The sequence below is a fragment of the Prionailurus bengalensis genome, chromosome D3 (genome assembly GCF_016509475.1).
Source record: "Prionailurus bengalensis isolate Pbe53 chromosome D3, Fcat_Pben_1.1_paternal_pri, whole genome shotgun sequence".
NCBI lineage: Eukaryota > Metazoa > Chordata > Mammalia > Carnivora > Felidae > Prionailurus > Prionailurus bengalensis.
This window is the reverse complement of record NC_057356.1, coordinates 49,072,812-49,649,527: the sequence shown is the minus strand read 5'-3', so window position 1 is coordinate 49,649,527 and position 576,716 is coordinate 49,072,812. Positions and strand designations below refer to the sequence as shown.

Here is a 576,716-nt window from a genome sequence, read left to right as displayed (position 1 = left end):
TTATGCCCCAGTAGCTCAGTCTAATTTGGTCCCTTCATCCTCTGAACAAATATTCTCATCCTGAGATTCCAGGACAAAAGAAATAATCCTTTTTGTTGCAGTCAAGCTATAAAAGTGATTATGATCAGCAGCCATTCACAGAGGAATAAATAAAGGACCCATCCATCATGCTAGTAAAGTTTTCTGTCCATCTGTCATGTTGCATTTCAAAGACGATTTCACCACATTTTAGTTGTTTTAAAAGGTGTACTTAAAAAATGCATTTTATACTTCGAAACTCCCCAGTACACAGAGAGTTTAAATGTATGGATGTAATTTCCCTTTTGCTAAGTAGGTTTTAGAGTGCCAAAGGCATGGCAGGGGGTAGTTAATAGAGTGTAATAAAGTGAATCTGTATGTCTCTGTAGCAAACAACTGAAAATATGAATTTAGAAGATTCTGTTATAGACTGCGTTCTCTAGCAAAGCAGTTGCTCAGTGTCATTATTCAATTGTGTATCAACAAATGTGCCTCTAAAGACCAAAGTCTAAAGACTATAGCAGGGAGGTTTAAAATGCTACACAAAATGCAGAGGCACCAAAATCCCTTAACTGAGCTTTGGCAGGTGCATACTTGGAGGAGTGGCTTTGTGAGGACACGTGATTGGCGGAGACAGATAACATATCTGAAATCAGAAGGATATAAACTAAGAAGAACCATTTATGGGAAAGAAAAATTTTTAATCAGTGGATATCAATGAGACTGGAACAGCACAATTATATTTAGAAGCTTTTTCCCTCTTATATTTATACCTGGAGGCTATCAGTCTTTATAATTGTTCTACAGCTGATAAATTGTACCCTTTTATTTTTTATGAAGCCCCGGTCTACACAGATTTCATTATCTGAAAAATTCAAGAGCAAGACCAATAAATTTAATGGTTTTTTTCTTTTGGTGTGAATTGAATGATCTAGATTTTCTGGCAAATCAACCATACATGTACATAATTTTCTTTTGCTCTAAGCCTATGTGTACACATAACTAAAATTAGTTCCTTAAATGTGGCAAAAAAATGTTGTTAGTTTATAACGAAATACAGTAGTGTCTTAAATTCTGCAAAGTCTCTGCTCTAAAACGTTTCTTTAAAATATTTAGTTCAAACTAGGGGTGGATGATGGAGATCCTACTCTGTTAAACAAATAGTCCTTTCTCTCCCATTGTTGTTGTTGTTGTTGTTGTTGTTCACCATATAGTTTAAGGGACTCACCACTCAGGTTATGGGTAGAAATGTGTCATGCTAGAATTTCTGACATCCATTAGCTCCAATGAATCTTAGCTCTTAATTAAGAATAAAAGATGACACTGTTGGCTCAGCTGGAATCCCTCAGAATCTTCTAAAGAGGTCCTTCTTACAGGGAACCTGGGTGGTGCAGTTGGTTAACCATTCAACTCTTGATTTCGGCTCAGGTCAGGATCTCACAGTTTGTGGGATCGAGTTCCATGTCAGCCTCTGCACTGTTAACACAGAACCTGCTTGGGTTTCTCTCTCCCCCTCTCTCTCTGCCCCTCTCCTGCTTGTGTCCCTGCACTTTCTCTCCCTCTCTTTCTCAAAATAAATAAATAAACTTGAAAAAAATTATTTGAAGAGTTCCTTCCCAGGATTGAGTAAGTGTGACATTGCCATAAATCTACTTTCTTGGAGTTTTTAATATATTTTTTGTAAGGGTCTATAAACTTACACCCAAAGATCCAAAAGTAAGAACCTGTTTTTGAATAAAATATCCCTGAAAGTTGAATACATACTTGAAACACAGTTTATATTTGGCATAGAGCTTCAAGGGCACAACCCACAAGTGAATGCCAATGTTTGCATTACCCACTAGTTGTTCTATTTCTCTGGTGGCATCAGATGAAGAAAAGGACCTTTGTATAATACTGATCTATAGGAACATTTAGTTCAACACTTCCATAATCCAGTAGCATAGTGGAATTGGAAGATCTAGCAAGTGGGTAATTAAAATACTCTGCCTATGATGTGCATGGTACTGTGGTAGGTATAAGAAAAGAAAGAAGATATGAGGTAGGATTCTTAACCGGCTAGAATGCACACATGTGGCATCATGAGCTAAGTGCTATAGGGTAGTAAGGTAGGGAAGGAACTAACAATTTTATGAAGGTTTGTAGCCTTAACCCAATGGTCTTTTGTTTTGGTGGGGGAGGTAGGGGCAAAGGGAGGGTAGGTGATTAGTATGTTTTAGGTGCTGTATGGGAACTTTATTGATTTTAGGTAATTTAATTAATGGTACAAATAATAGACGTTATAAAAGTTAGGGCTGAAAAGGTAGGGAATTACTGTAGATTGGATTATCTGGAAAAGGCTTCATGGGATAGCTGTAGGACGAGGTAAAGTGAATGGAAGTTAAAAAAAAAAATGGGTTTGGTGGTTGTGGAGAAAGAAGGCCCTTGAGTTAGAGAGCGGTCTAAGTCTGGTAAGGTGGGAGGGATTTGTGAAAAGTATTTGGGGAATAGGAATATGACAGTTTCACTGCTCTTATCATTTGTCATTCCAATGGTGCCTCGCTGATGCCAAGGCTATCAATAATTCATCTGACCTGTTTACTTTGACAGCCACAGAAACAACTGAACGGAGATCCTTTCCTTTTTTGAGATTCACGGCATGTAGCAAATGATCATTCAGTGGAGCCATGCCAACTCCTTGTTCTGCAAATTGCAAATGTTTCAGCCAAGCTGTTCCTCTGCTGTCTTGGTCAGTGTTAAAAGGTCAATGTTCTCTTTGTATACTTAGGGCAGTCAGAGCTGCTTTAATCCCAGAAAGGGTGTCTCACTTATATTGTATGCTGATTTGTTGACTCAGCAAGGAATTATCTTCTAATATAATTCTAAGATCGCTGACTATGAAGCCTATCCAACCTAAATGAAACCCCTGCTCCTTCAGCCAGAGAAAACTCTGTGCCATGAAATCACCTTTTTGAGAAAGTTGCTAATGTCTGAGAATTATCTCCAAGGTAATTCAACAAAAATAGAAATCAGAAAATTCAGACAAAGGGATCTGCAGCTTGGATTCACCTCTTTATTTTCTACTGTGTTTGGAAATGAGACTAACACATCATAGTGTGCCCTGGTTAAAATGATCTAGAAGACCCAAGCTTTCCAAGAGAAATTCAGAATTTACAAACACAATCGAAGTTTTCCCAGACATTTTTTTTGTCTTCTTAATTTTTCTCTTAAATATTTTTCTCTTAAATATTCCCAAATAACTCTAGTCACCATTTGTCAGGACTGAACAAATCCCATGCCTTCTCCAGGAATTTGTAAGAATGCTTAGGAAGTGCTTAGTGCAAACTGGATATCGCCTGTCACCTACCTCTCCACTCTGCTACCCAGGTATTTCCTTTCATCTCCTCCCGGTATTTCTCACGAATTACTCTCTCTGGTCTTGCAGATCCCTACATTTTATTCCCCTAAGCCCTATTGATCTAGGCTTTTGTGCTTAAAAAGCTTCAGGAAAGACTTGAGGCTCTCGTAACGGAATTAACAAAATAGCAAAACTAAGAACTCAGCTGCCCATATCTTTGTTCCTAAAGGTCTCTTGGTCATCCTCTGTCAAAGATCGAAAGATGACTTTCTGTCTTCTCTCTCTGAGGGTCTTCGCCCACTGCACATTGTGGAGCCCCTCTCATCCCTGAGAACAGTTTTTCTCTTTGCTTCTTTCCTCCTTGTTCTTGGATCCACCAGAGAAAACACCACATCTTCGCGTATACCTCTTAAATCTCTCTACGGAAGTTCAACACCTATTCTTACCATGGAAAAAAACTTCTACATTATCTCTACATACATTCCTTTTAGTTATTTCTATCTGTCCTTCCATACCAAAATCTAGAACCAAAATGGCCCTGAAAGTACATTACTTCTTCCAAAATGTTGTTTTCATGAACTGAAATGCAGTAATAATAGCTAGTGGCATCTTTTGGAACAGCAATAATTTTTTCACTTTGGGTTTCAAGGTAGAACCAGGGAAAAGGCTAAAAGTGAGTAGGAGGGATATAAAGAGAGACTGAACACTGCATCATTTAGATGGAAACCACTCTCAGATTTTAGGACCTTGTAAAGTGGAACCTAAAAGTCAAACATGACTGAGGCTTCTAATGTTAGCCCAGAGCTCCCTCTGAGCTCAGATGTGATAATCTGAAGACATTTTGTCTGTTATAAAAGACATCTGCCAGGGAGGACAAGATCTGGTATGCTCTCAGAGAAACTACCAAACCCTTCCTACAAATCCATTGTCAGTGTTTTTCATCTGCAAATTTGTGCCCGTTCTATTAAAATAAGAATATCTTCCTACCTATTTCCTCAATTGATACCCAAGTAATTTACAAATATAGTCTGCAAAAATAAAGGACCTTTTAAAATAGATTTCATTATATTCTATTTTTAAAAGTCCATATGTGAGGAGGGCAATTAGGTATATAGAATGAGAAACATTCATCAAAGACATTCCTGCAAGTTTCACAAGAATAGTGGACCATTTGTTTTCTGGAAAAATTATATTTTAAACACCTCTGTTATACGTATTCAATGAAGTACACTTTTTAAAAGCCATTTTACCTTCTATCCTAAAGTGACTGACCTGAAAATAAAGTAAAATATGTATTTGGAAAAGGGCAAACATTTTTTCAATTTTCTGTCTTATTATTACCCATATCATTGTTACTGATTTTTTTCGAAGTTTATTGTCTTCTAACTACATTTGTTACATTTAGTGGTGAACACCATAAAACTTCACACATGGGCATCGAGACCAGTAAATGATGTTATTTTGGTAATCTGGGGAGTAAGAAATCTTTTTTTCCTCCCTTTTTTATAGCTGACCTTTTCAGAAAGGAATCCCTCTTGAGAAGTCCCACTTTAATTTGTTATATTTTTCAAACTGGACTGTCACACATGCTTTAATGATACAGTATTTCTTAACACCTAGAAATAAAACCAGCACTACTTTTGTGGTTTTAATACTTGTGTGGTCTAATCCACTGAATTCAATCTTCATTAGTAATATACTATTTTATACATGTTTTCCTTTTAAGGGGTTTATAGGCACCAAGATGGATCCCTGGCTGAATAGAATTCAATAACAAGCACCTTGGGAAATGCTGTTAGATATTACTTGGGTGGAAAAGATCTCCTTTGTCAGGAAGGTTTAATGAGCTTCGTAAAGGCGCTCTTTGTGATTCCTAATGTAGAAGTCAGTGGAGTTAGACCTATTACTTCATGGGTCATGAGAGAATTTAGGTTAGTGCTGAGCTGATGTATAGAAATAAAAATGTTGGAAGATACATTGTTTCATTTCTTTGCTCTTGCTTTTTTAAAATGGCAGCATCATTCCATACCTGGTAGTAAGGAGATCTTGACCCTTCTGCTTCTGCCCCAAATCAGTTGGCCATCATTGAATAGATCGCTCAATTGTTCTAGCCTTCAGTTTCCACACTTATAAAAGATGTAGATTATGTTCAATGATGCTTAAAATCCTAACTGCAAATCATATATCCGATAAGAGACTTGTATCCAGAATATGTACAGAAACCCTTATAACTCAGTAATAAATAAATAAATAACCCAATTAAAAAATGGGCAAAGGATTCGAATAGACTTTTCTTTAAGTGAACATATATGAATGATAAATAGGCATCACTAATGATGCTCAGCATTATTATTAGTTTTTAGGGAAATGCAAATCGAAATTACAGTGAGATACCACTTCACGTCTACTAGGAAGACTATAACAAAAAAGACAATAACAAATATGAGGATGGAGACAAATTGGAACCCTCATACATTGTTGCTAAGAATGTAAAATGGTGCAGCCAGTTTGGAAATAGTTTTGCAATTTCTCAAAGTGTTAAAAATGGAGTTATCACGTGACCTAGTAATTCAACTTCTAACGATATACTCAAGAGATGTGAAAACATACATCCATACAAACACATGTACAACACAATGTTCAGAGCAGCATTACTCTTAATAGCCAAAAGTGGAAACAATCCAATTATCCATAAATTGATCAATAAACAAATTTTGCATATCCATAAAATGGGATATTATTCATAAAAAGAGATGTCCATATCCATAATAAAGTGATGAAGTGCTGATATATGCTACAATGTGAATGAACCTTGAAAATATTTGCTAAATGAAGAAAACCAGTTACAACAGACCACGTATTATATGATTCCATTTACATGGAAGTTCAGAAAAAACAAGTCTACTGGGCCAGAAATTATAAATTTTTTAATGTTTATTTATTTTTGAGAGATAGAGAGACAGAATGCCAGCAAGAGAGGGGCAGAGAGAGAGGGAGACACAGAATTTGACGGAGGCTCCAGGCGCCAAGCTCTCAGCACAGAGCCTGACGTGGTGCTTGAATTCATGAACTATGAGATTCTGACCTGAGCCGAAGTCAGACGCTTAACCAACTGAGCCACACAGATGCCCCAGTTGGGCCAGAAATTATAGCTGTTGCTTGGGTCCAGGGAGAAGAGTAGAAGAATGAGAAAAGGGATTCATGTTAATGGGTATAGAATTTCTTTCTTGAGTGATGAATATGTTTTAAAATTGATTGTGGTGATAGTTGGACCACTTTACACTAAAAACCATTGAGTTCTATACTTTAAATTGGTGAATTATATGATGTGTGAATTGTATTACAGGAAAGCTATTATGAAAAAAGTCCCATCTATCTCTAAAATATGATTTAATCAATTATTATTTTTAGATATGTATGTGCTTGTCCTTATGAGCTATTTTTATACCATTTGCTTCCAATAAAGCTGACTGTCCAGGTAAATTGGATATATATGCTCATTTTGAAGGTAAGTGACTCTTTTTTTAAATAAAGATTTTCAATTACTATACTGGTACCTCACGACCATTCTTGGTGTCCATATAGCACCACTAAAATCCTTCCTAGAGCAGTTGATTTCTATATGCTACGATGCCTCAGAGAGTCTTAGCAATGACAAATCTTTAAAACATTAATTTTAAGTCCTTGTCACAATTCCCATAAGAAGGAACATATCAAAAATGACGAGTGCAGAAAGCATTCTAAATTTTGTTTTAGTGAAAGAGTAATTAAGAAACAAGTTTCCATGGATACATGGAGGATGGATGAAAATGAGGAGGACAGTATGGGATGAGTATCAGATATTAGTCACCATGGAGACTACACTAAGTTGTAGGTCTCAGCTAAGTCCCTTAGATCCAATATTGATCATTAAGTTCCAAAGAGGGACTCTGTGCAAAGGCTCAAGGAACTATCTAGAGGCAGCATCACAGCAAATTTGCTCTGCTGTCCAGGTGATAAATGTGGCAGAATCAGAAAGAAGGCCATTATTTCATTGTAGTAAAATATATACTATGTCCCTTTTGCACTCAGTTTTGTGAATTTGTAGCACTGAACATAGCATATTTGTCAGAGATGTCAACAGTCTAAAGGAAGAGATTAGCAATCATGAGATGCTCTCAACCAGGGCTTTTAAGAGTAGAAGATTTCAATCAGGAGTGCTGGAGAGAAGGAGAAAATAAAACAACTGTTAATGGACACACATGAGATATCCTCTGGGAATTCTCCAGAACACTTGATGGATGGGATGGGAGGCTGACCATAACTCAGGTCCTGCTTAAATAGGGGAAATTTGGGAATACTCTTAACATGGAATAAAGAACTATGAAGAGTCTACAATTTTACTAACCTATTACGTTGCTCATATCCCTATTTTATCTAAATTCCAAACTACTAGAAATGGAAGCACCTTCAGGAAAGGGGTGAGTGTCTCAAATAGAGAGGTGTGTTTTGCAATAGATGCAAGTTTCGCAATAAATGAGTCAACCTACTGGGTCTTTTGTGTTAATGTGTCTGTTCGTTGATGCTGTTCTGTAGACAGTGTGGTAACAGCTGTTACTGACAAGAATAATGTCTTGGAATGGTCTTGTCTGAAATTCAATGTTTTGTTTGTTTTTACAGTCTGCTGACCTTACTAAGATTTCACCAACTTTCCATGCATTTATATGTGCATGTATGTATGTGTGTATGTATGTATTTAGTTCTATGCAATTTCATCAATGTCTAGATCTGGGTGCCCACCACCACAGCCAAGGTACAAAACATTACCTTGTTATGGAACATCACACGATTCCTCATCCTATCTTTCATAACCAGTCACTTCCCTTCCTATCCCTTCCAAATCCCTGGCAACTACTAATCTGTTATTCCTTTCTATCCTTTGTCATTTCAAGAATACAATATAATTGAATTATACAGTGTGTAACATTTTGAGATTGGCTTTTTTTCCCCACTCATTCAAATTTCCTTGAGATCTATCCAAGTTATGTTTGGATAGCTTGCACCTTTCTATTGCTGAATAGTGTTCCACGGTACCGATGTCCCACACTTTGTTTGACATTCACCCTTGAAGGACATCTGGATGGTTTCCAGTTTGGGGCTAGTACACATAAAGCTGCCATGAATATTCAAGAGTATGCTTTTGTGTGAACATAAGTTTCAAGTTTTCTGGAATTAATGCCCAAGAATGTAATTGCTAGACTGTGGTGAACGTTTTGAGCATATGTATAGCTTTGTAAAAAAACTGCCAATTTTTCCCCCAGAGTGGCTATGCCATTTTACATTCTCATGAGCAATGTTTGAGTGATCTAGCTTCTCTGCATCCTCACCAGTATTTGGTGTTATTACTATTTTCTTTTTTAACTTTAGCCATTCTGATAGATGGTGACCAGATCTCACTTGGTTTTAATTTTTATTTCTCTGATAGTGAATTATATTGAACATATTTTCATGTATTTATTTGCCACCTATGTATCCTCTTTAGTGAAATGTCTATATATGTCTTTTGCCCAGTTTCTAACTATATTTTTAAACTATTGAGCTTTAACAGTTCTTTGAATATTCTAGATACAATTCTTTGGTCAGATATGTTGTTTACAAAACTTCTTACCCAGTCTGTAGTGTGTCTTTTTATCTGCTTTGCAGGGACTTTTGTAGAGCAAAAGCTTTTAATTTTAATGAGATCCACTTTATCATCTTGTCCTTTTATGAATCATTCTTTTGGTGTCAAGCCCTAAGAACTCTTTGGCTAGCCCTAATTAATGAAGAATGGCTCCTAAAAGTTGTGTGGTTTTATGTTCTACACTTAAGTATGTGATCCAGTTTGAGTTCATTTTTGTATAAGGTGTGAGGCTCACATCCAAGTTTATTTTTGCTGCCTATGCATATCTGACTGCTCTAGCACCGTTGGTTGAAAATGCTGTCCTTTTTCCCTGAATTGCTTTTGCATCTGTGTCAAAAGCCAGTTGGGCATATCTGTTAGGGTCTATTTCTGAGTTCTATATACTAATCCACCGATCCATGTGTCTATGGTTAATATTTGTTACTGTAGCTTTACAATAAATCTTTTCACTGGGTAAATAATGTTTACCACTTTATTCTTTTCTCAAAATTGTTTTAGCTATTTTTCACCTCCAGCATCTTTACAAATAAAGTTTAGAGTAAGTTTGTCAATGTTTAAAAAAAGAAAACTTGTTGGGATTTTGAGAGGAATTTTATTCAACCTATGGATCAGTTTGGAAAAAATCAACATCATACCTATGTTGCATTCTTTCAATCCATGTACATTGTATTTGTCTTCATTTATTTATGTCTCCTTTGATTTCTTTCATCAGTATTTTATAATTTTTGGAAGTCAGATTTAGTAAGTTTGCCTTTGGATTTATGCTGAAATATTTTATGTTTTGGAGTAATTATAAATCATATGGTATTTTAAACTTCAGTTTCCAAATGTTCATTGTTAGTTTATAGAAATACTGGGGTGCCTGGGTTGCGCAGTCGGTTAAGCGTCCGACTTCAGCCAGGTCACGATCTCGCGGTCCGTGGGTTCGAGCCCCGCGTGGGGCTCTGGGCTGATGGCTCAGAGCCTGGAGCCTGTTTCCGATTCTGTGTCTCCCTCTCTCTCTGCCCCTCCCCCGTTCATGCTCTGTCTCTCTCTGTCCCAAAAATAAATAAAAAACAAGCCACCCATTGGGCTCTCTGCTGACAGCTCTTAGCCTAGAGCCTTCTTCAGAATCTGTGTCTCCCTCTCTCTCCGCCCCTCCCGCACCACACTATGTCTCTCTCTTAAAAAATGAATAAACATTAGGGGCGCCTGGGTGGCGCAGTCGGTTAAGCGTCCGACTTCAGCCAGGTCACGATCTCGCGGTCCGTGAGTTCGAGCCCCGCGTCGGGCTCTGGGCTGATGGCTCAGAGCCTGGAGCCTGTTTCGGATTCTGTGTCTCCCTCTCTCTCTGCCCCTCGCCCGTTCATGCTCTGTCTCTCTCTGTCTCAAAAATAAATAAACGTTAAAAAAAAAAATTAAAAAAAAAATGAATAAACATTAAAAAAAAACTTAAAAAAAAAAAAGAAATACTATTGATACTTTTGTATGTTAATATAATGTTCTTCACTCTTACTGAGCTCACTTATTAGTTCCAAAATGTGTTCTGTAGAGTCTTTGGGATTTTCTACATAGACAATCATGTAGTCTGTAAATAGCAATGGTTTTGTTTCGTCCTTTCCCAGTGAGACTGGACGCTCTTGCTTTTTTCCCAGTCTCAGGTGGAAACCACACATTTTTCCACCATTAAGTGTGATGTTAACTGTAGGGTTTTTTTGTATGCTCTTTTTCCATTTGGGGGCATTCCCCTCTGTTCCTAGTTTTTTTAAAGTTTTTATCATGAATGATTATCGGATTTTGTCAACTGCATTTTCTGTATCAATTGATATGGTTTTATGATTTTTTTTCATCCTGTTGATAGGGTGGATTACAGTAATTGATTATTGAATGTTGGATCAGCCTTGCATACCTGAAATGAATTCCACTTGATGTTTGAGTCTAATTCCCTTTATATATTGTTAGATTTGATTTACTAATATTTAACTGAGAATTTTTGCCTCTAAATTCATGAAGGATATTTATCTGTACCTTTCTTTCTTTTCTTGTCTTTCCTTTTTTAAAAAAACTATCTTTGTCTGGTTTTAGTATCAGCATAATACTAAAATAAGTTAGGAAGTGTTCCTCTCCTACTACTGGAAAAGATAGTGTGAAATTGGTGTTAATTCTTTAAATGTTTGGTAGAATTATCAAGTGACACCATCTGGGCCTGCAAATTTTTTTTGTAGAAGCATTTTAATTTAAAGTTTAATTTCTTTAATGGTTATAGGACCATTTATGGTATTGATTTCATGTTTTTGTGTGTGTGTTTTGTAAGAAATCAATGATCATTTTCACAGTAATCATGGCGTGCATGCTTCAGTACTGTTTCTACTTACTTCTTCTACAGAGGCCTTCTTACCTCTGGATCTAATACAGGACCCAAGATTTCTTGTTCAGGATGCCCTTGGTTCAGGAACCCCTGGGTTTAAAGAACACTTACACCTGTTTTTTTTCCTGCTGTTGTAGTCCACTGCTGAGTTTGGCTGCTGGAGTTCTGAAGCATCCATATCAGTAGGCAGAGGTGGCCTTCAGAGCCTTCATATTTTCAAAACCCCTGATGCCTCAGAAATCTTTTTATGTAACTTTAATCTGTTAATAACTTCAAGAGAGGAACATATAGTAAACTGGAATATAAGTAATGGAGGATATCCTGGCTGCAATTTTCACTCGTCTTTTTAAGAAGCTGTTTTCCTTAAATTGAGGGGAGCCTAGGTAAAACTTCAGCAGATTAAGCATGAAAATGTGGACAATTGCTCTGGCTCGTGTAATATGTGTGTTTTCAAAGATGTTTAAAATGAATTTGGAGAGTATTTTATACTCATGCTCAATTACTGGCATAAATCATATTTTTTCAATTAATATGTTAAAAGTTTGTTCTCTCCTATATCATGAATAATCCAACTTCAGCTGGTTTAGTAATCAGATCTTGACTGCACTTGATCCATTAAAAACAGCAACTTTTTCTGACATAAATTAGTGTCAACATAAATCTCAAAAAAATTTTTTAATGCATTTCTAGACCATGAAATAAAAATGCACTTTGCTAGTTCTCTTGCACGTAATACATGCAAATGTCCAATGTAGTAACTCCACCACAAAAAGAGACTTTCAGGAAAGGATATTACATGTTAACCACATTAAATTGCAAATGAGTGATCAAATAAAAAACTCTCATTTTAAGAGATGTTTACCTTTAAAAGAGCAAAATGTCTATTTGGTAAAAACCAAAGAAATTGGGATATAATTTTGACACTTTAAACACCAGAGAGCAGAATAAGTAGGTCACTGTTTCTTCCACACATTTTGAAATTATGTGTATGGGTTCCTTCACACAAGATCAGCTCTAACTCTTTACCACTTTGGGTGGGTTCTGTTGAGTTTTGCACCTAGGATCCTGGCAAAGAAATCAACCTTGCTAACATCAAACACCAAACTAGATGGAATTTAATCCACCACGAAAGTGAAGAGTCAGAGTTAGAATTTTAGTAAACAAATAGACTTGTTATCTTGCTGCAATGTTTTAAAAGTGTTCATGGTGAGGATAGTTCAGTTTTGTCCATTTCCTTGGTATATTACTAAATACAAAGGCTTAAGAAAATGGCTTTTGTTTCTACTCCTCAGACTATGTCCTCTCTCTATGGTTTGAAGAAAGATTTCCTTCTTTGACATTGCTCAAAATTACATTCAGAGTAAAGGAACAAACCGCGTGGGTTCTCTTTGTGTGTTAGAGGTTTAGATCTGAAACAACAGCATCTAAATGAGCGTGTGATGTGCACATCACGCCCAGGTAACTCGCTAGATCCATATGGAACATTTTTAATGGACTTCTTATTTTTCCTGACAATCAGCTTTCTTCAAAGTCAAGATTTACTCCCTCCGTGGGTGTTTGCATGGCCGGTGGCCATGGATCCAGTTCCTGGGCACATTTCTAACACCATTCATGGTGTTTAGTTGTGCAGCTCTCCACTGGGTGAGTCCCTTCTCTAAGGGCACATAGAATTCCCATTAGCGTCAGTGGGGTTGAAGCTCACATTTCAAGAGGCTCTAGAACTTGCCAACAGTAAGAGGACATTTTAGTTTCTCATGCTTGGATGTAAGCTTCCTGTGTTGATTTTGATACCTCTGATAGGATTTCTTTTCTTTCCATTTGTTAATATGTTTACAGAAAATTAGCTTTCTGAAGAACACAAGGCCAACTGGAGTTTCTCTCTGTGTCTCTGTCTTTCTCTGTCAGATCATTGCATTTTTATTTGAGATAATATCCTTCTTGTTTCCTTCTCACTGCTCTTTAGGCCACCATTTCTTAGCTCTGTTACTCATTCCAGACTCTTACTCCTAGAGGAAATATCTCTCCAATCTACATTTTATTCTTTTTTAATTTATTTTGAAATGACTCAATTCTTTTTTTTAATATAACACAGAATTCTTGACTCCAATACTTGAGGGAGGCCATATATTTTAATTATTTAGTCTACATAAGACTCAAAACTATCAGTTAAATGTTCAGGAAAAGCTTATCTCAATGTTATAAAAAACTTAATTTTTTTTCCTGGACTCATAAGTTAAACTGTAATTTTGACAACATTAAATTCTCATATCTTAGGAAGTCACAACTTTAAATTTAAAACATAGCCAAAAATACCAGTTCTCTTCTTTCTCAAGTCCCTTAGATTTTTCTCAAGACATAAAAGTCACTAGAACAAGGCTTCTTAACCCACATTCTATGGAATCCACATGTGTCCATGGATGCGCTTTAAAGGATTTGCAGAATCCCACTAAACTGTTTGTTAGTTTATGTTTATGTGCATTTTTCTAAGGAGAGAGTTCAAATCTTACAGAGGATTTATTACTTTAAAAAAGTATTAACCATCCTATTAGAAATGCATTCTAAGATTCTTCTGGGGATAGCCTTGATTCTGATTCTCATGAAAAGTGGGTAACATCTAAGGAGTCTGATGAGTCTGTAAAACTGCTCACCATCCTGCCTCATTCTTTTGCTTCCTGATAACCTGCTTCTACAGTCCTTAGCAGAGATCTACCCATTTCTACTCCCCCAAACCACTAATTCCTGACTAATAAGATTCATTGAAGAACTACCTCATTTCAAATTGTCAAGGATATAACTCCTTGTTCCTCTCTGTCAGATAACTAGAGAGTCAGGTAAACGCAGGGAAACATGACCCTAGTTCATCCCTTCTGGGTAACAGCATGGTCGCTGGGTCCATTCATTCAGTTCACCCTGACGTGCCTGATTAGAGTTCCAATATTACACATATAAGCAAAGTGAGGTTAGCTGAGTCTAACTCACACTGTGGATGAACATAAACATTTATATAGTTAAAGGCATTATTACTAATTATAGTTTTACTTATTTTTCAAAAACATACTGCACCCATGCTCTCCGGCACCTACAGTTTGGAAATCAGTTAAATTTGGGTTCCTCGTTGGTAGTCTGTTTATTGGAAAGGGTTGACTAGTTCAGTGTCTCAATATTGATTTTCTACATTTGTATTCATTGCTTTCTTTTGTTACTTTTATTCATTACAATAGTTTTGCAAACTCTCTTTGCAATTCACTCAGGGAATCCCCTGTGAATTCTGTTTCTCTTGTACAGTGTGTCTTTCACATACTTTTTGTAAGCTTTCTGTTTCTTGCACCCTCCACACTCCAGCCGTTGTTTCCTTTAGTATTTTCTCTCTGCTTCTGGGCTACAAGTCTTCAGAGGAATCTTCTGATGCTGGTTCTGTCTGTTGGTGTCATCAGATAACTGACTTCATACTCTTAAGGCTGCCATTATTCACACTAGGTGATGCTCCCTTGAGTTCACTATTTTCTATTCTATTTGTAACTGTTGATTGGTTTTCTCTGATAGGAATAGTTTAACTTCTGATCATTGTCATCAAGAATAACATCCTCAAGTAGGAAAGAAAGTCTACCTATTTTCTGCTTCTTTTAAGTACTCTGAGATCAAAAGACCTCTCATATCAGAGATATCTACTATCTCCCTGGTTCCTGTTTGTATGTGTGTTTGTATATGTTTACTCTTTTATTCAACAGACGCTAATGTGTTAGGCATTGTGCAAAATCCTGGAGATTGTTGTACGTGGTAGGGTCTCTGCCCCTAAAAGGCTTCCAATCCAACACCAGAATAATCTTTGCTTTAGCCTCTATTGTTCATTGTGCTTGGATTACATTTACACCTTCCTGTACTACTGCACCTTATTTTTGCTTTTTTTCCCCTTCAGAGTTTGTGACACCTTATATGCCAAGAATTACCCTCCATAATAAGCATATTATACATGCTATAGAAGAACTTTCTTTTTTCTTCTATGTTACATTTTTATAGCTACAACCTTTGACACCCATTTCTATTCCTGCTTTCCCCTCAGAACCTTCTCCTTCCGAGCTTTCTTATTTTATGAGTGTACTGAAAGGCATTCCTCAGTCCTTTTCACCTTTTCACCTTCTCTTCAGTCAGAGACACCAGCTTGCATTTATAGCATGTAAAATTGATGAGTGCCTTGGAGAGAAAGGGAAACATCAAGCTCAGACTGCATGTTACCTCCATCATTCTGTTCCCTTGCATTCACATCTCCTGGGAAGAAAGGACAGCCACAGTTCTTTGTAAGTCCCTCAGAAAGTTTTCCTATCAATGCCCAAAGCAAACTGCCTTTTGGTGATGCCTGTTTGTCTCTAGGCTCCTGGGACCACTGTCTCAAAATCAGCCTGGATGCTAGTCTCTGTTTCTTTTCATTGCGACTCTATTATTCTCTTAAGATGAGAGCTTGACTTACTAATTTGCATTTCAGGTGTCTGTCTTTTCCTGATACCAAATAAACAAAAACACTTCACTCATATATTGGAAAATTCTCCAAATTGGAAAATTCGCCAAATGCACTCAGTCGTGAAACGTGTTACTCAACAGCCATGTGCTGGTAATGTATCAGACACCGGAATGCAGGGATGGATAAGGCATGGCCTTGCCTTCCAGAGACACACAAGAAAAATGAGGGGACAAGTGCACAGAGGAAGTTATGGTAAAAATGTCAAATGTCATTACACAACATAATTACGCAGGAGAACAAGAGAAGTTACCTTCCCTTAACACTATCCAAGTGTGGGAAGAAACATGATACACATATCTCAGATTGAGAAAATCCCTCCAGATTTTCGAAACTGTGCTTAATGCCACCTTGCTTTTACGAAAGACCTACACTAGTACCTATTTTTGCCACCAGAAAGAAATCCGAAGAGGATTTCCAACTTTCGAGAAAGGTGAAAAGCAAAAGTAGCATCCAGCCTTAGTTTTACAGCGAGTCATTACAGAGACAGTGCACACCCAGAGCCGCGAGAACCACCCCGCCGAGCTCTTTCCCCAGGAACTGAACTCAGCGTCTCAGCATCAAGCCGCCACGGCTTTGAACTGTGTCTGTGAATGTCTGTGCTTTGACTCCATTTATTTTGTGCATCCCTTAGCAAGATGTGTCCTAAGGCATCAGAAAAGCCTAAGAGACGTGAGTTTTGGGGTCCGGGAACACTCAAAAAATTTTTCCATGTAGATTATTGGCAACTGTTTCTTCATTTGATGCCATTTTGGCTTACGACAAGTTTCAAGGAACACTTCACTTTGGGATAGCAGAAGAAACCTGTATCATGAAAAGCTTTGATGCAATGATAACGTGTGAGGTGAAACAGATGTGGGGTTGAAACCAGGCTATGCTGTTTACTAGCCATAAGACCCCTATAAGTCATACCCTGTTTTAGCCAATTGCTTATCGGGACAGTGGGGATAGAAAAGAACTTCTAGTTGTCAAGATGGTTAAATGAGCTATAGGATAGAATGCAAAGCACCCACTCAATATATATATAGGAGATATTCAATTAAGTATTTGTTGAGTGGACAAATGAATGTATGCCATCAACAACAGTCTCTGGTGGACATGTAAATATGACATATGGCATAGTGGATTTTTTTAATGTTTATTTATTTATTTTGAGGAGGTACAGAGAGAGAGGGAGAGAGAATCCCAAGCAGGCTCCATGCTGTCAGTGCTGAGCCCAACACGTGGCTCAAACCCACAAACCTTGAGATCATGACCTGAACCAAAATCGAGAGTCAGACCCTTAACCAACTGAGCCACCCAGGCGCCCTGGCATAGTGTTTTAATGTCACAATAATCTGGGTTTGAATCACAGCTCTCCCATTTCCCAACCTTGGGATTGTGGGTAAACATTCTTCCAACTCTCAGTTCCCCTGTGTCTAAAGTGATGGCAATAATACTCCACAGAGGAGTCAGAAGGACAGAAAAAAGTGATGTGCATAAGTCAATTATAGTGCCTAGACTACAGTGAGCACTCAACACGTATTAATAATTTTGATACCCTATACATTTTCCTAAGATTTAAAAAATGTTTTAAAAGTAGTGAAACACTTTCAACTGAAAAAATAATAACCCACTTATTCATCATCTGTTTTGCATTGCAACAGTTATCCACAACACACAGGCTGTGTAAGTCACACAAGGAGAATTTCTAATATTTTCAAAGGAAGCAGACTATTCCCAGGATTCACTTTTCCCACCAGTCCCAACATTTAGTACATGCAATTCTGCCTTAATTTTTACTTGCCCCACGGAATTTGTTTACATTATTTTGATGAATTATTCAAAGATGAAAATAATTTTGGGGCGTTTAGTCTCACTTTTTTCAAACCTACATTCCAAAATTATATATGAACCTCTCCTGTGTGTTACATATTTTCCCTTCACTTTGGTTTTTCTGGATTGGTATTTGTATGACTTTTCCATTTAACTGATTTTTGTAAGCAGTAGGACTCAGTAATGTGAATCCCTTATATGCTTTACCAACCATCTCTAATCCCCTGCCTAGTATGTGAGATCCGTGGGCCGGGGTGGGGCGGGGGGGGGGGGGGGGGGAGGGGAAGATGGTGCTGTGGTTTACTGATAAAATCCCTTGACAGCTCAGAACAATGCCAGACATATCATAGATGGCTAAAAACACAATGTTGAATAAAAAAAAATGAATGTGTTTACAGAAAAACTACATGCAATGCATAATCTCTTGGTTTTCTTTTTTAGCCATTCGAAATTACTTAATACATACTGGTGAACTATAGAAGTTTTGCGATACTTTTACTAAGCATTTCTAACACATTCTTTACTGAATGAATCACTGGTGTGTAGTTAAATTATTTAAGTAATGGCAACCCAGAGCACCGCTCTTCTTGAGCTACCTCTTCCTGCCATTATACCACTTTCCAGTACATGTTTTCCTGTCTCCTGTTACCTCCTGGTCTAGGATATCTAGGGTTTTACCATAGCCTTTTGGCTAAAATATAAACTATAAAGACATTCATTTTAAAATAAATAATTAGGATATGACCTGTTTTTTTGAATTGTGTTTTGAATTGTATCACTAGGGACGTAATAAAGTCATTGGGTGTTTTAGTAGAAAAGGAACTCTATTTCTATTGGTGTGCCTGCAGTCAGAAGACATCAATGTTATGAGAAAATCCCTAGGTGGGGTCCTTGGTAATAAGTAAAGCAGTGACTCCCAACTTTTTTTATTTAATTTGTTTAATGTTTATTTACTTTTGAGAAAGAGAGAGACAGAGTGAGAGTGGGGGAGGGGCAGGGAGAGAAGGAGATAGAGCTTCTGAAGCAGGCTCCAGGCTCAGAGCTGTTAGCACAGAGCCTAATGTGGGGCTCAAACCCACAGACCATGAAATCATGACCTGAGCCAAAGTTGAGTGCTTAACTGACTGAGCCACCCAGGTGTCCCGTGAATCCCATCTTTTTAAGGTGCAAGCATTCTCTTTGATCATAAGGCAATGTGCTTTTAGACTTCACCCACGCATAATGGTGAAATGTATAATGGCATTTAAAACTATTAATTTAGTAATGTTAAAAATGTATTTTATCGATTACAATAGTATCTTAATTTTTGAAATAATAGTCAATCTGTATACCAACCAAGCACATAATTGTTGGAATTTGTGCTGATTTGCAGGTCACTCCAAGTGAATCCGCAGGTAAGTGTGCTGCGAATGGATCTCAACCCAGTTTGCTCATGAGAATTGTTAAAGAGCTTTTTAAAAAGTATGATTTCTGTGACCAGGGCTGGCTTCATGGGCATGCCTCCTGTGCTGTCACAAAGGGCCACGTTTGGAAAAGCTCCTCTCTTGATTCATCCGTTCTGATGGTGTTGTGTCGACATTTTTAATAATTCTGAACAAGGGTACCACGCATGTTCACTTTGTACCGGTCCTCACAAATTATGTAATCAATTCTCTCTGTGGCCCTACCGGCAACTATCAGATCATGATCCAAGGGAAGGGAGTGGATAAAGGAAGCTGTGAATTCAAGGCCATAATTTATTTTTTTTTTAATTATGATTTGTTCATTTTGATTTGTTCATTTTGGCCACTCTGTGTAGTCAATGTTTTTAATTTTAGCTAAATTTTTATCCTAGTCTGTGGATTGTCTTTTATACTTTTCTTTATGGTTTCTTTTTTTAAAACTTTTTTTTTTAACGTTTATTTATTTTTGGGACAGAGAGAGACAGAGCATGAACGGGGGAGGGGCAGAGAGAGAGGGAGACACAGAATCGGAAACAGGCTCCAGGCTCCGAGCCATCAGCCCAGAGCCTGACGTGGCGCTCGAACTCACGGACTGCGAGATCGTGACCTGGCTGAAGTCGGACGCTTAACCAACTGCGCCACCCAGGCGCCCCTATGGTTTCTTTTGATAAGCAGATTTTTTTTTAATTTTGAAGAAATCCAATTTATTTATTTTTTCTTTCATGGTTAGTGTTTTTGTGTCCTATCTCAGAAACTTCATTTCCCTCAAGGTTGCAAGAATAGTCTACATTTCCCTTTGGAAACTTTATAGTTCTAACTTTTTGGTGTAAATGTGTGATCCATTTAATTTCTTTTCAATGGCAAGATTTCGTAAACTGTAGCTTGCAGACCAAGACTGTCTCACCAGCTTTTTTTTTTTTTTCAATTTTTTTTAATGTTTTTTTTTGAGAGAGACAGAGTACGAGCTGGGGAGGGGCAGAGATAGGGAGACACAGAATGTGAAGCAGGCTCCAGGCTCTGAGCTGTCAGCACAGAGCCTGACGTGAGGCTCGAACTCACAAACCGCGAGATCATGACCTGAGCCAAAATCGGAGCTTAACCAATTTAGCCACACAGGTGCCCCATCCCACCAGATCATTTTTAAATAAAATTTTACCATAACATTGTTTCATTTGTGTAGTTGCACATTATCTATGGCTACTTTTTCACCATAGTGACAGAGTCCAGTAGTTGTAACAAAGATTGTATGGCCCAACAAGTTAAAAATACCTATTTTACTATCATACCTTTTACACAAAAGTTTGCCAAACTCTGGTATGTGTTATGAGAAAGGGATCAAGTTTACTTTTCCGTGCCCTTACCCAGTTTTTTTATCACTATTTACTGAAAAGAATTTCTTCCCTTCATTAAATTGCCTTGGAACCTTTGCTGAAAGTCAATTGGATCTGTTTCTGGACTCTCTATTTTATTCTATTCATCTCTCTGTCTGCTCTTAACACACTGTCCTGGCTATTTCATTTTTGTAAGTCACAAATCTTGATATCAGTCAGTAATAAACACTGAAGCATAATTTTCCTTTTTATGGGATTGTATTGACTGACTCTTTGCTATTCCCTATAAAATTTAGAATCAGATTCAGAATTCCTTTGAATGATTGGAATTACATGAATTTATAGATTGATTTGGAGGAAATTTTTATCTTAACACTATAGTGTCTCTCCATCCATGAATATGATGTCTCTCTTCATGTATTTAAGCCTTTATACTTCTCAGCAATATTTTTTTAATGTTTTATTTTATTTTTGAGAGAAAGAGTGCGCGAGAGGGGGAGGGACAGAGAGAGAGGGAGACACAGAATCCAAAGCAGGCTCCAGGCTCTGAGCTGTCAGCACAGAGCCCAACACGGGCCTCGAACTCAGGAACCGCGAGATCATGACCTGAGCCAGTCAGATGCCTAACTGACTGAGCCACCCAAGGTTCCCCTCTCAGCACTATTTTTACTTTTCACTTATAGAAGTCCTACACCTCTTTTGTTAAATTATTCAGAATTATGTTATTTTTTGAAACTGTGGTGAATATTTTTATGTTTATTTATCTGTATTTTCCAATAGTTATTTTCTTATAATGTAGAAATATGTTGATTTTTCACCGCTCGTATACTGCAACTTTGCTCAGATTACTTATTAATTCTAGCAAATTCTTCAGATTCCTTAGGACTTCCAATATAAACAACCTCACCTGCAAATCTTTAAAAAACAGAATTTATTTTTTCCTCATAATATTTATGCCCTTTACTTCATTATCTTACCTTACTTCACTGGCTGGAATAAAATTGTAATAATTTTATGTTGAATAAAGTTTTATTGAGTAAAAGTGGTAAGAATGAATTTACTTACCCTGTTTCTTACTTAATAGAAGAAATGTTACACATTTCGCAACTTGATGTATTATTGGCCGCATGTTTTTCATAAATGATCTTTATCAGATTAACAAATTCACCTTCAGTCTTAGCTTGCTGTCCTTTTAGGAGTATATTTTTAATTTTTTCGAGTGCTTTCCCTGTATCTATAAAAGTAATTATAAGATCTTTCTTCTTTTCCCGATAACATGATGAAATATAATGAAAAAATTTTGAGTAACAAACCAGTTTTACATTCTTGTGACAAGCCTTGATTAAACAAAATGAATTATCCTTTTTTAGGTATTTTAAGATTCAACTTACAGTATTTTGTTAATAAGTGTTGCATCTATGCTTCCTAGTAATATTGATCTATAGTTATGATGACTCATAAAACGAGTCAGGAACTACTCCCTTCACCTCTATTTTCTGAAAGATGTTGTTATTCCTGCCTTAAATACCTGAAAGAACTCACCCGTGAAGCCATTAAGGCCTGAAGTTTTTTTTCCAATGGGTGTTTTCTTTATTACATTTTAATTATAAATTAAATTAATTATAAATTAAAATTTTTTACACATAAAGAGCTTTTCTGTTTTTCATTTCTGTGTCAGATTTGTTAAGTTGTGTTTTTCAGTGAATGTTTCCATTTCACCTAGATTCTTGAACGTATTGGCATAAGGTTTGAAATAATATCCCCCTTATTATTTTTAATGTCTATATGATCTGAATTGACAGTAACATTTTTACTTAGTATCTCCCCTTTTGTCTTCTCAATCTTGCAAATAGTTTATCAATTTTATTAAGCTGTTCTAAGAATGACATTTTGACTCATAAAAATTGTTTTTTTTCCTTTTTTATTTCTGCTCTTGTCATTATTTTTAATTTCCTTCAACTTACTTAAGGTTCAGTTTATTCTTTTTTTATATTTTTCCTAGATTCTCCATGTACAAACTTTAATTTTTTTAATTTCAAATAATTCTTTTATCATACATTTAAAATAAATTTCCCAGGGCACCTGAGTGGCTCAGTTGGTTAAGCATCCAACTCTCGATTTTGGTTCAGGTCATGATCCCAGGATCATGAGATGGACCCCCACATTGGGCTCCATGCTGGGTGTGAAGCCTGCTTAAGAATCTCTCTCACACTTTCCCTCTACCCCTCCCCTACTCACATGTGCTTGCACTCTCTTTCTCAAAAAAATAAATAAATAAAGCAAATTTCCCTCTAAATTTCCAACTCTTTTAGTTGGATCCCCCCCAATGTAGATATGTCAGATTTTCACTATCACTCAGTCAAAATATGTTCTAATTTACTTTTTATTTCTTTTTTTGTTCATGAGTTATGTAGAGGTTACTTGTTTCATCTGCAAAAATGCAGAGACTTTGAAAATAATTTATTATCATTGGTTTCCAAGATTATTCTGCTTTTGTCAGAGACAATATTCTGTAGTGTTTCAATCACGTGGACTTATTGAGACTTATTTATGGCTCATCAAAATTCTATTTTGGAAACTTCAAAAGAATGTGTGCTCTGTGGTTGTTGGGTGTAACTCTAAACATAGCCATTAGGTCCAATTGGTTTAGTGTGATGTTCAAATGTTCTATGTCCTTACATTTTGAAGGGAGGGTCTGATTTTTCTATTAATCATCATAAAAAAGATTATAAAATTTCCAAATATGATTATGGATTTGTCTATCTCTCCTTTTAGTTCTACCAGGGTTGGTTTGGTTTTGTTTTGTTTTTTGCTGTTCTGTTTTGGCTTCCTTTTAGAGCTTCACGTTAGCTCTATATGTTATTAGGTAACCTAATTTTTTTATATTTAAAAAAATTTTTTTAATTATTATTATTTTTTGGAGAAAGACAGAGAAAGAGACAGAGCATGAGCAGGGGAGGAGCAGAGAGAGAGAGACACACGCAGAATCCGAAGCAGGCTCCAGGCTCTGAGCTGTCAGCACAGAGACCAAAGCGGGACTCAAAGTTACAAACCATGAGATCATGACCTGAGCCAAAGTCAGCCACCCGGGTGCCCCAACCTGTGCCCTATCTTTTGTGCTTTTATTGTCATATACTTTATTTCTATATGCACACAGTAAGTATTATTTTTACTTGAAATAATTGTTTTACTTTTAAAGACATATAGTACTTTTTCATTTGCCCACATATGGATCGCTTCTCTTAGTTCCTCACTTAGTTATAGTTTAATTAATTTAATTCCTAACTTAGTTATAAGTTTCTATCTGATAACATTAGTCTTCAGCCTGAAGAATTTTTCTTAGCATTTCCTATAGTGCAGGTATGCAGGCAACTTTTCTTTTTTCTTTTCTTTTTTCAAATTTTTATTTAAATTCTGGTTAGTTAACATATAGGGTAGTGTTGGTTTCAGGAGTAGAATTTAATGATTCATCACTTACATATAACACTTAGTGCTTGTCATACCAAGTGCCTTCCTTAATACCCATCACCCATTTAGCCCATCCCCTACCCACCTCCCTCTATCAACCTTCAGTTTGTTCTCTATCATTAAGAGTCTTATTGTTTGGGGGTACCTGGGTGGCTCAGTTGGTTAAGCATCCAACTTTTGACCTCAGCTTAGGTCAGAATCTCAAGGACATGAGTTCAAGCCCTGTCCTGGGCTCTACACTGGGTGTGAAGCCTACTTAAAAAAAAAAAAAGTCTCGGGGCGCCTGGGTGGCTCAGTCGGTTAAGCCTCCGACTTCAACTCAGGTCGTGATCTCACATCTGTGAGTTTGTGCCCCGCGTCCGGCTCTGTGCTGACAGCTAAGAGCCTGAAGCCTGTTTCAGATTCTGTGTCTCCCTCTCTCTGACCCTCTCCCGTTCATGCTCTGTCTCTCTCTCTCTCTCAAAAATAAATAAACGTTAAAAAAAATAAATTAAAAAAAAGTCTCATGGCTTTCTTCCCCCTTGCTCTCCCTTTTTAATTCCCATATTTTCATTTGTTTTGTTTTTTAAATTCCAATTATGAGTGAAATCATGTGGTATTTGTCTTTCTCTGACTGACTTATTTTGCTTAGCTCAATACACTCTAACTCTATCTACATCATTGCAAATGGCAAGATTTCATTCTTTTTGGTGGTTGAGTAATATTCCATATATATGTGTGTGTGTATATACACACACATATATATATCTCACATCCTTTTTATCCATTCATTGGTTCATCACTCAGTGAACCTTAGGACTCTCTCCACAGTATCACTATTGTTGACAGTGTTGCTACAAACATCAGGGTGCATGTACCCCTTCAAATCTGTATTTTTGTATCCTTTGTATAAATACCTAATAGTGCAATAGGGTATAACGTTTTTAAGGAACTTCCATACTGTTTTTCAGAGTGGCTGCACCAGTTTGCATTCATACCAACAGTATAGGAGGGCTCCCACTTCTCTGGATCCTCACCAACATCTGTTGTTTCCTGTGTTGTTCATTTTAGCCATTCTGACAATCATGATGTGGTATCTCATCGTGGTTTTTATTTATACTTTCCTAATGATGAGTGATGTTGAGCATCTTTTTATGTGTCTCTTGGCCATCTGGATATCTTCTTTGGAAAAAATGTTTATTCATATCATCTACCCATTTCTTAACTGGATTATTTATTTGGGGGTGTTGAGTTTGGTAAGTTCTTTACAGATTTTGGATACTAACCCTGTATCCAATATGTCATTTGCAAATATCTTCTCCCATTCTGTAGGCTGCCTTTTAGTTTTGTTGATTGTTTCCTTCACTGTGCAGAAGCTTTTTGTCTTGATGAAATCCCAATAGTTCATTTTTGCTTTTGTTTCCCATGCCTCTGGCAACATGCCTAGTAAGAAGTTATTCCAGCCAAGTTCAAAGAGGTTGCTACCTGTGTTCTCCTCTAGGATTTTGATGGTTTCCTGTCTCACATTTAGGTATTTCATCCATTTTGAATTAATTTTTGTGTATGGTGTAAGAAAGGGGTCCAGTTTCATTCTTCTGCATGTTGCTGTCCAGTTTTCCCAACACCATTTGTTGAAGAGACTCTTTTTTCCATTGGATATTCTTTCCTGCTTTGTTGAAGATTAGTTGACCATATGGTTGTAAGCTGTTATTTAACTGAATATCTTTTTTTTTTTAATTTTTAACATTTATGTTTATTTTTGAGACAGAGAGAGACAGAGCAGGAGCGGGAGAGGAGCAGACAGAGGGGGAGACACAGAATCTGAAGTAGGCTCCAGGCTGTCAGCACAGAGCCTGACGTGGGGCTTGAACCCACAAACCATTAGATCATGACCTGAGCTGAAGTCAGATGCTAAACCGACTGAGCCACCCAGACACTCCTTAACTGAATATCTTTTAATTCCACCTCATTATTGAAGGAGAAAATTCAATTTTTCCCCCCAGCACTTCACATATGCTGTTACACAGGCTTCTGGCTGCCATTATGTCTGATGGAAGGGAGCCATCATTTGTGTCATTGTTCACTTGAATATGATGTGTGTTTTTTTCTCTGGCTACTGTTAATATTTTTTTCTCATCTTTTGTTTTTCAGCAGTTGACTCTGATGTGCCTAGGTGTGGTTTTCTTTGTATGGAGGGCATTCAGTTGAACCCCATAGAGGCCATGTAATGAGAGTGAGGACTGTGCCTTAGCATGAGAACCATAATTTAGGATAAAAAAAATAAAACACTATAGACCTAGTGTAGCCAAATATAAAACCAAGCTTGATAAGCCTGATAAGATACAGTGGCAATCTCACCACCTTCCAGGACACAATTCAGCCCTTTTGTAGCCAGGCCAGACCAGTAACTTCTCCCAAGGGTGCATGGCCTCTGGGGTTCCGTGCAGCTCTGGGTCTCTAAAGCAGCTCTGCCAGGCTGACAGCACCCCACCTCCTCCCTGCATACACAGAGCAGCTTTCCACTAGGCCCTTACAGGGAAACCCTATGCTATCTTTTGGTACCGCCATCTACAGGATCACCTCCTCTCATGTCCTGCTGCACAAACACCAGCGGCTTTACCAGACTCAACCTAGACTCCCCATCTCCTCTCCTCAATTCAGCAAGATAGCCACTCTCTGCTTGGACCCCACCTGCCTGTTCTTAGGCTAGGAAAGTAGCCCCAGGGCAAAATCTGGGGCAAAATGGGTCACATCTCTTATCTTTTCACTCTGTCAAATATCACAGTCCTCTGACTCTGACTGTCCAACACATAAAAATAGTCACCTCATGTATTCTTTCTGGTTTTCCACTTATTTACAACAACAGAGTAAGTTCAAGCCAGTTATTCCATTATGGCCAGAAATGGAAGCTCCATTTCTTTCTGTTTTGAAAACTCCTCAGGTAATTTTTAATGGGTAGCCTGGAGAGAGAACTACTATCTTAGATCTCCTTGATCGTGTCAGGTGGGCACTCCTTGGTGCTAAGAACAGGGGCAGGAGGAAAGGTGACCAGAGAGGAGATTCCAAGGGAAGAGTATCCAGTTTTTTGTTTTGTTTTGTTTTGTCCTGCAAGTCCTTTTCCGGGGGATAAACCTCTGAGACAGCATGGTATAGTGGATAATATTCTCAGAGTAAGAGAGCCTGAAATTTTAGTTACAGCTCAGCCAATAGCTACTGGATGCCCATCATTTAGCTTGCCTTTCCTTATCCACAGAAAGATAGAATTGGATACAGAATACTTACATTTTTTGTACCATCTAGAGTCTGAGGACCACAAAATATTGAGTTATCTAATGATTTCCATAACCAAGTGACCCAAAAGAAGGCATAAAAAAATCAGGCTCCTATTACGAAAAGCAAAAACAAAAACTTCATGAAATAAACTCATGTGCTTCCAAGAAAATTTTAAGATATAAGTTAAACTTGCCTGTAAGAGGCTCTAGGGATTTTAATATATTGTCAAGAACTCTTTGCGGAGTTTCAAGATTTTCCAAAGCAGAACAACAACTGAATCCCAAGTAATTGAGATGATCAGATGTTTTAAGTTTTATTTTCTACTCTCAAGTGTGCCCTATTGTTAAGGGGGCAAGTGCATCAATTCTTACCTGCTGACAGCCAAATGAAACCATAAAAAGGACATGTGCAAAATGATTTTGATATCTTAAATAAATGAATTATTTTGAAAGTGTAGTACAGGAGAAGACTTACCACTTAGCTTGAACTTATTACATCCACATGCTTTTTACCCAATGTATATGTTGAAATAATAAATTTCCCCCACTCCCCCGTTCACATTCCTATTTCTCAAGTTACTTAAGGGCCGATCATTGAATCCCTTCTGTTGTTCTGAGCATTAGGCTCAGCTCTCTGAGAGTTATAATCTGTTACCAAGGATAAAATAGCCTGGAAAACTCCGGGTAGGTAAAAGTTTGGGCATATGTTGAGTTTGAAAAACAAGACACATCTGCCTTTAAGGCACCTTTTGATGACAAGGCACCTTTTGATGACCAGGATTCTAACAGAAAGTTGAAGTTTGGGGTTCTGTGCATTCTTGTCTCTTAAAAGTCCTGGTTCCAAGGCTTGCTTCTGACATAATTACACACTTTGCCCTGTCTTCTGACCTTCTGAAACTATGATTTGCCTTTGCTCAGATTGTATTTCTGCCTTCAGTAAGAAACACATTCAAAATGTTTGGAACAAATTCAGATGGGTTTTCATTTTTTTCAAGAATAAAAACAAGACAACACAAAAAGAAATATTTATGGAAGTTATTTTTGAGACTCATTTCAGCCTGTCTTTAGAAAGAGCATTTTGTGTATAAGTAGGGTGAAGGGGGCCTAATTGTGACATAACCTTGGTAAACTCACCCACATTTTAAGAAAGGCATAGGTGTTAGGGTTAATGACAATTTCAAATCAATATCTGCAAGCATACTATTTACAATAATAATATATCATGAGAACTTGTAGTTTCATTATAAGAAATGGAAATTGATGTCAGTAGCATATAGAAGCAAATTATGCTCTAATGATTTTCTAATAAAGTAATTTGCTCGTAGATCACAGGGGATACAGCAAAAACCTGCTAATACTGAGGCCAAAGTTATTATTTTTCAGCCTTTAAATATTAAGCAACTTGCCGAAGGCTTCTCATGGCATGCTAAATAATGTTTCCTTGTCCCACCAAGTTTCTTGGGGAGTCTGATAGGTCAAAGGCAGAACCTTAGAGATAATTGAGTCCACTTAAGATGCAAATGTTTACCAAGAAAGAACAGGTTAAGTTTGTTTTTCCCCTGTGACTAAGTCAGTTTTCCACCTGTGGCCTGTGTGACAGATTTAGAGATTTTTGTAGATTCCTGTAATTGTAATGTTTAACCAAGGGGAAGGGATCAGCTGGCAGAATCTGTAGAAATTTTACCAAATACAATCCACCAACCACATCCTCAACTGCAACCTAATTTAATCCCTGGGTAGGTAAATAGGAAAGTTAAGTCGAATGACGCATGTAAAAATGCTTTGACTATTACAACATGGTATATAAATAAAAGTTATTAAGACATACTTGACTGGAAAAGACCAACTGTTTTCAATACCTAATTACATTTCCCTCAGGATTTCTAAAAAGTGAATTATCTTACACTTTAATATTAAGAGGTAGTGAATAATTGTATTTGTGTACAGGCAGTAGCATAGAAATTATGTTCCTATTTGGTGGACTTTCAATCAAGCAAAACAAAGAGACAAATTAAAAACACCAGGAATGGACAATTGTGGCGGCAAAGCCCTTTGCACATGTTTTTCTTCATTATTTCTCTTTGCCTTACCTTGGGCTGCTTCTAGAGCTTATTTTAAAAGGTTAAAACAAAATTGAGAAAGGAAGCAAAACTAACAAGGCAGATGGCTTGTCAAATCAGAAACAGGAAGCCTTTCCAAAAACAGAATAAAGAACATGGAGAATTATGAGAGCGAAATGTTCATCGTGGGTCTACTGCATTTCCTTTGGATGTAAAAATAAAACATGGCTATAGTTCAGTCTTTAATAATTCTTCATGTCCCTTGATTTGTTGATCCTGCATTTTTAACAGGATCGGTCTTCACAGAGGTGTATCTCTGAATCGTGAAGCCTATCAGATGTTTGTAAGAAGCTCCCCCAAAAGACTCTAATTTTTGCCCTTTTGGAATCTGAAATTGCAGACACTGGTTTTTCTAGAGAAACTTTTGGATTCGGGATGAAAAGGATCCACCACGTGAGGAATAACCAGAGATGAAAGACGTGGTGTTACGTGGGTGTCTGTTCTCCTCAGCACCACTGGCCCTTCTTCCACCTCCTTATTCTCAGCACCCGGGGGTGGGCGGGGTGGGGGGTGAAGGATAAGCAGGAAGTTGGCAGCACCACCAAGTTTGGGAACACAGTAAGAGTCAGATTTTCTTTCCATCACGTTTACCATCTGATCCTCTTTTTTAGTGTCTGACTCTACCTCCTTTTTGGGAGCCTCTGGCTTTTCCTTCTTCCTATCTTTCTCCTCTCTTTGATACTCTGTTTCTCCATAAGCCCATTTCATATTATCTTCTTTTGTCTATTTCCCTTTATCAGCCATCCCTTAATTTGTTCTTTCCTTATAGGCATTTTTTTTTTACACTGCAACGCAATAAACTTTTTCAGCCTTAAACTCTACACTTATTAGCTTGAGTCTTTTGAGAATCGGGTATAGAAAACAAGATATCAAGAATTAAACATGCAAATTACTTAGTAAGAGAAATGCCAGGGAGAGAAAATGGAGAGGATGCTTGGGTAGACTGGTAAAGCCATCAGACCACGTTGGAGGCTGGATCCTGCGAAGAGAAAGGGAAAGCAACGGAGGTCAGACGGTAGGGTGGAACATCCAGCCTGTGCTGCAGTTCTGAGAAATGTTCAGCAGGAGGAGCTCCTGAGCCAAGATCATTCATCAAAGGAGCCCTCCTTTTATCAGGGATGGTCCTGCTTCAGTACCCAGGCTGTGGCGGTCAGTGGCTGGGAGCAACAGGTGGGAAGCAGGGCCTCAGTCAGAATGTGGAGACGGATTTCAGACTCCAGAAGCTTGAGGCCATCAGTAAATTATTCTCTCTGCGTTTGGAGATCTGTGAGGTGCATTCTCATGGCCGCCAAACTATTTTAGAGCTATGGCTTGTGTGTGTGTGTGTGTGTGTGTGTGTGTGTGTGTATACACTAATGTAGACCTTACTCTTTCACAAAAGGATTTGGAATATGTAAGTAAAATAGCTCTGTGGGCTGTTTGACACGTTAGAAATCTGCTTCAAGAAATTACCTTTAGATCCACATTTGCTGAGCTGGTGAAAATGAGATCTATTTCTTTCAGCAGGAAAATAGACTATTCAACCAACCAATGATAGGAAGTTTTGTGTATATTCCAATAAATGTCAGCAGCCATCATGGCTACTCGTATATCTTCATCTAAAGATTCATTTCTCTATTGTTAAATTTCTCTTAAAATGGGTATTAGCACAATCACCATAGGAGCCAGAAAACACAACAGTTGGTAAAAGTTGTCTTTTACGTGAATGGTGGTTGTTGTAAAGCTGTATAAAAATCACTAAAGGAAAAACATAAACACTAAGGAATATGTTTAGTCTTATGGATTTTGAAACAGACCAAGTAGGATTAAATGTAAAATATAATAGGTATTGCTAAATACAATAATTTAAAATAAATGTATTCTGTACTTCATACCTTCTAAAGACATTAGGCCAGTGCTTATAAAAGGGTCATGATAGTCAAAAAGCCAGAATTATATTTCCAGTCAATAGCCACTGCTGAATTATTCTATATCTTGTCATATGGTCAGTGGAGATAGCATATTTAGCAAGAGGGGAAAAAAAAGAATTCAACACAATACAGAAGGAAGAGGGGAATGATAAGAAGCAGACTGATTTAAAGGGACTATAAAATATTAATTTCTTAACAAATGTTCAGTCGGTTTGATGACATCCCAGATTTTGACCCTTCTCAGTCCCCACTCACATGATAGCCTTAGCACATTCATCTCATGATTTTATGTGAGCACGCCTACTATTTAAGTAAAAAGAAAACATACGTAGAAATAATAAATCACAAGAAAAAAAGACTTTAGCTATGTTAAAGTAAGGATTGAGAGACGTTTTTCTGCCATATTTGGGGAGCATAATGACAGTTCAGGCAGAGCCAAGGAATCAGAGGTAGTGATGGTGGTCTAAACCTTTGGGGGTTGACAAGCTGTATGAGTCAGAGTTTTCCAGAGAAGCAGAACCAGTAGATGGTTAGATAGATAGATAGACAGATAGATAGATAGATTATAGATAGATATAGATATATAGATATGGATATAGATATAGATAGATAATATAGACAGAGAAGGAAGGAAGGAAGGAAGGAAGGAAGGAAGGAAGGAAGGAAGGAAGGAAGGGAAATTTACTGTAAGGAGTTGGCATACACAGCTATGAAGGCTGGCAAGTCTAAAATCTGCAGGGTGGACTGGCAGGCTGGAGACCCAGATAGCTGATGTTCTAGTTCAAGTCTGAAGGCTGTCTGCTATATAACCAGGCAAAGACTATTTTGCAGATAAAATCCAAATAAAGACTTCTGTATAATTTTATCTTCTTTAGAGGAGATGGTGTTTTTATTCTAGTCAGGCCTTCAACTGATTGGATGAGGCCCACTATCCAATGGGTCCACTGATTTAAGTGGCTGTTTTGTAGTCCACTGATTTAAGTATTAATCTCATCCCAAAACACCCTCACAGAAACATCCAAAATAAAGTTTGACCAAATATCTGGGCATCTTGCGGCCCAGATCAAGTTAACATAAAATTAACCATCATACAAACCTTCCAGATTTTCTAGCTTTTGTAGCAGGCATAGTTAACTAGGTGATGCCCTATCCACCCTGATTCTATGCAACAATGAGAATAGGCCCTAAAAGTTGGGTCATCTACCCCCTGAAAAGGTTTTAGAAATGTATGCCATCTTCTTAAACTTGACTTCCTAAGTTGTTAAAATTCGCAATGCATTTTTCTATTGGTCTCTCTTTTATGCAACATTTTATCGAGATATAGCATACATGCAATAAATCACATAAATCTGAGTGGACAACTAAATATCTGAATCTCCATGTAACCACCATCCAAAACAATACATAGGTCATTTTCAACATTCCAGAAGACTCTCTCGTTTTCCTTTTCAGTTAATAAACCCCAGAGAAAAATGCAACTCCAATTTTTATCACTGAAGACCTGTTTTGCCTTTTTCTGAATGTCATATAGGTGAAATCACACAAACCTTCCTGTCTTAATCCTGGCTTCCTTCATGTTCAGCCTGCAGGTGTAAAAGGACTGTAATACTCCCCTTGTGAGGTAACAACTTAGCTTGCCATCATCTTACATACATATACTGACAAACGAAAACAAGATCCTGGGTCAGAGACACACATGTTTTATTACTCACAGTGAAGAGCTACCAGTCGACCATCTCAGCATCTGTTCCCCGTGCCCCAGTCTCCACAAGGTGACAGAATGAGGGCCAGATGTTTCCCCACACACGTATTGGGTTTGCATCACAAGAGAGGAATCCTAAACAATGAAACTTGGAACTTATATAGGGCAGCCAGCACATTTGCCATTCTCTGCGTGGGAGAGACCTCTACTCTGCACAGTAAGCAGTCCTTTTCAGGGGAAGGGTAGGTTAAAAGTACCACGTTGGACTGCAAGCAAATGTCCCTGGAAGAGTGGAAGGAAACCTTACTAACTTGCATGTCTCTGGAGGTTTCTATCTTTGCAGAGATACCGTCTCTAACTTCTGAGGCACGTTTGCAAAGGATCCCCTTTACTGGGAACGCCTAAACCATGTGGAAACACTGACAAATCCAGAGGAAATTGTCTGCCAACAGCATCAATCTTTTCTCGAAATTAATACACAGTTTTGCATAAATCAGTGGTTCTTTCCTTGCTGATATATATGCTATTACCGTAGTTTATTTAGAAATTAGTTAAGTACGTACCACATGCCCAGGCATGATACCAGCGCTACCTGAATAAAAGGACTGATATGCTTATGAGTAGGGATTGTGGAATCCAGCGCAAGAGTTTTCAATGTGAGTTCCACAGATTGCTTAGCAGTTTATATTTGGTACTCAGGTGGCTCACGATCCTTTCAGATTCCGCTTAAAACTTTGTGTCATGTTACACGCATTTTTCTGGGGGAAATGGAGCCACTGGTTTTATGAGGTATCTAGATGTGTGTAGAACTCAAAAGATTAAGAAGTGTTGATGTGGTGATTCCATCACAGCTAGATCCCAACACACTTTATTTGGTCTTGCTTCCTCCAGCCTAATCCAGACTCTGAGGCTCTAATTTCCTTAAACTTCTCCCTGTCACCCTACTCCTCCACCAGAGCAGTAGAACTGCCGAGAAAAATATAAAAAGAATGAGTGGAAGAGGTGATGGAGCAGGGTGGTCAGCCAAAGTAGAAAAAAAAGCAACTTAGATGAATAATTTCCCAATTTTTTGTGTGTCCTTGGTCAAGGAAACGGTAATACAAATACTCAAGACCAAGGCCTGAGACCCACATGAATGCTGCCTTCTTCCCAGGACTTAATCTAGAAAAACCCTACCACCCTACAATGCTCAGGTCTGCCCCACTCGTCTGACACATTTAGAACAAATCTCCCCAAACTTAATATTCACCTGCATGCCTTCAATTTCTTCTCACCTGGCACTGAAAGTAAATTTAACAAATGGACTCTCTTCCTCATTTGAATTTTTGCCTTTTTGGAATATTTGCATATTAACATAGATATGCCTGAAAAATAAGTCTTTGCTCGAGGGAATGTATTACTAATGTTAAAATGTTAGGCGTTTGTTAGAGTCTAGCTGAAGAGGGATTTAAAGATGAGTAAGCTTTTCTGTCACACTGTCGCACAACAGTGCTCATATCACATGCTACCATCATCTTCTTATATAGTTTTCATAAAACTCTATACTTTCCTTATTGAACAAGTTGCTCTTTGGAACAAAATGGCTGCACAGATCACCTAACTAGGCTTCCAAGAACATAGTCCAAATCATGGACCTGCCACCCAGTCTAGCATAACCTTGGGCACATTCATAAATCTCCCAGAGACTCCATCTGATTATTGGTAATACATAACAATGGCTGTGGTAGTACTTCATGAACTGGAGGGTTGTTTTGCAAACTTATGTAATACCACAACACGTTTATGCCGTAACCAACCCACTCATATGACCTTCTCTGGACCATATCTGCCGGTTATGAAATCATTTCTTATTCAAAACTGCAACACTATCGAGACCAAAATTTTGAAATGTAACCCTTTGGGTAATAGTTGGGGGGTGGGAGAAAAGAGGGGAGAAAAGAGGATAATGCTTATTGTAAATGTACCATTGTTACTATCCTTGGAGGAATCATAACAGTTAGCCAGGTGCCTTTGCAATATAGAACTCATAGACATAAAGGCTTGGTGTTCAGTGATAAATCAATAGTGTGTTGCATACCTTTGTTACATAAAGACTCAAGTGTGTCTTCATTAGTCACAAGTGGGAAAGATCAACGATGCACCCACCAAGATGTATGAAGCCTACGTCTTAATACCATTAGCCTTGTAGGTTGGTTGGTGATAGCAACTTTGTTAACTGACAGGTATGTTTCATGTGATAATCTATAACCTAATACATTTAAGAATGTTAATAAAAAGCAGCCACATCCATTGCTTATGGAAAGCAGAAGACAGTATCTCCCAGACATCATTAGCATTGAACAGTGCCTGAGCTAATGGAGCCCTGCTGGTTCCAAATTAATAATGTCAGTGGAAAGGCACAGAACAATTTAAAAAGTAAATAATTGTATTCTTTGGCTTAGGATAATGCCAGGTAGGTCAATTGTTATAGTCACGTCTTTGTCTAGAGGAACTGCCAGTTTAACTGACTTCTTCGTAGCTGTTCACCTAAGAATTTCTCCCAGTGAAGAAGTTTTCTATGTTTCTGGATGAGGATGAGAACAATAGCATACAGTCAACTACTTTTTAGAAAGGCAGAACAAATCCAGAGTCTAAAAGTATAGTACGTGGGGGAAGGGATGAGAAAGACAACATTGGGTCAGAAAAAGAAGTAAACTTAGGCAATGGAGGGAACCTAACAAACTTTCTTTTCTTTTTCCCCTCATTCCTACCAAATTCTATGCAATTTTGAAAAAGAAAAGAAAAGAAAATTAAATACGCCATTTTTTTATTGTTGATACCCCATCATAAATGAAGAACAAACAATTAGAGAATGTAGGAATGTATTTTGGTTGAAGACCACAAATGGAAGTCTAGAGGTCAGGGTTCTCAGAGAGAGTGGACTCTAGAACTCCAAGTTTCTCTTCTTGACTTACCACGATCACATCATGTTTTTGCCCTAAAGTTGGTGCAGTTTATTTTTTTCAAAACCTTAACATTCTTATGGTTAGACTTGAAGTTCTGACATGTCACCATCATGAGGAAAGATTGGGAACGTTAGTATCAAGTCATGACGTCTGTTAGAAAAAAAAGGTCAACAGAAGACCATTACTCAGTGATTTACTACTCCGAAAGGTAGTGTGTCAGTTTGCTCTTAGATATGTCTGCTTGAGGAATTTGAAGAATTCTAGCTGGTGGACTTTAGAACCATCCTTTCATATCTGCAAACCCTGAAGTTGATTTATAGAGTTTAAAGTAACGATGATACACACATTTTTCCTTGGCTTCTAAGAGATAATTGTTCTAAGGGAAGAAGTAAAAAGTGCCATGGCTCATATGATGTTTTACTACGACTTCCAAAGAATGTAATGGTACCATTCTATTCTATACATGTTAACTTCATTTTATTTGTGAGGCACTTGGGGAAAGATTAGCCTGAAATTCAAACTGAGCTTACTCTACCACTGGAGAGTCAGAGAACATGTCCGCCACCCAGCCCCGTGAATGGTTATACATTTATGATTCTTGGGGCGCCTGCGTGGCGCAGTCGGTTAAGCGTCCGACTTCAGCCAGGTCACGATCTCGCGGTCCGTGAGTTAGAGCCCCGCGTCAGGCTCTGGGCTGATGGCTCAGAGCCTGGAGCCTGTTTCTGATTCTGTGTCTCCCTCTCTCTCTGCCCCTCCCCCGTTCATGCTCTGTCTCTCTCTGTCCCAAAAATAAATAAACGTTGAAAAAAAAATTTACATTTATGATTCTTGAATCACCCCATAGAAAAGGTCCAGTTTCTGAGACATCTTGGTTGGCAGAATCTAATGTAAAATTTGTAAAACATACATAATAAGTCTTTACTTCCTGTTTTTAGCGTGTTAGGAAGTTTTAGTTGACCCCATGATTTCATGGGTTGTCATTTCAAAAAAAAAATTTTTTTTTATTTAATATAGGTATATGGATTTTTTAAAACTATTTCTCTTACAGTATCATTTAGATAAACAGCTTCTAGAGTATTTGTTTGCAATCTCTGAATTCTCTCTTCAATAAATCATGTATATAGAAATGTAGAAATTTCATGAGCCCTCTGAAGCTTATTCATAGACCAGTAGATCCCTGGTCTCAAAATTAAAAAAACACTGTTATAGAGGAATTGCAATTGTATCGGCTTAAATAGATTAATATCACACTTTAGATAGTTCCAGGGACTCAGTAAGCACTTCATAAAACCTTTTGGAAGAAAGAGAAGATAGAACATTTTTTCATTCTCTGCTCTGAAATTACATTTCCTGGACCACTCAGAGACCCATTAAGGTCATCAGTGGCCATCGCCGACATTCCTGCTGATCATTACTCAACTATAAGGAATGGGGGGAGGAAGAGTCAAGTCCCTATTTTAGCATTTCATGAATCTGATCATTACATAATCTCAGAAAGTTACATTAGGCTCTTCTCTCTTGTCTTTTATTTGTTGCTGAATTTGCTAATGAACGGGCCTAAATGAGCTTTGTGAGGTTTTATAAAAGGGAGACAATACTTCATTTCTTCTTTTAATTTTTATTCTATTGCCTTTCTCTGTCTTTTTCTGTCTGTCTGTCTGTCTGTCTGTCTCTCTCAGCCACAAGCAGTTGTTGGGTGTTACTAAAATTCTTTAATACAGTGGTGAAATGCTTTGCTCATGAGAAGCAAAGGCTTAGTAATTCAACAGGACAAATGGGATCATCTGAGTTTTATAGCATAGTTTCAGCTTCAGATACTACATCAAAATCCACCTGTCTATTTAAACTCAGCCATTTTAATTTTAATTCCCTTGTTACTTTGTCATTGAACTATTTTGGCTTTAAACCAAGTGAAAAATAAATTTTTAAAAGGAGAATGATAGGGGCACCTGGGTGGCTCAGTTCATCTAACTCTTGATTTTGGCTCAGGTCATGATCTCATAGTTTGCTGACAACACAGAGCCTGCTTGGGATTCTCTCTCTCTCTCTCTCTCTCTCTCTCTCTCTGCTCCTCCCCCACTCTCTCTCTCTCTTTGTCTCTCTCTCCCTCAAAACATATAAATAACCCCCCAAAATAGAATTAGAATGATAAGGTTTTCTCTAATTAAATATATATATATATATATATATATATACACATATATATAAATTCAGTTCTGTAGTTGAAAAGCTATAATAATTTTCATTTTTGATTGACTTAATATTTTTGTCATTAATATAGGAAACAGTAGGGGCACCTGGGTGGCTCAGTTGGTTGGGCATTCGACTTCAGCTCAGGTCATGATCTTGTGGTTTGTGAGTTCGAGACCCACGTCAGGCTCGGAGCCTGGAGCCTGCTTGGGATTCTGTGTCTCCTTCTCTCTCTGCCCCTCCCCCACTTGTGGTCTGTCTCTCTCTATCAAAAGTAAATAAATGTAAAAAAAAAATTTTTTTTAAATATATAGGAAACAGTAGTCAATCTAGACAGAAGTGAAGAACATTTTATTTTCATGGTGAAACGTCAACACAATATTAAGAGGTTCTTAGATTATAGGCATGCCAAAATTTCGACCTTGCATTAAATAACTTACAAACTGATTTTGTAACAAATTTTTAAATTGATTTTCAAGTCCGTGATTAAATTATGGTTTTCTAGAACAAGTGTAAAGAATTGTTACCCTATTCCCTTCTCTTTCTGACTTCCTTTCCCATCTTAAAAGAATTGAAGCTAAGAAAACGCATTTTTATACAAAGTTAATAGATGCTTGTTAACAAAAGTCCAGGAGTTCGGAAAAGTACAACAGAAAATTTTGCCCCATCCCCATCCCCACCACCTTCAAATCACTCTAGTTACTCTTCTACGAATATCACTTTGTACATCTCCTAATAGAGAGATCAATAGGTAATAGAGTAAAAAGTATGGTCATACTGGGGCACCTGGGTGGCTCAGTTGTTTAAGCATCCAACTTTGGCTCAGGTCATGATCTCACGTTCCTGAGTTCGAGCCCCGCATCGGGCTCTGTGCTGATGGCTCAGAGCCTGGAGCCTGCTTCAAATTCTGTGCCTCCCTCTCTCTCTGCCCCTCCCCCACTCATGCTCTGTCTCTCTCTTTCAAAAATAATTAAACATTAAAAAAAAACCCTCGGGGCGCCTGGGTGGCACAGTCGGTTAAGCGTCTGACTTCAGCCAGGTCACGATCTCGCGGTCCGTGAGTTCGAGCCCCGCGTCGGGCTCTGGGCTAATGGCTCAGAGCCTGGAGCCTGTTTCCGATTCTGTGTCTCCCTCTCTCTGCCCCTCCCCCGTTCATGCTCTGTCTCTCTCTGTCCCAAAAATAAATAAACGTTGAAAAAAAAATTAAAAAAAAAAACCCTCAAGGAGGAAAGTAGTCATTTGAAGAAAGAAAAGTATGATCATGCTATATATACTATTTAAAATGAAATGAATTCTAGAATTTAAATAAAGAAAAATAAATTGAAGTAAAACTGAAATAACAGTTTCCCCAAGAGATACTCAATATTTTAAAATTTATTACATTTTAGGGGCACCTCGGTGGCTCAGTCGGTTTGGTGTCTGACTCTTGATTTCAGCTCACCTCGTGATCTCATGGTTTATGGAGTTGGGCCCCACGGGGGGGTCTCTGTGATGACAGTGCAGAGCGTGTTCTTTCTATCCCTTTTTCTCTGCCCCTCCCCTGCTCATGCATACGTGCACACGTGATCTATCAAAATAAATAAATTTTTAAAAATGAAGAATAATTTATTACATTTTAATATTTAAAGGATTTATAGAAAGTTACATTTCTACTTTAAATAGTATCTATTTTCATTTCGGTTGGAAACCATAATTCCCATAATTCTGGGAATTCTGGTTCACTATTTACTGAAGTTTTTTTTTTAATGTTTATTTATTTATTTATTTTTGAGAGAGAGAGAGACAAAGAGACAAAGAGCATGAGTGGGGGAGGGACGGAAAGAGAGACACACAGAATACAAAGCAGGCTTGAACCCATGAACTGTGAGATCATGACCTGAGCTGAAGTCCGATGCTTAACTGACTGAGCCACCCAGGCGCCCCTTTACTGCCGTGTTTTTTTACCATGTTTTCTCCATATCTGAGTTTTTATTATGTTTCATCTCATGTCTGCCTGGTATTCATTCTCCTCAGGAATGGTTTGGTCTTTAAGTTGTTAACAAACTTGCCAACTAGATGGATATGTCTGTTGCCTTTCGTTTGAGAACACTATTGGATCACTCTCTTGAAACTTTGTAGATATTGTTCACTGTCTTCAGGAATTGAATGTTGCTTTGGGGACACCTGTAGCCAATACCATTTTTACGTCTTGTACACGATTTGCCTTTCTTGTCACGTGCTCATATTTATTTTCCGGATTGTCAAAGTACAGCAACTTTGACAAGATGTGTCAGAGGATTCTGTCTGCATTTTTAAAAGAATGCGCCCTTTTGATTTGTACTACTACTATTCCTTATGTGACTTTCGTCTTTATAATGGGTAAATTTTCTCTTATATTTTCTCTGTTGTGTCAGCTCATTTTTTTTCTCCAACCACTATCATACAGTTTTTTCTTTGAATCCTATATCTACCCTTTGAGATGGATCTTTTCAGGAGTTATCAGAATGTTCCCAATTTCTTTGAGACCTAACAAGGTAAATGCTCTTGTGATATGAGCATAGCTGCCGCGGTAGTTGGTAGGTTTGAGATGGTAAACTTCCCTGTTTTACCGGAGATGAAGAGTTTTTCTCTTCTATTTTTTCTTTTTCATTGTTCACGGTGGGTTTTAGGAAAGGGGAATGGAATTTTAACAGTGCCGTTGCTCATCCATCTTTGGCCTAAAAGCTTACAACAGAAGTTTAAATTCAAAATTTTATGCCACTTCATTGCTATGAAGCCCTTCCATCGTTGGAGGGCTTCCTTTTCCCAGGAATAAGCAAATTCTTAGAACAATCTAGATTGCAGGAACTAAAACACAGGATTATTTTTCCAGTTCTTCTAAACACCTTCACTCCAGACAAGTGGAGGGTAGAGTCGCTTGCTCCCTAATACCGAAAGTATGACTGCAGGATAAGACTCCATAGCTATTGTTAGACAGGTGGGTGTTTTGTTTTGTTTTGTTTTGGGGTTTTTTTGCCCACAAAGAATTGAAACATGGAGTGTTAGAGTCAGTAGCTTGACTGTATTTGAAAGACTGGGCTGGTTTGGGCCACTTTGCCCCTTGGATAACTTTGTACTGTACAGAGGGTCGAGATAGAAGTATATCACTTTGGATGTTCTCTTCCTGTTTGAAGGGAAAACAGTAGCCAAACACCTTGCCAGAGCTTTTACCAGCCATAGAATAAAGTCTAGCTGGAAATACTGACCAGCTTACAAGGAAAGCTCTCCTTTTATTTTTCCAATTGGTCAGGGTCTTCCTCAAGGATTGAATTCTTTATATTTCTCCATTCTGTGTTTCTTCTTCTTTTTCATGCAGTATCACGAAACGAAGTTGCCACACATCTTCTCTCTGCCGTCAGTCAGAAATAGTTTTTTGACCAAATGTACCAATGGTATGAATCCCACCCCTCCATTTTTGGCAAGCATCTATATTTGTACTGAACTTATATAAGATAGATTTTGTTTGACAATCAAAGTCCAAGAGGCATATTCATCAGGTGATTTATCAGTATAAGACATGCTACTAATCATTATGTCTTAGTAGCAGTGCCAATGGCTTACAGTTTTACTCTCCTTCACCATATTTCCTTCCGTCTCCTACACTATCAACAACAGTACATAACTCTTAATTTATCCCCGCATGCAGTCAGCTCTGAGATAAAAAAATAAAAGAAATAGTAGTCCCCTAGATAAATAAGCACTTTAGATTTAAAGACAAAAGCAAAGTATGACTTATTTAAAGTGCAAGAAGATGAGAAAGTTTGGAAAATAGTTATTCCAGAAGACATTGAAATAAAAATCCACAAAACTTTTGATGTGTCAAATCTCTCTCTAGCAATAAATACTATAGAAACTTGCACAAGCAAGTATATATAAATAAAGGCATTAATTGCAATTTATTTTGGTGGCAAGTGGAAATAACAAATACCTATCCATTTGGGAATGATTATAAACTATGATATATTCTAAAGAAAGGGCATAGCTATTAAATAGTATGAAGTAGATCTCCATGTAGGAAAGTGAAAAATATCCATGAGGCAGTGTTGATTTTTTTTAAAGCAAGTTGCAAACAGTAAGTAGAAACATAATCTCATTTTTTATAATTCATGCTTCATACTCAGGAAGGTGTCTATGGTTTTAAATTATTCAAGAAGGATGAAGATGTTTTATAAATGTAAAAGATTCTTAAAATTCATTGTGGGTTTAATGGTTTGAGCATTTCTTCAACTGCCAATGTACATGCACAGATTCTGAAGGTTACTCTAATGGTGGTTATCCTAGGGAAGTGGGAGATTGGGGAAGAGAGATAGGAGACGTGATTTTTACTTTTAAAACTCTAGTCATCAAATGCATGTAATTAATAAGGAATACTATGTAAAAAGCAATCATCTCCGAGCAGAGCTACGCTACTTCCTCCATTGATGACCCATTCATCAATCTCTTCCAACATCACATCTAACTTACAAAAACATGTAAGGCAAATACATAGTATGATGTAGGATAGATGTTAGTAAAGCAGTTCAACTTCCCAAATTAGATGTATGAGTTTGGCGAATTATAGAAGAAACATTGTATTTGAATTCTTTGTAGTTACCTTCCACATGGTCGATAGAGATAAGTCGGACATGTGAGATAACTACATTAATGGTAGAAATGACTTAGACCCAAGCTTTGTTTGATCCCAGAAGAGGTGATGTTATCCATATCAGTTAGAGTCTATCAACATGGTTTAATGACCCTGCATTAAACCATTTCCATAAAGAGCAGCTGTTTCTTCCAATCTGTCTCTCCCTTGTTGTCCCTAAATATGTGTTCATACACTCATTGGTCTTTGTGTTTTGATATCATACAAGGTGGACAAAGGTGTTGTATAAATATGAAAGATTATTTTCAAAGGTAGTTTTTAAGGCTTACTATTTTAAACATGATTTAAACTGTAGATGCTTAGAGTTTTCAGTGGCTTAATGCAATAAAACCCACCTGTTATTTTTGGCTGCTTTATTTAGACCATCTGCTTCACAAAGAATGAAAAGCTCAACTGTGGATGGAGAATTGTCTACTCCTCATGTGTCAATAATTTATTTATTCTCTCTATCCAAGCCTTCAGGTCATTGCAATAGTGTTTATTCATTTTCTAACACAAGGGAAACCAATATTTGGTGTTTGGCTCTATTAAAAATCATCACAGGAAATTGTATTTTTTGTTAATTCATAGTTTCATATTTTCCCCATGTTAAAATCGCTTGCTGGTGTCCTTTATTTTAAAGACCCTGAGTCTCTATTCCTTCTGTGGCAGGTAGAATATCTGCTGAAGAGATATTTTTGGTGATGGTGAATGAATAATATATCATTCACAGTTCAGGTAGCTATGTGAGCATAGTCTTCCTCCTAAATCATGAAGTCATGTCAACTACAGACAAGAATTATAAAAGTCAGGCATTTGGTCACCAACTGCTTCCATTTGAATGGAATGGTTTTATAGTCCTCATCCTCAGTTTATTGCAACATAGACCACTGGAGGTTACTTCGACTTTTCTCCTTCATTTGATTATTATGCCTTTATTCTCTCTAAAGTTCACCGCCACATCTTTGACCATCTCTAATAATAATAATAATAATAATAATAATAGGAATAGCAACAACAATAACAGCTTGTATTTATTGAGAGTTTGTGAGTTTTTTTTTAAGTTTATGTATTTATTTTGAGAGAGAGCGAGAGAGCAGGGTAGGGACAGAGAGAGAGGAAGAGAAAGAATACAAACAGGCTTTGCGCTGTCAGCACAGAGCTCAAGGCAAGGCTCAGTCTCACAAACCATGAGATCATGACCTGAGACAAAATCAAGAGTTTGGACACTTATCTGACTGGGCCACCCACATACCTCCAGTGGTTACTAGGTTCTAAATGCTATACTAAGCACACTTCAAATCTACTACTCATCTTTATTCAGCTCCTCTTTTTTCTCACTTTAGGCTTTCTCCAAAACTTACTCAAGGTTTTTTTTTCCTTCTACTTACTCAGTTATTTCCTCAATGAGAACACTTCCCATATGGTTCAAAATACCACCTCTTTGTGGGCGGTGTCTAACTGCATCTCCAGCCTGTCTTAGTTCATTCTGGCAGCGATAATAAAATAGCATAAACTAGATGGCTTATAAATAACAAATTTATTTCTCATAGTTCTGGAGCTGGAAAGTCCAAGATCATGGTGCAGGAGAGTACCTGCCTTCTCCTTGATGGCCATCTAACCTCATATGGCAAAATGGGTGAGGGAGGTCTCATTTGGACTTTTTATGAGGTCACTAACTCCATTTGTGAGGATTCGGCTCTCATGAGCTTATCCTCTATCAAAGGCCTCAACTCAAAAGTACCATCACATTAGGGATTAGAATTTCAACATTTGAGTTTGGGGAGAATACAAACATTCAGACCTTATTATAGCCACAAAACTTAAATCTACCTTCCAGTTTCCAGCTGCCCCTAGGATATTTTAGGGTTAATTAAGTGGAACGAGGAGCAAATTATCTCTTGAATGCCTACTAATTGCCTGGTACTTAGTCAATGTTTTACATGTTATTTTGTTTAAGCCTCCACATAAACAATTTTCATCTCATTTTAGATTTGGGGAAAGTTAGGAACAAGTAGTTTAATAATTTTCCTGAGATGACACTGTTGATAAGAAGCAAAATGGAATAAAAACTCAAGTGCAATTCTAAAACCTATAACTTTATAGTAATTTATGTGGTAAGTTTAGGCTGTAATACTTTCTCCATATCATTGACTGGCATTTGAGATTATCACCCACGTATCACCAAAGTTTCCTTTCAGTGTTTCTCTGTTTATCTCCTACTCACCTCCCTGCCATGACTCTCACTCAAGTCCTCAGTACCTCAACTTGAGATCACTCTGGTTATCTTCCTCCCCACTTTTCATTTCCAACTCATGCTGCACATAACTACCCAATTTATTTTCCTGTGGCCCTGCTCTCCTACTGTCATTTCTTGGCAAAAGAATCTATCACCTCACCCATGATCTATCCGTCAAGGTCAAATGATAGATTCCGAGTTTTCCTTCAACTTCCTCTAAACTACCTTCCAAGATGATCCTTATTTATTAATTCATTTCACTCACAACAGTCAGTTCACTGGGCTCTTCACTAGCGTTGCTCTTTGTCATTCCTTTTCTACTTCCAGAAATCTTTCCTCCTCTTCTTAGCCAATGTGATCTTACCCTGGGTCAAAGTTCCCAACAAAGTTCTTTTTTTTCCAGGGAAGCCATCTTGTCTGCCTACAGCCCACTAACATCTTTTCTTCTCACAGTTCCTGCAGTCTTTCAGTGTGCTTCCCACCTTTATCTAGTGCCTCTTATTTGAGCCTCCAATATTAGACAGTAAACTGATGAGGATGGGGGCCCTCTGTTCTACATTTTGGAACTTGGCATATGAAGTTGGCACATTGTATGTGTGCAATTCCTTCTTTTAGGTTAGTTGACTGCCATAAACTGTGTAGTTTGAAGTGACAATCATTCTGTCACATAAAGCTTGTACCTTCCTGATAACCTTTATCACAGTCTGTTTTTCCTACAGATGTTTGGAATTTCCCACCTTTGATATTACATATGTCTAATAGGAAACAACAAACAATATTTGTTCAGCTCTTACATATGTTTCCTATCTGATACCATCTCTCATGCAAAAAAGATAATGATACTTACATGCTGCCATCCTTTAGAACCTATCTATGGTAACTTTTACAATGCAATGTCTATCATTTAAAGGGAGATAATAAGATGATATAAACCATACTATGTCACCAGGTTTCTTATCAATAGTCATGATTCTCTCTTCTTTCCAAAGGCATGCTTACGAAGTATTAGATGAAAAATTTGAAAAGTCCCGTCTGTCCTTGGAATGTAATCTCTTATGAAGCAGCCTGGAAAAATGCTGAAGAGCAAAAGAGTACGTTTTATTCTGAGTTCTTTTGAGGCTGAAGCTAACATTTGAACTATCTCCAAGATTGTGATCTCTGCAGAGATATTTATTGCACCTTGATGAAGATGAATGGTGTGACAATAAATAAGGTAAGTGGCTGGGAATTCAAAGCTCAGATATCCTGGTGACTCTTGAGATACAAGCCAGGTACCTCAACTTTCTGTAATATGAGAACAAAGGACAGTACCTCTGATGAGAGTTAGCTTCTTAGCAAGGGAATACATTGTGTTCAGAAAGCACTGGTTTACCTTTTCAGTATTTTAAAATACATTGGCATCATTAGTGCAGGGCCATTTAAAGGTCTATAGAATTCCAATAGAAAAACCAGTGATCAGTATAGTGTAACACTAAGGTCACACATGCACGCGCACACACACACACACACACACACACACACACACAATGGTCAGCTAATTCCTAGTGATTTACTATGTGATTTCCAATGGGGCATCTACTGAAGGAGTGATTAAGTAGAATTCAAAACTGTCAACAACTCCTCTGCTTTGTTTGTACATTAAAAATAAATCTATATTTTTGGTATGGATATAATCTAAATTGCATGATTATGTGGAAATGATAATACAAATTACATCCCTGAATAGGAAATGTTACCAATTTTGGTATTTTATCCTGTTTAATCCACTGACCAATTCTGTGATGTTAGTATTTGTATCCTAACTTCACAGATGAGTATATTAAACCTTAGATTAAATAACTCGCCAAAGGTCAAAGTTAGTAAGAAGTAGAGGTAGGATTCAAGTAAGTCTGAAAGTGAATTCACTTTCCTCACTCTCTTATTCAGGATTTTGAGAAATCCTGGAGTAAATAAATACATTTCACATTGTTTAGAACAAGCTCCGCCATAGTTATTTGACCAGTAAACGTGTTTTCAATGGGAAACTTTCTAAAACCCAAGACACTAATGTTCTACAGCATATACTTTGGGGAATCCTGCACTAGGAAGATGAGGAGTTTGGCAGGGAGATCAGATCTCACACAAGTGAAAAGAGCTGCCCAGGTAGCTGGTTATAATCCAATGTATGGCCAGAGTGCATGCATTGGTGCTATGGATTCAAAAGAGGGGCAAATCCCTCTTGGCTTCGAAAATCAGAGATGCACATGGCCATCTGTCTCAAAACCCTGAAGGAATGATCAACAAAGCTGACAAATCAGTTGTTTGTCTCACTCAGGATTCTGATCAAATCAAGCAAGAGAAGGGGCGCCTGGGTGGCGCAGTCGGTTAAGCGTCCGACTTCAGCCAGGTCACCATCTCGTGGTCCGTGAGTTCGAGCCCCGTGTCGGGCTCTGGGCTGATGGCTCAGAGCCTGGAGCCTGTTTCCGATTCTGTGTCTCCCTCTCTCTCTGCCCCTCCCCCGTTCATGCTCTGTCTCTCTCTGTCCCAAAAATAAATAAAAAACGTTGAAAAAAAATTTTTAAAAAAATCAAGCAAGAGAAATCATGGAGGACCCCTTGCTTCTCCAAGGTTGTTCTAGATCTAAAGAAGATTCTCCCATTAATTCTCTCAACACTAAGTATTTGCAAAAGTAGGCAATGGCACTGTACCTCCACTAGCTTGAAACCACTGCTCTGAATAATCTCTCCTGAATAAACCACACCACCCAGTTGGAATCTGCTTATTTCTACTGAAGCCTGTGAATCTGAAGAGGCCAAGAAGTTTCCATGCAGACAATTTGATGCAGTCATTTAGATGAAACAGTTGTTTTTGTTTGGCCTTAAAAATTAGCTCTTGGACTTTAAGCTTTTTAGGATGAAAAATGAGAGTTTCTCCTCCCCTTTTTGACCCCATCCTTCTTCTTACCTATGTGTATGTGGAGTAAGAAGTGGGAAGAAGGTTGGAGATTAGATAAGGTTTGATTTCAAATATTATTGCTGCTTTAAAATAATTACTTTGTATTTTGATGCAGCTACATGACAGATATCCTTCAAGTCAAAATTCTCTTGAGGAAAAAAGTGAGCCAAAAAAATACGACCTCTCTTGAGACGATGACTATGTCTTATTTATTTTGTGTTCCAAGGATCTAGTACAGTATTTCACATTAAATAAGAGCAATGAGGAAAATCACCACCACACTCAGTCCAATCAAACCCTAGCTATGAAACCTAACCATGGCTAAAGACTATGAAAAGGGGAAAGAGAAGCTTCCAGTCCCCGCTGTATCCCTCTGACTGTACTGTCCCCTTCGCGCACTCCTCACTCTTTGTACTGTCAACAATCTCCTGGCCTCTGGGGGCGCCATTTCTTCCAGTGCATCTTTTTTTGTAGCAAAATTGAAAAGAGGTTGGATAGTTAAAGAAGACTTTTACTTAAAGTCTTATTGATAAGAATGTGGGAAGAAACCCAAAGATAAATATATAACTAGGTAGAAAATATTCATTTTTATCTTGGGAACACCTGCAGAGATTCTTTTTGCCTATGTTCTTAACCTGCATTCATCTTCCCTTACCATGACAAGTTAAAAACCTCAATTCTAGATTCCTTATGACCCCCCCAAAAAAAGAAATTAAAGTTTTTCTTCTCAACAAGAGCTGCTTGAACACATTTTTTTACAGCAGTGGGTAATACCATTTCATTGCTCAAAGACCCTAAAGAGTATGCTGTAAATATGCTCAATACAGGGAGTTGGCTGAGTCATAAATACCCTTCGGTTAGACCACAAAAACTTAGCTGAAGACAATGCATTTGACCTGGAGTTCAGTTTCTCAGGAATGTTGGCTCCTGGCCTGCCTGTAGCAAATGTGTCCACCTGAGCATTTCTACCTCACTGCAATATTCTGTCACCACTCCTCAAAGTAGCTCACTACTGTGGGGTTAGCAGATTCTGAATTTGAGGATGTTTCAACAACACGTATGATTCTCTAGGGGTTGTTTGTAAAGCTGATTTAGCAGGAGGTGTCAATCAACAATTTATGGGAAGATTTTTCTGTCTCCTATACCTGATCATTCAAAAGAAATACTTTGCTTTGGGGTTATAGTTCCCATAAATCTAGTGTACAAGAATATTGTACTTTTACAAGGGGCCATGTAATAAATAATAGCTAGGAATATTTCAGTTAACTCTTCTATACTATTCATTCTTTCTCATGTTAAAAAGAATGTTTTTAAATAATTCTAGCCCTTCAATCTATGACTTCGATTTTTTATAAAAAATAACTTTGTAAAAATGTATACATACAATGAGGATTTTTTTCTGTAATATATTTTACATATATACAATTATATAAAGAGCTAAAATACACCATAACTTCCTTTTTGGAATACTGATAGGTGTGCTATATTTAATTACAAATAGATCTTTAATGTTCAAAAATATCTTTTTGTAAGCTTTGAGAAGGATTTGAAGGAACAAAGGGATTCAGCTTCTTGGGTGAAGAAGTGAGACTCTTTCATGGAGGAGGCTCATTGACGGAGGGTAGAAAATTGTTCAGTAATTCTGCCAAGGTCAGTGTCAGCTTCAGTTACTGGCTACATATTTTACAGTAAACACTGCTGAAATCACAGTTGCTCGTGATGGTTAAATTATCCCCTCTCCTGGTTCACTTGGTAGAGATAACATGAGAGAAGGTTATGTGTATCCTCTGGTTCATTTTCATTTGCTCTCTCTCATGCACTTTATTTATTTCCTCTTCGGGTTTTATTGGAAAACTGAGTCTGTTGAAAGTGTATTTGTGAGCTACAATGAAGTCCCAAACTCCATCTAGCTCCCGCCTCATTCAGGTTTCTCTCACTCACCCAACTTTTGGGTAGGGATGTTCCTTCCTGGGATATACCTCTGGGCCAATTCTCTCACCATTTGTTTTATATTTTTTCATTTAGCCTGCATGTAACACAAACAGCTTTTTGGTGGGTGCAGATGTTCTCAGGCTTTCATAGGTCTGCTATCTGATCCTGAGCAGTCCTGGAGGACTCGATGAGCCTTGCCGGGCCATTTCTCTTTCCAGGATCCAGTTCCCTGAGGCTTGAGAGGCGAGGAAGTCTTCCCTGTTTATATAAGCATCCCACACTGAAGAGTTATAAATAAAGTGTTTCTTTACAGGTTACTTTTGATTCCCTGGTGAAAGTCAAGGGTCACAGTGCTCCTGGTGGGTCAGGGAAGAGGGGGGCTGATTGCTGAACGGTAGGTTGATTCATGTGATGGGACAAGTAATTGCTAGAGAAAGGGAGTGGATATTGGCTATGCCTCTCTCCTCCTTGGTAATTCCTAAGAAATATGTGTGTCCCAAGCTACTTAGTATCTGGCCAGGTCGTATTTCAGTGATGGCTAATCACCAACCTATTTTGAAGACTTCTGTATTCTTTAATCACTGGCTTAGCAGGCAGCTCTTTTATCACTGGCTTTCTCTGGTTTTCTAATCTCTCCTCTGAGTCAGGTATCTGGGCATATTTTTGCAGAGACTACAGGTCCCTGAAGTAACAGAGTCTGGCCCTTCACACTCATCTCCTTTCTTTTTTGCTCCTTTGTTTAGTTGAAAAATCTTCATTTCTCTCTATGGATTCTTGATCTCCAAGACATTGCTTTCAGTGGCGATCTAGGGTAATAATGAGGTCCCTCTACTACCATGTCAGTAGTTCTAGGACACTGTAGCTCACCACTAGGGATTCTGTTTGTAGGCTGATCCCTACCAGGTAAGATCATTGTGGTCTCTCTATATATGGTTAACACTCCACCCTGACCACTGATGCTTTTTTGTGTTAGCCTATGGAAGGGCATTTTCTCAGCTTGAAAATGTCACAACGGCCACTAGAGTGGTGGTTGATAAAAATGTGGCTCCAATAACTATGGGTACAAGTTCAAGTGAAATGCCTGATTAGAATATAGGAAGCTTGGCTTGTCTATGAACAGCTTAACATTCATTTTGCAGCTGCATTACTATTGCACTCTCTTAGTTTTCCATCACCCATTAAATATTACTTTGCCTATGTGGATCACAGAAGGATCAATATCTTATGAAAAGATTAACAAAGGGAAAAATACAAATTCTTTGTATATATAGATCACAGAAAGATTGACATTTTGTGTGGAGAATACCAAAGAAAACACATACAGCAGGGAGTTTTTCATCACATACGTATAGAAAAAGAGAAAGTGATCAATAAGGCTATGTAGTTACTGACCTGTGAACACTTGGCTAAAGAGAATGCTCCTCTTATAAATCCAGAAAAAGAGCCAAATGCCACAAATAAGAGAACGAACAAAATAACCTATCTAGTTTTATCTGTGTATCTGAGGAGCTCAGAGGTGAGTGGGGACCGTAGATGTCCTAGCAACCTGCCCTCCCTGTGATGTCTGCCTACCTGTTCATGCTTTAAGTCAGTCCTCCTGGCAATAGAGAATCAGTCTGCAGCTCCAGGATCCCCAGCTATTTTACAAACAGCTGAGAAGTGCTGCCACCATCAGGAATAGTGAAAATTCAGCCGTGGGTTGGGGGGATGGGGAATTCCAAGTAGTGGCCATGACCTCGATCGAGCTCATTATAGTGGGCAGTTCTTCTGGCCAACCTCACGAGTTCTCTTTCCCTCTCAGAGAGGGTTACAAAAGCTTTGTTCCCTGGTAACCAGAGTATTTCTCCTCCGCCACGTCCCCACTAAAACCTATTTTCATCATACAGCTCAGGATTGCCTTGAACTTGGTGGAGTACATGAGAAGTGTATAAAATGTTACCTGCTTACGTTCTATAATGGACTCAATATAAATGAAAAGATATTTTTACCTAGAAGGAACTTACAATCTATTCAGTTGTCATATGTTTATTTTAGCTATTGTCCCTTGGAGTTATTAGTGATTGACTCTTCTGTGTGTTTGCATTTTTGTCATAGTGGGAGGGGTTGGTTTCAGACGCTTGATGAGTCTTGCCGGTGCTGCTGGGTGCTGCTGACTAGGAGGTGGGATTTGGAAATGCACAAAATGACTATGTTCTGAGGTGGCCCTGAGCAGAACAAAAAACTTGTAGCCCAAAATCAATCCTTGAAGGTTTTCTAAAGGCAGTAAGTTCTGAATAAGGTTTTAGAAAAAGATAATTTATGCTCTTGCTTTAAGGCACAGCCCACTACAATGTGCAGGAGACCAATTCAGACACTATTAGGCAAAAATTGAATAGAAATAGGTAAACAAGAGTTTTCAATCTTAGTCTTAAAGATGATTTTCAAATGCTTTTAAATTATTAGTTATATTAGAATAAAACAGAATGAGCTCTTGGTAGGAATGTATAAGCTGCAAATTAAAAGACAGGAAAGATCTGAAATTGGCAATGTCTTCCTTTTGATTAAATACCTGCTTTACGTTTTTGAAAGAGGAAGAATAATGTAATATTTGATTTAATGCAAATGATTTCTTTCTTTGAAATGTAACTAGCACTTGATATGGAATACACATTTGCAATGAGAGAGAAAATAGCATGATGTGGTGGTTCAGAACAAGTAAAAGTAGATTTCTATCAAACTGTATTATAATGTAATCTGACATATCCAAGCAAAGTCTTTTACACAGGAGAAAATGGGTGGGTGTTGGGACGGTATAAAATTCTTATCCTAGATAATAATGCTGTGTAAGCTATAAAAAAGATACCCAGTCTACCAGAAACACTAAGTATGCAAGAGAACCATCATTGAATAACTGATAAAAGATGAAGTTTGTCTTTAAACCAAGAAGCTCTATATACCAAGGACGGACTCAAACTATAGCACAATTCTAATCTCAACTTTTAATTTTCCTATTCAGTGTGATCTAGAATTTGTTATGAAATGTTGCAGTAACCGTTCACTGCATTCAGAATAAAATCCAAAGTCCTTCAAAAATCTTTCCAATACATTCCTTATATAAACATTCAGCTTAATCTTCCATTAAAACCAGTAAGACCCCAAAGCTTCCATTAGACAGGCTGGCTTCACATCCTATGAACTGAACTCTATGTCCCACATCCAGGCCTTGGTTTGTTGGATTGGTCGGCTCGGCCAGCTTCACCCCTGTCTTCCATGTCTTCTTCTTAAAAGTTTCCCCTTCATTTCTGGCCAAATTCAAACACCCACTGGTCTAAATAGCCTTTGCACGACTTCTCATTTAGAAGAAAGTTCACTTTTTCTCGTATTCCCCTAAGTGGATTGTTAGCTACTCTGGCACCAAACGCATCCAGTCAAACTCTAAGTGCTGTGGATTTTGAAGCAGAGAATGAGTGTTGGCACACAGTAGGCATTCACTCAATATTTGTTGGCTGACTGGCTCAGTACTTTGCAAGTTATGCCTTCTTCCCCAAAACTGCCACCACTGACCCAGTCACATCCCGATCTTCTTTGAGCTAATCCCAAAACTAGAGTCCCCTAACAGGTTATTCTCCCTTTAGTCGTGCCCTCCTCCATTCAGCTGTCATAAAGATCTCTCTAAAAGTGCCATGCTATTTATTTTATTTTTTTTATGTTTATTTATTTTTGACAGAGAGAGAGAGAGAGAGAGAGAGAGCATGTGCAGAAGAGAGAGAGGGAGACACAGAATCCAAAAGAGGCTCCAGGCTCTGAGCTGTCAGCACAGAGCCAGACATGGGGCTCGAACTCACAGACCACGAGATCATGACCTGAGCCGAAGTCGGCCACTCAACCGACTGAGCCACCCAGGTGCCCCTAAAATTGCCATGCTACTTTAAAAAGTACAACGCTCTCTCCCTCACTCAGAGGCTTTATATGACACACGAAGCCCCATGGTGGGTCCTCCTCCTCAGCAAATTGTCTAAAAAGCTTCCTATCAGATACTTTTTGTCCCAGCAACACTGGAGAGTTGCATCACAAGGGCTGAATCCCTGAAGTCCTCTGAAATTTAAAATTTAAGTTTTTATGTAATAAAAAATCTCTCACGTGAATAAATGTAAACTTGAGGGAGCGTATAGGAGCACGTAAGGTTTGACAGTTGTGGTACATTTTCCCATTCATATTTTTCTACTCAGCAATGCCTCCACAATTGTTTCACAACAGACTTCCTGTTAAATTTACAGATAGTGGATTCGGGGACTTCTTTGTCACATTTTATTGCATTTAAGTCTTGTTTCAAAGTTTCAGATGTTCAAGCATTATTTCAGAACCGACCTGTAGCCTTAGTCCTAGCAGTGCTGTTTAATGAGGATTTCAATTCTATCATTGTATTCTTTCAATTCTATTATTCTTTCAATAGAATAGAATTTCAAGAAATTCTATTTCTTTCAATGCGATTATTCTATTATTATAGGAGATTATTTAAATTATAAAGTAGTGACTGCTAAGATTGGAGGGCAAAGGTCGCCGAAAGCCTTCACAGAAGTCTGAATGCAGGTAGACAACAGTGGTCACACATAGGAGAGGACACATGGCTGTTCACTAGCTGACGAGGCCCATGGCAGTAACAGAAGCTGCTCCCTTCATATGCTGGCTTTTTCATATTATTTTCTTTGTATGCCACTCAAGGCTACCCCCCCTAAAGTTTGCTCAAGCAATATTCTGAAGTTGTGTGGAATTCAGCGATAAGGGCACATCGCAAGCCACTGCCATTCTTTACAAGTTTGATCAAACCACCCTCTTTCCTGAACTGTGAGCACCCGCCTCTAAATCATTGATTTCATTTTCCTTTCCGGGAATCAAGTGTCAGTCCATGAACTTGCTCTTTGCTCTTTCTCTTTTCTCTTTCTTTAAAGAAGTTCATATAAACCTTTTCAATTATACACTATAATTCCTCATTCCGTCCCAGCCCATACAGCTTCTTTATATTCTCTATAGCTGTCACCTCTGAACCTCTCTTTATGTTTTATAAAATCTAAGATGCTCTCTCTCAAACTTAAGGGTACATACAAATCATCCAGGGACTTGGGGGAGGGAACTCGATGAAACCTACAGATCACCAATATTCTGATTCAGTAGGTTTAGGGTAGGGTTCAGAAATTTTCATTTTAACAAACGTGGCAGAGATTCTGATGCTGGCCTCTGTGGTCCACAGAACTCCATCTGAGATGTGCTGCCTGACAGTGTTCTTGAACCGAGTCCACATTATCTCCTCTCCTTCCTCCTTGATCTACGCTCCATAAAACTGCCTCCTCTGCCTGGTGCTATACGCTATTTACCTTTCATTGTTTTTCCCACTTACTCTCAATTCAGTCTGAAGTTGGAAATGTCTCTCAAAATATTTAATTTTGTTCGTCCCCTTCAGAATTTTCTCCATACTATCATCTGAAGGCCAACCGCTGGTATTCTGAAAGTGACTTGATTAATATTTGTATTATGCTTTGCATGCCATCCCATTCTATAAACAAGTTGCTCATACCACACTCTAATTTTTCAGCTTTCCGGAAATGAATCTGAGGCAACCTCATGATCAGAAAAGATGGTAACTTCCAATTTACATGTCACAAATTTCAAGTTTTCCCGTGTGTAGATTGCCTGGTTTTTTTTCAGGGCCATTTCTCTTCATTAAATGCATTCAGAACTATTAGTATGCACATACAAATCAGTGCCCTTCAATCCCAATAATTTTGCAGGCTGGTTGTAAATATTTGTCCTCAGAGAGTACACTGTCCCTGCTTATGCTCCTGCAATTGAAAATCCTGTCTATTCAACATCTTTATTGTTATACTAAGAAAAGTGGTCAAGTCTTTAAGGTTTTTGTTGTTGTTGTTGTTTATTGGAGGGAATGGAGCAGAGAAAACACAGGATGTGAGATTATGTTCTGAATCAATATCCTTGATCGTACATCATTTAACACAGATCTCAATCTTGCCTTCCTTTTCTTTTATAGATGACACTGGAATTTCAGCATATTTGGGGGCAGTCGTCACGATTTCCATATTAATTCTTCATTCTATTGGTTCTTCTGTCCCAAGGTTTTTTTATTTTTACTGTTTATTTATTTTTGAGAGAGAGAGAGAAGCAGAGAGAGAGGGAAACACAGAATCTGAGTCAGGCTTCTGGCTCTGAGCTATCAGCGGATAGCCCAATGCGGGTCTTGAACTCCCTAACCATGAGATCATGACTTGAGCCAAAAGCAGATGCTTAATGGTCTGAGCCACCCAGGCATCCCGTGTCCCAAGTTTTGTGACATATTCCCCAAGTTTTTACTCCTTTTCATGACATAATTCCAAAGGAACAGAAAGCAGTCTTGCACCCTTACCCTCTGAACTATAAACCCTGTTTCTGAATCCATTTTATCACTACCTAATAAAACTTCCTGGGGCGCCTGGGTGGCGCAGTCGGTTAAGCATCCGACTTCAGCCAGGTCACGATCTCGTGGTCCGTGAGTTCGAGCCCTGCGTCGGGCTCTGGGCTGATGGCTCAGAGCCTGGAGCCTGTTTCCGACTCTGTGTCTCCCTCTCTCTCTGCCCCTCCCCCATTCATGCTCTGTCTCTCTCTGTCCCAAAAATAAATAAACGTTGAAAAAAAAAATTAAAAAAAAAAAAAAAAAAAAAAAACAACTTCCTGACTCAGAGCATAGCTGAAGAGGGGAACTTTGAGAGACAGATACATTAGGAAATGTACAAGGCCCACATCACATGCATTGTTCAGTTTTTATATACATATGCTCTATGTGCCTAAGAACCATGTTGTTTAAATCAGTGACATTTAAACCACCATTTGTGTTGCCTCCAGTAGTATCCACATCTGGAAAAGAATCCATCAAGTCTGAAAAAAATGTTTTACTGCTTTAGATAAAATACATATGTCTACACATTTGTATATTTCTCTACCATTATTGATCCATTTGACCTTCATACCAGCCTTGCTTGAATACCTGAATAAGTTTGCTACCAGAATTGTTTTTTTAATGTAAGACTCTAGGGTTAAGTATTATGTAGTAGGTTTCAAAATCAAAATATAAAATAAAAAAAGCTACAGAGCTTTTTATTAAAGTTGACAAATACTAAGTAATCTTAATCCAGATTCAAGGAAGCATTGTTGTTATCAAAGTAATCAAGGTGGGAATCTAGAGGGTGACAGTTTACATAAGTATGTGAATGGTTTGTGCATGTTCTGACTCTCATTTAAAAGTTGCCAGATATATCTAGCCCTCAGTTTGCTCTTCTGTAAAAGAAGAGAATTGAACTGATTGTCCGGCAGGTCTCAAATATGGCCATGACCAAATCACCTGAATGATTCTCAATCCCATTCCAATATTTTTGCTATGGGTTGAATCGTGTCCTTCACAAAAGGTATGTTAAAGTGACTGACGATGTGGCCTGATTTGAAAATAGGTTCATTGGTCATGTAATTAGGTAAGATGATGTCATACTGGCATATGGCGGGGCCCAATCCAATATAACTGGTGTCCCTATCAAAAGAGCCACAGAGGCACACACATACAGGAAAATAGGCCATGTGGTACCTGAGGCAAAGTGGAGTGATACCCCTGCAAGCTAAGGACTACAAGAGATGGCTGGTGACCACCAGATGTAGGGAAAGTCATGGAAAGATTTTTTTTCAATATATGAAGTTTATTGTCAAATTGGTTTCCATACAACACCCAGTGCTCAACCCAAAAGGTGCCCTCCTCAATACCCATCACCCACCCTCCCCTCCCTCCCACCCCCGATCAACCGTCAGTTTGTTCTCAGTTTTTAAGAGTCTCTTATGCTTTGGTTGTCTTCCACTCTAACCTCTTTTTTTTTTTTACGTCCCCTTCCCCATGGGTTTCTGTTAAGTTTCTCAGGATCCACATAAGAGTGAAACCATGTGGTATCTGTCTTTCTCTGTATGGCTTATTTCACTTAGCATCACACTCTCCAGTTCCATCCATGTTGCTACAAAGGGCCATATTTCATTCTTTCTCATTGCCACGTAGTACTCCATTGTGTATATAAACCACAATTTCTTTATCATGGAAAGATTTCTTTATAAGATTCAGATCCAGCCTCCACAACTGTGAGACAGTAAACTTTCACTCTTTTAAACTACTCTGTTTGTGGCACTTTGTTTTGGCAGCCCAAGGAAACTAGTATCATTACCAAAGATCTTTAAGAATAAACCAAGGGAATCTGTATTTTGAAAACCCCACCCTCCCTGGTGGTGATTCTCCTATGAGCAAGGTTTGGGGCACCGGATGGATGATCTCTGAGGTTCTGTTAACATCCCAGATTCTACAATGTGTGGATGCATATGTGTTGCAAACAGTAAAAAGAAAAGAACAAAAAGATATATATACATGTCAATGATGAAATAAGGTTGAGGACTACTAGCACTTCATAACAATACCAAAAGTTTCCCTCCTATTTATGATAATGAAGCCCTAAATGATGCTATTCTATTGCTGCTACCCCAAAAGTACAAGGCACTTGAAGGTCAATCCAATTTCATCTTGACAAACACATCTATTTGAACTTATTTGCTCTTGGAGATATGATGCTTATTCAGTTTTCAGTCAGTAAGTGTTGGGGTACTGTTTGTGATAGATTTGCCTCCTAATGGGTAATATATCTTCTGTGTGTGAACATCCAGTTCTTTTGCAATTGTCTGTAATGATTGATATTAAACTATCATTCCTCGGTCTGTGTCATCAAGTACAAACTTATCTTTCATATTGCCAACTCCAGACGCTTCTCTCTCCTGCCTGGGTCTGCCCTTGAGACACAAGAACGTGTGGCACACAGCACCGTGGGAGCATCAGGAATCCACATCATGCCCGGAGCTGACAGAGTGCCCTGAGTAATGGCGGCAACCTTCCAAAACACACTAGTGGGGCCTCCATCTATAGCCGTACCAGACAACAATGACCCCTAACTCCACAATACATCTTGTTCATCATTCCTGTAAGCTGTTCTTCTACATTTTTCTCTTTCTTTTGTGTCTTCACCGTGGACTACCAATGGAATCCTGTAGGAAATGCAATTCTCTGAGAAAAAAATTCAGAAGGAAGAAAAGAAAAGAAATACTCTTTAACATTTTTCTCTCCCATAGTATATTACCAAACAGAATGGGATTGGAAATGCTGGTCAAAAGTAATGAGGCACCTGGGAAACAGAAAGAAAGCTTGTCCTTCACAGCCCTGTCCACTGAAGTGGTTTCAGTACACAGGGTGGGTACCACCTGACTTCTGTCTTCATTGTCATTGCGTGTGTGTGTGAGCATGTGTGTATTCACTTGTGATTGGCTTATTATCCCCAATTTGGCATGATCTCTTTATCCACTCCAATAGGAATGTCCATATGAGAGTTAATCATCATGGTTGTATAACTGTCCTTTCTCAATCTTTTGTCTCACAAATGAAGAAGATTGCTTACTTTTAGATGATTGCAGCAAATATATTATCTTCTATCTCTTCTATTGGAATTGACAAGATTAGTGTATTGGAGGCATCCGTTACAATATTAAAATGATTAGTTTATGTGTATATGACCACCAGAATATTGTAAGGTCTCTAAGATTAGGACTCATGTCTAAACCTATATTGGGTATCCCATTCCTTAGCTTTGTACCTGGCACATACTAGGTACTACGTATATATACATATATATATGTGTATACATGTATGTACACGTATATATTTCCCCCCCCCCCCGAATTGTTTCCTGATAGGTGAGGCACTTCTGTCTTCTAGAGTGAAGGAGGAGCATACAGAATTCTGTATCATGGTGGTATTCACTCCAAAGTAGTTGGGAATCAAGTTTCAGATGAGAAGCAAGACACCAGTTCATAGAACTGGTAGATTATAAATATAGTATGAAAACTGTGGAGAGCCAAGGCTAAGAAGAATGGAGAAGGTCTAAACTGTTGTTGCGAGCATAGTTAGACGTATAGAACCATTTGGGAAAAGTGTAAAAAGTGAAAGGGAAGTTTCAAGACTCTAGAGTCTGAGGATCAGTGAGCTGGAATTTGAGTCAATAGGCAAGATGAAGACATTACAGTCACTCTCAAAGACCAATATAGATCCAACACATGGGTTGAGCAATAGGAGGTGAGGAATCCATTCCTTTTTCTTCTCCCAAACAAGGAAACTGAAAATCAAGAAAGAGATATGCCATTTTGGGCGACAAGATGTAAATGGTTTGGTTAAAAAGAACAAAGTAAAGCATAGAATGATTGAGTATATCGTGTGTTGTTGTTGTTGTTTTAAGCACGTAAAGAATTTCCTTGAAAGAATTTTATCCAGACTTTCAATTCTAGTTTCAAATATTTAATAAAATGGTTAATTACCCACTTTATTTTAAAAGTCCAAAAGGTAAGGCTCATATAATTACGCTGATAAACTATGTTGAGGCAAAAGTATTCGGCAGATTGCCTTTATACCTGAGCTTTAAGAGAACTTCACATACATAATTTAATTTAAACAATACTTTTGGAGCATGCTGATATTTCTGCTTTAAGACAAAGTAATGGACACAATTTAAAACAACTGTTACTGAAGCAATAGTATACCTGTTCACATCCATTAAATCTCTTCACACTGAAAGGGTCAATTATGCAACCAACAAAATGGTTCCATACCAATGTGAAAATCACCAATGTGGTGACTTAAATATTAAAAATTCAGTCCTTCTTGAGTAAGGAGCAGTTCCAAGATGTGGGAATTAGCCCTGAGGTATATCTTAAGACATTCAAAGACCAGGTGCATTCAGCATTCATTTGACTAAGTACTTGCAAATGTTATGTAGAATAATTACTTAAGCACAGAATATCTGCTTACAAAAGTGAAAAGCTATTGGAAGCAACATTAAGATGAATAATTATGATTTTTACTAGTGTTTTATGGGAGTATAATTTTTATACAGTAAAATGTCAAGTCCTAAGTGTTCAGCTCAATAAATTTTTTCATGTGTATACTTCTGTGGAATCACCACCTACTTAAAAATATAGAACATTTCCGCCAGCTCCAAAATAATTTCTATTTTAAAATGAAGCTGCACTGTGAACATTGGGAAGATGAGGGGGGATTACACATCCAAATTTTTAAAAAATAATCAGTAGGAAATCATAATTCACTTTATAAATATTTGATTCACACACAATTTTTTCAGGCGTGTTTCTGGTGTATATAATGATGGTCTCCCACATATCTCAAAGTCACTTACCTACTTTTTTTTTTTACCATAATCCATTAAAATATTTTTAAAGACACTTGTCTGGTTATAAACAAATAAATAGTATTTGTTAAAGGTATGACTTCCCACTGTTTCCCAGCATGCCTATATTTCTTCATCAGCCTGCCTCACTCAGCTTTGATTCCTCTGAAGATACAGATAATTGTGGTTGAGAGTATACTAGTGACACCTAGTGCTTATCCACTAAAAATGTCTGTGCTTAAGAGAACATTTATTTTCTCATGGTTAGCTACTGTTAATCAAGTTCCTGTTTATGTGCGGAAAGTGACAGTGATAATATAAGTGCTATTTCGTGCTGTTAAAGACAAAATGGATAACCTTCCAACGTAACCTCTTAACATAATTAAAGCAAACAGATTTGACATTAACACTGTGCATTAAGAGCACGAGCAGAGAATGAGAGGATCACAGAATGAGAAGGCATATGCTTGAATTGCATTTTTATTATTCATAAGCAGATATGAATGCCAAAAAGTTGTGGCATATTGGCTTAGTCCACTCATTAGGAACTAGTAGGTGACATGGGAGACAGAGGTGAGGTCTCTTCACACAATGAAAAAAGACATAAATAAGGCTCCTTGTTATTAATACTTTGGTTCTAAGATTTTCCATAACTTAGGTCAGATCCTGAAACACAGTGATCCCCTCAGGCAAATGTAGCAAGGCTTGTCACTTCAGTTAGATGGACAAGTCTTAGTCTCTCCTCTCTTGCTGTAGTACAGAAAGAAAATCTCAGCTCTCAGTCCCGTTACCTTTGTGGAATAATAGTGATAGTGCCAGGAAGCCTCTCCATGCCCAACCAAAGTATTTTCCATCTACCTATCATTCCTATTATACCACTGTTATAAGAACTTCTGTCCCTTGAACCACCAAAATCTTGGTATGGTATTATAAGCTAAACAATACTGGGGATGAGTCAGCAGTTGATCTCTGGTTGACAGTGGTGAAGCAAAAGTGACTCTGGGAGAGGAAAGAGTCGTGATGAAGGTGAAGACAGAGAATGCTAGATTAAATTTAAATTCAAAAACATACTGCACAATTTTGCCAAAGATAAGTCATGAAACCATGTAGCTACTTTCACTTTTGTTCAGCAAACATTTTTTTTTAATTTCTTTAATGCTAATTTATTTTTGAGAGAGACAGAGCACGAACGGGGGAGGGGCAGAGAGAGAGGGAGACACAGAATCCGAAGCAGGCTCCAGGCTCCGAGCTGTCAGCACAGAATCCGATGTGGGGTTCAAACTCACAGACTGTGAAATCATGACCTGAGCCGAAGATGGCCATTTAACCGACTGAGCCACCCATGTGCCCCTTTCTGCAAACATTGTTAAACATCAACTGATGTACTGAAACATTTTATATATATTTGATATATATATGTTAATGCATAAGATATATGTATATGCATGTATATTTATATATCATATGCTAGGTTCTAGAATCTGGAGCTAAAGTAATAAACAGTATAGGTAAGAGGTCTTTCCTTATGCAGGTCATATACTACTACAATACACAGATAGTAACTATAATAACAACAATAACAAAGATAATTTTGGATATTCATAAGTACCAAGAAGGAAAAACAAGGTGAGATAATGTGCTAGAGTGATGTTAGAGGGATAAGGAAACAAACTTCTGCTAAGGTATCCAGGGACAACCTCTGTGAGGAGATGACACTTGAACTGAGAGCTGAACGAGAAAGCACATGAAGACATGGCAAAAAGTGAGGTCCTGGTAAGCACAAGGTCCTAGAGGTAAGAATAATTTTGGTGTATTTAAGGAACAGAAAAAGGACCCATGTGGCAGGAGAGGAGAAGAAGACCAGGTCTGAGGGAAAGACTGGAATGAGATCTTACAGGTTGTTATGGGCTCAATGTTTGTGTCTCCCCCAAAATTCGTATGTTGAAAACTTAGCCCCAATTTGATGGTAGTTAGAGGTATCTGGGGAGGTAATTAAGTTTAGACCAGATCTTGAGCATGGGCCCCCATGATGGGATTAGTGCCCATATCAGAAGAGGAAGAGCAAGAGATCTCTCACCAGGATGTACCAAGGAAAACCCATGTGAGGACACAGCAAGAAGTCAGCGGTGTACAAGCCTGGAAACAGGCTCTTACCAGACACTGAATCTTCCAGCACCTTGACCTTGGACTTCTCAGCATCTGACACTGTCAGAAATAGCTATCTGTTGTTTAAGCCACCAGTCCATGATATTTTGTAAGACACAAATGATGGCATGAAATTTGGAATATGGTTGCATAGATGTAGATAGATAGATAGATAGATAGATGATAGATAGATGATAAAGATTTCATTTTATTGCAGAACACTGTGATTACCACATAGATAATAGATATAAGGGGTAAATATTCGGATCAAGATGACCTCATGTAATTTACCATCTATCTAGGAAGGCAGGACCCCTACATGACAAAAGCTAACATTCATAAAGAATATGGCCTACATTATGAACATACCCTATTCTGCAACATTGATACTAATGATTTCTTCCCGTGGGTACATCAGTTGCATGTGAAGAATGCCCTTAAGAAATGAACCCTTAAGAATGACAAGTTAGTGGACTTGGAAAAGCTACATCATGAAATTCTACTCTCTTTTGGGACTTTACACTATTATAGTTCTAGTCTCATACATCAAGTCACTTGAGGTGTCACCTTACATGATTTAAGACTGAAAAAGATAAACCCTCTCTGTCTCTGGGCACCATGTATTGGGTATTTGAAGGGCAGGCCAATGATTGTTTATCTTCCTGAAAATGTCCACGGCTGGAAACATAATGAGAAATACCTCCAACAACTTTGCCGAAGAGCTAACAAAAACTCCCATACAACATCAAAACTGTGTTTTGAATTCCTATGTTTTTTTTCTGTGGGGCTCAAGTTGAACTTTATTTAAGGAAACAAAGTCTAGTTTTTGGTTTTGCTCTTTCTTTTGATTTTACATCATACATTATTTTGTAATGTTTAGGAACACAACCATACCTTCTGCTCATAGTTCAGTTTAGATGTAGCATTCCAATAATTGCTGCTGCTTTCTAAACACACATACACACACACACACACACACACACACACACATGTGCACACAAACACAGTCACAGTTATGCAGATTCTAATAGCACATTACCATCTGGTCATTTATTAGCTTATTTTTCTTATTCTGCTAATTAAATGTGATCCCACTAGAGGCTCTATGTTAAATTGTATATTCCTATTTGGTATTCTAGATGACAAGAATTCTTTCCATCCAAGACCAGGGTTCTTTATTTATTTACTCAGTATTGAGTGTAAACATGTAAGGGATATTTCACCTTGCATGGATGGCAAAACTTGATATGACATAGCTCTTGCCCTCAACAGTGGCACACTGTCATGGAGAGGCTTACCAGGGCTGAGACAAAGTGCAACTCCTATTTACACACAGAAGGTGGGGAAAGGTGTTGTGATAGTGGTGACTGAGCTGGTGGGTGGTCTACAGATATTATTTCAGGCTTGGTTGCATCATTTATTATACATCCCAAAAATGCCCATTCAGCCATCTGATTCTTTGTTCACATGCCCATTCCCTCTAAAAAATGTTTGTTCCAAGACTGTGCTAGGCACAAGATAGGCACACAGAATAGTGATGACACTAGAGCTTACAGTCATACTGTTCCACCCTCACTCCACATCTCAAAAACAAAGAGTGTTGGGGTGCCTGGGTGGCTCTGTCGGTTGAGCATCCTATTTTGGCTCAGATCATGATCTCACAGCTTATAGGTTTGAACCCCACATCGGGCTCTGTGCTGACAGCTCAGAGCCTGGGGCATGCTTCAGATTCTGTGTCTCCCTCTCTGCCCCACCCCCCCCCCCGCCCACTCATGCTCTGTCTCTCTTGCTCTGTCAAAAATAAATAAACATTAAAAATAATTTAAAAAAACAAAGATTGCTTATGGTGCATACTCAGTACATATAATGTTTATTAAGTGAAATACAAGCCTTTTGATACAGTCAGTATCTAGACATATTTGAATGATGCCTCTCAATTACCCTATTTGTTTTTTATTTTAAAAAAGGGTTTAATGTTTATTTATTTTGAGGGAGAGAGAGAGAGAGAGTGCAAGCAGGGGAGGGGCAGAGAGAGAGAGAGAGAGAGAGAGAGAGACAGAATCCAAAGCAGGCTCCAGGCAGGCTCTGGGCTGTCAGCCAGAGGACGACGCGGAGCTCGAACTCACGAACTGTGAGATCATGACCTGTGCTGAAGTCAGACACTTAACAGACTGAGCCACCTAGCCACCCTATCCAATTTGTTAATAAAAGGTATGGAAGTGATTTACCCAGAATGACTTGATATTTTTTCTTGAATTATTTAACAAATGTTTATATAAAGCTTATGTCATGCTATGCACTATTCCACACAGTGCAGAGTGTAAGCTCATTTAAGACTCACAAAAACCCAGTGCTGCTGGTAGGATCCTGCATCTTGCAGACGATGATACTAGGCAAGGGAAGATCAGAGGCAGAACCCACTTTTGAATCTAGGCAGTCTGGATCCAGAGTCTACACTCTTGACCACTACCCTATGCTGGTTCACTTACCATGCTGGTCTTCCTCACGTTGTTGGCTCTTGAATCCTACATCCATTCGTGTATTCAGCAAGCATATTCTTTTCCAAGTGCACTGCCACCACTCTTGCCAAGCCCTCACCTTCACATGCTCATGTTTGAAAAATAGCTTTCTATCACCTCCTCCTGGACTTTCATCGCTAAAATCACCCCAGACTGGGTTCCTGGTTTTGTGTTTTTATCTCTTTACATTCTCTGCCTTGGAGAGCTTCCCATTCAAAGTGTTCTATCTTCTGGTTCCAAACTTATGCCTCAGTTTCCCTTGTCAAATATTCTGCTCCAAATATACCTTGCCAACACAGCATGGAACTTGCTAACCGGGACTCTGTTCTTGCTTCTGTTTTGTCTGGTCTCCACCAGCTCCACCTCTCCACTTAGGAAAATTCTATATCTTTAGGGAGATGAACCAGTCTCCAAGAAGCTTTTGCTCCTTCCCTGCTCCCTTCCTGTGATCCTTCCATCCCTCCTGTGGGTGTTCCTGTATGCTTGCTCCCAACACCTCTTATTTGGTATCTAGGCAGTACCTTTTAGTGGTTGGTAACAGAGGATCTGCAATCAAGTTGCAGTACTCATAGCCCTGTTCTGAAAACTCTGGGAAGTTCTGTCTCATCCATGAAATAGGGATAAGAATAGTGAATTCATGGAATAGATACCGGACTGATTAAATTAACTAATGCCTTGATAGCTTAAGATTAAAATATAGGTTGGAAACTGCCTGGCACATTGAATACATGTTAGCTACTATTATTCAGCTATATATAGACCCTTGTAACATCTCTGATGATAATATTTAACTCCTAAGATGTTTCCTATCCATTATCAGTCCTTATCTCATTTTCCATGCTGTTGTTCCCTGCAATCTGCTGTCATTGTGTTCTTTATTTTTAATTTGTAATATATTTTTTAATTTAATTTTACTTTCAATAGGCTCTGCACCCAATGTGGGGCTTGAGCTCACAACTCTGAGACCAAGAGTCACATGCTCTACTGACTGAACCAGCCAGGCACCCCTGTCATCTCATTCTTACTAGCTTTGTCCACTGTTCTGAACTTTCTGATTGTAATACCTGAACCAGATCTAAAATTGGATCCAATGGGTTAGACTTCCTATCTGTCTTTGCTGAGGCTTTCACTTGTCCTGCATTCAGCCAAGTTCTCACCTTGTTCTCTTTCTCTGTACTTGCCCATTGACACAACAGGTTCTTTCCCCCATCATTCTCCAGCATCTAGACCCCTGCAAGCTGCATTCCATAATCTCCTGGATTTATTCAACTAGAATTTAAAAAACATTTTTAAAATAGCTGTATATGGAGCATACTAGATGCTCCAAAAACAGGTATCAAATGAATGAATGATACAAAAATAAAGATGTTCATAGCTTATCATTTTTTTAGTTTTCAAGAGAAGACAATTTAGATCAATGAAATTTGACAAGCACCTGTGAAGTCATATTTTGAGTAGGTTCAAAGAGATAGTCAGAATATTTCATTTGATTTGACAAATAACCATTCCCTCCTACCAGCAATAACACTTAAAAGAGACTTTATTTCATTAGTGGGGAGAGGTTTATTTGCTTATGGCTCCTGGAAGACAAGAATTTGATATATATTCTGAGGCAATTGGAAAATTGATTCGACCCATTTAGGAGTTTAACAATGGATTCATAATAACTCTCCTCAAAGAGTACAAAAGAACAAGAACATCAATTGATCAATGGTGCATTTAAGAAGAAAAAGAACTCAAGATCAAGGGAATTTAAAGAGATTGCTAAAGAAAACTCTCTATTCAGAGAATTAAATCATAAAGTGTTGCAGAGGGGCAGAGGGTACAAAACAAATTCCAAAGTGTTTCTTTAACTTTGGCACATGGATTTCAGGGAGGGGCCTCAAAACTCTTTCCTGTCAGTGCAAAATCGAAATGACAATCCCACACAAAACTGGCGTCATTGAAAACCTATTTAATTTAACCCTGTGGTCAGCCTCTGATGTCTGTTTAGAGCAATTCTGGGTTCCCACAAAGTACAACGCTTTCTCTCAAGGCCAATTAGATCCACAGATTGGAGAGTAATCCCCAGGAAGGTCCTGATGAAAGGGCTAGTGGACAGAAAAGTCTGAGTGGATGTTTTACAGTGAGTGTCCCGCATGGAAAAACAAGATTGCCTCCTTTCTGATTTCTCCTAGAAGAAACACCAGCAGTCTGAATGCCAATCTTTCCCATCAGTCATTATCAGGACTTAGCTCTGATCAATATCCAGAAAATTCCAACTCTAACAGGACCTAATTTTATCCAGCTCCATCCCCCTTCTCCTGGTAGATGAGTAGTCTTTCAGTAGGGTAGTTTACCTGAATAAGACCCCAGGTAATTAATGGGTGTTGTTGGGTTTTTTTTTTTAAATAAGTGAACAAATTAGTTTCCTCAGGCATTCATCCAATTATTTTCTTGGAGTATCAGTAAAGTTGGGGCAGAATGAGAGAAAATGAAAATAAATATGTCAAAACTAAAGAAATTGGCCAATATTAAAAGGCAAATTACCTTCTAATGCTCACTTCACAACAGAAACATAAGGAAAATATACAATTAAAGAGAGCTATTTGTAAATGCTCAAATTCTGTACTAGAGTTGTAGGTGCATATTCTGAAGGAATTTATGTTACAGTAAAATAGCTGAAATAGCTATTTTAGAAGTTCATGCAAATGTAATGATAATTGTCAAGTTTTAAAAATACACTATAGGAAGAAAAACCTTCTCTCTTTTAAAAGAAATGATTTAGATATAAATCCAGTAAAGCTATACTTGATTAAAAACTGATTTGGGAATTTTTTTTTTCTCAAGTTAATAAGACTATAATCACTAACCCAGAAAACAGAATATTATATTAAGGATAATAGGATTATTAAGCATGAAGTTCACTAAGTAAAAAAAAAAAAAACTTCTAAATATAGCTCCCTTGGAAAATTATTTCAACCTTCACCTGCTATCTTTCACCTGCTATTGTCATTCATTCATTATTCCATAATACTTGTTTCAATCTATTCTGGAGAAATAGAGCTGAGACTCCTATTTATGTCTTAAGTTTTTTGAATAGACATTATTTTTTAGAGTAGTTTTAGATTCACAGAAAAACTAAGCAGAGAGTATAGAAGGTTCCCATGCCCACCTTGTCCCTACACATAGCCAACCTACCCCACTGTAGGCATCCCATATCACAGTGGTACATTTGTTACAATTGATGAACTTCCATTGACACATCATCATCACCCAAATTATACCTTTATTTTCATCTTCGTTTTTCCTACAGTAATAAATTTTTGGACTATAATTAGCCATCAGTTATTATATATTATGTTATAGTATGTTATACTATACTATATGATATGATATGATATATGATATGATATGATATATGATATTCTACATCACATTTTTCAGCCTCTCCTGTAGGTGTGGCCATGTGACTCAAATATGGCCAAAAAAAAATAGAAAAGAATGTGACTTGTAGCAGCTTCCAGGAGCCTTCTTTAAAAGGCATAACGAGTGTACCCTTCACTCTTTTATTCTTCAGCCCATCTTTGTGTTTCCTCTGGAGTGCAGAAACCATCATGGTCCCCAGGATCAAAGCCATGCATGGCAGAGCAACAACATAGAAGGAACCTGGATCTTTGAAGACTTTGTGCAACATAGCTATATTACCAGGCCTAAATTTGCTTAAGCAAAAGAAAAGTAAATTTTATCTTATTTAAAGCACTATTACTGAGGGTATTCTAAAACACATAGCCATATCTAGTACAAGCTAATGCAATAAAACAAAGTACTATAGATGTAGTACCTATGGATGATAAAATATAGATAAGGTCCAGCCCTTGCTCCCACGATTCCTTCAATCTACTAGGGAAAATAACATATACAAATGAATAAATGGGCTATAAATGTCATACAAACTGAGTCTTATAGGATATAGAAGAGAAAAATAATAATTTTAGGGTGTGAAAAAGGGTAACTTTACGGGCAAAATAATGTGAAATTTGGGTCAATAGCTGATATTAGAAAGGGAAAAAATGGAATGTTTTGGGAATAGGCTGAACTAACAGAAGCTCAAAGAAGGGCATTTGAGAGAACCAAAGTGATCTAGTTTGGCTAGAGAGACATGAAAGACAAAGGAAATCAAGACAAGTAGATTAAGGCTGTTTACAAAAAATAATGCCAGGCAAACAATTGTGCTTTTAGGGAATAGAATTCATTTAAATCTTGGGGCACCTGGATGGCTCAGTTGGTTGAGCTCCCAAATTTGATTTTGGCTCAGGTCATGATCTCATGGTTCATGGGATTGAGCCCTGCATCAGGGTCTGGGCTGGCAGCATGGACAATGCTTGGGGTTCTCTCTCTCCTCTCTTTCTGCCCCTCCCCCCACTTGTGTGTGTGCACACATGCTCTGCCTCTCTCAAAAATAAATAGGTAAACATTTTTAAAAACTTAAAAAATAAGAAAAAGATTTATTTAAATCTTACATTAGGAAAATTCATTTGGTTATAATGTCAGAGGAGGTCAGGACAGGAGCAGTGAAGAGAAGACAACACTCCTCTTCCTGCAATTAGTATGATGGCATCAAAATGGAAAGACAATGATGGGTGGGCAAAATGTTGGAAAGGAACCATCTTTCAGACTTGGCAACTGGTTATGAAATGTGAAGAGAAGTAAATTAAAAAGCCCAGATTTTAAGCCAGGTGACAACTCAAGATGTAGTCCATTAACTGAAGAAAGGCAGTTAGAAGCAGGAAGCTGTTTGACGGAGCGGATATGGAAAGTACTGTTGGAGTCATTATGTATTTGAGGTGCTGGAAGGAGGGCATATCCGTTAACCATTGGAAATATGGACTTTAAAACAGGAGAAAATTTCAGGCTAAAGATACTGACTTACTAGTTTTAATCTGAAAGAATCTTTGTTATGAAAAGCACAGTGAAAAAGGTTGATGTTGATGGGTCCTAGCTGGCAGAGACTTGGACAGACTGTCAGTGTCTGGGGACACTACTCTCTCTTCTACCTTTGGTGAACAGCTGTAGTAGGTCACCACGCAGCCCTGAGGAAGGGAAGAGAAGGGGCGGGGCGAGGCGGGGCGAGGCGGGGCGAGGCGGGGCGAGGCGGGGCGAGGCGGGGCGAGGCGGGGCGAGGCGGGGCGAGGCGGGGCGAGGCGGGGCGAGGCGGGGCGAGGCGAGAGAATTTAGCACTAATGTGCTGACAGAGAGGTAAAAAGAAGGACCCCAAACAATTTGCTTTCTTCAGTCAGCCTTTCAGTTTCCACAGAATGAGCAAGTTGCAATTCAAAAAGACTCATAAGTATGTAGTTAATAAAATTAGTCCCGCAGGTGATAGCAAATAAAGAGGAGGTGGAGAATTTGTCTACTGTCTACATTTACTGCAAAATCCTGGAATTGAAATTCGTTTGTTAAGATTGAAGTTAGCAAAACACTGACGGTCTGTCCAGGCCACCATGAGCAACCTTGAAGGTAAGATTAAACATGCCTTTCATCTCTGCTAAGACATTTCTGCAACATCTTTTCAGTCTGGGAACTAAAGCCAAGTTAGGAAAAAGAGCAATGTGAGTGTGCCATTCCAGTGGTTCAGAATGAGAGACATGTGTTCATGTGCTCGGGTACTTAAATGCACATAAGGTCTAGCTGGGTGTCTGAAATGGTTCATGTTGCCCAATATAAAACCCTTCCTCTTGAACCTGCCCCTTCCCAATACTAAAATTGAACGGTAGTTCTGAGCTCCTGTTTAGTTCCTAATGGAACTAAAATATCTTGTTGAACTCATTTATTGTTTCTCCTCCTTGTAGTCTACTCTCTGAGGTCAGAAATTTTCTTATTCTTTGGAATTTACTCCTAGGCCCTCTTCTTGCTCTATTCTCTCTCCTTGGACAATCCCATCTACCCCCCCCCCCCCCAGGCCTTCAATTATCATTCAGGGACCAACAACCTCATGTTTCTGTATCTAGTCCTGATTGCTAGGAAAAGGTAGATAGAAATGCCTACTCAGCACCTGCACTTATATGTCTCAAAGACCCACAAATTCAACATATCCAAAACAATGGAATTCATGGATTTCCTGGTGCCAAACCTACTCTCTGTCCACTTTTCCCCATTTCAGGAGGTAACCCCAGATTAGGAGTAATTCTTGATTCCTCTTTCCACTTGACTCCCCAAATCCCATTGGTTCTTCCTCCTAAATCTCTCTCTCTCTTTCTCTCTCTCTCTCTCTCTCTCTCTCTCTCTCTTTCTATCTATCTACAGCAGCCCATGGTTCCAGCTACCATCTTTTCTCACCAAGAATATTTAAAAAGCCTCTTAAATGGTTTACCTGCATCCATTATCACCCTTTTCCAGTTCATTCTCTATCATATAGCCAGATAATTCATTTTAGAATAAGAGATTTGTTCCTCTTCCTTGCTAAATACCTTTCAGTGGTTTTCTATTCCTCCTTGGATAGAAAAGATACAGTCCATAATCCTTAATATGTCCTTTGAGGTTCTGCATGATCAGGCTGCCTCCTATCTTTTCTGCCTTGGTTTGCTCTTCTCTCTACACTCCAACATTATTGGTCTCTAAAAAAAAAATTTCTCTGATGGGCCATTCTCTTTTTTGCCCCAGGACCAATATATATGCTGTCATATAATTTTTCTCTTTTTCCCACTTGCTCTGCCTTTACTTATCTAGTGCCTTCTTTATGGTCAACACAAATTTCATTTCCTTAGGGAAGTATTTCTGGACTCTACAATACAATTTCCTCTCATGTGCTTGCACAGAACATTTCTCCTACATAGAACTCAATAAAATTGTTTGATGACTCTCTTCCCTACTAGGCTGCAATCTGTCTTGTTCAGCGCTGTGTATCTAGCAACCAGCACATTTTCAGCAAAGAAAAGTGGCTAAACAAATAAATGGTTTTAGGAAACTATTGCAGGCTTGAGTTAACATTTCAAATCCAGTATTTTTCTTCTGGCAGAGTAACAATTGTCATCAAATAATGGCTCAGTTCAAATTTGTTTATCAGATTAGGATAAAGCAAGGTGTCAAAGAAAAGTAACACAACAGAAAAGTAGGATTTGTGTGTGTGTGTGTGTGTGTGTGTGTGTGGCAGAGCAGAAGGTAAATGTTGCAAATATAAGACACTTGTGCTAAAAGGAGGCCTGTGGATGGTGGACCCTGCAAAATAGGGCGCTAAGGGGAAGGAAGGCATAGAGAAAACAGCTTTATATCATCTTGGCAATAACTTGGGCTTTAGAGTCAGAAAGACCTGGAGCTCAATCCCAGCTCTGCCATTTACAAACCAATTAACTAATCTGTCTGGGTCTCCATTTCTTTACTGTGATTTGGAATAATAATACTGCAAAGAAAGAGTGTGAGGACAACTTCTTTTTAAAGAGCATGCAAATTTTTGACACATAACAAGAGTCTGAATTGTTACTTTCCTCCTTCTTCTCTAGCTCCAGGAGGACACGTGCTCCACTTACAGTTTATTTTACACTCAGTTTATCAAGCAGTAAAATTTGTGGCCCATAAACTTAATGTAAATTGTGTATCAGTCAGGGTCCCATGGGAATACATGAATCGTGCCACATAATTCAGGAGGGTATTTTATCCAAGATACTAGTTACAATAGTGCTAAGAGAGAGAGCTGAAAATGTCACACAGAAGGTGAGATGATCAACACGTTGACGGGGACAGGAAGCTGCTGGCATCCTTCAACCCAGGGAACCAGAGAATGGAACCCCTGGAACCTTGTCAGAGGGGAACTAGCTGCTGCCCACTGAAGGTGCCACTCAAAGTAGAGAGAAGTGGAGGAGTATTCTGACATCCCTCGTCCTCCCTCCTTCCAGCTTCCTGCCAACATCTCCTGCTGGAGACTGCACGGCGCCTCCAGGGAAATATCACTTGCCCAGGCGGACCTCTGCGACTGAAAGCAGAGAAGGGAAATGCAGAAGACGGATCTGAGTGAAAACAGGCAAATGACTGGCATGAAGGGAAACCAAAAGTGAGTTCGTTTAACTTGACCTAAACAGAACTGCCGTGCTCTGGTGGAATTCCATGAGACCAGCTCAGGACACATTACAAATAATAGTACTTTTACTCTTTGAGATACACAAAGCACCTGCAGAGGGTAATCTGGTGTAATGGAAAGAAAGCAGGCTTGGAAGGAGACAGCTGTGGTGTGCAAACCTAAACACGAAGGGACGTCGAAGGAGAGAGCAAGTTTCTCATGCTCTTCTTTCTACTCTTCTCCCCAAATCTGTACCCCTGTTACCAAACTGGTGAAAGACTTGCAGAAGTTGTTGAAATATATACAAGCAGATATGTATACAGAGACATACACCCTATTGAAAAATACAGAGACATACACCTTATTTAAAAAAAAAAAAACAACAGAATGCTAAATATATTGTTCTGAAACTTTTTCCTACTTCACAGTAGATCTTTGACCTCTTTCCATATCACATATATAATTTTGCCATTACATTTAATGAGTACATATATCCTACTGTATGCTCAGATGATAATTCACTTAACCAATCCCATATGGGGAGTTATTTTTACTGTTTCTAATTTTTTTTAACTGAAAATAGGTTTGGAAAGAACATATTTGTACAAATATCTCCAGGGTAAAGTTCTAAAAGTGAGATTGCTGGGTCAAAGGGTAAGATGTCATAAATTTTAATAGATAGCATTACCACAAGGCATTCCTAAATTTGTTTCAATTTACATTCTCATCAAGACGGGGGGAGGGACCTTTCTCATGCACTCCAGACAATGCAGTGTTTTTTCCTTTTGAACCACATAAAATACACACAAAAACAAATTTCATTACTGATTAATAATGAAATTGGATTTTGCTATTTTTTTCACATCTTTAATTATGGGTTAAGTTTAACATTTACAGGTACTTTGGCCGTTTTTATTTTTCTGTCAACAGCTAACTCATATTCCATGACAATTTTTCTGTTAGATGGCTTTTTAAAGTCTTGCTTACTGACTTGTAAAATATGACAAACTTTTTCCTAAGTTGTCAGGTATTGCCACTTTTCCCTCATTTGTCCTAGGCTGTTGAATTTTTCCGTTGTTGTTTGCCATGCAGGAATTCTCCCCTTACAAACTGTAGAGTCTTGAGCAAGTAAATGAAATTTGATTAGCCTCTAATTAATTTATGCATCTGAAAATGGGGGATCACAATATGCTCCTCACGCTATGTTTTGAGGCTGAGGACGTACGTTTACATTTTCTTTGCCTAGAACATAAACCGCCATGTTTATTTTTAAACGTTCTTTCATGTTACGTCACCTACATCCTTCTGAAGGGGGTATGGTGGATCTTAATATTTTCATTTTACAGATTAAGAAGCTGAGGCTCAGCAAATTTTCTCAAATTCATTACAGTCAGACAACGAGAAAGATTTAAAGAATCAATTCTTGGTCCAGAATATCAAAAATAAACACACTTATCCCCTTACCCGTCTGCTTTCTAGTGGCTGCATGTTGAGACCAAAAGGAGAGACCTTCTACGGTTTATGAAAAAAATGCCCTAGCAGGACTGATTGATTTGGAAGCAAATTCGACTGGGGCAGGGGGCTTTTCAAATGTGTTCCAAATTGCCATGTTAACTAACGGACAAAGACCTGTAATCTTTCTGGCCATGAGGGTAGTGAAAAGAAGAGACAATTGTTGTAAGCTCTCTTAAAAGGCATTTTGTAGCATTATGTTCCATTCAGCTCCTGGATACTGCCTAAAACAAGAGCCCAGTGTTCATACAAAGAAAAAGACAATTGTTTACTATGCACAAATCTATTCAGCCAAACTTCATGCAGACTAATAACTCCAAGAAACAGGATATTTGAATACAAAGGGAAAAAGATATTTTCCAAAAATATCATGTTGGAATATGCAACAGTATTTTCATAGCTTTTCATCTGCTATTCAGGGAAAGTTACCTGTGACATGAAAGAAAATTTAACAATGAAACTTGATCATGTAGAAAGAGCTAACGTATAAATAAAAATGGAAATGCCTCGCATATAGGCCATTATCAGCAAGCCAGATGAAAGTTTAAGCATTTCAAATATCCTAGGGACTTCAGTTGCTCTAAGAAAATGGAAATGCTTCCAGACACACATGCTTAGAGAGATTACTTCAAGGTTTACAGATGCAAAGCATTTTAGTTTCAGAGGCAAGATTGGAAGCCTAAATCAGATGAGACTAATAGCAAGTTCATCACTTCTGAAACCGCACACAGACACTAAAGATTTTTTCCACAATAATTTTAGGAGGACAGCCCTGTGGCTCTGCACTGGAGAGAGACACAGCTATTTAAGTATTTGGAAGGTGAGACAATATATGGCATAAGCCATTAAAACGAGGAACCACCACCAGTAGGTGCCATATGGTTCTCAGAATATCTTTGTAGACAGGAGCACACCTACATTATGGGCCATTACCATACATCACCCTGGAAGAGTGTCCTGCCTTGTGGATTTTACAACTACAGCTAGAGATTTTAAAAATTCAAAATGTTATTGGAAGTACATTTTAAACAATAAAAAACTTGAGGTCCTTCAGCCAAGGAATGTAAAATATATTTTAGAAATACATTTCTTTGGCCAAACATCAGCCTGAGTTTGCCCAGAGGCAGGAATACCTGTAAGATAGCACGAAATGAGGAGTCTCAATGTTGACCTGGCCTAGGGAGATCTTGAACTAGTTCTGTTCTGTGTATACAAGCACACGAGTACGTCAGATGCTTTCCCCTCTACATCATGTATACTCCTTTAGGTGATCAGGGACCTTCTGTCTCTGAGGGGATCATTGGTGTTTGGGACTGCTGAAAGAAATGTGGTTCACAGAAGTTGGTCTGGGGGCAAGGTCTGAGAACAGATGGAAATCACTCTTATTGGATGATAAGCTGTCAACGACTGGTGGAAGGTATTCCCTTGATACCAATGGAACAATGCTTAACGGCCAGCTTGATACAAGCAATGCACGAAGCTCCCTGGAATGGAAATATGATGGTTTGTGGGTTCTTGGCTTCAACATGGCTTTCACAAATGGTTGACAGAGTATAATCATTCATCCTGAGCTGAGGCAGGTCCTGGATGATGATCCCCTCCCATCAGTGTGATCATTCAGGTTTGATTCTCTAGTTCTGGTACCACTAACCCTTGGTCACAGTATAGCTTTTGTCTTCTTCCTTTCTCATGCAGACTTCTCATTTGGACTATTGTCATGATAGCTAGCATTTCAGCTATTCCTCAAGACCTGTTCTTTATGTCCTGACTTAAGTACTAGATCTAAAGGGCAAGAATTTGATTGTTTAAATTTTTATTTCTCCCATTTTTTCCCTAAGGCAGTAGTTACAAGATATGAAATTTATGGGATAGAATGGGGCCAGGAATGTCACAAGAAACAAAACTACCAGGATTGGAAAACACAATGGCTAATATCCTGCTCTACACCATCTTAAGCATTTGAGAGAATATTTGCAACTAAAACTCAGAGAAAATAGTAGACGATGGGCCCGTCCAGTTTAATTATGATCTTCTAACAGACTCTAGTTCAAAAGTAGCATGTGTTAACATATTGCTTCAAACGTATATGCATCCTCATGTGGACATTATGTCAGAGCGAGTTGGATGGAACTAGTTCTGTCACGTGGTTCTTGTTACAATAAAGCAGTAAGACAGGAGAGAGTTCCATAGTCTGGGTGCATTGTGCTTTTGAAATGAAAAAGGGAAGGTTGCCTCTAATAGGCATTTCCACCAGAGAGCAGTCACAATGCCCAGTTGGTTCTCATGCTTTTGATAGTTCCTGACTGTGTCTAACTCTCCTGCTGAGTTCCTGTCTCAGGCTCACGTATTAATATTAACTCAGGCTGCAATGAGGCCGATTTCTCTTGTAGAGAGGGAGCATTTTGATCTGTGCACTTTATCATTAAAACGTTCCCTGAAAGCCTATCTTGCAGCATTTCCCAAATCATGTTCCATAGAATCCTGGTATCTAGTGAGACGTAAAAAGGTGTTGCACAGATAAAAGGAATCCGTACTCAAACTACTCAGCAATATTCTGCAAACTTTACCTCTTATCATAAAGATTCAGAATTCAATTAACATATAAAAGGTTCAGAGGAAACCTACATGAAAGAAACCTGTCTAACTTTGATAAACCCACTATTTCTCAAACTTTGCAAACACAATCTTGGCTTTATTCATCTAATATCAATGACTATCACATGGCGCACATCTGAAAAGGCTGCTGTATTCACATGACATAATTTATTCAGATATTTGATTCCACACATCTCTTCCTATAGAGATAAAATCTATTTCCATTTAGGACAAAATCATACAATATTCAGAAGCATAAAAATATTTTTAATTGAGAAAAAGGTTTTACATTCTAAATTCAGAACTTCTAGTGGTCCTTGTGCAACCTGAGAAACTAAAGTTTGAAAATTGTGGCACCATTAAAATTAATTTGTATGGACATCACTGTCATTATATAAGCCATCAACCTTCTGTAAGGTAAGAGATCCAAGTAATAGATAGATCCAGGTAAGTCAGGAGCAGGTGAACCACATAGAATTGAGTTGCACAGACCTCTGTGCTCAGAGGAAGATAGTGAGGTGTTGACCCATGAAACCCAAGGGTAATGCAAGGCAATGGATGGATTGAAAGGGAGTCAGGACCCAGAAGAATGCAGTCACTAGAAAGCAGTTAAGGCAATAGAGCAAATTCCAGGATCCTGGAAAAGCACAAATACCGAAAGATTAGACAAAGTGGGAGAAAAGACATACAGGAGCAAGGGTGCAGAAACATAAGCAAACAGACTGGAGAGGAGGTATGAACACTGACGAAAAAGACCTTACTGTGAATGTCTGCTATAATAAATAACTTACCAAAAAACCCAAAACTCTGCCTCTTAGGACAGATGACATTGTTGGGTGGGGGCTATTCCAAAGTCTTACGCTGTAGCTGTTTAGTAGTTCATCTGGATAGAGGAGGAAAAACAAGATGAAGGTAAGGGCAGGAATCATCCTCATATTCACCTGAGTTTGGAGGAAGAAGGATTTGACCAATTATTACAATCAAATCATCAATTTTGTAGAAATCTTCTTTACTACTTTATGATCATAATTCTGTTTTCACCTTTTCTCATTTACAAAACAATAATGAGTTATGTGATAGAAATACCCATATCAATGAACTGGCCAATATGCCTGTCATTTATGTGTCTTTTATCAGAGATGACAAGTATTAACATATTCATAAAAGCCAATGCGAGCAAAGACAACTTTCAATAAGTATGAAGAACCAAAATTTGAGCTTACATTATCATACAAAAGAATTAAATGTAAAATGTCAAGAATTTATCATATACTGATAAATGTACTATAATTGATTGCAATGAATTGAGTGATGCTTTATGTTTTTATATTTTTATTTAATTTTCATTTTATTTTTATTTTAGTATATTTATTTTAGTAAAGCCTTGATCCTAACCCACAGATCCCTATTAACACAAATTAAGAAAGTGTAACACTGGCCCTGTTACCTTTTCTGGGGATTAAAAGCTGCGCTTAATTGGTCATTGCAATGGCTTTGTGTTAGCCTGAGGAGATATACTGGGTAGCTTTTGGCATGGATTGATCCTAGGGTCTCTCCTAATCACTAATTTATTGATGACCTAATCTAAAAGTTTATAGTATACTATCCATATTACTGGAGAGCTTGTGTTATGAGGGTTACTAAGATTTTGGAACTAGGAAATAAGGCCCAAAATGATTTTCATAAAGAATATACTGCATTTGCAAAACCACAATGAAATTCAATAAAAACATACACAGACAGATTCGGGTAAGGAAAAGAATCTGAGAAGGAATATATGGTGTTGAAATAATAATCATATGTATGGAAAAATTATCCATGTCAACATAATGCCAAGATGTATTCATATGACTAACTTATAAAAATAATCTCAAGATCTCTCATAAGAGGCCTCTGAGAATTTATTATGAGCAGACTTTGAAGAGAAAGTGGTCAAACATATAATCCATATAAAAGAGACTACCTTAAAGGGGTGAGAAGACCTATCTGACAGTGTCCTCATTGGCACATAGTATATTTTCCATTGGTGTCTACTGATGTATCATCTGTCAGGATTTGGTCAGGAAGACAGAGGCCACTCCATATACCCCTGGCGTAAAGGATTTTAATATAGGAAATGTGGGCTTAAACAACTTTTGGAATAGTTGGGAAGGGCAAGACCAGGGAAGCCACCACTGGTGATCTTGGCCTGAAGCACTGAAGAGAATGGTTCTCCACACTAGCTAGACAGATGCACTGAACCTCTCATGTGCCCATCCATTTGCCTACAACTGTCTTCAGAGATTGATGGCTAATTCCTTCTCTTCCACCTTCCAAATCTTATTGGAATACTTCTCGTTGTCAAGCTCTGCCAGAGCCATATGAAAAAAAGGGATTCTGGGGAAGATAATTCTCACTCTAGAGGAAGGTGATGACATGATACAGAGCTGACAGCAACCCAGCACAATTATATAAATGAAGATCCTTTGAGCAAAGAATAAACCATTTGTATGTTTAGCCTAGAGGAGACAGAATATGACAGATTTTCACAAAATTTTTGACCTCTTGGGAAGCCAGGTTAAAATTCTTAGCCAAATCAGTTTGTAGGTGATTAGGTCAACAATTGCCACAATAGTAGCAAACAATCGCAATTGTTTCCAGGCTACAATAACCAGCCATATGTCTTGCTTATGTGTCAGCATGTCAGCTTGGGCAACCATGCTGATCTCATCTGGGGCTTGGGAATTATTTCCAGATCAAGGTTCAGAATCGAGTCTGCTCCACAAGTCACTCTTTTTTTAATGTTTTTATTTATTTTTGAGAGAGAGAGAGAGAGAGAGAGAGAGAAAGAGAGAGCCCAAGCAGGGGAGGGTCAGAGAGAGAAGGAGACACAGAATTCGAAGCAGGCTCCCGCTCCAGGCTCTGGGCTATCAGCACACAGCCCAACACAGGGCTCCAGCTTGTGAACCATGAGATCATAACCTGAGCCAAAGTCAGATGCTTAACTGACTGAGCCCCCCAGGTGCCTCACATATCATTCATTTATTTTATTTAATTTTTTAATTTTTTAAAATTTACATCCAAATTAGTTAGCATATAGTGCAACAGTGATTTCAGGAGTAGATTCCTTAGTGCCCCTTACCCATTTAGCCCATCCCCCCTTCCACCACCCCTCCAGTAACCCTCAGTTTGTTCTCCGTATTTATGAGTCTCTTCTGTTTTGTCCCCCTCCCTGTTTTTATATTATTTTTATTTCCCTTCCCTTATGTTCATCTGTTTTGTCTCTTAAAGTCCTCATATGAGTGAAGTCCTATGATTTTTGTCTTTCTCTGACTAATTTCGTTTAGCATGATACCCTCTAGTTCCATCCACATAGTTGCAAATGGCAAGATTTCATTCATTTCGATTGCTGAGTAATACTCCATTGTATATATATACCACCTCTTCTTTATCCATTCATCCATCGATGGACATTCAGGCTCTTTCCATACTTTGGTTATTGTTGATAATGCTGCTATAAACATGGGGGTGCATGTGTCCCCTTGAAACAGCACACCCGTATCCCTTGTATAAATGCCTAGTAGTGCAATTGCTGGGTCGTAGGGTAGTTCTATTTTTAGTTTTTTGGGAAACCTCCATACTGTTTTCCAGAGTGGCTGGACCAGTTTGCATTCCCACCAACAATGCAAAAGAGCTCCTCTTTCTCCACATCCTCTCCAACATCTGTTGTTGCCTGAGTTGTTAATGTTAGCCATTCTGACAGGTGTAAGGTGGTATCTCATTGTGGTTTTGATTTGTATTTCCCTGATGATGAGTGATGTTGAGCATTTTTTCATGTGTCGGTTGGCCATCTGGATGTCTTCTTTGGAGAAGTGTCTATTCATGCCTTTTGCCAATTTCTTCACTGGATTATTTGTTTTTTGGGTGTTGAGTTTGATAAGTTCTTTACAGATTTTGAATACTAACCCTTTATCTGATTTGTCATTTGTAAATATATTCTCCCATTCTGTCGGTTGCCTTTTAGTTTTGCTGATTGTTTCCTTCACTGTGCAGAAGCTTTTTATTTTGATGAGGTCCCAGTAGTTCATTTTTGCTTTTGTTTCCCTTGCCTCCGGAGACGTGTTGAGTAAGAAGTTTCTGTGGCCAAGATCAAAGAGGTTTTTTCCTGCTTTCTCCTCAAGGATTTTGATGGCTTCCTGTCTTACATTGAAGTCTTTCATCCATTTGGAGTTTATTTTTGTGTATGGTGTAAGAAAGTGGTTCAGTTCATTCTTCTGCATGTCACTGTCCAGGTTTCCCAGCAACACTTGCTGAAGAGACTGTCTTTATTCCATTGGATACTCTTTCCTGCTTTGTCAAAGATTAGTTGTCCATACATTTGTGGGTCCATTTCCGGGTTCTCTATTGTGTTCCATTGATCTGTCTGTTTTTGTGCCAATACCACACTGTCTTGATGATTAGAGCTTTGTAGTATAGCTTGAAGTTTGGGATTGTGATGCCTCCTGCTTTGGTTTTCCTTTTCAAGATTGCTTTGGCTATTTGGGGTCTTTTCTGGTTCCATACAAATTTTAGGATTATTTGTTCTGGCTCTGTGAAGAATGCTGGTGTTACTTTGATAGGGATTGCATTGAGTATGTAGATTGCTTTGGGCAGTATCGACATTTTAACAATATTTGTTCTTCCTATCCAGGAGCATGGAATCTTTTTCCATTTTTTGGTGTCTTCTTCAATTTCTTTCATAACCTTTCTATAGTTTTCAGTGTATAGATTTTTCACCCCTTTGATTAGATTTATTCCTAGGTATTTTATGTTTTTTTGTGCAACTGTAAATGGGATTGATTCCTTGATTTCTCTTTCTGTCGCTTTGTTGTTGGTGTATAGGAATGCAACCGATTTCTGTGCATTGATTTTATATCCTGCAACTTTGCTGAATTCACGAATCAATTCTAGCAGTTTTTTGGTGGAATCTTTTGGGTTTTCCATATAGAGTATCATGTCATCTGCAAAGAGTGAAAGTTTGACCTCCTCCTGGCCAATTTGGATGCCTTTTATTTCTTTGTGTTGTCTGATTGCAGGGGCTAACACTTCCAATACTATGTTGAATAACAGTGGCAAGAGTGGACATCCCTGTCTTGTTCCTGACCTTAGGGGGAAAACTCTCAGTTTTTCCCCATTGAGGATGATATTAGCATTGGGTCGTTCATATATGGCTTTTATGATCTCGAGGTATGCTCCTTCTATCCCTACTTTCTTGAGGGTTTTTATCAAAACAGGATGCTGTATTTTGTCAAATGCTTTCTCTGCATCTATTGAGAGGATCATATGGTTCTTGTCCTTTCTTTTATTGATGTGATGGATCACATTAATTGTTTTGTGGATAATGAACCAGCCCTGCATCCCAGGTATAAATCCCACTTGGTCGTGGTGAATAATTTTTTTAATGTATTGTTGGATCCGGTTGGCTAATATCTTGTTGAGGATTTTTGCATCCATGTTCATCAGGGAAATTTGTCTATAGTTCTTTTTAGTGGGGTCTCTGTCTGGTTTTGGAATCAAGGTAATGCTGGCTTCATAGAAAGAGTTTGGAAGTTTTCCTTCCATTTCTATTTTTTGGAACACCTTCAAGAGAATAGGTGTTAACTCTTCCTTAAATGTTTGGTAGAATTCCCCTCAAAAGCCATCTGGCCCTGGACTCTTGGTTTTTGGCAGATTTTTGATTACTAATTCTATTTCCTTACTAGTTATGGGTCTGCTCAAATTTTCTATTTCTTCCTGTTTCAGTTTTGGTAATGTATATGTTTCTAGGAATTTGTCCGTTTCTTCCAGATGGCCCATTTTATTGGCATATAATTGCTCATAATATTCTCTTATTGTTTTTATTTCTGTTGTGTTGGTTGTGATCTCTCCTCTTTCATTCTTGATTTTATTTATTTGGGTCCTTTCCTTTTTCTTCTTGATCAAACTGGCTAGTGGTTTATCAAATTTATTAATTCTTTCAAAGAACCAGCTTCTGGTTTCATTGATCTGATCTACCATTTATTTTTGGTTTCGATAGCATTAATTTCTGCTCTAATCTTTATTATTTCCTGTCTTCTTCTGGTTTTGGGTTTTATTTGCTGTTCTTTTTCCAGATCTTTAAGGCATAAGGTTAGGTTGTGTATCTGAGATCTTTCTTCCTTCTTTAGGAAGGCCTGGATTGCTATATACTTTCCTTTTATGACTACCTTTGCTGCATCCCAGAGGTTTTGGGTTGTGGTGTTATCATTTTCAATGATTTCCATATACTTTTTAATTTCCTCTTTAACTGTTTGGTTATCCCATTCATTCTTTAGTAGGATGTTCTTCAGTCTCCAAGTGTTTGTTACCTTTCCAAATTTTTTCTTGCGGTTGATTTCGAGTTTCATAGCCTTGTGGTCTGAAAATATGCATGGTATGATTTCTATCTTTTTGTACTTACTTAGGGCTGATTTGTGTCCCAGTATATGGTTTATTCTGGAGAACGTTCCATGTGCACTGGAGAAGAATGTATATTCTTCTGCTTTAGGATGCAATGTTCTGAATATATCTGTTAAGTCCATCTGGTCCAGTGTGTCATTCAAAGTCATTGTTTCCTTGTTGATTTTTTGATTAGGTGATCTGTCCATTGCTGTGAGTGGGGTGTTGAAGTGTCCTACTATTATGGTATTGCTATCGATGAGTTTCTTTATGTTTGTGATTAATTGATTTGTATATTTGGGTTCTCCCACATTTGGCACATAAATGTTCACAATTGTTAGGTCTTCTTGGTGGATAGACCCCTTGGTTATGATATAATGCCCTTCTGCATCTCTTAATACAGTCTTTATTTTAAAGTCTAGATTGTCTGATATAAGTATGGTTACTCTGGCTTTCTTTTGTTGACCATTAGCATGACAGATGGTTCTCCATCCCCTTATTTTCAATCAGAAGGTGTCTTTAGGTCTAAAGTGGGTCTCTTGTAAACAGCATATAGATGGATCTTGTTTCCTTATCCAATCTATTACCTTATGTCTTTTGATTGGAGCATTGAGTCCATTGACGTTTAGAGTGAGTACTGAAAGATATGAATTTATTGCCATTATGATGCTTGTAGAGTTGGAGTTTATGGTGGTATTCTCTGGTTGTTTCTAATCTTTTCTTGCTTTTGATATATATATATATATATATATATATATATATATACACATATATATGTATATTTTTCCATCTTTTCTCCCCTCAGAGAGTCCCTCTTAAAATTTCTTGCAGGGCTGGTTTAGTGGTCACAAACTCCTTTAATTTTTGTGTGTCTGGGAAACTTTTTCTCTCTCCTTCTATTTTGAATGACAGCCTTGCTGGATAAAGAATTCTTTTTTTAAAATGTTGTTATTTATTTTTGAAGGAGAGAGAGACAGAGCATGAGCAGGGGAGGAGCAGAGAGACAGGGAGACATAGAATTTGAAGCAGGCTCCAGGCTCCAAGTTGTCAGCACAGAGCCCAATGTGGGGCTCGAACTCACGAACCGTAAGATCATTACCTGAGGCGAAGTCGGACACTTAACCAACTGAGCCACCCAGGTGCTCCACTGGATAAAGAAATCTTGGCTGCATATTTTTCTGATTCAGCACACTGAAAATATCCTGCCACTTCTTTCTGGCTTGCCAAGTTCTGTGGATAGGTCTGCTGTAAACCTGATCTGTCTTCCCTTGTAGGTTAGGGACTTTTTTCCCCTTGCTGCTTTCATGATTCTCTCCTTGTCTGAGTATTTTGTGAATTTGACTATGATATGGCTTGTTGATGGTCGGTTTTTGTTGACTCTAATGGGAGTGTTCTGTGCTTCCTGGATTTTGATGTCTGTGTCTTTCCCCAGGTTAGGAAAGTTTTCTGCTATGATTTGCTCACATAACCCTTCCACCCCTATTCCCTACCCTCTTCCTCTTCTGGGACCCCTATGATTCTGATGTTGTTCCTTTTTAATGAATCACTGATTTCTCTAATTCTTAAATTGTGCTCTTTTGCCTTAATCTCCCTTTTTCTGCTTGTTATTCTCTATAAGTTTGTCCTCTGTATTGCTGATTCTCTGTTCTGCCTCATCCATCCTTGCCGCTCCTGCATCCATCCGTGATTGCAGCTGTTATAGCATTTTTTTATTTCATTCTGGCTGTTTTTTACTTCTTTTATCTCTTCAGAAAGGGATTGTAATCTATTTTTGACGCCAGCTAGTATTCTTATTATTGTGATTCTAAATTCTGGACATCTTTCTTATATCTGTGTTGGTTAAATCCCTGGCTGTCGTTTCTTTGCGCTCTTTCTTTTGGGGTGAATTCCTTCGTTTTGTCATTTTGAAGGAGAAAAGGAATTGATGAGGTAGAAAAGTTGAAATAAAAAAATTAAAATTAAAAAAATATTAAAATTAAAAATTAAACACACACACAGACAAATATCGAATAGATGATGCTAGATCCTAGGTGTGTTTTGGTCTGGGTGTTGAAAGTGTTTTGACACATTAGAGAAAAAAAAAAGGTGGGGAGAGGAAAAAAAAGGAAATCATTTGAGAATTTGAAAAAATGAATACACTGAGGTAGACTAAAATGAGATGAAAGGGGTAAAATAGAATTTGAAAAAATATACACAAAAGTAAAGAATATAGTAGAAAAAATTAAAGAAAAATATTTTTAATAAAAATTAAAAATAAATATGAATTTTTTCACTTTCTGTAATTAAGAAAAAAGAAAATAAATGAAAGAGAAAAAAGATTTTAAAAAGGAAAAAAGAAAAGAAAAGAAAAAAAATTCATTTGAAAATTTGAAAAAGGAATGCACTGTGTATACTAAAATAAAATGATGGAAGTAAAATAGAATTGGAAAAATTTACATAAAAACAAAAAATATAGTAATACAAATTAAACAAAAATATTTTTAATAGAAATTGAAAGTAAAAATGAAGTTTTTCTCTTTCTGCATTTACAAAAAAGAAAAGAAATGAAAAAAAAGAAAAAAAAAGGAAATTGTTTGAAAACTTGAAAAGGTGAGTACACTGAAGTAGACTAAAATAAAATGGTGGAAGTAAAGTAGAATTTTTAAAAATTTACACAAAAGTAAAAAATATAGTAATAAAAATTAAAGAAAGATATTTTTAATCAAAATTGAAAATAGAAATGAATTTTTTTCTCTTTCTGTATTCAAGAAAAAGAAAAGAATTGTAAAAGATAAAAATGAAAAGAAAAAAAGAAAGAAAATTGAATAGATGAAGCTGCTAACAGATTGAAGTAGGACTGAAATTGCTTCGTTTTCCCCTAGAAGTCAGACTACGTAGCTCTTTATAGTCCATAAATTAAGATGGCGGTAAGACTTGTGGTCTTGAAGAGCGAAGTTGGCCCAGTTGGGCGGGGTTTAGTGTAACAGCTCCGCTCTCCACTAGATGGCGCTGCTAGCCTACTGCGGTGCTTGCAGGTGTGTATGCGCATGCGCGGGAGTGGTGAAAATGGCGTCAGCCCTCTACCCAGTCTGTTCTCCCGGATCAGCAATCGTGCACCCGTCCTCTGTCTTCGGCTCTCGTCCACTCACAGCTTTTTCACTCTCCGTGACCAGGCCCCAGGCAGTACCTCTCTCCCGAGTTTTGTCTCAGATGCGGCTGTTTTCCCCAGCCCCTCACTTCCGAAGGACTGCGGCTTTGACCCTTTCCGCTCCGCTGCGGGAGGGTCTCACCGAGCAACGGCCGAATGAGCAATGGCTGAATGTTGGCTGCACCCAGGAACGCCCTCTGGACCCTGCTGCTGCTGGTGCCCTGAGACTGCGGCCAGGTGCAAGCCTGCTCCAGAAAGAGTTTGCGAGACAGTGTAGCAGCAGCGCCTCAGGGATTATGGAAAATCACAACACACGTCTGACACCAGGCTTCACCCTCAACGACCTTGTTCCAGCACCAGTGATTGTGGCCATTTTCTGGGGTCTGCTGGGACCAGGTGGCTTCAACAGTCTCTACCAAATGTCCTTCCAGCAGTGGGACTGCTTTTCCCCGTGTGGCCCGAGAACCTCCCGACTCCCACTCTGTTCCTGGGGATTTGCCCTTCCCACCAGAGCACCGCCAGGTATGGAGCTGCAGAGCTGCAGCCTTTGAGCTCCCCTTGTTTACGGTCTTAATGGATTTTAAACCCTCTCCTTTCTCCTTTCTCCCTTTTTAGTTTAGTCCCTGCAGCTGTTTTCAATTTTCCACTTTCTCTCCAGCTGCTTTTGGGGAGGGGTGCTTTTCCCGTATGCTCCCCCTCTCTCTGCCTGCGAAAAGGGTTCCCTACCTTTCACAGCTTCTTGATCCCCAAGTTCAGCTCTCCGTGCCGCATACCTGCTGAATCTGTGGATTGTTGTGTAGGTTATTGTGTAGATTCTTGTGTTAATCCTCCAATCAGTTTTCTAGGTGTGTAGGATGGTTTAGTGTTGGTCTGGCTGTATTTCATGTACACAAGACACACAAAAAGCTTCCATGCTGTTCCTCCATCTTGGCTCCTTGGTCAAAATTGGAACTTAAATATGAATAGTCTAAAATGTGGAATTTTTAGAAGGAAAGAAACTGGGATTTCTGGTATTTTCCTGGGTTGTTGTGGAAGGGACCACGAGCTGTCTGGGTGATGCCTGAGGGTAACGAAGAAGGGGACATGCCATCGGGTTGGTGGAATGAATCACATATCATTCATTGTTAAGAACTACCTATGGTAGGTAGACTAATGGTCCCCCAAAGATGTCAACATCTTACTCCCCAAAACCTATGAATATGTTACGTTGTATGGCACAGGGTAATTAAGGTTGCAGAAGATATCAAGTTGCTAATCAACCGACTCAATGATGGGGAGATTATGTAGAATTCTCCTATGTTACCTGGGAAAGTCCACCAGCATCACGGGATCTTGGAAAGTGGAAGATAGAGCAGGAGAGACAGAGAACAAGAAGGAGAACCAGAGAGAAAGCAGCATGAGGAGAACTTGGCCCAATGTTACTGGTTTTGCAGGCAGAAAAGAGAGCTACAAACCAAGGGATGTGTGCACCCTCCAGAAGCAGGGAAGGGCATGGAAACAAATTCTCCCTAGAGCTTCCAGAAGGAAGGAAGCCTGCCAACACCTTGACTTTAGCCCAGTATGACCAGTTTGGAATTCTGATGTACAAAACTGTCAACAGTCAATTGATATCATGTTAAGCCATTACCTTTGTGATAATTGATAAGGCAATTATAGTGTAATAGAAACATAATATACTACCCAAGGCTTATCACCTTTGTGGTAAGGACCGAAGTACTAGAGAGTGAGCAGAAATGCTCAATGTTCTTAAGGCCTCAGCCTTGCACTGCACCCTGTTCCTTCTGCACATTAGGTCTTGTGGAGGGAGCTTCACAGTCATAAAGGAAAAGGTGTGGATTCAGGGAGGGGTGAAGTCTTGGGCACAGTAACGCAATTTCCTATAGAGGACATCTTACTGCAGTAACACGAATCCATAAGTAACTCTTATAAAAGGAGATCAACCATTGAGTGCTCCACATATTGAATTAGAATTCAGGCATTCCTTATTATTCAGCCATAAAAAGAAGGAAATCCTGTCATTTGCAACAACATGGATTGACTTTCAGAGCATTATGCTAAGAGAAGTAAATCAGACAGAGAAAGTCAAGTACTATATGATCTCACTTATAAGTGGAATCTCAAGGAGTTAAGCTTGCAGAAACAGAGTAGGCTGATGGTTGCCAGGTACAGAGGGGTTGGGGAAATGAGGAGATGCTGGTCAAGGGTATAGACGTCCAGCTGTAACATGAATAAGCTCTGGGCATCTACTATACAGCATGGTGACTATAGTTGTGAATATTATATACTTGAAAGTTGCTAAGAGAGTAAATCTTAAATGTACACACATACACAAAAAATGATAACTGTGTAAGGTGATGGATGTGTTAACTAACCTTATAGTAATTGCCTCACTATATATGTGGATCAAATCATCATGTTAGTATGTATTATATTAAAAATGCTGTATGTTACTATATTATATTATTACATATTTTATAACATTATATATACACATATAATGCCTGAATTTTTTTACTTATGTTTCCGCTTGATTGAGATATAATTGCATATATTTAATGTATATAAATATATGCTATCATATATAATATATACATTAATATAATATATACATATAATATATAATTGTGATGTATATAATATATGTATGTGCAGTTTATACAATGTATTATATATAATATCTATTGCATATATGTAATGTAATGCAATTATATCTCAATCAAGTGGAAACATAAGTAAAAATAAAAGCATTCAGGCATTCCATTCTTTACAATGAGGTACAATTTTAAACACATCATATTGGCCAATCATGAAAGTTGGATAATTTTACATGCTACGTGGGAAGTATGCAAATGAATAGCCTAGGGCCATATAAACTGGTACTGCCATTGTTAGGAGAATGAAACATAAAATGTGACAGGTGTATTATGGAATACTGGGCAGCATCAAAAGCAGTGAGTTAAATCTGCATACAGAAACATGGATAGATTACAGAAACATATGTTGGGTGGGGAAGAGAGGGAAGGAATAGGAGATCCCATAGCTCAATACCAGCTATGCAAAATTAAATGCCCACCCAGGACTGTGTAGTTTTGAAGCATCTGTAATTATCTAAATAAGTATGTAGCAGATGGATTTGAAGAGATATGTAGTAGATACACTAAGAGGTGCTTATAGGCAGTAGGAAATGGGATTGAGAAAATTAGACAATAGGGAAAATCATCAGTTTTTTTAAATGTTTATTTTTGAGAGAGAGAGAGAGAGAGAGAGAGAGAGAGAGCATGAGCAGGGGAGGGGCAGAGAGACAGAGAGGGGGACAGAGGATCTGAAGCAGGCTTCAGCAGATAGCCCAATATGGAGCTTGAACTCATGAGCCGTGAGATCATGACCTGAGCTGAAGTCAGAAGCTTAACCTACTGAGCCACCCGGGTGCCCCAAAATCATCAGATTTTTTTTTTAAAAGACACTCTGATAGATGATGACAATAGTGATTCATGAACTAAGGAGTATTGGATAAATAAAATTTTGCACACCTGATCCTTAGGGAGCGAGGAAGGGAGAGAACATAAGGAGGAATAGAGACTTCTGGGAGAGGTAGAGGAGGTGATTGGTGGCCATTAGGTAAAAATTTCATAAAGCAGCAGAATTTCTCTATCTTTAACATTGTTTTATGTTTAGCAGGAGAAATGAGTTTTTTAGCCTCTCAACATGATGCTAGTTTTATAGCTTAGGTCAATAGATAGGTATAGATATGTGTATACAATTATATATAGCCATTTTATTTAAAATATAATGTATTTTATTGTATATTATTATAAGTATACATTATATATGTATGAGAGAGAAAGTCATCTCAATGAAATTTCTCTATAGCTATTTCATTTCTCTCCTTAACTGTTCTTAATAAGCAAGTTTTCTAAGAGCTATTTGGCCTTCAGGGTTAATTTTTAAAGATGCATTTCAAGGTTTCCCTTTTAAAAATACATCTCCCTTGGGGTGCCTGGGTGGCTCAGTTGGTTAAGCATCCGATGTCAGCTCAGATCATGATCTCATGGCTTGTGAGTTTGAGCCTGCATCGGGCTCTGTGCTGACAGCTCAGAGCCTGGATCCTCTTTGGATTCTGTGTCTCCCTGTTTCTCTGTCCCTCCCCGGCTTGTGCTCTGTCTCTCTGTCTCTCTGTCTCTCTCAAAAATAAATAAGCCTTTTTAAAAAATGCATCTTCCTTGTGAATAAATACTGCAAAATGTGGCAGCTGAAGTGACAGTTACCTTGGGTGTGTCTTCAGTCATGGAAAATTTTCTCTGCAAGATGGAAATTGCTTCCATCTTTCAAAGTGAAGCAATGGAGAGAAGGCTGAACCAGCCTGTTAAGACATGGGCCGGGGAGGGGAGGGTGGGGAGATCTAGTCTGTCAATGAGGGAGACACGATGTGAGCTGCAGGCTGCAGCCACCAGGACAGATGCCCCCGTGTCAGCCACAGAAGGGAGCCATGCCTCCTGCTGCTGCTTGCTGACCACCCCCTTGTTTTCCGGTCCCATTGTCATGTGTACGTTTCGGCTCTACTGCATTAGAACTCATTTCTTCTGGCACTGTAGCTCTCCATACATGACTGCTTTTGCCAGAGATAGAGGATTTGATGAGACTGAGGGTGATGCTGGACACATAGTAATTTTGTGATTATCACATGCATTAGTAATGAATGAACAAGCGAATGAATGTCCACTCCATCCCTCTCTCCCTCTCTGTATGTACACACACACACACACACACACACACACACACCCTACCCCTACATTTCTCCCTAGAGACCTATTCAGCCATCTCTCTCACTGCCATCAACTCTGTTTCTGCTAGAGTCCTTGCTCATTCTGCTGCTTCCTCATTCTTGCACAGCTATCACTCCTGTGGGTCTCAACCAGGCTCTCTGCAGCTTGCCCGAGACCAAGACTCAGAAGCCTCACTGTTTAGGGAAATTGTAGGGAAGGATAGAATCTGATAGGAAACAAAACCATAGGTTCTGTTCTCATCTAACACCCTCCTCCCCCCACCTTCCGGCTCATGGACAGCCTCTGGCTCAGTTGGCAGGGCAGGACCAGGAGTGAGTGAGGTGCCTGCCTGCCTGGCCCTCGCCTCCCTATCCACCTTGTGTTTTCCTGTGGCCAGTCTGCTCAGCAGTGCTCAGGGGAAACACAAATCCATTCCGACTGAAAGTGCAGAGGACTCCCTCTGATTGTCTTTCATTGTAAAAGGAAAAAGGATTGCTGAAAGAGGTAACCATGCTGATGATAGGATTTCCGGCTTTAGTGGAGAAGGCATTTTAAGAAGTCAAGACCATCCCCGAGGGTGAGAAAACAGAGGTACCCACGTACCACCTCTGCTTTAGCCCATTTCAAATGTGAAGCAGGGTTAGCACTTTGTCTTAGTCCACTCAGGCTGCTGTAGAAGAAATACCATAGACTGTGTGGCTTATAAACAACAGAAATGTACTTCTCACAGTTCAGGGGGCTGGAAAGTCCAAAATTGGGGCGCTGACAGATTTGGTGTCCAGTGAAGGCCCACTTCCTGGTTCAAAGGCAGCCATCTTTGTGCTGTGTCTTCATGTGGTAGAAGGGATAAGCTCTCTGGGTCTCATTTATAAGGGCAATAATCCCATTCATGAGGGGTCCATCGTCACCATCTGATCACCCCTAAAAGCCTCATCTTTCAATACTATCACGTTACTTTTCAATGTAAGATCTTGAGGGGTCACACATTTTCAGTTGATAGCACACTTCTTCTCATTTACCATAAATAATCCCTTCACTAGGTGCTCCTAAACAATGTGCAAAATGTGGAGGCAGGTTTTCACATTACCCAGTGGGCAATGTTTACTTCAAAAGTCCACATCTGACATCTGTTCTCAATCCTCCACAAATATACCTCGGTCCCTTCTGTAAATCTCCAGACTTGCACACCTTCACCCCTCTGCCCTGACAACAAAAATTTCCAAATACCCCGGATTCATGCAGAAGACAATGAGGGCTTTCTGTTACACATAAAATAGGCCAAACTGTGAGCTAAGAACTAGAAATTTGGGCTTCTTTGTGTATGTAAAACTCTTGATTGTATATGTGTTTGTGTGTACATGTCACATCAAGAGAGACTCTTCATGGATATTTACCAGTTCCAATGGTTTGCCCAGATTGTTTCCCAGAATGGAAAAAAAAAAAAAAAGAAAAAAAAAAGCAATTGCAACCAGCCTTATTTTTTTTTAATTAAAAAAAAATTGTTTTTGGTTTTTTTTTAAATTTTTTTTTCAACGTTTATTTATTTTTGGGACAGAGAGAGACAGAGCATGAACGGGGGAGGTGCAGAGAGAGAGGGAGACACAGAATCGGAAACAGCCTCCAGGCTCCGAGCCATCAGCCCAGAGCCCAACGCGGGGCTCGAACTCATGGACCACGAGATCGTGACCTGGCTGAAGTCGGACGCTTAACCGACTGCGCCACCCAGGCGCCCCCCAAAAAATTGTTTTTAACCATATGTAAAAAAGCTCTAGGTGGCTCTGATTCTTTAATCATGACAATATTAAAATATGCAATCTGTACAGCAATAAGGTTCTTGCCAGTGAAAAGGTTAAATTGTAAGCAGCTGAATTGTAAGGCTGACTTCAAGCTTAGCTCAGAGTGGAGAATTTATTACATAGTCATGATCTCATTTAGTATGCAGGGTAAATAGCCTCATTAAGAATATAATGTGAAGGAGAACCACAACTTTTCCAACAGGGTCAGAGAGATCAACTAAGGAAGAAGGGGAGCCCAGGCAATGGAAATAAGCTTCTGACGTGCTATATTCTTGTCCTGTTTGCTGCCTATAAACTTAGTCAATTTAAGAAGAATGGCATCAGTCACAGAAGGAGAAAAGGCCCTATTAGAAGGTTGAAACCCAAAAAGCCCTCTGGAGTTTTTTCCAGAGGTCATGTGTACAAAATCCAGTAATAGACAGGCAGTTGAGCAAGTCAGAGAGCAAAAAGTGAGAAAGTGTAGCAAAAGGGAACAGTCTCTTCAATTAACAGCAACATTTCTTTAACCTTGAGCTGGCCCTCAGCACAGCTGGGAAACAAGGGAAGGTTGTTTTCATAATCCACACTTTTATTTCTCTCTCTGGCAGGAAATGTCTTCTTTACTCATGGCAAAACTAACTTCTCTTCTAAACGCCCTAAATCCAAACTTTCAGTACAGAAATCTCTATGAAACTCTTCTGATGCTCTCGAGGCCCACTGGAGCATGATCTTGACATTTCCATCCTACCAGAAGGTTGTCTGCTGCCTCTAGACAGTCATGCCCTATCTTTTCTGGCTCCCTTTCTAGCTCCTCCTACAATTCACTTGGCCCTTCTCTCCCCACAGCTTTGCACATTTTGTTTGATCAGGTAACATTACACAGCCAGACAGGCTGACTTCTTTGTTTTTAAAAAAATTATTTTAATGTTTATTTATTTTTGAGAGAGAGAGAAAGAGTGAGTGGGAGAGGGGCAGAGAGAGAGGGAGAAAGAGAATCTGAAACAGGCTCCAGGCTCTGAGCTGTCAGCACAGAGCCCGACGGGGGGCTAGAACTCAGAACTGTGAGATAATGACCTAGGCCAAACTTAGACGCTTAACCAACTGAGCCACCCAGCCCAGAGAGGCTGACTTCTGCACATGGACTGAAGGGAGAAGCCCAAGGGACCACAGCCCACAGGCCATCAGTCCTTCCCTTCCAAGTCAAAAATGAATTCGAGCAGTGGTCTTCTGAAGGCAGCTCTCCCTGTGGCTTTCTCTCACAAAAGAATGACTTTAATAGATATTTCAAAGCAAGTAGGTTCCATTTTGGTAAGACAGCAAAAAGACAATTATTTTTGGCATCAAATGAAAACGAGAGACAGAAAAACAGTCCTTCCAGGCTGGGAACTATCTTTCTAATGCATGGAGGAGACACAGCTTTAAAGTTCCTAAGATAACAGTAAACATTAAAGATACCAATGCCTTCCCCACACTCATACATTGGGGAAATGATCTCATTTTCTCTCAGAAAAGAAGCATCTAATGATTTAGGAGGTAAATCTCTAATGTGCCAATACTGTGAAATGATATTATTAACTTACTGGACAATCATATAATACTGGTATTTAAAGATGCTGGGGAAACTTTTGGGGACTAATTTTGATCAACTATACAACTCTGCCAATTTTAAAAAGAAGAAGGTAAAAATGATCTCCCATTTACGTACCATTAGCCACTGTAATCGGGAAAGAATGAACTTAGGGAGCTCACGGATTGTAGAGTTACTGCTTTGCGGGTAGACAGGGGAAACATAAAAATGTCGCCGCTGAGTAAAAACGAGCAAGGCTTTCATTCCAACTCCTCTGTGGCGCTTATCTTCATAATTGTAGTGTCCTGATTTTTAAAAGAGAGTAAACTACAGGGTCTTAAGATATAATTCAATTTGCCACTTTGGGGCATTTAGATATTTTATACTATGGCATTTGGCCATGCATTCCTGGCTTATGATAAGCAAGATGTGTAATATTCACAGAAATAAAAATGAAGCAAGTAGATCTTTGTTCTTTTTTTCTTAATGTTTACTTATTTTGAGAGACAGAGTGCGAGGGGAAGGAGGAGCAGAGAGAGAGGGAGACACATAATCCAAAGCAGGCTCCAGGCTCCAAGCTGCCAGCACAGAGCCCCATGCTGGGCTCGAACTCACCAACCCGTAAGATCATGGTCTGAGCCAAAGTCGAACACTTAACCAACTGAGCCAGGCGCCCTGAAGCATGTAGACCTTTAAGGGGCAACTGTTAGTCATTTTGGAGTCTACCAGTGAAGAAAACCATTATCTGGCTTTCATTGTAAGCTTGTGGCTGGCAGATAATCCCTGCCTTACTCTGTAGGGAGGAAAAAAGAAAACAATCAGAAGAGGAGGAATATGGTAACAATAAGGAAAAATAGAAAGGCTACTTTCTGAATAGGGAACTAAACAATTTGAACTACGAAGATCATGTCAGTGGTTAATGTATCTTTTTCTACTGTAGCAAATTTAACAGTCTGGAGGAAGGTAGACAGAACCTCTATGCCACATCTTCCTTCCCCAGCCACCACCCTATCAGTATTTGGACCAGGTAGAAACATGGCCGACTATAGTGTCCTGTTACATACAGGTGATGTATTTTGAAGGAACCCAAAAGGTGCCCATTCCTTTGCCAAACACATGATGACTTCATTCTGTTTCTCCTCATGCATCAAAAGGCACAGAAACTAAAAGGCAGAAAGTAGAAGAAAACAGGAAGTCACCCATTTATTCCTGAGAAGTGTATTTTGAATGTGTAAAATCCCACAGTCAGTGCTAGAAATGATAGGATTTTTGGTAGCAGTGAATGTCAGAGGTTGTAAATGTTTGTGGGCTTCATTAGCTCAGATTACCAGAAAAATCATCCCCAGGAGATTTAGGAAAACCCACCTCAATTCAGGTGGAGCTCTGCTATGTGAAAACCTTTCAGGCACTCATGAAAATCCCTCTTGACCAGCCTCTCTTCCCTGATCTCATTTCATCTCCATTTCTGACATGAAGCCCCTAAATATTTTCAGATCATTTTCTCCTGTCCAATTACAGTTAACACTCCAGGCAGGAACAAGAGCCTTTGGCTCACTGGATTTACTACAACTAGTAGAATATCATGCTCTTCTTTTAACACATTTTTGCTAGACTCTCAAAATCCTGAGTATGATTACTATAATTTTTCCACCTGGCTTAAAGTGAACTGGATGCTTGGGACAAGCATAAAAGCAAAATTTTAATTATAAACTGTGTTAATTTGGGTACCAACCTTTCTAAATTCCCTGTTCTATAAAATGGAGAGAATAGTAAGACTTTTATGCAGCATTATGGTAAAAATTAAATGAGATGAAACAGTACACCACTTGATAAAGAGTAAAATCTTAATAAAGTAGCAATTACTAAAATAAAATAGACTATGAAACAATAATTTGAAACCATACACAAATATTTTGAACTATTATTTATATTATTATACACATATATTAGTCAAAGGAATATTCAAAGGACAATATATAGCCTTGTACATATTTCAGTATTAATAGTAAGCAATATAGAATGAAAATAAATGAAGTAAGCATTAAACTATATAAAAGGTCACATAAGTAGAATCTGACGAAATTAAAGCAATTATGAGAGACTAGAATATTTAGCATTAAATTATAACATATCATTGATACAAATGATTCTCTAGAAAGATGTAGAATCCCAAAGCTGATACAAGAAGCGGAAAATGTGACTAATCCAAAAACTATCTCAAATCTATATAGTTCTCTCAATATTTATGATGGCAATTTTTTTCTGCAAAGGGTCAAATAAAAAATATATTTGCTTTGTTGTCTATATTGCATAGACATATAGTCTGTGTTGCAACTACTTACAAAAACATGTTGGGGGCCAAAGTTGGCCTGCTGGCCACAGTTTGCAAACTCTCAATCTAGTGCAAATGACTAGCATCTCTCTCCTGGATTATGTCAGTAGCCTTCCAACTAATTCACTTGCATTTACTCTGCAAACCAGCCACCCCACCCTATCTGTCCTTCACACTTCAGAAAGGCAAATCTAATTAAGTAACAAAGCCCCTGATTTGCCTTTAATATTTTAAAATATACTTGCACATAAGATAAAAGCAGAAGTTCATAAGGCAGTCCACAAGGCCCTGAATTGTCTGTCCCTACCTGCTCCAGACATAGGCTTCCATTCAGTCCCTTCTATCACCCTGTTTCCTTCCACTACAGGACTTTTTTTTTTTTTTTTAATGTTTTGTTTGTTTGTTTGTTTGTTTTTTGAGAGAGAGAGAGAGAGAGAGAATGTGAATGGGGGAGGGGCAAAGAAAGAGGGGGACACAGAATCTGAAGCAGGCTCTAGGCTGTGAGCTGTTAGCACAGAGCCCGACATGGGGCTCGAACCCACAGACCATGAGATCATGACCTGAGCCGATGTCGGACGCTCAACTGACTGAGCAACCCAGACACCTACCACTACAGGACTTTTGAATGTGCTTGTGTCTTGGCCTGGATGCCCCTACTCCTCTTTTCCCTAATTAAGATCTCATCACTCATATCCCAGCTCACATTTCACTTTCTCAGCTAATCATTCTCTGATTTACCTGCCTATTACAAAACCCCTGGCTATTCCTACCTAGCACTACATTGTGTGAGCTGCAATTTTATCCCCATTTGTTGTAACTGGATCATTGTGCATCTCTCCCCTAGGCTATACACCCTTGGAGGCAGAAGACATTGCTGGTCTGTTTAAAATTTTGTCCTGAGTGCCTAGCATCTTGTCTGGTATATAAGAGGTGCTCAATAATTATTTCCTGAATGAGCTAACAAACTAAAGAATGAATAAACAAATAAATGAATCAGGGAACAAATTTCAGCTCCTCAAATAAATACATTCATAAAAGAGTCCTAGGCCAATGATTAAGTGATTTTTCTCAACTTTTTTAGTTCTCAGCCTTTTACAAAAGTTCCAGAGCATAGGAAGTCTACCCAATGTGTTATAAAACTAACATCAACTTTTATTTAAACACAACAAGAAAAAGAAGAGTAGAGGATTGACTTTTCATAATATACTTTCTTGACTTGCTTGGCTCATTCATGAGGACATTCCATGATTCCAGGTAATTCCATGAAACTCCAGGTAATTTCAATGTGCACCCAGGGCTGAGACCCAATCATCCAGCCAGCCTAACCTAGGGCAGGACGGGAGGAAGTGAACAGTTTAGGAGACCTGTGGTCACTGATAATCAGATTTAGATATTTCCAATTAAGCCAACCTCTAGCCATGTATATTTTTATTATTAAACACTGCATTTATAAGCGACACTGAGATTACAAGATTAGGATGTATTTTTACCTCTCCAATTACTTTGAGAACCAGGACATGCTGATCCGAGAATAGCTAGACAGAACAATAGAACAAAAGAGCCCTGAACTCTATGCTGGCCTATATAAGAGTGTATTTTAAGATAAAAGTGAGTTAACAAATCAGTGGTAAAATAAATGATTATTCAGTAAGCAGTGCTGGAAAATTGTTTAGTCATTCAAAAAAGGTAAAGATTTCTATCCCATATAGTAATCCAAGTAAATTCTAGTTAAATGTAAAAGATGAAACTAAAAAACAACTTGAAGTTGGTAAATATTTAATTTATATCATGTACACACTTCCTAAAACATTAAAGTACCGACAGACATAGCAAATAAAAATATCAGTAGCTTGTCTGCATTAAAAACATCCATGTTTATATATATAAACATCTATATGTATATATGTCTATGTGTGCACATGCACATTTTAAATTAAAAGACAAAAAGGGAGACAAGTATTTTTTGTAAATATAGCCAGGTTAATTTCTTTAATATTTAAAGAGATCTTAAAATCTGCTTTTAAAATGATTAAAACTTAGGGAAAATAGGAGAAGAGCACCATTATATATGAATGAAAGAAGAAATTTAAATGTTGCTGGCCCACATTAACAGCATATGTCCAATCTCACTAATGTAATAAAAATTGGCGATTTAACGAATAATGAGAGATCATTTTTCAGGTCTAAAACTGGCCTATTTTTGCTTTCCTTAATGATAACTCTCAGTGCTAATGAGGGCAAAGTGCAGTGTTTACTTTCGTTTATGGTTGATGCTAGCCCAAATTGATAAACCTTAAAGAAAGCAAATTAGGACCAAAAGCCTTTAGAAATTACAATTTTGGCCCACTAATTCCCCTTCTAGGAATTTATTCTGTATAATTGCCAAGTTATTTGTGATAGTGAAACACTGGAACGACCTAAATGATAATAATGTGAGAATGGTTAAGTAAAATAATGTGTTCCTTATGACTATAGTATTCATGTAGTAATATTATTTATTATATTATTTAATATGTTATATTTAATACATTATTAATTTAGCTCCATGCTAGTGAAGTGTACTTCAAGGTCATGAGAAAATGTCCATGACTGAACCAGGGTATACAATGCATGAACTAATAGGGATACACAAACTCTGTGTGCATGCGTGTGTGTGTGTGTGTGTGTGTGTGAGAAAGAGAGAGAGAGAGAGAGAGAAAGACTAACATGTCAACAGCAGATCTCTCTAGATCAAAAAAATAAAATTTATTTTCACTTTATTCTTCACTGTTGTCTTCTTTTTCCAAATTTCATTACGAAGTCATGCTTTTCAATCAGAAGAAAAAAATGAATTCTAAGTTAAAGCAATATATAACTTTCTAAATACGTTCTCAGATAACAGTTGCCTTTCTTCTTTTTACTTCTTTCTCTACTGGTGTGAATCAGTCCATAAAAGAAAGGAAGTAACCAAACTGCCGAATTCAGATAATGATCTATTTTTGATGTTTGTATCACAGCCCTTTTTCTTTCTTTAACATTGAGTTTATGCTTTGCAGTCATGTTTGGAAAAGTGATTCTATCATGAATCATGCATGTGGGATACTAATCTGTAGCAGACAATAATATTTAATCATTATCATTTCAGATTTAATTGACAAAATGTCACAGCTCCACAAAATACACATTTTGCTTAAGATAGAAAAGCAAGCCAGGGCTACCGGGAAGAAGCAGCACATTGAGTAGGTAAATGTTCCAGTGCCACTTAGGATCCCTTCTGACAGACGAAAGCTAACTCAGTCTTAGGTTTCTTCCACACTCATTCCAGTGTACAGTCCAAATACTCAGCTTACTTCAAAATAAAGCCAACATCCTGGGAATCCTAAAATCTCATGTTTTGTGAAAAACTAAGTTCTTTTTTTCTTTGAAAGTTTATTTATTTTAAGAGAGAGAGAGAGAGAGAGAGAGAGAGAGAGAGTGAGTAGGTGAGCAGAGGAGGAGCAGACAGAGAGGAGACAGAGACAATCCCAAGCAGGCTCCACACTGTCAGGGCACAGCCCTCTGTGGGGCTCGAATTCAAGACCCGTAAGATGCTGACCTGAGCCGAAACCAAGAGTCAATGCTCAACCAACGGAGCCACCCAGGTGCCCCTTGTGAAAAACTATAAATTCTCATATGGGCTTTAAAATGTCTTCAGAGGTGAGGATGAAGTTGTGTCACTTACCTGAAGTCTTTATATATTTGGAAATCTCTAATATACACTCTCTCTGTAGCATTGTATTGGCTTTCAAATTTGTTCACTGTGTGCGGATTTGATTTTGTCTTAAATGTCAAATGAGGAGCAGGACCTCTTCTTAGCTCCTATCTCCATAGTTAGAAGACATGTAAAATCACAGATGCCTTATAGACATCTGGCAATGCTCTGATCTTGCTTGGCAGAGCAGATTCATTTCTTGATGTCTATTAGCCCTTTACAGAATAATTCAGCTTTTGAGGACAAAGCTATGCTAAGGGGAAAGGAACACTCTAACTTTGGAGCTGTCCTTTCATTCCAGACCAGGCAGAGACACAGGGACCCCATTCTGAAAAAGGATATGACACTGTAACTACCTTTAGTCTGCAAGAGGCTCTTACCTCAGTAAAGATCATTTTCCTCCAGAAAGAGACCCAACTGAAGACCACAGTTGATGTGAGTCCTTGATAATGAGAATGTTTCCCTGAAAGCACTTATTCTGGAAGATGAATAAAAGCAACAATGATCAACATTTGTTGGACATTTACTCTACGTGAGACAATGTTTGAGCAATAATTTATAGATAATAACTCATTCAATCATTGCAAGAACCCTAAGGTTTTGTGATGCTCTTAGTAAAATAATGGCAGAGAATCTCAGGCATGGACAAAGATAGCAATGATAAAGCTGGAATTTACTTAATCCTGAAAATTAATTGTATTTCTGTATAGCAGGAAAAAACAATTGAAAATAATACCATTTTAGGGGCACATGCAGTCGGTTAAGCGTCTGACTTCGGATCAGGTCATGATCTCACGGCTTGTGGGTTTGAGCCCCACGTCAGGCTCTGTGCTCACAGCTCAGAGAAAAATTAAAGACCTGAGTAAATAGAGGTTCATGGATTGAAATGCTCCATATTTTTAAGATGTCCACTTAAAATATTGATCTATGGATGGAAATTTATTATTGTATCAGCAAGCCGTTACATAGAAATTAAAATTATGATCCTAAAATTTACATCAAAATACAAAAGACTTAGGATAGCCAAAACAAAAGACCCAAATTGGAGAACAAACACTTGTGGATTTCAAGGGTTAGTACAAACCTACAGTAATTATGACAGTGTTGTACTGGTTTAAGGATAGACAAATAGATCAATTAAACCAAATAGAGATTTCAGATATACATTCAATTAATGTATTGTATTACATGTACACATATGTATTACACATATACATTCAATTAATTTCCTACAAGGCACTAAGGTAAGTCAGTGGACAAAGATGGAATCTGGAGGTGAGGCCTGGTCTTCCAGCTGCACCTCTGATTAGGGCGGGACTCACTATGTCAGCATTTCAAGTGGAGGAGCTGGTGCCTGGGTTTAGCTTGAGTTAGAACCCAGGTCTTCTCGAAGCCACAGCTTATGTTTTTTACCTCTATGGTCTATCGCATCCTAAGGTTGTCTTGCAGTGTTGGGATATTATTGAATTAAAATAACCTGGACTAGAAACAAGTAATTTTTGTTTTAGATTTTACTTACTACAAATAGTTAATAACTGCTATAATTACTTATCACAAAACCAAAACCATCATAGAATCATGAAACAATCCCTGAAACACTGGGATGTGACACTGATCAATACCCTCTACAAGTGATCAAATATATGCACAGATAAGTGTGCCTGCATTCTTGGTATTTAATTTCACACCACATACACTTCATGCTGTGGACAGGGTCTCAAATGTACAATTTTGCACTAAGAGACATGCACAAACTAGAGTTTTGATATTTGTTCTTTGTTGGTTTAATTTTACAGTGTTTATTGGAAGAATAATAAATAATTATAACATGTGTAAACAATTACATATTTATAAAAATCAAAATATGTACACAGATGCCAATTTTGTCCTTTGTATGAAACTAACTTCCCCATCAATACTAGGTAGCTCGTTAGCAATCTGGAGCATTATGATCTTTGGTAGGTGACATATTGAGTATGAGTGTTGTTTGCTATCACTCCTTTTGTTTGTATGTTGGTTTTAAATTAAAATCTTTATTTTGAGATATTTGTAGATTGTTACACAGTTGTAAGAAATAATACAAAGAGATCCCACGTACCCTTTATTTAATTCCTTACAATAAGATCATCTTGCTACAGTGTAATACAATATCACAACCAGGATATCAATATTAATATAGTCACGATACAACATTTTTCCATCACCACAAGGATCCGTTTTATACACATCCCCTTACCCTGTCTGTCCTACCTCAGTCTTCTCCCAAACTCTAGGCAAACACTGAGCAGTTCTCCATTTTTATAATTTTGTCATTTCGAGAATGTTATATACATGGAATCATACACTATCTAAACTTTTGAGGTTTCCCTTTTTTTCACTTCACATAATTTTCTGGAGATTTATCCAGGTTGTCAAGGTGTCCATTTTATTGATGAGTCATATTCTACGGTATGGAGGTACCACAGTTGGTTTAACCATAAGCAGCCATTAAAGGACCCCTAGGTTTTTCAGTTTTGATGATTGTGAATAATTCTGCTGTGAACATTAGTGTTGAGGTTTTGTGAAAACATAGCCTTTATTTCTCTGTGATAAAGTCCCAAGTGTGCAATTGCTGGGTTGTATAATAAGCACGTTATTTTTGTAAGAAACCTTCATGCTCTTTTTCAGAATATCCATACCGTTTCACATTCCCACTAGTAATGTATGAGTGATCCAGTTTTTCTCATCCTTAGCAGTTTCTGGTGTTATCACAGTCAGTTGTTCTGATAGGTATGTAATGAAACCTCATATCCTCCCAAAGACTTGTAGTCAAAGTAGCTTGCAGTTCCCTAATGGATGATAGTGTTGAACATCTTTTCAAGTATACCTAAAGTATATCCTCTTCAGGGTAATGTCCCTTCATGTCTTTTGCCCATTTTCTCATTGGATGGTCAGGGGTTTCACTGCTCAATTTTGAGAGTTCTTTATATATTCTAGATCTTATTCCTTTCTCAGATATATGGGTTTCAAATATTTTTCTTTCAACCTATAACTCATATTCTCATTCACTTCACGGAGTCTTTTGCACAAGCAAAATTTCAATTCTGATGAGGTCTAATTCATCATTTTTTCTTTTAAGGATTGTGCTTTTGGCATCAAGTGTGAGAACTCGTTGCCTTGTCCTAGCTCCTGAAGTTTTCTCCCATTTTTTCCCACAATACTTTTCTAGTTTTGCATTTTACACTTAATTCAGTAATCTGTGATTCAGTCCAAGTTAATTTTTGCCTATGACTGTCCAAGTGCTCCAGCATCATTAGTTGAAAAAGCTGTCTTTACTCCATTGAGTTGCTTTTGCATCTCGGTCAAAAACCAATTAGGGAAATTTTTGTGGGGTCTATTTCTTGGTTCTCTATGCTGTTCCATTGATCTATGTACCTATTCACTAATATCACACTGTCTTGATTATATAGTCTTGAAATCAATTAGATTGAGTCCTCCTACTTTATTTGTGTTACTCAAATTTGTTTCCATTCTTCTAAACTCTCTGCTTTCCCTATAGATTTTAGAATAAACCTGTCTATGCCTAAACAAAATGTTCCTAGGATTTTTGTAGGAATTGCATTCAACCTACAGATCAATTGGGGTTAACTGACATCTTTATAATACTGAGTCTTCCAATCCATGAACACAGTATATCTTTCCATTTATTTAGATCTTTGATTTTTTCCATCAGCATCTTGTTTCTAGGGCACAGAAACTGTACATGTTTTGTTAGATGTATGCTTATGTGTTTCATTTTCTTTGGAGCAATTATAAATGGTATTGTGTGTTGAATTCCAGGTTCTACGTGTTCCTGTTAGTATATAGAAATGTGATTGCTTTATTTTCATGTGTTTGTCTCCTGTGACCTTTTTTGAGCTAGTTTATTAGTTCTAAGAGGTTTTTTTTTTTTTTAATAGATTATTTGGGGTTTTTTTCATGACAATCATGACATTTTCAAATAGGGACAGTTGTATTTCTTTCCTTCCAATCTAGATGGTTTTATATCTTTTTTTTTTTTTTGGCCTATTATTCTAAGATTCCTAGTACTTTCATGAATAATGTGATGAGAGTGAACACCTTTGCTTTGTTCCCAACTTCAGAAGGAAATTATTCAGCCTTTTGCCATTGACTATAATGTTAGCTGTAGGTTTTTCGTAATGTTTTTATCAAGTTGAGGACTGTCTCCTCTATTCTTAGTTTCCAGAGAATTTTTTTTATACCATGAAAGCCTGTTGAATTTTGTCCAATGCTTTTCTATGTCAATTGATATGACTTTTCTCCTTTAACCTGTTAATATGATGGATTATATTAACTGATTTTCACATATCAAACCAGCTCTGCGATGACCCCCACTTCATCATCTATACGATGACTTTTTTTTATATCACTGAATTCTGTGTTTGAAGCCTTTAGTTTTCTTTTTTCTTTGTTTATTTGCTTATAATACTGCTTTATCTGGTTTTGATATCAGGTTAATACTAGCTTAATACAAGTAGTTCTCTTCTTCTACTTCCTGGAAAAGATATTGTCAAATTTGTGTTAATTCTTTAAATGTTTGATAGAATCCTTTAGTGAAACAATCTGAGCCTAAAGATTTCTATTTTGGGAGTTTTAAAATAACAAATTCAATTTCCTTAATAGTAGAGGTCTATTTATATGATCAGTTTATTACTGGATGAATTGTGGTGCTTTGTGGTTTTGAAGAATTGGTCCATTTCATCTACATTGTAAAATTTATGCATATACAGTTGTACGTAGTATTCTCTTATTATTCCTTTGATGTCTGAATGGTGTCTAGTGATACCTTCTTTTTACTCTTCTTGACATTAATAGTTTGTGCCTTCTTTCTTTTCCCTTGGTCAGTCTGGAGATTTGTCAGTTTTATGAATCTTTTCAAAGAACCAGCTTTTAGCTTCATTGTTTTCTCCATTTTAATTTTTTTTTCAGTTTCATTGATTTCTACTGTTATCTTTATTATTCCCTTACTTCTAGAGGAGGCCACTTAGGAGATGTAACCTCTGCTTGACTTGCCAGTTGGACCCTGGCAATCAGAGACTCCTTCCTCCCTCCCTTTGGGATGTGGGTTCCCCCTGCTTTTTCCCTTCTCAGAGGCTGCTCCAAGGACATACCCTTGAGATAATTAATGATGCAATATTGAGAACATCTGAATGGTATACATGACTGAACCCATGGAAAAGCCTTTATATAAACTTTTAAGATGTGGCCAGTGGGTAAAGAAATCTACTCACTCTGTGGCTACCCAAGCCTTGTATGTAAGTTCTCTTACTTATTAAACTGCCACCTACCAATCTGGAATGACCTGCCTCTTTCTTAGGTCTCTCCCTTCCCTCTGCATATGGGGACCAGTTTCAGATTACATAGGAAGCTCCTAGGGAACTTTTGAGCCAACATTTCCCTCTGCTTGTTTTGAGCTTATTTTGATCTTTTTCTAGGTTCTTGAGATAGGAGCTTGGATTATTTATTAGAGACTCTTCTTCTTTCCTAGTGTATCCATTTAGTGCTATAAATTTCCTTCTCAGGACTGCTTTTGCTGTGTCCCACAAATTTTGGTATAGTATATTTTCATTTTCATTCAATCTAATGCCTTTTTTACCTTCCCTTGAGATTTCCTCTTTGACTCATGGATCATTTACATGTGCTGTTTAGTTTCCAAGTGCTTGGAGATATTCCTGTTATCTTTCTGTTACCAATTTCTAGTCTGATTCCATGTGATTACAGAACACAGTGTATAATTTCAATTATTTGAATTTTCAGTTTGTTTATTGCTCAGGATGTGATCTACATTGATACATGTTCTCTGGACAGTTGAAAAGAATGTGTAGTCTGCTGTCATTGGGTGGAAAGTTCTATAAATGCCAATGAAATCCCATAGGTTGATGAGTTATTTTATATCCTTGTTGGTTTTTGATATAATGCTATCAAAACTGAAAGAGAGAGAGAGAGAGATTGAAGTCTCCAACTATAATTGTGGATTTGTCTATTGATCTTTCCAGTTCTATCAGTTTTTGCTTCACATATTTTGTGAGTCTGTTGTTTGGTGCAGACACATTCAGGATTGCTTGTCTTCTTGATGGATTGATCCTGTATTACTACATAATGTCCTTTTATTTCTCTGGTAATTCTCTTTCCTCTGAAGTCCACTTTATTATTATTAATATCATAATAATAGTAGTAAGAGTGATAATATAAAAGTAGAAAGCCACTTTCTACTTTCTTTCGATAAATTTTCCTATGATGTGCCTTTCTTCATCTTCTTACTTTCACTCTGCTTAAATGGTTTATTATTAAATAAAGTTTATTTATTTATTTTGAGAGAGAGAGAGAGAGAAGGGAAAGGGCAGAGAGAGAGAGAGCGAGCAGGAATGGGTGAAAGAGAGAGGGAGAGAGAGAATCCCAAGTAGGCTCTGCACTGCCAGAGAGGAGCCCAATGCAGGGCTCAAACTCACCAACTGCCAGATCATGACCTGAGCCAAAATGAAGAGACAGAGGCTTAACTAGTTGAGTCAACCAGATGCCCCTGATTTGCAAATATTTTCCCACATTACACAGATTTTCTTTTGTTGATGGTTTACTTTGTTGTGTAAAAGCTTTTCAGTTTGATATAGTCCCTCTTGTTTCTTTTTGGTTTGGTTGCCTTTGCTTTTGGTGTCAAATCCAAAATAATAATTGCCAAGCACAATGTCAAAGACTTTACCTTCAATGTTTTATTTTAGGAGTTTCATGGTTTGGGGTCTTAATTCAAGTCTTTAATAACCCAGATTATTTTATCTGCTGGTGTACAATTAGTGTCTCTTGTTTTCTTTCTTGCCTTCTTGTGGGTTGCTTGTACCATTTTGAGAATTCTATTTTGATTTGTCTATAATGTTTATCTATATTCTATAATGAATGTGTCTCCTTTTTTTACTAGTTGCTCTAGATAATATATGTATGTAAGACATATACATAGAAAATACATATGGTTTTATCATTTTACAGTTCAAATTAAGAAAGGAAAGCATATCTTCCTTTATATTCCCTTAACTCCCTTGTTTGTAATATAGTTGCCTTAGAACTCAAGAGAAGGAAGAAGAAAATGAGAGAGTATTATATTTACCCTTATTTTTGTTGATCATTTTCTTTCATCTTTATTTATGGTCCAAAATTCCTTTGTTGTCTTGTTTCCTTTTTTGGAATTTCCTTTACCTATTCCTTTAGGGAAAGTTTATTGGTGGCAAATCCTCTTAGATTTTCTTCGCTTGAAAATGTCTTGAGTACTACCTCATTCCTAAATGACATTTTTGCTGGATATAGGAATCTGGATTGAAAGTTCCTTTCTTGAAGCACTTGATAAATGTCTGTCACTTCCTTCTGGCTTTCATGGCTCCAAGACAAATCCACAACTAATGAAATTGTTTCTCCCCTGTAGGTGAGATGCTTTTTTTTCTCTTGCTGCTTTCAAGAATTGTTTTTTATCTCTTTAGTTTTCAGAAGTTTCACTATAATGTTTCTTAGTATAGATTTTTGGGCTTATCCTGTTTTGCATTTGCTTAGATTCAAGAATCTGTAGGTTATGTATTTTGCCAAATTTGTGGAATTCTTACCATTATTTCTATGAGTGCTTTTGGGGCCCCACCTTCTTTCTTTTAGTCTTTTTTCATACCTTGATTACACACATGTTACATCTTTTGTTGTAGTCTCATGAGCCCTGGAGCTCTCTTCTTTTGTTATTTTGGGATTTTTTTTTTTCTCAGCCTATTTTCTCTCTTTCATTAAGACTGTGTACTTTCCATTGTTTTATCTTCAAGCTTATTATTTTTTTCTTTTGTCCAGTACACTCTGTTATTAAGACCATCCATTGAGTGTTTTATTTTTCTTATTGTATTTTCAGTTCTAAAATCTCCATTTGGTTCCTTATATTTTCTATTTCTTTGCTGAAACCTTTTATTTTTTTCACCTTTCAAGAATGCTTGGAATTGCTTATGGAGGTATTTTTATGATGGCTGCTTCATCAGAAATTCTAATTTCTCTGTCATTTCTATGTTATCTATATTGGCTTTTTTTTTTTCATTCATTTTTGATGTCTTCCTGGTTCGCAGTATAAAAAGTGGCTTTCAACTGAAACCTGAACTTTTTGGTTATTACATAATGATTTCTGGTTCTTATTTAAACTAATGTTTGAACTTACCTCCTTTGACACTGCCTTGGCATGGAAATGGTTGGGGGTGGCTCTGCCTCATTACTGCCAGGTGAAAGCAGAAGTCCAGATTCCCTGCTCTGTACCCATTGGCACCCGAGGTGAGGATTCCTTTGGGACTGCCTGGTGGAAGTGGGAATTCCACTGATAGTTTCCGGACTGGGAGACGTCAGAATGCTTTGGTGCTGCTGCCCACATTGCCCACGCTGACTCCTGGAGAAAGGGCATTAGCTTCATTACAGCTGCGTGGTGCTGAAAGCTCTAACTCTCCAGTAGGTGTTAACCCCCCAGTGGTGACTAGGAGAGTTGCATCCTTACTACCAAATGGAGAAAAAATTCCAGGCTCCCCATGTGGACTCCACTGACGTCTTGGAGGAAGTCATTGTTGCCCAGTGGATATGAAAGTCCCGGCATCCTACTTTGCCCTCTGACATCACCCATCACAGTCTTTGGTATTTGGGGTGCTTCATTACAGGCTTATGAGGATTGACATTTGAGCTCCCATTTGGCCTTTGCTGGCATGGATTGGAGAGGGACCATGTTTTTCTCTGTGACATCTTGCTAAAGCAGATATATTATTTTCCAAAAGTTTTGTTTGTTTGTTTGTTTTATCTTGTCTATCTAGGTTTTCCCTTTCCTGGTCCTATGGCTAGACAGAGCAGGCTTTGTTTGAGAATTTTTTTGCCTGTGCATTTTGGCATTTCCAGGTTGCCAACTTCTTTAGCCCCAAGTGTGAGATATACAAGGCAAAAGGGAAGCCCAGGGAACTCACCACAATGCTAATTTGAGTGTCTTAAGGCTTCTAGTCTGTCCTACTTCTTTTCTTTCTCTTCTGAGTCTTCTTATGTTTGTTTTAGATATATGTATAGGGTTTTTAGTTGTTCTTAGAATAAATATCTTCCCAGAGTGGGTAATTCCAGCATCACTTTAAAAAATACCACATATGTTTAAAATGATTAAATCTGAATCAAATATGGAAGGCTGAAATCATTACTATGAAGTACTAGTGTTCTGAAAAACAAAATGAAACCAAACAAAAAACAGGTTTGAAATTAGTGTCTGGACCGTGCAGAAATTTTGGAAGGTTTTTAAGACCAGAGGTAAGAAGGTCGGGTTTCCATTAGAGCGAGATAACAGGGCAGGACACCCTCAAATGAGAAGATGCCAAGAAGCTGGGTAGGAGACTGTCACTGTAGCACAGGCACAAAACATTGAGGGTCTCCACCAGAGAGAGCATTTGGGAAAAGAAAAGATCAACTAGGAAAAAGACTGTGGGCTTACTAAGGTAAGTAATGATTGGATAAAGGAAAGGAAGGATCCAATGTTGAGGGAAAGAACTTTAACTTATTCATTTATTCCATAAGCATTTATTAAGAGTCTCTTCTGTACTGTGACTGGATTCAGGGGACACAACTGTAAATTCAACACAGTCTTGCCCTTTAGAATATGATTGTGCCACAGACATAAGCAAATAATTATAGTGTGAATATGCCCTAGTTTAAGTTGTTGCTGTTGGTGGTGGTGGTGGTGATGTTGGTGGCATAAGTTGTTGATGTTGTTGTTGTTGTTGCTGCTGTTTTAACCTCCATAGCTAAGAGTTTAAAAGGTACAATAGCTCTTATTTCAGATTGGAGTCATCAATTCATTTCTAAGACAAACTGCTCTATTGTTTGAGGGAAAAGATCAGACCAAGATTTATAATCCTATATATAAAAGCCTGAGTCCTCTTCTGAAACACAGATGTTTAGAGCACTGTGATTCATGAGAGCTGCTTGATATGACAAATGACATACAACTTGGTCCCTATTTTAGGCAAAGTTATATTCCTTTAAACTTTCCATGAGGAACAAAAAATGTGTTTTTATCTAAGTATAGATTTAGATTATGAGGAAACTATAAGTTATTTTCTGTTAATGTGGAGACAGGTGTGATCTCATTAAAGCACCTGTGCATGGAGATCAGTTAACAAGACCTGGAAGGTGACAGGAAATTTGACTTTCAGTCATTGCTACCGGAAGCACCATAAAGTGGAACTCTGTAGGATTTTGTCAAACTCAACCCAGAGTGTTTTGCTGGTGTTCCACATGTGTACTGAAAAGTGAATATCCCAAGACGCACTGAATGATGTTCTTCGGTTGTTGTCCTAGTGAGGGCCATAAGGGAAAACTGCATGTCCACAGCACAAGCTTCTCATTTCCCTGAATGGACTCGATGTTGGGGTTGTCAGACACCCTGGGAAGATGCTACACCTGGACATGAAGCAAGGACCTCAGACTGGAGACATGGAGAATTCCCAGGAGTTGGACATGAAATCTGAGCCAAGGGCATACACAGAAGTTGCTCATTTATGGAAGTGGCTTGGCCTCAACTCTAGAAGCACGGAAGGACCCAGGCATTGAAATGCACTACAGAGGAGCCTGAACATGTGTATGGCTGAGTGTCTGACTATAGCCACATCTAACAGCACGTCAAAGTTCTACTCTCCTGTTATTCCCAATGTATGCATTGGAAAACCTCAACTGTGGCTTTGATTATAAGGATTGTAGATAATCAGCATATGTGTCTGATTGATGTTTTGGCAGCATGAAAAAGTAAGGTGCAAACCCTGGTTACCCAAGGCCAGGATGTCACTTCACTTCCAGGTTGATTTCCTAAATGAAATGGTCTAAGCATGAGCTAGATGCTACATACCTCTGTGGTGGGGAGGGAGGCAGTTACTGAAAAGTTAACCTGGAAGGTGTTGCTGGAAAACAAGGTAAGTCAATAAACTGGGCCAAAGGAGACAGAAGAGTTACCACTCTCTTTGGCTAACACAGGTCCTGTAAGAAAAAAAAAAAATCATCAAGTATCTTTCAATTTTCATGTAATGGTAGAGAATTTACTCACCTCCTTAAGATGAAAGCCACATTATTAACTTACTTATCTCATATTTTAAATAGATCATGAGAATCTGCAGAAAAATTTTTAAGGGTCACAAGAGATTCAAAATAAAAGGTTAACAAGCCATGAGAAGAAATCAAAGTAGAAATATCTCAAAAGCTATTGAACAGAAGAAACAGCAACTGTCAAGCTCTCCAAGTGATGAGCAGTCTGTCTTTTTACTATAAATAATTCTTCTAACCAGCAGCCTTCATAACTATTCCTCATTATGGAGAATGGCCCATAATCCAGTATCAAATTTTGCCTTTGATAATATACAATAGAACTGATTATTGTCTGCCTAATTCTATGAAGTAAAGCCACAGAGAACCTGATGACCATTTGATAGCTCTTTTAGAACTTGACAGTTGAGCTAGCTTTTGTGTGGACTAAACAACTCCTGTGTGGGAGAGGAGCAGGGACCTTCATAAATTCAAATGACTGACAGTATTGTTCGAATAGAAAAGTATCATCCATGTGTGGAGGGGATTAAAAGTAGAATTTAGAAGTCCCTAGCAGCAATCTCAATCTCAAAATAAGAAAATACAAAGGAAAATGTAAAAAAATGAGTGCTTTATACTGATAAAATATTTAATTGGTTAAATTTTTATAATATATATGCTGTGTAACACTGCACCATTTATATGGTGTGAAGAACTTATAATCAATCCTTCAAGACATAAAACAGGATTCTCTTTTTGCATATGCGGTACCTTACGCCTAGAATATTCTTTCCTTTTGTGTTTAGCTGGCTGAGGACTACTCATATGTACAGAGAATTTCCATTGTCTTTTCCTCAGAATGCCATCTTGGAGACGAATATAAAAATAGACAGTGGCCAGAACATACATGACAACAAAACTCTAACCCACCAGCCCAGGAAGCCAAACCTTAATCTCTCAACAATGGGCGCCAAACAATCAGGACTTGGGCATGACTGCCAGCTTCCTTATCTTTTTGTCCTTGCTTCTAACTCATGGCCAGTAAGAAAAAGCCAAAGATGTTCCCAAAATCAATCACATAAGATGCTCTGTTTCCAGCTAATTCACCTCCAGCTTCCCCATGCCAATAGCCTCCTGTCAGAGCATACATGAAACCTTCCACTTGTTTGTATGACTTCCCCACACCACACCCCTTTCTGCTTTTGAGTTTCTGCCAAGCACAAATGATGGCTGAACCCCTTTTTAACAAGTTCAGAGTACATAGCTTTTGTTTGTTCTCATTTGTGTAGTTCATTTATTTCCATACATCCCTGACTTTCCTCTTCTTAGCATCAGTACCAAAGGACTCAATTATAAGTCACCTTCACAAATAAGGTTGGCTTTTGTCATAGAACGACAATGTTTCTCACTTTAATAAGGATTCAGTATAAATTCAACAGATCTGGTCTATATCTTCATTGGAGTATTTTAGTTTTCCACAATAGATTGTCAGATATATACCTAATTATTTCAATTTTTGGTGCTATTGCATACTATAGTCTTAAGTTTCAATTCCCAACTGTTCATTATTAGTATATAGAAATATGATTGGTTGTGTCCTATGACTTTTCTAAACTCGTTAATTAGTTCAAGGAGTTTTTTATAGATTTCTTAGATTTTTGTATGTACTACCATAACATACTAGAGTGATTCAGATTTTTTTTATGGTATCCTTACTGATTTTCAAATCAGATGTAGGAGAAAGTATTTTAGCCAATCAATTTCAAATACATGTAGAGCAATAAATGTTTAATGAAAAGTTCCTTTCTCTATGTTCTTTTCATTTCTCTAAGGTGTTCTTAACTTATAATTTCAAGATGTGTACTGTGTTTATGGAATGGGAGATTAAATATCAATATTAATATCACTACCAATTCTCTCTAAATGATCTATAGAATTAACTCAATCCCCAAAATATCCTTGAAGATTATTTTGTAGATATCAGCAAGCTTATTCTAAAACATAAGTGGAATGACAAATGAATTAGAATAGCCAAAACAATTTTTTTTAAGAGGCAAAATGTTGTAGGACTCATACACTGCTGCTGGTAATGAAAAATGGTACAACTTTGGGAGGTAGTTTGTCAGTTTCTACAAAGTTAAATATATAATTTAACATATGACCCAGCACCCTGCGCCACAAGTATTCACTCAAGGGAAATGAAAACTTGTATTCACACAAAAACCTGTATGTGAATGTGTCAGCAGCTTTGTTCATCATTACCAAAAACTGAAAACAATAGAATTGCCCTCCAACTGCTAAAAGGATAAAAAAGCATGATACATCCATTAATGGAATACTACTCAGCAATAAAACATAACAAATATTCAACAATATAGATGAATCTCCATGTATTATGTTAAGTGAAAGAAACCAGACTCAAAAGCTACAAATCAAACTCAAAATGATTTCATTTATATGACACTCTAGAAAAGAAAAAACTATAGGTAGGGGGAACAGATCAATGACTGTCATCGATTAGTGGTTAGGAAGGAATTGGCTACAGGCAGTCAGATTTTGATATTGATGAAATCTTCTATATCTTGATATCATGATAGTTGTGTAACTGTACGCAATTGTCAATGCTCATAGAATTTTACAACAAAAAAGTAAGTTTTACAGCATTAAATTTAAAACTTAAACTAATTTTATTTATAAATAAACTAAGTTTATTTATGGACAAAGAAAGAGGAAGATGATTTTACTACACTGGATTCTGGTCTTGGTCCACTTAAAATAAATAATCTAGTCTGAATGCCATGTTTAAGAGTCATAGACAAAATGGTAAGTTTTGGGCTTAGAGACTCCAAGGTGTAAAAATGGTCTCCATTCTATACTTCTTATGGGACATGTTTTTAAAAAACAACTTTAGTCAAATGGAAGAATCTGTCCTGAGCGATACGGTTCTCTATCACTGAATGATCAAATAACTTAATCTGAGCAACTACTCTGTGGGAAGCTGGAGAGAGGAGACCTGATGGCCTTTAAATTCCTCCAAAACCTGAGATTCCAGTATTCTATCAACATGGGATCAGTGGGGCTGAGGGGTTAAGGTGGAGGAGTAGCAGGAGGACCTATGCTTGCTTTGTCTCTCAAGCACAGCTAGATAATTATCAAATCATTCTAAACACCCAGGAAATTGATATGAGGACTGAGAAAACAAACTGCATAACTAGAAGGAGAAAGGGGCCCACATCTTGGAAGATAGGAGGTGCGGTGATGTGATTTAGGGAAGAAACAAATCGTGAGTGCTGCAGAGGGGAGGGAGCCCTGATCACAGGGAGGAGAGAGAGAATAAGAGAAAGAGAGACAAAGCAGCATGTGGAGATCTGCACAAGAAAAACACTTCCCAAAAAACCACTGACTGGGAAAACAAAAGGAGCTAATTATCACAAGTTTTTACAAGAAGCCGTGCTGAAAGTCTGAAGTTTTAGAAGTCTGTGCCATTACCAGGATTGAGTCTGGTGGGCATAGTGGTGCTCCTCTGGAGAAGGAGGGCAGAGAACTAGGTGTGGACAGCATGTTCTGAGGACCCCTTCTGTCACGCTGAGAGAGACAGTTCCCCTTCCTGGAGTGCATTTGGGAGAGGGGGCCTCTCAGGGGACAATAGAGTCAGCAGGTGCCATTGAGCTGCCCTGTTCATTAGCATACAAGTAGAGACACCTGCTGAGGGAAGCTAACTTAGATGCCAGCTTTTTACTACACTTTATCATACAATCCAAGCTCCTGTGTAGTCATGCGACTGCTTTTCTGGGACAAACCAGTACCAGCCACTGCACAGCGAGACCCTCCCCCAGAGGATCAGCCCAGGTGCACACTGTACCAGGTCTCTAAAATTTGGAGTTTTGAAACCCAGCCCCAAGCCTGGGATAAAACACAGGAGCATTGTACCATCACTGGGTGGGAAGATGGCATGGATACAGACAGGGTGAAGGTAGGGATCTAATGGAAGCCTGGGACACAAGAGGGTAGGTTGTTCATTCTTCTGTGAAGGCTTCCTGAATAGCAGCAAGCTCAAATTCCCCTCTCCAGAGAAGAGAGCGGACAACAACATTCTTCATTCTTCCCATCAACACAGAGAGACTTCAATGAGTGGCACAGCACACAGAGTAGAGGCTTGAGCTACTTACACCAAGCCCTGCCCCCTGGGTTCTGCAGGTATCTTTTGTACTAGGGCAAGTGTGATTGACAGCCAGAGTAGCAGCAGGCCCCTCCCCCAGAAGACCAGCACAACCCCTTCCCCCCACCCCCTGCATGCATCAGGTTTATTGATCATAGAGTGCTGCAAAGCTTCAGCTTCAGTGGAAATAGAACCAGGCACAGGCTTTCCTAACACAAAAGACAGAGACCTAGACAAAATGCCAAGATGGAGGAATTCATTCCAAAAGAAAGAACAAGAAGAGGTCATGGCCCAGGTGCTAATCAAAATAAATGTAAGTAATATGACTGAAGCAGAATTTAAGGCAACAATCATAAGAATATTAGCTGGGCTTGAGAAAAAACAGGAGAAAACAGAGAGACCCTTACCTTAGTGATAAAAGACCTAAAAACTAGTCAGGCCAAAATAAGAAAATGCTATAGCTGAGATGCAAAACTGACTGAATGTAACAACCACCAAGATGGGAGAAGCAGAAGAATGAAAAAGTGATATAGAAGATAAAATTATGGAAAATGATAAAGCTGAAAAGAAGATGGAAAGAAAAAATATTGAATCATGAATGTAGACTTAGAGAACTCAGAGATTCCATAAAGTGTAATAACATTCATATCATAAAAGTTCCAGAAGAAGAAGAGAGGGAAAAGAGGAAGAAAGTTTATTTGAGCAAATTATAGCTAAAAACTTCCCTAATACAGAGAAAAACATCCAAATCTAGGAGACATAGAGAACTCCCATCAAAATCAACAAAAGCTGGCCAACACCAAGATGTATCATAGTAAAATTTGCAAAATATAGAGATAAAGAAAGAATCCTGACAGCAACAAAGGAAAAGAAATCCCTAGTCTACTACGGAAGATGAATTAGGTTAGCAGCAGATCTCTCCACAGAAACCTGGCTGGTCAGAAGGGAGTGGCATGATATATTCAACATGCCAAATGGGAAAAATGCAACCAAGTGTATTTTATTTAACAAGGCTATCATTCAGATTAGAAAGAGAGATAAAGAGTTTCCCAAACAAACAAAAATTGAAGGACTTTGTGACCACTAAACCCAACCCTGCAAGAAATATTAAAGGAGACTCTCTGAATGAAACAAAGACCAAAAGCAACAAAGATTAAAAAGCAACAGAGAAAATCTCCAGAAACAATGACTTAACAGGTAATACAATGGCACTAAATTCATATCTACCAATAATCATCACTATGGATATAAATGGACTAAATATTCCAGTCAAAAGACATAAGGTATCAGAATGTATAAAAAAAACAAGATCATCTATGGCTGCCTACAGGAGACTCATTTTTGACCTGAAGACACCTACAGACCGAAAGTAAGGGGAGAACTATCTACCATGCTAATGGACGTCAAAAGAAAGCCAAAGTAGCCATACATGTATCAGACAAACTAGATTTTAAACCAAAGACTGTCACAAGAGATGAAGAAGGACATTATATCATAATAAAGGGGTCTATCCAACAAGAAGAGCTAATACTGTAAATATTTATGACCTTAACATGAAGGAAACCAAATATATAAATCAATTAATAAAAAAAAAATAAAGAAACTCATTGGTAATAGTACAATAATAGAAGGGGACTTTAATGCCCCATTATAGCAATGGACAGGTCATCTAAGCAGAATATCAATAAAGAAACAAAGGCTTTGAATGACATACTGGACCAGATGGTCTTAACAGATATATTCAGAGAAACTCATTCTACAACAGAAGAATACATATTTTTTTGAGTGCACAAGGAACATTCTCCAGACTAGATCACATACTGGGTCACAAATCAGGCCCCAACAAGTACAAAAAGATTGAGAGCACACCATGCATATTTTCAGACCATAAAATATGGTCTTTTCTTGTGGTTGACTATCACAAGAAAAAATTTGGAAAGACCACAAATACATGGAGGTTAAAGAACATCCTACTAAAGAATAAATGAGTTAACCATGAAATTAAAGAAGAAATAAAAAAATACATGGAAGCAAATGGAAATGAAAACACAACATTCTAGAAACTTTGAGATGCAGCAAAGGTGATCCTAAGAGGGAGGTATATAGCAATACAGGACTTTCTCAAGAAGCAACAAAAGTCTCAAATACACACCTAACCCTACACCTAAAGGAGCTAAAAAAAGAATAGGAAATAAAGCTAGAGCCATGAGTAGAGGGGAAAAAATAAAGATCAAAGGCAGAAATAAATGATATATAAACAACAACAAAAAAAAAAAAAACCCCACAGCAAGACAGATCAATAAAATAAGACCTGGTTCACTGAAAGAATTAATAAAAATTAATAACCCCCTAGCCAGACTTATCAAAAAGAAAAGAGACTGATGAATGAATAAAGAAGTGGTATAGTTTCACCATTATTTCCATCCCTGTTTTACTGTATGGCTATTTTAGATAACTTGAATTTCTCTCAACAAATTACTTTCATTTTTGACAGGCCAAAATGACCCAGCCTAGTTCTAAGGTAGAATAATCAAAATAAGTGGAGGAACCAATATTTTAGGAATAAGAAAAATACTCCCCATAAGCAAGGTTACTCTTTTTGTACTTTCCATTCTCAGACTGCGTTAAAACATTTAATTTATTTAGCATAAAATATATAAACATAAACAATGTTATTCTCTGTCTTCCCTTTCACATTTAGCTTTTCTTTAACATGCTAAGGGTTGCCATCTGTTTGATTCAGTAAATTATCATGTTACACATGATTGATTAATTAAATCTTGACTCAGCAATTTGGCTATCATTTTTTTTTTTCAAAGATAATTTTACTATCTTTTACTAGAGATAGTTTTCTATCTCTCTTAAGAATAGAAAAGCTTCTGGGGCACCTGGGTGGCTTAGTCGGTTGAGTGTCCGACTTCGGCTCACGTCATTATCTCACGGTTTGTGAGGTCTAGCCCCACCTTGGGCTCTGTGCTGACAGCTCAGAGCCTGAAGCCTGCTTCAGATTCTGTGCCTCTCTCTCTCTCTCTCTGCCCCTCCCCCACTCACACTCTGTCTCTCTCTCCTTCAAAAATAAATAAACATTAAAAATAATAATAAAAAAAAAGAATAGAAAAGCTTCCAATGTGAGAAAACTCTCCGAGGACTTAAGCAGCATAGAAATCTCAGAAAATAGACAATAATTATAATCTCCTCAGGTTTTACATAGAGAACCAAGATTGGTCTCAAGACTGGTCTTTATAGTTCTAGACCCACTCAGCAAAAAAAATTCACCAACATTTTAAAAGCCATTCATGGGGTTCACAGACACCTTGAAGCTTCTTTTAAAAGGATGTAGAGAGGGATGCCTGGGTAGCCTCTGACTTCGACTAAGGTCATGATCTCACAGTTTGTGGGAGTCTAGAGCCTGCTTCAGATTCTGTGTCTCCCTCTCTCTCTGTCCTTCCCCCACTTGTTTTCTCTCTCTCTCTCTCTCTCTCTCTCTCTCTCAAAAATATATAAATAAACATTTAAAAAAATATAAAGGATGTAGTGAAACGGAAACAGGCCCTTTCATTTGGCTTTTGTAGCTCTACACATAAGAATTTGAAAATGAGTAGTCCAGAATAATTTCTCCGGCACCCAAGCTGAAAGTCGGTAAGGATACTGACAAAGAAGACTGAGTCACTCTGGTATTTTTCTGGAAATAAATAGTAGAATGACAGCTGGTTATAAAAAGACTTTCAATGCAGAAACTCTGAGGACAGTCGTTTCAAACAAAGTTTCTTTCTGTCAGGGTGAGACGTAATGGTCATGTTTTATGGGCCTACCACGGCCAGTCATTTAGAATTCTTTCTACTTAATCACATCTCTGATTGCTTGATTGTTGTTACTGTTTGCACTGCAGTTTCTTTACTCCAACAAGTAAGATGTCATTTCCCTTCTTTATTCATGTTGGCATGGACCTTCTGGAGTGGAATGTTGTCCTGGCACGCAATCACTGCTGCACAACAGAGATGCGTGGCATTTATAAAACATTTCTCATATGCAGGGTTATATATCCAAATTGTGCACCATCTGGGTTAATACAAATAAAGTTGCAATAAATCATTCGACGCATTGTGGAATTTTATATAAATCCATATGAATTTTTTTTTTACTTACCACATGGATGTTTTCCAATAGATCTATGGCACTATAAATTCAAGTAAGTTTATTTGTTAATAATCCCATGATTATAGCTTCGTTTGTTAGTTGTTTTATGCCTCATGTAAAAATGTCATTTTTTTATTGCTAGCAAGGGAGTCTTGATTCAAACCATTTAATACATTGCCTTTTGTGCAGATGGGTTTTGTCCATCCACTGTGCGTCATCATGTCTAAATTCCAGGGTAATAGCAATTTTAACAATATGCCTAATAATAAAAAACTATGTTATATGTTAACTGAGTTTCACCTTTATGCAATTATGACATATACATGTTCCTTTCTTCCTCTTACAACAAAAGAAGTATCCTCCAGGTTCAGAAAACTTGAAAGGAATGGATTTATTTTTAACTTTCCCAATTATCTTCCAAGGGAAATCCAAGGGCAATACTTCATATACAAAGGAAGTACACAAGAAAAGACATTGGGGTTTGAGGGGGTGGGAGCAGACAAGTCACTTGCAACTCTGCTCAACTGTAAATGAATTAAAATGGACCTTCTTATTTAATGTCCTTCTCTTCCAACCACTTTGACTTCACAGGAAGCCCCTCCTCAGACAGTTTAGAATCTTGCTGAATACTGATTATGAATGGATCTGAAAGTAAATTATGCTAAAAGGACAAATGAGGGATAGCATCATCACATAATACTTTCCTTGGGTGTTCCTCTATTCTTAAAGTTTGGTGAAATTACTGGTGTATGTCTGTCTTCCGTACTAGACTATAAACTTGGTGTCTTTGGAATGGCATATATTGATCACATAAAACAACAAAAGCTATTTAACCAAAATGAAAAAGGGGGAGTTATTATTACAGGCAACAAGGACATGTAGGGAAACGTAATTGCGAGCCATGCCTTACAGGAACCTCTGTAGGTGTTATCATTCCTACACACAACTGTCTTCTCTTCCCACCCACAGAACATGTGGTCTTTGTTTCATATTTTTGTTCTGCTTCATATTTTTGTTCTGCCTCATTCTTTCAGTCCTCCAGAGGAGTAGAACAAATATTATCACACCAGTTTACAAATGTCTAAGGTCAGACAGCTGCTGAAATTAGAAACTAGATTTTTTGAATTTCAGCTGTGTGCCCTTGTTTTGACCCTGTAGCTGTGTTCAAAATGTGAGGGACAGTGCTTCAGGAATCGCTATTAGCCAAGAGTTAACTGTGGTAAAGGAAGGAATAGTGGAGTGAATACTAATGCTCTTGATTGGAATTTCAATTCTGCTATGTACTATCTGGCTGGTGGAGGGGTGAATCTCTTAACCCCAAGCTTCAGTGTCCTCCTCTGTTAAATTAGGGGAAATAATACCTGCCTTTTGCACCCAGAATTTTGGCCTTATCGCATAAAGTAATGTATGGAAGGATTCTAAATCAAAATATGTAGACACATGTAAACTGTTAACTACCTATACTGCTTTTTAAAAGAAGTCATATTTATAATTCTTTGCTATTACATTGTTCATTCACTTTCTGAAATCCTTGTACCTTTCTCTATCCACCTTTCCATGTCTTGATCTCCAATCTGGAGGAAAAAAAAGTAAAGCTTTTCCACATTTAATTTCTGACTAATATGTTGTTTTTAATTAGCCACTGTTCTTAACTACAATATTCATCAAGAATAGATGATAAGATGTGAACTGCACTTCTGTGAATCCCTGTCCATTTAAAGTAAGTTGAAAATTTAACTGCAATTTTCCTAAGTCCGAAGTCTTTATCATTAATCCTTAAACAGCGATTCATACCTTGGATGTCAACAGATATAATTTATAATGGCTTGCTGATTATCTCCAGAATTTCAAAATGTCTACCTAAAATCATGCTTATATCCATGTATGTTTGTCTACATAGGTTAAGTATCAAATTTCCTTCCTTGTAAGGAATTATATTAAATGATCACTGATTCATTCCATGAGAAATTGAATTAGTTAGCTAGTAAATACAATTTATTTGATAAATTTCTTTAAAAAACAAGCGACCCATGAATGAAAAAAATGAAAGCATCTCTTGATAGTACAAAGTTGGAGAAACTCTGCATTCTAGTTTTTTTTTTTTATTTAAAAAAAATTTTTTTTTCAACGTTTTTTATTTATTTTTGGGACAGAGAGAGACAGAGCATGAACGGGGGAGGGGCAGAGAGAGGGAGACACAGAATCGGAAACAGGCTCCAGGCTCCGAGCCATCAGCCCAGAGCCCGACGCAGGGCTCGAACTCACGGACCGCGAGATCGTGACCTGGCTGAAGTCGGAAGCTTAACCGACTGCGCCACCCAGGTGTCCCTGCATTCTAGTTTTTAAAACAAATTGACTCTTAGCCAAACTGAGAGTGTTCTAAAAGGAGGGAAATTATACTCGGAACCATGTCACTGCAAAGGTTCATACTGCAAAAGGCAACTTCAAAATGAAGTTATCCACAAACTGCTTCACCAGTAAAATGTTCATTGTATAGGAGAAAGAAGCAGGAATGTGAATGTGCCACAAAAACAGGATAGGAACACGTGTTGGTTGAATAGTGAACCCCCCCAAATTTATGTCTACCCAGAGCCTCAGAATGTGACCTTATTTGGAAATAGAGTCTTCACAGATGCAATTAAGATGAGGTCATACTAGAGCACGGTGGGCCTGAATCTAGTACTGATGTCAATAAGAGAGAGATTTAGACACACAGACACACAAGGAAGAAGGCCATGTCACAAAGGAAGCTGAGATTGGAATGTGAAACATCCATAACCCAAGGAATGCCAAGACTTGCTGACAGCCAGCAGAAGCTAGAAAATGGCAATGAAGGATCCTTTCCTAGAGCCTTCCCAGAGGGCATGGCCCTGCCCACACCATCATTTTACACTTCTAGCCTTCAACCTATGAGAGAATAAACTTCTGTGGTTTTAAACTACCCGGTTGTGGTATTCATTATGGAAATGCTAAGAAATTAATGCAGAAGGTTGAAGTAGTTTTGAAAATTATGTTTACCAATTAACAAACTCTACTTCTCCATTTGGACCCACAAGTGCGGGGCAGGTGTATTTCCCTGATTTTGGGCTTCCTGTCAGTTTTCAATTTTCCAAAGTCATGCATGAATCCCTAATTCGGCACACAAATTAAAGTTAGTTGCCCAAACATGATACGCAATTTTCCAAAGTATTTAATTTACTTAGTTCCTTGATTTGTTTATACTCTGAGCATCTGAGTCATTTACTTATGTAAGTAAAATGACGTATTTATACACAATTCTCTGTGCTTATGCATATAGTTATGCATATTGTACACAGGAACATGACGTGACTTACTTTTTTCCAGATTCAACACTTTTCTAGAGTCTCCAACAAGACAACAGCCATCAGTTAAAAAGCCACTAAAGAAGGATCAACTTATGCAAAATTTACTAGTGTGCAGTGTTGAAAAACATTAAGTGTTGTACTTGTGATAAAATTGCACACAACTAAAGATACATGTACACATGCACAAATAAATGAGTAGATTAAAGCCAGTGAACAGGCTACCTTAAAAAAATGAAAACAAAAACATCACTTTCCCAACCAGGTATTATACTGGCTTTGATCATCTATATGCAACAGAAACCCAGGTAGAATCTGCAGATTCCTTGGCCTCACCTCCACAAACTCTTATTCAGTAGGTCTGCAGTGAAGTACAAAAAACTTTAACTTTGGGGCGCCTGGATGGCGCAGTCGTTTAAGCGTCCGACTTCAGCCAGGTCACGATCTCGCGGTCCGTGAGTTTGAGCCCCGTGTCGGGCTCTGGGCTGATGGCTCAGAGCCTGGAGCCTGCTTCCGTTTCTGTGTCTCCCTCTCTCTCTGACCCTCCCCCGTTCATGCTCTGTCTCTCTCTCTGTCCCAAAAATAAATAAACATTGAAAAAAAAATTAAAAAAAAAAAAAACAACTTTAACTTTTCAGCAACCACCTTCTACCTAGATATGAGAATTAGGACTCCAGTTATCCTGACACAGGTTTTCAACACGTGAGTCTTCCAGAACACCGCGGAGAATTTAGATGTAATTGATGAAAACCTTAGAGCCTCAGGAATACTTGTGACAAGACTAAAGCACATGGCTCACTGCGTCAGAGAAGGACTCAGGCTAATATTTAATGTTGATTGACTTGTCGTTAAAACAGTATTCTCAAGTTTTTGATGCATTAATTGCTAAGTTCACAAATATTGAAAAGAGAAATAAACATACCATCTAAACACTTGCATGCGATAACTCCAGACCCCAAATCATAAGAGAAATGTACTATTATTGGATCACCACTTGTGCCCTTATGAAGATAAAATGTATGGCTGGTACTTAATAAATGATCTCTACTCTAAGAAAAAGAAAAGGGTTAAGGAGAAAACTTTCTTTGTACTATACTTGAAACTTTTCTGTAAATTTTTGATTAAAAAAACACACAACTACTGCATTATTTCTGAGACCATAAATAATGATAAGGTAAGGATTCTGCTTAGATACCAAAAATACCTTGGTCTAGGATCTGGTCCTGAATTCTGTAAATCAAAAAAAAAATTTTTGTAAATATTTTCAGAAGTGATGCCTATATTGAAGAGGCCAACTCACATTAATTAAATTCACAACAGGAGGAAGTACAAATTACAATGCAATTGTTCAATTATAATTTTTTAAATGCACAATGTTTGCGGGCATCACCCATTCAAAATCACTGGTGGCATATTCTCTTCCTGTAAGGAAAATATTTAATGGAAGTTCTAAGTAAATCAGAAGAGGATGTTGGCTAAACTTGGAACAAGAGTTGAAGAATGGTTAATGGCTAACATCATCAAGCTATCATAATGTATATATATTTTTCCATTATGTATGGGAGTTACAGGCTTTGAAGACAAAAAGGACTATATTCACATTCTGGTTCCAAACTTTATTTACCTAATCTTGAACAAATTAACTAAACTTTTAAGCCTCGGTTTCTTCACTCAAAAAGCAAGGATGGTAACTTTGCAAGACTCATTGGACGATTAAATATACTAATGCACATAAAACATTTAACACACAGCTTATACTAAATGTTAACTTGTGGTTGCTATCATTATTTTGACAGCTAAGTGAGTTGAATAATTGCTCTGAAAGGCAGAGGCTCGTTCTCTTGTAGACAGGCTTGGGAATATACTAGTAAATTCTTACTCATTGTCATACTATTTCCAGTATGCTTGGTAAATTTCCACTTTGTGTTAACTCAGTATTTCTGCAGATTGGGTTAAAATTGCTGTTGATACACTAGAGCTTTAGAAAAGATAATACAAGAATTTTTTATAAGATGTCTAACCACATGCATCAAACATACTAGGGGCTTTATGTATGTTTGATAAATGAATAATTACATGAATAAATGATTGCCATAGATAGAACTGGGATGTCTTCAAAAGCCCTCAGTACTCACTTATAGATTATCAGTTAAAATAGATTATTTATATAGTTGTCTACTCTTCATTGTTATGTATAGAATTTTTAAAACTTCATTCACAAATTATAACCTTCAAGCTTTATGGTTACCTTGAAGGTATGAGATGCTTTTTGGAAATACAATGGTAAAACTTAGCCCAAAAATTCTATTCTGGGCAAACCCTTCCCTTATTATTCCAATGCATGAGTTGTTACCCTACTAAGTTGCAGACCCAGTGTATAAAATAGCATCACAGATGCCTAAGAATTTAATGCCATTTCCAATAATACCCAAATTATTCCCTAGGTTGTCTGTCATGTATACACTATACTTTAAATTCCATTTGGGGTAGAGTATCATGTTTAATTGAAGATTAAGACTCTGTTGTGACTTACATTGACCCATAATTACAAAGGAGGAAAAAAGTATTATGATTAAGAAATAGTTCATATACAAATTCTTAGGTATTTAGGACAAGTCAAATATTCCACATTTAAATGCTTTAAAGTATCATTGATATCTACTGCAAATATGGTTTTAAACTACAATCTTTTTTCCTGTTAAAAAATACCTCTTTTTTTCTTTTGAGAAATTGGCGTCAGATCCCTGAACTTCTCTTCCTTTGCCTCAATCCCATTTTACTTTCTGAGCTACAAGGAAAGCTGGAAGGATGGCTAATGTCAACAGAGCCTGATGATGATGATAAGCTTTCCTGAGATTGGACACAGCTAATTTGTACCTCATTGTTCTTGGGGCCACACATGAACAATGCGGCCTTTTACAGCTCCCCCTGAAATCACCTCATCAGCAAGGTGATCAGGCTGGCTAGCACCAAAACTCCACACCAGGTAGCCTTAGCTCGTCTCAGGTCAAACCGATTTTCATTTCCTCAAAAATCTTAATGAGGCTCCTGGATTTGAAAGTAATCCGTCTTTTGCTTTCCGAGGGTCTAAAGCTCTCAGGGTCTCCTGTCAAACAGGTTTTGTTGGTGAGGGGGAAAAAATCCCACTTTTTTCCCCTCCTACAACTAAGAACATCTGGGAATAGATGCCATGTATCTGACCAGAGAAATGATATCATGGAAGTGTTGGTCTTCTGACCCATTTTTGGCCACGTTGTGCCATGGAAATAGTGCTTGTTTATCATCTGATGGACACTCTTAGACACAGCTTTATGACATTATTTAATATCACTAGCAGTAACCCCTAAGCTCTGTGCTTTACAATTGCTATTGGCTAGGGACACAAAAGCAACATCTGCCAGGAAATATTTATTTATTCAATAGCTTTTCTAGAACCCATCACCATAATCCCTACCCACAGAAGGGAAAACCTCCAATAATATAAATAAATCACTTGCAGGTTGTGACACTTAATTGAGCACAGTAAATTGAACGATTGCTCTGACTCCCAAAATCACAGCTGCCTTATTATTGGAATGGTCTTAAAATAAAAAAGCAAAACATGACTCTCACTTCTCCTACTCCTGGTGCCTACCTCCTGGCAGAATGCACCCAAACCATTGAATCCCTTTTGTTCCAGACCACGCATCAAATACAGTCCAATTATGCTGCAATCTAGCACACCCACCATTTGTCATTGGCTCCAAAGGAATAGGGTTGTTTGTTTTTTTTTTAACTAATTATATACGTAAAGGAAATGCCATAAGCTTAATGATTAATTTTTCTTCAGTTTTTAGATATTTTCTCTCCTTTTGCAATCTAATAATTTCCCACTATGAATATTACATGTCCTTTTCCAGTTAATTATTTATGTTGATGAAACATGGCACCTACTGTGCCTTCTAGGATTCCAAGTTGAGCATGATTTCTATGCACAGAGAGGGATTGCAGCTCTAGAGGACTTTGGTTTGTGGAAAATAGATTAGGTTGTTTTGGTTTTTTTTTAATTCAACATTCACCAATCCATTTTATCCCTACAAAATAATTCAATCTGTCACTACTATTCTTGTTCTCTGAATGTCATTTCATATATTTAAAAAAATCTCTTGCAATCTGTCATCATAGAGACCACCAGGCAAATTTCGAAAGTCCACCCTAAACTGTAGCTACTTACCAAGTTATAGTAAATGACTGGGGACTACAAACACTAAAGGTCTAAGAATCTTTTTCTTTTTAGCATAGAACACTTTTCAATCAGAATCTCTGACTATCAGAAATACTTTAGTCCTACTAGAAGTGGTCTTTCTAAAATCCCAGACCAACTTTAGAGGAAAGGAATCCTGGTCCTTTGCTTATTGAGAGGGAAAATTTGGGGGGAACGTATTTGGAAGACTAGAATCCCTGTGACTTCTCTTCTTAACATATTTATTAACAAAGATCTAGACCGATTTCTGGGGAGTTGAAAGTCTAGTTTTCTGATAGAATGCAGTAAAGGGTAAAATGCTAAAAATGAGGGTCATTAACAAAGGAGAAAATAAGCTAGAAACACAGATAGTCCACTCATTGCAAACTGAATTTCTAGATAGTATAAGAATTATTGACAGTACTTGTAGAAGATTTGGATGCCTTCTTTAAGAAAAAGAATACAGGGGCGCCTGGGTGGCGCAGTCGGTTAAGCGTCCGACTTCAGCCAGGTCACGATCTCACGGTCCGTGAGTTCGAGCCCTGCGTCGGGCTCTGGGCTGATGGCTCAGAGCCTGGAGCCTGTTTCCGATTCTGTGTCTCCCTCTCTCTCTGCCCCTCGCCCGTTCATGCTCTGTTTCTCTCTGTCCCAAAAATAAATAAACGTTGAAAAACAAAATTTAAAAAAAAAAAAAAGAAAAAGAATACAAGGGCAGAAGACCCCTGTATGAATGTGTTTTTACATGCTTACAAGACCACAAAGAGCAATATTTTTAAACAGCTTTATAAAAATAAAAGGTGAGCTGAGTATCGAGGAGATAAGCAAAAAAAGGAAAATTTCATTGCTCTTGAACTATTGAAGCAAGTCTTAATTTTTTAATTTTGCTTTTCAATGTGTAGATTTGTTTTCTTAATTAAAAAGTTAACATTCATGACAAAAGAAAAAGGATACACAATTAGATATAAGGTAAACAATATTTAAAGTAAGAAAAAATCGCACAAAAGATAAATTTTTAAAATATTTGGACATTATCAAAAAAAATAGCACATTGTATTAGTAAATGACCTGATACACCTCGTTAGAGTTTTTATTTCTTAATTTTGGGGGCTGTGTGCTCTTTGATCATCTCTTCATATAACAATGACTTTTAAAAAATAGATCATTTAGTTTTTCCTCTAACTTGAGGAATGGGCATTTATTTTTTATTATTGAATTTAGAAATTTTTTTAGCTTCCTATTTGTTTTTGGTAATGTCAATGTAAATTCTTATTATTAAACTTGGGGCAAAACTCCTAATAAATGTCATATATATGAGCTATATGATGTGGAATAAATTTCCAGACAAGCTTCTTATTTTGCTTCTTCATTATTATCCAAATACTTCTACTTCAGGGTATCAGCATATTAAGGGGTAAAAACATTACCACTATTTATTCCCAGCACTAGCTTAATTACAAACAGATGAGACTTAGAGCCATCTAAATATATCCCACTGAAGCCAATCAAAATGTATTCTCAACTCAACTTTTATCTAACAAGACTCTCTAAATGCCCATGGCTGCTCCACTGACACTCCATGTGAGAAACTTGATTTCTTTAGCTGTGTGATAAATGATAAATCTCTGATTATTGTCCTGGGAAAGAAGGAAAAATGAGTATCAGTATCAACAAAATACAAACACTCTATTGAGCATAGCTGTTGGGAGGACAAATGTGGAAAACGCTACAACATTCAGTATTTGAAATCTGGCCAATGTTACATTAATAATGGCAGATAAAGAATATTTTATATATATTGTGCTAAACAATAATTAAGAAACTTATGCATGTCTACTATTTCAACATTTTTCGGGTGACATTTAAAATTTCTTTAATGTATGTATGGAATTGGCTGACTGATCTCAGTGTCACATATGATTAGGTTGATAAATCTGAGAAACAAGGTTCCAAGCAATTCTAAGAATTTCTTAAGAAGCAAGCAATTCTAAAAATTCTAATTAATTCTCATTCTAGAGTTCTATTTGAATTCTAATTCAATTAACAAGAAGCAATTTCTAAGTTTGCAACAATAAAAATAGTGTTTTATCTTCATCCATTTCTCATTGGGAGGGTATTACTGAGAAAGCCTTTTTCTAAAGAATCCCTCCCAATTTTCCAAACTGGGTTGCTTTGTACCCTATATGGAGCACTTAGCCTTCCACTTTCATTTTTTTTGTTTCATCAAGACTGAATTACAGTCATGGAGGATCTGGGAAAGGCTTTCTCTAGAAGGCTTAATTGGTGGCCTTCAAAAATAATTAACGAATTTCGACTTTTCCATACAGAATGACTCATCCTATCCAAACAACCATGTTTGTGTGTTTCAGTGATTACTCTCCTGATTTGGTCTCCTGACTTCTGGTTCATAACCAAGGAATGGGTGTGTTGCTTAGTTCCTTATTTTTTGTAACTGGTCCAAGAGTGGTTCTTAAAAAAGAGTTAAAAAAAAGGGGGGGGGGGGTGCCTGGGTGGCTCAGTAGGTTAAGTGTCTGACTTCGGCTTAGGTCATGATCTCACAGTTGATGGGCTGACCCCCCGCATCGGGCTCTGTGCTGACAGCTCAGAGCCTGGAGCCTGCTTTGGATTCTGTGTCTCCCCCTCTCTCTGCCCCTCCCCTGCTTGTGTTCTCTTTCTGTCTCAAAAAATGAATAAATGTTAAAAAAAAATTAAAAAAAAAAAAAAGACAACCAATGACCAAGAGTGAAGTTGGCAAGTTGGTTGTTTGCGTATGCAGCTGGCATGTGCCTGTGCCTGTGGCAACATCTGTGTCAGTCCTAAATTTAATTTCATAGCTAAATGTCCCAGGAGCAATGATATTCAAGGGTTTTGTACTGTGTTCATTCTTTCTTTCTTTTACATTGAATTTGATACCGATTCACTGATATATTGAGTATCCTGTAAAATCCCAGTGATAAGATAATTATGATTTCTTGTTTCCGAGGACATTGATTGAAAGAAAAATCAGAGCATAGGTATCTTAATATTTTGTATTAGCAAGCAAACTAACATTATAGAAACATAAAGCTTTCTAAATTCAAAACTATGAAGACTCTATATAATTAATGACCCATTTTACTAGATAAGAATAAAAGACCTTTAAAAAAGATTTGTATGGCTACACTATAAAGTAACCTAGGATTTACAGGACTTAAAATAATTATTAATGCTTAGACTAAATTTTACAGCTGTGTATGTGTTTTGTACAGAAAAAAGTGATTTATTTCTGAGATATAAAAGTGGGATGGAAGCTTTCCCTAGTGCATTTCTATTGTGATCTAGGGGACAAGCCAGCTCCACATGCAGTAAATTACGGTGGTAAGTACTGGGATTTATTCAACTCAGCTATATAAAATACGCCAACACCCTTTTCCAAACAGGACTGAGAGGCAGCAAAATAGCCATAATCTGTGTGTTCTGCTCCCTAAAGTAAAATAGCCATGAGATTGAAAAAGAAGTTTTTCTCTTCCAACTTTGAAAGAAGCCTGGTTTGCCCTAAGTGTTTTCTATAAGGCTATGAATGCATTTATCTAAGGTAATTTGGGGCTGCGGTTAACTAAAAAAAAACAATGCCTTTTAAGTAAATTGATCATTACTAGAAAAACTGAATGCCTTCTCTGACCTTCAAGGCACTGAAACATCCTGCATGCCCCCTTTACATTATCCCAAGCACAATCATCTCATGGTACTTAACACTCAGTATTATAATTGCCTATTTACCTGTCTGTTTCTCCCATCAGAGAATGGAAGATCATTAAAGGCAGATCATGTACTTTGTTTATCTTTATTTCACCAGTGCAAGACCTGTGGAAAGCACTTGTCAAATATTGGATGGATGGATGGATGGATGGATGGATGGATGGATGGATGGATAAGGACAAATGGAAGAATGAAAGTAAAATCACCCAGAGATATTCTAGGTTTGGGAACCAAATAATATTCATATTTTTTAGTCATAGCTTAACATGTATTTAAATAGTAATAAATAACGCCCAAAGTGCTTACAACACTACATCTAAAACAAACAAGAAATTTCTCATATTTCTACTGCTAGGAAAAGATAACCTTTAGGCAAGGTGGTATAAAACAATAGTTGTAGGGCTCCTGGGTGGCTCAGTGGTTAAGCCTCTGACTTCAGCTCAGGTCATGATCTCCCAGTTTATGAGTTTGAGTCCCTCATCGGGTGAGCCCTTCTCTCTCTCTCTCTCTCTCTCTCTCTCTCTCTCTCTCTCTCTCTCCACCCCCCCTCCTTCTGCCTGCTTCTCTCTCAAAAACAAAAAAACAATGGTTGTAAATTCTACTAATAACAATAATAATCCATAATTGTTGGTGGCCTTCCATCTACTGGTAGAGTATTAACTGTTTCTCATGCATTTACATCTCACAACTCTTATATACCTATTTACTATTGGGGAAACTGAGACAACAAAGAGGTTCTGTAACCTTCCTACAGTCACAGAGTAAGTAGAAGAGCTAGGGCTTGGATTCAAACCCTCAGAATACAGGGTTTGTGTACTTCATCACTAGGCTATATTCTTCTCTTTAGGTAGAGGGACTAAAAGGGAAATATTACCAAATATTACAAAATTTGACCTACAACACATTTTCTGGGTATGAACCTAAATTACTGGTAATGAAAAGAGAATTACTTTTGGAACAAAAAAAAGCCCATCAAGTTCAAGTATTTTTGTTAATTAGAAAACGAACTTTTTAAAATACCATGAAATTACTTGATATATCTTTGTAGCAACATAGAAAATATATCTGCCCAAGAGTCCTTATAGATTATAATCACAGTGCAAATGCAGAGAACATTTTAGACCAGGAATGGCATATAGGTTCCAACTTTTGTGCCAAAGTGGTAACCTCCTAGAGATGAATGCCAAGGTTAATCTGGAGAACCCCATGGTCAATTAGTCACACCTGCATGTACCTCCACGTTTGTTGGGTATATTGTTGGGATACATTTCTAATGCAGTGATTCTTTATTCAGGTTCTACATCACAATACCCTGTGGAGTCTTTACAAATTATACATACTAGGGAAAGACAATCCTTGACTCTGTAAGTTTACAGTAGGGGCAGAAAAAGCCATATGAGCAGATTGTAATGCACAGTTGAAAACACAAAGTATCTTCCCATGTATTCACAAATTAGGTAACCACCTCAAGAGTACGGATGTGAAAATATTTCTGGTTAAATTCATACATCCCTATGTATTTAAGTATTTTATCTACCTCAGGTAACAATCCAATGTATAATTTGATGGGAGTATTGGGAGTATGCATATGTTGCATATAAGATTTTAATTCTTTAAATGTATAAGTTATTAGCAAATAAAAAAATAAAAGCAAGACAGGAAAAAGGTGAGCCAGGAAATAGGACTCCTATATGGTTGTTGTGACCAACCAGTAACGTCCTCAAAACTTTCTGGAATCCAGTTTGTCGGCCGCAGTTCCAGGGATGGAAAACAATGTCATTGAAGGAGTAACTCTTCCTTTTGCACTTCCATTTCAAATAGCAAAAGCTCAATATTTTCTGTAGTGAAACATTATAAATGAAATCTCTTCGAATAACTCCAGAAGCACCAAAAGAATTTTAGTTACACGAAAGACGCTTTTGAGAATAAAGAAAGGGAAAACTACAGAAGAATCTTGAAAGTTACTTTTTTTCACCACTGCACCAAAATAATAAAGTTCTGAAATATTAACATGTGAAGGGTAATCTTTGAGACCTTTTGCCACCTCCTAAAATGAAGAAAGGTTGCACACATTTTTGTCTTGCTGCTATGAATAATAAGAAGCCATGGGATTCCTTGTAGCAATCCTGGAATAATTATGAAATAGCTGATTAAGTTCAAAGTTAGTATGGAAATCTGTTCCTTTAAAAGTCTTTCATAATCTATCTCTGAAGAGAGATAATTCTATCAAATTTGAATTAATCCATGGATAATGGCAAGACTACAGCCCACTATTATGTATCTACATATAAGATATGAATATTGCATGTCTTCTCAGATTTTATATAAAAATTACTCAGGGCCAGATTATAGAAGGGATTAATTGTAAACAGTACGAGTTATGACAGTCACCCCCAGAAAAAGATTAATCAATTTCAAATACATAACTTGACCTAACAATAATAACCTAACTACAGATAATTCTTTGGAGAGTGGATTTTCTAAATGCAGGTCACACAATGATCCCTTCATAGATCCAATAAAACATTTGAAAAATTACCCTATCTGGTATCATTATAAAGTATAATCAGGTCCCAGTATTATCATCACTACTGAAGCCTATAGTAGAATTAATTGTTCTTCAAGTCAAAAATAGACTCTTTATCAGGAAACCTAAATTAAAGCATTCCAAAAGTTCCCCTTTCGAATAGTTAAGCACATTGTTAGTAGTTACGATATAAGCACTTCTTCATTTTATCTTTTGTTCATGCTGGTTTTCTATTCTCTCAGTTTTGAATTCACGTGTGTATGATACATACAGCCACAGTTGCTCAACATAAATGGGGCTTTCTGTATATTAGGATACATTATCCAAAAGGTGTATGAAATAATGATAACAGAATAGATTTATACTTTGTATAAGAATACCTGAATTAAGGATTTAAAGTTTTTTTCTGAAGTGTGGTAACCACTTTTAAGTGTATACTTCAATAGTGTCGAGTATATTCACATTGTTATGCAGCCAATCTCCAGAACTCTTTGATCTTGCAAAACTAAAACTCTGTATCTGTGAAACAACAACTCCCCATCCCCCCATTTCTTCGCAACGAGTCCCTGGCAACCACTTTCTATTTTCTGTCTATGAATTTGACTTCTCCACCTTACATAAGTGGAATATGGCAGTATTTGTGTTTTTGTGACTGGCTTATTTCACTTAGACTGATGTCCTCAAGGTTTACCCATGTTGTAGTATGTGTCAGCATTCCTTTTCTTTTTAAGGCTGAATGTTATTCCACGGTATGTGTTTACCACATTTTGTTTATCTGTTTAATCACTGATGGACACTTGGGTTATTTCTTCCTTTGGGCTATTGTGAATAATACTGCTCTGCACATGGGTGTACAAATATTTCCTCGGGACCCTTGTCTCAATTATTGTAGGCATATACCCAGAAGTGTAATTGCTGAATCATAGAATAGTTCCACCTTTAATTTTTTGAGGAACCACTGTGCTGTTTTTCACAGGGGCTGCACCATTTTACATTCCCACTAATAGTGCACAAGATTCCAATGCCTACATCCTCACCAACACTTGTTTTTTTTTCTTTTTTTTATGAATTAGGCCTTAACTAGAAACCTTAAATCTAATGTTTCTATATTAGAAAAAGCCCAGTGATGATTTTTCAAGTAATCTATCTATTATACCTGCTGGAAATGAAATCTGAGCTTTTTTCTTTCTATAGGAGAAAACTGTTAATGTTAAAGGTGAGGAAAATAAAAGTTTTCTCATTTTTTTCTTTTTTTTTTTTTTTAAATAAAACTTTCGTAGGGGTGCCTGTGTGGCTCAGTCAGTTAAGCTTCTGACTCAGTTTCAGCTCTGGTCATGATCTCACAGGCTCAAGACCCGAGTTGGGGTCCATGCTGGTACTGCAAAGCCTACTTGGGATTCTCTGTCTCTGCACCTCTCCGCCCCAAATAAATAAATAAGCTTTAAAAAATAAAACTTTTCTAACAACTGTGGGTAACAGGCAAGCCCTACCCCCCTCCCCTCCAAAGAGCCAACATGATGCTTTGTACAAATATGTGCTTGAGAAATAATCTCTTTTTATAAATGAGACATGTTTTTACTTCCTACAGAGTTTTAAAATTCAAAGTGAGTTTCAAGATTCCTCAGGGTAAAGGACATACACTTTTCGGTGATTACTCTACCCTCATCTACCTAACAAATGTTACCTCACTTAGTAACTACCTTATTTGGTTGTTGTGACAATTAAATGGATAATCCACGTAAAGCACTCAGAACTGCCCATTATAAATTTAATAAGTGATTATAAATGATCACTATGATCATTTTTATAATTATTTGAATATTGTAAAAAGCAATAGATAAGCAAGAATTATTAAATGCCTAACCATATCCTTAACAGTATATCAGGTACGGTATTGAACATTGTCAAAATAAAAATATAATCTCTGCCCTAAAAATAAATGTAACTTAATTTGAAAAGAAAGATAAGCACAGAAAACATATTAAGTATAATGCAAGGCAGGATTAAAATACCTCCTTTTGAAACTCCCTTTGGCATCATGACTGTAGTATTCTTGTTTTCATAATACTTCTTCCTAATTTTTTTTCCTCCACCCTATATAATTCTGACCTCAGTCCCCTTGTCTTGTTTCCACCTGCTCTCTCCATTGGTGATTTTATCTGCTCTGATTTCACCACCCTGAAGATGATCACAGCCTGGAATTCTCTCAATATTTCTTATTCAACTACTTGATGAGCAGTGAGACACCAGTGCCATTTTGAAAGTAGATCAAAACTCAAGTGCTTGTTTCAATTGTTGTTTTTGCTACTACTTGATAGCTGTCAAAATCCTTTATTTCTTCTCCTTTATCTACAGAACAAAACCTAGAAATCTTAGTCTGCAATTTAAAAACATTCACAATATGGCTTAAAATTAGTTTTTCAGCTTTATCTTCCCTATATATACTCTGAACTAATAAAACCAAGCGACATACAATTGTCCTCAAAGAACTTGGAATTTTCTTCTTTATACCTTATCAATGTAGTTTTCTTCTCTCTGAATTGCCCTTTTATTCATCTCCACTTATTGAAATCTTATTTAGACACCAACGTCTAGCTCAAAGGTGTATTCCTGCAGCCTAACCACAAGGAATGTCTCACCTCCCTGGACCTCACAGTTCTCTGCACATAGTCTACACCTACTCTGAGGTATCTTATTTCTAGATATATGTGACTATGCACTAGATTGCCAGTCTCTGACAATGACTTCATTGCCTTTGTATCTTAAAATGAATGAATAAATGAATATGTAAACAGATGGATGGCTCAGTAAATGGATGAATAAAAGTAAATGTATTTTTTATATATATTTGAGAGAGAGAGAGAGAGAGAGCAAACAGGGGAGAGGGGAAGAGAGAGAGAGAGAGAGAGAGAGAGAGAGAGAGAGAGAGACTCTTAAGCAAGCTCCATGCTCAGTGTGAACCCCAATTCAGGGCTCAATCCCATGCCCCTGGGATCATGACCTGAGTCAAAATCAAGAGTTGGATGCTCAACCAACTGAGCCACCCAGGTGCCCCTCATATGTATATTTTTAAAGGAAAATTGACTTTGTAACTACCTAGACTGTAAGAGAGGCCAGAATTAGGGAGACACCCTGAAGACTGTTGCATCATTATAAGTATATAATCCACACTGGAACTTCCTTAGCAGACTGTGTAATTGATTTAAACTACTAAAAGATTTTTTTTTTTTTTTTTTGGTAAAATGTTTGTCTCACATGTTACTTTTATTTTACTCAGCTGCCTTTGCACATTTCATTTCAGGATCTAACTACACAGAGAGTATCTTAGTCTCCTCAGGCTGCCATAACAAAATGCCATAGACTGAGTGGCTTAAACAACAAAATCTGTGTGTGTGTGCGTGTTTTAAGTTTATTTATTTTTGACAGAGAGAGCATGTGTGTACTCACACAAGTGGGGGAGGGACAGAGAGAGAAAGGGAGAGAATCCCAAACAGGGTCTGTGCTATCAGCAGGGAGCCCGACACTGGGCTGGATCCCACAAACTGAGATCATGGACCTGAGCTGAAATCCCAAAATCGAGAGTCGGACGCTTAACCTACCCAAGTGTCCCACAAAATTTGTTTTTCTCACAGTTCTGGAGGCTAGAAAATGCTAGACCACAAAGTCCTGCAGAGATCAGTTCTTGGTGAAAGATCTCTTCCTAGCTTGTAGGTGGCCATCTTCTTGCTATGTTCACACAATGTGGAGAGTAAGTGCCCCAGTCTCTTTTTGTAAGGATAGGAATCCCATCATAAGGGCCCCACCCTCATGGTCTCATTGAATTCTAATTACCTCCCAAAGGCTGCATCTCCAAATATCATCACACTGGAAGTCAGGGCTTCAGCTTGTGAATTTGGGGAGACACAATTCAGTCCATAGCAGTGAGGGAGGTAAGGAAATGTTTTGCCTTTCAAACATACCTGTTCAATATTATGTTAGTCATAGCGGCATTTGGCAAATTACCAACTCTCCCTGAGAATTACTAAACAAGTCACACTATACACTTCTATGATTTTACTCACACAGCAGTAGGGAGAAATATATATATTATATAGTACAAAGTATATATTATATGTTATATAATTCATATATAATGTTCTGACCGATGTATAAGATCCCTACTCTATCAGTCAATACTTTAGCTACTACATCTTGTAACTTCCCATTAAACTTCACTTACCCAAAGTCAGAAGCAGTGTCATCATGAAGCTAAAGACACTTTCACTAAATGGCCCCTCACTTGCATAGGTTCCCCAGAGGGGCCAGAGCAATGTGTTATGATGTTCAGATATTTTCGTGAAATTTACAAAAATGAAAATTTTTTTATGCTTTTACTTAAAGGTGCCCTATGAAAGTATATAAGCTTCAAGCCTCATAACACTTGGGTGAACCTCTGGGAAGGAGATGTAAAACAACCACAGGAGACTAGATCAGATTAACTAGTCGTCAAAAGGTGTTCTGAGATGGCAAACCCGACTTCGAGGCTGGCAGGATAGGATACTCAGAAGGACTGGTACACACACGCCCGCGGTGCCACGGTCTGTCTCATCTAACTCAAGCACTATGGGTGATTCTCTGTAACATTTTACTTAGGTTTTCAAGGTGTCTTTTCTTCCTGACACTTACTTGCATCTGGTCTCCTGATCGGTGTCTTGCTTTGAGACCCCAGTACTACGTTTCTTCATTCATAAAAATGAAGATAGAGATAAAACAAATTTTGCAGTGCTCATTATAAACATGAAATGAGATAACATACATAGGAATTTTTTGTAAGCTATTTTATGCCTACTCAAGGTCCTCTGTGATCTGGCCCCATATGAATTTTCTGGTGCTATGTTCCACTAGAGCCCTTTTTGTATAATGTATTCTGACCAAACTAGGATGTTCTTCCATCTCTGGACTCAATTAGCATTTTTTGTGGGATCTGTGACCATAGCAGAAACAGAAAAACAAGCTCCCTAAGAATTACTTCAAACAAATAATACCTCAGGGTCAGATTATTTTACCTATTAAATTCTCTTAAACTCTGAAGTAACAGAAAATTCTCGTGTTTTATAAACAGTTAACATCATTTAAAAAATCTTTTTAAAAACCCAATCTATTTAATGAAGCTAGCAAAACCAGAGAACAAAATATGTTAAAGTCTTCTTAAAATAAAAGCAAACAAATAAAAGAAAAATTACTTAGGTTAATTTCCCCTTTTCCATTACTGCAACAATAGCAAAAATACTAATAAATCTCAATCAGTGGTTCATTTAAACTGTGTTTCTCAAAATATGGTTTGTGTATGTTTTTGTGTGGTTTTATAACCATATGATTAGTGGTGGAGGAGGGACTTCTAAAAATTCAAATTCTCAGCCTCCCCCCCTACACCTGCTAAATCAAAACCTTCAAGACTGTTACCATAGAATCTGCATTTTAACATTTGTTCCAGGTGATTTTTATGCAAACCAAAGTAAGAAATACTACGTTGACATTATCTACCATAACCATATAGCATTTGTATCAAGTAGGAATGCAAGGAATTACTAACATCAAGACATTTAGTGACATAAAGATTTACTTCAATAAAACCAAACAGGAAAAAAGAAAACCCCACAGGATAGTTTCTGAAAAGATATCAATAAAATTAGATACCATTTATATTTTTAAAAAATCATGAAACCAATAATAGAAGAATGTGTCCTCAAAATGATAGAGAATAACCATTTTAATGCAGCATTTTTAACAGAAAAAAATGAACCTAAAAACATTAGCAGCATCCTTATTAATGAGCTAAACAAAAATAACAGAAATCTCCCATATCACTTATAGCTTAGAAGTTCTGATGTAGACATTAAAACATGGGATATAAAAGAACTTTGTTACTGGAATGGGGGAAACAGAATTACCACTATTTTAAGAAACTATTAATTCATCCATTGAAAATCCAAAAGAATATACTTAAAAATTTATAATTAAAGTAAGAATGTAATGTTGCTTTGGACTACACACACACAAAAAGTCTATATGCCAAAAATAACCAGTCTGAATATTCATTTACTTATTCAATAAACATTAACAGAACACCAAGAAAATCATTGAAGAATCACTGAAGAATACAATGAATATAAAAAATGAAACAAAATTTATAGAAATAATAAAGGAAACAACAAGGTTTAAAAGAGAATGGATATGTATCCCAGGAAAGAAGAATGAGAAATGATGGCTGAAAGCATGTGCTCTGGGGCAGAGAGATGTCAGCTCACATCTCGGCTGAGTGACCTTGGACTGATGTTTAACCTCCCTTAGCCAAAGAGGGCCCTGGCTCAGCAGATTCCCACCTACACAGCAAATGCAGTTAGATTGTTTCAACCTGTCCTCTATCTTAGAACATTTGGGTTGTTTATGATGTTTTTGACAAATAAAGCTTTTAAATTTTTAATTAGCCAGATCACTAAATCTTTTTTATGTGTTTGCCTCTTGGCATTACTTTCCATCTCTCTCCTTAGAATCTTCTTTTTTTTTTTTTTGGCTCCCTTCCTTGAATATTTTCTTTTGTCTGAGATGAGAAATCTTTATTTGTCCATTCACTCTTTCTCAAGAGAGGCTTTTCACCACCTATTTTTCTAGTACAGATGTAAGTTTATGTTTCGTCAAATTAAAAGACATACTTTTCTTTATTGTGATACCCTATGGAAGGTTTAGGTTGAATTAGAAACTAAAAGATATATCACTTCTGCTTTTAAAAATATTTATCGGGGCGCCTGGGTGGCGCAGTCGGTTAAACGTCTGACTTCAGCCAGGTCACGATCTCGTGGTCCGTGAGTTCGAGCCCCGCGTCAGGCTCTGGGCTGATGGCTCAGAGCCTGGAGCCTGTTTCAGATTCTGTGTCTCCCTCTCTCTCTGCCCCTCCCCCGTTCATGCTCTGTCTCTCTCTGTCCCAAAAATAAATAAATGTTGAAAAAAAAAATTAAAAAAAAAAATAATAAATAAAAATATTTATCAATGTCAAAATCTCTCTGTCTCTGTCTCTCTCTCTCACATACACGCGCACACACACACACACACACACACACACACACTTTACCCCTAGGTTTTGTTTTCCTTGGTTTATTTTCTCATATATTTATGTTGTACTAGTATAGACTATGAATTTTGTAAGATAACTCAAATCATTTTCAGAACAAGACACCAAAATAAATAATAATATCAGAATATTCTGCCTGGAGAGCAGTGAGAGGCAATTCTAACTATACTCTCAAAGGAATAACCTTGAAGAGTTTCATTACCACATAACTGTTTATCAAGAGATACAAAAGAGCTTACTGGAAATCAGAATGAGGCTGATAGTGTGGATGCTGCCTGCATGGGTCCTTTTCTGACCTTTCGCCACCCTGCTATTATCGCTCAGTCTTCAAAGGACTTGGGTTGAAATCCTTTTTGAGACCAACTTTTACAGTGTTGTAAACATTTTACGGGCTTTTTAACATTCATATTCTTTTGTTTCTTATGCAAAGCTAGCATTTATTCACAATTATCTAATTATGCTTCCTTATGGTTGACTCTTTGGTAGAAGAATATTAATCCCTCAGTCTGTTGCTATGATCGTTGGTATCATCCTTAGCTGCGGTGTCTGTGTGTTCTTGCTGTAGTAGGAATTCACATGGGGGGAAACCTGGACCACTACCAGCCCCATTAGGGCAGTACTCCAGACGTATGAATAAATTGGAAATAGCCATTGCAAGTGTATGTTGTTAGTTTCAGTGTGCATTCTGTTATCCGGAAGGGTCTTGTTATTATAGCCCCTGAGCCCCTGAGCTTCCTGCATACCAGGAAGGCATATGTGACAGCATTTGGTAATGGGGAATAGTCAGAGCTTTCGGCCTGTTCAGACCTGCTCAGACTCCTCAGATTAGCCGTGGCAACCAGTTTGTCTCCATGCAACTGAGGGAGGCCAGGAGAGCTCAGCCAACAATACCCGTCTGTTCTGGCCCAGTTTATTATCCCTGAGCTAAGTAAGCTCTTAAATTAAGCTCAATAGGACACTGAGATCTAAGTAAATTGCAAATGCATGGCCCTAGGGCAAGTGCACACAATCCAGTGAACCAGGGTAATTCCTGTGACCTTGGGCAATTCCTTTGTCCATCCCCACACCTCATACTCCAAATTCTCACCCCTTGCTCAAGGCTGTTACTCCCCAGTATCACAGCCAATGACTTCTAGAGAGACCAATGAGGCTTTTAGATAAGACTCTTAACTTCTCACGCCTCTGACAGGAATCAGCTCTGGTTTCAAGTTCCAACTCAGCCACATACTAGCTATGTGGCCTTAGGCAAGTCACTTAACCTCTCTGGGCTGGCTTCCTCCCCCATGGGGTGTAGTGACACTTAGAACTGATCCCACAGGAACACAGTTCAGCATGAGGCCTGACACCTGAGCACTTAATAGCTGCAGGCTAATATATTCATCACAAGCAGTAGCATCTGTCCTTACACTCAGCCCCTCCTGACTCAGATAATGAGATGCCTCTGGTGAAGGATTCTTCCCTCACCTTGTGCCCAGAACCCATCCTTCTCCATCTCCTCTCTGACCTTCAGCAGTCAGTGAGGCCCGAGGTCTCAGGTCCTTCTCTCCATGACCCTCCCTTTCAGGCATATAAACTTGTACTCAATTTCTGATCAGAACGCATGTATGCAAAACAAAGCAACAAAAAACTTGCTGGCTCTTTTTCTGGTCACTGTCACCTTTCTCCCTTCACAGCCAAGCCGTTGCAAAACAGTCATGCAAGTATGCTTCACAGTCTCCGTTTTCTTAACTTTTATTTCCCTTCAACCCAATCTGGCTTCCGATGCTACCACTCCACTGAAATTGTCCTTTCCAAGGTCACTATTAACTGACAAGTTACCAAAATCAGTCTTCGTTTGACCTGACTTTTGTCTCTGAAATGATCTCTTCCTCCACATTCTTTTCAGGCTGGTTTCCTTCCTTTCTCTTGGACCCTTTTATTTGGGTGATTGTTAGGTGATTCCTTCTTGACACAGCTCTTAAATGTAATGCTGGTTTAGCCCTTCCTTACCACTCCTCTTTTCTCCCATTTCACATACTCCCGGGGCAGTCTCACCTCCACACATATCATCAAACTGTGCCACCCCTGCCTGCCTCCCACCCCAAAATGTAAATGTCCTCAGATGTCGTCCTCGTGGCTTTTCTCAACAACAAAGTCATGTCCACTATTGTCCAATAGACACTTGCACCATGGATATCCTTATCATCCCTCCTGAATGTGTTTCTCCTCTTCAAGTTTCTCTTGCTGCGTGGTGCACCATTACTTAGGAGGATCCTTGCTCTAATTAACTCCTACCCATCAATCCCTCAGATCTCAGCTCCAACATCATTTCCTTAATGAAGTCTTCTCTGTCTCTAGCCTCACTCAAAGTTCTATAGTCTCATTAACACACACACACACACACACACACACACACACACACACACAAATGTGTTCTTTCTCTTCCATAGCAATTTACGTTGAATAGGGTGATTATTTAATTAATAAAAATCTCTCCAACTAGAGTTATAAAATTGAAGGCAAAAATCATTTCTGTTTTCACTGAAGATTATGGTCTAGTCTCTTAACGTTATTTGGAACAAATCTGCTCAGATATATAAAGGACAAGTAATTCAATGCAGGAATCAAAGAATCATCCCACATTCATGTATCACACTCACTCATGATATCCTATTAGCTACTAAGTCCTGCTCATTTTATTCCCTAAATATTTCTCAAAATCTCTCTTATCTTCCCTGGTCCCTTTTCAAACACTCTTACTTAATGTTCAAATTACATCTCATCAATTTGGTAACAGCCTCTTCATAATGGAAGTGTAGGATGTCATTACACAGATTCTGCATCCCAACTGCCCATGTTTATATCCCGGTTCTGTCATTTTCAAGCCATGTGACCTGGGACAAGTCCCTTCACCTCCATGTCTATGAAATAAAACCAATAATGAAATTAGTCTTGCATGATTATTGTGAAGATTAAATAAGTATTACATGGTAAACTCTTCAAAGAGGGCCTTGCCCATAGTAAACAGTAAGTTCCAGCTCTTATTTTTATTACTGTTTCTTCTTGTGGTATTGTCATTTCCAGAATAACCTCAACCAGCTACTAGAAACTGTAACATGCAAATCCTAGAATATGTCAATACCTGAACATCCTCTAAAGGCTCCCCATTGACTAAGGATGAGTTTGTGTGTAGAAGGCAATACAGAATCTAATATTTAGATGGTTTTGCTCACATATTACCTCTCTCTCTCTCTCTCTATGTGTATAATAATAGGTCACCACTTTAGGATGATGTACAGAGTACTCACTCTAAGCAGAGAGCTAGGTACATCCAGGCCTTGGGGAATTTCTAAAGTTTGCTTTTTTTTCTTTCTCTTTGTATTGTTCTTTTTCTTTTATTAAAGAAAAACCTACAAGCTCCATATCTCTTTCTCACTGTACACCTCTATTTTAAATTCTCACTCTAATCTATTCACCTCCATGGTCAAGAGACTAGTCATGGGTAACAAAGAATGTCTTTTTAGATTATCTCCAGGTGAGTGCTTAGTGTTGGAATCTGAGAAGAAAAGAAGCAGCTTAGAAGTGCTGAGCTCTTGTATCAAATATTTTCATAAAGCTTTATCACATTCCACAAGTTCATTTGTTCCTTGGGTATCATATTCAATATTTATGAAATTTCCTTCAATTAGTATCATGCAGTGGAGTGTGATATTGCTTAAGGTTTTTGGATAGTGATAACATTTTTATTTGTATTTATAGTAAGTTTATAACTTTCTCTAACAAATGTGTAACATTTTTAAGTATCAACTATGTCAACAACCTCTCTGTAGGACCACCATCATCAAATCAGCTAAATGGCAAAAAAAGCTGAGGTGAGGTAACTTTAACTCCCTGCTTTAAATCTTCAGGAAATTGTTTTTAAGCATTGTTTTATAGGTTAGTCTGTAGTAAGGATGATAGGCTCCAACTTTTGCAGTGTTGCTAAAATAATTTTAATTGAAAAGATAACTAGTTTTGCAACAACAACACAAAGATACCCAGAGTTCAGGGGATATTAAACTTATCTAAGGAAAAAAAAATAAGTGGGGAGAAGTAAGTAGTCAGTCACATGGAGTACTTGCTCTGATTCTGAAAGATCATCACAAGTTTCTTCTTGCTGCTTCAAAGGAAATGGTTTTCATGCTTACTTAGAGAGATATTAGTGAATGACAGTGAGAGTAATATTAAATTACGCTGTATTTCTTTTCTTTCTTCTTTTTTTATTTGAAGCTACTTATTTCATTGACGTCTGTGCACTTAAATAGAGGCCTGATATAAAAAATAATTTAATGAAAAAGCAATATTCAGATTTAACCAGCGGGAGAAAACACAAGCTTTCCATTTGGTCATATTGACAATAGATGATATAACAAAAACACCATCTCCCCATCTGGATAAGAGCTTACCTGAGTGAAAACAAAGTAATAACAAGAAAATAAGAAGCCCCTTGAGTGTGAACTTAGAATCCTAACCTATAAAGTGATAACACTAGAATTATTTATGTCCCTGACTTTCAACAATTTTTCCTGTTCTTTCTTGCTTGCCTTTCAACGATACTTTGCAGATTGAAGCAGTACATTAACGATTTCATTTGTCAGCCCCTATTGTTGCTAATCTTTTTGATCCATTTTCTTCTATTCTGAGTTCTCAGTGCATTATTTTTGTACTTTGATATTTTTATATTTTATTGATGTGCTGCTTTAGAATTCCCACTAAACGTTGCTGCTTTTTTTTTTTTTTTAACTTTTATTCACTTGATTTCTTTCTCATGGAATTGGAGTTTTTACATTTAGGTTATATATACAGATTTTGAGGCTTTCATACAGTCTACAAATGGGAACTCCTTTAAGGAAATCTGGTGAAACACACAAATGGCAGGGACTATTACTGTTAGCATGTCTACTATTTCACTGCTGTTCTGGTGACAGGATTCTATGTGGATCTAAATGTAAAAAGTAAAATCTTAAGGCTTCTAGAGGAAAACAAAGAACATCTTCATGACATGAGGTAGGAAAAGACACTAACTTAAGGAAAAGACTGATGTATTAGGTTTGAGTAAAATTAAAATGAAATGCTTCTATTCATAAAAAAAATTAAGAGACTGAAAAAGTAAGGGTCATACCCATAACATACTACAAATTTTAAATCTATTGAAGAAACGGACATACAAGCTAATGGAAAAATTGGCAAAAAAACTCACATAAAAGGATCACAAACGGTCAACAAGCCTGTGATAAAGTGACCAACCTTGTTTGTCACTAGGCAAATGCAAATTCAAGCCACAGTAAGATACTACTACACAACCACCAGAATGACCCCAATTAAAGACTGACAGAGGGGCACCTGGGTAGCTCAGGCAGTTAAACGTCCAAATTCGGCTCAGGTCATGATCTCACAGTTCCTGGGTTTGAGCCCCATGTCGGGATCTGTGCTGACAGCTCGGAGCCTGGAGCCTGCTTCGGATTCTGTCTCCCTCTCTCTCTGCCTCTCTCTCTCTCTCTCTCTCTCTCTCTCTCTCAAAAATAAAATAAAACATTAAAAAAATTAAAAAAAAAAGACTGACAGAACCAGCGTTAAGGATAATGAACAACTGGAATCCTCATACACTGCAGATAGGAGTATAAATTAATCCTGACTGGGAAACCGGAAGTATCTATCAAAATTAAACATCTACATCTCCAGTGATCCAGCAATCTCCTACAAGGGCACTGAAAGACTTGTCCAAGAATGCCCAGTGTGTTATTTATAACAGCCCCAAACTAGAAAACCCCACATGTTCGTTAGTACTTAAATTGTGATAATGGTGTGGTATATTTCTACAATGAAATGTTATCCAGAAATAAAAATTGATGAATCACTGCTACACACCACAACATGAACTTGGGTATGAGAATCACAAATATAACATTGGGCAAAAGAAGCCAGATGCAAAAAGAATATAAAATGTATGACTCCTTTTATAAAAAGTTGAAAAGTAGGCAAAGCTAAGTTATGGTACTTAAAGTCAGGATGGTGGTTATCTTTGGGTAAGGAGAGAATGAGGACTAAAAAGGACAACCAGGGTGGGGGGATTGGGGATAGTGAGGATGTTCTATTGTTTGACTGGGTCATGGTTTCTTCAGGATTTCTTTCTTTGTCAAATGGATTGATCCATCAAGACTTCTTCCCAAAGATAAGTTGTGTTTTGAAAGGAATGAGAACAAATTTAATTTTGGAAGTGAAAATTAAAGGAATCTCAATCACGTTTAAAAAAAAAACAACTCTGTTTGTTGTTTTTACCAAATCCCTCAAGTCTCTGGGGAGAGAAGTAAACACCTGGATGACAAAGCCCCAGCCATGGGCAAGACATAAATTTGTATCCACTAATCACCTTTAGAAGTAGCATCTCATTTCTTTAAAAACATCGGTAAACAGTTTGATAAATCCTGTGGACACTGAATCAGTAGTATTGGGTCTTTTAACGATGTCTTTAACCGAGTTGCATGTTAGTGTTATAAAGTCTGGTTAATTAAGGGATGTATAAGGAACACATAAGAAAAACCATTTTAAAACCTCAACTGGGTGTGATGAGATCCGTTGTTGAGGATATTGGTCATTAATTTACTCTGTTCTCACAATTTACTCTGTTCTAGAATTTCTGTGATAGAAATTTATTTTAAAGATTAGTGCCAGGAAATTATTTGTTCCCCATAAAAAGCTAATGTGTTTTTGCCAATGTAAATTAAATGAATGTCTTTCCCTTTCCTTTGACCATCAGGATAAGTAGAGCCAAAGAGATGTATTTTTTTTACATCAACTTTCTTAACTGTTCACTACTTTGTATTCTGATTTCTATTGTTCTGTTCCAGATTTTATTTTTTTATTTACATTTTGTGTAAGTTGCCTCCTAGATGAAAATAAGAAAATTTAAAAAAACATATTTTCAGACAAATATGTAAACACTTTTGTTACTCACATTTGGGACAAAAGAAAAAAATCTGTTGTCTTTAATAGAAAATTCTCTGTAATGAACACCCATATAGAAGACAGTAATACAGTAAATCTCGAATAAATGAAGCAGGCTATAAAAGCTATCAGTTCTGAAAATGAACTCCTCAGAGGCACACCGAATTCAGTGAAGAAAAAGAAACATTTGACCTGGGATCTCAGCTTTCTATGAAGCTGATAAACAAGAAAGATTTAATGTGACACTGAATTGATTGATTATTTTTGCAAGAGATACTTGCACTTTAAACTTTGTCCCTAATTAGTGAATGAAAACTATGAAGTGCTGCCCCATGTTAGAAAAATACATGTTTCAAAATATAAACATTCAGGAAATAGTTTAGCATATGGTAAAATTTAAATAAATGTTAGCTACTACCAAACTATGGAAATTATAGCTGTTGTCATAATCAATAATCCATTGGGAGAAGTATTTTTTGTTAGGATAAGCATCCAAATACAACTAACTAAAATCAGTCTGCGTGCGTGGATGGTTGCCTGTGGGTAAACATCGGATGTAAATGTGTTTTGTCTTTGTTTTTCAAACCTGCAGTAAATCAGAGTAGGTAGTTGAAATATTGGTCAAAACAATGGAGCTAAAGAAGAAAAACCAACAAAGAAGCCTAAGTCAAATCTGTGCCACTTCATCTAATGATGTTGAATAGGTAAATCATCTAAAATGAAGCTGTTAATTTCTATATATAGGGTTTCTAGGATAACTATATATAAGCATGTGAATATGTGATTATTTACATATATTTAAGGTGCCAGTAAGAGGATAGAAATTTCATTGGCCATGTATCAGTTAGACACTGGCGTTTTACAAATAAATAATACTGCTGCACATATGGAGAGACAAATAAAACAGTTCCAAGGGAGGCAGAACCTTTTCTGCAGAGTTTAATGACCCAAAACTCTAGGGTAATTTGTGCTTTGAGCTTTGGTAATTTCTTACTTGACCCTCTGTCTTTTTTGACCCAGTAATGGCCCTTGTAAACCATCCTCAGTTTTGCCTAGCAGATTATGGACCTTGCCTGTCAACTACTTATGGGAAGTTGACATAAGTCCTTTGGGTTTTCTTCATTCAGCAAATATTTATTGAGTACCTAGTTCACAACTGGCAGCATTCTAGATTCTGGGTGTATAGCCAAGAACAAAACAAAATTCTTTTCATATGGAGTGTACAATTCAAAGAGTGGAATTTAATAATGAAAACACTTTACTCACACAAAACCAAGGCTGATTGTGATAACATCAATTTACAAGATGTGAATAAATAGCACAACAATATCTAAATACAATCAGATTTTAAACAAGTGGATTCATTATAGTTGGATGTGGAGGAATCCCTGAAGCCTGTTTCAATAGATATGAAAGTAAAATACCATCATAATGAAGCATAACCGATCAAATTTTCCAAAGATGACTACCTCAATATGTATTTCATCCCTCATGTACTTCTTAGAGTGACATTGGCCCTTGAATCTGGATACATTGATGACTGTCTTAATCAACAGAATGTGATAGAAAGATTTCTGTGAGACTTCCAATAATTGCCAGGACAAAAGTTGGCCCACAAAGCAAGCCCAGTCCCCAGTGGAGAGTCATTCCATGACTCATTCTCTTTACATACAAACATACACCCTGAAGAGTCATTATTCAGTCACTCCAGTTCAGGATTTTTTGTTAAATGTGATCTGAATCACTGTTATGCTGGTTTTGTTAAGCCACAAGGCCAGCATCACCAAGCCTTGATTGCCACATGTAGCATAACCTAGGTCCACTCAGGCATCTGGAGGAGTGTATGATCGATCAGTTAGATCGAAACAAGGTTGTGTTGCGCATCTTCATGTTTGGGAGCTTCCACTGACAGCATCAGATACAGCAGAATAGGTCAAGACCTGCCATGTTTACCTGAGGGTATTTATTTTTACAGCATGTGAACAGAAAGGACAAACTCAGCATAAGGTCTGGTTGTCGGGTATAGCTGCCAATTGAATCAGGCAGCAGTGCTGAATCTAGAGGACAAAGAGAATTCATCATCCCCTGCCCTCCATACCTTCTGGGGTCTAAGTTGTTCCCTCCCTGAGTACCAGGGGGTTTGCTCTCCCTCTACCACCACAAAATTAGTGCATTCAATCTGAGAACCTATAAGTTTACCTTTCCTCTAATTATCCTGTATTCACATCTAGATATTTTTCTCTGACTATTACCCAGGAAATAGCCAAGATGAGATGATCCTTTTCTGGAGATAGACTCATTTGGGCTCTCACTGAGGTGTGTGGACCAGGAAAGGGTGATGGTGTTAGAGAAAGAAGTTCTTTCAGTGTTCAATAATACCCAAAGTCTATAGATAGTAGGGAGCATGAAATGCTCATCAAATACCATTGGCCCATTGCTGGGTGGTCTTTGTGATAAAAGAAACATCATTGACATATTGTATAAGGTCCAGAAAGTAAAAAACATGACACAGATTAGTTTCGATGGCCCAAATACCATGGATGGACCACACACCATAATCTGAAAAACTGTCAAAACTATTGTGGCATAGGGGCGCCTGGGTGGCGCAGTTAGTTAAGCGTCCGACTTCAGCCAGGTCACGATCTCGCGGTCCGGGAGTTCGAGCCCCGCCACGGGCTCTGGGCTGATGGCTCAGAGCCTGGAGCTTGTTTCTGATTCTGTGTCTCCCTCTCTCTCGGCCCCTCCCCCGTTCATGCTCTGTCTCTCTGTGTCCCAAAAATAAATAAATGTTGAAAAAAAAAACAAAAAACAACTATTGTGGCATCATTGGTAACCCCAAGAGGGGTGAGGGAGATCAAAAGTCCAGTGTATGCAAACTTCCAGGAGCAGAAGGGTCCATAGCTGCTGCAGTGTGTCCTCCTTAATCATGACACAAAGGAGTTGTCTACTGGCGGGAGCCACAAACCTGGAATGCAGTGGTAGCCTGTGTTTCAGACAGAGAACCCCAGCTCCTGATACTGATGTGTGGCCATATCCAGTATGATAATAAATCCATTTGTCAAGTCAGAAATCTGGGCAGTGCAGGGGTGATCAGCAGCTTGGTTTCAGTCAGAGAACAGATGATTGTCATGGGCATTTACATTAGTAACACAGACCACCCAATCAGCCATGATTTATTTCCAGTTTGTGACCCCAGAGAGTGGTGTCTTTGATCTGGCTATATTCCAAGTGACAAAACAAATATCTAAGCCACTAGCAATAACACAAAATTCAGTAAAAAATATCAAGGGGAGTATTGGCAAGAGCTACGAGAATAACCTTGAATTCTGGTTATTTCTTGGATAACAGAAACTCAGGGTAGTCAAGTATTTGTTTTCCCCCTGATAATAAAAGACAGAGAGATGATTCAAATCCATGTCTGCCTCATTGTCAGCAATGAAAATATAGAGCTCTGGGTGCATTTAAACATCCAAACTTTGTGCATTGAACTTGAGAGATCACCTGCTCAAAACCGAAAATAAACACAAAGCCTTGCTTAGCAGTCTGAAGCCATCCTTTCCTCCGGCAGCTTCTCCTGCTTTTCTCCCCTCAGCTACATCATTGTTGACACTACTTGTTCCAGCTTTTGGCCCCTTTGGCTCAGCAGCCACATTGTCTTTGGCTTCCCCATCATCATTATAATATCTCTTTCTCCTTCTATTTGGAAGAAAATGAAGCTAGGCACCATTCTGGTGGCTAGATACAACCTAACCTCTCACTATTCAGCCTCTAAACATTACTTAATAGGTCTCTAACTATAATGGGAGGCCTTCCCCCAACCCACCACTGAAACAAGAGAATTGTCAAACTAGATCCTGGGAATTTTTTCATATGCTCTAACCCAGCCCACAAGGGTCCTCATCCTTTCTATTCTAGAAACCCATGTCTTCATCAGCAAAACTTAAAAACTGTACAAATTCAGGGTGCCTGGGTGCCTCAGTTGCTTAGGCATCCAACTTTGGCTCAGGTCATGGTCTCGTGGTTTGTGAGTTCGAGACCACAACTCACAAACCTGACAAACCTCTGTGCTGACAGCTCAGAGCCTGGAGCCTGCTTCAGATTCTATGTCTCCACCTCTCTCTGCTCCTCCCATACTCATGCTCTGTTTCTCTCTGTCTCTCAACAATAAATAAACATTAAAAAGTTAAAAAAAAAAAACTGTACAAATTCTAAGCCAAAACTTACAAACTGTACAAATTCTAAGACTTTACTCTAATTTACTCTAATTTCAAGTAACAAGCTAGGTTCTGTTTAGACTTAAAATGCTGAAAGACAACACAAGACTCTTGCCTCAGAGACGTAGGTCTGTATTACCGAAGCACTAACCAGAGCTATATGTTTGTTTTCTTCAGTTTCCCAGAGGCAGATAAAAGGACACATCATGATCATGGTTGCCTGTACTTACAATGGGTTGTGTTGTAGAAGAGAAATAATGAGCTTTGGGTATTTACCAGTATAATAAAAATGGAAGAAAATCATGTTACCTCATCTGTCAGACACAATCCTCAGAAATGGCCAAGCTAAAGAGCAGTCAGGGTCTTACATTCTTGGCATACCTAGCAAGAATGTGCAGGGATGCTCAGGGTCCATGGCAATTGTTTCTTCCTATAGAAGGAGCGTCAAAATTACTTTGCATTTAAATAGAATGAACAACTATACACATTAATGGTCATACCTTAGGGATCTGTATTACTACTGCTATCTGTCACAGTATATTTCAAAAACCTGGACTGTCTGGCACTTTGCAAGCAATATCATATTGGCCCACTATATTGATGATTTCACGTATAACAAATACAGTGAGGAAGAGGTAGCAGGTATCCTGGATGCCTTGAAAAGAAGTACTCTTCAATTCATCCAGAATGGGCATGTGCTTCAGAGGTTAGGAAATAAGCATTACAAAGATTAAGGAGCTTCTTGAATCAAAAGTCTTTCCAATATTCTAGTAGTCTGGGACACTTTAGGACATGTCCTGCAAAGCAAAATATAAGTTATTATATCTTTCACTTCTATCACTAGAAAAGGAGTATAATTCTCAGAGACTTCTTTGAGTTATGGAGGAGAGATATCAATACTTGCAAATAATGTTTGAAACCATTTATCAGGTGGCATTGAAGGTTGTTAGATCTGATTGGAGCTAGAGAAAGAAACGGCTTGGAAACATGGCCATGGTATGTTCAACCCTGCCACGTGGGCCATATAACCTAGAACATCTTAGGCTACTTGAGTTATCTGTGATAGAGAAAGATGCTGTAAACAGTTTCATGCAAAATTTAATAGGAGAATTGCAGCACACTTCAGAGAAAGTGAATTCCTGTGGGGAGAACTTCCAAAATAATTAAGGATTTCTGAAAATCTGCTTATCTGTAAAGCAACAATTGTCACTAGCAAAAATTTTTCAAAATCAACCAGAGCTCTTGAAATTAACCAAAAATTTGAAAAATTCCAAATATATTCTTTAAAGAAAAAAGAAAATCTTGGTAACATAGTGATCTTTGTGGTATTTTAACTTGTCTAATCTCCATTCCCATCTCCCCAGCTCCATGGTAACCTTGAGTATCAACAGCTTCACAACCACAATCACTGTAAAAACTGGCAGCCTATCATCCATCTATTAGAGGGGCAAAACAGATTTGAAGCAATCCCATCAAGTTCTATTCCCAGAGAATGGTCACTGTTAAATCTGTCTTACAGTTGTTCCCTAGAAAAGTTTATTCTCAGAGCTTATCTTTATTTGACTTGATTCAGGGCTCATGAACAGCCCTATCCTCAAGGCATTTGTCAAAAACAATCAGTGGCAATTGTTTAACATCACAGCTTCCTGAGGCAATAATACCATTTGGGACTAACAAGAGACTGACTGACTAACTCGAAAGGAAAGCTGAGAAATGTGATGTCTGTAGAGGATTTTGACAAGCTCCAGTACATTCCATGGGATGTAGGAGGTCATACATAGGTTCAAGGCTCTGCATATGCCCAGGAAGGACCTAAGAAGGTTGTATTCTCTACTGGATGACTTTGAGTTTCTTCACAACCGGGTAGTGAAGGCTAAGGCAGGTTTTAAACTGCCTGCTGGAGCACTGAAGCTTTCGCACCAAAAACAAACAAACAAAAACAAAAAACAAAATACAAAAAAAAAAAAAACCAAACTGAAAACAAACAAAACCAAAAAACCTTTTAGCAAAGACTGGGAGACTTACTCATTCAATACATTTAAGTAAATCTCTATCTAATCCTTAGCTTAACACTAAGATAACTGGGAAAAAGAATTCTGTGGCCACATATAATAAAGAATGCCCACTTTGTTGATTTATACAGGGAAAGTCACTAAACAAATAAACAGCAACAACCAACCTTGGGGGGGGGGGGTAGGTAATCTGATTTCCAGAGTTGTAGCTTCATATTATTTAAACTGTATAGTTTAAAAAAAAAAAAGAAAAAACTATGAAACATGCAAAGAAACAGGAAAACTATTCGATATATGGGAGGGGGGTAGTAATAAATAGAAACTATCCCTAAGGAAGAACAGATATTGGTGTTACTAGACAAAGACTTCAAAATATCAAATAGAAATTCTGGAGTCAAAAACTAAAATAAAATGAAAAATTTCCTAGAGAGGCTAAACATAAAATTTGAATTAACAGAAGAAAGAATCAATGAACTTGTAGATAGGTCAGTGAGATTATCAGGTTTGAGGAAAGAAAGTAAAACAATGAAGAAAACAGTACTCAAAGACATGTAGAATATCATTAAGGAATCAACATAAATTCAATCAAATTGGAGACTGCTGTGGTCTGAACATTTGTATTCTCCCAAAATTCGTATGTTGAAATCCTAATGCCTGATGTGATAGTATTAGGAAGTGATGACTTGGGAAATGCTATGTCATGAAGGTAGAGCCCTCATGAATGGAATTAGTGTTCTTATAAAAGAGGTCCTTTTCTTTCCATCATGTGATAACACAGCAAAAAGGTGCTGGCAATGAGCTAGGAACAGGGCTCACCTAAGGTTGGTGCCTTGATCTTGCACTTCCCAGTCTCGAGCACTGTGAGAAATAAATTTCCATTGTTTATAAGCTATCCAGTCTCTGGTATTTTGTTTATGTCTAAACAGACTATGACAAAGACCCAGAAAGAAAATAGAGAAAGGAAGAAGCCGAAAGAATATTTGAAGAAATAATGGCCAAAAGCTTCCCAAATTTGATAAAAACTATTAATACAAACATAAAGAAGTTCAACAAACTCCAAGTAAAAGAACCTCAAAGAAATCCACATCTGGAAATAGTATTGACTAACTGTCAAAGACAAAGACAAAAAGAAATCTTGAGGGGTGCCTGGGTGGCTCAGTCGGTTGGGCATCCAAATTCAGCTCAGCTTATGATCTTGCCATTTATGAGTTTGAGCCCCACATCGGGCTCTGTGCTGACAGTTCAGATCCTGGAGCCTGCTTTGGATTCTGTGTCTCCCTGTCTCTCTGTCCCTCCCCTGTTCTCTCTCTGTGTCTCTCACTCTCTCTCAAAAATAAATAAACATTAAAAGAGAGAGATTTTGAAAGCAGTAAAAGAAAAGTGACTCATCACAGACAAGAGATTCACAATAGGGTTAACAACTGACTTGTTAAAACCATGGATGTCTGAAGGCAATGGGATGTCATATTCAAAGTGCTGAAAAGGAAAAAAAATGGACAGCCAACAATTATATATCAAGGAAAACCATCCTTCAAAAATGTAGATGATATGAAGACAATACCAAATAAAAACTGACAGAATTTGTTAAGCAAATCTATGCTATAGACATGCTAGAGTCCTTTGAACTGAAATGAAAGAGCATTAGACAGTAATTCAAATCCACTTGAAGAAATAAACAACACCAAAAAAGGCAATTACATAGGTAAATATGAAGGAAAGTATAAAGTGTTTTTCTGTTTGTAACTCCTTTCTCCTCCTATTTGATTCAAAAGACAGGATCATAAGGTGATAATTATAAAACTGTTGATGGAGTTAAATGCTAAAAGTTGTCATTTTCATGACAATAATAATACAAAGAAGGAACAGGGAATCATGATATTGAAGAAATGTTTTGTGAAATTAAGTTGGTGTTAATTCGAAATACATTATTTTAAGATGTCAATGTTAAATGCAACCTTCAGGGCTATAAGTAAGAAAGTAATTCAAAAGGTATAGTGAAAGTAAAAATGGTACTCTACAAAATACCTTTTAACACAAAAGAAGAAACCAATAGAGGAATAAAGTAATAAAATGACATAAGAGGTAGAAAACAAACAGCAAAATGATAGATATAAATCCCACTTTATCAAATATTATAATAAACTTAAGTGGACACCCCGATCAAAGGCAGAAACTGAAAATGGATTTTTAAAAAATATCTAATTGTATACTATCTACAAGAAACACATGAGATTCAAAGACATAAAGAGGTTGAAAGTAAAGAATGAAAAAGATATACCATGTATGCCAAAACCAAAAGGAGACTGGAATTGCTATATTAATATAAGACAAAATGGGCCTTACAATAAAAATTATTACTAGAAACAAAAAAGCACATTTTATAATGACAAACATGTCAATCAATTCAGTACACATAACAATTAAAACACACATACACCAAAGAAAAATGTTTCAAAATATATTATGAAAAAACTAACACAATTGAAGGATGAAATAGACAAATCAAGATTAAGAGTTGGAGACTTCAATATTCCACTTCAATAATGTATACGATAAAATGGGCAGATGATTATCATAGACACAAGACTTAAACAGTACTTTAATCCAGTTTGACTTAATAGATATCTATAGAATATTCTATGCAACAATAGCAGAGTACACATTTTTTTCAAAAGCACATGGAACATTCTTCAGGATAGACCCTATGTTAGGCTATAAAACAAGCTTCAATGAACTTAAAAAGAGAAAGTCAGCTAAAAGATGTTCTCTGATGGCAATGACATGAAATTAGAAATCAATAATAGAAGAAAATTAGGAAAAGTCACAAATATGTGGAAATAACATGTGAATAAATAACCAATGGGTCAAAATGAAAATCACAATAAAACTTACAGACTACTTTGAGATAAATGAAAATGAATACTAATGTTAGGAGATACATACCAAAATTCGTGTGGTGCAGCTAAAACAGTACTTACAGGGGAAATTTATACCTATGAATGCCTATATTTAAAAAACAAGTAAATATCTCAAAACAATAACCTAAACTTCCACCTAAGAAACTAGAAGGAAAAAAATAAACAACCCAAACCAAGCAGAGGAAGGAAAAATAAAGAATACTGTATAAATAAGTGAAATAAAGAATAGAAAAAAACAATAGAGAAAATCAACAGAACAAAATTTTGTTCTTTCAAAAATTCATCCAAGTTAACATTTAGCTATACTGACCACTAAAAAAAGAGAGAAGACACAAATTATTAAAACAAAAATAAAAGAGAAAATATCTAGGGGCACCTGGTTGGCTCAGTCAGTTGAGCATTCCACTCTTGATTTCAGCTTAGGTCACAATCTCACAGTTGGTGGGTTCAAGTTCCCATCGGGCTCTGTGCTGACAGCCTGGAGCCTGCTTGGGATTTTCTCACTCTCTCTCTGCCTCTCTGCCTCTCTCTCTCTCAAAATAAATAAATTCAAATTTTTTTAAAAAAAGATAAAATATCAATATACATCTTACATAAATAAAAAGCATTATAAAGAGTACTATAAAAATTTGTATGCCAGCAAATTAGATAACCTAAACTAATGGGGAAAAAATTCTAGAAAGAAACAAATAATCAAAACTGCTTCAGTAAGAAATAAAAACTTTGAACAGACTTTCTCTAAAGAAAATCGCAGGCTCAGATGACTTCACTGGTGAATTTTAAAACACATTTAAAAGAATAACAGTCCACCTGAATTTCTTCCCCCAAAAATGGAAATTTCAGGAAGGAATGTTTCCCAGTTCATACTATGAGGCTAGTTTTATACTAATACCAAAACCAGGCAAAACATCACAAAACAAGAAAACTGCAGACCAGTATCTCTTCTGGACATAAATGCAAAAATTCTCATCAAAATACTAGAAAATTAAATCCAGCCATATATAAATAAATTATACACCATGAGCAAGTGGGGTGTACACCAAGATTCTACCATTATTTAAGCATCGGATAATTAATGCAATACACAATATCAGTAGGATAAAAGAAAGATAAAAACCACACGATCATCTCAATAGATGAGAAAACACATTTGACAGAATCAAGCACACTTTCATGATTAAAACTCTCAAACCAGTGCTTATTTTGGCAACACATATAAAAATTGGAATGATACAGAGAAGATTAGCATAGCCCCTGCACAAGGATAACATGCAAATTCATGAAGCATTCCATATTTAAAAACAAATAAAGCAAAAACAAAAACAAAACCTCTCAAACCAGAAGTGAAAGCAAACTTCCTCAATGTGATAAATGGTTTCTGCGAAAAATTCACATCTAACACCATAGTCAATGGTGATTGAATGCTTTCCCCCTAAGATTAGGAACAAAACAAAAGTTTTCACTTTTACCATTTCTATTCAGCATTGTAATGGAAGTCTAACCAAGGTAATTGGGTAAGAAAAAGAAATAAAAGGCATTTAGTTTAGAAAGGAAGTGATAAAAAAATATTTCTATTTGCAGAAGGTGTACTCTTATATGTAGAAAATTCTAAGGAATTCATATTCCTTTATTCCAAAAATAAAACTATTAGAACTAATAAATGAGTTCAGCAATGTTGCAAGATATGAGATTAATATACAAAATTTGATTGAATTTTTAAAAAGTAGCAATGAACAATCCAAAAATCAAATTAATGAAACATTTCATTTGCAATAACAACAAAAAGAAAACAAATAATTAGGAATGAATTTTAATAAAAGATGTGTACAGTTTCTACATTGATAACTACAAATCATCCTTGAAAAATGCAAGAAAGACTTAATAAATGGAAAGATAGACCATATTCACAGATTGGAAGACAATGTTATTGAGAAGACAGTACTCCCTGCATCAATCTACAGAGTCCATGCAATCTCAATTAAAATCTCACATGACTTGGGGTGCCTGGGTGGCTCAGTCCATTGAGCATTCAGCTCAGGTCATATCTCAAAGTTGGTGAGTTTGAGCCCCACATGGGCTTCCCTGTCAACATGGAGCTCACTTTGGATCCTCTTCCCGCCCCCCCCCCCGCCCCTCTCTCACTCGTGTTCTCTCTCTCAGAAATAAACAAACATTTAAAAAAAATCCCAAGTGACTTTGCATAAATTGACAAACTGACACTAAAATTTGTATGGATGTACAAAGGACCCAGAATAGACAAAATGTTCTTGAAAAAGAAGAACAAAATTGGAAGACTTATACTTCCTGACTTCAAACTCACCACAAAGCTACTGTAATAAAAATAGTGTGGTACTGGCCTAAGGATAGATGTGTAGATCAATGGAATAGAATTGGCAGTCCAGAAATCCTTACATTTAAGGTCAATTGATTTCTACAACACTGCCAAGACAATTCAATGACCAGGCTGAGGGGAATATCTTTTAACCACTAAAATATTTAAAAAACAGTCCATTCAAAAATAGGCACATAATTTGAATAAGTATTTCTCGAAAGAAGATAAATAAATGGTCAATAAGCACATGAAAAGATATTCAACATCACTGGTCATTAGGGAAAAGCAAATCAAAACCACAATGAAAACAAAAACAAAAGTAACACCTACTAGGATGGTTAAAATAATTGTCAGTTTGTAAAATGGTGCAGTCATTTTAGAATATAACTCTGCAGTTCTTTAAAATGTTAAACACAGAGTTACCTTATAACCCAGCAATTCCACTCCTCAGTATGCAGAACTGAAGACATACGTCCACATAAAGACTTGTACACAGGTGTTCATAGCAGCATTCTTTTTTTTTCTTATTTTTAGTTTTTTTATTTTTAAGAGAGAGAAAAACAGAGTGCAAGTTGGGGAGGGGCAGAGAGAGAGGGAAACACAGAATCCGAAGCAGGCTCCAGGCTCTGTGCTGACAGTGCAGAGCCCGACATGGGGCTTGAACCTATGAACGACGAGATCATGACCTGAGCTGAAATCAGATGCTTAACTGACTGAGTCACCCAGGCACCCCACAGCAGCATTCTTCTTAACAGACAAAAAGTGGAAACCCCCCAAATATCCATCAGTTGATGAACAGATAAATGAAATTTTGTATATCTACACAACTAAAATGTATTTATTGTAAATAAAAAGGAATAAAGTACCAATACCTGCTACAGTATGAATAAACCTTGAAAACTTTACGCTTGGTGAAAGAAGCCAGACACACAGGCCACATATTATTTGATTCTAATTTTATGAAGCTTCTAAAATAAGCAAATCCATGGAGACAGAAAATAAATTAATGGTTGCCTAAAACTGCGGTAATTGGAGGGAATGGGAGAGACTGCTAATGGGTATTAGGTTTTCTTTGGTGATGATAATAATGCTGTAAATGAGATAGTTGTGATGGTTGCCAAACTCTGTGAATGAACTAAAAAAACACTAAATTATACACTTCAAAAGAGTGAATTAAAGTATGTGAGTTATAGAAATAAAGCTCTTACAACTAAACAAAACAACCAGTTCCTATATTGCTACTAGGTCACGGTAGAAACTGAGCTTCTAACCATTTGATAGCAGATAACCAAGTAGCCAGAAGTTACCATCATGACCCATCAAATAAAAGGTCAGATAAGCCCAGCAATACTCCACAGGGCTATATATGGGCCCTATACCATATGCTTCCTCTCACTCATGGTAGTCTAGCTACTGCAACAGCTGAATGTCTGACCTGTCAGCAACATAGACTAAGACTGAGCCCCAGAACCATACTGTCCCATGAGAAGATCACTCAGCCTCTTGGTGGCAAGTTGAGGATTATGTTTTGTACCCAAGTGATTCACTTGAACATTTTTCCATACTTCCATATCCAAATGTAACTAAATGTGTTCGTACTGAAACTAAAATCTGACAGAACATGCCAAAATAGGGCCTAGACCACTCTGGGATGTAAGTCTCTGTTAACCCACTAGATCAGCCACTTGGACCAGCATATGTATATGCTCGCTGAGGGAAGGAGAATCTAGAACAGGTGGAGAATCAATGAAATGACGCATATCAGCGACGGCAGCGTTTCTTAACCTCAGCACTCTTAACACTTTGCACTGAATAATTTTTTGCTATGGGGGCTGTTCTGTGCATTGTAGGACATTATGCCTACATAGCACCTGCAGATATGGTGATGGAAAATGTCTCCAGACATTGTCAAATCTCCCCCGATTGAGAACCACTGAATTACAGCATTGGGAACAAAAGCAGCAGTTGGAGTTCTAATTTGTCCAGCTAACCCTCCCCTCTTTGAAATTTTCCCAGAAATTGTAACCACTTAGAATCCTGTGCTTCAGTAGGTGTATTTGGCATAAGAAGAGAGCGGATCTGAGCAGTGACAGTGGTAAGCTCTAGTGGGCACTTTGGGTGTCCCATTCAGATCCCCTTTACCAACAGGTGCACCTCTCTCTCCTTGCTGTTAGTGTTATGACAATTCAAAGATGCAATCTTCTCTGGAGAATTTCCCTTTGCCAAATGTAAGTTCCCATGTTGGAAAGGCTACACCTCCACACCCTTCTAAGAGGGGCTAACTAATGTAATTTTAGCTGCAAACCTTCCTGGGAAACCTTCCCAGCCAAGGCCACATTCTGCAAACGTGTTCCCTTTGTCCCCTCCCGATTTTCTCATTGTCCTCCTGAGTATACTCAACCAATAAATCTCCTGACCAAGAATCTCCAACTCAGGCTCTGCTTCCCAGGACAAAAAAACCCACAATTATTTAATGCCTATAACGTCCAAGCATTCAACTCAGATTTTTTCATTCTTAATACCACTTAGTCTTCAGGGTAAGAACTAAATATTATTAATCCTATATGACAAATGAGGAAAGAACCTCAAGAAGTGTGAGTTGTCCAAAGTTCCACCCTAAAAATGGTAGAACCACCATTTGAATCCAGTTCATGAATTCGAAGTTTATATTCTTAACCAATACACTAGTCTCTCTTTGAAGGTAAAAGGGACTGAAGATATTTATTGTTTTTCTCCTGGAAGGGTGACTCTTCTCCTTGCTGGAGTGGTTCCAAGATGTGTAAAGGACTATGAGCTCCCGTCTTGTGACTGAGTTCATGCAAGGTTAATGTTGGAGATATTCTAAGGTTGAGCACTCCATCCTCAGTATCAGATGATATGTCCTCAGGCAAGAGGGTGTTTCTAAATTCCTGTAAGAATACTCTCTGGTTCTCTAGGGAGGAAAGGGAGTTTGACATTCAGTATTAGCTTCTATTCTGAGGAGTAGAAAGAGGATAATATGGGAAATTGCTTTCAGAGGCCTCTCACAATGGAAAATAAAAGTAAACACGCGGCAGTAAATTGTGGCAACATCTGACTTTACAATCTATTTTACTTAATTATTTTAATAAGAACTTTAAAGCAAGATATATTGTCCATAAAGCTCCTGACAGTTGAGTGAGAGCCAAGTGAATTATAAACTTAAAAATACAAGTTTTATGGGAATTAGCTCCAGGCTATATAGGGGTTTGGGTGTTGATGAATATTTTCATTTTATCTAAAGAAAATTGTAATACACTTTTGCTTTAGTGAGAATTTGCATTTTATCTATGCATTTAAAATAAAGAGAGGCCAGTAAACATTATCATGTTACCTTGGGTAGATTTTGTTTTAATTGAAATGCCACCAAGAGATATAACTTCTTTGGATAGGAGGGTATTTTGTTGCGTCTGTTTGGTTTTCTTCTTCTTTTTTCTTTTTACCATTTATGATTTGGTGATTATTTTTAGCAGTACATGTAATAAAATTCATTTAGTACTGTGGAACAAAAAATGACAATCCAGGTCAATAGAGAGATTTCCCATTTCTAAAGCCAATTTATTTTGAGGAAGGTATTTTTTGTTTCAGCAGTAGTGATTTTCCAGATTTTTCTAGATTTCCCAGATTTTCTTGCTAGATAACAGTCTTTTTCTTTAAATTTTTTTTTAATGTTTATTTATTTTTGAGAGAGAGAGAGAGAGAGAGAGAGAGAGAGAGAGAGAGAGAACACAAGCAGGGGAGGGGTGGAGAGAGAGGTAGACACAGAATCTGAAACAGGCTCCAGGGTCTGAGCTGTCAGCATAAAGCCCGAGGTGGGGTTCAAACTCTGAAGGGCAAGATCATGATCTGAGCCGAAGTTGGATGCTTAACCAACTGAGCAACCCAGGCATCCCAAGAATTTTTCTGTGGGCTACAATATGGACCAATGAAACCAAGCATTGATGTAGTATGTATAATGTCAGAGGCGGAGGGAAAAATCTTCCATTTGAAAGTAGCCAACTTACTAGGGCACCTGGGTAGCTCATTTGGTTACACGTCTGACTTTTGCTATTGGCTCAGGTCAGGATCTCATGGTTTGTGGGTTCGGGTCCCACGTGGGGTCCCACTGATAGCTGCAGAGCCTGCTTGGGATTCTCTGTCTCCCTTTCTCTGTGCCTCCCCCTCTTTCTCTCTCCTTCTACATAAATAAATATCAAAAATAAAATAAAAACAGCCAACTTACACATGGCTGCAGATTTCCCAATTTTTTTCCTCCTCCTCTCATTCCAACCACACCTTCTTCGGAATCACTGCTGCCAGATGCCAGTGCCTGCTATTAATGGCTTCCTTTCTCTGCTCTGTACAGGACTTCCCAAATCCCCATCAATGAAGAATAAAAAAACCCATCAATAGATAATGAGACAAGAAAATATCAAAGGGTGACCTCTTACTCAGAAATCCCAATAACTTTTAGAAAGGCAAAGAATCAAGTCAGAGCTTCAAACAATCTGGAATATTCACACTAATCCATTGTAAAGTACAATTGTGTGTGGAAGGTGAATGGGAAAATAGGAAAATAGAATGGGAAAGAAAATATAAAAAACTAGTTTAACTTAGGGAAGCTGGTCTAGGAAAATAGACACCTAAGCAGAGCCTCCTCTCCAATTTATTTCTCCTCAGAATTTTTGGCTTAAAAAAAAATTTTTTTTTTACCAGTACTTCACTTCTCCCTATTCCTAAATCCAAAACTGTGTTAATTAATTGGCACCAACGAATATCTTCCCCCCAAAATTTTTTGAACAATTTTTTATGTCTTGAGTAGTGGCCTTATCATTTATTGTCAATGCCCTTCGAGCAAGTTCTTTAAGCAATCTGAACCCCTGTGTCCTCTGTAATACATTTTTTTAAAGATGTGAAATAATAGAGAAAATAAGCCTAACACAGTTCCAGACAAACTGTGAAGTTTCAGTAAGTTTTCTCTGTTAGCCTGAAGTGTTTATCTGCTTTCAATCATTCACATTTTATTGTGAATTAATTAAATCAGAATGTATGCTTCTCGAATACCTTACTTATTTTAGAAATAGGAGTTTTAGTAGAAGTGCTTGTGAGAAGCTTAATGTACCTCAGAACAGCAAAAAGGTACTTGGGGCACCTGGGTGGCTCAGTCAGTTAAGCATCCAACTCTGGATTTTGGCTCAGGTCATGATCTCATGGGTCTTGAATTGGAGCCCTATGCTGGGCTCCACACTGACAGCATGGAGACAGCTTGGGATTTCTCTCTCTCTCTCTCTCTCTCTCTCTCTCTCTCTCTCTCCCTCAAAATAAATAAATAAACTTCAAATAATAATTTACAAAGAACAGCAAGAAGGTACTGGATACCAGGCAGAGAGAAGACAGTGGCCCTCAGAGGTAGGCCCTCAGAGCTAAGTAGAATGGAGTTACAGATTATAAAAAGGAAATTTTACCTAATTTTTACTTTTCTGAGGCTAGAAAGGGAGAGGAAGTACATCCATATTCTTTCTGTGCTAAAAGACCTTCTACACCCAGAATCTAATATTTGGGCACTTCATTAATATCACCCCTCATATCTGTTTTCTTAATAAAGTTTTAGATAAATAAAGTTTAGATGCATGCATAACCTGTTCATCATTGGAGACTAACTGTAATCAAAATAGCACCTGATTAAAATCTGTAACTCCAGGGCTGACACCATTAAGTGACATTTTCTTCATTTCACATGATTTTTAGTTTAATTGTACTGTGGAAGAGCTCATTGTTTCTATTGATCACTTCTGAGATTAGCTTTGATTTGGATTCTCCAGGATTCATTGCTAAACCATGGATATTTTTAGTTATGCTGAATGGCTTCCATACTATTTTTGAAATTATTCACTCAGCCTTCAGAATTTGATTAAAAGAGTATCTCACACCGTGTTTCAAATGTGACCACTAACATGGCTTCAGTAGTATTACAGAAAATTGAAACAAATAATTCTACCAGCCCTCACGATTCTAAGACCAAAATTGAATTTAAAAAGTGGGCCCCATATCCTTATAACTATCTAATTCTGGGGATGATTCAATCCTTACATTGTCTTCCAAGATGCTAAGAATATAGTTCAATATTTCTGCCCCACTGCCCATCTTCTCCATCTCAATGCCATGGAGGTAGGCAAATTCTCACATGATATGGTATTATATAAAATAATCAGTCTTTGACAACTCATTTCAATTTATAAATATATTCTTTGGAATCCCCACCCTTTATAAGGTTTTCTAGTTTCCTCCTTATATGTTGCTGTAAGAATTCAATTTTATAAGGAATCTTTGACAGTATTCATGTAATGTTGCAAATTCATTCAGTAATGGTACAAATTTCATGAAGAAAGTGCCAGCAAAACAAGAAAAGTGCCATCAGTTAGTGTCATTGCATTTATAAGATCCATGAAGTGTAAGTGGGGAAAAAAATTACTGCACCAAGTCTCACAGAACACCAAGACCCATCAAGACTCTGCAGCATAAGAGTGCAATAATGGGTCACAGTCATGGTCAATTGAAACATTTTCTTCCCTTGGGAACAACTGCACATGACATAAATTGAGAACTCTATTTTTTTCTCAGCTATTAAATGAACTTGAAGAAACCTGGATAGTTTAATTGTTTCCCTATAGCACTAAGAACTATGTAAGGAATAATGAAAATAAGAGCACTTGGGGATAGTGTAATAATTCTGATTTTTAAAAAAAGTTTTAAAAATGTTAGTCCATGCAAGACACTAAACAGAAAATGATCTTGATGGTGTGGACTTATTTTTTATTCTCAACAAGATCCTATTTTAAACAAGGTGCCTAGTGGCTTGGCATGCTGCCAATACTTGACAAAGTGGCAAACCAAATAGCACTAATAGGTGGAAACTTCCCTCAAACGAGGGGGAAAAAAGCTCTTAAAAAATAAAGCGCTTAGTGCAAAAGGGGAACATGATCAGAAAAATAAAAAGGTCCTCAAGGGGAAAAAAAAAAAAAACTAGTGAAAAATATGGGTATAAATCTTACCCAAGCCCAAGGTAAAGAGAATCAGTTCAAAACTTTAGAGCGTATGTGGAATAGATTGTTAATACTCAGATTCTACTCTGTCACCTCTTAGTTCTGCTTTATCTACCAACAAAACAGCTCCATGTGTCTATCATTCAATCATTCAGTCACCTAGATTTATGTGTTGGACTTTGTCCTAGGCACCAATGATACAGTAGTAAACAAACAAACAAAACAAAACAAAAAACCCACAAAAACAAACAAACAAACAAGAAAACAACAGTGAAAGAAACAGAAATAGGAGTCAAGATGGGTTGTTTATGCTTTACTGGGATGAATGTTGGATCTTATGGTAGCCCATAGGAGTATAAACCCTAGGGTGGGATGTCAGAAAGGTGTTCTCAAAGGAAAATCAGTGAATAGTTCAGTCATGTAGAAATACATGTGTCAACATCCAAGAGACAGAGAAAGAGAGAGAGAGAGAAGAAAGAAGTGTATTATGGTCAGAACTTTGAGTTCGATGACAGTAGCAGAAGAAAAGGTAAGAGAGACAAGCAGTGACAAAGTAGCATGGAATTCTTTAATTGCAAATCCCAGGAACCAAATTTAAAATAACATAAGCAAGAAGTAAAAAGACAGAAACTTCTTAAAATTATGTTGGGATACCTTAAGTGTAAGTTGAACAACCATCCATGAGAAGGGAGGGAGCACATTTGGGTCTTAACTCGAAGAAAGGCGAATACCATCAAAACTATCTTTAGCTCTCGTCTTGCTTCTTTCTTACAGTTGTCTTCATTATTTTCACTGCTTTGTGCCCTAGCAGAAAACATGGATACCAATAGCCCTTGAGTTTTCTCTGTAGGATTCAACCCTTAGAGATTATAACTGATGTTTTTCTTAGTTTTAGGTTCAAAAGTTTTGGGAAAGTACACTGAAACACTCATTCTTTATTCCTGTTAGTTCATTCTTCTACCTCTGTGCTACTCTGTGCCGAGCACTTTTTCACGTGTTGAGTCCATGTGATGAGCAAGACAGATAAACTCATGCTTTCAAGCAGCTCACATTCTAGTAGGAGAAAAGAGGCAGTAAATAAGCAAATGAATCCAGGAACAATGCAGTTTTAGGTAGTGGTAGGTGTCAGGGAAGAAATAGAAAAGAAAGATGGTGGAGGGATTGTGTGAATTAAGGAGGGGAACATTGGTATCACCAAAGAGATGATGTTTGAACTGATCGGAGTTGGGGAAGAATCAGCTCCTGGGAACACCAAGAGGAAGAGCATTTTAAACAAAGGAAACAGCAAATGCAAAGGTCCAAATAAAGGAAACACGTGGCATGTTCCAGGAGCAAAACAAAGGCCAGTGAAGCCAGGGTAGTGAATGAAGAGAAGAGTGGTAGGTTATTGGTCACAGATAAGATTAGGAGCTGGAAAGTATACACACTTATTAAGTCTTGTAAAATCAGTTTTATTCTAAGTAAACTAAGAAAATATCTTAGGTGACAGGATTAGGAGAAATAGTAAAAGCAGGAATTCCAACTATAAAGCATTTGCAGTAATTCAGGCAAAACATGTTGGAGCTTAAACTATGGTAATATTAGTAGAAGTGGAGAGGAGTATATGGATTTGGAAAAACATTGGGGAAATAGGGCCAAAAGAGCTTGATGATGGATTAGAAGTAAAAGGATAAGGGAATTAGAAAACTCGTAGGTCCAGAGAATAAGTGAGCAACTGTGTGGGTGGGGATACCATTTGCTAAAATGGAAAATTCCAGAAGATGAATAGGGTATTTTTTACGGGGTGGGCAGGTGGGCAGGGTTGGAGGAGTAGCAGAAGTTATATTTTTGGCTATATTAGGTTAGGTTGTAAGGCCTATTACACACTTAAGAAAGTTATTAAAAACTTAGATAGACACAACCTTAGAACCTAACACTGTGAGTGTAGTCTCACTTTTTTTTTTTTAAATGTTTAGTTATATTTTGAGAGAGAGCAGGAGACAGAGTGCAAGCAGGGGAGGGGCAGAGAGAGAGGGAGACACAGGATCCAAATCAGGCTCCAGGCTCTGAGCTGTCAGCACAGAGCCCAACGTGGGGCTCGAACCCACAAACCATGAGATCATGACCTGAGCCGAAATATGGTGCTTAACCGGCTGAGCCACCCAGGCGCCCCTCACTTTTTCTTATCCTTGCTAAATCTAAAATGATAGCAACTATATCATTTGGGGGTTAGGAGGAGCAACTGTTTCCAAAAGAATGGTAAGGAATTGGTAAATATATATGCCAAACACAAATGTATACACACACACACGCACACACACACACACACACACACACACACAGGTACATGTATATGTATATATGCACACATACACATATTTTCGTATATACTCCACAGATACATACACTTACCTTATATGTGTCTTTCTATCAATCTATCTCTATGTATGTGTATATGAATTCAGTTTGGACTATAGCAAGAGCATGGCTCACATTGGAAGAAGAAGGGGAGGAGGTATAGACTAGCTGTCTTATAACTGAACAACCCTGCATGTCCCATCTGGCAGCCGTTTGAGTCAGCCACCTTTAACTCAGAAGTTGTCAGCAGTGATGGGGAAGAGGGGTGTTACATGAAATAAATATACATTGGACATCTACTATATGCTAAATTGTGTGCACACCCTTCTCTACACGATTATAGGTAACTAAATTGAAAAGTTCTATCATTTTCGATTCAAAATTTAAATACATCTCCCAGAAGAAGAAGAAGGAGAAGAAGGAGGAGAAGGAGAAGGAGGAGGAGGAGGAGGAGGAGGAGGAGGAGGAGGAGGAGGAGAAAGAAAAGAAAAAGAAAAGAAAAGAAAAAGCCACCCTAGCCAAAAAGATGGTTACCATTTCAAATCCTGAAGACTTGTCAGGAATGTCCTACACAGTCAACCCTTTCTGTCTCACCCACCAAGGACATTTATAATTCTGACAAGATGTCTCTGTCTTTCAGAACATCCCTGCAGGAGGTTGTCAACTTTAAAAAATGGTGCACTAAATAGAAGGGGGGAAAGTAGTTAGTGTGCTTGTTTCCATGGACTAAAGTTCATAGAAAAATTCTGGACTCCTCTCCAAATGCTATTGACAACTGGTGTGACATATAATTCGTGCTGGCTCCTTTTATTTTCAAGAACATTTCTCTTCCTTAGAAATCTCTCTAATGAATGCTTTTGGGATTGATTATTCTCTCCCCTGGCAATCCCTTTTGCATTTGTACAATTCAATTAGATGACATATGTTAAGTATCTATATTTGTGCTTAATGCATAATAGATGTTTAATTGATGGTAGCAAATTGTCAAATGTGTGGTTAGAGTCACTTGCTTAGATTTAAGATTTTAGGTTTTATAAAAGCTGATTTCCCGATTACATATTTTATGCTCTGTGCTACCTCACAAATGTTGGAGATTTGTAATTTCTGCCTATTTTGAGTCCATATATGTTAATTATTATTGTTCTTTCAGAACCTTTCCTGAAACAGCCCCCAGTGGAAACCTATATTTACTTTGCAGGCATTGACCCTCAGTCCAATGGACCCAATCCAATGCCATACCAGAGAGAGTGCTAAAATCATTTCTTTACCTGAAAGGAGCCAGGAAAGGATTAGTTCTTTCTCTAAGTAATTTTATAAAAAGCTCTTTGTGTTTTCCTTATAATAAAAATATGATATTAAGCATATTTTAGAACAGAAACTTGTCATTTCCATTGAAAGGAATTTTTCTCAAGGTAAAAATAATAGATTATCACCATAAAAAAAAAAACATGGAAAGCATAAAACATTAAAATCTGGAAGGATGCTTTGCCTCAAACCTCTTCTTTTTCGGGCTTCACCTAAATCTTCCTGGCCCCTGTGCTTAGGAGTGAACACAGTGGAGTAGCCACAGGGCATAACGCATTCTGCCTTTTGACAGATGGGTGCCTGAGAAACTTGTACTTTTAGCTGTATTCACATTACAAAGCCATAACTCCTGTTTTGACAGCCAAGATGTGTAGCCATTCACTTTAGTTATGAGATTAAAAGTTCATTTTTTACCTGGCTCTGTGCCAATGTTTAGTTTTGTCAATTTGGGCTTGCTAAAGTGAAAACTGTATCAAAACTCCTTATTCCAAGCGACAGCAGTTAACTTGACTAAGAGAATGATTTTAATTTGTGATACATTTTGCTTATACAAAGGTGTATTAAAAACCCTTTTTAAAAATAGTTAAAACTGTTTAGTCAACAGTAAGACCATAGTTAATAGCCCTGTGCTGCACATTTGAAAGGTGCTAATAGAGTAGATCTGAAAAGTTCTCATCACAAGAAAAAGAAATTTGTGGTGATGGATGTTAACGAGATATCATGTGGTGATCATTTTGCAGCACATACAAATATCGAATCATTATACCGTACACCTAAAACAAATGTTATATGTTAGTTAATCTCAAAAAAATAATAAGATAATAATAAATAAAATGAGATTTGTTTCAGCAAGATTCAGGCATAGAAAGGATGAACGTGGTGTGTGATATACATAATTCCAAAGAAACAAATCCTTGCAGATATTAAAGGGCTAGATGATTTAAGCATATTTTTATGAATTCTTCTTAGATTTGTGTGTATTTAACATAGTGAACACATTTAATCCGTGGGAGTTCCATGCCTCTAGACTTATGGCAATTCTACATCAAGACCTTTCATTCTACTCCTTACAAAAAACTGAGGATTCTATAGCCATAGTTGTAGAATTGTTATTACTAAGGAAGCAGTGATAACATATTTAACTTTTTACCTTAATACACATCACTACTTAGTGACCCATCTGTGAACTTGTCAGCCCTTAAATTAGAGGGAGAATTTCATTCTGAAGCATTTGAATTAGCTGCTTCTGCTAATAACTGGCTTCTCTTACAGGGGGTGCAAGTGAACAGAGCTCTGGAATCATAACCACTCTCGTGGGCAACAGTGACAATAACAAAATTCCTCTCATGATTAGACTACCAACTAAAATGGTGTTTGAGGATTAGAATGGAAAGCTCACTGAAGACGAAGGCAGGGCCCAGGTTCCTTCTTGTAGAATGCATTTGAATGAATATCAAATACATGAATGCTACAAGATGTTGTTTTTCTTGTTTTTGTTTCCTCTGGGTTGCTTTCATTCTTACTAGCAGCATGGATAACAGTAATCGCCTAAATTTTCTTTGACCACCGATGATCTTCACACAAAGTGGACAATTAATTCAAAGCATGTTCATTAGATTTGGTCATTCAGAATTTATGGACTTAGACAACCAACATGCCCAAACCAGGAATAGGATCACAAATTATTGGAGTGAAGCAATTTAGAATTGACCTAACTGTAAAGAAGCTAATTATCCCCAGAAGCAACTAATTCGAATGCTGCGGAATACCACTTTCCTTGTAGGTTGACACAGTATGGTCTAAGTCACCAAATAGTAATAAGCGTACTAAAGCAAGAATATATTATTACTGATTCCTTAAAACAGTAATTTTATAACTATGGCTATGTAGTTCTATGGCTTGGAGGTAAAGAAAAAAGAGAATGCATTTTACGTATTTCAGTAGGTAAGATTGGTAAAATAATTAAAAGTAAAAGTAAGAAAGACGAAGAATAGTGTAGACAAATAATATTGTAGAATTCTACTCAATTATATTCTATAGAATTGCATTCTCTTGTGTAGGTTATATATTTTTTTCTACTGTATACATTCAACTGTAATCCCATGTTATATTTATATTTATGTTTATAATCCCATGTTTTAAAACATCAGAAATTACTATGTTATCTCACAGAACTAATCCACCTTCTTTGCTCCCTGTCTGGGCTATACATTATCCCAACACACAGTCTCTAGGCACTGGGTAATATAGTGTTGTCTCTGCATGTGTTGGCTTTGAAATTATACAGTATGGGTCCAAATCCTGATTCTGCCACTTATTCTGTAAGACTTTGGACAATTTCCTTAAAACTCTCTGTACTCAAGTGTCTTCATCTGTAAAATGGGAATAAGAAGACTCCATACCTCACACCCATTGTTGGCAAGATTAAATAATTAACACATCCAAAGATTTAGGACCACTTGAACAGACATTATATGCTCAGTGATTGTTGTTATCTTACAGAAATAATTGGGTATTATTTTCAAAAAATAAAGGAATGATTAAAATTTTTAACTTAGATATGATGCCTAGAAACAATGATTTAGGGTACAACACTTTATATTTGGTCAGTACTTTATGATAGTTTTATACTGTGATCCCTAATTTGACATTGTAGAATGTGATATTTGACCAATTATTTCTCTTTTTTAGAATTCCAAGATAAAAAGTGTCCTGAGGAAATTCCTTTGTTTAATAGAGGTATGAGTAGAAAGGAAAAAGCCCCTGTGTGAGAACACAATTAATAATCCTATTGGAGGTCAACGGGTCATACTTGTCACAAAATAATTTGAGTGTCAGATTGAGAGATCAGATCCAACCCTTTAATTTTATAAATGAGAAAACAGAATCAGAGAGATTAAATAGTTCACCCAGAGTCACTCAGCTGCTTACTGAGAAGCAGTGTGTCAGAATTTATTAAGAACATTTTATTGCTAACTGGGTGATCTCCAGCAAATTTCTTAACCTCCCTGGGCCCCCTTGCCTTCAGCGGTATAATGAGTAAAACCTAAAAATATGGTTGTTGGAAAGATTGGCATATATATTGCATGGGTAACACACGGCAAGCTTTCACGTGGCCTCGTGTCTTCCTGAGACCCAGAGAGGAAATCCCTTGCCAAATAGAGAAATAAGCGAGTGCAGACTGTCTTCATTGCAGGAAAACGAATGCTGCCAGCTGTGGGCAGGGAACAAGGGGTATGTGGAGTTGTTCTAGCAGTTTGTGTCCCTAAGAAGCTAAGCGCTTTCATATTCTTTCAACATACATTTATCGGTCACTTTTGAGGTGCGGGTACTGTTCGCAGTGCCGGATGCACAGCAGCGAACAAAACCCAAAGTGTTTCTGGAGCTTGCATTCCGGTGAAGGGGAGGGCGACCATAAACAAACAAAGAAGAAAATCAGATGATGTGTTAAAATGGGATAACTGCTCTGGAGGAAACGAGGCAGGAAAGGTAACAAGGAATTACTGTGTCTGGGGAGGAAGATAAGATGCATTTTAAATCAGATGATCAAAGAACACGAGGTTCCTTGAGCAAACCACTTTGGAACTGATTGTTTCACAAGGGAGGGACTATCTCTCTCAGAAAGATGTGAAAGTCCTGGCGTCCAGTGCATTGAGAGTCTTATCTGCAAGAATATTTACCACAGCTTTATTTTTATAATGGCAAGAAAACAGAAATAACATAAAGCCCCAACTGAAGAGTTTGTTAAATAAAATATGGGTGGGAAAAAATTACATAATCTTTTAAAATTGTGTTGTGAAAGAAAATTTAACGACACGGGTGTGTGCTGTATGGCTTCAAAAATATATATGCCATATGTTCCTGCTTTCTTCAGTAAATTTTCCTCAGATGAGAAACAGTGCAATGGTATTTCATAAAGTGTTGATAGTATCAAGGAGATGTGACAGAGATTTTTAACTTTTTAAAAATTTCCCCCTGCATTTTGTAGTAGAATTGAGTATTGCCCTGTGGTAAATAGTAATACTAATACTAACTGTATAAAAAGTAAAATAATTAAACTGAAAGAATCTAGAAACTGCACTTTGAGAAACATCTTCATAATGTGGAAAGAATGTTTATCAAATTTAAAGATCATATGATCTGAAAAGATGAGTTAACACGGTGCGTGAAGAAGCAAAATTAGAAGTTGTTTTGACAGACCAGAACAAGGATCAAATATATCAAGATGGACTTTATTAAAAATAAATTTGAAATCTCCATTTGGGCTTTAAAAAAAATCGGTTAAAGACGTACCGAGCTGGGGGATCCATTCGACAGCAGCTCATGCAAGGAAGGACCTGAGCGTGTTAATGACCACAAGCTCAACATGAGCTCACAGTGTGACACAGCTGCTTAGAAGCGAATCAATTTTTGCATTAATTAATATGCTTCTGGTGTCAGCACTGGGAACATAAGTGATCCTCCGTGGACTACATTGGTCAGTGAAAACTGGGGGATGAAACACTGTCCCTGCGTCTTGCTTTTGTCCTTCACAGCATGACTCATGCTTGCGACTCACTAATTTATGCAAGTGCTGGCTGAACATCTGTGGTCTCTGCTGGCCTATAAGCTCCCTGAGGGCAGGGAATGTACCTTCACCGCTTACTGCTTTATCTCCGGTGTCTAATGTCGACACAAAAAATTGGAGCCCGCTGTTTTAAATATTGCCAGTTTCAGTAGCCTCATTTATTTATTCTATTTAATAACACTTATATTGTGTTCATATGTTCCAGGCATAAGTCTAAGTCCTTTACAGACACATATTAATTCGTTAATCTTCATTACAACCATGTGAGGCACGTAGATAAGGATGCTTGGATAGAGAGAGGTTAAGAAATGTGCCCAAGCTGGGAAGTGGCTAAAATCTGAACCCAGACACTCGACACTCTGCTGATTTTCAAAAACACAACTCTGAAAAAAGCTATGTCTCATCTGTATGAGGTTGACCAGGAAAAGGATTCTAAGAAACACATCATATTGAAATGTTTGAAAGAAATGGACCGATACAGGCTAAAAACAAACCAAGAAACAGAGGTGATAGGATCATTTGACTTCAAATTGGGAAGAGCTTCGGTGTCTGGGTGGCTCTGTCAGTTGAGCGTCTGACCCTTGATTTCAGCGCAGATCATGATCCCAGGGTTGTGGGATTTAGCCCCGTGTTTTGGGCTCCACGCTGAGCACGGAGCTTGCTCTCTCCCTCTGCCTCTCTCCCCACCTTGCATGCTCTCACTCCCTCAAATAAAAGAATAATAATAATAAATATATAAAATATAAACTCTTATTTAAAAACAAAACAAAAAAAAACAAATTTGCAAGCACTTCCGTGTAAAATGATGAAAGTGAATGAAATCCACTATGTTTAGGGGAATGAAATCCCTTATGCCTGCATCCCAAATTACCCGGGCAGTTGTAGCAACACAATTATGAACAACATTCTCTTTCACTCTCAAAATATTCTAAGTTAGACAATCAATTATTATCTTCTCCCCAAGTATATGGCTTAAAAGAAGATTCTACATCATTTGGACATTGATCTTTACAAAAGCCCTGTGTAGTTGATTGATATCAATATTATTATACTATTCCCCATTCTACATCCTGAACAAAACCTACAGAATTGTTCCAAAACACAGCACCAGTTAGTGGCAAAGCTGTGGTTTGAACCCAGATAATCTGATTCAAACTATACACTCTTCTCTGTCTGCTTGGTTGAGTAACTGAACTTGCTCTGTATTGCTACAGAATCTAGCAATTCTAGATTCAGAATCCTAGCTCTGCAGCTAGGATAAGTAGGTAGAAGTTCCTAAGAAAAGATTCGTCCCCAAATGAAGTACCACATTTTAAAAACTGAATGAATGAACTTCCTAATCAATCAGAAACTTACTGGAAACTGCCCAAGCCCGGGACTAAATGGGCATGGGGCGAGTGTTTTTACTAAGGGCACCGCATGCACCAATACAGACCTGTGAGCTTCTCAGAATGTGGGACATCAATTTCTGGTGGGCAATGAACCATTAGCAGATCATGAGATAATTTTCAACACTATATGGACACAGCATTCAAAATCACTAATATGCCTAATGAGACCTTTTGATTCCCTTTTCAATTATAGTTTTAATCCATCCACTACTACCTAGGAGAAAGCCTCAGATTGGTGCTGATATACCTTTAATACTACTCAAACATGCTAACCCACTTTTTGACCAAGAGAGTAGTAGGTTCTAAGCTTTCAGAGGCAATGATAGCCATTCAACTAGATCTGATATTATTGTTCTATCTCCACTGAATTTATTTTGGTTTTGGATTTCCTTTTATAGCAGTGCTATAAATTTTACTTTTAAAAATAAATCTCCATAAATAAGTAAGTCAACCTAAGTAAAAACATTAGCTGGTTTATATTAAAATGTATGGTAGGGAGAAAAACAGACCCTCCCCCAAAGATGTCTATATTCTAATTCCCAGAATTTATGTATATGCTACTTTATATGGAAAAAAGGAAAAACTTGCAGATGGGATTAAGGTTAAGGACTTTAGGATGTGGAGATGATCCTGGATTATCTGAATGTGCCTGGTCTAATCACTTCAGTCCTTAAGAGCAGGAAACTTAGCAGCTGTGGTCCGAAAGAGACAGGAGGACAAAAGAGGGGCAAAGAGATGCAATCCTTTGGCCCCTGCTTTGAGGATTATGGAGGCAGGCCATGAGCCAAGGAATGGGAATGGTCTCAAAGATACAAAATGCAAGGACGTGGATCATCTCCTAGGGCCTCCAGAAAGTAACACAGCCCTGACAAACCCTGATTTGAGCTTATGAAAGTCATGTCCAAATTTTGACCTACAGACATAAAAGACAACAAATTTGTACTGTGGAAACCATCAATTTTTTGAATTTTTTTTTTACAGCAGCAAAAGGGAACTAAAATACAAGGGTATAGGGATAGGTAACAATTGTGAGAATGTTTGAACAACTGAAGTTTAGAAAACAACCCTTCAGGATGGTTTATAAATGTCTCTTCCAATCCCGAGATGTTCTGCTAACATTCTGTCACCTACAAGATTTCTGTTCCTCCCAATAGGTAATTTAGTGTTTCCTGTGCTTTCATAGACATTCCAAAAAGTAACTTAAAAACAGTGAGAATTATTCATGTGAAAAGAAATCTTGGCTGGGAAAAGTGCAGTCGTTTTTAGGGATGTAGTGTTGTATGTAGAGATGTATGTATGACAATCTTACTTACAATCACATTATCTTTATGTGAATTCCCTTGATGTCGAGAGTTATCCACTTGTTCTACACTAGTGAGTTTTATTATCTACGTACCACAATACTTTTCTTTAAAATATATATTGGGTATTCTCAATTTATAGATTAATCTAAGGAACTTTCTGCTCTACTTGATATGAAAAGCAATCAAACTGCCCCAATAAAACAGAAGTTGAATTTGATGGCATATGGTTAGTCAGTGTTACATTGCAGGAGAAACCAATTAGATTTAACCAAGTCTATTCACTCCAAGGTATTTTGTTCTGCCATTCCAAAAGTTCACAGCCTACAAACTCATGTTTAATTACATTAGTACATGACATATCTGGTTCATGCAATAATTAACCACTTACCATTCATCCTTTCTCTTTTGACTTGATGACGCATGTTGAGATATATGAAAATGTCTTCAGGAGAGAAATAAGGGTTAATAAAAGATGGAAGGATATGTGCACACTCCACATAGTGTGATTGATGATACGTTACACATGTAATCTGTAGGCCGGTAAAGCAGGACATGCGTATAGCCTGTGAATACATAATCAGAGTCATTAAAAGAGAGTTTGCCATCTCACAATGTTAATCAAATGCTATTTGACCAATTTGCTTCCAGCAACTAATGGAGCAAATTGATGTCAGCTAATCTTAAATCTACAGAGGAGCATGTTCTAGAATTGGAGTTGTTCTTTTTTTTAATTTTTTATCTTTCTTAGACTGAATTCATTTATCTTAAAGAAATGTATTTGAATGCTAATGCCATTGAAATAATACCTGAGAGCAGATTTGAAAATGGCAAGTTATAATTTATTGTGGCTATGGAGGAGTGGAATGGTCACAAGATCTCCAAAAATGCCTGTTACGACGTGGTCAGAAAAGTGTTGCCAAGGACACAACTCTGATTCATCATCTTCAGGGTACTACAGTACCATACTTCACTCACAGGCCACAAACTGAAATAAGAATGGAAAATTGATCTTTTCCCCTGAAAAATAATTTAATCAATTTCGGGACTTAATTTTAAAAAGAAAATGTCAGACTCTTTTAGTCGAGAGTGATTTGACTATGTATTAGCCCTGATCCATATTATTGGGAAATACACATTGAACCGTTCACATGATACAAAGCTAACTGAATTTTTGTGCTTTCACCACTAAGAACAATGTAAAATATCCTTTTTCTTGTTTTTTAATATGCGTTATTCCTGACCTAAGTAGAAATTCCTTTGAAGTCATTTGGCATTGTTTTAGAATAGAGCTAATGTTACCAGAATCCTGGGTTCTAGCAAGTCATTAATTAGTTGATAATTGATATGGATTCACTGCAGGAAACTTCCAGATTACTTCTAAACCCTTAAATCGTCAAACTGTGTAAAATGTGCTTGTATATCTATCGCCTCTTTCTAAAATATCTCCAGTTTCAGATAGAACACAAGCAACTTGATAAAATCACCCAACAGTGTCCCACCTTCACCCAGTTGATGTATTGTAACAACACCAGACTCTCATTCCCTGAAAGCAGGAGCTGTCTGTCTGGAGTTGTAAGATAGAGACGGTGCTTCTTGTTTTACTGAAGTATCCTCAGTGGATAGTGTCAGTGAAATTCTATGAATGCAGTTGTTTTACATAGGTTCGTAACCTATTCTCATCAGAGAATAGTGTTTGTTTTATATTTAAAGAAAAAAGAGTTGAGTTGACTATAACGTGAGCATGGAAACATCTTCTCAAGGCCTATAATAATAAAATGCTTTTAGCTCAAAGACCAAAACTCAATTCTCTTAGATGTCTGCTTCTTCTCCATCTCTGTCAAGTATCCTTGGTCCCAGGAGTGAGGCTATACTAGTTGGCATGGGGAAAACCTGGTCCAATTGTATATTTTGGTTAAACATGAAATTGGGAAATGTTAAGTGTTGAGGTCCTGACTAGAATCAAGGGACCCTTTATACTAGTTTCTCATTACCAATATAGAATGTACACCTGCCTCAGTAACCAAGTTTTTTAATAGACAGCACAATACTCAGACACACATATTTGATGTTTCGATTTATGTCATTTTGAAGTATTGAAAGCCTTTTTCAGAAAAAAAAAATCTCAAGAGTTCTCAGTAATATCTTTGGTATTACTACATAACTCCTATAAGCCTTACAGACATATACTTATTTTATGCTCTTTTTTAGTAGAAATCGATAATTCTGTTTTCGGTGAGGATAAGATAATAGATACATGCTATGCTTGTAAACTATTAGCACTGTTCTAAAAAGGAAATAAATATAAACTCACAGCTGCTTCCAAGACAGTATATTATTAGATCTTAATATTTAACTTAGTTTGCTCACCAAAATCGATTTGCTCTTGCTGTTACGACTCCTTCCAGGTGGTTGTCTGCTTTAAAGAAATATGCAATTAAATTAGTTCAGGAATGTTCTATGCCTAAATTATATTTGCTATTTTTATTTTTATTTTGAAGTGCCCTGAAGTGCATCATTTCATTTGGCCTCTGAATGCAATAGCATGGCTTCCCTGCCATGTGTCTCATTTCTCAGAATCTCAGTCAACAGAGAAAGCAACAAGATGATTGAACCTTTTCACTGGAGATGTCTCCTGCACAGATGTTCTCCCCACACAGATTACCAAACAGAAGCCATGTTTTTGTTGAAAACGATGCATTTCTACCCTTCCTCAAGGAGTCCTTTAATATCATAGATCCTTTAGCCTTGAGGATGCTTTCTTTTGCCAGAAGCAAAGGTGACAGATTCTATCATTCAAGTAATTTAACCTTATGCTTCTTACACTGATTTTTGACAGATCTTTATTCATACTTAAGGTAAACATTCTCGGGGCGCCTGCGTGGCTCAGTCGTTTGAGCGTCCAACTTTGACTCAGGTAATGATCTCACAGTTTGGGACCCACATCAGCCTCTGTGCTGACAGCTTGGAACCTGGAGCCTGTTTGGATTCTGGGTCTCCTTCTCTCTCTGCCCCTACCCCCCCTCTCTCAAAAATAAAAAACATTAAAAAAAAAATTTTAAGATGAATATTCCCAAACTCTGTATTCCCTCAAATATTTCCAATTTCTTTTCTTTAAGATTTTATTTTTAAGTAATTTCCACACCTAACATGGGGCTTGAACTTACAAATCTGAGATCACGACTCAGCTGTCTGAGCCAGACAGGTGCCCGAAATGTTTCCAATGTTTAAGGCTCATTCCATAATTCTTTACAGGGATTGTTTTTAAACCACAAACCTCTACTCAACTTAGAATCCTTGAATGATATACGTTTGGATCAGCTTTCTGCTCCTGTGTATAAAGCTGGTGTCTTTTGGTAATATAAATTTCTGAGATTCAATGTGCCCTTCTGCACTTCCTCCCTTAAAAATAAAGGAAATATCACTACAATAAAGCTTAAATTACAGCAGTTATGTGATTGAGTGCACTGTGGCTTCTTCAATTCCTTGCTTTGGCTTGTTTTCTCAGTTTTATCCAAAAACTACATTTTTGTATTTACCACATATACCGTCTTTACCAGGACTGGATGTTCATAGTCAGGATGGGCATGAACCTAAAAGGTGTGACTTCAGAGGCCCCAAGATGGCCACCTTCCTATCACCAAAATGTTCTTCCCTCCATCCCGATTGCCCAATCTCTTCACAACTGCCTGGATGCCTTTTAGCATAGGATAAATTATTTTCCAATGCACAATAAAAAACTAAGTTGGAAGTTCAAACACTCTTACAAAGAATTGCAAATACCATAAAAATTAGAGGCTGTCTGATGTGTAAATTTTGATAGGTGACAAGATGTGAGGGCATAGAACACATTCAGGTGAGAGAAACTGGCATTCCATGGACAAAAAAGGGAAGCTGAGGATGAAATTTGCAACCTGCTTCCCATCTTTCCCCTCTTTGAAATCCTTGTGATTTCAATTCTTCTGAAAAGAATAATACTTGCCAGACAGCTTTCCATACTGCTGATAGAAAATCCAAAAAAGCCTTTTGTAGTCAATTTTTGAGAGCATGTAGAAATATTTTGACATTGTAGTTTTTATGTTATGTTATAATTTAGAATCTTTCTTGCCTTCTATATCATGGTCTTATTAGCATCACCTCTAGTAGTGAGACCTACATCCTTAAATGATTTAAATATCAGCTATTGCTTTACATTGGGATCTCATAGAACCATACCTCAAAAAATTATAATTTATAAATCTAGAGATATTAATTACTGTTTCTATTGCTAATGAGTTCTACATTATAGACTAATTAGTATTTATTGATCAGCAATGTCCAAGTAAAAAATAAATGTACCCATCTAATTTTCTGAGTACATGCCTTGTTCATTTTAACATCAAAAAAGATACTGACAGCATCTGAACCCTTTAAAATTAATATTTCATTTTTCTACGTACCATGATTATGATAAAATACATATAGTTAATTTTTTATTCATGAATTTAATATTTTTATATCATAGTATGTATAGTCTTGAACATCTAATTTAGAACTCACTTCTAGGGGCTCCTGGGTGGCGCAGTCGGTTAAGCGTCCGACTTCAACCAGGTCACGATCTCGCCGTCCGTGAGTTCGAGCCCTGCGTCGGGCTCTGGGCTGATGGCTCAGAGCCTGGAGCCTGCTTCCGATTCTGTGTCTCCCTCTCTCTCTGCCCCTCCCCCGTTCATGCTCTGTCTCTGTCCCCCCAAAAAATAAATAAAAACGTTGAAAAAAAAATTTAAAAAAAAAAGAACTCACTTCTAAAAATTATTGTAGATAAGGATTCTGACAGAGACCATGTGGTCCTCAAAGCTGAAAATATTTATTATCTGGCCTTTTACAGGAAAAGTTTGCTAACTCCTGCTATTGACTATCAAAACTTCAGCAATTTAAAAAATCTTTAGTAACTCAGTACATTATTTTTCTATTATCAAGGAAACAATAAAAGTTATACCTCCAGAAAAAGATCATTCAAATTCAAATCTCTAGCTAATCCAACATGACACTGTAAAAATAAACAGCTAATGATAAACATCTAGGATTTTGGACAATACCACAAGTAATTTGTTAGACTTGAGTTTTCTGAAAGCCACCTTTTAATATCGGAGGCAAATTATTTGGTAACTATGATTTTTCACTTTTTTTTTTTTTCCAACGTTTATTTATTTTTGGGACAGAGAGAGACAGAGCATGAACGGGGGAGGGGCAGAGAGAGAGGGAGACACAGAATCGGAAACAGGCTCCAGGCTCTGAGCCATCAGCCCAGAGCCTGACGCGGGGCTCGAACTCACGGACCGCGAGATCGTGACCTGGCTGAAGTCGGACGCTTAACCGACTGCGCCACCCAGGCGCCCCAATTTTTCACTTTTTAAAAACGTGATTATGGGGGTGACTGGATGGCTCAGTTGGTAGAGCATACAACTCTTGATCGTGGGGTTGTGAGTTCAAGTCCCATTATGGGTGTAGAGTTTACTAAAAAAATATGATTATGAAGTTACCAGACAGGAAATTATAATAGTTTCACATTTAGACAATCCTGTTTGATCCAAACACATAGCGGTGATATATAAAATACAAAGAGAAAATCAAATACACATAATTAGGATCAAAAGGACAACACGGTTAAGGACTAGAGACAAAGAAACTTGAAACAGATATGCAAAACTCTTTCAAAATAAAAATGATTATCAAACTAGGGAAATTTGATAAAGAAAAGTTATCTAATCAAATAATGGTTAAACTTTAAAAGTTTAACCTCCCCCCAGCCCCCCATCAACCCTCAGTTTGAGTCTCTTATGGTTTGCCTCCTTCCCTCTCTGCTTATAACTATTTTTCCCCTTCCCTTCCCCCATGGTCTTCAGTTAAGTTTCTCAGGTTCCACATATGAGTGACAACATGTGATTATCTGTCTTTCTCTGACTTAATTCACTTAGCATAATACCCTCCAGTTCCATTCATGTTGCTGCAAATGGCAGGATTTCATTCTCATTGCCAAGTAGTATTCCACTGTATGTATAAACCATATCTTCTGTATCCATTCATCAGTTGATGGACATTTAGGATCTTCCCATAATTTAGCTATTGTTGAAAGCAGTGCTATAAACATTGGAGTACATGTGCCCCTATGAATCAGCACTCCTATATCCTTTGGATAAATTCCTAGTAGTGCTATTTCTGGGTCATAGAGTAGTTCTATTTTTAATTGCTTGAGGAACACACTGTTTTCCAGAGCAGTTTGCACCAGTTTGCATTCCCACCAACAATGCAAGAGAGTTCCCATTTCTCCACATCCTCACCAACATATGTTGTTTCCTGAGTTGTTAACTTCAGCCACTCTGACCAGTGTGAGGTGGTATCTCAGGGTGGTTTTGATTTGTATTTCCCTGATGATGAGTGATGTTGAGCATCTTTTCATGTGTCTGTGGGCCATCTGAATGTCTTCTTTGGAAAAGTGTCTATTCATGTCTTCTGCCCATTTGTTCACTGGATTATTTGTTTTTTGGGTGTCGAGTTTGGTAAGCTCTTTATAGATTTTGGATACTAACCCTTTATCCAATATGTCATTTCCAAATATCTTTTCCCATTCTGTTCGTTGCCTTTTAGTTTTGTTGATTGTTACCTTTGCAGTGCAGAAGCTTTTTTATATTGATGAGGTCCCAATAGTTCATTTCTTTTTTTTTAAATTCCCTTGATTTGGAGACATGTTGAACAAGAAATTGCTGTGGCTGAGGTCAAAGAGGTTGTTGTCTGCTTTCTCCTCTAGGGTTTTGATGGTTTTTTGTCTCACATTTAGGTCTTTCATCCATTTTGAGTTTATTTTTGTGTGTGGTGTAAGAAAGTGGTCCAGGTTCATTCTTCTGCATTTAGTTGTTCAGTTTTCCCAACACCATTTGCTGAAAAGAGTGTCTTTTTTCCATTGGACATTCGTTCCTGCTTTGTTAAAGATTAGTTGGCCATACATTTGTGGGTCCATTTCTGGGTTCTCTATTCTGTTCCATTGATCTATGTGTCTGTTTTTGTGCCAATACCATACTGTCTTGTTGATTACAGCTTTGTAGTAGAGGCTAAAGTCTAGGATTGTGATGCTTCCTGCTTTGGTTTTCTTTTTCAACATTACTTTGGCTATTCGGGGTCTTTTGTGGTGCCTTACAAACAGTAACAATTCTAGACATTCTAACAATTTTAGAATTGTTTGTTCTAGGTTTGAAAAGAATGCTGGTGCAATTTTGATTGGGATTGCATTGAATGTGTAGATTGCTTTGGGTAGTATTGACATTTTAACAATATTTAATCTTCCCATCCATGAGCATGGAATGTTTTTCCATTTCTTTGTGTCTTATTCAATTTCTCTCAGAGGTTTTCTATAGTTTTCAGCATAAAGATCTTTTACATCTTTGGTTAGGTTTATTCCCAGGTATTTTATGGTTCTTGGTACAATTGCAAATGGAAGCAGTTTCTTGATTTCTCTTTCTGTTGCTTCATTATTGGTATATAGAAATGCAACAAATTTCTGTACATTGATTTTGTATCCTGTGACTTTGTTGAATTCATGTATCAGTTTTGGCAGCCTTTTGGTGAAGTCTTTCAGGTTTTCCATGTAGAGTATCATGTCATCTGTGAAAAGTAAAAGTTTGACTTCTATTTGGATGCCTTTTATTTCATTTTGTTGTCTGATTGCTGATGCTAGGACTTCCAACATTATATTAAACAACAGTGGTGAGAGTAGACATTCCTGTCATGTTCCTGATCTCGGGGAGAAAAGTCTCAGTTTTTCCCCATTGAGGATGATATTAGCTGTGGGCTTTACATATAAGGCTGTTATAATGTTTAGGTATGTCCCTTCTACCCCCACTTTCTTGAGGGTTTTTACTAAGAAATCATGCTGTATTTTGTCAAATGATTTTTCTGCATCTATTGACAGGATCATATGGTTCTTTTCTTTTATTAGTGTGATGTAACACATTGATTGATCTGTGAATATTGAACTAGCCCTGCGGCCCATGAATGAACCCACTTGATCATGGTGAATAATTCTTTTCATATGCTGTTGAATTTGATTTGCTAGTATCTTGTTGAGAATTTTTGGATTCATGCTCATCAGGGATATTGGCCTGTACTTCTCTTTTTTTTGTGGGTTCTCTGTATGTTTTGGGAATCCAGGTAATGCTGGCTTCATAGAATTGAGTCTGGAAGCTTTCCTTCTGTTTCTGTTTTTTGGAACAGCTTGAGAAGGATAGGCATTAACTCTGCTTTATTGTAGGGGATAAGCTTAGGAATCCCCCAGGCTTACACCAATGGGTTGACAAGGCATAAAGAAATTCAAAGTCATAAAATGCTCACACCCAAGTTTGGGTAAATCACATTGGCACCCCAATAATAGGGGGGGTGCAAAGACACCTCGAGAATAGGGAGGCACAAATGTGCCAGGAATAGGAAGGTGCAAAGGCACCCTAAAATAGAGAGGGGGTGAAAAGCCCTCCCAAAAAGAGAGAGGCAAAGGCCTGAGATACAAATGGCACAGAGGTGCCCAATACATAGGTATATGAAAAGAACAAGATTAGATATTCAGGGTGAAAGCACCCCAAATTTAGTACTATAGCAAAAAGCTGTTTTCATAGAATAGGGCCAGGTCAGGTAAATTGGTGAACTGGACTATGGACTGCTGCAATGTACAGAAACCATCTAAAGTGGTGGCACCAGCCTGACCAATACAAAGCAGCCTAAGCAGAGATGATTAACAAAAGAAAAGGTGCCTTGTCAACCCCGAGGTTATTTCCCCTATCTGTCTCATCCCCTAGGTTAGCTAAGATAAACAGAGGTGCTGACTCATGTCCACTGTAAACAACCCTCCTCCCCACTGCCCGGTGCCCAGATTTTGTTTTGTATTAACCCAAACCCCCTAACCACAAATATCCTCAAGAGCCCCTTTCCCTCACGTCCACAAGTTAATGTTCACAGATTCATTGTCTCTTTGTGCACATCCATCGCCATGTTTGTAAGCCTTCTGATCCTAATAAAATGGGGCAAGGACCCTTACTCGAGGCTCTTATCTTTTCCCGGACATTAGCCATCTCTTGCTTTAATCCTGCATCTGCTCTTTTGCTGGCCAAAAGAGAACGTTAGACTTAGAGTCTATGACAGTTTATATGTCTGGTAGAATTCCTCTGGGAAGCCATCTGGCCCAGGACTCTTCCTTTTTGGAAGATTTTTGACAACTGATTCAATTTCTTCACTAGTTATGGGTCTGTTCAAATTTTCTATTTTTTCCTATTTGATTTTTGGTAGTGTGTGGGTGTCTAGGAATTTGTCCATTTCTTCCAGGTTGCCCAGGTTGTTGGTATATAATTTCTCATAGTATTCTCTGGTAACTGTATTTCTGAGGGGTTGGTTGTAATAAGTCCAATTTCACTTGTGATTTTATCTATTTGGTTCCTCTCTCTTTCTTTTTGAGAAGTCTGGCTAGGGGGTTATCAATTTTCTTTATTATTTCAGAAAAACGGCTCTTAGTTTCATTGATCTGTTCTACTTTTTTTTTTTTTTTGATTCTATACGATCTATTTCTGTTCCAATCTTTATTATGTTTCTTCTGCCTGGCCTTGGGGTTTCTTTGCTGTTCTGCTTCTAGTTTCTTTAGTGTGCTGTTAGATTTTGTATTTGGGATTTTTCTTATTTCTTGAGATAGACCTGGATTGCAATGTATTTTCCTCTTAGGACTCCCTTTGCTGCATCCCAGAAGGTTTGGACTGTCATATTTTCATTTTCATTTGTTTCCATATATTTTTTTCATTTCTTTTTTAATTGCCTGGTTAACCCATTTATTCTTTAGTAGGATGCTCTTTAACCTCCATGCATTTGGAAGTTTTCCAAACTTTTTCCTGTGGTTGATTTCAAGGTTCATAGCATTGTGATCTGAAAATGTGCATGGTATGATCTCAAAGCTTTTATATTTTTTGAGGGCTATTTTGTAACCCAGTATGTGATCTATCTTGGAGAATGTTCCATGTGAAATCAAGAAGAATGTGTATTCTGCTGCTTTTGGATGAAAAGTTCTGAATATATCTGTCAAGTCCATCAGGTCCAGTGTATCATTCAGGGCCATTGTTTCTTTATTGATTTTTCTGCCTAGATGATCTGCCCATTGTTGTAAGTGGAGTATTAAATTCACCTGCAATTACTACATCCTTATCAATAAGATTGCTTATGTTTGTGATTAATTGATGTATATATTTGGGTGCTTTCAAATTGGGTGCATAAGCATTTATAATTATTGATCTTCTTGATGGATAGACCCCATAGTTATGATATAATGCCCTTGTCTCTTGTTACAGTCTTTAGTTTAAAATCTAGTTTGTCTGATATAAGTATGGCTACTCCAGCTTTCTTTTGACTTCCAGTAGCACAATAGATGGGTCTCCATCCCCTCAATTTCAATCTGAAGGTGTCCTCAGGTCTAAAACAGGTCTCTTGTAGACAGCACATAGATGGATCTTGTCTTTTTAGCCATTCTGATACCTTATGTCTTTTTATTAGAGAATTTAGTCCATTTACATTCAGTGTTATTATTGAAAGATATGGATTTAGTGTCATTATGTTATCTGTGGGTTTCATGCTTGTGGTGATATCTCTGGTCCTTTGCAGCCTTTCTGGGTATAGAAGCTGACCGATTTGATGGTAGCCATGACCACCTCCATACAGAGAGTCACGGGGACAAAGAGCATGATCACATGTTTGCCACCATATTTCAAAGTCTGTTCTTCATCTTCTTCTTCATCTTGTTCCACCACCTGCCCTGAGTTACCCTGGGGTCGTCCATTAGATAATGGCTCAGGGTTGCCACGCCTCCACCTTTCACTGCTGTGCTCAAGCCATTCTCTGCTGTCATTAGTATTGCTCAGGTGGTTGTCTGCAGACATCTGTGCATTCTGGAAGTAGGACAATGTTGCAGGTAACTCTGTCACTGGAGCAAGCATATAGAGACATACTTTTTCACAGAAAACAAAACCTCTTGGGGTTCTTCATTTCATGTGTTCTCCTCCAGGCCAAGCTTTCTAAGGACCTCACAGGCTGCTGTCACTTGCAGGCTCCCAGATTAGGTCTACTCTTCCTTTGCTGCTGCCACCAGCCGCTTGCAGGGGAGACTCCTTCCCTAGCAGCCATTGTTTTGTTTCCTTTGTTTACAGTGTGAAATCGCTGCCTCTGGAGCTGCTTTGCCCAGGCCCCACCCAAAAGGCTTCACTGGTGTCTGGGAGATTTGAATTTTAAATATGGGATTTCACCAAAATTAATCTCTGATTTTAAAGCAATTTCAACCAAAATTTCCCAAGGTTTTTTGCAAGCTGGACAGGCTATCATAAAATTAACAGGGAAAAGTTTAGGACCAAAACTATACATTTAAAAATTGTAAACATCTTGGGGCGCCTGGGTGGCACAGTCGGTTAAGCGTCCGACTTCAGCCAGGTCACGATCTCGCGGTCCGTGAGTTCGAGCCCCACGTCGGGCTCTGGGCTGATGGCTCAGAGCCTGGAGCCTGTTTCCGATTCTGTGTCTCCCTCTCTCTCTGCCCCTCCCCCATTCATGCTCTGTCTCTCTCTGTCCCAAAAATAAATAAACGTTGAAAAAAAATTTTTTTTAATTGTAAACATCTAAAGAGACGGAAGGGAGCAAAATTTGTGCAGTATGGGAAGTGAGGAGGGTTTGCCTTTGAAGATGGGCAAGGAATATTATAAAGCTAGACTGTGAGTATTGGCAGAGGAACAAGCAAGTAAACCAATGGAACAGCATAGAGAGCACAGGAACAGACCCAGGAATGTAAGGAAACTTGAAATCTGATATAAATGGCATTATAAATGAGACAGAGACAAGATGAACTATTCAATAAAGATCATTGGCATGATTGCATGATTGTTTATCCATATGGAAAATAAAATTAGTTTCCTATCTCACAGCAAATGGAAAAAGTATTTTTTTCAAGTTTATTAAAGCCCTAAATATGAAAAACAAACTTTAAATTTTAAAAATTAAAAAAAGAGAGAGAGAATACTTTAGGACCTTGGGATAAGAACAATTTTCTTAAATAATTATACAAAAACATCACAACCATAAAGGAAAAGATCAGTTAATTTGACAAGTTAGAAGAAAGTAAGACTATTCGAAAAAGTACCATAAATGAAGCAAAAACAAAACAAAATGAAACAAGTCACAGACCTGAAGAAAGTATTTCCAAGACACATAACCAACAAAGGATTTGTATCCAAGATGTATTAACCAAACAAAACAATTCCTACACACTGATCAAAAAAGGACAGTTTAATAAAGGAACACAGATATATAAACAGAAAATTCACAGAAACAGAAATGTAAGTGCCCAAGAAACTCATGAAAAGGGGCTTAATTAGAAATGAGAAATAACCAAAGTAAAATAAGAGATTATGGCATAACAGTCAGATTAGGAAAAATCTTAAATTGTTTTTAAAAATTTTTTTAATGTTTATATGAGAGAGAGAGAGACTGTGTGTGCGTTAGAGAGACAGAGACAGAGAGACAGAGAAAGAGAGAGAGGGGAGGGCAGAGAGAGATGGAGACAGAGTCTGAAGCAGGCTTCAGGCTCTGAGCTGTCAGCACAGACCCCAAGTCTGGACTTGAACTCACCAACTGTGAGATCATGACCTGAGCCAAAGTCAGATGCTTAACTGACTGAACCACCCAGGTACCCCTTAAAATGTTCTAATACCAAGTGTTAGTGAGGCTTACCACCGTGGAAGTTCTTACACACTGCTGGTAGGCATGTAAGTTGGAACTGCTTTGGAAAGCAATTTGGCAATAACCAATAAAAGAGAAAAGATTCATTTCCCTTGATTCAGCCATTCAATTTCTAGATATACTCCAGAGAAACTCAGGTGTAAGTATATAAGGAGATTTGCACAATAATGTTTGCTGAATCATTGTAAGAGCAAAAGAATTAGAAAAATTCCAAATACTTCATCAACTAGAGAATAGTGGTCACAATTGAAGTAGTTATTAAATAAATTAATAAAAACATGTCTAAAGCTAATGAGGGGAAGAGTTTCATAATATCTATAGTGTAATACCATTAATATAAACTTAGAAAAGTATAAAAAAATCATAAATATTACTTATTGACACTTTTTTTTTATAAATAAGGACATAAAGCATGCCTGGAAATGAAAAACATAAATTTAGAATAGCAGTTACTCTGGAGAGGTAGAGTCCAATAGGGTACTCAGGTAGCTTCAACTGTATCTCAAAGTTTTGTCATTTTCAATCTTATATGTATGGAACATTTATTGTATGCTAGGCATTTCCCTAAGCTCTTTACATGTATTAATATATTTAAAACTCATAAAAACTCTATGAGATATTATTATGCTAATTTTACATTTGAGAAACTGAAGCACAGAGAGGTTCAGTAACTTACCCAAAGCCATACAACAAGGAACGTATCTAGGTAATGGAACAGGGATTGCATCCTGGGAGTATCACTATGAAGTCTGGACCCTTAACCACCATACCTACAGCCTTGCTAGCCTGTGATCATGAGAAAGTTCGGACAATTGCTAGCGCTCAAGTACATGATGTTTTTTAAAATTATATTACACTGTAATAATTTTATTGCACAGTAAACATTTTTATTTGAAAAAAAGTATATAAATATTTTAAAGATTCATATGTATAAGAATAAGCCTTCCCAATAGTTCAATCTAATTCCAATCATTTTTATCTAATAATAATACACGAATGCCATAGATAATTTTTCAACCTTTTTTTCCTCCATAACCATTATTTTTTTTTCTTCGAAATATTCCTAAGCAGAATTCCTTAAAAATAGGACTCAATAGCACCATAATGTGGAAACCAAAGCTATTATTTCTTTATGAAGGGAAGCCATTATCCTATTTATGTATTTATATTATCTTAATCACTACCATGGCATTCGGAATGTTCTGCAGGAATGTTCAAGAGCTGCTGAGAGGGGACTTTTGTGTTTAGGGACTTATAAATATATTCAATATTAGAGAAGACAAAAAAGAAATTGCCCAGATAACTTAGTTTGTAATAACATTTGCTTTTCCTGTACACAAAGCTATTTCACCATATTCTTGGGCTCTTTTACAAACAACTAAGATGTAAATGCTATCCTATTTGCATGAGATGTTTGTGGAGATAAACAGACAATCCTGACTTTGTTCATGAGAGTCTGAGTCCTTAAGGGTGACAATGAGCGGCCCAAACGAAGACATTTTAGATGACCAGCAGATCCCTAAAGGCAAAGAGAAAGAACTCAGAGTGAAAAATCCAACAACAACTGCCGGAGCTGACCAAAAAAAAAAAAAAAAAAGTGAATAAATCAAGTTTGCTTCCACGTCTGCCTTTGGTCTTCTCTCAGAAGCCATGTGTACCTTCTATTCTTAAAGAACTTTTTTCTAGGTTAGCCATCAGCAGATCCACATCTAAGGAACATGCTGTTATTCTTGATCTAAAAAAAAAGAATTCCATAGTCCTAAATTCTAGCCTCACAATCTAAGCAATAAAGAAAGCACCAGAAGAAATAAGAGAAGAAATAGTGCTAAGGCGGGGGAGGGGCTCATTAAGCCCCAATCCTTCGGGCTCTGTTGTGCCCTGTCCCACACAATGGTCTGCACCAGGGTGATTTTGACCATTAATCCTGTCATATAGGATTGAATAAAGACTTGATGGGGGAATGCAGTAATGACAGAAAACCAAATGATGCCCTAGCTGGGTATATAAATCCAAAGGAGGCAAAGATCTGAAGGTTAAATGTATTGTTGATGCTTTTGCTTCCTATACAGCAGAGGAAAAGCACTTCCCTAACTTTTCAGTTACCCGAGCCTTATTTGTTCATTTGTTTTGAGAATAGAATAAATGTGATATGTGTTATGCCCAGAATTCGTGATCCCCAAATACCGCCAGGGAGCCGAGTCCGATGTAAAAGCAAAAGAGCCTTTATTCGAGCTAGCTCGAGCTCAATCCCCTACCTGCCCGACGCAGCAGTGAGATACCGGGGAGAGAGAACGAGTTTCAAAAGGACAAAGGTTTTACTGGGGCCTAGGGGCAGTTGGTGAGGTAATGGCTGTGGCCTCAGCCGATTGGCTGGGGAAGGGTCCCAGTCCTGTTAGGCGGGGGGGGGGCGTTACTCAAGGGGAGGAGGTGTGGTCAAGGTGAAGGACACAGAACAAGATGGAGTCAGCCGGTGTAGGCCCGCCCTTTCGATATGCTTTTGCCATATGCCATGGCACTAAGGCCAACTTGAGCATCATTATTGTGACCTCTTTCATGTAGATGCTATTTCATGTTGTCATTATTATTTTTTTCATACTACAAAATAGTTGCTTCTCATTCCTATGTAAAGTACGAGAAGCAACTTTAGGAAACATTATTTTTGTTGATATGCTGAATATGATCCATATAAAAATATGGAAACTGCTATGCAAATGCTGGTTAAAAATAGGGGCCTGGGTGGCTCAGTCAGTTAAGCATCACTCTTGATTTTGGCTCAGGTCATGATCTTATGGTCCTAAGTTCAAGCCCCACATCAGGCTCTGCACTGACATTGTGGAGCCAGCTTGGGATTTTCTTTCCCTCTCTCTGCCCCTCCTCTGTTCTCTCTCTGTCTCTCTCTGTCTCTCTCTCTCTCAATAAATAAACATTAAAAGAAAGATTAAAAAATAAATAAAACTGTTAGCCTCCTCTTCTTCCCAGGTTGCCGCTCTAAATCCATCCCAGTGGCCTAGATAATATATTTGACACCCAAAACAGGTCATATTTCAATACCCTTTTGATGAGGGAGCATGGGGCAAGCTGAGGACAAACTACAAGCTCACCCACCTGCCCAGCCCCCCAGGTGGGATATGTGTGATATCCCTCAGGCACTCCTGGCTGCCCAAGAACAAAGGAAAGGAAAGAAAACAAATGGCTAACTGATAGAGATCACAGTCATGCAGGACAGGGTCTCCTTCAGTTTACAAAGATTTTAGTAAATTACAAGAAAAAAGCAATCTTATCAACAGCATAATCTCCAGAAACCTGTAGACTCAGTTTCCTGGAGCCCTGACATCACCCCTCCTTAGTGATACAGGGAATAAAGGCAAGAAGGAAATGACAGGTAAAATTAAATTTCCTTATAACCTGCAGCCTATTGACAAATACTTGGGGCAAATACAGAGTATAACATTTCTCCAGGAACACCCTGCCATCATAATGTTAATGCCTTACTAGAGGGAAAAGAACCTTAGTTTGACAACAGCAAGGCTTCAAATATATTAGGTGTCCTCTTTAGCATATCAAAGTTCCTCTGGAGACCTCCCATTTGACTTTACCTCTCCAGCTTCAGGGTATTTAAGGAACCACTCTTAACAACCCCAGTGCAGCTCTTTCTGCCCACTGGCCCTGGCCCTGTGCTTTAATAAAATCACCTTTTTGCACCAAAGACATCTTCAAGAATTCTTTCTTGGCCTTCAGCTCTGGACCCCTCAACCCCCCCCCCCACACCCCAAAACCTGTCACTTTTCTGTATGCAACAAAGTTATTTTCAATAATAATCATGAAATAACGCAAATACATTTCTCATATGAAACAAGATTTGTACTTATTGGCATAAATAATACAGTTTTCATTTATTCTTTTGCTGTTTTTTTAAAAGTTTATTTATTTATTTTGAGAAAGAATGAGTAGGGGAGGGGCAGAGAAAGAGAGAGAGAATCCCAAGCAGGTTCCACACTGTCAGCGCAGAGCCCAATGCAAGGTTTGATCCCATGAACCGTGAGATCATGACCTGAGCCAAGATCAAGAGTTGGATGCTTAACCAGCTGAGCCACCCAGGCGCCCTATCATTCACTGTTTTAAACTTTAACCATGAATGGTCACATAGAATGACAGAATTGAAATAACTAGTGCTGTTTCTTCTTTATAATCTCCCTATGCTATATATTTAAAATCAACTGTTTAAACACAGGAATACATACAGGAATATATAAGGTAGCACCAGGTTGGAGACCGGATGCTGAATTGAATGCATGTAGCTCTGAGCATGTATGGGGGATGAGAGCAACCATTGAACAAATTCACTTCCATGCAGAATGCAATGTTCATTAAAGGGTAAGTAATAAAAATATCAAGGGTACCCACAGTAATTATTTAGTACACCAATAAAAGATTTTTTCAGAGAGGAGTTTTCAGCGCTGACATTGTTTAGGATTACTGGTGTGTGGTGATTTCAACAAAAAAGCAGGCCAAGTTTTGGCCAGTTTTATTATTGTTTTTAAATTCTCTATAGTCAATTCACCTCATTACTGCCAGCAGGTGGATGAGCTGAGCCACTGGCCCATCCTGTTTAGAAATTCTGGGGCCCAGGGGCGCCTGGGTGGCTCAGTCAGTTGAGCATCCAACTTTGGCTCAGGTTATCATCTCACGGTTCATTTTATGAGTTTGAGCTCCGAGTAGGTCTCTCTGCTGTCGGCTCTGAGCCGATTCAGATCCTCTGTTCCTCCCCAACCCTGCATCTCCCTGGCTCACGTTCTCTCTCTCTCTTTCTCAACACTAAATACACATTAAAAAAAATAAATAAGTACATTCTGGAGCCTAGGCCACTCCCCTCAAAGCCAGAGCACTGGATAGCAATTGCTGTCCACAGAGACTTGTTATGACTGGCTGTGTCTTCACTCTGGCTTCCACACCTCCTCTCTTTTTTCGCTCCCATCTTTCTAAGAGAAATGCATGAAAATGGAATTGCCTGCCTTGTGGGGAAGTAACCTCCCGAACGGATTGGTTTTTGGGTGATGGGATAGAAACTGCATTCATCACAGCAAGCCAGGTGCAGAGACCAATCTATAATGAGGGTCAAAGGATTATGTGGGAGAATCGCTGCTCTAGAAAATAAATGGCTAGAACTGAGGTCTGATTAAAGAATATCCTCTTCTTCTCCCCAGTAATAACTGGGTAAAGTAGTTTGAAAGCTTGACAATTTAAAGTAGGTAAGGATAGTGCTATGTGGGGAGAGGCTGACATTTATCGAACACTTACTGTGTTATAAGCATTCTACTTACTTTATGTCCCTTAACCCTCAAAGGTGTCACTTCTATATTATAAATATTGACTTTTTAAAAAAAATTTTTTTTAACGTTTTTATTCATTTTTGAGAGACAGAGAGAGACAGAGCACTAGTGGGGGAGGGGCAGAGAGAGAGAGAGAGACACAGAATCCAAAGCAGGCTCCAGGCTCTGAGCTGTCAGTGCAGAGCCCGACACAGGGCCTGAACCCACTGTGGCCCATGATCTGAGCTGAAGTTGGATGCGTAACTGACTGAGCCACCCAGGTACCCCAAATATTTCCTTTTTTAAAAACAAATTTTTAAAGACTATTTTATTTACTTTGAAAGAGGGAGTACATGGGAGGGGCAGAGAGAGAGGGAGGGAGAGAGAATCCCAAGCAGACTCTGCACTGACAGTGTGGAGCCCAACACAGGGCTCAAACCCACAAATCATGAGATCATGACCTGAGCTGAAATCAAGAGTGGGATGCTCAACCTACTGAGCCAACCAGGTGCCCCTATAAATGTTATCAAGGTTAGAAGAGGGAGAGGACACACAAAGAACAGTGTGGAGAAATGAGCTTTTGTTAAGGATTCATACTGTGCTAGGCACTGAACAACTTGCTTTAAACACATTTGCAAAGAGCCTTGCAAAATACATATTATTATTGTCAGGGGAACAAGAGGAAGCTTAGGTCCAAGTTCCTGATACTCAAGCTCACTTGCCTCCAAGTACACATAAAGTGAAGTCGTAAGATTCAAACCCAAGACTATCTGTATCCCCCCCATAAAACTGGCCTAATTTACTACCATAAACCTTTTCCCGTGGAAGTAAGCACTGACTCAAGGCACTAAAAATAAATCAGGCCAGACCTAATGAAAGTCAAGTTCAGGGTCTGAAATAAATTTAATAAATCCTGTGTCCTGATTATAAGAATTGGTGTCTGTGGAAAAATGCAAGGTCTGCAGGCTGTGGACAAATTCTTTCACTATCCTAGCCCCGTCACTGAAGTGGAACAAGGCAGGCGTGTTTAGAAGAGAGAATGATATTGACAAACGGACGAGAAGGTGTGTAGTTCTTTCAAGCTTTAGTTTGCACTCCCTCACACACCTAGGAGAAGCAAGTATAGACTGGAGGATTCCAGGGCAAATAGTTTATTTTGGAGGTGATCCAGGAAAACTGGCAGGAAAGTGGGCAAGTGGGATCACAAAGGAGAGGTAGCATTAGAAGAGCCCATTCAGTATTTCTCTGGCTGACTGCGGTTGACATGGCTGGTGTGACAGAAAAGACGTGGTGTGTTGAATCCCATGGTTATGTGCTCCTTGTTGCATTCCCTTCCTCATAAAGTGGGTCCATTCATCCAAGGCAATATTACAGGCAATTCCACTGCTCTCAGAAAGCAGTGCTGGATGAGGCATTGTAGAGAGTAAAGAAAAACCTAGACCGAGAATATATATCCATCCAAACACCAATGAATTGCTGCTCTCCAGGGTGAGCCAGGGCTCAATGTAATCAACTTGCCACCAAGTGCAGTGTGCCCTATCTTCAGAATCTGAAAGGGTTTATCAAATATTGTGCTTCTTTCTGAATAGTAGCAGGGGCAAGGTGTAACATCTGTCCTTGGACCCAGACCACTGGACCTCCAAAAATTTCACTATATAGCCTACCTCTTATTTCTGAAGGGTTTATCTTCTAACCACAGGCATGAGTGTTTCTAACCAAGGCGTCTGTCATATTTGTCCCTTCCTGCTCCTTGGGTTGAATTAATAATGTCATCAGTATGGTGGAGCAGGCATGATATTTGGGGGAGTGTCCAGATGATGAAACTCCCTTTGGACTTCACTGTGAAAGTGAGCAGAAGAGTCCATGAAACTCCAGGACAAGACATTTAGTGGGTACTCATGTCAATTCTAAGTGAATGCAAACTTCTGGTTCTCCTTGCCACTGGGGATCAAAAGAACTCAATTACCAGATCAGTAGTAGCATCACTTGTTCTATAAGATAGGACACTTGCATTAGAACTGAGATTGGGGTTAATAACTGGTTAAGTTTACAAGTCTTTTGTTACCTACCATGATGCACCTGTTTTTATCAAGAGTGTGACTAATGAATTAAATACGGATGTAATAAGGATCCTTTAAGTCTTTAACGATGGCTCTATTCCCTGCCATTTCTCTTTGGGGCACAGCTTTACTTCCAGTGTCCTCTTTTGGCATGGAGGGAGCTGGAAGTTTCAAGGCTTCTGCTTGGTCTTTCCTTTCATTATAGCTCTTAGCTCACAGATCAGAGAATTAATGTGAGGTTTCTTCTGGCTGCTAAGTATATCAAATCCAGTTATATGTTGAGTTATACAGTGAGGTAAATGACCCAGGTGGGTGTATAGACACATTAGACCCACTGTGAGATAGACTTGGACCAGCAATCCATTTATCATCCGACTTCTGTATGACTCCTCCATCCTCTCTCCTGCCCTGTCTTACCAAACGGAGGCCATGATGGTGTTTTTGGTCCCCTGATATAAGTTTCATTCAAATGCTTAACCAGGAGTCCTAAAAGGATTTGACTACTTCCTTCTACCCCAGTGTTCAAGTACTCTGGAAATAGTAGCAAGTCCCTTTGAGACGGACTTGGGGAAATTGTTCCTGATGCCTCCTGAGTGTCTCAGAGTTTTTCCTAAAGGAATGTTGGTCTAAGAGTTGGCTAGATCTGGAAACTGGGCAAAGAGTCAAAATTTTCAATTGCAGTAGCTAAAATCACCCATTCTGGATCATTTTTGGTTACACTGGTTAAATAGCACTGTCAGTGGCTGCTCATTCACCTTGCTTCTTGGAATACCTTGTTCTGTGACCCATTACTACAGATCCCTGTTGTTAAGAATTCCAGCTGCTATTCCAGCTCTGTTACCCTTTTCAAAATTCCCTTCCCCTTGCCTGTGATGGTGAAGTACAATTACATGGCTTCTATTATTCTGAAATCCTTCTGTCCCCTGTGACTCCAGGGAACCCATTTCCATAGTGGTATTCCCTATTATCAACATTGGCCAATGGGAGGAGTTGCCAGATTTAGCAAAACACAAAACAAAACAAAACAAAACAAAACAAAACAAAACGATATGCAACAGATGCCCAGTTAAATTTGAATTTCAGAAAAATAGTGAATAACTTCTCAGCAAAAGTATGCCCAAATATTGCAAGCTGTGTTTTATCTGGCACCCCTACCTACAGACGACTAGTGAAATCTTTACTGCTAGAGCAGGGAGTGTTCTCTGGGCCTTCCCAATATATAGAAGCATTTGGTGGTATTTCTGGTCTTACATAACATTTGTTCCAGCATGACCAGCTCTCTGAGCTTTTTGAACCCTCCTACAATATTTTGTCAAGAAAGTTCTGCCACCTTCACCTTATTTTCCACTCTTTTCTCCAAACTGGAAGGAGGCATCTCCATAGTATAGGTATCCTTGCCAGGACATTAAATCCTCATTTGTGGGTGAACACTTTGTGGCAATAAACTCTCTTATACAGTCTCATATTTCATACCTCACCACAGTCCAACATCCTCAAGATCCCTTCTGAAACATGTTTTTCTGGTTCATCCTGGGCATTTTAGTTAGATCATGTGGGTTTTTCTCCCACAGTAAGTCATGTTGTGATATGGTCCTAGTAAATAGTACAGAGACAGAAGAGGGAGGTGGGGGCATATCTGGAGGATGATTAGTATCATATTGGGAGTCATCTGCCTCTGCATGGTCTTCACACAAGGCGGGGGGGGGCTCCAAATTTATAGCAAGAGGGAATATGCTACTTCTTCCAGCCTAGAGGGTTCAGGGGACTCTGGGGCTCAAGGTCCTCAAGTGTATCTTCTATATGACCCCATCCCAGGTCTCAAGATCCCAATTATCTTTTACCAGAGTTCTGATTTTACTGTAGAAGGCCATGAATTGAGTTTCTGGATGATACAACTACTCTCTCTATCAGATCCTGGCTTGATTTTTCAACACAAGCTGCCCTCCAATTGTAGGAGATAAAAGATCCCTCTAAACACTGCCATAAAGACTTCCTAGGTTTCACAAGGCCTTGGGATGATAGGTGGGTTACCTGAAGCTCACTTCATTACTTCACTCAACAGTAATCAACCAATCTCATAATCTATAATTATCACTGTCCCTTTTTCTCTTAGGATGTTAGAGATATTTTATAAGCCATTTCATCCCCCTGAACTTCTATCTCATTCCACAACTGGAGTCTTAGTAATGGGGGTGGTGTGGCACACCAGAAGTTATCACTTCACAACCCAACTTCTAGTATTAACTGCCTTAATTTGGATTCCTCAAGAAGCAAACCCTGCAAGAACATTAGGGTGCAGGTAGTTTATTTAGGAAGTAATCTCAGGAATTTGGAAAAAATGAAGGAGAGAAGAAAATAAAGGTAGCCAACAAAGGACACATTAGGAGACAAGTTACCCCCTTGAGCGATATAGCTTGATTCTATAATTCAGACCTCCAGGTTACCTACTGTGGGGCTAGGGAGCTGGAATACTGATTGAGCAACCACCTTTGGTGGCTGATTGAGGGCTGGTCTAGACACAGAGGAAGCACTAATTCTCCAGCACTTATGATCTGTCCCACCATGAAGCACAGCAGTGATGCTGGCAGTTGTAAGTTGGTGGCTCACACTGAAGCAATGACACCTGACAAATGGTATGGACAGTAAGTGCATCTTCCACACAAGGTACTAGAATTTTCAAAGACCTGACTTATCCAATAGATCCCGTTCTCTTTGGAGACTGATGTGTATATGTATATTTTTTTTACTTTAAAAATTATTTCTTTACCTTTTTAGACTAAATCTATTCATACAGTTCAAATGTAAACATAACAAAATTTAAATGGGGACATAGAGAAATGTCTCCTTCCATTTCTCTCTTCAGATACATATTTTCTACCTAATCCCTCACAGGGAACCACTGTTGATGGTTTAATAGTTTCAAATATACTCTTCCAGAGATTACATTAAATATAAAAATGTATTCTATCACCCTCCCCTCTTTGTACATAAATGGTAAATATATAATATATATATATTTTTTGCACATTAATGGTAAATATACATTATATATATATATATATATATATATATATATATATATAATCCTCTATCCTTTATTTTCCTATCCAACAATATGGAGGTTATTTTTCCATATCAGTACATCAGTATATCTGCTGCATAGTGATCCAACATATAGTTGGATATAATGCACTTAAGGAATTTATTAAAAATGAGCATTTAGTTTTCCATCATTTGTTTTTACCAAGATTCTTCTGTGAATAACTTTAAAGACAAGTATTTTCACGCACATGAAAGTGTATCTACATGTGTGCCTATCCTATAAAATAAATTTTTAAAATAGAATTGGTATGTCAAAGGCTGGATGCATTTTTAATTTTGATAGCTGTTGCTGAATTGTCCTTCCAAGAGTTTTAATGAACTAGAGCTCTCTAAAAATTTGGATGAATTTCCTATTATTCCTCCTGTCTATGGGGAAATCCTAACTTCTTTAAATTGGTGGGACAGGTGAGTTAACACTTCTAGAAAATATCCTTAGTCTGTAAAATACTCAATGACATTTTGAAATTGTCAGTGGCATTTTTATGCTAAAGAACTGTCCAAAGCAAAAATTAAAATAATTTAGCTGCTACTGTGCATAAATAATTGATAAGAGCCTTGGAAAAAAACAATTCTATCTTTGGAGAATGAAATATGGAAAACTCTGACAGCTTTTTCTTAAAAACAAAGGAAGCCCATTTTAGCATCTCTGTTCTGACAGATAACGTAATAGTTTTGTGAGATCTGTGTGATCCTCACATTTTGAACATCAATAATAAATATTTCAGTTGGTAACTATTCTGAACAGACCGAATTCTTAATCAGTATCTGAGTTTGAGTTTAACAACAACAAAATCAGTTGCTACTCTGTTGTTGCCAAAGAGTTATTTTCCATACACTTATGCATTCCAGAAGTTTTTCTTTATGACACCACGGACATCTTCTTCAGAATCTATCAAAAACCATGTGGCAAAAGGATACTTTAACTGCATTTTCTTTGATTTAGACAACTCACCCTCACTGTCCACTTCTGTTGGAAAAAGAAAATTAATTTCTTACACTCTCCCCAGGCTGAAAAGATAGTCTATAGCCATGCACACCAAAATCCTTCTTTTCCACCTACAAGATTGATTAATCTATAGCATAAAAAAATGTAAATCTTTGGGGATCTTGTCACTTTTATGGCCTGTAGAAGATGAATTCAAGCAGGATTTCAATATTGCCTGGGCCTCTGGCCCCAAAATAATATAGCCATGTCACCAGGGGAGAGGCTGCGGGAACATGCTGTGCTGTAACAGTTTACAGATTCATAAAAAGTATTGATCAAGTTTCATCTCCTGTAGTTCTAAATAGAGTATTAAAGGATTTTATCTTCTAGACTATAGCTGCCCAATAATGCTAAGCATGGCAATGAACAAACACATGAAAATCAAATACAACCAGCAAACACAAAAGCATCTGGTTTTGTGTTTAACTCAACTATCATCAAGTTAATGGTGCAGTCATGTAAGGCCTCTCCTTTTAATTAAATAATTAACCCTTCTCTGACGGACAGCTTTATGCTTGGCCACACTGGCTGTTTGTAGAAAGTAGAGCTAGCAGGCTTATCATGGCAGAATAATTTGTACAGCTTCAGAAAGATTTCAAAGAGCATCCACCCACTTTCTTTCCTGGCCGTTTTCCTAAGTTTTCACTGGAGCATTGGGTATTGCAATATTGACATTTCAGCACGGTCCTAATTCTCAAGGTCAAAGATTAGACAATCTGGAAACTTATTTTCCGAAACAGGCTTTCAACAGATCACAGTAAGGTTTAATTTTTATTTTTTGAAATTGTGCCTATGGATTTTTTTCTGTAAGTCATGCAGTATAATCTTTACCATTGACCAAAAGTTCACTGCATCACTGAGATGTTATTTCTTCTTGGCCAACTGCCCCTTTAGTTTTAGATTTTTCAAAATTTTTTATTGAGACATAACTGACATATAGCATTACACTATTTTCAGGTGTGCAACAGGATGATTCAATACATGTCCATTATCACATGTAGCTACAAAATTTTTTCCTTGTGACAAGAACTTAATTCTCTCTTAGCAACTTCCAAATGTACTACACAGTATGATTAACTATAGTCATCATATTGTATATTAGGTGTTTTTGTAGATGTTTTGAAGGGTAATAAAAGATCCTGATCAGAATGCCAATACTCTTTCACCCTTCTGTGACCAAAAAACAAAAACAAAAAACAAAATAAAACCAAAAAAAACCAAAAAGCAAAAAACAACAACAAAAAACCCTCAGTTATATGAAGGAGATACTTCAGATCAAATACTATTCGTACTGTTGGTAATAAGCATAAATTCCATAAATAAATTTACAGTGTGTGCTCTTTTAAAAATATGGATGTCTCGGGGCGCCTGGGTGGCGCAGTCGGTTGAGCGTCCGACTTCAGCCAGGTCACGATCTCGCGGTCCGTGAGTTCGAGCCCCGCGTCGGGCTCTGGGCTGATGGCTCAGAGCCTGGAGCCTGTTTCCGATTCTGTGTCTCCCTCTCTCTGCCCCTCCCCCGTTCATGCTCTGTCTCTCTCTGTCCCAAAAATAAATAAACGTTGAAAAAAAAAATTTAAAAACAAAAAAATATGGATGTCTCTGATCCTTTCTATATGGAAGAAAATGCAAAGAGATCAGTCTACTTGCATACATAACCCTAACGTGTATTTACAAAGTTGTGTTTCCTGTCATGAAAATAGTCTCAAAGAAGAGGGATGCCTCCACATTTTTTTTTAAGAGGAATTGATGACTAGAAGAGATCTGAGGTGGGAGTTTTCTAGAAAGGGCACATCTTCTTCATTGTTTTATCAGCCAAAGATCTAAAATCTAATGGTTAAAAATGTTATTTGCATTTTTAAGACACTTAACTATTCAGCAGTGGTTAATGTGTATTTAAATGTTTCTCTAATTAATTTGGGAAAACAAGTAAGCTTCATTATTAATGAATTTCTTAAAGAGGCTTTCAACAGAGCAGTGGGGCAGTTAGAGACAGCTTGCTTACTTCCAGAGATGAAAGAGATGTTATTTTTCTCAATAGTCATTTTATGGTAGATTAGGTTATGATTCTTATTTCATTGTTGATGAAACGAGGCTCCTTCCTGGGTCCACATAAGGGGATAATTTCCAACTACATTGAGCTCAGAGATTATATTTTTTCTTCAAGAAAGAAATCCTCCATCTAATAATGCACCTATTTTTAATGAAAAATCAGTATCACTTCAAGAAATAAATCTTTATTCTCAAAGACATACTGTGGACTTTAGGTAAACAATGAATTAACATCTTTAACTTCACTAATATAAGCAATTACCATGAAGATGTTTAAACAGTGCAGGGGTAACATGTGCATATGATGTCATCAAATCCAGGAGCAAAATGTTGCTGATTTCAATAAAGTTTTCAATAATTTCTCTGGAAGTAACTACACAAATGAATATTCTTGTAAAGATAGTTCATGAGTTGTAGCTTGTACACATGCTGTATATGTAGAATTACCATTTGAACTAAGGTGGGTTTTTTTCTGTAAAATGAGAAAATTAAGCTAGAGGTTTTCCAAGATTCCTCTCATTTTTTTCTCCTCCACCCCTTTTTTTGAGGGATTCTGTATATTTATTTCAGAGTGGAAAGCTTCTGTTTTCCTATAAGTTTTATTGAGATATAACTGACATACAGTGTAAGTTCAAGGTGTATGGCATAATGACTAGGCTTACATATATTATGAAAAGATTACTACAGTAAGTTTAGTTAAAGCCACCATTTCATACAGACATAAGAGAAAAGAAATACTTTTTTCTTGTGATGAGAACTCTGAACAAGTTCAGAATGCACCATACAGCAGTGCTAACTTTAGTCACCGTTACGTTACCAGTACCTACCTATCTTATAACTGGAAGTTTATGCCTTTTGACAACTTTCCCCCAATTCTTCCCCCTCCACGATTAGGCTTCCTCTAATTCTGTAACTAGTTTCATCACAAGAACATTCACTGTCACTGCTTTATGATCCAGAGGTCTATCACTTGGATATCCTAGGGAAGGAGGTGTAACTGTGTCCTACTCCCCTTCTGGCCTTCTTAGGCAAATGTAATCGAATATAGGTCAGACTGTTAGTTCCATAGAGGAATCCATGGTTCCCCTAGAAATGTGCCTATAGGAGGTTATGTGCTGCCCAATATTTCAGGAAGAAATCTGTCCAAAGCACAAATATATAGAAATTCAGGGCCCTGCAACTACATTCTCAAACCAGGCCTCTGACTTTCTCTATCTCTCCCTTGACTGGTAGTGAACATTCCTGAAGGAGAAGCTAGGGAGTAAGGCACACAGTTCATTGGCTGTCCATGGCTTCTTTTAAAATGGAATCACTAAGGGGCCCCTGGGTGGCTCAGTCAGTTAAGCTTCCGACTTCAGCTCAGGTCATGATCTCGCGGTTCCTGAGTTCAAGCCCCGTATCAGGCTCTGTGCTGACAGCTCAGAGCCTGAAGCCTGCTTCGGATTCTGAGTCTGCTTCTCTCTCTCTCTCTTCTCTCTCAAAAATAAATAAACATTAAAAAAAAAATTTTTTTTAAAAAATGGAATCACTAACAATGCACAGAAATAGATGGCCATCAGTGGACATCCAGGGCTCCTAGAACATGTCCAAACCAAGAGGAATGTGATTTACTGCCTCTAGGAAGGGCTATGAAGTGACAGTAGAAAGTGTGTTAAAGGCTTAGGAGGTATCAACAACCTCTTTCCATCTGCTGATCATTGTTACTATTTTTATTTATTCTACCTGCTTGATTATAATTTTTCTGGCTTAATAATTAGGAGCTTAGTTCCATATTTAGTTACTAATAGTATCAGTCCAGTTTCTGTGAAGTATATACCTTTTAACTTGGGTTAGAAGCCACATCCTTTTCAACAGATTTGGATTTTTCTGGAACTTACAGATGGAGAGTTACTTTTGCTTCAATCCATAACATAATGTCATGACTAGCATATGCTAAGCCACTTATGGGAAATAGGTATCTTCTGTGTGATTGCCCTCAGTGGCTAAACTGAGAGCAAAGAGAGGAGTATTTGGGGTGCCTGGGTGGCTCAGTCAACCTGTGCGGACTTCAGCTCAGGTCATGATCTCACGGTTTATGGGTTCGAGCCCTGCATCAGTCAGACTCTGTTGACAGGTCAGAGCCTGGAGCCTGCTTTAGATTCCGTGTCTCCCTCTCTCTCTGCCCCTACCCCACTCGCACTCTGTCTCTCTCTCTCTCAAAAACAAATAAACATTTTTTTTAAAAAAGAGAAATATTTGATATGCTATTCATGTGTTTTTTTGGTGATTATTGTGATTTAATGGTCATTTTAATGAAAAGATTAAGTCACTATTTTTTTTCTGGTCTATTTTCTTTTTATAATTATCTAGGTCTACACTACTATAAATAACTTCCACCTGATCCATAGCTCCTTGTTATATGTCTGAATGAGTCATTCTTTTAATTCTCAGATTGGAAAATAAAGAAAACACTAAGATTTTTATTTTTAATTTTTTTCGCATCAGAAAATCAGTATGTGGTAAATGCAGCAAATAAATAATGACAAAATAAGAACAATGCATATGTATGAAAATTAAACCTTACAATATCTAAATAAAATTAGAATATAAATACATCTAATATATCTAATAAATATGTCTAATAAAAATTAGAATATAAAACAAAAATACTAATTTCAACAGAATTTTGAAACTGCCGATTCTATTTAATAATCACAACAAAATGACAATATAAGATAAATCTCTTTACTGAGAATAGGAGAATATACCACAGTGAGAATAGTGATTCTTTTCAGCATACAAAATATCTTATTGTCTTCCAAAAGTGGAAAAGAATTCTAATTCAGGAGAGTTGCACTGGGTAAATTAGAAGATAAATCGTTAAAAATATTTCTGCTTATCTATTCGGAGGGAAAATATCCGTGGAAAGCTGAAGAATGATCAATACCATTCAATGGGTTATCAAAATCCTGAGGCATTTGTTCTGACACTTTCTGTACTCGCCAGCCTTTGTCAGTCAGCAAACTTGTCAATAAATGGATTACAATGGAAAACAAAGAGAAAGCAAATGAGAATCAAAGCTTAGGTTACCTTATTTGTTCTATTTTCTGGCTTGACTCAAATTTTACTTTCATTGTTTCATTAACTAAATGTCCTTCCTTATCTTTTGCCCATGCTCATCTATTGCATCTGTATGTGACACTTGACATTCCTATGACTTGTTCTGAAATCCTGCAATTCTGCTGTGAGGTTAATGACAGAGACGGAGACAGAGATGGAGAGACCTCCCAAGATATGACACGGGTATTACATAAACTAGTTCTAAGTATTTGAGAGAGGGATAAATCATTTGAAGCAATATATAAAATACTGAGGTAGGTATTTTGTTTTGTTTTCATTTATAGATCTTCTTCCCTTTAAAATATTTTTCTTTCTCTCTCCAAAACAAAAGGCTTAATTGAATTGAGGAAATCTATAAAACAAATAGGAGAAATAAGTTTTTCCTTGGAATTGGCCTCATGACTCCCAATTAATATTAATAGTATAAAAGAATTTTACTTCTCAAGGAAACAAACCATGCACTCTCTTTTTTTAAAAAGTTGATTTATTTATTTTAAAAGAGAGAGAGAGAATCCCAAGGAGACTCCACACTATCAGTGCAGAGCCTGATCTGGGGCTCGAACCAGGAGGTGTAAGATCATGACCTGAGCTGAAACCAAGAGTCAGAGGCTTAACCAACTGAGACACCCAGGCACCACAAACCATGCACTCTTGTATTTTTATTATGGGTGTGGGATTTCTTACTTATCACTCAGAAAAACATATTTTACTTTTTTTTAAGATTGTAAAGGTGTTTTACTAGAATTATTTCATTATTTAATGAAATTAATTTCATTAATTAATGGAACAATTGTTTCATTGTTCCATTAATTAAATGTCCCATACCAGAATTTGGTAAAACATCAAGAGAATGGGTAATTGATTACCTACTTTAGATATTTTACTCTGTGTCATGTTAATTTCAATAATAGCTCCCTCTGAGATGGATCAGCAAATTCTAATTTTCAGAGTATCAACCTAAAGCTTCATCTAATTTCTCTCTTTCCATTAAACTATACTGTTTTCCTACATAAGGAAAACTTCAGCATATGCAGGATAGGGTAAAATATAGTATGTGCCTGACCCAAACTGGGAAAATGCCTCCTTCAGATGCCATTTTGCTAGGAGGGTACTTAGATATCTGTCCTCTCTGAGGACATGTGTCTTTAGTGTAAATGATGGCTGGGCTTCCTGATGCCAAATAGCACTACCTAGTAAGTGATACCTGCTAGAAATTTTACAGATACATTAAAAGAAATCACTGTTAGAAATTCAGCTCCCACTATGGATCGTATAATTTACTCTAGCTAAATTAAACAAAATATCAGAGCCAGAACTTGGAAGGCAATAGTTTGATACCCCCAGAACAGGAGAATAGGTTGTCAATATGTAGTTGAAGAGATGTGGGAAACAACTTAGCTAGTATCCATAAGTGTATCTGTCATTCATGACTAGGATTAATTGGTAAAAGAAGTTGCTGGAGCTTAATCAATGACATTAATCTATCTAGAAAGAAGGATGAGTCAATAAAAGAAGGTGGTATGCCTAGAATTTGGGGGCAAATTATAGTGGATGAAGGGGGGTGGGGAAGAGAGGTAGTGTAAAAATTTGTATCTAAGTCTTTAACAATAGCCCAGGAAGGAGGGCATTTGATAAACCCATGCACACGATTCAGGCTATTTGTCAGATGGAGGTCTTTGTTACAAATGGATACATCTATTCTCCCAGTGGGGTATTATGGTAGCTACAGGGAGAGTTAGTATTAAAAGAAACCACTTTTCTTCTTCCCATAGTTACTACCAACTCTGAAAGTACCGTGAATTACCTTGTATGCTTTACTAGCTTTCTGTCTCCCTGTCTGGGCAGCTGTATTTCTTGTTGAAAATAAAGACAGTTACATTTGAGTTTTTACAAGTGTGCTGTCTCCTCAACTCTGGATGCACTAAAGAAAATAACATTTCTGTGGGCAAGCTCAGGACTAGTACACCTGTGATGGTCATTTCAAATAATGCCATTCTAAAAGGTGCAGTCTGATTTTATATATTTGGCATATAAAGTATGTACTGTGTATATATCAATACTGATACAGATATAGAGATGAAGATAGATAGAGAGATAGGGATAGAACTGTATTTCCAGACCAATTGTTTTTCCTCACTTACACCCTGCGTCTTTGAAGTTGAGCCATCAGTCTATAACACTTACCATCAGTCCACCCATCCCTCTATCCTTCCCTCTATCCCATCTCATCACTGCCTCCTACTGATCTCTCAGACACTTGGTGTTTGGCTCACAGCCTTCCATTGAACCACGGGTTCCCGTCTCAGCCTGCCAACACACTCTTTGGCTAAGAATGAGGCAAAATTGATGATTCGGGCTCAGTGTAAGATTCAGAGGAACTGTGCTAAAAAAATCTCACCAAGCAGAACAAAACTCGGGGTTTGAGGATCTGAGGGAGGTGACCTGGCTACCTGATATAGAGTAAGGAAACTGCCAGGTCAGAGGAGCCATAGCCTTGGGTTTGCTGGCTTTGGGCTGCAAGGTTGGAGGAAAGAACAAGCCAGCACGAGCTCAGCATCAGTGAGTGAGATGTGGACTGACATGTTCTAGTTGCCAGCATGGCAGTAGAAAGACAACAGTGTGTCTTGGCCTCTACATCCCATCCAGAAGCCCCTTCCTTTCTACATTGAAAAAACAAAACAAAACAAAACAAGTATAGTGTGAGATTCTCTCGTGGTTCATGTTTTCTAGTGTAAGTCAGGAATAGCTCAGCTCTACTGGAACCTCCAAGGTTGAATTAGCATAACCCCAGGATCCCAACTGTCCCATTTTTCCGATTTGTCAAAGTTCAATCAAATACACGAGGACATCGATGTATCAACTAAACACCCCAAATATCGAGAATGAAATACAAATTCTTTTTTTCAAAGCTGGAAAAGTGCATACGTTACCCACACTGCTATCCTCAGTCATGCTACCAGAAGAATTGAGACCACACAAGCAGTAAATAAACACATTTTTATTTTTTATTTTTTATTTTTATTTTTAAATTTTTTAATGTTTATTTTTGAGAGAGAGAGAGAAAGAAACAGAGTGCGAGCAGGGGAGGGGCAGAGAGAGAGGGAGACAAAGAATCTGAAGCAGGCTCAGTCCAGGTTCTGAGCTGTCAGCACAGAGCCTGATGCAGGGCTCAAACTCACAAACTTTGAGATCATGACCTGATTGATCCGAAGTCAGACACTCAACCGACCAAGCCACCCAGGCACCCCAACAAATACATTTTTAAAAACTTCTGTGATTTCATCTTAAGATGCCAGTAAATCTACACCAGTCGTTAAAAATCCCAAAACACGTGAAATACTAATATTTTGGGATTACCCACTCACTTCTAGATTAGGATTGCTTTTCTATAGGTATTATCCTCATCTTGCCATGTCTTTCACTGTCCCCAAATAATAGCATTCTAATCATATTTTATATGTTGGTCATGGCCAATGTCCCCAAGGATCTAGTCAGTCCAAATTGGTTTGTTAACTGCTTGTTATCAAAGTGCCAAAATTGCTAAACATTCTCAATCACTGAAGTGCTTTAAATTTGGACTGTAAAGTTCTACATCTTAATCATTTCTATCCTTATCGGCTCAAACTATAGCTGTTGATATTTCCTGCTTCAAAATCTGGAACTTCAGGCTGTGCAGCTCTTCCACAAGGCATACTCTACAAACATGCCTAGAGCATTTCTAAAAACTGCCTATCATGTTTTAGAACTTTCTAGGCCACCTTGAGCTCCTTCAACTTTGGCAGAGAGAGAAACACTCTCTAGGCTTCGTGCTCTCTCCCAAGTTTTGCTTATTCCTTCAAAGGTCTGTACTCTTTGATCACTTTTTTGATAATGTCACGACTCTCAAAAATACAATTAGTTTGAAGCAATCTGGAATGAAAATGAAAACAACCACCTTTCCTATTCATCTATTTCATCTTTGGCCTTTCGCCGTGCAGCATTTCAGTCCATTTGTTTTCGTGGTAAGTAGAATTCTAAGATAGCTCACAGGATTCCCAAGCCCTGGGAATGTCCACATCATGTCCTAGTAATTCAGTGCAATGCTAACTGAGATACTGCTGAAAAAGAGACTTTGCAGATGTAATTAGCTCCAAAATCAGTTGCCCTTCTGATAGAGAGATTATCTGGGCAGGCCTGATCTAATCACATGAGCCCATTAAATATGAGTCCAGAGGTGAGACAGAGAAGTTAGAGAGTCTGAAGTATGATAAAGAATCAACATAAGGGAGATTCTCTGATGCTGACTGGACGGAAGGGACCATAGGCAAGGAACATGCGTGACCTCTAGGAACTGAGTGTGGCTCCCAGAGGACAACTTACAAGGAAATGAGTATCTTAGTCCTATAACCACAAGGAACTGAATTCTACCCATGGGAGTGGACCCTGAGCTCCAGCTGGTGATGCAGCTTGGCCAGCACCTTCCTATCAGCTTGTGGAGCTCAGAGCAGAGAACCCAATGATGCCAGGCTCAGACTCCTGACCTGCACAACTGCCAGCTAACAAATGGGTGTTGTACTAAGCTGTTAAAATTGTGGTTGTTATGTGGTTATTTGTTATTCAAATTATTTGAATATTGTTCAACTAATTCTTTTTTCTTTTCTATTTTTTTCTCTGGTTTTTAGAGAGAGCGCAAATGGGGGAGAGAGACAGAGGGAGAGAGAATCTTAAGCAAGCTCCATGCTCAGCACTGAGCCCAATGTAGGGCTCAATCCCACAATTCTGGGATTATGACCTGAGCCAAAATCAACAGCCAGACACTCAATTGACTGAGCCACTCAGGCACCCTTCAACTATTTCTTGTCTATTGTTCAACAATTTTTTGTCTATCAACATATCATGCAAATTCTATAGAGTTTGACTTTCTGTTTACTTTTTTTTTTTTTTTAAGTTTGTTTTTGAGGGGGCAGAGGGGCAGAGAGAACAGGAGAGAGAATCGCAAGCAGGCTCCCTGGTGTCAGGACAGAGCCCCACTTGGGGCTGAAATTCACAAACTGTGAGATCATGATCTGAGCCACCCAGGAATCCCCCTAGTTTACTTTTTAAAGCTATTTCCAGGAATTTGAGTTCAGAACTGAATTCTACATATGGAAGAGAGCAGCAGGGTGAGAATGTAAGAAACATAACTGAGTCCATCGCATTTCCATATAAGACCTATTGTCTTTATAATGATTCTTAAACACCTCATTTTTGTTTCTTTTTTATTTAAATTAAGTTACTTAACACCCAGTGTAGTCTTGGCTTCAGGAGTAGAACCCAGTGATTCATCTCTTATATATGACATCCAGTGCTCATCCCAAAAAGTGCCCTACTCAATGTCCTTCACCCATTTAACCCATCCCCCCACCCGCCTCCCCTCCAGCAACCCTCAGTAAAGGCAAGAGAAATCATGACCTTGTCTATTCTCCAGATATAAAATATTAACCAATTTTTTTCATTTATTAAATGTATAAAAACCTTACCTGAAAGCTTTGGTTCAATTACTTCATCATAGAACTATTCCATTGGGCCCATACATTTGGTATAAATTTGGTATATATATACACACATATATATTTGATCATTTTTAAGTTGTATATTTCCTTTTCTAAAATATATAGTATATGGACTACAATTCTACATTACATGAACATTTGAGGTTATAATTAAACATATAGGAAGTGTTCGGTGATTTGTTAATTCAGGACATAACACTATTTATTGTCGAAACAATTCAATGAGGACTATTTTAGATGCCAATGTAGAGAAGATCATACGTAAGGGAAAAACAATATTATCAAGAATAAAGACAATAATGTGCTACTACTCCAGGATATAACTATTTAAGACATAAACATTCATGGATAAGTGAAAAATAGAAAAAAATAACGTCAAGAAAAGGAGGACCTGGGTGGCTCAGTCGGTTGGCCGTCCGACTTTAGTTTCAGGTCATGATCTCACGGTTTGTGGGTTTGAGCCCGCATCAGGCTCTGTGCTGAGGGCTCAGAGCCTGGAGCTTGCTTCGGATCTTGTGTCTCCCTCTCTCTCTCTGCCCCTCCCCGGCTCACGCTCTGTCTCTGTCTCTCTCAAAAATAAAAAAATGTTAAAAAAAATTTTTTTTAAATAATGTCAAGAAAAATAAATGGTTTTCTCTACTAATGTATGGAAGAAAATAAACATTACCCACCAGTGTTTTATGATAATAAAAAATAAGACGAATAATGTCATCAGGGACACAACATGTTATTTACTGATTAAACTTCTTTGGCGACCTATGGGTACATGAAGATGACCTGGAATAAGCCAGAGAGAGAGAAAATGGGGATGAAACCATGATAACCACCTACAAACATTTGAACATTACAACTGAAATGGGGCCATATATCATTCCATGCCAGCTACAACTAAAAGTGATAACAGGAATTTATAAAGGGTTGTTTTAACTTAATCTTATCTAAAACTCCTCGGTAGATCATCTATTTTCTTGGGGATTTGAGGGAGATTAATAACTTAATGAGTTAGATTCGCTTAGTCAAAAAAATTTATGACCGTACTCAAATTTAAGTGATTTTTAAAAGTCTTTACTGCTGTCATATCTCAAACATCTTTTAAAATTTTATTTCCCTAAGTACTTTCTTCCTGCTAAAAAATATTTTTTGATGATCTTTTGTGTTTTTAGTAACTTTTTTTGGACGTTTCCGGAACGAAGCCATTTTTTTTCAAGTCACCAAGGTGATACTCAGTGAAAAACTCAGTAGTTTAGCAAATGACATCCTTGTGTCTTAAAAATAAATAAATATTTATTTGGGCTAACCCCAGTTTTCACTGGCCAAAAGATAGCATAATATCTTACTCATAGTTCAATGTATACTGGAATGTCCAGCAAATAGATATAGGAAAACATATTTAGGAGTTAAGGATGATAAAGAACATTTACAAGAATTTTAGATTTGTAAAAAAGAGCAATTCTTTGGACACATTTTAAATTCACTACTGGAATAGCATACCCATCACAAGGGGCTTTTGCAAATTATTATTATTTTCTTAATGTTTATTTTTGAGAGAAAGAGAGAGCGAGCACAAGTTGGGGAAGGGCAGAGAGAGAGGGAGACACAGAATCTGAAGCAGGCTCCAGGCTCCGAGCTGTCAGCACAGAGCCCACAGCGGGCTCGAACCCACAAAGGGTGAGATCATGACCTGAGCCGACATCCAACATTTAACCGACTGAGTCACCCAGGTATCCCACAAATTGTTGTTTTTTTAATTATTAAGTTATATGATTTTATTCTTGCTTAAGACTAGCATCATAAAGTGAATTTGCAAAGCATATAGTAGAAATCTATTATTGCTAAAGGTATATTATTTTCAAAAGGCTGCAGATGAATTTACATGGTAAGTATTTATATTGACAGGCCAGGTTCCAGTCACTATAAAGACTACAACATTAGCCTTCCCATGAAATCTCTAACAATTGCTAGTTCAGCAATAATAAAAATGCTCCACTGAAATTCTTGAAAGGTTATGACAAGTTTAAAGAAGTTGAACTTTGCGGTGATAAGCAAAACGGCGTATATTCTGAAGTTCGGTTTAATGTAGTGCTAGGTATCTAGGTTGCCACTGGCAAGCTTTCCGAAGATTACATCTCTTCATTCTCTCCGCTTTCCCCCATTCCTAGGGCTAAGGCTTTCGTTCAGGCCACCCTCATGGCTGGCCTAGATGAATGTGCCGGCCCCTCACTCCCTTCTCTGCCTCTAGCCCTGCGCACTTTCCACACTACAGCCAGCATGAGCTTTCTAAAGTGTTATTCCTTTCCTTCTGTTCTCATTCTCCTCATTGCTTTTGGAAGAAAGTTCACATTCTTTAAAACAACAGATAAGACAGCTGCTAACATGTGCAACCTCATATTACTCACTCATTGTATCATAAGTGTATCATCCACACTGAGCTACTTCCCAGCCTGCAAACATGCCATGATCTCTCTCACTCTTGGATTTCCTAACCATGTTTTCCTTTTTTTAGTTTTTTGTTTTTTTTTTGAATGTTTGTTTATTTTTGAAGGGAAGAGAAACAGAGCATGAGTTGGGGAGGAGCAGAGAGAGAGGGAGACACAGAATCTGAAGCAGGCTCCAGGCTCTGAACTGTCAGCACAGAGCCCTCAAGAGCCCTGAGATCATGATCTGAGCCGAAGTTGGACACTTAACCGACTGAGGGAGCCAGGCACCCCTCAGTGTGTTTTCTTATGACAAAAAAGTCCCCTTTCCCTCATTCCCCCTCTTTCTCATCCCACTATTCAAATTTGACTTTAGTTGCCACTTCTAGAACTTTCCTTGGTTCTTTGACCACCATCCCTTCTGTCTCTTTCTAGCATTTCTTACTAAAACATGACAGCCTCTCATTGCTTTCCTCCAGCAGATGTCCAGGGCCTTCAGGCCTTGTACTCTCATATCACCCTCACCAAACATGGTGGCAGGGGCATGGTAAACCCAATAAATATGTTTAATGAGTGGAAAATATATGGTTAAATGAGTTAATCAGGGTGTGACTCTGCTTTCTTATCTTTTAAATAATGTGACTGAGTTGGCTCTAGATCTATTCTTTAGTAGATAAAGCCTGGCTTTACAATTTCTGTCTAGCTAGCCAAGACTTGGGTAGAGTGGCATACTAAAACTGAGTCCATTGAGGAAAGTTTAACAAGCAGATGATTTATAAAGATGTGAGCAGTTTTTAAGAAAATCATCTGGGAATAGTGTAGAACCCCAGGGCTACTGGAAACAATTGAAGGGGTGCAGAGTTAGCACCTGTAGGCCCAGAGGGGAGCAGGAAGAGAATGGTCCTAGGGCCCAGAGCTGGCAGCAGGCTGCTGGGAGTGGGGTAGCTCCCATGAACCTTTGGAAGAACATTTTAGCACCCCCCCCCCCCCACCAAGACAACCTGGAAGAGAGAGAGCCAAGAGAATAAAGCTCTACTCCCCTCCCTCCTCTTGCTCTCTGACCTCCTGTGTCAGCATCCCATTGGAAGAACCTAGCTGGAAGCTGTAGGCCAAGGAACTCTGCAAACAGCATTTCATACAGGTCTGCGCTCTGACACAGAGCAGGATGAGGAGGCTGACATTTGGATGTGGGGAGGGGGCAAACAGAAAATATTCACCATAATGATATTGAGAGTTAGGAAAAAGTAACAATTTTTTTTAACAATGCACCAGGACAGTGAATTGTTGTGTGGGCAAAATTCTAAGCAAATGGAGAGAAAAACCAGATGGGATCAAGTATTATAATCAGTGAGCTTCAACAAAATTAAAATAATCTGATCTTCTAATGCAGGAGTTAAAATTACTTTGCCTCGTATACTCCTTTCCTACCATATTTATAATCTTCCCCTTCCTGATCTAAATACCATATGGTAATGCAATTCCATCACCCTTCAAGTCACTTTCCTTGAAACCATTGCTATGTCCTTACATTATAGAAAATTGCAAACATTGAGGTTACACTACAGGCATTGCAAACTTCATTTAAACTGGTAGAAGAAACTAGGGATGTTGAATAGGGTAGACTGTGGGATTCTGCCAGTCTAGATTGCATGAAAATTGTGAGGTTCAAGACTGAGTATGGCTCAGTGAGATTCAATCTTCATCATTAAAAATGTAAATATCTTGGGGCACCTGGGTGGCTCAGTTGGTTGAGCGTCCGACTTTGGCTCAGGTCATGATCTCGTCATTTGTGAGCTCAAGCCCCGCATCAGGCTCTGTGCTGACAGCTCAGAGCCTAGACCCTTCTTTAGATTCTGTGTCTTCCCCTCTGTCTGTCTCTCCCATGCTCATGCTCTCTGTCTCTCAATAATAAACGTTAAAAATTTTTTTAAAAAAATTTAAATATCTTTCCCTTTAATTTTTAGATTTTTTACTATTTATTATGGCCTGAATTGTGCCCTCCCACCAATTCATATGTTGAAGCCCTAAAATCCAGGACCTCAGATGACTGTATTTGGAAATAGGGCCTTTAAAAGGTAATTAACTTAGAAAAAGATAAATAGGGTTGGCCCTCATCTGACAAAACTGGTGTCCTTAAAAGAAGAGGACTTTGAGACACAGGTACAGAGGGAAGATCACGTGAAGACGTAGGGAGAAGATGGCCTTTAATAAGCCAAAGAGAGAAGCCTCAGAAGAAATCAGCAGTGTGAGCACCTTGATCTTGGACTTCTAGCCTTCAGAATTGCGAGAAGACAAGTATCTATTGTTCAAACCACCCAATCTGTGGTTCTTGGTTATGGCAACTCTAACCAGCACACCCCCATCATATCTCTTGCAATTTTAAGCTGATACATTTCCTACATAACTCTAGGATGTATTTTCTCCCAAGAATTATGTTGCCTCTAAGGGTTTTGGACAGCCTAGGATTTTATAACATGATTAAAACAACTGCAAAACAGTGAAAAGGATCCCAAATACCAGGAACACAGCCAGCATTCTTCAGGCGATGAGCTAAGGCCTGCTGTTTCCTGTCATCAGAGAGTCTGTGGGATCCCCTTCATGGGTTGAAGTTCCAGCTGGGTACTTTTCTCTAACAAAGAATGAAACCAAGCAAGTCCCTAAGATCCCTGTCCTTTCAAGGTGTAAAAGTCCAGAGAGATCCACAATTCTGGTAGGAATACCAATAATAAAAATTGAAGAAACCTTGAAAAATCTTCCCTCTAGAGATCACTTTGGCCAAATGAGAGATTCATTCATTATTGTATGCAAAACCTCACCAGAATTAATTATAGGATGGATCCTGAACTTCATCATGTACCTACAGGATGATTTATAATTTTCCTTAAAAGATGTAAGCTAGAAATTTGCTATATTTATGTGTGTGTTTGCGTATGTGTGTTTGTGTGTGTGTGTTGTAATGTGGACATAAGAGTTCTCACATTGTGATAAATAAGCTAATTATTTACACACCTAAAGTCAGGCCCATGTAGAAAATTTTCCTCAAGGAGAAACCATTCTGGGGCGCCTGGGTGGCTCAGTCGGTTGGGCGACCGACTTCGGCTCAGGTCATGATCTCACAGTCCATGAGTTCGAGCCCCGCATCGGGCTCTGTGCTGACAGCCCGGATCCTGGAGCCTGTTTCAGATTCTGTGTCTCCCTCTCTCTCTGACCCTCCCCCGTTCACGCTCTGTCTCTCTATGTCTCAAAAATAAATAAACGTCAAATAAAAAAAAATTAAAAAAAAAAAAAGAGAAACCATTCTATTTCAAAAGATGTTCCAATCCATGAAACAATAATACAACCTCTGTATTAATTCAAACTATCATTTATTTACATTCACTATCAATAAAGATAGATTTGACTATGCTTAAAGCCCTTTAGTGACTTCCCACTGCACATAAAAGAAAATGTGAATATCTTATCATGTCCCACAGCTCTCCATGAACTGGGCCCTCCTGCTTCTTTAGCCTCAATTCATGATGTCTCAGCTGCCACAGTCCATTTGACTTCCTTTCTATTCTCTAACCACACCAAACTCTTTTTCATCTCAGGGCTTTGGCATATGCTGCTCCTTCTGCTTGGGAACACCGTTCCTTAGGCTTTGGCTTTGTTTACTCTTAATCTTTAAGGACTCAGCTCAAATATTATCTCTTTTCCTGACCTCAGCACCCTCTTTCCTCTATTATCTATCATATAATCCTTGTCATTTCCTTCATGGAAACTTCCAGTCTTTACTTATCATGTTTGTTTATTTTGTATATGTGCTTAGTGTCCTTTTCCTACTGGAGTGTAAACAGCATAGAGGCAGAGATCTCATTTTTCTTGTTTACATGCCCAAGCAATTATGGGCGTGGGAAGTGCTTAATAAATATTTGGTAAATAAATGAGCAAAAGATATGATATATATATATATATATATATATATATATATATATATAAAATATTATATAATCCTTGATGCTATGACCCTTAGCCCATTTTCCTTAAAATATTTTTCAGTTTTTAAAAAATCTTGAAGACACAGCTTAAATAGTACTAGATTATTTGGGCTTTTCCATGGATTTTCTTTTAAGTCTCATTTGATTCTGTCGATAAACAAATCATGCTCACTTACAGTATGCCAGGCACTTGATATGACTATGTTGTTTTCTGACCAATTCTCTTTCCATTTTCCATGGATTCCTGAGATTATGCAGCTCAGAACTGGGCAGAACAACTGGTAAGAATATTCCTGGGATTAGCTTACCCTCAACAGGTTTATCTGTAAATTGGAGGTAGCAATACCAAACCTCCACATCTCTAATTTTGTTGGTGTCGTTGTTCTGTTTTCATTAACTTCATTCCCAGCAGCAAGTTATATGTATACAGTGGATAAAAGTCACAAATTATTATGCCACATCCTACTTAGTTTTCTATTTTCCTGCAGATGAGAAAAATGATGTGAGGACAATCATTTTTCTCATGCAGGTCCAATTTAAAATTTAAAACAAATGCTTAAGAGGCCAGTTTAATCTGCTAAAGTGACAGACTACCTAAGGTAGGCAATGGTACCTATAAATATTTGCTAGTACTTTCTGTCAACAGACATGCTGTCTACATATTTCAGAAAAGTAGGAATTACAAACACTGGGCTTTTCCTTTCCTTCCTATCTCGATGCTTTTTCATTGTTTGTAAAGATCATCGCTGTGCTGAGTGCTGCCCATCCTAGAAGCTGTCGTCTTTCATGTGTTCACCACCTATGGTTATTCATTATGGTGAAAAGCAATACCCTAGTATCACATTTAATCTGAAGGGTGATTTAGAAGCTTATAGCGAGGGAGTGCCTGTTGAACAGTCCATTTTTATGCTTTAATTCCTGGTATTACCATATTTGTAGTAGTCAGACTGGGACATATTTGTTTCTACATCCTTATGCAAAGGCTTTGCTCTCCTTCCTGCTTGTTCATCACACTGAGACATATTTCCCTTCTCTCTCCTATGAAAGTCTCCATTTAGCTTGACAGCAGACATGGACAAGCTCCTAAGCTGGGGAAGATATTCGCACGTCTAACCCAGAAGTATAGACAGTGTTCAAAAGATAATATTACTGGTATTTACTCCTTTGTTTTCAGTGGTGGTTGAGAAAAAATAACGAGAGAGTTCTGTAGTTTCAGGACATTTGCATAATGTGTAAGTGATTTAGTACTTCATGAAGTGTAGTCAAACGTGGCTGAAAAATGCAGATTGAACATCCATGTGCAGATTCGTTAAACGGTCCCTCCCATCAAAATGAAAAATAAAACATGAAAGATGTATCAGCTGTGAGGTTGTGAAAGCTTCTAAAATGGTCACTCAACGTTGAGAAATTATGTGAAATCAATAACTATACTACAGATTTACTCTGTGCATGGAGGGTATTTCAAAATAATATTGGTATTTTGAAATTAAGAATTAAAGGGCTCAGCACAGTGGCTAGAACATAGAGCACAAACCCAGAGAAGACAGAGAAGATGAAGCACCTAAGAGATCTTGAGGTAATAGCGATATCGTATCATGGAGATATTCCTAACATTTTAACAATTAACTCGTAAATGCTCAAATCTGTGATTCTGCATGAACTTAAATATGACAACCTTTGGAAGGAGTTGCATAAAGGACATTTCTCCTTGAAAAGTTTATTCTTGGATGGCAATGTGTGTTAATAAATGTATTGAAGGATGGACTTTAGCAAGAGATCATATCCAGAACTTGTTTATTTTTACCCTTACCTTAATACCTAGGGTTCAAGTTGCTTTCACAATTATAAACAGAAATAATGCCTTTTTTCCCCCTAAAATAATTCAGTCTTTCAAGTTTTAAATTCCACTGTCATTACCTCTCACAAATAGAAACCCAAAAAGGTAAATATCTAATGGATACTAACTTCTTTCTCTTCCTCTTTCCTAAGAACTAGGAAAGAATTTTTTAATTCCTTTTTTCAATGCAAGAGGGGAAAAAGACTTCTAAGTAAACCAAATAGGCAAAGTGTTTAGAATAACCATGCACTGACATGTTGACATAGATTCAGATGTAAACAACTAAATAAATATCTTGTGTCGGGGCACCTGGGTGGCTCAGTTACACTTCTGACTTTGGCTCAGGTCATGATCTCAGGGTCATGGGTGTGAGCCTGAGTGGGGCTCTGTGGTCACAGCTTGGAGCCTGCTTTGGATTCTGTGTCTCCCTCTCTCTCTGACCCTCCCCCGCTCGTGCTCTCTTTCTCTCTCAAAAATAAAAATAAACATAAATAAATAAATAAATAAATAAATAAATAGCGTGTGTCTAATGATCCCTGAATTTGCTCTGTTTTTAGCTATTTTGAGTATCAACTTCAGAAAATAATATTTGTAATACCTTGCTGATATTACATACTAAATTTTATGAGGCTACCAAATATAAGATTTCTTAAATTTTATACTTATTTTTCATCTTATACATTGGTTTTCAAAAATTTTTCTTTACCTTCACTTAAAAAAGTCCTCTCGTTAACAATACACATTTTGAATGAACAGTCAACAAAAAGTCTTCAGAAAGGCTAGGACAGTCACCATGGTCTGAGTCCCTCAGGGCTGAAATGATATTAGATTTGGTGAGGTGAGCCGTATATCACAAATACTCCCAGTGCTGGACAAGGAAATATTTCATTGCATAGGAGGGGTGGATTTAGAATTACTCTCTGCCCTCAAATGCCATATTTTATCTTAGGATACATCATTGACATACTCTCTTGATTTCATCAAATCTCTTAAAAGCTTGCTTGCTTTTTCCCTCCCTTTCAAACACACACGCACACACATATTCACACACATCATTGAATAGAAACCATATAAAGCGATTTTAATTCTTCCTTTTCTTTTACTCCAACAATTCTTTCCTTTTCTTCCTGTAAGCTTAGTTAATATTTCTAAATGTAATGGTATGTGATGTGAATCCATTAGTTACCACTTTATTAAAAGGGACTTCATTTTATTAATTTTTGTACCCAGGGCACCAGCACGGAGTGTCCACATTGACTGGACAGCCATGGTTGGTGAATTAACTAGTAAAATATTTCTCAAGGAAATCTCCATCACTCGTTCTTTTCTAGATACTGTTGAAATTTACAGTATGGCAGGCCCCTCATCAATTCGGACCATTGCAAATTATTTTTTATTTTCACTTGGGGTCTTGAAGTCATCTGTCAATATCTTGACCACCCATTTCAGAAACTGAAACCCACTTTAGAAAATAAAAAAATGTATGTATCCACATACCATTTTAGAGAAAAGTTTTGCATTTTTTTTTTTTTTTGGTAAATCACTCAAAGATTGGAATCTTTGCAATTCCAATCACCCGTCAAAAATCATCAAAGATGTAAAATATAATTTCTTTTATAAAAAGGCACACTTATATTTCCACATTTTATGAATTTCCAATTTTGGTTTTTCTATACATAAACATGATATAAATTTTTCATAAAATTTCATTGCTTAGGACTTAAAAAGTGGCCATTGGAAAGGTTTTGTTTTTTGTTATTTTTGAAAGGAAATTCATACTTGTTTACTTTAAGAAATGACATACATAACTTCCCTACAGACTTTGGTTTTCCTAAAATAACTGCAAGCAGTTCTTATTCAATCAACCAATCAATACATATTTATTGACCTGCTCTATTTACTAAGACTATTAGGTGCTGACTATTCTAATTTATTTGACCTTGAATCATTGCTGTATTTGGGCAGCAGATGTATAATAAATTATATTAAACATCTTGTTTTGGGGCGCCTGGGTGGCGGAGTCGGTTAAGCGTCCGACTTCAGCCAGGTCACGATCTCGCGGTCCGGGAGTTCGAGCCCCGCGTCGGGCTCTGGGCTGATGGCTCAGAGCCTGGAGCCTGTTTCAGATTCTGTGTCTCCCTCTCTCTCTGCCCCTCCCCCGTTCATGCTCTGTCTCTCTCTGTCCCAAAAATAAATAAACATTGAAAAAAAAATTTAAAAAAAAACATCTTGTTTTATTATATGTATTATTATACATCTTGTTTCATTTTCATTTCATAAAACACATCTTGTTTCATTTTAATTTACTTATAATTACCTTTTAGTTTTTCTGTTTGGCCAACATTTTTTTTTTTCATATAAAGGTTTTCATTCTTTAGAGATCACAGTTCTTCCTCATTTACTATTAATCCTGTGCTTTCTCCATGTATTTTTCCCTGTGCGTTTTTTTTCAATATTTTTCTGAATATTTAACTTGTGTTTTAGTTATATATATCCGATCCTTGATATTTTTCTTAATTTTTAAAGAAATAGCCTCTTTTCTAAAAAAAATGGTAAAGACATTGCCCACAGGGTCAAGTGGCATTTCTTTTTTTCCCCATTATATACTAATTTTGGTCTACCTCAAACTGCAAAATTTGCTACACCATAGCACGGAGTTAAATCATTATACTTCCAGACTCCTCCTTGACTGTAAAATTTTAATGCTTTGTCCTTGCCCTGTTTATTCCTGACATGAAAATAGGATGTTTTCATCTTAACTTTCAGAGAGGAAGTTCGACTTCGTAGGATACCACATTCTACATCCTGTATATCAACTTCAGGTCATCAGTACCACATTTCTTTAGCGTGTTCCCATTTTTGTTTTGAATTTCATCTACTGAGAAAAAAGCCTACACTCGCCTTTTATTTTGTGATTAGAATATGCATTGGGCGTCACTATGCAGATGAACTGACATGTGAAGTTGAATAATCATCTGAATAGCGTAATCAAAATAAGTGATCATGACCAGACGTTGCAGAGTTCTAGAAGGTGGAAGAGTTCTAGGCCTGTCCAGTTCAATGACCTCAAGGACTACAGATGATAAAACAGAGCCCAGGGAGAGAAGACTTGCTCATCTTCATAGATCTAAATCCTGTTCTCCAGCACTTTTTTCCTTTTCATCTCACTAGCTTAAGCTTTTTAAAAACCATTTTAAACCTCTTTTTCTTTAAAAGTTGTTTGTTTTTATTTTTCCCTCAGAAAAGTCTGGATAAAATGCCTTCTATCATCCATTACAAGAGTTCTGTTATTCTCCCCTTCTGGCTTAGCGGGAAAGCTTGTGCTCCCTTGCTTGTGAATCAACATATATCATGTTCTTTCATTATTTTTCTTGTTTTACTCCTGCTGTACAGAATAACAGCAAGAGAAGTTCCTGTAGCTACTGGACTATCCTCTATTGACTCATGTAAGAGTACTTCTTCCCAAGTAAACATATCTCTGCTTTCCCTCAACAAAACAGTTGGGACCAAAAATCAGATGGTTTAGAGGTATTTGCAACCCTCAATGGCCTTGTACATTGTGCTTAATGTATTTCTGCTGAATTATTATTTGGGCCATTCATTAAGACAAGCCATCATGGAGAAGTGCATGGCTAAAGAAAAACACAAACTCAACAATACTAAGAGCTATCTCATACTAGTACTGTGCTCACACCTAAAGTAGCTGTTTTGCACATGCAATACCAGAAAAATACCCTTCTTTACTCATTTCCTACCCTCGACCCCTGTTTTCCTTACACACACCTCTCACAAAATATAAGCAGCTTGCTGGGCTCATTCTTAATACTATTACTTGTATTTTCAAAGTCAAATTTGACTGCATTTCTTATGCTTTAGTCCAATAATTATCTGCCTTATGATGGTGAAGTCCTCCTTCCACAAAAGCACTCATAATTTGATGCAGAAACTCCTTTTATGACTATAATTGTTACTAACCTACACATTAAAGGATCAATGATCCAGAAGCTTCATACTTGCCCAGAAACAGTCAATAGTTAAACATTTTAAGGCATTCAAGGAACTAAACAAAATTAATAGACTAGAGAGTTTAGAAACATGCTGTGAACCAATGTTTCAGAAATAATTCACTATGTAAAAATTAAATTAGTTTAACTACAAAATTTTTTAAAACGGCAGTATTTTCACTTAACCATATAACTCCCAATCAAATGCCGTGAGAAAATGTATCTTACGATGCTTGGTATGCACTCAGGTGATTCTTTGATCCTTTATTCATCAACCTCGGATATTAACAAAATTCAATTTTCTTAGTCATTAAAAATATCTTTAATGGCTTTGGACAAAAGATCAGGAGTAGAAGACAGATCATAGTTCTAAGTGTTTAATCTGGTATGGTAGATGAATGAAATAGAGTCTCATCCAACAAGGGATTCGCAATGCCTAGCAGCCCACCAATCAAGCAAATTCATTCAGAAGTTGACCTGACCCTACCCAGTTTCCCCCAGGAGCTACAAAAACTTTAAGACTTTGGAAATAATAGAGTTATAGTGATATTCTCGCTCAACTCCTTTATTTTGCGAATGAGAAGGTACCGGTAACAAAACTTGTCTGACTTTCAGCAGCCAAAAAGCAGAGTGCAGCTCTTCTGAGCCAGGCTGCAATTTCTTCACTGCTCTATGTAATGATGGTTACAACTCCAAGAGTGCATAGAACATGGAATGACACCCATAGGACCAAACTGAAAGTGACTAAGTTAAACTGGTTAATTCATTCGACAAGCACTCATCAACTGCCTACCAGTTAATAACAGCTCAGGGACTCCATCTTGTTTCTTTGAAAGTCCAACTGCAGGAAAAGAGGTACACTCTACTGGTGAATAAGAACCTTCACTGCATGGAAGACAGACATTATCGGAGCTAAATATTAATAACAAACCAGCAGACATATAAATTAAAAATAAAACTCTTAGAAAAAAATCAGGCTCTGTTTCAAAGAGCCCTGGATCAGGCACAAGCAATTCCTTTAATAGCATTTCCTCAATGAACCAAAGTTCCTTATCACCCCATGTTATTTCTAAGCCACCAGTAAGACTAAGACCAACTGGAAATGCAGAAACTTGGTAACAGCTCAGTTTGAAAAATATATATATTCTAATTAGCAGTGTAGTAGGTTTAACCACTTACCACTTTTCAAACGTCTTCCTTTAATTCATAAAAACTGCCCAAGTCAATGCCCCATCAAGGGTTTTGTCTACTTTACTGGCTCTAGTTTGGTCAAATTGTTGCTTGCATAATGTTTGGAACTAATTTTTAAGTCTTTTAAAGATTTAATCTTTTTAAATCCCGACGAACCGTTGGTTCGTTTCCTTTAACCGTAAAAGAAAATTGATCCCAGTCTTGGGTCTTTCCAAAGCCCTTTGCAAACTGCCCACTTCAGCTTGCTGGATTTTGAATTGCATGGCCTGAGAGATCTCTGAGGTCTGGAATATGGTAAATGGCCACTGCTCTTTTTGAAGGAAGCCCTTGCCTTACAGAAACCTGCTACTGAACTCACCCCCGGCACATATTCCTAACTGCACCTACCGCCCGACCATCATCAATATGTGCATACGTGTGTGTATAAATATACATATATAAAAGGTGTTTATATAAATCTAAATATATACAATATGCGAAGCACAAGAAATCCTAAGACTCTGAAGTCAACGTTTGCAATAACCTGCCAACCTATTGATTTGTCCTTCGGGTGTTTGTAGAACACCTGGGAAAGGAATCCGAGACGGGGCAGAGGTGAAAAGGGGAAGGTGAATTAGGAAAGGGCGAGGATAATTACTTCCCAGACCAAGACCGGATGGCACTCGAGCCTCGACCGGGCCGGGGTCGGGAGGGAGGGCGAGGGGCCGGCGGAGGAGAAGCCGGAAAGTCGGGGAAGAGAGGCGACCGAGGCCGAGCGGCGGGCGGCGGGGCGGGCGGCGCGCGGCTGGGGAGATAAAGGCGGGAGGCGGAGCCGCCGGGGCGGGCGGGGGCGCGGCGGCCGCGGCGGGAACGGAGCGCGAGCGGCAGCGGGCTCGAGCGGAGGCGGCGCCGCAGCCAGCCGGGCGGACGGGCGAGGGCGAGCGCCGGGCTCCGCGCCGCCCCTGCTCCCCGCGTGCCGCGCCCGCCCCTGCGCACCCGACGGCCCGCGGCGGGAAGGAGTCCTCCGAGTTTGCCCCGGAGCGCGGGGAAGTTTCCCGCGAAGCTGCGCTCCTGGAGGAGCGGGACCGGCCGGCGGGTGCTCGCGAGGTGAGCGCACCGGGTTGGGGCCGGGGATGGGGTGGGCAGTGGGGGCCGGGGTCGCGGGGAGCGCTTAGCACCCGAGGTAGAGGGGTCTGCGTGGGCGGGGAAGCGCATCCTCACCTTTTCAGGTACTTCACCTCTGTTGGATGAGGGAGGCATCTTTCTTTGCCTTTGTACCCCTTCTCCCCCTCGCTCCGCACCCAATGTGTGAACCCACTTCCGTTCACTTTATTGGACCTGCTTGGAGGGGCGGGGTGGCCGGGAGGTGGAGGGGACAGGAGGACTTTGAGAAGGGCGCCGGAGGAGGACGGGCGCCCGAACTTTACCTGTGCTGGACTCCTGGGTCCGGCGGGGCGCCCCGGGCTCCGGGATGCCCGGTGCCAGCCCCCACTTGGCGCAAGCAGAGGCTGGAGGGAGGACACCCAGGGCACGGTATTGAGTTTCTGATGCCGGTTTATCCGGTCCTCCAGCGTGTTTGACAGAAAGATGAGCATCTCTGCAGCGATGCCTCTTTTGCATCGGCCTCACGCTCCAAGACTTTGCTCAAAGCTCTTGCGAAGGCTGCGGGCAGTGCGGGAGGCAAGTTAGGAGAATCAGAGCCCGGGTCGTTCGGGCCCCAGCAAAGGGGTTGGGAGGGGTGGCGTGGGGTGGGGGGGAGGGAGGGATGAAGTGGGTTGGGGAAGAGTAGGACCGGCGTGATTGTTGTGTTGCTGCTGCCGTTACTTTCCTACGGTCACGGTTACCCGCTCGCTCTTCTGCCCCGTTTGAACATCCTGTCTGCCAGCACTTTTCTGTTAGAGAGCTAAAAGGTGTTCTGTCTGATGACTGTCAGGAGTTACTTCCAAGTAAGTTCACAGGTGCAAAGCCTGAACGGCTGCTCCTCCTGGCTCAAATGCCTGCGGTCCACCCCCCAGTTCCCTCCCACCGGCAAACTGTTCCCGAATCTTCCAGGGTTTTGAAAGGGATGGCAAGTACATGATGTAGTTTGTGTTTGTGTGACTTTTCCCCCCACTATGTTATCAGAACCAAATCAAAACACTGGAGACGTTTAATGGGACTCCGCTTCAGTAGTTTTGATAGTAATTAAGAGTGTTTATTTTTCTTCGCTTTAACTCCAAACATTGCATTAATCTCTCTGTGTACAGTTCTGTCACTGTTTCACTGGGTTTAACGGACAAAGGCTTCTTGTGGACTCACATATACTCACCAAAATACAATGTGACAATATCCAGTATTTGTCTGTCTTCCTGATTCAGTGGTCTGGCACCTGCCAATTCCAGTACCTAATCATAGCACCATATGCCTGTCTACATTATGCCTGTTATCCTTCTTCGTGGGCAAGACTACCCTGGACTACCCAATTTTGTTGTTGCTTAAGGGGGTTTTAAGGGCTTCGGTCAAAGGGAATCAAATACACAGAACAAAATTAGAATTCTAGCCAATGCATTCAGAAGGAATACAATCCTGGACACTTATAGTTGACCAGTTATTGAAGAAAAATGAAAATCCTCTCATCACACAGACAACATTTTGATTGAATATAGTCAATGAGAAATGGCACACATTGCATGCTCTGAGAAAGCAGGAAGGATTTTCCTCTTGCCTCATTTGAGTTTTATCTCCTTTATTATAGTAGCATCCTCTAGAAAATGAACACCTTGCAGATAGATGTTGGTATGTACTGACTAAACACCATATTTTTTAATACAGAGGCTTGGTGACAGTCCAAATACATAAATGTTTTAAATCATTACCAACCATCTGTTCTCTCCCACTTACTTAAAACGCAATGTTTTATTTTCACAGGTATCAAAACATACATCCTCATTTCATACATTTCCATGAATATCCTGAAATCTGCCATGGTATCTGATGTTGACCCAAGTTTGGCGACTGCCGTGGTTGGCTTGTTATACTATAAACTCCTCTCCTTTTATTTTCAATGAAAGAAGAAATCAAAAAAGTTTTAAAGCCTTTGGCCAAAGCTGGTGTGTCTACTCCAGTGAAACCTGATTGTCCCCCCACTCCCACCTTTTTGTTACCAAAGAGAAGCTGAGAATTAGTACAGCTGCGAGCTCCTCCTGATGACATTCTTTCCCTTTCTTGCTGGTCACAAGGGTAGCATTTGGTGCTCTGAAGCAGTGCATTAAACAGCCCCGTGACTCCAAAAATTTAGTGTGTTTCCAGAAGGATAAAACATCTTCCCAGGAAGAATTTACAAAACGGGAGCTTAATATTCCAAACCCCAAATTAAGTAGACCTAGGATATACACATTGTTAACCACACAGATCGGGGTGTAGGTGTCACCTAGCATATCAATAACATGTCTCTGTAAGTAGTCTTTATATTTGTGTTTGGGAACCTGGATGGGTTTGTATGTAACCAGGGGGTAGATTCACACCCCTCATCTTGTTTATGTCATCAGTGGAACAATATTTGGGGTTTTGAGTCCTGCCCCCCAAATCCAAGAAGCCTTTCATATTTAGGGATGTTTGCTGTAGCTACACCTGGAACGTTAGGATGTTTTTAGCACTCGAAATTAAGTTGCGTAATAAATATGTTGTTCCTTTGATGCAGGCAGAATGTTGGGAAATTCTTTTTATTCAAATCTAGGTGTAGTGTTCTAAAGCACTTTCATATTTTTAAGGAAAAAGATATCGGCAATCTTGCCCACACTTTGCAAATACTTTATATGTACTAGAAGAACATCAAGAACCAAAGAAACGTGAGGTTTCTACCTTCTAACCTGCTACACTGCTCTATACTGCTTTTGCCTTGAAAGCATAACATTCTCCTTACTTATTACCAGGATAGCACTGAAGGGAATGAACCCAAACTATATAGATAATTTTGAAAGTTAAGTTGCCTTTAAAAATATGGTTTAATTTAAACCCTTGTAAATACATAAGGATGTGTTAGATCTTACTTTTCTGAATACTAAAAATGAATTATTGAGGGGAAATAGTTTCACTATGTATAGTAAGCACCCTGAATTATTCATGTTAATGAGAAGAATAGAGGCAAAGATAATCCAAAATCATGGTTATTTAAAAAGTCATTTGTTTTTGTCTTTGGAACGTATTACATGTTTGGTTTAAAAAAGAGTTTCATTGTTATTGTGGGCAAGTTGCCTTTCTAATTATTTTGTTTCATTTAGGTTAATTTTTAAATGAGTTTATATACCTCAAACACCAAAAACGATTTAAAGGGAGGTGGCAGGCTGCCCAGAAATGAGCCGGGTGATAGAAATAAGCAAACCTGGCCTGGCAGCTTTGTGGTAGAATACATGTAATTCACAGAAACATGATCAAGACTTGACTGTATACCTATCTAATGAATATGTTTTAAGAATTAGACATGTCTCTGGGAAAAATAAAAGTCATTCAATCAAAATTGGAGAAATTCAATCCCACTTTACATGGTAAGCTAGGTGATTAATATATTTTTTTTAAATGATAGTGGGGTACTCCAGAAATCCCAACAGGAATATTCTGGTTTACTAAGCTGAATCTGTAAGCATGAGGTTTTACTAAAGCATACACATATGTATGTATTAAGGTGATAGTCCTATGCCTTACATAGGTACTTTCTAAAGGAGAAACACCACCAGAATAAGGTGTTTGGCCCATTTGATCTCTGTTCCTATGCTCCAAATCAAAGTACATTTCATCGAAGAGAAGCTCTCAAGTATCTATTGTTACCGAGGACCTGGTTAGTAAAATAGTTGAAGTTCAGCAAGACTGGCAATTTAACAGATTTCTATTGTGTTTTTCAAAAGCTCTAGGGTAAAATTGGTTGTGGATGAAATAGTTACTTGAACAAGAAGTTGATTCACACCATACTACTGGCTGTTAAACACCTTGTTTATAGTCAGTGTTTAGTTGTATATAGATTTTGTTGCATTGTTAGTTCTGTGGACTATTAGAAAACCTCTGTGGGGAAGGTTAGAGCTGCTAAAAATATATGATTGGAAAAGCAGAGATCATTTTGATTTCAAGAATTCAAAGCAAAACTAAAACTGTAACTTTTACCGCAATGAGCAGAATGGTAATAAAGTAGGTGTCCCCCCTCAGAGTGGTGACTATGTTCTCATAATACATGTGCTCACTACTGAAAGTGTAGGGGTACTTCATTTTTGAGGAAACATTTTTTATTTTCTATAGGATGTGACATTTTTTTAAAGACTTGAGTCTTTAGACTGAATATTTTAAAAGAAATATTGTGGTTGGAAATATAATTGAGACCCACAGGATATATTTTATATACATTTGTTAAAGGCATCAGTTTCTTCTGATCAGTTGCCTAAGTCTTAGAATCAAAATTATGCATTTTGTTATAGAGCTGGAAAGGACCTTTAAAGTAATTTATTCCAATGCCCTCATTTTACAGTTAAGGAAATAGGGACCCACGGTGATCACTGTGAGCAGCTAAAGGTCACACTGGTAGTTAGTGGCAGAGCAGAAACTAGAAACCTGATCTCCTGACTCATTCAGCTCCCGTGTAGTAAGTTGGGTAGTTAGGGGAGTTAACTCTTTCTGGCCATCAGAGTATCAGCTCCACACGATAGTCATGAAATGAAATGGTACAGAGGTAGAAGCAGAAGGCTTGTGACTTTTTTATCTTCTATCATCCACTGAGTGCTCACTGTGGACCAAACCGTGGTCAACCCTCTTAGTCTCTTTTTTAACAGCAAACATTTTGTGAAATGTATGTAATCCTGAAATGTATGTAATTCATCAATAGTTTAGTTACCAAATATATCTGTAATGAAAAGGAGCAGTTAACTAAAATTAATTTGTGATTTGCAATTCTACTAATGTCTGAGGATGTCTTCACTGCAGCATATATTAAAGTAGCAGAAGCTTGCATGTATATGTAGCGAATAAATTTAGATTGAAGACAAATAAAACATTCTATACAAGAAGTATAAGAAGGTGAAAGAACAGGATAGACTGAAAGTATGTTGGGATAATTACAAACCAGACTTATTTGTATGTGATAAAGGATATAATGGGAATCGTTCCAGGGAAAATATGCCAAGTCAAATTATAGACTGTCAGGATGGAGAAAATGTGGAAGTGTGATATTCTGCAAATGAGAGAATAAATACTATTAATATACTTGCACCAAAATTCCAAACCTATTTTATGGAATAGTTTCATCCTGTTACTAGTGTGAACTCTACTTCAAGGGATTCTGCAGGTTACCCACCATATCGTCAATAATAACAGGTAAAACATTTCTAAAATGAAAATTATTGATTTATGCTGATATTGCCTCTTTAAGGTTATTTTCTATTACTATCGTGGTCTGTCAATTCTGGAGTTAGGAGACAGACTACGTGGAATGATTAAATTACTTGCCGCAGCAACTTGAATTGTCAATCTCTGGGCTTTCAGTGGAAATTCGTATAAAATGTTTAATTATGATTAGGTACCATATTCTATAGGCTGGTATTCACTATAGGTTTAGTTCAGTGGGACATTGCATGTCGTGTGGGCTATTTGGGGAAATTCTTCGTTAACTAGCATTGCTTCTCCTCACTGAAAGCTGACCATACTCTCCTGTCCCAGTAACTGTGACAAACCAGAGTGTACCCATCCCTTCCCAAAATATTCTCTAGTGGCGTTCTCACCCTGAGGAGATCCATAGGACTAGATAAACAAGATTTTTATGATGGCATGGATTATTCTTCATGCCTTTACTCATCTATCTTTATTTTCTTTACATGGAACTGTCCTGCTGATCCACTGACCTTCAAACTCAAGCTCATGTTTTGATGTTTTTCTGTCACTGTTACCTTTGTAAGAGTTTACTTCTTTTGGCCCTCCCTTCTCTTAGAAATCTCTCTTTGGTGGGTGGCTATGAGTGTTGACAAATTAATACGCAAGCTGACTAGTATTTTAGTGTTCCTAGGCCTGAACCTTGTTTAAATGCAGGTCTCCAAAAAGCATTGAAGGCTTTCATACAGACAGAGACCATATACACACTCACATGTGTGTATGTATATGTATATATGTACATGTCATATGTACATACATATATGTAAACACATGTAATTTCAGGCCCTGAGAAAACAGAAAAGGAGGTATTTGGGGGGTTGTATTTTGAATGCCCTTGAAACATCTTTATGCAAACAAAGAACTGCACGGGTCCAATATCGTAAGTTGTACCCTAAAACAGTGCTGTGAAGTATGCTCACAGAAGAGGCCAAAATCTGTTACCACCCCAATAAAGTGTTGTATTAGAATTTTTTTTTATGTTGCTTGAAATCAATGTGTCCTGTGCTAGCATATAGGAGTCAGGCCAGGAGAAGTGGTTAGATTGCTGTGGTGTCTGTCCTAGATGTATGTAGCCTCTTGCACTGTTGACACACTAAAAGCACACCGACATCTCTGCTCTCTGCAAAATATAGAGTATTTGCAGAGAAATAAGAAGGTTTTGAAGATTCCCTGTATATGCAACATACGGGAGAGCGTGAGACCCTAGAAACAAGGGAGGGAATTGAGAGGGGAGCTCAAAATTTTCACTTCTAATATTTGCACTACCAGACCATAGCGTAAGACCCGCTTTTGAGAATTAAGAGTTCTATGAAATGCTGTTCCAGTATTAACTGCAGTGAGCATCTTGAACTTACCAAGTTCTAAGTAAGAATTGGTTCTTTTCTTAGATTACTTTCCACTCCCATGTCCATCTTAGATGTCTTTTCTAACATTGTGTATTTCTTATTTTTAAAGAAAGAAACTTTTTAATGTAGACTCTTAGCAGTTAACATGAAAGTCATGGTGTGTGTGAGAGAGAGAGAGAGAGAGAGAGAGAGAGAGAGAGAGAAAGAATAGCCAATTGTTTTCACGCAATCACAAGATTCTCTACCGGGAAGGGCATTTACCCAGTCATGAGAGATAGCTTTTCCTACAGAGGGGCTGCAGCAGTTGTGCACAACACAATTTAATCTATGATTGTTCTGCTGTATATTGTTCATTCTTACTGGAAGCTTCTTGGTCAATTGAATGGCCCAACGCTCAACCTCAGACTGACCCCTAACTTTATTTGGTCTACTTTTGTTACAATTTCTAATAAGAGTGTAGTGGCGCAGTGGGAATTGAGAGAAGGTGAAATTGAGGGTGTTGAATTGTGGAGGTGATAAGGAAAGTAAGGAGTTTCTTTCATTTGAGCAGCACAAAGATCTGCGTAGGCAGTGAAATTTTATTGGAAATCTGCCTTTTCTTGTTATGCTTTTTACTCTTCTAGGGAATAGAGGCAGAGATTGTGAAAGCAAAGCCCTCCTCCCTCTTTGCACTGTTAACTCCACCATACAACAGAAAAATCTTTTTTTTTTTTCTTTTGCCAGAATAAACAGATCCGACTTCTTCCAGTCACTGACCTCATCATACCCCCTTTTACTGTCGCACTTCACTACTACCCTAAACTGAGATCTAACACACTAAAGAATGTGGTTAAGAAAAGGAAGAATACATCCAGTCAGTGTAGTGAAAGAAATTTCAGAAGCCTCTGTTAGCAATATGTGAAAATGGGAAAGCGAAATAAGACAATTTTGTCAATTCAAACGAAGAATGTACTATTCGCTTTTCCATTAGTTTCAGAAGCAAGAAGCTCAGAGTTCACTTAGCTTTGTAGTCATTTTTATTGTTTCCTTTATGATCACAGAGAAAATTAGAGCTGTGACTTATAGGTACACGTTACTTGAAGCAAATACAGTCTGTGAAGATTTAAATAAAGTGATGGCATTGATTATCTACTTTAAAAAAGAAATTCCAAAATTGAAATGCAGGCATGATGTTTTAGGAACATATCTCTAAATAAATTTGATTTTCCCACAGCCTTCTTTGAACAGATTAGAGTGAGGGTAATTTATTCCCATCCAATTAGTTTTCTTAACGTATTAAAAAAAATGCTTATGTGTGAACGACATTATTGGACTAAAAGCAGGAACCATTAACACTCTTTTACTTTCTAATATTTGCACTCTGTTTTCAATTAGGAACTTTTACCATTAGAGAATGAGACTCCATTACTGGGATGGGGTTGGCAGTCAGCTAGATGCAGTGGGATGGTCTTACTGGTTATTTGTGGCCAGAATCCAAATGTACCGATTGTTAAATATTTTAGGTATTTATCCTATACTTACATTATCACTTCTGTGGTTTGCTAAAAAGTCCAGGAGAGTCATATTTTCAGATTTTGCAGTTTAGAGAGTTATAACAGCATTTAGAATAGAAATGGATTTGCAAATTACCAGACTCTGAAGTAGGAGAGATTGTTTATCTAATACCTTAGAACTTTGGTTCACCTTGAATTTTCCCAACATATCTATACTAACTACTCTTCAATTAGAATTCCTGGAAATTATTGGCATATATTTTATGCAGAACACTCCTTAAGACATAATTATCTCTCAAGAAGTCCCACTAAGTTCCCCACTTGTAGACCCAGCTATGTGTTTGGTATTTCTTCTAATCTGTCTTTTTTTTTTTTTTTTAATGTTTACGTATTTATTTGAGAGAGACGGTGAATGCACCAGTAGGGGAGGGCAGAGGAAGAGGGAAAGAGAGAATCCCAAGGAGGCTCTGCACTGACAGCACAGAGCCTGACACAGGGATTGATCTCTCAAGAACTGCGAGATCATGACCTGAGCCAAAATCAAGAGTCGGATGCCTGACTGAGCCACCCACGCACCCCACTTCTTGTCTGTCTTAAAGAAACATCAAGTAAAACATGTCAAAATCAAACTTGTGATCTTTTCCCATCTCATCCCAACAAATCTGGGAAAGCCTCCAGATTTCCCCAGCTCCCAATCTCCCATTTTATCCCTGACATAACCTCTCATTTACCTCATATCAAAGCCTTCACCCAGTTGTTAATTTTTACCTCCAAAGTATGTTATAAATTATACACCTGAAACTAATATAACACCGTATGTCAATTGCATTTCAATAATACATTTTTTTAAGTGTGTTACAAATCTGCCTCAGGCCATCACCCAAGTCTAATCGTTCACCCTCCACTGTGTACAGAACCACAGGGCCTATATCCCTGGTCTCCTGACATCCAATAATGCTTCCCTGCAGTTCCATCCTCCAGTAATGTGCCAGAGAAGTCACTGTTTTAACTACAGATACCACTTCAAATGGGTTACCATTACTTGGTAAAGCCCAAAGCTGTGCCCCTGGCTTTTTAAAATCCATCAATGTTGGGCCCCTCCAGTCTCACCTCTTTGATATTCCCACTCTTTCCCTCTGCTTCAACTGACTGGCTTTCTTCTAGTTGCTTTGACTTGCTGTGCTCTCTCCCATCTCCACACCCATGAACACACATACCAAAATATTGTCCCCTTAACTCTTAGTTAGTACTTAAAATACCAACCCAAATGTCATTTTCTCAAGTGAACCATCTCTTCCTCCCTAGAGTGAGCCAAATCTCCTTGTAATATACATATACATGTATATGTTTGTATGCATAAACGTGTCCATATTTATGTATTCCTATCTTTCACCCAGATGGTTGCAAATTCACATTCGTTTGTGTAATTATTTAATTAACCACTAGGGTAGAGTGTGTAGTTTTGACGGTCCTTCTATTCCTAGAAAACACTGCAGTGCCTGGTCATCGTGGCAGTGTAGTAAGTATTTGCTAAAGAAACGTGGACTGGACATCCCTGTCTTTAACCCCACGTGTATACGTGCGTACAAATACACTATACACAGACACCCGCTCACACCCACCCTCACATTCTGATGAAAACACACAAATAAAAACTTGAAAGCTTTGGGGCGCCTGGGTGGCTCAGTCGCTTAAACGTCCGACTTCAGCTCAGGTCATGATCTCGCGGTTCTTGAGTTCAAGCCCCGCGTTGGGCTCTGTGCTGACAGCTCAGAGCCTGGAGCCTGTTTCAGATTCTGTGTCTCCCTCTCTCTCTGACCCTCCCCCGTTCATGCTCTGTCTCTCTCTGTCTCAAAAATAAATAAACGTTAAAAAAAAAAAAAAGACTTGAAAGCTTTGAAGCCCCACCTTTTTCTTTCTTTTTGATCTCCCCAAAGATCACTCTCCTCTTTCTTCAATTTCTGGTATTATAATAGTGATTCATTCAGAGGTGACTTAAGTAGTGCTACATTTTCTTAGAAAGTAAAGAAATTGAATTGCTATTGAATTCCTTACCTCCCCCCCTCAAAAAAAAAGCTTAAGCAAGCATTACTTTACATTATTTCCTATGACATATGAAGTCTCTTGATAATTATAGAAATTTTAAAAGGCTTCATCTTATGGGAGTTTTATGCTGTGCCATTTGTGCATATTTTGGCATTAGACAGTGATCTAAAATTGTATTATGTTGGAGAAAAGAAGAGGAAAACCTTTTGGAGGTTACCTGTCCATATGGCCCCTGTATGGAGATAAGCCGGATGAAGGAGAACAAAAATTAAAATGAGAATAAATATATGGAATTGAAAGAGTAACATAAAAGTCTAGGTTATAAATTAAAAGTAGGTATTTTAGGGCCGCCTGGGTGGCTCAGTCAGTTAAGCGTCCGACTTCGGCTCAGGTCATGATCTTGGGGTCTGTGGGTTCGAGCCCCGTGTCAGGCTCTGTGCTGACAGCTCAGAGCCTGGAGTCTGCTTTGAATTCTCTGTCTCCCTCTGCCCCTCCCAACTCTCACTCCATCTCTGCCTCTCTCAAAAATAAACAAAAACAAAAACAAAAAAAGTATTTTTAAGAATGGCACAGAAGCTTCAAACTATGGCTGAAATAGTTAAGGAAGATACCTACTTACTTGGCACTTACTATGTTTAGATACTGTTTTAATATTGGTGCCTAAATTCCAGTTGCTGTATTAAAATTGAGTTGAGTTTGTCTCCTTTTTATTTGAAGCCTTCTTGCTTTGACTAGTTGAGGGGAGAAGCTGCCAAGCCTAGAACACTCTGTGCCAGAAAGTAAGGAGTCGCTCAGAACTGATGGAGACACATCCGAGGGACTTAAGAGCCAGGTTTAAGGGACTCCCACTTCAAGGCCCAATGTGGGATCATTTGAGCATAAAAACTAATAACGTATGTGATGGATTAGAGCACATCAAATAGGAAACGAAGCACGAGCCCGTAGTGCATGTGTATATGCAGACGGTGGTGGTTAGAAGGAAAAGCCCTGTTTCACTGAAGAGTACAAGCTAATAATTTTAAAAAATGATGGGATTATAAAGTCGCAGTTTTGCAACACTCTAACAAAGAGTCATCAAGAGATTATCCAGAGTGAATGGTTTTGGGGGACATGATATTCATGCTATCTCTAAATGTCATCTCACAGGTTGCTTATTAATTACAAAGTGGGCAAGATACCTTTACAGGAAGAAATCTGGCAGATACCAGCTTTTAACCAAGTGATCACACTTGATGTCGCCACAAGCGGGACGAATTGACATCATGTGATATGACACACATATGAAGTAGGGCACATAATCACCTGAGAAGTTATTCTGCCAAAAATGTTTCACATCATAGGGAAACAATCTGACAACTCCAAACTAGAAGACATTCTTCAATATAATCAACCTGGATACTTCAAAAATGTCAGTGCCACGCACAAAGAATCCTACAATATTGTTCAGGATTAAAGGGGACTGGAAACTAACTGCAAGGTATCCTTCTTGATCAGATTCTGGTTTGGGGGTGGGGAGTGGAGCTATACAGGCTACTATTGGGACAGTTGGAGGAATCTGAATATGGGCTGTAGATCATAGAATAGTATCACATCCGTGGTAAATTTCCTTAGTATGATGATCATGTTGGGGTTGTGCAGGAGAATGTCTTTTTGGGGAAAGGATATATTTGAAAGCATTTGCAGGTGAAATCTCGTGATCTCTGCAACTTCCTTTGAAGTGGTTCAGCAAAATTGTTTTAAATGTTGGAGAGAGAAGCAAATGTGGCAAATATTAGCAGTTGTTTAATATAGATAATGATTGTATAGTATTCACTATGTTATTGGTACTTTTCTGTAGGTTAGATGTTTTTAAAAATAAAAATTGGGTAAAATACTCTGTCATTTTAAGCCGGCTGTGCAACAGGTGAGATCATTATCATGTATGGAAGCGAGTGAGGATGTTTGGAAGTTCTTTAGTCCATTAGTAATGTGTCCTCTCCAAAGTATCTAAATATCTCCATTCATCATTCCACAACAATCTGTAAGTTATATTTACACACTTAAGAAAAGCTGTCCTTAAGAGAATACGTTTTAGGCAACGTAGGAGACAATCTATCCTGTGGTGTTTGCCTGTAGAACAATGAAACCACTGATGATTTTCACTACAAGATGCACAACATAACAGAATGCAACATGCAGTGTAAAATAGATCTGGCCAGGGCCCCAGTAAAATTTAGAATCCATTGTGATTGTCAACTGTAGATTGTCTGGAAGGTGGGCAAGCACGGTTAGTGTTCATGTATTAGAAGCAGGTACCTAAAGCCCAGTACCATGCAGTTACAACTACCAAAAAATAAAGCTCTCTGCTTAATCAGTAAAGTGAGGGTTGATTCTATATGAGGTGCAAAATAAAAGAAGTTGAATTAAAAATACTTACAAAATTTGTGATAAATTCTCTCTTCAGAAAAAATTTAACTTCAAAATAACTATTTAAAATAGTTATCCTCCCATTAAGGTGTATGGTGGAATATTTGTCCTCAGGTCCCCGTAAGAATACTTTGCATGGTCCTATGATAACAATTAAGGCTGCTTAGGAGATGTGCCTTTCACATAACCAGACCAAGTGTAGTGGTGCTTCTTGATATATGACTAAAACCCACAAGAAAACAGGGCTCCTGGGTGGCTCAGTTGGTTGAGCATCTAGTTCTTGATCTCTGCTCAGGTCATGATATCATGGTTCAGGGCATCAAGCCCTGTACGTGGCTCTGTGCTGACAGTGCACAGCCTGCTTACGACTCTCTCTCTCTCTCTCTCTCTGCCCCTCTCCTGCTTGCTCTCTCTCTCTCTCTCTCTCTCTCTCAAAAAATAAATGTTTTAAAAAAAAGAACTTCTAGACCTTCTTATATTTTAAGATACAATAAACCAAAGATACAAATATTGAGTTCTTTCCCCTTATCTATATGACAGTTTAAAGTTATTATAATTTATAACAAGAAGAGACTAGAATTCCTGAAAAATTTGAAAAAGCAGTCTCTAGATGCTGCTAGCATATACGATGTTGAGGCTAAATTTCACTGTGATAGGAACTCCTCACTAGAAAAAAATATATAACTCATCTTCAGCTTATATTTAGACAAAAATGAATAATCAGCTTGAACTTGGCATTGTTTTAATAAGGAGAAAACAATAACAAATCATTGTGGGGAGGGAGTTGGTTCTTTAAAAGTCTTGATTATCTTCAAATAAAGGAAATAATAGATTTTGTACCACCGTCCCTATATACCCCACCCCAAACTACTTATATAGCTTATATTTATATCAGTATTAAGACAGTGGATACCCGTACCACTGAAAAGTTTAAGACTTGAGAGAACTGGGTGAAATTGAATTTTGTGATCTTATTAAACTGTTAATATATTTTTATTTCATATTTTTAAAAAATTTCCAAGACCATGAATAACGGAAGTTAAAAGTTGTTAGAATTTATAGCAATAGGGAAAGCGGACTTCCATGTAGAATTTGGCATTAAAAGAGAACAGCTATGCGAACAATTTGTGTAGGTAATTATTAGCTGGAAGCCATTTGTACTCCCCAAGTTTATTGAATATACACATATGATAATAAGACTTTGCACAAATAGAACCTTTTGATAATAAATCCATGTAAAAGATTGTGCCTTGGGGAATAATTCTAGATGTTATAAGTATATTTGAATTCCCTGCACAAGGAATGCAGAACTCTAGACCAAGTATGTAACTATTTTTCATTCATGATGTTTAATAGATCATTTTACCTAAAGTCTCAGAAAGGATAAGTAAAACAAACAATGGAAAATAGTGTTGTTGTTCTATTTGTACCTACATTCAAAACATAGCAATTACAGAAGAAATAGCAAAAGAGCACTGTGCAGCCTGTCTCCAGAAGGGAACTAAACTACACTCAAAATCATAGTTATCAGAAAGAAAGAAATACCTAATCACTACCTGAGAAGTCTCATTGTCAGCACAAGCTGGAATTACTGATTAACCGGTTTTTGCTTTTGTGGCATCTACTCAGCTGCTTAGAAAAAGCACCTTAGTAGTAAAATAAAATACAGGAGAGGATTCTCTATGAACCCTGTACATTTATAACACTCGATGCAGCGCCCGCATCCCCCGCACCTTGAGTCAGTTTTACTGTATGTTAACAAAATAAAAACAAGGCGATGGATCCTTCTAATTCCCTTTCCTTGTCTAAGATTTTTGTTATATTTGTACTATTATGTCAAATTTTATATTTTCATATTTAAATGAAATCAGTGCTCAAAACAGTCCTTTCATTACCGTTTCCCTTTCAGAGTTACTTTGATTTATTTTGTGCTTGGCTGGATTTTATTTTCAAGGAATTTATTCCTGGATGGCTCCTATGGATTTGTCCTCCCTGAATTTTTGTTCGCCTGATTATTATCCCCATTCCTCCACCATCATCACCCTGTCCTGTTGTCTGGCACCTAATGTCTCTAGTCCATAGCCATTTTCTCATTTTCCCCCCATTCTTGATGGGAGCCGAGGATGTAGAATTGCAGGAGCTGGTATAGTGGGAAAGTCTGCAGCTCCAGGGTCATATCTAGAATACACTGTCTCACCCAGCTTGTTCCATTTGCTCTCATGTTTAAACATTCAGGCTTCTAATTCTGTGTTGTAATTTAGAAGTTGTGGCCTCCCTTATTTTTTTTCCTACAGTACCCTGAGCTGGGAGATCACTCCGTAGCTAATGAGAAGAGTAGATGGTATGGTATCTTCTCCATCCCTGCATCCCTAGTCATTCGGAGTCTCAGTAGGGAAACATCCACATTCCTTACAGCCTGCTTTGCTCTAAACCTCATTGTCCCAATCTAAGGTTTGATGGGCAGTCTTTTGGAACCGTGATATTATGTTCAGGAAAATATGCATCCAACTCAAGGTTTGCGAGTTTTCTGTGCCAATTCTCAACCTCTCTGTTTCTCTCCAGATTATTCAGAATTTGGTAGCTATTCTTTACAGTTAATGGCTTGAACTTGTTTAACTGAAATGGAGTTCTTTCTCTCACTATTTTTAGATAGACTTTATTTTTTAAAGCAGTTTCAGGTTGCGTAGAAGGTAGAGATTTCCCATATCTCCCTGCCACACAAATCCCAATACACATAGAGCCTTCCCCATTACCTGCTTCCGCCACCAGAGTGGGCATTTCTTACAATTGAGGAACGTACAAGGACACATCGTTATCACCTAAAATCCGTAGTCTACATTATGGTTCCCTTTCCATGTTATGTATTCTACAGGTTTGGGCAGATTTATTTTTTTTTTAACTTTTTTTTTAACATTTAGTTATTTTTGAGACAGAGAGAGACAGAGCATGAACAGGGGAGGGGCAGAGAGAGAGGGAGACACAGAATCTGAAACAGGATCCAGGCTCTGAGCGGTCAGCACAGAGCCCGATGTGGGACTTGAACTCACGGACCGCGAGATCATGACCTGCCTGAGCCGAAGTCGGACGCTTAACTGACCAAGCCACCCAGGCACCCCCAGATTTATAATGACATGCGCCCAGCATTCTATATCATACAGAGTGATTTTACTGCACTAGAAGTCCTGTGTACTCCACCTCTTCATACGTCCCTCTTCTCTAACCCCTGCAGCCATTGATCTTTTTGTCTACATACTTTTACCTTTTCTTCAAGGATGCCACATAGTAGAAATCATATAGTGTATAACCTTTACAGACTGACTTCTTTCACCAAGTAATATACACGTAAGTTTCCTTCATGGCTCTCCTAGTGTGATAGTTCATTTATTGTCAGCACCGAATGATATTCCATTGTCTGGAAGGACTACCGTTGATCTCTTCACCTATTGAAGGACATCTTGGTCACTTCCAGTGTTGGTAGTTATGAACACAGCTGCTTTAAACATCCATGGGCGAGTTTTTATGTAGACCTAGGTTTTCAGTTCTGTCAGGAGAACTGAAATTCCACGGAGCATGATTACTGGATTCTATGGTAACAGTATGTTTAGTTTTCTAAGAAACTTCCAAACTGCCTTCTGAAGTAACTACCATTTTGCATTCCCAGCAGTAATGTGTGAGAATTCTGTTGGTCCACATTCTCATCAGCAGTTGACGCTGTCAGTGTTTTGACCTTTCTGATAGGTGCGTGGTCTGATAGGTGTATCTTATTGTTGTCTTGTTTAATTTAAAAAAAAAATTTAATATAATTTATTGCCAAATTGGCTAACATACAGTGTGACTTTTTTTATTTTTTAAATTAAATTCTTTAATGTTTACTTGAAAGAGACAGAGCGTAAGCAGGGGAGGGGCAGACAGAGAGGGAGACACAGAGTCTGAAGCAGGCCCCAGGCTCTGAGCTGTCAGCACAGACCCTGATGCTGGCCTCGAATCAGGAGCCATGAGATCTTGACCTGAGCCAAGTCAGGGAGACTTAACTGAGTCATCCAGGTGCCCCTATTGTTGTCTCAGTTTGCACTTCCCTGATGACCTGGGATATGGAGCATCTTTTGATATGCTTATTTGCCATTGTGTATCTTCTTTGGTGAGGTGTCTGTTAAGTTCTTTGGCCATTTGTTAATTGTTTACTCTCTTATTACTGAGTTTTAAAAATTCTTTGTGTATTTTAGATAACCATCCTGTATCAGGTAAATCTTTTACAAATATTTTATCTCAGTGTGTGACTTGTCTTTTCATTTTCATGATGATGTTCACAGAGCAAAATTTTTTAATTTTTAAAAAAAATTTTTTTTAACGTTTATTTATTTTTGAGACAGAGAGAGACAGAGCATGAACAGGGGAGGGGCAGAGAGAGAGGGAGACACAGAATCTGAAACAGGCTCCAGGCTCTGAGCGGTCAGCACAGAGCCCGACGCGGGGCTTGAACTCACGGACCATGAGATCATGACCTGAGCCGAAGTTGGACGCTCAACTGACCAAGCCACCCAGGCACCCCCAATTTTTTTAATTTTAATGAAGTCCAGCTTATTAATTCTTTCCTTCATGAATTGTGCCTTTCATTTTAGATCTAAAAAGTCAACGCCATGCCTAAGGTCTACCTACATTTTCTCAAGTTATCTTCTAGGGGTTTTATATATATATATATATATATATATATATATATATATATATTTATTTATTTATTTTATTTATTTATTTATTTTTTACATTTAAGTCTGTGATCCATTTTAGGTTAATTTTTGTGAGAGGTGTAAGTTCTATGTCTAGGTTTGTTGTTTTTCCACATTAATGTCCAGTTATTCCAACATAATTTGTTAAAAAAAAAAAACCCTATCTTTGTTTTATTGAATTTGCTCCCTTGTCAAGAACCAGATGACTATATTTAAAGGGGTCTAATACGGGTTTTCTATTCTGTTCCATTGACTTATTTTTCTGTTCTTTCCCCATATCATGATGTCTGGATTATTGTAGCTTTACATTAAGTCTTGAAGTTGAGTAATGTCCCAGTCTTCCAACTTTGTTCTTCCTCTTAAATATTGTCTTGACTATTTGAGTCTTTTGCCTGTCATATAATCTTTAGAATCAGCTTGTTGGTATCCACAAAGAATTCACTGAGATTTTTTATTGGAATTGCATTGAATCTATAGATCAAGTTGGGAGGAACTGATATCTTGACAATATTGAGTATTCCTATCCATAACATAGAATATCACTCCACATATTTAGTGCTGTGATTTCTTTTGTCAGAATTTTGTAGTTTTCTTCTACAAGATCTTCAGATCTTACACATATTTTGTTATATTTATACCGAAGTATTTAATTTGGGGGTGGGGGCAACTGATACAAATAACATTTTGTTTTTCATTTCAAATTTCACTTGTTCATTGCTAATATGTAGTAACAGTGATTAACTTTTGTATATTTTGTGTATTAACCTAACCTACAATCTTAATCATTTATTAGTTCCAGGAGGTTTTTTTGTCTTTTTTTTTCTACGTAGATGATGATCATGTCATCTGCAAACAAAGACAGTTTTATGTCTTCCTTACCAACCTGTATACCTTTTATTTCCTTTTTAAAAATCTTACTGTATTAACCAGGGTTTCCAATATGATGTTGAAAAGCAGTGATGAGAGGAGACATCCTTGCCTTGTTCCTGATCTTAGCAGGAAAGCCTTGAGTTCTTGAGTAATGTTAGCTGAAGGGTTTTCATAGATATATTTTTATCAAGTTAAGGAAGTTCTCTATCTCTCATTTACTGAGAATTTTTATCATGGAGTTGGAGTTTCTCAAGTGCTTTTTCTGCATCTATTCATACAGTCGTGTGATTTTTCTTTTTTAGCCTGTTGATGTGATGGGTTACATTAATTGATTTTCAAAATGTTAAATCAGCCTTGCAGATATGGGATAAATTCTACTTGGTCATTGTGTATAATTATTTTTATACATTGTTGGATTTGATTTGGTAATACTTTGTTAAAAATTTTTGCGTCTATTCTCGTCAGAGATACTGCTCTGTAAATTTTCTTTTCCTGTAATGGCTTTGTTTGGTTTTGGTATTAGGGTAATGCTGACCTCATAGACAGAGTTAGAGATTATTCCCTACCTCTGTCTTCTGACAGAAAATGTAAAGAATTGGTATAATTTCTACCTTTGGTGTCTGGTAGAATTCACCCAGTGAACCCATCTGGGCCTGGTGCTTTCTGTTTTGGAAGGTTACTAACTATTGATTCAATTTCTTTAATGGATATAGGCCTATTAGGATTGACTATTTATTTCTTCTTGTGTGAATTTTGGCAGATTGTGTCTTTCGAAGAATTAATCCACTTTGTTTAGGTTATCAAATCTGTGGGCATGGAGTTGTTCATAACATTTCTTTATTTGCTTTTAATTTCCACGGGATATATATTGATGTTCTCTCTTTTATTTCTGATATTAGCCATGTTTCCTGTGTCTTTTTTTTCTTAATTAGTCTGGCTAGAAACTTTTTTATTTCATTGATCTTTTCATAGAACCAGCTTGTGGTTTTGTTGATTTTCTCTATTGATTTCCTGTTTTAAATTTCGTTGATTTCTGTTCTAATTTTTATTATTTCGTTTCTTTTACTTACTTTGGAATTAATGTGCTCTTCTTTTTCTAATTTTCTACGTAGGAACTTAGATGTTTGATTTTGGATAATGTATTCATTCAGTGCTTTAAGTTTCTCTCTAAGTACTTATTTTCTGGCATACCACAAATTTTGATAAGTTGTATTTTTATTTTCATTTAGTTCAAAATATTAGGTTTCTCTTGTGATTTCTTCTTTGACCTACATGTTATTTAGAGATGTGTTGTTTAATCTCAAAGTACTTTGGAATTTCCCAGCCATCTTTCTATTATTGATTTGTGGTTTAATTCCACTGTGATGTGAAAGCAGACAGTCTATGATTTCTATTCTTTTAAAAATTTTAATGCCTGTTTTATGGCTCAGAATGTGGCTTATCTTGGTAAATGTTCCATGTACACTTGAGAAGAATGTGTATTTTGCTATTGTTGAATGAAGTACTATCGCTGTCCATTATATCCAGTTGACTCATGATATTATTTAACTATGCCTTTAATGATTTTTTTGCCTGCTGGATCTGCACATTTCTAATAGAAATATATATATATATATATATATATATATATATATATATATATTAAGGGTTGTTATGTCTTATTGGAAAATTGACCTGTTTACTGTTATGTTATGCCCCTCTTTATCTCTGATATCTTTCGTTGCAGTGAAGTCACAAGCAACTTAACTGGATCTTTTGATCAGAGTATCACAGGGCTATACTCAAGCTCTTGGCTGGGCTGCATTCTCATCTGAAGCCCAATGTCTTCTAAGCTTGTTGAGCTTATTGTCAGAGTTCACTTCTTATAGCCATAGGACTAAGAGCCTCAGTTCCTAAAGGCCACCCCTCTGCATAAGAAGTTCATAGCTAGCTTTTTGCTTCTTCAAAGCCAGTAGGAGAGCATCTCTAGCTCCAGGGAAGTCTTGGACTTCTTTTAAAGGGATCCCCTGCTTAAGTCCTACCTACCCAAGATACTCTCCATTTTATTTTATCTTTTTTTGTTGTGTACAACATGATGATTTGATGTACATATACATTGTGAAATGATTATCACAGTCAGGTTAATTATTATATCTATCACCTCACATAGGTACCTTTTCTGTGTATGTATGGTAAGAATGCTTAAGATCTACTCTCTTAGCAATTTTTAAGTACACAATATAGTGTCATTAACTATAGTCACCATGGTATACATTAGATCCCCCAAACTTACTTATCTTATAACTGAGGGCTTTAGCACTTTGAACAGCAACTCCCCATTTTCCTAACCCCTCAGCCTCTAGTAACCACTGTTCTGGTCTGTTTCTGCGAGTTCTTTTTTTGTTGTTATTTGGTGTTGTTTTTGTTTGTTTTTTTTTTTAGATTCCCTACAAAAGTGAGACCATATAGTATTTGGCTTTCTCTGTCTTATTTCACTTAGCATGATGTCCTCCAAGTTCATCTATGTTGTCATAAACAGTGGGATTTCCTTCTTTTTCATGACTGAAGCAATCTCTCTTCTAATTAATTTAAGACAACTGATTTAGGACATTAATTCTATAAAATAGCTTTACCTTTTTCATATGCTACCCATTAGAAGCAAATTAATATCTTGTTCACAAATAAGGGGAGGAAATTATACAGGGCTGGGCCTATCAGGATTTCGCTTAGAATTCTGTCTACCTCAGAGATCTTGACTTGTATGTTTAACTCCCTACCTATATCCAACATTCTCTACGTTGCCCCTTACTTTTACCATTTGTCACAGTTTGCAGTCATATGTGTAATTTGTTTTAACTTCTTTTCTTGCCTTTTCCCAGCTTACTTTTATGTCCCAGTACCTAAAGAAGATCTGTCAAATAACATTCTCAAAATACACATGATAAATGACTGAAGTGTTGTTATTGTCATCAGTATGGGCTAGAGTAGTTCCAAGGCTTTATGAGATATGTTGGCCTTGAGCTGTTCATTTATAGGATAGAGCGTCAAAAAAGAAGAAAGTACCAAAATAGATGTTGTAAAGAGAAAAAAACAAACTGATGGATGTATAGATGGGCAGGGAGTGCTCAGGAATCAGTAGACCAGAGAAGGGGCTTTCTGTTGGGGGGCAGCAGGAAATTAGGTTGCAGAGGTATAGTGACCGCCTTATAAAGAGTCTAAAAGGCAGATAGAGGTATTTCCACTTTAGTTCAACAACAACAGCAACAAACAACAACAAGCAACAAACAACAAGCCAAAATTTAATGGCTTTTTAAGCAAAGGAAAATCATTTAATAAACAATACTCAGGAGAGACTGATGAAGCAGCATTATTTGTGTTGAATTGAAGAGATTATCTAGAGATAAGTTATCTACACAGGAGTCTTTTTATTCATTTATTCCATACATCTTTATATACCACTCACTATACCTAAGGCACTGTGTTTAGCATGTGGGATACCATGAACAGCATCACTTCAAAGATGAGTCCTAAGGAGCAAGCAAGGACCAGCTTGAGGTTGGCAGAGGATCTGAAAAAGAAAGGAAAGAATGTTTGTGTGCCCACAGACAAGAATGAATGCAGTTAGTTTTCAAGAATTTAAATAATTTATCCCACCTTAAGAGTAGAGTTTGAGATCAAGGTACGAGTGATAAAACTAAAGAAGTAATCAAAATCTAGATTAGGAAGGGCCTTGTTTGTTAGTATAAGAAATTTGGAACAGTTAAGAAGTATGAGGAATGGTAAAATATATAATGAAATATCAGGTAGACATTTAAAAATGTGAAAGCAGAATAGGTGAGTTATATTAGAACTTGAACATGGGTTAAACTTTTCATCTTTACAGAAATTAGATCATTTCATGGGGGACTGAGCAGAAAAGAGAAAGCAGAACTCCAGGAAGAAAAAAAAAGAGAAATGGGTGAGATTGTTAAAGGTTGAACAAGCGATAATCACCATAGGAGCCAGAGATGTGAGACCTTTGAGAATGGTCAACAGGTCAATGGAGGAAATGGTCAGGAACATAGAGGACGTATTTTGTAATACCAAGAAAGAAATAACTTGTAGCTATAAAAAGGAGGTTTTCTGTGGTTTTCTGGATGACCAAATAACAGATAATCAGAATATTTCAGTTTTGATGTCCACTTTTGTAAGTTCCTAAGATGTGGGTAAATGTTATAAAAGGATTTCCCTATGTTGGAGAAAATAGGATATTTTCTTAAGACAAATAACCCCTTATATCTTAGTTCGGTTTTTCATTTATTTAGTCTGCTCTGATTTTTGGTAACAAATAAAAAAGTAAATGAGCTCATTTTGAGCAAATTTTAAGAAATCTCATAATTTTGGCATCACTGTATTTGAGGGGTACACTTAAGTTTAGTGGAAAGAATATAATTTGGGGACAGATGAACTTAAATTTGGATTCTGGTTCTGCCAGTTATTAGTCATGTGAACTTCCATATTTTGGTATTACTTCCTTGTCTCTAAACAATACCTACATTTTTGAACTTGATATTTTAGTTTTAGGCCTTATTTCTATTGACTTTCTACCACAATGCAAGTCCTTTTTCCTTCCTCATTTTAGCACACACATTGGTCCTTGACCCCCCTATCCTACTATCCTCCCAAATGTAGTGATAGCATTTTGTTTACATATTCAGTGCTTTCTTTATCATGGATGTCTATATGTTATCCACAGTGTAGCCATGCATTTCAATCTCATTTTTTCCTTTCCTACATTTTCTATTTTCCCTAAAGTTAATAGTGTCATGCTCTTTTATTTGCTTCATGTTCTGTTCTTATCACTGATTTGGTCAAACTTCATCATTGTTTAAATTTCCTCTCTAGATGTTCAGACAAATCAGCTAGTCTACCAGTTGTATCTTTCTAAAAAGTTTCTTCCAAACCTCTCTTCTGCTCCATTGTGAACTGCTTACCCTCTACACCTATTACTCAGCTTTTATCCTTTTGCTACTAATCAGAAACTTCTCTCATGTCATCTCTCTCCTTTTCTGGACCTACAGTTTTCTGTATCCCATTTCTTCTTATGCCCTTGCTTCATCAGGTCCTCTCCTTTGGAGAGGTAAGTTTTTTTGAGAACTTGCCTGAAAATATTTGTTCTACCCACACCTTTGATGAGGCTTTGATAGAATTTGGCAGCATTTAAGAATTTTAAGTGAAAATGATTTTCTTTGAGAATTTTGAAGACATTCTTGTTCCATTGCCTTATTCTGGATTCCAGTGTTGCTGTCAACAAGCCCGACATCATTGTTATTCTTGATCCCCTGGATGTGATCCATTTGTTTCTCTCTGATAACACTTGGAATCTTTACTTTATTCCTAGTGTTCTGAACTGTCAGCATGATCTCCCTTGATATGTTTATTTCATCATTGTGCCAAGTACTTGAGATCCCTTTAAATCTGCAAATTCATGTCCTTCCATTCCCTGGAATTTTCTTGAATTCTATCGCTAATGATCTATATTGTGTTTTCTCAGTTCTGTCTGGAACTCAAGTTATTCAGATGTTGAATCTCTTAGATTAAGAGATCAAAATATCTCTTAGATTTTTTTTTCCTGTCCAGTTTTCCATCTCTTTGTCCTTTTATTCTGCCTTCCAAGAACGCATCCTAACTTATCTTGTAGCCTGTAGGTTGGGTTTTCTTTTGGTTATATTTTTTATTTGCAAGAGTTTTGGCTTTTTGCCCCCATCTTGTTTTCCCATCTTTTTATTAAATATAATGACCTGCTTTGATGGAACCAATATATTTTCTTATGTCTCTAAGGATATAAAATATAGTTCATTTGAATTTGTTGTTTTGTTATTTAGTTTTGCTTTGTTTTTCCCCTGTTCTTTGCCTTGATTCTTTTCTGGTTATCTACTACCTCTCTCTTGCCTTCCTTCTTCTAGGCAACATAGTGCACCTTTCCTAGGTATTATAGCACACAGCATCTTCTTTCTTGTTGGTATCTATGAAAACACTTTGAACTCAACATTTATAGTGTTTTTAATTATCCCTCTTCTGCATGAATTTCATTTTCTAAAAATTCATTTTTTTCTCTGTCTTACAGTCATCTCCTCTTCCCTTATCTATATCTTTGTACATTTTTCCCCTAGTTTCTTTGCTTTTATTTTAGAAGAGTTTAGAGAGGAAATACATGAGTCAATCTGCCCCTATTTAACTAATCCTTGATTAATTAACTGAATTAATTAAAATCAACCAGTGCAATAATAGCAGTAAAAGCATCTCTAATTATTCATAATTTTGTACTATTCTTAAAGTTTCACAATACTTTTTTTTACATGTTTTGTTGTGTTTCCTGCTTTTTTTTTTATGAAATGCTAATTTTCAGTTATATATAATTCCTGCTTTGTTGGCATCATTTCAGGCTTCCCAACGTATCTGTACTTATTTCAATAACTACCTTAGGCAGTCCTTTTGATATTGTAATATGAGCACTATTTTTGTGGTGTGTTCTTTTGAAAATGCCTTAAGAGCCTACTATATGATTTTTGTCAGTAGATATTTTTGCAGATTTATTTTCCTTTTTTAAACTAAGATTTGTAGATTAGCACCTCTGCTGTTTTAGTTCATGTTATTTCTCTATTAAACGGTTGCAGGCTAAGCACAGATGGGCTAGAATGTGAAACAAAAGAGAGAGGGAGCACATAGGAGAATTTAATAAATATTTGCATGAGATTGCTTGGAGCTAGCCATGAGTGCTTGGCTTACAAACTACTATCTGTAAGAAACAGATCATATTCCTTTTAGAATATATATGTATTGCTAGTGTTTTATAGACCTTTCTGTTAGCCATAGAATTTTACTATTTTATGGGAGCAGTATTATCCTTTCCATAAGATACATTGTACAAAAGCAACACATCAGGTGCCCGGATAATACATAATGAAGGGGAAAAAAATCAATCATCCAAATAGTTATTGACTGTCTAGCTGATTAATCATTACAGAAATAACTACACAATATATCTAATGTAAGGAAGCAGGATAATCTATAAATATCATACCTTTACAAGGATTTTTTTGGTACTGTGATGAGCAGAAGGGAGGGATTTAGAAATAATGTAATATATAGGTGAAGACATGATATATAAAAGACATTTTATCTAGATGGCAGCTTGTAACAGTAGTATTTATCTGTGTTTTACTGTCTTACCATAAAATACGTACTTGAAAATATACCCAGACAATTTGTTGAATACACAGCAATGCCACACTATTGTCTGAATGATTTATTACAAAAGTTTGTTGTGCTAGAAGTAGTCTTAACTATTTGACATTAGTTAAGTACAAATATTGCTATTTTACTGTACAAAGTAACATTTCAAAACCAGTTTAATCTATTTCGTTTTGTACTGTAGCTAGCATACAAATTGGGAACTACTGCCTACTCGGAAAAATAACTGGGGCGCCTGGGTGGCACAGTTGGTTAAGCGTCCGACTTCAGCCAGGTCACGATCTCGCGGTCCGTGAGTTCGAGCCCCGCGTCAGGCTCTGGGCTGATGGCTCAGAGCCTGGAGCCTGTTTCCGATTCTGTGTCTCCCTCTGTCTCTCTGCCCCTCCCCCGTTCGTGCTCTGTCTCTCTCTGTCCCAAAAATAAATAAACGTTGAAAAAAAAAAAGAAAAATAACTAACTCAGAAGATCAAAATGCCTTCCTAATGTTGTTACCTCTTTTTTTTCTTTTAATTTTTTTTTTAACATTTATTTAGTTTTGAAAGACAGAGACATAGCACTAGTAGGGGAGGGGCAGAGAGAGAGAGGGAGACACAGAATTTGAAGCAGGTTCCAGGCTCTGAGTTGTCCGCACAGAGCCTGACGCGGGGCTTGAACCCACAAACCATGAGATCATGACCTGAGCTGAAGCTGGACGCTTAACTGACTGAGCCACCCAGGCGCCCCATGTTCTGTTATCTCTTAAAATATGCCAGGTTTGGTGTGCTTTCTGCCTTTGTTTTTTTTTTGAGGTCTTTTGGAAATAGATATATCACCATGAAACTTGTAAAATTCTCTCTTTTCTCCCCCCCACCCCCCTCACTTTTTTCTCTCTCTCTTGCATTACTCTATTTTTGGATTATACTACTTGTCCAGTTTGGTGACCCATGAAACTCACCAGATTATGTATTTCCCATATACATTGGACTATCTCCCTGAGAAGCAACTCCATTAGTCAACATGAAAAACTCATGTCTTGCTATCATTAAAACAGAAAACAAATATTTAAATTAGCATATATGGCTTATTTACATAATACTCAAAGTACTTTGTTATTTACGGGTGCTGTTCATTATTATTCAAGGGCATATGAATGACATTTGTGTGTGTAACAACTGTCCTCCCTACCATGCGCTAAAATCCATACACTTGTTCTCTTCTGACACTTCAGACTAATGGTTGGAATAGTAAATTTCTTTTTTTTTTTTTTTAAATTTTTTTTTCAATGTTTATTTATTTTGGGACAGAGAGAGACAGAGCATGAACGGGGGAGGGGCAGAGAGAGAGGGAGACACAGAATCAGAAGCAGGCTCCAGGCTCTGAGCCATCAGCCCAGAGCCCGACGCGGGGCTCGAACTCACGGACCGCGAGATCGTGACCTGGCTGAAGTCGGACGCTTAACCGACTGCGCCACCCAGGCGCCCCAAGGAATAGTAAATTTCCATCTTGCAATTCCTCTCCTCAAAATCCTTTGGTCCTTTTTGATCTTCTCTCAGTGATTTCCACATTGATCAAATCATCTTTTCTGGTCTCCTGATTGCCATTTTGGGGGAGAACCATATTTCATAGTTAATGATTATTCCTACTATTTCTTAAATATTTACTTATGAATATTTATTAAATATTTATTATTTATTATTATTTAATAGTGTTCTTTCTTGGCTTTGTGATTGCATGTTCTTTATGACATGTCTTATTTCACAATCCTTTCCTTTGAAATTTTTTGGAAGGTCTTTCTATTCTCCTTTTATTTGGACTGAAGGAAACCCCTGAGGCTCTAACCTATAACCTGTTTTATTTATACAAGTTTAGCTATTATTTTTGTGGTACAAATCCTCATAACACTATCCATGCACCCAATCATGCTGAGGTTATTGTATCTATTGTATCTACTTCTGAGCCCTGCGTTTAAAGAAAAGCATTAACAAACTCAGATGTGTCTGCAGGAGGATGATTAAATTGATTGAAAGCTCCTAAACCCTGTCCTGTAAGGAATGGCTGAAGGAATTGTGTATATTTATTGTTTATCCCAGAGTAAAAAAGATTAAGGGCAGACAGGATAATTGTTTTCAATAATTGGAAACTCTGTCATGTAAAGGAGAACAGATTTGTTATGAGTTGTTCTAGAAGGCTCTACTAGAACCAACCTGTGTTAAGTTATGAGGAGGTAGGTTCAAATATTCTCTGATGAATATCAGAGATTAAACCTTCTTCATTTTGGCTTTGCCTACAGTATCTGGCACAGGGCCTTAGCTGTATTTGGACCGAATGGATGTTTATTGATTGGATTGAATTGGCTTGAATTGAAAGAATAAACCTGTCTAACAGCAAAAACAGACTGCCTTTTTTTAATTAATTTTATTTTTTTAATTTACATCCAAATTAGTTAGCATATAGTGCAACAATGATTTCGGGAGTAGATACAGACTGCCTCTTAAAGTAAAAATACCCACTCTTTCAACAAATACTTATTGATCAACTATAGCACAAGTGTCCCTGTGCTGGGCATATGTAAAATGTGAAGATATTAACAGCTTAACATTGCAGAATGTGTCTATGGGCCAAGCGTTCTTCTAAATATTTTTCACGTATTAACTTATTTCACAGCAACCACACATGGTGGGTATTTTTATTATCTCCAGTTTAGATGTGAGGAAACTGAGGCACATAAAGTTTACATGATAAGCCATGTCACAGAACTGGGAAATCTTCAAGCTGTGATTTGCACCCAGGCATTCAGGCTCCAAAATCTTCATATTTAACTACGACGTAGTACACAGTAGCATAGTAATGTATGTATTTGTATGTTATCAAAGTAACTACATATTCAACTTACGCTACAGTAAACTGCCTCTAGTAATGAAAGACAAGAGGATGTTCACAAACAAAAAGACAGAGGAGTTTTGGATTGGAATGTAATCTAGTCCAATCCCTGCCTAAGGATTTCCAAATTGAATGATCTTCCCAGAGTGCAAGCCTGATCACTCCACTCCCTTCAGCCCTGTCCTTGGCTCTCCCATGTCCACAGGACAGATCTGATCACCCTCTGTGATGTGTCTCCACCTGTACCTCTCACCTCATCTTACTGAACCCTGCATCAGACCGTGTGGTTATGTAGGCCTGTCCTGCAGATTTCTTGTCTGGGAAAATAACAGAGTTATTACAAGAATTAAATTAAATAGTCAATATAAAATGCTTCGAAAGTGCCTGGAATGTACTAACTGCTCAGAAAATGTTCGTATTTCCATTTCCATTTATTTCTGAGTATGCTGCAAAAAATGCTACACTCCACATATGGCTGATTGCTTAGTTCTCTTATTGTACTCAGACTTGCCTTGTAGTAGATTGAAAAATAAAAGGAAATTTATGGGTTCTCCTAATTTACAAATTCAGAGGCGGAGTGAGTACAGTCAAGGTCCTGTTGGAACTTTTCAGTTTTCTCAGCTTTGCCTTCCTTTCTGTGGCCTTGTTTTTCACACTGGCTTCTGTCAGGGCAGAGGCTGCCAGCAGCCGTGTGAACTATGAGCTTCCTTATTCACATTCATGGGGAGAGAAAATATCATTTCCCATGACCATCCAACCAAAGCTCTAGGCTTTGCTCTGATTGGACCATCCGTGAAACAATCGCTGTGGGCACGGAAAGCCGGGTCACCTGGTATAGTGGGTTGAATGGTGATCCCCCCAAAGATATGTCTATGTCCTAACTCCCTGAATCTGTGACCGTATCTGGAAAAAGGTTTTTGCTGATATAATTAAATTAAGGGTCTCGAGATCAACTCATATTGGATTGTCTGCGTGGACCCTAAATCCAATGACAAGTATCCTTATAGATCACACGGAGGAGAAGGCCATGGGACACTGGAAACAGAGTGGAGCCACCAGAAGCCAGGAAGGATTCTCCCAGAGAGCCTCCAGGGGAAGTAGGGCCCTGACTACACATTGACTTTGGACTTCCAGCCTCCAGAAATGTGACAGAATAAATTCCTGTTGTTTTAAGCCACCAAGTTTGTAGTCATTTGCTATGGCAGCCACAGGAAACGAAGGTTCTGACCAGGAACATAGGATTAATTTCCTGTTAGGATTACACTATTTTGGGTTCATCGCTGGAGCTGGAGGTGAGGACTGTCTGTTCCAAAACTGTGTGGCTTCCAGACAGAGAAGCAGAATGGACGGCAGGGAGGCACTACAGTATCCACTTGAATATTCTTCCATTCCACTACTTACTTGTAACCCGCCCATTTCTGTTGGTTGCACCACAAATGATCCCAGTTGTGGACTGAAAGCCATCTGTGAGGCAGCACTTCTTACGTTACATTATCAACTACTATAATAACTAACACTCACTCATTTTATTGGACTTGCTAACTCCTTCACCTTATCTGATATAATCCCTTGCCGCCGATGACTGCTTCAAATCACCTCCAATGTGACCACTCAAATTGCCATTTTCTTTATCACCATGGCCAAATCCCAGGACTCCAGAAAACTTTCCCAGGCCTTCCTCTATCCTCATAGGTCCCTTTAATAAAACAGAATTTGGCTGTGTATGTGTTACTTAATGTGATCCTGATGACTCCCGACTGGCATGTAAATATATGCTACAAGTTCCTATGACATAAACAAATATAATATTTCTGTGTCATCTGTACGTAACACTTTAGAATGGGGCGCAAGTAAAAGTGGGAGAGAGGAGATGAACAATTGATTTAACAATAGCCTCTGTAAGTGGCTTCCCCCTTCTCTTTTTAAAAAAAAAAATTTTTTTAACGTTTATTTATTTTTGAGACAGAGACAGAGCATGAATGGGGGAGGGGCAAAAAGAGAGGGAGACACGGAATCCGAAGCAGGCTCCAGGCTCTGAGCCGTCAGCACAGAGCCCGACGCAGGGCTTGAACCCACGGACTGCAGGATCATGACCTGAGCCGAAATCGGACACTTAACCGACTGAGCCACCCAGGTGCCCCTGGTTTCCCCCCTCTCTAATACAAATGTTTGTATTAAGTATATGTGTGCAAGGGCGTTTGCTTTTAGTCTCATATAGTCTCTAAAGATAGATTTTTGTTGCCTGAAAACAAACAAACAAATCTGCACTGGACACTGGGATATATAATCTGAGCTTAAAACTTTTTCTTCTAAAACAAAGGATTATAAGGGCAAAGCTTTGTCTTCTTAAAAACTTTAATCATAATTAAATTTTCATTACAACAGCTAAAAGTAGAAGGTACCTGTTAAATTATACAGGAAATCAAAGTAACAAAATTCATAAGGCAGCACCTATAAATTAGTGTCTAGTAAAGGAATCTGTTTTTGTGTTCCGTGTGACAAAACAGAACAAAAAACTTGAACAATTGAGCTATTACAGAAATAGAACAAGAAACACTATACTTGAGAAACCATGCAAAAGATATTTGAAAAAATCAGTATTATTCTACCCATTCATAGCAATTTCACAAACTGTCTTCTTTTAAAAGGTACTGTAGTAGTTGTCATTGCCCTATAACAGATTTTAGCAAATTTAGTGGTTTAAACAGCACAAATATATGATCCTGCAGTTCTGTGTGTAGTGTGACACAGACTAATATCAAGGTGCCGGTCGGTAGGTCCATGTTGCTTTCTGCAGTTTCCAGGGGGGATCCATTTTCTTTCTTGTCTTTGTGAGGCCACCTGCATTCCTGGTTCCCTTCCTCCATTTCCACCATCTCCAAAGCTACCAAAGGCTGGTTGAGTTCTCCCATCATGTCACTCTGACCTCCTCGGCTGCTCCCTTCTTACACTTATGAGGACCCCTGTGGTTACATTGGCCCCACCCAGCTAATCCAGAATAATCTCCCTAAATAAATCGGATGATTAGCAAAACCTTCATTTCATCCGCAGCCCTAATTCCCCAGTGCCATGCAAGGTAACATATTCACAGTCTTCAATGATGAGGAGGTGTCTCTTTGGGGGAGGGGGCATTATTCTTCTGCCTTTAGCATGCACTGTTGTTAAGTTCCTGGTCTTGATAAGTTGTTCTCTGGTTACATAAAATGTTATCATTGGAGGAAGCTGGGTAAAGGGTACACAGGGACTCTACTATTTTTTGCAACATTAATGTGACTCTAAAATTATTTCAAAATGATAAGTTTAAAAAATGTTTAAGGATTGAGTGAAAATATATAGAAATTGCTTATAGAATTTCAGAAATTGCACAGTAATAAAATGGATTAAAAGAGTTGTTTAACTTCTAAAATAGTAAATACATTAAGTAATAAATGTAAATAAAGGTCACCTTTCTCATTCATTTCAGAGTAATTCAGTCAAGATTGATGGTTTTATGGTTGTTAACCATGAAAAAGGGTCTTTGCTGATGTATTTTACAATGACTAAATAAGATGGGTACTATCTACATTTTCTCCCTTTAAATAAAATATTGTCCATAATTGGCTAAATATCATTAGACTAAATACTACAATTTAATTTCACTATGGTTGATAAAGATAATATATTTTTAAAAATTTATATGCCCATAATAGCTATCACATAAAAACCTAATTTCCTTAAACCGGATTATCAAAATGCTTTATAATTATACACTGTTTTTACACTTTTCCAAAAGATCATCGCATATTCTGTTTTATTTAATATTTTCTAAAGCTATCAGATATATAGGGCATATTTCATTGTCCCATTTTTGCAGATAAAATTAAGTCTGAAAAGTTTGCATAGGGATTTCTGGTCAAGAGAAGAAAGTATGTTTATGTTTTGGTATTCCTAGTCTGCTCCCCAAAAAGGCCAATGGAAGATCACATTGAAGAAGAAGAAGAAGAAGAAGAAGAAGAAGAAGAAGAAGAAGAAAAACATAAAACCAGACTCAATCAGGAACAGAAGTAAACAAGCAAAACTGGTGAAATAGGCAGAAATTATGAGTCTGTTAGGCTTTGGATGTGGAAGCTGCTGGCCTATCTGGGAGTTTAAATCCTGTGTGGGAACTGGTAGTTAGGCTTATTGACTGGAATACAACTGCCCCACTATCACCCTAGATCAAAAACTCCAAGCCCACAGTAGTGAACCTTATCTCTGGATAGGAGCCCAAAGTACAATTTGGAGGCTACTGATGAGTAAGGAATGGCAAACAGACAAAAGATGGAGAAAAAGAGAAAAAGGAAAATAAGAATTTTAAAACTATTCCATCCAAAATGAGCTTACTCATAAGAATTCCAAGATCATGGGGGTGCCTGGGTGTCAGTTAAGGGTCCAACTTCGGCTCAGGTCATGATCTCACATCAACAGGGTTCAAGCCCACATTGGGCTCTGGACTGACAGCTCAAAGCCTGCAGCCTGCTTCAAATTCTCCATCTCCCTCTCTCTCTGCCCCTCCCCCACTCTCATTCTGTCTGTCAGTCTCTGTGTCTGTCTCTCTCACCCTCTCTCTAAAATAAATAAACATTAAAAAAATTTAATTCCAAGATCATGAATAAATCTATTGCTAAGAGATTTACAAGGAAAATTACAAGCAAAATTTAGTTTTTATTGTGCAATCTGACAAAAACTTTCAAATACATGTAAATAGTCAAAGAGTAAAGGATAGTTTCTAATTAAAGTGTATAAAACTCTCTGGTATGTGTGATTTAGCCAATACCACCAAGCAGTTCTCCATGAACACTGACCAGGTATCACATAAATTTAACTCAATTCTAACACTGTCTACCTGGAGATAGCGTCAGATCCCACAGGTTAAGGGCTCAGTTCTACAAGACCTTTTCACCCTACCGCCCCACACCCACCCATCCTCCACCTCCCCATCCCCCCTACTCCCACACCTTGGGCTTCAGATGCCAGTCACAAGCCCAGATTGTTACTTATACCTCTGACCAACTAGCTATATAGATTGGAGGATCCCACAACCCTCTCCTCAGGTTCCATTAATTTGCTAGAGAAGCTCACTGGACTCAGAGAAACATTTTACTTACTGGATTACTGGTTTATTATAAAAGAATTTATAAAGGATAGAGATGAATAGCCAGACATCAGGCAAAGGTCAGGAACTTTTGTCCCCACAGAACTGAAGTGTGTCACATTCTTGTGGATGCATTCCGGTTCATCAACCTGAAAGCTCTCTGAACCGTGTTGTTTTGGGTTTTATGGTGCCTTCTAATATTACATAGGCACAATTAATTAGATCATTGGCCACTGGTAATTAATTCAACTCTAACACCTCACCTGTCTCCACAAGTCAGGGGTTCGGACTGAAAGTTCCAGGTCTCTGTCAAGGTTGGTTCCCTTGGCAACCTGCACCCACCTTTGGGCTCTGCAAAAGTCAGCTTATTAACATAACAAAAGACACCTTTATCACTTATCACTGAGGAGAAGTCCGGGTTTTAGGAGCTCTGTGTGAAAAAACAGAGAGGAAGACCAAATATATATTTTCTATTATAAATAACAACATCCCAAACATGAAAAGCAGAGAATAATTGTAACCAAACTCAGGGGGTTCACCACTTGGCGTGCACCAAGTTGAACACAACCCAAGGAAGTGTTGAAAGCAAAGAACTTTTTTATTACTTGTTACAAGTAAGGAGACTGGGAGAGTTTTCTCAAAGCACTGTCTCCCCATGGGGTTAGTACAAGATGATTTTATTCAGTGTATTAGGGAATGGAGGGAGCTTACTTGAACACTTCAGTTCAATTGCGATCACCTAGCGCACGTCCCCATGCTAACGCCTACATCCTATGTTCAAAAATGATAGAAAACTTGCCCCATTGGAGGAGAGCTTAATATTATAAAGAGCTAAAAGTAACATCAGGACAACTCAGGGGGATTTCAGCTCCAATATAGCTAAAACTGGCTCATTTAAGAGCTATAGGATGAGACATACCTAGCAAGGGACTATCAGGTGTAACACCAAGTTGGGCATCTCCTTGGCTGGAACTGTTGGTTCTGCAAAACAAAACACATTCTTTCCCTGCCTTTGTCCCTTCTCCTCTCTTCTGCCAATAGCTTTCAGCCCTCTGATTTGCATAACTTCCTGTTGCATCCTAGCTAAAAAAATGAAACAAGAACAAATGGATATGGAAAAGGGGAAATTAGGATACTGTGAAGGTCTACAGTGTTGGGAAGAATACAATAGGCAGAATACATACTAGCATAGACAAAAATAGATTGGTAAATTAGAGAAGTAGCTCAGAAAAATTAACCCATATTACAGTTTAGAAAGAAAAAGAATGGTTCTTAGTTTCCAGAGTGCTGAGAGAGAAAATCATTTTTAACCTCAATTCATATTTAACCATACCATCATTCCAGAATGAGGACAAAAATAAGATAATTTTATACATACAAAATCTAAGATAATGTAACTCTCAGATATCCACTAGCAGAAATATGTAAGGCTGTAGTTCAATAAGAAAGAAAGTGAACTAAGAAGGTATAGCCCTCAAAAATCAACACTAAACACAGAAATTGATAAAATACCAGCAACTTCAGTCACTTAATAATAAATATTGCTTTTAAATAATTGGATTTAAATAGAAAATCTCAGACATAATCAGGGTGAGGAAATAATTCAGTGTCTATTTAAAGCATGCTGAAGTTCCTGTAAAAGCTATAAACTTTATTAGAAAAATTCATACCTAAGAAAGTTTTATTTTTTAACTGCTTAGCTAACAGTAATAAAAATCTATGGATTCAAAGAAATCAGAAAGGAGCAGAGAACATTAGGTAACTTTAGGAAAACTGTAAGTCTAACACAAGGAGGAGAAAAAAACATTTAAAAAAGGTATAAAATCAATTTAAATTACAAAATATTTAGAAGTGAATGACAACAAAACTACTACACCTAAAGGTGTAGTTTGTAGTTGTAGAGGAAATTTGTGGCCTTATATAAATGTATTTTATGAAACAGAAGATCTAAAATACATGAACTGATTTTCAACTAAAAGACTGAAAAAAAACCCCAGATATCCCTAAGGAAAAGAAATAGAATAAGGAAAGATAGGAGAAGAAATCAGTGAAATAGAGAACAAGAACAAAAAAAGAGGGGGAAGACAGGAATTACAATATACTTTTAAATAAAACAGACAAATCTCTAGCAAGAATGATCAAAGCAAAAGGGCATAAATACATAACATTAAGAATGGAAAGGCGGCTATACCTAGAGCTATGAAAGATCTGTAAAATAATAAGAAAATCTCATGAACAGCTTATACTGATATACTTGGAAACCAAAAGGACATGATAATTCTGGAGGCAATATAATTTCCTAATGCTGACTAAAAAAGGTAGAATGAGGAATGAGTAAGCAAATAACCATTAACAGAATTAAATCAATAATCATATTCATTTTCCATCCCTCTAAGATAGGCCCAGATGTTTGCACAAAAGTATGACATTGGGCCAATAGAACAGAATAGTGTCTAGAAGCAGTAACAGACACATATAAAAATTTGAAATGTAACAAAATCAGCATTAAAAATCAGTAGTGCGGGGCACCTGGGTGGTTCAGTGGTTTAAGCATCCAACTTGGGCTCAGGTTATGATCTCGCGGGTTTGTAAGTTCAAGCCCTGCGTGGGGCTCTGTGCTGACAGCTCAGAGCCTGGAACCTGTTTTGGATTCTGTGTCTTCCTCTCTCTCTGCCGCTCCCCCGCTCACACTCTCTGCCTCAGTCTCTTTCTCACAAATAAACAGTAAATTTTTTTTTAAATCAGTAGTGAAATGATAACCTACTCAATTAATGGAGTTGGACAAATGTTGTTGATATAGAATGGATACCTTACAACATACACAAAATAAATTCCAGGTGGATTCAAGTATTCAATGCAAAGCAGAACTTTAAAACTTTTGAAAGGAAATATAGAAGAATAATTTTAATATTTGAAGATAAGAAATATTATCTTGGAAAATTCATAGAGAACACAAACTTGGTGTCTCCCATTTCTACCATGCTTTGTGATTGCAAAGCTCCCCATAATGTGGTACATAACAAGTCTCCCTTTTTGGGTTTGGGGGGACTTGTTTAGGTTCCATTATGAATGAAGTCATGCAGTATTTGTCCTTCTCTGTCTGGCTTATTTCACTTAGCATAATGCCCTCAGGTTTCCTCCATGTTGTCCTAAATAGCAGGATCTCCTCAGGCTTTCAGTTGGGTCTGCCAAATGAGAGTCACTGACAAGGTAAGGGCAGGAAGAAATTGAGGATGGGTTAGTAATTCTTCTGGTTCCCTTAAAACCCCCTATAGCATGTTGTCTGTGTCCCTGTGCAATACGTGACAGCTCTTATCAGCCATCTCTCTCCTTCCAGCCCTGCTCCAGGGTCCAAAAATAGTTCTCTACTTTCTTTCTTCACTTCTAGGAGTGGTTGCTGTTACTCACCCTTAGTAACTACTCTATCCTTTGCTGGTTTCCCAAAACCCTGATTAGTCTTTAGGAATTATCCCATGACTAACCTCCCCACAATTTCATGAGCTTCAGTATATCCTTTCTTTCAAGACTCTAACTGATATATCAAGAAGGAAAGAATGACAAAATTTGATTTAAAACTTTTGCTTAATAAAACAACCACACCATCAGCAAAGGAAAGGAGCAGGGGAGGATAGAAGGAACAATAAGTCACAGACAGGAAGATTTTTGTAATGTCTGTAACTGACAAAGACCTGTCATCCAAACACATAAGGAACTACACATCAATAAGAAAAATGGGGAAGAGGTACAAACAGGAAATTCATAGAGGAGGGAACTAGAATAGGAAACAAAACAAAACAAAACAAAACAAAGTAAAAACCCAAGCAATTATAAAGTTTCAGTCCCTACACAACTTGAGAGCCTCATCACATCTTCTGCTTCCTGGGCACCTGTGGGTGGAGAGATGGCTGGGAGATAGGCACCTGAAGCAATCCAGAGGGCTCAGTCTTCAGGCTCATCAGGGAATGACAGCAATAGGGCAGTTGTGAGAGGGGTTACAGAGGAAGTCACTGAGGGAAGAGGTTCAGGAAAAGACCCAGGCTGGGGTGGTATTAATGGAGTTGAGTTTCATGGGAGCCCGGGAGGAGATCCAGGCAAAGAAGTGTGGGTGGGGACAGATGACAGTAAACTTTGTTAGGGCAGGTGGTAAATTGAGAAAGGTCATCCCCAATGGTCTCTTATTTGCTCAGAGAATGGGAAAGAGAGAGAGAATGGCAAGGACTGCTGACCTCGTGCAAAGGTGGAGGTTGAAGACAGACAATCTCCTGACTCAGCTCTTCTACACCAAATTACATCATTGTTCCAAACCAGCCTTTCTAAATTTCATGACTCCCTCCTTAAAATCATACACTTCTGCTCAACTGGACAACTTATAATTTCCTTTTAAATAAATTGCCTCCATCTAGTATTAGTATACTCAAGTCCCAAAATGCTTCTGTTGGTAACCAGGGTTATTTAAATTAATTTTTCCCATTTTACTGAGATATACCTGACATACAGCCCTGTGTAAGTTTAAGATGCTCAGCACCTTAAGAATGATAAGACTATACTGAGTAATATTCTTTATCCATTCATCCATCGATGGATGCATAGGTTATTTCCGTGTCTTGGCTATTGTAAATGTGGCTGCTGTGAACGTGGGGGTGCAGATATCTCTCGACACTGTGTTTTCATTTCCTCCAGATAAATACCCAGAAGTCGAATTGTGGGATCATATGGTAGTTCTGTTTTTAATTTTTTCAGGACCCTCCACGCAGTTTTCCATAAGTGGCTGTACCAGTTTACAATCCCACCACCAGTAGACAAGTGATCCCTTTTCTCCACGTCCATGTGAGCACTGGTTATCTGTCTTTTTCATGATGGCCATTCTAACAGGCTTGAGGAGATATCCCTCTGTGGTTTTGATTTGCATTTCCCTGATGATTACTGATGTTGAACATCTTAAAAGAGTAATCTTTTAAAGGGTTGGAAAAGAGATAATGCAGTGAAACAATTATTTGTGTGTATCTTTTATATTCATTTGGGACAAATCAATAGGATTTGCAAATAAAAATAGAAAAAAATGTTTAACAAAGTCACATAATTCCTCTTTCAGGATTCTAGTACAACTTAGACTAAGGATTTCCCAAGTACAACTAGAAAATTAGTTAATTTACCTGTATTTTGTTACTGGAGCTCCACATTGAGTTCAGTGCAACACACACTGTTGAGTACACACTGTTGGGTACCTGTTAGGTTCAAGGTACTGTGTTTATATGACTGGGGAGAGGAAGGAGTTGTATGAAATACAGGAAGCCTTTGACCGTGGAAATGTTGTATAACGCTTGTACATAAAATAGCATTATTCCAAGTAATTTCAATCTCCAGTAGTCTGCACTTTTCCTGCAGGCATAGAGGTAGATGTATGATCTCCAAATAGGTGTGTTTTCCCATCACAACTGACCTTCAGGTTTGCTTAAAGCAATACTGCTGCTCCTCCCGCCTCACCTTTGTTTAATGAGAGCCATTTCCTAATGCCAACGTTGGGTTAATGGACTGAGATGGGAGAAAATCAAATGTATCTCTTCGTTTTACACCAGATTGCCTTTCTGCCTTGTGGCTTTAATCACTCAATCCTACTCACATCTGCCATAATAACAATTATGGGTTTTCTCCTGACTTCTTACCCAGGAGGGTATGTCAGCGTAGAGCAACATCTCCCGAAGAAAGGAAGGGCAAATTCTTCATCTCTTTCCAGCATCGTAGGTAATAATTTTCCTCTGCAAACCCTCAAGGACTACTTCTTTTGGCTTTCTCATCTACTATTCCCATAGGTTCGTGGCTCTGTTCTGATTTATGCGTTTTCTTCTATCCTCTTTCTTCTGAGATAAGTTTTAATTATGTAGACAGATTGTAAAAGTCTCTTTCTTCTTGTAAACAGCTATTTCTCGGTTAGTACTAGATTTTGTTTAACTGGTTTCCTCCTACCCGACTCTTCTCATGCACCCAGGAATTATGTCTGTTCATTGTTTAACTGCAGCATCAAGACAAGAGAAAGCTGGCTTCTCTTGGTTGCTTTCCTTGAGGGATTCAGTCCTGGAACACCTCAAATTGCAAATCTCCCTCGGGAACTGTTCTTTGTTGCATGTTTGGAAAGCCCGTAAGATTTTAGTTTAGAACCTATATAAGAGCGAGGTACCACCCGTCATATATAGCTGTATGATGATACTCTCAGTTCTATGTATTTAAAAGCTTACCCTACTATCAAAATCAAGAAAGTGCCTGAAATGCTCAAAAGCCCTCATGAAAATATTAGTAGTTGCCCCTTCCTCAGGGGATTCAAGACCAGTGGATTCTAGAAAGCTCCTCAGGTAATGCTGGCAACAAGCGCTCTTACTCTGGCCCCTTCTGGGTAATAATTAAAATATAAAGAGGGGCGCCTGGGTGGCTCAGTCGGTTAAGTGTCCGACTTCGGCTCAGGTCATGATCTCACAATTCATGAGTTCAAGCCCCACGTCGGGCTCTGTGCTGAGAGCTCAGAGCCTGGAGCCTGTTTCCGATTCTGTGTCTCCCTCTCTCTGACCCTCCCCAGTTCATGCTCTGTCTCTCTCTGTCTCTAAAATAAATAAACGTTAAAATAAAATAAAATATAAAGAAAAAATGTATTTATAAAACAACTTTTTGTTGTTGTTCTGCATAAACATTTTTAACTATTTGTTGGATTTCTTTTTTCTAATCAGGGGATCACTCTACCACATTTCCTTATAATACAGATCTCATAGGTTACCTTTGAAGCCCACCATTTATGTGAAAACTGGTTTTGCCAAGAACAGCTCAATATTATCTTTTCACCAGCCAACAATTTTCCACAACAGGCTTTTAACTTTTACCTTGCATCTCACCAAACACCTCTTCGAAAAGGCCAAATCGATATTCTCCCAGGAGTTTTTGAGGCATACTTGGAGAAAAAAGAGAGAGAACTTTTAGACACAGCAGTGTGTGTGATGTCCTCACAGTAAGGAAACATTCAGCTCATCCAAAGAGGGGGTGTGGTCTGTAGCCAAGGAAAAGGGCCATGGTCTTTGGCCAGTGTTAGATATAAAGCCGTGACCTTGACCTCATTAGCTGGACTGTGGAACTCACCAGGCAGGCTGCTGCATATTTGCGTGGCAGTTCATGGGCAGCAGACCTTCTTACCTTGACTTTCGGTGAGAGTACCTAAGCATCCCGATATTGATGCAAGAGCGTATGTGTGTTTGTATTTGCCCAAAAGGAGAGTCTGCATTTTCGTTAGATTCTCAAACGTGGATGCAACTTACAAAAAGTAAAATGTTAAGATTACACTAAATGAGATTGTTGTAAAACAAAGTCATTTCAACATTTCTTTAAATAAAGTAACTTTTCATTGTGGAGGTGGATTTCTGTAATCTGAGGTACACATCTGTACTCCGTGTTATTGTGCGAGAAGCCTTTTAACTTTGACCTTTTAATATTTATCCTTTTAGGCGTTTGAGGGATTTTTAATGTACCCTTTCAGTTGGAGAAATCTATTACTTTTACATGAAAGGGAAATGATAGATTGAACCCTCCATTTTTGAACTGTATGTATTTTTCAGACATGAAGCGATTTTTCCCCTTTTTTTCTATGAACGTGTTTTTCAAAACTCCTTCAACAGTCTATCCTGATAGGTCTTCTTTCCCCTCACAGTCATCTTAAGGTCACTGGAACCTGCTTTACTCTACACTAGAGGGTGGCTTAAGCCTGTCTATACTGCCCCTAATTAAATGTGAAAGTGTTACTTATTAACTGTAGGATACGGTGAATTCCTTAGATTCTTTAGCTACAATAAAGCTTTATTATAGAAAATGGCCATTTTTAGGGACACGCTCCTACCATCTCTTCTGTCTTCTGAGTGTTATGGTTCACGTGAGCCCTCACCGTCACTGACATGCTGCATACTTATGCTGTGTTTGGGAAGATATGTCATCAGTAAGGTACAATGTGGATTTTTAATAATTCTAGGTTACTTCATGGAATGAGCACCTAATAGAACAAGAAAGGATCAAAGCTCTATCGAAAAACAAATCATGTGGTCTTCAGAAATGAGGAGAAATGCAGCCATCTGAAATGGTCATGAACCCCAAACAAGTCTTCCTCTCGGTGCTGATATTTGGGGTAGCGGGGCTACTCCTGTTCATGTATTTGCAAGTCTGGATTGAAGAGCAACATACAGGTAACACATCAACCCTTTTCCCCTATTTTAATTATAATGGCCATTTTCAATTAAATAAGCTGTGATGTCTACAGAACTATATGGAAGGTCACCTTATTTCCAGCAACAGCAAAAATTAGACACAAATTAAAATCCCCAGCTCCTAAAAGAAAGGATAATTATGCAATTCTGGTGGGCATTTGCTCCGGGGCTTGGGATAACACTTGGAGTTTTTGTTACCTCAGTAGGGAGCAGCATGGCCTTTTAGCCCAGTAAGGACTGCTTGTGAAAAATTTGCCTGCTCAAATGTGTAGGGGTGCCTGGGTAAGCATCTGACTCTTGATTTTGGCTCAGGTCGTGATCTCACTGGTTCATGGGTTCAAGCCCTGCGTCGGGCTCTACACTGACGGTATGGAGCCTGCTTGGGATTCTCTTTCTCCCTCTCTCTCTGCCCCTCCCCTGTTTGCTCTCTCAGTCTCTCTTTCAAAATAAATAAACTTAATAAAAAAATTTTTAAGTGTGTAGCATGGGTCCTACCTTTGGTGTGTCCGCTAAGCATTGGGCACAAACGCAATGAGCTAAATATACAGCTAAATAACTCTTCTAAAATCCCTTCTTATTTTTTGTGTCAGTACTCAAAATGGCACATACATTCTTTAATATCTTTACTATAAGGCAGGAGTTTACAAACCCTCTCTGTAAAAGATTGCATAGAAAATATTTTAGGCTTTGTAGACCCTGCCATTTCTTTCAAAACTACTCAACCATGCCAGTATGTCACATGAGCAACCCTACGTTACATGAACACAAATGGACCAGGCTGTGTTCCAATAAAACTTTATTTACAAAAACAGGGATTGGGCTGGATTTGGTCCACGAGTAGTAGTTTGCCAATCCCTGCCAAACTGGTACTTTCATCATCCGGTTTGCCATTGCCACACATTGGGAACACCTCAATCACTGTTAAAATGGATTATGTTTATGATGATTGACTTAGAACATTACAGAAATATATACATATATATATTATAAAACTCAGTTGTCTTCCGTAAGTATAAATAGACTATGGCTTATGATTGTTATGGAAAATAAAGTAAAAGCAGAACAGTTTCTAAATTGTGTCTGATTGTGGCCTATTTTTAAATCATTCTAGATATAAAGCCCTTAAGAATCTACTCTGAAAGAGAATTCAATACGGAGTCACAAACATGATACTTTTTAAAGTTGTTTCCATTTCTAAATCCCCTTCCTTGGATTATTGTTTTATACATTTTGGATTAATTTATATAGTAACTCTTGTGAAAAGAATTTGCATGTAATTATTTTCTAGAGAATATGTAACATTGTCAAAACTTATTCTTTTTTTTTTTTTTTAATGCTTATTTATTTTTGAGTGAGAGACAGAATGTGAACAGGGGAGGGGCAGAGAGAGAAGAAGATACAGAATCCGAAGCAGGCTCCAGGCTGTGAGCTGTCAACACAGAGCCCAATGCTGAGCTCGAACACATGAACTGTGAGATCATAACCTGAGTCAAAGTTGGATGCTTAACTGACTAAGCCGCCCAGGTGCCCCTGTCAAAACTTATACTTAATTTCCATTATAAGTTACATGAACTGTAATATTTTCTAAGCTTTCGATATTACTATAATAATTTATCATAACTTATAATATTTCATGAAACCATATTGATAAAATATAGAGGCTATTTTCTCCTGAAGTATAGATTTTCTAAGCCCTTGGTAGGTGTTTGTTGAATGAATGATAAAAAGATGAATAAATAGACTGAAAACTCATTGCAGACTACACACTAGAACACAGCAAAGGAGTAAGAGTCAGAGATCTTATTTTTCATATTTTTATGATCTAATTTCATAGTCTCATAACAAATTTCATGAGGAAAGTATTGCAACAAGGCTCCAATCCATATAAGAAAATGTATTCATATATATACACCATGGGAGAAATGTAATAGTTAGAAACTACGTGATTTCTGAAGAAACCGGTCATATAATAATACCTTACAAATATACTGAAGTTTACAAAATGGGCCATAGACATCAATAGCCACCATTTACTGAAAGCTTATTAAGTGCCAAGTGATTACATGTATCTTCTCTAATCCTAATGGAATCTTCCTAGGTGTGATATTGAAAGTTTATAGGTGAGGAAACTGAGGCTCGGGTAGATAAGGAACTTATCCCAGACTTCACATGTGCAGATCTAGGCATAGAGGCATTTGTGCCTCTCCAAAGTCTATGCCCTTCCCCAACACATTGCGTCTGTGTGGGGTGGTGGAAACGTGAGTATTGTTACCCCCTAGTGTTGTAGGGTAACTGAGACCCAGAAACTAAGTGGCTTGCCCAAAGGTGCAAAGGCTAAGAGTTTCCAAAGTAAGACCCATGTCCAGACTTTCCTGCTTCTTATGTTCCCTAAAAGAACCTCCTAACCAAAAAGGTGGATAAGATAAACACGTAATAAATAATATCCTATCAGTCCAGTTGTTTTTAAATCCATGACTTGTAAACCAAGCTATTCACAAGGTCGATTCTTAGTTGAATTTATAATTTCTCCAAGCTGGGAAATTATTTTGCCTAGTTAAGATGGGCTTATACTATAATAAATAATAATAAATAACATTTATTCTCTTAAATGTTATTTGTGATTTGCTAGTACTTTCCCTGATTCTCTATATGTCTTAAATGCATTGTGTAATATTTCAATCTACTCAGGACAGTGAGTATAAATGCTCGAACCAGGATTTTTTAGATAACTATCTTACTGAAGAAAAGTTTTCTTCCTTTTCAATAAGAAACAACTTCCATCTGGAGTTTTGCCTTTAACCAGGCTAGTGCCCTGGGTGGTAATTCTGTAGTTTTCCAGATAGACCGGTATCTGTGTATTTTATACGTATTTTAAATAACATCAGGAGCATCAGGCATTTTTAGAAGCAGTTTCTTCTTAAATCAGAAAAATATCTGAACGTGTGCTTTGATGTCAAGTTAAAAATGAGAATTTTGTGTTTTGGACATTTTAGAGCTGTCGCTCAAAGGACTGTGGAAGATGAGTTTATTTTGGTTGCTGAAACCTTCTATAGGTAGAGCAGATTTTACAACTCTGAATGGTTTTGATCTTGTATCCATTTCAGTTGTGTATGAAAACTCTTGGGTTTTTTTCATGCTTCTTATTTGAGTCCTTTAAAATATAATAAGATATGGGATATTTTCTAAGCTTTCCTAGGTTTCCTGGGTTCTTCTGTTAAAATAAAATGCTTTAAAATTACAAAAAATCTTAAATATGCTCTGATATGCTAGTAAAGGTTATGAATAGACAAAATTTCTTTGGAAGTGAAGAGGAAAATGTGTGACAAAGAAAGTGAATCTATCCAATTATACAACAGAGAGTTCTGTAATAACACCCATTTTTCAATAGCACACCAATTAAGTTATGCATTTCTTTATGCTAATATGGATGTGCTATTATGAATTTTATTTTATAATTTCTTCCCTGGTTGTTAAGAGTACAAATTTCATATTTAGAAGAATATTGAAAATCTCAGATCTACTTGTTAGCTGTGTGACCCTGGGCAAATAACTCTATGACACAATCTCCTCATCTGTGAAATGGGGATAATAATATTTTCCGTGTAGGGTGGAGGGAGGATTAAAGGAGACTTAGTATGGTGCCTGGCAAGTAGTAGTGAACGATGAATGTGAACTGTTGTTATTATTCTGGAAATGATACAGAGCACCTGCAGACCAGCTTTTTCAGAGTTATCACGATTAAGACTCAGCCGCAATTCAGTAAAACAATCTTAAGCTTGTGCCTTGCCTGATTAAGAAAAAAAAAAAATGCTCAATTCCAACTCCAGTTAAAATAGTTAGGAGAGTCTCACTGGCACAAAGCCGGCATGTTTCACAGCAGAGGAATTGGAAGGATGATCAGGTTGAATGCAGAGAGGAGAGTCAGTGTCCAGGAGGATCTCTGGTCTACGCAGGGTGCCTCCAAGGTCAGGGTATCCATTCATGCAATAGCGTTTTTGTAAGATTTAACAATTGACCGTGCCAAACTGGTGAATACTGAGATATAGTAGGGAACCAGCTATAATCTCTGTTCTCAAGGAGACTATAGTGTCACAGACTGTAAGGGAGAAAATGGTCTGGAGTTCAGGCCAAGGTCCTGGTACACAAGGACAGTCCATTGTGACAGAAGAGAGACAGGCCCTCCATTATGAGGCACAATAATGAGTTGGGACCAGAAGAAAGAGCCCAATCAATTGTCAGTGATGGAATTGCTGATCTGATGGAAGTTATTGGGGGGGGGGGGGATAGGATTAGCAGGCATAGAGGACCAGAGCAGAGCAGAATGCAGAATGGATATATCTACAGAAAAGATGTGTTGATGAGGGCCAGTTCAGGATAAATCACAAGAATGGATCATTTTTTCCCCAGCTACTGCTGAAATTTACAATTTGATGCCCTCCTCCTCTAGGTACAATGTTAGTGCTAAATAGAACAAATACCAAAAGGTGTGGTACATAATTGTTTTATATGTATGTGCAATAAGACCTAGTTAGGACCCTGTCATATCAGAGTCAGAATCTCAGCTTTAGAAAAGAATTTATTGTTTAAACACTATAAATTGGTTACATCACTCTCCTGTTTAAAATATTTTAGTTATATCTCATTCTTTTCCACAAAGTCTTCTCCCTGGGACCCACAAAGCTGTGTGCGGTGTAACCTCTGTCTGCCTCCACTGGCTCACCCTCCCTTCCCTCAAGGCACTTCTGGGCTCCACCAGGAAGTCATCTTCCAGAAAACCAAACCCCTTGCTGACTCAGCGCTCTCACCATGAAAGAAGCTGGGATGCTCTTCTCCAGCTCTCACCCGTCCTGGCTTAGTTCACATGTCACCTGCTTCATCGAAGCAGCCAATCAGCCAAACAGCCCCAGAGCTAATCAGTCAGACCCCCATCTTCTTGATTTCCACCAGAGAAATGATCATAATCAGCAGTTGCCTCATTTTATTATTTGTTCACTTGTTCATTTTACAAGCTCAGTGAAAACAGAGACCCTGCCTATCTCACTCACCTCGGTGTCCCCCTTCCACGGCATGGAACTTGTGTGGTAGGCGTTCAATAGTAGGTAGAGTCATCTGGGTGGATACATAACACTTCTTTTGGCTTTTCAACATCCAGCCAAATGACTGCATAGATTGCGTTTGAACACTTCTGGGGACAAAGAATCCACTACTCCTCAAGGCATCCACTCAACTTTATAGCCACCTCCTTAGAAAGTTCCATATGTTGAGCCAGAACTTGCATCCTTAACTTAGGCTTACTCATCCTAGCGGTATCCCTGGCACTGGATGAGGCTCACTCTTCTTCCATCGCATGGCCAGATCATTTTCACGGCAAAGGAAGCCCCAACTTTTTTAACCATTTCATAAAAGATGATCCGGGTCCCTCTCCTCTGAATCATTAACACTTCTTATACCTTTTAAAATATGATGTATTGTATACTTATATGAAACCTGTGTTAGAAATATACATCTCTGGGCCACCTGGGTGGCCCAGTCAGTTAAACATCTGACTTCAGCCCAGGTCATGATCTCTCCATGTACGTGAGTTCGAGCCCCACTTCGGGCTCTGTGCTGACAGTTCAGAGCCTGGAGCCTGCTTTGGATTCTGTCTCCCTCTCGCTCTGCCCCTCCCCTGCTCACACTATGTCTCTCTTTCTCAAAATAAATAAACATTAAAGAAAAAAGAAATACACATTTCTAATAAAATCCCCTATCGAGTGGTAAAGTAAAACACACATAATTTAAATATGCAAAATAGTGAAAAATCAAACAGATTCCCCCAAATAGCTTATGTTATTTCTTTTCTTGAGATTTTCCAAAATCAAATTTAGTTTCATCTGTGCCAAACTAAAAATGTTCCCTGGATTTATCCGACACTGTAAATATCTACCTAAACAATTTCTGAGCATTTTTATTCAGGACCATTACTTTTTTTAAAATAAATCAATTTATTTAAACAGGAAAACAAAAAACAAAGACAGTTCACTCTTTTCTCCCCCACCCCCTGCCCTACCTGTGGCAACTACCAATCTATTCTCTGTATCTGTGAGCTTCGGGGTTTGTTTGTTAGATTCCACATGTAAGAGAGATCATGCAGTATTAGCCTGTCTCTGTCTGACTTATTTCATTTGCTTAGTGTCTTCAAAGTCCGTCCATATTGCAAATGGCAAGATTTCATTCTTTTTTATTGTTGAGTAATATTGTTTATTCATTCATCAATGGACGCTTAGGTTATTTCCATATCTTGCCTATTGTAAATAATGCTGCAGTGGACATGGGGATACATGTATCTTTTTGAACAGTGTTTTCTTTCTCTTTGGATAAACACTCAGAAGTAGAATTGCTGGATCATATGGTAGTTCTGTTTTTTATTTTTTGAGGAACCTCCATACTGTTTTCTATAGTGGCTGCACCAATTTATATTCCCACCAATAGTGAACAAGGGTTCCCTTTCCTCCCTATGCTTGCCAACTCTTGTTATTTCTAGATTTTTTGATAATAGCCATTCCAACAAGTATGAGATGATATCTCACTGTGGTTTTGATTGTATTTCCCTGATGATGAGTGATGTTGAGTATCTTTTCATGTGTCTGCAAGCCACCTGTATATATTCTTTGGAAAAATGTCTATTCAGATCTTCCCATTTTTTAATCGGATTGTTTGCTTTTTGTTATTGAGTTGTTTGGGTTCTTTGTCTATTTTGGATGTTAGTCTTTTATCAGATATATGATTTGAAAATATTTTCTCCTATTCAGTAGGTTGCCTTTTCATGTGGTTGATAGTTTCCTTCACTGTACAGAAGCTTTTAAGTTTGTAGTCCCACTTGTTTATTTCTCTTTGTTGCTTTTGCTTTTGGTGTTAGATATAGAAAATCATCCAAGACTTATGACAAGGAGCTCACCACCCTATGTTTCCTTGTAGTTTTATGGGATCAGGTCTCATATTTAGTTAGGTCTTTAATCCCTTTTGACTTGATCTTTGTGTTTGGTGTAAGGTAGTGGTCCAATTTCATTCTTTTGCAAATAGCTGTGCAGTTTTCCCAACACTATTTGTTGACGAGACTGTCTTTTTCCTATTGTATATTCTTGCCCCCTTTGTTGTAAATTAATTGACCGTGTAAGTGTGGGTTTATTTCTGGGCTCTATATTCTGTTCGATTGACCAATGTGTCCGTCTGTTTTTATGCCTATACTACACTTTTTAAATTACTTTAGCTTCGTAATATAGTTTGAAATCAGGGAGCATGATGCCTTCAGCTTTTCTTTTCTTTTCTTTTTTTCAAAAGTTTATTTGTTTATTTTGAGAGAAAAAGAGACAGTGCAAGTGGGGGAGGGGCAGAGAGAGAGAGAGAGAGAGAGAGAGAGAGAGAGAATCCCAAGCAGGCTCTGCACTATCAATGCAGAGCCCAATGTGCAGTTCGAACCCAGGAACTGTGAGACCATGACCTGAGCCAAAACCAAGAGTCAGACACTTAACCGACTGAGCCACCCAGGCATCCTTGCTTTTCTTTTTCAAGGTGACTTTGGTAAGACCAGTAATTTGTTGGCTATTTATTGATAGTATTTTTACATGTTTTCCTTAAACAGAAACTTCTTTTGACTTTTCTTTCCTACTTTTAAGTAGACACTGTTTCCTGATTCCTTCTTTCTGATTTTCATGAAATAGTGATACTGAATTTAGTTTAGGGTTCAACATTAGCATCTAAGCTAAGAATTCTCATAGTTAACGTATGAATTACCATAGCTGGCATAGAAAAGAAAGAATGATATAGCCATAATCCCACCTTCTCAAAACCCACTCTCACCAACCCAGGCTCTGTAGGACTGATACACAACATATTTAGCCTGAAAAGTATGTTCTTTTTGGTCAGTGATGTCAACTTCCTGCAGGTCAGCATTCTATTCAAATCTTACATGCTGTTATCAAAGGCAGCATAGCCAAAACAAAGAGGTACTTTTAATATTTTCTTCTGCTAATTCACAATAAACATCATTAGGCCTAGGTTATATTTTAACCCTCATAGGTGTGTATGAAAGTGAAACATAGTGGCTGCAAGCTTCTGATTTCAGGCAAAGTAAAGCCACCTTACTGCTTTTTCCTCAGACAATTGCTTCAGGACCTCATAAGCAAACCGGCCTCATTCTTTGGTATTTCTAAGGAGATTTCATCTTGCTTTTTTTTCAAACTAAGTATATTTTGTGGCATATAAAGTTTTGCAACTAGACTGGATTGACATAATTCTTTTCTCTTGAGCCTCTCTGATGAGAAAGTATATTCTTTCCCTCCAAAATCAAGCTGTTTGTCCTGATTGTGATGTTGCTATATTGAAATTCTATTTTCTCCCGGGGGATTTTTGTATACCAGAACTGGAGCAAAGCCACTTACAACATGGAAGGACTTTATGCTTACAATTGTTCCCATACTCAGGAAAATAAAAATTGCTTTCCTTTAAAAAAATCACTCATTTGAGTTACTTCCTCCAAGTTTGATGAGCCTGGCAGCCATTTTTTTTAATCAAATGAGCACATGCTGTCTCTGCTCACCTCTGGATGCCAGTGTATCCTGTCTTTCATGTGATTTTTGTCCACCTCAGGACCTTTGAATTAGCTGTTCTCTGTTCCTGAAATGCATTTTTCTTGGTCGTTTCCGTTGCTGGCTTTCCTTATCATTCAGGGTACAGTTTAAATATCACCTTCCCTCAACATCCTGTGTAAAGTACATCTTTTCTGATGGTTTCTCTCCTAACATCTGTTTTATTATTTCCTAAAATTTTACTTCATGGCACTTATGATCTGTAATCATTCTTCAAGTTTATTTATATATGGTCTACCTCTCCCAATATAATTTAAGCTTCCCAAGGGCAGGGAACTTATATATTGGTCACCAGTGTATCTCCACCCCCTCCTCCACCCCGTACCCCCAACTTCCAGGTCCCGACTCCAGTCCTCACTTCACTATGTACCCCCAGTGCCCTCTAAATTCAGTGTTTATTCTTATTCACCCAGCCACCTCTAACTTCCTTCTCCCAGTGGACTTTGTCTGGCTTTACTGCCCCAACCTTCTGAGTCTTCTGTATTCCTGGGGGCTGTCACCTGCTTTTGTCTTATACTCCAGAAGCCACACTGCTAGAAATGAAGGAAAAATGGATGTCAAAGTTGCTTAAAATTTTCTGAAATTGAAGAACATTCAGTGGCCAAGCTTTGCTACAGTATCAGTCCATTCAACATAGATTTTTAAAACTCTAGTAATTCATTGAATACATTTGTTTCCAAGTATGTTTTAAGCACACATAAACAATAATGCTGTTGCTTTAGCTATTGCTTTATCTCAGCACTAATCCTTCTTCAGGATGCGGCCCCTGCCTCTATTTCTTTTGGGTGCTCCTTTTCCTCTGCTACACTATCCAAATTGTAGCAGAAACCGCCATATTACAATGGAAGGCTTCGTTTGGTCTGTTGGCCAACGCTAGGCCCATCTTTCATAGTACACCACACATTGTGGTAGCAGCGAATCGCCAGTCCAAGGAATCGGTGGCCAGTGCAGGCTTGGCCATTGATTCCCTTTCTTGGGATTTTGGTTTCCAATACCAGAAAAATGGGCTCAAGTGCCTAACCATGTGGCACAAAACTCAGAAGTGTATGTGGCTGTTTCCTACCACATGAGCCAGAGGAGCTGAAGTTACTTGGCCAGGGAGGGAGAGAAGAAAAGCAGTCAGGAGGAGAAGAGCAGAGTCATGGACAAGTTCAGCAAGTGTTTGGGTTCCTGGACCTTCTTCTCTCAAGATTCAACACTGCTGCTTCCTGGTGTGTTTCCGGTGGTCTGTAAGGGCAGAAAACTTTTCCCTTCTTCCTTTCTCGGTTCTTTGGCTGGCCTAATAATTAAATTGACATAAGATTAACAGGAGACAAAAAATTGAATTTCATATGTATTGGAGCCCCATAAAAATATGAGACTCAAAGAAATGACCAAAGAAGGCAGCTTTTATAACTTTTAGACAAACAATAAATTTGTGAAGAATGGACAAGATGCAGAGGTAGTAAATTGTTAAAGATGTAACAAGGTTTGTACAGTCTTCTCAGCATGAAATTCTCTGTCTCTGGTGGTAAGGATGCCTTCCACCCTCCTGGTACAGGAAGGGTACCTTTCACACGGGAGATTTATTTCCTGCTTTCAGGGAAACAAAGGAGGGTCCTTCTTGAACTACCTGTTTGTGTCTTTTTTTTTTTTTAATTGAAGTATAGCTGATATGCAATGTCGTATTAGCCCCAGGTGTACAACGTAGTGATTCGACAATTCTGTAGCACCAGCTGTTTATTAAGTAAGTTTAATTCAAAATAATATACCAAAGTGACATCCTCGAACCCCTAGAGGTCCCAGTGGGGTTTCTGTCACCTGTAGCTCAAACAGTTCTAACAAATGCAGTCTGGCTCTTGTATATTCATCTTCTTTCCCACCCTCAGTATGTAGCCATCTTTCTCAAAGCAGGATTACTGGAGCTTCAAGGAGCCTCATGAAGGGCCCCATTAGCTTTACTCACCTCTCAGGGAAGGGCAAAGGGGCGGATAGTGCAAAACAATCCTCCTTCACACTTTTTGATTCATTTATACCATGAATGGCAGCAAGAGCTGCCTTGTTCACTCCATGCTCTAGCATCCGGCATTGTGCCTGGCCCTTAGTACATGCTTAGGATGCCAGCAAGTCCTTGCGTAATGAGTCAACCCGCACCGAAAGCTAAGCTCAACCACACTTAGAAGGCAAGTGGGGCTGGTAGTTAACCCTGGACTTTTCAGAAGTTACGCTGTTTGGTTTAACGGGGATTTTCTCCAGTGATATCCTGAAATGTCTTCCTTGAGGTTAGGAAGGTGTTACTTGGAGAGGCTTATTTTTCCTTTTGGCTGTGGTTTGTTTTTAACAAAAGCGGGATCATCATTTAGCAAGTAAAGTAAGTAAAGTAAAAAATTGAGTGAGGAATTGCAGAAGATAAGACCTTTTAAGGTCCCTTATAATGTTAAGTTCCCTGGGGCTGTCATGTGTCTGAAGAAGAGACCAACGATTGAACAAAGCCAGTGTCAGGAGCTGTCCATTTTGGGGGTAGTATTTTGTAGTGGAAAGCACAAAGCTCTCACTACTCACCTCTGGCCTGTTTTGTGTTTTTTAAACAAGTTGATTAATCTCTCCAGATTCTGGTTTATTTTCTTCTCTGATTTCCGCACCTTGTTCCTTGCTGTCCTCGGTTAACCACCATCCCAAAGTTGATGCTTATCCCGGCATTCCTGTACATGTCTCTATAATTTTAACACACGTGTATTCCTTTTTTCATATTTTTAGTCTTCTATAAAAGGTGTCTATCTGTATATACTCTTGCGCAACTTGGTTCTTCATTCAACATTAGGTTTTTGAGATTTCTATTGATATATTGCAACTGTAATTCATGAACCCAACTACTGTATAATATTTCATCATGTGAATATGTTGCAGTTGATTTATCCATTCTCCAGTTGGTGTGCATAAAAGCTGTTTCTAATTTTTTGCTGTCACACAACTTCCTACTAAGAGCATTCTTGTGTAATATCTTTGCTCACATGTTTAGAGTTTTCTATAAGAGCTTACACTGCATGTTCTCCAAAATAATATCAGCTTCAAGATTCTGTGATTCCATGTCGTATCTTCTCTTCTGCTCACACAAATCAAAATTAGGACTTTTAGAATACTGCAAATGTTAAATGATAAATCTTAGTAAAAAACGGATACAGAAATATTTATTTGGATACACGGATTTCCGTTCAGAATTGTGGATGGAAGGATACGAATATAGTGCACAGAACCTGCTCTCACAATGCTTCTTGCTTATTGGTATGCCAACAGGGTAGTTAACAGTTCATTGAGAATCGATTAAAATAATTACTAGGTCATTAGTGTGGACTTTGAGTATAAGTGTAAAGACCTCACTCACTAAATAATTCATGATGATAGGCAAGTTAACTCCTGCTCATATTGATTTGGTATGTAATACCACCAAGTCCAAAATTTCTAATTTTCCTAATAAAAATAAACTCTTTAAACTTTCAAAGCATCACCCAATCCCAGCCTCCTCCTTTTATAAAGGAGCAACGGAGAGGCTTAAATTTGCACAACCAGTAATAACAACACTGGCACTAAAACATGACTCCTGATAACTGAGTATTTTCCACAAAATATTCTTCCCCTTTCCCTTCTAGTTTTTCCTCTTGCCTTTTCCTGGAGATCCAAGAGGACTGGGGTTCTTTTCAATCACTGGTTTGTTTCCTGAAGTGTCTTGAACATAGCCATTCCAAAACCCAGCTGAGAAGTGTAGCAACCAGATGCATCACTGGGAGCAATGATATAGTTTCTGTTTTCCATTTGAAAATCTGCCTGCACAGACAAGACCTTGAGTGTTGTAATAGTCCCAGGCTTCAAAAGAAAGTTCACCAGTGTAGAACCACTGTCTTTGGAAATAATGTATGCTATGTTTCTTTTCAAACTTAGCTTTCAAGAATAAAGCAATCAACTGAGAGAGGTTTGGTGGAAAACTTCATGGTACCCAGTTCATCACAGGTTAAAGAGGTACCAAAGGTAAAAAGGAAACATAGATTGTTTCTAAATAAAAGAACCTTAGGGGTACCTGGTTGCTTAAGCATCCGACTTTTGATTTTGGCTCAGGTCATGATGTCACAGTTTATGGGTTCAAGACCTACATTGTAGTCCACACTGACAGCATGGAGTGTGTTTGGGATTCTCTCTCTCTCCCTCTCTTTCTGCACCCCAACCCCTGCTTGTGCACATGCGCTCATTCTCTTTCAAAACAAAGGAACTTAAAAAAAAAAGAATTTTAGTTTTCATTAAGTGTTCTTTCTTGTTTCCCCGAGTCACAGATTACCAAAAGTTATATTGAATTATATATACGAGATTGAAAGTAAATATGTTTGTGCTACTCAAACAGTATTAATCACTTGTCTCCCTTTTACTTTTCTCTAGCTTTTAGCTCCAGCTCTTGCAAAGTGAGTCAGCCTAGGTTGTAAACATTTGCTTTCATTTCCCCAACTGGAAGCCCACTGAAGGTCAGGACCACAGTACCTGGAACATAGGTGGTCCCAATTAAAACTTCGATGGAAAGAATTGGGAGAGAGATTCCAGAGACAGAGAGCAACTGATGGTTTATGCAGGATTCCCAATGTATCAATCTTTGGTGTCATCATAACCTTCTAAATCTGTTTGTGAACTTCACAACTCTAGATATTTTCTTTTACCTCTTCTGAAGAATTAAACAACTTTCGAGTGACTGACTATTCGTACGAAACAGCCACATAGGGATATATGTATAACCCCCAAATCATTTAATTAATGATTATCGTATTAATGGAGCTATATATTCCAAATAGAATAGCTGTGTTCACTAACCAGTCCCCCCAGATTTTCTAGGCTCAGAGTGTTGGGGAAAAATGTACTTTTCATGGAGTCATGTAATGAATTTGGAATATTCTTGTGGGAGTGTTTCGTGCAGCTCATGAAGAAGCCTCATCAACTGTTCACAAAACGTGGTGTCGTTCCTCAAGATCAGCCTGACTGTCTGTTTTTATCTCTGGCAACTATAGACAGTGGTAGAAAGTTACATGAGACAGATTGGTACAGGATAAACGGGTGGCTGAGCTCTTAATGTTGCCTAACAATCCTGTGTTCCCTATTCAGCTTTTTCCTCTCCTGTTTTCCAGAGAGACAGTTTCTTTTTCTTTTCTTTTCTTTTTTTTTTTTAATTTTTAATGTTTCTGTATTTTTCAGAGAGGGAGAGCAGAAGAAAGGCAGAGAGAGAGGGAGACATGGAATCCAAAGCAGGCTCCAGGCTCTGAGTTGTCAGCACAGAGCCTAACACGGGGCTCGAACTCACAACCAGTGAGATCATGACCTGAGCTGAAGTTGGACACTTAACCAGCTGAGCCACCTAGGTGCCCCTCAGAGACAGTTTCTAAAATGCTACTTTCTCCTCAGCCCTCCAACCACGCCATCTCCCCGAAGTCTCTCTGCAGAGCACCGCTCCTCCCACTTCACAGAAAAAAGATAGCATCAAAGAAAACTCTCAGAGCTTCCTACTAACAGTTGTAGCAGCAGAAGTAGACTCATCTACTTCCACCCCGTCTTTGGCTCATCTCTCAGCTTCTACTTCCTCCTCCTCTTCCTCTATCCTCTATTACCCTCCTCCTCCTCCTCATTGCCTTACTCATATTCTGTCTCCCAAGACGTGTACTTCTTCTCTGATCTTGCCCGTCCTCTGTATATTCTCTTCTCCTGGGTCTTTGTCTTTCTCTGTCACTTCCTTGTATCTGCATTTCTACATGGTTCAATCTCACTGGTTTCAAAATAACACCTGTCAACCACAGCTTCTCACTTCCCCCAATCTACTTCCTCACCTTTAACTTCTTTTTTTGTCTTTAATGTTTATTTTTGAGATGGGGGGAGGGGCAGAGACCGAAGAGAGAATCTCAAGCAGGCTCCATGCTGCCAGCACAGAGCCAGTCGCAGGGCTCAAACTCACAAACCATGAGGTCATGACCTGAGCTGAAATCAAGAGTTGGACGCATAACCGACTGAGCCACCCAGGTGCCTGTCACCTTTAACTTTTAAAAAGAATTTTGTATAATCACCACTTGATTACTTTCTCCTCTTCTTCCCTTCACTTACTGCAGTCTGGCCCCATCAACCACTGGTCCTTATAATCTGCCTGCCGTAACATCCACTGAGTCCTTCCCCGTCTTCCACTCGGCTCTCTGTAGCATTAGATACCAGTGACCTTCAAATGTCACCTTCCTTTGATGTCCATGGACAGGCTCTTCTAGTTTTCCTGCTCTTCTCTGGCTGCATTCTCAGTTCCCTCTTCAGACTACTTTGTTTTCTTTTACCATCCCTTGGATGTTGATGTTCCCTACCCTTGGCTCCTTTCCTCCTCACTGTACGTGCATTTCTGGTATAATTCCATCCAAAGCCAGATTCCTCACAGTGCCCGTAGTGTCATCTGCTTCCTAGGCATCTGTACTTGAGCGCCCCCAGATCCCTTGAATTCAGTAAGTACAAAGCTGAACTCATCATGTTCTCCAATGTGTATCCCGTTTCACCATTGAGACAGTTGCCCCATCTAAAGACCTTGTTGCCATTTATGATGTCTCCATTTCCCTTGTTCCTCCCCCCAGATGAAAGCTCTTCTTGGCCCCAGAATGGCTCTTGGGACAAACCCAAACTTCATAATTTGGCCGTCAAGGCTCTTCATGGTATGACCTCTATTTAACTCTCTAGGCTCATTTCTGCATATGTTGCACTTATTCTCCAGCTGTATTAAATTCCTTCCACTTCCTTGAAGTGGCCATCAGGTCTGTCACACCTAGGCCTCTACAGGTGCCTCTGGAAGCATTTCGCATGTCTCAGATGGTTAAGTTTTTCCTCCCATGTGCACCCTGTACTTTCCCACGAAGCCACTCATGATGGTGAACCTGGGGTGTTAGTTAGAGTCAAGCTCACCGCCTTCAAACCACTAGGCCATAAGATGTACGAGAGTGGAAGCAGCAGCCCATTTCACCGTTGCTTCCCCTGTGCCTAGCGTGTGCTTCCTCTGGCCATGGTAGGTAGGATTTTGCTAACTCGATGTGAAAATGTTGAGTTAGGGATTTTGGAAAAGAAATACCAGTATATGTATGCATATATGTCAGCATCTCATTGCCTACCCAGGAAAATGACGTTTTCCATCAGTGCCTGTGAGAATCCACCATATGATTTCATGGAAGCAAAAACACATGATTGTACTCTGTCATGGTGACATGCTTCTGCAAAACCTTATCATGCATTATTTTAGTGATAAGGTAGTTAAATCTTAGTATAGTTTAACGTTAGGGCTCTTTTATAATATAAAAATTTAATTTATAGGTTAGTTATTAAACTTCTGTTCTTTTACTCTGTGCCCTCACTTCTCTCATTTTCTCAATTTTACCCTTCTGAAATTTCTTTGTTTTCCAGAACATTCAACTTGGGTAGCCCGTCTGTGTGACCCACAGTACAAAATTATTACAGTGTTAGTCATTTTTAAAAACCAATAAAGAAGAATGTGGGAGCAGAGTTGACATCAGGGACAGTGAACGCTCTCATATCTGGAAGCTTCCCATTTGTCTGGACCCCATCTCGGAGAAAGCACAAAATGTATCCTGCACAGATGCCATTTTCCTTGCTTCAGATGACATTTCACTGTTAGGTGGGTGGCTGCTGGCTACGTAGTTAGTTAAGAATCTTGACGGAGAGAGAATTTTCCTCATTAATTTTTCAGAAATTGCGAAGGCCAGAACCCGACATCAGAAGTGGCTCAGTTGTATTCAGAGAGGAAGCAACACGGAGGCAAAATGTCCAGCTGTCCACGCCTTGGCCGTGCACTGTGGAAATGCCTAAGTGTACTCTTAATGAAAACATCACAATGATAAATGTAGAATTCCAGAATACTTATCACATACCATGTAGGTAAATCACAATTAATAGTTGTTTGTGGGTGAATAACAATAGACATAAATATTTATATATTGCATGCATGGTCCTAGAAACGGCTTTCAAATTATTTTAATAGCCAATTGATCATGAATTATTAGTTCACATAAGTTAGGCTTACACAATTTGGCCTTTCTTGTACTATGAAATATACTTTAAAATACGAATGATTTTTATCATAAGATATTCTGCGTGACCCATCACATAATAATTCGCTAAGAAATAAGTATTTAGTAACACTAAGAAAAATTCTCAGTTTAAAAAATCTTGAGGTACACAAAGCCGAAGAATATCTAGTAGTAGGAGAAAAGAATAGCAGCCAGCTTTCACACACTCAATAAACCAATGTAGGTTTTACTAAGCCTTCTTTTAAGTTTGCTCAGGAGAGAGACAAATCCATAAAGCAGTCAGCCTGCTTGTGATCACACTGCCAGAAATACACTGTAAACAATGAAATTGCCTCTGAATTTTGGACTCTGAATTTTATGATTGACATTAAGGGTCAGTGCCTGCGTTTTAGAACCATCCCCAGAAGCAACTCAATAATCAGCAGAAATCAGAAGTCCATTCACTGAACGAACCACTGGCAGAAAATTAGGTAGAGACTCCCAGTTTGCTTTGGATCAAAGGTATGTCCGATAACCTAGAGCTAAAGAAAAAGACGTAACTGCAACCTGAAATCCCATATTCAAAAAGTTAGGTGCTGTGTTTTGGGAAGAACTATAAAGAGTTATGAGCAATCTAGAATAGATGAGAAAATGGTTATGTAATTAAATGGAAAACTAGTAGTAATGGGAAAATCTAATAGGTTTTAATTCTATTTCTTCTTCTGAAATGTTTTACATATACTTGATTGAGCTTGTAATAGCAGGTGTGCATTTGAAAAAAATCTGAACAAGTTCAAATTATACTATGGCAATACCCATTGAAATTTAAATAGCATAAGTCTTTGCAGCAACAGGTAGGGCAGCCTTTCTCCTCTGTATCACTTGCATTTAAATTTCATGGTCTTTGTTTACAATTGGCGAGAGTCAGGTTATCCTTGATGTCTGCCAAGATGCCAAGTTAACTTGGCTGATGTTGGATTCCAGAAGGCAAAGAGCCTTCTTCCCTGAAGCAATTTCTGATTAAGGAGAAAATGAGATCTCAGGTGTATTTTTAGCATCTGGAATTCTTAAATATTCATTTATTCAGTTCTGACTTTGGGGACCCTTTGGGTTCTATTTTTTGTGTGTACAGTGAATAGCACTACCACATGAATCATTCTATTGACTTCAAACAATTGTGTTGCCATTCCTTCCAGAAAGCTCCCTTGTAAGACTCCTATAACTTCATAAAGGCGTACGTCGCTCCACATTTGTATTCTCTGAATATTCCTGTGAGTCATTGCTGGCCAAGGGCTGCAGAGAGGAGAGAGGATTTTGAGAGCAGGGCTTGTGACTAGGTGACATGATATTTCACCTGCCTGGCCCAGTGTGAAACGCACAGACCCTAGGTTTACTGTGGTGGTGGTGGTTTGCAAAGAGTAGCCTTGTTGCCCGACTCTGGCTATCTTGTCAGGAACTAACAGACCACGTTCTTGGTGTCAGTGCATAAAAATGGTGTCTTCTATTGCCACAATGCTTATGTCTGCTTCGGAGCAAGCTGCTCACCAGCAGTTCTGAGAACTAATAGGGTGTCCTGGGGAAATGAGTAAATCTTCCCTTGTTTTTGACATTTCTTTCCATTACTTCTTAGCCCTCCCCAGACTTCTCCCTTCTTTTTTGCTGTGTTTCTGTTAGAATTTAACTAAACCCAGGACATGATATTCTGTCTTTGTGGTATTGTGGACTATCTGTTTCTACAAAGGTAATTTCTATTTTAAAAAGCTCACATAATTCCACAAGACTCTCTAGAGTGCTACTGAATACTGCAGACTTTTACCAGGTGACTGTGCCTTGGGGAAAAGGAAATAATCAGACTTTGGAGGGATTACTGGACACTGGCCCGGAATTAATACCAATTAATACTCTGTCATTGTCAGAGTAGGGGGTTAGGTGATGAATGACATTTTTAGCTCAGGTCTGTGTCACAGTGAGTGGGTCATTCTGAGCCCATCCTGTGGTTATTTCCCTGATTCCAGGATACGTAATTGGAATAGACATACCCAACACATGGCAGAATTTCCATGTTGGGGATTCTGAGAAATAGGCCTCAGGAAAGAACTTTACCCAAAACTGTACGTTATTTCTTTATAGATACATATTTTAGAGAGGAAAATGGTTATTGATGACTGCCAAGGGAGCTCACATCGAGTAGCTGTGTGGGAGGCCTGAGGCCCACCTCACTGGGCCTCCTAGCCTCAAACATAAGGAAGTTACTCAGTTGTTCAAGTTGCCTTTCAGCTCTAAAGTGCTGATATTTGGATTCACTTACAACTCCTTTCTTTCTGCACTTTTTCCCTTGAGTAGTCAAGCTGGAGACGTATTGGGTTCATATCTATTTCCAAATAACCAAATAAAGCTATTCTATAACCAAATAAAGATGGCCTTGGCACGCCTGCACATTCTCAGTGATCGATTGTGCAATAAACGCTGATACTTTCCTACACTCTTTTCTTTCCACATGCATCGAATTTGCCTCTTCCCCTTCTTTTTGAAGCCTCTCTTCTTCACCGTGGAGCTCTTGCTGGCTTGACATGAAAAATGTGCATTAGTAAGTCTAATGGATAATTACATCAAGGAGGGAGGGAAATGATCTAAATTTCAAATTCAGAATAATTACCTAAGTCTTAACTATAACTAGCCATAACATAATTACTTTTTCTCTTCAACTGTTTTTTTTTTTATCGTTTTGCATATACCAGGCTGATTTTTCATTAACTTTTAATGCTGTTTGTAACTGTATTCCAGTTTGCCCTCAGTGTAGCTTTGAATAGGGTTCTGCTCACAATAGAGCACAATACTGTACAGCTTTCGTATAAGACAAAGGCTCCTATTGAAGTTGTAGGAACAGCATTTTTATTAAGATTGTTTCAGCTAATGGAAGGGATAGGCTCACTCCCATCTGGGTTCATCTCTCAGCAGTAGCAAAATTTCTGAGCAGTTCAGGGTGGCAAATCAATTTTTAAACATTTGGTAGTAAATGTATCTGATTCGCTCATTGAAACATTTGCTCTTCAGTAATTATGACACATGGAGAGCCAAAGCAGTAACGATCCTGCCTGTACCTCTGACTCTACTTCTGATCTTACTTCTCTGGATTGTTAGACAGAGATAATCTTAGGCTCTCTTCCTCAAATGCAACTTCACAGCACTTTGAAATAAGCCATATTGACCATAGACATGTCAGAAGAGCACCCAAAGGTATTGTCTAGAACTGTGGGCTTTTAGTGACAGAAATCCTTCTCCATGGAAGTTAAACCAATAGATAAATAGATAGATGCCTTCAACAAGAGACTCTTAGCATAGCCCAGCCCCTAAGAAGTCCCCAGTGGTTTCAGGAATGGCTGGATCCAGACTTCCAACTCATCTGGACTCTCTCCACATTTGTCTTCCTCACTTGGCTGTGCTTTGCTCTACAGCATGATCTTCAGCAGGCTCCTGCATTTGATGGCAAAGATACTCAGGGGGATTCCAGGCTTTTACCATCCCCACTGATAGCAGTTGCAAGGATGAGACCCTTTCTCCCCTGATGCTCTTATCAGTTACTGAAAATGGCCTCTGATCCATCCTGCTGAGGTCTTCTACTCACCTGTGTACCAGTTTATGTATGAAAATAAGTATTCTGAGTGGCCAACATGTTACAGACCTTCCAGTATCTCACAGTAAGTGACAATTGACAGCCTCATGCTAGCTAAGGGGCTGGGAAGCGTGAAGGCAGTGCTGCGAAAGAGGGCATGGAGGCAGGTTTTAAAACTGTTGCTGACATCCATGATACCACATTCAGCTCTGCAGTGGTGGGGTTGCCCAGCTCTTAAAGGAACTCCCAAAGTGACCTCAGAAAGCACAACCAGAGGTGACTCAGTAGAAGTCTTCCTAACTTTGGGACAATCCCGGTTATCTAAAGTCCCTAGCTTTGGGGACTGTTTCCTTCAGTGGCTGTTTCCTATTCAGACATGTTATGTGAAGTTAGGATTGTTTACCTCTTTTTATAAGGTTTTGGGGTTTATGAAAACGCCATAAGATGGGTACCATTATGATTCTTAATCTATAATGGAAGACACTGAATTACAGAGTGGGTAAAACTTGCCCATGGACACACAGCTAGTAGTGCAGTAGGGTTTCCCATCCTTTTCAGACCACAAGTCAGTGGAGCTTTTCTAAAAAGGTGGATTGCCTGAGTGTCACAATTCAGTAACTGTGGAATTGGTTGGGGGACCTTACAGCTTATAAGATGGCCAAAATCATTCTGATGAGTCTCAAGAGTCTCTGATCTCTAGACAGAGATAGAAGCAGAATAGCAAAGGGCCAGAGGGTTTTACTTATGGGATAAGCAATAGTAAAAAACAAGAAAAAATAGTTTATTTGATATAATTTGTGACACCCTGTTGTATCAGGAAAAGAGCATTCTGGGAAGAGGTTGGTAGAGGCATACTCTGCTTTCTCCTTCAATCACTGCTTTCTTTACCTATATCCAAAACTTACTCTTCATATAGGCAACTGTTTTCTCTATCAGCCATAAGGAAAAAAACGCATTTTCTCTTTGGCTAACAATCATTCTTACATTATGAAATGGAAAAACCCAGGGTGTTTCTAAATGCTATTTCTTATGCTTGGAATAGTTTTGCCCATCCCCTCACCTAACTCCTACTTATGCTTCAGTTCTTATGTTCAATATCACCACCTCCGGGAGGCATTCCTTGACTTACCTATTTCTAGTAGGTTCCCTGGATATAATGTCTATTCATACCTTGTACCAGTTATCATAATTTGCAAATGTTAATTTACTTGTGTGACCATTTGATAGTCTAGCACTGGCCTCCCAGTGCTATCAACTAGTGACCATGTGACCATGTTTATTTAGTGCTATACTCTCAGTGTGCTATACTATGACTGACCCATATTAAATATTTGATAATTCTCTTTTGAATGAATGAACAGGTAGACTCCTTTAAGAAGTCATTGATACCTGAAAAAATCCTTCCGAAGACACCCCCTTAATGGAAATTCTTAAAAAAGAAAGAAGTGAAGAAAGGCTGGGGGAAACTTAGAAAGGGCTTAGAGAACAGGCAACAAAAGCTGATAAGGAGGCAATGATCACCTGCAATCAAAGTGTAGGCATAAGTAAACAGCCTTAAGCTGTGACAGTAGCTAGGGACCCACTGGAAAAGGCCAAGTAATCGGGCCATTTGCTAGAGAAGCAAGAGCTGATTCCAGTAAAGCTGGATATAATGTTCTCAGGAGTATTTTGTTGGTGTTTATTTTTTCACAAAATGTTACAACAGAAAAACACCTATCTAGTAGTCCCTACACTGAGGCCCCCAATATCCCACGTGCTCAGAATCCTAGGAGCTTGTGAACTATGTTCAAAATCTCTGAAAGGCCAACAAATGTTCTCTTTCTGTATAATGTGGCTGAGTGACTTAACAGAAAACAGAAGTCCGTGCATTTGCTTCCAGTCAGATCAGCTCCATGAGGTTATGAGTGCGCGTAATCGATTAAAACAAGAAGTGAATATAGTCGGTTTGGTGGTTCAATCATTGAGAAATACTGAGCCCAAGAAGAGATAAAATAAGGTCTGGTGATTTTCTCATGAGGCAGCTCTCATCAGCCCTATACCCAGACTCTAGTTTTTGTTAAGAACTCAGGAAAATATTTAAGTTCTGAAAGATACAGTTTTGGAGATATATATATATATATATATATATATATATATATATATATTTATAAATGGAAACTGTTAAATCAGAATTAATGCATGATCACATAAATCACATAAGTCCAAATCATAACTCTTAATCAGCTTCATTGATTACTGAACAGAAATCGTTAACATTTTCATTATACCTGAAAACTCTGTAATGATTTTGGTGTGGGTAGGGTGGGGATAGAAGGGTCAAGAGGAATATTGGCCATTCTGAGGAATAGTGGACAAGGCGGTGGGAACCTTCTAGAGGAGCCGAGGGCCTCTTCATTGGCTATATGAAGGAAGCCAGTAGAGTGGTCCAGTAACAGAGATGGTGTGCCAAGACAGCCGCAACTGGGGACTGGTGTAGAGAGGTGAGCGTGACCTCAGAGCCCTTAGTGGGCACTGTCGGTGTAGGTCCCCAGAGCCAGCTGCAGATCTATAGGTTGTTGGTATTATTTTGCCTTCCGTTTATTAAATCTCTTTCTAAAGTATCTCGGTGAGTACTCCTACCTGGAAAGAGTTTTTGGTTGTTTTTGGTTTTGTTTTGGTGTGTTTTTTGAGAGAGAGTGAGAGAGTGCACAAGCAGGGGAGATGGGAAGAAGCAGAGAGACAGAGACAGAGAAAATCCTCAGCAGGCTCCGTGCTCAGCACAGAGCCCAGCGTGGGGCCTGATCCCACGAGCCTGAGATCACGACCTGAGCTGAAATCCAGAGTCAGACTCTCAACTGACTGAGCCACCCAGGTGCTCCCTGAAAAGAGTTTTTGAGTCTGGCTTTGAAGTATGACCGCCCGGTTCAGATCCCACTCAGTCTGCAGATTTCAAACTCCCCGATGTTGAGCTCTCTGAGCCCCTGTCTTCTCATCCATAAAATGGACTTTTCATACTTTTTTCCAGGGTTGTTGTAAACATATTAAGTAATGTCAGAATCACTTAGCACAAGGCCTAACAGAGAGTAGATAATATTCTTCCTATACTAAATATCCAAGTGATTTTAAAATAGCATACATTTTTCATATATCATTTGGGCATGTTCCTCATCCTTTGTTCATGAAATGTTTGGTGAAAAGTGAAGTCTGATATCTGGGTTAGAAAGGAAGAAAAACATCTTTATTTATACATAACATGATCTTCAATATTGGAAATCCACAAAAAAAACCCTAGAATTTATAAGTGAGTGAGGCGACTTTGTAAGATGCAATCAATATACAAAAATAATTTGCATTCCTGTACATGCAGTGAACAACCTGAAATGCAATTAAGAATCCCACTTATAGTAACATTAAAAGGAATAAGATATATAATGAGGGATATATTTACTAAAAGAAATGCAAAACTTATACTCTGGCTCCAAACCATTGTATAAAGAATGACTTTAGCAACTTACCTGTCCTGCAGGAGATGTGGGAGAGGTCATATTTGTAGACCCCTAAATCTATTCTACCCCAGATGATTCCTGGAAATCAAACTTGAACTTGAATCAGAATCACTGAAGAGCTTGTGAAAGCACAGGCTGGGGTCCCCATACCAGAGCTTCAGATTTCATAGGTCTTGGGTGGACCTGAGAATTGGCAGTCCTAACAAATCCCCAGGTGATGCTAATGCTGCTGGCCCATAACTGCACTTTGAGAGCCACTGGTCTAAGGTAACCATTGCCCTAGTTGTTCATGGGTGATAGAATGGGCATATGATTTATATTTAGCCCCCACAACATGAAGGAATACCTGCTGGAAGACAAGTCATACATAATTTGGGAATGAGCAATACACCACCCCCTGTTCCCCATCTTTTTCCTCTGCAACATTCCATTTCTGGATGTGGAGCCTAGAAACAGCAGTGGCCATACTGTGACCATCTGTGACCATGAAGGAACATGCCTCATCATGACTTTACGGCTGACCAGAGCAGGGAACTAGAAGAAGTGTGGCTCCGTGAGGACAAGTGACCCCAATGGTGCCCGGCCTCAGGTCTGAGCTTCCAATTATGTGAGAAAACTAAATATCTTTATTGTTTTGGCCAGTTTGAGTTGGAAATTAATGTTTGTTATAGCCCAAGGCATCCTAATTAATACAGAAATGGCAGAGAACCTGAAACCTGTAAGAGAACAGAAAGATTTTAGGTAGAAAAACAAACCCATCACATAAAAAAAAAGAAGAAATATTAGACACACAATATCAAACAACAGAAAATAGTAGAACCCTACCAAGTGAGAGAAAGCAATGAGGTGAAGGCCAGTAGCAAATCACCAAAACAAAACTGTTTTTAGGTGGCAGAAATGAAACAACCCAAATCTAAAAGTCAGCTATAAAACTCTAGTGAGGAACTATGCGTTGAACATTTACACTTTTGCAGTAGGATTTATTTTAATGTGTTCAAACCCTGAGGCAAAAGCTCTGTCTTCCTCCATCTGCCTTCCCAGACCAACCTGGTAATAAATTACTCAACTCTGCTTATACCTAAATAAAGAAAATTAGACTTCCCCATTTCTCTGCTCAGCCAGGAGCTTCCCCTCCCGCTAATGGATAAGACACAGAGGCCTAACTTCTCTCAAAGGTGCCAACGGCACAGAGGCCGACTGTCCCGAACCATCCCTGATTATGAAGAGAAACATCAAATTGTCAAACTCACCTAGGTAACCAGGGCACAGCCTTGAGGTTAAAAACAAAAGTTGTCAGAAGCAATTTCAAAATTCACTGGGAGCCACTGTCAGACAAATGAAGTGGCAATGATGAACTGACTCAGATAGAAAGTGATGGAAGTCAAGCAGCTGGCATCGGCACCAATTAGAGTGTGGCACTGGAGGAGCCAGAGAGCACAGACGGCCGCGTGCTCCCTTGGAATAAACAGGCTGCCACAGCTACGGCGGGGCCGAACAATTAGATACAATACAGATCTCAGTTGGATTAGTCAGAGGATGTGCGCACTCTTCAACTGTGGCCGTGTGCCCATTTCTATCCAGGTTCAAGACAGCAGATATATCACTCAGCGTTTTGCTCTCTAATCCCACGGCAAAAACGAGCAACTTCTCAACACAATTTAAAATAACCCAGCTCCTTCAGACTATGAATAAATGCCACTTTCTAGGGTAAAATGGGGACAGCAAATCCCAGCAACCAGTAGGCTGTGTCCCGTGGGTTTGTAAGAGAAAAAAAGGTAGCGGTGCCTTGATTAAGGACTTATTTAATGAGATCCAGCTCCCAGGTGGCCGAGGCCTTCCCAAGTGAGGGCACGGAGTCTTGACATTGCAGTGTTATCTGCCTTCCCATGCTCTGTTTATTTGCTACATAAATCTTGCCGTGTAGTGGGATTTGCTAGAAACACTTTTGGCATCTAATTTTGAATACAACTCAAGACTTCTGACCTCCTCGTCCTACAATTATCCCTTACTACCTTGAGAATTATCATGATATTTTGGTGTGACCAGGAATGCATGATACCATTGTCCTACGGAGGGAGAACTATAGATAGAAAAGTAGGGTGATCATTATCTAAAAGCAAGAAGAATTTTAAAGTTAGTTTAGTTTAGGGGCGCCTGGGTGGCTCGGTCGGTTAAGCGTCCGACTTCAGCTCAGGTCATGATCTCATGGTCCGTGAGTTCGAGCCCCGCGTCGGGCTCTGTGCTGACAGCTCAGAGCCTGGAGCCTGTTTCAGATTCTGCGTCTCCCTCTCTCTCTGCCCCTCCCCTGTTCATGCTCTGTCTCTCTCTGTCTCAAAAATAAATAAACGTTAAAAGTTAGTTTAGTTTAAAAATTTCTGTGAAAAATAAAGTCTTTGCCCCCTTAGTTCTGATAAATGCCAGAATAGAAAACAAACAAACGAACAAACAAAAAGATTTATATACCCCAATATGAAGTTCATTAAGTATAATATCTGTGTGTTGCATCATATTTACAAGTGACAGTGATTTTTCTGTTTTGGTGGGATAAGACGTAATAATAGGATATCATTTTTTCAATACCTCTCATGCCTACTTGCTGTCCCTTCAACTCCTCCCAAATTACTCCACTATTTCTTGGTAAACAGTGAAATAACATGATCTTCAAAAAGAAAAGTATTCTTTGGAACAGAAAAATGCACAGTGCTATTTAGAGGCATTTTTTTCTTTTCATTTTTCCTCTCCCTCCTCTGTCTTCCAATATTTGTAAATATGTAAATGTGCAATCCAAACCCTCAGTCTCTTAGAGGGACTGTCTGTATTTATCATATAAAACCCTCTGTCAAAATGAAACCTCATTTAATGTTATTCACATATAATTTAAATACCCACACTAGGAAAAGCTCATTTGCTTATTTTATAATGTAACTGTTTGCATCATTTTATATTCAGAAGTCATAAAGAACTATGACTTAGCTGATGATAAAAAAAAAAAAACCCTGAAACAAGGGAATTCTGAGTCTTAGCAGTCAAACATCATCTGAGTAGAGACATGTACTTGGAAGTAGCTCCAGCCACAACTGTGAGGGAAAATCTAAACAGCCAGGTGAACTGTGATTATAAGAGAATCATACAGGTCTAACAAGGAATAATTGGTGGATTTTGCAGAAAACAAGGAGAGTAGGATAATAGGGGACTCTAGGAGCAGGGAATAGGTAGGTGTCTAGGTATGGGTAGATGACTGACATCAGGAAATTTCAAAGAGAACTGCTCAGAGTAATGGAAGGCTTCAGTGTCTGAGAACCTGCAGAAATAGGCAGGGGACCAAGAGGTAAATGAGCCCTGAGTCAGTATATGGACCTGAAGTTTGAGCTTACTACAACATAAACAGAAAAGCAATTGGCAGGGAATCTGCACAGTAGGCTTCATTCTTGCCCACAATTGCCCTTCATCCAGCCTTGCATCCACCAAACACAGCACATTTGGAGGAAAAAATATGGCATTAGAGTAGAGCTCTGGAGGTATTTGATCAATTCAAGGCGAGTTTACTGAAATGACAGCAGGAAATCTCTGGCTATCTCTGTGGAGTTTCCTCTATGTTGACAAGACAGCCATCTTTCATTTCCACCAGTGCTATGAGAAATGGGGGCTCAGGACCATGTACACTCCAGAGCAGTAACAGACACTTGCAGGGAACGTCCTATAAATCCAACATTTTTCAGCCTTTTTACCCCAGCTCAGTACTGAAACCTGCACATCAGTTATAGGCTTAGGGTACCAGCTACAGTTCCTTTCGTGTGTAATTCCAGAGAACGTTTAACTGACCAAGTTGACTCATCAGCAATGAGACTTTAGAAAATTCTCATCATGAGTCTTCTATGCTGTTTATATGTTAAAACTAGGAGACAAGATGGTACCCACACGGATGCTATGTGATGAACTGAAACTGGATGACCACAGCCAAAGGGCTCTGAACAGATCTACTCTTTCTTAGTCTAAGAAAGATACTCCTGCAAAGATTATCTTCCTAAAATAAGTCCCCATCATACCACTGGCTAAAACTCTAGTAACTCTCTGTTGCCTATAGAATTCAAACTCTGTACGCAAGAATTTAATACAATTTGAAGTGTAGTCACAACTTATCTTGCAAAACCCCTTACTATTCCACTTATCAGATACTTCATTGCCCCAGGGATCCTCTGCCTTTCCTTCCCAAATGTCTTTCCTACCCAGGAAACCCTCTTTATCTTTTAGTGCCAGCTCTAAGCCATACCAGCCCCCAACTTTCTGAAATACAAAGCACAGTATTTGTCTTCAGATACACACCCATCTGCTTGTGCACATACGTAAAGTGCACTAGCAAAGTCTTAGGATTATTATTTTCCTTTTGGATTATGGGAAAGATCTAGGTTAATAAAAAGGTCATTATATGGAAATAGGGTATCAAATAGGTAGACAAATTTGTCAACTTCCTTAGATATTTGATAAATGGCCTATTGCAGAATTTACCAAAATTTAAAAAGAATATTTTTGTATTATTGCAGTTTTTTGGCGTAGACCTTGCATGATAAAAGGATGCGTTATGTTATGAAAATAAGCGATGGTTTATTTTAAGCTTTACCCCTACATTTTTTACCGTTAGCTAGTAACTAAACTATAAATTTTAAATGAACTGCCATTCAGAATAACTGAAAATAAATTATTATATATGTAAAATTTAGGGTGCAAGTTTTATTATACAAGTTATAAATGTATTTTCCTAAGGTCATATGCAAAGTCTTAGGGAATAAGAAACTGTTGCTAAGACAGCAATTACAACAAAATGGGAACAAATTGGTTAGGCTAGTAGGCGAATTTATCCAAATCCAATAATAGCACTAACAAAATGAGAGGGCTAGTTTTCAAATGGAGCTAATCATTAAGATGGGAGACTAAGAGGAATGATCCTTAGTTAATGATTCTGTTCAAAGTTTAGGCTCAGCTAATTTTACACTTAGTGCTGGACTATCTCTGTTTCCTCAGAGGCCAACAAAACCAGTTGAAAAACTACATGATTTAACCAACACTTTTGGTGATGATGTCAACCAACTATTAAGAATAATGTCTGACAGTGTTTCCTGGTTGTTGATGCATTGATGAATCTTTCAGAAATCTATTTGAATTTCCATTTTTGAAAGTTGAAATTTTCCTCCAGATATTCAATTTTTGTTATTGTTTCACAAGTAAAATAGCCTCCTCCTACTGAAGTAAAATAGAAAATTTACAAAGCGAGTTGGAATGCTAAAATTTGCAGATATATTTTTGATAACTTGTATATTTTCATGTTTTGCACTTTTTCTACATTTGAAAAATGTCTTATCTTTAGCACCTTAAAATCTCATTCTAACTTTAAATTGTCCACCCAGGCTAGCACATGAAATTTGGAAATGCAGATAATTGCCTGCATGAGGGTAGAGGGCTAAAGAACATTTCTGGTGCAAATAATCAGACTTCCAGAAGTTTTGGTAACTGCATGAGTAATTCTACATAGACCCGGTTTTGCATAACATAATATTCAAAAGAGTAGCCAAAGAAATTAAAATAGAACTTCAGTATTGAATTGAAAAACATGAAAGGTGCTAATTCATTGCACGTAATGATACTTCTTAAAAATCCCTTTCCTCACTCCCTCATCCTCCCTTCTCTTCTCTCCTACCTTGTGACTGCTTTCCTTTCTCATAAGCCAAACCTCCCAAACTTTCTCCCTATAAACAACATGCATAACCTCTCTGCCTGTCACCTTCCTTTCGCTTCTTTGTTATGAGGCTCTCCACTTATTCTCAGGGTTCTAAATCACAGAGTCCTCAGACTGGTCTGGCAAAGACAGAACTCTTCTTAGAGACAAAGCAAAGGGAGGAAACTGATTTCTTTCTTTCCTTCTTTTCTTTTCTTTTCTTATCTTTTTTCTTTTCTTTCTTTCTTTCTTCTCTTTCTTTCTTTCTTTCTTTCTTTCTTTCTTTCTTTCTTTCTTTCTTTCTTGTAGAATGAGTGGTATTAACTCAGGAAAAAAGACCTTGAAAAACCCAAAATTAATAAATTTTGTCTTTGTTATACAAACTTTGGTGATTCAAAAGAAGTGGAAGCCCATGTTTATTTTCAGTCATAAATTATTTTTTTTCTTTAAAACATTCATTTAATTTACTAAGGCATCAAATGATGTCCCCTTTTCAAATATTATGAACAAAGAAAGTAAAAAAAAAAAAAAAAGAAAAGAAAAGAAAGGACCAGGAAGGAAGGAAGGGAAGAAAAGAGGAGAGAGGGGACGTTGAAACTAGAGTTAGTTAAACCTCATTCCCACAAATTACTGGAAGGTGACAGTGTCTATGCTATAAAAGACAAACAATGGCTTCTTTTATTCATTCAAACAGCTGTTTCTTGAGCGCCTGATGTGGGTGAGGCACTGAATAGGTCTCCTGCTTCCTGACATGACATGCTGGGCAAATTTCATGGCTTTTTGCTTTTTTTTTTTTTTCTCAAGGAAACAAAGTGAAAGCATGGAAAAAAGATGGATGCCATATTTTAGATAATCTATGGGATAGAATTATTTGTCCTAATATGGTTATTCTGCCCCTTGCCTTGCTTTAGTTTGCAAAATTTGATTTGAAAGATTATGGAAAGTTCATGTCTCGACAGCACCATCGATCATTACTTTAAAGTTTAAATAAACTATCAAAATCAACAGCTTAGCCAAACATGCTGCTCATTTTGTAGAGATGAGCCATCTGAGTGAGTAACCAATATAGTTGCTGAGACTGTCTTAATGGCATATTCCAAGGATCCTCTCTTCTCTGCTGAGTTAATCCTTCCCAATAGGATCTCTTGCCTGAACAAAATTTCACGTTAATGGTAGCCTAAGGAGAGGGTCTTTGTGAAGACTGAAAGCAAAAGGAACAACTTTTGACATAAGTTTCTACCCCTGAAAAGCAGGCAGTGAGGCTGGCAGAACACCAAGTTTTGCATCTGTGCATCAGACACACAGTCCCTCACTCAGACACCATGAAGAAGCATAGCAATGCCCTGTCTACATATCCTAATATATTCAGTACAACTTCTGCAGCCTAAAAGACCACCTTGGAAGGACATGGGATCTTTTTTGTTGGGTAGCCAGTGCTCTTCCTGGCTCCTCGTAGGTATGCAACGCATAGTGGTTGTGATGGGTAGCGAAGTGGTAAGGTAGTAGTTATTAGCTTCTGAAAATATTAATGGTTATTCAAAGTCTGTTAGAAAAATGTAAATACCAGGTTATATTGTTTAAGGAGCATTTCACATAGTATGCGCTCAAAGTTTCTTAAAATAAATTGATTTCTCATCCCCTTGCACCAGGTAGTATCAGTAAGTAGTATATCAGTAAGTCCTAGAAATCACATAATATTCAGAGAATTCAGGCCCCTGGCTCCTTTATTCTCCTTACACTAGTATTTATAAACAGCAATTATAAACAGTGAGAGCAAAAGAAAACATTAATTTTGGTGATGTGGTTGGTTGGTATAATTAATTAATTGCTTTGAAGGTGCCTGGGTGCCTTGGTCAGTTAAGGGTCTGCCTCTTGATCTTGGTTCAGGTCATGATCTCATGGTTCCTGAGATCGAGCCCCATGTTGGGCTATGTGCTGATGACACAAGCCTACTTGGGATTCTCTGTCTCCCCCTCTCTCTGTGGTTGTCCTCTGCTTGTGCTTGCTTTCTCAAAGGAAGGAAGGAAGGAAGGAAGGAAGGAAGGAAGGAAGGAAGGAAGGAAAGAAAGAAAGAAAGAAAGAAAGAAAGAAAGACAGACTAATTGCCTTAAAGTCTATTAATGGTTAGTAGTTGATGAATTAAAAGAATCTATAATACAGGAGGCCACTTGGCTTGACTCACCAAAGCCATCTATGAACTCCCTCCCATATAAGAAGCCCAAGATTTTTCAACAATTCTTTCGAACTCATCAATGATTGTGCAAGAAGTTGTTAATTGTTAACTGAACAAGATCCTATCTTGTCAAGAAAGAATGCGACATACTTACAGAACAAACTTTTCTGTTTAGGATGGAGGAGAAATGACAATACCACCTCACATCTTTTTATGGTTGAGAGTAGTCAATTTCCAGTAACTTGTGCCTCTGGACAAAAGTAGACTAAATCCTCAAATAGGGAAAATCACAGCCGTTATTTCTCAAGCTTTCGTCATCACAACACTTTCATAAATTTTGCCATATCCATATATGATCTGTACTGTAAATGCCTAATACTTTTCCTGAAGTTGATTTAAGAGATGCTTACTTATATTCACCCTAAACAAATAAGTCCGTAAATTAGTACAAAGATTTTAGTATCTCATACCTATTCAAATGAAACTTAGTTATCTGTATATCTCCTAACATTGTCTTGGATACTGAACTTCAAGAAATGGTGACCATACCCCATGGCCTCATACACAGACACAGGTGCACAAGCTACCCTGTTGGAAAAATTCTTCAATTCGTGGAGATGATGCATTAGCTCAGTTACAACTCAGCAGCTCTGCCTTTCAGCAATTTTTGTAAATTCCCCTCATGAAGCCACCTGTGATTTTCAGTGGATTCTGTTTTAATTAATGAATAATCATGACCAGGGCACATGGGTGGCTCAGTCAGTTAAGTGCCAAACTCTTGATTTCTGCTCAGGTCATGGTCTTAACAGTTTCGTGGGTTTGAACCCCACATCAGGCTCTGCACTGACAGTGCAGAGCCTGCTTGGGGTCTCTCTCTCCCCCTGTTGCCATCCCTCCCCTGCCTGTACTCTCTCTGTCTCTCTCAAAAATACATACATACATACGACCAACTGTAATCATATCACACCAAGTGTATATTGTGATTTCTAAATACAGTGATACCTGATCACTAAATATTTGGAAATTTGGAGCTATTTTGATTTTACATGAAGACTAAGAGTATTTTGTACCCTCAATCTAAAAATATCCATACCTAATATGATTTTGCAATAATACATCGGAATATATAGTTTCTCAGAAAGGTAATTCGAAGCCTTTGCAATCACAGTGAGAACCCTTGGGAATCCTGATAGCACAGATGTCATTTATAATGATTATCATCTATGTGATAGAAGCACAGATATTTAAGAAGAGGGTGTTTAAAGCCAGAAAAATCACTTATGTTTTGCCTCTGTGGAAATGTCAGCTTCACTCTGTGGAATTCAAAGATAATTCTTCATGTAAAATAAGATAATTTCTTGAATTTTCAGTACAGATTCCCCATTTTTCTGAAAAACTTAATTATGTTTTAGCCTGTTCTCCCAAATATTATAACTAAAAATAATTTTTTTGAGTTATAAACCTTGTGGAATGGGTTACATCTTACATAGTGACGTATTTTGGATTTAAAAATAATTTAGAGATTACTGTTTTCTAATTACTTGAAAGCAAAGGAAATCAATTATATTTGGCTTTTCAGGGATTTAGGTGTCTGCATTAATAAATCACCAGAGATTAGGGCATGTAGAACAAGAGTTTATCTATGTCTGGGAACCAAGTTTTCCTATAGTTCTCCTGACAAGTGTGCAAACTATTCTTAAAGGAGGAGAATTAAAGCAAGCGGTGTACTTCAAAGATAAGAAAATATGCCTGACTTGGCTGATAAACGTTGTTAGCAGCAATCTCCTCGGTACCAACCAATGGGAGACGCTAAAATCAATTAGGATGAATCCTGGATTATAGCAAGGGTTTGGGTGTATTGGTTGCTTTTAAAACCGTATAATTCAGGGATCTGAATGGCATGTCATGGTTTTTTCCTATTCATTTTATCTGAAATCGTTTAAAATCTAAACTTGTGGGAAAGATATTTGAGGCCACCATATTGATTTCCTTATTATGTTATGGTGTCACATTTATTGCCCATAGAAATACCAGGAATTTCACTCATGATGGAACTCTGTTCAACTTACTTTTAGTTAAAAGATTGTTCTGTAGGCATTCATTTGTGCCAGACTTGAGGATCATGAAGAAATTTACAACACAATTGCTTTTGCTTCAGAGTAGCTCTTTTCTCCTAACTGTAAATAGGTAGTACACATTCAAAAACTCCTTCTGCCACTGATTATCCAATGCTTGTTCAATTCCAGGAAAGCAAGATTTGCACATTTCATATATCCCTTAGAGTTGTGAATTAATAAACATTATGTTAAAGGGAATCCACCCCCCCAAAAATATTTTATAATGTAAATTAACCTCTACATGTTCATGTAGTGTATAGATTGCAGGTTGTGAAAACAGAAAACCTGCTTTTAGTTTTGCTGTAAAAATTGTACAAATCACTTCATCTTACTGGGGTGCAATGATCTCATCTGCAGAAAGAAGGTGACATGCTTTTTGGAGACAATCTTGGGTTTTAAATCAGAAAACAGAGATGTGAAACCTGTCTTAGACACTTGCTAGCTGTGTGACCTTTGGTAGGCCACCTAATCCCTCTGAGCCTCATTCTCCTTATCTATAAATTTGGAGTTGTAGCTTGGACTTCATCAGATTGCCATGAAAGATAACTGAAATCTCAAAGTTCCAAGCATCGTATCTGGCCCATAGTATGAACATAAGACTTAATAGACCTCTCCTGCCTATTCCTTTACCTTTAACTTCCTGAATTCCATATCTGGTGTATTTAAAATGAAATGTCATCTATAATTTCCATTGCTAACCTTCCGTTAAATTTACACATTGATACCACCATGAACATAACCCTCCATAAGAAGAGATGGCGAAGCCTACTTAACAACTGCATGACGGAAACTGAGAACTCAGTCATAGGCATATTGGTGTTGTCACTTTCATGTTATTACGTGGCAGACAAGGCTTCTACATTTTTCTTTTTTAATTTTTTTTAATGTTTATTTATTTTTGAGAGAGACAGAGACACAATGCGAGTGGGTTGGGATAGAGAGAGAGGGAGACGAATCTGAAACAGGCTCCAGGCTCTGAGCTGTCAGCACAGAGCCTGACGTGGGGCTCGAACTCACGAGCTGCGAGATCATGACCTGAGCTGAAGTCGGGCGCTCAACTGACTGAGCCACCCCGGTGCCCCTTCTACATTTTTTTAATGTCTGTATTTATTATGAATCTTGGCATATAATAAAGGTTTTTATTTGGCATATATATGAGACAAATAAAACCAAGTGAGAGTATTTTCTTTGAGTAAGATTTTCTATTTTATTTAATAAACGTTCAGTAATTTTTGTCCCCTGCTCCACACCCCCCACAGTGAATGTGATGAGACGTCTCAGTTCTGTCAAGTGGTCTGTTTTTGATGATCATGACCCCTCCAGGTTCACTCTGTCTTCGACAGCAAATAAGGGTTTGCCCCTGTGTATATATGGTTCCCTGAATATATTTGTGACAAGCATACAAATAAAAGTGCAAAAAAATTCGTTTCTGGAACATCTTTCAGTTCTCCCAATATGACAATAAATCCCATTTCATGTGTTGAACCTAAAATCTACATGTTCCAATATAAGTTTCTTTACCTTTGAGTCTGACTTACCGTGAAGATAAAGAGTATGGGCATCAGCCTTTTTGTGTGTGAAGAGCATTATTTAATCATGTCACACAGCCTCTTTGGTCAAGAAAAACAAAGAAGAAGAAAAGAGAAAAAGAGGAAGAGGCTCTTCATTAACAATTACGTAGAATATTGGTGTAAGGGTTGAAAATAGCATGAAGCTAGAAGCTATGGAAAATTAACCAGACTATTAATTGAAATGCTCTAATGCCAAATGAAATGACAACACCTTATTGCAAACAGTTGAAGAACAGCCCTTCTCATCTCAGTTCACTAGGGACAGCTGGTGCAGCTACCAGCCCATTGTCCTGCGTGTTCCACAGGAGGGTTCTAAATCGGTGCCATGTCCGTGACTCCCTGCCTGACAGCTCCTTTCTGTAGCGTGTTGCTAAAACTATGCATCTCAAAGATGGCATTAAATTAACTGGCAACTTGCATAGGTAGCCCCCTTTTACTCCTAAGGGAGGTTTCCCTGCCTATAGGCATTTTTAAGTGTTAATAGCTGGAAATGCAGTACAGATGGTTGTAACTCAGTATATTAGCAACATGGGAAATTGAATGGGTGAGGGGCAAAGGTGTAGATTATGGGTAAATGTAACTGGAATGTAAAGAAGCTATTTCTCAGTAGTCTGTGTCCTTTAGCTGTACTCCGGAGACCTTCCTTTCCAACCTCTCCATTACTAGTATGATTCCCCCATGGCCATATGTATATTTCTTCTTGCTTTTCTTTACCGTCTCAAACTGTATACACAGTAATATGCAAAATCCTGGGTCTCATGTATTCTGAGATGATGGGGGAATTACCACTATTATAAAGTGGGAGCCTATAATAAAATATTATACTTAAAGCACATGAGTAAGTTGGTAAAGCCTTCCCAAGTTTTTGAAAATGAGAATTTGTCCTTTAAAAAAAATGTTTATTTAATTATTTTGAGAGAGAGAGAGTGAGCATAAGCAGGGGAGAAGGGCAGAGAGAGAGAGGGAGAGAGAGAATCCCAAGCATCTCCATGCTGAGCATGGCGCCTCACAAACACAAGATCATGACCTGAGGCCATATCAAGAGTCAGATGCTCAACTGACTGAGCCACCCAGGCGCCTTAAGGATTTGTCCTTTTAAAAAAGTCACAAAGTAGGAGGCAATGGAATTGAAGAGGTGAAGAACCTCTAATGTGATAGTCCTGTAATACCTGAAATTGTAGCGATTTCTCATTAACACGAAGATCACTTCAGGCACTGTCTGGGATCAAGGGTACTGATGGGTTGCCATCAACAGCCAGAGTCTTCTGTCACAAATGCCATTTTCAGGGGACTGGTGTGTACCTTAGATTCCTTGGGAAGATAGATGTTGGTAGAGCAATTTGGTTAGTACTTATTAACTAATAAGATTATTAGGTATTCATGATGTTTGAATCCCAAAAGTCATTGTGGAATAATATCCCTTACAGTTTAGTGGGGTCTTAAGGGTGGGGCAGGTGTGTATGAGGACACAGTCACTATCAGTTATGGTTCTGCACATTTAAATCCATATACATTTGCAAAGCAGGAGCAACTGAGAATATTGAAGTGAAATATGCCTACTACACTTTCCTTATGGAGGAAGACACTCAGTAAATACTAAGAATGAATGATTGGCCAACTTGCCATAGGCTGCTACCAGAAAAACCACCCAAAAGGACAAAGGTACTCAACCAAAGGGCAAAGAAGCTCAATTAGAAAGGCAATTTTTCCAGTGTCTCCACTAATGTTGGGTCCACATGAGCACTGAAAATGACAGATAGTGACAGAAGACACGACAAGACAGAAACAAGCTTCCTGACATCTTTTTGAGGTATTTTTTCCCCTTTTCCGACTAGCTCCATGCTGATATTTCTGATGTCAATAAACATAAATTTTTAGAACGGCCTCTGGGGAATAGAATAGAGGCCAATCCAAGAAAGCTAACTTTCAGATATCCCAGTAACTGTTCTACAGTTTTATTATTGTGTGATTAGAGCCATACAGTAGAAAGCAGAAAGGGCTCTCACTCTCTTTATAGATTTCCTTTTTTTTTTTTTAAAGTTTATTTATTTTTGAGACAGAAAGAACAAGGGCATGAGCAGGGAAGGGGGCAGAGAGAGTGAGAGAGGGAGAATCCCAACCAGGCTCCGCGCTGTCAGCACAAGAGCCCGGAGTGGGGCTCGATCCCACCGACCATGGGATCATGACCTGAGCTGAAAGCAAGAGTCAGACTCAACCAATTGAGCCACCCAGGTGCCCCTATAGGCTTACTTTCAAGACAGTGTCACACTTCAGTTCCTGCTTCATGTAAATATCCATAAAATCTGTCTGCTATCCAGGAGTCATTTTTTTAAGAATCTGCTTCCTCTTCCATTTAAACTTGTTAGAGTGTTTAAGACATCAGCTCATTTAAGAGACCCTGCATTTAAGACTCCTCATTTAAGAGTCCTGCAAGAGTATCCTAGTCTCACATTCTAACACCTTCCCTTACTTTATACGGGTCCCTGTAGAAACTCGTTAAAATCTTATTTTATTCATCTGAGTATTTATTAAGACTTTGAATCTTTGAAATTGTATATACTCTTTATCCAATTTTAGGCTTCTTACCATCAGGCAATAAGTTAGCCATTATTTTGTGGTTTTTTCTTAAGTAATTACCATCTTTATTAAAAATACAACATTTCAGAATGCAGTTTAGTTAAATATAAAGCCCTCCAGTTTTAGAGGCTGATAGACTGGCCTCAGATCCCAGTTGTGCTACTGAATGGCTCTGAAACTTTGGGTAGATGATTTAATCATTTTAATCCTCAGTTTTCTTGTGTGTTGGAAAATTCTTTTGCTTACTCTTAGAATTCAATGAGATGATACTTGTATCAGCATAAAGAAAGCACTCAATAAAGTATACCATTATTCATAGATTTGGGGAGATAGTTTTAGGGAGTTCTAAGTCAATGTGCTAAAAACCATTTTCCTCCAGCCGATTGGCAAGAGCCAATTCAATTCACCAAATTTTCAAACAAAAATTACTTCAAACTGTTATATAGATATTTAAAACCACATCCAGGATGGATTTGAGCAGCCAGAGGTAGTAGTTGAGGCAGGAGTAGGAGGTGAGTAGACAGAAGAGCAGAGGGGGCTGGGGACCCACGAGAAGACCAGAGGCAGAAGTTCCAGAAGTGCTAGACATCTGAGTTTTGAAACATGCCAAATGGATATTAGCTAAACCCAACTGTGATCAGCCAGTGGGAAGAGAGGGAGAAAGACGTGGTAACGGTAACTCTTGAAAAAAATTGACAAATTGGTCACTTGACAAATTGATTTTTGGTAAATCGGCTTTGTGCAGTCAGTTAGCAAATTAGCCTGCTTCTCTATGAGGCCTATTTTTATAACAAGTAGAGAAAAATTAACATTTTTAATTTTTCTTACAAAAATACATGTTCAGAGGCAATCAAATCATGAGTTATCACATATACATCAACTTCATAATATAAAAATAAATTTTCACCCCACACAAAGTTTTCATGTGCTCGGATCTTCCTCAGAATGCGCCTTAAACAATTCATGACAAAATAAATTACAGTTGATGCTAAATTTTAATCATGCATAACAAGCTGTTCACAATTCTGGATATGAGGATAAGTGATAAATAGAAAGAACACTGTGTTACTTCTTTCCCAATATCTACCTAAGCAAACTTAATACTGAGCTAAATGAGAGTTGACGATCATACAGACCTATCATTCATCAGAGTAAATTTAACACCTTTTCTTATAGCTATATTTTCATACTAGTTCTCTATTTCTTTATTTTTTTAATGTTTATTTGAGGGAGAGAGAGTGTAAGCAGGAGAGGAGAGAGAGAGAGAGGAGAGAGAGAATCCCAAGCAGGCTCTGCACTGTCAATGCAGAGCCTGATGTGGGACTTGAACTCAGACTGTGAGATCATGATCTCAGCCAAAACCAAGAATCAGTCGCTTGACCAACTCAGCCACCCAGGCGCCCCACTAGTCCTCTCTCTCTTTACGGGGCCTTCATTTGGGTTGCAAATAAGCAACACCATATTATTTAATAACCTTTCAGTATTAGAGCCAGCACACCTACTGATGAAGATGATGTTGCCTCACCCTGAAAAATATCCATTTTCTAAAAGATGTGTGAAAATATCCTGGTTCCTACAGGGATTTAAAGCTAACAAATTGCACACAGCACACAAAGTAAGCATTTAGAGAAAATTTGCTAGAGCTTGAGTGCCCTTTAAACTGGACATATCAAAGCCTAAGTGTGTTCCTCTTACACTGTCATCTTGCTCCCTGAGGCAGAAAGATGCCCAAGGTTGTCTTTTCTGTGTGTATTGACAAAACTTCAAGAAAAAGACAGTGGGAACCAGCTGTGAAAAGCTTTTGAAATTTTTGCCCACAAGTTTTACTTAGAAACTGGCTTGCTTTGAAAAATTAATCCCAGTTCCTGAGTAGTGTAATTCACCCATTAATTTTATTTTTCAGTTTTATTGTCTTTCATAGTATTGAGGCAGTGTAAGTATCACATTGAGAAGGGAAGAATCAGCTAAAAAGGTTAATGGACCAGCTGGATGGTCATTGCCATAGAACATGCTCGGAAAGATGGATGTATGGCTGTGAAGGAGCTTGCATTTGCTTGGGGATGGTAGAAATAACAATCTGCACGTTGTATGTTTTTCCACACAGTATTTTCCTTTATGCAAATCAGTGCTAAATCTGAGAATTATATGATAGTAGAACAACTTATTGAAGTTAATAAATTGTAGTTTCTGGCATGTTTAAATATAAAATACAAACACTTTAATGAATTTTTAAAATGCCCATTGTGACATTACTAAAAAAACCATATTTTCATTATCTAAATTATTTCAAATATGTGAATGCCCTTTGTCTTGATTCCCTTGAAATCCTATTTTTTGTATTGAACAGATTTTGGGGTGTCCACTTTTAAGGTAAACTTGGTCCATCTTCTGTTCAGAGCTACATTTCTAGGCTCTTAACTACCAGTCACCCCCAGTGGGGAGCATTGGGTCAGACTGACTAATAAACATAGTGCAGGTGACTTTAGGATTAAATCTCATCTTGGGACCAACAGTCCTGTTTATATTCTTAATTAAGTTCAGGCTTCTGTCCCTCATTTGAACCTTTGAGAAGTATCATATAGCAGGAAATTTCAGTTGAGCAGCAATCCAATTATGTTCATGCAGACAAAGAATAAACACAGGATGTGCTTTTAGCCCCTGATCCGTGCACAGTGTCTTTCAGCAAGTTGGTAACATTTTTTTTCATTCTAGTACCTTAAGCAAACTTAGGAGAAACTGGATATAATATTAAGAAAATAAATACCATCACATCTGAATCTCATTAATTTGTTACTTTATTGATTAGTATACTAAATGTGAAGACACTAAGTGTTCAGCACCTGGGAGACACAACGATGAAGAGATACCGCCCCTACCCTCAAAAAGTGTACCTTCTAGGACAATGGGAAAGACAAATGCTTAACCTCAAATAACAGTAATGCGAAGTAGATATACTACTTTGTGCCATCGACAGGCTCAGAAAAGGAAGCAACCACTTGCTCTCCTGTGGTCCAGAAACAGTCCTCTGAGAAAATTGCTCTGTCTTTCATCTGATGTTGATTTTATTCTTTAAAAAGCGTGTATTCGGTTGATTCCTTCTGAATACATTCACCAACAACCTGTCCCTGATTCGTTTCTCCTTATTTCTTTTTGACAGTCTTTCCCTTCAAGCCACCCCTATGGCTCATACCATTACTCCTAAAGGAGACTAATTCCAAATGATACCCTGATTTTTCTCCTAAATTCCACTTCTTTATTTCCTGGTTATCTCAGTCAGTTGTTGTCTTAAACTCTTCAGATTCATGAAACCAAAAATGGAGTCACGATCACTCTGCACCAAACCTAAAATTCCTCATATAGATGTATTTTTTCTGTTATATCCATGACCATCTTGTTAGTCACCCAGGCTGCAAAGTGCAGCTCCATCCTTCTCTCCAGGCCTTTCTCCACCTTCTTCCCACAACATCACACCATCAGTTAGTCGAAAAAGCCCTCTTTATGACATCCTCAGGGCCCAAAATTGGTCAGGCATCATGCCTTCTCTGCACAGTGCCTGCCCATATTGATTTATTCGTATATTTACTAAGTGTCTATTATATGCAAATCACCAGGTGTTGAGGTGTTGAGGATACAAAAGTATTTTTAAAAGCTGGAAGTTTTTTAGAAGATAAAAAATTCATTCTAATGAGAGAGGCACAGAATTAAACTATTTTTAAAATGAATGTGACAAGAGTACCATCTCAGCTTAGGGCATCAAGGGACATGTCCCAAAAAAAAGTGACTGTTGAATTTTAAAGGATGAGTAGCAGTTAACCAAGCACAAGAGGAAGAAATGGCATTTCCCGATGAGGGACAAACAGGGACAAAGGCATACGTTACTTGTGGATCTATGCAAATAGAGAATTTTCAGTTAGTGACCCATCCCTTTCTTTGAACTTCCATCGGACTTGGAAACTCCTTTGCCTTGTTGAATGATTATTGTAGTATTGGCCAGCTCCTGCCTAGATGACAGAATTTAAGGGCAGAGACCATGTCTCAATTGTCTTTGAACTCACTATAACACTTGGACCAAGTTTGCTCTTGTGGTAGGCTAAATAATGGCCCTAACGATGCCCATATGGAAACCCCTAGGACCAATGGATATATTACTTTACCTGTCAGAATAAACTACGGTGATTAAGTTAAGGATCTTGAGATGGGGAGATTATTCTGGACTATCCAGATGGGTCCTGGATAATCACAAGGATCCTCATTAGACAGAGGCAAGAGGGTCAGAGTCAGAAGAGATATGGGGGCAGAAATGGAAGTCATAGCAATGTGATTTCTGACCATGACGATGAAGGAGGTTTTGTGAGTCAAGGAATGTGAGCAGCTTCTAGAAACCACAAAAGGCCAGGAATGGATTCTCCCTGAGAACTCCCAGAAACAGTGCAACTCTGCCCGCACATTTTAGATCTCAGAACTATAAGATAATAAATTTGTATTGTTTTAAGCCACTGAGTTTGTGATAGTTTGTTACAGAAACAATAGAAAACAAATACAGTGTTTAATATTTATAAATATTGTGTAGATTCATGACATGATTTTTAATATTCTATATTAGCATGACAGTAGTAGGAATCCTTTTTTTTAATTTTTGCAGAGGAATCCAAAATGTAACAACCACTACATTGTGGATAAATTAAAACAAATGGGACATTTTCATCATATAAGTTTTAATCATCAGAAAGGATTAAAAGAGAAAACGGACAAGAAACTCCAGATATTGTGATAAGGCCATTTTCTTCAATTAATGATATTCTTTACTTTGGAATGCAATTCCAAGAAAGTTTTTGGGGTGCTATTATCAGAAAATGCGAATTTTTACTAAAATTCTTACAAAATACCATTCTACATTTCTCTTTAACCAGCTTGATAATTTAGAGTACAAAGACACTATTTTGTGTGCATTTCAAGCCTCTCAGTGTTTTCAAGGAAGAAAACCCACAACCCATCTTGTTAGGTGTTGGTAGACAATGATACTGGACGAAACATGGTGTAGAGTGCACTTTCAGCAGGAAGTGTCTGGGAGATTCCTCAGAGGACACCTACAGGCATCGCCACTAGCAGGTGGTAGAAACGAGTATTTAGGAGACCTCAAGCCTATTCAGGGCATTGGTCTAGGAACCGAGCCATCCGGAATTTAATCCTAACCTTAAATGGCCCTTGCTGATGCCAGATTTACAAATACAGTCAATCCTCATTATCCACGGATTCTGGGTTTGCAGATTTGCTTACTAGCTAAAATGTATTTATAACCCCCAAATCAACACTCATGGCACTTTGACACCCATACATGGACGTGCCCAGAGTGACAAAAATATGCATCACCCAATGCATGTGTTCTAAGTTGAGATCAGAGAAGACCATGTTCTGCCTTCAGGTTTCAGCTCTTCTACAGAGATGACCAGAGGATGGAGATACTAGGAGCCAGCACAGCATAGTGCAGGAAGCTTGGCTCTGGGGCCAGTTGAATGAGGTTTGAGTCCCAACTCTGGCACCTGTGATGGAGAAGCTATAAGTAAAGTCACTCAACACTTATGAACCTTATTTTTCTTTTGTAAGGAAAAGTAGAATCTACCAGAATGAATAAAACAATTCATTTAAGATTTAAGATTATAATCTACGTGAGACATATGTACACACACACACACACACACACACACTTCCCCTAGGAGCAGTGTTCAGCGTTTGCTAATTGAGTATTTGTGGTGACTTTATGGAACATAACCACTACAAATAATGAGAATCAACTGTATTTGTCCACGTGAAATATTTTAAAGACTGGCTAGAGTTGGGATTGCTGGCACTAAGAAGACATTCATAACAAACCTCAGTTTGAAATACTCGGGCTGAGCTCATTATGTGTTAGTGATACAGGCCAGCTATATACTACACTCTAGGACCCTGTTTCTCTCTTGCAGAAACAATAATGTTCAAAATAATGAATCCCTTCTACCATGTCATATTTTTTTTCTGTCTTTATATGAGCAAGACACTATTTGCTTATTTACTCTGGCAAGTTACAAACTTTCCTACAGTATTATGTTTTAAAAATGTAGATTAAAAATATACAGAATTCGTAGAGATGTTATCACTTTATCACTTTTCACTTTCCCCAAAGAAGTTTATTTCTTTGTTGCAGTAAAAATATCCAAACTAAGGCTTTCTCTGCATAACACTTACCTATTATGAAATGGAATTTTTGTTTTCAAGACTCATTCAACAAGGGTTTATTAGGCACTGTGCTATGGAAGATTTAGATATAGCAGTTATTTTTCCTTCTCATCAAAGCACTTATACCATCTGGGAAGGAGGAGTAAGTGAACACACAAAGAAGAATAAGAAAAGTATAGGGTCAAATAGATGCATGTGTGTTGTATATTGGAATCTATATATTTAGTCACCAACTTAAAGCATTCCAAGAGAATTTGAAGAGTCTGTCAATCAGAATTTTAGCCACTTGGAATTTTCTTTGATTTTCATTTATATTCTAATTAAAATTATAATAACTTCTCTCGCCTCTATCAATATGATTGATTCTAAATATTGGTAAAGAAGAAGAAAAGACACCACTAGCACCAACTGTTAAAAAATTGTTTTAAAGATTCCATACAGAGTCAATAAACTCTAGCTTGGTGGGTTAAATGAACCATGTGAAGCTATAATTTAAAATTTTATGCACCTTATAAGAACATGGTATAAAACATAGAAGGACTGCCTCCTCTCATAGAGCGGGAATTCCCTGATCAGTGTTGGCAGCTATGCCACGTATTAAAGCCAGGAGAATCCATTTGCCAAATCACCTCTCTGAAGGGCTAAATGTGTGGTTCAGTGATTGGTTCTCCACCCCATCCCCCTCCTTTCCCCTCAGTGGGCATATAGCTCTTGTCTCCTTTTCCTGTTGTATGGAGAAAATAGGGAACAAGTTTTCTGTATGAAGTTTTCTGTTGGACACCTATTGGCCTGATCATGGGTGGAGGACCAATGCAAATCAAAGCTTGCACAAACGATTCATGTCCTCCATATAATTACATCTGCAAGACATGCTGGAGGGTGGGGAAGAAAGAGTCCCTTGTGTTAACTGCAGACAGGATGTCTGCTCTGTGTTGCTTCTGGTAAAATACAAACAAAAATCTAACAGACTTCAAGCAAGGAGTTGATACAGGGCTGCAGACATAGGGACTGTCCAGGTTCATTCTGAACTTCCTGGAATTTGGCTCTCAGCTGCCACGCTGACCCACACCTATCCCAAGGTTCACTTACTGGTAGGGTACTAAAGTGTTCCAAGCATCCTAGAGAGTTCTCCTTTTGCAAGTAAATTTGAAATGGAACTTTGGGGGGCTCAAAAAAGTTGAGTCTACTAAAATAAACCAATACTACACACATACATACACACACACACACACACACACATACATACATACATTCATTAAAAACAAGTCCCTTTAAATTAAATTAAGTTAAATTAAATAAGACAGTTACTGCTACTGCTTCTGGAAATGTCTCATATCAGAAAGAGCCTTAAATTTCTAATTATGTCATTTAACTAAATTTTTAGGAATTTAATCCTTTTCAAATAGAGCCTATTGTCTTGAAATTGCACATTTAGATAAGAGAATAGAGTCCTTTCACCAGAGTACTTCATGAATGTTGAGAAATCTCAGATTTAATAATTTATCACCTGCATACTGCATGCTTTGAAACTGAGGACATGGTAACAGTGGTAATGACATGGTAAATTATGTTACCATGGCATGAGAGCCTCCAGTGGCTACTCAGGTTTCAGCTCTGTGGACTTCACATCTTTCTCAAGACCTGGGTCAAAGGAGCATGGCATCTGCACATGTGTTAAAATTGTTTGATCTTTTGGAATTCCATAATTTGTTCCCTGGATTCAGGCCTCCATGACGATCTTGTACTTACCATAAGAAACCCCGAAAAAATGGCAGATCTTTAAATATTTAAGTGTTTAGTAATTAATTTTAGTCATTCTTACTCTGTCATTGAGAAGAATGTTTTCTATCTATAATAGGAGACAAAAGAAGTTTGTGCTTGTGGGGGTATGTATATGGAAGCAGCACTTTCATATGTAAGTAATTGACACCTAGTAAGTGAGACTTTTTTTTAATTCTTTAATGTTTATTTTTGAGAGAGGTGGGAGAGGGGCAGAGAGAGAGGGAGACACAGTATCTGAAGCAGGCTCTAGGTTCTGAGCTGTCAGCACAGAGCCCAATGCAGGGCTCAAACCTACGAACCGCGAGATCATGACCTGAGCCAAAGTCAGATGCTTAACCAACTGAACCACCCAGGCGCAAGATTTTTAAGTTTTGTTATAAACAAAACATTCCTAGTATTGCCTAATTTTACACATTATCACAGTCCAGCAATCTATGTTTATGTGAATTTTACTTAAAAAGCATAAGTGAAGTAAATTTGTAATTTCAGACCATTTGGATTCAGATAGAATTTATTTTCCCAACATTGAATCAGAGGCCAGGTGACAATGAGTGATACTTTTCGATAAGACCAGTTGGCAACTCAGAGTTTGTTTTATCTTTCCTTCAATATCCTTCTGGAAATAAGGATTTCTTTTCTCGTGTGTGTGTGTGTGTGTGTGTGTGTGTGCGTTGTCAACATTGCTTTCATAAAGCAGTGGAAATTTAGTGTGTTTGCTGTCTGGTTGGACAAGTTTATTAACTGAGTGTGACAAACATGAGTCTGCCCATGGAGCTTATTGCAACTAATGAAACGTATCAGGAAAACAAAAACAAAAACAAAACAAAACAAAAACCCACCTCTCATAAGACCTGCAGTATTTGGTAGTCACGGGCAGTTGCTGCACCAATTTGGGGGGCACTTTCATTTTTATTTGTTAGTGATCTGCAGTCTGTACTTCTAGCTTTTAAAAATTAAAAAAAAAAAAAGAAAAATGTGATAGGGAAACATTTTCCTTTTTTAAAAAAATTTTTTAAAGTTGATATATTTATTTTGAGAGAGAGAAAGAAAGAGCATGAGTGGGGTAGGGGCAGAGAGAGAAGGAGAGAGAATTCCAGGCAGGCTCCACGCTGACACAGTGCAGAGTCCAATGTGGAGCTCCAGCTCATGAACTGTGAGATCATGACCTGAGCCAAAATCAAAACTCTGATGCTTAACCGACTTGAGCCACCCAGGTGCTCTGAAACATTTTCTTTAAAGCATTATTTTTATCACTCCTATTCAATGACTATGTTATAGCTGTCAAATCTTATATGTTGCTGCTCTCTTATATATAAATGTATAAAATTCATATGTATATTAGGTATTATAGAGCATATATCATATATATTTATATAATTATATAAATTATGTATTATAGTCATTTTATATGTTATATATTATTATGTGTTAATATTGTTTAACTTAAATTGGGATTTAATATATATCTTTTATATTGATGTGCTGTCCTCTAACCTCAGCAATATGTTCAAAAACAGAGTGTAATGATGACTGCCTATGCAAAGCTAGGAACAGAATATATTTTTTGTCTGTGTTTTGTCCAGGTAGAATGCCAGCATCAGGACACAAACCACCCAACGCTATTACCAAAGGCAGGCTCATAGCTCTATGTCAGTGTCAGGGTTTGGGGGGCTGGGGACAGGGTCAAGAGGGTGGTCATCGTCTCCCAGAGAAAGTTCATACTCTGTCAGATTCAGAAAGGATAACATTAGTCGATTCCATTTCGTTCAACTCTACAAACAACATGCAAAATCTTTTACACCCCCCAGCTATTTTTTAAATGCTAATTTGTTATAAGTCACTGTCATTAACCTGAAAGCATTTTTATAGTTTTGTCTTTGTTTAAAAACACATACCAGCCATTAAAGACTCCATTAGTTGCTGAATAGATAGTATGCACATGGATTCAGATATTTGGGGTAAATAATAAAAAAGAAAATGAAATTAATTGGAGAACAGATCCTTCATGCTAAGCTGGAAAAATAAAACACAGTTTCCAAAATCACATATCTCTTTGGAGAAAGTTGCTTCCATGCTTCACAACTTAAGGACGTTAGTCTCATAAACTTTCACACATTCCAAGTCAATGGTAAACAGCTAGATGTCATATTCAAAAGTGCTAGGATAAAATATGAATATCTGTGTTGTGTTCTTAACTCTGTCACCAAATATGCTACCGAAGGTGAGACAAGAGGTTCTGTGTCACAGTTACAGCTCAGTTTCTCCTTATCAAGGATGAATTATACCTGTACCTCGTCAGAGTTGTGGGCCCAAATAAGATTAGAAAAAAATAAGAAAAGATGAGGTGATAAATGTGAACCCAGAGAAATAGAAAGGGTGATGGACGGCTCTATATACTGGACAAAATAGATTTAGTCATGAAAAGTAAGTAAAATACTGCTTAAAGATATTTTAAATGTCAGAAGCCACAAATAGCTCCCGGGGAGGAGGGCCTCGGGAGGAGCAACGGTGATTGGCTGCAGTGGTGACTGAATACCCAGTAGGCCTGGGAGTGGCCACCTGGCCTCTCAGCATCAGCCCTAGATCATTCCCTGTCCTCCACCCCACCCCCCCCAGAACTCACCTGACTAGGCTAGTCCCGCTGCTAATTTACCCTTTCAAGACCACATACTCTGTGATGACGTCACCTCAGTGTCATATAGTTGTTTCCAGTCTGGGCTACGCAGGCTGAGGAGTCTGCTTTCCCACTTTGACCCTGGTCCTGCCCCACCCTGGGCTGGGCACTACCCAGCTGCTAACCTAACTTGTTAACCCAGCAATGACATCATTCCCAGGCCGTGGTGGTCTCCAGAGGAGATCATGGAAAATCTGTCAACCAGGTCTGCCCTCAGACTTGTTCTCCATGTCCCTCAAACACTCATGTTCTGGCTCTGCCAAGTCACTAGGACTGCAAGTGTCCCCTGCTGGTGGGATTTCTCCAAACTCTGTGAAACACATCGGTGTGAATTCTAGCTCCTTGTCCAGTTAGATGTTTGCCTACAAGCACAAGGTTCCCGTTGCCAGTGACAGGAGGCTCAGGTGCTGTGTTTGACTCATTCACTTGGTGACTTAGGCCAGTGCTTCTCAAACGTCAAGTGTGCATGGAAATTACTTATATCTTGTGAACATGATGATTTGGATTCAGTAGTTCCTGGAGTGTGGCCTGAGATTGTTCGTATTTCATGAGCCCCTGGGTAATGACAGTGTACCAATCCTCCATACTCTGAGTTGCCACCATCTGGGCAGAGTTGGGTTGAACCTCAAACAGAAAGAGAGCAGTGAATGCTCTTCTTATGGAAACCTGCCAGCCTCTAATTCCGTCAGTTGCATTACGTCGGTAGACTGGGCCAGAGTCTTCCACCAAGGCTTGGGCTGGCGCGACAAAGCCCATCGTGTCTGTTGGAAAAAGGGCTGTCCCTCTCTGTTGGGATGGGTTGTGAGACCGCCTGAATCCCGTCACTATGGGTTTAGATCCAAGTGAGGCTGAACATCCGGCCAAGCGGGACTGGCCTACCTGTGAGGCACGGTGTCGAGGCTGAATTTTTGTAACAGGTCACACATGTGAACACCCACGCCTGCCACTTCCACCGGCATCTTATCTGTTCTCTTACTGACTTAAACCATTTCATCAGCCATGATAAATATTGCCAAGAAGCTGGTAAATAGAAGCCCTTTGGCATTTAGAAGGTCTGCCTTTGGTCAAGAGCCATTTAAGGATTAAATGACTGGAACTGTATTTCATGAAGAAATTATCCCTGTGACTCTTTATGCCTTTTATTTTCTCCAGATTAATTTCCACAAAATATTTATGCTGTATATAGGATTTTTATCATCTCTTCATTATTATCCCTTGTAGGGACGTGTTTGAGGTTGGGAGAGGGAGGAGCAGGCAGTGAAAGTTGGGGAAGGAAACATTTGCGAGTCTTCTGTGTGTGGAAGAGAAGAAAAATGGACCATTTAAAAAGAGTCCCCAAAGTAATATAGTATGCAATGGTTATAACTTGCTGCTTGTTTTCTCACAGATTATAAAAAAAAAGTCTGCTTTGAGTTTCAGTACCCAGACCATGCCGTTGCAGTAAAATGATGAAGGGGGCAAAGAGGCTCAATAAACTAAAAACTGGATAGGTATTCCCAGAGTAATCAAATGGCCTGTCAATCTAAATATATTAGATTTAACATCCCCAAACTCACGGTAACTACCCTTTTTAAATTCTACTTTTACAGGGGGTACACAGGGCCCTAGAAAAATGAAGATAGGGAGTAGGGCTAGAAACACTCAAACAATCCACTTCTTCCTAAAAATAGATAAATGGAAAAGAAATACCTTGGGTCCTATCCCCCCCTCCTCTGTTGAAATTGACAAAACAGAGTTCATAGTTGAATGCCCTTGACCTGTGGCAGGAAAGCTTTTTATTTCCTTTTACTTTCTTTCTTTTTAAATTTCTAAAGAGGAGGAAAATGTCAGGCAGTAGTGTGTTGTTATTGCCACAAAATATTATTAAAGCATAACTACCAAACCAGAAAGCATCGCCCTGTAAATTTAATGCAATGTCAGTTTTGATCTAGGTGTTTTGCTCTCCAAAGAGATGCTTAATCTTCTAAACAAAATTGAACTGAATGGATTTCAAAAAAAGTCTGTTGTGGTAACGTGCCAGTACAGATTACCAGCCAAATAACCAACTACACACATTCCCATAGGTGAACATGTGAATTTGAAACTGAGGCTTAACTATGAAAATATTGATCAGGTAGTGCAATGATCAGTGATAACACTTTACTTTCAAGAAGGCAATTAGAAAATTGGGTCTTACCAGTTAAATTTAATGTTTTAAATGTAAAAAATTCTGTCCTTATAAATCAGGGGGATCAAGACCAATTGAGATCATACACATGAAACAGAAACCACTATAGAAAATGTAAGACTGTGTTAGAAATAATCATGTAAGACTGAAAGATGTTTACCAAACATGGTGATTTCCTGGAAATCATGATATTTACAAAGTTTAATGAGGCCTATTTAGTTGATCTTTTTTAGAAATGCCTTTAATGATCTTTTTAATAACCAAATAAGTATACATAAGACATCTAAATAATTTGGAATATATCATGAGATATAATTGAGGAAAAAGACTAGAGTTACATGAAAATATATGATATACCAACTAGTTAAGGCACTTCACTGCATAATGAATGTAGGAGATATGTGATAATTTAGCCATACTGGGGAGAGTGTGGTCCTGACAGGTTTAAAGAATCCTATCAATTTTTATTTTATTGTGGCTTGAGAGTCATGAATTAAAATTCAGCATTTATTGGGAATATAATAGTCAACATTTCTTTTTATTTTTGTTATAACTCTAATAGTTTACTGTTGCTCCCATCTTGGACTTGAGGAGATGGAAATACAGAAGTGAAAGCAATTGGCCCAGATCATGTAATTATGGAGGGGAAGAATGAGGATCCATAGGCCCTCCCCCTACTTGGCCATGTTAAGTCCTAACAATTAATGCTTTTTTCTTTTGATTTTGTTTCCCAGATCCAAATCTTCTTCAGTCACCCATTATTTTAAGACTGTGTCCCCATCCTGTATAAAGTCCAATATTTTCTACCCCAGGAGGCTTATAATTTCTTCTGGCCATCATCTACTTCATTTTCTCTTTATGCCAAATTCTTGATCCTACTCCATGTTTTCTTTCCTAGAAGAAAACACTCTCCAGCCTATATCCATTAAAATGTGGGTTCATAGGCCACCCTCCCACATTATCATGCCTAACCGATTTTTATTGGTATGGAGGTGGTTAATAGGATGGGGTTCAGCTCAACACAGAGTTGGAAACAATTTAATATTGAATGTAGTTACTGTGGTTCCGAACATTTGTTGGCCATTTCCTAAAATGGATTTCTTATTGGTTGTACCCTTCCCTAGGTTCCAACTGATCACATACTCATATATTCATTCACTGGGCCCCTCCCTCCCCTTTTGGACTGTTTTTCCCAAAACTTTTTTCAGGGTCATTTAACCTCTCAAAAAACAAAACAAAACAATTGACGAACAGCTCCCCATTTCCTCTTATTTCATTATACAAAAAAAAGAAAGAAAGAAAAAGAAAAAAAATCCACCTTTCTTTTTCTCCATACTCCCTCAAACTATCCCAGGTGTCTCACTTTTGTAACCACCAGGGAATTTTCTTAAAGAACCGCGTTCCCCCGAGATGCCACTTCCCTAGAAGGCAGATAAGTTGCTACCATTTATTTTGTTTTCAATAGCAAATTTTCTTTCTCGTTACACTAGTATTTTTTAGCACATATGTATTTCCACATAGTGGTGATGAAAGATAGCAGAATGACAAACATAAAAATCTAAGATTCTTGATTTTTTAGAATTAAAAAATAACCACAACAACACCCAAACACCCATGCATTCAGACTGCATGCTGGCTGTGAGGTGTTCTTAACATGCAAACTTCCTCAATATGTGTGTATTTTAATTCCATCATGTGGAATTATACAGCCTTCAAGGTGAAGCATTAAGATGTTTATTGAAGAGTTTTCTATCACTTTAACACAGAAAGAACAGTTCCAGGTGGTGGTTCTTCTTTCTCTCCCTCTACGTTTAGACATTAGAGCCCGAATTTGTATGCACCAAGACTAAACATCTTGCCAGGGGATACACATCCCCGTATGCCCTGCTATGGGGCATGCATGCTTGAAATGTTTGAGATGACAAATAGCCCAGCAGGCCTGGCCCCTCCCCTCCTGCCCCCGAGCTGCTGGCAATCTATTTCAAATTGTGTGTGCATTGTAGGGTGAAGCATGTACCCATGAATGCCAGCCTCACCCCAAGCAGTGTCCTGTTGAATATGGGATTAAATGCAAGTCTCTGGGGGCTAGCTAGAGAATGAAGGTGCCCATCATCACCAGAGGCATGATCAGCATAACAGAAGAGTCCTCTCCGTTCCACAATTCTTTGAAATGTTTATAGTGTCACATGCAATTCTGTCAAATGTTTCTGAAGTGGCAAAAAAATTAAAATATGCACCGACCACCTTTCACCCCACAGGGGCATCATTTGGATGCCAAGAACAAAATCTAGATGTTGAATTATCTTGGGTTGAAGCTAACCTTGCCATTTTGTTTAAAGCCCATTAGTACTTTCTACAAAAGTCGCTGCTCTGAATAGTAGACAACAAGAGTGCTATATGCTTATGTTTATTATGGTGGCGTCTGGATGAGTGGATACTGTTGGAAGCCAGAGATAGCAACCTGACCCCATCATGCTGACTCAGTGAAAATAATGACAAAACTCACAACCTGCATTTTTGTTTCCACTGTAAGGCTTAGCTATTCCAAGTGTGTGATGCGGATTTTGTAACATTATTCTTCACCCTTTGAAATGACTCTTTTCTGTATATATCTATTATCACTTTTCCAGGATTTCCTATCAGCTTCTCAAGAACTGAGAACAACCTGTCTATTAATGTTCAGTCTTGATTTTTTTTCAAAATATTTGGCAACATCACAACAGTTAAAAAAGTAGATATAGATATAGATATAGATATAGATATAGATATAGATATATAGAGATACAGATATAGATATAGATATAGATATAGATGTGTGTGTAGATATATACGTATCTAGATATAGATATGCCTATAGATATACCTTTGATATATATTATTTATATTTGATATATATATCTCAAATATCTATATCTAGATACCTAGATATATACACATACATACCTTTTGATATATATTATTTATGTTTGCATTTGAGATATATATCTGTATATCTATATCTATATCTATATATATCCTGATATATATATCAAGCAAAGGGGATACCCCTTAGATATTCCGGGTTCTGGGAGAAATCTCTTAGGTGTCCCTGGGTATATAAGTGGGTCATACACATGTGGAATTGACATCTCCTCCTTCCAGAGTTACCCCAGAAAAGATGAAAAGCAATGCTGTGAAGGTCTCTAACTCTCCTGGCCTCCCCTCCACCACCCTCACTCAGATTTCAGTACAATAGGTTCAACTGGAGGACAAGAGAACTGAAATTTAAAACAAATATTATAAATATGTAAATCAGCTCATAACTTTTTTTAAAAAATTGTAGCAAATAGTGAATTGGGGAATTTAAAATCAAAGTGACAGATTGGGGCTATCTAAACAGCCGGTTCAGATAATTTTATGTAAAAAAAAAAAAAACTTGTATTTTGCACAACAAAGGAAAAAGAATAGAATTGACCCATTTCCAAAAGACTTCAGAGAACATTTTCATGTTATACAAATGAGAATGGATCATCTATATCCTATAATAGCATGAGAGGAGGAAAGGCTAACCCTGACCCATTTTATTTATTTTATGCCAGTATAGTATTTTATTAAGATTTTTTCAACTTTTTAATATACAAATAAGTGTAAGAGTGATTCACTTATAAAGAAATTTGACTGAACTTTATTTATTTGTATCTTACCTCTTTAGGTAAGCATTGCTAGGTGTTTTAAGATAGGAAACTGGAAACTGCACAAGTAAAAAGGATAACTTAAATCAATCTGTGTCTCAATTTCATGTGGAAATTAAACCGCCATCACATAAAATCTGAGGGAGTATATGTGGTAAACAATGAGATATTTGAAAGTTCTGGGTTCAAATCCAGGATCGAACACTTCCTGGGTAATCTTGGATGAGGTCACCTCTCTGAGCCTCTGTTGTTTCCTCATTTATCAACTGCAGGTAAAATACCTCCTTCCTTTCCTTGGACTACTGTGAGAATTCAGTGAAGCAACGCATGCGTGCCCATCATTTCTAGACATTCTCATAGCAACTACCTTTGGTGTGTGTGTCGTGACAGATCTGCTGCTATATTTGCTGGGCCTGAGGCAAGAGAACCAGTATGGGCCACCTTTTCTTTCTGCCTGCATCACATCCCTTCCTGCATTGTGAGGAGCTTCATGCACACACACTGGGACCAGACTGTATACACATCCAAGCCCCAGGCGTTCTTAGAATACCCTGTAAGGCCTCGCTCCAGTGGTGCAGTCTGGTCCGGTATACCCCCCTCTAGAGATCTAGGAAGAAGGCCCATACAGAGCCGGCATGGCCTCAGGAGTGATTGGCCAGAGAATTCTAGTATCCCAAGCACTCAGTGCATGGTCCAGGTAAGACATCGACTCCAAGAGCAAACACCTTGGCCCTCCTCACCCAGGTGGAGGTGATGTGTCTGGAAGAGGGCGAGAGTGGACCTTCTAAATGCAGCCCCTGGCTGGGGAATCGTCTCACCTTCACAATTCCTGGGGACACCTTGAAGGCAATGCTCTTTCCGTCAGGTTTAATTTCTAGTTTATTTAGCATAGCATACTTAGCTAAATAATTATTCAGCATTCCCAGTTTATTTAGCATAGAATAATATTATTTTGAGGTTGGCCTGTGTGGAAGATAGGATGCTTTCAGCTGCACGTAACTAAAACCTGTAACTTTAAAAAGCGGGGTCAGTGTTAAATAACTCATAACAAGAAATCCTGAGGTGGGGAGGGTCCATGGTGCAGTAGCTAAGAGCCTCAGTGACATCATCCTGGGGTGTGTTCCCTTATGTCATCCTTGCAGTATGTTGGTTTTTTCCTCACGTTCCAGGCATCTTGCCCAGATGGGACATCCACCGAAAGAAAAGGAAACATTTTCTCCCATCTGTCTCTTTTTATCAGCAAGGAAAACCTTTTGATGAAATTCTTCAACAAAATTCATGTCATTGGCCAGAACTGTCAAACAACCACGCAAAGCAAGGGGAACAGGGCCACAATGATGCGTGTACATCAGTCATGTTTCATTGGTGTCTTGCGAGGGGAGGGGAGGGGAGGGGAGGGGAGGGGAGGGGAGGGTACCAGCATGGAATGAGAGGGCAAATGACCGCAGGGTAGGCGCTCAGCTGTGTCTGCCACAGCCAATAAAGCTAGAAAGTTACTCCCCCGCCTCCGGAATGCCACACTCGGAGGCTTCCAGTGGCTGAAGAGAGTTGGGAGAGCCTTCTCAGTGTCCCCACTCCCCTTCTGTGCTCACCTCCACCCACTCCCTGGGGTGCTCCGCTCCCTGTCTTCCTGGATGAGCCGTATCAGAAGGAGCTCCCCGCGGCACTGTGTCAGGGCCTGGTTTGCTTTTTCTGAGATCAGCGTCTCAGAATAAAAGATTTTGCCAGAAAATAGCTTATTGAGTTAGGTGTTCCGATCTTGATTTCTCTTCCCTCCTGAGGGTCTCTCACTCTCTGTTATTAGATAAAGGCCCACGTCCATTCCCCACGGAAGGCCTCACCCACTGAGCCAGGCTACCGGCTCCTCTGTGGCACTGCCCTTGACTGTGAATTTCTTGTTGACTCTTTACAGTCACACTACAGATGTAAAATGCCTACTTTTCCTCCTGTCAGGTAATAGGCCCTCAACATTTACTCTCTTTCTTCTTTCTCCTCTAAGTATCTGAATGTCAGTGGGCCTCTTCTCCTGCACATAAAATGTACTAGATAATCAACAACTTTTCTAGTAAACTCAGGTAGTCAACCCGGTTTACAGAGGATAGTTTTACAAGATTACAAAGAACACTGCAATGCCTGAGAGCAGTAAATCAATACCCACTGATCTAAGCACACTTTCCTTATTTTCTTCCTTCAGTCCGTGAAATAAGAGCTTCCCCGCATGTCTAAGGCCCAAACCTTTGATGTGGGTCAATGTGAAGGAAAAAATGAGTATGATGAGGTTTTTTTTAAAGATTAAAATAAAAGGAAAAACTTGGGGCCAGTGGAAATGAAACCCATGCTGACGTCTCAAAGAATAAAATCCAGCTCACCTCTGGCCTCCACCAGCTTTCTCCACGAGCTAATGAGGTGATGATTAAGAGCATGGGAGAGAGAGCAATGAAATGTGGTCATTTCCTCCAGATGAAAAGCTGGGCATGATCGGGTGTCTGTTAGCCAAATAAATTGCTGTTTAAAGTGAAAAAACTCTTGACTTCGCAAGCATAGATTCTGATTGGACTCCTATCAGAGTCCTTTCGTAATGAAATGTTTCCCCTTCTTGCCTTCATACAGAAAATTAACCCTAAATAATATTAATGCTTTTAATTCGATATAGATTCTACTAATTCATCCTTTAAAAGTAAATCCACCTGGGGAAAATAAGGTAATATTTAATTATTTAGCAGAAATTGCTGCTGAATCTTTTCAGTGTTTCAGTTCAGAGGGTTTCTATATAATCCTAACCGTAAGTGATGAAGTTTTTGATGCCTGGATGGAGATTTACATGTTGTTGTTTCACATGGGTACCCCTGTTGATGGTTCACAGGTTCTAAGATGCGAGTTAACTGGCAAGTCTCTACTCTCCTTTTGACTGGTAACCTGGACATAGGGTGATATTGTAATACTCTTAGAAATCCAAGATATGTATTAATCTACATAGATTGTACTTTAACCACACTCCTGATTAGAACAGATTTTATTCTGTTTTTTGAAATGGAATAAGCTGACATGCTAAAATGCTGGGTAACAGAACACATTTATAGTATAGTTGAGGAAACCAGCGTAGGAAAGAAAGAATCTAGCACAGCTGTGAATTCCTGGAGAAAAAAAAAAATCCAGCAATGTATACTGGTATATATTGATAGGCATATCAGTAAATGTTCTCAGAAAACAGAAAAAGGAGTTGTTTTTACTATCTATTGCTATGTATGGATGTATGCCAAAACTTAATGATATAAAACAGACATTTATTGTGCTTACAGCTTTGTGGGTTAGGAATTTGGAAAGGGTTCAGCCAGGCAGTTGGTCCCCAATCCGCATGGCATCTGCTAAGGTGGCTGGAGCTGAAGGAGCCACTTCCAGACGGTTTCCTCATTCACATCTGGCACCTGGGTTGCGATGGCAGGAAGAGCTAGCTGCTGGTCTTGTACAGTACAGGCAGCTCTCCTTCCATGTGACCTCCGTGTGTGGCTAACTTGAGCTTCCTCACAGCATGGTGGTCTCAAGGTAGTCTGACTTATTACATTATGGCCGGCTTCTCCCAGAGCAAGTAATCAAAGACCCAGGAAATGGAAGCCTCTTGATTCTAAACGTCCAAGCCTAAAAACTGGTGTTTCTAGCATATGAAGTTTGTTATACAAGTTACTAAGGCCTGGACAGATTCAACAGGAAGGGAATTCAACTCCACCTCTTAACATACGGTCATGTTTATTCTAGCACAGGATTGAATAAACGTCTTATGAAAAGATTCTTTATTTTACAAAATGATTCATTCCTCTTTTTTTTGCATAATGAACATTCAACAGACATTTAGAATATTATGTCATGTAAAAATACTTATTCACACCTAACTTACTAGAAACATATTACCGTACAATGCAAAGTATAAACATACACATCCCTGCTTTAGTCAGGAGCTGAAGCATACGTTAGTAAAACTAGCATTCCCAATTTGCAGAGAGATTTAAGACCTGGCAGTCACTGGGTATTTTTTCTTCCCCCAATCTGACTTCAACATCTAAAGGTCTTCCAAAAGACTTCTCTGCCAAAAATGACTGCCTCAGAATGAGGTTCTGAATATCAAAAGGTTTGCTCTAAGACTGAATTCACCCGGGCCAACGTGGGGAATCCGAAAGGAACGGCTGCTTGTCACATTAATTATGCACTTGTCCAGTGGATCTAAGTGGGAAGAAATTCTGTGCTTGACACTGTCCAAGACAACATAAAACTGCTGTTTCTCACACTGGTTTTGCCGTCTCTTTGCAGAGCGGTCAGCCCAGGAAGATCTTGGAGCATTCAGTTCTCCTTAGGTTTTCTACTCACTGTGACGGATGGCAGACCCCAGGGCTGGGGAGTGCAGATGGAGTGTCAGCCCTGCCAAGGCAGATGGTCAACCTTGGAGGCTTAGCTCTATCTGGAGCGATATCTGAAGGGCCAGCCTCTGTAGCTCAGTACACACTGTCTGGAGCTCACAGCATGCAGCGTGCTCATAATGGCCCTCTCTGCCCGGGCATCCCAGCAGCATTTGAACTGACCAAATAGAAATGGACAGGAGAGCAAGTGGAGTTTATCTAAACCTGCAGGAGGGTGTGAGGACCCACAACCATACAGAGGCTCATCACCGTCATCTGCTAAGACTGGTGCCATCGCAGCATCAGCATTAATCCAGGCGTAAATGACAAAATAAGCCCCACAGCCTTTTCATGCTATTGACCAAACAGAAACTAGGCAGTTTCTGCAGGCTTATGCAGACCACTTTAGACCAGTTGGTCTTTGAACCGGCCCGGTTAGGCTTCTCTGTTCCTGCTCCGGGCTCAGGGCTTACAATCCTCTCAAAGCCCTGTTTGTATGATTTCTTTTGGAGTTGTAGTATCTACCTATCTAACTCAAAGGAACACTGGATCTTGGAAAAGTCAGGTTACTTATTCAAGGTCCTACCGTTTGTTGCGAGGAGAAAGTTGTGGCAATGGGGACTTAGGATTTCTAGAAAAGCTCTCCCTTTCTATTTGGAACATATCAGACTGTGGAGAGCTCTATAGCTCCTGCTCACTACAAAATGAGGGTAGGGATTCAAACCACAAACCCCGGATTCTAAGATCATATGAGCCTAGCTCATAACTGCAAAGAGGTTTGCATGTCAACTGTGTGTCATCAAATCCAGCTGCGTTTGGAAAGAGGGCATGAAGGCCAAAGGAAAGGGATTTTCTAAAATGGAAAGCCGCTTCTTTCTTAGAAATTCTAAGGGAAGGCAAGAGAGAGGTGACGGTAAAGATATCAAGAATCTCTCAAAGCCCGACCTTTATAATATTTGTGTCAATGTAGCCATTGGCCTTGAGAATATTAAGCATTATCATATGTTACCAGGGACCAGCTGACATGAAATGTTCATAAAGGGGAGCACCCAGCAATACTGTGTGTGGCGGTGTCCTGAGCACTGAGGTGACGGCATTATACACTCGATTGCATAAGATCTACTCAAAATATTTAGGATTGTTATTAAACGTGTCATTTTGTGTAACCCTCACAATGACCCCGTGGAGTGGGAACTACTCTTACCCTCATTTCCAGACGAATGCAGTGTGATTTCGAGAGATTAAATGATGCGCCCAACATCCCACACTGATTAAGTGGCTGGAGGTGCAGACCTGAGCTCTTCGCCATCTACAGGACTGCCCTAATCACCGAGCCAGTGAGCTCGGAAGAGGTAACAGTTTCTGTGCTCATATTCCAACTGTTCACTGACTGGAGCCTTGTGACTATCACACAAAAATTTCCGAGCCTACTTTCTACACTGGCAAATGGACGTCATGATCTATTCCATGGAGCTATTGCGAAGGTTTACAGTGCCCAACTCATCGAAAGTACTAAATAAATGCTAAACTACTAAAAAAATATACACAAAGTCCGAAGGTCTTTTTGGCATGCTGCTCTTGAAATATTGTGATGAGGTGCTTAGCAGTTAAAATAAGCTATTGAGTCATTCAAACAAATCATTTGACAAGTGGGCAATAGCTAGTAAAAAGAATCTGAAATGTTTTTAACAAAATAATTAATGCAGGCAACCCTCAAAACCTAGGGACTGATTATTATATAGCTTATGGATATCCTAATTTTTATTTCTCCCTACCCTTTGACCCAACTATTTTTTTGTCTTCTCATTATTTATTTGCCACTTAGCAGGTAATGATTTGGCAAAATTATTTAACCAAATTTTTACGCAGTTTCCTTACCTGAAATGGGTATATTCGCAAAGCCTTTATACTACGTTGAAAATAAATCGAGTTAATCCATATACGGATAAGATAACAATGACAAGCATGTAAACATTGCTTAATAAACATTAGCGTGATTGTAGTAATGGTACTAGGTTAGTATCCCTTGGAAATGATAATGGAAGTAAAACTCAAATTGGTTCTGCTTTCAGTCAGAATATCAGAGATGGAGAGAGAGAGAGAGAGAGAGAGAGAGAGAGAGATGTCTTGTATACCCACACATACACATATATGAGAGAGAAAGGAGGAGGGGGAGGAGGATGAAGAACAAAAAGAAGCCTATAATGAGAAGTTCCTCTGTGTTTCATCCCAGAGTCACAGAGCTCATAGGTACCCATGGTCAAGATGAGAAGTCAGTGCATTTAACTCCGAAGACCATGTTTCTTTCACTGGATCATGTTGTTCTCCATTAGAAGAAATTGACTAAGAGAATTTTGCATTTGGGTGGACTTTATAAATTCATATTCTCTCTCATTACAATCAGTAAGCAGGAATCTTTGGTATATTAATACCCAAATCAGCAATAGTTTTTTAAAGATATTGATCAAGGCATTTTTTTCTTATTACCCAAAAGCACATTCCGAAGAACACTTTTCTCGTAAGTCTTGCGTTAAAATAGCTAAACATGACAGTGGGGCAGTGGTGGTGGCCTGGCTTTTGGGTTGGTTCCGCAAATCAACTAGCACTGTAACCTCATTACCCTGTCTATAATTGGGGCGTTTGAAGTGAGTAAATCTTAAAGCCCCTTCCTCTCTTACACCCCATAAACAAAATTAAAACCTTACCGCCTTCTACTTTTCCTGTTAACTCAAAAGTATAGAAGTACTACAGAGTCTCATTATCCAAAAATATGGCCCGTGGTTTTCCATTAAAATCCACGTGAAACAAAAATGATATTAAAAAATTCATGGGAGTTAGCATTATATTATCTGGTAGGTATATTTCTTTGCTTCGCCCTCACCCCACTTTTTTTTTAAATAAGTAGCATGTGCACAGTAATTTTCCTTGTCATGATTCTATGCCTTCTTCATAGTGCATTTTGCCAAAGCAACATCGGACATAAATGAACATTCTCAGGTATCCTAGCAACAGGATGTGATTAATCTTACCTCTCAGCGCAGGGCAGATAAAATGCCTGCGAGGGAACGTGAACTCAGAATTGGCTACTGAGAAATTGGTAGTGCAGTGAGGGAGGCTTGATAAGATTCCATGACAGACTTTATTATACAAAGATGGAAGCAGGTAGAAGAAAGAGTATATTTCAGAGACAAGACTATATCTGAGTATAAAACTACATACATATGTATCACATATATATGAATGTAGTGCATGTGTATGTACGTGTGTATGTATGTGCATGTACATACATATACATACATATATGTGCTACACATACATATACATATACACATATACGTGTATGTGTGTGTGTGTGTGTGCACACACACACAATTTCCTTTCCATTAGAAGTGACCTAAAATACGATTTGTCATACAAACACCCCTCCTCATTATTGGTGAGACATCACTGGATTGTCATTTATGTGCCCATGGTTTTAAAAGATCAGAAACCATCACTGTGACTAGGGTACTGCTTCTGTACTGAGGTACAGAAATGTGCTGTAAATTGATACATATTTAATGTTCCTCCATGGAACAAAATCAACAACTTCAAGTCTAAGAGAGCTTTTAAAAATATCAATGCTCCATTTATATAAATAAGTAGTCGTGGCAGGTGGAATTTTAATGTTCAATTAAACACATTTTCTCAGAAGAAAAGTTTTCCCCAACAAATTCCATTTTTAGGAGATTACTTCCATTTCCATTCTCACAGGAGGAGTGCCACATCCAGGTTTAAAGAGAAGTAGAGTGCAAACCATACTTTAATGTTTTGTTTTTAAACTAGGATCTGTGATAAAATAAAGCACAGCTAAGGAAAAATGCATGTTCATGATTCTGAAAGCCTGTCTGTTATTTTGTCACCCACTTTTCTAATATAATAGTTTTCTAGGGTGTCAGTTGTAGTGTAAATATCTGATAAAAGCGCTGTTCTGGGTTATACTTGCACTTGGTGTTGGCAGTACTAAAATTTGCTTCATGTTCTCTAGCATTTTAAGGAGGGCTGGGGCATTTCATTACTCACTGTGTGTGCTGACTCAATCCCAAGCATTTGTGTCCCCAGCTCTGCTAAGCAGGAGGAGACAGAGAGGGGTAAAGTACACACCCCTCGCCCTAACAGAAGCCAGTTGGCGGACACACAACTAATTATGAGCCAAACGTTGGAGTTAGTACTGTGGCAGAGGTATAAATAAAGGATGAACGAGCATAGCAGAGGGCGATTAATTCTGCAGGGAGTGGAGAGTTGGGGTGGCGCAAAGCAGAAGACTTCTCAGAAGGACTGCCATCTGACTCAGCTCTAAAGGATGAACAGAGTTCTGATAGGCAGGACTGACATGTCAGGACATTCCAGGAAGCAGGGACAGCTGGCACAGGGAGTTGGGATGGGAGGTGGGATTCTTGGCATAACTGACCAGTGTTGTGTATGGTGCTTGAGGGATGGTAGAGAAGGTAGGTGGTGGCCAAATCTTCCGGGGTCATCAATTTCACATTAGGGCATGTGGATTTTAATCTTTAGTAGTGATCCAACTCAAGGACGGAAAAGCCATCCATAAAATCAATGAAATCAGTTACGGGTGTGTAGAAAATAACCCCAGGAAGAAAGTTAGTGTCACGTTTGTGAACGAGGGCAGTGGCAGTGAGAAAGGAGAGTGTAGATCCAAGGGCCTGTACAGGGAGAATGGAGTGAGGTGAGGATCGTGTTAGGTGTGGACATTGAGTGAAAGGGAGAAGCTGGTGACTCTGAGGCTTCATGTTTGGGGGCCTGAGCAGACTGGAGGACAGCTCCAAACACGAGCAGTTCTGCAGGGAAACACAATGATTCAAGTTCAGGATATGTGTTATAGTGACGTATTAAACACAGATAGAGATTTCCAGTAGGCCTAAAATGTAGGTAGATTTGGAGCTAGAGATATGGGTGTCAGAATCATCTCTTTCTTTCTTTTTTGTAATGTTTATTTATTTATTTATTTATTTATTTATTTAGAGAGAAAGAGCACATGAGCAAGAAAGGGGAAGAGAAAGAGAGAGTGGGAAAGAGAGAGAGGGAATCCCAAGCAGGCTCCAAGCTGTCAACATAGAGCCCAATGCAGAGCCTGAACCCACAAACCATGAGATCATGACCTGAGCCAAAACCAAGAATCAGATACTTACCCAATTCAGCCACCCAGGCACCCTCAGAACCATCTCTTTGTATAAGGGCACACTGAAAGAATGAGGGGCAAGATAACCCTCATCTGGAGCGAGATAAAGGGACTAAACAAAAGACCTAGAGGTTCATCTCCAGTTAAGCAATATTCTCTGTGTCTCTTAATCAACATCATGGTGTCTTAACTAGTTTTTATTTTTCTAGTTTGCTGTCTAGTGTATATGTAATTAAGAAGAGAAATCTAAATTGATTCCTGTAACAGAACTAGTAGCATAATAAAACCAAGAAATAACACTTATATAGCACTCTTCGGTTTATAGAGCCCTTGCATACGACACAGGGGCAGAGGACTATTTAAGGTCTCAGGGAAAAACCATTACAGCAAGGCCTTCCGGCCTCCCTTCTGAAACATTGAACCCCACTATCTTGTGTGAGTTTCCATTTCTTGCTGGCTCTGCATATGGAATTATTTACTCCTCACCACATTCCAGAGAAACAGGATCTGCTCCTCATTCTACAGAAAGGAAGTCAGGGAGACTGACTTATTTGCCACCAGTTATATCACTGTTGGTGTAGGAAGTGATCAACTAACCTAGACTTCCATAATAAAATTACTGTATAACAGTTTACCCAAAACATAGCAGCTGAAACCAACAATAAACATCTAGCGTGTCATACGTTTTCTCTGGCATGGCTAACTGGATGGTTCTGGGGCAGGGCCTCCCATGCAACGGCAGTCAAGGAGTCAGCAAGAGCTGCGGCCATCTAAAGGTTTGAATGAGGCTGGTGGACAGACTTCTCATGAGCCTGGGAAGTTGGTGCTGATAGCTGGCAGGAAGCCTCAGTTCCTTGTCACATGAGCCTCTCCATAGGGTTACTTGAATGTCCCCGTAACCTATTATCTGGATCCCCTCAGAGAGAGTGATCCGAGAGAGCTAGATGGAAACCACAATGGTTTTAAGACCCAACCTTGGAAGTCACATTCCATCATTTCTGCAAAATCCTCTTGATTACACAAGTCAGTCTAAATCAGTGTGGGAGGGCACCACACAAGGACACAGTTACCAGGAGGACCAGAAAGACAATGGTCTTTGGGAGTATCTTGAGACTGAGTATCACACCATATTATTTATCCCTAATACTCTCATTGTCAACTTTCAGAATTTATGACTCATTCTTCTGCAAATTAAAGACTTTCCAACTAGATGTTTGTCTCAAAACATTTTATAATTCAGGACTCAAATAACATTTTTTAAATTTGTGAAAATATTTGAGGCCTCTAGTATAGAACAATTGGTAATCAAATAGTAAACAGTTGCTTGCCTGATAAAAAAAAAAAAAACTTAAATGAGGAGCTACCTCCATCACACTTGGTAATGAATGAAGCCTTTAAGTGGACTACTCATGTCATTTATCTGTTTGAATCATTGAAATAAATCGTATCAAACAAGACCTCTGGAAATCACCTAAATGAATAGAATGTGCCATTAATCAAAATGCCAGTTAGATGAATTCTGTGCTTTTGGCGGCTGCATGAGAAAAAGGTTATACATTCTCCACCTTATGTTTTAGGATTTTAAACGACAGGAAAGGCTGGTAGAAAAACTTAGATAAAGTTTACATGCCGTTTGCGTGTTTTGCACACCCTCTCAGTAACTAGCTCCATCTGTGAAATCTTGAAAGGTGACAAGAAAGCGATGGCCAGAGGGTGCCCTCGCTTGCCCGTCACAAAACCAAGGCTCTCATCTCCACGGTGTTGTTGCCACACAGCAGTGCCCTGAGCAGAGTTCCTTATCTAAGCTTGTAACCATGACGAAGCATCCCCTAGCCCGGGTTTTCTTCTGCTCAGGCTGTTGCCCGAATCTCATTCATTTGTGGGCTGCCAGATTTCATGAACAAGAAGCCATATCCTCAGCCTCATCTTCCTCACCACCCCCTACTCTTCAGGCTCTCAGAGTGTCTTGTGTTCCCCGCCCCTGCGCTGCTAAACCTGCTCTCTGACAATCAACCCAGAAGATCCCGATGCTGTGGGTGCCCTCCATACTTCCTAAATTTATCTGTGGCACACGGTTCTGTGCTCTGTTGATCTCCGTGGATCTCTGCTGCTTCTTCTCATGGCCCTACATCTCAAAATAGAAGGAGCAGTTTTGTTCTCTTGGTCACTATCCTCCAGCCTCGTCCTCTGTGCCACCTGCCTTTCTGTTCCCATTCCCCACCTCAGGTCCAGCTGTCTTCTCAAAATGGACCTTTTCTGCATCCGTAACTTAGATTTTCATCTCTCTCCCAGGCCCCGTGTCTCTGTAAGACTTCAAACTCAGTAAGTCTAAAACTGAACCAGTCATCCCCCTGCCCCCATCCCATTTTACCATTCCCCCACATTGCATCACCATGCCCAAAGTCACCTAGATAGCCATTCATCTCGACCTTTACTTCTCCCTTGCACTTCACATTTTGTAACTCCCTGGGCCTTTGAAGTCCTGCCCTCCTACCTCCCTCTTCCTGCTGCCATGCTCAGTCCATCATCTCTTGCCTAAGCTCTAAGATAGCCATCTATGCAAAACCATAGTTCCTAAAGCAAGCTTTAAACATGGCACTTGCTCAAATAGCCTTGTCTTGTATAACCCATACTATCTCTTTTAATGATCACCAGTACTTTCCCTGTTTCAAATTTCCCAGATCACATGTATCTTTTGAGGCCCAAATCAAATATTGCTTTCTCCTTAACTTCGAGGGCACCCCTTTATTTCCTAAACTAATCACTTCATCCTCTCATATCTTTAGACAGTTTGTACCTTTTGGGGCACATCTCATCTCACATTGCATTGTCTGTCCTTTATCTCCCCAAATAGGTTGTAAGAGGCCTTGATCTTATTTAACTCGGGTGTTTATCCCCACAGTTTGTGCTATGGGGATTTGATCCTTGTAAGTTTATTGTTGAGTAAATGACTCTTACTAACAAGATTTTTAAAACCCAGCGGCATGTTTTATTTAATGCATCCTCATTTCTTGTTGGTTTTCATAAATTGGATTGAGAGCATTTTTCATCCCCTTCAACTATGCCCATGCCCATCATCTCTAGAAGCATCTTGGACACAGCTGAGGAGTGATTATGTTTGGAAATTGCCATAAACGGGGTTTCCTCTTAGTTACACCTTGTTCTCATGGACCCACTCTGTAACTGACCTGCCACTTCTCATTTCAGGGAGAGTGGAGAAGAAAAGAGAACAAAAAGCAACCTCAGGTAAGATTTGCAGTAATTAGCTGCAATTATTTCCTGTTTTTACTTTCAGCTTTTAAAAAAAAAAATCTATTTGCAATTGAATATTCTAAAACCCACACTAAAAAAGTAATGGTTTATGGTCCTACAATTGATTGACATTAAATTAATTAAAATAAATTCATACATTTATCTTTTTCACTTTCACATCAATCATGTCCTTCCCATTCTCTCACTGTATTCAAAAGAAAATGAGAGAGAATGTGATTTTTTTCATCATTCCCTATTAAAAGGTGAATCTTATAACCACCAACTTTAAAAATTGGAATTGTAACAGTTGACAACCATTTTATTTGCCCAAATATCTGTGAATCTTAATTATTTGTCTTAAAACCATTTATGGAGGCAATTTTTTCAGGATAGTGTTGACTACTTAACCAAAACGAATTCTTAAATTTTGGAGGGATTTTAAGAATTATTCCATTCCTAAATTCTAGTGTATATCCAGAAGTGAGTGATGTTTTGACACAGTGCCATTGTGCATAGTAGGGGCCCCTATTTGCACACTGATACATTTTTAAATTCCAGATTTGTATTACTTGGTTTTTGGCTTAAAGTCATGAAATATGATAAAATTTAATTTATGAAGTAAATCTTTGCAAAAGTGCAATCTTCCAGCTTCCTGTGCCCTAAAATTGCCGGTAATCCTAGGGAATTCTAATTTGTCCTATTTACCTGTGCCCACCACCCTTCCCAAGTGTCTACCAACCCATTATCGTATGATATGTGAGGGCTGCCAACGTAAAGACACATATTTCCCAACCACCATTTTCTTTTAGATGCATTTTTTTTGGTCTGGTAACAAGAAAAAATGTATTTGTTTGTTTGTAATGTGTGTGTTCAAACAGTGTAGTCAATAGAAGATAAAAATCTGAATTAATCAAAAATGTATAAACAACCTCAGCCCCTGTCCCTTTTCTCCTTCTCAATCTTAGCATTCATCCTAGACAGCTGAGCAATGGACTCCTTGTATGACTACCCTCTTAAATGTTATTGTTTGCATTCTCTTTGTGGATCTTCTAAAGCCTGATCATTAATACCAAAAAAAAAAAAAAAAATGTGAAGGCAAGAAAATGTCTTTTCTCCTCACAGATGTGATTACCTCCATAATTGCTCCTTGGGGGAAGATTATTTATACTGTTTCTAAAATGCTGTTGTTATGATTCTATAGATACTGGCTTAAAGAAACTTTATAGTTTGAGAGAAAGCTAAATTGGCCACAGTGGTAAACCAGATGTCTCTTTAGTTCCCTTTGTATTCGTGGATTCTAATATTCTGTGTGACCAAAGGTGACACAAAGAGCTAGAGACAAAAGCAGGACAAGAACTCTGGTTCCTTGACTCTTTATTCTTTCCAGTGTCTCATCATCCTGACCTTTCCTTACAAATCAAAGCACCAGTCACTTCAATACCATGTTGAATTTCTAGTTTAATAAAATATTTTTCAACAATTGGAAAATCTTTTTAAGGCAACAAGGTCTTCGCAGGGAACACTAGTCACCAGGGTTATGAGGAAACTCCTTTTATTAACAGAACTAATCTACCTCAACTGATGCACAGCTTGTCAGTGTGTCTGATTTTTAGGAGAAAGTGAAAGAAACTTATGAGAAAGTGAAGTCAAAGATACTAAATAGGGGTGCCTGGGTGGCTCAGTCAGTTAAGCGTCTGACTCTTGATATAGGCTCAGGTCATGATCTCACAGTGGTGAGATCCAGCCCTGTGTCAGGCTTGCATTGGGCATGGAGCCTGCTTAAGATTCCCTCTCTCCCTCTCCTTCTGCTTCTCTCTCTCTCTCTCTCTCCCCCTGTCTCTCTCTCTTTCAAAAAAAAAAGTACTTAATGGACAGAGTTCAAATTATTGGGGAAATTTTCTAGACTCCTCATCATTTCAAAGAACACAAATCCAGTCCTCACAAAATCTATATTTGCAAAGATGGTCTGAGTTTTCAAAATTGAGACCTAACCTTCGCCAACATAGTCATAAATATCACCATCTTCAGTTTGTGATACTAGTTTGACTATATGTGTCTTTAGATATCAAGAATGTCATGGGCATTCCTGCTGCTGACATCCTGCAAGGACTTCTTTGTGTCACTTGTTATTCATTCTGCTCAGATTCTGCATCCTGCCCGCTGAATTAGACAATGCTTCCACATCCTCTTGTTTGTAGCAGGTCCATCTCTTGGCTGTGGGAGATCAGCATTAGTTCCTGGACCCTTTCAGTCTATTCCATTATGTTGTGCTAGTCGTGATGGAAACCAAAGAATATAGAAAAAGTGTTGTAGACAAAAATGTTACCCGTTAAAACAAGGGACTTCCAGGGCCCTTACTTTTTGATTGGTTAAGGTTGGTTAATTCTTTAAGGAATCATGGACTAAGATGAAAGTTACAGAGGTAAGTTTTTACTCAGGATAAAAAATAATTTCATAACAAGGAAACTTCACCAGGACTGGAAAGAATGAGATTATGTTAGTAAAACTGTACAGAGGTTGGGCCACCACCAGTAAGGAATGGTAATAAATAAGAGCTTCATGAAGGATTTGGTTAGATCATTGCTAAGGTGCTTTTCAATTTTGCATCTATGATTCTACTCACCATTATTACTTTATTGAAATGACTATGTGTATCTGGATCAACACACACACACACACACACACACACACACACACACATAATGGTTCACATTTCATTATATAACCGAATGAATTATGTTCCAAAGCTTAAGCTTAATTAGTTTGAACTGAGTGGCTCAGGAAAACATATAGCCAGTGGGGCTAAGACTATAGAGTGATACTCTCCTGTAGTCAATTTAGCTTCTTTTGGGGAGAAAATTGTTTCACGCTTATTGCAACCCTGGCCGTACATTCAAATATGATGTTCTTCTTGGATTTAGCTATTTGGGTTGGTAAAGAATATTAAAAATATATGGTAATATAATGATAAGTAAGGAAAATATCAGGAGACAGGTTCCTGATATCATCAATTATCTATTTGCCCATGATTTTTAATGACCTGATTTCTTTACCAGAAAAATAGAAAAAAATGATCAGCTGTATTCCACAGATTCTATATAAAAACTCAATTTAATTTGAAGAATTTTAACTTATGAAAGGAAAGACCCCTTTTTGGATCAAGGAACTCTTGATATTAAAAAACAACACAACAAAAAATACAAAGAAGAATCGTCACAGAGAAAGGTGCTTCATAAGCATGGTTTAGAAGAAATATATTAATTAGAAGGCTTACTAAAGTAGACTATAGAGAAATCATCTGTTAAGTATATACTGATCCAGATTTTTCCAAGTAAGAGAACACTTTCAACTCTAGTTAACTGTTAAGTAAAGAATAGTCCTGGTGGGCCAGAGAATGGATTTGTAGGTAGAGATGATAATGAGTATTTTTAAATGAAGTTGCATACTTTTTATTTATGACATTAGATCATCCCTAAAGTTGGAGAGGTTTGTTCATTTTCATTATTTGTAAAAAGTTACCAGTAAGGAAGAACAAGCTTATTTTCTTCTCAACTCAAAAGGTGAAATTTATTAACAAAAATTCAGCAAATGGTAGAACATCTGCTTTGCAAGCTCAGTTCCTTGTTGCTTACTTTGTGACTGTGCTTTTCACTTCTTTGAAATGTCCTAAAACATCAATAGCACCTCAGTTTTTAAGACTTTCAACACACATTTAACATGCACTCATTCAAGATTTTAAAAAATAGTTAAATAGGGGCACCTGGGTGGCTCAGTCGGTTGAGTCTCCGACTTTGGCTCAGGTCATGATCTCACGGTTCGTGAGTTCAAGCCCCACGTCAGGCTCTGTGCTGACAGCTCGGAGCCTGGAGCCTGCTTCGGATTCTGGGTCTCCCTGTCTCTCTGCCCCTCCCCCGCTCATGCTCTGTCTCTGTCTCTCTCAAAAATAAACATTCAAAAAATTTTTAAAAAATAAAAAAATAAAAAATAGTTAAATAAATATGACAGGGATGTCCCCTTTCACCACTATTGTTCAACATAGTGTTGGATGTCTTAGCCTTGGAAATCAGAAAACAAAAAGAAATGAAAGGCATCCAAATCAGCAAGGAAGAAGTCAAATTTTCACTCTTTATAGACAACATGATACTCTATGCGGAAAACCCAAAAGATTCCACCAAAAAACTGCTGTAACAGATACATGAATTCAGCAAATTCTCAGGATATAAGATCAACATACAGAAATCAGTTACATTTTTATATAACAATAATGAAGCAGCAGAAAGAGAAATCAAGGAATTGATCCATTTACAATTGCACAGAAACCATAAAATATCTAGGAATAAACTTAACTAAAGAGGCAAAAGATCTATACTCTGAAAACTATAGAAAACTTATGAAAGAAATTGAAGAAGACACAAAGAAATGGAAAAACATTCCATGCTCATGGATTGGAAGAACAGATATTGTTAAAATGTTGATACAGCCCAAAGCCATCTATACATTCAGTGTAATCCCTATCAAAATAACACCAGCATTCTTCACAGAGCTAAAGCAAACAATTCTAAAATTTGTATGGAGCTGCAAAAGACCCTGAATAGCCAAAGCAATCCTGTAAAAGAAAACCAAAGCTGGAGACATCACAATTCTGGACTTCAAGCTATATTACAAAGTTGTAATCATCAAGACAGCATGGTACTTGTACAAAAACAGACACATAGATCAATGGGACAGAACAGAGAACCCAGAAATGGACCCACAAACATATGGCCAACTAATCTCCGACCAAGCAAGAAGGAGTATCCATTGGACAAAAGACTGTCTCTTCAGCAGCAAGTGGTGCTGGGAAAACTGGACAGCGATAGGCAGAAAGATGAACCACTTTCTTACACCATACACAAAAATAAACTCAAAATGGATGAAAGACCAAAATATAAGACAGGAAACCATCAAAATCTTAGAGGAGAAAACAAGCAACAACCTCTTTGTCCTCGGCTACAGCAACTTCTTACTTGATATGTCTTCAGAGGCAAGGGAAACAAAAGCAAAAATGGACTATTGGGACTTCATCAAGACAAAAACCTTCTGCACAGCAAAAGGAACAATCAACAAAACTAAAAAGCAACTGACAGATGGGGGAAGATATTTGCAAATGACATATCAGATAAATGGTTAGTATCCAACATGTATAAAGAACTTATCAAACTCAACACCCAAAAAACAAATAATCCAGTGAAGAAATGGGCGAAAGACATGAAGAGACAGTTTTCCAAAGAAGACATCCAGATGGCTAAAAGACACATGAAAAGATGCTCAATATCCCTCATCATCAGGGAAATACAAATCAAAATTACAATGAGATACCACCTCACACTGGTCAAAATGGCTAAAATTAACAACTCAGGAAACAACAGATATTGACGAGGATGTGGAGAAAGGGGAACACATTTGCCTTGCTGGTGGGAATGCAAACTGGCGCAGCCACTTAATTTCTTTCCTCAAAAAATTAAAAATAGAGGGGTGCCTGGGTGACTCAATCAGTTAAGCTTCCAACTTTGACTCAGGTCATGATCTCATGGTTTGTGGATTCATGCCCCACATTGGGCTTTGTGCAGACAGCTCAGAACCTGGAGCCTACTTCGGATTCTGTGTCTCCCTCTCTGCCCGCCCCCACTCACATTCTCTTTCTCTCTCTCTCTCTCTCTCTCTCTCTCTCTCTCTCTCAAATAAATAAACATTTAAAAAACTAAAAATAGAGCTACCCTATGACTCAGCAATTGCACTACCAGGTATTTGTCCAAAAGATACAAAAATGTTGATTCAAAGGGTCACATGCACCCCAATATTTATAGCAGAATTATCAACGATAGCCATATTATGGAAAGAGCCCAAATGTCCATCAACTGACAAACAGATAAAGAAGATGTGGTATATATATACAATGGAATATTACTTGGCAATCAAAAAGAATGAAATCTTGCCATTTGCAACAACATGGATGGAACTAGAATGTATTAGGCTAAGTGAAATAAATCACTCAGAGAAAGGTAAATATCATATTATTTCACTCATTTGTGGAATTTAAGAAACAAAACAGATGAACATAGGAGAAGGGAAAGAAAAATAAGATGAAAACAGGGAGGGAAGCAAACCAAAAGAGACTCTTAAATACAGAGAACAAACAGGGTTGCTGGAGGGGAGGTAAGTGGGGGGATGGGCTAAATGGGTGATGGACATTAAGGAGGGCACTTGTTGGGATGAGCACTGGGTGTTAGATGAAAGTGATGAATCACTAAATTCTACTCCTGCAATCATTATTACACTATATGTTAACTTAGATTTAAATAAAATTTTAAAAGGTAGTTAAATAGGTAACTTAATAAATTTTTCCATCTGTATGATAATAACATGTTCACTTTATTATATGTTACTCTCTTATTAAATGCAGATTTTCAAGTGGTATAACATTTAGCATTTTTTTTCTCTATACTATTACTATTTTTGCAGTGGTTTTGCCTTAGTTCCTATACCCTGTCAAAAAACCCTCAAAAATAAGCATGAGAAGACCTAATTTGTTATTGTTTTAATTATTGGTGACCAATATTAAACATTTGAAGTTAATAGGCAAATCCTGTTAGGACAAATACATTTAAATAAGTTATTATTATTTAAAAGCCCGTAATTTAAGAATAATGAGAATAATTATTTCAGTTAGGATCAAGCCTGAAAATGTGTATCTTCCTAACTTGTTCACAGTTACAAAATCCCTTCACACTCAATAATCCTGTATTGTATATTTGAAAGTTGCTGACCAAGTAGATCATAAAAGTTCTCATCATAAGAAGAAATAAAAAGATATTGTAACTATGTGTAGTGACAGATATTAAGTAGATTTATTATGGTGATTATTTTACAATGTATATAAATATCAAATCATTATATTGTATACCTGAAACTAATACAACGTTGCACTTCACTTATATCTTAATTTAAAAAAAAAAAAAGCTCTTGCCTTGACAAGACATCTCATTCGGTGCCACAAAGGCTCATTTCTTAGTTGATACATTGAGTTTGCTAAACATTTTTGTGGTCCACATTTTGTGCTTGATATTGTAGATATGATGTTGAATAAGATACAGTGTTTATGTCCTCGATTCATTCACTTTAAGCTGGGGAAGCAAAGTAAGGACAAATGATTATAGTACAGTGAAGAGTGCCTGTTAGAGAATTACTGGGTGTCACGAGGGTGTCAAAGAAGGCTTCTGGGAGGAGGAGTGACTGGAGCTTACCAGGTAGAAAAGGGGAAAGGGGCGTCTGTCCAGAGAGACAAAGACAAGAAAAGGCATGGTCTCTTGAGAGTCCAGTCAATGGTTTAGTAAGACTGGAGCACAGTCATAAGCAGACGAGAGGCAGGACATGTGGCCAAAGAGGTTGGCATGAGCCAAAATCAACAGGGGCCATTATGCAATTCCATGCAGTTGGGACTTATGCAGTAGGTGTTGCACGCCAATGATGTGCAAGGAATTACGTGATCTGTTTGCATTTTATAGAAATCCTTCCAGAGGAAGTATGGATTGGAAGGGGAATTCGTTAGGGGCAGGGAAATCAGGTGGTATGCCATTTTGATTATTTAAGAATGAAAAGATGAATGTTTGAGGGGTCTTTACTAAGACAGTGGCATTAGAGAGGGAGCTAGGGAAACAGAATGAAGATATATTTACAAAATAGAACTGGCCTGTTCAATTGGATACAGGAGGTAAAGGAGGAGGACTTCTAGGTTTCCAGCCTAAGAAATGAGATGAATAATAGTACATCCTGCTTCAGAAGGAAGGACTGGTTAAGCATGACAAATGCCACAGACACATCAAATAAAATAAGCACTGAAAAATGTCCATTGAAGTTGGAGGAACAGTCTGCTGCTCATCACAGAGAAGTGATTTTTCAGGAGCTCTGTAAATGAGATCTGGATAGCAATGGGTTGAATGAGGGAGTTCTAAACAACTGAAAACAAATGCGGACTTGTTCTCTCGGAGAGTTTGTCTGTGAAGGGGAAGAATGGGGACACAGAGACAGACAGACATAATCATGAAATCAGCAAGTCAGGGAATCGATGTTTACTGAGGACCTGCTATTTCAGGCTCTGGGCTCAGTGCCTTCTATTTTACCCTCAAAGTGAACTCCTAAGGCTTGTTTGTGGTTAGCATGTTAAAAATTAGGAAACCGAGATGTAGGGAAGTCAAATAACTTGCCTTAAGCCCCCCATATTAACTGGTGGAGCCAGAAATGGAATCTAGGCAGCAGCTTGCTGGAGTCAGCTGGTGCTATCTGGGAGGTAATTTGGAAAGAATGGTCGTCCACTTTTCTTCCCACTTCAGCATTCAGTGAGGTCATGCACATAGTGTAAGTGGGTCATGGTGGGAATATTTACACCACAGAAAGTGGCAAACGTTACAAACCAGAGTTGGTTGATTTGCTTGCTTGTTTGTTCCCGGAGAGCCAGTTGTTACACACTGACGGTGCACTGCTGGACCCTGCTGCCCTGCATGTGTGATCTGGCCAAGGTCACTTGGGTAGCAAACAGGTAACAAGAGCTGAGACTTGAATCTAGACCTGTCACCCACATCGAGCCCAATACAGGCCCTGGCGCTTTGCTGAAAAGATAAGGGAACTATTCTTTCCCCCATATTCTATCCCCACGTGGCCCAGGTTGGTATAAATGAAGTCTCATATCTATCCATTCTCCAGTTCCAAGGTACCAATTTTCTGCTTCGGCCTCCCAGGCAATCCATCTCTGGTGTGTTTGCTTTTAAAAATAGCTTTCCTGAAGAACTGGCTCTCTGAACTATGTTAATGAATTCTATTTTTAAAAAAATAACCAATTTTCTCTGGGTTTATGGTTTCACAACAATATTTATTATTGAGCAGAATAAAGTATCTTAGATACATTTGTCCACCCACGAAGTGGAAGACTTACATACAGGCTGTTCGTTATAAGAAGTCCTGAAGAGGTTATTTTTAAACCAACTTCATTTTCCAGCCAGTCGAATTTATGATAGAGAAGGAACAGCACAGCTGTGCCACATGGTTTTGAAAATACCTTAAATTCCACTGGATAACACTGCATTTAAAAGAGTGTCTTTATGCAAACTGAACAAATCTGAAATGGTAAGTAGCTAATGGAGGAGGAATCACCATGTCTAACCACATAGGCAAAGTGCAAATGTGAAAAGTGTTACCCGAGATTCTCTCCACATGTTTAATTTGCATGGCTATTATAGCACCGAGGGCAGGGCTTATTTGCACACAGTCAACACTTGAAACACTTGAAACATGGTTTCCTTAAGTGGGGGGACGAAATACTCTCTTTAGGGGCATCACAGTGCCTCCTTTCGTGACTGAAAAGGAGTAACTTACTTGGGTCGATTCTTGCACCACATATACGTGTTCCTTTCACTCAGGTGGGGAAATGAAGAATTTGCTAATTTTGTTAGCCAAAAATCACCTCAGGCTTTCATCTGAAATATTCTTGGGGCACCTGGGTGGCTCAGTCAGTTAAGTGTGATTCTTGGTTTCGTGAGATTGAGCCCCACTTTGGGCTCTGTGCTGACAGCACTAAGCCTGTTTGGGACTCTCTCTCTCTCTTTCTCTCTCTGTCTCTGCCCCTCCCCTGTTCATGCTGTTTCTCTCTCTCAAAAGAAATAAATTAATGAAAAATGTGTATTCTGTAAAAAAAAAAAAAGCCACAAGGAATTCCCAGTTAAAATGGAAAGTAACTCAAATACAAATAGACTTTCAGGAGGTATCTGATAGATCTCATGAAGGCAGTACAGGCCAAAGCAGGTCCCCAGAAAGTTCAGTTCATGTTAGTTTCAACGTCCTGTGGAAGTTGCATCAAAGGGCATTCTCTGTGTGTGTATCAGTCGATGTCATAGTAACTACACTTTAATCTGACACGATTTGGGAATGGAGCATTGTGGGTAACTTCATATTTTGATTAGTTAAAAATGGCACTTATGCTAACAAAGGATTAAAAGTGCCCACAGAAATAGAATATAGGTGATCCTTAGGCTTTCTTGTGAAAGGAGTCTTAAGTCATGCCTGACTTTCCCACAGAGAAAACAATGAACTTGTATTTCTAATCAAGAACAGATGCCCAACTTTTTTTTTTTCATAGAAATGACCACAAACATTTTAATCAACTGTAAATGATCTATTTGTACACTGCGTAACTAGAAACCTTCTAAAGTGAATGTGAGTCATTTGAGCCGAGCAATACGGGAATCAACGATATAAACTGTCCCATTATTTCACTGAAAATTCCCAGATAAGAGGATTGGCAAGGCAGGAGAGCAGCCATGAGACTGTAAGGAAACAAGAAGCCCCTGAAGACTGCTCACCCCAGAAATGAGGCCATGATGCGAGTGGCAGTTGAAGGAACTCTGAAAGGGGCGGAGCCTTAGTTGAAAAAGTAGAGGGGGGGGGTGGGAATATCAGCATCTAGGGACTCTCAGAAGCTGCTGAGTTACCTGACCAATGAATTCATCCGGAGGGGCTAATGAATGTCCATGGATTAATACAGTACTGATTCCAGATAGCATATTTTTAAGTTTCTTTATTTTGAGAGAGAGAGAGAGAGAGAGAGAGAGAGAGGAGAGAGAGAGTGTGTGCACTCACATGGGTGGGGGAACGGCAGAGAGAGGGAGAGAAAGAATCCCAAGCAAGCTCCGCATTGTCAGCACAGAACCCCACGTGGGGCTCGATCTCACAAACTGTGAGATCATGACCTGAGCTGAAATCAAGAGTCAGACCCTTAACCAATTGAGGCACCCCTCAGAGAGCATATTTAAATTTTGTTCAATGTGATCATTAGTGTCTAGGCTTCCATTTGAACCTTCCCCTCCATTTGTAGGAGAGGATGGTTCTGCCCATGGTCCATGCCTTTGTTTGAACATCTTTCCCTTATTAGAATCCTTTCAGAATGTTTCTGGAATGCTGTCTCTGTTTGCTTGCCTATATTTGCTTATACATCTGCACTCCGCTCTAGTTATTAGCATGACTGTAAATCTCTAATATATTTCTTACTGCACAGAAACCATCTGTATCTCTCAGCCAAATATGGTCCCTTTCTCCTCAGGAATATCCCTGAAATGCAATTCTACCCATGCCTTCTCTGAAAACATACAGCTCTGTGTTTCACTGATACACTGATACAAATAAAACACCACATTCAATTTCATAATAATTTTATTTGCTTATTTGGGTTATTTTGTTCCTCTCTCTCTTGCCTTCTCATCAGCAATCCAGTAAAAATATAATGCAAACCATACATGTATATCTAAATTTTTGAATAGCCACATTTTAAAAACTAAAAAGAAATAGGTGAGATTAATTTAATAATATGCTATGTAAGCCAGTATAGTAAAAATGTTCTCATTTCAAAATATAATCAACATAAGAATTATAAACAAGATGCTAGAAACGATGCATTCGCCAGACGTGTATTGCAATAGAGATTAATGGAGTGCGTGACACCATTGTGGCACTGGGGCCTTCCAGAATGAACCTTTATCAGCAACATGCCTAGTCCTGGAATGCCTTTTTGGAGACTGATGTCCTTGCAGGTTCTGTTTGCTTCGTTTCTGAGCTAGGTTTTAATGAAATCGAAAAATGTAGTGAAAACAAAGACAGAAGTTGCTTGTGCGGTTCTGTTTTGCCCCTGGTGCCTCCCACAGGGCCTGGAAGAAGCAGATTCTCAGGAGGTGTCGGTTCAACAAATGAAGGAGCAAGTGGCTTTGTGAAGTCATCAGACACAGAAAATGTCCCTGTGGGTTTCATAAGGAAAGAAGTCCCTAAGAATGATGGGAGGGAATTGCAAAGATAGGACAGGAGAAAACCAGCGAAATGGAAACATACATGAGAAGGGGACGAACACCCTAGACAGCGCCTTTGAGAAAGCACAAAGAATTATCCCCAACCAACCCCAGAGCTGTAAGCATTTCCTTATCCATAAATTAAACTGAAAACCTTATTAATTCTGCATATCAATTTCTGCATCCTAATTCAATTTGGAAGTGAAGTCATTCATTTATTCATTCATTTATGGGAGAGCTATTAAAAGAATATTTATTATTTGCCACTATGTGTCAAGGGCAAAGCACCAAAGTTGTATTTGAGATGGAGAGAAATCTCAAACATATAAAAAATATTCTTTGATTTGATTGTTTAGGGGAAGTAGAGGGTTGGATGGTATTTTCTAAGTTTTTCCTTTAGATCCGTGACTGATGAATGCTGATTTCCCTGGAATGAGTCTGTTTTCCTGAAGAGATAATGAATATTGCCTTTTCAGTGCCACTGTGGCATTTCAACAGAGAACAAAAGTCACTCTTTTTTTAATATATAATTCTGTCCTTACTGTACTTGTTGATTTTCAGTATTCTGCTATTATTTTTAAATATGTATGTAAATACAAGGAAAGACTATTATTTGCATACAGAATTTCTTTCCTTACCTACCTATGTGCTAGTGGAGATGGGAGCCAACATTTAGAAGCAATTTGGGGGATTGGACTGAAAAGAGATCTCAGGGTATCATTAACATTTATCTCCCAACCTTTCCCGCAGTCCTTTGTTGCATCTTTTTCATTGCAATCAAACACATTTATCAGTAACTCATCTGCCATTAACATAGGGGCTTCTAAGTTTTGGAAAATAATAGGATATGAATGACAATTTCTCTGTGTCAAGGAATATTCAATATTTGCTTCTCTTGCAAAGTGAACCTAACAAGCGTCCGCGTGCCTTGACCGCATTTGCTGCTAACCAGGCCTTCTCAGCAGGGAACAGTAAGTCATCATTGTGTGCAAGTGGGACAGCTGTGCATTGACTTCCTGGGAATTTGCAGGGCATTTGTGAAAAGTCCAGCTATCGTACTCAGAATATCCTTAATCAGCATGTTTGCGGCATTGCTTCTATAAAGTTAAAATAAATGCGCCAGATGCAAAATGTGTAACTCGTACTTCATTCATATAAGAACTGTATAGAAGTCATATATGACTATAGTTGTTATTTTTTTAATTAATTAAATGACAACCTTAAAAATCATCATGTTGGTTGAAAATACCCAACACAGAAAGGGCTGTGACTATATAATTTCGTATGATTTTTAATTTTTTTTATTGAAGTCTAGTGGAGGCACAATGTTACATTGGTCTCAGGTGTACAACATAGAGATTCGACAAGACTCATGTTAAGCTGTGCCCACAACTATAGGTATCATCTGTTACCAGTGATACTGCAGTCCCACTGATTATATTTCCTATGCTGTGCCTTTTATCCCTGATTCCACAACTGAAATATGATGATATTTTTGCTTGTTGAATACACTGGAAGGTTAGCCTCTTTGTTCTTCACTTAACCTGACGCCAGTGTATGGAATATTTTTTTGAAAAGTCAAATGTAAGTTTATGACTATAATTCAGTTTACCTTTCTAGCATTTATTGAGAAAACAAGAAAAAATCATTTTCCGCCTCCACGTGAGGAAGAAAACCAAAAGAGAGATGACCAACTGAATATTTTTTAACTCTATAACATAAGTCTTTAAGTAACAACTTCCTGACCCAACTGGGTTAGGTCCTGGTTCCACGTTCGAGTACCAGTAATGCCCTATACTAAGTATTCTGATTATAGTCACAGTGTTTGAATTTCCCCGAACTTTTCAGAAAGCATTTCAAGTTGGCAGTAGTCAGAGTCTTTGAGGGATTTTAAAAATCAAACAAACAAAAGCTAAATGGCCTGGAAGATGTACTTCATTACCTCTTGTTTTTAAGTAATATATAAGTGATTGTTGGCAGAAACAGATAAAACAAGCAGATGCCTTGGGTCAGCTTGCATTTTTTATCTTTTCTCTCCAAAGGTCACCACGCTGGGTTCAGTAGGATCTGGGGCAGTGTAACTTGGGCAGTATACTCCGTCCACTAGTAAATTAGCAAATGTAACATTGTCACTCGTGAGATAACGTCAAAGGAAAGTCTTTGTTCTAGGTGAAAAATAAAAGATTTGCTTGTAAGATGGCAGATACGATTTAACTTTTAGTTCATATTTGCTGATAAAAATGTAAACACTGAGGCACCTGGGTGGCTCCATCGGTTAAGTGTCCAATTCTTGATTTTGGCTCAGGCAATGATCTCACGATCATTTTGTAAGATCGAGCCCTGTGTTGGACTCCACATTAACAGCACAGAGCCCGCTTGGGATTCTCTCTCTCCCTCTCTCTCTTCCCCAACCCTGTTCGAATGTGCTCTCTCTCTCTCTCTCTCTCTCAAAAAAAAAAACAAAAACCATTTTTTAAATTTTTCAAAGACAGAAATGTAAACACCAAGGCTAAGATGTAACTAATTTAGATTTTCTTTTTGACATTTGACTTCAGAACTTGCATAAGTAGTATATATAATACAGTATAGTTTAGTACTGGAAATGGCACCATAATCAGTACACTTTAATAAAGGGCCTATGTAAGGGACAAAAACGAATGTGTCCCTGAAGCATGTAGATCTTCTCCAGAGCACTGGAATGGAAAATTTAAAGGGGAAATAGTTCAGGGAGCCTGGGTGGCTGTCAGTTAAGTGTCCCAACTTCGGCTCAGGTTATGATCTCCCAGTCCTAAGTTCGAGCCCCACATGGGGCTCTCTGCTGTCAGCACGGAACCTGGTGCCTGCTTCAGATTCTCTGTCCCTGCCCCCCCGTCTGCGCCTCCTCCACTCACACTCTCTCAAAGATAAATAAACATGAAAATAAAATAAAATAAAATAAAATAAAATAAAATAAAATAAAGGTGAAATAGTTCAGAGCTTCGTAAACCAGCAAAAGCAAAGCAGCTATTTATCAACTTCCCACTCTCCTGCCCCAAGCCCTAGTAAGTTCTAAAGATCAGCTGTGTACTATTGTACCCATCCTAAACAATACTATATTTTACACTTAAAAATTTGTTAAAAGGGTAGACCGATGTTAAGAATTTTTACCGCGGGGTGCCTGGGTGGATCAGTTGGTTAAGCGTCCCACTTCAGCTCAGGTCATGATCTCGCGGTGAGTTCGAGCCCTACGTCAGGCTCTGTGCTGATAGCTCAGAGCCTGGAGCCTGCTGCAGATTCTGTGTCTCCCTCTCTCTTTGCCCCTCCCCTGCTCATGCTCTGTCTCTCTCTGTCTCAAAAATAAACATTTTTAAAAAATTTTAAAGAAAGAATTCTTACTGCAGTAAAATAAAATTTTAAATTAATTAATTAAATAAAATAGTCAAGTTCTATCTAGCAGTAGGCATTTGTTGACTAACTTTAGGTATGATTGCACTAAAAAAGTGATCAAAATGTCAAAACTGACCATACGAATGTCCAGACCTTTACTCGCGCAATTAGAAGTTTAAAAACTACTGGTCCCACCCAGTAGTTGGGGAGTTTTGAGACCACTTGGCTCCATCTGAAGCAGGGAGAAAAATGATCTTAAGAAATGGAGCTTTTCTATTTTTCTTCATGTTTGAAAATTTTCACAATGTCAGAAGACTAAGTAAAGAAAGCATGGCAACTGTGCCTTTGTTTTTCCTCCTGTCAAAACCCTAAAATGCAATCTCATCACATTGTATTTCCGGAAGTGGTTTTTCTGTTGGGCAGTCAGATCGCGTCTTTTAGACAGTTCAGGCAAGCAGAGGAAGAAAGGATAAATGAAGTCCAGGCTTCTTCAGCTTTGGGAACTTACCTACAAAGGGGGATTCCTCCTCCTTCTATGTCCTTCAGACCAGCTGAAGCTTATTGTCACCAACTTGAATCATCTAGTGCCTGTACTTGATCTGCAAAATTACAGATACTCTGATACACCACCATGATCTATATGCACTTTTGAATTCTGCCCATGGATTCTGCACATTCTTATTTTAAACTTTTTAACTGGGTTTCTAATTATAAATAATCTGCTTCAGTAAGCCCATATTTTTCTTTTTTCACTTGGTCATTATCCAAGAGAAAAAGATAAAATTAAATCTTGGGACACCACTTTAGCTAGAGTAGTGAAGGAAGATCTCTCTGAGGAGCTGGTATTTGAACTGAATCATGGATGATGTGAAGGAACCAGTCATGAGCAAATCTGACAGAAGTGGGAATGGCACGTACAGAGGCCCTGAGGCGGGACAAGCTTGCTGGCCTGAGGAAGCCAGAAAGAAAGTCACAATGGCTGGAGCATAGTGGGTGCGGGTGAATATATAGGCAGTGTCTAGCTTATGTGGAACCGTACAGACCATAGTAAAGAGTTTCCATCTTATAACAATCGCAATAGAAGATCACTGCAAAACTTGATACAAGGAAACGAGATGGTTTATTTTTTAGTACTCTGACTTGGGAGGGGTTCTAGAGGAAAAAAAAAAATGAGAGGTAGGGAAAACATTTACAAGCTGTTAAAGTAAGCCAGGAGAAAAATGAAGTGGTCTAGACTAGAGTAGTTTCAGTGAAAATAATGACACGCTATCAGATTTAGGATATATTTTTGAGGTAAAAATGACAGTGAACGCTGGTAGATTGGATGTGGGTGGATAGGAGAGAGCTAAGGGATGGCTCTAGGTTTTTGGCTTGAGCAAGTTGGTAATCATACTATTAGCTGGGATGTGGCCAAACGTGAGAGGGCCAATTTGGGGAGCTGAGGACAAAAGGAGATTTCTCTTTTAGATATGTTAAATGTGAGATCACTGTTACCAACCAAAGCAAAGATGCTTCCTGGATATCTATTGCAGTTTTCTAGGTGAGAAATAAGAATGGCCTGAGCTAAGGAAGTGGCGGTAGGGCCGGGGGAGGGTGATGGATTCGAGAACAGGAACATGATTATTAATGGAAAGAAGAGTCCCAAGGCCTCTGATTTCGGTTCCTGAGTGGTGCCAGTCCCTGAGAGGGAGCACTAGGGGAGGAGTATGATTGGAAGAGGAGGACTTCCTATTTAAATAGGCATGATTTTAGTGCTTGTATGAGACCAAAAGCCACGTGCACTGAGCGCATTCTTATTTGCATCTGGAGCTCGAGTAAGAGACGCAGTTTAGAGACTTGGGAGTCAGCATTGTGAAGGTACTTGTTATCAATGCCAATAAAGTGGATGAGATTACTCAGAAAGGGCCAGTAGTGCAAAAACATAAAGAGACTGAATTTCAGATGAAAAGAAAAGGCTTGATGTGAATCATGGTGGTTAGCAAAACAATCCTAAAAGCACAGAGAAGCGGGGGAATACTATAAATACCCTTCCAAGTCAGACGCATCATTTCAAGCTCCTCTTCAGCCAGAACTTCAATGAATCAATATTGGACATGAGTGTAAGTCTCATATACAAAGAGCAGAACCTACGACCATAGAACATGACGATAAAGAATATAGAAGTTGAGAGTTTGATTTTGAATTCTTGGGTAAATACATACATACTGTTGGTGGGAATGAAAACTGTTATAGTCACATGGAAGAAGAGTATGGAGGTCCTCAAAAAATTAAAAATGGAACCACTGTATAATCCAGCAAATCCCAGTTCTGGGTATTTATCCAAAAGAATTGAAAATCAGGATCTAGAAGAGATATGTGCACTGCCATGTTCACTGTGGCACTATTCACAATAGCCAAGATGTAGCAACAACTTAAATGTCCTTTGAAAGATGAGTGGATAAAACGGAATACTATTCAGCCTTGAAAAAGAAGGAAATTCTGTAATATACGGCAACATGGATGAACCTTGAGGACATTATGCTAAGTGAAGTAAGCCGGACCCCAAAAGACAAATATTGCATGATTCCACTTACATGAGGTATCTAAAATAGTCAAAGTCATAGAATCAGAGAGGAATTATGGTTACCAGGGGCTAGGGAAAGGGGGAAGACAGGGAGTAACTAATCAATGAGCGTAAAAGTCAAGCAAGATGAATATGCTCTGGAGTCCTGCAGTATAACATTGTATGGATAGGCAACAATAATGTATTGTGCATGTAAAAATTTGTTAAGAGGGTAGATCATTGTATCTCCAGATGACATTAAGGTTGAACAATTGTCTTCCAGGCAGTTGAGGTCAGCAGAAGACAAGCCAGAAGTGATAGAATCAGATCCCTGTGATGGGGCTGCAAGGAGTGTGCTGGCCATTCAATAACAGAGCTCTTCTGGCTCTGAAATCGGTGAACACTCCCTGCCCCACAGCTGCCTCTTTAGAATAATAGAAGGACCTGGGGTACCCGGGTGGCTTAGTTGGTTGAGCACCTGACTCTTGGTTTTGGCTCAGGTCATGATCTCGTGGTTTTTGAGTTCGAGCCCCAGGTTGGGTTCTGCACTTACAGCATGGAGCCTGCTTGGGATTCTCTCTCCCTCTCTCTGCTCTTATCTTGCTCGTGAGCTCTCTCAAAAATAAATAAATAAACTTAAAAAAAAGAAGAAGACTGGAAGGTCTGTGCCTGGGAGGAACTCAAGATTATTAATTTTTTTTTTTTTTACAAATGGATTGAATAAAGCCAGGAGGGGGGAGCTTGTTACAAGTCACCCACCTGCTTTTGGGTGAAGTCTATGAGGATGTTGGAAGCAATTCCTGTAACACTCTGATACTATATTTATGGGACTCTTGCGAAAGGAAATGAAACCAATTTCACGCATGCCCTCTGTATGCCTCGTGGCCGAATCTACTTCTGGAGGGAGTGGAGTGTAAGGGTTAAGAGTGCAAGCTGTAGTCTCAGACCGCCAGGGCTGGAGTCCCTGCTCTGTCCCTTAGGAGTCATACGACCTCAGCCTCTCTCAACTTGCTCCCCTTATTTGTCAAGTGGAGATAATAATAGTGTTATCTTATGGAGTTGTAATGAGGATTGAGTGAGATAACGCCCATCAAGCCCTGGGCCTAACGTTTAGCTCGTGGTATGTTCGCAATAAATTTTGGCAATCTTTTTATTGCTCTTGACATTACTTCATATTACTTGCCTCTGTCTTTTAGCATCTAGGGTGGAAACGTTAATAACACACCCAGCGGTTTGTTTTCCTGGCATGTAGTGGGAATAAAACAAATATTTGTTGAGACAGTGACAAAGGAAGGAGGAAGGAAGAAAGTGAGTGAGGGAGAGTTTAGCACTGAAAGATCTTCCTTCATTGTCTGACTCATATTTCTGAGACGTGGAAATGTATAAGGTGTTTTTTCTTTAATTTTTTTTTAACGTTTATTTATTTTTGAGAGAGACAGAGACAGGGTTAGGGGCAGAGAGAGAGGGAGACACAGAATCCGAAACAGGCTCCAGGCTCCGAGCCGTCAGCAAGAGCCTAATGCGGGGCTCGAACTCACAGAGCCGTGAGATCATGACCTGAGCCGAAGTCAGACGCTCAACCGACTGAGCCACCCAGGCGCCCCATAAGGTGTTTTTATTAATGCTATTACCCATTTTTCTGATCTGTGTAACAGGCAGCCAGCATTTTTCACGTAGTAGAGGAAAGAACAAGAAGGAAGGGGCGTGTCTCTGTGTGTTTTAAGTGTGGCAGACAATTTCAGAGGTTTGCCCTTTGTTTTCAGTGCCACGCCGGATTCCTGTACCTCATAGGTTGCTCCTACGGAGTGTCTCTGTGTGTACTAGTCAGAGGCACAGAGAAGACAGAGACCAAGTGCTTTCCTTTAGTGAGCTTGCATGTGGCAGAGTTAGTCGACACAAAAATATTTATGTAACAATGGAAGCATCCACAGATGGTGTGGTATAAGGGTTAAGCGCGTGGACCCTTTGGCCAGACCTCCTGAGTTTGGATCCAGCACTTGGCAACTTTAAACAACGTAACATCATTTTCTTGAAGGGATAGCCATTTGAGATCTCAAACATTTTTGTCAGTTTCTTACAATGTCACAGAAATCTTAATACTTTTCTAATTTGCTTCTTGAAGGAAGGAATACAATATAAATAGGAACACAAATAGGAAAACTGCTACAAACACAGGAAAAACAAGGTGACTGCATGATAATGAGAACCTATTTATTTACTTATGTTCGCCCCATTTGCTAGACTCTAAGTTGAACTGGACTTTGAGACATTTTGTAGGTAAGAGAATTAGGGCCCAGGCAGGCTGGGTTCATTGGTTTCCCCAGAGACAGCTGTAGGGTCAGACCTACCCCTTTTCAGTGCTGTTGTCCCTTCAGCGGCTGCTGCTTGGGCTAGCTTTCTCAGCACCTCACTGGACATGATTTATACTTCGTACTTTATTTTATAGAAAGCATGCCATAAAGTGCTGGATCCCTTTGCTCAGGGAGCCCGGCATGGGCGCAGGTGCCCTCAGCAGCCAGCAGAGCACAGAGAGGCTCCAGCTAGAATGCGGCTTCGTGAAAAGGAGCACTCAATACACACAATGGCACCGGATCTTGCCCTCTTTCTCTTTTTCGTTTGTATTTCCCTTCAGTTAATTTTGTTAACTAACTAAAACTTAGTTAACTCATTTTGTGATCTTTAGAAAATGAAATAAACGAGGGGCGCCTGGGCGGCTCAGTCAGTTAAGCATCTGACTTCGGCTCAGGTCGTGATCTCCCAGTTCGTGAGTTCGAGCCCCGCATCAGGCTCTGTGCGGACAGCTCGGAGCCTGGAGCCTGCTTCAGATTCTGTGTCTCCCTCTCTCTCTGCCCTTCCCCCACTCACACTCTGTCTTTCTCTGTCTCACAAAAATAAATAAAATGTTAAAAAAAATTTAAACAACAACAAAAAAAGAAAATGAAATAAATGGTTTACTCACATGGTCTTTACATTTGTACCCATGTTAATTAAATAACCAATCCATTATTTATAATAATGCTTCCAAAAGCATATTGAAATGAGATACTGTTTTATTATGAAGGAAGCTTTAAATCTCAACCGCATTTATAGCCAAGTGATTGCAATAATTATTTTTTGAAACCAGATCGTTTAAAAATGAAAAAGCTATTTTTGAAAGTATATAAAACTACTGTCCCATGTATGAACATTTCGCACAATTTAACATAATTTTATTGAAGGGATGCCCATTTGAGATCTTAACCTTTTTTATGAATTCCATATAAAGTCATAGAAATATTAATGCCTTTCTAATTTGCTTCTTGAAGAAAATAATTTGGAAAATGCCAAGGCAAGAAACATGGAAGGCATTTAATATAAACCGAAATCATTAATACTTAATGGAAAAACATAATAATCCTTTCTGAGGCATTTTAAAACAGCTACTATAAGATCATCCCTTTTGGGATGCCAGGAAGTTCTTCAAAACTGGTGCTTACCGTCTTACTCAAAGAAGGACTTGATGGAGATAGAACCTGTAAAACCCAAGGATTAGAAGGAAGTGGATGGTGAGGCTCAAATGCCTTCAATGCAATTGCTATTTGTCATCACAGATTTCTACTAAGCTTGCTCCCCTAGCTCCCCATGGGACTGTTGGGTCAGAGGTTCTCCTGTGTTGATTATTGTTTGCCAGAGAGGAAGGATGTCCTTTCAGAGTTGCAAAAACTGAAAATAGTTGGTGGTGTCAGTTGACCAAATGTGTTTGCTGAAACCTCTTTTGTTTTGAACCAGTGAGGCCCAAAGTCAAGAAATACCTGGGTGAACTTAATGAAACCACAATGGCAGGGTTCTCGGTTGCCAATTCCTAAGACTATCTTATCACTTTCTGTCTTCTCTCTTCTTTACCGTGCTTTCTTGATGACCACTTGTGAGCTATCTCAAGCCCTCTTCCTGACTGGTAGCAGTCTCCCCACCTCCTACAGCCTTCTCTACCCTAGGGCTCATGGGACAGAAAGAAAGAATACTGGAAGGATGGACTTGGAGGCAGAATTCTGGAGCCACATCCTTGTTCTATCTCTAGTTTTAGAATCTTGGGCAAGATACGTAAACTTATTGTCTCCTTCTCCTTCCCTCTCTCTCTCTCTCTCTCTCTCTATATATATATATATATATATCAAAGTAATGCATACACAAAGTATAAAATACAATAGAAGGGTTTTTTTTAAGCTAACCCTTTCTTAAATGATTTGCCTAGTGAAGCAATGCTTTCTCTTCCCTAGATGTAACCTACTGATCAATTCTCAAAGCCAGCATAACATAAGAGCGCCCCCTATTATCCCTCTAGCTTACCTGTCAACTTTTGACCCCACCTGTGGGGATATATGTGGACCAAGAGCCAGTTGTGTTTGTTCCCAAACCTGCTGTGGGAATTATACTTGTTCATATAATTATTCAATTCAGTTATAAATTATGTTATCCAATGACATATCAGTGTATTAAAAAATGGCTATTTCTATAAAAATGCTTTGGAAAGATTCAATAATGTGGAGTTATTAAAAGTAAAATGCTGTAGACTAAGATGTGAAAATATAATCATAAAATATTTGGAAAAAAATTTAAATCTAAAAGGATTACATGCTGGATGTTATTGTGGTTATTATTAATTTAATAATTGTGCATCCAAGTAACTTTAGAAGAAAATAGGAAAGAAAGGAAGGTTAGACCAAATTAATATTTCGAAAGAAAATATTGGAATAAACTTAAAAAAATTTTTTTACTGTTTATTTTATTTATTTATTTTAATATTTATTTATTTTTGAAGGAGAGAGAGACACAGTGAGCAGGGGAAGAGCAGAGAGAGAGAGGGAGACACAGAATCTGAAGCAGGCTCCAGGCTCTGAGCTGTCAGCACAGAGCCCTACGCGGGGGCTCAAACTCACAAGCTGTGAGATCGTGACCTGAGCTGAAGTCAGACGCTTAGCTGACTGAGCCACCCAGGTGCCTCTGGAATAAACTTTTAAATCCAACAACAGAATATGAGACAGCAAAGCACCTAAACTTCACTTTGATTATTTTTTTAGTCAGAATACCAGTATGTAAAATTGACGGTATTGATAATCACATTTCTGGAAAGTTTAGCTGGAAGATGAAAAAAACATTCATTCATGAAATGTAAACCTATTTCAGTTTCAACAACAAATTGCCACATGGTCTTAGGAAACTGTCCAACCTTTTCCTATCTCTGCTATTCTCTCCTAGGTAAGGATGATGATAAACAACATGATTAGTTTCTCACTGTGGCCAGAGGAATTACTTTGAGAGAAGTGCATTGTGGTCTTATTTGTGTTCTCTCACTTGAATGTGAGCTCTGTCTGGCTCAGTGTGCTATTTATGATGCATGGAGCTCTCCAACCCTGAGGAAAAGGATCAGTGAAATGCTATTTTTTTTTAAATTGATTTCCCATCAAAGCTCTAGACCTACTCACTTAGTATGGTGCTTATGCCAAGTTTCAACAGGTGAAAAAAAACGTGCTTTACTACCAAAACCAAAAGTGACTCAGAAGACAGTCCTGTTGAGAAGGGAAAGATCCTGTTTCATGAGATTGTCTGTACCACTAAACTAAGCCTTTAATATCAAAATCAATCTTACAACCACGGTATAAGAACATGTACACCAGATGTGAGGTTTAACCGTATTAATTTTAGGGGCTCTGGTCAAAACCCAGTTAATTTCTGTTATGTGAAACAAGCCTGAATGCTGAGATTTAATTCATTTTCACAGAAATGAATATTCATAGTTATTTAAAATATGGTCATGTAGTGGGAAAGTTAGTCTATGTTGACTGTGTGGACTGAACCCAACATCGTAGGTTACATTAAAAAAAAAAAAAACATAGGAATAGCAATGATTTAGAAGATACAGTCAAAGCCTTTAAGAGCCATACACACCATTACTCTTACTAAGTCGTGAGGGAAGGGGCTTTTCTTTTTCAACGTTTTTTGTTTTGTTTTGTTTTGTTTTTTTTTTACTTTTGGGACAGAGAGAGACAGAGCATGAACAGGGGAGGGGCAGAGAGAGAGGGAGACACAGAATCGGAAACAGGCTCCAGGCTCTGAGCTATCAGCCCAGAGCCTGACGCGGGGCTCGAACTCACAGAGCGCGAGATCCTGACCTGGCTGAAGTCGGACGCTTAACCGACTGTGCCACCCAGGCGCCCCGGGAGGGGGCTTTTCTTAATGAGATAATCCATTAACTGAAAAATAAATGGCATTTACTTTCCATTCTTTTTATCAGAAAAGAAATTTTTAAATTTAATTTAATTCAATGGATCTTTATACAGGGCACAAAACTAGATTCAGGAAAGGTATAAAGAGGAGTAGGACTGGATCCTCCCTGTGTTCAGCAAATTTACTATAACACGTTCAAGACATGCGCTTATCTAACTCATATACTTCAGTCTGTGATGTGTGGAGAGCCAAACAGGACCAGCGAGGAGTATCCAAACCCTGACGGGACTTCATTATTATGCCCTGATGTCAGGTTTCCTGAGACCCTTAGGAAATTGGAGGATGGTAGTTTCCTGGAGCTGGGGAGAGGGGAATTGGGAGTTGGTGTTCGATGGGTATAGAGTTTCCATCATGCAGGATGAACAAGAAAGTTCTAGAGATCGGCTATACTACATTGTGCTTTAGAGTAAACAATACTGTACTGTACATTTTAAAATGTGTTAAGAGGATAGATCTCGTGCTGTCTCTTACCACAATTAATAAAAAAAGGGTAAGAGAAATTGGCAGATGACCTTACACAGCCTTATGTATTTGATTCATCATGGAGATGGGGAGAAGAGTCCGTCATGTTCACATTTTTCAAAGAAACCATTTGATCATTATAAGCCAGAGAGCTTAGGGGTGCCTGGGTGGCTTGGTCGGTTAAGCGTCCGACTTCGGCTCAGGTCATGATCTCGCAGTCCGTGAGTTCGAGCCCCGCGTCGGGCGCTGCGCTGACAGCTCAGAGCCTGGAGCCTGTTTCAGATTCTGTGCCTCCCTCTCTCTGTGATCCTCCCCCATTCATGCTCTGTCTCTCTCTGTCTCAAAAATAAATAAAAACGTTTAAAAAAATTAAAAAATAAAAATAAAATAAGCCAGAGAGCTTAAAAGCAATACCTGATGACACCAATGCCTCATGCAATCAATAAGCAACTTACCGTAGTATCATAAGAGGTAAAAGAGCAGCCACATTTGACTTTTTGAATAGCCATTTTTCCACATCAATTTAATTTCCTCCCATGGTTGTGTGACAGATTATATAAACAATGAAACTGTGCTGAATAAAATCAGTTTTCTATGGAGGAAGATTTGGGGTTCTCGCCTAAACACTGTTCTTATCACCAAGCCGCAAGTGTGTGATCTTAATCATGCTACTGTTACATGGGTGAACAAGTAAATATAGAGTTGCAATTACATCAGAGTGGGTTGAAGCAGTGGATTACGTATCAAGTTCCAACCCGTGGGGATCAGTTGTACTGTAGGACCTCTAACTTATTGATGAGCTGTGCAGATGACTTACAAATGCCTTCATCCAAAATGCAGAAATCACTTAATCAAGTGGAGTTGATACGTTACACCAGGACACTCATGACAATACAATTCAGAATGCCCTTAGACACATCTTTTAAATCATCCTAGAGGGGAGAATAGCATTTAATTGACATAAGTATAAACTGTACATTTTAGCATAAATAAAATTTAGTGAAAAAATTGATTAAAAAGGCAAAAGCCAATAGGACCTTTGTCACAAGTAGGGTTCGAAAATGAATATTATAAGTGAGTTACACTGATAGCAGGTTATGTAAATGGCACAGGATAGCAGAGTTATCCCTATCATTGCTTAGCTTCACCATTCTTAAGTACTTGTTCAAGTTTTTGACAACATACTTTGAAAGGGATATTTTACAGCATACAGAGAACAAAACATTACATATACAAGTATTTAAAATAGGATATGTATTCACATACAGTTTAGCATGCAATACATTATCTAATATGTAAACATAGTTTAGTATGTAGTAGGTTATAATATATTAAAATTATATATTACATACCATATGTGTTATAGTATACAGAATATAATATGTATTGTATATTATATATTTATAATGCATTATTTAAGGGAAGAATTATAACTATAATCTAGAAAGCAGAAATCTAAATAGTCATATTATTACCATCTTGCAGTTCCCTGAAATTGTTCCCCGAATGAGTTGAGGCTCTCCTCTCCCTATAGATGACTAAGCCAGAAGGAATTTGTTATGTTACATTTAGCAACTCCATCTGGTAGGAAGAGGTCCTTCTTGATTATCAGGATGAAAAATCATTGGCTCAGGGAAAGCTCGAAGATTTCTTTCTTAGAGCTCTTTACTACAGAATAAACGAACATTAGTTCTGGACGATTTAATATCCATGGGATCACTTCCCTCAAAGAGCCTTTTTTCTTTCATCCTAGATTTTAGTTCGTTTACTCTTCCAAGCTTCACAGATCAAGGTATCCAACAGTGAGCCACAGATACTCCACGCCAGGAGATGTACATGGCATATCTATTCCGAATACCAATTTTATTCAGAGAGATCTGTCCCAAGTAGTCAAAGAATCTAAGCAGAAAATATAATCTTTGTATATAAACAAAGATGTATACAAAGATTCTAAGCAGGAAATATGATTGGTTGTTAACACACTGAAACAAAGAATCCAAGGACACAAAGAATGCAGGGAAATTTTCTTCTCTCCAGTGAACATATTCCTCCTCCAACTACCCCACCAGTCCCCAGTTCTATTTCTCTGATGTGGAGGAAACAGGCACAAGACTCAGTCTTCTCTGTGCAAAGTTTGAAGGCAATTCCCAGTTTCCTGATAAGTGACACTAAGCCTGTCACCTCTTCAGTAGCCCAGAAACACAAGAGTGACATATTGTATTTCATGACCCTTCCTCCCCACACTCCATGATTTTCTTTGCTAGAAATAAAATACTAGAGGCATTGAGGCATCTTTATGTAGAAAGTTTTTAAATATACAGTGTGCCTGGGTGGCTCAGTTGATTGAGCATCCGACTTCGGCACAGGTCATGATCTCACGGCTTGTGGGTTTGAGCCCTGCATCTGGCTCTGTGGTGACAGCTCAGAATGAATTGCCTTTCTCTTTTCCAGGATGGGAGCCAGTAAATTACCTGCAACCTATACCCAGAATCAGTGAGTAAACTTTCCTTATATTTGAATCTCGGGTAACTATAGATGAGCAGAGCAATGACAAGAATATCTGAAAACCTTATCATGTCTCTTTTAAACACCTGTTCTTACAGTGATAACTGTCACCAGAAAGCAAAGTCTAGGTGCCATTGTTGGGGTGTATAGTCTTGGAAGGTGGGGTAGAGAAGCGAGTAAACCGTGATCCTTGTCCTTGGGGAATTCACAAAGGAAACCAAAGATTTTGAAGATAGATTTCAGTTATATCTAGCTTAATGAATAATTAATGTTCATCTCATTTGAAGAAGTTAGCATTTTCCTGTTTTTATTTTTAAAGCATTTAACACTTTCCTGGGACATCGGACTGTATTCCCCAGAAGGGCCTTCCACTATGAATACAGCAAAACCTCATTAATTCAGCTATTGCTAGTATAAGAGAAATAGAGGGAACACCTGCAACTTATTTAAAGAGAACAATTGTTTTCATGACTTTTGCATATACAATGGTCTTTAGGCAAAAAGATTCAGCTATAAAGTAAGCATCCATGTCATTAAGTAGATGCCTCCTTAGACTTTATGGGCAGGTTATAGTATTGAAAGTAATAAAACCGCATTGCTTACAATAAATTCTGACTTCCATAATTCAGCGTAGGTTCTCCCTTTTCCTCCCTACCTCCCCAAACTCATTATTCCAATCTAATGAAGTTTGCTATTATGTTATATGTGAACATAGAATTTATTAATATAAGAAGATCAATTCCTATTATCTTATTTTTTAAACTTAAAAATGAATTTTAAGTTTTTTGGATGCTTATCTGTAACATTGATCACCTGGATGACAGTAATATATTTACTGTTACAAGAAAAATGATATATCAGTCCCTCTCCTTTTCCATGATTTCATACAGCAAGTCATTTTTTTTTATTTAAAACAATATTTTCACAAAGCAGACAAGACAAATTCCCAGGATAATAGTGGAGATTTAAAATGAGGGGGAAAAAACCCTGAAATCAGATCATGCCCTCCTTGGGACATGTTGAAAAATTGGAGTAGTAACTGAATCACTGTTCATCCATCCATTTGTACATCCATGCATTCGTCCATTCAACAGTCAAGGACCATGCTTATTGCCTCCAGGTGTGTAGAGGTAAATAAAGTTCTCTACTTGTCTCTATTGTGCTGACACCCATAAGTTGAAACAGAGGTGGAGACAAATAAGTTTCTCATGTGGTAAGGGATGTGTTTTCCTTGTGAGCAAAGTGCTTTGGGAACACAGAGAATTTACCATTAAGTCTGACTGGAGTAACTGGGGAAATAGTCATAGCAGGTACAACATTTGAGCTTATTCTTAAAGAAGGAATAGAATTTCTGCAAGTAGAGAAAAGGACAACATTTCAAATCCATGTGAGCAGAAGTATGGAGATAGGGAAGCACATGGAGTGCGCAGAAAAACAGAGCAGACATAATTAGTTGGAGATTGCTGAGGGGTGGGGAGCAGTGTATGAGATATACAGGGACATTGCTAAGGAAAATGTGCCCTTACTGGGTGATCAGAAACAGCGGTTGGAGCTTAGAGAAAGACTTGAAAGGTGAAGAAATGGAACAGGATAAAGCCACTCGTGAACAACCGAGAGAGCCTTTAAGAACATAGAATAGATAGAACCAGCTTCTCCCTGAGATAGAGGAAGTAAAAAGAAAAAAAAGATAAATTCCAAGGTGGATATAAAGAAAATGGAGGAAGTTTGTATCTGGGAGCCTCCATGTTTTCTACTCTGCCATTAGATAAGCATGGGATATAGACTAGGACACAAGTTTGCATCCCAGCTCAGCTGCTGTGAAAGACATAATGTGGGCAGGTCACATGACCTGTCTACATTTCAGTGTTACCTTCTGTAAAACGGAGGCAAAAGAACACTTAATTCCCAGGCTGGAGAACTACATAAAGTATGCGAAAGCACGTTCTAAACTGTAAAGCACTCTACATCGAGAAGCAGCCTGACATAGTGGCCGGAACACACACTGAGTGACCTTGCTTAGCACTTGTCTATATCATGGGGGTAACAATATGTAGCTTTTATGGGTTACTGAGATTATTAAACATAAGGTTTGTACAGCCTATGCACATAAAGGCTCTCTATCAATGGGAGCAGCTAGATGGCTATCATCTGAATAGGAGCTTGTCTCCTGGGAAAAAGAAGGAAACTTTCCCACAGAAAATGAAGACAAGAAGGGGACATATAAAAATGTTGTTAGGGGGCGCCTGGGTGGCTCAGCCGGGTAAGTGTCCAACTTCGGCTCAGGTCATGCTCTTGCAGTTTGTGAGTTTCAGCCCCGCGTCGGGCTCTGTGCTGACAGCTTGGAGCCTGGAGCTTGCCTCGGGTTCTGTCTCCTGTCTCTGCCCCTCCCACACTCATGCTCTGTCTCTCTGTGTCTCTCAATAATAAATAAACATTTAAAAAACTTTAAAAAAATGTTTAGGAGGAATTAAAAGCTCATTCTGAAAACAGGCACACATAGTCATGCCTATGAGCTCCCGACCAGCCAGAATGGATGACTTGGTGGGCTGGAGTTGGGAAGGGTCCAGGTAGGTACTATGCTATTGAGGGAACCACTGAAAATGTTGGTCAGTGCAGATCCCAGAAGCTTGCAGGCCTGCTTCTCCAAGACCTGTACTCCAGCCTCAACACTGAGCTAGCACAGTGCTGCCTTTTCTGTTGAGAGTCAGCAGCCTGTGATCCTAAGGCTCTTGTCATTATCAGGTAACTAGTGAGTTGCCTAACTTGCCCAAGGTCCAATGCTCCCCTTTCCACTAAGCTCCCACCATGGGGCTACTGCTCAGAGATCCCCCAGCCCCTGCCTGCTCCCCCTCCCTTCTCACCTCCCACCCTTGGCTCTCAGTCTCCCCCAGCCTCTGCCCAGCCTCCCTTTCCACTTGAGATTTATTTCTTCCCTAGCATATAAGGCAGTGAAAACCTTTTCCACAACTCTGGAATAAAAAACCTGGAGTTTGAACCAAGTAAAAAGGAGCCAGACTGCATTCCCTCGGTCCCTCACGCCATCAGCACTCATTTGAGACCTCAGTACAGAGCTCACTGGTTCCAATGGGCAGGGCCACGCTTCCTCTCCCACACTTGGAAGTGGGTTATCTCACCGGCCACTAGGATAATGTCCGGCGTCCTCCTAAAATGTTTAGTGAGCCTTGGGGACCCCAGGAGAGAGCTGCCAAACTCTATCATGATAGCTACTAAACTTACCTCAGAGGGAGATTTGAATTGCTAGAGCGTGTCCTCAATTTGCCAAATGGCAGTAATAAAGAAAATATAGGCTGTATTGTGCACATTATTGATTCCTATTTTAATTAATGTAAGACACATTCCTCATTTGGGAACATGGTTGATTCATTCACTTGGTAATTATTCATTAAGGATATACTAAATTCAAGGTACTACTATCCAAGATCTTTAAAGGTAACGAATACAAGCATTTTCCATGGATAACATTTGAAACATAAGGAAAATCCTGTCAAAGTCAGACAAAACTCCAGGTTTCTGTGAATGTACAACTGCAAAGACTCGTTAGGGACTGGGAAACCCCAGAGCTTTTTCTTCTCTTTTCTCAGGCTTGGTTCTCAGCGTCCACTCTCCTGTGAATGCCAACAGAAAATCACCTCTAAGTATCTTGCTTCCTGAGCACTCCTTTCAGGCAGCTGTGGTAACCTATGGACGTGTAGATTATTACAGAACATACTACATCCTCACTCCCCACACGTCCTTCCCTACGTGTCAGGAGCCATGCTAAAGTGCAGCCCGTCTCTGCCTTCCCCAGAGAAGGGAGCACCAGGCAATGCTTCTGCTGACTCAGTGTCAGACTGGGTATTCTCCCACCACACCACAAACATACATCAGCCCTTTCCTGAATGTGCTTTAATTGCCTGGGGGCCTCTACAGCGACCATTTCATTCCTGCCTGGTTTGTCTGCAGTCTTCATTCTAGATCTGCTAGAGGAAGCAACTCAACCCTCATTAAAAACAGACACAGACATTATCTCTCCATTTCATTTCTTTAACCCCACATAAACCTTCTGTTTCGTTTTGTAATCAATATGTCTTCCGTTACTAGGTTCTGTGTGTATTTTCCTCTTTACCGCTCATCTCTACCCTTTATGTATCTCTGAGTATAGTAAACCTTGGAAGACATTGTTTGGCTTATTCGCCCCCGAGTTGGAAGAACACAAGACTCCTGTCAGTTTCATGGCAAACTCAAACTTAGGAGTGCATGTGCAGCAGCATTTCATTTACATATTTTTCTCATTGTTCTTTAAAAATTCTTTGCTGCATAGTGCAATGATGTTCACTGTGAGACAATCCCGTGAATCCCTGCAAGCGAGAATACAGTCCAGATTGCACCATCACAGACTTGGGGACCTTGATAGAATGTTCAAGGCAGAGTCTAAAACTTGAATCTTCTTACTCTGGATCCTATACTCCCTTCAGCCTCCATTTATAGATCCTGGGGAGAAAAATGCATTCCTTCTCTTTCATGAGTGGAAGTAATTCAAAATCATCGCTTAAGGTCATTGAACTGAGAAATGTTCCTTGGATTTTCATGAAGAAAATCTTCAGGCAGGGTTTATGTCTGAGCAAAAAGATACACACATTTGAGGGTAATACCTTTTAACATATTGATAGCATACTCTCTCCTGGAGCAGAGGGGCCACCTTTGTGGAAAAGCTGCTGTGGTGTGTGATTTTAAAGGAAGAGTAGTCCTGGTCCTAGGAGTGCTTGGTCATCACTGAGGCACCCCTGAAGAGAGTCAATCCACAAAAGCCGTGCTCACGCCTCGATTTTTGCATTTTGTGGATGCTTTCTCCTAGACACAGTTCCCAGAAGGGACTATTGTTTATGTGTTCTCCGTGTCCTTGTGCTCACTCAGCTCCAAGGAGAGGAAGCACATCTCCTATTTGTGAGCACTCCAGATTGCAGAGATGTGGCTTCTGTCCTAGTGGGGACTCCAGCCCCACACTGGGCATGGCTCAGGGCATTTTCTGGAGCACACAGTGCCGGTTCCTCTGCACTTAGCTTCGCTGGGGAATGAGGAGAACTGAGAAGAGGTAGTATGGTGTTAGAATCAAGGTTGGATTATTATTAAAGTTAGAGCATGAAGGGGATAGTTACCCACATTGTGAGTGCCCCTAGCTGGAGGCCCTGCCTTTGTGCACACCCAGGGACACGCTTCCCATCGTCAGCCAGAACATTCCTGTCTGTAAACCTAGGATTACAGAAGCTGGTCGGAAGGGATAGTTACGGACTTTTCTACAGCTTTCCTGAGCTTATGTGAGAATTAAGCCTTACAAATCTTATAAGAATTGATGAACATGGTGATATTTTTAAAAATGCAGCGTAAACCTTCAGATTCATGGCCTAACCATCTCAACTGAAAAGCCCTTATGCTTCAGGATTAAAAAAAAAAAAAGTGTCTATGCCAGCCTTACCCACTCTCAGACAGACTCTAGTATTCACAGAGCTTGCAAATTCTGCACAAACTGACACTGTTATTCCCACATCTCTAAAAATAAACGGTGGAGTTGTTGGGGTCTTTTTTTGGTAGGAGAAAGGATGTACGTTATTGTTCTTGTATGGAAATAATTAACAAAGAAAAAGTGGCATCCCACAGTTAATTTAGTCGTTCTTTTAAATATTTTCCTGGTACCTGAATTACACGAACATAGTATTTTAATAAGCTGATATGCAAGTGTTTTTTTTTTCCCCTTCTCATTGAGGTGCAAAGTAATCTAGAGGGTCAAGGTTTCCAATCTTTTTCTCTTGCATTAAAATGATCCGTCATTTCCATTGTGGCTACACCCAAAAGTCAATTTTTGGTCTGGTTAAAGTGCCCTGTAGAATAATTCAGTGGTTAGGAAGATGAAATTCTTCCCAAAGTGTAACTACTCCACTTGCTGGTGTACTGAAGCAATGACATTCATCTTTGAACCGATCCTGATTCAGAGCAGAGGTTTTTTGTAGTTGTTTTTCAGCGTTTTCTTTCCCTTTGAGCAATGTTTTTTATCTTTATGTTTTGAACGTCATAAGAAATAGAGGCTTAATGTAATGAAATGGGATAAATTAATGCTTCCATCACACCTTGTAAACCAAGTATATTAAATTCAGTAGAACAAGAATTTTTAAAATACTTCTCATGGCTAGAAAGTAGAGAAATATTCTGAATGACTTAACATTAGAGATTTGCTTAATAATAGAGTCCATCAATTTTTTGAATTGAGGTACACTTTCTATACAATAAAATGAACAAATCTTAAAATTTCAATCCAATGAGTTTTGACAATTGTTTACACCCTGTATAATGGTCAGAGTAAGATATTAAATCTCATACCCTAAAGATTTGCCTCCTGGCCCTCTCGAGTCAATTCCAATCCAAGACCCCACCATCTCCCTCTCACCCTCTCATCTCCTATGTACTCTCCAAGCAACTACTTTCTTATTTCTATCACCGTAGGTTAGTTGGGCCCATTCTTAGACACATCTGAAAGGAATTGGACAACATTCCCTTTGTAAATGCTCCCTTCACTTACCCTAACATTTCTGAGATTGTTAACATGTATCGGTACTTCATTCCTTTTTTTTTAAATTCTCAATGTTTATTATTGAGAAGCAGAGAGAGACAGAGCATGAGAATGGGAGGGGTAGAGAGAGGGGGAGACACAGAATCTGAGGCAGGCTCCAGGCTCTGAGCTGTCAGCACAGAGCCCAACGTGGGGCTCGAACTCAGAAACTGCGAGATCATGACCTGAGCCGAAGTTGGACGCTTAACCGCCTGAGGCACCTAGGCGCCCCAGTACTTCATTCCTTTTTTATTATTGAGTAATATTCCATTGGATGACAGAACTACAAATTATTTATTTATCATCCTCTGTTTGACAGTTGAGTTGCTTCTAGTTTGGGATAATTGTGAATAAGATTGCTTTGGAAGTTCTACTACAAATCTGTTGGCAAATGTCTGTTTTCATTCCAGTTGGATAAAGACCAAGGAGTAGAATTGCTAGATCATAAGGTAAATGTTTAACTTTGTAAGTAAATAACACTTCACCAGCAATGTTGAAAGTTCCAGCTGCTCTTTATCGTCACCAATAGCCAGTATGAAATGGTATCTCTAGTGACTTTAATTTACATACCATTGATGGCTAATGATGTTGATCATCTTTTTTTTTAAATTTTTTTAACTTTTATTTATTTTTGAGAGACAGAGACAGAGCATGAATGGGGGAGGAGCAGAGAGACAGGGAGACACAAAATCCAAAGCAGGCTCCAGGCTCTGAGCTGGCAGCACAGAGCCAGACGCAGGGCTCGAACTCACGAGCTGTGAGATCATGACCTGAGCCAAAGTCGGACGCTCAACCGACTGAGCCACTCAGGTGCCCCTATGCTGATAATCTTTTTATGTACTTTGAACCTTTGCATCTTCTTTGGTGATCTGTCCAAGTTTTTTCTCATTTTTGCCCAATCACTTGTCTGTTGTTGATGGCAGTTCTTCATACATTCTGGATATACGTCCTTTGTTAGATACATGTATTGTAAATAGTTTCCCAGTTTGTGGTTTACCTGTTTATTTTATTTAAAGTGCCTTTTGGGGAACCTGGCTGGCTGAGTCGGTACAGCATGCGACTCTTGATCTCAGGGTTGTAAGTTCAAGCCCCACATTGGATGTAAACATTACTTGAAAAAATAAAATCTTTAAAAAACATAAATTGGAGCACCTGGGTGGCTCAGTCAGTTAAGCGTCCAACTTCAGCTCAGGTCATGATCTCACAGTTCGTGAGTTCAAGCCCCACGTCGGGCTCTGTGCTGACAGCTCAGAGCCTGGAGCCTGCTTCCGATTCTGTGTCTCCCTATCTCTGCCCCTTCCCCACTGATGCTCTGTCTTTCTCTCTTTCTCAAAAATAAGTAAACATTAAAAAAAATTTTCTAAAAACATAAATTACCTTTTGTGAACTTAAATTTTAAAATTTGGCAAAGAAAAATAAACTTTTTTTGTCTATGGTTAATGCTTTTTAGTGTCCTAAGAAACCTTTATTTACCCTGAAGTTGGGAAGATATTCTGGCTATGACTCCAAAAGTGGTGATAGCAGCTTTTTAAATTGAGAAGAATAATAAGGACAGTTTGCAGGCAGATAAAGAGTCATGTTTATAATGACTGAAACACAGGGCTGTCTCTGCACTTTTATAAGTTTGTGATTACTTGTTAATTTTCAAGTGTCTCCTTGATTTATCCTCTCTTTCTGAGAAACAGAAAGTAAATTTGGGTGTTTCGTGAATTGTCAAGATTGAAGTACTAGGAAAGAAAGCTCAATGTGAAGTTTGAATGCCCTATGTATGATAATGACTTTAGATAATGATCTTTATAGTAGAAGTGATTTTATAGCATTATTCACTGTCCTTGAGCAATGACTTCAATTCCAGGGAGCCAGACCATGCTATTTCTATTTTGTAGCCTCATCTCTGCAGCAAGAGGATGAGAGCAAATTATCAGACTGTCCTAATAATATCATTTGTTGGATCCGTTGATTTAAATACAGTTTTTAATATCTTAAATATACAAGCAATATATATGTGTAAAATTCTCTTCGCCTTTACTAAGGTGATGCTCTAACATCACCTAGAGCTAAGGAAAGCTCTGATAATATTTTATTCCTTTGATTAATATTTATTGATCCATACTGGTGCTAGGCACTGGTTATGCCATGGTGAGCAAACAGACCAGGTACTGACCTCTAGGGGCTTACTATCTAAATGAGAGGAGTCAGTCAAGCAGACAAAGGTATCATTTAGATTTTGTTAGATGCTCTGCAGGATATTACAGAACACTATGAAAGAGAGTAACAGGGATGATGTCTTTTAGGGCTGCCTGCCTCAGCAGGTGACGTCTAATCAGAGACTTGGGCTGAGAGGGCCATATAACAGATGGAGAAGAGCAGTCGGTGCCGAAGCAGCACAGGTGAAAGCCTTAAACAGTTAAGAGCTGGTGTGATCCAGATGAGGGTCGTAGGGGGTAGTGAGCAGAGGAGAGAGATGACGTAAGGTGAGGTAGGAAAGAAAGCAAGATCACCGAAGGGTCTTATTCACTATGGTCAAGAGTTAAGTTGATGAAGACTGCCCTACTTTTCAGAACACATTTCTCACAAAATACATACAGGGCGCTTATAGCTAGAATAAGGGATATTAATTAATATTTTGTCTTAGAGTCCCTGAAGAGTAGTTCATATTTATTTATAAGTCATGACTGATAGCACATGTCCTGGGATGACTGGAGTCACTCACTGGTGTTCATTGAACAGAATTGTCAAAACAAGAGCTCCATGAAAGTGTGAAGCAGAAGGGGGTTGCTAACCACGCGGGTTTGGATTTAGAACCCACCTGTAGGACATGAGGTCCCAGTGCATGAACATACTGAAGAAGTAAGAAGAAGGCCAGGAGTCAGATGGTTGGGTTGAGGCAAAGCCTTGAAATAATGTCTAGGATTTAGGATGAGACCATGTGAGGGACAGCAGACCTCATGTACACCAACAGTTTATAGATTATTCTCAGGTAGGTGATGTGGACTGAACGGAGAGAAACCAGAAGCAGGAAATTCCACTAAAAAGAGTTTGAAAGAGTTTGTGTAAATTATGAAGGGGGGTAAAGAACAGGAAGACATGAAACCAAGAATCATTGTACAGAAATCTCTACCAATTGGTCAGGTATTTTTTTCAGGTTTGCTGACCTGCTTTGCTGACAATCAATTTTCAAGACCATCCAAGTCTGTTAGGGTATAAGAGCCCCTACATGACTCTCTCTGTGATTCAAAGTTATTTCCAGCCGTTAGGAAGTATGGACAAAACGTGCTAGTGTGTATCCTTTCACACAGAGTCTTCAAGAGAGGCAAGGGTGTGGCTGGAAGCTGTCACCACAGCTCTAGGCAAGCAGATGAATGAGCTGGGCGCACGATCTAAGTCAGAATCCTCTCCCTGCCTCTGTGCCCCCATCAGTAGCCATGTGCCCCATCATTAGCCTTTCCTCTTCTCAGATAAGCAATCCTCTGGCCCTCTCCCAAGGGTGCACAGTGCGTGCATAGACATACAAACAACTCCCTCTCTGGTGACCATATAAACTTGGGAAAATAAAAACCATGTCTCCCCATACTGAAGAGACTGGAATCCTTTGAAAGAAAGGTATCAGAATGGCTAAAAAGTAAGGGATGAAGGACAGAGTCCTTGGTGACACACACAGTGGGAATTGGTGGAGAATTTTTTTTTTCATGGAAAAAAGGAAGATATTTAAATGGTGAAAACTTAAAAAAGCAAGAAAGAAGAGGATCACAGAAATAAAGGTGAAGGGAATGTCTACAATGTGCTGTTAATCATGTTGACTATGATTGAGAAATCTAAGAGATTTAAAATAGGACAAAATTCCCCTGGTCTTTATAATGTGTTTGCAGAAAATATTTTTTTAATATGAAATTTATTGTCAAATTGGTTTCCATACAACACCCAGGTATTGAGGAGGACACCTGTTGGGATGAGCACTGGGTGTTGTATAGAAAATATTTTTCAATTAATCACAGTTCAATTTTTTTTCCAGAAATGGGCTGTATTTCTTACATAAATCCTCTAGATTGTGATTCACCGTTTTGGAAATCTAGAAGTTAGTCTATGGATGAGGTTGGTGGTTTTGTAATAGAGTAGTTTGAGGGTTATTTCGTAATACTAAATAGGTTTTTGTTGAATTGGTTGCAAAAACATTAGTTTCAACAGATCTATGATTCTTTAGGTTTTCCATTCATTGTATTAGATATTTTTTTCATACCTCCTAAGGCTAAAGTTGGCTAGTTGATGTCACTGTGGAATTGGAACAGGGGAACATAGAACTAATTTCCTTATTTGACTTTTAAATCAGTTTTTTGTGTGCGTTAACTACAATTGAAATGTTTCGATTATGAATAATGCCAGGATGAACGGGTACACTCCATTGACTTTAATGAAATGCACATGTTCTTGCCGGCTTGTGAATGATGGCCTGGTAGCAGAGTGCTTGAATCCTACTATTTAATATTGGCTGCACTCACATATTGTATTTATGATACTACTTAACCACAGTCATACTTTTTAAAATTTTACGTACGCAGGTGAGCTTAAAATTTTGTTTCATCAACTTTTCCAAGAGAATGACATTACCAAAGGTGTGCTCATAAAAGCAAGAGTCAACAACCAATTTGTTAAATTCATATTAGCTGACATCTACTACATGGCTATTATTTGAAAGGCACTGTGCCAGGAGATTAATTTTCAAAGAATAAACAAATCAACTAGGTAATTAAAACTTTAAAATTCAATCTTTAGTCTTCAGTGCTAGTGACTATAATAAAATGTATATAATGAGTTAAATATTAAACAACACTTGCTGCTAATATATACAAAAAAAGAGGAGCAACCAGGGAGATTCTGAATAATGATATCAATTGCACAGTGCCTTGAGTAAAATTCTGCTAATTCTTTTTAAACAGAGTCTTTTCTTGAGTTCTATCTTTAGTGATTGTTAGAAGAGTGAAATATGCTCAGATTCTTGTAAGTGTATTTAAATTTCATGTCATATATCCATAACTTGAAGCTAAAGCTACGTTTCTTGTATGACTATTATTTATTACTTTTTAAAGTTCTGATATAGTTAACATACAATGTCATGTTAGTTGCAAGTGTGCCAGATAATGATTCAACAGTTCTATGCATTACCCAGTGCTCATCACAAGTGGAGTCCTCAATCCCCATCACGTATTTCGCCCACTCCCCCACCCTCCACCCTCCTGGTAACCATCAGCTTACTCTTAAGAGTCTGTTTCTTGGCCTCTCTCTCTCTCGCTCTCACTCTCGCTCTCACTCTCCTTTGCTTATTTTTGTTTGTTTTTTAAATTCCACATATTAGTGAAGCCACATGATATTTGTTTTTCTCTGGCTGACATATTTGACTTAGCATAATACTCTCCAGCTCTATCCACGTTGTTGCAAATGGCAAAATTTTATTCTTTTTTTATGGCTGAATAATATTCCATTATATATATATATACACCACATCTTCTTTATCCATTCAGCTATCAATGGACACTTGGACTGCTTCCTTACTTTGGCTACTGTGAATAATGCTGCAATAAACATAGGAGTGCATGTATTCCTTTTAGTTGGTGTTTTTGTGTGTTGGGGGGGGGGGGGCAAATACCCAGTAGTGCAATTACTGGATTGTAAAGTGGTTCTATTTTTAACTTTCTGAGCAACCTCCTTACTGTTTTCTGCATCAGCACCAGTTTGCATTCCCACCAGCAGTGCATAAATGTTCCTTTTTCTCCACATCCCCACCAGCACCTGTTGATTTTTGTGTTTTTGATTTTAGCCATTCTGACAGGTGTGAGGTGATAGCACACTGTAGTTTTTATTTGCATTTCCCCAGTGATGAGTGATGTTGAGCATCTTTTCATGTGTCTTTTGGCCATCTGGATGTCTTTGGAGAAATGTCTGTTCATGTCTTCTGCCCATTTTTTAATTGGATTATTTGATTTTGGTGGTGTTGAGTTGTATATGTTCTTTCTTTTCAAGTTTATTTATTTTGAAAGAAAGAGAGAGAGAGAGCATTAAAGCTGGAGAGGGGCAGAGAGAGAGGGAGAGAGAGAATCCCAAGCAGGCTCCTCGCTGTCAGTGTAGAGCCCAACACAGGACCTGATCACACAAACCATGAGATCATGACCTGAGCTGAAATCCAGAGTTGGACACCTAACTAACTGAGCCACCCAGGTGCCACCGTGTATGTTCTTTATACATTTTACATTCTAACCCTTTATCAATATGTCACTTGCAAATATCTTTTGTCACTGGCAAATATCTAAGGTTGTCTCTTAGTTCTGTTAATTGTTTCCTTTGCTGTGCAGAAGCTTTATATTTTGATGCAGTCCCAATAGTTTATTTTTGCTTTTATCTCCATTGCCTCAGGACACATATCTAGAAAAATGTTGCTACAGCCGATATCCCAGACATTACTGCCTATTCTCTTTTCTAGGATTTTTATGGTTTCAGGTCTCACACATTTAGGACTTTCATCCATTTTGGATTTATTTTTCTGTATGGTGTAAGAAAGTGTTCCAGTTTCTTTTTCTTTGCATGTAGCTGTCCAGTTTTTCCAACAACATTTGTTGAAGAGATTATCTTTTTCCCATTGGATATTATTTCCTGCTTTGTTGAAGATTAATTGACCATATAATCGTAGGTTTGTTTCTGAGTTTTCTTTTTTTTTTTTTTTTTTTAATTTTTTTTTTCAACGTTTATTTATTTTTGGGACAGAGAGAGCCAGAGCATGAACGGGGGAGGGGCAGAGAGAGAGGGAGACACAGAATCGGAAACAGGCTCCAGGCTCTGAGCCACCAGCCCAGAGCCCGACGCGGGGCTCGAACTCCCGGACCGCGAGATCGTGACCTGGCTGAAGTCGGATGCTTAACCGACTGCGCCACCCAGGCGCCCCTGTTTCTGAGTTTTCTATTCTGCTCCATTGACCTATGTGTCTATTTTTGTGCCAGTACCATACTGTTTTGATCACTACAGCTTTGTAATATAACTTGAAGTCTGGAATTGCGATACCTCCAACTTTGTTTTTCTTTTTCAAAACTGCTTGGGCTACTTAGAGTCTTTTGTGGTTCCATATGAATTTTAGGATTGTCCATTCTAGTTCTGTGAAAAATTCTATTGGTATTTTGATAAGGATGCATTAAATGTGTAGATTGTTTTGGGTAGTTTAGATATGTTAATAATATTTGTTCTTCCAATCCATGAGCATGGAATGTCTTTCCATTTCTTTGTGTCATCTTCAATTTCTTTCATCAGCATTTTATAGTTTTCAGAGTACAGGCATTTCACCTTTTTGGTTAGGTTTATTCCTAGGAATTTTATTATTTTGGTGCAATTGTAAATGAGATTGTTTTCTCTCTCTGCTGCCTCATTATTAGGGTATAGAAATGCAACAGATTTATGTACCGGTTTTGTATCCTGTGACTTTACTGAATTCATTTATCAGTTCAAGCAGTTTTTTTGGTGGAATCTTTAGGGTTTTCTATATATAGTATCATGTCATCTGCAAATAGTGAGAGTTTTACTCCTTCCTCACCAGTTTGGATGCCTTTCATTTATTTTTGTTGTCTGATCACCGTGGTTAGGACTTCCAGTACTATGTTGAATAAAAGTGGTGAGAGTAGACATCTTTGTCTTGTTCCTGACCTTAGGGGAAAGTTCTGTTTTTCCCCATTGAGTATGACGTTTGCATTGGGTTTTTTATATATGGCCTTTATTATGTTGAGCTATGCTCCCTCTCAACCTACTTTGTTGAGAGCTTTTATCATGAATAGATGTTGTACTTTGTCAAATACTTTCTCTGCATCTATTGAAATGATTGTATGGTTTTTATCCTTTCTCTTATGATGTATAACGTTGAGTGATTTGTGAATATTGAACCACCCTTGCATCCTAGGAATAAATCCCATTTGATGGTGGTGAGTGATTTTTTTTAATGTATTGTTGGATTTGGTTTGCTAGTATTTTGTTGAGGATTTTTGCACATATGTTCGTTAGAGATAGGAGCCTGTAGTTCTTTCTTTTGTGTGTGTGCGTGTGTGTGTGTGTGTGTGTGTGTGTGTGTGTGTCTTTTTCTGATTTTGGTATCAGGGTAATACTGGCTTCATAGAACGAATTTAAGAGTTTTTCTTCTTCTTCTTCTTCTTCTTCTTCTTCTCCTCCTCCTCCTCCTCCTTCTTCTTCTCCCAGTTTTTGGAATAGTTTGAGAATAGATATTAACTCTTCTTTGTTTCATAAGAGTTTTTTGATTCCTTATTCAGTCTCCTTGCTGGTAATCAGTATGTTCAAATTTTCTATTTCTTCCTTCTTCAGTTTTAGTAGACTATATGTTTCTAGGAATTTAACCATTTCTTCTTGGTTGTCCAATTTGTTAGGATATAGTTTTTCATAATATTCTCTTACAGTTATTTGTATTTCTGTGGTGTTGGTTATTATTTCTCTGCTTTCATTTATAATTTTGTTTATTTGACTCCATTCTTTTTTTAATGGGCCTGGCTAGAGGTTTATCAATTTTGTTAATCTTTTCAAAAACTCAGTTTCTGCTTTCATTGATCTGTTCTATTGTTTTTTTAGTTTCTATATCATTTATTTCTGCTTTAATCTTTATTATTTCTTTCCTACTGCTGGTTTTGGGTTTTGTTTGTTGTCCTTTTTCTAGCTCCTTTAGATGTAAGGTTAAGTTGTTTATTTGAGATTTTTTCTTGCTTCTCGAGGTAAGTCTGTATTGCTATAAACTTCCCTCTTAGAACTACTTTTGCTGTATCTCAGTGGTTTTGAGCAATTGTGTTTTCACTTTCATTTCCTTACATGTACTTTTGGATTTCTTTGATCTCTTGATTGACCCATTCATTGTTTTGTAACATGTTATTTAACTTCCATGTATTTGTGGTCTTTTCAGGTTTTTTCTTGTGATTGATTTCTAGTCTCATAGCATTGTAATTAGAAAAGATGCATGGTATAACTTCAATCTTTTTTAATTTTTTGAGGCTTGTTTTGTGGCCTAATATGAGGTTCATCTAGAGACTGTTCGATGTGCATTTGAAAAGAGTGTGTATTCTGCTGTTTTAGGATGGAGTGTTCTGAAATATCTGTTCAGTCCATCTGGTCCAATGTGTCACTCAAAGCTACTGTTTCCTTGTGATTTTGTGTTTGGATGATCTGTTCATCAATGTAAGTAGGGTGTTAAAGTCCCCTACTATTAATGTATTGTTATTGATTAGTTCCTTTATGTTTGTTATTAACTGTTTTGTGTATTTAGGTACTCCCATGTCAGTGCATAAATATTTATAATTGTTATATCTTCTTGTTAGATTGTCTCTTTATAATTATATAGTGTCCTTCTTTGTCTCTTGTTACAGTCTTTGTTTTAAAGTCTATTTTGTCCAATATATGTATTGCTTTCTTTTGACATCCATTTACACACAGGTGTATTTAGGTCTAAAATAAGTCTCTTGTAGGCAGCATATAGGTAGGTCTTGTTTTTTTTTTATCCACTCTTCCACCCTTTGTCTTTTGACTGGAGCATGTAATCCATTTATTTAATTAATTATTTATTTATTTATTTATTTTGAAAAAGAGAGAGGGAGTGTGCATACCCCTGTGCACAAGCCAGGAAGGGGCAGAGAGAGGGAGAGAAAGAATCCCAAGCAGGCTCTGTACTGTCAGTGCACAGCCCAACACAGGGCCCGATCTCACAAACCATGAGATCATTACCTGAGCTGAAATCAAGAGTCAGATGCTTAACAAACTGAGCCACCCAGGTACCCCTCAAAGTTATTATTGCTAGATATGTACTTATTGCCATTGTGTTACTTGTTTTTTGGTTATTTTGTAGTTTTTCTCTGATCCTTTTTTCTCTTTCTGTCTTTCATGGTTTGCTGACTTTAGTGATATAGTTGGATTCTTTTCTCTTTACTCTTTGCATATCTAATACTGGTTTTTGACTTGTGATTACCATTAGTTTGTGTATAACATCTTCTGCATATAGCAGTCTATACTGTTGATAGTTGCTTAAGTGTGAACCCATTCTTTACTCCTCTCCCCCACCATGTTTTAGGTATATGGTGTCATTTGCTCCTATGCGAATGTTATCTAGCAGTATCCATAGGATGATGTGATTTTAGAGTCCTCCTACTCCACCATCTTCCCCAGAAGTCTGTGTGATTATTTTTGCTAACTTTTTTAATGCTAAATGAGCAATCAAAGTCTAAAGATATACTTAAGTTTACAATTGTTCAGTCAATATTAGAAGGATAAACAAGTTATTCATGAACATGCTAATATTGTGTGTGAAAGAGCTTTGAAATGAACAGTAGATTCAGCATGTGTAACATGCTCTGAAAATTAGCTGTTGCACAGTCTTGCTAAGTGTTATATGCTGCACAAATTCATGGAATGAGAAATTATGAATACCACCCCAAGTGAAAGAACTGGATTTATAAGCCAGGACTCCACTATTCTAGCTTGATGGGGGTGTATTACAGAGTTTACCTATATACCACAGGGAGAGCCTAACATCTTGCCCACTAGAAAGTTCCATGGGCATATGATCTAATTTAACATACAATTCTTTGATAGAGAGCCACTAGCTACAATTTTTAGCCCTATGTCCAAAATGGTTGAGGGTAAATTTTATTGATCATTGCAGCTTTTTGTTTTATTTTGGATTCTGAACTTGAAAAATATGCCCTGGACTAGAGTTCTAAGCCCATTACACCCTAGCTGTGTGATTTGTGGAAACTTGCTTTACCTCTGAGATCCAGGCCTCTGTTCTGATTTTGTTTGTTTCTTTGTTGTTTCCATTTCCATTTCAAATATTCTGTAAAGTGTAAAGAACTATATAAATTACAATTAACAAATATAAATGTATTTACCTATTTGCTGGTTTGAGGGCTTGGATGCCTCCAGTGGCATCAGAGGTGGGGATAATGTATGTGCCCCATTCCACCAGCATCCTGGAGAAAAGTTGGGCCAAGACACAGCCATATACATGTGGACCTGTGCACCAAGAGAGGGGGAATACCCCCTTTTTTCTGTCTTGTGGGAATTTGGATCTATAGGCTGCCTCTCCTGATGAGGGAAATGGGCAGCAGAGGCCACAAGTCCAGCGCATAGCCTGGCAACCCAGAGAAACCTTCTGAGGCACTCACCAGACAACCTATTTATCTCCCCAAGACTGAAAGTTTGGAAACTTTTAAATAAGAGAAATATAAATAATAGACAGTGATTTCAGCCATTCCAATTAAAATGCATCCCAAGTTTACTTCTTTGTCTTTCTACATGAAGGCTCTCCCTTGTCTATTTCCACCCCTGCACTATAGTCCACCTTTCTCCCCCTCCCCTGGATGGCTGTTCTCCTCTTCCAGTTGGATTTCCCAACTGTGGCCACCTCCACTTTGCTAACCCCCAGGTTGCCCCTCAGTTATGGGTGTCACACAGAACTGCCCTTGTCATGTTCTTTCACTGCCTGAGAATGGCCCTCAAAGTTTTCATGATCAGAGCCTGGCTTTCCAAGTTCTATCCGCATCCCATGCCCTCCCTTCCACTCATGCCAGACTTCTTGTGGCTTTGCATTCCCAAATCTATGAAGATTTCAGCATGTTTATGCTACACCATAAAACACTCTCGGCCATGTGTGTTCTCCTAGGTAAGACCCAAGTCCTTACCACTTCATGGTAGGATTCCATGAAGCTTTCCTGATGATTACCATCCACAATGGTCTCTCACTTATCTGTAGTAATGCCATGAAGTGCTGAGCAGTTTGGAATTTAATTTTCCCTCAGTTGTTCAGCCTCCCGGCTTCTTGGATGAGTCAAGGGACTGTACCATGAACGTTGTATGATTGATTCCCTGCCCTTCCCACATCAGATGCCTAATTACCATCTGCTTCTGGATTACTTACCTGATACATGAGGGAAAGATGGACAACATTTTGGTCTACTTCATATTTTCCCACCATCAGCCTTCCTTCTGAGGCTTTGTGCTTGACTCTGGCTCCATTGCCCTCCCTTGAGCACTATAAGACTTTGGACTCTGGAATCAGATATAATGGGGCTCAAGTCTTGACCTTTTGTAGGTCCTGGGCATGTTGTTTAACCTCTCCAAACCTCCATTCCTCTATAAAATGATAATATATTAAGAGTTGGGGTTTGGGGAGGGAAGGGGAATTGTCTGCCTGTTTGTTTGCTTGTTGGTTTAAATGGATGTGTTGACCATTCTATAATGAACAGAGAGAAGTGTTTAAAGACACAAGTATAAAAAATGTGCTATTCTAGGGGCACCTGGATGGCTCAGTCAGTTAAGCATCTGACTCATGATTTTGGCTCAGGTCATGATCTCACGGTTCTTGAGATCGAGCCCTACATCAGGCTCTGCCCTGACAGTGTGGAGCCTGCTTGGGATTCTCTCCCTCTCTCTCTCTGCCCCTCCCCTGCTCACTCTCTCTCTCTTTCTCTCTCTCTCCCTCCCTCACTTGAAAATAAAATAAACATTTTTTTAAATGTGCTATCCTATAAGTGCTCCTTGCATGCCATGTTGAGAACACTGCTATTCAGGTGACTGGGTGTGTTGTAGATGTGAAACCCGATGTTCAGGGGAATCACTTTTCTTGTCCACAGCCCTAGAGGTAGAAGGTGTGGAGTTAGGATACAGATTTGAGGCTGTGGGACCCCAAACCTCACACTCCTCCCATTCCACCTTCCCTGTGTCTCTGGAACACAGGATTATACCAACTGATCCTAAGAGAACATCTGTCTTGAATGACCTTTACAATTACTTCAAGTTGTATAACATTCATACACACTCAGTAACTTACATTGTCAAGTGCTCAAGGAGAGAGGGGCTCCTTTTTGCATATGTTGCTAAAATCATAATACTCTGAAAGAGGACAGTTGAAATGAGAAGAAACATTATAGACTTATATCCCTGGGCTAAAGCCAAGGATACTAGGTCCTGATTTCAGCTGTCAAGTATCATTTATGATCATAGATAAATTTACTTCATATGAAAAGAAGAAAATTATGTATCTCTAGATATGTTATAAATGAAATTGATTGCTGAATATGATATAATTATATTTAAGTAAAGAACCTAGCAGCCACAGATATAATCCGTAATCTCTAAGACATAGAACCCTGCACAGAAATCTGAGGTTAAAGGGTGATATAAATGAAAACAATAAAAGTATTACCTTGTTATGTTCGCTGGTTTAATTTAAACCCATGCTCTCAGGTTTTGCCTGGGAGGTTTATGGTACTAACTGTGTATTTCTGATGCAACCCAAAGTAAGTTACCATAGATTTGATTCCACCAAAGGCAAAAAGAAAGGAAAAGGAAAACAGAAAGGAGATGAGACAATGCTTTTTCACAATTCAATTGTGAAAGAACTTCAGAAGTTGCATTTCAGAAGGTGTGTTTTTAGAAGTATTTGATGGTAGCCTTTTCAACAGAACCACAGAATAATAAAAGCTTATTTAACTTAATTTTCCACTCCATTACTCCCCAAAGTACAGGACCAAGTGAAGGAATGTCCTCACAGATTGCATACCACATGTCAGAAATTTATTACCATACTCACTGGCATTATTTCTCCCATTTCTCTGTAATATTTTAATTCCTAACTGAAGGCAGGGAAATTATACTAAAACTTAGATCTTAGTCTGATGATGCCCTGTCCACCTCCATTAGTGTAAAAATCTGTGCTCATTTGGTTACTAAGGGATCCTGAACAACAAATTCAAATTATCCAGCATACATTAAGCAATCATGCAGGCAGAACACCATGCTCTATAGAGTCTGTGGGCAAAGAAAAAAGTGAACGTGCAAACCCCTCCTCTCTTTCCTGGGAGTCAGTTCTGTGCCCTATCCATAGACCACTGCGGCCACCAGTTCACAGAATTGTATCCTCAGGCCAAATTCTTAACCATTGTAAGTTTTTCGTCCATAAAATGGAGTGCAGTCCAGGCTGGAGGGGAGATCAAATGGTCTCTCCGATCCTTTTCAACATTAAAGTCTTGAAAGAGAGTCCACAACTGAGTCAGCGTTACACATACACATAAATTGTGACAAAATATTAAGTAGAACCGAACACGTTCTCCTTTCTTCTCTTGATGTTTAAAGCAAAAACTTTCCTAAACTACAGAGATATGTTTCTGTCTGTGTGAGAGAGGAACAGAGGGAGAAAGTGCTTGCAAGTGATTCCCTTGATTTCCCAGTTGGTGTTTCAGTGTTTTTGACAAAGAAAAAAACAAACAAGCAGAAAGCCTGTCACAACCCTATGCCTCAAGACTGAAGGGCCATTAAAGATCTGGTCTCTTCATGGTAGCATAAGAGATACAATTAGAAATACCAATATTATGGAATACTTACTGTGAGCCCAGCACTATGCTAGATGCTGGAGAATGAGAGAGCAAGGAAGGGACCTAGGGGCAGGCATGGATCCAGGGGCACAGGCTGGCGAGAGGCTGAATGAAGGCAAGCCTCCTGGCCTGGCAAGGAATTTATTGAACACCTTTTCTGCAAGTAATTTCCACTTTTTGCAATTAGCTGTTTTCCGTTTGAAGAAATTTCTGCTCCGAACATGCTGTTTCAAAGAGGAAAGATTTATTAAGTTGTAGAGAATTACAAAGTATGCACAGAAGTACATTTAAAAGGATTGCTTTTAATACATGTTTAAGAGGGACAAGTAGAAGTGGGGGGGGCAATATGTTTTTAGGATTCATATCTGATACTCACATTTCTGAATCTTGTTAAAGGACCCTTCGATCATTCCAAAAATTCATTCCCTAGCTAGATCGTTCTCTGAAATAATCATCTCATACTACCTCTGGTTTGAAATTTCATCCCCCAAACTCCATCTGGTACGCCTCTCCTCCTGAGTGGAGGACATTGCTGCATGTTTCAGGGAGCGCAACAGAAGCCATTCGCTGAGAACCATCTCAAATACCTACACCAAATCCGGAAAGCAGTTTGCTTCTCTTCCCATCTTCCGCCCCTCCCTTTCTGTTCCAGTGAAGGGAGCGGATTAGTGGTGAGTTGTTGCACCTGTGCCCTGGGTCCCATTTATTCAGCCCTCCCGTGGACCTCCCTGAATGGGTTACTCGCTTTTCCTCCTAGATATTCAACCTCTTCCTCTCTATGGCTTCTTTCTGTCGGTATTCACAATGCTCTATTTTCTCCTTAAAAAAAAAAAAAACAAGTTTCTTCCCTGAGCCAAGCATCTCAGAAGAGTTATCTACATAACACCCCACCCGTTCACTTCCTGTTCACACCAATCTGACTTCAGTCGCAACCACTCCACTGGCTTGCTCTTGCTAATGATCTCTGTGTCGTTAAATTCAAAAGACACTTCGTGGTCCATCTGACTTGACCTGTCTTCATCTTATTACTCTTTCCTTCTTGAACCGCCTCCCTCTGACTATTCCTTTTCTATCCCTTTAAGGAGCTGTCTTCTCCCATCTGAATGGTACACAACAGATTCTTAGGGTAGCCCTAGCTCCACTCTACTTTGTGGTCTACACTCTTTCCCCAGTGATTTCATCCACCCCTATAGACAGCCTCTCCTCTCCACGTGCTATGTTCAGAACTTCAGAGCCATGTAACCAACTGCCTATGGGTGTGCCATTACTATGCCTCCCTCGAGCCTGCACCTCCTCCAACATTCTCCATCTCAGTAAATGTCACCTAATTGCTCCTGTTGGAAACATGGGTCTTACACTTTCCCTCTTCTGTAGCTCACATATTTAGTTATCAAGTCTTCACCATTTTAGCTCCAAAATGTCTGTCATGCTCTCTCTTTCTGTACTTCTCCACCCACCACCATCTCTCACTGGCCATAGAAACAGCTCCCTAACTACTCTCCCCATATCCACTTCGGTTCCCCTCTATTCCACTGCCCTTGTCAGAGCCAGAATGAGTTTTATCAAATGCAGATCTGAATGTGTGACTCCATAGATTGAAATGTTTCAGGGGAAAATTGAATATTTCTTTCCATGATTGCATGTGCCTTTTCCCCCTTGACCTTTCTCTCTCCCTACTACCTGTTGCCATCACCTGACTCATTCACCTTTCTGTTGTACTGAGCTTCTCTCAGCAGCTTGAACACAGAGGCTCCTGCTGGATTCCCTGAGATTCTCTCCCCACCTCATTCCACCTATCTCCCCCCAACTCCATGCTTTGTCTTGGGGTTCAGATTAAATGTCACTTCCTCCAGAAAATTCTCTAATCTTCCCAACTCCTCCAGACTAGATTTGCTCTCCCTGCTCTTTGCTAACTTAACACCCTTTACTCATTATATCAGTTACCACAATTGTAATTATATACTTATTTGAGTAATTATGTTTGACATCTCTTCCCGATCAGACTATTTTCATTCCTGAACCTCCAGCAACTAGCATATTTCTAGCACATAGTAGGCCTCAAAATTTTCGTTGAATGAATGAATGAACTAGGCAGCGTTTTTTCTTTCTCTCTTCTAAAATCTCCTTTCCAATCACTTCAAGTTTATCTTATATAGGTTTCCCATCCTGTAAGGAAACATCTGAGTAAAAACTAGCAACAGCTTTGGTTCTATTTTGGTCCTAGTCCTAACCTAATTCTCTTTGAGACTGTTTGCCCTCTACTTTTTTCTAAACTACAAAGAGGGACTAAAAGAATAATAAATACAAGTGGAATTCAAAACCATTAATACATTGTATTATTCTCACAGTGAATATCAAAGGGTTTTACTTCCATTTGTTTACATTCTCAATGGCGTATATGACTTAGTGTCTGGTCTTATAACCAACACTTCTTAGTGGGTGCCCTTCATGAGTTCTGCTGGTCCCTATATTCCTTTTCACAGATGTGGTGCAGGTTGAGAAGTTCATCTTCAATATTACAAATGTGAACTTTGACCTCATTCATCTTCCACTTTTTTCAGTTCTACTTTAAACATGGTTTTAGTTGTAAGTAGCCAAAAGTACATCTCAAAAACCTAGATGCCTCTACCCACAGTTGAATTTTGATTATTTCTGATTCTGACTCTCCTAGCTTTATGGGATTAGTAACTCCCAAAATAAAGAGATGTATAGATGTGTTATCCTGATTTAGATTTTGCAGGAATGATGGGCTTTTTCAAAAGTCCACACACTTTTATAGGACCGCTTTTATGTTTAATAGGATATGGGCACAAGACCACATAGAAGCAGAGCTGATCATCATAGAACAAAGCAAAACAAAAGGGCCTACATGGAAATAGAACCTAAGCTGTGGCCTCTATAATACTGTGCTTTGAGCAAATGGATGAAACACGAAAATATATACACACAATTAGTAGTGCACAAAGAATCATTCATTCATTCATTTTTTCATCTAAGTAGAATTTATGGAATGTCAACTACATGACAAGTACTATGTATTTACTAAATAAAAAAATTATATACTTTTCTTTTTTAAACCAGCATCATCTTTGGGGCAAATCAAGTACATGATTAAATCAAAGAAATAGCCAGCTACTGAGGAGTAGTATCTCAAGAAGGTAATGTGAATCTGCCAAGGTTCCATCATCTCTCCAAGGCAAGGTCATGCTTAAAATCAAGAGGCCTGTGCCTTCCTTGTGAGAGAGCACCCACATTAAAAGATGTATTGCCTTCACATATTCTCTGTTGCCCAAAGTACTCTTTAGCAAGAGACAGCCATTTCATGACATAATTGAAGGAAATACCTAAGTCCAGAGGTAACATATTGTCAAGGACTCCCATTAGGATGCAAGAAACTAAAATCTGCTTCTCACTGTGACTTTGATACCAAGGTATGGAATGTTTATATTGGACTTGAAATTTTAAGATTTAAGAGGTTGAGGTGAACTCCATGGAATAAATGGGAATACACACACACACACACACACACACACACACACACTCGTGTAGACTGGAGTATTGAAAACATTCTGTGCCCTCTTACCTACTTTCAGGCCATGCTTGATATTGTCATGACAAGTCTGCCTACTCAGGAGTCCTGCTCATTCACCAGTGTCTGGTCACCAGCCCTGAAGTTGCTCAGACAAGTTGGCTTTGCTGGTCTGACTCGGTCCAGATCAGTGAGATTAGGCTGTTCCGTGAACCTTTGTATGTTGAGCAGAACTAACTTCCAAAATTGCAGCAATCCCAAGAAGACTCAGAAGTAAATCACATAAATTACTTGAATCTGAAAAGGGGGAGAGGGGGGTAACAAATTTTAGTACAAAAGAACAGACCTGCACCTGGAGATGGGAAATAGTTTTTAGAAACAATTGTTACCACTGTTTATGTGACACACTGGGACACTGTGAGGACAGAGAACTACAGATCTTTGGATTTCAACCATAACTGAAATCAAGTGAATGAAAATTAAATGATAAAACAGGCCAAAGAGAATTACAATAAAAATTTATATGGCAGGAGATACTACTTTAAACTCAGTTCACGATCCGTGTATTGCTAGAGGTTTTCAGAACACAGAAAGTACTTACTTGCCCCAAATTCATTGAAATTGAGTTCTGCGAATATAACATACCCTCCCCATGCCTGAGGTGTAAGGTTTAGAGATCTCTGAAAATAGATTCATCAATGAATATTTGATCCTGGCCAAAAAAAATAAGAAAAATTAATAAAGCCTAGAGCAGCTAACCTCATTCTCTTGAGGGCACTGGCTAAAGTCTTTCTATTATTCTGATTACATCAGAGAGAAAATTCCAATTGCACACTGATCCTTTTAACTTCATGCTAATCAGTTTTCCTTTTAACTAGGTCTGTAAATAGGTGACAGAAATAGGACTAGGGGAGTATAGGGAGTACAAGTGAGGAAAACCAGGAGAATTTGAAGCTAAAAATTCTAAAGCAAGAATTACAAGCAATTTCTCTTATGTAGCTATAGAAATATAAATAAATGTAAGCATAATTGACTGGAGTTCTTAATCAAGATCGGTTACTAACCTTATTTCCATTCCAGAAGTGGCTGAGGAATTCAACACATGTCCATCAATAATAGTGGCTCTGGGGCTGCATATTCTTAAGCATCTTATGCCTCTAAAGGAGCATGGGAGTGTGTATCTGGGAAAATCACTCCCCCCAGAAGATTCCGATACTTCCCCTTCAGAGCTGTCCCTTCCCCCATTTTTCTCCAATTGATGTACCTCTTTGTGCCTTAGTTTCCTCAATAAAATGAGAGTATGTTTAAGAATCTATAAATGATAAACGGATATAAGAAAAGTTTTAATATCTCCCATTTGCATGTTTTATTCAGACAATTTGTTAAATATGGTACAACACAACTGGATTTGTTGGATGTTCTAGTTAAGTTCTTGAACACTTAGGTTCCAAAGAGAATCTAAAAATAGCTTAGATTGGAAGTAAATATTGTCCATAGTCTGTTTAAAGGTCTTGATGACTCTGCTTCAGAGTATTGAGATTGATCCTACCAAATATTTTTTTAAATTTTTTTAAGTGTTTATTTATTTTGAGAGACAGAGAAAGCAGAGGAGGGGCAGAGAGAGAGAATCCCAGGCAGGCTCCTTGCTGTCAGCGTGGAGCCCGACACGGGACTCAAATTCATGAACCGTGAGATCATGACCTGAGCCGAAACCAAGAGTGGGATGCTTAACCGACTGAGCCACCCAGGTGTCCCTAATTCTATCAAGTATTTTCAAAGAGAGAAGAAAATACACAGAATTGGCTTACATCAAACATTGAACTGCACATCATCACAGTGATTATCATTTATTAAGCCCTAAATATATGCAAGAACAGCCTAACATGTAATATCGTATTTAATCCCCCACAAAAGTCTTTTATTATCACTCCCATTTTACAGATATAACATTCACACTTCAAGAAATTATGTAACATACCTCATATCCTATAAAAAGTTACTAAGTCAATATTCAAGCCTAAATTTTATGATTGCAACATTTTGCCTTTTACCTACCATACTAAGTTCCTAGAAATATCAGAAGTGATCAGAAGAAATTATAACTCGGAAAGAATTGTAGAGTGTCATGTCTGTGTCTATGCTATTTTATTGTTTCACGAGATGAATGGAAAGAAACTATGTCAGGATTTGAGTCTTAATACAACTGCACAGAGGAAGAGGGGGCTATGACTGATCACATTCCCAAATAGTTTATTTTGTAATGGTACAACTGAAGGAAACTTGCTCTTATAATAGGAGACTATAGATTTCTTCAATAATAAATTAATTTATAGAGAAAAATAGTAACTCACTGTTATAGTGTCTTATACCTACCCAAGAAACTTTCCTCTTGCCTAATTAAAATAAATTGATAATAAGTTGGATGCTTTGTCCCCGAGATGGCCACATTTGTACTGGGAAAAGGAAACATTTAGAACAAAATTACTTGCAAAAGAGATTTTGAAGTTGGACCTTGTCACTAGGGGGCACTTAGGGATATAAAATCAGCATTGCCAAAAGTGTTTTCTGAAATAAAGCAATTACTGGCATGTGTCTTTTCAAGGGAGGATAAAATACTTGTGTGTATAGACATAAGATTCAGGACGTCTTTTGATCGACTATTTTTAGGTGCCAGGTTGATTGGAGAAGGAGCATTTAAAGTGTGCACCGTACTAGAGTCAGAAGTCCTGTCTTCTCTCTCCTGTACTACACCACTGGAAGCACAAATGAGATGCTAAGAAGAAAATAATAATAGTAGTAGTAATTAATAATAATAATAATAATAATAAAGGAAGAAGAGAACAGGGGAGACAAAATCCTTCCTCCTGCCAAGTCCCTTTCTTTGCTTCCTCTGACCATCTTTCTCACTGTTCTTGTCCCTTCCTGCCTTTTTTCCCTGAGGACATCCGTCCTGCCCCCTCTTTTCCTCAGTTATATGGTCTTTGTTTTTACTGGACTGTCTTTCATTTCATTTCTTCCCACTGTGCCCAGCTCTGTTCTTTCACTTTATTGTTCTTTGTTGTCATTAGCTGCGACATTGCATTCCAGTTTGGGTTTTTATTCTTATTTTGTAGGGTTTTTTGGTTTGGGGTTTGTTTGTTTGTTTGTTCCTTTTTCAGACGCTTGCATCACTATATCCTTAAGAAATCGATAAAATGTGTTCCCAAGATCTGCTTTACCTAAACTTGATGGTCATAGCGTGTGATCTGAGGCCAGAGGAAGATAGTTTTTCACACTGATCAAGTAAATGGGGAGAAAAACAAAAGAGCAAAAAACACATTTTTACAGGACACAAACCAGCAGGAAAACCTATTTCATGGTGTTATATAGAAGACCAAAAGCACAGATTAAAAAGAGAAAGGTGTGGTAAGAAAGCTTGCTTTTGTCCACAGGACACTGCAAAACCAGTTTAATTGATGTTCTTTTCAGAATTCATCATTTTTGGGGGTTGTCATGTGAAGAAGTTGTAAACTACATGAAATCATTAAGTGCTGTATTTAAGGGATATTAGATATCTCAGCAACACCTTACAGCAAAGATGAGAGACCTTCAATCGCCCTACTCCTTAATGTGAAGGGAAAAAAAATCTTCCTATATTATGCACCCTATCTGCGGAAATTACCCTGCAGTTATAATTAAGGAAATAATTGCAAGTACAATTTACCAGGTCCGTGCCCATCATTTCATCCTGTAAATTGAAACACTTCACCCACCGACCTAGATTGTGAGCTTTGGGCTAACCTCCCATGAGTGGTAGATGTAGGTCTTCTTGAATAATGACATGTTAGTCTGGGACTGGGAATCATGAATTTGGTTCCTTGTTCCCCTGACTCACCATGTGGTCAGGAAAGTCTACACATCATCAATTTTTTCTGGTAGGAAAATGATTAGTGTAATTGTTATGCAGATTACTCTAGAGTCTTGATTTCAATAAGCCATTCTTAGCACCCAAGTCTGCCCTCAACCTTTAAATAAACTTTTTATTCTCACAAACAACAAATGTTACTTCAGATGTCAGTTTTCTCAAAATTATTATTTCAAGATTATTTTCAGGATGAATTATGTTAATTTTTCTACTTATTTAAAGCTAAATCAAATCATAAGACATCTATCCGTTAGTCAACCCGCATGGTTGAGTTACAATAGATAAGTTAATTGTAATTTCAATTTAACTTAAATTAAATTAATTAGCTTGTTTAAAATAAGTTAAATTTCAATTAAATTTCAATTTCATTTCAGAAAGAAATTGGTTTTTCCTTTTTTGCCATTTGACTTCTCCTCCCACCTGACGTTACTGCCCTGAGCTGACTTCATATTTTATATATTTACACAGTCATTAATATTGTATAACTCCCTAACACTTCTCCTAGGAAGACAGAACATTTGCTTTTCTGTGTTCACTGTAATGTGTTGCTGTTCTATATCACATCCACTTCTTAGCTTCTAGGAATTCCAAGATGGCCAATGAGTGCAAAGAGTTTCATTTTTGTTGCCTCTAAACAGACTAATGCAGGGTGCTGTGATGTAACACAGTATGTCCAACAACAACGGGATCTAACACTTTATTCAACAGAGCAGTGATTCCATCAGAGGCTGCAATCCGTCCTAGGAAGAATTTCTGAAAGTTTGTGAGGATAGTTTCTTGTTACAAAAATTGAGGGTCTCTGGCATTTAGTGGATCGAAGCCAATACTGTTAGACATCATTGAATGTGCAAGTCAGTTCTACCCAACGAAGAACTGCCCCCAGTTGCACGTGGTTTCCTCAAATCCTACTGGACATTCTTGAAGTCATGTTTATAATTAGGTGATCATAGACCCTTACTCTATTTGAGACATAAACAAAGAAATTATTGTTATTTTAAGAGACACCAGATTTTCCGGAAAAGAATTGCCCTGTAAACCAAGGGAAAGCTTTTTAAAATTTTGCTCGGAACTTGGCCAAGAGAATTCCTTTGAAAAACTATGTCACCAACTGCTGATTTGCTCATTTGGAACACTAATACATAGTGTGTATCAATCTGGGATTATTGCTGATACATTCAGTGTTCTAGGTATTGGTTCAACCCTCTTGCTACTCTTCATTATTCCCTTTTGGTAGTCTTCCCTAGGAAGACTTACGTATTCAAGTTTGTATTGTTTTATTATAAATTATTGCCCTTTGGTTCTTTTTGGTGATAATTAGGACATTTAATTAAATTTTTGAAATTACATGTGCATGTAAGTTTTACCATATGTACATTTCATTTCAAGATAATTGTATCAGTTAGCTATTGCTGCATAATAAACCACCCCCAAAATTTCATAACGTCACCCGACCACCACCCAACTCACCAGCTCTGTGAGTTTATAATTTAGACTGAACTTCCTCATGATTCTGCAGACACGTGCAGAGGTCAGGCGGTAGGCTTTGCCAATATTGACTGGACTTTCTCCCATGTCTAGAGTCTCGGTTGAGACAACTGGACTATCTCACTTAGGCCCATGTGTGTCTCATCCTCCCATAGGCTAGCCCAGACATGGTCATATGGCAGAGGCAAGAGATTTCCGTCGAGCCAGCCTAGACTCAAAACTGTCACATTGTCACTCTTCCTGCATTCCATTGACAAAACAAGTCCCAGAAATTTCCAGATTCAAAGGATGGGAAAATAAATTCCATCTTTTGGGAAGGGCTAGTACAGGAAGGGAAGGAAAAATTGCTGCATTGTTTACAAACACCTGGCCACAACATTTGTTATAAAAGGTAGTGTTGGGCCTAACCATAGATCTAAAAACCACTACAATAGTCAAAGAAGAAGCAGGGAAAGAGAGTATGGTCAAATTTGTACTCAGAAGATCATCCAGCACTCTGTAGCAGGTGGATTGCCGAGAGACATGGGTGGAATAAAGGAAATAGTAAGGCAATTGCAGACTCCCAGTGAGGGATGGACTGAAAAACATGAAGAATGATGCAGGCCTCCAGATAGAGTTCTGCAATTTGTGACCTGCAGAGTGAATGGGAATTAAAAACTCACTTCATTGTTTCCAAGCTGTGGGCCCTGGCCCCAGGGCTGAATTAGCTCAAAGGAAGGAGCAACTTTTTCTAAGTCTTCCACCCAAAACAAGTACCTTGTCTTTATTTTGTCAGTCCCAAGGGGAATCTTTTTAAAACTGTGTCTTTCCACAGGAAGCAGCATTCTGTAATCGGCACCAAGGTTCTGTAAATGTTTGGCCAGAGACTGGACTGCCATCTCATGATTCCATGCCTTTGCTCACACTTTCTCTTCTGCTTGGAATGACCTTAGCCCCTCGTGTGCCTGGCAAATGTTTTGTTGTCTTTCAGTGTAATACTAGGATTACCTGTTTCTGATTCCATACCACCCCCTACCTTGGTGGAAGAGAATGCATCCCCCCCATGTTGTGTTGATGTTTTTACCCAGTACAAAGCTCCATCCTAAGCAGCTCTGGCCTCAAATTGGATCCTGAACAATCCAGTTCTGTCCTGTCAAAGCTGCTACTACCACTACCACTATGAAATACGATTTTTTAGAAATTTGTGATATTATTTTAGCAATTACATATTGCTAAGTTTGATATGTTTGTGTTTTATCTGCCCCTCTAACGTATTTGCCTACTTCCTTCCACTGGAGCCCAGTGAAGTTTCAGATTTTTTCATAGTACCCAACACAGGGTCAGGCACAGAGCAGGCATTCAGTAAATGTTTTTTTTTAATTTAACTTTATTTTTTATTTTTTAAAATTTACATCCAAATTAGTTAGTATATAGTGAAGCAATGATTTTAGGAGTAGATTCCTTAGTGCCCCTTACCCATTTAGCCCATCCCCCCCACAACCCCTCCAGCAACCCTCAGTTTGTTCTCCATATTTATGAGTCTCTTTTGTTTTGTCCCCCTCCCTGTTTTTATATTATTTTTGTTTCCCTTCCCTTATGTTCATCTGTTTTGTCTCTTGAAGCCCTCATATGAGTGAAGTCATGTGATTTTTGTCTTTCTCTGACTAATTTCACTTATCATAATACCCTCCAGTTCCATCCACGTAGTTGCAAATGGCAAGATTTCATTCATTTCGATTGCTGAGTAATACTCCATTGTATATATATACCACCTCTTCTTTATCCATTCATCCATCGATGGACATTCAGGCTCTTTCCATACTTTGGTTATTGTTGATAGTGCTGCTATAAACATGGGGGTGCATGTGTCCCCTTGAAACAGCACACCCGTATCCCTTGTATAAATGCCTAGTAGTGCAATTGCTGGGTCGTAGGGTAGTTCTATTTTTAGTTTTTTGAGAAACCTCCATACTGTTTTCCAGAGTGGCTGCACCAGCTTGCATTCCCACCAACAATGCAAAAGAGATTCTCTTTCTCCTCATCCTTGCCAACATCTGTTGTTGCCTGAGTTGTTAATGTTAGCCATTCTGACAGGTGTAAGGTGGTATCTCATTGTGGTTTTGATTTGTATTTCCCTGATGATGAGTGATGTTGAGCATTTTTTCATGTGTCGGTTGGCCATCTGGATGTCTTCTTTGGAGAAGTGTCTATTCATGTCTTTTGCCCATTTCTTCACTGGATTATTTGTTTTTTGAGTGTTGAGTTTGATAAGTTCTTTGTAGATTTTGGATACTAACCTTTTATCTGATATGTCGTTTGCAAATATCTTCTCCCATTCTGTCAATTGCCTTTTAGTTTTGCTGATTGTTTCCTTTGCTGTGCAGAAGCTTTTTATTTTGATGAGGTCCCAGTAGTTCATTTTTGCTTTTTTTTCCCTTGCCTCCGGAGACGTGTTGAGTAAGAAATTGCTGCGGGCAAGATCAGAGAGGTTTTTGCCTGCCTTCTCCTTGAGGATTTTGATGGCTTCCTGTCTTGCATTTAGGTCTTTCATCCGTTTTGAGTTTATTTTTATGTATGGTGTAAGAAAGTGGCCCAGGTTCATTCTTCTGCATGTCGCTGTCCAGTTTTCCCACCACCACTTGCTGTAGAGACTGTCTTTATTCCATTGGATATTCTTTCCTGCTTTGTCAAAGGTTAGTTGCCCATACATTTGTGGGTCCATTTCTGGCTTCTCTATTCTATTCCATTGATCTGAATGTCTCTTCTTCTGCCAGTACCATACTGTCTTGATGATTACAGCTTTGTAGTATAGCTTGAAGTCTGGGATTGTGATGCCTCCTGCTTTGGTTTTCTTTTTCAAGATTGTTTTGGCTATTTGGGGTCTTTTCTGGTTCCATAAAAATTTTAGGATTATTTGTTCTAGATCTGTGAAGAATGCCGGTGTTACTTTGATAGGGATTGCATTGAGTATGTAGATTGCTTTGGGTAGTATCAACATTTTAACAATATTTGTTCTTCCTATCCAGGAGCATGGAATCTTTTTCCGTTTCTTTGTGTCTTCTTCAGTTTCTTTCATAAGCTTTCTATAGTTTTCAGTGTATAGATTTTTCACCTCTTTGGTTAGATTTATTCCTAGGTATTTTATGGTTTTTGGTGCAACTGTAAATGGGGTCGATTCCTTGGTTTCTCTTTCTGTCACTTCATTGTTGGTGTACAGAAATGCAACCGATTTCTGTGCATTGATTTTATATCCTGAAACTTTGCTGAATTCATGAATCAGTTCTAGAAGTTTTTTGGTGGAATCTTTTGGGTTTTCCATATAGAGTATCATGTCATCTGAGAGGAGTGTAAGTTTGACCTCCTTCTGGCCGATTTGGATGCCTTTTATTTCTTTATGTTGTCTGATTACAGAGGCTAAGACTTCCAATACTATGTTGAATAACAGTGGCAAGAGTGAACATCCCTGTCTGGTTCCTGACCTTAGGGAGAAAGCTCTCAGTTTTTCCCCATTGAAGATGATATTAGCGTTGGGTCGTTCGTATGTGGCTTTTATCATCCCGAGGTATGATCTTTCTATCCCTACTTTCTTGAGGGTTTTTATCAAGAAAGGATGCTGTATTTTGTCAAATGCTTTCTCTGCATCTATTGAGAGGATCATATGTTCCTTGTCCTTTCTTTTATTGATGTGATGAATCATGTTAATTGTTTTGCGGATATTGAACCAGCCCTGCATCCCAGGTATAAATCCCACTTGGTCGTGGTGAATAACTTTTTTAATGTATTGTTGGATCTGGTTGGCTAATATCTTGTTGAGGATTTTTGCATCCGTGTTCACCAGGGAAATTGGTCTATACTTCTTTTTAGTGGGTCTTTTTCTGGTTTTGGAATCAAGGTAATGCTGGCTTCATAGAAAGAGTTTGGAAGTTTTCCTTCCGTTTCTATTTTTTGGAACAGTTTCAAGAGAATAGGTGTTAACTCTTCCTTAAATGTTTGGTAGAATTCCCCTGGAAAGCCATCTGGCCCTGGACTCTTGTTTTTTGGCATATTTTTGATTACTAATTCGATTTCCTTACTGGTTATGGGTCTGTTCAAATTTTCTATTTCTTCCTGTTTCAGTTTTGGTAGTGTATATGTTTCTAGGAATTTGCCCATTTCTTCCAGATTGCCCATTTTGTTGGCATATAATTGCTCATAATATTCTCTTATTATTGTTTTTATTTCTGTTGTGTTGGTTGTGATCTCTCCTCTGTCATTCTTGATTTTACTTATTTGGGTCCTTTCCTTTTTCTTCTTGATCAAACTGGCTAGTGGTTTATCAATTTTGTTAATTCTTTCAAAGAACCAGCCTCTGGTTTTCATTGATCTGTTCTACTGGTTTTTTGGTTTCGATAGCATTAATTTCTGCTCTAATCTTGATTATTTCCTGTCTCGGCTGGTTTGGGGTTTTATTTGCTGTTCTTTTTCTAGCTCCTTAAGGTGTAAGGTTAGGTTGTGTATCTGAGATCTTTCTTCTTTAGGAAGGCCTGGATTGCTATATACTTTCCTCTTATGACCGCCTTTGCTGCGTCCCAGAGGTTTTGGGTTGTGGTGCTATCATTTTCATTGACTTTCATACACTTTTTAATTTCTTCTTTAACTACTTGGTTAGCCCATTCATTCTTTAGTAGGATGTTCTTCAGTCTCCAAGTATTTGTTACCTTTCCAAATTTTTTCTTGTGGTTGATTTCGAGTTTCATAGCATTGTGGTCTGAAAATATGCATGGTATGATCTCGATCTTTTTCTAAGTTCTTTTTTTTTCACATTTATTTATTTTTGAGAGACAGAGTGAGACAAAGTGAGAGTGGGGGAGGGGCAGAGAGAGAGGGAGACACAAGATCGGAAGCAGGCTCCAGGCTCTGAGCTGTCAGCACAGAGCCCAACACGGGGCTCAAATCCACAGACCATGAGATCATGACCTGAGCCGAAGTTGGATGCTCAACCGACTGAGCCACCCAGGCGCCCCTGATCTCAACCTTTTTGTAGTTACTTAGGGCTGATTTGTGTCCCAGTATATGGTCTTTTCTGGAGAACGTTCCATGTGCACTGGAGAAGAATGTATATTCTGCTGCTTTAGGATGAAATGTTCTGAATATGTCTGTTAAGTCCATCTGGTCCAATGTGTCATTCAAAGCCATTGTTTCCTTGTTGATTTTTTGATGAGATGATCTGTCCATTGCTGTGAGTGGGGTGTTGAAGTCTCCTACTATTATGGTATTACTATCGATGAGTTTCTTGATGTTTGTGATTAATTGATTTATATATTTGGGTACTTTCACATTTGGTACATAAATGTTTACAATTGTTAGGTCTTGCTCTGTAGACCCCTTGATTATGACATAATGCCCTTCTGCATCTCTTGATACAATCTTTATTTTAAAGTCTAGATTGTCTGATGTAAGTATGGCTACTCCAGCTTTCTTTTGTTGACCATTAGCATGATAAATGCTTCTCCATCCTCTTGTTTTCAATCTGTAGGTGTCTTAGGTCTAAAGTGGGTCTCTGGTAAACAGCATATAGATGAGTCTTGGTTTCTTATCCATTCTGTTACTCTATGTCTTTTGATTGGAGCATTGAGTCCATTGACCTTTAGAGTAAGTTCAGTAAATGTTTTTTAAATGAATAGATTCTTGTGAAATATAGTTATTACTCTGTTTCCTCCTGTCCTTTTGAGCAGGGAAGAAAAATACTTTACCAAATCAGATATACTTCTAAGTTATGAATCTCTACTGTCAGTATATTTCTTCTGTTTAGAAATCTCAGCTTCTAGTGGATGATGACAGACAACTGAAGCTTGGCATTTAGACTGTCTGCTCATGTGTGATAAGTAACTAACCACAAAACACACACACACACACACACACACACACACACACACACATTCAAAGCATACAAACTGATTGTTTAATTTTCCCAAAATTTAGATCACAATTCTATTTTTCAAAATTTTTAAGAGTATAGTAGAGAAACTCATTATTGAAGAAAATCTTTTGTCTAAAACTGGCTTTTCATATCACGCTCCCTAGTTCTAAGTCACACAGACATCTCTCAGCATTGAGGAGGTAGTTTCTCTGAACCCCACCTCCCAATCAGCCAGAGAAATTCTACTTGTATTTATATGATACATTGGACTTCCACACTGGATTTTGATGGATAAAGGGTTTAATGTTGTTAGATAAACAAATGAATACGTAAAACACTGATGTCAAAAACAAGTCATTTGTCATGAGGGGCAGACTCATATTATCACCTCCTGCATTATCTGTTTTGTACCCTATCCATTCTTCAAAGACCTAGTTTATATCTACTCCAATCTACTCCTTCTGCAAAGTCTTACTACTTTCCCCAGTGGATGGGTTGCTGCAGTCTCTGTGCCTTATGTTATCCGTTCACACACCTTTGTGTCCTTTGGGGACAGTGATTTCCAAAGTGGGTTGCTCATAGTCCAAGAGGTATGCAAGATTATATATTAAGGAAGAAAATATTGCAAGTTCCATTTGTGTGTATTTTTTGTCTTCTTAGTTCTCTATTTTGGTATAGAATACATTGTATAAGATCAAAATATTCCACCACAGTGGTATGTGATAGATATATGATAGATGGTAGAGATAGATAGATAGATAGATAGATAACAAATAAATGGTGGGAGACTTTAGTGCTTCACAATGAAAAAAAGTTTTAAGACCACTTGTCTGGTCTGTTGACTCCTAGGATAGAATTTCTTCATCTTGTATATTCAGATCAAATATCACTTGCCTAATAAATTAGTTTTGAAAGAACAGGTAAATTATTTTGGATTTTCTACATTTAAGTTTTCTGAAGGCAAAGCACGTCTAAGCTAAAATTTTGAGAAGTCCTTTCATAAGTGAGCACCTTTGTCACCAAATTGTGTCTTCTTTTTCTTGAAAGATGCCACTATGACCAGTTTTTCCTGAAGTGTTGAAGCCCACAGTTCCTCATGTGGAAACTAAGAGCAAAGCAGATGTGGTTAGACAATTGAGAAGGCTGGAGTGAGTCCACAGAGCATGGTTAGCTGTATACACCACTTTGGAAATGGGGGTGAGAGGTGAGGTTGGGAAAGGGGGTGTCTGTAGTGGGATCTTGCCAGGGATGCGAGGGAGGCAGAAGGTGTCATTCTGAATGCATGCTCCAAATGATCAACAAAGACAGCTTGGATCTCTGCCTTGCTGAGCGTCCCGTCAGTGAGTTAAACGAGCATGCTATCAATCTCATTTTCTGTTTCATTTTGTTATGCTATTCTCTTGTATTTTAACTGATGTCTTTTATAATCTGCCATTAAATAACTAGCTTTGTGGGGCTCAGTTGGTTGAGCATCCAACTCTTGATTTCAATTCCGGTCATGATCCCAGGGATGTGGGATGGGGCCCTGCACCTGGCTCCACACTGAGTGTGGAGCCTGCTTAAGATTCTCTCTGTCTGTTTCTCTGCCCCTCTCCCCTGCTGTGCTCTCACTCTCTAAAATAAAATAAAATAATATAGTATAAAATAAAATCTAGCTTTGTATCATTACACACTGTTCTTACTCAACATCCCAGCATCCAACTAAATTAATTATATGTATTTTGAATTCTTACTTTAATCTTATCAATGGGTTTCCCTAAATATACAGATAGCAATAACTAGGCTACTAACTCTGTAACATTTCATAAATTATAACTCTTATAAAATCCCTGAAATGTAGGTCATTTTTATCCCTTTGGTTACAACGTAGGAAGTTAAGGAGAAACATACAACTTTCTCAATAGAGAGAAAATGATATACTACCATGAAATCCTTTAATTTTCTCTAACTTCCAATATTTTCTTTATATAAACTCTTAAAATTTTTGTTCTGTTTAAATTTTAAATTAAATACTGAGTTTGATCTTATAAAACATTTAATCACTTTTGGAAATGCATTTTATGAGACCCAGTAAAGCCAGTTTCAATGATATGAACTAAAAATCTAATATCATGCTTGGAACACAATTTTTGAGAGCACACTGCATCACTGGTGGTATTTACTTTGGAAAATGAATTATTGTGTTATGGGCTAAATCCTGCCAGAATTGATTTTGAAAATCCGAAGTGGAATATTTTGGATACTATAGTTTAATATGAAGTGAATAGGCAAATAGCATTTTATTTTTTAAAAAAGTAATAAAGTGGTTTCAATAAGTTGTTATAGCTCGTATTTATTACCTACTCTGTGGCTCCAAACCGTAAATCGACGGCTATATCTGAAGTGTAAGCAAATACTGTTCTGTATAAATGTGGTATAAGCATTTTCAAAGCTTGTTGCACAATCTCATTATCGTGATCAGTTATTGCTTTTCTTCCCAAGAGAAGGGTTGTCCATCCTAATTTAGCAGTGAGAACTGATCTTTATTATATTCTCCTGAGTGAAAAGTAGCTCCAGTTCTCTCAGATGGAATGATAACCAGGATGACTTATTGGCGGGGGAGGGGGGGGGAGGAAAGGGGGAGTGGGAGGGGGGTGGGCTGCTGAGGGGCCAGAACTGCAAATATCCAGAGCAAAGCCCATTGGTGCCTTGGGCAGTGCACCCCCCTGGGCAAAGAGCATGGCTTCAAAAGTCCTTCCTGTACATTTTCACATGATAACCAGGGATTTCCAGCATTTATAAGACATTCCTTCCATTTGATATGGAAGACTATGACATAATAGTCTCTCTGGATTTCTTTATGCTCCCATTTCCTTATTTTCATCTTTACCGTCTTTATGCTCCTTGTCCATTTGTTAGTTAGTTAGTATTTTTTTTCAATATCTGTTTTATGTCTAAGCCAGTGCCAGATCCCAAGATGGCAGAGACAGGATTTATTCTCTCAGAAGGGAAGACCAGGCAGGCAAGCCAGCAATCGAGACCCAGTGGTGTGGGTGCCACAGTAAAGGTCCAAGCCGAGGGCCATGAGGACACAATGCAGAGAGAGATGAAGTCCAGTCGGGAGGGTCTGGGGGGGCTCCAGGGAGCTCAGCCTTGTGGTGTGCCTTGAAAGAAGGGAAGCTGAGCTCCAGCTCTAACTCAGGCTGTGTCTGGAAGCATCAGCAGGCTCTGCCTGTTGTGGCTGCTGCAGCTGATACTGGTGCTCCCGATGACGACGGCACTAAAAAGTTACAAAGTAACCAGCGACACAGGATGGGCATTTTAAACAAAAGCAAAGTTTTTCAGTAATTTTCTAATTAAGGTGCATTCTATGGTGTGGAACTGTGTGTTTTGCGGGGGAAATTAATGGCAGGAGGTATGCTGGTTTGGGCCTTGTCTCCCAAGTCTGAAAGACAGTGATGGTAACATAGCACAGCGGTAATGTACTAATATAAAAGGAAACTAATTATCAAAGGTTAATTTTGAGTGATATTGTTTGAGTATTAGAATGGCCGGCAGACTACGGGACGGCAGCCATCTTAACCTTTTCCTCATCAAAAGTTTCCAACTCAGTTTGCAGGGACGCGGCCATGGAACAATAGCTATTCCCTAATGACACAAGTCAATGGGACAATCCCTTTACAAGCAGCTTAACTGGCATCTTCCACTGTGCAGAGAGATACCTCTGTTAAAGTGGTTTCTCCTCCAATTCCATGCCATGGAACCAATTTAAATGATGTGTATAAGAAGAAGCCAAACCCTCACAGACTGTCTAGAAAGATGGATTGAATTGTAATTGTTGTGCCCCATAAGATCATACTCGAACATTTTGGTTTTATGGCTAAAGACTGTGTTACTAGTAATAACACTGTCTCTACCGAGGATTCTGTTCACAGTTATGTTGTGGAGAACTACTTATTTTAGGAAAATTTATTCCATGCTCTGAATGATCGCTCACATTTATTGAGCAATGGCTGTGGGGAAGACAGGGTGGGTGTGGTCCTAGGCACTCTACAATACAACCCTGTCAGGAGAATCTGCTATTGTTCCCTTTTAGAGATGAAAAAGTGAAGCTCACAGAATTAAACAACTTGCCCACTGGCTAGCAAGTGGTAGAACAAAACTGGAACTCAAGTGGTCAGAATTCAGGAACCATACTGTGACTCATCATCCTAATATATTTAAGATACTTATAGGGGCGCCTGGGTGGCGCAGTCGGTTAAGTGTCCAACTTCAGCCAGGTCACGATCTCGCGGTCCGTGAGTTCGAGCCCCGCGTCGGGCTCTGGGCTGATGGCTCAGAGCCTGGAGCCTGTTTCCGATTCTGTGTCTCCCTCTCTCTCTGCCCCTCCCCCGTTCATGCTCTGTCTCTCTCTGTCCCAAAAATAAATAAACGTTGAAAAAAGATTATTAAAAAAAAGATACTTATAAAAAATACTGTATGTTTTTCTGAAGTTGTGAGATTTGTTTAAAGATACAAGGGATTATTGTTGACAACAGAATAATATACCCTAAATCAACTGATTTTTCTACAATAAACATAAGATCAAATTAAAGGACGAGGCATAGGGGCACCTGGGTGGTTCAGTCGGTTAAACCTCCACCTTTGGCTCAGGTCGTGATCTCACGGTTCATGAGTGCGAGCCCCATGTCGGGCTCTCTGCTGTGCAGAGCCTGCTTCAGATCCTCTGTCTCCTCTCTCTGCCCTTCCTCTGCTCACACCCTCTCTCTCTCAAAACTAAATAAACATTTCAAAAAGGACTAGACATAGTTTATATACCTAAATGTACACACAGATGTAATATATGACATTAGATTGTATGCACATGTGCACACAGGCCTGCATTCACACACACACTGTAGAAAAACAAGAGACTACTGGACAGGAATTTGAGGCTGCCCTTTAACTTGAGTTAAAAACCTTGAGTCTTTCTAGGAAATTTTTTTAAGAAAAATTTTTCTATAAATATTTATTTTGAGAGAGAGAGAAAGAGAGATCAGGGAGGAGCAGAGGGAGAGAGAGAGAGAGAGAGAGAGAGAAAGAGAATCCCAAGCAGTCTCCATGCTCAGTACAGAACCCAACGTGCATCTCGAACTCCCGAACCATGAGATCATGACCTACGTTGAACCAAGAGTCAGACACTTAACCGACTGAGCCACCCAGGCACCCCAGTCTAGGAAATTATTAAATTGCCCAGTGTCTAACATCCCTTTGGGCAACAATCTCCCTTCTCTCTTTCAGCCTCTAGCCCATGGCGTTTGGTTTCGATCTATGCAGAATGATTGCCACGTTACAGTTAGCCAATAATTATAAAAGCATTGATGTAGAATAGAACTTTCCTCTTCCTTACTCCCTGTGTCCAGAGCCCTCCGATAAAAAGATAGGTTGCTGCCTAAGAGTCACATTTACAGAGTATAAGTAATAAGAGCATTAGATGCAACATACGAGGGTATAGGAACTGAGTGTGACAAATTGTCTTTTGGAGCTATCACCCAGGCTTGCCCACAGAATCCTACATGGACAGAACAGACTGGTGAGCACCACAGGATGCAGTGCCGCCCAAAGCATGATGATCCAGAGGTTGGATCAGATCCAGTCTCTGCCAGCAAAGTGTATAAGTAGTGCACAGAGAATCTGCCTCTGTCCCCAAATGGGTATTGCATATTAACCATATAATTTCTTTTTATTAAAACCATTAAAAACAAGGTCTTTGAAAATTCTTGTATTGTTTTAGTTCTCTCTTAAAAGAGAAACTGAAATTTTAACTGAAATAAAGGAAAACACAACCTAAACTAAGTAATTATAGAACTAAGTTAAAAGGAATTAAGATCTATGCTAAAGCACTTCCGTTTAGTAACAGGAAGACAGAGCAAAGCAACTCTCTTTTCAGGTTCCTTGTTGGGTTAAAAAGTGACATAGACGTATCACCTTAGATTATTTTTTTTTTAATTTTTTTTTAACATTTATTTATTTTTGAGACGGAGAGAGACAGAGCATGAACGGGGGAGGGGCAGAGAGAGAGGGAGACACAGAATCCAAAACAGGCTCCAGGCTCTGAGCTGTCAGCACAGAGCCCGACGTGGGGCTCGAACTCACAGACCGCGAGATCATGACCCGAGCCGAAGTCGGACGCTCAACCAACTGAGCCACCTGGGTGCCCCTAGATTATTTTTTTTTAAGTAGATACCACACCCAGCATGGGGCCCAACTTGGGGCTTGAACTTACCACCCTGAGATCAAGACCTGAGCTTGATCCGACGCGAGTCAGATGCTTACCTGACTGAGCCACCCAGGCACCCCAACTCATCGTAGATGTTTAATCTCAATTTAGAGTTGTTAATAAAAATTGTCTGAAATTGATTTTTTAAACACTATTGTTTTATGTGTCAATGAGCTACAGTTTCAGAAAGCTATGTTCGACTGGTATTTATCGGTTGAAATTTTATTGGTTATCTTTTGTTCCATAACAAATTACCACAACACTTAGCAGCTGAAAACTACACTTATTATTTCATAGTTTCTGTGGATCAGGAATCCAGTCACAGCTTAGCTAGAGAATTTTAGCTTGGAGTTTCCCATAGGCTACAGTCATCTTTCGGCTTGTTACTCCCAAGTTCACTCATGTGAACAGGCCTCACAAAATCTGCTTCCAAGCTCTGTCATGCGGGCCTCTCCACAGGACTGCCTCACGACATGGCAACTGGCTTCCCTCAGAAGTGAGCAATCCAAGAGAGAATGCCCGAGATATAAGCCACAGTCCTCTTTAACCTAAAACTAAACATGATATTCCAACACTTCTGCCATATACTATTTTCAAGAAGGGAATCAGTAAATCCAGCCCACATTCAAGGGGAAGGGATTGCACAGGACATGAATACCAGAAGGCAGGGATTGTTGAGAGACATTTTATTGGCTGCCTAATATAGCTATGTATCAGAAACCGAAAGAGAAAAGGAAGTGAAAGGAAACTGAGAAGAGGTATTGAGAAAATCTCTGTCAACTCTTCCCCCAACGCCCCCCCCTCCCCACCACAGTAACCATTTGACGGATCATAACGTTTATAAATTGGGATACTTTAGCACTCGGAGAAGTGTAAAAGAAAACAAAACACTATTTAGCATTATTTTAAATATATGCATTAGTATGTAAATTTTTTCTGAAGTCTAGTGCTATAGGTCAAATTATTTCCCTTGCCCCAAATTTATATGTGGAAGTCCTAACATCAAGTACTTCAGCATGTGACTCTATTCGGAGATAGGGTTCTTAAAGAGGTGACTAAGTTAAAATGAGGTCATTGGGGTGGGCTTTAATCCAGTCTAACTGGTGTCCTTATAAGAAGAGAAAATTTAGACACCAAGAGACACCAGATATGCAAAGACATAGAAGAAAGACCCTGTTGAGCTCTCGCTCTCTCTCTCAAAAATAAGTAAATAAACATCTAAAAAATATCCCTCTGAGGAAGAGGCACAAGATGGCCATCCACAAGCCAAAAAGAGAGGTCTCTGGGCACTTGGTTGGCCCAATCAGTTAAGCATCTGAGTCTTGATTTCAGCTCAGGTCATGATCTCACAGTTCATTAGATCGAACCCCACATGGGGCTCTGTGCTGACAGTGAGGAGCCTGTTTGGGATTCTGTCTCTCCCTCTCTCTCTGCTCCTCCCTTTCTCATGCTCTCTTCTCTCTCTCTCTCTCTCTCTCTCTCTCAAAACAAACATCTCTCTGTGCATTTTAAATTGTCGCTATTCCCATTGACCTCAAAGAGAGCAAAGTAAGTGTTCCCAATTTGTTTTGTTTTAGTTTCCTCTAGACACAGTCTTAGCCCTTCAATTTTTTAGGATTGTTTGAAATTTGCCAAAGAATATAGTTAAATCAATTGACTCTGTCTCTCTGTCTTTAGCTTTCCTTCTTTTACTCACTTATCATATTGTTTCCATATTTGCTTTATCTTTACTAAGATAATATTAAGCTGCCTTTACACTGGTTTGGTAGCAATATTTGTGGCTTGATAGGAATCTTGGCACTATGGTAATAATGCAGAAATTCATGGATGAAGAACATTTCTTGGATTCTTCTGTTGTTTTTTATGGGACAACATTGGCACACACATACGAACACCATTCAATTTTCACCTTCATTTCTAGACTTAAAAGTTCTGACTTGACCCAAGAGAGTAAAATTTAAAGTTTAAACTCCCTTTAGTTTCTATGATGTTCCCATTTCATGCGACAGGCTCCGCTTTAGTGGATACTGCAATTGCCAAAGAGTTTCCAGAATCGTTATGCAAATTACAGTCCTTCATTAGTGTGTGAGGGTTCCTTTTGTTTCAAATCCTCACCAACACTTGGCCTTATTTGCTTTTTTGTCAGCCATCCCGGTGAGTATGTGTGGCATACAATTTTCATTTCCCTGGTGACTACTGAATTTGAGCAGCTTTTCATGTTTTGCTTATTTGAGAATCCTCTTTCATGAAATGGCTTTACAAGTTCTTTCTCATTTTTCTGTGTGGTTGACTATGTTATTAATTTGCAGAAGTTCTTTATATGTTCTTTTGTCAGATACATGCATTGCCAATATTTTATCCTTACTAACGGATTTCCTTTTTACTATATTAATGGTGTCGTTGGATAATCAGCATTTCTGTTTTAAAAAAAATTTTTTAATGTTTATTTTTGAAAGAGAGAGAGAAAGACAGAGTGCAAGCAGGGGAGGGGCAGAGAGAGAGGGAGACACAGAATCTGGAGCAGGATCCAGGCTCTGTCAGCACAGAGCCCGACGTGGGGCTCGAACTCACAAACCCACGAGATCATGACCTGAGCTGAAGTCGGATGCTTAACCGACTGACCCACCCAGGTGCTCCATATAATCAGCATTTCTTAATCTTAATGTAGCCAAGTTTATCAAAGTTTTTTTATGGTTAGTTCCCTTGTTGTCTTATTGAAGAAAACATTGTTTGCTCCAAGTTCATAAAGATATTACCCAGTGTTTTGTTCTAAAAGTTTTATTGTTTATCCTTCTCACTTAGTTCTACAATCCACCTGGAATTAATTTTTGTTTGTGGTGTGAACTTAAGGGTCAAGACAGGAGTAACCAGTTTCTCGGGCATGATCAATTGAAAAGACCATCCTTTCTGAGCTAGCATTTTTTGAGCATTGATTATGCTGTAAGCATTGCATTAGTTGATCTTTCATTTCATCTTCACAAAATCCCTATAAAGGTTGGTGTTTCCTCCCTTTATAAATGAGAAAAAATATAATTACACGAGTTAAATTAATTTCCCAAGTGTTCCTGGCTAGTAGGGATGGTGAATCTAGGTTTTGAGCTTAGGTCTTTTGACTTCAAAGCCTTTTTTAAGGTAACCATGAGTCCCAGTGTTATCAAAAGGGATAATTACATTTTGTTAGTAAAAACCAAGAGAGTGAAAGGGTTGGAAACCACTGGGAAGGGTGAAGGTGAAGAAGGGTTGACCCTAGAAAAGAGGACCTTGAATAGTGCCTTGCATATGGCAGGACTCAGTAACAATTTGCTGAATTGCAAGAAGGATACTCTTCAGAATAACTATAGATTTTTGTTGTTTATATTCATAGGCCACATACAATTTTTATATACAAAACTTTGTGTGATCTGTTCCTTACCTGTCTTTGGCAGTGATTTCCAAAGTGTGGTTCCGCAGTCATCAATATCCCCTGGAAACTAGTTAGAAATACACACTATTGGGCCCCACCCAAGACCTATTAAATCAAAAATCCTAAAGGTCAAAACTGGAAAATTGGACCTTAACAGGTTCTTCAGGTGCACGAAATGTGAAACGTACAGGTCCAGAGCCTACATTTTGTCCACCCCTCCTATAAGGCTTCCTTTAACCTGCCATGCTTGGTCCTACCTCCAGATGAGTGCTTACTGAGAGTGTCTCTGCCTGGATCCCCATCACATTCCTTAGCCTGTCTAATACCTTCTCGGGGATCAGTCCCTCCCTATTATTATATATATGCACATGTGTGCATGCATGTACATACACACACACTCATGTCTAGACTCAGTCCCTCAGTCACTCTTCTTGCCACACTACTTTGTCTGTTTATCTATATCTGCCACTAGACCGTGAGGAGCTTAAGGCAAGGGCCTTTGAATTCCTAGAGCAAGGCATATAATAGGTGTTCAATACAATTTTTTGAGTAAATGAATTGTATTCAATTTTATGCTTGAAGGACTTTCATGTTGAAAAGGAATTACATAATTTTTGAGTAAATCAGTAAATGCTGAAGGACCCTTTTGTGGAAAAGGGATCATAGAACAAGGTGCAATGAATAGAGACTTCAAGGAAGCAAGGAGCACTGAGATACCTGTCACAAGAGGCATTCAAGAAAAGGCTAGAAGATCTCCAAAGACCCTGCAACCCCTTTCCCACTCCCTCTTCTAAATTGTGAGCTCCTTGAGGCCAGTGACAATATCCCATTTACTGTGTGTCCCCAGTCTTACATAGGGGCTGGTTCAGTGCCTAATACACAATGAATTCACCATAAGTGAATGAATGAATGAATGAATGAATGAGTTACTTAATGGCATACACAGAGTTTTGTTGTTGCTACCATTCTGTTTGCTTGACTGTTCTTTACTGGAGAGACAGCTACAGTTCTAGATCATCCAATTGACTAAGTATGCAATTTTTTAGGAGCACCAGTAAAGCAGAAGGAAAAAAAGTGAGAGTTTAACTTTAATAAACATATCCAGCATTTTGTAATCAGAAATATCTTAAGAAATGAGTTTAACTACAGCATGCATATGTGTTTTGTGTTTTGTGGTTTCTTCCTCTCTTTTTCTTATTTATGTATGGGTAAAGGGACTAGGAGGTGGGGCATCCTAATCTCGTCAGTGTTTAGAGGCTCTAACTCTGGCCCCTGGGCAGAGGCCAGACCTCGAAGACCCTGTGGGTCTTGTTTACTCTGTGTAGGAGTTTGTACTTTATCTTGAAGGCAGCTGTAAGCCATTGAATGATGTGAAGGAAGGAAAATAATGTAATAGATTTGCTTTTCTAAAGGTCACTCTGACTACTGTGTGGAGGATTGATTGGGAGGTGGGCAGGGGAGGACGGCGACTGGAACGTAGATGCCCAGTTAAAAGAAATGTTGAGGCTGACGGAGAGAAAGCTGACGAGGACTTGAACCAGGGCCCTGCCAGGGTGGAGCTAAAAAGGGACTGGACTGGGTTCAGCAGATACTCAGTTAAATTGACTCAACCCACTGAATTTGCTGACAAAGATAGGGGGGCTTGTCAGGAATTATTAGAGTTAGCTTTGAATTTAATAGTAATAATTAAATTGTCAGGCCTCTGCTTCTCCTGGATCTGCGAGCTTATGTAAAGGAAGCCTTTGTTAATGACAAAGCGCTGAACACATACGAAGTGGGATAATTACCCACAGAAATCATACCTCCAAAGTCCATGTGCCAGCGGCAAGCACTGAGAGTTTGAAAATGAGTTCATGTTTATTGGTGATCAACAGCAGGATTGCACATGTACTCCTGAACAATGAACTTACTGTTCATTCTCAAGTGCTCATTACAATGGAAATGAGTAACACTTGAATGATTGATGCCTCTCTGCTCTAAACATGCCACTTAGCAAATACTTGCTGAGCGGAGTATGTCAGGAATTCACATGCTGATTGATGCCAGATATGCGTGGCTATTTTTTGTGAATGGAATGAAGATGAGTACCTCCCCGTGAAGAATATGCAGTGTATCTGCGCAGCTCATGCGCAAGATTGTGTTTATAAGTTGGCGTTAGGTCGCCTGGTGATGCACATTTAGGTTTTTGGCCCCGTAAAAAGGAACGTTTAAGCGTCTTCTTGCCGATATTTTACGTCATGCTTTTTTTTTTTTTCCAAAACCAAAAGCCTTTACTTAACATGTAAAATTCAATCTGCAACTAACTCCAGTTTCTCAGCCCACTTCTTAATTTGGGAAGCTAGGGGGAAAAATGCAATATTCCAACTCTGCTATGTGGGTTATGTGTAAAAACAGGGGGAAAAGGGATCCTCCTGTGGCCTTAATCCATTTCCATCAACATCACAGAATTCTCCTTGCATATTTAAGGATTTTTTTTTTTTTAGCTGACAATTGATCAGCATTTTGAAGAAAAGCCAAAGAAGGAAAAGGCAGTATCTGTATTCTTTAAGATCACTTCATTTTTACATATGCTTTCTGCACTGCGGTTTAAGCATAGAATATTCAGGTTTCTGTTGTAGCCAATGGGTTACTATGAAATAATTCCATGGCCTCTTTCACATCACTTTGCTCATTTTCTGCCCTTGGTAAAATATTCATTATTAACTGTTATAAATTATAAAATCTATTTTTTTTCCCAGGAAAAGTCTAGACTTTCTTTTTTAACAGATTTGGAACTGATAGGGCTGCTTGCCTGAGGCAGCACTACCAGTAATTGAATCTGAATGCTGAAGCAGTAACCCTAGGACTCTTTAGAGGAAGGAATCCTTACGTATAAAACAGTAAAAGCGGGTTGATGGAAAAGTGGAAATCCGTTGTTGTGAAACTTCCTGATTCCAGCGTGTGAATCATCGAATAACTGAACATTATAGCAGGTGTTGAGCATTAATTCTGTCAAGATTTCGAGAGCAAAGAATTCCATTAATTCTCTATCTCTGTGTTTGGTAAATAATAATCATCGCCATTAGTTTTCTTCATGGATCAATTTAATTACATAGTTGGAATAAACACTAGCTACTTGCAGTCACCAAGTATGTCCTGAAAATCTGTTATACTTTTAGGCACTAAGGATTATAAAATTAGTGAGATTTGCCTCTTGCCTTAAAAGAGCTAATAGTCTTGGGGCGCCTGGGTGGCTTAGTCGGTTAAGTGTTCGGCTTCAGCTCAGGTCATGATCTCGAAGTTCGTGGGTTCGAGCCCCACGTCAGGCTCTGTGCTGACAGCTTGGAGCCTGGAGCCTGTTTCAGATTCTGTGTCTCCCTCTCTTTCTCTCCCTTCCCCGCTCATGCTCTGTCTCTCTTTTTCTCAAAAATAAACATTTTTTAAAAAGCTAATAATCTTGTCTGGAAGAAAGAGCAGTAAATATGTAGCTGTAAAAAAGCATCACAAATATATGGTGGAGGGTTATATGGAGGTACACTGGAGGCATACTCAAGCTTGCCAGGTGAGAAGTGGTAGGGGAACAGAGAATACTTGCTGGAGGAGGAAACATCTGTGCTGTCTTAATGGAGTCTTGACCAATGCTGGGATATAGCCTGGAAATGATACAAGTAGATGCACCTTCCTTAAAAGAAATTGGTCAATGTATGTCAAGAGTTATAAAAAAAATGTTTAGACCTAGAATTGCCTTTCTCTGAATCTCTAATTTTAAAAAATCTGAAATACAGAAAAAAATGATATTTAAGAGTGTTACATAGTTATTCGTAGTAACAATATTGGAACCAGCAATAGAGAGATTTTTTAGGAAATTTTTGAGTGATTTTTGAGTCACTTAAAGGACTGTGGAGTCATGAAAGAACTCGTGAAAGGACTCATGAAAGAATTTATCACAACATTTGGTGGTTTATTCCACAAATATTTATTGAGCAATCTATCTCAGGCACTGATCTAGGCCTGTGTACACGGAGTTAAATAGACACAGTTCCCAGTTGGAGGAATGTATGGTGAAATGGGAAACACAGAGGATTCAGTTAACCTGCCAAAAGAAGAGACATGGACCCCGATGGTAGCCTAGGCATCTTATTAGAATGCGCCTGAGGCCCATGTGATCATATTAGCAGGAGGACTTGAGTTTTGAATGATAAGAAAGGAGAAATGAGATGGAAACATTTAAATTGTTTTAATTTTATGATGTTATGTGGGAAATAAGAGCAGACTTTAACATTGGATATACAATTTGACCACTGCTATACAAAACCAACCAGCTAAATATATATAAGCATATGAACATACGATATAAGCATATATATAAGGAGAGAGAGGGACAAAAAGAGAAAGAAGACAAATAAAGTATTAACAGTGGGTGTCTGAGGACAGTGGTACTATGGGTAATATTTTTCTTGCTTCTTTTTGGCCTTGTTCAAATATTCTGTTATGAACATATTGCTTTTATTTATTTATTTTTTAATTTATTTACTTATTTTGAGAGAGAGAGTGCAGGTAGAGGAGTGGTAGAGAGCTAGGGAGAAAGAGAGATGGAGAGAGAGAGAATCCCAAGCAGGCTCCACCCTGTCAGTGCAGAGCCTGACTTGGAGCTCAATTTCACAGACCATGAGATCATGACCTAAGCTGATACCAACAGTCAGATGCTCAACCCACTGAGCCATCCAGGCACACCTAACATTGCTTTTATCATGAAAAAAATAAAAAGATGCATGAGGTTGTCAGCAGGAAGGTAAAAGGCGCAAAGTGTTCTCATTTTATAAGGGAATGACGCATGGTCAAACTCACAACAAAACAGGATGGGCACATTTTCCAGGACACAATAGCACAGGACAACATTGTGTTCCCTAATATACCGTCCTGTTCCTAAAACACACACACTGATATAAGATGTGTCACGTAAGTCACCTGGAAAACTCTTCCTGTCTGCTGAAGACATGACTCTTGGATTCATCCCTGTGTAGAGAGCCCACTCTGCCTAGCACTGAGCTAGGCACTAAATCTGTCATTTACTTAGTGCATCAGTGCCTTCCGTGTACATAACACTGTGAAATTTATGAAGCATTTTCACCAAGGTTTTATTTTTATTTTCTCTACAGCCCTGTGAGGTAGGTAGAACAGATATTATTTTTCTCATTTTACAGTTGAAGAAAGTAAGACTTAGATGAAGTTTCTTGCCCCCAGTTACAAGGCTGGAGAGCAACACGGGAACCCAGATTGCTTAGTGAACATAGCGCCTGTTCCTCTGTGTCACAAATACCAAACAGTAGGCAACTCCTCCAAAACTAGCAAAAGCAGACCAACACTGGGAGAGGGCAGATAATAAGGTGGCTTATTCTTAATCTATGCCGGCGCCAGTGTCTAGGAGAGTTCTAGCACATGATAGATGTTCTGTAGTTTTTGTTGTGGTTAGGGCAAAGAACAAAAGAATTATTAATACTCTGACTTAATACTTAGTAAACATACAGTTCCTAAGTAAGTCATGCAAGTAGATATTGTCATTTTCCTTTAGGAATCTACTCTGAAGTTAAAAAAAAAAAACAAAGGGTATACATATACATATATATATATGTATATATATGTATATGTATATATATGTATGTGCATATGTATATATATGTATATGTATATGTATATGTGTATACACATACCACTATCAGGAATAGGGGGAGGAAAGAGGGGTCAGTGAGGAAGAGTGAAAAGTAAAACATGGAGACAAAGAGATTCCTAAATTAAACATAGCAGAATAGTTTGTTATTAATTTCTGTTTTACTCCAAGGAAAACAAGTCGATACTCCACATTACCCATCATTTTACACTGGAGGAAGGAAGGATGGGGGAAGATAATGTCTTTGAGAATCATCCAAGCACATCTTATTTCTTACACATGCACACACCTGCTCTTCTCCTACCTGTGTCTAAAAAGGGGACTCATTTAGCATTCACTGATGAACTGGGAGAGCATTTTGGCACTCCTGCTGAGCTCCTGAAATTTTTTTAAAACTGATTAAGGTGGCACATGCAATCACGCCCTAGTGACTTCGGCTATATATGCCCTTTGAAAAATTTCTAAGGGCATGTTGGACATCCTGCATATAAATGTCACCACTTGGAATGAGATTCAGGCTTTTGGCTCATTGCAATGTTCTCTGCTTGGCTTCAGTGTAATATTATCTCTGATCTGGTGAAAGCAAATGGTTCTTCGTAACTCCCTCCTAAGTAATATTGCATTTTTTTTTTTTCTGCTACACATGTGGTGGTGGGAAACAGCTTAGCAATACACACAGGAACAATTCTGCTGATAGATAAGGATAGAAAATGAAATTGCTATCGTATGACTGACCCTAGACCTTTTAGGTTGTTTTCAAAACCCATCACTGCAACAGCGATTTCCCCCATATTATTTTTGACTAGCGTTGGAGATTTGGCTTTCTTCATATATAGGAGGCATCTTTAAATCCATATACTTTTTTTTTTTTTTTTTACAAATGACCTTTGGAAATGATTTCCAATAACCACAGCCGACTTGAAGCTCAAGGCTTGGTAGTGAAAGGTCACTCTACATTTAGACTAAATGCAGATAGATTTGTACTCCCTGTAGCAGACTATTGCTTTAGGACCCGCTATTGTATTTGACCCAATCTTCTTTCTAACCCAAGCATTTAGACAGCTTCCATATGGGTTTTATTTAAACTTCCTTTTTTTTTAACTTCAGTACAAATTAAATAGCTTTATGTATTATATGTAACATATTTTCTTTAGAGAGGCACATTTTCCTTAGAAATTTAAGAAAATAGACTGAAGTGTGTGTTTGTTGGACTCCCCATAAGACAATTCTGTGACTTTATATAGGATTCTCCCGGCCCATGCCAGCCCTGCGTCCGTGGTAAGGGCCTGCAGAGTATGCTCTAGGGCACCTGGGGCTCCTCAGATCCCTTGTTTCCCTCTCATTCTTCCCTTCAAATAAGACCATTCCTTTTAAGTTAAGGTGAAAGGGTGGATACAGCCTCTAAACTCAGGCAGCTCTGCATAAACACAGAGTTGCATGGTGGAGAGATAAAAAAAAATGTCTCACCTTCTAAACTCTGGGAGCAATGCTCATTCTTGTGTCCCCAGCTTCTTCCCCTCACAAGGGCCTGGTGGTTTCCATTCAAGTGCTATGTGGTCTGTTTGTGACCCTGTCACACCACAAAGCCTCTAGAAATGAGTTACAGGGCACTTTCCTTCTTGTCCTACAAGAGTCTGTCCACAGTAAAGAAAGACTTCAACAATATGCAGAAGACTCAAACTTCTCTCCACGTCTGGGCAAGTTCCAGGACTGCTGACTGTCAGAGAACCCTCCCCCTGCCCTTCTGTCCTCACCTCATCCTTACCCAGAAGAAAAGTAAAGTTCCCTCCTATTGCTTGGTTATGTAGGGCCCTGGAAAGGACCCTGGGTGGAGCATCAGGGGACCAGATTCACACTCAAGGCCTGCCATTTGCCAGTTATGTGACTTGGGTCTACATCACTTGTCCTCTATGAGTGACTTTTTGTCTGAACAGAATGAGTTAATAGAATTAATTCCTATAAATTCAGTGAGACAACACCCAGCCTCAACCATGCCCCCTTTTGATAAATGAATGTCTTTATAGCAGATTCCCCAGGAAGAGTCAGATTCCTGCAGCTCTGATTCTGATTTCAAAGAAGGTGTTCAGATGAGTCAGTCTGCCCTAAGAATTCACCAGCGTAAAATCATTTCTTATATTCAACAAAACATTTGAAAAAATCTAAGTTGCTTTCAATTATCCCACTTACAGTAGCTCATGTAATCCTCCTGACTGGCGTAGATTTGGGGCTCGCTGTTGGAGTCCCTTCAAGTATTCTTGGCACCCTTCTGAGGATTGCCTCAGAGCACTGGGTGCTCTTCTAAGGTGGTGGGGGGCAGCCCTTGTTGATTGGCCAACACAGAAGTGTGCGCGAATACAAAAGGCCAACTCTTTTGCCTGGAGGTGGAACAAATTCTGAGATGTAATTTACGCTCTAAACCACCCCTCCCTCAAAAATCAAGCTGAGTCTGGCACTTCTGAAATCTCCCTTGCTTGGCTCCCTCCTCTTCCACACCCCGCTCCGCCATCCCTTACTTGCTTCTCCTGGGAGCCCATCCTTACTACATCACTTGCTTGGGTGGCTCAGTCTAAGTGTCTGATGGGCTCAGGTTCTGATCTCGCGGTTCATGAGTTCGAGCCCCGCATCTGGCTCTTTGCTGTCAGCTCAGAACCTGCTTCTGATCCTCTGTCCACCTGCCCCACTTGTGCTCTCTCTCTCTCAAAAATCAATAAAACCTTAAAAAAAAAAAACAGCAGATTTAAATGGCAGAGTTGACAAGGCTTTGTTGGTGTGTTCTCAAAAGACGCATGTCTCAGTATGTCTGCTACTTAACAGCCCCATGGCCTGGAGCAAGTTGCCTGAAGCTCAGAGCCTCTCTGTCCTCATTTGTAAAATGAAAATAATAATACCCGCTCTGCCTACTGATGGGTTCTTGGGAGGATAGGACTGTGAAGGTGTTTGAAAGCTGCCAGGGGCACCTGGGTGGCTCAGTCGGTTGAGCCTCCGACTTCAGCTCAGGTCACGATCTCGCGGTCCGTGATTTCGAGCCCCACGTCGGGCTCTGGGCTGATGGCTCAGAGCCCGGAGCCTGCTTCCGATTCTGTGTCTCCTCTCTCTCTGCCCCTCCCCCGTTCATGCTCTGTCTCTGTCTGTCTTAAAAATAAATAAACGTTAAAAAAAAAATTAAAAAAAAAAAGAAAGCTGCCAAACATAAGGAAACTTAACTTCTTAACTTAATACTAAAATCACAGGTAGGCTTTCAGAGGAAACCAACTCAAAGCGGTTTTAAGGTAGAGAAAACATGGGGCGCCTGGGTGGTTCAGTCAGTTAAGCGTCCAGCTTTGGCTCAGGTCATGATCTCACAGTTCCTGAGTTCAAACCCCACGTCAGGCTCTCTGCTGACAACACGGAGCCTGCTTCAGATTCTCTCTCTCTCTCTCTCTCTGCCCTCCCCCACTCACGCGTGCTCTCTCTCTCGCTCTCTCTCTCTCAAATAAATACACATTAAAAAAAAAAGATTCAGAAAACATACTTCACACCTTGGTCTCCTCCTACGTTTTTCCCCCCACATTCCTCATGTCACTCTCATCTAAATGTTTGTTCTAAGTAGCCCATCAGTGTGCCAGAGAGTCACAAGAGAAAATAGGAAGTGCAGCTTTCGCCTCTATGTCTTAGCTACTAACCATTCTCGATCTGGTCGGAGAACTTTGCTGTGCCTACTAATGCCTACCAGTGTGTGCTGCCTATATCTAAGCCCTGATTTTCATTTCGTCACTCCCTCATTTCTTTTATTTCAGAATGTATTAGGCTTTAAAACTTCAAGAGGGAAATAGACTTCTCAGGGAGATCTGGGTCATAGATCATAGTTCAAATCTTATACTTCACATTTTGTGATATTGACACAAATTGATGGAACACAACATAACAGAGCCAAAAAAAACATGTGGCCCAGATGGTGACTTGACTAGAAACATCTCAATGTGTCTGAAAGATCATGGCATGTGTGCAAAGTTTCTTTCCACAGAGGCCCTACGAGATTCATGATAAGATTTTATTTTTAATAAGGACCTAATTAGAAGGCTCAGCATGACAGAGTTAGGAGACATGAGTAGCCAGTACTGTTTGGTACAAAAAGTATTTGTCAGGCATTTAGGCGCCAGGGATAAAAGGAAGAATAATACATAGCCCCTGGTGGAGGAAACAGATACAAAAACGGATCATTAAAATTGAATATGGTGAGTGCTGAACATGCCCAGAACGATGGCATCCAGTCTGGGGTTCAAAACACACTTCGCCGGGGTGCCTGAGTGGCTCATTCGGTTGAGCGTCGACTTTGGCTCGGGTCGTGATCTCGTGGTTTGTGGGTTCGAGCCCCACATCGGGCTCTGTGCTGACAGCTCAGAGCCTGGAGCCTGCTTCGGGTTCTGTGTCTCCCTCTCTCTCCCCATCCCCTGCTCACACTTTCTCTCTCATTCTCAAAAACAAACAATAAGAAAAAATTTTTTAATAATTTAAAATTTTTTTAGGTTTTTAAAAAATTTGCAAAAATCACTTTACCATGTAAAATGTCACCTTCTCTAGTTTTTATGAAATACTTGAAAATCTCCTTCAATTCCCATAGGGCCTTTTTTCCACTGATCCAAGTCTTTGCCTCTTTGATTCCAGCTTATCCTTTGGGACTTTTCATTCATTCAGTTCTTTGGGCACACACGAGTCAGGTACCTAACACTGCCAGGCGCCATTGTAGAAACTGGGAATCCCACTTAAGACAGATCCAAGCCCAGCCGTTTTGTCAGGGAGTTGACATTCTAGTGGTCAGAGGCAGACAACTAACAGAGAATTTAAACTGTGATGGAATTAATCATTGGAACTACAGATTGTAAACGGAGCCATGAGGGAAGTACACAGGGGGATGGGACCCTGAACAACCAAGCGAGGACCCCTTAAGCCACGCAGTCAGGGAAGGCCTCCCTAGTGTGAGACATTTGAGCTGAGACATGAGAAGGGTGCCCTGGGTGAAGGGAATGCCATCAGCGAGGCTGGAAAGAACTTGAGGGTAATCAAGTGACAGAAAGGAGGCCAGTGTAGTTGCAGTTAGTGAACCGGGTGTCAGAGGTTGAGGCTGGAGGAAGGCAGAGGCCATGGTGGGGGCCATGGGAAGAAAGCAGATTTCATTCTCAGTGCCATGCACCGTTTGAAACTAAAACCTCATTTTAAAACATGCACACACCTGAAAGTTAATCTGCAATCAGAGCCCATGGCAAGGAAAAGTGCCATCGGCCTGTGTGAACTGCCATCCGCCCTCTCCTGGAATACTGCGCCAGCAGCCTTCTCCTGGAATACTGAACCTTCCAGTGTTCATTATGAAAGAAGATCCTTCTTGAAGTTAAATAGAATATGTCACTTTGCTCGTCAGAACTCTGCCATGGCTCTCTGCATCATTCAGAATAAAAGCCAGAATCTTTCCAGTGGCTCCCAAGGCCCCACGTGGTCTGGCCTCATCTCCTAGGTCCCTACGCATCCCCATCTGGCCCAGCCACACTAGCTTCCTTGATGTTCGTCAAACCCACACAGATGCTCTCATTGTGGGGTCCCTGCTGCCCCCTCCATCCAGAATCCCCTTTCCTGGGTAGCCTCCACTAACTCCTTCCCTTCCTTCGAGTTCTTACTGATTGGCATTGCTTCGATGGACAACCCAGTATATCCTGCACCCCTGCCTTCATCTCAACTACAGCCCTTTTTCCTCACTCTACCTATTCTTTCTCCATAACTCTTATCATCTTCTAACGTATTCTGTGGTTTACTTAACTTATTGTCCTTGTCCCCTTCTAGAGTCTAGAATAAGCTCCAAAAGGCAGACCTCTTTGTGTGTAGCCATGAGAGCCATCCACTGACAATAGTCTCTCCTTCCAAGTCTACTGTGGGTGCCTATTTTCTATTTGGTGACTATTTGGTGTAGATAAGGCTCTGTGCCCTTCCTTGGCCAATAGAAGATGAACAGAAAGGGTATGTGCCATGCCTGGGCAGAGCCTTTCATGGCCAGCACACTCTCTGCCACATCCCCTCCTCCCTCTGACACAGCATCCCACACCTTTTAACATGGAGGCTACTCTATTGGGCTGGATCCCCAAGTGAGTGAGTTGAGCAAAATCCCGCTGGCAGCCATTGAAAACCACACAGCATGATCAGGAAGATGAAAGATGAAAGATGGCTTTCATCTTAAGCCACTGTGACCTGGTGATCTTTTCTTACCACATCACCTGACCCGATCTCACTGAGTCTCATTTGTTCACTGATGCTTCCCAGGGACTTAGAACAAAGCCTGGTGTCTGCCATATGCCCAGTAAGTGTTTGCTGAGTGAATTTCTCCGTCCTCGTTCATAAGCTTTTATGTGGCATGTTTTGAATTTAAACATACCAAAGTCAATAGTATCTGGATATAGGGTTCCACTAAGTGTCCTATGACCGACCCCCCACAATAATCAACATTAAGCACCTACTTCAAAGTGCCTGGGTGGCTCAGTCGGTTAGGCGTCCTACTCTTGGTTTCAGCTCAGGTCATGATCTCACGGTTCATGGGATGGAGCCCCATGTTGGGATCTGTACTGACAGCGGGGAGCCCGCTTGAGATTCTTTCTCTCTCTCTCTCTCTCTCTCTCTCTCTCCCACTCTCCCTTTCTGCCCCTCCCCCCCTCAAAATAAATAAATAAACTTAAGGGAAAAAAACATTAACCACCTTACTACATGAGCTAAGTCTTTCTTAGAGCCCCAGAGGAACACGCTACTGCATCTGTCTTAATGTGGTTGGCAGTCTCATTGCAGAAACGCGACAGGACAAAATCCTGTGCTCCGCTGTGCAGCAGCCGGTGATACATCACAAGATTGTCTGAGACTTCAGATGTGGGGGCAGCCATTGAGGGTGAGGCTGGTTAGAGACGGGAATGGGAGGCAACCTCAGCTGGACCTTGAGGACTTGGACAGGCAGGGGAGAGCCAGGGGGAGAGTATCACTGCCTAGAAGAGTAGCATCAATCACACACAAGCAGGAATAGATTTTGAAATATTAGAAGGTAGCATATACCACCCTGGTCAGAGGCCAGAGTGTAGAGCTAGACCAGCTCCATTAAAATCCTGGCTGTGTATGTGCTGGCTCCTTGACTTCAGACAAGTCAATTAACTTCTCTGTGCCTTGACATCTTCATCTGTAAGATGACAATCACCAAATACTACCTACATCAGAGTGTTGTTGTGAAGGCTAAATGAATTAATAACATGCGGTGTTTAGAACAGCACCTGGCAGAGAACGAGTGTTGATCTGGAAAGAAGAGTTGAAAATCGCACAGACCTCAGAGTTCGCAGGATCTTGAATCGGAGTTGATGAAACCTAGTGTTTCATTCTGCAGGCAAAAATATTTTCCACCAGCAGTTCAAAAGCTTTTTTATCAGAAAACTGTAGAAGGTTCATGTTACAGCAGGACGAGCAGGGGTTGCAAAGTGGAGGCAGAGAGACTGCTCTGCAGGCAGATGCCATCATCTCGTTGTGGGAAGCTGAAAGCTTGAGCTCCAGTAATGGCTCCAGCACAGAAGAGACGGATGTTGAAGATGTCCTCGAGAAGGTGCTGGAGACCAACCGATGGGCAGGCTAGGTAAGAAAAGAAAGAAGCAGAACTGACCCAAAGGCTTCAGGGTCTGGGTGACTTTGAGATCTAATGATAACACTGACCGAAATGATGAAGGCCAGAGGGGAACAGATTTTAAGAGAAAGATAACAAACTCTATTTTAGACACTGAAGTATCAAGGTCAAGCTATGGAAAAGGAAATCAGATATGAAGCTTAACTAACTTAGAGCTATACTCAGATGTCACTTGAAAACCTTCCCCAAATAGCTGATCAGAGACACCTCCCTCCTCCCTCTCACCAAGTGCCACCACCATAACTTATTTTCTTCATTCCACTTCCTGGCACAACAGTATATTCTGTATGTGTTGATTTGCTGATTATTTATCCCCATCCCCCGTCCCGCCCCCCTCTATAATGTAAACTCAGTAAGAACAGTGTTATTTTTGTCCTTATCCATTGCTCTATCCTGAGTCGAGGACAGCAGCTGGCCTGCAGTCTTTCAAAAACTATCTCGTGGAATAAAACCATTTTCATCTGCAGGCAAGATTGCCACATATATACTACCAACCAGAGGTCCTCCTCTGCCTGCACAGAGGCTTCCACCCCTTACATTATTTAGGAATTAATGGAGTGAAGGCAGGGGGAAGAGGAATAAAGAAGGAAGATGAGATGGTAAGGCATTAACACACAAAGGTGCACAAATTCAAACAAGAATAGACGAATAGTGAACAGAGCAGAGAGGAGCCCGGGACCCCTTTGCTCAAGCATTGCGCCAAAATGAATTTCAAGCATATCAAAGTTTAAAATAAGTCAAAAATAATAACGTGTGTAAGTACTGGAAGGAAATCAACTTTTTTAAACAGCCATGGATTAAGAAACATCTTCTAAGAACGGCATGAAATGCACGCAGCATAATGGAACATGTAATCAGTTTACTTCCCAAAGAGTAGAGATGTCCATACAAAACGTATTTCCCACCATCCAAGTTAAAGGACAGCAGAGAGTTAAAAATTCTTCAGAATTTGCACATAAATACCTAGTGCCTTTAATGTGCAGTGAGCTATTACAAATAAAAAGTAGCTGTGGGAGACATGGACAACTGTCAGAAAGGCAATCACCAGTGACTGGTAAACGTAAAAGCATCAACCTCACTCATAATATTTTTTGGCACTTTTTTCCTCTCTCATCATTTTTGAATTCCAGTTAAATCCGTGAGTTAGCAACGGCAATGATTTCAAAGCTCGAGAATGCTAAAGGCCAGAGGATGTAGGGAAAACATACGCTCGTGCCTTGTTAGTGGGGATGTACATTTGTGTAGCCATTTGTACAGTCATTTAACAACCAAAATTTTAATTGTTTTTTAATTTTTTTTGACGTTTGTTCATTTTTGAGAGACAGACAGAGACAGAGTGCGAGTTGGGGAGAGGCAGAGAGAGAGGGAGACACAGACTCCCAAGCAGGCTCCAGGCTCTGAGCTGTCAGCACAGAGCCCGACGTGGGGCTCGAACCCACAAACCGCAAGATCATGACCCAAGCTGAAGTCGAACGTTTAACCGACGGAGCCACCCTGGCGCCCCTAACAGCCAAAATTTTAAAGTTCTAAGGATTTAACCTACAGACTATACTTGTAGTACATAAAGATAAAAGAAAGTTCATTGACAAATTGGTTGTAATTTAGAAATTTCTAAATGCATACAATAGCTAACTGCTAAAAAAAAGGGACGGATACTTTTCAGTAGAATACAATGCAATTATTAAAAACAACAGGGTGTAGCTATATAGACTGACAAAGAGAGGTTTAAAATACTGGTTAAATGAAAGGAAAAAAGGGAAGTAGCTAAACACCACATATAGCACGGGCACATTGGTGGTAAAAAGCAAAAGGACAAATTTAAAAGTCCTTGCGTGTGCAACAAAAACGTTCAGAATGCTGTACAAGACACCATTAACTATGGCTTCCCGTGGGGAGCAGGACTAGGGAGTCAGGTGAGGCTTTTAATTCTCACTTCTTACTTTCTTAATATTGGAAATTTTTTCACAGGGAATGTGACTACTTTTAGAATTTCGTACGAGAAAGAATAAAGCCCTCAACATTTAGTTTACACTATCCTTTCAACCTGTTCCCCAAAAGAGTGTATCTATAGCATTTGCTTGATTATTCCTGAGATTAAAATTATGTGAATCCTCAGGCTAGCCCAAGATATCTGCCACCTAGAACATTAGATTATGTAGCCTTCCAGAATCTTTTAAACTTTTGCAGGAACGTCCATAAATCCTTCGTAGAGAGGAACAATTACAGTCTTGTTTTCTTATCATCAGTGATCACCAAAAAACTAACCAGGGAGAATCTCAAATCCTAAAATAATTCATGGGCCTCCAAATAGCCAACTGCCCTTCACCTGTTTAGTTGACACCAACTCAGGATCCTCTCCAGCATCTCCAAGGGAACCAGGAAATTGATGGGACAGCTGTGAAGACATCCTGCCATAACAGGAAGATCTATGTTTAATTCTTTGGGAGGCCGGACAGTTAATAAACAACTATATATGTGTATGTGTGTGTGCACATGCAGGTGCGTGCAAGTGGATGTATATGTGGGAGGCAGAGCCAGATTCTAAACCAGTACTGGCATTTTATCAAGGACTCAGTTTAAATCAAGAAATACTGAATACAATATTTCTATTCCTGCCATGTTGTTTCAAAAGAATTTAAGGCAGAGAAATGAAATTCTTTGAATCACCAAAGTACTAGGTCACTATTCTTTCAATTTAAAATGGATCTATACTTCAGTTTTAGAGTGTAAGACAAGAAGAACATACTTTTTCAAGGCTTTGACTCACTTTTGCTGGGCCTGATTTTTTCCAAAGGTTTAAAGGAGACTTCTTTAGGAAAACTGAAAGTGTCCTATCGGTTATAGTTTATCTTTGGTTTTTTTTACAGCAGTGGCCATAGAAATCATAGCTTATATAAAGTATTTCAGGGGCGCCTGGGTGGCTCAGTCGGTTAAGCGGCCGACTTCGGCTCAGGTCATGATCTCACAGTCCGTGAGTTTGAGCCCCGCGTCGGGCTGTGTGCTGATAGCTCAGAGCCTGGAGCCTGTTTCAGATTCTGTGTCTCCCTCTCTCTGACCCTCCCCCGTTCATGCTCTGTCTCTCTCTGTCTCAAAAATAAATAAACGGTAAAAAAAATTTTTTTTAAAAAGTATTTCATCTTTTAAGCTTGCCAAAAAAATCCTTTCTAGGAATGATTAACAATACTGAATTCTCCTAACTTACACTTCCCACGTTAAATGATCAGTTGGGTCCATCAGCTGGGAATGCTGGAGGCTTCGGAAAGAACAAAACAATTATTTGAAAAGAATAAAAGCAGCATTATGAATAAATTACATATTTTGCTAACAGCCCGAGATAGATCCTATACGGTTGTTCTGTTTTCATTGCCAATCTCATCTCACTGAGTGATAGATTCAGAATTGCAGAAGGTTTTTTCCCATAAGGTTCATTTCTTCAGGATCTTTCCTTGTCCTACTATGGAGATGTTTCCTACCTGAGTCTCTCACTAGGTCTACCAGTCGGCCACAAGCCTCTCTGATCCCTTTGCACATATTCAGCATCTGATGGTAAGAGCTTGTTGCCATTGACTTTCTAGGTGCTTAGTGTTGTTGCAGGAGGGGAAGAGAAGAGTGAACACGTAGTAAGCTTTTCTAGGCACTTGGCACACATTATTCATTTTGTCTTCGTAGCAACACCCTGAAGTCAATCCCATTATTATCCACATCTCTCCAATTTGCAATCTGTGGCTTAGAGATGTTAAATAACTTGCCTAAGGCTGCCCAGCTAATGAGTGGCGGTGCTCAAACTTGAACTCAGGCCTGTGCGTGCCAAAGCCTATGCTACAGGCCAGGGTCAAATTAAAGGGCAAGCCAGATGGCCTGCTGCCCAGGGGTTCCGATCTATAAAAAGCATGGAATGTCACTGGAGTAAATGAATAATATGTTGTCAGTTCACTCAGGTTTCCACACACAACTCTTCACGTAGTTATCAATTGGTTGTACTCCCAGCAAACGGACTGCTCTTGCAAGTGGAAATAACACTCCCTGGGTACCAGTACACGTTTCCTCACACCAGTACGGGTTCATTTTTGTGCAACACAGGGCGAGGTGCACAGTGCAGCTTCCGGCCGTGACCCACCAACCAGGTGACCCTCCTCACCTGAGGCTCAGCGTCCAGTCACAGCTCAGATTTTAAACCCAAATAATGCCTGGCCCAGTGCTATTAGTTGGGAGTGGTTCCTCATATTAAGTTTTATGTTGTTTTAATAAGCTTCTCAACAAGTCGTTTACTTTGGACAAGTAATGAAGGGAAGCAAAAGATAACTCTTCAGAACATGAAAAAGGAGGTGTGCCTCTTATTTCCCAGATGAAACCTCCTGCCATCTTGACTCAGCATTACCTCTGACCACTAGACAGGAAGACCTCCCATATTACTTTCCTTGCACATTTGTTGGACCGCCTCTTTCTCATCCTGGTTGCTTTGTGCTCCCTCCTTGTGCAATACTGTGAAATACAGGCTCATTTCCTTTGGCCGTGTTCTAAAAGGGCACCACTCAAAGCCGCTCCTTCTTTAAGACAGGGCTTCCATCATTTCTCACATCACCACACACATAGAAAATGGTGTTACTGGTGTGGAATGCACGTACATTTGTGCGGTAAGCAGACAAGGCTGCTGGAGGTGGGAGGGCGAAGGGCCTGGAGACTTGGGATTTGGCAGCAGGGGGGTGGGGGTGGGCAGCGCAGGGGTTGGTAACTTAGCACAGCTGTTTCTCTTCACTGTGCCCTCCTGAGAAGCTCTGCCATAAGGAACACTAGATTTCCCATTACTATGATGTGGACCTAGCTTTGATTTTTCTCACTTACAGATCGAGAAAAAGAAAACACATATAAGTGATGTGCACTAAATGGGAAAAAGAAATTTGAAGTTTGAAATGATCATATTTGTTTCTGGAGGTTAAAAACAAAAAAACTTGAGTGCCTTCTTCCCTTCTCTGTCTGCACTTGCATGAATACGTGATTGTCCTTTGCTGAGGTGCTAACCACAAAACCCTCTCAGCCCCCTGTCTGGGACAGGTGCAAACAGACCAAAACAGACCAAAGCAGAGGCAGCCAGTCCTTTCTAGGCACCGGTCCAGGAACCAGATGGGTGGTTGAGAACAAATGTACATTTTATAGAACCAATATCTTAGGAAGGCGGTTAACTGAAACATACAAGACATGAACTGCCTCTAAGTAAACCTATAAATTTTTGCACTAATTTCTTACTGGCTAAGTTAAATGTGAGCAATGGAATAAAGTACATGATATGGATTTAGATTTGTTCTCCAATTTTTTCCTCATATTAAGAAATAATTGACATATATCACTGTCTAGGTTAAAGTCATACGGCATGATGGTTTGATTTACGTATATTGTGAAAGGTATATGCAATTTATCTGTGAAACCTATATTGCAATAGGTTCAGCTCACATCCATCCTCTCATATGGATACAATAAAAAAAGAAAGAAGAAAAAAATACTTCTCCCGTAATGAGAACTCTTAGGATTTAGTCTTTTAAAAGCTTTCCTGCATATCAGACAGCATGTTACCTATAGACATCGTGTTATACATTACATCGTAGTACTTATTAATCTAATAACTGGAAGTTTGTACCTTTTAACCACCTTCCTCCAATCCTCCTGCCCCAACCACCACCACCCCACTTTGTCTCTGGTAACCACCTGTCTGATCTCTTTGTCTATGATTTTTGGTTTTTGGTTTTTGTTTTTTAGATTTACATTTAAGTAAGATCATACAGTACTTGTCTTTCTCTCTTCTCCAATGTTTATAAAACTTTAGAGCTTTATTGAATGTCATCGTACTTGTGTTAGCTACATTAAGATCTCAGTTGTGCTTCAATTTTCTTATGCTAAGTGAACTTTATGATGTCTCTTTAAATTTATCTAAAATTTTCTTCCTATAAAACCAGGGTTTGGCTGCCCTGGCTATAAATATTTAGGTTGTGCAGTCATTTCCACTGGCCTTCCTACAATTGTGATAAGCAATACCGTACATAATAAAAGTGGCTACATTTATTGAGCACCTACTGTGTGCCAGGCACATTGTGCTAATTATGATACATGCATTATGTCATTCATGAAAGTCGACTCATGAAAGCCTCAGAAGGTAGGTATCATTCTGATAATCCCCATTGTTGAAGAACAAGGTTTAGAGACGCTAAGTAAATTGTCCGAGATCACACAGCTGGTAAATAGAAGAGTTGTGGTACTGGAGCCCATGTTTGTCTGATACCCACGTCTGTGCCGTAATCACAGAATATTCTTACGTTGCAATAAGTGCATACATTCGAAGAGACACATAAAGAATTGTTTCACTTATTGTCTTAATGCTCTTTAAAAATCCAAGCTTGAATCTGTGCCGCCCGGCACCCTAGGGCTCCATGAAGTTATTCCATTTGAACAGCTGGGGGAGCTTGAAGGCAGCTAATCTTTTCATTCTCTGAGTTCTCAGAAATAGACCCAACGGCTTGGTACTAAGCCACCAGCATTAGCTTTTATGACTAGTCCCAATGATGACTTACCAGGCGCAGACTCCTAGAAGCTTGGAGATACTTCCAGGCCTAACTAAAAGTGTGTGTCTGGAGGAAGACAAGATGTAGAAATAGAGCCAGAGTCTGTGGTGTCCCAGGAGTGGATCTGTGGCAGAGGAGTGGATCTTTTAAGTAATTTATTTGTAAAATGAGAGTTTATCAGATACTTGAAGAGAGGCACCATGAGGCAGCAGAAAGCACAGGGCGTGGAGAGGTACGATGGTTGTGCCATATTGTGGATAATTTAAAGTATTTACATGGCTCAAAGCTCACAACTATATTTAAATGAGCCTGGGTGCCTCAGTCGGTTAAGGGTCCGACTTCGGCTCAGGTCATGATCTGGTGATCCGTGAGTTCGAGCCCCTCCTGGAGCCTGCTTCAGGTTCTGTGTCTCCGTCTGTCTCTGCCCCTCCCCTGCTCACACTCTGTCTCTCTTTCTCAAAAATAAATATTTAAAAAAAATGTATTCTCAGAGAGGTCTTATTCCCAAACATATTCTCTTCCACGCAGCCCACTCACACCCTTCCCCATAAGGAACTATTTCCATTAGTCTCTGGTTTGTTCCCTCTACCTTCTTTTACAAACATAACCATACAGGTATATACACGTTCTTATGTCACAGAGATCTTCTCTACTGTCTTTTTATAACTAAGTAATTCTATATTGTGTGGATGTACATACAGTTGTTTCTAATGGGTTATTTGTTGTCTTTTTCATTACTTGTAAGGGTGTAATGAGCAATCATGTGCGCATATTCTTTATATTACAGAGGTGTATCTTCAAGGGCAAATCTAGGAGTAGGAGTCAAAAGGTTGATTCAAGAGGCAACTTATTAAGCATTTTGTTAGATGTTGACAGTTCTCCTCCTGAGGGGTTGTCACTGTGCCCCGACTGCCGGCAATGTAAGAGTGACCGGCGGCAACATAAGAGTGGATCTTTCCTGACTTGTTCATGTCCTTGATACCACACCCTTGTTAAATTTCTTATACCTTCCTGGCCCCTCTCGTTATCTTTCTGAGCACCTTTCCCTCTGATCACACGTAGCCCCATTTCTTCTCATTCTAGACATCTCATCCCTAGATGCCCCATAGTTACTGAAATGATGTACAAATCAGAACGAGTATTATCTTACCTTCTGAAACTGCTCCCTGGATGGCCCCACCGTCCAGATAGACACCAAACTTGGAACCTGCTAATTGTCCTGAGTTCTCCCTCTTACTAATCCATCGAGCAGTTGCTTTTACCTCCTGCCCATTTCAGGAATGCACCCCTCCTCTACATCTCAACCCCACTTGTCCTCCCCCAGGACCTCCTTGCCGCTCCCCAAGAGCCCTGATATGGTGCTCTCACTTGTCCTCTGCCTCTACCCAGTCCTTCTGAAAATCATCTCAACAGGGTGGCCATGATGAGAGTTTTATAGATTTCAAATTTCTGCCTTGTTTGCAGTCAAGGGCATTGAATTAATTTTCTGTAATCATTGCTGAATAGCTAATTCTTGAAACATACCCAGACTTCAGAAATGCTCTAACGTGTGTGGAAGAAACCTTGGGCAGCAATTTAAAATGAGTAACTCACGGGGGCGCCTGGGTGGCTCAGTCGGTTGAGCGTCCGACTTCAGCTCAGGTCACGATCTCGCGGTCCGTGAGTTCGAGCCCCGCGTCGGGCTCTGGGCTGATGGCCCAGAGCCTGGAGCCTGCTTCCGATTCTGTGTCTCCCTCTCTCTCTGCCCCTCCCCGATTCATGCTCTGTCTCTCTCTGTCTCAAAAATAAATAAATGTTAAAAAAAAAAATTTAAAATGAGTAACTCACGGATTGCTTTCTGAAAGGGACCCTTCACAGGGTCAGTGTTATTACAGAAGAAATATAATGTATCCAGTTATTTCAGAACAGCATCATGCTAGTTTTTATTTAGCAAATATCCTCTAAAAGACAAAACTCTCTGTAAGTAGGGAACGTAAACAAAGCCAAGAAGAAGAAATGTTCTAGTTACATGAGATGGTGACTGCTGATTCAAACCACCAAAATATTATTGACCTTAACTTGGTTAACAGAGAATAACAGAATTACAAGACAGTGAGAGGAAGTAAATTAGCATCTTAAGTTCTTATTTATACTGTTTCGTGTTTTAAAGGTAAGGAGCAGGGGCGCCTGGGTGGCGCAGTCGGTTAAGCGTCCGACTTCAGCCAGGTCACGATCTCGCGGTCCGTGAGTTCGAGCCCCGCGTCAGGCTCTGGGCTGATGGCTCGGAGCCTGGAGCCTGTTTCCGATTCTGTGTCTCCCTCTCTCTCTGCCCCTCGCCCGTTCATGCTCTGTCTCTCTCTGTCCCCAAAATAAATAAAAACCGTTGAAAAAAAATTTTTTTTAATAAAAATAAAAAAAAATAAAGGTAAGGAGCATTGTATATACATATAAATATTTTTTTTAAGTTTTGAGGGACAGCACGCGCAAGTGGGGAAGGGGAGAGAGAGAGGCAGAAAAAGAATCCCAAGCAGACTCTGCACTGACGGCACGGAGCCTGATGCGGGGCTCAAACCCACGAACCGTGAGATATGACCTGAGCCAAAACCAGGAGTGGGATGCTTAACCAACGGAGCCACCCAGGTGCCCCTGTGAGGAGAATTATATTGATAGCACTCACTATAGTACTCGAGCAGAATTAATATTTTATTTACCTGTGTCATAGAACTCTAAAGATTTATGTTCTCTGTTCTTTCAAGAAAAAAAAATAATGAGATATTTTAAAAGGAAAAATCATATAAAAATTCATGTACAAAATGGTTTAGGGATTTGTGAGTGTGGGTGCCTTGTTCAAATTATGACTTTCATAGTAACAGCCAAACCTAACCAGAGATACATATTTTCCAAAGGGAAGAAAAATAACAAAAGAAAATTATTCTGTCACCATTGAGAAACAGAATAATCAATGTTTTCCTGCTAAGTGAAAAAAAAAATGGTGAGCATTAAAACCCAAAAATCTTTTCTTACAAAAAGCAGGAAGCCAGGAATCAATTTTTATTCAAATGAATATTAAATGATTTCCCCCTAATTAATTTAATGATGTAAGTATCTGATTAAAGAAGAATTTGCAATGGTACAACCCTAGATCTTGTTCAGTTTTGTTATTCCTACCCTTTCCTGGGTAGTAAAAAAGGATTCCCACCACAGCACTGATTCATGACACCCTCTCTATGCTATCCTACTGTTCTCCCCATTGCCAACCCCCTCACTCTTGACCCCCACTCCTGGGCTAGGAGGGGTGACTGGATATACTTAGGAACTACGAAGTGTACAACAAACTAACAAATGGCAAAATTCCCCAAACTGCCAAAAAATATAGAAAAAGTAAGGGAAATGAAATAAACGTATAAAAAGCATGAGCCTCTCCTCCCCAGTGGTATTGTACAGGATAATATCACATCGGTTGATACTGGGAAAATGGTGCCACATGGAGCCACGTAAGAGCTGCCTGTTTACACCTGGTCTCTGGTGGCTGAACCACAGACCCACCACATGCCACAGCGTGACCCCAGATCATACAGAGGGACCACCGAAGAAAGCGCAGCCTTCACTCTTTCTCTCCACAGAACTGTAACCTACACTACTCAAACAGACTCTCTGGAGGTATGTTTACATCATGTACAGAGAGCTGGGAGATTGACTAACAATTACAGCACATTAACAATCCTTTCAGCTACTTCTAGCCTTAAGTGAGTAAGTGTTGATGTATGGAAAAGAGGTCATTGAAAAAAAGATCCATAAATACTGTCCGTAGTCTCTAAGACTCTAAAAGTTAGCTAAGAATAACCAGCTCGGTTCAGTGTTGCCGTTCAGTGTTGCTCTTTTGGAAAAATCTTGTTTGGCTTAAGCTCTTTTTTGAATTTGAAAGAAAACTTCTTTAAGGGCAGTCACCAGCGGCCAGTCATTTCATCAGTTATAGCTATGTAATGCGACCTCCATAAAAAACCTGGAAGGACAGAGTTCAGAGAAATTCCAGGTTGGTGAACATGTGCAGATTCAGGAAGAGTGATATGCCCAGAGAGCCTGGAAGCTTCTGTGCCCCTTCCCACATACCTTGCCCTATGCATCTTCCATCGGACTCTTCCTGGGTTATATCCTTTTATAATAAGCCAGTAATCCAGTAATCCAGTGAGTAAAATATTTCTTAGTTCTGTGAACCTCTCCAGCAAAGTAATCAAACCCGAGGCGGGGGTGTTGGCACTTTGCGTCTATAGCTGGTCAGACAGAAGCACAGAAGACTGCCTAGACTAGCAACTGGCATCTGAAGTGGGGGTTGGGGGGCAGTCGTTTAGGGCTGAGCCCTTAATCTGTGGGATTTGTCACTCTTTCCAGGTAGATAGTGTCCAGACTGAGTTAAATTTGTGGGATACCCAGGCAGCATCCATGGAGAACTGAGTTAATTGTTTAGTGTGTTAAAGAAAAAACACGTTGGACTAGTGTCAGAATTCGTAGCCTTTGACTCACATCCAGGATCAGTGGATATAAGCTCTGAAACCAGACTTCTAACTTGCTAGTGCCTGATAGTAAATCCTTCTTTTGGCTTAGCTTAGTTTAGCTTAGAGATGGCGTCTCTTCGTGTTCATTGTGAACGATGTAAACTTTGAATTCCATTACCCGAGGAGGCACAAATCATTCAAATATAAATAAGTTACAGGGGCTCCTGGGTGGCTGAGTCGGTTGAGCGTCCGACTTCAGCTCACGTCACGATCCTGCGGTTTGTGGGTTCGAGCCCCGTGTCGGGCTCTGTGCTGACAGCTCAGACCCTGAAGCCTGCTTCCGATTCTGTGTCTCCTTCTCTCCCTGCCCCTCCCCTACTTGTGCTCTGTCTCTCTCTGTCTATCAAAAATAAATAAATGTAAAAAAAAATTTTTTTAATATAAATAAGATACAGTGTTTCCCAAAGTTCTGACTTGGTGTTTGTTTCCCTCTCTCTGCTTGTAAAATGAGTCTTGCGTCCTGAGCTCTCCCTGTCATGTCTCTACAGAAGATTGCCTGATACTGACCTCTTTCCTGAGCTCACTTTCTTCATCCTCTAGAATGTCTTACTGGTATTTTAAACTTAACCGATGAGGAACTGAGCTGATGATCCCACCTCCACCGTTACTCACCAAATTTACTGCTTTAAAACTGGCTCCATGTCCTTATTTCCACCTTTGCATGAAGCACGTCTTCTCCCAAGGAGCTAAACTTAAGATCTTGGCCGTCTCTGAAAACTGACTAGTGTACAGAATTGTTGAATCATTATCAGTGTAGACCTGAAACCAGCATAACACTATGTGCGAGTTATACTTGAATAAAAAATTGAAAATAAAAAAATACACACAAAACAAGAAAAGAAAAAAGATCTTGGCCATCTTTAATGCCTTTCTTTCCACTCTCCCACTGCCCCAGAGCCCCCATCTGAATTGTTAAGGCTGCTCCACTCACCCAGTAAGTCACCTTCTACTTCTATTCTTGTCTGTGTCCCCCCCTCCTCCAGCCAAAGCACTGTTAGATTAATCTTTAAACAGGTTTGACCAATTTCTGGCTCAAAAAACTTCTTGAGCTCTCTTAGCAAACAAATGTTAAAATTTCTCCCTAAGTATTTAGGGCCCTCCATGATACTGGTTTATCATACAGGTTTTGCCTTGCCTCTTATTACTCACTAATATACATATAGACTCCTCTGAAGTCAAGTGCAACTATTTGCTACTCTCTGTACATGCCCCATGCACCTCCTAGTTCTGTGTTTTTGTTCACGCTCTTCCTTCTGTGTGAAATACCTTTCCCCCAATCTGCTTCTGCTACTAACCTACCCAGATCAAATGCTATTGCCCTATGAGGCATTCCCAGTTTTCCCCACCAAACATTACCTCTTCTCTTTTTTTTAAAGTTTATTTATTTTGAGAGGGAGAGCACAAGCAGGGGAGGGGCAGAGAGAGAGGGAGAGAGAGAGAGAAGCCCAAGCAGGCTCTGCACTGTCAGTGCAGAGCCCGATGCAGGGCTTAAACTCACAAATCTCGAGATCATGACCTGAGCCGAAACCAAGAGTCAGATGCTTAACCGACTGAGCCACCCAGGAGCCCCACCTCTTCTCTTTTTATTTGTGCCACTTCTATGGGAATGTTCGATCTCCCTCATTCTTTCTAGGGCCAAAGAATTTAAGTAACTAGAAACAAACTTAGAAACCATCTGTACTTAAAACATTGTCATTATGCACCAAAGACAAAGCAAAGACCAGAGTAGTGAAGCTATGTGCTAAATACGGTACAGCTGGACCAGAAAGACAAAGCCAAGACCTGAAAAGTCTGAAAGCGAATCCATCCCCATTTCTACGGTATCAAGATTTAAATACCTTCTGATCTGAGTGCTTATACACTTTACTAATAATCCCTTACAGCCTCATGATTTCATGGTGTTGCCTTTTTGTTTGGTCATCTTGTTTCCCCTACTTTACTTCCGTGTCTCCAGCACACAAACATATTGTCCAGAATAGATGCCCATTAAAATATTGCTATAGGATCAAATGAATGAATTTTGCTAGAGTCAAAGCATCTCCCGGCTTGGGGATAATCTGAAAATCCTTTGGCCTGAAGCCTGTGGCTGTTGAGGGCTCATCCATTCTTGACTTACCCAACATTTTTTGAGTAGTTCAAATGACATCTTTAACTCATAAAATTTGAAAATGTAATTGAGTACCCCAAATATATTTAGAGACAAGGAGAGGAAACCAACATTAATGCATTCATCTCTCAGGCTGAATTAAATTCACTTTGATACTAGATTGTCAACTCAGACTCAAATTATTTAACTGTTATGGAGCCCTCACTCTAGCCATGTCAGACACTTTCTAAAATGAACTAAGGAGTAAGTAATAGCAATCTAATGTTTCGGCTTATACCAGAAAAGGTATCTGGGTACTTTTCTGCCTCTCATACAGGTGTGCGTGTATACATGTATGTGTGCCCACATTGACACAGCCCACACGTACACACGCAATCCACTTGCACCACAAGTGGATCCACAAGTGGATCTTTGAAAAATGGATTACTGCAGCTCCAGAGGGAAATTCTCTGATGGTGGTGCAGAATTAAGTCGTTCATTAGTATGACAATTAAATTGTTATCACCATTGTCATTGTTATTGAAAGCCCTGATTGGGTGCCGCCTGCCTTTTTCTGAAGTAGAATTATAAACAATGAGTACCGATTTTTCAAGTGTCAAGAGATCAAGGTAGTAGCTGTAATACGACTACCTGACGATCCGTCTTTCCAGATAGTTCTCAGTGGGGGGTAAAAAAAAAAAAAGCAGTTAATAGCACTCTTTGGGACAACGTGGAGAGATAACATGTCTACACTATATATATTGGTACATGGTCTTAGTGGGCATTTGTCACAGAAGCAGACTGACTTCAACCAACAGATTACATCAAACTCATTTTCTAGACAAAGAAACTGAGGCTTGACGGGGAAGGAAGTATCGGCCCAGGGAGAGGGGATCATGAGCTCCTGTAATTCACTTAGCCCCTAGGTTCCTGCACTCCTCATCCTTTTTCCTCTCAGTGTTTCAGGGCATTGTTCCTTCAGTTTGCACTAAGTTGGTTGGAGGTAGGCACCATAGGTTTGATTGATACAGCAATTTGCATCTCAAGGCATCGCTCGATAAATACAGTGCAATGAAAGGCCACTCTCTCACAAACCAATTTCCCCCTCTGGGCTGACTTTAGAAGCTCATTGATGTCACTTCCTTCCTCAGTCAGCAAGTGAATTTTCTTTAATTCTCAAGACCAGCTGTCCATGCTGTCAACAGAAAGTTATTAAAATTCCTTTAAAGTGAATAAAAATAGCCTAAAAGCAAATGTAGTTGGAAACAGGAAAGAATCAGTATGCAAAGTCCACAAACCTCTGAGCAAAATAATGTTGATCCAACCAGAGATTTCAAACATTGTATATTCAAGATGCTAGAAAAAATAATTAAAAGATGCTAAACCACATACTTCTTAATCTTTTATTAGCAAAGGCTTAGGCAGTTACAATTTATCCCCTAAATTCCATTCCTCTTTTTCAGATATGATTTGAATAAACTTGGGAATGACTTAGGTTTTCCTTAAGTGGGATTCCCTCCTTTTTTCTTGCCTTGGCCGGAGAACATTTACATCTCCACCAGCCTAAGACTATCCGTAAGCAAGAGAAAAAAAATTATCATTAGCCGCAATCATAATCACCGGGGCCACAAAATAATTATATATTTTAATTCATTAGAGTTTTAATAGCTCAAGGGAGAAGATGATTTTTCTTACATTTAAATAACTGTAACTCACAGAAATGTCTGGCTTCTGAGCCCCTGTGATCCTCAGCCGACTAAATGACCTCAATAACTAGAAGCCTGCCCTGTTATCATCTGAATCAACCCTTGCCTTACCCCTCAGTCTCCCAGCATAGCACCTGCCTTGTTGTCTGAACTGGACACAGCCTGGCCACTTCTCCCGCCAACAGTCCCCTGCCTCTTCCTCATTCGGACAGATGACACAAATCCTGGACTCAGTCTGACCCTTTGCCAAGGAGACTTGTGCCCAGCCTGTCTTGTCATCCCACGACACAGCCCAGGTTTGTGCCTTGGGTTCCTACATGTAGCTGTAGCTGGGGCTTTCACAGATGTATTACTCTTAAACTTCTGGAAGTCAGACGCTCCAGAATGGTTTCACTAGACCGGAAGAAAAGTACGGCGAGACTACCTTCAGGCGGCTCGAGGGGAGAATCCACTTCCTTCCCTTTGCCCAGTCTGGAGGCTGCCCACATTCCTGGCTCGTGGCCCATTTCCTCACTGCACCACTCCAGCCCCTGCCTCCCCTTCCCTCTCCCTTTGATTCTCCATCCTCTCTCTTAGAACGACCCTTGTGATTATATTGGGTGCATCCCAATAATCCCAGATAATCTTCCCATCTCAAGACCCTGAACTTAATCATATCTGCAAAGACCCTTTGCCATGGAAGGTACCATATTCACAGGTTTCAGAGATTAGGATGTGGACATTTGGGGGGGCGTTATTCTGTTTACCATAATTGCCATGTCAGTTTTCATAACATACAGATATCTTCACTTTAATCATGGGGACAAGCCCAGAGGGCTCCTTTTATAACTTCTCTTTACATTCTGTTCCTTTTCCCACTGTATGTTTGATAATACCATTATCCACCAGCTCCCCTAGCTGAAAACCTAGGGATGCTCTTGCTCCCTGCTCCCATACTTCCCACATCCAGTCAGTCTCCAGAATCCACCTCAGAAAGGCCACCAGCTCCAGGCATCCCTCCATCTCTGTTCTCCCTCCCGGGCTGAGACCCTCGTCACTCCTGCCTGCACACTGGGCATGCCTGTTGCTCTCTCTGCCACCTGTCTGCCCCTCACCGTCACCGCATCCTCCACACCACCACCAAAACCATCTTTCTCAAGCACAGCTTTGGTCTCCTCACCCCCTGCTGAAAAGCATCTGCTGGCATCCCACGGCCTGAACACCCCTTCTCAGCCTCACGTCGTGCCAACAACATCCCATGGCTGTTGTCTTACCCTCCTCCCACACTCTATACTTCCCACCTGCTGTGCTATATGCTTTCACTCCATCAGCTACTCAGAACACCTCGAGAGTCACCCAGATACACTGTCTTCTTGCCTCTGAGACTGTTCTTCGTGTCACGGTCCTGGGAATGCCCTTCACTTACCCTTTGCCTGCAAAATTTATTTTAGTCCTCACAAATCTGGAAAGGGGTAGGTGTTATGAACTCTTTGTTACAGATGGCCAAACAGGCAGGGCATCAGTTAATGGGACCCAAATCAAACATCTAGTAAATGGGAGGGCTCTAATTATATAGGAGGTTGTTGTCTCTCCATTTGCTGGAGTCCAGTGGGCTGCTATATTATTACACGAAGATGATCTGATTGTTTGGGCTCTCATTCTTCTCTCAAATTCCTTCAGATTTCCCTTCGTTCCTAAGGAAACAAAACTAAGATTTTGTAGTGCGGCTGCCATCCCCAGGATCCCCGCCAGCCTATTCTGCAGTCAGCAGCAAGAGTTGAGTGGTCTTTGAAAAATGCAGATTTGACCCCACGATTGCAATGTCCCTATCTGGCCCAAATTTCCTTAATGGCTGACTTCCCACTGCTCTTGTAACGATCATAAATCTCCCCAAGGCATCTACATCACTAGCTGCCCAGCATCATCTGACATCACACACCCCGACCCTTATTTCTCTACTCTGGCCTTATTGGCTTCCTTTCCAGGCCTTGGACCCCCTAGACTCCCTCTTGTCACATGGCTTTGCCCATGCTGTTCCTTCTGCATGGATGTTCTCCTCCCTCTTCTTGGCAATACTGATGATCTGATTCAAAAGGCCAAGCTTTTCTCACAAACCATGTTGCCTCTTCTCTAAACATTCAGCATATAATCCAACAAAGAATCTATTAACACATATCAGCAATATCTTACTGGGCAATGCCATTAAAAAATGAAGGAAATTGGTTCTTATTATCTAAGGACTCCAAGATTGGCCCCTGGCATTTTGTGACAGTGACATGATTAAATAGTCCACTCTTAACACCATCATTCCATTTTGGATGTTCCTTATACTGTATCTCATGTACCACCTTGCCAGATACAGAGCACTTAGTAAACTTTTCAAATATACTTATTTTTGGTTGATTAATTGATTGGTAAATATCGATTATTCATTACATGTCTTTAAAAAAAAAGTCTGGCATGTTTTCTTAAACAACTAAACATGCAGCTACCATAAAATCCAGCAACTGCACTCCTGGGCATTTACCCCAGAGAAGTAAGGACTTGCACTAACCAAAAAACCTGTACACAAATGTTGATAGAAGTTTTATTCATAATAGCTAGAAACTACCCAGATGTCCTTCAATGCGTGAATGGTTAAACACACTTTGATGTTCCTCCACTGGTGAACGGATAAAGAAGATGTGGTGCACACACACACACACACACACACACACACACTGGAATCCTACTTGGCCATCAAAAAGAATGAAATCTTACCATGTGCAACAACATGGATAGAGCTAGAGTGTGTTACGCTAAGTGAAACAAGTCAGGCAGAGAAAGACAATTCTCATGATTTCACTCATAATGTGGAATTTAAGAAACACAACAGGTGAACATAGGGGTAGGGAAGGGAAAAAAAGATAAAAACAGAGAGGGAGGCAAACCATAAGAGACTCTTAAATACAGAGAGCAAACTGGGGGTTGTAGGAGGGGAGATGAGTATGGGGATGGGCTAAGTGGGTGATGGGCATTAAGGAGGGCACTTGTTGGGATGAGCACTGGGTGTTCTATGTAAGTGATGAATCACTGGGTTCTACTCCCGAAACCAAGATTACACTGTATGTTAACTAATTTGAATTTTTAAAAAAATAAATTTTAAATAAATAAATGCATACATCCATAACATATGTTTGTACATCCATACTATGGAATACTACTCCTCAGTGAAAAGGAATGAATGTACAGGAATACACACAGCAACATGGATCTCTGGAGAACCCTGCTGAGAGAGAAAAACCTATCTGAAAGGTTATAAAACGTATGATTCCATTTATATAATATTCTTGAAATGGCAAAACGATAGAAATGGAGAACAGATTAGTGAGTGCCTGGGGCTAAGAGGGAGGAGGTGGGAGGAAATAGGTGTGGCTATAAAAGGACACTTTGAAATATCTCTGTGGTGTCTGAAATGCTCTATCCTGGGGCGCCTGGGTGGCTCGGTTGGTTAAGTGTCCAACTTCGGCTCAGGTCATGATCTCACGGTCCGTGAGTTCAAGCCCCGCGTCGGGCTCTGTGCTGACAGCTCAGAGTCTGGAGCCTGTTTCACATTCTGTGTCTCCCTCTCTCTCTGCCCCTCCCTGTTCATGCTCTGTCTCTCTCTGTCTCAAAAATAAATAAACGTTAAAAAAAAAAATGAAATTCTCTATCCTGACTGCCTCAATGCCAGTATCTTGGTTGTGATACTGTGCTATCTATCGCTCTTCCAGATGTCACCACTGGGGGAAACTGGGTAAAGGGACACAGGATCTGTCTGCCTTATTTCCTGCAAATGCAAGTGACCGAACAATTATCTTAATTAAAATTTTAAAAGAATCTGTTTAATAAAGTATGTATCCTACCAAGATGTTCACAAGCCCAGAATACCATAGTGCCATAAAATTTCTTCTCTTTATTTTTTTTTTAAGTTTTCTTCACATTTATTCATCTTTGAGAGACAGAAAGAGACAGAGTGTGAGTGGGGGAGGGACAGAGAGAGAGGGAGACACAGAAGCTGAAGCAGGCTCCAGGCTCTGAGCTGTCAGCACAGAGCCCCACGCAGGACTCGAACTCATGAATCGCGAGATCATGACCTAAGCCAAAGTCAGATGCTTAACTGACTGAGCCACCCAGGTGGCTCTTTCTTGATGGTTGGTTGTTATTCATTATTAAGGCTCTTCTCTCTTTCTTGATGGTTGTTTGTTATTCATTATTACTAAGGATTTTTCTTCCCTTTCATTTAAGACATATACAACACTGATCACGTTCAGGTTGTTTTCAACATGGAGGTTTATTATTTTATTTATTTTAATTTTTTAAGTTTATTTCTTTATTTTGAGAGAGAGAGCATGAGCTGGGGAGGGGCAGAGAGAGGGGGATAGAGGATCCAAAGCAGGCTCTGCACTGACAGCAGCGAGCGTAATGCAGGGCTTGAACCCACAAACCCTAAGATTATGACCTGAGCCAAAGTCAGACACTTACTTGACTGAGCCAGCCAAGCACCCTGGAGGTTTATTATTTTAACGTCTTTATTCTTTACACTCCCTGTTGCCGTTCATACGTTACTCTGTGTTTTGTTTTCTTGTCCTGACCAAGATACTTTTATAAACTGTGGGTTTTCACTTTATTCTCTGCAGTACTGTAACAACAAAGTATAATAATGTCTTTATTATCTTCACAGGTGAGGGAAAAGTTTTTAAAAGTAGCACCTCTGCCACCTGCCACATTAGATATCCTTGTCTAGTCTTCAAGGTTCCATGAGCTCAGTGTTAGTATTATACTTGAACAGGTTGTCATTGTTTGAAAACCTTGGACTGGCTGTTGTTCAAATTTTTATTCGGTCCTTTTCATCTCTTCACTTCTCCGCCAAAGTTTAATACATTCTTCTGGTATCACCCTTACCGGATTTCCACTCTGTTTTCTATTACCTTTGCCTCATGTGGTTTATGTAGGATTTGGCTTTTTTTTTTCTTTCATTCCAATTATGGGAGTGATTGTAAAAGTCCATATTGTAAGACAAATGTTTGCTCAGAGAGCCCATGACTGCTTTGGAATTTTGAGTGAGAATAGAGCAGGATCAGTACTGCATTTAATTCCTTTTCACACTTTAATGTGACATTTATTTTTGCTTTCTCTTTCAGTGACTAGAGAACAAATCCGGGGACATATCACCAACCAGGTATTTCCTCACTTCTCATAAATTATAATGGAGAATTATGTTTTGGATGTTAATAATCAAGCATTTGTAAATATGAGGGAAAAAAGCTTTGCTAATTATTGGGTATGAGCAATACACATGCTCTTGGTTCTGAAAACAAACAAATTGGTCATACATGGATGACCATGTACTTTCTTTGTCCCCCATCTCATTCCTTCCCTCTGCACATCCACCAGAGGAAACAGTAGAGAAATGAGACTCTGCGAAGTCTGATTCGTAAGCTTCCCTCTGAACATAACATGACCTCTGCGTTGATAAATATCATGGCTGCAAATAGATACTTTTATCTACTTTTCCCTTAGCTAAAGTGACTCTCCTGTGTGATTTTCCCAAGTTTTAATTTGCCCTGCCGAAAGTCACTCCCTCCCAAACAGTTAAGAACAGAACCCCTAGCAGTAGAAACATGCAAGTTGCTTTCCATTATGGTCTTTGATTTCTAAGCTCAATTAGGCAATGTCTTCCTGGGTGCGTCCCTGTTTTCTTATCCAATATTGTTACTTTTCATTTACTAGTAAATGAAATCACTCCTCTAACTGTTTTAGGGAGTTGAATAAAGCCACCCCTGAAACCAAGGGAGGCCTTCCCAAACCCTATCTTGCCCCACCCCGCCTCCTCTTTAAATAGGCCAAGAGGGCTGTCAATCTCTGAGGGCTTCCTGTTCCACCAGACTCCAGGAAAGCAGACAGCAGTTTGCTCAGGCTCCACTCACAAACCCAAATCTCCATGTCTTTTGTTTGGTTTGGTTTTCGTAGTTCTCCTCTGGCATAAATTATGACTCACCCTTGCCAAGGAGAAGAGTGGTAAGTCTACTTTTATACCAGTCAAGGGTACATTTTCCAAAGGCTTCTAGTGCCCTCCCAAATAAGTTCCAATTCTAGTCCCCATTGTCATTCCACCCAAATTAAGTTCTAGCTTTACCTAATCTGTGCCAGATGCCCAGTAGCTCATCAAGCTCTAAAAATAGTTAACTCATTCGGCTAATGTACTATTGTGCAAGTTCAGCCGGCAAAATTTAATGCTGAGCAGGTACCATTTTGCTTTTCATGTAATTGGAAATGTTGATTCACAGTAACGGCCATCTTAATACTTGAAAATGCTGTCATTGTGCAATGGCAGGACCAGTTAGCTGTTTCAAATAGTTTATTTGCTTTCCGAGCTTCATTTCTTTATCATTGTGTTTTCAATTATTTGTATGTGCTCAAGTGGTTTGGTAAGGCTGACAGCAGTTAACTGGTAAGGTTTATTGCTACCATTTTTATTTATTTAAGTCACACAGGGAATACTTTTTCTTATAAAGAGACCTGTTTATTTTATTAAGTTAACAAGTTAGAGCAATGGATCAAGAAATATATTAAGGCCCCCTTTTATGGGCAGATTTACATTTCCTACACTTTCCTTCATTTTACCTGTGGCTAAACTGATAGAATATATGTAGACACCAAAATAGAACACCAAATATTTACTTGTAATCTGAAACACTGATTAGTTGCCAGATGAAATCACAGTGATTTCCAGGCCCAATAAGAGTGAAATTCTTTGGACTGACCATAATAAGGAAGAGTCTTAAGTATATTCGTTATACAGTCATTCTTAAAACAGATAGTTGTATTGTTCAATCAGTGTCTGCCAGCTGGTATTTCTAATTTTACCATAGAATTTCTATTCTTTCTTCTCCCAAGTACAGAAAAGCTTTCCACTCTCAAGAACGCACTGGCAAAACAACTCAAAGAGACATCTCACACCTCTAATTTATCTAATTTTGGCAAAGAACCAAGAAATGAAGTCACACCCCTTCTTTAATCCCTCCGCTACTCCCAGAATCTGGCTTTTAAAAAAACAAGTTTGAAAACTCATTTTGGATAATCAATACAGTGTTCTTCATCAGAAAAGAATGTGAAATGGAGCACTGTTGAGCATTAATCTTTGCCCCTAAATCCTTCCCACTAGGCACTATAGATTGTGTAATTAAATTGAAATTGAAAATCAAGTCCTTTTTTTTCCCCCCATTAAGCAAGCTCTGAGTTGCACACCAATGTGAGAAATCAGGGCTGGAGTGGATGGAGAGCTCCAGCCTACTGGCCAATCGCCAGCGTGCGTTTTTAGCCCACAGCTATTTTACCACACCTGAGCTCTGAGAACAAACAACTATTTGAGTTCTCTGGAGGGAACGCTGGATTCTTTCCTGTGTAATTCACTGGGGAAATTAGTATGCTTTTTTAAAGTAACTTGTTAACGCAGCTTGTTTACGAGAAGAGGACAAAAATGAGCAGTGATCCGTTTGGCAGCTCCTGTCCCAGAATGGGATGAAAGCATGACCCATTTTTTCAGCTGTCTTTTTGGCAGTTCAGTGCTGCAACAATTTCCTCTCTGAAAAATGCTCCTTCTAGAGATGAAAATCTCCTGTAGGTTTTCTGAATAATTTTTACTATGGGAGATTAAAGATAATGCTTTAAAATGCTACCTCAAATACCTTCAAAAGCCAGTTCAGAATATGGCCGGTACCGAATGGGAATACTGTACGTGAAACCTTTTAACTGAACTTGGAAACTGCCTTCTTATATTGTGGGCAGTTGAAAACTGCAGTAAATTAATACCTTGTGTGTATGCCTTTTTGCATAGGAGATCATTGAAACCCATTGGGAATTAATACACAGCTAGGTGACAAAGAGGGGCTCCGTTTCTTGTGGAGAGGATGTGCATGTTGGAGAGAACATGCACACTCGGGTGCTGGCTGGGACAAAGGCTCACCTTCGCTGCATGCCTGGTTCAGAGAGAGCCACCACCCATAGGTGTGCCGTCAAAGCTGTGCGTTTGCTCCTAGGGCTGTTGGAACAAACTACCACAAACTGGGTGCTTTCAAACAACGGAAATGTATTGTCTCACAGTTCTGGAGGCTAGGAGTCCAAAAGCCAGTGATCAGCAGGGCCACATTCCATGAGAAACCTATAGGAGAGGATCCCTCCTTGCCTCCTTCCGGCTGCTGGTGGCAGCCAGTGGTCCTTGGCGATGCTTGGCTAGTAGCTCCATCACTCTCTGCCCCTTTGTCATGTGGCTTCCTTCCTGCGTGTCTCTTCTTTTCTTCTAAGGACACCAGCTGTATGGGGTTGAGGCCCACCCTAATGACCTCATCTTAACTTAATCACATCTACAAATGCCCTCTTTTTAAATAAGGTCACACTGACAGGCGCCAGGAGTCAGGACGTCCACGTACCTGTCTGGGGGACACGGGTCAGCCACAAAAAGCTGGGGACCTCAGACTGATCCTCAACCCCATCTCTCCCTGTGACCACTGAGCACTTCTGATGTGATCTCCCATCACCCCTCCATCCAGCTCCTCCAATGCCCAGCCCACAGCCCCTGCTTCGGCCAGACCCTCATGGAGGCGCTTGTTCGGTGAGGCTCTCCTGCTCCCGTCCACATTTTCCATTCGTCCTCCATTCTGCTCCTCTCTGCTTCCTAAAATCCCAACCATCCGCATCCCTCCTCTGCTGCAAAACAAAAATCAAACAGAAAGACTTTCCCCACGTTTAACGGTGATTATAACCCCTGCCTGTGCATTATACTCACCCTTGGAACTTTGTTAGCACAAACCCTGAGGCTGCACTCCTACGCCAGCCCAAGAAGCACGGGATCCCTGTTGGGTTCAGACACAGCACAACCCTTAGACCAGACCAAAAGGGGTCATGTGCTTTAGAAGACCCCAAACATCTCAAACACAGAAATACAGGACTTTTCTTTCCTTCTCAGCGTCATATTTTAAAGTTTGACGATCAATGGAGCACACACAAAATATGGGAGCACGACAGGGGAGCACGACAGAGCGGCTGAATCGGGCCGGGTCGTCAGATGCGGTGGGGTTGGGCTGGGGGATAAAAAGCACCCTGTGCCCTTTGAAACCAGAGAAGGAGGGGCTGCGGTAGCCTCAGAGTAGCCACCCCACATCCTCTCGGGGCGGGGGTGGGGAGGATGTGGAGGCAGACAGTGCTCCTGAGTTAAGTGTACTTCTGCCCTTTCCTCTGCTTAGGACACAGGTGGAGTCGGGGGTACGGTTTCGGGTGGTACTTAGAACTGCCTGGCAATCCCAAGGTCAGAGAAGTGGGGCGTGAGGTACGTGACCCATTCCCGCAGTCCCTTCCACACCCCACCAAGGAATCTGAAGAGTCTGAGTCATCTGCCTCCTTCATGGCAGCAGGTCCAGTCTTCCGCCTGAGTACCACTTCTGCCCTGCCTTCCTCCTGAAGGTCCACGAGCCACTCAGGCCTCTGGTGGCAGGTTGGCTCTCAGGGAGAAGAGAGGGCTCCTGTTACCTCCAGGCCCAGAACAGTCCCTCTGGAGAGGCTGCAGACCCTGGGTGGAAACAAGGGCCACGTATCGAGTCCTGCTTACCTTGAAACTTCTAAATATTTAGACACACAGTATGTGGGCCTCCATGCCTACACTTGCTCTGGGCAACACAAATGTTGGGAATGCTTCTGCTCAGATATCTGCGGCTTTACAACTCAGTATGTGATTCTCATAAAAAGCCAAGATTGAACCCTGTGGTCTACGGGATAAAACCCCAACCTTTGAGTATGAATATGAAATCCAAGACCCTGTGACCCCACAGTCCTTTGGACAGCACGCTCCCCACCTCCCTAGATTTATTTCCCATTCTGCTCCTTTATGCAATAATGTTGTGTGCTATATAAAACTGTTCTACCAGCATACTAACCCCTCTTCCTGCACATGCAAAATTTACTCATATTCCAAGACATAACTCAAATGCCTTCCACCAAGCTTTCCTTCATCACGTAGTGAAGAATAATCTCTCCCTCGTCTATGGTCCCATATTATTTTCCAGCTCCTTTGCTACAGATCCTTGCGTTTTCTACTCTATTTGTCCCTATCATGTTTGGTTCATTTCAGTATCCACTGCTAGACCTTGCACATCATAAGCACCCAACCAATTGTTGGTCAATTTAAACCTTCCAAGTCAATAAATTGTTACCCTGGTAGTCAGAGGGACTGCTAAATGCGGGCGGTCCACTCCCCATACACTGGACTGCTCTAAACTGTTGTGTCATTGATTTTTACAAGGCAGGACCCAAGTGTTGTCCTTTGACCTCCCCAGCAAGGAATCTCAGCCAAAAACAGAAGGGACAAGCTAAGAATGCACATGGTCTCTACGAATAATGGTCACACTGTCAGAGGAATGACAGAATTGAAGGGCAGGGAGACCTACACCTATTTTATCTTTATGTCCACATTCCATAACAGCCTGTAGAATGTTAAATGATTTGCTTGGGTCAAGACATGAGCACCTGACTTTTTTCTCAAATGGAAGAATGGCAGCGCCATTCACTGTCACCTTTTCAGTGTAGCATGAACTTTGTAACTTCTAATTTTAAAGTGGGATTACATTACCTCGCACTAGTCTTATCAAAATGGCCATGCACTCAAGGAGACAACTTTGACCTAAAGAGAGTTTCTCACCGCAAGTTCAGCACTAATGGAACTAGTGAAGATCCCATCCCCCTAATTCCCTTTTAGGAGTACCTTCCAGAACCGGAAGTTGTGCTTTATAAAAGCTATCCAATTTATGAGTCTTTCTAAAGAATGCTTGAAAGCAGGACTGAAATGCTCCAAAAGTGGTAGCATGAATAGTGGCTAACAAAGAAGGATTTCTAAAAGATGGTTTTTATCAAAGGTCAGATGGCTTCCTATCTAGAAAATACTCAGGTATAAATGTCACAAAGCTGGGGCTCGCCTCTTTAATTGGAAACCAAGAAAATCAAAATATCGTGTAAGGGTTTCTGAGGAAATAGACAAGACAATGGTCTGTGGAAATCTACCGTTAAAGACAAAGGGAGAATGAGAAAATGGCCCTCGGGTACTTTAAAAGCCTGAACGCTAAGAAGAAAATAATGATTGAGATCAAGAAAATGGCTTATTAGCAACACTGCACGATTTATTAGCAATCAAATATGCAGATAGTTCTCCGCTCACTCAAAATGCCTCTGAATAATTGTGACCAATAATTGTGCTACTCGCTTAGTGTTCCGTGTGTCTTATTTGTCACAGCAAACCTATGAGGATACATATTTTAATCTCCTTATTATACAGGTGGAAACTCAAGCTTGAAAGATTTAGTAATTTTTCAGGTTCTGCTATGCTTAGCACTAAATTAATAATAATAATAATGGTTAGCATCGTTCTTAGGTGCTTAACGAGCTTTCTGTGTGTAGGCACTGGGCTAAATTTTACATCAAATTATCTCATTTAAACCTCATAGCAGTAATCTTGTGCGATAGTTACAAACCCAGGGATTCATGGTCCATTAAGGGAAGTAGCTTGCCCGAGATTACACACCAGGATGGAAGTAATACGACTCTACCCTGTAAGCACCAGCCACGAGTCTATACAGGCACACAGCTGGTGAGTGGCAGAGCTGGAATCAGAATCCAGGTAGAGGGGCACCTGGGTGGCTCAGTCGGTTAATCGTCCGACTCTTGGTTTTGGCTCAGGTCATGATCTCATGGTTTGTGACATCGAGCCCCACATCAGGCTCTGCCTGCTTGGGATTTTCTCTATCTCCCTCTCTCCCTCTGCCCCTCCCCCTCTCTCTCCCTCTCTCTCTTTCTCTCTCTCTCTCTCTTTCTCTCTCTCAAAATATAGGGGCACCTGGGTGGCTTAGTCAGTTAAGTGTCTGACTTCGGCTCAGGTCAAGATCTTACAGTCCGTGAGTTTGAGCCCCATGTTAGGCTCTGTGTTGATAGCTCAGAGCCTGGAGACTGCTTCGGATTCTGTGTCTCCCTCTCTCTCTGCCCCTCTCCTACTCATGCTCTCTCTCTCTCTCTCTCTCTCTCAAAAATAAATTAAAATTAAAAAAAAATAAAAATAAATAAATAAACATTAAAAAAAAATTCAGGTATATATCATTCCAAAATCCTTCCTCTTTGCTGTTGCTCTATACCGATGCCTGTCCTGGAAGGTTTTCTATTAACTAAATGATCCCACTCATGACCACCCTAATCAGCACCCCAATTTTGACACTAATGCTGAAGCAACTGGTTATAAGACCCTAGAATACAGGTATTTATGATGTAATTTGTTTTCCCAAAGCATTTCAAAAATCAAGATAGGCATATACTCACTCTGGGGTTCCTGTTAAGCACTAAATTACTTTTTTAATTACATAAGTGAAAAATCAAGGGAATCTAGTCTAAGAGAAAAACTATCTTTCACCTGAAAAGAGATTATAAACTGAAAAAAGAAAAGTATACACGGGATAGTCTGCTGCCCCTGGCAATATTCCTCAGCAGAGCCCAAGCAAATACCATGGACATAAAACAAGAAAGGAAGTAGAAACCTTTATTCTCACCAACTATAAAATGTTCTTTTATTCCTTTATTTTCCAGAAAAGTACCTTACTTCTAAAAACTTGTTTATAAGTTATTCATTCTTAGTAAAACTGCATCATTGTATATGTGCTCATGGGAGAAAATGTGTGATATTGAAGCTCTGTGCTGAAAATGTAGCATCTCTTGCACAAAAATAGCTAATTTACCATCTAGTGGTTTTATTTTTATTTTATTTTTATGTTTTAAGAGAGAGAGCACATAAGCAGGGGTGAGGGACAGAGAGAGAGAGAGAGAGAGAGAGAGAGAGAGAGAGAGAATCTCAAGCAGGCTCCACGCTTAGCACAGAGCCCAACATAGGGCTTGATCGCACAACACTGGGATCATGACCTGAGCTGAAATATCGGGATGGACCTTTATCCGAGTGAGCCACCCAGGTGCCCCTTAAATTTTTTTAAAGCTCTATGCCCAACATGGGACTCAAACTCAGGACCCCGAGATCAAGAGTCACATCTTCTACCAACTGAGCCACCCAGACGCCCCTTTACCATATAGTCTAAATGAATCCCACTACCTAAGATGCCAGTGAAATATATTCCACGGATGATTTTCCAGTCAATCTGTTCCCCTTCCTTTTCTTCCCCTCTTTGGAGCTTTTCTAATTCTATCCCTCCCTGCTTGCTAACACTTGTAGCTAAAGATGAGTTAACTGGGGTCACTGAAGTTTTTCAACTCAGCAGATTGTATGAGCAAATTGGTTAGCATCATTATAGCAACAGGTGTCAGTGGCCAAGTTCTAGTGACCGGGAGCACAATTAGCAGAGTTCCCCAACTCAAACACCTCCTCCGGTGGAATGTCTGTTTTGCACTTCTAGAGTTAAAGCTTTGATCAAAATGGGCCACAGAGCCAATTTGTCATCGTATTTTAATGTATACTCGAAAACACGGCGGGGGGGGGGGGGGGTTGGTGTATCTTTAAACTATTTTATCCGTATTATTCCTTCTCCTCATGATAAGGAACTAAGGAATCGAGTGAAAACTTGAGACCTTGTGGTAGACAGCCGTAGACCTTAAGTAGTCAGCATTTTGAGTAAAAAGTTGCTGGTTGACGTTAAAAGTTGTGTTTTTAAGAAGTAGTGATCAGGGATCAGAAATATGTTTATAAATTTAAACATGTTTATAAAATTTAAATATGTCTATCTTTGTCAGTTTGAATTTCACTATTTCCAATATTTGGCCATAATACATATTTCTAAAAGCCCAAAAAAGAAACAAATAACAAGAAACGGTCATTAATACTAGGCCAATTCTGCAGAATCTATGATATATATATGGTTTAGATCCCTCAGGGCAGATCACCTGGGTATCCATCAAGAGATTTCTGGAGTGCCTGGGTGGCTCAGTCAGTTAAGCATCTGGCTCTTGATTTCAGCTTAGGTCATGATCTCATGGTTCGTGAGTTCGAGCGCCGTGTCGGGCTCTGCACTAACCGTGCAGAGCATGCTTGGGATCCTCTCTCTGCCCCTCCCCTGCTTGCTTTCTCTTTCTCTCTCTCAAAATAAATAAATAAATTTAAAAAGAGAGAGAGAGAGAGGTTTCACTTTTATTTTGTATAAAATTTTGTGTGTAACTGTATTTTGCTGAGGAAATACTCCTTGGTCCTTGTCAGAATCTCAGGAGTGAAAGAAAGTGTCTTGGAGAGTTTTTCTACCTCTCAGTAGAGAGAGAAAGTTATCCCACTTATTTCCTTTATTATGCATAAATTGAAACCAATTTTGTTTCAACTTTATTTGTAAAGTAGCACTTACCAGAGAACCAATTTCTGGGAAAGAAAAGACATAACAGACAAGTAGTGAAAATTCAGAGTACTGGTAAGGATCATAGTGAAAGCTACCTTGTCTTTATTATCCTTAATGTGGAAAAAGTTATTATCCACAGAATTGTTATGTTTCATTCCATGGTCAGTCATCAAACAAGGAAGGAATAAACAGGATTCTTCACTGTTTCATCACGAGTATGCGCCTTGCTCAAAACGTATTAAAGGAGAGTATTTTCATGATGCTATTACTGAATAATTAAATTAGGCCAATGTTCTGTGGATGTGGAATAATGTAATTTACTATGTTGAATGATTAGCCAATCAGATTTCTCTCATTTTCTAAGGCAATGGATTGACTAAAATGTGACCATAAACAAAATAGATTTTATTAGGCATAATCTACTTTGTAAACAAATGAAATTAATTCTTTGCCTGACCTAAAGCTTTGAAAATGAAAGACCAAAATTGAACACATGCTTCCAATTTTGGTTCTGTTACTAAGATGACACTTAATATAAAAGTTACAATTTAACTTCCCCTCAAGTATTCCATACTTGATACTAAATGACTCTTAGAAATATGTTCATCAACAGATGGGAGCCACTTATGGCCTCATAAACTCCAAAGCAAGTAAAATTATCTCCGCCAAATAGAAAGATTACAAGAAAACCTCATCTGGTTATCTCAGAGATGATTAATGCATTGCATGTTGGTTCAATGGTACAATGAATATTGACACATAATCACCCTTCCTATGAGAGAAATACGGAAGAGACGAATGCTAGTGGTCTATGTTTTTAATCAATCACTAAGCAATTTCAGCACATGCCCTGTGTTTGGAGCTGAGCTCAGTGTGACAGAGGATGTGGAGGTAAGTGCCAGCACAGGCCCTGTTCTAAAGGGATTGTCTCTCTTGAAAGAGAAGACTAGCATCCCTCAAGTGCTATGTGTGGATAACAGAGTGTGTTATTACTTACTTGCGTATTAACTGAACCAGTATAGATACTGTGGGAGTTCGGAGAAGCCGACAATCAATGAAAAGTGGCCAGGGAAGGATCATGGAGGACTTGAAACCAAAGTTATTTAGATTTGATTCAGCAGTAAATAGAATGTGCTGGCAATGAAGCTTTTGGAATTGAGAAATGACCTCAAGAAAATTAGTGTGGAATTTTCTTAAAACCATATCCTGTATTTTCCTTTTTGCTCTGTCTCCAGTGGTACCAGCCACCAATCTCTCTCCAGGCTATTCTGCTTCCACTCCTACCAGGCCCCCAGTCCGTTCTCCACTTAGTCAGGAGAGTGAGTTTTATAAAACGTCAGTTCACATCATGTTATCACCCTGTCCGAGACCTCCGGTGGCTAATATTACACCTCTGATGAGACCCAAAGTCCCTCCTGTGATTTCCACGATCTGATTTTCCTACAAGATATGGTCCCATGCTCCCCTTTGATTTTATCTTAAGTCACTGTGCCCTTCTCGCGACAACCACACGGGTTCCCCCTGCATCCTTCCACCTGGCCAGGTGCATCCCCAGGCGAGGACTTTGCACTCGCTGCCCCTGCCTGAGATGTTTGTCTTAATGACCTCTGCTCCAGCAGCTTCTCCACAAATAGATCTTCTCGAGACGCCCATTTAATGTAGTCTCTCCGTTCTTCCCACAACTCACGCTATGTCACATGGCTCTGCCTCAGCAATTGTTTTCTGGTTCATTTATTTGTTAATTGTTCATATCTACCTTCACCCAAAGAACATAAGTACCATGAGAGCAAGACCCTTGTCAGAGTTGTTTGCCCCAACACGTTTAAGAGTTCGCATATTAGATGCCCGATAAATACTTCAAATGAATGCCTTGCTTAATTAATTCTGCCAGCAGGCAATGGCAGTAGTCTAGGCATGAAAAAATGTGTATAAGTGTTCTATTGATAGTGAGAATAAACACTTTAGATGGAAAAAAATGAATAGAATTTGGTACCTGAGTATGGGAAGCGAAATAACAAATTAAGACAAGATCCCCAGGGTTACTGCAGAAGGGTGAGACTCTCGGCAGAAATAAAAAAGTTGTGGTTAAAAGCCACATTTCGTGAGTATACACCGCCAATAAAGCATGATGTATTTATTCCATTTGATTTCCACAATTCTATTAGGGAGGCCTCAGATGGGAGGTTGAGTCGGCTACCACCGAGTTGCTCAGTTAGATGTCCTATTCCAGTGAGTGACATTGATTTGGCAGAAAAGTATTTGTGTGATAGCCATTGACAGTTGCAAGTAAAGCAGTGTGTGTATATTCATCCAAAACCCACTCTCACTAGTCAGCCTCTCCCTATGGCCTTGGTCCACGTTTCCTTTCACTAAAGCAGACTGAAGTCCTGGCAGGGGTCAAGACAGGCAAACTGACCCTCTGTGCCAATTAGTATAAATATATCTCTCCTCGCACAGGAGGGAGCATGCTCTGAACTGGGGAATCTCAATGGATGGAGCCTGAGTCACAGATGAGGCAAGAGAGTCTTCCCATTGGTCTGAGAACTGGTCTAGAAGTACAAGTCTTGTCTCTGGTGTTCACAGATGAATGATGCTCGGAACTATCCACTTTCAGTTATCATACTGGCTACAGGCTAGTAACTAGTGGCCTTCAGTTATGGGAGACCCTCAGAAAATTCCCCGTGTGGAGCCTGAGACTTCCCCTGTTGGATACATTCTTCCCCTGTTTGGAGAGTAGGTGGAATCAATAAGCTGTGATATTATTTCTGAGCAAGGTACACCAAGATGTGTTTGTTCCTTTCAAGGAGAAGATTACAGAATTGTATTAGGGAAAGGGAGGTGATGATGCCATCTCTGAAGGACCTTCAGAGAATTATGCTTGCTTGCTTTATGATATTAGTGTCTCTATAAATAGGTTAGACAGAAAATCCTGTTCATCAGTGTCTGGATGAGATTTGTGGTTGGATATCAACAGCAGCCCTGTTCCCCCCCTTGGCATCGCTGTTCCTAGGGCTCAAGTAGCTTTGGACTAGTAGGGAATGGGTGGAGGAAGAAGCATTTCCCCAGGTATATGCCACTTCCCGGGACTTGGACTCTGCCTAAAAACAGCAACAGAAAGCGTTGGACGGCCCCCAGCACCACCACCCCCCCTTGGCCAGTGTCACAGTTGCACTTACCCAGGCTGGGCTGCAGATGGCAGGCGCCTCTCTGTGATCCTCCCATGTCCTGTAGGAGCTCAATCTGTACCAGCTCTGGGGGATGAGGTTGTATTGATACTGAAGACTCCCAGCCTCAGGCCAAGGGATCAGGATCAGTGCCGCTCCTACTGGCCTCATGAAGAAAGGGTGACCAAAAGAAAAACTCATGGCCATGACCATTGATGCCTCTTAGTATCCATTTCAGTGACATCTTGAATCAAGTACAGTCATCTTCAGGAGAAACAACTCATTTTGGAAACCCCAAAAGGCTTCAAAATTTAGATTGAAATAATATTCTTAAGATAAAACTGATAAAATTTATCTTAGTGCACAAAGAGATAAGACCTACAAATATGCATTTTGATCAACACTTTGTTTTGACAGAGATCCACTCATTCTGACCCCCTCATATGGTAACTCACTCTACTGCCCCTCGCCTCTCTGTTCTCCTGCTTTGCTATGAGTTTATGTCTTACATTCTTCCTTTGCATTCCTCCTCAGACTGAAATCCCAAAAAGAAATCCGTGTCGGCATGGCCTCAAGATCACCGTGGCATGATCTGGTGCCCATGGCAACTCTCTGTTCCTGGTACAGGGCCCAAGTAACCCATGGTAGCACCAACGTGTGAGGTGCCTGCTCTAGACTGAAAGGGTTGGGCCAGGCTTTGGGGAGGCAGTCTTGAGGAAAGCTGAGTTGTCAAATATGCAGGCAAGTAAGCCAGAGGGGCCTGTGTGTCACTTGAAGGTGCTGACCCAGGCAAATCTGATCTGGGGCTGGCAGATGCTTAACCAAATAAGACAAATGGAATGTGTTCCTGCCAGTGTCACTGTTGCTCGCACAGTGTGGCCGTTCCCAGAACTCAAGTAGCTTTGGACTGGTAGGCAATGGGTGGGGAAGAAACGGGCCCTTGTGTGTACACGGCTTCCTGGGACTGAGTTCTCACCATGCTGACACCCTCTACTCCACCATTACCTTGACTCAGTCATTCTCTTGGACTCTGCTTCTCGTTAAGGCTGATGTTACTTTTTTTTCTCTTTGCCAATAACGAGCCAAACCTCTCCATGTTTTCCAGTCAAGAGCCAGAGGGAAGATGGATAAACAGATTTAGCTAGTCACTGTCCACACCTGAGCAGAGGCTGTTGCTCCACACTTTTTCACTGGTGGCCAGCTAGCCTATGGATAAGCTGTCCTTAAAAAGCAGGTGCTCACTCCTAATTGGTGCCTGTCCCCACCACTTCTTAGAGGAATAGGGCCTGTTGCTGTGGTCATTTCACTCTGAAGTTGGGAAGGCCGGCATTCTGGATGAGCTGTCCAATGTCAAGGGAAAATCAAGAAAGACACAGAGACAGGATGCATTAACATTTTGGAGGAACCAACTATGTGGTCAGGAACTGTACTAGGTACTTTAAAACTGCATTTATCTTATTCTCAAAAAGCCTCCTTTCCTCTTGCCATCAGAGTGTCAGAATCAGAGGGCTGAGATTTTAGGATACATCTTGGGTAAATGGGCCCAAAGAGAACTTTTGTTCAAAGTTGGTTCTAGGTCACGGGGCTGCCTGCCCCAGGCAAGAGAACTCTTACAGCGTTCTCTTACAGAACTCTACGTAGCCTAGTTCGGCTCCATAGGACTAGGTTCCATCTGGTCATAAGGTGCTCCTTTTCTCAGCCTTATTTTATGCATATATACACAAACTCATTGTGAACACTTCCAAAGGGCAAGTGACACTTCCAAAGAACAAGGTGTTGGGATCCTGGACCCCAGCCCATGCCATCACTTCTATTTCAACATGTCCAAGAACAAATATTAGGATTCTCACTTTTAAAATGGGAAAACAGAGAACCAGAATGATAATTGACTTCCTGTCACAACACTGGCTGTGCCTTTGTATATTCTCTCGTCTCTTAATATCTCCTTGCATTTTGGCCAGACTTCCAGCGACTGCCAACACCTGTGGCTCTGCCTGAAGGTGTCTACCCTGGCCTCCCATAGAGCAGGCGAGAGTTGCCAGACCTCTTCCCTTTAGGAGCCATCAACTAAGGCTGATGGGTTTGGTGGGATAACTCTGGAGCTTTGCAAGTTCCCCCAGTGGAACAGAAATCCAGTTCCTACTGTGCTAACTTGCTTAAAAATTCACCCTATGCTCTCTGCCTTCTCTTCCCTACCTTACTTCCCTACTGTCCTACAAGTATTTGTTAGAATTAACTCTAAATTAGCAACTTACACTCACGTCCTTGACTCAAGGTCTGCTTCTAGGGAAACACAAATAAAGACACTGCCCTAAAAGGTGGGGAACCTGGTGCATCTGGCTCAAAATTCTTTATATACTTTATACTTTATGCTTTCGTGATCTATCCAGCTACCGTGTTCCTGGCTTCACAAAAGCTTTCTTCTCTCTTGCACTTTCCTCGTCATCCCATGGAAGCACCCCACCCCTCTCCTCCACTGATCACCCATGTCTCTGACCCTCCCTGGCCCACCCCACGTCAGTTTCCAATTCTAGTGTCACCTCATGGACTCATTTCCTTTGCTTTCTAACCCATACCTGTAACACTACCACCTGCTCCCATGGAAGGAATGAAAGAGGGAAGGAAGGAAGGAAAGAAAAGAGAGAGAAAAAGAAAAGAAAACACAAAAGCATTCCAACCCAGGGCAGCGGGCTCCTTCTCCCCATCATACTCCCCAAAACTAGAGCAAGAACTATCTAGCAACTGCATTCTCTAGAAGAAGGTATTGGAGTCAAGGTTGCCTCCCCCATGTCTCCTCCAGAACTCTCTCATACATACACATCTTTGTTGTTATTCATCTTCAACTCAAGGGGATGAGAAGCTGGTTGACAATTTTTAATTTTTAGAAAACTAAACATTAACATACTGAAGATATTAAGGAGCCATATTTCAAATCTATTAGATATCTAAAATTCCAGTGAAATATCAAAATCCTTGCAATGAAACATCCAATTATTCTACCTCTTTTATTGCAAATTGACTTTATTTGTGACTCTCATCCACACTTGACATGTGCAGGAACACCTAGAAGAAAAATTGTGAGGACCAAACATTCTGAATGCACATTATCATGTTGCAGCTCCTCATTAAAGTTTTGAGTTTCTTTAAAAGGCAAAATGCTTTGCTATTTCTTCCTGGGATGGACATAAAGAACTGGAATGTGTTCCTGACTTCTCCAGACTCACTCCACAGAGTGACTTGGGGCAAGTTATTACACAAGTATTTTTTTTTAATTTTTTTTTTAATGTTTTTATTTATTTTTGGGACAGAGAGAGACAGAGCATGAATGGGGGAGGGGCAGAGAGAGAGGGAGACACAGAATCTGAAACAGGCTCCAGGCTCTGAGCCATCAGCCCAGAGCCTGACGCGGGGCTCGAACTCACGGACCGCGAGATCGTGACCTGGCTGAAGTCGGACGCTTAACCGACTGCGCCACCCAGGCGCCCCATTACACAAGTATTTTTATTTATCCATAAATTTAAAAACAATAGCCTCATTCTCTCAAGATAACTTAGAAGACAGATAAAATGATAAATCTATAAAAGCCCAATGGTCTCCTTGTAGAGAAGCCTTATCTACTTACATACATTGAGGTTATGTCTGTTTTCAGCTTCTGATGGTCTTGCCAAACGAGTGAGCAGCCCTGTTCTTGGGAGAAACTTCCCCCTGATGTAATTGACATTTCACTACATCCTCAGTGCTCATATCTTAATTTTTCTTAGCTTTAACAGGAAAGAGAGAGAGAGAGAGGAATTAAACCCAAAATTGAAAGAACTGGCAAGTGCAATTATAATTTTAGTCCTTGCATGCAAGGTGACTATAGAAATTAGCTTGTTGGCTCAGCTTAAATAGCCTCACTACTGAAACTATTGTTTTGTGTTCAAGCAGCTTAAATGATTTGAAGGTTGCAGCTTAGAGAGAGCTAGAATTCGCTAGTTTCTCTCTTTACCCTCTAGCTCCAAGTGTTCATTATTTCTTCCTGTAACTGTAGTTGTGATTTCTTTTCCTCTGTTTTCTTTCACTGGCTTTGCCACCACTTCCATTGATCTTTTTTTCCTTCCCATTTCTGTCTCTCATTTGTCCTCTGCCCTCTTTCTTCCACTCAGCTTTATCCCCATTGAACATTTATCATAGACTCTTAACTTTGTTGTGTTTTAAGTGAGAGAAGAGGAGAAAAGGATGTCAAAAGCAGAGGAAAACCAGTGATATTCACCTAGAAAATACTTGTCACATAGAGATGCTCATAAACATTTAAGGAATAAATCAATAAAATATCTATCATTTATAGAGAACATACTTTGTGTTAAGCACTCTACACATATTTCCTGTAATTCTACACTGCAAGGGAATGCTGTTTTTCTCTCCATTTTAGAGACAAGGAAACTGAAGCTTAGAAGAACTAAAATAGGTTAGGCAAGTTTGCTGTGATAGAAAATGAGAGAAAAGGGGCACGAAACCAGGTCCTCGTGATTCAGAAATTCTGGTTCTCAACTGCCATGCTCTCTTGTGACAGACATATGCTTGGTGCTTTACTTACATCAATTCATTTAATGGGAATTAAACAAGGAGTAAATTACTTGATATATGTGCAGCTGAAAAAAGCCACAAATGAGTAAGACTGAGGTCGGAAGCATAGCATTAGCAATAGCTTTGTCAAGTTGGGCCTGTTATGTAATCTCCCTGAGCTTCGAGTCCTTCATCTGTAGAATAAACATATCCATGTCTTGTCTTTGGGTTGATGCAGCAGTTAAACGAGCTTGCTCCATTCCCCCTGGCTTTTATACTGGGCAAAAAAAAAAAAATAATAAAGAAGAATATTCCGGAGAGAGAAAATAAGTCACAGAGACAGGAAACAAATGATTTTGCACAGTCCATACTTTCTCCAAGAAACCCTCCCTGCCCTCCAAACTGGATTGAATGCCCCCTTTTTAATGCTCTCTTGGCATCACCTTCTTCCTGTCTTGCCACCTGCCATAAGTGTGGTAATTCTTGACTGTCTTTTCTGTATCTCCCTCCCCTCCCCTCCCCTGCCCCTGCCCCTGAGGCCGCCCCATACTAGCAGGGACCAGCTGAGACTTCGCTGGCTATTCCTCCAAAATACAGCCCAGAGCCTGGCGCACAGTTAGTGCTCAGGAGACATTTGATCAGTGAATAACTGAAGCTGAAGAGTAGGAGATGAGGATAAGAAGGAGACAGGGCGAATGGTGCTGGATACTAGGATTGCATGATCACACCGTTGCCAACTGTCCCGGTGTCCTGGTAGAAAAGCAGTCAGTCTTCACCCCTCATATAACTGAGCCATCAGTTTCCGAAGCCCTTGGCCTACGACTTGAGAGAAACAGTTCTGGGACAGAGGGGCTGGGCAGAGACACGCTGGTTTGCATCCTCAGAAAGCACCAGCTTTCAGGTATCCCACCCACTGCTCTCCTCGCCCTTATTAACCACTAGAAATAACTAGATCTTCATGACGGTATGAAGACATCTAACTGCATTCATATCTAGGTTGAAAATAAATCACAAAAGATGTGTTCTTAAAAGTAATACTGTGCAATTAAACTAGAAAACCATCAAAACCAATGACAGGAAGGGACACATCTAATTACCAATATTATCATCATCAACTTTATCTGTTAATTGCCCATCAAGGTCCCCCCACAATGGACACAGGCACCGTGGATACTTTTTGAGCCCAGAAAAAAAAAACTGGGCTCATGAGTTGTCCTTCTTCCCAAGCTGTGTGCCTTAAACAACTTGCTTAATGTTTTTGAGGCTCCGTGCCTTCATCTGGGAAATGGAAGTGGAAGATTATCCTAGCAGTAGATGATGGTGTGTTACGGGTCTGACATGTAGCAGGCACTCAAAACTGGCAGATGTGTGATCACCATGACTGCTCTAATGCCTTCTAAGGCCCATAAACTCGGGTAGCACCTCTACCAGCTAACAACTTCCAAATCTGTATACTCCGCGTCGGAGTCCTGCTACTGAGACCCCTATCTCTCAAGGGCACCTCGAACTCAAAGGGTCTGAAATTGAAGGTAGTGAATACTTAAACCACCCCATAGCCTTCCATGATATCTGCTACTCCTATTTCCCCGGTCTGGGAAATGGGGGGCAGCATTCCTTATGCTTTTTTTGCCCCCACTCGTCCACTCTTCCAGTCTGATTAATTTCCTGAATTTGCCCAAGATAATTCCCTTTTCCTGCATTCTTACCTCATTGTCTTGGCTCCTCTCCTAAGGGATAGTCACAGTTGTTTTCTCGATGACCCCCTTCCCCCCAGCTCCACCTGCCCACTGCTGCTAGAATGTTCGTTCCAAACCCCTGCCTTGTCGAAAATCCCTGCCATCTACATGGTAAAGTCTAGACTCTTTATATGTCATGTACATGTCATCTAGACTCTTTATATGGGCACAAGGATTCACCCCACCTGCCTCTCCCTCTAATCCGCATCTGTCCCCCAAGTGTCTTCTCCGTGTCTTTCCTATCCATGACTTGTTGACCTGCCAACTCCCCAGTATCCTCCTAGATTCATCTCAGACATCACTTCTCTTTGAAATTTGCCCCAAAATATTTCCTCAGAAAACCTAAGTATTCTTGTCTCTGTTCCCTGATACCTTATGTATCCTTTCACTATGGCAATTATCACATTTTTTCATAAACTGCTTATTTTTGTAATGTTTATTTATTTGGGGGGTTCAGAGACACAGGGATAGAGAGAGAATCCCAAGTAGGCTTTGTACTGTCAGCTCAGAGGCCAACATGGGGCTCGATCTCACAAACCACGAGATCATCACCTGAGCCAAAATCAAGAGTCAGACCCTTAACTGACTAAGCCCTACCCAGGAGTCCCCATAATGTGCTTATTTTTATCAATACATTTAAACTTCAACTTCCTCAAGAGGCCATACAATTTATCTATTTTGCCTTTGTTTATACAATGCCAAACACAGCATAGAGCGGTAGCTCAATACATGCATTATAAACGAATGATCAAAGTCCTTGAGTTACATGATAGCACAATAGCAGATGAAGTCGTACAGAAGTACACTTGTCAACTGCATAAAGCCAGTGTGTGTCAATTGCCCGAGTACAGGGAACTACAGGAATGATAATTGTTCTTCAATTAAATTCAAAACATATGTTTATTCGAGAGACTATTCTAGATAGTCGTGGAAGTTCCATAGACTTACAACACTGCACACTGACCTTTAATAAGTTTAAAATGTATGGGAGAGATAGTCACCTAAACAACCAACTCTAACAACTAACCAGGGTAAAATGAAAGGTGCTAAGCAAAAGGCTTAACACCAAACCAGGTCAGACTTGTCGTTACACCCTGCTGTCGCACTTCTGCTCCCCAGGCCTCCATTAGCATGCTGCTGAGCCTTTGCCGCTATGGTAACCGATTCATTATGTAATTCATTATGTAATTATGTGCTTAATGTATTTTTCCCTATAAGAATATTAGCTCCATGTGGGCAAGGATCACATTCATCTTATCCACCCCTCCATCCCTGGCATCTACCCCGCTACCTAATATGTAGTAGACCCTCAATGACTTCAGGGGGAGAGAGGAAGGGCAATTAATGTCAATGTTGAGGAGCAGAGAAGACTTCACAGAGGATGTATATGGAAACAGAGGCCTTAAAAACTAACAACAGGGCCCTCAAATTTACTGCATGGTTCATGAAAAGTCCATATTTTTTCCCATTAGGTTTCTTTGAATACTCATTTTTCTCATCTTTAGTGATAATATCTTTTAACTAACTTGGCAAGCATGTTCATTCTTCAAAGGTATTTATGGAAAACTATAGCTCTCTGCCATAGTTTACAATTTAGCTATGCCTAAAAGAGTTTCCCCAGTGAGAAAATAAAATAATGATGTGAGCTGGAATAAATCACTTTTTTCACAGGTGGCACAGACTAAGTGCTAATGCTGCTGTGAAGAGAGCAGAATCCCTCGCTGGAGTCCTGGGCGGTTTTTAAGGAGACAGGATTTTTCTATCAACAGGATTTCTATAAAATCTAAGAGATTTGGAAAGTTCTAGCAAGGGGAAGAACATGAGTGAAGGGTGTTGAGAGCCCGATGGAAGCAAGTAGAAGACAGCATGTGTCGAGATGGGAGCAGAGCACAAAGTGACAAGCCCAGTGGTGACACAGTACCGATGTCAGCTAAGGAATCCGGTCTTTGGTTTATATATAGTTGAGCCAGTTCCAGATTTTAAAGGGATGAAAAGTTAAAATGTTTTAGGAAGACTATTTTGGCAATAATCTTCAGAGAAACCAATTAGTAGGATACTAAAGAATATCCAGTTAAGAGGTAATAAATAAAAAAGATTTTTAAAGACATTATGAGATGTAAATTAACCAATTTACTTTCTGATTGTTAAGGCATCTCTCAGATTTTGTGAGTGGGTGGCCAGAATGTAATAGAACCATTTCAGAAATAGAAAAAAGCGCAGGAGGAGCCACTTTGAGAAGGAACAGGAGACGTTTGGCTTTATAGACATTCACTTTGAGGACAAGCAGAATGAGGTGTCCTGAAGGAAAATGAAGATGTAAAAGTCTACTCTTTTTATATTGTTATTATCATCGGCATTATGATGATGGTGGTAGAATTTCATTAGTATAACCTGAAAATTTAAAATACCATCAATCTCATAGCCAAATTATGGAAGTGGTCCAAGTACCCATCGACTGACGAATGAATAAAGAAAATGTGTGTGTGTGTGTGTGTGTGTGGGTGGGTGGTGGAATATTACTGAGCCATCAAAAAGAATGAAATCTTGCCATTTGCAAAGACGTGGATGGACCTAGAGAGTATTAAACTAAGTGAAATAAAAAGTCAGAGAAAGACAAATACCACATGATTTCATTCATATGTGGGATTTAAGAAACAAAAAAAATGAACAAAGGAAAAAAAAGACAAACCAAAAAATGGATGCTTAGCTACAGAAAACACTCTGATGTTTACCAGAGGGGAGGGGGGTGGGGAGATGAGTGAAACAAGTGATGGGGATTAAGAGTATACTTACCATGTTGAACACTGAGTAACGTATAGAACTGTTGAATCACTATATTATACACCTGAAATTAAGATAATACAGTATGTCAATTATATTGGAATTAAAATCGAAAACTTAATTAAAAATAATAATTTAATACAATATAATACCGTTCATCTTGATTTTAGTAATCCGAACCCTTCCGTCATGGGAAGTCTTTTCTGTGATTGAAGAAAATGGAATGGGGATGGGGTGGGGAGGGAGGGAGGGAGGCCACCACACCCTATAATGGTTTTCATAAGGTGAGTGATGGTGGGCTAAGACATGCTAGAGGAAGGTCTAGTGACCATCCAACAAGAAGCCTGCTGGGGTGTCACTACTTAGAATGAACCCTTAGCCCATCTCTTGATTTAATCATAGCTGAGGAAGCTGACTAGTACTAAATACACTATCAGGAGATTGAAGTCTCATTTATGAGCAATGAAACTTTCCCTCATGTAGTTATCTCCCTAGCTGAACTAGTCATTAGAAAGTAGCTTGAAGAACATGGACTTCCAGCAAAGGGAAGTGGATAAACGTGTAAGGTATCTCATCAGGTGTATTGTGAGGGCTCATGTGACATCCCTACCCATAGCAGAGTATTTGTCTCTACTTACTAAAATATTCACACCCGCCAGATTTGATGTCCTTCTCCCCTAGATGATATGAGATGAGCTTGTATTTTTTTACTTTCGTTTGCAATACTCTCTTGAGTGGTCCCCCAAATGCCATTACTGCCTGCAGAGTGCCTGGGGAGCTTGTTTAAGGTAGAGTCAAGAGCCCCACTCCCAGAGATTCTGCTCCCAAGTGTCCACAGTGAGGCCTGGGAGGCCTGGGAAACAGATTGCTGGCAAGCCTCCAGAGGTTCCCAGGCAGCCTTGAGTGACTTTGAACCAATCTGATTTGGCAGGCAGGTAAGGCTCCGAGCCCTTCTTGCCTACTTTAGCATGAGCAGCTCTACATGTACCTATATTATTTGTGTTCTCTTCTGCCAAAGATTTGTTTGAATACAGATTTTCAGCACCTTGACAAGAATTGGCAAATTATTTATCTAAGTTAACCTTGACCTTTTGATTAACACTTTTTCTTTGACAAGGTTATAAAACAATTATTTGAAAGCCCATCATTTAGTTAAAAGCACATTTACTGCAAGAAATAGAGCAGAAGAAACTTCTATTTCCATGAAAAGCTTTTTCCTCAGTCATTGCTCTCCAATATAAATGAAAATATAAAATTTCTGAATACCATATTGTCTGAGGCACTAGCTGATGTTTAATTTCATGAAAAAGATGCTGAATTTCTCCTTCCACTTGGTATTTGAAGAAAATCTAAAATATTCCAAGTAAAAATGATTGTATTTTAAAGTGACTGTGCATGTAAAACTCTGATTTTGTGTGCACGAGAAGGATGTCCTGGTTATGTGCAAGGAGTCATCTTACAAACACTGTTTTTCCTATGTGCAATGACAAACAAGCTGACACTAGTCCCTTCTATTTAAAAAAGAAGAAATTATAATCTTGATACAGTCAAGGTATAACCACTATGAGTGTTTAGGAGGAGCTTAAAAAAAAACCATAAGGTGACACGGGAAAGAACACCATTGTAGACAGTTTTGTGAATTTATTTTTTTTTATTTCATTAAATATGGCATGAAGGCTGGTGAAATGTAGTACAATTGTGTAAGTAAATCCTGTAAATAGATACACAGATTCATTTTGTGCTGTATCTTGAAATAAACAATCCACCTGTGGTCTTTAAAAATTGCACTTAATCAACAATTATTGGTTGACTGTTTTCTATGTGCCAGGCAACATGTTACGTACCAGAGATCCAAAAGAGAACAAAAAAAATAAGACCTCTGTGGTCATGTTCTAGTGCAAGAGGTGGGAGTGGGGCGGGGGGTGGGGGGAGACAACACAGAAGTAAGTAAATAAAATCATTTCACATTGCAATAAATGCAATGAGGAAAGTAAGCAGAGTTCTTATTTGGGAACCTTACATGGGAGAGAATCTCAGAAGAGAACATAATTTAGACAAGGTGGACAGGAAAACCTCCCTGCAGAAGTGACTTTCTAAGAGCAAATAGAAGAACCAGGCATTCTGGCTACTAAGAGCTTGAATAACATGGTGAGAAGTGGTCAAAGAACTAAAAAAATGGAAGTTGCAATGAGCTGGAAGGTTAAAGGATGGTGGTCAGAGAGATGATGGAGGTGGCACAGGCACTGGTGATGACACGGTCTATGAGAAATGAATAACACCTCTATTAAAGGCGAGGTGGTCAAGGAACTGAGAGTTTATTGGGTGTCAGAGTCACCACACACAATGACAAGAAGTGGTATGAGAAGCAAAGTCTGAGCCAGAAGCTAAAGTCTTCAGTGCATGAAGCAGAAAGGACAAGGGTGCAGGCAGACGACAGCATGAGGAGGGAGAAGGGAGGCTCAGTAGGACACGTGTGCTTGACAGAAGCAGAAGCTTTTGCCAAGGGACATGTCCTGGAAGCAGCAGTGAATTGCAGGGAAATAGTGCCCTGACTTCTGGCTGGAGGGACAAGTGGTTCAAGGAAATAAAGTTTTGTCTACTTGAGAAAGTGCAAGGGCAGCAGAATCTTGGGGGCCAGCCAGGTTCCATGTAGAGAAAGTCCTGGGAAACAAACATTCCAGAAGTCTCCAGAGTTTAAAGGGGAATTTGATGACCACAAACAGAAGGTCCAGAGGGCACAGTGGAAAGCTGGTTTTGTTTTTGTTCTTGTCAATGGGGCAGGGAGGGAACTAATTAAGGTACATCTAGAGACACACAAATTATAGTCTGGATAATAATGGACAACTGGGGAACCTTGAAATTCACTAGGTCAATGGGATAAAACATTATTACTACACTATAAAATATTAATAGCAATTATTATTTACAGTTGTAATAGTAGAAGAAGTAGCTACAAAAATATATTGGCAATTTTATTTCAGGCCTGTACTAAGTACTTCCCATGCAGTCAACCAATAACCCCATGATCTTCCAAAGCCCAAGTCAAATTTCAGATCATCTGTGAAAATTTAATGGACTACAGGTAATTGATCAGAGTAAAGATGGATTCAGGGCTTTGAAGTCATCCTGGCAGTCTCCAGTATGACAGAAGACAAATGGTTTTAGACTTGAAACACCAAACAGTTGGCTCAATGCTATGGAAGATTTGGGCGGCTGTTTTATGGGGCTACCCAAGTTGGTGTATGGTGATCAGGGGTTACTCACACAATCTTCTTGCACTAGAAAGAAGCAATTCCCACCCCCACCCCACTTAAAGCCTAGCTAGTAGAAGGACCATGATGCTTTGAGGTGGCTTCCATCCACAGTGCAAACTATTTCTCTGCTCTTTTGCTCAGTTTGCTAGAATATTACTAATCAACTTGGAAGATTCCGTTCCATTTATTCATTTGTTCACTCAATAAATATGTGAAAGCAATTACTATAGGCTCCAGGCCATTCTAGACACTGGGGATACAGTGGATGGATGGATGGATGGATGTCAGATGATAGATAGATAGATAGATAGATATCCTCCTCTAGGGAACTTCTCCCACCACTTCTTCCAACACTAGGCTGGTGGCCCCATTTATTATTCCCACAGCACACCATTTGTTGATTGGTTTTTCCAATAACATGCTGGCAATTCTGTATGTATATTTCCAGGCCAGTCTTCTCCTCAACCATCCTTTTCAAGTGTAAGTGAGATCATGTTACTTCCCTGCTGAAAGCCCTTCAAAGTCCCCCTAGTTTACCCACAGTAAAAGCCAAAGTCCTTACAATTTTATCTCTAGGAGAGGATTCCATCTTGTAAGTCCTGTCTTCCATGTATTCCCTTCTGCAGTCATTGCAAGAGCTGTAGGAAGACGTAGTCAGATGAACAGTAGATGGTTGGTAGGCTGATTCATCCCACTGACATGAGAACTAAATTCTTGTTCTACTTTCCATACAATTTTATGTAGCAGGACATCAATTAGACTTTTGAAAAAGACAAAGTTTTCATACACGAATGAAATTGTATGGTTATAATTACTAAATTATTATGATAAATGAATATTCTGAAATAAAACATTTTCCAAGGGAAAAAATATCTCCTTTTGCAAGTGCTTGAAAAACTGAAATGGTCATGAGGATTTTATAATTTGCCTTGCTGCAATTTTAAGTTGTAATTTGTGACTTTAAACTCTTCCGTGCATCACAGAATACCCCAAAAGCAGCTACATTCTGTATCTACATTCAGATGCACTAATTAATTAATGCTTGAAGGTAACACATTCCTGAATAGCTCAAGAATCATTGACCTACAGGATGATGAAGTACATTCTAATGTGTTACAGACAAAGCTAAAATGAAAATTCAGGACACCCTCCTTTCCATCTTGTGGCCAGTGTGTGTGTGTGTGTGTGTGTGTGTGTGTGTGTACCTTGTAAGGTTGTATAATTGATAACCATAGTTAACAAAGATAGTACAGAAAACAATAACCAACTTACTATGATCATACTCAAATCAATACTAGTAGGTTTAGCCAAATAATACTCAAGATAATTTAGCTTGAGAAAATCTATTAATATAATGCAGCACATTAACACTAAATAAATGATAACATGTAAGTAACCAAATATGTATAATATAAAATGTGAAACTTTGGCTCAAAATGATGCTTGGATACCATTTTTCATTGTTATATTTTCTCTGAAGAAACTTACTACAAAATGTGTATTCAGCATGGTTAGCTAAATTGTTCTGGCAGCTTATATGAAATGTGCTCTCCTCAATAGTATTGTAAAACAAATATGTTCAGATCCTTGTATACTCACGTTTGTGAATGCGCTTTCAACATTTCTCCTTCTCTATTGTAACAGAACCTCAAGTTCCACATCACTGAGGATCCCAAGGGAAAAAAGGAAAATCTTCTGCTCAACTCTGAGAGGCCAATGAGGGTCTTAACAAAGACCAGCCACTCACAAGGAGAGGATCGAGTTTTGGGGAAGACCACAGGACCACCAACAATTAAGCTGATTGCAAAACATCAAGGAACTAGGACTGTTTTCAAGAAGTTCAGTGAAATGAAGTGGCCATTGGACATACACCCTTTAAATAAAAGTTTAATCAAAGACAACAAATGGAAGGAAACGGATGTGGCCCAAGAGAAACGCAGGTCTTTCCTTCAGGAGTCTTGCAAAAAATATGGCGGGGTGAGTCGTCCTCAATCACATCTTTTTCATATGGTATCCAGGATCTATGTGGAAGATAAACACAAAATCTTATATTGTGAAGTACCCAAGGCTGGCTGCTCCAACTGGAAGAGAATTCTGATGGTGCTAAGTGGGTTGGCTTCCTCTGCGTACAACATCTCCCATGATGCTGTTCACTACGGGAAGCATTTGAAAAAACTAGATAGCTTTGACTTAAAAGGGATATATACTCGTTTGAATACCTACACCAAAGCTGTTTTTGTTCGTGATCCCATGGAAAGATTAGTGTCAGCATTTAGGGACAAATTTGAACACCCCAATAGCTATTACCATCCAGTATTTGGGAAGGCAATTATAAAGAAATATCGGCCAAATGCCTGTGAAGAAGCATTAAATAATGGATCTGGGGTCAAATTCAAAGAGTTTGTCCACTATTTGCTGGATTCCCACCGTCCAGTAGGAATGGACATTCACTGGGAAAAGGTCAGCAAACTCTGCTATCCGTGTTTAATCAACTATGATTTTGTAGGGAAATTCGAAACTTTGGAAGAAGATGCCAATTACTTTTTGCAGCTGATTGGTGCTCCAAAAGAGCTGAAATTTCCAAACTTTAAGGATAGGCACTCTTCTGATGAAAGAACCAATGCTCAGGTCGTGAGACAATATTTAAAGGATCTGACTCGAACTGAGAGACAATTAATCTATGACTTTTATGACTTGGACTATTTGATGTTTAATTATACAACTCCATTTTTGTAGTTTGCATTAATCTTCTGAAACCCTGTAGTTACTTCATGATGATGGCCTCAAATCAGCTAACTGTAATTTTCCTGCAGTTCTCTGTATGAGAGAGAATTTAACCAAGTGTAGTTGTCTTGATTTAATGAAGATTTTTACCAAATAGTATGACACCAATTGGCACAAAGTTATAGGAAAATTACCTTACAGAGACATGTAAACAAGTTGAGTTGCTCTAGAATGTTTGGAAAATAGCTGCTTTTGCATTATGGATTATATTATAGAAGCAATAACCTAGCCAGCTGCTACATTAGCTTCAACAGCCTCTTGCAGTGATAGAAAAAGGGATCTAAAATAGCATGAGTATATGTCTACATCCTGGAATTTGTTGTCTAAAGTGCATGGATATATTTTTGGCAGTCTGCGACATATTACTCGAACCTTGGAGAGTTTTCTTACACCCTGGAAATCTTTCTATCAACTGCAATGATAAATCCATTTTGAAATAATATTTTGGACCTAGGCATTTAAGTTTAGATTGGAAGGCATTACGTGATTTACAATATGAGAATATAGCAGAAAAACCAGATGAGGCTATGGCTTTTTATATTCAACAGCCAATAAAAAATGCACAACATGCTAAGATCAAAGCAACAAAAACAACCTTCCTCTTCCAGAAAAAGTTAGGGGAATTGATTCTGTTTTCTTCTGAGCCCTCTGTGCAGAGACAAAATGAACATAACCACTAAAGGTCCTCGCTTCTGAAGCAGGCAGTTGAGAAGTTTAAGTCTCATCAGATATAAATGTGCTCCTAATTTCTGGTTTAATTGGGCAGGGGGGAAATTGTTTCGGGATGGAATAATCATCAAAAACAAAAGTTGCCACTCTGAATATGGGCCTCAAACAATAACAAAGTTTTATAAGAGTATTATTTGAATCAAAGCATCGTGTGCATAGCTTTATATGTGGAATGTACTCTAAGAATAACTTTTGTTTCCAGTCTAATTACTTAGCTTAGGAATGACTTTTTAAAAACGCCTATACCACTTCAAAGATAGGTTATATTCTAAAGAATAAACAAAACAAGAGCCCCTAGAAACATTTTTAATAGGCTTATGCATAAATAAATTCAGGAGTTTTCTTTTTAAGTTCAAATATTCTATCCTAACACAGTCAAATACCATTGCATTCAAATATTAAATCCAAGTTTTGGGAAAACAGGACCACGTGTCACCCCTATCGAAGTTGTAATGCATTTTGGAAATTTTTTCCAGCGGACCCTAAATTTGAAGACACGTTTGGATGGGAACTTATTTTAATTGGTTGACTATTTGAGTTAAGAAGACCACATGTCATTGAAACTCTGTTTAAATGCAGTTCTCGAACATGTTCTTCTTCCCAAACTCTCATTTTTTTTCTCGTCAATAAATATTCAGTAACGTCTCGCAAAGAAAAGTAGGTATTAATATTTAAATATTAATAGACCAAGATAGTTACCGTGGTCCTTATTTCATTTGGATTTTCCATTTCATGGCTGAGTATTCATGAATTGCTTCACTCGACACACGCCTGCCTTGTCCCATCGGTGTCTCCCAAGGAGTAGGTACCTGCAACGGCCTGCCAGATCCTAAGTATTAAGCCTTCTAACCCAACCTTTTACTACTTTCCACTCCATTTACTCTTGCCTCTAGACCATACACTTAAGCTGTGCTCTCTGTTTTTAAGGAGTTTTACTCTAGAGTAATCCCAATTGTATAATTTAAATTTTGCTGTACCATGTAGAGTGGATTCCTTGTAACTTGGAGACAATGAAATTATCTTTTTATGGAGAAAGAGACAGAATGGAAACTATGCCAAGAAGCCTGAAATTTTATTCCTAAACCACACACACACAAAAACTAATTTTAGATGGAATCTGCTATAAAGTATAGGAGCAGTTTTCTCAACGTTATTCCTAAAATCTTATCAGGAACAAACAAAAAACTCTTCTTTTCATAACTTTGGAAGAAAAAAATGGAAAAAAGTGCCTTAACTCTCTCTTTTTAACATTTCTAACGCACTTGAGAGAATGGAATATATATGTATATATATACATATATATGCACATATATGCGCACATAAACATGTGTTTGATGTGTATGCATATATATGTATATGTACAAACAGACACATAACTCTTTGGCACTGGTGGGAGAGAAGAGAGCTGAGAAAATGATGCACGATACTCTCTATCAAAGCTATTCTATGCCTTTCGCCATATATCCTCCTTCTCAGACCCTTTCCACTGAGCCTGTGTAACCAGAGGTTGGTCTTTCAGTCACTCTTTTCCTAAAAGACTGATACCAGCAGGAATCCTGTGTGACGTGAGTCCCAGAGGCCATGTGTTCCATAAGGTTTTATGAAGGAAGAACATATTTTTCAGGTGCCTACTCTTCCTTTTAAATCACTTCTGTTCATGGTAGGGCTGAAGAAGCCAGTCATCATTTTGGATTCCTTGTGATTTTGAATAATTTTCTATCTATCTTTTCTGAATTATTCTGCTTTGCAGACCAACTCACATTCACCTTTGTCGTTTCTGCCTGTGCACAAGCCCCAGGTGTGAGCATCACTGCTTCTTTGGACGCTCACAGTTTCATGGATTTAGATTCCTAAAGGCAAGTGACCAAATCCAGACTCATCTTCCAGATGTCCAGTGTTCATATTTTAACACTAGCATGCTTCGGGTATAATTATGAGTCCTCTAATTAAACCCTAAGGATCTTACTTGTTTTATATGCAGTGGTAACAACCTGGGCAGGTCCCTTCATTCTGTTATTCCCATCTGGAATTACTATTAGAGTAAAAGTTGGCAATTAAATCCAAAACCACAGTTAGTTAACATGGTAAACTATCTATGGATATGTGTTGATGTGATTATGCCCAGGAACTGCCATAAATTTCAATGGAAATCTATATACAGGGCACCCAACTTTCCTATTTTCTCACATGTGTTTGGAAATACCCAATGGAAATGTGTGGCTACTTGCTAAATTCTCTAACTTTGCAGTCTATAAAATATTATCTAGCAATTCAAAAGCCACTTGGATACCATTTGTAATCAGGAAGAGGAAAAAAACTTATCCGCTTTACTTATGAATAATTATTCTTCAAAAAAGTATTATCTCCTAAAATATACAGGGTTTCGCTGAAAAGACTATATGAGCAGATGCAGGAAATTTTCAATATGAGTTCTCTTTGGAAAGATCACCTGCGGAATTAGTAGAACTTGGAATTTGTAGGCTGAGACTACCATAAACATCTCTGTACTATCAGTCATCACTTGGACTCTTGGGGCCTCCTTAGCCTCTAGGCTTTCATGGAATATAGCAAAGCAGAAACTCTGCCCATGGCTAACATCCCCAGCGTGCTCTGAAATTTGAAGGATAGTTGCCCATAAGCCCATAGCTCAATACCTGAGGACCTCAGACCAAGGCTAACTCAATCATAAGCATTATAATAATATTCATGATCATAGTCATAATCAAACATTTATTCCTTTACTACTTAAGTGCTTTACATGCATTTATTTAATCTCCATAGTCAATCTAAGATGCTATGTAAGCCCACCCCATACAAACACACACTAAATATATATATAGAGAGAGAGAAGAGTGGTTGAGTAATTTGCCTGAAAAGTCACAGCTGGAAATTAGGTCAGGAGCCAGGATGGATCCAAACAGCAAATACCACTACCAAACTCTCTTCTTAGTTTAAGGACAACTAAAGGCAAGAAATATATTGTCATCTTGAAACTTTTTTGATACAAATATAGATATATATACGTGTATGTGTTTAGCTGGTTATCCCATTTCAGATCAGCTTATCCCTTTCTTCCTGCTGAGTTGACAGATTCAAAGACTTTGTAAGAAGTTAAGCTTTCTTCCTAACCCCTTTTTTAAAATTCCCAGTTGATCGTGGAGCACAATGTAAGAGCAAAAAAGTCCCTGGACCAAGTTTAGCATAACAAAAACAAAATATCATTTTGACAAGAAAGTCCAGACCACTACAGGAGTGGGCAAGGTCACGGAGAATATGGTCCAAACTGGGAAAGAGTCTGGCCAACTTACCCCAAATCGGCACTTGAAGATGGCAGTGGCTCACCAGGTCAGCCCAAGAGAAAGCTCCTTAAATACTGCTAGAAAGTAAACGATTGTATATGGTCTCTTTTTTACTGAGCACCTGTCCCCAGGGCTAGTTTAGTTGTCAGATAACCCTAAACACACTCAGGAAGATTATAGAAAAGAACAGAGGAGCAGGTTGACTCAAACTAACTGAAAACACCATGAAAAATTCAAGATAAACAAGTGCTCAGATACCAGAGGGAAGACTTTTCCTAGACCTTTGGGATACCCTCCATGAGGAAGGCCAAGTCTAGAGAGTTCAGCAAAAGGGCATTGCCTCACACCATTTTACTTCTCAGAACTGCCTAGTCCCACACATCTTGTCTACCACAATCCTATCCTTCCAGGCATATTCAAGTCCATTTAGGACAATCATTTCTTCCTTCTCCTCTGTTCAACTCTTCACTCTATTTTGAAATACTCACCTCTCTCATATCTAGACATTCACTTCATGTTAAGTCACCAAGGAATCTCTTTAGATTATTCAGTTTGACAATCTCATCTCTTCATGAGCTCTCTGATCAACAGAAAAAGGCAAAATGATTTTCCCCTGATGTGACATGCATCTGATACTTCTTTTACCAATAAATGCAGGCATTCCTTCCTCTTTTTTTTTTTTTTGCTTCATTTATTCATTTGCTATAGCCCTCTTCATATGAATAAAAAATCTCTGTTGTCATTGGAATATGTTCTAGGTCTTCCAAGAGGAAAGGAATTGTGTCTATTTAATTCACTTTGCACTGTTTCTAACAAAGCATGGAAAGAAAGAGTTATTGATATATTTTTGATATATAGTTTAACGGTTCCTCTATAGCTTCTCCTCTTGTATAATATGTTTTATTATTGCCTTTGACTTTCAGACATCTATATGATCAGTGGGTCTAAAGAGAAGGTCCTAAAGCAAGGCGATTGGGGAAGTTATCTAAAGGCACATGGCTTCTCTATACTGACTATCACACCTTAACCTAAAGTATAGCTGTAGACACAGAAACATTTTACACTTCCAAGTTGACATATTTGTTTATTAGATTGGGGGAGGAAATGTTGAAAAAACGCATGATTCTGATCAATAGGAAAGCCATTTACAGAGCAGGGAGCAGACACTGGAAACCTACCCGATATTCATTTAATGACGTGAAGACTATGTCTAATCCTTCCCCCCAAAAACGCAAAAGTTAGGTATTATTCCACCCATCGCTTTGTGAGGGAGAAAACCGAGGGTCAGAGAGGTTTAATGGCTAGAAGCCGAGCCAGCTTCCTGCCAAGGTCTCTCTGGCTCCAAAGCGGAGACCACACACGACAGCCTATGGGCCAGATCTGGCCACAGATATGTTTGGTTTGGCCTACGACGCATTTTACTTAATATCTGAATTAGCATTTTAAAATTGGAAAGCTTTCATCAGTAATAAGGAATTTCTGTTACGCAGCACCATTTGTGCTCACCTGAAGACAGTTGGGCATTGTCAAGGTCAGCCCCCTTAGAGAAGCCAGAGCGCTCTTGTTGTTCATGCTCTCCATCTAGGCATCATCACCCACTTACCCTACCTGGCTGGCCCCTAAGTGCCTCACCTTTTCATCCCTGCTTTGAAGTGTGTGTTCTTGAGTCTAGCACACTTCCAAAGGAAAAGCAATTCCTGAACATTTTCTTTGACCATATTTGTGTCATGCAATCCAGGTTCCCTTATCCTCATTCAAAATGCTGCTTGGCCTTTGGTCGTATACTCAGTGGGATCGCTAAACAATATTTCATTGTATGAGAAAATCTCTTTTGACCAACAAAAAAAGATGTTGGGGGAAATCCAGTACCTTCCTTTGGCATCTTTTTTTTCTTAGTCACTGGGTCCCCCTGGCAACAACATTCCTTCCCATCCCCTTCAGCGGAGATGAATCATTCTCCCATGCCCTTGGGACCTCAGGGTCTAGGACAAAAACTGGTTCCCACCAATGCATCCAGACTGCTATTCCATAACTTTTCTTCAAAAACTCCTTCTCTTTTAAAGGTGTACCCACCCTTCCTCTGAAAATTACCTATTTCCCAGCTTTCCCTGAGGATTTCCCCATCAGGCTCATAACATGCCTCTCCACCCCATTCCTGCTATTATCCTGGGTGACTTTTGCCATCCCAGTGACATTCAACTGTCTTTGCTTCTTAGGGCTCTAACCTCCTCCTTCTTCTGCTTCAACACTTGGAGAGCTAGAGAAAACAGAAGCTCAGCCACGGAAAGAGATAACCATGACTCTTGTCCCTAAAGAGCAGATAACCTGTGGCAAACTATGTAGTACTTCATTTTATCCATTCATTTCCTTAACCAATCCTGAAGTTTAGAAAAATGTTCTTCAAAAATATTATGAACTGAAATGTACTCCAAACGCTAGTATAATTACCAACTTCAAGATGACAATATTAGTTTGACTGTAATTATCATTAGGCAAAAATAAACCCTGATTTAGTCTATCAAGTGCTCAAAAAATAGTGCATAGGCCACCACCACGTATCAGAGTTATCCACACTTTTGTAAAAAACAGATTCCTGTACGCCACCCAATATGCGCTGAATTAGAATCTCTGCGAAAACCACTTGAGAATTTTCTCTTTTAACAATCTCCCTGGGATGAGTCTTATATACAGCATGGTTTCAGCACTGCTTATGTGTGTGTGTGTGATTTTTTTTAATCCTGGTGGATTATAGGTACTAATAAAGCCTGCTCCCTTCGTTCTATTACTTTGTTAAAAGTTAATGGCTCTTGGCTCAGAGAAGGTCAGCGGGTATTGGTGCTGAGGTCCTCTGTGGGATTTTGAGCCGCACTGAAACAGAAACTTGGCATCTGAGGTCCGCCAACAACAAGTAGAGCTGAAATGATGAAGTGAGTTATGGGAACAGCACTAGTCCCTGCCCAAACTTTGTGAAAGCTTTCAGGATGAAATGGAGAAATGGAAACTTTCCTCTTTGAAACACAAAAGACAAATGTGGACTGAAGGCAATTTTGGCAACTCAACTTCACAGTGAATGAAGTGAAGACAGTATGAGTTTTCCAATAAAAAATAAAAAAGCTATTTTCCAATTGACCTAAGATGATTGAAAGTGGAAAATATTTGCTATTTGGGTTATTAGTTTGAAAGCAAGTGCCCCAGGAAATATTTTGCAATTTAACTTAAATGGTAAGAATGTACATTTTCTTGGACTTCATTAAAGAACGTGTCTCCCTTTGCCTTTCTGTTAGGTTGAACCATATGACATTGCCAACATTTGACCATCTCTGATGTACGAACGAACACAGCCCTTTCATACAGTTGCACTAACAGCTCCACTGATACCTACCCAATTCTAGCCGCATTCGCACTCATCTGGGCTAAGAAATAGCCTCCAAAAAGAAGCCCTGCTCCTCATCACTCTCCCCCTTTTTCTTCCTTTTTTTTTTCCTTTTTAAGTTTGCAATTGTGGTAAAAGACACATAACATAAAAATGTACCATCTTAACCATTTTTAGGTGGCATTAAGGATATTCATGTAGTTACACGGCCATCACCACCATCCCTATCCAGGACTCTTTTCATCCCGCAAAAGTGAAACTCCATACCCATTACATAGTAACTCCTCCAGCCCCTGCAAAACGCTATTCTTTCTGTCTCTATGAATCTGACAATGCTAGGCACCTCATAGAAGTGGAATCATATAGCTTTTATCCTTCTGTGACTGGCTTATTTCATTTAGCATTGTGTCCTCAGAGCTCATTTGTGTTGCAGTGTCAGAATTTTCTTCCGTTCTAAGGCTGAATAGTATTCCATTAACATATAATTCCTTCCTTTGATCCACTCTACGCTCTTTGAAAATAAACTTCCTACAGCATCGTTCTGCTCCCAGCTTCTCATTTCCTGGATTCAACGGTCACAATAATATAACCCTTACCCAATATCATCAATTAACTACATAAAACCCATTATTATCCAGCCCCTCCCCCAAACTTTATTACATTCTCTAAAAACATACTTATTTCCCCCTATTTTATTGTATTTCACACTGCCTGAAGTGCCTATTTCTCTTCTCCCTCTTTATTTTATATTATTTTTTTTAGAGAAAGAGAAATCATGAGCAATGGAAGGGCAGAGAGGGAGAGAGAGAGGGAGAGAATCCCAAGCAGGCTCCACACTCAGCATGGATCCCCATGCAGGACTAGTTCCCACAACCCTAGGATCATGACCTGAGCTGAAATCAAGAGTCAGACACTCAACTGACTGAGCCACCCAGGCACCTTCTCCTCTACCCTCTCACCATCTCCTCACATGACCCCGCCAACCTACTCCTCGCCCACCCCACTCCTCTCCTCCCTTCCCATAACCATCCCTCACTCGGCTTGCTTCACCCACTCTTCCTGGGACACACTTCCACTCTTCTTGCCTTAACTTTATCCATAGGCTGATGGTACCAAATCTCTTTCTCCAGCTTGTATGTCTATTGTGGACTTTGCCCCATATTTGCAACTTCCTGATGGAGTTCTTCGCCTGGATAATCCATTGGCACTTCCAACTCAACATGACTAAAGTTGAACTCATTGTCTAACCCAAAGCCTGATTTTTGTTTATTTAATGGCATCACCATCCATCTACTCTGTCTCCCACATCAGGAACCAAGGAGCCAAATCAGACTTCCCCCAGTGCTGACTCCCCACAGCCAGAGGAAAGCCCACTAACTTCACCACCTACATTTTACTCAAGCTTCTCCTCTCCCTCCATCCATTCTGCTACTATCCTAGTTCAAACCCTCCTAACCCTCTCTCTGCAACACTGCAACAATTTTTAACTGTCCTCCTATTTTGTTCCCTTCTACACCATGCCCCATACGACTGCAACAACCTAGAATGGCCGTGGTTCCCTGACATTGGGTAGTTTCCTGCCTCCTGGGCCTTTATTCACTTTGCCCCATCTTTTGAGCACCCACCTACCCCCATCACCCCACCCATATCTCTTAATTGCTACACTCAGCTCAAGAAGTTATTCTTCACCTCTGTGAACCTATGTGTTACTAGGAAGCAGTATGCTATGGTGGTTAAGAGCCTGGAAAATCCTTATTTGGATTTGAATTCCATATCTTCAACTTTCAAACTTTGGGACCTGTCCAGTGTATTTAACTTCTCTGAGTGCTGGTTTTCTCATCTCAGAAATGAGGACAGCAATACCTACCTCATAAAGTTACTGAGAGAAACAAATGGGGAAATGTGTAAAGTTTTCAAAAGTATCCAATGAATTATTTTCATTATCTCACTAGAGCCTGTGCATATCTCTATCTTTGCACACATAGGATTCTGATGATTTATGTATGTGTCTGGCTTCTCCAATAAACTGAATTCATCTTGTTCATCTTTGTAACCCCAGACAAGGTACTTGGTAAATATCTCTTGAAGAAATGAATGCAAGAATGAATCCCATACACCTATCCCTATGTTCACACAGCACTATGCCTTTCCCTTAAGGCACATTCTGACTTAGAACAATGTGAAAATATGTCGTAACTTTTCTGTTAGATTCAAAGTTACCTGAGGGTGAAACCAGGTCTTGCTCAATAAATGCACATCTAATTGAATTTCAAGCTTTCAAATGTTGATTCTTTTTAATAAGATAATGGTTTAAAACAGTGGGCTCCATTACTACAATACAGAAACAAATAAATACACTAAAAAGCTATTATTTCATTCATCGTCAGCCCCTTTTTTTCCATTAGCTGTACTCCCTGACCAGGCTGAACTTTGATCTTCTCAGATAGGGCACTCTTTTCCCTGCCTTGAAGCCTCTCTGAAGGCAGCTCCCTGTTCCTGCACACTAGGGACCAATCTAATATCTCATCAGTCTTCAGAAAAGACTTTCCTGACCCCCAAGCCAGGTTCAGCGATTTGCAGTTACTTTTCCAAAGTACATGTTCCCACTGGAAAATGAGAAGATTCTTTGTGTCCAGGTAAGTCTCTGTCACATTTATAACTTTTTATTCATCACCAAGTATATAGTCAACACTCAGCAAACTCATGCTGACCAACTGAATGGACAAAGCTCTGGGTTTTGGTCTTTCTCCATCATAAGACATTGGCAAATGCTAGACTGAAAAGGATTACACAGAAGTTACTTTATGACTAAATTCTTAAAGACTGCATCCAGAAGGCAGAAGTCTGTTCTATAACAGAAAAGACTGGGGAGAATTAAAAGGTGGCCACTGTGTTGACCAAAAGTGGGGTTTCAGAATGATAGAAGCCAGGTGTATACTTGGCTTTCTGAGACTAGGTAGATATGATTACATGATGGGGAAGAAGGCTGCAGTAGTTGTCAGGAGGCTTGATTGGCAGTGCCTGTGGCAATGGTTAATAGATCAATAGTATCAAGAGGTGAAATATCTGATCAGCTGACCCTGAAGTTGCTCAATTTGTGTAATCAAAAAAAATTATTTTTTAATGTTTATTAATTTTTGATAGAGACAGAGAGCAAGTGGGGGAGAGGCAGAGAGAGAGAGGCAGACGCAGAATCTGAAGCAGGCTCTAGGCTCTGAGCTGTTGGCTCAGAACCCACGAACCATGAGATCATGACCTGAGCCAAATTTGGACGCTCAACTGATTGAACCACCCAAGTGCCCTCCCCCCAAATGTTTTAAGTGTACTTTATTTTTTTAGTCTATTTACTTATTTTGAGAGAGAGAGAGAGAGAGAGAGAGAGAGAGAGAATGAGTGGGGGAGGGTCAGAAAGAGAGGTAAAGAGAGGGAGAGAGAGAATGGCAAGCAGACTATCTGCTATCAGCACAGAGTCCCATGTGGGGCTCAATCTCATGAACTGAGACATCATAACCTGAGCCAAAATGAAGAGTCAGACACATTTAACTGGCTGAGCCACCTAGATGCCCCATAATCAAAAAATTTGAGAGAAAAAGAACACATGGTGAATATAGCCTCCATGGAAAATCATAGACGCTCACATATTTTCTAGACCTATGTTGGTTTATAGACAGAGCCCCTTGGTTGAAAAGAAGATCATATTTCCTTGAGGAAGGACCTTGCAAAACTACTACAAGAATATATGGTAGATATTCATCAATCTTTCGAAAAGGACTTGCCATCATACGTTAGAGTAACTGTGCATTGAGGCAATACCCAAACTTTTCTAGGTCTGTAAGATACAGAGCCTGAACTGGCATTGACACCTTTGGATGCAAAGCACCATTGTGATCCTCCAGTTAGAGTGGAAGCATATGTGGTCCTGATGGTAAATAAAATTCCAATATATGTCTGTTTTTTAGTGAGTCCAGTGGATTCACAAACCGATGCTGTGTTTATTTCCTCTGTCTCTGAGTTTGTAATCGGGATAGATATATTTAGAAATGGCATAAATCTCACATTGGTCCACTTAGCTGTGGAATAAGAGCCATGGTGACAGAAAAAGACAAGCAGAATCCCCTGAAACTGCTTCTAGCCCTGGCCAAGAGGCTAAATCAGAAGCAATACCACATCTTGATGGTAGTTTTCGATTAGTCTTCAAAGACTTAAAGGATGCAGGGGTGATACTCATCACATCTCTATTCAAGGGCTACTGTAATCTGAACCAAGTGATGGCTGGCCATACTTGGTATCTTCGTTGCAACAAAATAACACAGTTTCTGACATCTAGCTTGTGGATTTTGATCTAGTGAAAGCATTCTTCTTAGTCAAAAGAAAAGAACAAACAGAGATCACCTTTATACAGAAGAGATAGAATATTCACTGTCTTGCTCGACGGCTATGTTAATTCTGTTGCCTTTTGTTACAATATGGTCCATAAGGACCTTGACCATCTTGGCATCCCTCAAATTATTACATTCACTCACTAAAGTGATAACATCAGGTTAATTTGCCCTATAAAACTGGAAATGACAAGTTCCCCGATGTTCTAGGAAGATACAGGTGTGCAACAGAGTGGGAGTTAAACCCCATGAAAATTTAGGATTCTGCTGTATCAGCGAAGATTTTAAGGGTATGGAAGTCTGGAAGAGGTGGGGCATTCCCTACATTATGGAAAATGACAGTCTTCATTCTTGGGGTCCCTCTTAGGATTTTGGAGGTAGCCAATACTGTGGTTGGGAATACTTGTCTCACTCATGTTGGGAGCCACCCAGAAGATTGCCAGTTCAGCTGGGGCTCAGATCAAGAGAGGACTCTGAAGCAAGCCCAGGCTGGGGTACCAGCTTATCTGCCCCTTGGCCATATGACCGAGCATGTCTGATGATACCAAATGTTTTTATGGTAGATAAAGATGCTGTGTGGAATTACTGACAAGTCCCAACAGGAGAGCTACAACACATACCTCTTGGGTTCTGAAGCAAAGACGTGCCTTCAGCAGTATGAGTAGTCTCTACTTGCAAAATAGTTATTGGCACCTAGCAGAAACTTGACTTGTCCATGGGACACCAAGTGCCTCTGTAACTGGAGCTTCCTGTTAAGAATGGAGTATTATCAGATCCACACACTTATAAGGGCAGATGTGAACAGTAGCAATCCATTATACAAGAGAAGTGTTATATTAAGAATCAAGGCTGGCAGTTCTTGAAGTTATGAGTAAATCACAGAAATAGGTGATGAATAAGTGGCCCATATTCCCATGTCACCTACCTCTATTGCATGGATGTCTCTTCATCAGCTCACATGCCTATGGTCTGAAGGTGTGTTCTCTCTGATCAACTGAGGAAGGAGAAAATAACCTAGGCCTGAATCACAGATGGGTTAGTGTGATATGTGGTTTTAGACAAAAATATACTACGGCTCCACTCCAGCCCCTCGGGGGTGGTTCTAAAGGACAGTGGTAAAGGGAATTTCTCACAGATGGCAAAGCTGCAAGAAAATACACTTGTCCATTCACTTTACATGAAGGAGTAGCCTGAGAGGTAGATATGCAAGGGTCCCTGGGTAGAAATCAATGGCTTGGCTTTGTTCAAAGAAAAGCCTATAAACAAATGAGATTGAAAGACTGAGGAAAATGAGATCTGTGGAGGAGGTATGTAGATGGAGGGACTTATGGGAACAGGCACAAACAGTGCAAGCAGATCTTTGTGTTTCAGGATTATCCACCCCAGGGGAGGTTCTCAACAGTCACATGAGCAGGATGGCTGTCAGTTTGCCTCTTGGCCCTCCTTCCTCAGTGCTGATACAGTGGGCCCACTAGCAGAGGGTTGATGATAGCAGGGACGAAGGCAATGCATGAGTCTGACAGCATGACTCCCCGTTTCCAAAACAGATCTAGCTACTTCTACTACTGAATGCCCCGTATGCTTGCAGCAGAGACTAGACAGCTACTTGGCATCAGATGATTGTGCCAGGCCTCTTCCACTACAGAGGGAACAGCAGTTTGTCCTACTGTAATCTACATCTGTTCCAAATGTTGGTTTGCTTTTAGCACCGTCATCAACACCACCATCCAGGACACTCAAAAAGACTGATCTAGCAACATGTGTCTCACTAAACATTGCTTCCAATCAAGGGACTCATTTTATGGCAAGTGAGATATGGCAATGTGTACACAACCATGGAATCCACTAGATTGACTATGTATCGTTTTGCCCAGAAATCATCAGCAGAAGATGGAATGGCCTGTTAGAGACTCAACTAAAGCACCAGCTTGAGGGTTGAGGCACTGACCTTCAGGATATACCATATACACTGAATGACAGTGCTGTGTCCCAATAACAGGAACACGAGGCTCTTGAATACAATAGTGGAAGAAGGACCCTTCCCTCTCTTCATTACTCACAGAGAATGACCTGCAGAATTTGTGCTTCTCAACCCTGGAAATTTAGACTCTGCTGGCTTCAATTTCCAGGTTCCTGGGGGGGAAATTTTCAGCTAGGAAAAACAATAAATTCCCATTAGCTTTCTGAACACTTTGAACTCATCATGCCATTGGGGGAAAAGGCAAAGAAAAAAGGCACTATACTGGCAAGGGGTTTTGACTCTGATCTCCATAAGAAACGAGACGTGCTACAAGGGCAGAGAGATACTATTAGGGCAGAGAGAAGGAAGTCTAGAACTCAATGGAGTCCTTGAATGTCTCTTGGTGCTTTCATTCTAAGTGAGAATAGCAAATTAACAGTTGCAGCAACCACAGTCCAATGAGCATAAAGCAGCTAAATGTTTCAGATCCCTGAAGAATGATGATCTAGGTCGTAACACCAGACAAGCAATCCAAATGAGCAAAAGTGCCAGCTGAGGGCAAGGAAATTTCGAATGGGTGATGGAGGTAGCAGGTGGTGAATATCTATTATAATCTTGAGGGAAGCTGCAGCAAAGGGGAAAATTCTTATTTTAGTCTGTTAGAAATTTTGGTTTTGAAGGAAACTCTGTTCTCCACTGGATTTATAACTTTCCACTTGGGAAGAAAGTGAGGGTAACTTTATTTTCACAAAAGTGGAGGCTCATATTACAGTGTGGGAGGATATAATGCTGGCAGAAGTGGGTCTGTGTGGCTCAAGGGGTGGACGTATCAGAAACCTCACAGACACCACTTTAGATTTTCTCAGCCTCACCTGCCTTCTATTTCAGCTGCCATGGAAACAACCAGCCTTGCATGGGCTCCAACTAACTTCACATAGGCTCAAGCGGACAGGATCTTACTTTATTAATGCACTTATGGTCTCTCGTGTCTTTCCCCAAGATTGCCCTGTTAACACTTTATGGGAGCTTTAACATCCCATTGGGCGAACTTCTGACCAATGAAAAACAGGAACTGACAGATAAATTCTTCTCTTTCTTGAGATGCTGGGTTTTTTTTCAGATACTGTGATAGTCTCTCAGTACTAGGCTATTAATCACCCTTAATGGGAGTAAGTTAGGTGATAAATTCTTAAATCTGCTCTCTCTCTCTCCTTGTCTGCCTCACTATTCTTATCTTTCACTCTTGCTCCCCAGGACAGATCCCCTGGACTTTATCAGTCAGAGTTTGATCACAAAAAAAAGAACCACTGAGAGTGGAATAGAAAGAGGGATTTTTAAAATAGGGATTTCACTTTATACAACTGTGTGAAACTATTAGAGTTTATGGATGTCTGTTATTTATGTGTGTGGAGCTAGATAGGGCAAACATTTGAGAAAGATAGCTGCACATGAAGTGGGTGAAAATAGGACCATCTGGAACATATTGGGGTGAGCTGTAACCCAGGACAACGTGTACCTGTGGCAGTCTCTTGCCACCTGGAAGTCTCCAACTTCCTTGATGCAGATGGTCTATAGGAGTCACAAATCAGATACGTGGAAGGTGAAAATCTGATGGAGGCAGCAGGAGAGGCTAGCCTGACTTATAAACAAAGGGCTTAACGGGCTTATGAAAAAAGTGGCCATGGTGGCAGAAACGGAGGTTATATGGTATATATCGTCTCAGAAACATGTGCATCCCTTCATCACAGATCTAGCTACACCCACCAAGTACCAAACAGTAGAAAACACTGTGAACAGTAGAAAACACTATCCTACTCCACTCCCAACTGACTCTTGATGCTATATGACACTATATCAGTCCCCAGCAGCATCAGCCAGCCACCTAATGACAGATCGATTACATAGGATCACTCCCATTATGGAAGGAGCAGTGATCTCATTACTACTTCCAGTCATCTGCCATTGAACTTTCTTAGCTGTGGCTAACTTTATATTCCTCTCACCCTGATCCAACACCCTATGATCCATTCCCACCCATGTTCCCCAAAATGTCTAGAGTTACAAATTGAAAAATATTTTCTCAGATAAGGGCTGCATGTACTGACAGAGCAATGTCAGCAGAACTTAAGGATTCAAGATCCCAACTTCATGAGAATATGCCCATATTTTTCCATTCCAAATTTTAGAATGCTTCTGTTTTCCTACCAATACTTTATGTAACCTGAGATCCAGTGAAATTGAAAATTCATTTTATTTTATAACACAACTACCTCCAAGGTTAGAATTTGGGTTTGATTTCAGAAATCTCAGCCCTGCATGTACAGAATATAAGGATTTGGAGGATGGTGGGCATTCATAGAGACTTTCATGTCCCTTATATAGATCTTGTATTGAAAATTTAAAGTGCTGCATTCATAAATTTCTTTTCTCAAGCTCTCTGGCATGCTTAGAAGCAACAAACCAATACTATTATACTCCCACTAATATGGTAGCAAATACTTGATCACCTAAAGCCATACCTTCTATGACCATTTTATTGCAGATGAAAACTGAATTAAATGCTTACCACTTAATGTGATGAACTACCAATGTTCTTCTTATCACGGTAAACAGTGTCATTAATGCTTTTAAATCTAATTGATTAAGAAGACCAATTTCAGGTCAGCCAGAATCAATTTAGAAAACCCATCCTTAAGGTTCTGTTTTCGTTTCTCAGTACCAAATTTAATATCTGTCACAGTATGATCAACAAGAAGACCATAAGGAGTGATATACAACACAATAAGAGATTTATTGTAGGGATTCAAGCCTTCAATTTTGCTGATGCAAGTGACCTCATGAGAAGCTGAGAACCTTCATCACGGAGCGAAATCTACAGTTGGCTCAGGAATTAGAGAAGCTGAAAGAAGCAATCATAGATGTCTAGTCTGTTTTCTTACCTATAATTCAAACCAAACTAAAATAATTCTATGAAAGGTAACAGCAGTCTATCTTTCATTTTTTATAGGAATATTTGAAAACCTTTTCATATTCCCTAAAATTGCAAGCTAAAATTTAATTTAAGATGCTCTTTCAATAAGTGAACCATCCATTTTTTTCTGAATAATTAATGGCACAAACTCAGAGAAAATAAAGCTAAATTTTCTTAAGTGTAATTTATATTATTCTAGCTCTGTTTGTGCCAATTTATTTTTTATATTTTCCCATTATGTTTAATTTGATTTTAAAATATTTATTTATCTCCCCCCTTTGTACATGCAAACTCTGTAGAAGATAGGCATATGAATAAGATTCTGTACCAAAGATCATATAATTTAGAAGAGAAAATGCAAATTTTTAAAACTCAGAATATGATAAATTTAACACAATAACATTAAAGAACTTTTTATGATAATTTGAAGGAATGAGAAATCACATCCACAAGTGGAGAAACTCAGGAATAAAAAATTAAAGGAGTGGCATTCAAGCTGAATATTAAAGCTTGAAATGGGTTCCTACTAGAGTGGGGGAATAGGAAAAGAAAATCTTTCAAGGAAAGAGCAAACGATATAGGCAATGATGTGTTTAAAAGAAAGCACAGGGAAGGGGCACCTGGGTGGCTCAGTCGGTTAAGCGTCCGACTTTGGCTCAGGTCATGATCTCACGGCTCGTGAGGTCGAGCCCCTCATTGGGCTCTGTGCTGACAGCTCAGAGCCTCGAGCCTGCTTCAGATTCTGTGCCTCCCTCTCTCTCTCTCTGCCTCTCCCCTGCTTGTGTTCTGTCTCTCTCTCTCTCTCAGAAATAAATAAAAACATTTAAAAAAAAAAGAAAGAAAGAAAGTACAGGGTGGTCTCTGATCACAGACAGTAGTCCAGTTGAGCTGCTGTGTGAGTGGGATCTAGGGGAGAGGGAAGGTAGGTTGAGGGAACTATTGCTGGGTTTAGGAGTTGGTGCTTTATTTAGCGGTCCATAGAGAGGCACTGGGAGTTTCTGAATAAGAGAATGACAAGTTCAAAGCAATGTTCCAGGAAGATTATTTTGGCAGTTGTATGTAGAGAGGGAGGACCGCAATGAATTAGAAAGAACCCCAGACTAGGAATTGGGGGACCTGGCCAAACCTAACCTCTGTCTAATTTAAGGCAAGTCATTTCCTCCAGTGAGCCTCAGTTTTCTTCTATGGAAAATCAGAAGGGGAATTTAGTTATCTCTAAATTTCCTTGCAGCTCCAAAATGTTTAAAAAAAAAAAAAAGGCCAAAAGTTAAGAGGCTTTGCAAAAATGAAACCTTCAAATAAGTGACTTTTACACTGGTGGTTTACTTTATTATAGAGAAATTAAAGATGTGATTAAAAGAAAACATTCCTTTCTGATATTCTATAATCATAGGGAATGTCTTTTATCAAAGAACAATCCAAATGATTTGATCTCCTGCTAGCTCCATAAAAAAGTTTGCAAGCAGTTTTAATAGCAAGAATGTCCCCCTTATCTATATACTTTCTTAAACAATTATTAAGAACTTGCTGGAGTTAAAAAATAAAAAGAGCCAGAATGGTAGGTGAGCAAGCCCATCTGGGAAAGAGAACCTGATACAGGTCTCTAATCTCTAGGGAACAGCGCAAAAGTTGTCAGAGTGCCCTGTGCCCTCGGCCCGCCACAGCAACAAGGAAAAGCAGTGAGCAGGCAGCTGACCTAAAGGGATCCACAGGGGTGAGGACAAATCCCGGCATGTGGACCCAAAGAGGGACACTATGATGCAATAACATTTATCTCAGAAGATGCTAGAATGACAGGTATCAGCAACCAGAAATGGTAGAGCTATAGAGAACTCAGAGGCGGCCACACCAGCCAGAGGAAGTCTCTGGAGCAGGCACTTCCTTCTAGAGGCGGTGATGCTGTTTCTGCTGCCCAGAACCTAAAGGTCAACTTGGAAAGAAAGATAGGAAAGCATGAACCCTACAACTGGCAAAGACTTCTTATAAGAAACTGAGAAAACCCAGAATGACTGAGTTTCCTCACAATCAGTGAATAAGTCATTAAGTTATGTTACAGAAAACCAAATAAAGTGTGACTTGTACACACCTGGGTGTGTGGCCTGTAAGAATCTGACCGAATTCACTAAAGGGTGAAATGAAGGATGAAGAACTTAGATAATATAGACCACTCTTTTTTAAGAATTTTGGTTATAGAAGGGAAAATGTAGGCTGGTAGACCTATAGGGTTGTGTATTATTTTAGGATGAGAGAGACAAGTGTATATATATGTAAGAAGTTAAGCCAGCAAAAATGATTAGGTTGAAGACATAGGAGAAAAATGAAGGATTAATGGAGGAAGGCTTATGAAGAGGCAGAAGATTAAGATCCAAAGGACAAATTGGGAAAGTGAGCTTTGATTGGCATATAAATCTTTTATAGATCAAAAAAAAAGGAGAAATGTTGAATCCAGAGAATTGGTAGTGAAGAAGAGATGACCTATATTTAGATTGCTAACTTTAAATTATTACTATCAAAAATTAAGGAAAGATCAACACTACTGATCCCACAGATGCTTAAAGGATAACAAAAAATACAACAAACACCTTGGTGCCTCAAAACTTGATAACTTAGATGAAATAGACCAGTTTTTTTAAAGGACACAAACTACCAAAACTTACACATGGAGAAATAGATATCCTGAATAGCCCCATATCTATTAAAGCAATTGAATCAGTAATCAATAATCTTTCAAGAAGAAAGCATCAGGCCCAGATGATTTTGCTGATGAATTCTATCAAAGATTTAAGGAAGAAATGACACAATTCTCCATGATCTCTTCCAGAAAGCAGAAGGAAAGCTTCCAAACTCATTCTATGAGGTGGTATTACCAAAAGCAGCTAAAAACATCAAAAGAAAGAAAAACTGCAGGCCAATATTTCTCATAAACATAGATGTAATAAAAGTCCTCACAAAAATTGATGATATTCAAAACTATAAAATAAGTTTCAATAAATTTTAAGAGATTAAAACAAGAGCATGTTCCCCGACCACAAAGAAAACAAATTGGAAATCAGTAACAATAAGATATCTAAGGAAGTCCATATGTTTAGAAATTAAGAGGTAATGCTTAGATTCCTCCTTAAATGATTTTATCAGAATATATAAAATGTCCAAAATTGATGACACGAAATTCCACTTAAAGAGCTAGAAAAAGAGCGAAGTTAATCCAAAAGAAGTTGAAGGAAAGAAATCAGAAAGACAAGAGCAGAAATCAACAAAGTGAAAGACAAACAATAGAGAAAACAACCAAAACTTTGTCCTTTGAAAAGATCAACAAAAAATTGATAAATCTTTTGTTAGACTGAACAATAAAAAGAGAGAAAGCACAAATTACCCCCATTAAGAATAAAAGATCCTATCAGTATACGTAAGGGATGATAGGAGAATATTATGAACAACTTTATGCCAAAAAATGTGACAGCTTAGATAAAATAGATAAATTACTTTAAAAGTAGGGGCACCTGGGCGGCTCAGTAGGTTAAGTGGCTGACTTTGGCTCAGGTCATGATCTTGCAATTCATGGATTCAAGCCTCACATCAGGCTCTGTGGTGACAGCTCAAAGCCTGGAACCTGTTTTGGATTATGTGTCTCCCTTTCTGCCCAACCTCTGCTTACACTCTGTGTCAGTCTCTCTCAAAAATAAATAAACATTAAAAAAAAATTTTAAGTACAACTTACCAAAACAGATATAAGATGAAACAGAAAATCTAATCATATATTTATTGAAGGAAATAGAATTTATAATTAAAAAAAAAATTCTCCACCAAGGAAATTCAAGGCGTAAGTGGTTTTACTGGTAGATTCAATTAGCATTTTAGGAAAAAATAATTTCTACTCTTACATAAAATCTTTCAGAAAATAGAGGAGGAGGAACACATTTCAGCTTGTTTTACAAGACTAGCAATTCTGAATCTAATATTATATAAAATGGATACTACATGTGAACAAGTAAGGTTTAAGCAAGGAATGTAATGTTGGTTTAACATTCAAAACTCAATTAATGTAATTCAAAATATTAATAAAATAAAAGAGGTAAACCATATGATCATTTTAATCAATGCAGAAAAAATATTTGATAAAATTCAACACTTGTGTGATTTTTTTTTTAATTCTCAGAAAACTAGAAATTGAAGCTAACTATCACAGACTGATATCAAATGCTTTTCTCCAAAGATGGAGAACAGGTACAGATGCTCATTCTCATCACTTCTATTTAACATTGCACTGGAGTTCCTAACTATTGTGATAAACAAGAAAAAGAAATAAAAGGCTTAACTATTACAAAGAAAATAAAAATTGTCTCTCTTTGCAGATAACATGATAATATATGTAGAAAATCCCAAGGTATTTGCAAAACAACTACTAGAATTAGTATGTAAATTTAATACTGCAAGTTACAAAGTTAATATAAGTTAATATATAAAAATCAATTGCATGTTTTAATATTAGCAGCAAACAACTAGAAAAATGAAATTTTTAAAATTCGATTTACAACTGTATCAAACCCTGAAACTCTAAAGAATAAATTTAATAAAAATGTGCAAAATTTTTATACTGAGAACTATAATATTTAGCTGAAAAAGAAATAAAGGCTTAAATATAGGCTTATAAATTGGAGGGTTCAATATCATTAATAGGTTAATTCTTCCTGGGTTGATCTATAGATTCAACCCAATTCCACTCAAAATCCCAATGGTTTTTCTGTAAAAATAAAAAAGCTGTTTCTTAAATTTATGTGAACATGCAAAGGACCTAAACTATCCAAAAGAATGAAGTTAAAGGAAATATACTCTCTGATTTGAAGACTTACAACAAAGCTACAGTAATCAAGACAATGAAGTTGTGGCGTAAGATTTGATAAATATAACAATAAAACACAAAGAAACAGACACACTCCTATATGAACTTTTGATTATAAACAATTCAGCAAAACAATCCAGTGGGAAAATTCTTTTCAACAAATGCTGCTAAAGCAACTAGATATCCACATAGAAAGAAATTAACCTTGGCCTCTACCTCAAAGTATGTACAGAAATTAATTTGAGATGGATCATAAACTTAGACATAAAAGCTAAAACCATAAAACACTTAATACACGTATAGGAGAATATCCTTTTGACTCGAGGCAAAAGTTTCTCAGATTTCATAGAAAGCAAATAGCCACAAAAGAAAAAAATAAATAAAGTAGATTTCATGATTTTTAAAATTTTTCTCATCCAAAGACACTGGTAAGAAAAAACTTTAAACCAGGAATTGGAAGAAAATATTTACAGAACATCTATCTGACAAATGATTGGTATTCAGGAAAGATAAAGAACTCTCACTATCTTTATTAATAATACAAAGACAAGCTAACCAATTAAAAATGGCCAAAAGGTGCTCAATGTCACTACTTATCAGAGAATAAGAAAACCACAATAAGAAATCACTACAAGTCTGAGTTCAGCAAGGTGGGGAGGCATAAGCCTTCCACAAAGAGGGTACCAGATACTAGTATACAGCAATTCAGTCTACCTCCAGAATAATCCCCCTTAAAGTGAGAGCTATAATTTCTACATCTTTCAAATCCCAGTTTGATTGGGACAATCCTAAACACCAAGAAAAACAAAACACTTGTGTTTTCGTATTTATAGTATTCCTTACTAGTTGTTTCATTTTGTTTGATATCCATGTTCCTTTCGAGGTCCTTAAAGAAAAATATTATAATTTTTGTATAATAAATATTTATCCAGAGTCTGAAATATAACATAAGAATCATTGAACATTTGAAGAGTGAATGAATGAATGAACAAATGAATGAAATCATAAACAGCCTAAGCTGATTTTTTTGACTATGACTTTTTATAGTAAAACTAAAGATTGCTATCAATGATCTTTAGATCATCTTACATTTAAAATAATTATACTCCTAAAAGCTAAAAACACATTTTTAAATATTTGAAAATCTGAGGTCATTTTTCTGGCAAATAAATTTTTAAGTTGAACTTAGTTTTAGATCGCTGAAATACTATCATTGAGAAAAATTTTGAAAATTTCTTTTTGGTTTTTTGGGGGGCTTTTTTGAGGGGGGCACAAATGAGTGAGGGTGGAGAGAGAGAAGGAGAGAGAATCCCATGAGGGGCAGAGAGAGGAAGAGAGAGAGAGAGAGGCAGGGCTCACCCGATGCAGGGGTTGTGCTCACGAACTGTGGGATCTGACTTGAGCCCAAGTCAGATGCTTAACTGCCTGAGCTTCCCAAGAGCCCCTGAAAATGTTTTATTATAAATAACCTGAAGAAGAAATGCCTGTCCTGAGCTATCTATTCCTGGCATTTTTAACAGGTACATAGGGGGTACAAATTTTATACAATTTTTATAAAAATACATTAAGACTGTAAATTTTTGGCACCATGAACCTGAAATAACTGTAATCATCTTTACAGAAAATGACAAAAGAAAATTTAATCTTTTGTGAGGTGGCTTTTAATTTTCCTGGATGATGGCTACAAGATTTTAAAGTTCAGGATAAACTGAGTTGCCAAATCTGGTTACCTACTGTATTAGTGGTAGTAGTAACGGTCGTAGGAGTATTTTTATAATGCTTGTGACTATAGTTACCCTCAAATCCTTTGTAAATACAAATAAAAGCATTTAAATGTAGGCCTATTTTATGGTATACAGCTATTAAAATGCTGACCATTTTAAAATAAAAAAGAATGAAAATTCACCATTAACTACTGCACATTGCCACATAGGTTTAATAAAGGCCTTTCTATCTCTATGCTAGAAAAGCCCATGAGAAGTCCTCTCTCTGTCTCTCTCTCTCTCTCTCTCTCTTCCCTCTCATTCAGTGGTTCACCCTCTTGTACAACCACTCTCTCCCTAACACAATCCCAAAGTCACTGCTTTATCTGGAGCCACTGCATCTACTTCCCGGGGACTCCTGCAATAGATTTCTAACAACTCCCCTCGGGTCCATCAGTATTGTCCTTTGAGTTACCTTCTTAGAGAACATAAACATCATCCCCTTGACTGATAGCAGGACACACAATAAATACAACCTCCACAAATCACACTTTAGAGGAATATTTCCTGACATGAGATTATGCTCATGACAACTGAGTGGGACAAATCAAATTATAAATGAGTATATTCAGTAGGATTTCAATTTTTAAATACTATACACTTTATAATATGTTTATTACTGGAATAATGGCTTTGAAACACAGTAGGATTTTTTTTTTTTTTTTTTTTTTTTTTTTTTGCATTTCCGTGCAGTGACCTGTCTGTAGTCAGTTTGAGACTTCAGCTACCTGGTTGGGGCTGGGGTTGGGCATGTAGAATTAGACAAATCTAGCAGAAAGAAGAAATACAAAGACAAAGAGAAATACAAAGATAATATTCAGCTTTTGATTATTGAAATGAATTTTTGAAACAGTGTTGAAAACCACTCTTTACCAAGAAGAACTAACTTTCCCAAGTTCTTTTAGCTCCCATCCAAGCCCTTAACAAAGGAGAAACCAGATTAGTAACCAGATCATGAGTTGCTTCAATGTGAACAAAAACTCAGGATATAAGAGAAAGTGGTGGTTCTCTAACTTTTGATCTCAGAACCCCTTCACAACTCTTTACAAATATTTTGGACCCTCATGATTTCTACTGTTTTAACTACTGATAGACATTTGTTTATGTAGATTGTATATATTGATAGTTACCATATGCCGTAGAACTGAATGTTTGTGGCCCTGCAAAATCTATATGCTAAAGTCCTAATCCCCAACGTGATGGTATTAGAAAGTGGGGCTTTGGGAGGTAATGAGGGTTAGATTAGGTCGTGAGGGTGGGGCTTTCATGATGGGCTTAATGCTCTTGTAAAAATGAAACAAGACATGAGAACGTTCTCTCTGCCATGTAAGGATACCACAGGAAGATGGCTGTCTACGAGCCAGGAAGAGAGTCCTCCCCAGAATCACCAGAATCTACAGCCACTTTGATCTTGGATCTGCTCCAGAACTGTGAGAAATAAATGTCTGTTGTTTAAGCCATTCAGCCTATGATAACTGTTATTGCAGCCCAAACTAAGACTAATTAGAAATTAAAGCTAAGAAATTTATTTATTTATTAATGCCCCTAAGATAGTAATAAATCTACCACATTACCATAGATTACATATTTTTATGAAAAATCTATTTTTGAATCCCAGAAGAATGAGCAAGAGGAATGGCATTGTTTATATTTTTTCAAATCTATTTAATGTTTGGCTTCATGAAAGGCAGCTGGATTCTTATATCTACTTCTCCATATAACCTATTGTGGTACATTGTATTGGTTAAAGTGTAGGGAAGGGGGGCGAATCCAGTCTCACACATATAGAACTGGAAAAGAAGTATTTTAATGGCCCTTTAAGGTAATTGTGGATATTCGTTGATATTATGCCAAAGCTCCACAATTAATAGTTCCTTAAATGTTACTTACGATATGGAATCTGAAACCACATAAATGAACATTCATTCATACTGTTACATTAGAGTCCACTTCTTTATCTTGCATTCTGAATGGATTTTTAACCCATACACTATTTTAAAACATCATGTATTGATCATTTGGAGATTATTAGTTCACTGAGTTATGTAGATTTTCCATACGTTGACATATTTTATTATACAATGTCACAAATCACATCAGTTACCATCATCACAAATCTCATTCAGAAAAATCTGTAAATATTAGGAAGCTGTCAAGTTCATGGTAGCAGATACAAGTTTACCAGACATCTACTTTTGGGTTGAAAACCTAAATGTTATTATTGGCCACAAATACTTTCAATGAAATGAAATGACAGTCTCACCTCATTTGTTTTTGAGAAAATATCCACCAAAAATTCAAGTTTGACCAATCACAGTTTGTCTGTTTACCACAGTTTAGCAGAGTATCATAGTCTATCCATTGTTCTTTCGGGTAAAAATGGTGTTCCATGAGAAAAACTTCTAATTCAGCTCACAATCAAATAATTGCAGACACAGTTTCCCTCAAATCAACTGTCATATTTCAATATGAATCAGTACTTTACTTGTACTTCCTAGTTAGCCCCACAGAGTATTTAAAAGATGTGTAATTAAAAGTTGAGATTGTTTTTTTGCTTTATCAAAGAGTTTCCTAAGTGAGACTAGCAAGTTACTTTTGTTTGAGTTTTTTCTTCTGTGTCTTGGGGTGTGTGTGTGTGTGTGTGTGTGTGTTTACTGCATGGTGCGACAAATACAATGACTTCTAGTAGAGTTCAGAGCTCCTGCCTTGTTTAGTGTTAAGGAGCCAGCAAGTTTTACCTACATTGCTTTTGTATTATCGGTGCAAACATCAGAGCGTAAAGGGGAACTAATTTCCCAATATTTTTATGAAAATTATTTTGATCTCATGGACCCCCTAAAATGTCACAGGGACCCAGAGATCTGTGAGTTACACTTTAAGAACTCCTGACAGAGGAGCTACATCCATCCTTTCTTGCCCAAGGGAACAAGGAGAGAGAGAGGTAAAAGAAGCCAGAAGTAAGTCACCTGGACCTGGAGAGGTCTGAGGAGGGCTGGTGGGACAGGGACCTGGGCAAACCAGGAGGAGGCGATAGGACTCCTGGAAATGCCCTCCTCATAGCAACTCCCAGAGAGACATGAGTGATGGCGAGGTCAGGCAGCACTGGAAGATAGGTACATAGGTGAGTCTGAGGGAGCACTTCTGGTTCCCTGTGGCCTGTGCAATGCCTGGAGGAAATCCAGAGGTTTCCATGAACCCACTGAGAGGCCACAAAGGTGCTGGGAATAGACCATTAAGAGATGCAGACTTATTTGTCAAGGACCAGAGACTCCAGCGGTAGCTACCAGTACATCACGTCAAGAGACCAGGGGGAGCAGGGCATCTTGTAGACACCGGTCAGGAGTAGATCAGAGCAGACGCTCTGCCCCAGAGTTCAGGCACCCTGCCGGAAGGCACATCATTTGCTTTATATACTCAATTTTCACCTGGGAGAGAAGGGAAAGGAGCAGAAATCTGCAAGACTCAGCACTGAACTCCAGAGTCTAGTTCATCTGAAAGGAACTCTTTAAACTCGCATTGATAGGAGCTTAAACTCTGAAAAGATTGAATATCAAAACAAAAAGTAAATCCTTTTAAGCCTGAGATAGTGTTCATTCGTGAGCAACATTTCCCTACTAGCCATCAGGAAAAGACCTCCTGAGGAGCTATAGAATTGCCTAGAAAGCAGACATTGTTTGAATAAATTTATGTGACAGAAAAGACCCATGTTCAGTGTTACTAGTAGTTATCTCCGGGTGGTGGAATTATGGATGGTTTCTATTATCTTTTCAGGCTAATGTGAATGCCGTTAATTTTTTATAATAAAGAGTCATTAGTTTAATAATCAGAAAATATGTGGTCATGTCATATTACCTGAAAGATAATGTTCACATTTCTGAATGTGGAGGGAAAATGCTCTTCCTTCTGACCCTGCTTCAGCTCCTCATCTTCCTCTCCCACCCCCAAACCCCACCACAAGGGTCTCTTTGCCACCACTCCCCACCCCTACACCCCCCCCCCCCCAGCCAAGCTTGCTCAGGGGTTTGAAACATTCTAGCAAGATTAGCACACAATCTTACAATGGAGAAACAACCCCTACAGCCAAGGACAAGTCAGGGCTCATACAAATGTTGTATGAGCCCCAACACATCTTTACACGGAAAGGGTATAATCAGCCACTTTCAAAAACTCACTGGGTTAGCTAACATGTGAAACAAAACAAATTCCAGCATAATAAAAAACAAAACAAAACAAAGTGTTTAGGAACTTCTTAGAGCTGCCCTGTGTAGTACAATAGCCACTTAGCCACATGTCGCCTATTGAGTACCTGAAACAGAGCAAGTCAAACTGAGAAACTGAATTTCCAATTTTATTTCATTTTAATTAGTTTACAATTAAACACTGTTCCTCTATTCAGTTCTTTGACATTGTTAAAGTCTATTTGTGAGTCTGTCCTTTCAACCGTAAGTTTTATGGCATCCAAACACCAATCGTGTATTTTTAATGAAAATTTAGCATCCAAATGGAGAGAGCCTCTAAGTGTAGAATGCTTAACAAAATTCAGATACTTAATAAAAAAAAAAAACTGTTACTAATTTTCATATTGATTTCATACTGAAGATCACTTCATATTTTTCATATATCGGATTAAATAAAATACAGTATTATAATTAAGTTTACCTTTTTGTTTTTACTTTTTTAATGTAGCCTCGAGAAAATTTTAATTATATATGTGGCTTGCATTACATTTCTATTGCACTGTGCTGCCTTCAATCTCGTCGTGGTAGAATTAGACCTAAAATCATTTTATTTGCTGTTCTGAGTATTTCTTCTTTTGACTGTTACTAGAGGCCTACTTAAAATCCTTCCAAATTACAACTGGAAATAGTATTATTCTTTTTCTGGAAGTTGTCTCTCATGACTACTATAATCTCCAAGCTACCTAACCAGGTATCTGTAGTGTGTGAGAGATTAAATACTTAGGAGGAATATGTACTTAAGAGGGGAGTCGTTATGTTACTGCAATGCTGTCGCGACTACATCTCTTTAAACCTGAAAGTTCTGTCTGTATTTCAGAGCCAGGCTGGTGAAAAGTGGCTCCAGACATTGGGCTCCAGACATTGGGTACTTGTGTATGAAAGCTAACAGTGCTTTTCTATTTGCCATTATGACTCGATCCTCTTTGTCTCAGTTTTGTGGCAAAGGATTGAACAATTAGAATTTCCCAGAGGCCCCTTTTCTTAACTCTTAACAAAGCCCTAACAAGTGCTTCTGTCCCTTATTCACAGTGATGGCTTTTGCCTTTAATGAAAAAGTAAAACTGGGAATAGTTTCCAGAGCTTTCAGAACTTTTTCCATTGAAATGCAAACACTCCTCTGGCACCTCTGAACATTCTGAGAAATTGCTGGGCTCTGGCAATGTTTCCAGAAAACCTGGCATTCTTCTCCTGTTCGTGGCTGCTTTAAGTTCTTCTCTTTCCAAGTGCGTTCCAGTAAAGTCAGTGGTTGACTGTCTCTTGCAGGGCAAACCCCTAACCTGAACACCAAACAGAAGAGTAACTCTTTCATCCCAAATTTGGGATTGTGACCAGTAAACCTCACAACTCTACCTTGACACACCTCCTCTCCAAGCGTGACTTAGCTTCCTAACATACACCCTCCTCCTTAACCTTGTTCGTGAGCTACCACAGTCCCATGGGCAGCTCTTGTAGTAAATAGGCACACACCGGAACAAAGATCACTTGTATGTTGTAAAGATAATGACATTTTCTTGGATTCTTGAATGCGGCCATTCTAACTGGTCTTAAAAATGTCCATCCACAAAATTTATTATGCCACACAGCCTGTGCTCTCTTTTCCAAAGTATCAGCATAAAATGAGGCCGCTAATCTTTTCAATCTTCATTTCTCAATAGGATAAGTAGTCCAAATGGGTAAACCAAGAAAGCAATTGCCATGTGTTCAATTAACACAAACCAGATTCTGATCTCAGATAGAAGCAACTCAGATATGTCCTCCTTATTTATTATCTACAATATTCAACCTGGCTTTCATCATGCCATCATATAATATTAATTGGAAAGATGTGTTATTCACTGTCTCACCTGGATTCATCTCATCTCATCTCCTGAGTAGAAATCATGCCTAATTTTTCTTCTGTGGTTCACAGACTGAGGTCAGTGGATACCTATTTAATGATTGTGGTTTAAGACAAAAACTTATCTAACAGCTCCAAGTATGTTGGAGGAACAAACAGGCAAATTCAAGCTCAAGCAGATGATAAGGAGATCTCATCTGGAGTGCAGCTAAATGTGGCCAATCCACATGCGAGCAGAGCAAGAAAACAAACAAGAAGGAATAAGCTTTTTGCTATTAGTTGCTGTGCAATCTTTTGATCTAGTAGACCATCTGCAATCTCCATACTCACCCAGTATCTGATACTTAAATATCATAACAAAACCCAAAGCAAATTACGAAAAATTCTGATATAAGATTATATATATAAAAAAAAATACGAGTCTCATAAATACCATATGATTTTACTCATATGTGGAATTGAATAGACAAAATAAACTAACAAAGAAAAAAAGAGATGACCAAACAAACAGGTTTTTAAATACAGAGAACGAAATGGTTGTTGCCAGAAGGGAGGTGGGTGGGGAAACAGGGAAACAGGAAGGGAATTAAGAGTACACTCATCTTGATGAACACTGAGTAATGTATGGAAGTGTTGACTCACTATATTGTACACCTGAAACTAATAGAACACTGCATGTTAATTACATTTGACTTTTAAAAATTAATTAATAAACAGGGACGCCTGGGTGGCTCAGTCGGTTATGTGTCTGACTCTTGGTTTCAGCTCAGGTTACTATCTTATGGTTTTGCGGATTCAAGTCCCGCTTGGGGCTCCGCGCTGACAACGTGGAGCCTGCTTGGGATTCTCTGCCTCCCTCTCTCTCTTTCTGTCCCTCCCCCACTTGCGCTGTCTCTGTCTCACTCAAAATAAATAAGCTTTAATTAATTAATTAAAATTAATTAATAAATAAAAATCCAGCTGTCTATATTTATCAACAAGTCTCTCTAGGATTCTGGTTCATCTCCTGAAAGTGAGGAAATAGGAGTAGGTGACGGCTGAATTCCAGTGATTCTATAAATCTGAGCCGTGATTCCTTATGTCCTGTAGTCCTAACTAAAGTTTTTCAGGTCTGGAGCCCAAAACAAAATTGAAAAATCAGCACTAATTTTTAACAACAAATTTGGCATATCCAGGTAATAGTAATGTTTTGTAAATGCAAACATTTTAAAAACCAAACGGCAGAAAATATCAAAATACAAAACAACATTTAGCCGTTAGTCTATCACTATAGTTCACACCCAGATATTAGGAGGGCTCAGACACAGTGCCAAGCACATGGAATATGTTCAAGAAATTTGTCTCAAGGGACACTCTCTGAGAACCAAGACGGCAGTTTTGGAGAACTACTGACCAGGCAGCACATCTCCTGGATATTATGCAAACAAGGAAAAAGTGGCATTACCTGCATAAGCCCTGTGGTCAGGGAGGCACTCCTTCTGGATCTCCCCTCCCAACTACCCTTTTCCCGCCAACTCTCCACTCCACTTCATGCTGGCCGTGAAATAATTTTCTGGGGGCGCCTGGGTGGCTCAGTCAGTTAAGCGACGGACTGCAGCTCAGGTCATGATCTCACAGGTTGTGAGTTTGAGCCCCGCGTCAGGCTCTGTGCTGACAGCTCAGAGTCTGGAGCCTGCTTCGGATTCTGTGTCTCCCTCTCTCTCTGCCCCTCCCCTGCTCGCATCCCATCTCTCTCTCTCTCTCAAAAATAATAAATAAACATTAAAAATTTTTAACAAAAGAAATAATTTTCTGAGCATTTTCATACCCTTTTGTAGGTTCCAGGATGTGGTTTCAATGGGGTTCAAACCTGAGGCTCTAACTGCAGTTCCGGTATTAACAGCACAGTTACAAAAGATGAATTGTAAATGGCAATAAATTTAGGAATCCAAAGCACTTTGAAACTACCATTTGCAAGGCAAAATTTGTTGTTTGGAAACTAACCATCCAGCACAATGGACTTTCCTTGTATTTCACACACACATACACACACACACACACACACACACAATCTTTTCTTACAAGCTAATATTCCAACTAGGGAGACTGCGGAGATGAGTAGAGGCTATCACTGATGAATGCTTTGTTTCACGAAATGCAGTGAACTTACTATTTACCACTAGGAGAAAAAACGTATTTTTCTTAGAGTTGAGAGATTAGGTATAACATATTAGAAAATGATTCAAATGGGAAAATAAGATTTTGAGTAAGTGACCTACATATGTAGAAAATGAAAATTATTTTAAGTCCATTTGCTCAATCTTACAATCTTCCAAGCAACAAAAATGACAAAGGAATCAGAACAATCAAGTTAGTACCAATATTGGGGACAGAGCCTCTGCGGTTAAATCACAGACGCACTCAATTTTTACCACTCTGCTGCGCATCCCCTATTTAGAAAGCCATCTTGGGGTTCTACCACGTGGCACAGAACAGTATGGACGATCACAGGATCTAGAGGCCGAGAGGGCTAGCCAGAGCAGCAAGCTGCTTTAAATCAGTTCTTCTGTTACAAAGCAAACAGAGCGACGTGTCAGTTTGCAGAGAAATAAAATGAAAAATCGCTTTCAAAAGCCTCAGAATGGTCCCTGCTTTGAGGCAGTGGAAAAAATTGATTTCAGTAATTGAAAGTGAGTTTTGCTGTGCATGAACAATCAGCTTCACATAAGATTCTGCCTCCATGGCCCGCTGACTTTCACGATATCTGAATTAAGATTGGTCTATATCCACAAACAGGCAAACAAGCCAGGTGGGCTAAAATCTGTGTCTCCTTTTCCAGATGCCTGTAAACATAAGTCTGAAAGTTAGTTAGTACAAATGCCAATTAAGATCTTCTGGACATGATAGCAAATTGCTTTCCTCATATGGCCCTGCTACCAAATCTTTTTTTTTTAATTTTTTTTTAACGTTTATTTATTTTTGAGACAGAGAGAGACAGAGCATGAACGGGGGAGGGTCAGAGAGAGGGAGACGCAGAATCTGAAACAGGCTCCAGACTCTGAGCAGTCAGCACAGAGCCCAACGCGGGGCTTGAACTCACGGACCGCGAGATCGTGACCTGAGCCAAAGTTGGATGCTTAACCGACTGAGCCACCCAGGCAACCCCCCCCCCCCCCGCTACCAAATCTTAACCAAATGAGAGATGAACCCAATCTGGATTGAATTTTGTTTCACCTATTAAGGGAAACACAGCCACAGACAGCCACGACTCTGAACCACAGTCCAAGCAGCCAAATTATTTTGTTTGAAAATCGATCTTCTCAATTCTAAATAAGACGAAATCCCCCTTTTTTTCCCCTGTGAGTAGAAACTAAATCAAAACAAAACAAAACTGCCAAGCTTAAATTCACAACCTTAAAGATAGAAAGGGATTTGACAGCGATCATCTTGTTTATCAGACTGCTTCCAAACAAGACCACACCTAAAATATTCCAAAACGGCCAAAATAATATGCCCAGTCTTTTAATGAGCTTCTGGGAAGATTACAATACTCTATCTCAGGTGTCTACTCCGGAACTGTCAAATCGTTACAGTTTAATTCTTCACACTGAAATTCCATCCATCTCCAGTGTAAGCTGAAGCAACTGAACATGAATTTCTGGAACCTTCTCCAAGCCCTGGAATCACTCTGCCTTTCCATCTTCTCCAGCCTGCTAACCTTCTGGTGGTCACAGGACTGCTGCACAATACACCAGTCATAACTACACCAGAGATGATGTATTTGAAGACTTAAGAACAGAAACTGGCACATAGTAAGAGCCAAAAACGAAAAAAAAAAAAAAAATAGTGATCCTCATGATAACAATTGGCCGAGGTGACATGTCCAGTCACTTCAATGTTGCTCTCACCAAACACTGGATTGCTTTTAAATTTACCACTGTGCCAATCTCGACATAACCCCCTCCGTTCATTTTTCGTATCCCTCCTCCTGACTGCAGAGCATTGCTAAGCCAAATTACAGAATTTTGCTGATCTCCCTACAAACTCATGCTAAGTTCCAATGTACTCTTAGCTGACCCAAACCTTATTATGTATCTCGTGTGCCCTCCCTAGCACACTTCTGAAATAAATCACTCCACATCTTCTCTCCCTTAATTCTTTTCCACCGGAAATCTCTTCTCCCAGCCGATCTCCTCAGGAATGGATTTTTCATACAATGTTGCATACACCAGCGCCTCGCATAATACCTGAAAGATGGAGTTTGTTCAAGGCGTGTGTATCTGATTGAAACCAAAACAACAGTAGTCAAGGTAGTTTCTACAGGAATTTCCATTTCCTTTTTTCTAAAGAATTGGGGAAGGTCTCAGCCAAATGCAGGAGAGGAAAGGTTGTCTGTGTTCACCTCTTTTGTCATCTTGTTCCCACGACTTTTACTGTCCTTCTGCCTGCTATGTTATCCTGTTGCCACTGGGTCTGCATCACAGTGGACACTGTGGTCACATCTAGAATCTAGTCTTCAGTACTAGCTGCCATGTGCAGCCCCTCTCTTGGTCTGCAATTGTTCGAGTTTCCTGTTTTAACTTTTTTAAAATTTTTTAATGTTTATTTATTTTTGACAGAAAGAGAGAGAGAACATGAGCAGGGGAAAGGCAGAGAGAGAGGGAGACACAGAATCTAGAGCAGGCTCCAAGCTCTGAGCTGTCAGCACAGAGCCTGATGCGGGGCTGGAACTCCCAAACTGTGAGGTCATGACCTGAGCCGAAGTCCAAAGCTTAACCGACTGAGCCACCCAGGCGCCCCATCAAGTTTCCTGTTTTAAATAGCTTTCTTCGCAACACGTGGACAGCTCCAGCCAATTGTATTCCTACCAGGAATTGACAAATTATGTGCAAATGACTGGACTTGCTGCACATGCTCCCTTTGAACCGACACTTCTGTTTGCTGAGAATGGTCTCTCCCTTTCGTTCAGTTCTCTGGCTCCGGGGTCATCAATATTTGCATGACTAGTAACCCCCCCCACCTTCCCAGTCTCAGCTCCATGCTACACCATGCAGAGCCTTGCAGGAACAATTATGGACACCCCCGTCCAAACTCCATACATATGCATCCACTAACAGTTTTTGTTGGTGATGCCCAAGTTTGCACACATCAGCTGTGCAGTCCAGGTGGAGACAGGGATGCAGAAGAAGAGAGCAGAGAACTCCAGAGTCCCGGTTACGGGCATGGTATGTGATCTAGAGGAGCTCTGATGTGCCCGAGAAGGAGGTTGGTGCACCCAGAGCCTTCCGAAGCATGGCCCGCAGCAGGGCTCCGTTGCCTGGGTCTGAGGAAAGCACTGCTGCCATTTTCATCGTACTCGGATCTGCAAAATAGGTATCGATGGATGGCAGAAGTCTATCTATTGAAAAATGCAAATCCCCTTATTCCAAAGTAATTAATTCTGTAATGATTTCTGTGCTGTGCTATCAAATATTCCTTGATCTGTGTAGCCTGAAGGACTAACCATTTTTTTACCCTTCAAATGAGGTACACACGAATCTTCATTTTCCTCCCTTTCTTCATTCCCTCTTGATCTCAGGCATTTCCCCCTGCTATAAGGCATTTCCTCTCTTCATTTTCTCCTTTCTCAAAAAGAGTGCCCTTCTTCACATGGAAGCAGTATACACTCATGGTATGCAAGGTGTGTACAGAGTGGACTTCTCTGAAACTATTTACTAAACCTAATGTGCATTATAAAAATCTAGCATGCAAAACCGATTATATTATTGCATAGACTGATGCTATGTAAAAATCTGAATTGACTTTATGTATATATTACATATATATTATATATATACATATGTATGTATATGTACATATGTGTATATATACATATATATACATTATATATACATATGTATATATACATATGTATGTATATATAATATATATAATGTATATATATAATATATATTATGTATGTATGTATAATATATATATTACGTATGTATATATAATATATAATGTATATATATAATATATATTATATGTATTATATGTATGTATATATATTATATATATATACTTAAGAAAGCAGTAAGTTAAATAGTAATTGACTTAAATATATATTATATATATAGTATGTATATAATATATATAATAACAGGAAGGAGTTGACTTAGATATGGCAAAAATGATGAAGGTGGATTAGAAATGATAGAAATTTGGGAAATGTTCAGTACAGGGGAACTCATTAGAAAAAGATACACAGCCCTTGTCCTGGATCTTTCACTTCTTGGCTGTACAAACCTGACCCTTACAAGACTGCCTTTCCTCATCTCCCCACCTCACAGAGGCATTAGGAAGATCAGTGGAGAAGTACACGGACAAGTTATAATGTGGTTCTCTCCAAGGCTGACCTGCTCTCTGTAATCTCAGTCTTCACATTTTCCAGATTCTGCCTTTATCGGCCGTGCTTTGTATTTCAGTAATTTGGGGTTTTTCCCATTCATTGCTATTGGCTCATTCTCTCCCTCTCACTTGGATTTCCAGTGTCCTAGAAGCAAAGTGCTCTTCCTTATGTATTAGTCAGCTAGGGCTGCCATAACAAAATACTGCAGTTGGGTGGCTTAAACAGACCTTTCTTTCCTGGAGGCTGGAAGGCCAAGAGAGAGGTGTTGACAGTGTTGGTTTCTGACTTGCAAATGCTGCTTTCTCACTGTGCCCTCACATCACCTTTCCTCTGCACCATGCACAGAAAGAGAGAGGGATCTGTGGTGTCTCTTCCTCTTCTTATAAGGACAGGAGTCCTGTCGAATTAGAGCCCCGTCCCTATTACCTCATTTAAATGGAATGGCCTCTTTAAAAGCCTTACCTCCAAATACCGTCACATTGGGGACTTAGGGCTTCAGCATATTTTGGGGAGGATACAATTCGATCCATAACACTTACCTGTTTTCTTCTTCTTCCTGCGTGAGCCAAACTAATGAAGCAATGGATATACACTAATGATTCCCAGACAGAGGTTGAATCACCCACAACGCTTTTTAAAATTAGAGAAATCCAAGCCCCGTTGAAGATCTACTGAACTAGAAAAGTTTGAGAATGGTACCCAGAGCTGTAATTTTTACATCTATGTAGATGAATCTGAAGTCACACCCGTAGAACCACGATCTACGACCCCTGCCTCCACCCTCAGCATCCACTTCTTCAGTGTCTACTTCCTCCCTGTTCTCCCATTTTTATCCTTATTATTCCATTGAAACAATTCTTTCAAAGGCCACCAAATGGTTTCACAATTGCAAAATTGCATAGCATTTCTTCGGTCTTTAGTCTCATTAATTTTTCTGCAACAGTTGTGTGCCAGGGTATCCCTGTTCCATGAAATGCTCTCCTTTTTGGTTTTTCACTGTTCCCACATGTGTTACATCTCTAACTCATCTATTTGAGTGTTCTTCATCGACTTTTATATCCCCATTCCCCAAAGCACTGTCCTCAGCACTTTTTTATTCTTTCTCAAAAATGGATGATAGTTTCTCATCCATTCCAACAACTTCAAACGTTATTTATCTGAACTATTTCTAAAGCCTGTAGATTACTCTTGTGAGCACCTTTCCCTATTAACCACTTCCAGATACACGTGTCCTCAGGAGTGCTCAAACCCAGCATATGTGTTTATTCTTCAATGCTGAGAGACAACCATGTGCCAGACCCTGTGCTAGGTTCTGGGGATGCAAGGTGAAAAGCAGAAACCGCCTTGCTTTCCCAGAACTGGCAGTTCAGCGAAGAAATAGAAACCAGGCGCTACAACCTGCCACAAAAAGTACCATGAGCGGGGAAGCGCAGAGTGCTGAGGGGCACAGCCAATCCAGATCTGGAAGTCAGGAAGGCTTCCTGGAAGGAGTAGTATCGAAGTTGAGTCCTGATGTATGAGTAGGAGTCAGTGAGAAGAGGGAAGAGAAGAATTGATCGTAGTGACTGCCAATCAATTCTCGGCAGCCCAGCATCCAACTCCTATTCCTATTTTCCCCAGTCTCCCTTGAGAGTGCCCTTGGGTACAAGCTGAGGGGCACCTTCCAGACAAAGGGCACTCTCCAGCATGGCAAACTGAGGGGTAGGAGGGCACATGACTTCAGCATGGCCAGTTCAATGAGCTCTCCCGTGATCTTTTTTTTTTAAGTTTTTATATATTTATTTTTGAGAGAGAGAGAGAGAGAGAGAGAGAGAGAATCCCAAGTCAGTGTGGAGCCCAACACAGGGCTCAAACCCATGAACTGTGAGATCATGACCTGAGTCGAACTCAGACACTTAACCGACTGAGCCACCTAGGTGCCCCCCTCCTAGGACTCTGAACCTTGAGCAAGGCAAGATCATGAGAAAAGCATTTTTTTTTCACACGCAAAAAAGACTGAAGTAAAGCACCCAAAGAGGTAAGAAAACAAACCTGAGGAGTGATGTTGTAGGAAAAGAAAGCAGGTATTTCAAGAAGGGAGAATATTGTGGTGCTCAAGATCTCTGGCTTTGGGGTCATGAAGACCACATTTGGGACTCTGCACTTTTCTTTGTGCTCTGTATGACCTTGTGCAGTTCTCTTAATTGTGAGATGGAATAATAATCATGGCTACACCTCAGGTTGCCGTATAGCTTAAACGAGCTATCTTGTGTAAAGCATTTAGCACCATGCCCAGCACATATTAGATGGACAAGTGGTCAACGAGGTCAGAAGGTCAGAGGGTCAAGGAAGGTAAGGATTGGAGCATGTGCCCTAGAGTCACATACCAGGGAAGGCCCTGAGAACTTGAAGACAGCCATTCACAAGAAGATAGAGGGACAGAAACTAGATTTCAATGGGTGCCAAGAATGCAACATGAAAAAAGCAGACAATAAATGGTAATGACTATTTACGGATATTTGGCTGTAATGGGGAAAATAAATTTGATGGTCTTTAGTGAATTACTTGGGATTGAGGGGAAATTTATTTTGGTGTTTTTTTTTTTTTTTCCAATATGAGAGATGCATAAGCATGTTTAAAAACTAATAGAAAGAGGTACCTTGGTGGCTCAGTCGGTTAAGCGTCTGAGTCTTGATTTCAGCTCAGGTCATGATCTCATGGTCATGGGGTGGAGACCCATGTCAAATGTGGAGACTGCTTAAGATTCTTCCTATCTCTTGGGGCGCCTGGGTGGCTCAGTCGGTTAAGCGTCCGACTTCGGCTCAGGTCATGATCCCGCGGTCGTGAGTTTGAGCCCCGCGTCGGGCTCTGTGCTGACAGCTCAGAGCCTGGAGCCTGTTTCAGATTCTGTGTCTCCCTCTCTCTCTGCCTCTCCTCCATTCATGCTCTGTCTCTCTCTGTCTCAAAATAAATAAACATTAAAAAAATTTAAAAAAAAAAGATTCTCTCTATCTCTCTCTCTCTCCCTCCCTTTGCCCTCCCCTGCTCTCTCTCTCTCTCTCTCTCTCCCTCTAAAAAAAAGGGAAAAAGTAATAGGAATAATAGGAAGAGACAATATTGAATAGAGAATTAAGATACAGAAAAGGGGACTAATCAATTCAATCTGTGGGCCTCAGAGTGTGGTTTCCATACCCCTAGGGGTCCCTGAAACCTTTTCAGGGACCAATCACAACTGTTTTCATAATTACTATAGGATGTTACTTGCCTCTCACTATATGGCTTTTGTATTGTTAATGCAAAAGCAATAGTGGGTAAAACTGTGGGCACTTCGGTGTGAACCAAAGCATCAAAGTGTCATGGTGGTATTTCTCTTCTTCACCCTCATCCACAGTAAACCAGTGCCAGTTCCACTCAAGAATGTCCTTGCTGAAGCACAAAATTACCAATTTTATTAAATCTTGACACTTGAGTGTATGTCTTTGTAATAAGCCATATGACAAAACGGGAGGTACACAGAAAGCACTTCTATGTAGACTCAGTGTGATGGGCGTCTTCAGAAGGGATCTTGTTGGGAGTTGAACTAGGCTTTTGTCATGGAATACCATTTTTAATTTCAAAAATGGCCTACAAACTATGGCTATTCAAATGAGTGTTTGGAGGACATTTTCTTGGACATGAGCAAAAATGAGGCTGTCACTTCAAGAAAAACTGACAATATTTGTTGGCAATAATACTTGAGCTTTCAAGCGAAAATTATAATTTTGGAAAATTTGTTTCTGCCACTGTGAGTTTGACAGTTCTCAATGCTTTAATACTTTTCTGATGTGATTGGTGGTGATATTCATGAATATGGCATTTTTGATATTATAAAATAAAATGTGCCAACATTTGAAAGATCTGCATAATTCAACGAACCAATATTTTCCAAATGACTCTGCATAATGTTTAAAATCATGCCATATTAGCAAAAGATTAGTTCAAAATGCAAATAGATTAATGGATTTTTAAAGTAACAGGCTATGGGGGCGCCTGGGTGGCGCAGTCGGTTAAGCGTCCGACTTCAGCCAGGTCACGATCTCGCGGTCCAGGAGTTCGAGCCCCGCGTCGGGCTCTGGGCTGATGGCTCAGAGCCTGGAGCCTGTTTCCGATTCTGTGTCTCCCTCTCTCTCTGCCCCTCCCCCGTTCATGCTCTGTCTCTCTCTGTGTCAAAAATAAATAAAATGTTAAAAAAAAAATTTTTAAAGTAACAGGCTATGGAAAACTCATTAATATGCCTTCAGGATCTACATGGCAGCTAATCTGTAGGAAAATATGACTTGTTGAGTTTTGGTATCATATTAAGTAAAAATATCCACAATTATCTAAAGAAGTTGTTAGCATAGTCCTCCCTTTTTCAGCTACACATATGTGTAAGGCAGGATTCTCTTCCCGTACTTCAACCAAATAATCATTTCACAATTGTATGCAGAAGCTGAAGCGAGAATCTGGTCGTCTTTTGTCAAACCAGACATTAAAGAAATTTACAAAAGTGTAAAATAATACTACTTTTCTCACTAATTTTTTTGTTTTGGAAAATATATGTATTTATCTTTTAAAATGCAATTGGGGTGCACGGGTGGCTCAGTCGGTTGGGCATCCTACTTCGGCTCATATCATGATCTCATGGTTTGTGGGTTGGAGCCCTGCATCAGTCTCTGTGCTGACAGCTCAGATCCTGGAGCTTGCTTCAGATTCTCCATCTCATCTCTCTCTGCCCCTCCCCCCACTCACACTCGCTCTATCAAAAATAATTAAACATTAAAAAAATTTAATGCAACTTAATTAGCATATACTCAGGTTATTTTTTTTTTTAACGTTTATTTATTTTTGAGACAGAGAGAGACAGAGCATGAACAGGGGAGGAGCAGAGAGAGAGGGAGACACAGAATCTGAAACAGGGTCCAGGCTCTGAGCTGTCAGCACAGAGCCCGACGCGGGGCTTGAACTCACGGATCGTGAGATCATGACCTGAGCCGAAGTCGGAGGCTTAACCGACCGAGCCACCCAGGCGCCCCTCAGGTTATTTTTTTAAGTCAATTTATTTTTTAAATTCTCTGTTTCAGTTCCTAAAATGGTGTCAATACGTACACATAGTTCACATAAACAAGAAGTCCATTGGGGTGCTTGATAATTTTCAACTGTAAAGGGCTCCTGTGATCAAAAAGTTTGACCAGAAAGCTGGAAAAACAATGGTATTAGAGTAGGCAGGAGAGGCAGAATGGGAGTGAAAGATTCCATCCAAGACGAAGGGAAGGCTATTTCTCCCATAGGAAACAAAGAAGGAGGAGAGGGTTAGGCAGATGCCAAGATATTTGGGGCTTGGAATTCAAAGGATTTCCCATCTGAAGTCTTGTTTTTCAGTGTGATGTAAGTTTTGGGGTTGTGTGTGGAAAGTGAGGGGAAAGGGGAAGGTAGCTCAGGCATTTGAGAGACCCATGGAGCAGCTCTGGAGAACAGGAGAACCACCTGGCCACAGCCCTGCAGAGAGAAGACTAAGCAGCAATGGGGACAAGGGGTGAGGTGAACATTCCAAACCAGGGACAACGCTATACTCTTTACCCTGCCAAAGTAGCTTGGTTTTACTATAATTACTAAATTTCTTATCCATTTAATATTACAACCACACAGAAATAAGTAGAACAATATCTCAAAACACCTGTCTGTCCACCACCACCATTTTAACAATGCTAATGTTGGGGTGCCTGGGCAGTTCAGTCAGTTAAGTGTTCAACTCTTGATTTTGGCTCAGGTCATGATCTCATGGTTTGTGAGATCAAGTCCCATGTCAGGCTCTGCTCTGGCAGCACAGAACCTGCTTAGGATTCTCTCTCTCTCCCTCTTTCTCTCTCTCTGTCCCTCTCGTGCTCAGGCTCGCTCTATCTCTCTCTAAATAAATAAATAAACTTTAAAAACAAAACAAATGCTAATGTTTTGTCATAGGGAACACAGACTGAATATTTAAGCTAATTTATTTCTAGATACTATAAAATGTCTTTAAAAACTTTATTGGTAGTTTAGTCCACCCTTTATATTCTGATTTTATAATATACAGTTTTTAATTCTACTTCTGGTTGTTGATTTTGAAATGTAAATCTAGAAGATTGGACAATTGACAATCTTGCTGTTTTATTGTAGCTTCCAGGAACAAGCAATTTTACTGGGGAAAATGGCTAAATGGATTTGTTTTCTTTTTTTTTTTTTTTTTTTTTTTTGGACTCTTAACAACTATTTATTATAAACCATAAGTTAAAGTTGTTTCAATGAAGAAAACTATATGGATTTTGAAGATATTTTCCTCTAAACAAATGATGCTATTTTTTTTTTTAATTTTTTTTTCAACGTTTATTTATTTTTTGGGACAGAGAGAGACAGAGCATGAACGGGGGAAGGGCAGAGAGAGAGGGAGACACAGAATCGGAAACAGGCTCCAGGCTCCGAGCCATCAGCCCAGAGCCTGACGCAGGGCTCGAACTCATGGACCGCGAGATCGTGACCTGGCTGAAGTCGGACGCTTAACCGACTGCGCCCCCCAGGCGCCCCGGAATTCTTGCCGGCCATCCACCCCAGCAGCCAAAATGCGGGTCCTGCCTCAGCTTCCGGAGCTGCCTGGGGTGTGGCCACATGCAAGCTGGTTCTCCGCCTCCCTTCAATTCTTTGAGCCTCAATATCCTTTCAGTAAAGTCTCCTCTGCTTAGGAAACGCCAGAGTCATATTCTGTTTCAGCTAAGGTCCCTGCTTGATAATAATTTCCATCTCCTTCCTGACTGGAGGATGAGAGAGATTGCTGGGTGACGGTAGAGGAGCAAGGGTACTTTACAAACGATTCACTTGTAAAATGATCAATCCTCATTGGTGTTATTAGTCCTAGCAGTACTCAGTGGCCTGTGTGGAAATGTGAAAGTCATAAATGTCATATACGATCATCCCCAAAGAGTTTCTGGGACAATGAGGAGATGACATATGAGTCAGTTTCTTATTTTTGAACAAAATTTACCGAAACATTTTGGATTAACCTATAAAACAAAGGTTTTGAAAACATTACTTCTCCCTTAAACTCTCAAATGTGGCCTTAGAATTATCTATGCCCATTTGAAGTTTATAAAATTTTATTATTAATGTTATTACTTGGCAGTTACCCAGCTCTTTATTTCAAAGAACTATACATATGTTAACAACTATTTCTAAATTCTTACCTGCACTAGAAAAAACTTTCATTCTGCAAACAGGAAATGAGATTAAAAATACATGACTTTTGGGGTACCTTGGTGGCTCAGTCAGTTAAGTGTCCAACTCTTGATTTTGGCTCAGGTCATAATCTCACAGTTCGTGGGATCGAGTCCCAAGTTGGGCTTTGGACCATCACTTGAGATTCTCTCTCTCTCTCCCTCAGCCCCTCCCCACCTCTCAAGATAAATTAGTAAGCTTTAAAAAAAAAGAATACATGACTTTTTCAAGGTTTGGCATGGATAAGTTTCTTGACTTTTTTATCATAAGCATCAGCATCAACATTATTTCCATTTACTGATTCAGTATGCAAAGCACATCTGCTGATATGACCTTATTGGAGCCTCATCCACTTGTTTATGTATTCCAAAATGTTTTTTCATCTTTATTTTTATTAGTTTTATTTTTTTTAATGTTTTTATTTATTTTTGAGATAGAGAGAGACAGAGCATGAGCAGGGGAGGGGCAGAGAGAGGGGGAGACACAGAATCTGAAGCCGGCTCCAGGCTCCGAGCTGTCAGCCCAGAGCCCGATGTGGGGCTTGAATTCACGGAGTGTGAGATCATTACCTTAGCTGAAGTCGGACACTCAACCGACTGAGCCACCCAGGCGCCCCTGTTTTTTCATCTTTAAAATGTATCTTGGATGTACACTAGGTGCTGATGTTACAGCAATTGATTACTGAGATTAACTAACCCCTGAGATGACTAAGAAAGTATTCCCTGCTCTCACTCTGATTCCAGACTGATGATGGAGTTAGACAATAAACAGGGGGGTTCCAGCATGCTGAGAATAATTCTGGGATGGAATTTAGGGAACCGAAGTATTGCAGAGGCACACCAGAGGTCGTCCACAATGAGAAGGGGGTGGGGAGGGACTCTGGACTTACCACAGCTTTGCAACAAGACAAGACACAAATAACGCTCCATTCCATTTCAGAGATGAAGAAGTAGCTCAGGGAGGTCAAGTGGACCAGAGCCAATAACAGTGAAGTGACGGAGTCCAGAATGCCAACTCTTACTCCTTCCCCTCTTCATGCACAATCGTGTCGTCACCAAAATCATGGCTGGCACTTCATTGTCATCCTCACCATCATCATCGTCATGATCATCATCATCGAAGTAAGGAAGGTAACAGGACACGCATACTCCACAACTTTCTTATACCCAAAGAAAGCAGCGAAACACTTTGTGAATGAGACAAAGACATCATCTAGTCATGACTGCAGAGTATCACAAAGCCTTGCGGTCGCTATGGGTTTGTCAAGTGGCTACTGCTAGGCTCTAGTTGGTGACAGGCATGCTTCCGGGAGTAGATAAATGTTAAGGAGTGTTTAAAAGAGAGTCAGAGGATCGTGTGGCAAAGACAGAAGGGAAAGGGATTGGAGACGAGACAGCACCTCAGTTGGCTCTTGAGAGGCAGGAGCCGGCAGGATGTGGCCACAGTGTGACCCCCACAGCAGGCAGACAGACCAAGGTGTGGCTGGGGAGAAGAACATTCAGGTGAGGCGAAGTCATGAAGAAATGTGCCACCTCCAAGAGGCCCTGTAAATTTCTTCAGGTGTACATTTCTTCCAATGGCATGAATGTAAAAAAAAAAGGAATTACAGAGGTCAAAAAGAAGGACCCGTGATGATTTAGGATTCCGTTTTGTCTGAATTATTAGAAGTCTCATCCATGGGAATTTCTATGACTGTCAGTCACATTTTTTTTGTGGTCACAGATTATGACCATTTCTGTTCCTTTTTTAGAAAATGTTCTGTTTCTAACATTACTCCTAAGTATTTTTAAGTGCCCAGTTTTTTGGTCGACCCCCCCCCCACCCGGCCCAATCACAACTTCCTTGTGCACAGAATTGTAAACATCTTGCTCTTTTCTTGAAACTAGGAATATCTACGTTAGTCTATTAAAAACATGAGGATTCTGAGCCTTCAGAATAATGGGTGCTAATAATCACCAAAATGTGGGGCTTACTTATTATGTTCAAATTTAATTTAAATGTTGGAACAATTATTACTACAGACCACACTTCGATTATTGATCATTTAAAACGTTTTGGTCTGACCCATTAGATCCCAAAGTCCTTTGCTTCCCAAAGAATTGATTTTCAACTATGGATGTCTGAGTGGCCTTTAAAATGCCCAACCAAACTCTGAACTGTCATAATAGCTGGGTGAGAGATAAGGGGGAAGAAAAGTATCCAGTCATCCAACCACATTTCTGCTTTTTTGTGCAAGTTTCAGATGAAATACAGTCACTCAATAAAGTCCTTCTGTTTCTCTTTCCCTCCCTCCCTGTCTTTCTCCCCATTCGCCTAGAGTGGGGAACCCTAAACCCTTTGGAGCCCCGCCAGCGGCACCAAAAGAATCTCTTGACTATTTTCCCAGGGAATTCCTGCCTTAAATGTCAGCGGAGTACAACTCCCCAGCCAAAGCAGAGTCCGGCTGGATCGGAATCAAGGAAAATGTGCCTGCTGTACCAAACGGGAAAACCTGGATCCATGGAGCATGGGGGGCAGGGGCGAGATTATCCACAAAAGTTGCCACATCCATTGGAAAGACCCGAGTTTTCTCAGATTCACCCCACTGAGAACTGGGAGACTAAGCCAAGCATTTTGGTTCCTTGATGGTTTTGTTTTGTTTTTTTTTTAATTATTATTTTACTCTTTTGGTGGTGAACTGTATTTCTGGAAGCCATTCTGAACTGTAACATCTCAGTAGGGCAACATCTCTTTGAAAAGGGAACAAAGCTCTATTAAAGCCCTTTGTTGTGAGGGTTGTGGTTGTGGCTGCTGCTGCTGTTGTTCTGTTTGTTTGTTTGTTTTTAATGAGCATCCTGATATATAAGTGCTCTGGGGGGAATTCATGATGCTGAGATTCATGAAAACCAAAATAAGATTTATGACTTAGGATTGAATCTGCCCCTACCAGCCTGGAGACACTTCCGTCTGGTACCGAGGCATTGCTGGCATTTTTAGTGCTTTTGTGTTAGTCTTCAATCTCTGAATACATGAAGAAATATTAAAAGTTCTGAGGGCAAGGGTGGGAGAAGGAGTCCACAAATCCCAAAGATATACATCAGCACCAAAAGAAAACAGCGTGGTGTGGTAGATTAAAAATGTGGAAGCAACGTGTGTCAATCAGCTAGTTTTTGCTGAGTACTCTTGAAATGTTCATTCACTCTTCTCTCATTTTTCTCAGATGTTACTAAGCTACAACTGCACAAGGCTTTTCAGCGAAAAACTCACAAGTTTGCCTGGCATAGAACACTGATTTTATTTTATTTTATTTTATTATTTTTTATTTTGAGACAAAGAGCGTGCACGTGAACTAGGGAGAGGGGCAGAGGGAGAGATAATCCCAAGCAGGCTCCAAACTCAGCACAGAGCCCGACATGGGGCTTGGTGTCAGGACCCTGGGCTCATGATCTGAGGGAAAATCAAGAGTCAGATGCTCAACCAACTGAGCCACCAAGCGCCCCAAGAACATTGATTTTAAATCAATGTGCCAAATTACTATCCTTCTCCCCGCAAAGATCATAGCACCGTACATTAAGAAAGTCAAGAAGATTTAATCGGTAAACTGTTATTCCATTTTTAAATGAATTAGGCCCTTTTCAAGTTAGCAATGGAAAAAAAAAATTTAGATTCCAAATCTCATTTGGCTCAGGGTCCAGGCCAGTTCAAAACAGATCAGCTTAGAAGGGCTTACTTATGTTCACCAAGGTTCTTGCCTCATGCTGCCCACACCATCCTCACAAGGGCATTGAAGCTGCTTTCTTCCATCATTATCCTGCATGCATCACCCTAGACAACCCTACTGGAAACTCTGTCCCTAGTCCAAAGCAAAGCCAGGCAAGCAGCCGATTATTAGTGTTGCAGGAGAATCAATAATTCCTCCTCAAATATAAAAATAAAAAAGACGATAAGTAATACCTGATAAGAAAAACTAACCCCAGTAGGTGAAGGGTTAATCTCTGGTCACTTTTCAGCCACTCTGCTGAGAGTACTAATAAGTGCCCAAGTCGGTGCCAATTAGGGTGGCTCTTCCCTTGTTGGGAACAGCCATCCCTTAGGAACTGGACTGTCAACACATGCTACCAGGGCGGTGATCAGCCAGCCAGAAGAAAGGCAGAGAGTCTGAGAAACCGTGGTAACCAAGTTTTTTTGCTGGCACTTTGTAAAATGGTGACGGGAACTGCCAAGGCCAAGGAGTGAATGCTAATGAGCCTAGGGCAACCTGCAAAAAGTGGACCTGAAAAATGTCCCCTGAACAATGGGCAGCCCTAAGGGATCACCACGCTTTGTGGGTTTCTGTGGATATGACTGACCACAGGCTTCATTCACAAGGAAGAATCTAAACACTGAAGCGTCATTCCTCGGGTTCATAGGCCTCACAGTCCCATCTGACTCAGTGTTCATAGGGTCAGAGCAATTAGCACATCTGTCTAGAAAGTCAAAGTTTTCAAATTTTTAAAAACATTTGTGACCTATTGTTTAAATCGCACTCTAAAATCGGAAGGGTAAACAGCTTTAAGAATCAACAGGAGGGGCGCCTGGGTGGCTCAGTCAGTGGAGCTTCCGACTTTGCCTCAGGTCATGATCTCATGGTTGGTGGGTTCGAGCCCCACATCGGGCTCTGTGCTGACAGCCCAGAGCCTGGAGCCTGCTTGGATTCTGTCTCTCTCTCTCTCTCTGCCCCTCCCCCACTCACGCTCTGTCTCTCTCTGTCTCTCAAAAATGAATAAATGTTAAAAAAAATTTTTTTAAAGAATCAACATGAAATGTTTTAAGCATTCTTTGCAGAGTCGCATAAATGCTCCCTTCACTTCTCATCAGAATTTATTCTTACCTTCAGGGAGCACAGTTTAAGAAGGCCAAACCAACACCACCCCCCCCCCCACATGGACAACCATCAGTGTGTAACCACATTCTTAAGGGTGCAAATTCAATCTCTATTATCTGAGAATGCTTGACACAATAACAAAATGTTCCTCTGACATTCACCCTCAAAATTTTAATTCCTCTTTCTAATAGCTTTTCACCCATTTCCAAATCTTAAGTCCCCAAATGAGACAAGAAAACAAAAAACTGTCATTGTGATGCATTCGTTCTGCACTGGGCCCCACAAATGATGCAGTCAGTCTGGTCCCTAGGTTTGTAGATATCAAATTTACCTACGATTTCCAAAAATTTTGTCCCCACCCAACCTGCGTATTTTTAAATTTGCTACTCCATACCCAGCAATTATTATTAATGTAACAGTCAGAGGAGCACCTTGGAAGTCTTGTTTCCTATTTTTCCTATTTCCCTATCGTCCAAATCAGAGCTGCCCAGGCTACACATGGACTTCTCTGTTGTGCTGCTTCTCAGGTCAAAAACTTCTAATAGAACCCATTGGATAGTTAGCCAGCAAATGCACTACAGCCCAGATCTCAATTCATCTCAACTGCTGGATAACACAAATCTGTTTTCTCATAGCTGCCCAATTCTGCCTACAACACGCAACCAAACAAGACCAATTCTCAGCAATCCTTTGTGGTGAGAAGAGTTGAAATACAAATTGGGGGAAGTCCTCATTTTCAAAGACTACCGGCTAAAGAAATACAGTGTAAGCAAACGTTTTGTGTTCCTGAAATGCCCTGTGTCTACAGGGATCAGGTAGAGAAAAGTTATTTCAAGTTCAAATATAACTCGACGATTGCCACATGGTACAGAGTCTTTCCACCCCTTCACTCCAAAAACCCAATCAGACAAGTGGCCGTAATCTGACTCCCAGTGCACTGGGAGCTGTGGGGCAGGCAATGAGAGCTGCACTCTGGCCAGGGAAGGCATGAGTGGCAGACCTGAAGCAAGGCAGTGGGGGTAAGTCCTTCTTTGCCTTAAGGGAACAAAGCTCAGGGCCAAAAGATGAAACTCTGACTCTTTTATTATAAATATATGTGCCTTCTCAGACAGAAGCTAGAAGGAAATCGTAGGGCAGGTAGGCGATGCTTATAGATCTGGGTATTGGGCATGTTCATAAGAGAGGCATAGAGAAGGTAGAAGGGGGATAAAAGGATGCTTTGCTGCAAAAGCCTCCATATATTCAAGACCTGTGCATGCACAGGAAAATTACCCTATGGAGGTAAAATCTATCTGCAGTATTTTTCATCAGAAAAATTACTCACCCAGAGGCTCAGCTGTCCAGAAGCGGATCAGGCTGTGTGTTCAGCTAGAAAGTAATGTGTCCGGTTCAGTACAACCCGGGCACATCAACAAACCCCCTTTGTTCTGGGGCGAAGGAGGCAAAACAAATGGTGTTGATCCATTTCCAGTGAGTGCGAACACATAAGGGAACATTGCTGATAATAACAGGAGCCATGACAGACTCCGCTGAGGGGAGCACTTGTGAGGTCAGGGGTATGTATGTGCTGCCTGGAAACTATGGGGTTGGTGGCTAACTGCGGCTGTTCGGTCTGCGCTGGAAGGAGATCAGATTTTGTGGGCTTTCCAAAAAAAGCTAAAATCACTGTTAAGGAACCTATTTATCTATTCGGGGTGTCGTCGTCGTTGTTATTGTTGTTTTCATTTCTCTGGCTGATGAAAATTTGAAGTTGAAAGAGCAACTGAGTTTCTTAAATCAGGTCTCTGGAGAGGCATGAGAGAATGGGCTGGGAGAGAGAATTCGGGGGGACTGGGGAAAGTGACGGAGAAGGGGTGTAGCAGGGAGGAGTCCTTCTGCCAGGGCCCGCCTCTCCTGGTGATCCATGCCTCCGCCTTCGTAAGGGACCTGAGGCTTCCTGCCCACCAGCCTCCCTAGCTCCCTGCTTTGTGCTCTTCATTTTTCCCACTTAATCCACTCACAGACGACCAGCACCTGTGGCGGCACCTTGCCCTCCCCCCCCCATTCCGGCTTCGGCCGAGGGCTGCTGGTGAGTTCAGAAGCCATCTTCCTAGCTTCTTTTTGTAAGTTCTTGGAGTTTCTCCCCTTTGGGATATTTTTAATGTCTCTCCCAGAGCATACTCCCTGTCCTGTTCCAAGTGCTGTTTTGTCTCTTTATTTTCTCTTCCTCGAGGGAATATGATGTCATTGTCCTCCCAGCTGGGTTTTCTTGTAATTACATGATTCACTTAGAGGAGCTCACAGGCAGGGGACACCTGGGACAGGGCTGGCTGTCCCCCTTCTGGAGCTATCCCCCCCCACCCCCGCCTTGGGCAGAAAATGGGTTTCTCTTTCCAACTCTGAGGCAAAGCACCATATCAAAGCAGAGGCTGACTTGAGATCCTAAAGGTCAAGGGAGAGCTCCCCTAGCCCTTTTTTGGCACAGCATTTCCCTACTGTTCATCCAGAACCCAGGCTCCTGGGGACAATAGGGGGGGGGGGGGGGGCGAGGGGCGGTTCCTCTTCAATAATCCATCAAGGGGAAAGCTCTAATAACTGTAATGTGTTCAAATGCTTGACTTTCTTGCCTAACCCTTTTCATTGTCCTCTGGTGATCAGAGTCTCTGCTAAATGTCCTCCACACTCCTTCGCTCTCACGACTCTAACAGGCAAAGGATAAGAGCAAATGCCTTGAATAATGGAGTAACCAGTGTCATTGACCCCCACATCGGGAATTCTAGCCATTTCTTGCCCAAATGAGCACTGGGCATTAATATCCTCAAACCCCATCCTTTCTCAGTTCCAAAGATCCTCAGACAGTATGAGGAAAACAGACTGGAGGAACAAAGTGTTCCCTCTCGGTGGCTGTCTTGCTGTACCGCACCCTCCTCCCCGCTCCCCACCCAGGTCCCCGCTGACACAAGATCCCCCAGAAGTGGCAAGCCCCCCGACTTTCAGGGCCAGGAAGAAGTAGGAGACGGCCGCCAAGAAGACGCTGGAGAACGGTCGCTGTCCATGGAGCCTTCTGCTCTGAGGACCACTGTCCCCCGCGCCCTGCCCCGCGCCCCCGCCACCCCGCGGGGCTCCGTGTCCCCGCACTCGGCTGCCCCCTGGAGGGCGCCGGCGGGGTGCCCGGGGCTCCTACTCCCGCCTCCAGGATCACATTGAGAAGGTGTCTCTGAAGGGTAACGTCAGGGTCGAGAGAGGGTCAGGCGCCAGGAGGGACTGTCCCTTCGCAGTGCAGAAGCACCGCGGAGCCAGGATGCAGCTTTCCCAGGCGCGGCCGCGGGGACGCCGGGGACGAGGGCGGGGCGAGCGCCTGGAGGCTGCTGTTTGTCCACCTGGCCGCTGCCCCGGGGCCTGGCACCGGCCCGGGGGTGGCCGCTCCCCCGGGGCCCGGGGCCCGCGGCCGACCGTCCTAGTGCCGTGCGTCCAGGCCCGCAGGGGAGACGGAGGGAGCGTCCCCGCCCCCGCTCAGGCCCCGCCAGTTCCCACCGCCCCTGCCAGCTCCCCGCCCCCTAACGACTTCGCCTTCTGGAAAGACAGACTTGGGCATTCCCGGCCTCCTTGCTGGCCTCTCCTCTAAATCCGCAGTCTCTGCTGGGGCAGAGGAGAATCACGCTCCACAAATCCACTTTCAGAATGCCATTTTGAGCAATAAAGTGCAAAACTGCAAATGACCTCCCCCCCCCCCTTTTTTTGAATCGCTTTACGTTCAAAATATAAACAGCATGTTAAAAGTACACTGAAACTCAAAACCTTGCTCTGAGGGAATTAGCTCTTGCTGGGAGGTAAATACATTTCATTCTTAATTCTTTAAGAAACTTGATTTAGACATTTTCCTTTTTAGGGGCAAATCAGGGAAACTGGCTGAGCTTCGAATGTTAGATAAAAGGAGGCTAGAATGACAGGGGACAATTAATTCGTTAATTAAGAAGGTTTTCTGGAAGCATTCTTTCCTGGTATCAAATAACCTTTGAGGGGGCCCTTCCCCACAGAAGGGCAAGACTACAGGCCCTGAGTCTTCACCCAAATTCACGAACCTTGGTTTGATAGCTTCTGATATCAACTTGTTTTCTTTTCAGTAAGTGTGGACCTTTGTGTAGAAGAGAGAGCATCATGGTGGCCTTCAAAGGGGTCTGGACTCAAGCTTTCTGGAAGGCAGTCACAGCGGAATTTCTGGCCATGCTTATCTTTGTTCTCCTCAGCCTAGGATCCACCATCAACTGGGGTGGAACGGAAAAGCCCTTACCTGTCGACATGGTTCTCATCTCCCTTTGCTTTGGGCTCAGCATTGCAACTATGGTACAGTGCTTTGGCCACATCAGCGGTGGCCACATCAACCCTGCTGTGACAGTGGCCATGGTGTGCACCAGGAAGATTAGCATCGCCAAGTCTGTCTTCTACGTCGCCGCACAGTGCCTGGGCGCCATCATTGGAGCTGGGATTCTCTACCTCGTCACACCTCCCAGTGTGGTGGGGGGCTTGGGGGTCACCACGGTAGCATCTTTAGCTCTCATTTTCACACTAGGATTCCAAGCTTCTTGCAGACTCTGCTAAATGCCACCCCGGTGGCCTGAGAGACTTTTCTAATATTCCCAGGGAATTTCTGACGATTCTTGACAGGGCAGAAACTGATCCCAGCAACATTGAGCGTATCCATATATTATCATCGTTTGCTATATGGAGTGACTTCAATATTATTAAGTCTAGGTGACACAAAAATGGTGTTGTTTTTTTCCTCTCTCTCACTCCCATCCCCGTGACTATACTAGACTATATATTTAGCTTAAGGAATTTTTATTACAGCCATTGGTTGGCTCACTAACTTTTGTTTCTTGTCATGTTCGTGCGACTTAAAATGATCTACATCAAGGACCACACTTAAAAAAATAAGTTGGCATTTGATCCTAGTTTTGTTCTTAACTGATTAGGAGTATCAGTTGTTAGCTCAGCACCAGATTGATTTAAAAACCGCACACAGTTTAAATTTTAATTGAAATATATATTAATTAATTTAAACCTAATTAATGGATTTAATCATTGCCTTATAAAATTACAAGACTCTCAAGAAACTCCTTTATAAGTTAAGTGCAGCAGTGGCACATTTTGCTTCCTTTGTAGAAAAGGACATTCAGCACAAATTCCCGCTTGGTCATTGTAAGAGTAATTAATTATCTGTGATGGCCCAAAATGAGTGGAAATTTATTCTTTTTTTTTTTGGATGCAGCCGGTGGGGAGTGGGGGGGCGGGTGTCTCACTCGTGGGGTAGAATAGATGACTCAAAATTAACCATTGTTTTTTCCAGTGATGAAATATGCCTTTCACAATATGTTCTCATAGAAAATGTAATCATGCTTCAATTCAGATAGAGCATTTTTCTCTTTCTAGGTTCATGGAAGTCTTTCTGCTGGTCACGGTCTCCTGGTGGAGTTGATAATCACATTTCAGCTGGTGTTTACTATTTTTGCCAGCTGTGATTCCAAACGGACTGATGTCACTGGTTCAGTAGCTTTAGCAATTGGATTTTCTGTGGCAATTGGACATTTATTTGCAGTAAGTTTCCAAGTCCATTTAAATAATTGATTCATTTCATTTATCATCACCCTAGAGCTGGCCTAAAGATACTGTGTTTTACAGCTGTAGTTCTTTGGTATCCAGCCACGTCTGTCCACGTTAGGTGATGATTTTGCTAACTTTATGATGAGAAGGTTGATATGGCTGCTAACGTCTTGACAGTTCCTCTAACTGACTTGGCAAATGGTAGCAAATTGCAATGAATGCTTCCTGTTACTAGCCCTGTTTCAGCAATGTCTGAAGTTGTTGTTTTTTGTTGTTGTTGTTTTCCCTATAGATCAATTACACTGGTGCCAGCATGAACCCTGCCCGATCCTTTGGACCTGCGGTTATCATGGGAAATTGGGAAAACCACTGGGTAACCATCATGTCGATAGTACCTGTCCTCCTGCAGTTAACAATTGCCCATGTAGCTCTTTTTTTTTCTTTGCCCACTAGTTTTCTTACTTCCTCTCAACCTTGACCCCCCCCCTCCACTTTATTACATCTTTCATAAAGACCAGGGAGAGACGAGCACATGTCTACGGTAGAACATCTCACCTCATATCTGTCCTGGGTCTTCAGTAATAGCCTTTCTTTTTATATATAAGCACTGCTCTGGGCACCGTATCTGATAGACTGAAGCAGAATATATTGTGCATGGAGGCTGCCAATGTGGAACAAGTGAAAATCAGGATAGTGTGGTGAATATAGTGTTTAAGTAATTGAACGTAAAGCCTTCCTGGCAATGACAAAATATATACCCACCAAGAAATAAAAAAAAAAAAAAAAAAGAAGAAGAAGAAGAAGAGGAAAGAAATGCTTAAAAGCAATGCCCAGAGCAAAAATATTTATCGTTTTTGTTTACAAAAGCATGGACCCAATTAATAGTATGTGAGTTGGGAGCACTTGAACTACAGATGGAGAGGACTAGATGTTGCAAATGTTTATGCTATTATCACCATAATCGTACCTGGACACACAAATGACTTTAGAAGAGGCACACTTTCCAGTCTCACTGGCTAACCTACTTAATAATGCGGTGGCAGCGCTTCCAGAGAGCAGTGATATCCAATTTTTAAATATCACAATCAATTTTATTTCAACTGTTTCTTACAACACAGGCATTTAAATCCCTTAAATGAATGCAGCAGTTTTAAGGCCACTCACATGCCAACTTCTAATAACCAATACAAATATGAGATATGGGACTTACGTCTGCCAGCCTCAAATAAGGTTAACCCCGTCGTCACTTATATGTTGTGAATGCTATTTCGCAACTTTTGGTTTTAATTCATGACCGTAACAACATGTCACTCGTGTTTGAACCTCATTCATACAGCGGTTATTGACCCGGTTACATCCACTCAACCGTAGTGCACGTTGCCAATAAGAGGATATGGCACCATCACTAGGGGCACTGACAGAAAGGGGTACTGAGTCTTTAAAAGTAATTTCAATCATGAAAGAACAAGCGTCAGAGTTCAAAGCAAGATTTTGCACCCAGCTATACAATGAATGTCAGTAATACCATCCATGAGATTGGTCATTTTGCCACTGATGTTTCCGTTTATGTCTCAAAATGTTTGCCACGTTGACATGAGTGGAACATTTTAATGGACAGCATATAGTTAATTATGGTAGAAGTACAATTGGAAGTTCAACTTCTTACATTCAAACTTTTTTTGTAATTAAAATTTAGAAAAATAGCAACTTTTAATTTTATGGATGAGGACTTTAAAATGGGGGTGAAAATGTATGTTTTTAATAATTACCTACTGGTTGTGGTAAGCTAGCTAAAATTCAAATAGTGGGAAACTTTTTACCTTGTTGACTGAATTAAAGGTTTCCCCTGATTGCAGACCTATGTTATAACAAACTTAATCCTACTGAACATGAATGTCCATTCTGTAGCAATAATTGTGTGAATTTTAGAACTAATTTACAGCATATTTGCAGATTGATTGATTGATTGGTTGATAGACTAGAATAACATCAAAAGATTAATGGTGAATTTTCTAGCTAGTGTAATGCCATTGTTTTAGTTTTCATCTTGATACTTTACATAACATCTATATTTGTAGCAATAAAAATTATTTACCTTTATACATTTTGACAGTCATTTTAAAGTACATTTTGACTTTGTTTTGGAATAGCAACTTGAAACTGAGATTTGCTCTTTTTGGAGAGCGTGTGGCCAGATGTATTCTTCATAGGTGTTTGGGGAATGCATCATAATTATTTAGCAGACCCTTGTTTCCCTTGTGGGAGTTGTAGCATGTGGAATAGACCATATGTCATGAGCTCTTACCAAAGGAACGGAGAGCAAAGACATTTAGAGGAGGGCTCTCATTTCTCCTTTGAAAGGGCAACTCTTATATGGTTTCTTTCTGTTCAAGATAGGAGCTTGGTGCTCACAACCACTCTACCAGTATTTTCCACGTTAAGTATATGTGCTTATCTCCAGCTTAAATTTTGAATTGTCTTTAGATTTTGCAATGAGGATGCTAAGTGGAATTAACTTCCAGAAAGTGTCTTAAGCCAGAAAAGCATTTCTCCTATTTTTTTCAAATGAGATAAGTGCAGCATCATGGAAAACAGTGCAATAGTTCAAAAGAGAGGTTTGAAATCACAAAGACCTCAAATCCCAGTTCAAGCACTTGTTAAGCCTGAACTCCTAAGCAAGCTTCTTATCTGCTCAGGGTGTCAGTTTTCTTACTCATAAAAGAGGGATAGTAATAATATCTACCTCAAAGGTTGCTGTTTGAATTATGTGAGTTAATACAAGAAAAGCGCTAAGTACAACCGGCTCAATAAACAAGGTTTCTGTTGCCTAATTGAATCTGTTGAATGAGTGTCAAATATTCTGCAGCATATACGTGCTCTAAAGCAAATGTTGAAGTTTACCGAAACTCAAAACTGAGTTTTTTCTAGATACAATAACGATACGATAAAAAGCTTCCATGTTGGATGAAAAATCCTATGGAATTGCTAAGCCTCAACTAACCACCATCCATAAACTCAGTACTGGTTTCTTTGTTTGTGTATTTATTTATTTATTTATTTATTTATTTTTGAAAGAAAGAGAGCTCAAGAGCAGGGAGGGGCAGAGAGAGAGAGGGAAAGAGAGAATCCCAAGTAGTTTCACTGCAGTCAGCATGGAACCCGACACAGGACTCAATCCCACAGACCATGAGATCATGACCTGAGCCAAAATCAAGAGTCAGACGCTGAGCCAACTGAGCCACCCAGATGCCCCAAAGAGACAAGGTGGGATTTTTTGCACCAAGTGACCATGGTAAGAACCATGAGGATGAAAGAGCTCTGCAAGAAGAGTAATGAACAAACCATGAGGTTTTCAATTAAATCAAATCACCAGATTTTAGGGAGGAAAAGCATGTAAAAAACACAGGGTGCCTCGGTGGCTCAGTTGGTTAAGCCTCTGACTTTGGCTCAGGTCATGATCTCAAAGCTTGTGAGTTCAAGCCCTGCGTCGGGCTCTGTGCTGACAGCTTGGAGTCGGGAGCCTGCTTCCTATTCTGTGTGTGTCTCTCTCTCTGCCCCTCCCCCACTTGCACTCTAGCTCTCTCTCAAAAATGAATAAATGTTAAAAAAAAATTTTTTAAGAAAGAAAAGCATGTAACAAACAGAAAATGACTTATCTCCAGCCTGTTCACACACAACTTTGAACTGCCTAGGAAGCATGGAATAAAGCTGGTTGCTATGAAATTAGAACCACCAAATACTTTACAAGTATTGTTTCAATTTAATTTTTACAGTCCATGAGGTACCTATTATTACAATTCCCACTTTGCAGATGAGGAAATTAAGGTTTAAGAAGTCAAGTAATTGACACAAAAACTGACCAAATTACTAAGCCATGGAGCTGGGATTCCATTTATCATGCTCCACTGAACAACTAAAGCTCAACTGATAAAAGCTGTATATTGGTCACAATTATCCAGAAAGCCAATGTATGATGGTAATATTAAGAAAATAAGATAACTCTCTAGAAATTGTTTCCTATTTTACTTGAAGAATTCTTTGCGTCTACTTAGTGTGCAGTACCACCAAAGAGGAGCTATCTTTTCTTAATATGTTTTTTAATGTTTCTTTATTTCTTTCGAGAGACAGCGCATGCACATGCATGTGGGTGAGGGGGAGGGGCAGAGGGATGGAGAAGGAGAATCCCAAGCAGCTCCGTGCTGTGAGCACAGAGCCCGATGTCTGAGCCGAGACCAAGAGTCAGATGCTTAACTGACTGAGCCACCCAGACGCCCCTAAAGAAGAGCTATCTTGACTTTAAGGACTCTCAGAAAATGGAAAGAAAGTAATTAGTGAAAGCAAGAAAAGAGAAAACAGTCTCCTTGTTTTCTGTTCAAATGTTATTTAGCAGTTTATGGATCTCTGGTGTGCATTTGATCTATTCTCTTATAGTGTTTCCAATTCTGCTTTCTTCCACACGACACATTTGTTTTCTTAATGTAAACCAGCTAAGCTCTCTATTCAAGAGTCGTTCAAAGGAATAGTTTTACTCCACGCTCATTCTATAATGCTTCCATCTTTTCCTCCAGATATATTGGGTTGGACCAATAATAGGAGCTGTCCTCGCCGGTGGCCTTTACGAGTATGTCTTCTGTCCAGATGTTGAACTCAAACGTCGTTTTAAAGAAGCCTTCAGCAAAGCTGCCCAGCAAACAAAAGGGAGTTACATGGAAGTGGAGGACAACAGGAGTCAGGTAGAGACTGATGACCTGATCCTAAAACCTGGAGTGGTGCACGTAATTGACATTGACCGGGGAGAGGAGAAGAAGGGGAAAGACCCGTCCGGAGAGGTGTTGTCTTCAGTATGACTAGAAGATGGCACTGAAAGCAGACAAGAACACTTAGAACTGTCCTCAGATTTCCTTCCACCCATTAAGGAAACAGATTTGTTATAAATTAGACATGCGCAGGGTCATTGTTTCTTGCCTCATTATTCAGTCTAGACAAGAAATATTTCACTATTCTACCAAGGAGGAATGGAAGAAACCTATTGTGAATTCCAAATCTAAAAAAAAGAGGTCTTTTTAAAGTGTCCCCAGAGCAAATAGGCATCTAGTTTATCTTGTTGCCATTCATTAATTATCAGTTTAAAATGAGTATCAAGATTTGGTTAAGTCTTGCCCGACAGAACTTATAGACATACCTATCAGCTTATTCCTCCTCTACCATGAAACCGGTATTTGTCAATCCTCGTTTGAGTGTTTTTTCCAGTAAGCCAAAACAATGTGCCACAGAATCGTGCACATTCAACAGAGGAAATATAACAAGCTCTTTTGTGGGCAGCCCCCTCTTAAAAACTACCTCGGCAAAAGAATATTAACAAGGGTCATTGCTAATGAATTATTTCCATTTATATTTCAAATACCCAGCTTTCAACCTGAACTCTCATTCATAATATTCCTTCCTCTTCTTCAGTGCCCAGGGTAATGTGGAAAGCCCAGAAATTTGAAGAATGTTCGGAAACCCTTTATATTTTTTAGTTTTATCTAATAAAATATCCAAATCGTAAGAAATACCTATTAAGATTTAGGACAAACAGACTCATAAGATCTTATGGGAGTGGAGGAAAAATTACCATTATAAAAAAAATCATAAGGAAAGAGGCAATCCATATTCTGGAATCAAAGAGTTGATCTGTTTTCAGTGCACATCCTCAAATACACCACATGAGGTTAAAGATCTATGCTTTTAACTACTTAACCATTTTGCTTATATTTTTTAATTTATTGGCAAAACTGGGGGTTTTGTTTGTGACTTTGGTTATCTATATTTAAACATTAGCTGAGATTTCTTTTTGATAACAAGAACATAACTAGCTGAATCCTGACTTTTTGTGATTAAGCTCTGCTCACTCTGAAAGATAAAAACTGGCTGTCCCTGTCCCCGTTTCTGCATTCTGTCACTTCTCATGAGATTTGGTGATAATCTTCACCGTGCCTGTGATGATATTTTAATGAATTAAAATGCACGAGAGACAAGGAAGTGTCTTAAGCCAGAAAAGGGAGAAGGCATCAGAACACTCTGCATTCAAAGCTGACTAGATGACCAATCATTTATTTGTAGAGATATTGTACGTCGTAATGAAATACATCTTTAAGGTATTTTCATTACCGACTCGTTTGTCAGAATACTTTGCTCTTCCTGTACTGCTGTGCCTTAAGTTGGGAGAATGGTCTCTGGAAACCCCAGTCTCTATCATCTTAACCTAAACTTTATCTTAGACAAAGAGCTGCAAATGTCAATTTCACTGAACAAAAGCTAGTAGTGGAACAAACACCCATCACTGCAAAGAATGGCTTAAAATAAGCTGTTAATCAAGGACTTTCTTCTCCCACGCGTAGTTCCCACTGTGTGCCACTTTTTAGTGTTAATGGCAGTTGTGTGTCTGTGGCAGTGAGATAATGGACCACTGTTAAACCTGATTCTCTTCGGTGCTAGGAAAGTGATGCGCAAGGTTCCCAGGGAGTCATCACTCCAGTGCAGCGCTTGGGAGTGCCATTGGTGGTTTTTTGGTTTTTTGGGGTTTTTTGTTTTGTTTTGTTTTGTTTTTTGTGTTTTTTTTTTTATGGCAGATTCCTAAATCCCAGGTGCCTTTCTCAGATGTGTGGCCAACCACACCCTCCACCAGTGACGCCCATCCTTTCCTGTTTGGAGCTGCTTCTATAGAAGTAGGGTGAGATTCTAAGGATGGCTTGTGACTTTTCTGTTCAAATGTTTGCACAAAATACCACTAAAGGCTTAAAATAGGGGCGGGGGTGGGGGGTTGGTGTTCAGCTCAAAAGATAATTCTATCAACCAGCGGCAAGCATATTAGCTCAAAAGGAAGCGAGGTTAGCAAGGGAAAGTTAAACAGATTTTTTTGAATACGCTTACAATTTACTGGCTTACAATCATTTTTATTCAGCCATATGGTTTACTTCTTATGCACTCACTTTTATACTCACTTCCAGTTAGAGTATTTAATAGGTTAGTGCTGTAATAAAAAAAAAAGGCATGAATGATGTTTTTGTAGTTCGTTTTCCATAGAGTGCCTGGCACTTAGTAGGTATGTGTCAGTTAATAAAAATACATGAATTTCATTTAGGATTTAAGAATGTAAATAATTTTCTTTTAACCTTGATTTTGCTCAGTATTTAATAAAAGCTTGATTTCAAGGACTACTAAGGGAAGGCAGTATAAATGCAAAACCCATAAAATATATTTTTGCATTCTACTATTTTAGAGGCGTGAAGTGAATGAAAGCTTTAGCACTTTTTTTCCCCTGCATATGAGACAACATATTTTGTATTTCACTCAAGGCTTTGCCACTAAAAAGTAATGAAATTGTACCTTTCTAATGACATCTATGCAGCAGGGGTCTATTGCCTTGTGGATGGCACCAAATTATCCAAGTGTATTAGGAGACGAGGGCTTTTTCCTTTAATCCCTTCTTATTAATGAAGTGCATCGTGCTGCTCCCAGGAGAGTGCTGCTGACAGATATACAGAAAAGAGATCAGAGAGAAAAAACTGGAAGGACATAAATGAATTATACCAAGCCAGGAAGCAATGCCAACCGCCTCTTCCCTATGGAAAAATACAACACGCGTCCCAAATTGTAAGATGGTCCCTACACTGAAAAGATACATAGTTCGTCAAAAGGTGTACAAAAAGATAAAGAGTCATTTTTATGTTCGGGGGTGGGGGGGGGGCTTTCTTAAATATTTGGGGCCCAGAACTGGAATGTATTTTTTCACTGTTGAACTGGACATTGTCTTCAAAGAGTCCTAAACTTTTACACTGGAAGGAAGTATTTTCTGGTACCTAACTCATTGCCTAAATGTAAGATCCCTACACTTTGTTTCTACTATTTGATGGTTTCCATAAATTCTTAACACTTTCTGACTCTTTTCCTTATGCAGTTGATAGGTACTAGCTACAGCTGCCACTCAGTCTAGAAAATTTTACAAGGAGATTAGAAATATTTGAATAACATATATGATAGCATTAAACTACCTGATTAATTATTAGAAGTCTGATACCAAATAGCACATAATATTCTTCTTAGGCCAAGAAACCAGGCAACTTACTTACCGGTTTAAATTCAATAATGAGCAGGGGCATCTGGGTGGCTCAGTGGGTAAGGCATCTGACTTCAGCTCAGGTCATGATCTCACAGTAGTGGGTTCAAGCCCTGCATCGGACCCTGTGCTGATAGCTCAGAGCCGGAGCCTGCTTCGGATTCTGTGTCCCTGTATCTCTGCCCCTCCCCTGCTCATGCTCTGCTCTCTCTCTCTCTCTCTCTAAAAAATAAATAAACATTTCAAAAAATGTAATAAATAAATAAATAAATAAATAAATAAATTCAATAATAAACAGGAAAATTCCAAAACAGAGTAGCAAATTCAAATGCTAAAATTGATCCTGGCGAGGCCCTTTGTTGCAGGATGTTGACACTATCCCCACATGTTGTCAGCATTTGACAGAGCCATTGCCTTTGTGACAACTGAAGATAACAGTAGGAGCTCAAGAGATACCCTTAAAAGACAATATAAGGCCAATATGACTTCTCATTATAAGCACTATAGATTGTGCAAATTCAGAATATCTTATAAATATCTTATATCTAATATATATCTTATCTTATTCTGTCTTTCCTAATATGTTTATGGCAACAACATTATTAGGAAGACGTGACTACTATCTGGAAAGTATAATGAACAAAACTCACTTTCTTTACCACAAATTTTGTGTGCGTGCATTGGTATTATACTACTTTATAGATCACCCCAAAATAACAGTAACTTTTGAATTCATAGTTCTCTGAAATACATAGAAGGCATTTAATTCAGGGCTGAAAAACTGTGGCCACTCACTTTTGCAAATGCCTGTACCCTATGAAAGTAGTTACAGTGTTACCCAGGCATGTTAAAATCCAAAAGCTAAAAAATACACCTAATTTATATAACCTATCAGAATATATTTTTAGATTCTCTTCAGGATTAATTAAATAAACATGCAATTTGTGAAGACATAATTGTTTATCACTTTTATGACCCAAATCATGATTGTAATTCATGATAAACTGCTGAGAATAAACTGAACATATGGTCATATTCACAATTATTTATTAACTGAAATGTTATTCCAACGTCAGAGCTAATGTTGAGATTTAAACTGTAATGTCTAATGTTTGGAATAATCTAGTAAGCATTAGCATTGTGGCTGATTTCCATGAACTATGTTGTATCTCATACTACTAAGTTTGTGCAAATAAACTTTTAATGTTTAAAAGGTAAGCATTGCATTTGATAATGTTTGAAAATTTTTTTTCAAGTTTTTCCAAGTTATATCTTAAGAGCGCCCTTTAGATTTTTGAGTGTAGTCAACACCAAATGAAAGAGTGGCGAAATCTGTATAATAATATGCACTTTTTTAAAGCGTGCAGAGGATGCCTTGTGGTAGGTCCTGGTGCACACAATAAAAATTATGCTTTAGCGGGCTTACTTCTAAATGTTCACATCTAGGCAAAATAGGCCATTGACTATCAACTGTCATTACAGTGAGTCTAGAAGTGAAGACTTTAACAACTGTGACTCAGATGAGGCTGGTATTGCCAAATAGATGATCCATCCTCAAGGCATTTGCTAGATTGTGCCCACCCAGATGGATAATGTAGGCACAGTGAGTACTGTAGGCACAATGAGTAGTCCCTTGGGCTCTTCGTTTGAGAGGCTCCTCCATTTTGAGAGGTTAGAGACCCTCAGGGAAGGATTGAGGACAATCATTTATGTAGTGTGCAACCCATCAGATGAGTAGCGAGCGATGCCTTAGGAGCCAGGTGGATATGTACCTCTCTTACAGCGTTTGCCCATGTTCGTCAATAGAGCAATAGCAATATTCCACATTGTAGGAAAACAGCTGGTATAGGTATCTGTCTGCCCTGCTAGGTACTGAACTTCTCAAGGGCTAAGATGGTATTTTATTTATTCTGTATCCCTCACCCTCAGCATTGAGCACCAGGCTTGACATTTGGCTCAATATATGCCGGTTGCGTGAATGAATAAAGAACTTAAGGAATATCTTACAATCACTAGGAAATACTACAAAGCACTATTCCTCAATCCAGTTGGTTTTTCCTGTTGTATAGATGTGTGCTAAATATTTGAATTCTTATAGTTTCAGTGAGGAGGCTGAAATTGGCTCAAACGCTAAAGAAAAATAAAAGAAAAATACACAGAAAGAATAAAACACTAATTGGATTTTTAAAATTTATACCTACTGTGTAGGCAACAAGACATGTTTTCATTGCTATATTTATACAATGGCCAGATGTTAGATGAAATTTAGCTCAATGAGTATTTCAGCAAGAAAAGTCTTTTAACAAGCATGGGAGGCTAGAGATATAAATGTCAGCCTGATTTTAGATAATTATCCTGCTTGGAAAATGTCCAAAACAATGTGTCACCTGAATAATTCTAACATTTTTTTCTTTTTTCTATGTCGTCACTCCTCAGGTTTAAGGAGACATTGAGAACACGAGAAAGCTGAGTTGAGTTCTTCTACATGCACATATTCAGAAATCTCTGAGAAACCATGGCATTGATTTTTGAAGGCTTTATGCATAGCAGAGTGATAGCACATGGTTACAGCTCAGTAAATGCATAGTGAACGGATGGATGGATGGATGGGTGGGTGGATGGATGGATGGATGAGTGGATGCAAGAAACACTCCAATCTGGAGGCATTCAGTTAATCTGTGAACATATGGCAATCATAGCCTGTATTCCTTCTTCCCTTATGAAAGTCCTGGCCATGGGTCAGATAGGTAGAGGAGAAATGCAGGCATTAGAATAATTATCAATTATGAGTATGTATATGGGGCTTTATAATTTATAAATATTACTCTCAATCATTTATGCTTCAAGGCTTATTGTGGGGTAAGCATTACTATCATTTTCATTTCCAAAGATGAAAAAAAACAAGTGTTAATGAGATTAGGTAAATTACCCAAGATGATACCCAAGAGTAAAGCAAAAACTGGAACTCACATCCCAATTAATCTCATTTCCCTAAATCACACAACATTCTCCCATTTCTCCCATTCATCTATCAGTCTAATTTCCCATCAGCCATGTTTTCTTAGGGGGCAAGAAATATATTAAATCCATGCAAGAGAAAATTCTTATATACAACACCAATAAAGGGCAATATTTTCAGTTCCACAGACCTGGAGTATCACAGATCTTAGAAAAGTTCTCAAATAAGAAAACAACATTGGGGCACCTGGCTGGCTTAGTCGGTAGAGCATATGACTCTTGATCTCTGGGTTGTAAAAAGAATAAAGAAAAAGTCTACCACAGATTTACTTTAGGATACTTTGGATAAGTTCAGACATTTTTTATTGATATTTTTCCTTTTGAAAATAATATAAAGATCACTATTTGAGATTTTGTAATCTGGTCCAGGAAGGAGAATTGGGGATTAATCGTGAAGTTACTGATAATGTCTTCCACATTTCAATAATAATAACTGTAATAGCTTTCAATTATTGAACGCTTATTGTGCACAAGACATACACTTGACACTTGAGTAGTCATTCCTCATAGAAACCTTATCAGGTAGGTATTGCTATCATACCCATTTTACAGGGGAGGAAACTGAAGTCTAAGGAAGGTAACTTGTTCAAAGTCAAATAGGTACTAAGTGGTAAAAGTAGGATTTGAACCCAGTCTGTCTAGACTACTCTTAGCCACTGCCCTGTGTTGTGTCTTACCTGTGGTACTGGAGGCGTCCAATTGTTCTAACATTCATATTTGCTTTTTCCAAGCCTTTGACTTTTCAAGTCCAGTAGAGATTGCAGTGTGTTTAAACTTCTCAGTTGTTCCCGACTTCACCTCGCATTATCATTTTGACCACCTTTGAAGCAAGATTTAAATATTCAAGAACAAATGCCACAAAGATAAGTCAGCTACGCTTACAAAGTATTTTCAAAAGGGACTTTGAATGGCCAAGACAACTCTTTTCTTTACTGCACAGGAGTACGGCGGACACCTCTTACACAATATACCTTCCACGTTTCAGCTTAAGTTTCCTGGTTATTCAAATAAAATAGAATTGCAATAAGAGAATCAACAAAATGGTGTTTGGAAATAATCTGAGCTTACCCTAGATCAGCCTATCAAGTGTACAGACTGTATTTTTTTAACAAGATAAAATAAGGGTTATTTTTGAGTGGTTAAGTTATAACATTGTTACAATGGCACCGGCTTTGGGAAATAATTGAATGGAATGACCAATGCTAGTACCTTTACCCTTTCCTGCAATGGTTAAGAGGAGAAAGATTTTCCTTTACAAAACAGAATGGAACACACCTAGTACCTGCGGGTTTGCAAACTATAGGGTTGTAGAGTAAGTCCCCAAATATTTTGACTCAGACTCTCAGAAGTCAACAATCTTTTAAACAGTCTTTTAAATACTATATAGAGACGTATAACCAAGGACTGTTGGAAACCATTTAATTCAATTTGGGGCTCCCAGAGGGGAAAGAGGAAAAAACAGGGAAGAGCGAGGGCAGGGCAGGAATCCCAGGGTAACAGAGCCCAGTTAGTGGACAGGGGGGTCCTAGCACTCCTGCCCCCACCCGGTGCAGGAGTAGGTAGCACAGCAGTTGCCCCTTTGCAGAGAAAAGTCCCTGTGCTAAGGCAGCACACTCTTGTCAACCTATATTAAATTAGTGCCCCAAACAGAACTGGACTGTGCTTTGTCATCAACAGACGTGAGCTCCCATCTCAATTTGAATCGTCAAATGTCAGGCTAAAGAGAAACAGACTCATTTCTCTCAAAAAATCTAAACTCTACAGTGAACTTCTTTGTAAAAGAAGACTTATGAGTCCAAATCTCAGCACATGGCTCCTGGAAATGAATTGCCATATTAAGCTACTCCAGGATTTCAATGTCAAAACTTATCACAAAGGATGTAAGCCTCACCTTGTTGTTTCAAAAGCCAATCTCATGGAAACAGTCACAGAAGCACTAAAGAATGAGAGCGGCTGAGGTTTCTCTGGTGACCCGCAGTGAGAAGGAGTTGAGAAAAACTGATACAGATTATTCAGCCCTGTGGTGTTGGTACATTGTGGTTAAATCATTCATATTCTTTGAACTCTAATAAAAAATTCTCATCAAACAATGATGACATTTTCATCTCATCAAAGTTTAATCATAAGAGTATTGTAATTCAGATTTTCTTCACCTCGGTTCAAATTGAAAGTAATTGTCAGACGTCATTTTAATTCTAACCATTACATCCGTCCTTACATGCTCTCCCTCACATTATCATGGCCCATTTTGTTCTCTAAGAGGCATGTCATTTTTTCTATTATTCAAGCAGTTTTAAAAGAACTTTGTCACCTACTTACAAATAGTACACTTAGGGCTCATTTTCAAAAGCATTTGAGATAACAAATGAACATGAATGGAAAATGTTTCCTTGAAACACTGAGAGACACGAGGGGTAATAAATTCTGACTATGGAATTGTTTGATGTTGGAAAAACACTTAATTGCCTGAATTCTTGAGTGTTTAAAAAAAAATGTCCTTAGCAACCCTCAGAACAACGGGCTTAAAATGCACAAAAGCAGAGAGGTAAACACAAGCTTGCTTAATTTTCTTCCACTGACACTTTGGAAAAATAACTCTGCTTTACCCCAGTTGAGACAAAGAGGTGGTTCCTTCCTGGAGGTAGTAAGAGAGCCCTCATCACTGTTTCCAAAGATATATGGAAATCTAGCAACAAAACCCTGGAGGCCTCTAAGATTTGGGATAATATGTGTGCTGTATTTTCTGTGTTTCCCACAAGAAACATGTCTGACTACCAGAATCAGAAAGAAAAAAAATGAATGATATATTTAGAAAGTCCTAAGAGATCTGACTGAAATGTATGGGTCAGAGGCAGACACAGAAGATACAATATGGAGCCTTTTGGAATCATTCTCACATCTGTGTCTATGTCAGAGAGCAGAAAGCTCCAATCAAAACAAAGATTCTACCCTTAAATTCTTATGGTTGAGTGGGTAAGTAACGCAATGGAGTCAAGATGTATTTGGGGAGACTGGGACAAATTGAGGCAAACCCTGCTCAGTAGATTTTTGTCACCTCAGAACTTGGGTCCAATACGTGCTGATCTTCTAATATTTCAGACAAACTTAAAATTTTTAATGGTATATGAAGTCTCCCAATTCTTAAATGTTGGCTGAGGTGTATTTTTTTTTAACTGTAGACACAAAGAAAATAAGTCTGAGATTAGACCAGGCTCAAGGATCACCAATTTGAGACCCTTACTGTAAGCCTTCTTGGACATCTTTATTTATGTTCGTCAAATGCCCCAAACTGAACATGTCCCAAACTGAACTAATTGTCCAATTCTCCCAGCCTGTTTCTCCTCTTGTGTGTCCAAACTGCAGAATGTCTAGGCCAGAACCTGGCTATCAACAACATGTAGTTCCCCTTCCCATTTGATCATCTGCCAAATCGAAGATCTCCTCAATCCTTCTTGCCTCCATTCCTACCACCTCTACCTTGGTTCAGGCCAACGCAATAGTCATCATTGCATTACATTCCAAACCCAGTGGTTCTCGACCAAAGGTAACTTTGTCCCCCAGATGATAATTGGAAGAGTCTGCAGACATTTTGGTTGTTACAACTGGAGGTACTTCTGGCATCCAGTGGGAAGATGTCATGGATACTTCAAAACTTCAAAACATCACACGATGCAAAGGACAGGCTTCTACTCCCAACAAAGAATTATCTGGCTTAATATGTTAATAGTACTGAGGCCGATAAATCCTACAACTGGTGTACCTGCCTCCAGTCTTGCTTCCCTCCAAGCAAGAGGAATAATCCTCTCTTAAAAATGAAATCAGGGGCTCCTGGGTAGTTCAGTCAGTGGATAAACCAACTCTTGATTTCAGCTCAGGTCATGATCCCAAAGTCGTAGGAGTGAGCCCTGGCTTGGGCTCTGTGCTGAGTGTGGAGCCTGCTTAAGATTCTCTCTCTCTCTCTCTCTCTCTCTCTCTCTTTCTGATTCTGCCTCTCTCCCCACTCACACTTGCTCTCTCTCTAAAATTAAAAAAAAATTTAATGAATCCTATTTCAAGGTTATCTTTCAAATATGAAATCATATATTTTCATCTTTCAAAAGCTATCTTTCAGTGAAATCATTATCTTTTAAAAATGAAATCACATATCTCTGGAAAAATCCGGGAGATAATGTTTATTTTTCTATCCAAATCCCACTCACATACTTTTTTGCAGCAAGAACCCTTTTGCTTCAGTGAAGGATGGGTCCTCATTTCCAAGAAGTCAACTTTTACTATGTTTACCTAACTGGAATCATCTAATCGCCCTCTCTATGATTGGTTTAGGAAAGGGTCTGAGAATAATTTGCTTAACATCATCTGAAAAATATTCTCTAGTCTTCAAAGGAGGCTGTGATAGATTTGTTTACAAAGATGATCGTAACAACTCCTAGCATTCTTTACAATACAACGTCTCTGTTCTTTCCATCATGGGATCAGATCTATTTCTTATCTCTTGAATTTGGGCTGTTCCTGCAACTTGCTTTTACCAATAGAATGTTGCAGAGCGGCTTTATGGGATTTTGGAGGCTAGGCTTCAAGAAGACTTGTAGCTTCAGCTCTCGCTTCCTTAGAACACTGCCCTGAGACTACCGTGTGAAGAAGACCAGTCTAGTCAACTGGAAGAGAAAACCACTGGGAGCAGGGAGGCCAGCTGTCCCATCATCCCAGCTGAGGTCCCCGAAATGGAAGGGAGGTTATCTTAGACCATCTACCCCAGATGAGCCACCACTGGACTGACTACAGGAGAATGAGTGAGTCCAGGATAGCAGCAGAACTTTCCAGCTAAGCCCAACCCAAACCACTGACTCACAGAGCCATTAGCACCGAACATGGTGATTGTTACAGACCACTAATTTTTGATGTGATTTGTTATGGCTCGATAAAAGACAAATACAAAGACATAAGGAAGGAACATGGCCTTTCCCTCCTTCTGCTTTTGGATGTTGCTGTGTGAGGATGCCATATCTGGATTTTTTAGTCATTCTGAAAGATCTACCTGGCACACCGAGAAGAGCAGAGTAGAAACAAAAGTCTGGTCCTGCCTGATATCACGGAGCTGCTCAATTAACCTCCCTACCTCTAAACCTCTTGTTATAGGATAAAACATAATAAAGTCCCCCGATTGCTCAAGATATTTTCATTTAGTCTTTCTCTCACTTGCAGACAAAAGTACCCTTTGAACTTCCATTATCCTCGGGTTAAAATTAAAGCCCGTTCATGATCTGATCCCTGCTTCCCTCAGTACCACCCACCTTGCTCCTCACCCTGACGGGCACACTCACCTTGAACTTCTTCAGTTCCTCAAGGGAGACATACTCTCCCTGCCTGGCTCAGGCTTTCACATATCCTGTTCCTTCCGACTGGAGTTCTGTTAGCCCCACTACCATGCACCATCGCTCTCTCTTTCACCTCAAAATAATTGAGTTATTTTTTGTAACATTTATATTAGTAGTTCTACCAAGTTTGCCTATCAACGATACTACTCTAGCCTCTTGGCCCATTTCCCCCTCCCCCTGAAGGCAATCACTTTCACTTCTTTTAACTAAATATTTGGCCATTGCTTCTATGCCTGTAAATAATAGATTTGTGCTGCTACTTGCTGACTTTCTTCAGTTTGGGGTTTTAGACATTTATCTATTGACTTGCCACTACTAAAGAAGATTCATTGTCTTCCCTACCATTTCTGAGGCACAAATACAGACAGACATGCTCTTTACAGCTGAGCCATGAGCTCACTCGAATTTCTTTGCTTTTCTTACATTTTTTGTTTCCCTTAAAGTTAATAATAATCTTGTAGGGCTGATTTTCTGATTTTTAATGTATTTTATAAGTTTAACCCCAAATCCTCATCAATTTTCCAAATCTCCTCTGAAGATGTTGAGATAGAGCAGGCAGTCTCTCAATGGCACCTTTCTGAAAGTCTCCAAGAGCCTTCTGTCGGACTGCTGGAGCTCCTCACCTGGAAAATGTCTGGCACCTTGGGACCTATCTTCACCCTCACCTTGAGAATTTCCTTTGGCCCTCTCCTCTGTCTCTCCTATTCTCTATCTTCCTCTTTATTGTTGCTATTTGTCTGTCCTGACAATTGATTATAGTCTGAGAATAGAAATTTTGAAGACCTCTGGCTTCTGGCAGATGAGAAATATGATGCCATTTGCTTTATTGATTCTCTCTCTCTCTCTCTCTCTTTCTCTCTCCTCTCCCTCTCTCCCTCTCTCTCCCCCCTCCCACCCACCCCAGCCTTTCTCCTCAGCTTATGCGTGCCTCAATTCTCCCCAGTGCATTGATATTTTGTAATGATATGTCTTGCATCTATTTAAATCCACTGCATTTTGTTGGCAAGCATACATTGAGCCTTTTGATCTCAAACAAAGATCCTTCAATTCCAGTTTATTTACTTGCATTGTCCCTTCCATCCAACTCTCCATTTTGTCTCATACTGGAACCTCCTGTACTACATAGATGCTTTGCTCACATGCCTGGTTCTCCTTGACTGCCACTCACATCTAAGTATGGGGACCAAGAAAACCCGAAGGACTCCACCAAAAAATTGCTGGAAATAATACATGAATTCAGCAAAGTCGTAAGATATAAAATCAATGTGCAGAAATCTTTTGCATTTCTATACATCAATAATGAAGCATTAGAAAAAGAAATCAAGGAATACATCCCATTTGCAATTGCACAAAAACAGTAAGTTACTTGGGAATAAATCTAACTAAAAAGGTAAAAGATCTATCCTCTGAAGACCACAGAACACTTATGAAAGAAATTGAAGAAGACATAAAGAAATGGAAAAACATTCCGTGCTCAAGGATTGGAAGATCAAATACTGTTAAAATGTCTATACTACCCAAAACAATCTACACATTTATTGCAATCCCTATCAAAATATCACAGCATTTTTCACAGAGCTAGAACAAACAATCTTAAATTTCATATGGAATCACAAAAGATCCAGAACTGCCAAAGCCATCCTGAAAAAGAAAAACAAAACTGGAGGCATCATGATTCCAGATTTCAAGCTATATTACAAAGCTGTAGTGATCAAGACAATATGGTACTGGCACAAAAACAGACACATAGCTCAATGGAACAGAATAGAAAACCCAGAAATGGACCCACAACTGTATGGTCAACTCATCTTCAACGAAGCAGGAAAGAATATCTAATGGAAAAAAGACAGTCTCTTCAACAAGCAGTGTTAGGAACAGCGGAAAGCAACATGCAGAAGCATGAAACTGGACCACTTGCTTACACCATACACAAAATAAATTCAAAGTGGATGAATGCCTAAATGTGAGACAGGAAACCATCAAAATCCTAGAGGAAAACCTCTTTGACCTCAGATGCAGCAACTTCTTACTAGACACATCACTGAAGGCAAGAGAAACTAAAACAAACGTGAACTATTGGGACCTCATAAAGATAAAGATTTTATGCACAGTAAAAGGAAAAATCAACAAAACTCAAAGGCAACCAAGGAATGGGAGAAGAGATTTGCAAACAACATATTTGATAAAGGGTTAGTATCCAAAATCTATAAAGAATTTATCAAACTCAACACCCAAAAAACAAATAACCCAGTTAAGAAATGGGCAGAAGACATGAATAGACACTTCACAAAGAAGACATCTATATGGCTAACAGATACATGAAAAGATGCTCAACACCACTTATCCTCAGAGAAATACAAACCAAAACCATCATGAGATATGACCTCACACCAGTCAGAATGGCTAAAATGAACAATACAAGAAACAACAGATGTTGGTGAGGATGCGGAGAAAGGGAACCCTCTTGCAGTGTTGGTGAAAATGTAAACTAGTGAAGCCACTCTGGAGAACAGCATGCTCAAAACACCAAAAATAGAACTACCCTATGATCTAGCATTTGCAGTATTAGGTATTTGCCCAAAGGACACAAAAATACAGATTTGAAAGGGTATTTGCACCCCAATATTTATAAGCAGCATTATCAACAATAGCCAAACTATGGAGATAAGCCCAAATATACATCAACTGATGAATGGATAAAGAAGATGTGATACACACACACACACACTGGAATATTAGTCACCCATCAAAATGAATGAAATTTCGCCATCTGCAATGATGCGGAGGAAGCTAGAATGAATTATGCTAAGCAAAATAACCCTAAGAAAGACAAATACCGTATGATTTCACTCATATGTGAAATTTAAGAAATAAAACAGGTGAACATATGGAAAGGTGGGGAGAGAAGAGAGGGAAACAAACGAGATTCTTAATGATAGAGAACGAATTGTGGGTTGATGGAGGGAAGTGAGGGGGCATGGGCTAGATGGGTGATGGGTACTAAGAAGGGCACTTGTTGTGATGAGCTCTGGGTGTTGTATCTAAGTGATGAATCACTGAATTCTACTCCTGAAACCAATATTGCACTGTATATTAACTAACCAAAATTTAAATAATAAAAAAAAAGAAGTATGGGGACCAAATCCTTCAAACACAAGGGTAGCACTCCTGAGCTATGAACTTCATTGTAGGGTGATCTGACTTGGCAGGTCAGGTGAGGAACCCTGGATGTCACCATCTATGGGACTCTGTGCTTATGCTAGCCAGATTCCCCAGAGAAAGTTCTTCAGTCCCCTGGCTGATTGACGTCTGCAGGCTGAGAAGGTAGGGGATGGCCTCAACATCTATTACACATTCACTTAACCTTCTGGCTTCAGTGTGGTATCTCCATCCTCAACTGAGCTCAACTTTCCCTCCTTTAAAAAAAAATAAACCCTCCTTCTCTTGCCAGGGCAGTCGTTGGTTGAGATCTGGGAATCTGGCTACTTCAAAACTCAATGTTCAACCACTCCTCCTCATTTTAGCCTTTCTAAAATCTTTTTTAATGTTTATTTATTTCTGAGACACAGAGAGAGACAGAGTGTAAGCAAGGGCGGAGCAGAGAGAGGGAGACAGAAACGGAGGCAGGTTCCAGGCTCTGAGCTGTCAGCACAGAGCCTGACGGGGGGCGGGGGGGCTCGACCCCACGGACTGTGAGATTGTGACCTGAGATGCAGTCAGACGCTTAACTGACTGAGCCACCAAGGTGCCCCTCATTTTAGCCTTTCTGAAGTTCCCTTGCCTGCAGGTTACAGGCACTTCTGAGCTGTGGGTTCTGCATACATTGAGTTGGATTTCATCTCTCACTTCTGCTGAACCATCAATTCTCTCAGGTTCTTTACCTCTCATCCATCTGCTTTCCAGGTTACAAGATTTTGTAGTTTTTGCCTCCTTTTCTCTTCTTTCCTTTGGGGCTTAAGACTTTAAAAATCACTTTAGAATTGTTTTATGGGGAACTTTGCAGGGAGCTAAAGCATTTAATCTTCCACATTTCACAGTAAGCTTCAGATCCCTTCTGCTCTTTGTTTAATAATGTTACTTCCTCTGAACCCCCTGGAGCCCATGTTAGATGCCTCTGCTAGTCTCCCCCTTAACACCCTGTGCTCTTCCCATCAGGCATGTGGACGTGGGTGTGGATGGGACCAAACCACAAATTTATTTTTGCCTCTTTCTGTCCCTTTAAACTTTTATTCAGTGGAGATAATCTTCCCTATCCCTGGAAGGAAAGTTGGCAGAGCCCCGTGAGTTCTTACTTGCTCACATGGCAGAGACAGTTCTGTGATCGCTTTCATTCACAAAACCAGATTGACTAACTAGAATGTTTTAAGCCCAAAATGTCAGGCAACTCTTCAACCTTCAAAGTGAAGAACGTTCCCTCTTGCCCTTGCTCAGTCCTGCACTTGGCCGACTTCCAGGAAGGAGGTGTGCCCAGCTTCTGTTTTGCGCCTCTCTGTTGGCCCCCTTTCCCTTTCAACAACAGCTCACATGGCTGTGGGCAGAGGGCAGAGTAAACAGAAATGCCGGATTTAACAAAGAAAAATATTGGTTGGGTAGCTTTGAGCTCTCTGGTCTGGCAAATGACTATTGCTGAGTCTTTCCTCATAGGTTGTAGTTTTGTTTTGTCTTGGTTTGTCTTGATGTTTACGTCTTTGGGATTCCCCTCCCCAGGGACTCCTCATTTGCAAATTTCAAGATGGGCTGAAGAGGATGTGCTCTGTCTGGCAGGCCTGCAGTCAGCTCTCTGCTCCTGGGACACAACAGGAATAAATGGTTCCAGCATGGCCCATGGGAAGCATTCTTACATCTTCTATTCTGACAAACTCTGGGCATGGTAGGCTGACCCCTGTGCAGCATGAAAGCAGTTCATTGCCCCTCTGTCACCCTCCAGACTTTCCAAGTTAGAGCTGGACCCCAGTCTAAGGCGACCCCCATTCTTAAAACACACAGCACACTCTCTAAGAGATCATAGTAAAGGCTCGAGTTGAAGAATGTGATGATATTCCCTTTCCCATCCTACCGCTCGGGGTAAAATTAGGGACTTGTAACACCATTTCCTCCAAGGAAATCCCCAAATCTTTCTTTCTGCTCAACACACTTGTACCTCATCCAGTTTTTAACCAGAATTTAGGAAGCTACTTCCAGTATATTACTATATAAATAAATTATGTGTCAGGGAGAATCTGTCTCAGGTTGACTTCGATTTCTTGTGTTTATCATATCAGTGTCTTAACCAAAACAGGCAGAAAGCGTTCATTTTCAATTCTTTTTCATTGGGTTACTTGTCTGTCTCTACCCCCTAGATCATAAAACTCACTAAGGATAAGGAGACATCAGAACATCTCTAGAACTTGGCACATGCATGGCATACAGACATCAATCTGTAAATACTTTTTGGTTGGTGAGTGAATGAATGAATGAATGAATGAATTGGCTATTACTGGTTTTCAACATGGAGCTGTAACACAATAAACGGTTATTAATTATTTCTCCCCTCTCTACCCAGCACAGGTACCAGTTTTAGTTTCAATTTGCAGTTGTAAATTAAACAGAAAAAACAGAAATGCTAAGTCTTAAGACAAGTTACCAATGAAAGTGCTTAAAACTTCTTTTTAAAAGATTTTAACAGGGACTCCTGGGTGGTTCAGTCCATTGAGCTTCCGACTCTTGGTTTGGGCTTGGGTCACAATCTCACAAGTTTGTGAGTTCGAGCCCTGCATCGGGCTCTGCGCTGACAGTGCAGAGCCTGCTTGGGATTTTCTCGCTCTCTCTCTCTCTCTGCCCCTTCACGGATCTCTCTCTCTCTCTCTCTCTCACAAAAGAAATAAACATACACAAAATTTTTTTAGTTTAAAAAATAAAATAAAAGATTTTAACATGAGCTCAACAACCTCCTATTTCAAGTGGTTCAGAGGTTGTCCTTGATAAGGAGTTAAATGAAATACCCAACTGGGGAGATGCTCCAATACCACACTTCTATGAAAATACAATAGCTTTGTTTCATTTTTATGAAGAAATTAAAACCGGATTAACAGAAAATTAACTTGGTCAGGTCTCTTTTTTATTGTTCAAGCCAAGTGAAACATGAAAAGTAAACAAATTATATCCTATTCTAAAATTCTATGATTCCATGATATGAATAGTGGAAAAGGGGTTAGACTTTCCAAATATTTCCAGCAACAATTTTGCAATGTCTGGTTATAAGCATTTGGAACATATTACATCCAAATTTCTGTACTGAGTCATTCCCACATTAATACTAAATTTAATCTTAGTTATTCAAAAAGAAGTGTAGAAGTTTATAGAGAGTTACGGAGAAAACCTGGGATCACATAAAATTTACATGATGTAAATATCACCTAAATGCATTTTTCCCTAACTTATGATTATAGAATTTATGAATGTATCATATGTATGCCCACCTGCTTCCTAAAAAGATTTGAGGCAGATTTCAATTTTTTTAAAGATACCCAGTTACACAGGATAAATATAAGAAATAACAAGGCTGTAGACAGAATGATGCTTATATATTTTGAGTCACAGACGAAGTTTTAGATTTAGCTCTAAGATTTCTGAGATCAAGTCAAAAGAAGAAATCTAGTAGTCTTTATTAAATCTGCCATAATGTAAAAGGAGACATACCAGCTCTTCAAGGGTCACTATTTTAGTTTTTGTACTGAAGTCCAGGACTAATTTATTTTATGAGTATTTACAAAATAATGGCTAATATTTATTGAATGTCTATTATGTGCAAGCATTATTCTAAACTCTTCGTATGTGTTGATAATCTCATCATCATATCAGCACTGCAAGATAGATTACCATCCCTGCTTTCCAGGTGAAAAAATCAAAGCTACAGAGAGATAAGTTGCCCAGGGTTACAGTTGGAAAGAGGCAGCCCTAATCTGGACACCCAGAGCTCCTGCTCTTGCCTGACACACTGCAGAAAATCTTCATGGATGGTTCCACGGGTGACTCTGACGGTCTCCATTTCTTAAATCAAGGCTCAGTCAAAGCCAGGGGCATAATATTGAACTTAATGAAAGCATTTGCACTATTAAAACTAGCTAATAGAACCACTGGAACTTAGCTGAAGACACACAAATTGCTCATTACTCAGTATGCTGTAGGAGTGGAGACAGCAAACCTATAGGAATCCTTCTTGTAACTCACATGCGTTAAGTACTTACTATATAACGGGCACTGTGCCGAATGGCTTGGATGCATTATATAATGCAGTCCTCCATCAATCTTAGAAAAGGAGGTATTTATTTACCTATTCACCCCAAACTGTTGATCATATACCTTCTATGTATCAGATACGCTGAACAATGAGTGACAGGGGTGAAGCAAAGAGTATAGTGCTGGAGACTTACTTGAATTGAATCATAAGAAATAAAAGCGTAAGTATGAACAGAAATGTCGTGAAGAAAAGATAGGGTGTTGGGACCTCATTGACAAGGAGATTGGACGTAGTCTGCAAGGGCTTCATTGTGGAAGTGACATTTGAAATAATATCTAAAGGTTGTGCTGGCGTTAATTAGGTGAAAGAGGAGGAGGGACAGGCTCTGGAACGTGAGGAAACATGAGAAAACCCAGAGGGAGTAAGAGCAAGAGAGAGAGAAAGATTAATTTGATCAGCTTGCCCAATGTCAAGAGCTATGAAGGGAGAGAGCCTGGATTCAAATCCAGGTTCACATTTGAGTTCACACTATTAACCCCCACCTCATTATGCTTCTAACCCCGAAGGTGTTTCTCTTCGACATTCTCTGAGAGCTAAAATAGCAGTTAGCTCAAACAGAGTTCTTCAAGGTCACCCAACGTGCAAACTACAGGTGTTCTGGCGGTACTTGAAAAAGACCTCTCCCCTGGAGTTGCTCTGTTCTTTCATTTAATTTCCACAAATTCAATGATACACACTGGCACCAAAATAAAAACAGAGAGAAATGTACATTTCATAGTAAAAACAGCCACGTCCTGCATTCCCCATCGAGGGCATGTCCTGGAAGGAGGGTGAAACAGGTGACAGGAGCCAGCTCGCTCTGTCACCTCTACTCTGTGAGCCTCTCAAGTGAGAGCCTCTCATGGTGCCAGCCAGCTCTCTGGGGTTTCCATGCCTTTCCTAATCATAAGCCATGTTTTCCCAACGCGTGTGGTCCTTCTCACCTCCATGGCCAAGTGCAGGCCTTTCTGCCCTCAGCCTGGACTGCCCCTCTCCCACCCTTCAGCCGGGCAGATTCCTTGAGGTTCTTCTCTGAAGCTCATTTCTCCCCTGTGCTGTCCACGCTGCACCCTTATGAGACCGCTCGTAGTCGCTGCCTTCCTCGAAGGCCAACAACGCTCCAGCTTCAGATGTGTGTCTTCCTAATGCCCAGCAGATAGCAAGTCTTCAATAAAATTTTGTGAATTGCTGAATGAAAATTCATTTAAGTTGGTATACTGTGTCTCCAGGGGACTCCCCTTCACACGGACCAGGGAGAGAATATTTCACTGCACTCGGCACTTTGACGTGAAGCTTTCTTTTCCGTCCAGAAAAGATTCCAATGTTCAAAGGAATCATCTGTTTATTAACGAGGCTCTGGTCAGCAGGCTGACCAGCCAGACCCCAGACTCTGATCAGATCCTGAGAGACCACATCCACCAGTGTATTCCCCACGTACGGGCCTGGGCTCACCCAAGACCCTGACCCACCACATCTGCCAAGCCCCCCACTGCTGCCAGGAAGGCGGGAGTAAAAGAGGGTGGGGAGGGAGTGAAGAAAGGAGGGAGGGAAAGCAGGAGGGCAAGAAGGCAAGCTAGCTAGATAGGCGTTTCTTCTCTCCCTGAATTCTGCATTGAAAGTTTCACTCAACCCAGCAGAAGCAGGAAGCATGAACACAGGGGCCCAGAGATAAACAGCTATGAGCGCTTATAGAAATTACAGTGAGGGTTCTGGACTCTCAAGACCTGGGAGGGTAGGGTTCCAAGCCAGGTTTAAGCAGATCTCAAAGGTACAGGGCATCCATCCCAGCTGATCTGCAGTCACACTAACCGACATATCAGCCCAAAGGAAGGCTGTCTACTCCCCGCTCGGCCTCAAGGCGGGTCACAAGGTGGGCTGCAGGTATGATAAAATCACTAGATAATTTTCTATGAAAACTCAGCCTCTAAACAACTAGTTTCCAAAAGTTTATGGAAAAAAATTGTTCATTAATATTAGAAAGCTTTGAATGTACGATATCCCCCCCCCCGCTGACATGCACACGTGCATGCACAGACACGCACGCACACACATGCACACTCCTTTTCTAAAAACAAACAGCGGTACCAACAACCACATCTATCTCAGTATTTTGACAAACTTACCCACGCATATTCTAGAAGGATTACAATGACTGTGGGAAAAGAAAAAAGGAAAAGAGCAAATAAATCTGATGTAGGATAATTGCAGCGCTGGTGATCCCCTGGGATTTACATTCTAATTTTTGTTCACTTTTCAACTGTTTTGAGGAGACGTTCCCCAGAGGCCAGGTGTTAAGGATCAGAACGTGACTGACAGTCAGAAAGATGTTGATGACAATAAGCAACAATAATAATCAGAAGAAATAACTGTGATGATAGTAATAATCCTGGAGGTGCCATCAGAGCAAAATGTTGCCATAGAAACTGGGAAAATGAGGGTGGGGGGAGACGTGGAAAATCTTTTACAATAGAGTGCTGGGTTCCTGCAACTTCTGAGAATGAGCTCACACACTGTATCCTAAAGAAGATTTGGATAAATAGCAATCTTTTGTGATTATACACAATAGAGTTAAGGACAAAATGGCTTGCCAAGATCGGAAAGGATGTGCCGGGGCTGATGGGTTGGGATATTTGCCCTCAGGTTCTGCCTCAGAGAAACAGCTGCACAACATCCTTGTAGAGAGAATTCAGACCAGCTGCACAATAAGGAATATACACAACAAAATGAAAATGTTCCAAGGGTGGTGTTTCTTTTCCATCTTCACAGCTGTCCAGACAGCTCAAGTTTAAGTGTAGCATACATTGCTCTTTAAGGCACAAGAGAGGAACTTTTCGAGTCCCACGACTGAAATGTGAACAGATATAAAAACCATTCCACTTACTTCCAAAAGCGTAAAGGAAATGTTGGTGCAGAGAGAAGTAAGCAAATCTATCTGGATCGCTTTTGAGCTTGGCCGTTCTATCTTCAGGGTATTTTTTCGTTGAAAAACCTCCATCACAATGTTATACAATGATACACGAAGCCATCCTGCGTGGTAGGCCACACCCCTGCAAACACCTGCAAAGGCAATTGCTCTCCTATCTTGAGATAGCCAGCCGGTCCGAAAGCGGGCTGCGAGAATCTTCCGAAAGCAAGCCTGCGGAGAAGGTGTGCCGGTCCCTGCCAGCCACGGAGCCGGTTTGCAAAGAGACCGAAGAAAACCACCTCGCTGGAGATGGCGACTTCACCAAGCATGCTTCGCCGTTAGCGCTCCAAGACCGACATCTGTAATGGCCAGGGAAGTGCAAGTGGTTCCCAGGCAAGAATAGTCTTCCTTACTTCCTTACGCTGTACTACATATGATTATAAACGGTTCTCTGTTCTCTTTCCTACCTGTGACATCATCTTCGAATTTCTTTTCTTTCCCCTTGTACTGAATAAACATCTTATGATGATAGAGGTACGACATCTTATCAGCAACATGGAAGTTAATCCAAGCGCAATGTTAAGTGCCCAGTGTTTTTACTGGAGGTGACCAGTGGATATCTGGTAACTTTCGCTACTGAAAGTCATTGGAAGACGTTTGTTCACTCAAATGGAAAGAATAGCAAGGCAGCATCATTGTACAGTTTTGTGCTGGCGATTCCTTTTCTAGCAAGGAAGAGGCACATCCCTTACAGCTGGACTGGCTCCAGAAGGCTTTTGCAGATGGAAGGAATAGGTCCCACCACCTCGGTGCCGGCCCAGCGTGGAGGGCAGCGGTCTTCCAACCCTTCCCAGAGTAAGCCTTGCAAACCTCCTCAAAGGCACCACCACATTGAGAGTTAGTAAAAAGAATACCCATTACCCCAATTTGAAAATACTCTCGAATCACAGACCTGGCTCCGGGTTTCTTCTGAAGTCTCACAAAACAGTCCCTTCTTCCGAGCACCTTCCTGGTGCTAATTTAGAGTTCTGCAAACCATCTCTAGAACTCCAGGCTCCAGCCCGCCTCCATCCCTAATGATTCACTTTTTACATCTGTCCCAAATTGCAAAAGGAGCCCCTGAAGTTGGATAAAATACATATTCCGTTATCAAAGTTTCTGCTTCCCCGAGTCACTTTGATTTCACTAAAAGCAATCAGTCAAAGAACGCTTTGCAAGCCGGTATCCCAAACAAACGGACTAGCATGAAGCAAAAGTGATTTGAATTGTAAGAGATTTTCCCTTGAAATATGCTTTGTAGTAAAGGTTGTGATGCTGAGAACAGATAAAAGAAAGCCAAGTTGCACATAGAGTTCAGAACGACTTAAAATCAAATTTAATCATCAAATGTTAAGAGTTTAGCAGCTGAACACACAGCAGCATCTCAGGCCTCCCTTCTTGCGTTAAGATTTCTATTTTGTATTTTCTGGAGGTTGATGTCATGGGGTGAACAGGCACCGGGGGCTCCTGGGGGAGGGTCAGAGGGCTCCCAGTCAGGATTAGCCCCATCATTAGAACAGGCGGTAGCCCAGGGCTGTGAAATATTAGGAGCAATAAAAATACATCGTGACTGGGTATTCTCTGACTGCCGGCTTCTAGGCACCAACATTTTCCAGTTCACCTGAGACGGTAAGTCTTCATCTCCCCTTCTCAACTCAACCCAGCATACACGATATTGACTTCTAACCTGATTACAGAGGGGATTTTTTATTCTTGAATAAAGTTATTTTCCATTGTTTATAATGCATATGTCTTTAAGGAAAAAAAACTGGAAAGAATTTGAGAAACTCTCCACTCAGAAGTATTCTAATATACAGAATTCATTAATTTCTATTGCCTGAATGAAGATCCTCTGACTCCCTAAGACAAGACCAGATCTTTTTTTTTTAAGTGTTTTATTTATTTTTGAGAGAAACAGAGAAAGAGCAAGAGCAGGAGTGAGGGAGAGGGAGACCCAGAATCCGAAGCAGGCTCCAGGCTCCGAGCTGTCAGCACAGAGCCCCACGTGGGGCTCAATTTCATGAGCTGTGAGATCATGACCTGAGCCGAAATTGGAGGCTTAACCGACTGAGCCACCCAGGCAGCCTGACAAGACCGGATTTTAAAGGGCTATATGTTGCAAATGTTTAAAGGCAAGAGGCATTATCTAAGGGCAACTCTTCTGTATGCTGATACAATAAAATATGGAAGAACTGCTCATTGATCTATAAGGAACTATGGACCTGGTAATAATGATCCAAAAACCCTCTCTTAACCAGCCTCCATCCAACTGGAAACACTACCAGCAGTTCTCATTGCCCTCTGTAAAACATACTGGTTGGTGCCCTTGGAAGGCTGAATCCACACAACCAGTAGACCACTCACTACCCCATACAATTCTGCCCAGGCCCCTGAGTTAGATGCTTAGCAAAAGGAGGAGGTTCTTTTTCCTAAATCCAATGATGCTAGCTGTACTTGTTCCTGTAATCATGTAATTTAATTAAGTGTTATTAAAAGGAATTAATATGAAAACAAAGATCAAAAGATCTATTTCTATAAAAACCACATTAAATGTGTTGGAAACAGGCAATAACATAGGCTGCCGAAAAAATGCTTTCATATTAAGTGTGAGCAAAACAACTGTAAAGGATTCAGGGAGAAAATCATAAAAATCTAGATGAATACTCATCTCAGGCTACCCTTTAAGTTTCTGTAAATTCTCCCTTCACTTAAGAAACTGAAGCTGAACACTGTAAATGATGCTGTGTCGTGTCACTTGTGCATGAGCCAATGAACAACATGAATCGGCAGGTCCCCACTCAAGGATGAGGTCTTGACCTACTTCCCAAGGCTAGTGAATTAGTGTGTAATTACGGTTTCAAGTTGAAATAAAGCCCATAAGATTTGTGTAAGCTCTTTTTTTTTATTATTCCTTTCTTTAACTGACTTTTATGATTGAGCAATCAGCTTAGCATACTATTTTGGTCAAAGAAGAATAATGTTATTGCATTACACACAAAAAATGGTATTTTGAGATTATATTGAGGTAATTTCTCTTTTATTGTCAGGAGCATCCTCACTTTGAAAGACACAGTGTATGTCCTTGGCAGTGATCTTGCCAATATGTTGACATGAGTATTTCCACATCAGATTGCACACAATTCCCTTCTCTACTAAAAGTTGCTGTCTTTGTGCCTCTCCTAGAAGATTCAATAAAAATAACATGAAATTGCACCAGCATTCTTCTCGAAGCTAGAACAAGCAATCCTAAAATTCATATGGAACCACAAAAGGCCCCGAATAGCCAAAGGAATTTTGAAGAAGAAGACCAAAGCAGGAGGCATCACAATCCCAGACTTTAGCCTCTGCTACAAAGCTGTCATCATCAAGACAGCATGGTATTGGCACAAAAACAGACACATAGACCAATGGAATAGAATAGAAACCCCAGAACTAGACCCACAAAAGTATGACCAACTCATCTTTGACAAAGCAGGAAAGAATATCCAATGGAAAAAAAGACAGTCTCTTTAACAAATGGTGCTGGGAGAACTGGACAGCAACATGCAGAAGGTTGAAACTAGACCACTTTCTCACACCATTCACAAAAATAAACTCAAGATGGATAAAGGACCTGAATCTGAGACAGGAAACCATCAAAACCCTAGAGGAGAAAGCAGGAAAAGACCTCTCTGACCTCAGCCGCAGCAATCCCTTACTTGACACATCCCCAAAGGCAAGGGAATTAAAAGCAAAAATGAACTATTGGGACCTCATGAAGATAAAAAGCTTCTGCACAGCAAAGGAAACAACCAACAAAACTAAAAGGCAACCAACGGAATGGGAAAAGATATTTGCAAATGACATATCGGACAAAGGGCTAGTGTCCAAAATCTGTAAAGAGCTCACCAAACTCCACACCCGAAAAACAAATAACCCAGTGAAGAAATGGGCAGAAAACATGAATAGACACTTCTCTAAAGAAGACATCCAGATGGCCAACAGGCACATGAAAAGATGCTCAACGTCGCTCCTTATCAGGGAAATACAAATCAAAACCACACTCAGATATCACCTCACGCCAGTCAGAGGGGCCAAAATGAACAAATCAGGAGACTATAGAAGCTGGAGAGGAGGTGGAGAAACGGGAACCCTCTTGCACTGTTGGTGGGAATGCAAATTGGTGCAGCCACTCTGGAAAACAGTCTGGAGGTTCCTCAGAAAATTAAAAATAGACCTACGCTATGACCCAGAAATAGCACTGCTAGGAATTTACCCAAGGGATACAGGAGTACTGATGCATAGGGGCACTTGTACCCCAATGTTTATAGCAGCACTCTCAACAATAGCCAAATTGTGGGAAGAGCCTAAATGTCCATCAACTGATGAATGGATAAAGAAATTGTGGTTTATATACACAATGGAGTACTACAGGGCAATGAGAAAGAACGAAATATGGCCCTTTGTAGCAACGTGGATGGAACTGGAGAGTGTGATGCTAAGTGAAATAAGCCATACAGAGAAAGACAGATACCATATGTTTTCACTCTTATGTGGATCCTGAGAAACTTAACAGAAACCCATGGGGGAGGGGAAGGAAAAAAAAAAAAAAAGAGGTTAGAGTGGGAGAGAGCCAAAGCATAAGAGACTGTTAAAAACTGAGAACAAACTGAGGGTTGATGGGGGGTGGGAGGGAGGGGAGGGTGGGTGATGGGTATTGAGGAGGGCACCTTTTGGGATGAGCACTGGGTGTTGTATGGAAACCAATTTGACAATAAATTTCATATATTGAAAAAAAATCTATTATATCTTAGATTCTGGGAAACAAAACATGGCAACATGCTTTACTCTCTCACTTGGTTCAGAGAAGCTGTGAGCATTTCTGTGTTAGAAGATCAGAAACTTTTAGGATGATGGTTCTGAGGCTGTCTAGCTGGTCTTTATCAGCATTACATTGTAGATCACCCTGTGTGGTTTTGTGCAGGGGTCAGGGGAGGACTCATACTTCCAGCACTTTGGAGATGTCCTGCTCTAGGTTCCAACTGAATACATGTTTTTTAAATTAAATAACTTTTTTAAAAATTTTATTTATTTTTGAGAGAGAGTGCGCATGCATGTGAGCAGGGGAGGGTCAGAGAGAGGGAGACACAGAATCTGAAGCAGGCTCTGGGCTCTGAGCTGTCAGCACAAAGCCTTATACGGTGCTCAAACCCATGAACTGTGAGATCATGACCCGAACCAAAGTTGGACACCCAACTGACGGAGCCACCCAGGCACCCCTAAATACATATTTTAATATGTCTTGTCAGTGGCATGTGCCTCAGCTGCTAACTGATTTCCAAATACCCAGTCCTAATGAGTGTCTTTAATGATTAGACAACCGAACCAAATCTTGTTAGTTGGTCGTCATGCTGACTGGAGCACGTCGACCATACATGATCTGTTATATCCAGATTAGGAAACATCCAGGTTAAAATTCTATAATGCAACCTTTCTTTTCCTTGTTTACAACTCAGGACTCATCTTTTCTTTATATACCTACCATCCATCTAGCTTCATTGAACCAGTGGTGATTACTGCAGCCATATTTTTTGACTTTGCAGTCTTGGTCAAACCACCTTCCTGGTAAATTCTAAGAAAGATCCACCCCAAAGACGAGCGACCTTGAAACCACATCATCAAGGTGGTGATTCCCAGGATCCCCATGGCTTTCTGCCACCCCATACAGTCATCTTTGTCTTGGCAGAGTACTAAAAGGAAATCTTGGACCTCACTTGTACAACAGTTCTGTGCTGAGAGCTGGGAACCCCCTGGGGCTCCACTCATCCTTAGTTACTAAGAAGTAGATAGCAGAGAAATCACATATTGGCCACTTGCATATTTTTCTTTTAAACTCAGAATTTCCCTGGAAAACATGTAGTTCCCCTGGAAGCATTCCAAAGGGAAATTTGACAGATAAAGTCATGTTCTCAAAATGGAGGAAAAAAGAAGTAGGGAGGGAAAGAAGGAGGTAGGAAGGGAGAGAGGGAGGTATGGAGGGCGGGAGGGAGGGGAAAAAAAAGAAAGACAAGGCATGGAAAGAAAAAAAATTGTTTATTTTCTATAAAGAAATTAAACACTATTTAAAAAGATAATTATGAGGAATAGAGGTAGGGAGGCTACTGACTGAATAGGTATAACTTTCTTGATGTGATGATTATAGAACACACACAGAGAAAACTCCAGGAATGCAGAATGTAAAATAGTAGGGAGGTGAGGACTATCCCCAACACCGCCACATGCCATTGACAAGACATATTAAAATATGTATTTAGGGGTGCCTGGGTGGCTGTCAGTTGAGTGTCCAACTTTGGTTCACGTCATGATCTCACAGTTCATGAGCTTGAGAGCCACACAGGGCTTTATGCTGACAGCTCAGAGCCTGGAGCATGCTTCAGATTCTGTGTCTCCCTCTCTCTGACTCTCCCCTGCTCACGGGTGCTCTCTCTCTCTCTCTCTCAAAAATAAATAAATGTTGGGGCGCCTGGGTGGCTCAGTCGGTTGAGCATCCAACTTTAGCTCAGATCATGATCTTATGGTCCGTGAGTTCAAGCCCCACATCAGGCTCTGTGCTGACAGCTCAGAGCCTGGAGCCTGCTTCGGATTCTGTGTCTCCTTCTTCTCTCTGCCCCTCCCCCACTCGCACTCTCTCTGTCTCTCAATAATGAATAAATGTTAAAATTTTAAAAAAACAAAAAACAAAAAAACAAAAAAATAAATAAATGTTAAAAAAATTATTTAATTTAAAAAATATGTATTCAGTTGGAGCCTAGAGCAGCACATCTCCAAAGTGCTGGAAGTATCAGTCCTCCTCTGACCCCTGCACAAAACCACTCAGGATGATCTACAATGTAATACTAATAAAGACTTAAATGTTAGGTACTATGCTATTTTCCTCATACATAGCACACCCAACTTAAAATAGTCCATAGACAGCAAAGATATCTGCATTTGTAGGTCCATTGCACCACAGTTATAACAACAACAACAAAAAGGTGAATATTACAAGAAAATAAGCTTCAGTAGAAAAATAGTAAAATAAATTGTGACACATTTGTACAATGTACAATGGGATACTCTACACCCATTTTGGGTTTAAAAAAAGAAAAGGGGCACCTGGGTGGCTTATTCAGTTAAGCATCCAACTTTGGCTCAGGTCATGATCTCATGGTCTGTGAGTTCGAGTCCTGCATCATGCTCCATGCTGACAGTGCAGAGCCTGCTTGGGATTGTCTCTCTCCCTCTCTCTCTGCCCCTTATCTGCTTGTACTCTCTCTCAAAATAAATAAACTTTAAAAAAAAAAAAAAGAACCCCTTTTGGAGGGGTGTTTGTGTGGCTGAGTAGGTTGAGCATCTGACTCTTGATCTGGGCTCAGGGATGATCCCAGGGTTGTTGGATCAAGCCCTGCCTCAGGCTCTAAGTCGGGCTCCACAATGACTGGAGGCTGCTTAACACTCTCTCTCTCTCTCTCTCTCTCTCTCTCTCTCTCTCCCTCTCTTCCCCCCCCCCTTCGCTCACTCTGTCTTGCAAAAAAAAAGAATCCATTTGGAAATAAACTAACAAGGTAACTTCTATAACTCCTATGCAATACAGCATGATTAGATGTAAAATTTATCAGTAGTCACATATGTTGTCTTACAGAAACATCTACGTCTTTTCGTAAACTAACTTTGATATGATTTCTACATTATCAAAAGTCAATATAACATTAGTTAATTTTTCTCTCCATACAAATACTTCACTTATTCATTCAACAATTTTTTTGCACATTTACCTACTATATTCTAGGAAATCTGACATGTGAAAATTCTTTGTTTTTGGGGTTTTTTTAAATTTTTTTAATGTTTATTTTTGAGAGAGAGCGCGCACCCATGAGTGCATGTGCGCACAAGCAGGGGAGGGGCAGAGAGAGGGGGAGACACAGAATCCAAAGCAGGCTCGACTCTGAGCTGTCAGCACAGAGCCCAACGTGGGCCTTGAACCCATGAACCATGAGATCATGACCTAAGCTGAAGTTGGATGCTTAACCAACTGAGCCACCCAGGCACCCCAAAAATTCTTTATAGAGTAGAAAGTGCTGTTCAAATATCAATGGTTGTTTTCAGTCTGAGCAGCCGTTATAAATAGTGCTTCCTTATAGCAGTTAGTGGCTACTCTTGAAATAAAAAAGAAAGAGAGAATTGGACAAGTTTCATAGAGGTGATAGATAAATCTCAGCCACTTCCACCTTTTTAAAGATTACCGAATAATATTATACCACTGCAAAAGCAGAAGGACTCATCAGAGTGGCAACAGAGTGGGGAATGTTGGTTAGGCAGCACCACCTAATGGCTGCTGGACAGAACCCTTAACCTCTACCTTGGGAACATGGGCTGCTGTATCACCTTTTCCTAGATAGGTTTTAGATACAGGCAACACAGATGCTATTATTTGAGCAACGTCAAAAGAAGCCTACTACCTGGACCTCCTTATGTGCTGGTAGAAATTTGGCTAGACACTGTCATGCTCGTTTAGATTTGATGCGAACCACTCATCCTACCCAAAGCCCATAAATTCAGGGCACCACAACTGATAAGACCCACCGTGTGTTCTGTTTAAAGGTACTGCTTCCAAGTCCTGCTCCAGACAAGGAAAGGGGAAGTAGGAATTTCTTAGAATAAACCCTGCCATAAGTTAGCTTATGTCTGAAAAAGAACTTTAGAGAAAATTCAGGCTGAGATTCTATTTCCAAAGAGTATTATCAAAGAACATAATGATTGAGATGAACGATACTGTCCTCTTATGCTCATTGTTCAATACAGATCTAGAAGATATGCATCCTTCAGCTCTTTCACTCTAACCCTGAATTTTCATCATCAGCAGTGATGTATACCTATGCACCAGAAAGTACAAAGGGGCGTTGTTCATTGGATTAATCAGTGAAAACTTCCAACTTCCATTACTTTCACATTTTTTTTCTGGGGAAAAAAAAAGAATGACAGTACCTGATGAATACAATGAACTTTCCGCCTCTCCCAACCTCTCTCAAAGCTGTCGAGTCTGGTCTTTTGTCTTCAAGGCTTTTAATTCCTTGATCATGACCACCTCACTCAATCCCCTACTACTCTTGCTCCAGTTTCCCAGACCTACTTTCAAGAGGCTGGTTTCCTGGAACCCATTCATCCACTTCCATACCTTCTTTTGCGATTTTTTGGCCTCACATTATTCCAGTCAGCCATTTTGCTTTTGGTCCCCATTCTGAACCACAGACCATTGCTGCAGGGCTGGAGGACCAGGGAAGGGAGAGCCACATAACTGAGCAGGTTGGATCTGCAATATATCCATGCCATCTAATTCCACTGCACTGAGTCCACTGAGCAATTCTGTCTCTACTGACCCCTGTTGACTCTTTACAGCTCCTCCAGTTCTTTTCCATCTTCTCAAGCCCCCACCACACCGCAGTCAGATTACCTTGTTACCTACTTCACTGAGATAATAGATGACCTCAGTTTGATCTCCCTCAATTATCTTCCCTTAAGCCTCAAAGTTCCCTACTTCTCATTGTTTTCCCTTTTTATCCTCAGTTAACAAGAAGTGTCCTCCAATGCTTTGACCCACTCTTTCTCTCCTCAGGTACTTAATCTCTGAACCATTGGCTCTCTCGTATCTTCCATCGCTCCCTCTCCTTAGGCATCTTTCTTCCTTGGTTTAAAAAATTCAACTTTTCCTTTGAACATTTTTTGTCCCCAAGATAAATTCCCATTCTGCTCCTATTTGCCAAACTTCTGGAAACAGTGGTTGTAACTCATTGTCACCATGTCCTTCCGTCTCTCTAACTCTTTAATCATTGATTATTGGGTTTTCCTGCCACTAGTCAATGACATTCAGGCTCTCTAAGGCATCGGATCCTCCACAAAATTCAATGACTTTTCCTTGTATCTCACCTTTTTCTATCTTTACTCAGTATCCAGCCTTGAAACCCCATCCTACATTGCCTTCCAGAACCATATGCCCATCTTATTCTCCTACCTCTCCAGTCATTCCTGCCCATTATCCCTGCTTTCTTTTCCTTAGAGTTATCTCCACGATAACCTTGTGCCCGATACATGGGATACAGAAAGGACAATGCAAATAAAAATCGCTGCCTCCATGAAGCTCATGTTCTAGGGGGAGAAAGAAAATCATATAGTGATTAGGCAAATTATTTCATATATTATAAAGCAAAGCTGGTATGATTACTATCTCTATCTTACAGATAAGGAAATGGAAGCCTAAAGAGAGTAAATTGCATGAGTGTATATCATCTGTATTGATTATCCCAGTCCAGAGCCCCAACACCCTTCTCACCTTCTTATCTATACAAATTCTTCGAAGCCTAATTAAAGACCTTTGGAAGAGGAAACACTGGGTAGAAAAGGATTCTGTATAGCAGACCCTGACTTTTTCCCTGAGCTTTGCCTTTCCATAGTGTTTGTTACCTTTCAGAACCCTGATGCCACCATGCTTAACTTAGCCTCTGGAGTATATACTCTCTGCGTAAACTTCCAACCCAAGAAAGAAAAGAATGATCTGAAGTTGGCCTCAGTTTCTTTCACTCGCCTAAAACAGGCAGACTGGAATTTTGAAAACTGTTAACACCTACGGAAAAAAGTTAACTTGAAAGTACTAAGAAAATATGAGAGGCACAGGTACAATTAATCTTGCAAGGTACAGGTTTCTGACTTGGGCATTAAATACCTAAATGACTCACCCAACTCATCCATTCATCCTTCCCCACCTCCTGCTTTTAGAAAATGTGTATTTATAAGGTTTCCAAGGCTTTCGTGTTCATTGTCCACTTGCACCCTAGAGACCCAGCAGAAGGCAGAGCGGACTCCCATTGAACCTCCAGGCACTGGCCGTTACAGACAGAGGTTATGGACTTCAATCCTCACGCAGAATAGTTCTTATTACCTCTCTACCTCTTCACCCCATCCCCATTAAACTTAAAATGGTATTACTTACTAACCACTTGAAGGTTCCCAACATAATGATAACAATGTGGGAATCCATAAAAGTAAGTTTAGCTCAGTTAAACAAGTAATTATTGTGTTTCTATTACATGCCAGGCCCTGTGCCTAGCACAGAATGAGCACTTAGTCAATATTGGTTGAATATTTATTTGTATAAATAAACAAATGATTTGCTGTGTGCTGAGGCTCCAGAGATATAAACAAGACATATGTACTACAGTCCTCAAGGAGCAGATTTAGTTCACTTGCTGAACATGCACACATCCAAATTCAGCATATTCACAAACCAGTTCTTTATCTGTTTATTAAAAAAGAATTGTGTCCCCTTTCTTTACCCCCTTTAGGTGTTCCATGATGTTTAACTCCAGGGTCGTTTGCACCTCCTCTCCATGGGCCCCTGCACCTCCCAGGTCCAAGGTCTGCTCTTCCTTCTCACTATCACTTCCCCTGGTCATGATATTACCAGTTTTTATCTGAACCATTGCAGTAGCTTCCTGACTGAGCACTCCAGTTCCAGTCTGTCCTGGCCTGACTCTCACGCATGCCACCCATTCTCCACTCTGCCCCCAGAATTATCTTTCTATAATCTCTATAACCACATCAACTCCCTTTTTCAAAAACATTTATTGGCTTCCCATTTTCCTCTGACCCAGCAGTCATAACCATCCACCATCAAGCCCTAGCCTTCACCTCTAATCTTAAGACATATGCACTTATCTTACTTGACCTCCACATACCCTTCCTGGGCCTCTCTGGATTATTCTCTGCTCTGAAGCATGCCCAGCTGTCTCCAGCCTCTGTGAATATGTCCAGGCCATTCTCTCCTCCTCAAATGCCCTTCTCCTCCTCTGTGCCTGTTACGGTTCTACATCTCCTCCTCCAAGGTCTGAGTCAAGTCCCTTCTTCCCCCAGATGGTTCCCTAGTTAGGAACATTCTCTCTTTCCTTTGTTTCTCTTAATGGAATCCATTCATACTTTTATAATAACATGTTTCACAGTGTTTCTCATGTTAGAATCACTCCTCTCTGTCTGCCTTGGAGTCTGAGCCTTGGGAGAGCTCAGATTCCATCCAACCCATGTCTGTAATCTCCACAGTTCTCAGCCCAGTGATGGCTATTTGGCTTGGGAGTAAAATATTTTGTCTGTAAATAAAATGAACATAGCATGGTGCTAATGAGGAAGGGCTGAGGGTAACATTGATTTTTAAAAGAGGAAGAAAAGAAACCATTAACTTTGCATGAAGAGAAGTTAGTCCCTTAATCAAGAACTGTGTCTCAATCCAGTCCTCCAGCAAATACATCATCTTCCAGGAAACCCCTGCAACTTCTCCCCAAATGTACAGTCATTTTCACAGGGAAGACTGGCGAGAGAGTTTCACTAACTCAGGTTTAATTCATCATTACTACTATAAATACAGCTCAACATACATGCCCTGCAGACAGTAGGCCAATAACATCAACACTCACATGAAGGACAACTGTAACAAAGGACAAACTTGGCTAGAAAAAATACAAGAACAGACTTTTCACTTGTCTGATGCTAGTTTCTGAATCATCCCAGAATATAGCCTTGTGACTACTAGATGGCATTTGGACAGGGAAAGAAGACAGGAATTGCAACTTTTAGGGGACTGAAACAAAAGGAAGGACTCACTACCACCTGCTGGTCCCCAGCCAGTGACTTCCTGTGTTCTACAACCTGATGTCTGCTTCCTGTATGCTCACGAGGTCCCTTCATCCTCCTGACTCAATCTGCAACTTCTTCAGCCCATCTTTGGCCACACACTGATGGTCAGCCTGCTCCTTTCTTGGATAACTCCATGTATTACTTTGCTAGGATGGCCATAACAAAGCACCACAGTGGCTTCAGCAATAGAAATTTATTTTCTCACACTTTGGAGGCTAAAAGTCCAAGATCAAGATGTCAGCAGAGTTATTTCTTTTGAAGTCTGTCTTCTTGGCTTGTAGATAGCCATCTGCTTTCTCTGTCTTCACATCATCTTCCCACTGTACTTGTCTATACTTATCTCTCTTTTTCTTATAAAAACAGCAGTCATGTAAGGTTAAGACCCACTCTAACGATCTCATTTTGACTTCATTACCTCCTTATAGACCCTATCTCCAAATACAATAACATTCTTAAGTAGTGGGGGTGAGGACCTCAACATATGAATTGGGGGGTGGGCACAACTCAGCCCATAACACTCCATGAGATATTGTGTCCCCCTCTAATCTCTGACTCTGGCTATTTAGCATATCTCTGAGGGATTAAAGGGACTAATGACTCTGATCCTAAATCCTTGAATTCTCAAGACTTTATCAGTGTACTGGTGAAAAGAAACGAGAAAAGATAAACCTACAGAAGAAACCACCAAGACAGTATGTATTTGCCTAAAATATACCCTCTATGTCAGCCTCTCTACATAACCAACCAGGGTTGGCCATAGTCATAGGATATGGAAAAATCTGAAAATGCTGGGCCATCCCTCTACAAAAGAAACGTGACAAGAATGAACCATGATTTCTACTTTGCATCAACATCCAGCCAGCTCATTCCTCAGATTCACCATCACCAATAGAGTATGAGTCATTTCTGAGGCTCTACACAATCAGACTTAACCCCCAATGTAACGTCATCATTAAAATTCCTTTCTCTCATCCATCTCCAGTCTTGGCCCACAATTATTTTTTTTTATTTTTTTATTTTTTTTTAAATTTTTTTTTCAACGTTTATTTTTGGAACAGAGAGAGACAGAGCATGAACGGGGGAGGGGCAGAGAGAGAGGGAGACACAGAATCGGAAACAGGCTCCAGGCTCTGAGCCATCAGCCCAGAGCCCGACGCGGGGCTCGAACTCACGGACCGCGAGATCGTGACCTGGCTGAAGTCGGACGCTTAACGACTGCGCCACCCAGGCGCCCCTTGGCCCACAATTATTGATGCCACTGTTAAAATGGTTTCTTTAAAAATATAATAGCATTTGCCTCAACCAGAGTCCAACAGATCAAGTTTTAATCAAACTTTTTGCACAAACCATTTTTTAAAGAATAATTTGAATGACACTGAAAACTGGTAGATACTGGGGTTTTTAAAAAATAAACTTCCGGAGGGGCGCCTGGGTGGCTCAGTCGGTTAAGCGTCCGACTTTGGCTCGGGTCATGATCTCACGGTTCATGGGTTCGAGCCCCGCATCGGGCTCTGGGCTGACAGCTCAGAGCCCAGAGCCTGTTTCAGATCCTGTGTCTCCCTCTCTCTATGCCCCTCCCCAACTCATGTTCTGTCTCCCTCTGTCTCAAAAATAAATAAACATTAAAAAAAAATTTTTTTTAAATAAACTTCAGGAGAATGTCCCAGGATCCATCCATATTTAGCCCAAATTCTTCAACTTCTCCAAGTAAAATATTGTACAATGAGAATTTATACTCCGAGTGATAACCCTGAGGCACTGTAAAATTCTTAATCATCAAAAATGCAATTATGCTCACCATACTGTAATTACTAAGGAAAGAAAGTGCACTCATACATTTTACAAAGATTTTCCAAACAGAGGAAATGGTAGGTTAAGTGTGTTGGAGGGGAGAGTTTCTAATTAACTTTCAATTAATCAGAAATTCAAGTAACCAGAAGACCCCATTTCGTAAACATTCCATGAGCACTTGCCATGTGCCAAGCATCGAATGACTCTACTTTAGAAAAGTGCAAGAAAGGCCATTTCCTAATTGATAGATGGAACACCTTTCTGGAAATACAATTTAACAAAGGACTCCACTCTGGATTTGCATATCAAGAGAGGTCATATGTAAATCTATAAAGCTCTGAACTTTTCAGACATGTTGGACATCTAAATACAAATCGGATAGCAAAAATCACTTTCAAATTTGAACTTATAAAACCATGAAGTGTTTCTCCCTGTCATAGGAATGTCGACTGTGGCATAAAGTTCCAGTAGGGACAGACCTTTTATGGTGCAAGTGACCAAAAACTCAACTCAGATTAATTTAATAAAGGAAATTGGTTGCGTTGTAGCTGAACGAGCCAGAGGAAGCAGTGGTGAAGTAGGATCCCACAGCTGGAAAGCCATTGCCAACGGCCAAGTTCTCTCATAGGGCTGACTTCCTCTTCAAGTTACTAATTCCAGACCTCATGGCTTCACATCCTCATGCTCACCAACTCGGGAGAAAAAAGGTCTTTTTCTCTAGTATTTGGGAACAAGTGTTACAATTTTTTTTCCCCAGAAACCTTAGCAAATTTCTCCTCAGGTCTCTTTGGTCCAGATTGGTTTAAAAGTCATCCTTCACGGGGGTGCCCGGGTGGCTCAGTCGGTGAAGCCTCTGACTTTAGTTCAGGTCATGATCTCGCAATCAGTGAGTTTGAGCCCTGCATGGGGCTCTGTACTGCCAGCTCAGAGCCGGGAGCCTGCTTCACATTCTGTGTCTTCCTCTCTCTCTGCTCCTTTCCCGCTCGTGCTCTGTCTTTCTCTGTCTCTCAAAAAAAATTTTTTCTAAGTCGTCCTTCACAGAACCAATTACAGCAGCCAAAGGAGATGGAGTAGTCTGATGGCGTAGGCTAACCAGGGGCCACCCTGGAAGTGGGGGTAATTTTTTTAATCCTACCTGGTCCCACAGGGCTGATAATGAGAAAAAGTGGCTTCCCGGAGGAAATCCAGGGCACTCTTAGGAAGGAGAAAGGGAGACTGGTGGCTAAAACATAAATAAATGAATGTCTAACCAGACCCACAAATGCAAAGCCAACTCTGAGGCTTTCACTTCTACCTCCCAGTTTGGGCACCAGGTCAACAGTAATTTTCCTCTCAGTAGTTTTTTAACATATTTATTTCAAGGAGCTTTCACGGAAGGGTGGAAATAGCAACATAAAGCTGCCCATGATCTACAATTCTGGTAGCCTGGGTCAAAACATCAGACATCCTGATGCCTCAAATTGGCCCTTTGGAAAAAGAGGAACTAGTAGTCACTGGAATACAAAGATCAAAACTTTCGAATACTAACAGTAGCTGACGCTGGGTGTGTGCTTACTTTGAGCCAGACACTGTTCTCAGTCCATCACCTTCACTGGATCATTGAATCACAACTGCAGGAAGTTGATCTTGTGATTACTTTTGAAAAACTGAGGCAGACAGAAATTAAGTAACTTACCTGAGATCACATGCTAGGAAGCAGAAAGACCATGATTCCAAGTCAAGCCATACAGGTGAGAGGAGGAAGAGGTCATGATTCAAGGAGCCAAGGGTTTATTCCAGAATAGGGCTTGCCTACTGGTGGCAAGGGACACTTTCAGGTTTGATAACTGGTGCTGTCACTTACATCTGTTTCAATCCAGCTTCAGGGAAATGCATTCCAAGTCCCCAGAGTGAGAACACGATAAAATCCAGAAAGCCCAGGCTCAGCCTGATGGGAGCACTGAGGGAGCACCTCCCAAGATAGGAGTGAAGGATGGACAAAGCCACACTGGGAGTGGCAGGTCACTGTCGGCAGCAGGGATGTCCCTTCCCTGAGTCTGTACGGCCATAAGCTGCCAGGAGGAGGGCAGGCAATTCGGGGACTTTGGGTCCTACGATCCTACCGGCTGGAGGACCTGGAGGTAAAGACGATGACCGCCACCTTATTTTTGCTAAGTGCACTTGGGATTTGTCCCTCTGGCCAGTGTGACCTGGGAAAGCAAAGCTTACACAGTATAGGACAAGATTAAAGGAGAAGCGTTACATTTTAGATGCTGAGAGTCCTAGTAATTACCATGATTTCACTTCTGGACTATTCTTTTCTACTTTTGCCCAACATTGAAAGGCAGGGATAGGATTCTAGAATAACAATTGTTACAAAACACAGCATCCCATTAAACCAGTTCTCCTGATCCACTGCAAATGTAGCAAACACAAAAAGAGAGACAGAGAGAGAGAGACTTCAGTCCAATCTGAGTGCAGGTTTTGACATGTAGGGTGTAGCTGCCAATGAAAATCTTGTCGCTGAAAGGAAGAGCTAACGCAGCAGGGGGCAGACGGCTCAGAAACCGCAGGGGGGCACAGAGGATCTGAATGAGCAGTCGACGCAGTTAAAGACCAAATGTTAAAACAAAGAGCATCAGAGGCGCATAAAAACTCCTGCTGCTGGCTTCCTGGCACACTGTCTTCTGCAATCTTAGTTTAAAGAAAGGTCGAGGAAAGGGTCAGGTATTTCTGCCTCGGTGGCACAGCTTGCATGCACCCAGCCTAAGTGATCGGTGGCTGCAGTGTGCCACCTAATGGTGACACCAGTTGCTTCTGATTTAGGTGTGTGAGTGCACTTGTCAATCATGTCCAGTTTCTGGCTCCAATCTAAGTGAGATGATAAGAGCATAGCTTTGTGACAGATACAAACGGTATCCTTGCTTTGAGTTTTTATGGCTCTAATGAAGATGTTGAGTATGTTTCGTTCAAATATTAAAATTCAAATTAAGTATCAACTAGATGTGAGGACAGCCAAAAAATGCATAAGTACATTGTCATGTTAAATGTATACAAATACCAAAAAGGGCCGGGCTTCATCTGCTGCATTTCTTCAAATCCAGTTTTAGGCTGAATATCCTGACATCTTTATTTTTCCCCACCAATCCTATATTTTAACTAAGCGGCAGTCCTACACAAAGTTTTAAAACCAACCTCGTTAAAGCTAAGAGTCCTTCCCTAAGAAACACATTTTCTGCATCATTATCTTCTCTGGCCAGTTATTTCTTCTTTACTTTGTATGCACACGTCTTATCGAGATCCATTCTTTGAGCACTGTGTCCTCGAGCGTTCTGTCGCCACTCGGACCCTCTGTCACAGGGGTAACTTGTAAAGGGTTTACATCACATTTATAACCAAGGTAAAATTACCAGGAAAGAAAAGGGCTAAGAACCCAATACTAAATACAGGAAAGGGATAAAAGGCGGGTCTGCCTGAAGCTTGAATCACAGATCAATGCAGTACTAATGGGATAGAAAGAGCAGGACCACAGTGGTCCGTCGGTCTGCAGCTCCACCCCTTGGCAGGTGTTGAAAGTAGATGATTTCTGCATCAGCCACCCTGCTTTTTGGTTTGGTTTTGTTTTTACATTCATTAGAGGCGTGTGTGTGTGTGTGTGTGTGTGTAAAATTTAAGTCTGGGAGATGAATAAGGAGGTAGTAAGAGATCATCATAGGAAAACCATGAAAGGAGACGATGATTTTTTCCTTTCAGTTTATGATTTTCTGTACAATTGCTTTAACAGCAACTACAATGACATGAAATTTGGTGCCTCAGAGCAGTGAGGCGAGGAGGTCAAAAGACACAAAAATCAAGCAACTCAACCATAAGTTGGGTTTCATCCTTGCAATCTTGGCTACCTCTTGCCACACTGGTACATGCTCGATACTCAGATCACTGCCAGTCATTCCGTGGATTCCGGGTGTCTCATAAACTAAGCAAATCATCCAATATGTGCAAGATTTACGATGACATCACACAACACTCTCATTAATAAATGCGTATGCAATATCCTTAGAGACAAGAGAAATGATATTTAAGAAAGACAATGCCTTGGTTGAAAATAATGATTGGTGTTTCCAATAAACAAGGGAACTAAGAGCGGTAGGGGGTGAGGAAGGGTGTAGGGAGAAGAGAGGTGAACACTGACTTCCTGCAGGCTTGTGCACAAGCTGAATTTGTGATCCAAATCCCAGCAACAGCACTAGGCTGCAGGGATCTGTGTGGAAGCCCAGAGGCTTCAGCGAGGAGGTGCTGCAAACAGTCAGCCTCCCACTGTCAGTGCTTCTCCAAGTTGCAGCTTATTTCCCTGCCCTTTCAGATATGAAATGTAGGCTGCCGGAGCCCAAGATGTTCTTTCATGAGCTCGCGAAGCTTTTGTCCATGGCGCTGGACTTCATGACAATTAGGCTACGATCTGGACTTACGTGGGACTTTATCTGATGAAGAAATTTTTGAGAGTTTTAAGAATTGTCAATTGCTTCGGAGGTTGCTCTTGGGGTCTAGCTTGGAAATATTTGTCTTCTCAACCCTTAATTGTTTAAGCTTAGATTTCAGGCCTTTTTGGTACTTGGTAAACTCATTATTATCTTATAATTGTAGTCAGTTAGAAGCTCTTTGAACAGAAAGGAGCTGATGGCAACTCAAGAGGCATCGTCTAGTGGAACATCTAAAACCCAGTCAAGGAAGTTAGCAGTTGGGGCACCTGTGGTACCTCCCCAAAGTCACCTAGGCATTTTCAACGGGGACACTTACACCTTCCTCTTGATAGAAAACATTGCATGGCCCTTTGATTGCAGATCCTCGGTCTTTACATTTTTTAATATTCAAATTTTAAAATATTTAAAATCTGTAGTCCCTAGTAACACGGGAAGCTGCTGTCACTCATTCACCCCCCCATCCTCTTGTTGAACCCTCTCACCACTCACCTCTTCCCCATGGGAAGATGCTCACTGAGCTTAAATAAGTAGGCCTCAACCTAGCTGCACGTGAAAGTCCCTTGGGAGCTCCTACAAACTATTGATGCTTGCTCCCACTCCAAGAAATTCTGGTTTTATTTGCAAGGGTGTGGTCCAAGCATCAATATTTTTCTTTATCTTCCCAGATACAGCTGTTGTGGAGGCGAGTTTGAGACACCTCATTTTAAATGAATGGGTCCAATTCACATACGAACTTGACTTTCGAGCCTAACCTGAGGTTTCAGTAAGGTGGAATCCATTCATGGTGGAATTGTAGTCAGAGGAACCTGTTCCTCTCTCAAGTGAAACTCTGGCCACAAGTCTCCGCCCAGGCTTATGTTTGGCTTGCAAAAGAGGGTATGTTTCTTAAAACATTAGAGACCTCATTATGCTAACCTGCTTCCATAATCATTTTGTAACATGTTGCTCTATTTTCTAGTCAGGCAAAGCTTTAAAGGGAGTGTTGAACTGTTTTCTACATCCGTGTTCCTCTCTCATCCTGAAAGCAAAGGAAAAGCTAGCTGGTGTCGCAATCATGCCCAAAGCTTTTTTAGGAGGACAACTGCAGCTTCTACTGACATAACAGAAACCTTACTGTGTTAATAATAACAATAGTAATAATGATAATAATAATAATAATGCCAAGTCCCTTGAGACTACTAGCAACAGTAAATTGGCCACACAACTAAGAAGATCAGCCTCCCATGCTGCTCAAATTTATTTTTGAAGGAATGCCTTGAGAAACAGGAGCCAATACAAGAGGGTCTCTGGTCTCTTGCGTGTGTTCTGGAGACAGACAAGTCAGATCAGGCTTCAGATCTTTGGGTTGAACTTTAACGTCATAAGATGAGTCTCCTTTCCTCTGCTGTAAAATGGGGAAAATAAAATTGGCCTACTGCCCTTGCAGGGTGGCTGTGGGGGCCAAGCTGAGCCAATGGTGTAAGAGGGTGTTATCAGATGTGAAGCCCCTTATACGTGGAAGGTTTTAATGTGGGCAGTAAGAAAAGATACTACAGACACCAGCAGATGCTGGTGACTTATCAAAGGCTACACAAGGGATCCTTGCAGCTCCCCTACATATGTTCTATAAACTATTACTCCTACATCACATGAGATAGCCTAGGGGCACCTGGGTGGCTCAGTCGTTAAGGGTCAGACTTTGGCTCCGGTCATAATCTCACAGTCGAGCCCCACATCAGGCTCTGTGCTGTCACAACACAGAGCCCACTTTGGATCCTCTGTCCCCTCTCTCTCTGTCTCCCTCTCTTCTGCTTGCACTCTCTCTCTCTCTCAAGAATAAATAAACATTTAAAAAAATAGTCTAGAAGACAGGTATTAGAAGCCAACTTTATTCTATACTCAAATAATTCATAATAATTCGTTTTTTAGGAACATGACGGCAATAATTGGAGATGCGCAGAAAGACATATATCTCTTAGTTGTTTCATCAATATTTATCGTGCACCTACTGTGTGACAGATTCTGTTTAAATCCCAATGTTGGTTTCAAAATTATTTAGAATACCAAAAATATGGGAACAATCAAAATGTCAAAACATTATAGGTAATACATCTCAATTACAGAATGTTATACAGTAACTAGAAATAATGTTTTGCGTTTGGGGTTTTTTTATTTTTTTAAGTTTGTTTATTTATTTTGAGTGACAGCAAGAGCTAGAAAGAGAGAGTGGCAGAGAGAGAGAGGGAAAGAGAGAATCCCAAGCAAACCCTGTGCTGACAGCAGACACGGGCTCGAACCCACGAACCTTGAGATCATGACCTGAGCTGAAATCAGGAGTCAGGTGCTTAAGTGACGAGCCACCCAGGCACCCACGAACCTTGAGATCACGACTGAGCCAAAGTTGGACACTCAACCGACTGAGCCACCCAGGTGCCCTGAGACACCTAATTTTAAGTGATTGAGTCTAATTCACATACTCACGACATCCTTCAAGCCTATCTTTCAAGTATGTATACATACTAAAACCATCTTAAATTACTTCAAATGTCATTTAAATGCAATTACTTAAAATGTTAAATTATTTTACTCTGGGTGGTAGGATTATTTTTTTATTTTCTTTCTTATATTTTCTGCATTCTCCAATTTTTCTACACTAAGTGTGCTTTACCAGTATAATCCCCAAATGAACAATAACTTATTTTTTCTAAAATAAAAAAACAACATAATTAGTGTTTAACAATGAATATAAATTACTGTTCTTATTAAACATCATGATGAAGCTTCTTTAATGCTCTCATTTGGTATTTTCCCACATTACAGTGCTTCCAAATTACATTCACTCAGAAAAAGTTTAAAGGGATTCTCTTGTATTTCAATGACGTCTTTATAAAATTAGCTATTTCTTTGTGTGTATTTAAGCTCTTAGAACTACCTTTCAAGTTGGAGTACAGTCATTCCAACTGAGGTCTTCTGGTTGCTATGACAATTTATTTCTTATCTCTGCTACCCTGTGATCCCATCACGTTAGCATTGGTCGGCATCTTACTTGAATTGTTTGTGTAGTGATGCAGAGAAGCTTTGAACGTTCTTGCCTTTATATAATATTCTTTAGTAAAGAACTAGTCCTTCGGTATGTGCCATTTGAAGAAAGTTCAGAGGGGAGAAAATAAATAATTCATAAGAAATAACAAGAGAACCATCATGCCTAGGTAGTTCTGAGCACAGACACAGATGCCACAGCTGAGTTATAAATAGGAGTTGAGTAACATAGTTGGTCCGTATTGCGATTAAGAAAACAGCCTAGGTGGGTTTTTTTTTTGAAATACACAGAAAAATAATGCTACCATCCCATCATTCATGTATTCATCCTTTCATGAAATATTTAAAGAGCACCTCTTCTGCACAAGTCCTGTGCTATGTGTTTAACGGGGGATACAAAGGACAATGGTCCCTGCCCTGCAGAAGCTAACATTTGGGGCAGGTCGGGGTGCAGGGTGTTGTCACTGGGAGGTGGCTGTCCAATCAGAGACTACATTTCCCAGCCACCCCTTGGACCCAAGGGTAGCCATGTGATACTCATCACTGAACGAGAATGGATTAGGTATGTGTCACTTTCAGATCATGTTTTTAAGAAACTGGTTTGCCTTCTCCATGCTTTCATCTTCCATCTGCTAGAAGCTAAAGAATCTAGGTCCTAGATGATGGCAGAGCCCCACAACTTGGAAAGATCATGGGTCTCATGCTGTGGTGTATTTTAAATCGGTCCACAAAGTCTCTGATACTCCTCCCTTGAAAGAGCTTAATTTCCACCCCTTGAATGTGACTTGGTGACTCACTTCTATCCAACACATAGAATGTAGAAATAATGATAGAGTGTGATTTCCAAGTATAGGTCATAAAAGACAGGCTCCATCCTGTTCCCTCTTGGATCTCTTGCTCTGGAGCAAGCCAGCTGCTATGCCACAAGGACACTTAATGGACAAGTAGAGGTGCTGTGAGGGAGCCATCTTGGAAGTGAATCTGCCAGCCCCATTCAAGCCTTCAGATGCCTATAGCCCCAGCCAACAGCTCGACTGCTATTTCATAAGAAACCCTAAAGTCAGAACCTCCCCCACTGAAACTCTCTCAAAGCCCTCACCCACATAAATTGTGATATAATAAGTGTTTTTAAGCAATAAGTTTGGGGCTAATTTGTTATGCAGCAATATATAACTAATAGATAAAATATATGAGTAAAGGGGTACCTGGGTGACTCAGTCGGTTAATCGTCTGGCTCTTGGTTCCAGCTCAGGTCATGATCTCATGGTTCATGAATTCAAGTCTGAGCTGACAGCTCAGAGCCTGCTTGGGATTCTCTCTCTCTCCCTCTGTCTCTGCCCCTCCCCCACTAGTGTGCATATGCTCTCTCGCTCTCTCTCGCTCTCTCCCCTTCTCTCTCTCTCTCAAAATAAATAAAATTAAAAATATATATACATGGATAAAACTAGTAAAATCCTCAAATCAACACATAGAGAACAGCCTCCAATCAAACAGTAAATACAATGTTTGGCTGTCATACAAAACGACTAAAAGTCATGGGTTTTCTTTCTTAGGGCAGCTAGCATAACCTTAACTAATTTGAGGAGGTTATGTATGTTCATATTCAACCTCCCATGTGCCACAGTGTTTGTCACTTTTAGGTACTCAGTATTTATTTGTTTAAGGCATAAATGATTATATGAAAAAACCACACATGCCCTCAAAGAGGTACAAACTAAGTACAAGAGACACTCACAGAAAAGAGAACACGTCTTCATTTATAAAAACAGAACACTTTTCACGGAACTGGTTGATATTAGTGCCTTGAAATCACCGAATTTTGAGAGACAGACTTGAGGCAAAGGTGTCCCGGCTGGGGGTAACATCAGAAACACAGATAGAGAGTAAGTAAAAATGAAAACAATTTGAGGGCTAATAGACTATCCCACTTGGTTGAAACATTGAGGGAGAAGGGAGATTAGGGGTCAAAACTACAAGGAACACCTGTAATCCAATCCAGAAGACCTTAGATACAAAAGAATTGGTTTTCATATTAGGGCCATTGATAAACTGGATATGAGGAGAGCCACACCAGGCCTCGGGGTATAAGATTCTTAAGGTGGGAAGACAAAAACAGTGGGACCAGCAAAAGACTACTGATGCAAGTTGTGACAAGTCACGGGGCCTTTCCTCCCGGAATGGAATGATCGGATGGCAGTAAGGAGCCCAGAGCAGCTCAGGCCTTGCCAGTGGCTTCCCAGTGCTGACAATGGTTCTGTCTGGGGAAGCCCAAATTCTGTAAGCACGGAAGAGATTTTCTTCTACATAAAGTTAACGAGATAGCAAAAACATTTACTTTGGTGTCAGCATCACGTCCTAACCAAACTGCACTAACTGGCCTTTAAGAAAGATCACACCTGCATCTTGGGCTTCTCGAACAAAGGGGGAGTTGAATATTCATCAACCATGGCTGCTCATTGCTGAGCCTCTAAGCATCCACATATTTTTTTTCATGTTTACTTATTTATTTTCAGAGAGAGAGGGAGAGAGAGAGCATGAGTAAGGGAGGGGCAGAGGGAGAGAGGGTGAGAGAGAATCTCAAGCAGTCTCTGCACTGTCAGCACAGAGCCCGACACAGGGCTCGATCTCACAAACCTGAGCTGAAACCAAGAGTCGGAGGCTTACCTGACTGAGCCTCCCAGGTGCCCGAAAGTATCAGCTTTTCTTCAGGAGCAGAGCAATGAACCCCACGGAGTGCAAACTTGATCGGTAGAATATACCCATGTGCCAAGAAATTCAAACTGACGTTTGGGCCAGCTAACAAAGGCTATCTGTTCTCAAATAAGCAAGCTGGTGGGTAACTCCTATAGAACAAAGGGACAACAGCAGACAAGACAGAGAAAAAAGCCATCTCAGGTTTCAAGAAATTCTCATGCATCTTCAAACCAAGACCTTCTCCCACATCTGCCTCTGGCTCTCTTCTCTGGTCCTGGTGCTGCCTTTGTTTGCTGCCTGGTGCTTCCCCTCACTGGTGCTGCCTTTGTTTACTCTCTTACTGACATTTGTGACCATTTCCCCGCACTGAAACTCTTGCTAACGCTTTGGCCCTCCTAGAAGGTGGGCTCATTTCGTCCAGCGAATCTTCCTTCCCTCCCCGTTCCTGCCAGAAAGAAGGACTCGTAGTGCCTCTTTCACCTCTCTTCTGGGGGCCGGCGCCACCGAGCCCGCACTTGGGGATCCTCTGCAGCGCGAAGGAGATGAGAAAGTTGCTGGTATATTTCAGCTGGCTTCCTTAAAAACAACCCTAGGCACTACAAAGTGTGGGTTATTAATATGCATATGTGATATCTTTGAGGCAGAGCTGCCTTTAAGGTGTATTTTCAGCAGGACAACATTTTCCCACGTGAGGCAGGAACAACAGTGAATCATATGTGTGGGAGGGAAAAGCCTGTGGGCTATGTACAATACTTACTCCCTTTGTGTCTCGCTTCCCTCTCCCCCCCGCCCCCTCCCTCCCATTTTATTAATGGTTTCTGCAATTACTGGTAACAGTGCATTGCCAGCAAAGAAAAATCGGTGACTGTTTGACAGATCGTTGGAAGGAGGGGCAGGAGAAAGGTCGTGAAAAGAAAGGAGGGGACTGCCATGGCAAAACGGAGTTTCTGAAGCCAGGGTACTCGAGGATATGGGGAGGTCAACAATCCAGCTGGGGATAGGATTCTCTGTGTTATAGCACCTGACACTTTATAAATAGAAAGAGAGAATTCAGAACAGGAGAGGTCACCCTGAGAGCACATTCAACACTATCTAAGACGATGCTTCTCAAGGGATTCCAAGTGGGAGGCCCCAAGAAACTTGGTAGAGAGGATTTTCATATATCCATTATAGGTTCAAAGAGACATTTTAAGTGGGATACAGTGGTTCAGATAGCCAAGAAATAGATTTGGGATCTTTTTTCTTTTTTATTTATCACTCAACGTACACAAGAAGGATTTTGTATTGTGGCCAGAAATGGAAAGAGTAGCTGCTGAAAGAAATGTCACATTACATAAGTAAACAAATAGATATATAGTCCCTAAGAGGAGTATCAAGAAATGCTGTTACAACTCGGCTTTGGTTACTGGATTTGACAATGGAAATGTCAGCCCAGCTAAATACAACTGGGTTCTTACTCACGCGGTATAGCAGAATTCCAAAATTGCACTCACGTTAAAATAAGTTAGAAGGACTCTTCCCATCAGAGCGACTATAAAACACCTGAAACCAAAAGCTCACATTGAGATTCAGTAGAAGGAGAATATTTGTACTTATTTGTATTTATTAGTTTGCAAACATCACGTGTTCAGTGGATATATATTTTTTTTATTTTAAAAAGTGTTTTGAATGGGACCCATAGGACTAAGAAGGTATTTGTATTTGAAAAGGCAAAATCTCCAACATATTTTGCGCACACAGCATTATACCTTATCCTTTATTAAATTTAAGTGAAACTACTGGTAATTGAGCATCTTAATAATAGTTGGTATTTTTTTAAGACTACTACCCGTAGAGTTTTCAGGATAAATGTGAATATACATACGAAAATTTTATGGACTCCATTTGGTTCCATTACAATTTTGTCAGGTCAAGGAAAACGTGTCTATGTCAACCATCTGAGGTAGGCATATGGTAGTAAGCATTGGAACACATATTCAGTATGAGGCATTGAACTAAGCCCAGAGATGAATGAGATAAAACCCCTTTACTGAACTACAATGAGATATCACCTCACGCCAGTCAGAATAGCTAAGATCAAAAACAAAAGAAATGGGGCACCTGCGTGGTTTAGTCAGTTGAGCGTCCGACTCTTGATTTCAGCTCAGGTCATGATCCCAGGGTTGTGGGATCGAGCCCCACATGGGCTCAGCGCTGAAGGTGG

At 39.2% G+C, this 576,716-nt stretch overlaps 2 protein-coding genes, 4 long non-coding RNA genes and 1 other non-coding gene across 10 annotated transcripts; 3 read left to right on the top strand and 4 right to left on the bottom strand.

The window, feature by feature from the left end:
• The first annotated feature begins 159,167 nt into the window (after nucleotides 1–159,167).
• On the top strand, nucleotides 159,168–159,272 carry LOC122471116. Its single transcript, XR_006294124.1, has one exon. It is a non-coding gene; the product is annotated as a U6 spliceosomal RNA (small nuclear RNA).
• A 68,230-nt stretch (nucleotides 159,273–227,502) lies between these two features.
• On the top strand, nucleotides 227,503–471,155 carry CHST9 (carbohydrate sulfotransferase 9). Of its 2 annotated transcripts, XM_043558517.1 has the most exons (6): nucleotides 227,503–227,670; nucleotides 269,016–269,226; nucleotides 336,453–336,491; nucleotides 363,447–363,488; nucleotides 442,264–442,301; nucleotides 468,601–471,155. In XM_043558517.1, exons 2-6 carry the CDS (start codon nucleotides 269,106–269,108, stop codon nucleotides 469,690–469,692), a joined length of 1,332 nt encoding a protein of 443 aa, XP_043414452.1. In that variant the 5' UTR covers nucleotides 227,503–227,670; nucleotides 269,016–269,105; the 3' UTR covers nucleotides 469,693–471,155. The 2 variants fall into 2 exon arrangements, with proteins under 2 accessions (XP_043414452.1, XP_043414453.1); XM_043558518.1 differs by lacking the exon at nucleotides 336,453–336,491 and having other exon boundaries at nucleotides 227,504–227,670.
• Nucleotides 445,192–456,491, bottom strand: LOC122470666. The gene is made up of 2 exons (XR_006293969.1): nucleotides 454,653–456,491; nucleotides 445,192–445,828 (listed from the first exon to the last, which is right to left on the bottom strand). It is a non-coding gene; the product is annotated as an uncharacterized LOC122470666 (long non-coding RNA).
• Nucleotides 465,343–468,666, bottom strand: LOC122470667. The gene is made up of 2 exons (XR_006293970.1): nucleotides 468,556–468,666; nucleotides 465,343–467,594 (listed from the first exon to the last, which is right to left on the bottom strand). It is a non-coding gene; the product is annotated as an uncharacterized LOC122470667 (long non-coding RNA).
• Nucleotides 468,828–474,360, bottom strand: LOC122470665. Its single transcript, XR_006293968.1, has 3 exons — nucleotides 474,257–474,360; nucleotides 473,778–473,842; nucleotides 468,828–468,977 (listed from the first exon to the last, which is right to left on the bottom strand). It is a non-coding gene; the product is annotated as an uncharacterized LOC122470665 (long non-coding RNA).
• A 44,116-nt stretch (nucleotides 474,361–518,476) lies between these two features.
• On the top strand, nucleotides 518,477–529,317 carry AQP4 (aquaporin 4). Of its 3 annotated transcripts, none has more exons than XM_043558513.1 (5): nucleotides 518,477–518,603; nucleotides 521,688–522,102; nucleotides 522,994–523,158; nucleotides 523,457–523,537; nucleotides 527,733–529,317. In XM_043558513.1, exons 1-5 carry the CDS (start codon nucleotides 518,572–518,574, stop codon nucleotides 528,009–528,011), a joined length of 972 nt encoding a protein of 323 aa, XP_043414448.1. In that variant the 5' UTR covers nucleotides 518,477–518,571; the 3' UTR covers nucleotides 528,012–529,317. The 3 variants fall into 3 exon arrangements, with proteins under 3 accessions (XP_043414448.1, XP_043414450.1, XP_043414449.1); XM_043558515.1 differs by lacking the exon at nucleotides 518,477–518,603 and adding an exon at nucleotides 519,061–519,140; XM_043558514.1 differs by lacking the exon at nucleotides 518,477–518,603 and adding an exon at nucleotides 519,545–519,652.
• LOC122470663 lies at nucleotides 529,314–531,128 on the bottom strand. The gene is made up of 2 exons (XR_006293967.1): nucleotides 531,006–531,128; nucleotides 529,314–529,344 (listed from the first exon to the last, which is right to left on the bottom strand). It is a non-coding gene; the product is annotated as an uncharacterized LOC122470663 (long non-coding RNA).
• Between the last annotated feature and the right edge of the window lie 45,588 nt (nucleotides 531,129–576,716).

What these genes read in the sequence shown, in the direction of transcription:
- CHST9 (XM_043558517.1), top strand. Translation starts at nt 269,106, where the DNA reads ATGCAGCCATCTGAAATGGTCATGAACCCCAAACAAGTCTTCCTCTCG. An exon ending in GCAACCTATACCCAGAATCA is followed by an intron (nt 363,489 to 442,263) that starts GTGAGTAAACTT and finishes TTTCTCTTTCAG; the next exon opens with TGACTAGAGAACAAATCCGG. An exon ending in GGGGACATATCACCAACCAG is followed by an intron (nt 442,302 to 468,600) that starts GTATTTCCTCAC and finishes CTATTGTAACAG; the next exon opens with AACCTCAAGTTCCACATCAC.
- AQP4 (XM_043558513.1), top strand. Translation starts at nt 518,572, where the DNA reads ATGAGTGGCAGACCTGAAGCAAGGCAGTGGGG. An exon ending in CCTGAAGCAAGGCAGTGGGG is followed by an intron (nt 518,604 to 521,687) that starts GTAAGTCCTTCT and finishes TTTTCTTTTCAG; the next exon opens with TAAGTGTGGACCTTTGTGTA. An exon ending in GGGGCTTGGGGGTCACCACG is followed by an intron (nt 522,103 to 522,993) that starts GTAGCATCTTTA and finishes TTCTCTTTCTAG; the next exon opens with GTTCATGGAAGTCTTTCTGC.